The 469,853-nt window shown below is 42.4% G+C and overlaps 5 protein-coding genes and 1 pseudogene across 26 annotated transcripts; 1 reads left to right on the top strand and 5 right to left on the bottom strand.

The window, feature by feature from the left end:
- Positions 1 to 1,735: 1,735 nt before the first annotated feature.
- On the bottom strand, positions 1,736 to 15,990 carry LOC115113483 (complement C1q tumor necrosis factor-related protein 4-like). Its single transcript, XM_029641209.2, has 2 exons — positions 15,912 to 15,990; positions 1,736 to 3,788 (listed from the first exon to the last, which is right to left on the bottom strand). The coding sequence occupies exon 2, from the start codon at positions 3,781 to 3,783 to the stop codon at positions 2,695 to 2,697; it is 1,089 nt and encodes a 362-aa protein (XP_029497069.1). The 5' UTR covers positions 3,784 to 3,788; positions 15,912 to 15,990; the 3' UTR covers positions 1,736 to 2,694.
- A 45,345-nt stretch (positions 15,991 to 61,335) lies between these two features.
- On the bottom strand, positions 61,336 to 88,881 carry LOC115113485 (protein kinase C and casein kinase II substrate protein 3). 8 transcript variants are annotated; one of them, XM_029641210.2, is made up of 12 exons: positions 88,422 to 88,881; positions 84,316 to 84,391; positions 81,307 to 81,368; positions 73,944 to 74,036; positions 73,130 to 73,286; positions 72,448 to 72,683; positions 70,074 to 70,229; positions 69,087 to 69,262; positions 68,140 to 68,260; positions 65,333 to 65,466; positions 64,122 to 64,285; positions 61,336 to 62,528 (listed from the first exon to the last, which is right to left on the bottom strand). In XM_029641210.2, exons 4-12 carry the CDS (start codon positions 73,995 to 73,997, stop codon positions 62,413 to 62,415), a joined length of 1,314 nt encoding a protein of 437 aa, XP_029497070.2. In that variant the 5' UTR covers positions 73,998 to 74,036; positions 81,307 to 81,368; positions 84,316 to 84,391; positions 88,422 to 88,881; the 3' UTR covers positions 61,336 to 62,412. The 8 variants fall into 8 exon arrangements, with proteins under 8 accessions (XP_029497070.2, XP_029497071.2, XP_029497073.2 ...); XM_029641211.2 differs by lacking the exon at positions 81,307 to 81,368 and having other exon boundaries at positions 88,422 to 88,502; positions 88,755 to 88,880; XM_029641213.2 differs by lacking the exon at positions 81,307 to 81,368 and having other exon boundaries at positions 88,755 to 88,880.
- A 16,199-nt stretch (positions 88,882 to 105,080) lies between these two features.
- Positions 105,081 to 120,152, bottom strand: LOC115113486 (lysosomal acid phosphatase-like). 3 transcript variants are annotated; one of them, XR_003861114.2, is made up of 12 exons: positions 119,996 to 120,152; positions 118,787 to 118,882; positions 118,468 to 118,554; positions 117,870 to 118,022; positions 117,623 to 117,721; positions 115,099 to 115,188; positions 112,909 to 113,041; positions 111,632 to 111,720; positions 111,146 to 111,252; positions 109,985 to 110,160; positions 108,144 to 108,541; positions 105,081 to 107,916 (listed from the first exon to the last, which is right to left on the bottom strand). XR_003861114.2 is itself a non-coding variant. In XM_029641217.2 (11 exons), exons 1-11 carry the CDS (start codon positions 120,107 to 120,109, stop codon positions 108,411 to 108,413), a joined length of 1,275 nt encoding a protein of 424 aa, XP_029497077.1. In that variant the 5' UTR covers positions 120,110 to 120,152; the 3' UTR covers positions 105,081 to 108,410. The 3 variants fall into 3 exon arrangements, 2 of the variants coding, with proteins under 2 accessions (XP_029497077.1, XP_029497078.1); XM_029641217.2 differs by having other exon boundaries at positions 105,081 to 108,541; XM_029641218.2 differs by lacking the exon at positions 119,996 to 120,152 and adding an exon at positions 119,041 to 119,393 and having other exon boundaries at positions 105,081 to 108,541.
- Positions 120,153 to 130,866: 10,714 nt separating this feature from the next.
- On the top strand, positions 130,867 to 303,225 carry LOC115113487 (activating molecule in BECN1-regulated autophagy protein 1-like; annotated as a pseudogene).
- Positions 303,226 to 304,746: 1,521 nt separating this feature from the next.
- Positions 304,747 to 317,825, bottom strand: LOC115113489 (midkine-B). Of its 2 annotated transcripts, none has more exons than XM_029641226.2 (5): positions 317,688 to 317,825; positions 307,071 to 307,138; positions 306,712 to 306,882; positions 305,847 to 306,008; positions 304,747 to 305,736 (listed from the first exon to the last, which is right to left on the bottom strand). In XM_029641226.2, the coding sequence occupies exons 2-5, from the start codon at positions 307,135 to 307,137 to the stop codon at positions 305,708 to 305,710; spliced, it is 429 nt and encodes a 142-aa protein (XP_029497086.1). In that variant the 5' UTR covers position 307,138; positions 317,688 to 317,825; the 3' UTR covers positions 304,747 to 305,707. The 2 variants fall into 2 exon arrangements, with proteins under 2 accessions (XP_029497086.1, XP_029497085.1); XM_029641225.2 differs by having other exon boundaries at positions 307,056 to 307,138; positions 317,688 to 317,823.
- A 4,757-nt stretch (positions 317,826 to 322,582) lies between these two features.
- LOC115113490 (diacylglycerol kinase zeta) lies at positions 322,583 to 464,837 on the bottom strand. 12 transcript variants are annotated; one of them, XM_029641234.2, is made up of 37 exons: positions 464,707 to 464,837; positions 464,283 to 464,595; positions 377,658 to 377,766; positions 377,374 to 377,469; positions 375,977 to 376,054; positions 375,623 to 375,679; positions 374,958 to 375,014; positions 372,265 to 372,333; positions 372,083 to 372,154; positions 366,544 to 366,660; positions 365,950 to 366,021; positions 365,059 to 365,154; positions 364,731 to 364,813; positions 364,275 to 364,335; positions 363,810 to 363,923; positions 362,924 to 363,064; positions 362,265 to 362,343; positions 362,020 to 362,075; positions 361,784 to 361,846; positions 361,332 to 361,405; positions 361,114 to 361,225; positions 360,776 to 360,975; positions 357,785 to 357,885; positions 353,652 to 353,731; positions 352,530 to 352,574; positions 350,320 to 350,389; positions 347,742 to 347,782; positions 346,828 to 347,024; positions 343,129 to 343,230; positions 340,703 to 340,816; positions 339,333 to 339,389; positions 331,689 to 331,723; positions 330,487 to 330,536; positions 329,750 to 329,870; positions 329,284 to 329,320; positions 329,025 to 329,124; positions 322,583 to 324,412 (listed from the first exon to the last, which is right to left on the bottom strand). In XM_029641234.2, the coding sequence occupies exons 2-37, from the start codon at positions 464,555 to 464,557 to the stop codon at positions 324,296 to 324,298; spliced, it is 3,348 nt and encodes a 1,115-aa protein (XP_029497094.1). In that variant the 5' UTR covers positions 464,558 to 464,595; positions 464,707 to 464,837; the 3' UTR covers positions 322,583 to 324,295. The 12 variants fall into 12 exon arrangements, with proteins under 12 accessions (XP_029497094.1, XP_029497087.2, XP_029497096.1 ...); XM_029641227.2 differs by lacking the exons at positions 464,283 to 464,595; positions 464,707 to 464,837 and adding exons at positions 378,370 to 379,565; positions 395,002 to 395,120; XM_029641236.2 differs by lacking the exon at positions 375,623 to 375,679 and having other exon boundaries at positions 464,707 to 464,834.
- Positions 464,838 to 469,853: the final 5,016 nt, after the last annotated feature.

Genomic DNA, 469,853 nt, shown 5'->3' on the forward strand with positions numbered 1-469,853 from the left:
CATCATGTTGATATAAGCTCTCCCTATGGGCATGTTCACTGACATGGATGTGCCTTCTACCAATAAGAATACAGAAAAATATACATTAACTTTTATTTATTCACATGTTCCAAAGCATCCATTGTATAACAAGTATTTTTAACATCTCAAGGAGCCAACAAGAAGCAGACGACTAACACATGGGTTGAATGTACCCAGGGCAAAATTTTATGCAGTTCACAATCATTCCTTTGCAAGGACAAAGATATAAGCACAGGTCACCAATGTACCACTTACAATAAAGTTATTTCCAACAAAAAAAGTTATGGATAGAATTACAGTCTCATTACAAAGAAGATCTTCAAAGCTGTTAGATGATTATTCTCCATGACAGCATGCATGAAAATATTAGTCAAAATATTCTCCAAGACTCCATTCCCAATATCATAATGCCTGTTATATCTCTGGAAATTGATCTCACTGAGCTCTAAGAAATAATATTTTTTGTGGGTTTCTTACGCTCTCAAAAGTTGTCATGCTAGTGTATTTTATTTTTTTAAATTTACCCCTTTTTCTCCCCAATTTCATGGTATCCAATTGTTTAGTAGCTACTATCTTGTCTCATCGCTACAACTCACGTACGGGCTCGGGGGAGACTAAGGTTGAAAGTCATGCGTCCTCCGAAACACAACCCAACCAAGCCGCACTGCTTCTTAACACTGTGCGCATCCAACCCGGAAGCCAGCCGCACCAATGTGTCGGAGGAAACACCGTGCACCTGGCAACCTTGGTTAGCGCACACTGCGCCCGGCCCGCCACAGGAGGCGCTGGTGCGCGATGAGACAAGGACATCCTTACTGGCCAAGCCCTCCCTAACCCGGACGACGCTAGGCCAATTGTGCGTCGCCACACGGACCTTCCGGTCGCAGCCGGTTACGACAGAGCCTGGGCGTGAACCCAGAGTCTCTGATGGCTTGCTAGTGGTTAAATATAATTAAAGCTGTTATACAAATTTGGTCCACTCAAGTCGATGACTATTTCCTACTGCAGTCCATGCACATAATGATTGAAATTAGAACTACAAAGCAAATGCTAAACTACAATTTTCCCATACAAATTGAAAAATTATACATCCGTTTATTTTTTTTAAATTCGCTGTATTGAAAAAGTAATTCCACCCTCAGGGTACAAAAGTTGCCACGATTAGTGACACTTGGGCATTAGGGAGTCGAGTGTGACGAAGGATGTGCTCCAAAAGTAGGTTGTGTGAGGGCAGCACCGCAGGAGTGAGTATATGCCTGACACCGCAATCACAGGCAGGTAAGTATTTTTCTCCATGAATCTTGCTCTGGAGGCAGCTCTGCTGAGTGGTCACTAGCTGGCACAGCCACAAAGTCATAACATCTGATTTTAAACATAACCTTAACTACATTGCTAACCCTAATGCCTAACCTTAAATTAAGACCATAAATGACATTTTGACTGCAGCTAGCGGAAATGGCTCAGTTCTGCCTCCAGGGCAAGATTCATGACAAAAATCAATCTGCTATTCGCATAGTAGATGACCATTAATAGGGGGACTAACTATTACTGAAATAGTCTCTCATTATTCAGTAAGTGTCACATTGTGTTTATTCCTTTTGATAAGATGCTAATTCAAACTAAAAAAGGAACACTACCCAGAGATGGTGTACATAACCCAATAGTCCCACACAACTCAGGATATGACCCAGATGAAGACACAGGAGGCGGAGAGTACAGTTCTCATAATATTTATTATACAAGGGGGCAGGTAGAGGTCAGTAATCCAGGGCAGAGTCAATGAGGTACAGAACGGCAGGCAGGGTCAGAGCAGTCAGAACCGGGAAGACTAGAAAACAGCGACTCAAACAGGGAAAAACACGCTGACAAGACTAACTGGCAACAGACAAACAGAGAACACTTGTATAAATACACAGGGGATAATGGGGACAAATGGGAGAGACCTGGGGGGGGACAAGCATAAAACAGGTGAAACAGATCAGGGTGTGACATGGAGAATCAAAATACAGTATTTGCTGGAGAGTAAAACTAACATTATAATTGGACTATATGCTATTTTTCACATGTTTAAATTACCTCTCAAACAGACTGTAATTTGCTGAAGCCTGGGATGATATAGGCAATTCAATTTTCTCCACAGCGGTCACCAGCTGAGGAAATAAATTAAACTCCAATTATGAGCCTGGTGCCCTGAGGTCCAAAACTAGCAGATTTCAAGCTACAACAAGGATGAGTATGGTGTCTGTATTGGTCCAATGGACAGCCCTGCACTGTAACAGGACATTTATTCTAAGTGTTGGTCATGCTTTTTGGTTCAAAATGCCATTTTATTTCATTGTGATCTGACACTGGCCTTATCAGAAACTCACTCTAAAATGAAGGAAAAATACTAAATTTGACACAAAACAAGTGTCCCCATTATTTGACAATGCCTTTCAAGACATTGATAAAGGTATGTTAAAAAATCCAGATAAGTATTAACTGAGACATCATATCCTGAAAATAGCAAAAATGCTAGTATGTAGTAACATCTTCATTAATTCAAGACTGCAAGTTGGAGTTTGACAAAGTAAACCCATTGAAAGAATTAGCTGGACATAGAATAATTGAGTGTAGTAGGTCCACAGCCAACTGTGTTCTTGACACTGTCCCTTATGGCTTCCGGCTCTGCTGTTACTGCTGATTGGTGGCTAGTTTTTGTATTTCTGGATAGACCAGGAAGCCAGTGAAGGTTATATACTTGGCATGGTTGCTGTATGCTCCAAAGCCATCGCGCTGGTGGCTATAAAGCCAGACGATATCACCACGGCGCAGAGACAGCATCAGACTTTGGCTCTGCAGAGCCTTCTCAGTGTCACTGTCATCGTAGATCATGGCCTGCACCTCCAGGTGGTTCTTCATCAGCTTGATTGACAGGGTTTTGTGGGGAAGCTTGCCAGCATTGAAGGAGAAGAAGTAGGCTCCTGGAATACGGCAGGTGAATACACCTTCGGTGACGTTAAAGTCAGCGCCAATGTTGACAAAGTCTGTGTCAAAGGAGATAGGACGGTGTTCTGTGAAGCCCTGGTCCACCCCTACGATGCTCTGAGTGCGGCCAACGGAGAAGGCTGACCTCTGGTCCTCCTCTTTATCCTCTACCTCCTCTCTCTTCTCTACGTTGTCCCTTTCTCTCAGCCCATCCTGGTCTGTTAGGGTGTGGTCATTGGCATTCGCCTCGTTTCCATACATGGGAGTTGGGTCCTCGTGCTTGCGGTCTTGGAAGGTGTAGGTGTCAGGGTAGATTAGGTAGCCATTAAATGTGGTGTAGTGACCTGTGTTGCTGTAGATGGCATAGCGGGGATCACCGTGAAGGCGGAGCCAGACTGTGTCACCAAAGTCCAGCTGCAGCATGGCACTTTGGCTCTGCACCTTACGCTCCTCTCCCGCATTCTCATCATACACAATTGCCTGCACCTCATTCCTGTTCTTCATTAGCATGACTGACAGGTCACGACTGGGGAACTTCCCCACTGTGAAGGAGAAGTAGTATGCTCCGGGGATGCGGCAGCGGAACATGCCTGCCTTTGGATCAAAGTCCCCACCGATGTTAACATACTCCTTGTCAAAGGTCACCACCATCTTTGGTCCACCCTCCATGCTGCTGGTGCGTGCCACTGAAAAGGCAGAACGCAGTTCTGCATCCTCGGGCAGGCGAGCGAAGGCCCACGTGCAGGTTACCTGACACATCAGGCCAATCAGGAGACGGTTAGCTGGTGTAGTCATATTTCCTGTTGGGAAAAAGGTTGGCCCAGTTAATTAAACAACAAAGTCAGGTGCTTAATCTCAATATAATACACAACAGACATACCATAGCAGACCAAAAGAGAGCACTGTGTGGATGTTAAAAAGCAGTTCCGTAGCAGTGTGATACCATGGTGCAGGTTATATATGAATTGACTGTAAGTCAACAATCGAATAGCTCAAGGCTTTGCCAGCTCAATTGAGAAGTAAAATCAGAAACAAGTGAGATTGTTATTAGTGATTCAATACCACCTGGATCCATAGAGGATTGAATCTTCTCTGAGACACTTGCTTTGAAAATATGTTTATCCCAAAACGGAAGCAGCATTAATACGTTCCTAATTAGCACTTAATTTTACCTGGCTAATGAAGGAACAAAAAGAGAGACAATAATATTTGCCCTCCGCTGGCCGAGGTGCCAAACCAACTGGAGAAAACGCACCTTCATCTTCACCCAAAGTCATACGTTTACTCAACATCAATTATATCATGACTTAATTCTCTCCTGTCTCATCACTACAGTATATTGATCCCAATATCTTTGTAAATGTGATAGTGCTTTGACAAAGGGGCTTGCTTTGAAACACGCCAGCGATCAACATCACTGAAAGGAATTAAGCTGCTGTCCAGAACCTTATTTTATAATTGCATCTTTATAAATGTTTCAACATTCTTTATGTGCAAGTTATTATAGTCAGTGAGCATTATTATGTCCACCATTTAAAAGCTTGATCCAAAATACAAAGTCACACTAATCGGACTGTTTCTTTTTTATTGAGGGTAAAAAAAAAAGTCTGATCTACTAGGTCCTGTCATCTGTCAAATGTCTGTGTGTGTTGCAGTAAATATTGATTTTAGGATCAATGCAGGCAGATTTCGATATCATACAGTAATTTCCTAGTCAGGCTACTAAAGTTCAAAACATCTATTTGTCTAATGAGATCTTCTCTTCCTGCCTGTGTAGAGTCATCACTAAAGCCGTAACAGAAGTGGACCAGTCAGAAGGAGTTTCAGACAATGTCTTAAATTTACTTTATCGACATACAGTAGGTTATTCCATGGGGGAGTCTTATAATTTCAAACAGAAAAGAAGGAATTAAACATAAAAACATGAGATCCCATGGGATTGATGAGACTATTTATAAACAGCACTTGGTCTGACATGAACACAATACACATAGTTATCTTCCTTTCCTCTGTCATTGAAGGGGTTGGTGAACGAGATTTGCGTCTTGGCGGTGTGATTCGACGTGGGTGTTATGTTTGCTATATCGTACTCTAGCAGGTATTGCTGTTTGTCCTTCTCGAGTCACGGTCGCAAGAGTTCGCCCTCAAAAATAGCCCGAATTAATCTAAAATAAATCTCTAATTAATTTGGACGTTTGTTTTTTTTCCAACTTTCTCACTGTCTATTACCGGAGTGTCCGTCTGGCAGAGTTTCATAGCAAATCATGTTATACAACAGGTCGCGGCAGAACACAAGATGCTTGCGAATTGGTATGAATTTTGGAATATTGACAAGTAGTCGGGATGTGTGCGCAACGTATCAATTCTTATTGTGACCGAAACAGTGGTAGACTCAATGAACACTATCAAACACATTAGCAAGTGGCCACTCGATAAAGATCTTATCAGCCAATTGTGTTCTTTTAACATAACATTGGTGACGTTATCTTATGTAAACAAGTTGGGGCGCTGAGTGATGTTGGCAGGTCTGTCTCACTGTCTGTAGGTTCTGCCGTGCAATTGGATCGAGCACAATCACTGCAGCTGTTTCTCCGTGCTTGACAATTCTCCCTAGACGTTACCATCCGGTGTTAGTGGGCATGATCGAAATCACCCCTGAAGTATCCAATGGAACTAGGAATGCGGTACAAAGGCAATCCTCCCGGTTTGTTCTGGAGAAGTTCCCAACGCTGTGTAATTAGACGCGGTGGCGAACCACAATATCCATTCATCCAATTACATGCGTTAACCCTTTACTGACTAGAGACGAGTCTCCAGCTCACAGTGATAATTATGGTCAGGCCATGTCAATAAAACCTTTTTCATTATAACAGCTGTTGCAAATCTCAGTTTTGGAAGATACTGACTTTATGATAAACTTATATTATTTACACATTGTAGTACATTTGTACACTGACTAAAATTGATGCAACATAGGCCGTTTTCAACTAGATACATATTTTTTTTGTTGGGGGGCGGGGTTCAGCTGCTCTTTAAGTACTGTGAGGCTATCGGTGAACGACAGTTCTAGTATTGCATGACAGCAGCCTCAAGGATTTGCTGCATTCTGCATTTGACTAGCATGCTGCAAAGAGGTTGCTCATTTCTTCATGGTTGATGCAGAGAGACATGTTGAAACCTGCTCCATGAACGCAGCATCCCTGTTTCCATCCAAAGATGAATCCATCGCTTGTGAATAAATGTAAATGGCAAGCTGACTGAGGGCTGAGTCTTGCCCTTACAGTGAATGTGACATTCTCTGTGTAGATATTCATCACATCTTCAATTACATTGGAGGCATTTACAATTATGTTTTTTCTATTCAACAGAATACATAATCACTTCTATTTTGAATGTTGATAGCTTTGTAATGATTTAATATTTTGAAATCTATTTTGAGTGTTTGCATGTCTTTTTAGGGACACTGTGCAATAACCAGGGGCTATGAGAGTCCAAAATAAGTTAGAATGAGCAGCATTTCCTCATGTTAATTCTGTTGGTGAAAAGCATTCCACCACGCTGAGCCATCTGCTAGAGGTGATAACAAACAAATGCTCAGAAATGAATAAGTCCCATTGGTGGCCAAATAGTCTCATCCCTGGAGTGTCGATGGATCCATAAGTGGGCCTAGGTTGTCAAATGTTAATTTAGATAAAAGCAATAGTAGACTCTCAGTTAAGGGATATTACTTAAATGTAAATATTAGCCTATCGTACGTTTGCAATGATATTAATACGTTTCTGGCAGTATATTCTCGTAGTATACTCAAATAAAATGTCACATAATATATAACAAATATAATATGCTATATGTGCAACATACAGGGCATTCACAAAGTATTCACCCTTCACCCCTTTACTTATTCCACATTTTGTTACGTTAAAGCCTTATTCTAAAATGTATTCAATTATTGTTTTTTCCTCATCAATCTACACACAATACCCCATAACGACAAAGCAAAAACAGGTTTTTAGAATTTTTTGCAAATGTATTAAAAATAAACACATACCTTATTTACATTAGTATTCAGACTCTTTGATATGAGACTCAAAATTGAGTTCAGGTGCATCCTGTTTCCATTAATCATCCTTGAGACGTTTCTACAACTTGATTGGAGTCCACCTGGGGTAAATTCAATTGATTGGACATGATTTGGAAAGGCACACACCTGTCTATATAAGGTCCCACAGTTGACAGTGCACGTCAGAGCAAGAACCAAGTCATGAGGGTAAAGGAATTGTCCATAGAGCGCCGAGACAGGATTGTGTTGAGGCACAGATCTGGGGAATGGTACGAAAACATTTCTGCAGCATTAAAGGTTCCCAAGAACACAGTGGCCTCCATCATTCTTAAATGGAATACATTTGGAACCACCAAGGCTCTTCCAAGAGCTGGCTGCCCATCCTAACTGAGCAATTGGGGGAGAAGGGCTTTGGTCAGGGAGATGACCAAGAACCCGATGGTCACTCTGACAGAGCTCCAGAGTTTCTCTGTGGAGATTGGTGTCCTTCTGGAAGTTTCTCCCATCTTTGCAGCATTCCACCAATTAGGCCTTTATGATAGATCGGCCAGACGGAAGCCACTCCTCATTAAACGGTACATGACAACCCACTTGGAGTTCAACAAAAGGCACCTAAAGACTCTTAAACCATGAGAAACAATATTTTCTGATTCTCAAGATTCTCTTCACTGACATTTTCAATCTCTCCCTGTCCGAGTCTGTAATACCAAAATGTTTTAGGCAGACCACCACAGTGCCTGTGTCCAAGAACACTAAGGTAACCTGCCTAAATGACTACCGACCCGTAGCACTCACGTCTGTAGCCATGAAGTGCTTTGAAAGGCTGGTCATGGCTCACATCAACACCATTGTTCCAGAAACCCTAGACCAGGGGTGTCAAAGTCAAATGGACGGAGGGCCAAATAAAAAAATCAGCTACAAGACGAGGGGCCTGACGCATATAGTCTAGTGAACCTAATTGAACCTACTGAAAACCTAACAAATATATTACAATATGATCAGATAAATAAAGCAATATTTTCTTATGGCTCTGTCAGTAATCTTTAATTTTCAACAGACACAAAAGACAAATTTCCTTTATATAAATATCCCCATAACATGAACATTAAATGAAAGAAACCGGTATTCAAGGCACCATCAGTAGACTATATTTTCTATTTTAGCAAAAGTGGGCTAAATTTACTTCAAAGAAAAAAACAATAATAGCAATTTTCTATCATCCACTCAACTGAAATATTTTTAAAATATAATTGGATTGAAATACAAAAAATAAAGTGCAAAAATCTATTAATCAAAAACAACACTTTGTTTAAGGAGAAGTAACATGCAGTGAAAACAAATATTAAATTTTAACTTTTAAACTTGAACTGAGTAAAACTCTAAATATGTGATTGCACAGTAATGTTCACTTGTTTGAGGTTGAGGGTGATACTTGGTGGTGTCCCATCTTTTCCACAAGTTCATCAATGTTCGGGGTAAGGCTCTGAGCTGAAGAAATCCTCAGAATTGAGTGGAGGTGTTCAGCAGTAAGTCGACTTCTGTGTGATGTTTTGTTCAGGTTCATCAAAGAAAACAGTTGTTCACACAGGTATGTGCTCATAGACAACGTTTGAGCAGCCTGGATGCAGCTGGGGCATTGTGCCGGGAGGAAACTCCGCAGCACCCACTGCCGCATATTTTGCCCTCAGTGCATCATTGCATTGGAGGTCAATCAACTCCATTTGGAGGTTTGGTGGTGAGCTTTCCAGCAAATGGGTTACCGAGCAGTTCCAACCTGCTTTTTTGTGCTTCAAAGTCAGCAAATCGGCGTCGAAAGTCAGCGGCAAGCATACCTATTTTATCAGCCAACTGTGTGCTCGGGAACGCACTGGTAGAGAGCTTCTCTTTCATGGTCTGGCAGCTGGGAAAGTGGCTCAAATTTTCTTTCCGCATCAGAGTCAGTTTGGTTTTAAATGCCTTCACTGTACTGTACATATCAGAGATGACACGATCCCGACCCTGCAGCTGCAAGTTTATTGCATTCAGATGACTCGTAATGTCACACAGAAAAGCCATTTCACAGAAACATTTCGTCTCGGAGTTGTGTTGTGTCTTTCCCTTTGCTGTCCAAGAACAGACAAATCTCCTCACTGACTCGAAACATCTTTGAAGCACCTTTCCCTGGCTTAGCCATCGCACCTCTGTGTGATAAGGCAAATCACCTCCGTTTCTAACTCCGTCAGAAATGCCTTGAACTGGCGGTGATTCAAACCTTTGGCTCTGATAAAGTTAACTCCATGCTCCATTTTCAAGGCTTTACCGGCTTCCTGGTGTATGATACAATGATAAGCTGTCAGCTCACCTGTCGCGTTTTCCTCTTGCATCTTTTCCCGATCTTCGCCACCAGTCCGCTCCTGTGTCCACACATCGCAGGTGCTCCGTCGGTTGTCAAACCCGAGTTTTTCCCAAGGCAGCTCCATCTCATTTACACATCTTGACACCTCTTCATACAAATCATGCCCCGTAGTTGTGCCATGCATAGACGTAAAGCCAAAAACTCCTCTGTCACGCTTAGGTTGGAGTCCACTCCTGAAAATTGACAACTGGGCAATGTCAGAAATGTCATCCACAGCCAAGGAATATGCAATAAAATCTTTTCCCTTTTTCACAAGCTGCTCTTTTAGATTGATGGACAACTGGTCTACTCTCTCGGCAATGGTGTTTCTGCTCAGACTCACATTTAAAAAGAGTTGCCTTTTTCTGGGCAAACTTCGTCACAAACTTTAATCATGCAGTTTTTGATGAAATCCCCTCCGTAAATGGCCGGGCTGATTTAGCGATCTCTTCTGCCAAAATAAAACTGGCCTTGACAGCAGCCTGGCCTTGTGATTTGGCTTTTTTGAACAGAGCCTGTCGAGATTTGAGGCCTCGTTTTAATTCCTCTGCCTTTTGTAGCCTTTGTTCCATGTCCATATTCTTGTTTTTGTCCGCGTGTTTCGTTTCATAATGTCGTCTCAGATTATACTCTTTCAGTACCGCCACACTTTCTCCACACAGAAGACACACAGGTTTTCCAGCTACCTTCGTGAACATATACTCCGACTCCCACCTTGTTTGAAACCCCGGTTCTCAGTATCCACCTTCCGTTTTGCCATTTTTGATGGGTATCTGAAAGTTAATTTTACTGTGATGCTGACGACTGCTGTGCCAATAAATATTGAAATGAAGCAGCCTACTGCCGGTGCGTCACCTTTGCATTGTGGGAAATGTAGTATTGGTGCGTGTAAAAGATCTGCGGGCTGCCGGCTTGCTGCGGGCGGTTCTAGATCATCCCAGGGGCCGTAAAAAACCTTCTTGCGGGCGGATGTGTTGACTCTGACATATGTGCCCTAGACCCACTCCAATTTGTATACCGCCCCAACAGATCCACAGATGATGCATCTCTATTGCACTCCACCCTGCCCTTTCCCACCTGGACAGAAGGAACACCTATGTGAGAATGCTATTCACTGACTACAGCATTCAAAGCTCATCAATAAGCTAAGGACCCTGGGACTAAACACCATCTGCAACTGGATCCAGCTGGTAAGGGTAGAGAACAACACATCCGCCACACTGATCCTCAACACATGGGCCCCTCATGGGTGTGTGCTCGGGCCCCTCCTGTACTCCCTGTTCACTCATGACTGCATGGCCAAGCACGACTTCAACACCATCATTAAGTTTGCCGATGACACAACAGTGGTAGGCCTGATCACCGACAACGACGAGGCAGCCTATAGGGAGGTCAGAGACCTGGCCGTGTGGTGCCAGGACAACAATCTCTCCCTCAATGTGATCAAGACAAAGGAGATGATTGTGGACTACAGGAAAAAGAGGACTGAGCACGCCCCCATTCTCATCGACTGGGCTGCAGTGGAGCAGGTGGAGCAGGTTGAGAGCTTGAAGTTCCTTGGTGTTCAAATCACCAACAAATTAACATGGTCCAAGCACACTAAGACAGTCGTGAAGAGGGCAAGACAAAACCTATTCCACCTCAGGAGACTGAAAAGATTTTTCCTCAGATCCTCAAAATGTTCTACAATTACATCATTGTGGTTACATCACTGTCTGGTGTGGCAACTGCTCAGGCCTCCGACCGCAAGGCACTCCGACCGCAAGACACTACAGAGGGTAGTGCAAATGGCCCAGTACATTACTGGGGCTAAGCTCCTTGCCATCCAGGACCTCTATACCAGGCGGTGTCAGAGGAAGACCCTAAAAATTTTCAAAGACTCCAGCCACCCTAGTCATAGACTGTTCTCTCTGCTACCGCATGGTAAGCGGTACCAGAGCGCCAAGTCTAGGTCCAAGAGGCTTCTAAACATCTTCCACACCCAAGCCATAAGACTCCTGAACACCTAATCAGACTATTTGCATTGCCCCCCCAGCCTCTTTTTACACCGCTGCTACTCTCTGTTGTTATCATCTATGCATAGTCACTTTAATTACTCTACCAACATGTACATATTACCTCAACTAACTGGTGCCCCAACACATTGACTCTGTACCAGTACCCCCTGTATATAGTCTCGCTATTGTTATTTTACTGCTGCTCTTTAATTACTTGTTACTTTTATTTCTTATTCTTGTCTGTATTTATTTATATATTTTTTAAACTGCATTGATGGTTAGGGGCTCGTAAGTAAGCATTTCACTGCAAGGTCTACCTGTTGTATTCAGGGAATGTGACTAATACAATTTGATTTGATGAAACCAAGACTAAACACTTTGGCCTGAATGCCAAGCATCACGTCTGGAGGAAACCTGGCACCATCCTTATTCTAATACTAATCAGGATCGAGGGATAGATTAATGAAGCAAAGTACAGAGAAATCCTTGATGAAGTCCTGAGCGCTCTGGAGCAGGTTCTCAGACTGGGGGGCGAAGGTTCACCTTCCAACAGGATAATGACACTAAGCACACAGCCAAGATAACGCAGGAGTGGCTTCAGGAGAACACTTTGTCTGCTGAATCTTTTAAGCAGGAAGACAGGATCACAAAAACCTCGACATTTGGCATTGACCCACAAAAACATGTAATCAAGCACAAACTCATTTTCGCAAGCACATGACCGTGGCAATAGCACCGCTGTCAAGGGAATACATCAACAGTGTTTATCATTATGCCCTGATAATTAGGTTTTCAATAACCCAGCATAACCACCTCTTAAAAAGAACCTAAAAGTAACAGCCACCCAGGAGTTGTTTATGTAGGATTATGTTAATCAGACATCATGTTGCTACAGCATATTTCAGGTTCATGTTATATGATACACAAGGTTCAAATGAAATAGGCACACAGAAACACAGTGGAATCATATCCATATTCAAACTTTGAACAAAATCTATATTTGTTTATTGCGTTCTCATTTATTTTTTTATTTTTTTTCAAATATGAGAAGTGGCTTCTCTTATTTATTCCTATTTTTATTGTATGCTTCTTATTATATTTCCACTTACAGGATACACTACAGAGGATAATACTGTATATCCCACTTGTGAAAATCAACAGAGAAAAAAATCAACAAGTTAAAAGCCTACATTTTCATAGTAACTAAAACTAGACTTACGTGTGAAATGTGTTTTTACACGTTCAAAGAACATCATTGCCACATCATTGCTAAAGGTGATGAGAGGCAATCTCAATGAGCGAGCCACTCAATCTCTCTCATAGGCATAAATTGGTGAAATAGCCCCCTCTCTCCCATATGATCAGCCTCTGAATATAACCTGCTCAATACTAATTCCAGCATAATAGCATCCCTCTGTCAGCTATCAGTGGTAATTCATGTAAATCATACATGACAATGAGGTGTACCGCCACTATGCCATAGTTACAACCCTGTAGGCACCAGACATATTTCTGATACCATAACTTTTGTCATCCTATCATTGATCTATGAACAACAGTTAATTTGCTTAGTTGGTGCATTTATCAATGGAAGATGTGCGTACATTTCATGTTATTGTAAATTTAAGCTAAGGTTATGTGTTGACTGTAGTTTTTCCTCTCAATAAACTCACCACCCTTCTCTGCATTTCCAAAATGTACATTTCTGCTTAGCATCACCTACTTCTGGTGTCACGCCCAGATCTGTTTCACCTGTTCCTGTGATGGTCTCCACCCCCTCCAGGTGTCGCTCATTTCCCCCAGCGTATTTATCCCTGTGTTTCCTGTCTCTCTGTGCCGGTTCGTCTTGTATGTTCGTCAAGTCAACCAGTGTCTTTTTCCCGTACCCCTTTTTCCTATTCTCTTTTTGATAGTCTTCCCGGTTTAGAATCCTGTCTGACTCTGGACTGCTTTCCCACCTGCCTGATCATCCTGTCTGCCCTGACCTTGATTCTGCCGCCCCTTCGGTACCTTTTGAACTCTTTTGCCTGTCCACGACCATTCTCTTGCCTTATTGGATTAATAAATATTGTAAAACTCCAACCATCTGCCTCCTGTGTCTGCATCCGGGTCTCGCCTTGTGCCATGATATCTGCTTTGAATACTGATGGTTTTTATCATCTTTGCACCACTGACATTGGGGATCAGATGGATATGTTCTTTGACAGCGCAGGGCGACTGACCAATGGTTAAAGCCAATTTTAGTACATCGACCCCTGAGTGTGGATGGATATTAACATTTACATTTAAGTCATTTAGCATTAAAATGCAGACTTCAGTCAGAGGACCCTGGTATCTGAGATCACACGACGGGTCCCTGCCGCTTCTGTCCCTCTTATTAGTCACATCCTCGCCAGATGTCATCTCACTGCTCAAGTGGAGCCTTTTAACACGAGGCGTGGATCTGTCACCATCTGGGGTCATTGGCTCAAACGAGAGAAAAGGGGGAGGAGAGAGAGAACCAGCAACAGGGGGAAAGGAGAGCAAAGAGCTTTTTAAAATGTCAGGCTTGAGAATTAATCTGTATCTGTGAAACTATTTGACGTTTTGCGCATACCACCATGATTAAAAAACAGAGAGGAAAAGCTCTCCCTGGACTGGCCCTTGATGCACAGTTCCATCATTTATAATGCGACAGCAGTAATGACTCAGGAGTACACAGACACAGTCCATTAACAGCGAAGCACGGTTTGTGTTCGCTCTACACCCTACCAACAGGAGCAAGACACCTGGTGAGAATCTCACATATTGATTGTGTGAAGAGAAGAGGCTCACTGAGCAGTTGACTTGACAGCTCCCCAAACGGGTCCATAGTTGGACTGGATTCAAATGGGTCTCAAGATTTAAAGGGCTGAGGAAGACTCGCAGCAAAGAGTATCAAACACAGACACTGTTTGGGGACTGAAGGGACCTCTACACAACAACCACTGCCCATGGGACAATGTATGGGCAGTGGTTGTTGGTGGAAAAAGTACCCAATTGTCATGCTTGAGTAAAAGTAAAGATATCTTAATATTAAAATGACTCAAGTAAAAGTGAAAGTCACCCAGTAAAATCATACTTTAGTAAAAGTCTAAAAGTATTTGGTTTTAAATATACTTAAGCATCAAAAGTATAAATCATTTCACATTCCTTATATTAAGCAAACCAGACGGTGCCATTTTCTTGTTTTTTTTAATTCACGGCTAGCCAGGGGCACAATAACACGCAGACATAACTTACAAACTTTAGGATGTGTTTAGTGAGTCCGCCAGATCAGAGGCAGTAGGGATGACCAGGGATTATTGATAAGTGTGTGAATTAGACCATTTTCCTGTCCTGCTAAGCATTCAAAATGTAACGAGTACTTTTGGGGGTCAGGGAAAATGTATGGAGTAAAAATAACTTTTATTTTCTTTTGGAATGCAGTGAAGCAAAAGTTGTCAAAAATATAAATACTAAAAAAGGGAAATGCTTATGTTCCTAGTTCCTATCAAGCAATGCAGTAAATTATGCACAATTATCCTTCCAGATCCCTCTGTCCTACAGTATCATAAACCTCTGCAGTGTTGCGCTGGAACATTTAAAAATTAGGAAGATTTAATATTAGCAACAAAAAATAAAATACCATAATGACATTGATATTACCTCTGTGTGAAATATCAAACAATATCAAACACTTTGACGTTTAACAGTCTTGTTTTGTATTGTAAACTTATGTGGTTAAAACCAGATATCTAGATACTTGGCTACATGGGTAGTGGCAACTCTGCCAAATGTGTGTACGACTGAGCCTGTAATCCTCCCACTCACATTTTGAAGAAAGAAAATCAAAACATCAACTCCCTCTGACTAGGACACCTGCCTGACCGAGTTTGCTTTTATGTACCAATTGGAATTGGATAAGATTAAAGCCTCCCCTGTGTTTAATCATCTCCTTTCTTCTCTATACCTCCCACTGCTGTTGACAGATCAACCTGAACCTGGGATTGGGTGGGAGATGATAGGAGGTGCTCTTTCTTTGTCAGCATTCTCCATGTGCTGTAGATGAATATTCTATATGCCCACGCATCCGCCTACGAGATGTTATTACCTTCTTCTGGTCTATGCATTGGAAACACTCAAATATGAACAAAGGAAGAGACATTGAGAACACAGCAGGAGATGTACATCGGCAGAGAGCATTGTTGCTGGAGTCAACTAATAAACCACAATCTCAAGGCTACAGCAATCCTCTCCCCTCCCTGAGGTGAAGAGGGGTACATGATAGATAAAATGATACATTCCTATATACTCAGCAGTGTTTGGCACACCGTCCAGATTCCGTATTGATGTTGCTGTAGATCGGTGCGGACAAATAACGCATGTTGCTTGGACGCAACAAGATTCTAAAATGCACAACGTCTACTTCATGCAAGAGAAAAAAAGTAACCTCCTCTATACTGCAGTAATCCTTCATTCGAGGTGTCCTTACCTCTGTGTAGTAGACTGTGCTGTAGGAGAGAAATGCTCAAAGTTCTCCAAAAGAGCTTCTGCACCAGGAACTGTCTTTGTGTGTATCAACCTGCTGCTGCTGTCTGGGAGGCTGTGTAAGCAGCACACCCACATATATATACACACTCACTGGAGGATATGGGAGTGATAAAGGGGCTCCTCATCTGATCAGGGAGACTCTGGAAGTGCAGAGCACTCCTCCACTAAGGCATTTTCGGAAGCGGGGGGACACAAGGGGGGGATTGGAAAAGGTGGGGGGGATTTTTGATGTGATATCTTGGCATGGTCTTCCATGTATCTCAAACAGATCATGTGTTTACAGAATGTGCCTATATTTTCTAATTGGATGTTTGTGAATGTTTGTTTGCATGTGTGCATAATGGTTGTGTGTGTGTGTGCGTGCGTGTGTGTGTGTGTGTGTGTGTGTGTGTGTGTGTGTGTGTGTGTGTGTGTGTGTGTGTGTGTGTGTGTGTGTGTGTGTGTGTGTGTGTGTGTGTGTGTGTGTGTGTGTGTGTGTGCGTGTGCGCGTGTGTGCGTGCGTGCGTGCGTGTTCACATGAAAGAGGAGGAGAGAGCCTGTCAGGGTTTAATCACTGAAGGGCTTTGTTATATTGCAACAATGTTGCCAATTTCACACTCATCCACATTGTTATGGTCATTATCCTCATTCTGAGTGGGGAAGAGGGTGGAAGAAGGATAGCATGTAATGTCTTCAATTTGAAATGTATCTAACAATACTTATTTTATATTCTCATTCAAATGTCACATTCTGTTCCTACTGCACATATTTAAATGAGCCATCCTTCAATGTGTAACTTTTCCAGGATTTGGCACACACAGTGTCCCAGCAGCAGGTGCTGCTAACTCAGCACCACGTAGACCTCCATTCGGTTCATGTTTGCAACAAATGACCCATTTTGGCTCCGAACAAACAAGGGGAGAGATGATGCCACCAAAGTTGTCGTTCTCTCACCCTTTGTGATCAGTAGCCCTCCATTCTTCCTCCACTTTCCCGGGTAATCAATAAGACCGGAGTCAATGTAAATGCTGCATGGATGGCACATAGAGGTTCAGGTTGACATTTGAAGGCCGTTTAATAGTCTCTAGTGTGGATTGGTATGTGTTCTGGTTTAAACAGAATCTCATTGAAATATCGTAAAATGCTAAAGAGATCAGTAATCTCAACAACAACAAAAGCATGGCTATTATTATTATTATGAATGGGAAATGACATTGACAAGTGGTAGTTCAGGGCAACGTTGACAGTTGACAGGAATGAGCAATCAAGTCGGAGAACAAAATATGGTTATTACAATGTAAAGTGACGTCAAATCAAATGTTATTGTTCACATACACATGGTTAGCAGATGTTATTGCGAGTGTAGTGAAATGCTTGTGCTTCTAGTTCTGACAGTGAGAGTGGCATTGGCAAGGTGCAATAGATGGTATAAAATACAGTATATACATATGAGATGAGTAACGCAAGATATGTAAACATTATTAAAGTGGCATTATTAAAGTGACTAGTGATCCATTTATTAAAGTGGCCAATGATTTCAAGTCTGTATGTAGGCAGCAGCCTCTCTGTGTTAGGGATGGCTGTTTAACAGTCTGATGGCCTTGAGGTAGGAACCTGTTTTTCAGTCTCTCTACTGACCTCGCCTTCTGGACGGTAGCGGTTTGAACAGGCAGTGGCTCGGGTGGTTGTTGTCTTTGATAATCTTTTTGGCCTTCCTGGGACATCGGGTGGTGTAGGTGTCCTGGAAGGCAAGTAGTTTGCCCCCGGTGATGCGTTGTGCAGACCGCACCACTCTCTGGAGAGCCCGGCAGTTGTGGGCGGTGCAGTTGCTGTACCAGGCGGTGATGCAGCCCGACAGGATGCTCTCAATTGGGCATCAGTAAAAGTTTGAGGGTTTTAGGTGACAATACAAATTTCTTCAGCCTCCTGAGGTTGAAGAGGCGCCTTCTTCACCACACTGTCTGTGTGGGTGGACCATTTCGGTTTGTCTGTGATGTTTACACTGAGGAACTTAAAACGTTCCACCTTCTCCACTGCTGTCCCGTCGATGTGGATAGGGGGGTACTCCCTCTGTTGTTTCCTGAAGTTCACGATCATCTCTTTTGCTTTATTGATGTTGAGTGAGAGGTTGTTTTCCTGATATCACACTCCGAGTACCCTCACCTCCTCCCTGTAGGAGTACAGGAGGGGGCTGAGCACGCACCCTTGCGGGGCCCCAGTGTTGAGGATCAGCGAAGTGGAGATGTTGTTTCCTACCTACACCACCTGGGGGCAGCCCGTCAGGAAGTCCAGGACCCAATGGCACAGGGCGGGGTTCAGACCCAGGGCCTCAAGCTTAATGATGAGCTTGGAGGGAACTATGGTGTTGAATGCTGAGCTATAGTCAATGAACAGCATTCTTACATTCCTCTTGTCCAGATGAGATAGGGCAGTGTGCAGTGTGATGGCAATTGCATCATCTGTGGACCTATTGGGGTGGTAAGCAAATTGAAGTGGGTCTAGGGTGACAGGTAAGGTGGTGGTGATATGATCCTTGACTAGTCTCTCAAAGCACTTCATGATGACAGAAGTGAGTGCTACGGAGCAGTAGTAATTCAGTTCAGTTACCTTTGCATTTTTGATTACAGGAACAATGGTGGCCAACTTGAAGCATGTGGGGTCAGCAGACTGGGATAGGGAGCGATTGATATATGTCCGTAAACACACCGGCCAGCTGGTCTGCGCATGCTCAGAGGACGCGGCTAGGGACGCTGAGCCTTTTCTATCATAGCATTTGTCATCCTCCTTTCCTCCTTGATGTAACAAGTCACACATGACTTTGACATCATGACTATGGAAGGTAGGGGAGAAAGTTGGAGGGAATGTTTATGAGGAAAATGCCGACGTGTTTATTGCTTTAATATAGCCCTTCTGGTTTCAAATCAGGGCCTATTGAGCGAACACTTATTCAAGGATGCCAAGCATAAAAATGTAATGCAGAAGGATCTATTTGTTATTTTGTTATTTTACATTTACATTTACATTTAAGTCATTTAGCAGACGCTCTTATCCAGAGCGACTTACAAATTGGTGCGTTCACCTTAAGACATCCAGTGGAACAGCCACTTTACAATAGTGCATCTAAATCTTTTAAGGGGGGTGAGAAGGATTACTTTATCCTATCCTAGGTATTCCTGAAAGAGGTGGGGTTTCAGGTGTCTCCGGTAGGTGGTGATTGACTCCCCTGTCCTGGCGTCGTGAGGGAGTTTGTTCCACCATTGGGGGGCCAGAGCAGCGAACAGTTTTGACTGGGCTGCGCGGGAACTGTACTTCCTCAGTGGTAGGGAGGCGAGCAGGCCAGAGGTGGATGAACGCAGTGCCCTTGTTTGGGTGTAGGGCCTGATCAGAGCCTGGACGTACTGAGGTGCCGTTCCCCTCACAGCTCCGTAGGCAAGCACCATGGTCTTGTAGCGGATGCGAGCTGCAACTGGAAGCCAGTGGAGAGAGCGGAGGAGCGGGGTGACGTGAGAGAACTTGGGAAGGTTGAACACCAGACGGGCTGCGGCGTTCTGGATGAGCTGTAGGGGTTTAATGGCACAGGCAGGGAGCCCAGCCAACAGCGAGTTGCAGTAATCCAGACGGGAGATGACAAGTGCCTGGATTAGGACCTGCGCTGCTTCCTGTGTGAGGCAGGGTCGTACTCTGCGGATGTTGTAGAGCATGAACCTACAAGAACGGGCCACCGCCTTGATGTTAGTTGAGAACGACAGGGTGTTGTCCAGGATCACGCCAAGGTTCTTAGCGCTCTGGGAGGAGGACACAATGGAGTTGTCAACCGTGATGGCGAGATCATGGAACGGGCAGTCCTTCCCGGGAGGAAGAGCAGCTCCGTCTTGCCGAGGTTCAGCTTGAGGTGGTGATCCGTCATCCACACTGATATGTCTGCCAGACATGCAGAGATGCGATTCGCCACCTGGTCATCAGAAGGGGGAAAGGAGAAGATTAATTGTGTGTCGTCTGCATAGCAATGATAGGAGAGACCATGTGAGGTTATGACAGAGCCAAGTGACTTGGTGTATAGCGAGAATAGGAGAGGGCCTAGAACAGAGCCCTGGGGGACGCCAGTGGTGAGAGCGCGTGGTGAGGAGACAGATTCTCGCCACGCCACCTGGTAGGAGCGACCTGTCAGGTAGGACGCAATCCAAGCGCGGGCCGCGCCGGAGATGCCCAACTCGGAGAGGGTGGAGAGGAGGATCTGATGGTTCACAGTATCGAAGGCAGCCGATAGGTCTAGAAGGATGAGAGCAGAGGAGAGAGAGTTAGCTTTAGCAGTGCGGAGGGCCTCCGTGATACAGAGAAGAGCAGTCTCAGTTGAATGACTAGTCTTGAAACCTGACTGATTTGGATCAAGACGGTCATTCTGAGAGAGATAGCGGGAGAGCTGGCCAAGGACGGCACGTTCAAGAGTTTTGGAGAGAAAAGAAAGAAGGGATACTGGTCTGTAGTTGTTGACATCGGAGGGATCGAGTGTAGGTTTTTTCAGAAGGGGTGCAACTCTCGCTCTCTTGAAGACAGAAGGGACGTAGCCAGCGGTCAGGGATGAGTTGATGAGCGAGGTGAGGTAAGGGAGAAGGTCTCCGGAAATGGTCTGGAGAAGAGAGGAGGGAATAGGGTCAAGCGGGCAGGTTGTTGGGCGGCCGGCCGTCACAAGACGCGAGATTTCATCTGGAGAGAGAGGGGAGAAAGAGGTCAGAGCACAGGGTAGGGCAGTGTGAGCAGAACCAGCGGTGTCGTTTGACTTAGCAAACGAGGATCGGATGTCGTCGACCGACAGAGATGGCCGCCTCGCTTCGCGTTCCTAGGAAACTATGCAGTTTTTTGTTTTTTTACGTGTTATTTCTTACATTAGTACCCCAGGTCATCTTAGGTTTCATTACATACAGTCGAGAAGAACTACTGAATATAAGATCAGCGTCAACTCACCATCAGTACGACCAAGAATATGTTTTCCGTGACGCGGATCCTGTGTTCTGCCTTACAAACAGGACAACGGAATGGATCGCATGCAGCGACCCAAGAAAACGACTCCGAAAAAGAGGGAAACGTAGCGGTCTTCTGGTCAGACTCCGGACAAGGGCACATCGCGCACCACTCCCCAGCATTCTTCTTGCCAATGTCCAGTCTCTTGACAACAAGGTTGATGAAATCCGAGCAAGGGTAGCATTCCAGAGGGACATCAGAGACTGCAATGTTCTCTGCTTCACGGAAACATGGCTTACTGGGAAGACGCTATCCGATGCGGTGCAGCCAACGGGTTTCTCCACGCATCGCGCCGACAGAAACAAACATCTTTCTGGTAAGAAGAGCGGCGGGGCGTATGCCTCATGACTAACGAGACATGGTGTGATGAAGGAAACATACAGGAACTCAAATCCTTCTGTTCACCTGATTTAGAATTCCTCACAATCAAATGTAGACCGCATTATCTTCCAAGAGAATTCTCTTCGATTATAATCACAGCCGTATATATCCCCCAAGCAGACACATCGATGGCTCTGAACTAACTTTATTTAACTCTTTGCAAACTGGAAACCATTTATCCGGAGGCTGCATTCATTGTAGCTGGGGATTTTAACAAAGCTAATCTGAAAACAAGACTCCCTAAATTTTATCAGCATATCGATTGCGCAACCAGGGGTGGTAAAACCTTGGATCATTGTTACTCTAACTTCCGCGACGCATATAAGGCCCTGCCCCGCCCCCCTTTCGGAAAAGCTGACCACGACTCCATTTTGCTGATCCCTGCCTACAGGCAGAAACTAAAACAAGAGGCTCCCATGCTGAGGTCTGTCCAACGCTGGTCAGACCAAGCTGACTCCACACTCCAAGACTGCTTCCATCACGTGGACTGGGACATGTTTCGTATTGCGTCAGATAAAAATATTGACGAATACGCTGATTCGGTGTGCGAGTTCATTAGAACGTGCGTTGAAGATGTCGTTCCCATAGCAACGATAAAAACATTCCCTAACCAGAAACCGTGGATTGATGGCAGCATTCGCGTGAAACTGAAAGCGCGAACCACTGCTTTTAATCAGGGCAAGGTGTCTGGCAACATGACCGAATACAAACAGTACAGCTATTCCCTCCGCAAGGCTATTAAACAAGCTAAGCGTCAGTACAGAGACAAAGTAGAATCTCAATTCAACGGCTCAGACACAAGAGGCATGTGGCAGGGTCTACAGTCAATCACGGACTACAAGAAGAAACCCAGCCCAGTCACGGACCAGGATGTCTTGCTCCCAGGCAGACTAAATAACTTTTTTGCCCGCTTTGAGGACAATACAGTGCCACTGACACGGCCTGCAACGAAAACATGCGGTCTCTCCTTCACTGCAGCCGAGGTGAGTAAGACATTTAAACGTGTTAACCCTCGCAAGGCTGCAGGCCCAGACGGCATCCCCAGCCGCGCCCTCAGAGCATGCGCAGACCAGCTGGCCGGTGTGTTTACGGACATATTCAATCAATCCCTATACCAGTCTGCTGTTCCCACATGCTTCAAGAGGGCAACCATTGTTCCTGTTCCCAAGAAAGCTAAGGTAACTGAGCTAAACGACTACCGCCCGTAGCACTCACTTCCGTCATCATGAAGTGCTTTGAGAGACTAGTCAAGGACCATATCACCTCCACCCTACCTGACACCCTAGACCCACTCCAATTTGCTTACCGCCCAAATAGGTCCACAGACGATGCAATCTCAACCACACTGCACACTGCCCTAACCCACCTGGACAAGAGGAATACCTATGTGAGAATGCTGTTCATCGACTACAGCTCGGCATTCAACACCATAGTACCCTCCAAGCTCGTCATCAAGCTCGAGACCTTGGGTCTCGACCCCGCCCTGTGCAACTGGGTACTGGACTTCCTGACGGGCCGCCCCCAGGTGGTGAGGGTAGGCAACAACATCTCCTCCCCGCTGATCCTCAACACGGGGGCCCCACAAGGGTGCGTTCTGAGCCCTCTCCTGTACTCCCTGTTCACCCACGACTGCGTGGCCACGCACGCCTCCAACTCAATCATCAAGTTTGCGGACGACACAACAGTGGTAGGCTTGATTACCAACAACGACGAGACGGCCTACAGGGAGGAGGTGAGGGCCCTCGGAGTGTGGTGTCAGGAAAATAACCTCACACTCAACGTCAACAAAACTAAGGAGATGATTGTGGACTTCAGGAAACAGCAGAGGGAACACCCCTATCCACATCGATGGAACAGTAGTGGAGAGGGTAGCAAGTTTTAAGTTCCTCGGCATACACATCACAGACAAACTGAATTGGTCCACTCACACTGACAGCGTCGTGAAGAAGGCGCAGCAGCGCCTCTTCAACCTCAGGAGGCTGAAGAAATTCGGCTTGTCACCAAAAGCACTCACAAACTTCTACAGATGCACAATCGAGAGCATCCTGGCGGGCTGTATCACCGCCTGGTACGGCAACTGCTCCGCCCTCAACCGTAAGGCTCTCCAGAGGGTAGTGAGGTCTGCACAACGCATCACCGGGGCAAACTACCTGCCCTCCAGGACACCTACACCACCCGATGTTACAGGAAGGCCATAAAGATCATCAAGGACATCAACCACCCGAACCACTGCCTGTTCACCCCGCTATCATCCAGAAGGCGAGGTCAGTACAGGTGCATCAAAGCTGGGACTGAGAGACTGAAAAACAGCTTCTATCTCAAGGCTATCAGACTGTTAAACAGCCACCATTGAGTGGCTGCTGCCAACACACTGTCATTGACACTGACCCAACTCCAGCCACTTTAATAATGGGAATTGATGGGAAATGATGTAAATATATCACTAGCCACTTTAAACAATGCTACCTTATATAATGTTACTTACCCTACATTATTCATCTCATATGCATACGTATATACTGTACTCTACATCATCGACTGCATCCTTATGTAATACATGTATCACTAGCCACTTTAACTATGCCACTTTGTTTACTTTGTCTACATACTAATCTCATATGTATATACTGTACTCGATACCATCTACTGTATGCTGCTCTGTACCATCACTCACTCATATATCCTTATGTACATATTCTTTATCCCCTTACACTGTGTATAAGACAGTAGTTTTAGAATTGTTAGTTAGATTACTTGTTGGTTATTACTGCATTGTCGGAACTAGAAGCACAAGCATTTCGCTACGCTCGCATTAACATCTGCTAACCATGTGTATGTGACAAATAAAATTTGATTTGATTTGATTTCTTTTCAAAATGGTTGACGAAGTCATCTGCAGAGAGGGAGGAGGGGGGGGGGAGGATTCAGGAGGGAGGAGAAGGTGGCAAAGAGCTTCCTAGGGTTAGAGGCAGATGCTTGGACTTTAGAGTGGTAGAAAGTGGCTTTAGCAGCAGAGACAGAAGAGGAAAATGTAGAGAGGAGGGAGTGAAAGGATGCCAGGTCCGCAGGGAGGCGAGTTTTCCTCCATTTCCGCTCGGCTGCCCGGAGCCCTGTTCTGTGAGCTCGCAATGAGTCGTCGAGCCACGGAGCAGGAGGGGAGGACCGAGCCGGCCTGGAGGATAGGGGACATAGAGAATCAAGGGATGCAGAAAGGGAGGAGAGGAGGGTTGAGGAGGCAGAATCAGGAGATAGGTTGGAGAAGGTTTGAGCAGAGGGAAGAGATGATAGGATGGAAGAGGAGAGAGTAGCGGGGGAGAGAGAGCGAAGATTGGGACGGCGCGATACCATCCGAGTAGGGGCAGTGTGGGAAGTGTTGGATGAGAGCAAGAGGGAAAAGGATACAAGGTAGTGGTCGGAGACTTGGAGGGGAGTTGCAGTGAGGTTAGTGGAAGAACAGCATCTAGTAAAGATGAGGTCGAGCGTATTGCCTGCCTTGTGAGTAGAGGGGGAAGGTGAGAGGGTGAGGTCAAAAGAGGAGAGGAGTGGAAAGAAGGAGGCAGAGAGGAATGAGTCAAAGGTAGACGTGGGGAGGTTAAAGTCGCCCAGAACTGTGAGAGGTGAGCCATCCTCAGGAAAGGAGCTTATCAAGGCATCAAGCTCATTGATGAACTCTCCGAGGGAACCTGGAGGGCGATAAATGATAAGGATGTTAAGCTTGAAAGGGCTGGTAACTGTGACAGCATGGAATTCAAAGGAGGCGATAGACAGATGGGTAAGGGGAGAAAGAGAGAATGACCACTTGGGAGAGATGAGGATCCCGGTGCCACCACCCCGCTGACCAGAAGCTCAATTTTATTAGGATCCCCATCTATGGAAGGTATCTGCTGGAGGCGTGTGGATAATTGTTAACTTTTTAAAAATGATTTCACCTTTATTTAACCAGGTAAACAAGTTAACAAGTTCTCATTTACATCTGCGACTTGGCCAAGATAAAGCAAAGCGGTGCGACTAAAACAACAGAGTTACACATGGGATAAACAAACGTACAGTCAATAACACAATAGAAAAATCGATATACAGTGTGTGCAAATGTAGTAAGATTAGGGAGGTAAGGATGGAATAGGCCGTTTTGGTGAAATAATTACAATTTAGCAATTAAACAGTGGAGTGATAGATGTGCAGAAGATGATGTGCAAGTAGATGAGATGAGGAAAGGAAGGACTCTGGTTTGATCAGCAGAAGAGGATGGAATATTCCCATAGGACAGCAAAGTAACAAGTGATTACCATTAAAGCGATCACAATTTCCCCCTGGTTAATAATTCAGGATAGCAATCTGAAAATGGTTACTCAATGTTGCACTAAGGACCTCAATACTGTTCTGAATACTTTCTGCATTCTTGATTCATAATAAGAACGCAGTCACAGTGCACAGTCAAAAGCCAGAGCTTTTTTGCCTATTGTTCACATCTCTCCTAAATGTGCACTGTATGTATGTGTGTCATAAAATGACGCTACTCATAAATGTTTTTTAATCTCAACAATTAACATGAAGTAGATGAAAGGAGCATCCTTTCTACCTTCAGGTCTCGCAATGCGGCGCTCCGAAAGCATTGTTCTACAAACCACGTGCCCCTTTGAAATGTACGCACTGCTGGAGGTGGCAAGACCATAGACTGTTTGAGAGTTGGGCTGGCCTACTTTCCTCATTAGCTGTTTTTTTTTGTAGAACAGTCTGAGGAACTGAAAATAGTAGCACGCAGATCATGTACTTAAATCAGGCCGTGCAATTGGAACACAATTTGTTATTGGCAATGGATCTTACTGAGATTCGAGATGATCCTTTTGAAATGAAGACAGATTAGCCACAGCAAGAGGCAACAATGGAATCCAGAAATCACATTGGTCATGAGTGTGGTGTTGGAATCTGCACACCTTCAACCGAGGTGAGTATCATCCCTGGAAAGAGAATCCACAACCCCATGTCCACGTCATTCTTGTCCTATGATTCTGATTTATTTCATTCTCACCAGACAAATGGTGGCCTTCAGGCTTCACATTTTGAAGAATCATTTCCTGACTCCAGTCTGTAATCTTGTTACATACGGAAGTGCCTTCACCCAAAACCAAAGGGATTTCACACGCCTGTCCTATCTCATCCCCCATCTCCAAAGTAAGCTAACATTCCAGGCATAATTATTCCACCTTGTAATCTGACCCATGTAATCTAATTGAGCATGGTCTGCATTGATTTAATTAGGATATATTACAGCAAGGAATGTACACTGAATTTCTAAGGATGAATATATCGACAAAGTGAGGAGACATACTATAACACTGAGATCTACTGGACTGACAGACACACAATTCTTTCTCAATGGAGAAGAAGAGACTGTACAGGCTTGGTGGCATTAACAAGGTGCCCTTGCAGGTGTAAGCAGTCCACTGTCTAACCTCAAGAGCACAGCCATCGTCAATCTATGCCTCACTTCAGCTTGGCTGTGACATAGCCTTGCCCTACAGAGGAGAGAAGGGTTTTGTGACAAAGGGAGTCTGATTTTTCTCCGCTTTACTCTATTCTATTCGCAAGAATGACAACAGTATGATGAATCAGTTGTTGGAAGAGATTTTTCATACCCCCAATTGACTTAATTTATTCCCTATTTTATTTAACTTCTTTTACATACTGCTTTCTGCTTTAATATTCTGGCACAGGGAGGGAAGTTATGAATCCCTGTTCCCATAACATCTGACAGTTTGGCAGATGGAGCGGCAATTACCATGCCTCTATAAACTCCTGCGGGCTCCTGAGTGGCACAGTGATCCAAGGCTCTGCATCTCAGCGCTAGAGGCATCACTACAGACACCCTGGTTCAAATCCAGGCTGTATCTCAACTAGCCGTGATTGGGAGTCCCAAAGGGCGGCGCACAATTGGCCCAGTGTCATCTGGGTTTGGCTGGTGTAGGCCGTCATTGTAAATAAGAATTTGTTCTTAATTGACTTGCCTAGTTAAATTTAACCCCCCCTCCCAAAAAAAATATCTGCTCCTTTCAAAGTCTCTCAGTTTGACTTCCCCACAGCCTATCAGTAGTGGGGAGATGGCCTATTGGTTGTAAAGCTGTGCAGGTGAGGTGAGGTGCCTTGTTACAAACAGGCAGGCATGCAGACAGGTCACAAGGTTACAGATGAGGAATGTGTTTTTCTTTTGGTATATAGAGTAAAATACATTGATGATTGACTGATTAGACATGGGTTTAGTTCTTAGTAAGACATTCACATCATGGTCGTGAATCCAGGTCTTTGGAACATCATCCCGACATGTAAGATTACTAAAGGCCTCACGTGGAGAGGGCTGAAGAGATCATCTTCCAATAAATTAGAGCTCGGAGACGTTTTAAAGCCGTGCAGTGAGGTATTTCAGAATCCAGTAGGGTCGGGACAAGGTCTACAGTGGTCTGCAGTGAAGCCAATGTGATTTGCAGAAGTGGCTGAACATGATGTATATTAAAGAACACACACATGTAGCATCTACCTATTTAGAATTGAATGCAGGAAAAGGCAGGGAGCAATTTATTCATTGCTCAATCGATCCCTTTACACACGAGGAATACTTTGAAATTGATGGGAGTCATCTGCTTCTTAAAGGGATATCAATGGAAATATTGTCATAGATAGAACCATTCAAAGGATACAACGTCTCGGATACGGTTTCAATTAAGAGAGAAGGCTGTTACTGTGAAAACTACCACATTAGATAATTATCTAGATAATTACACACTCCGAGTGATGTCAGTTTAAGGGGTAAGTGTTTGGACAAGAAAGGCCATATCATTACCATCAAGAGATAATGAATATCTTGCTAAAACTGCAACAGAAAAAAATGGGTGGCAAGAGGGGAGACCTGAATGGGAGTGAAGGGGAGGATAGAGAGCTAGTAGTCATACAATATTTAAAAATGCATGTCTTTCTCAAGGTCAACCATGTGTGCAGTTCCCCGATGCTATTGGTTCCTCGCATGACTCACACGTAGCTCTCCTGTGGCTTTCCAATAGGCTGGCATGTCTCCTCGATCTGTTCTGCTCTATCTCGCTAATAGGATCTGACAACTCTAGTCTATAAGCTGCAGTGGTTACACACTTTGGTGGGCATGGCCATTGGAGATACACTATAGCATTCACATTTTCATTTCAATTATATATTTTTTTCCAGTGATTTCTCAAGAGTCAAATGTGCATGATATATGAAGGGCTCGCTCAAATTGTGTCACAGTTTCCCATGCACTCAAATAACTAATTGTCTATACACCTGCCACATCAGATAATTCAAACGTATGGCTACACTGGAATCACAGTTCTGTACACTTTGAGACCAGAGGGCTGGAAGAATCCAAATATTTTAAAGCAATTCAAAAATGTCTCCTCTCAAATTGGTCATACAGGGTTTGGCTTTGTTAATGATTCTGCTGCTGCAAACCAACCTTGCCCACTTAATGAGCATGAATGAATTATGCAAAGGAATGGTGCAGCACTTTACATTGTATAATGAGCATCAATGCTGAGTGCAAACACTCATACAGCACCATTCACGCTCAAACAAGCAAAAACAATTGCTGGACAAAATTCAAATGTGATGCTGTGCATATTGTTTCCACATCAAAGACAGAGCCATGTGCATATTTAATCATTGTCAAAGCTCACACGTTGTGTATTTATTGATTCATTTGTCTCGAACTGTTCATGCTAGTCCTCAGGACAACTGAGGCTGGCTGAGTATCCCTTAAAACAGTAGCGATTGAAATACAGAAGTTTGCAGTAGCTTTTTCTTGTTTCGTCTGCTCATCTCTTCACCCAAACCCCCCAACCCCGAGCTAAACAGTCATTTCTGTAGCTAATTTCCTCATCTAGGCTAGAGTGTCCTGCCTCTGTGCCTGATAACAGCTTCAGAACAACCCAAGATTATAATTGACTTTCCTCTCTCTACATTCAATTCCCGGACCAAGTTGGCAGCACGTGGTACCAAAACACTGTATCCACAATTTGTTTTTTAGCGTTTGTGTTTTTATTTTCATCAGAAATGATTGCTTATGTTTGTGTAAAACCTTTCTGCTCTCAGATTTTTAATTAATAGATTTTCGATGTGTATTCAAAATGTGTTATTTTGCTAAATGATACATATCCGTTGTTTAGCTGGAATGGAACGTTCTATCATGTATATTTGACTGTAATATGTGGATTTCTCAGCTATCTTAAGATGAATGCACACATTTTACGTCGCTCTGGATATGAGCATCCGCTAAATAAATTAAATGTCAAATGTAAATGTTTTACATACAGATCCCATATTATTGTATTCATGTATTTTTTTTAAAAATATTGATGTCACAAATGTATAATTTGTACAGTTCCTTACTAAAAATGTAGCTACTTGTTACATTGTAAAACCTAGCAGTTATACTAATTCCTCAGCGTGAGGCGGATATATAGATTTTAGCAAAAAAAAAAAGATTAGTCACTGAAATGATAGATTTCAAACAAATACATGTCTGTCACTGAAAAACCTCATGCCGTGAATATAGTGAAACAACACACCAATTTCTTTTAAAAGTTCTTAAAACAATTAAATGCTCATTTACCAACATTTTTGAAAAGGGATATATAGTATTTTGCAATTAAACTCTTCATTGGCAGGTAAATTACTTTGGATGATTTCCACTATTTTCATGCTAGTTTCCTAACGCTCTTGAATCCCACCATGACGCAGAAGCGTTTAGGACTTCTAACCTCTAAAGGCATCTTACACTGTTTACGTGTGTAAATCTATGCACGTGAATGTTCTTAGGTGGAGATGTTTTTTTGGGGCCAGTGTAGCGGTCTTAAACACCCTAGAGTTGATGTCCGCCCCCCTGCAAATGTAGCATAATAAAAACATCCACGTCAAAATCCGTCTGTTTAAGCGTGATATATATTTTTGGATTGAGATGCAGCATGGGTTGCATCTCAATCCAACACATACGCCAATGGTGGCCTTCGGCCAATGGCAGACATCTGCATCTGAGGTGGAAGGTGGCCAAGCCACAGCAGTGTTTGTCAGGCCATGAGACCAGTTGTGATTTTACCATGTAAACCTTAGTCGGGCAAACTCAACCAATTATTTTAGATGCATGCTAGCAAAAGCCACTACACAACACTAAACTATACAGTTGAAGTCAAAAGTTGACATACAACTTATACATTTAAACTCAGCTTTACACAATTCCTGACATTTAAACATAGTAAAAATTCCATCTCTTAGGTCAGTTAGGATCACCATGGATCACCAATGTGAAATGTCAGAATAATAGTAGAGAGAATGATTTATTTCAGCTTTTATTTCTTTCATCACATTCCCAGTGGGTCAGAAGTTTACATACACTCAATTAGTATTTCGAAGCATTGCCTTTAAATTGGTTAACTTGGGTCAAACGTTTCAGGTAGCCTTCCACAAGCTTCCCACAATAAGTTGGGTGAATTTTGGCCCATTCCTCCTGACAGAGCTGGTGTAACTGAGTCAGGTTTGTAGGCCTCCTTGTTCACACATGCTTTTTCAGTTCTGCCCACAAATATCTATAGGTTTGAGGTCAGGGCTTTGTGATGCCCACTCCAATACCTTGACTTTGTTGTCCTTAAGCCATTTTGCCACAACTATGGAAGTATGGGTCATTGTCCATTTGGAAGACCCAATTGCGACCAAGATTTAACTTCCTGACTGATGTCTTGAGATGTTGCTTCAATATACCCACATACTTTTCCTGCCTCATGCTGCCATCTATTTTGCAAAGTGCACCAGTCCCTCCTGCAGCAAAGCACCCAAACAGCATGATGCTGCCACACCCGTGCTTCACGGTTGGGATGGTGTTCTTCGGCTTGCAAGCCTCCCCCTTTTTCCTCCAAACATAATGATGGTCATCAGACCAGAGGACATTTCTCCAAAAAGTACAATCTTTGTCCCCATGTGCAGTTGCAAACCGTAGTCCGGCTTTTTTATGGCGGTTTTGGAGCACTGGCTTCTTCCTTGCTGAGCGATCTTTCAGGTTATGTCGATATAGGACTCGTTTTACTGTGGATATAGATACTTTTGTACCTGTTTACTCAAGCATCTTCACAAGGTCTGGGATTGATTGGCACTTTCTGCACCAAAGTACATTAATCTCTAGGAGACAAAACGCATCTCCTTCCTGAGCGGTATGACAGCTGCGTGGTCCCATGGTGTTTATACTTACGTACTATTGTTTGTACAGATTAACGTGGTACCTTCAGGTGTTTTGAAATTGCTCCCAAGGATGAACCAGACTTGTGGAGGTCTACATTTTTTTTCTGAGGTCTTGGCCGATTTCTTCTGATTTTCCCATGATGTCAAGCAGAGGCACTGAGTTTGAAGGTAGGCCTTGAAATACATCCACAGGTACACCTCCAATTGACTCAAATTATGTCAATTAGCCTATCAGAAGCTTCTAAAGCCATGACATAATTTTCTAGAATTTTCCAAGCTATTTAAAGGCACAGTCAACTTAGTGTATGTAAACTTCTGACCCACTGGAAATGTGATACAGTGAATTATAAGTGAAATAATCTGTCTGTAAGCAATTGTTGGAAAAATTACTTGTGTCATGCACAAAGTAGATGTCTTAACCCACTTGCCAAAACTATAGAAATTTGTGGAGTGGTGGAAAAACGAGTTTTAATGACTCCAACCTAAGTGTATGTAAACTTCCGACTTCAACTGTACATTAATTGCACTATAGCTGTGACACATGGTGCCCACAAACTGTTAGGGCCTACATAAAGCTGTCCTGACAGCGGAGCTTTCCTTTGAGTACCATGGAGTGAATGCTTACCACCTCTACATCTGGCTATCAGCAGAGCCTTGTCTGGCAGCGAAACAGTTCATTCAGCCTAATTTACCACCTTTAAAAAAAACAAAGCTGATATGGCTGACTTGCTTAAATACTATAAATATGGTTTCTACTGACTCCTTGTGGATTTCTGTAACTCGATAAGAACCGCATTCTACTTCAATAATAAAGAATGCCGACATGGGTTTTGACTTTTGAACCATACACAAACATTATTACATTTATATTTACTAAATTCATGTTTTCCCTTATACAGTCCATTCGGAAAGTATTCAGACCCCTTGACTTTTTCCACATTTTGTTACATTACAGCCTAGTTCTAAAATTGCTTAAATTACTTTTTTCCCCCTCATCAATCTACACACAATACCCCATAATGACAAAGAAAAAACTGGTTTTTAGACATTTTGGAAATGTATTAAATATAAAATACAGATACCTTATTTACATAAGAATTCAGACCCTTTGCTATGAGACTCGAAATTGAGCTCAGCTGCATGCTAATTCCATTGATCGTCCTTGAGATGTTTCTACAACTTGATTGGAGTCCACCTGTGGTAAATTCAATTGTTTGGACATGATTTGTAAAGCCACACACCTGTCTATAAGGTCCCACAGTTGACAGGGCATGTCAGAGCAAAAACCAAGCCATAAGCTTGAAGGAATTGTCCGTAGAGCTCCGAGACAGGATTGTGTCGAGGCACAGATCTGGAGAAGGGTACCAAAACATTTCTTCAGCATTGAATGGTCTCAAGAACACAGTGGCCTCCATCATTCTTAAATGGAAGAAGATTGGAACCAACAAGACTCTTCCTAGAGCTGACCACCTGGCCAAACTGAGCAATCGGGGAAGAAGGGCCTTGGTCAGGGAGGTGACCAAGAACCCGATGGCCACTCTGACAGAGCTCCAGAGTTCTTCTGTGGATATGGGAGAACCTTCCAGCAGGACAACCATCTCTGCAGCACTCCACCAATCAGGCCTAAAAGGCACATGACAGCCTGCTTGGGGTTTGCCAAAAGGCACCTAAAGACTCTCAGACCATGAGAAACAAGATTCTCTGGTCTGATGAAACCAAGATTGAACTCTTTGGCCTGAATGCCAAGCGTCACGTCTGGAGGAAACCTGGCACCATCGCTACGGTGAAGCATGGTGGTGGCAGCATCGTACTGTAGGGATGTTATTCAGCGGCAAGGACTGTGAGACTAGTCAGCATTGAGGGAAAGATGAACGGAGCAAAGTACAGAGAAATCCATGATGAAAGCCTGCTCCAGAGCGCTCAGGACCTCAGACTGGGGTGAAGGTTCACCTTCCAATAGACAACGACCCTAAGAACACAGCCAAGACAATGCAGGAGTGGCTTCGGGACAAGTCTTTGAATGTCCTTGAGTGGCCCAGCCAGAGCCCGGAATCCGATTGAACATCTCTGGAGAGACCTGAAAATAGCTGTGCGGAGACGCATCCCATCCAACCTGACAGAGCTTGAGAAGATCTGCAGAGAAGAATGGGAGAAACTCCCCAAATAAAGGTGTGCCAAGCTTGTTGCGTCATACCCAAGAACACTCAAGGCTGTAGTTGCTGCCAAAAGTGCTTTTACAAAGTACTGAGTAAAGATTCTGAATACTTATGTAAATTATATATTTAGGTCCTTTTTTTATACATTTGCTAAAATATCAAAAAATCAGTTTTTGCTTTGTCATTATGGAGTATTGTGTGTAGATTGATGAGAAAAACAAACAATTTAATAAATTTTTGAATATCGCTGTAACGTAACACTTAGCTCTAAGTATAAGCAAGTGCAAGCAAATGAGCTGTGAGGTAGACCTTTGTTCAGCACTTTCAGAATGGACCCTGACAGACAACTTTACTCTTCCTTGAGAGCGAGAGAGAAAGACGGTTGGTTAGCCTACCATTTGAAGTATTTTATTAGGCCTATGTGGTCTAAAAAGGAAGGAAAATACTTTTATAGACAATAGACAGTGCATTGTGCAAACAAAACAATCCTCGTAATTTCAACTGGAATTACATGGGTCTATTACTGAACTTTTAGTTGAAAAAAAATATTTGAATGCGAAGAGACTGTCACTGGAAAACATGGTTACAGACCCAACAACATTACATAGTATCCCCTCCTCAAGGAGAAAGGCATGAGCTAATTATAATACACAAAGTGAGCAAAACAATGAAATACATCTTTCCAACATTGCTTAAAATGATTAATACGATACTAATGAGATATATTAGCAATATAACAATTGAGGTGACCAAACTATGGCATGAGGGAACAATGAGTTGATAAGAACAAGGCCATAATTTCGATTAAGGCATTAATGAGCGTGAGCTAAGACGGATGTAGTTGATATGCCTATTTCTTCAGAACTTTTGAAATGGACAGCAACAGAATTCAGAACATGGGGCGTTCTTAAAGTATTCTCCCTTTACGCCAAGTCAGAACTGTAGGATAAAGAACGGGGGCATATAAGCAGACAATGAAAGCTCTTATAGTATTCGATGATGACATTTCTCTAAAACAGGATATAGGCTGCATGTGCACCACCAAGTCAGAACAGTAGGTCAAGTTCTGAGGGGGAGAGGGACCAAATTCTTAGCGTAAGACATGGGCTACTAATAGCCTACTTAAGCAATAAGGCAACGAGGGGTGTGGTATATGGCCAATATACCACGGCTAAGGGCTGTTCTTAGGCACAACACATCACGCATCAAGGAGTGCCTGGAGACAGCCCTTAGCCGTGGTATATTAGCCATATACCACAAATCCCGAGGTGCCTTATTGCTATTATTAACTGGTTACCAACGTAATTAGAGCAGTAAAAATACATGTTTTATCATACCCGGTCTGATATACCACTGCTGTGTGGGCTGGAACCACACAGTTTATAATACACATTATACAACAGGTGGGTCTAATCCCAATGCTGATTGGTTAAAACCGCATTCCAGCCGGTGTCTATTTCAAAAGTTCCCTCAGGCATTTCAACATCATAGATTTAGACAATTTACTCAGTTCCATTTTACTGCGTAATCCACTGTATCATCAACCCTGTTAGGAAATGTACACACTTGATCTCCACTATTAAAAGCATCTAGATATTTTCTCCCATTTCTTTTAAACTAGCATTTAGTTTTCAACAGCGGAGATGTGTATAAACCTTGCTGTCTGTCTCTCCGACCTCTTCAATTTTGTTTCAATATTGAATTGCGATCTCCACCGTCCCATATACTGAAAGTGACAGACAGCAAATTGAGCTGGTTGTCATAGCAACATACAACTTTTTTTTCTTCATTTGACTGACTAAATAGGTCATTTGTGGCTAGCAGAAAATACAAAAAGTTGTTGACGTCAAAACTGTCACTAAGGAAGAGTTTAACATCCTTCTCCGACAGTTTTAAGGAAATGTACAAAATGGGAAGGAGGGAGCAGTACAGCCTAAGTAGATACCTGGCACTACGTAATGGGCTCAACAGGTTTCTAAAAACCCCACCCATTGTTCGCAGCTGGTGCCTTATGAAGGACACTGAATTTAACACCTCGAATCATGTATTTCTGGGCAACATCAAACAGTTAAGAAGGCAAGGAAAATATATCACAAACAGCCACCCTTCCATCACCGATAAGGACATTGCCCAGCTCCAAAACTCCCAGGCTCTGAATCTCGGTACACCAAGGGGTCTGGTCCAGAAAGTGTGGTTCGACCTCCAGTTACATCTGGGTCGAAGAGGAAAAGAGGGGAACGGACAACTAAAGCCCAGTTCATTCCTCGTAAAAACAGACGAGAACGGTCTAAGCCAAGGTATTTACATTTACATTTAAGTCATTTAGCAGACGCTCTTATCCAGAGCGACTTACAAATTGGTGCGTTCACCTTAAGACATCCAGTGGAACAGCCACTTTACAATAGTGCATCTAAATCTTTTAAGGGGGGGGGGGGGGTGAGAAGGATTACTTTATCCTATCCTAGGTATTCCTGAAAGAGGTGGGGTTTCAGGTGTCTCCGGAAGGTGGTGATTGACTCCGCTGTCCTGGCGTCGTGAGGGAGTTTGTTCCACCATTGGGGGGCCAGAGCAGCGAACAGTTTTGACTGGGCTGCGCAGGAACTGTACTTCCTCAGTGGTAGGGAGGCGAGCAGGCCAGAGGTGGATGAACGCAGTGCCCTTGTTTGGGTGTAGGGCCTGATCAGAGCCTGGAGGTATGTTGTTCATAGTCTATTTATGTTATTTCTAAGTTACACTCGTAATTAGGCTACTGGAAAACAATATTATAACAATGCATTCTCTCAGAAACGCCACTCGCTTATAACGAGGCCACAAAGAATCATCTGGACCCAAGGGAGACATCCGTGTGTCACGCCCTGGCCACAGAGAGGCTTTTTATTCTCTATTTTGGTTAGGCCAGGGTGTGACTAGGGTGGGCATTCTATGTCCTTTTTTCTATGTTTTGTATTTCTATGTCTTGGCCTGGTATGGTTCTCAATCAGGGATAGCTGTCTATCGTTGTCTCTGATTGAGAACCATACTTAGGTACCCTTTTCCCCCACCTGTTTTGTGGGAAGTTAACTTTGACTTTGTTCAGGGCACATGGCCCAAAGCGTCACGGTTTGGTTTTGTTCTTTGTTTTGTCGGCGTCATTTTTAATAAAGAGTAAATGTACACTTACCATGCTGCACCTTGGTCCTTCAGCCAGCTGTGACACCGTGCCAATATATCTAACAAACACGGTCTTCTCGGGCATTATCACTTAAGTCAGCTGTGGTGGTTAACAAAGAGAATGTATGGTTTCATTTATTAAAATCAGATCAAATTATCGTCATGGATTGTCTTTCTTTTGTCTGAACAGTGTACTGACAAGAGAGCATATTTTTTTCTGCCAGGCAAAGTCACTCATCATAAGCTCATTGTTACTGATGTATCAAAATACATCTTAACTGGAAAAAAGCTTAAACAATTGACGTGACTGTAAATTAGCCGTAGTTGGCTAGCTAGCAAGCAAGGGTTAATAATGTTGCCAGTCAGTATGGCAATGGAACATTTAGAACGAACGACTGGGTCACGTCTCTAGTGTCGGGACTATATCTTGTGGAAGGATGAAATAATACGAATCAATTTTTTATGAAAATATGTCAATCATTATTTGAATATGTTGGTAAGCCGTTGTATAAAAGTGATAATGCCGAGAAGCTGGTGTTTGTTGGATATATTGGCACAGTTTGCCGGCCCGAGACAAGACCCGTACCAATATATCCAACAAACACCAGCTTCTCGGGCATTATCACTTCAACATACACTTAGTATTACTTTCCTAGCTACAGTTTACATACAGTATCCTGGCACATTACACAATTTATGCAGTAGCATACAAGACATATTTTGGGACTCCCTGTTTTTGTGCTCACTTGAACAGGAAGGGTGGCACAGCGGTCCATCTTGTGAGCAGACTTTGTCATCTGGATTTATGGTGCTTTCAAGATAAGTAGGAAGAAAAGAAAGTTCCCAGTTGTCTTGAATGGACTGAAGTCGGAGATTTCCCAGTTGCAAGTTGTTTTGAATGCTGGCTTGACAGCATGGCCAATGTATTCAACCTTTTCTGGCTCATGGTGTTGTGTGGGAATGTTTTATCATTTTAAGCTTGGAAAAGAAACCCTTTCAAACAGATGTTTTAAATACTTAAATCCAGAGTTGGACCACACACCCTCTCCACTGACTATCAGGCAGGGGAAGTAAAATAGTGATTGCTTTGCTCCCAGTTGACAGAACACTGAGCCAATCACGGCACAACTAAAGATTACACTACAAACACGACTCCAACACAATCATTAAGTTTGCTAATGACACAACAGTGATATGCCGGATTACCGACAACGATGAGACAGCCTATAGGGAGGAGGTCAGAGACCTGGCAGTGGGTTGCCAAGGCAACAACCTCTCCCTCCATGTGAGCAAAACAAAGGAGCTGATCGTTGACTACAGGAAAAGGCGGGGCGAACAGGCCCCCATTAACATTGATGGGGCTGTAGTGGAGCAGATCGAAAGTTTCAAGTTACTTGAAACTTAACCAACGTACTATCATGGTCCAAACACACCAAGACAGTCGAAGAGGGCATGACAACATATTTTCCCCCACAGGAGACCGAAAAGATTTGGCATGGGTTCTCAGATCCTCAAAATGTTTTACAGCTGGACCATTGAGAGCATCCTGACCGGTGTCATCACCGCCTGGTATGGCAACTGCTTGGCATCTGACCGTAAGGCGCTACAGAGGGTAGTGCGTATGACCCAGTGCATCCTTAGTGCTAAGCTTCCTGCCATCCAGGACCTATATACTAGGCGGTGTCAGTGGAAAGACCCCAAAATTGTCAAAGACTCCAGTCACGCAAGTCACCGCACGGCAAGCGGTACCGGATCGCCAAGTCTAGGACCAAAAGACTCCTTAACAGCTTCTAACCCCAAGCCATAAGACTGCTGGGAAATCAATCAAATGGCCACCCGGACTATTTACATTAGTTCAGGTGGACATTTTTTTTTTTTTTACACTGCTGCTACTCCCTGTTTATCTATGCATAGTGACTTTACCCCTTCACCTACATATACAAATTACCTCGACTAACCTGTACCCCCGCACATTGACTCGCTACCGGTAAAGTTTGATTTGATTACCAACACTTTGTGCTTTTGCTGGCTGCCCCTATACCACAGAAACCACCGAGCCAGGCTGAAACACCGTCATTTTGAAGCTGCCTTCAAAGAGAATGTTTGTATGCAGCTTTATTAACTCAAGGAATATATATATTTTTTACAATGTTTGCAAACTGATATGTAACATGAATGAATGCCAAAATAACATGTAAAACAGGGAAATTATTATTTTTGTTACATTATTTTTTTAGCTAAACAGGTGGGTCTTAAATTAGGTGGGGCTCTGCCCTGAATGATGGGTCGCTACTGCATGAGACATCCCGAAAATCAGTCTTCTCACGAAAACGTCTGCAGCTGTACATAGTCTATCGGTAAATAGCCCACCCATTTTTACCTACCTCATCCCCATGCTGTTTTTATTTATTTACTTCTCTGCTCTTTCGCACACCAATATCTCTAACTGTACATGACCATCTGATCATTTATCACTCCAGTGTTAATCTGCAAAATTGTAATTATTCGCCTACCTCCTCGTGCCTTTTGCACACAATGTATATAGACTCTCTTTTTTTCTACTGTGTTATTGACTTGTTAATTGTTTACTCCATGTGTAACTCTGTGTTGTCTGTTCACACTGCTATGCTTTATCTTGGCCAGGTCGCAGTTGCAAATGAGAACTTGTTCTCAACTAGCCTACCTGGTTAAATAAAGGTGAAATAAAAAATAAAAAATAAAAGGATCTGAACAGTTTGGCCTACAATATGTCCACTCTATGGAAAGATGAGACTCCACGACCCAACAAGCTCACGGGACTCGTCTGAAGTCTGCACCGCTGATCTGACAACTTCTGTCTGTAACATCCAAACAATTTGGACTACACACTAATATGACCCCACTATGGAAAGATGAGGCTCTCACGAATACATACAAGTTTTGCTTTAGAGTGCCCACAAGCCTCACGAGACTCGTCTGAAGGTAGCCAGGTACCAATATATATTTTTTTTATGTAAATACTGTACTGTATATGTGGAATTAGTTTAGTGACCCCCAAAAAAGGGGTTAAATATGGGTAAAAAAAAAGGAATTATAATTCCCTGATCTTTCTTATACAGTACCTCTCAGACATAGGACAGACACTTTAAAATAAACTTCCTTTTGATTTCTTTTTTACTTTGTTTTTCCATGTATGAATCTGTTATTCAATGGGTTTCTATTGGCAGTATATAAAAAAATTATATTCTAAAGGGGTCCTAAAATTCAAAATCAAATAGCTATGTGATCCTTGGTACGACCATCTTAAAATGATTTGGTACAGACTGTTGGGCTGTTACACTGGACTCATCTACTTATTCTACATCCTCCGATACCAACCATTAGTCGTGTGATTATCAGGCGCTGAGCTAGACAAGGGTGGATCCCGAAAACGGTCTTCTCACAAAAATGTGAGTGGTTTGAGCTACAAATGATCATGACCCATCTATGAAAAGCTGAGACTCTCACGAACACACACCTCTTATGACAATCAACAACTATTTATGTACTTACAGCATTCTTATAAATGCATGTATTTATTTTTTATGTTGCCTTTTAAAACTCATAAATGCAGCTGTTAACGTCAAATTGGTTTGTGCTCTACTTGTAGCCCTTGATTGTCCTCAAAAGAAAATGGTACAACACTTCAATGTGAGGCTAAATATGAGGACAGAGCAGGCTGTATTGCCTTATAAGTAGAACACTAAAAGATTATGTGTGATTTTATCTGCCTTAATCAGGAGTCTGACTTATTCCGAAAGAGAAAGACCGAAATGACAGCAATCTCAATTGGATTGGCACAAACCAGGAAATAAAGTGACCTTACCAGCTAAGTGTCTCCCTCCTAGGATTATCCTCAAGACCAGTGTGATTGATTCTCTCTGCTTATCTACAGGCTACTGAGTTTTGTGGGAGGGAGAAATGTGGGGTGTCAAATTTCTCTCAGTCCCCCGAGGAATCAGTTATTGTTTCACAAAAGGGTATTTATAGAAAAGGATCTTTGGCAGACAATCCTATTTTACTTAATAGAAAGCCTGCAATATGCCATTGCTTACTGTATCTTACTGTATACAGTGTCTACAGAGGATGTGGTTTCACTTGAACGTTATCTTACAGCACACTTATGACTACAGTATTTTAGAGGTTACCAAGGAATATTAAGGTGGCAATATTTTCAGACTGCATAATCTTAAAAATGTAAGCACTGCAGACAACTCCCTTCTCCTTGGTGTCCAATTATAGATTCTCTCTGTACTGTGGCAGACAGCTGCCAACCCATCGACAGCCACATTTATTCCTTCTCATCCTTGTGTAACTCAATAGAGATTTGCTGAGGTTCACTTTTCATTTAATTTAGGGTTTTATTTTTTTTGCACTAATAATCTGTGCTGAGCTTGTTTGCACTGCGTCCAGAACATAGTGCATAAATATAAAGTGACGAATGAAAAAAATTCAGCAAATTATCAAGGGTCCTTTGGAACAAAACTAGAAAATATTCAATTAAATGTTGAAATAGGGTCAAAAGATATTTGGTAAATCATAATACCACTCCTAATAAATTATAATAATTTGTAATATCACACTCAAGGGCCTTGCATGGGATAAATACTCCCAGTGGATTTTTTGTTGTTGAGAGAGACAGTACAGCTGAGGTTCTAATACACAAACCACTTCTCTTCCACCACCCCTGCCTCCTCTTATCCTTGGTGTAAAAAAGCCAGTAGACTGGCAAGACTGACCCAATACTTTGGAGATTTTTTCCAGCCCATTTTCACCCCGGTGTTGGAGGGACATAATGTAGAGAGGTCTGGCGGAAAGTGATACAGAAATAGAGAAAGGTATTGGAACTGGAACTACTATGGTGAAATTGGGCTAAAGAGAGAATACAGGGAGTGGAGGGAGAGAAAATAGTCCTCAGCGGCTGTTCCAAATACATTTAATTCAAAACAATAGTTTGTTATGGTCATTAAGTACAATATAGCTTACTGGGGGTAGAAAACAGAAAGAAAACAATGATTGGTGAGACATTCTGGAATTGTAGTTAGACTTTAAACCATGGCAAATACACTCAGTACTGTGTCGGACCCCCCTTTGTCATGAAGGGATGCACCTGATCAGCAACCATGTTCAGATAAGCTGTGGCGTTCAATCGTTGCTCAGTTGGTATCAAGGGACCTAATGTGTGCCAGGAAATGATTCCCCACACTAGTACACCTGCCTGTACCGTTGACACCAGGCAGGAAGGGTCCATGGACTCATGCTGCTTACGCCAAATCATGACTCTGCCATCAGCAGGACACAACAGGAACCGAGATTAGTCCAACCAGGCAATGTTTTTCCACTCCTCAAATGTCCAGTGTTGGTGATCATGTGCATTTAATTGCATAGCTTATAGGATTGGAACCTGGTGTGGTCGTCTGCTGCATTAGCCCATCTGTGACAAGGATCGACGAATTGTGCGTTCCAAGATGCCTTTCCGCACACCACTGTTGTACTGCGCCGTTATTTTTCTGTTTGTGGCCTGCCCGTCAGCATGCACGATTCTTGCCATTCTCCTTCGACCTCTGTCATCAGTGAGCTGTTTTCGCCATCAGGAATGCCGCTGACTGGATTTTTTTGTTTGTCTTACCATTCTCGGTAAACCCTACACACTGTCGCGTTTGAAACGCCCAGAATTTCCTGAGATACTGGAACGTTCAAAGCCGCTTAGGTCACTCGTTTTGCCCATTCTAATGTTCAAACGAACAGAAACTGAATGCCTCGATGCCTGTCTGCCTGCTTCATATCGCAAGCCATGGCTACGTGACTCTGTAAGAGCGATTCATTTTTGTGAATGGTGTGGTGTACCTAATAAACATGCCAGCAAGCCATCAATAACATTTAGCTCAAATATGGGTAGCAAAGTATCATGTAGGCAATTGCTTTCAAAAGCAGCCTACTTTACTGATTCTCAAGGGATGAGAAATAAATAGCCTTTTCTATTTACTGCAGTAAGCTATCATTCCATGGATATCCACCTTTCATAAAATGTACTATGTGGAAGCTCGCTAAAGCACTCTGGAGCATCGTTTTCCTCTGCATTCTCTCTTCTCTGTTAACGTGCTGTTGCTAAGAGACCAACCAGCCATCCTCCTTCTCCCTCCCCACTCCCACACACTCTGAGAGTGAGCATGTTCCCTGTCACAGACCCCTCCTCATCTGATGTTCCACACTGTAAACTCATGAAGTGTGGAGAAAAGGGGGTTGGGGTAGAAGGGGTCCCTACACAACCTCATTGTGCTCTTCATCACAACCCCCCATTCCTATCTGGTGCACTGTAAAAAAAAACACATCTCCATACAGGATTTCATAAGAAAGGTTTTTTTTGGTGGGAGAGAAATCTGGCATTTTCTATAACATTATTTATTCAAAGAGTGATTTGCATTGTTTTCTCTAAAGAAAATTCAGGAAGCAAAACAGAACAATTAGTAATAGCGTCTTTTTGTAGAAACAAACTCTGCCACAGCTCGTTGGACAAAGCCAATAGGGAAATTGAGTTTTTGAAAATAAGATCTGTGGTAAACACATGTTTAGGAGATCTTATACGTTGTGTTCTAATAGATCATCTTCATCAGCTAATGTCACTTTTTCTGAATTTTAAAGCATTAATGTAATTTTTTAAAAGCACATAAAGGCTTCATTATTCATAAAAGTATAAGATCTCCTAAGCCTGTGACCTCAGACATTTTTTTCAGCATTAAGTCCACAATCTTATTCTTTCCCCCATTGGAATGGCTGAATGAACCAGTGACTATTTTTTTTTAGGGCTACAAGCTGGCAAGCTTTATTGTCACTAAGAGAGCCCTCTCTAGTTGGCCTAGCATACGGTACACATTCGACATCCAATATCATCAAAGACCAAAAAAATACATCTTCTGAATTATTCATGTGTACGTGTGTTGTGCCATTGGCTCTCCATGAGGTTTTGACACTCATGCACATCAGTGGCACATAGGGAGGATCCAAGGCTATTCCGGTGCACATGGAGTTAGGTCAACAGCTTTTGTAAAACCTGATGGCTGTAATTTAAATGGCAAATAAATAGAAAGAATACCTAATTGTAATAAATAAATTAACTGAATCATTTGTACAGACCCAAAAAAATGTACTGAATGTTAAATATGTATGCCACTTGACAAATGAAAGTGATTAAGGCATTTTATTTGAATGTTATTTGAAACCGCTATTTGGTTCAGTGTCTTTCTCTTCCATTGCCCATCTGTAACCATCACACAACCTAAGTCCTCCTGGTTAGATAATGGATTTAATTGCATATTTATGACTGGCATAGGCAAACTTAAGCTGCCATTGATCACATGGGAAGTGAGTACATTAATCATTCATCATGAGACCTATAGGGGTTTCAAAATACTCTTATCCCCACACATCCTTCTATGCTCTTCCTTTAGAAGCCTAATGTTGGGAGTCCGCAGTCTGCCATCATAAATAATATAAATTCAACCAGTTTCTTTATACAGTTAATAATTAGAGAAAAAATACAGGCCAGTTTATTAGACCCTTGGAGCCATTTGGTGTGTGTACTAAGTAGTGTTTACTGTTAAGTTACAGCATGTTTGCAAGAGTTGAGAAGCAAACATGTGCCTCCAAAATATAATCTCCAGCTCTGCAGGGGAGTTTTTGTTGATGTTTGTACATGACTGTACCTCAAATGAATTCAAAGCCTGAAAAAAGAAATGGCAGAGTGTGGAGTGAAAGGCTCATATAAAATGTATTTGCTAGTGTGTTGAGTCATTTAACTCAAGTAAAAAAAGAGCAGCAGGAGAGAAAGGAGAGAGAAAGAGAAAGAGAGAGAGATGGAGCAAGGGAGGGATGATTAAAGTTATTTTATCAGTTCAATGGACGAGCATTCTGCTGTGCTTTGAACCACTTTTTCAATCCCTGTGCCAGACACCCCTCCTCTCCAGCTCACAGTCAGAGCTGAGCAGGAGATGTTGAGGCTGAAAGTAAATTGGGACTGTGCGCTGTCTAACTCCTCCGGGCTTGCTAAGCTCAGCTCTCACTCCAAAGCATCCTGCCACGGCTTACAGCAGTAACACAACCACATTTAATTTGCCATCATTTTACAATATCGTCACATTTTGTGTCCAATCTACGAAGCGTTCACATTCCTTTCTCTAAAAATAGCTCAAGTGGAGGAACTTAAGGTAGTTAGTTATACAAGCCCATTTAACTTGTAGATGCTGCACATAAAAAAAAGGGACAACAATTGTATTTGGTGCAATGTTTTCTTTTTTCTGTCCATTCTTCTAGGTCTAAATAGTTCTGTATGGGTACAGTACTTGACTTGTTTCCCCTTTTGTTTTTGCTGCCTCCCACATAACCCATCACCGAATGTGAGACCAATTATCAGGTTGATGATCCCAACAGTGCGACTTACCTGGAAACCTACGGAAAGGTTTCAAAATTTGGAAGATGAGGCAGACATTTTTCAGTATATTTCTGGATGCTTGGATGTATGGATTTTTTGTATGTTTGGTTTATTCATGTCTGACACCCATGTGTGTGTGTGTGGTATGCATTCACTATATTACCTTACTTATTGTGCTTATCTTTTAGTAGAAAAGTCACTAGTTTGATTGGAGGTGTAGGGGAAGCCGCAAAATCTGTCCAAATGGTAAGGAATTCTATACGGTAAAGGAAACAGTTGGTTTTAAGACATAAAATAAATAATATATATACTGTACATGAGATTCAGATGCCCCCTAGTGGAAGGAACACATATATATATTGGATATACAGTGAGCTTTTATTGAGCAAATATGAATGCAGCTAGATACAGTACAGTAATAGTAAAGACTCCAAATTCGAATAAATACGGGGAAACATGGGATATGAAATCACATTAACATTAGCCATACAACCAACCCCAAAGAACAATGAGTACTGAATGTCTTACAATCACCCAAAATAATATCTACAATAACAGTGTCAACATGACACAAAAACAAACTGGGTGGTGAAGCATCCACAACACAATATAAGGCAATGACTGGGATGAGTTTTGTGTGAAGTGAATTTGAATTGATCAGCTGGTATTTGATTTTGTTTCGAATAGTTGTTGGTTGAAACCTCTGATGTAGTCTTCTAAATTAATATATTCAAGTGTCCTCCTTGTGGCACACACCATCATCAGCAGTGTTGACAAAGTTGACAAAAGCAAGAATTTATTCTCAAATTATGAAATGCATGATTGAAAGTAGTGATGCACTGATATTACATTTTGGCCGCTACCGACATCCAATATTTTCCTTACCTCCCAAAAATGATGCCGATAACCTATATTTGAAATTTTAGCTGCCTTTTAAGCATTCTAGTACAGTTAAATAGTTAACACACACATCTCAGTGCAAGAGGCGTCACTACAGTCCCTGGTTCAAATCCAGGCTGTATCACATCCGGCCGTGATTGGGAGTCCCATAGGGTGGTGCACAATTGGCCCAGCTTCGTCTGGGCCGTCATTTTAAATAAGAATTTGTTCTTAACTGACTTGCCTAGATAAATAAAGGTTACACACACACACCACACTGACCAAAAGGTTATTTTGTTGGCATTTACATATGTCCCCATTACCAGTAAAACATCAACAAAATATATTTATTTCACTTACTTGCTGTGCTGTTTCATTGTTAATTTGTTCAGTCGTTTCATTCTCAACCAGGATTTCTATGGAACGCCGTTTGGGTCTTTGAGTGTCAAATAACAATGTTGACTAATCAGGAACTGAATATGACTTCATGTCACATAATAATTTTACGCATTCATAATTTTTTTACATAGTTATTACACATTGATTACACTATCACTCGTATTTCATATGTCAACGATTCATCGATATGTATGCTATGATGCTGGCAAAATTGTCTCGCGCATCTACAGTGCTGGTCATTAAAAAAAGCTAGCTAGCTCATGGATGCAAACAATGTTCTTCCCCAAAAACATAGCAAAACGACATAATCTGTTTCACTAGCTATAGTTAGCTATCTATATAGCTAGGTGTCATCTAAAATAACCCTAATTTATAAAACAGTTCTTTGACTAATGTTGGTCTGGCCCATCTATGTGAAGCTAGCCACAATAAGGATTAGCAACAATAGTGGATTTTGCAGTTAGCCTTCAAAATAAAAGTATGGCATAGTTTAGTTAAGTTTATTAATTCGACCATTTAAAAAAAAACACACATACAACTTAAAAGCTATACATGCACATGAATAAAATCATTGAGGATAACACACAATAAAGTCAGGGACTTATTTCCATTGTGGTCCTCTTGACACAAGATGGGTAGACAGGATCGAACAGTGTGGCAGTGAAATAATAAAACAAAAACATAGACAAAGAACATCTATCTCATCATTCCAGTTACATCATAGGGGTTATTGATATGGGCACAGAAGACATCAAACAGATTTGTACTTTATTCTTAAAGCTGTTCAGAGAGGACGTTGTTTTTATTGGCAGAGGCAACTCATTCCATTCTGAGGCTCCAGTATACAAGAAAGCACCTTTCCCAGCATTACTCCTGAACCTGTATAAGCACATATCAGAAACACCTGATCTGGTGCTGTGATTGTGTACATCCCTAACACGAGGAAAGTAATCACTTAGATATCTGGGCGCAGGACCATAAATACTCCTGTAAACCAAACCTAGTCTAATCTGGGACACCCTAGCCTCAACAGGCAGCCAGTTTAGTTCCTGAAAGCAGCTCCTGCCTATGTAAGTGCGTGGACTCACCTTCAATACTACCCTGATCAGCTTATTCTGGGCTATCTGGAGCTTCCCCTTCATACATTTAGATAAGCCCCCAAACCAGGGAGTACTAACATAGTCAAAATGGCATTGAATGAGAGCAGTAGCAAGCACTTTCATGGAGTCCTTATCAAGCAGCTTGGACTTTCTAGCCAAAAATGTAGTCCTGGCATTAACCTTCCCTAGCATCTTATTGGCCATGCTCACACATCCAAAAATAATTGCTTCAGTTTTCCCTAAGTGCAGAGATAGCTTACTATCTCCAAGCTATTTGCTAATGTTAGTAAGCTCTGTGCTAAGCATGCTCTCCAACATAGTTTTACTTTTGTGAGACACCAGAAGTGTAGAGTCATCTGCATAAAGAAAAAGACGGCAAGAACAAGCATCTTTCATATCGTTAATATACAATCAAAACAGCAGAGGCCCAAGCACGCTCCCCTGCGGAACGCCACAACTCATTGGTTTTGCCTGAGACAGCGAACCATTAACCTCTACTACTTGCTCCCTTCCTGATAAATAGGACTTTACCCAGCCTAGAGGGATACCGCTTAACCCCAGTGCCCCCAATTTGGAGATTAGGAGACAGTGGTTAACTGTATCAAAGGCCTTCTGTAGGTCAAGCAGAACCATTCAACACAGATTTCCCTCATCAATCTTTTTCCTGATGAAGTCAGTCAAGTAAAGTAGACATGAATCAGTGGAGTATGTTTTTCTAAAACCCGACTGAAAATCATACATTAGACCCTGTTTGTTAACATATTCGTACATTTGCTCATGTACAATTCTCTCCAGGATCTTTGATGTTACACAGAGGATAGATACAGGCCTATAATTCCCCTTATCCCCTTCTTATACAGAGGTATAACTTTAGCTTGTTTCATGTCCCTGGGAAAGGTGCCTTCTTCAAGAGAGAGATTAACGATATGCGTAATACAATGACCACTTTGCTCAGCAGAATCTATTAGAAACCTTGCAGGAATATTATCCAGACCTGTGGCTTTGGAGCATTTAAGCTCTGCCAGCATACTGACTATTTTGGCTGTTGCTACCTTTACAAAATAAAAAGAGTTTGGCTGAACCCTCAACTCTACATAATACTTCTTGACTTGGTTGCTTCCAAACAAACCAGAACTGGTGGGCAGCTTGCTAACCAGCTTGCTGGCAACAGAAGTAAAAAAAGAGTTGAATTCATTGGCAATCTCTGCTTTTTCATATACCATCTCCCCTTTGATGTTCAGTCCAATACTGTTTAGTTTATTTTTGGTAGTACTACTACAGCCTAGTTCCTTAAATAATTTCCAAAGCTTTTTAGGCTCATTTTTGTTTTCAATTATTTTCTTAGCAAAGTAACCCCTCTTAGCTTCTACCATCCTCCTCTGTGCTACATTTCTGTGACGTTTATATAGGACAAAATCAGGCTGCTCTTGAGAGTTCTTGAGAGTTCTTTCTTGAGTTCCCGGAGAGTTCTTTTCTTCTACCTTGCTTGGTTAGATTCTAGAATCTCATGATTAAACCAAGGGCTAGATCTCTGCTTTACCCTGATCCATCTAAATGGGAGCCATCACATTCACCACATCAAGGAATCTACATTTAAATACTTCTCAGGCACTACCCCTACACTATCTAGCACAGGTGAACTTTTCTACACAGTATTTTTTGAGTCCTCTGATTCTAACGGTTTTGTGACCCTTAAATATATCTTTAAAAATCCTCGTGACGGGAGCACGTGATTCTGTGGAGCTGAGCAGACGTTGACAAACCGAGCTCTTCAAAGTTATTATATTATTGTTGAAATAATATTCTAACATCAGCTGATAAATTTTGAAGTACCTACCTTCCCAAAGAGCCATGGACCTCCGACCGAGAAGCAAGAAGGACGACCAAAACGTTGTTGATTCCCAAGATAACGATAACGCTACAGCTAGCAAGATTAGCATTAGCCCTCATAACTCAGACGACAGTTCCAGACTGTTGCTCTCGGCAGGCTCACAATGCTGGCTACTCTCCTCCGGAAAATTTAGGATGGTAACAAAGGTCTTTCCCTGAAAATTGACAAGAAATCGGCTGAACTCCATTCTTCCATTGACGACCTGAAATCCTCCATGAATGATCTCCTTTTGAGAACGACTGAGGCAGAGTTGCGCATTAGCACAGTTGCATTAGCACAGTTGACCATCGCTCGACATGACCAGGTTCTGATACAACTGCAGAAGGACAATGCCTACCTCAAAAACAAGGTAGACCAGATGGAGAACCAGAGCAGACGTAACAATATCCGTGTGGTGGGATTGAAAGAGGACAGCGAGGGCCGTGACCTGGTCCGTTTCTTCACTCAATGGATCCTGGATGTCCATAATCAACTTCACCAAGCCGCTGGAAATCGAACGCGCCCACAGAACATCAGTGCCCGAAACCCGGGCAAGATGAGCCCCCACTGGCCGTCCTGATCAGGTTCCTCCGTTTCCAGGACAGAGAGAAGATACTTCAACACACAAGAGCTAAAGGGGACATCACCATTGATTGCAAGAAGGTCAGCCTTTTCCCGGATATGAGCGAGGATCTTGCCAGAGGTCGCAAGCAGTTCAGACCTGCCGCCAAAGCACTGAAGGAGAAGAACATCACTGGCTACCTTGTCCACCCTGCGCGGATGAAAGTTCAGTACAAAGGCCGAAGCCATCTCTTCAACACACCGGGAGAAGTATTCACTTTCCTCAAAGAACTGAACAGCGTCTGAACCAGGATGGTATCTCTGGGGGATAAGATGCAGTTTGTTTGTTCTCTCTTATCTGGGCTGTCCTGTGACTTAACTGCTGATATCTTCCTGGAATTTGGATCCTTTACCGCGCTATCCGGTCGCTATAATTGATTTGTACATTTTCAACTAACCGTTTTTTACCCGAGGTGAGTTCTATTACATTTACAGGAGAGTATATTTTGGTTTAGTCAATATCCACTGGGCGAAGCAAATTAGTGGGCTTAGGCCCACTGCTTTCCCCCTACTTATGTTTCTCCTCTCCTGAAAAGAGACTCAAGCAGCCCTTTACCGTGGGCAGTAAATATTCAGCCATAAATGTCTATTCACAACGTTTGTTTTCATCTTAGAGAGCTCGCAGGTTTTAGTTTACGCCAAGGTTTAGCCAGTAAGAGCAAGATGGAAAGCAAGCAGCAACGTATCTCTACAAGTGTATTCATGTTTGATTGTTGGGATTGTTGTTTTAGTCTGACAATCGGGGTGGGTGGGATTTCTTTATTTTTTTTCTATGTTTATTGTTGTTTCCTTCCTAAAGAGACACATAGGTCACTTCTGTGTTCAAACTAAAGTTGAAACATTTCCTGACTATTTACATATGAGAGATTTCCATTCGGTTACATATTTGAAACCCAACCTGTTTAATCCACTAAAATATGTCACATTCAACGTAAAAGGTCTTAACAGCCCATTTAAAAGGAAAATAGTCTATACATACCTTACGAAATTAAAGGCTGACATTGTGTTTTTACAAGAAACACATCTTATAGCCAGTGAACACGAGAAATTGAAGAGGGAATGGGTAGGACAAGTTTTTGTATCCTCTTAACTCCAAAGCAAGAGGAACTGCAATTTTGATAAGTAGACACATCCCCCTCTCCGTCAACAACACCATCTCTGATCCCTCGGGCAGGTTTGTTTTGGTGCAGGGGCATATGTTTTCAGAGTCTTGGACCCTATTGAATATTTATGCTCCTAATTCCGATGACCATATGTTTATACAGAATGTCTTCCTTCAGGTCGCTCAAGCACCACCAGGATGGCTACTGGTTGGAGGAGACTTTAATTTTTGTTTAGATACAGTTCTTGATAGGTCCTCTGATAAACTCTCACTTCTTACCAAAGTTGGCAAGATCACCATGTCATTCATGAAAGATCTCAATTTACTAGACATCTGGAGACAGTTGCACCCACAGGATAGGGACTACTCTTTTTATTCTCACCCACACAACACACACACACACACACACACACACACACGCATAGATAGCTTTTTACTATCGACCCAACTGTTTCATAGAGTGTTAGATATCGAGTATCTCCCCAGATTGCTTAGTGACCATTTTCCTCTGGTATTATCAATCTCCATTCCTACCCAGGTAAATGGAGCATATAGATGGAGACTAAATTCTACACTCCTAAAGCAACCTGAATTTTGTGCATTCATCAAAGAGCAGATCAATATTTTTACTTTGACAAACAAACCCTTCGCTCCTGACAGTTTCATTCTTTTGGGACACATTGAAAGCCTATCTGAGGGGACAGATAATTTTCTATACTAAAGGCTTGAAGAGAAAACACGGTGCGGAACTGAATGCCCTTGAATCTGAAATCTCTGAGAAAGAGAAAACCTACCAAAGAGGCCCGACTAAAGATCTATACAGTCTTTGGGTAAATAAAAAAACTAAATATAATATTCTGAACACATTTCAAGCTGAGAGGGCCATCACTAAATCAAAACAGCATTATTACGAGCTTGGAGAGAAAGCTCACAAAGTATTGGCATGGCAACTGAAAGCAGAGGAAAGTAAAGGGATAATTAATGCTATAGAAACTCTTACTAATGAGATATCTTTTGACCCTACTGAAATTTATAATACTTTTAAGAAATACTATAAAGACCTCTACACTTCCCAATCAAGCGGTGATCTATCAGAGATCTACTCATTTCTCTCCTCTCTCAACCTCCCATGCCTGTTAAAGGAAGACAGAGAGTGCCTGAGTGAACACTTCTCAGTTCCTGAATTGTTGGAGGCCATTACATCTCTACCTTCTAATAAATCTCCTTGGGGAGGATGGCTTCCCTCCAGAGTTCTATAAAGAATTTAGGGAGCCGTTGGTCACCTACCAGGGGAAGACAACTGCTTTCCAGAGTCTTTCTCTCAAGCAGTGATTACTGTAATCCACAAGAAAGGGAAAAACCGGCTAAAGTGTGCCTCCAATAGACCAATCTCTCTCCTTAACACGGATTGTAAACTGCTCACCAAGATGCTATCTAAGAGACTGGAGTCATGTCGTCCCCTGTTGGTCAACCCAGATCAGACTGGCTTCATAATTAATAGATTGTCCTCCAATAATCTCAGAAGGTCCTTTGATATAATTCACCTTGCTAAAAAAAAGAAAGAATACCTAGTGTCGCAGTCTCCCTCGATGCTGAAGAGGCCTTTGATAGGGTTGAACGGCCATACCTCTTTCGCGTCTTGGAAAAATTTGGTTTAGGTACCGTGTTTGTAAATTTGATAAAATCCCTCTACAAATCTCCTAAAACTAGGATTGCTAACAATGGGATTACTTCCTCCTCTTTCCTTTCTATAGGGGGAACAGACAAGGTTGCCCAATTAGCCCCCACCTCTTTGCCCTCGCCATTGAACCGTTGGCTGAGGCTATTAGAACGTGCTCTGACATACATGGCTTTGAGGTGGGCCCCCATACCCATAAGTTATCACTCTTTGCGGACAACCTTATTTTATTTCTAACAAACCCAGAACACTCCCTCTCTCACTACAGTGTTCTTTCTCTGGATATAAGGTCAATTTTGATAAAAGTGAAATCTTACCGTTGTCATCATACCATCGAGCTTAAGTTTCCTTTTAGATGTTCGCCAATGGGCTTCACATATTTGGGCATAATAGTGGATGGTAATCTGAACAACCTCTATGAACTCAATCTGGCCAGTTTGTTGCAAAAGGTGGAGGGTGACTTTTGTAAATGGATGGACTTGCCTCCCACTCGACTGGGTAATGGTCAGTTTAAATGTAATTAAAATTAATGTCCTGGCCAGATTTCTTTTTACCCCGTTTTCTCCCCAATTTCGTGGTATCCAATTGTTTAGTAGCTACTATCTTGTCTCATCGCTACAACTCCCGTACGGGCTCGAGAGAGACGAAGGTTGAAAGTCGTGCGTCCTCCGATACACAACCCAACCAAGCCGCACTGCTTCTTAACACAGCGCGCATCCAACCCGGAAGCCAGCCGCACCAATGTGTCAGAGGAAACACCGTGCACCTGGCAACCTTGGTTAGCGCTCACTGCGCCCGGCCCGCTGGTGCGCGATGAGACAAGGATATCCCTACCGGCCAACCCCTTCCTAACCCGGGCGACGCTAGGCCAATTGTGCATCGCCCCACGGACCTCCCGCTCGCGGCCGGTTACGACAGAGCCTGGGCGCGAACAGTACAGCGCCCTTAACCACTGCCCCACCCAGGAGGCCCTGCCCAGATTTCTATATTTGTTTCAATCTCTCCCCATCCCTGTTCCCACAGAATTATTTTCCTCTCTCGACAAGCTGACCAGACGGTTTATCTGGCATGGCAAAACCCCTAGGGTTGGCCTGGATAAACTGACCCTTGATTACGGTCAAGGGGGCTTAAACCTCCCCAATTTTAGAACGTACTACTGGGCTGCACAGTCTAGGTTTCTAGCTCAGAGGTTTGACAATGGTCCCTCTCCCTCATGGTTGAACATTGAAAAGCTTGAGGTAAATGATGACACTGGGGCAGAATTGTTTCACAAATGGGACAGAAAATGTATAAAAACCATCACAGACAACCCTTTAATCATACATTCTGTCCTGGCATGGTGCAAACTGCATGAGCTGTTCAGACGAGGGGGATTCCTTTCCCCTAAAACCCCTTTAGGGGGGTTTAGGGGATTGATCCCTATGTTTTTCCAGAATAGTAACTTTAGACCATGGTCTGATAAGGGGATCACTCTTCTGGAACATTGTTACGAGGAGGGAGTCCTTCTGTCTCTTGATCAGCTGAAACTGAAATACCACTTGCCTAACAGGGTCTTCTTTAGCTACCTACAACTACGAAATTGTATTAGGGTGACTCAAGGGACAATGGAACCTACCTAAGATGTCACCTATTTAACAACTCTGCCACGCAGACCAACCACTGTTCAAGACCATTTCCCGTGTTTACGATGCTCTTATGTCAGGACTAACACTGCCTGAGCCAGATAAACCCCGATTTAGATGAGAAAAAGATCTGGGTATTGATCTTGATGAGGATCTATGGAGTGACCTATGCAGGGATGGTGTTACATCCACATTGAACTCCAGATACAGACTTATCGAGTTTAATTTCCTCCATCAGCTCTATATCACCCCATCTAGACTGCACAACCCTGATATATCCTCCCTATGTTTTAGATGTGGCTCAGATGAAGGAACATTCCTCCATTCCACTTGGCAGTGTTCAAAACTACACTGTTTCTGGCAGGGGGTATGCGATACCATATCCTCAATTCACGGGGTTGCATTCCCTTTAGACCCGGAGGTCTGTCTACTGGGTAACTTTACTAACTCCAATCTTAGGCAAAGCCATACTATAAAGCTAACAGAAATATTTCTAGCGATTGCCAAGAAATGTATTGCCTTGAAATGGAAATCAGAATCCTCCCTGCCAGTTGCAATGTGGCTATCGGAAGTTAATAGTTGTATCCCACTGGAGAAAATCACTTACTGCTTGAGGGATAAGTTAGACATTTTACAGAATTTGGCAACCTTTGACTATATGGAGAATCTCCCCCACATCACATTGATTGAATCTCTATATAATCCTTATATAATGTTTCACACGTAATGTAGCTTATGGCAGGTGACCATATGATCCAATGTCTCATTATTATTTTATTTTATTTTACTCTTTATGACTTATTTATTGTATGTTTGTATATATAATTTTTTTTGTTTTTTTGTTTCGCTCGTCTGTTAGTCACTTTGTCCTATTGTTGTCTAATATCTTTTCACTTTTGCTTTGAATGTTCTTAATTGGAAAATGCAAAAATAAAATATTTGAAAAATAAATCCTCCTCGTGCAAAATGTAATAAAATGATCACTGATTCCAGAGACTATTACTCCACTCTGCGACACCAATATTAAGTCAATTGTATTATTTGCATAATTCTATTATTTGTATTCATTTGCATCACTGTCAATGACATACTTTTATTTTGAAAGCAAACCGCAAATTCCACCATTGTGCCTAATCCTTATTGTGGCTAGCTTCACAACACATAGCCCGGTCTGGTCGAGCCTCACGAGCCAGATGAAGCTAGTTGGCTGCTTATAACGTTAGCTTTGGGCAACAGGATTAAGTAGCTGGTTAGCTATTTATTTTCATGAACTGAAGTTCAATTTCAATAGGAGCGATGGGTAACAATGCTTCGTGGGAGGCAGTTGTAGATGTGTGCAGAGGGTCCCTGGTTCGAGCCTGGGTAGGGGCGAGAAAAGGGATGGAAGTCTGAGGTGCTAAAGGAGCTCCTGAAACTTGACCCCCAAAAAACATCTGGGTCAGATGGTTTAGACCTTTTCTTCTTTAAGGCTGCTGCCCCTATCATCGATAAGCCTATCTCTGACCTTTTTAACCTGTCTCTCCTTTCTGGTGTGTTTCCCATTGCTTGGAAGGCAGCCGGAATGCAGCCATCCTTTATTTAAAGGGGGAGATCAAGCTGATCCTAACTGTTATAGGTATATTTCTATTTTGTCCTGTTTATCAAAAGTGTTGGGGAAAAACTTGTCAATAATCAACTGACTGGCTTTCTTGATGTCTATAGTATTCTCTCTGGCAGGGCCTCGAGTGTCGCAGGGCTCTAGCTGTGCCACTAGAGATCCTGGTTCGAGTCCAGGCTCTGTCGCAACCGGCCATGACCAGGAGACCCATGGGGCGGTGCACAATTGGCCCAGCATAGTCCGGGTTAGGGGAGGGTTTGACCGGCAGAGATGTTCTTGTCCCATTGCGCACTAGCAACTCCTGTGGTGAGCTGGGCGCAATCCACGCTGACATGGTTGGCAGGTGTACGGTGTTTTCTCCGACACATTGGTGCGGCTGGCTTCTGGGTTAAGCGGGCGTTGTGTCAAGAAGCAGTGCAGCTTGGCTGGGTTGTGTTTCGGAGGACGCATGGCTCTCAACCTTCGCTTCTCTCGAGTCTGTACGAGAGTTACAGCGATGGGACAAGACTGTAATTACCAATAGGATACCATGAAATTGGGAACTAAAAGGGGTAAAATAATGAATAAAAAAAGTATTGTGTACTCTGGTTTCTGCTCAGGTTACGGACAACCTTAAAGGTCCTCAAGGATGTCATGTTTCCCTTGATTCTAAACAATATGGTGCTGCTATTTTTATTGATTTTGCCAAAGTTTTTGATACAGTGGACTGGCTAAGAAATATTGGTGTCTCTGAGGGGTCTTTGGCCTGGTTTGCTAACTACCTCTCTCAAAGAGTGCAGTGTATAAAGTCAGAAAATCTGCTGTCTCAGCCACTGCCTGTCACCAAGGGAGAACCCCAAGGCTCGATCCTAGGCCTCACGCTCTTCTTAATTTACATCAACAACATAGCTCAGGCAGTAGGAAGCTCTCTCATCCATTTATATGCAGATTATACTTCTACTCAGCTGTCCCCTCCCCGGATTTTGAGTTAATCGCTCAACAAAGCTTTCTCTACCCTTAACCCTATTCTGAAAACATCCAAAACAAAAGGTCATGTGGTTTGGTAAGAAGAATGCTCCTCTTCCCACAGGTGTGATTACTACCTCAGGGTTTAGAGCTTGAGGTAGTCACCTCATACAAGTACTTGGGAGTATGGCTAGACGGTACACTGTCTTTCTCTCAGCACATATCAAAGCAGCAGGCTAAAGTTAAATCTAGACTTGGTTTCCTCTATCGTAATCGCTCCTATTTCACCCCAGCTGCTAAACTAACCCTGATTCAGATGACCATCCTACCAATGCTAGATTACGGACACATAATTTATAGATCAGCAGGTAAGGGTGCTCTCAAGCGGGTAGATGTTCTTTACCATTTGGCCATCAGATTTGCTACTAATGCTCCTTATAGGACACATCACTGCACTCTATACTCCACTGTAAATTGGTCATCTCTGTATACCCGTCGCAAGACCCACTGGTTGATGCTTATAAAACCATCTCAGCCCCCCAAAAAAAAAAAGTTAATGTACATATCCAATCAGTCCAATGTTGAACAAAAAAATAACATTGTAAAAAGTCAGTCAAGTATCATTAAAAGTATAGTGTAGGTACTGAGTACTGCCGTAGCATCGTCCTTCGAGAAAGAGAAGTTTAGAGCTTACCTGATGTAGGAAAAACCTGCAGGTGAAGTGATGAGCAGGATCTCTCCTGCTGTTATACACAGATGCCGCAAAGTAGGAATATATGATATATTTAAGCTTAATTCGAGATATGGATCACGTGATACTGAGATGATTAAAAAAATGTAAAACGTGACACTGTGATGGTTCCTTGGAATCTAGGTAGATAACCACTCAGCGGTTAAAACATCTGGTAAGGTGCAGGCTATTGTAGCCTCCCAAGACAGGTGATAGCAAACAATTATGGATAGCCAAACCTCGGTCAAATACAATTGTCAAATACTTTAAAAAATTGGTCTTTGTCTGAGAATTTTTTTTTGCCCTGAAGAATAGATCCAATGGAATAGTACCAAAAGTGCAAGCTAAATTAGGTGCACCTCAAATAAATGTCCTTGACCCAGGTCTCTGGGGTTATCACACATTTGTCAACGCCATAATTTAATATAAATAGTTCTTTCACCAAATAAAATAGTCTTTGAATATACCAATGAATGTTTTGGTTGTGGGATAAATGTAGAAAAAACCTAAATATATCCTGATTGATGATTTAGATATCAAAATCAAATCAAATGTATTTATATAGCCCTTCGTATATCAGCTGATATCTCAAAGTGCTGTACAGAAACCCAGCCTAAAACCCCAAAAAGCAAGCAATGCAGGTGCAGAAGCACGGTGGCTAGGAAAAACTCCCTAGAAAGGCCAAAACCTAGGAAGAAACCTAGAGAGGAACCAGGCTATGTGGGGTGGCCAGTCCTCTTCTGGCTGTGCCGGGTGGAGATTATAACAGAACATGGCCAAGATGTTCAAATGTTCATAAATGACCAGCATGGTCGAATAATAATAATCACAGGCAGAACAGTTGAAACTGGAGCAGCAGCACGGCCAGGTGGACTGGGGACAGCAATGAGTCATCATGTCAGGTAGTCCTGAGGCATGGTCTTAGGGCTCAGGTCCTCCGAGAGAGAGAAAGAGAGACTTAGAGAAAGCATACTTAAATTCACACAGGACACCGGATAGGACAGGAGAAGTACTCCAGATATAACAAACTGACCCTAGCCCCCCAACACAAACTACTGCAGCATAAATACTGGAGGCTGAGACAGGAGGGGTCAGGAGACACTGTGGCCCCATCCGATGACACCCCCGGACAGGGCCAAACAGGAAGGATATAACCCCACCCACTTTGCCAAAGCACAGCCCCCACACCACTAGAGGGATATCTTCAACCACCAACTTACCATCCTGAGACAAGGCCGAGTATAGCCCACAAAGATCTCCGCCACGGCACAACCCAAGGGGGTGCGCCAACCCAGACAGGAAGATCACATCAGTGACTCAACCCACTCAAAGTGACGCAACCCTCCTAGTTACAGTATGAAAGAGCCCTAGTAAGCCAGTGACTCAGCCCCTGTAATAGGGTTAGAGGCAGAGAATCCCAGTGGAAAGAGGGGAATCGGCCAGGCAGAGACAGCAAGGGCGGTTCGTTGCTCCAGAGCCTTTCCGTTCACCTTCACACTCCTGGGACAGACTACACTGAATCATATGACCCACTGAAGAGATGAGTCTTCAGTAAAGACTTAAAGGTTGAGACCGAGTTTGCGTCTCTCACATGGGTAGGCAGACCATTCTATAAAAATGGAGCTCTATAGGAGAAAGCCCTGCCTCCAGCTGTTTGCTTAGAAATTCTAGGGACAATTAGGAGGCCTGCGTCTTGTGACCGTAGCGTACGTGTAGGTATGTACGGCAGGACCAAATCAGAGAGATAGGTAGGAGCAAGCCCATGTAATGCTTTGTAGGTTAGCAGTAAAACCTTGAAATCAGCCCTAGCACTGGAGTAATATGATCACATTTTTTGGTTCTAGTCAGGATTCTAGCAGCCGTATTTAGCACTAACTGAAGTTTATGTAGTTCTTTATCCGGGTAGCCGGAAAGTAGAGCATTGCAGTAGTCTAACCTAGAAGTGACAAAAGCATGGATTAATTTTTCTGCATAATTTTTGGACAGAAAGTTTGATTTTTGCAATGTTACGTAGATGGAAAAAAGCGGTCCTTGAAACAGTCTTGATATGTTCTTCAAAAGAGAGATCGGGGTCCAGAGTAACGCAGAGGTCCTTCAGTTTTATTTGAGATGACTGTACAACCATTAAGACTGATTGTCAGATTCAAAAGATCTCTTTGTTTCTTGGGACCTAGAACAAGCATCTGTTTTGTCTGAGTTTAAAAGTAGAAAGTTTGCAGCCATCCACTACCTTATGTCTGACACACATGCTTCTAGCGAGGGCAATTTTGGGGCTTCATTGAAATGTACAGCTGTGTGTCATCTGCATAGCAGTGAAAGTTAACATGTTTTCGAATGACATCCAGAAGGTAAAATATATAGTGAAAACAATAGTGTCCCTAAAACGGAACCTTGAGGAACACAAATTTACAGTTGATTTGTCAGAGGACAAACCATTCACAGAGACAAACTGATATCTTTCCGACAGATAAGATCTAAACCAGGCCAGAACTTGTTCGTGTAGACCAATTTGGGTTTCCAATCTCTCCAAAAGAATGTGGTGATTGATGGTATCAAAAGCAGCACTAATGTCTAGGAGCACGAGGACAGATGCAGAGCCTCGGTCTGATGCCATTAAAAGGTCATTTACCCCCTTCACAAGTGCAGTCTCAGTGCTATGATGTGGTCTAAAACCAGACTGAAGCATTTCGTATAAAGATAAATCGTTTTGAATTGCCTGACACTTTATAATCAACACTCATCTCAGACTTGAACATGTGCAGCCAAAATAGTCTGCAGACATGTCCCCCCCCCCCCCAAAAAAAAATCATTATTCTAAATTGCCATGTATACCAAACATTAGGAATACCTTCCTTTGCCCTCAGAAGAGTCTCAATTCAATCGGGATATGGACTCTACAAGGGGTCGAAAGTTCCACAGGGATGCTGGCCAATGTTGACTCCAATGCTTCCCACAGTTGTGTCAAGATGGCTGGATGTCCTTTGGGTGGTGGACCATTCTTGATACACACGAGAAACTGTTGAGCGTGAGAACTGCAATGCGGTTGGGTTTGACACAACCGGTGCGCCTGGCACCTACTACCATACCTCGTACAAAATCAAACATCGTTGTCTTGCCCATTCACCCTCAATGGCACATACACAATCCAGGTCTCAATTGTCTCAAGGCTTAAAAATCCTTCTTTAACCAGTCTCCTCCCCTTCATCTACACCGAGTGGATTTAACATCAGTAAGTTACATCAATAAGGGATCATATCTTTCACCTGGATTCACCTGGTCCGTGTAGATGTGTAATGAGAAAATGATATTTATTTCATTTCACTTTTTATATTCAATCTCCAGACAGATGGTTGTGGGGTTCACAACTCATTTCCAAGCATAAGAATCCATTCAACAATACTACTTGATTAAAAAGTGAAAATAATTCAGCTGGTGGATTGGGATCAGATTTTAAATGGTTTATTTCTGAATTGTACATAGATTAGCTTGTTAGTAGTTTCATGTAAAACCATGTTCACAGTGAGCTCACAGCAGTGGAGACAGACATGTTTACATTGCCCTCAAAACAGTCTCATAGCTGTACACACCTGCATCTCACTTCTTCCCACAGGTTTAAATAAACTTATACAAGTCTTAGTCTCCCTGGTTTAGTTGGTTTAGTTCATATGCAAAAAAAATATTAAAATGATTTAAACAAGAAAAATAAATTAAAATGCTAATAAAACTAGAGGTAAAAATGTGCGATACGGAATTACTCTCATATCCCTCATATCACACAAGTATGGCTATTTGACTGAGAGAGAAAAAGCAAGCACATCGAACCAATGTGGGTTTGAATGCATTGTAACCTTAATCTAACTATCCCAAACATACATATAATATTGATAAGGGTATCTACGTACTTTTACATACTAAACATTAGGGAAAATCAACATGTGAAGTACACAACATATTGTAAAGAAACCGCGAGTAATAGGTGAAAAACTGTGCATACCATCTCATCTTAATAAATACTTGAATTGTGCCTCGAGTGAAAGCTAGTGAAATGTCAAAAGTTGATGCACAACTGAAGCGTGAGATTGTTTCTGCATCCTTGCAGAGGCACCCTCTCGTGATCAGTTAACTTGCTGTGTACCATCCTGTCCTCCAGGGGTCGCCCAGCCTAAACCACTGCCGAATGCTGCCAGTCACATGACAGAGAGCTCTGCAAACATCCTTCCCTGGTATCCTTTGCAAAAGGCACTAATGTACTGGTTATTTCTCTCACAGAGGATAAAGTCCATGGGATAATGACCTCCATTCTTGTTATTAATCCTCTAGTAGTTAAGGAAACAGTTTTACATTTGGACTGTATTCCGGTTTCATTATTCTTGAAATTAAGAGCAACAACTGTCTCGACAAATACAACAAGCACATCCAGTCTTCTGGGGGACTGTCTGCGCTGGTGTTGCTGTCAGTAATTCTCATGATGTCTGTACTCTGTGGTACCATTGGCTGCATTTTTTGGAGGGGGCGGGTCATCAGGATGTGACGACCTGGACGTAGTTAGCAGGGTAAAGGCCCACATCTCCGTTGGCCAGCTGCCCTTTGCACCAGCCCTGCTCGTCCTCCTCGCCCATCTTCATTAGCTCTTCACCTGAGTGATGAGAGAGCAGAAAGCACAGGGGTACATGCTTAATAATAACAACTGGCACGGTTTCATCCAGTCCCATGCATATCTGGAATTTTCCACTGACACCACCTGCTGGGAGTGTGAAACACCTCAGTGCAATTACATGCACCATAATTCATCCATATTCATGTAATGTACTGGACTTCTGAAACTCAGATTTGTTACAGGGACCACCACAAGGCGGCAACATAATTACCGGTGTACATCATGTTCTCACCACATCCAAAAGAAATTACTTAATTATCGACTACATCACCTCTTAGTTTAGTCCGAGGTGCTCTTCTAGAAAGCAAAAGCTTAGTGTGCGAAGGCTTATTTCTTCTCCAAAGGATTGTTAACCCCTACCCAGTCTCAAATCATTTGGCCTTTTGTGATCCCTCAAGACTGGAACCAAAGTAGACCAAAAGCAAGTGTTAAACAGTGTTAAAGTAAGGTCTTCTAAGATCTCTCTACATGGGCACTTCAACTTCTATCATCCAATATCCTCTCCAAATCCAAGGGTACACGACCCCCCCCCCCCTCTGTGTAGACATCTTCTAATCTAGGAGATCCCCCCAGACAAGGACATTACCTCGCAGTTAGACTGGGCTCTAATGGGGGCTCAGGCTGGTTAAGCTCCACTGGGAGGGAGACTTGAGTTTGACCCCACCAATCAGAGGGGCCAAGCGCTGCCTTAACGACAGCTTTATTTTCACTAGCATAACAAGGAGGGGGTCGTCGTGATAATGGGAATTAACTGCTAATCAAAATAACAGACAACGTTACCCTGTGCCTTTTAGCTGGCAGGAATCATCTAGGATAAAGAAGTTCATTTTGTGAAGTCTCGACAAATGACGTGGTTCAGTTCAAGGTAATTCATAGACATTTCAAAAACCATAATCGTCATGACTATCAATTGCAACACTTACCTGCAGTGTTGGGTTTAAACATGATTATCATTTGATAATCATTTTGCTTGACACACCATTTATTGCATTCTTGTTATATACACATCCATTTTCAATGTTAAACATCTAGAATTAGGATGAGTATCTTCAACCAAAGCTGTAAATACAATGTTTCAAACAGGATATCCTATGACAATTATATCAAGGATATATAGGAAATATATATAGGAAATAAAATCAGACCAAAGGGAACCAAGGCTGATCCTATGCAATACATATCATATCATCATTTGTATTAATTCTCCCACTGTTCATCCTTCAATTTTCAACATGTTTGACCAAATTAACAAATTATTATTTCCCCAAACAAATGGTGAATTAATATCCACGCCACTGTCCATTAGAATACAAATGGTATTGCTGCAGTGTCTTCAAAACTGATGCTCATGTGTAAATAACACTTGTATTAATTCTCCCACTGTTCGTCCTTCAATTTAACATGTTTCGACCAAATTAACAAATTATTATTATTTCCCCAAACAAATGGTGAATTAATATCCACGCCACTGGTTTAGCAAGACAAAGTGAGCTGTGGCTGCCATGCAGACATTGGTCCTCGTGTCTGTGTTGATGTCCAGTGACATTAATAGGCATTAGTAGAGATTAATACCTGCTTTAAAGCTCAGCTCATCCGCCTCCTGCCCAGTGTAATCATACAACGCTCTAACTCGTACACCTTCTACCTTCTCCTCTTCCTTCTCTAACCCATTAGCGGCGATGACCTTTTTGGGGATGTCTTCGTCAGACCAGTCTGATGAGTAGTCTTTCACCCCTCTGTTGACAGGAAAGGGGGGGCAGAGGGTTAGTATATCGTGGCAAAAAAAAAGCAAAACAAATCTATTACTTTGTGTAGTCCTACAAGGATGGTATGAAGAAAACAATGAACATGTCATTTTCTCTTCCAAACTATACATTGGAGGCTACAACCAGAAATCAAACAAAATGTCTTGTAACGCAGGGCCATGTATTCTCATTATATCACTGTAGCAATAACTTTAACCAACAGAGGGTGGTAGCGACCACAGGTCCCCCCCCAACAAGTTCCATGAAAGGCAACACATTAAATCAATATACCTTCATTTGATCTCCGTGCTCACGCCAAGTTAGGGCGACACTAAGAACATCTACTGTGACTGGTGTACGTATGTTTAACTGAATGCGGAGGTTCAATTCAAAACGAATGAACACGGGCACAGGCACAAGGCCTCTGACTCAGCACTAGTACAAACACAAATTAGAGGCCGCAGCTCTCTGATACAGGAAGTTGGTAACCGTGGTCCCCCATGGAGTTAAGAAGACAAGACAAATATAGTAGCAGAAGCCAAATAGTTTTTTTGCGAAAAGCTGGAATAATTGGAGTTGAAACACCTCGGAGGTATAAGTCTTTGGAGCAAACCAGCTTTGGCGCAAACCAACAGGAAGTTAACACAATAACTAAGTCATCCTTTTGTTATGTTGAGAAAAAAAAAGAAAAAAAACTTGGCCTCAAGTACCGATGTTAATTCTTTATTACAAATAAAAAAAGTACTCCTCAAACATCCATTCAGAGTCAGAATAACAAGATACCATGCTCCACAACTATTATTCCCAGTATTTCCTGCTCCATTCAAAAGGCAACTATTGTATTATAGAAGAGGAAAGACAACACACTGACATTGTTAAGTACCTGTCCTAAAGCTGAGAAGAACAATTCATGACTAGTGGTGCAGTCAGACAAAGAGTCATCTCTAGCTCTACATTTGAACAACTCATGTGGTACAGGAGCTACGGTGGTAGTGCAGGGCGAATAGGTAATGTGCAGGTCACAGAGCGCACAGTTACCTGGTAGTCTCCTGAGGGGTATGGGGTGCCTCCTCGCTTGAAGGGACAATGTTGGTCAGGGTGACCACGTCCTCCGCCCGGCTGTTCCTCGCCTTCTGGTTGGAGATGGAGCGGTTTGACTCAGGGGACCATTCCTGGACAAACATTTATTTATATTTGAGACTTTAGAAAACATTAAAATAGTTCCATGCTTTTTAACTATCACCAGCTGGTAACATATAATTTTCTCACACATAGAGGCTTCTTCTAAACAGTATAATTTAGTATTGAACACCGAGTGAAATATCGATTGTATTCATCTGGCCTAGTCTGTTTTATTTTATCAATGCAGTCAAGACCACACCCAAAACACCACAAAAGAACAGCCACCTCACAGACCTCTAATCTAAACCAAATCACCATACAAATGAAAAGATGGAGAGAAAACAAAATATACCACAATGAAACAGTTCACTGAGGATACAGTTTCGCCAGTCACATGATGATGCATCATCTTTGGGATGATACTAAATGTGCCTAGTGCCAGATCCACTACAGAGAGCTATGCTGCTCCCCAGCCAGGACAAAGGGGACCCTGTGTCTGGGTGAAACCAGCGGGAATGCCAAAAGATTCCTAAGGCGACAGAGGAGAGCTGCCTCATTCTCACTCCCCTCAAGCGTCAGTGACTTTGCCTGGAACTGTAAACCAATGCCGGTTTCCAGATCAACACGCTCCTGCGTGCCAGCCAGCTATCGCCAGCTTTAAATTGATCCTTATGAAGTAGAGGATTTGTTTTGTGTTCACAGTAGCTGGAATTTTCCACTAAATAGAAAAATTGCCTCCTGCATGTGCACTAGAGTGAAGGTGGTGACTGAGGAGCAGTTTTAAAATGGTAAGTTTTTAGGAACCTTGAGCTGTGTGTGGGGTGGTCAGAGCAGGCATTTAGCTCTGAGAACACACTACAGTATTCCAGAACCAACTCAGGTCCACATGTCACACAAGGGCCCATTCAGTGTCATCCCAAATTGGAATTTACTAACAGTTCAAGCAAGAGCTCAATATGGCTCTATGGGGAGGATTTCTTAATTATATGAACACCTTTTCTTTGGCAGATAATTTGGGGTTTCATACACTGCTCAAAAAAAATAAAGGGAACACTTAAACACAATGTAACTCCAAGTCAATCACACTTCTGTGAAATCAAACTGGCCACTTGGGAAGCAACACTGATTGACAATAAATTGCACATGCTGTTGTGCAAATGGAATAGACAACAGGTGGAAATTATAGGCATTTAGAAAGACAATCCCATTAAAGGAGTGGTTCTGCAGGTGGGGACCACAGACCACTTCTCAGGTCCTATGTTTCCTGGCTGATGATTTGGTCACTTTTGAATGCTGGCGGTGCTTTCACTCTAGTGGTAGCATGAGACGGAGTCTACAACCCACACAAGTGGCTCAGCTAGTGCAGCTCATCCAGGATGGCACATCAATGCGAGATGTGGCAAGAATTTTTGCGGTGTGTCAGCGGTGTCCAGAGCATGGAGGCACTACCAGGAGACAGGCCAGTAGATCAGGAGACGTGGAGGAGGCCGTAGGAGGGCAACAACCCAGCAGCAGGACCGCTACCTCCGCCTTTTGCAAGGAGGAGCAGGAGGAGCACTGCCAGAGCCCTGCAAAATGACCTCCAGCAGGCCACAAATGTGCATGTGTCTGCTCAAACGGTCAGAAACAGACTCCATGAGGGTGGTATGAGGGCCCGACGTCCACAGGTGGGGGTTGTGCTTACAGCCCAACACCGTGCAGGACGTTTGGCATTTGCCAGAGAACACCAAGATTGGCAAATTCGCCACTGGCACCCTGTGCTCTTCACAGATGAAAGCAGGTTCACACTGAGCACATGTGACAGACGTGACAGTCTGGAGATGACGTGGAGAACGTTCTGCTGCCTGCAACATCCTCCAGCATGACCGGTTTGGCAGTGGGTCAGTCATGGTGTGGGGTGGCATTTCTTTGGGGGGCCACACAGCCCTCCATGTGCTCACCAGAGGTAGCCTGACTGCCATTAGGTACCGAGATGAGATCCTCAGACCCCTTGTGAGACCATAGGCTGGTGCGGTTGGCCCTGGGTTCCTCCTAATGCAAGACAATGCTAGACCTCATGTGGTTGGAGTGTGTCAGCAGTTCCTGCAAGAGGAAGGCATTGATGCTATGGACTGGCCCGCCCGTTCCCCAGACCTGAATCCAATTGAGCACATCTGGGACATCATGTCTCGTTGCACCACAGACTGTCCAGGAGTTGGCGGATGATTTAGTCCAGGTCTGGGAGGAGATCCCTCAGGAGACCATCCGACCACCTCATCAGGAGCATGCCCAGGCGTTGCAGGGAGGTCATACAGGCACATGGAGGCCACACACACGCACTACTGAGCCTCATTTTGACTTGTTTTAAGGACATTACATCAAAGTTGGATCAGCCTGTAGTGTGGTTTTCCACTTTAATTTTGAGTGTGACTCCAAATCCAGACCTCCGTGGGTTGATAAATTTGATTTCCATTGATCATTTGTGTGTGATTTTGTTGTCAGCACATTCAACTATGTAAAGAAAAAGTATTTAATAAGAATATTTCATTCATACAGATCTAGGATGTGTTATTTTAGTGTTACCTTTATTTTTTTGAGTAGTGTATATACGATTTGATAATCAGTAAATACAGGCAACATATTTATTATTATAAGCTTGCAATTTGCATTGTAACTCATGTTCGCTCAAAGTCAATAGACAATTTGTTTACATAAAGAAAGGTTAGACAGACAATGTCCTTTACCTCAAACTGTGGCCAGTTCATGCTCATGCCAGGTCCATGGGTGTTTCTCCACCACCTCAGATCTTCGCTGTCATTGGCTGCAGTGATAGTCTGGCCCAGGTCACGGTACAGGACCTTGAATCTAAGGGACAAATTAACACAATACTGTGGTCAGTGAGCAAGATGGTTCAACACGTGTACGGGATGCAAAGTGCAATTATCTAAAGCGTACATCTTGGGTATAAATACACCGGATAACAGGGGTATGTGGAGAAATGAGGGCACACGTTTCAAAAAACATTTCATTACAGGAACATTAAAAAAAAACGACTGTACCATTTAAAAAAAGGGGGGAAGATATGCTGAGCTCCACAAATAAAACTGAAATCAGAGTAACATTTTTATTTTGTTGCGGGATTGGTGGACTTTATCCAGTCAAACCCATAGATAATACCAAGCTATAAGAACGTGGCAAAATTCCACTGAATATTTGCTCAGCTGGAAGGCCAGACCAACCATCAACAGTTCCATGGTCACCTGGCCCTTGTCTAAATAGAGTAAGGACCTGTTATGAAAGACTGGTAGTTAATGGACAACACCGGCAGTTGAACATTCCCTCCTTGTGTACACATACTGTTGAACAGAAACGTAGGCTAATTCTACAAAATAGTTGCAGTATTAGATTCCCATGCTCAGAGTTTACTGTTCAATCTTGAGCAATTTATGCAACTGTAAAACACGACTAAGGTCTCAACACCATACCTGTAAGCGGAAAAGAACGTCCAGCGCCCAACTCAAGACGCGGAGAATTGATTTTTGAAGAAATGTATTTGTGAACCAAGATGTTTGTTTGTTAACTATAAATAGATGTGTCCAGAAAACAAAAACTGATTACCTCCCTCAAGATATTTGACAGTTGACTTACAAGGGTCGAGGTACTAGGTCAGCAGAAGGTGTGATTGTCATACCCATCCTTGATGGAGAGGTCCAAATGTTTGTGAATGTCCAGCAGGACCTCCTTGAAGAAGCACAGCCTGTTCTTCTCGGCCTCCTGGGTGATCTCAAACACCTGCTCCATGTCCTCCATGTAGCGTGGGTTGCAGCGGTTCAGCTCCTCCAAAGCCTTCTCGTAGCGCTCCTTCGCCTGGAGTTGAAAAACCAGACACACAGCCAACTATACATCTAGCTTCAGACACAGAATCGCCATCTTTACGTGCAAAAATATTATACCATTTGAAATATTTATACATTTGAAAGAATTCCTGGCTTTGGTGTGGCTAAAGTTGTTTGTTATGGGGTGTAGTCTCAAGAGATTAGCTGTGGGCAAGTAAACCGAAAAAAAATCCAGTTTTTCAGGATTTACTGTATAAATTACAAACTATCCCTACATTTTTTAAATTAGGTGGAGCTCGGTTTATAGGAAAGCTTTTATTACTAACTCAACTTCAAAATGGGACCTCACGCTGCACTTCCTACAGCTCAGACATAGTGGAAAATTAACAACAGCCTCCATAGATCCAGCCAGTCACAACAACAAAAAAACAGCTCCCAGTCTTTCTGCTCGTCACTGCAAGCCTCATCACGCCAAACAGTTATGTTTTTTTATTTTTAAAAAGGCACGTCGGTATGTGCTTCCCCACCCACAATTTCACACTTGATGACAGGCTGCCTCTAGACAGCACACCCAACTAAAACAAAGCTTTGTAGCTGCACTGAGCCAATTACACAGACACCGCTTTAGACTGGACGGTCCCATTAGCTGAACCTATAAGGCTGGTACAAATAACATATTTAATGCTCAAGAGGTTGGCTTGTTACTTGTGTTCATGGGCTAAAGTACAGCATGTAAGAAAAAAAAAACGAAATGACCTCAAGCCTCTTGACTAACAAATGTTATGGAACCTGATGACTACCTAGATGAACACTTATTGTTCACATATGTGGAGTTTCCGTACCTTCTCTGCTTCCTGGTTGCATTTCTCAACACGGTCTGTAAATTTGCGGACCTCTTCCTGCGACTTGGTGGGGTCCGCCTTGGCATGGGTCTCGCGAGTCAAAGCAGTCTTCTCCTCTTTACGGGCCTGCTGGTAACTCTTCTTAGAAGACTCCACCTTGGACAGAGGAGTTCCTCGGTTTACTACCACCACCAACCACACATCTATTGTATTTGGTACAAGTCATTCCCTAGGCTCTAGACCTCAGCCGAATCTGGTAATTAATGGTGTGGCTGTTGAACAAATCGAGGAGACCAAATGACTTGGTGTTACCTTAGACTGCAAACGGTCATTGTCAAAACATATAGATTGAATGGTTGTAAAGACGAGGCAAGGTCTGTCAATAATAAATAAAATGCTTTGCACACCACACTCCAAAAAGAGAGTCCTGCAGGCTCTAGGTTTTGTCTTATGCCGATTATTGTCCAGTCGTGGTCAAGTGCTGCAAGGAAAGACCTAGTTAAGCTGCAGCTGGCCCAGAACAGAGCGACATCTTGCGCTTCATTGTAATCAGAGGGATGATATAAATAGTCTCTCTTGGCTAAGACTTGAGGCGAGACTGTTTATAGAAAGTAGTGCCACAGTCAGTGTTGAAAACTCCTAATTATTTGCATATTCAACTAACACACAGCTCTGACACAAATTCAAAAGCGTACAGTATTATATAGAGCCATTATTGCATGGAACTCCCATCGCGTAAATGAACAGCAATCCTGGTTTCAGAAAACAGATAAAGCAACACCTTACGGCACAATGCTTCTCCCCTATCGGACCTAGACATTTCATGTGAATGTATTGATACACTACATGACCAAAAGTATGTGGACACCTGCTCGTCAAACATCTCATTCCAAAATCATGGGCATTAATATGGACTTGGTCCCCTATTTCCTGCTACAACAGCCTCCTCTCCGCTGGGAAGGCTTTCCACTAGATGTTGAAACATTGTTGCGGTGACTTGCTTCCATTTAGCCACAAGAGCATTAGTGAGGTCGGGCACTGATGTTGGTCGATTAGGCCTGGCTTGCAGTCGGCGTTCCAATTCATCCCAAAGGTGTTCAATGGAGTTGAGGTCAGGGCTCTGTGCAGGCCAGTCAAGTTCTTCCACACTGATCTCGACAAACCACTTCTGTATGGACCTTGCTTTGTGCACGGGGGCATTGTTATGCTGAAACAGGAAAGGGCCTTTCTCAAAGCACAGAATCGTCTAGAATGTCATTGTATGCTGTAGCGTTAAGATTCCCTTCACTGGAACTAAGGGGCCTAGTCCAAACCATGAAAAACAGCCCCAGACCATTATTCCTCCTCCATTAAACTATACAGTTAGCACTATGCATTGGAGCAGGTAGCGTTCTCCTGGCATCCGTCAAACTCAGGTTCGTCCGTCGGACTGCCAGATGGTAAAGCGTGATTCATCACTCCAGAGAACGTGTATCCACTGCTCCAGAGTCCAATGGCGGTGAGGTTTACACAACTCCGGCCGACACTTGGCATTGCACATGGCTATCACAAGCTGCTCGGCTATGGAAACCCATTTCATGAAGCTCCCGACGAACAGTTATTGTGCCGACGTTGCTTCTAGAAGCAGTTTGGAACTTGGTAGTGAGTGTTGCAACCGAGGACAGACAATTTTACGTGCTACAGCACTCGGCTGTCCCGTTCTGTGAGCTTGTGGGGCCTGCCTCTTCGCGGCTGAGCCATTTCAACTTCACAATAACAGCACTTACAGTTGACCGGGGCAACTCTGGCAGTGCAAAAAATTTACGAACTGACTTGTTGGAAAGGTGGCATCCTATGACCTTATGGAGCTCTTCAGTAAGGCCATTCTACTGCCAATGTTTGTCTATGGAGATTGCATGGCTGTGTGCTCAATTTTATACACCTGGGTGTAGACGAAATAGCCAAATCTACTAATTTGAACGGGTGTCCACACACACATATATACGGTACATATACACACAAAAATATGTAGGCTGTGTGCCATTTTAGAATGGATGAGAATGTTCTTGTCAATTAAATTATTAATTATAATTTTTTTTTAAAATTTCAGTCCTGTGGGAATCGAACCCACAACTCTGGCGTTGCAAGATACATGTTCTATCAACTGAGCAACACGGGACAAGCAAAATTAATGTTCTGTATTTAGTCATATTTCATGTTTGGTGTGGACCCCAGGAAGAGTAGCTTCTGCAACTGCCGATGGGGATCCTAACAAAATGCCAAATCAAAACACAATATGTACAACTGATCTATTATTGGTCATTCAGGGTTGATGATTTATGAAGATTAAACGGGTAAAAAAAAAAAAAAGCTAAATGAGTAGAGCAACACTCACGTCTTTCAGTTTCCGAACCCAGGGTTTTTGTGCCTTGCGGAAACCTTCCTCTGCCTCCTTTGTCTCCCGGAACCCTCCGATCATCTGCTTGTGGAAGGCATCTTTCTGCCAGTTACGGACCTTGTCGCTGTCCTCCACAGCCAGGTGCTCCTTCAGCTCCATGTGGATCTCACTCAGCCTATCAGCAGCATTCATGAAGGCATGCCACGCCTTCTCCAGGGTGCCATACTGAGGCCCTTCAGGTAGAGAGAAGTCACAGGGTTAACGGACACGTTTCACGCCAATAACATATGGCTCCAAGTCATTCAATGAGAGTCAAGTCGTTATCCAACCAGAGAAATGACCTACACTACCGGTCAAAGGTTTTAGAACACCTACTCTTTCAAGTTTTTTTTTTACATTGTAGAATAATAGTTATGACATCAAAACTAATTAAATAACAATCACGTAACCAAAAAAGCGTGTGTTTAGTGAGTCCGCCAGACCAGAGGCTGTAGGGTTGACCAGGGATGTTCGGTTGATAAGTGAATTGGACTTTTCCTGTCCTGCAAAGCATTCCAAATTTAACTACTTTTGGGTGTCAAGGAAAATGTAAGGGGTAAAAAGTACACTATCTTGGAATGTAGTGAAGGAAAATGTTATTTTTTTACTAAAACATCACCCCACTACCAGGCCAACTCACCTTTCTCCACCACGCCCCTCCACTTCTTGGCCCAGTCACTCAGCTGCTGGGAATAGCCCTTCTCAATCTTAGCCCGCTCCGCGAAGCAGCTGACGAGCTCGTTGCACAGCTTGTGTCCATCGTCGATACGCTTCACCGTCCTCTTGTAGTGCCCCGGCTAAGTAAAGATGGACATATACTTGTGTAAGAAAGACATAGGGAGAAAGTCGTGGAAATATGGCCGTTGACTTGCGGTTTAGAAAAATGTACAGTTCGAGAGAAGAATGGGCAAAATTTGACAACCCACAGTTGACCTCTGCCTACAGAGAGCACATGAACATCTGGACAATCATCCAGAGGGGCCTTAGGTTGCAGAAAATGTCAGACTTAAACAGATGTCAATGCCTCAGCTTATTATGTTGACTGCTGCAGAGGATATGTAGTACATATCTATGAAACCATTCAAAATTAGCTGAAATTTCAAAATTTGTACCTGTCAACATAGCACACAAAAATCAGACGGATTTGGCTGCTGGTTAAATGGGAATGCCACAGGCCAACAGAGCAGGTGACTACTGCTGCAAGTTTCCCTCAGAGCAAGTGATAACTTGATGGGGCAGGCCTGATGAGGTGGGGCAAAAGAGGAGCTAATGGGGGGGAGGAACCTCATAGCTAGGGCATGGAAATATAAATCAGCAGGGACCCATTATGTGTGTTGCCCATGCAAACGATGGAAGGCTGCCCGAGGGGGGCAGTCCCGTGGTAGTTCTACTTCCACACATTGGTTAGCGCCACAGGGTTGGCAGCCCTGAGGGGGTGTAGTTGTTGAGCTTACCTCCCAGAAGCTTTCGCAGCTCCCGACGTCTCGCAGGTCTCCATTGGAAGACATCTCGGGGTCGCCTTTACAGCACAGAATGATGGCGGCTATCTGTTATAACCGAAGGGAGAACAACATGTAAGACTGTCGATGGACTACAGAGTTGGATATAGTTATGTGAAACCCATTCAAAAGCCAGGGAGTCAAAAATCAAGAGAAAAATGCAGGGAAATTGCCAAAAAGCAACAGCAGAAACTACCATGTCATCACAAGGGAAAAGTACATTACTGCCCTACTTGGCAAGCGTCCATAGGGTTAATACAAGAGCAGTGGCTGGGCAGAAGTTTTTAGTAAAATAACTGACAGTTTTTTCATTTCCCCCTTCTTTTCACCCTGACCCTCCTAACTTTCATGTATTTTCTGATGAAGCGATCCACTGGCATTACGCCACATCCTTAGTCTGTAGAAAAGGCCCCATAGCTTCTCCTCACAGAGCTAATGAGTCTACCCTAAAGGTGTAATCCAGTAATCCCGTAGGGTGAGGGGAGAGAAAGGAGCAGAGCAGGTCTCACCTCTTGAGTGTCTGTCTCGGTCAGAGGATTGAGCCGAGGCAGACTAGTTTTAGCCAGGCTGGGGTTGCATGAGATAGATAAATGATGCCCTGTCATTGAGGTTAACCCACCACACTTAGTCAGCCATACTAATAGCAGGTCTTCTGTTACCAACCAAAATAGCTGATATGTTTTTCAAGAGCGAAAACTCTGAGATATCCACATTCCTTGAGCTCTTGTACTCTCATATGCTTGAAAATAACACTTGTTGCATGGTCAATTGACCAAATAATTGATTTTAAATTAAAACAATTGTCCCCCCAAAAATTTGGGGACATTTTTAAAATTCCCACCTCAAAATAATGAACCGTGTACAGAGTTCACACTTCCCTATACATCCACTTCCCCTGGTCCCGTTCCTGATTGTATTAGCTAGCAGTGCCAAGGTCAAATTGCTTCCTTTGACAGACAACAACTTGGAAGGAAGACTGGGGATTCTGGGGACATTCATTACCAAAGCTATCCAGCGTGATTTAGCATTGCTAAAAACACCAGCCGCTCCCTATCAAGTCTGAAAACCCACAATTGAAATGAAAAATTAATTTAAAAAAGTAACTCTGCAAAAGGATTTGACCAAACCTGTGGACTTCGTACAGCACAAATGCTGAACAAAACTATAGACACAGCATTAAGCAATCTGTGGCATTGGGTTGTGTGACAACTGCACATTTTAGAGTGGCCTTATTGTTCCCTAGCACAGGGTGCACCTGTGCAATGCTGTTTAAAATCAGCTTCTTGATATGCCACACCTGGTCAGGTGGATGATTCTCTGGGAAAGGAGAAATGCTCACTAACAGGGATGTATACAAATTTCTGCACAAAACTTGAGAATTAAGCTTCTTGTGCTTATGGAACATTTCTGGGATCCTTTGTTTCAGCTCATGACCCTTGGGACCAACACTTAACGTCGTACTGCATGGGGCAAAATGGTGGTCACACCAGATACTGATTTTCTGATCCACGCCCCAACCATAAAAAATAAAAAAAGGCATCCGTGACCAGATGCATGGCATAGCTGTATTCCCAGTCATGTGTGATCCATATATTAGGGCCTAATTAAATGAATTACAATTGCCTAATTCCCTAATATGAACTGCAACTCAGTAAATTATTTTAAAATGTTGCAAATTGCGTTAATATTTCTGTTCAGTGTATACACACACGGACACCCCTTCGAATTAGTGGCTTTGGCTACTTGAGCCACACCCGTTGCTGACAGGTGTATAAAAATTGAGCACACAGCCATGCAATCTCCATAGACAAACATTGGCAGTAGAATGGCCTTACAGAAGAGCTCATTGACTCTCAAAGTGGCACATAGGATGCCACCTTTCCAACAAGTCATTTGGTCAAAGCTGCCCCGGTCATCTTGGCCAGGTCGCAGTTGTAAATGAGAACTTGTTCTCAACTAGCCTACCTGGTTAAATAAAGGTTAAATAAAAAAAAATAAAAAAAAATAAGTGCTGTTATTGTGAAGTGGAAACATCTAGGAGCAATAAAAGGCTCAGCCTTGAAGTGGTAGGCCACACAAGCTCATAGAACGGGACCGCCGGCTGTCCTCAGTTGCAACACTCACTTCAGAGTTCCAAACTGCCTCTGGAAGCAAATTCAGCACAATAACTGTTCGTCGGAAGCTTCATGAAACGTGTTCTCTGGAGTAAAGATTCATGCTTTCACCATCTGGTAGTCTGACGCCCGGACCTGGGTTAGGACGGATGCCAGGAGAAAGCTACATGCATAGTGCCAACTGTGAAGTTTGGTGGAGGAATATTGGTCTGAGGACGTTTTTCATGGTTCGGGCTAGGCCCGATACAGTATACAAGGGCATTCTAGATGATTCTGTGCCCACTCCTGTTTCTGCACGACAACATCCACATTAACTAAGCAAGGTCCATAGAGAAATGGATTGTCGAGATTGTGTGGAAGTACTCGACTGGCCTGCACAAACCCCTGACCTCAACTCCATCGAACACCTTTGGGATGAATTGGAATGCCGACTGAACCAGGCCTAGCTGCCCAACATCAGTACCCGACCTCACTAATGCTCGTGGCTGAATGGAAGCAAGTCCCCACAGCAATGTTCCAACATCTAGTGGAAAGCCTTCCCAGCAGAGTAGAGGCTGTTATAACAGAAAAGGGGGGGGACCAACTCCATATTAATGCACATGATTTTGGAATGAGATGTTCGACGAGCAGGTGTCCATATACTTTTGATAATGTACTGTACATGAGCTACACCATTATTCTGAGAATTTATAGGTAATGGACCTACAAATATGATAAAACAACCACAATTCCATCCAAGGCATATATGTAAAAGAAAGGCCGAATAACAGGTATCTTTTGGTTATCACTATGGCAACAGCATCCAGGAACAATAAAAAGCACAATATTTACATCTTGCAGTTAAAATGAGAAAATAAGGAAAAGGAATATAAACAAATGTTATATTAATTATGCCAGAAATGGCAGTGGAAACACCTTTATGTGCAAATATTGATATAATAGCCATCATATAGAAGTCAATTTCGAGTCAAGCGTTGATATGGTGTTTGGTTCTCCCACTACGACTCAGGAAACTATGCAGTTTATTAAAATAGATTAAATATATGAACCTCACCATAATAAAGCGCTGCTCTACCATCAGGGCAGGCCCTACAGGCCCTAGTTGTTGCACCTGGACTACTGTTCAGTCGCCACAAAGAGGGACTAAGGAAAATTGCAATTGGCTCAGAACAGGGCAGCACAGCTGGCCCTTGGATGTACACAGAGAGCTAACAATAATATGCATGACAATCTCTCCTGGCTCAAAGTAAAGGAGAGACTGAATTCATCACTACTTGTATTTGTGAGGTATTGACATGTTGAATGCACCGAGCTGTCTGTTTGAACTACTGGCACACAGCTCAACCACCCATGCATACCCCACAAGACATGCCACAAGAGGTCTCTTCACAGTCCAAGTCCAGAACAGACTATGGGAGGCACACAGCACTACATAGAGCCATGACTACATTGAAGTCTATTCCATATCAAGTAAGCAGTAAAATTAGATTTAAAAGGCAGATAAAAAATAAAAAAACACCTTATGGAACAGCGGGGACTGTTGCTTCAAACAGACACAATAAACATACGCACTATACACACAAACGTAAACATGGATATTGTGTTGTAGATATGTGGTAGTAGAGTAGGAGCCTGAGGGGACACTTAATGTGGTGAATGTATTTCAACATTTAAAAATGGCAGGAACTAACGGAGATCCTTAACAAATACATGGCAGTGAAAGTGCGAGCTTGATGCTGCTTTCCAATACATATTGAGGCTCTTATTCTGGTGACCAATGCGTGACTGTCGTTTGACAAATAAAAATATTCTTATGCATAAAAATCTAATCCGTAGACTAGCCAACATGCACTGTATCTGCAAGCTGCTGGCCAGAACGCAGGTGCCAAGACCAGAGTAGACACATTCTATTTAACAACAGTTTGTGACAAAACAAATCGGTAGAGTTGAAAATGCAATGGGAAAACAGCGACCTTCAGATTTTTTTTATTCGGTACATGAAAACATAAGCTTAACGGTACATTGTGTGCACTTCATCACGCACTGATTTTAACCCACAACAAGTCCAGTTGGTGTAAACATACCACTGGCTGTAAAAAACTAAAACATTTTCTTTATGTGGATTCTAGAATAATTCACATGGAAATGTGTCCCAATTGAATGGAAACCTAGCTAACGTTAAAATGTTACAATAGCAATTTCCTTAGAATACCTTTGGTGAGTTCTGCAGTTTAGACATTCAATATCCTTGAACTTCCTGCTGGCAAGGAGAAGAGGGGTGGTGCTGTGGAATGTATGCTAGCAGGGAGAGGCATTTCCCACAAATACGCCAAAACAGGAAAATGAGAGGCTCACTTCAGCAAGGCCTGCTAATTGAAAAGTCAATATCTCAGACCCCATCTCAGAGTGGAAAAGTTGGGTGGTGTGGGGATGCAGCACGACAACAGTGATTGAGGCCCCGGGGTCAAGTAATATAACCCCTGAACGATGATGGAAAACCAGCAGCTCGTAAGGCAGGAGTCAAGTGATTCAACCACCACTAATCTCCAGTCAATAACCAGTTGACGGCATAAGTAAGACATTTCAGCAGCTTGAGTAATCGAGGTCACATTGGATTCAACATAGTGATACAAATTCAGTCCCTGGAACGGCCAAAGGCTCAGATTCAATAGATACTAATATGAAAATGTTTTTCTACAGATGCCATACATTTATGGAATCTAGGGATATTATACAGTCCTGGGGGGGTATATTGAAATCACAAGGATAAGAGCAGAAAGCAGAGCAGCCATCTATAGAGTACACTCAATTCATACTACAGAAGATTAAATCTGTAAACATGACAGGCTGCAGAATCACACACTCTGGTATCTGGGTCTTTCTGCATGTAGCCTTTACTCAGAGATTACATGCTCAATCTTTAGCATTTGTTGAACCCTATAAATTACCATTTTAAAAAAATACTCCAAAATAAAAGGTGGAATGAATAAAATTCCTTGTCCGACTTCCCTTTCTATTAAATTTATATTGGGTTACAAAAATCTTGACAGCAACCTTTGACCAATATAGAAAGGGGCGGCAGGGTAGCCTAGTGGTTAGAGCGTGTGACTAGTAATCGGAAGGTTGCGAGTTCAAACCCCCGAGCTGACAAGGTACAAATCTGTCGTTCTGCCCCTGAACAGGCAGTTAACCCACTGTTCCCAGGCCGTCATTGAAAATAAGAATTTGTTCTTAACTGACTTGCCTGGTTAAATAAAGGTACATTTTTTTTTTTTTTAAATAGATCCTAAATGCTTCGGAAAACAAAGTATATGACAAGCATTAAGGAAGACCCCTGACACTTGAAGGAACATAACTGAGCAACAAACTTCCACACAGGCCCTGTAAGCAACAGACCATGTGCTCCCGAGTGATGCAGTGCTAGAGGAGTCACTACAGTCCCTGGTTCGAATCCAGGCTGTATCACATCCGGCCGTGATAGAAAGTCCCATAGGGCGGCGCACAGTTGGCCCAGCATCGTCCAAGGTTTGGCCGTCATTGTAAATAAGAATTTGTTCTTAACTGACTTGCCTAGTTAAATAAAAATGTGCTGCAGGCTTTCATTTGGACAACATCCCTGTGTCAAAGGATGTTTACGTTCCACCGGTCACCAACCTTGTTTAGGCAGTATGCTCAGTTCATCCTGATCACTTAGCAGAACTGGAATTTGTTTAAATCTCTGGGAGATTAAATCCTCAGCGGGGGGCATTGCTGACAGAAGACAGCGGGTCCTGTTTAACAGAGGGAGTTGGGTCGAACGCTGCTGAACCCTTCATAGAAAAGGGCACTAGTCGTCTCAGGTCAGAGCTGGAAACAAGTATTTGTGGGCAAGTAGGCCGTGGACTGAACAACAGAGGTAAACTGGATACCAAATGGCAGCACATTCAGAACCCATTATGGGTGCTTTCACCCCTCCCCCTTAGATGTGACTGAGAACACGTACCATGTGGAACTGGTTTACTTACATTGCTTAGAAACACTACCTGGAGAGATTAAGTTATATTGTATTTGTAGAGTACTGAAAATGTCTCTTCTTGGAATGTTACCCATGCTGACAGAGTAAGAGAATGAACACAGGCTCGTGTTTCCTTCCAAAATTGGGTCAGATTAACAAGAAGCCAAGAGCTCATAAACCACACTGGAAACTTGTAGTCAATCTGATTAAATGTATACGAGCAGCATGTGCAACTCTTATTTTCACTGAAAACGCTGTTCAAAAGTCTGAGCAAGCATAGAATGTTCTGCAAATAATTTCCTTGTTGGATTTCTGCAACACAGTGCAGTCAGAAAGTATTCAGACATCTTGACTTTTCCACATTATAGCCTTATTCTAAAATGTATTTAATACATCCCCCCCCGTCCCCTCAATCTACACACAATACCCCTTTATGACTAAGCAAATAAATCATATTTTTGACATTTATAAAAAATCAATCTTATTTACATAAGTATTCAGACACTTTACTCAGTACTTTATAAACGTACCTTTGGCAGCGATGGGGAGCATTGCTGCACAGCTATCTTCGGGTCTCTCCACAGATGTTCAATCTGGGGTCAAATCCAGCCTCTGGCTGGGCCACTCAAGGACATTCAGAGACTTGTCCCAAAGCCACTTCTGGGTTGCCTTGGCTGTGTGCTTAGGGTCATTGTCCTTTTGTAAGGTGAAGCGTCACCCCACTGAGGTCCTGAATGCTCTGGAACAGGTTTTCATCAAGGATCTCTGTACTTTGCTCCGTTCATCTTTGCCTCGATCCTGACTGGTCTCTACGGACCACACCTTCGACCTCATGGCTTGGCGTTTGCCATGACAGGCACTGTCAAGTGTGGGACCTTATATAGACATGTGTGCGCCTTTCCAAATCATGTCCAATCGATTGAATTTACCACAGGTGGACTCCAATCAAGTTGTAGAAACATCAAGGATGATCAACGGAAACCGGATGCACCTGAGCTCAATTTCAAGTCTCATAGCAAAGTGTCTGAATACTTATGTAAATAAGGTAATTTATATGAAATAAATTAGCAAAATTCTCACACATTTTTTTTATTTTTAAAAACTTTCCGCTTTGTCATTAAGGGGTATGTGAGAAAAATGTGTTATTTAATACATTTTAGAACAAGGCTGTGTAATGTGGCTCTTTCTGGGTATAGATCGTGGCATCCACCTCTCTCTCCGACACGCAGGTTCTGTTCTCAGGTTGTAAATTCCTGGAGGAGACCCTCTCCCCTGGCCATGCAGAAAGAGAGACAGAGAGAAATGATTTCACATGGCGAACTCCTAAAACAAAAAAATGGGAATTTGATACAAAATTCCCACTTGTGAGAAGGTGGGAATGGCCAGTGGACACGGTCCGTGGACACTTAAGGGACGGGTATGACGAGTGTGTTTCATTTGGTGACCTCAGAGGACAGGAAACAACTGTCCCTCTGAATATGAACATTTATTAAATATGGGGTTTGAATCCAATTCTTGTATAAAATGAATGAGTAAATATGAAACTATGAAATTATGTAATATTAAACCTTCATTGTGAAAGAATTGTCTTCAGACCACGCAAGAATTGTCTTCAGACCACGCAAACCTCTGTGTAAGCTGAGGTGGCACAGGTTTGAGTACCAAGACTAAGCAAACCCAAACATATCTGAATGGTACTCTGAAGTATCCATTCTAACCACAAAAGACTTTGCTCTTCAGGGAAACACAGAGAGACAGAGAATAAACTGACTCTCCAACAGAAGGACTGATGATTCCAACAGAGATCACATCGACACACTGGGCGTAAATATATATTGAATGCAATTATTCCCAAATGATTGAGCATTCATGTGTAAAGAACTAGCATTTCAATTAATTGAATTATCAACTGAGAAGTGACTCCTTTAGTCTTTCCCACCCACTTCCCTTTGTCCACCAAGCAGTCATATTGGCTTAGCCCACAAGGGAACCACCCCTATAATTTCCTTGTAACCATATCTACTGTGTTTGTGTATGCATTTCTGTGATTATTTAGTTAGTAAATAAATAATTAAGACAATTGGTGTGTATGGATAATTCATAGTAAAGGCTGGGTTCGTACAGATAAACAATTTACAACATTTGGAATGAAACTAACGTGAGGTAAAGAATAATTAATTAGATGACTAATTGATCAGATATTAAAATATCTGAAGAGTTATTAGGAAAATTATAACTTTGTAATCTGAAGGTTTTCAAGGGTGCCCAGACTTTCTAGTTAATTACATTTCCATGATTAGTGTAATCACGTAAATATTATTACAGAGAATTGATTTGATAAACAGTCCTCACTTTAATGATGCCAAAGACACAACAGCTGTAACATAACAAAATGTGGAAAAGGGGTCCGAATACTATCCACTGTACAACTCCTAAATATAGAGCAGGCGTGCACTGAACACAAGGTGATACTCCCACAGAATTTCACAAACCAAAGCAAACAGTTGCGTTGCTACCCAGCAAAGCAAACACTAGTGCTGCAGCATTAAAATGTATGGCATGCAAGAACACACCAGATAATATTAATCATTGATTCCTATCGATAGTGACTGAGTAACACCTTTTTTTGCGGTGAAAGACTTCACACATTCTAATATTCAGATTGGAGGCCAAGCATTCTTAGTTAATCTAGTAATATCGTCAACCATGTGTAGTTAACTAGCTTGTCCTGCGTTGCATAATCAATGCTGTGCCTGATAATTTATCATCGAATCACAACCTACTTCCCCAAACGGGTGACGATTTAACAAAAGATTATTCGCGAAAAAAGCACAATCGTTGCACCAATGTACCTAACCATAAACATCAATGCCTTTCTTAAAATCAATACACAAGTCTATATTTTCTTAAACTGCATATTTAGTTGAAAGAAATTAATGTTAGGCAATATTTAATAGGGAAATTGTGTCACTTCTCCTGCATTCTGTGCAAGCAGAGTCAGGTTATATGCAGCAGTTTAGGTCGCCTGGCTCGTTGTGAACTGTGTGAAGACCATTTCTTCCTAACAAAGACCGTAAATAATTTGCCAGAATTGTACATAACATTGAAGGTTGGCAATGTAACAGCAATATTTAGTTTCCGGATTTGACCATATTAAATTACATAAGGCTCGTATTTCCGTGTGTTATTAGATAATAATTAAGTCTACGATTTGATAGAGCAGTCTGACTGAGCAGTGATAGGCAGCAGCAGGCACGTAAGCATTCATTCAAACAGCTTTCCTGCAGGGTAGCCTAGTGGTTAGAGCGTTGGACTAGTAACCGGAAGGTTGCAAGTTCAAACCCCCGAGCTGACATGGTACAAATCTGTCGTTCTGCCCCTGAACAGGCAGTTAACCCACTGTTCCTAGGCCGTCATTGAAAATAATAATTTGTTCTTAACTGAGTTAAATAAAGTTAAATATAGTTAAATAAAGATAAAATAATTTGCCAGTAGCTCTTCGCAATGCTTGAAGCACATCGCTGTTTATGACTTCTAGCCTATCAACTCCCGAGATTAGGCTGGCAATACTAAAGTGCCTATAAGAACATCCAACCGTCAAAGGTATATGAAATACAAAATGGTATAGAGAAATAGCCCTATAATTCCTATAATAACTACAACCTAAAACTTTTTAACTGGGAATATTAAAAGACTCATTTTAAAAGGAACCACCAGCTTTCATATGTTCTCATGTTCTGAGCAAGGAACTTCAACTTTTTACATGGCAGACACTGCACTTTTACTTTCTTCAATACTGTGTTTGTGCATTATTTAAATCAAATTGAAAATGTTTCATTATTTATTGGAGACTAAAATAGATGTGTGTATTATGTTCAAATAAAAGAGTTCATTCAGTATTGTTGTAATTGTCGTTATTACAAATAAATAAATATATATATATATATTATTATTTTTAATTGGGCCGATTAGTCGGTATTGGCTTTTTTTGGTCTTCCAATTATCGGTATCGGCATTTAAAAGCCATTTTTTTTTAAATCAACCTATAGTATGGTAGAGAGGAAGACTGAGGGAGGTGACGACAGAAAGCTCATAGAAATATTCCCGAAGGTCAGACAATCTACCCAATCCAAAAATTCAGTCAGAGCAACAACAAAAAATGTACATAAAAATGCATTATCCACAAATTGCATAGGAGTGGAACCCAAAGAGGACTTACCCAAGATTAACTTAAATGAGATGGGATGAGGTCAAAGATGAGGTCCCTGTCGAGGAACTCGGCTTTCTCTGTGGTACTGGAAGAAAGAGGAAGTGTGTGACAGGGAGAAATGGAGTATGGAGGAGCACAGCATGAGCAGTGGAGGAGAACCACTCACGGTCAGAGTATGACAGAGGCTGGCAGTCAGATGGTTATAATGAGTCCTGGCTCCAAAAGGTGGCAGATTCTGAATTAGAGAGTGAAATGCCACACACAGAAGTATTGGATAACCAGTCATGGGTGTGCTGGAAAACAACAGTGTGGTGGTCTTGGAAGAGACCCTCAAACTATGGAAGGTCATGAACACAACTAAAATAACCTGCTAAGAATCAAAGAGAAGGAATCCATTTGAACACCATAGAAATGTTGGAACTTCAGCCCCAAGGTTAAGTTACCAACCCTGGGCTGGGGGGGGCTTAGACAAGGTTACTTACAGATGAAGTCAAATATATTGGACCCTTGCACTTTAAAATGGAGCAGAAAGTGGGTCCCCTTTTTAAAAATTAAAAAATCAACTGGTCAAATGGCCATTTTTACCTTGAATGCACCCGCAACTTACCAGAGGTGAGAAGTTACACGAACGAGAATTTATTGAATAATAAATGTCCTTTTTTTTTTTAAATGTATTTTTTAACTTAAGTGAATAATCTTACATTTAATTAAAAATATTTTCCTTTGCAGTTGTAAATCAAACAAATACACGTTAACACTAAACATTCTCAATTTCAACAAATTATTTTAATAACTGATGGCAGTAGTAACTACTGTAGCTAAATAGCCAGCTAACCTCTGATTCAGAGGGGTTGGGTTATATGCGCAAGACACATTTCAGTTGAATACATTCAATTGGACAACTGACTAGGTATCCCCCTTTCCCTAACCTCTGTAGCTAGCCAGCAAGCAACGCTAAAAGGGATCGCAAACGGGTTATCATAACTCTAGCTCCTCCCCCCAAATATCAAATATGTTTTTCTAAATATTAGCAAGCCGAATAGCATAAGGCCAGCAAACACGTCCCTCATACGCTAGGAATGTATTTCCGCAAAATACGGAACGAAAGGTGTCTCTTGGTCCCAAAACTTGAGTTTTCTGGAGACTTGTGGGAGGAGTGCTGATGACGTCGCCCACTGTATTAGCTTTCGGTAGCCTGATTCCATCCAGACTGAGGAGAAATCAGCAAACAATGCATCCCAGACCAACTCCTGAAGTGGTCAGCCAGATCTGAACACAATCAGACCACAAAGCGAATTGTGCATCTAGACCAGTCTTTTCAAAGCGATCTTTGAATTCTGATAGCAGAAGATGCATGTAAGTGTCCTGTGTAGACAACCAAAAAAACTGAAAGCAGGTGACCCCCCCCCCCCCCCCCGTGGATTATTTCAAAGAGTGACATGGCTTAATTACATAAGCAGGCAGGCTAAAGGATCTGGATAGCACAGTTTCCCCAAATGTTTTGGTTTTTGCCCTAGCACTATACAGCTGATTCAAATAACCAACTCATTATCAAGGTTTGATTATCATCAAGGCCAGGACAGGTTTTTGGAAAACCCTGTGGATAGGACAGTGGTGCAAAGTGTTCTCCAATGTCACCAACTGATACAGGAATGTTTACAAATGAATGTTGTGTATACAGTTCCTGAGGTGAATCTCATTCTCTTATTAGATTAATTGTTTGAAAGATTAAAGAATATTTAGTGGCTGGTCAGTTGCACACGCAAGAATATAACTAAAATGCCACTTCAATTCTAGTGAGACATCCCGAGTTCAAGCCCAATGGTTTGCACTGCTGCAAATCTTCCATGGAGCACTTACCCCAGTAAAAGGATCCACTGTTTGGCCACAGCACAGCTCCATGTACCCTACCCTAGAGGGCCAAGTGAGCCTCAAATTCCAGTGTTGGTAATGTGAAACAAAGACATGTTTGTTCCACAACCAATGTCCAATAACTACTTAGAACAAAGGAATAAAAAAATAAAAAGCAGCATAGTCATCTGCTCTGTGCTAAAATCTCTGAGGTGTCAGTAATCAAAACAGTTTGCGACAACAATGAAAAAATGAAAACCAGTAGTACTGAGGCCCTCAACGACTGGCTTTGAATATCTCTGTACTTTAGTTTCAAGGATTGTAAGCAGGAATAATCTAATGTAGGAAGGAGTTAGAAGCAATGTCAACTATCAATGGACAGCGGCTCCCGAGTGGCCTAACAGGCTGACTACAATACTCTCGTCGCGTGCATTGCGAAATAAATTCAGAAGTCTATATTATTCAATTATTGCACCAATGATAGTCTACGTTGTCAAGGGCTAAAATAGAAGTCAGTTCTATTTCTGACGCAAGTCCTGCCTCTCCCATCTCCTCATTTATTTTATCGAAGCAGGAACCCACGTGCCATCTCCTCATTGGTTATACCCACGTGGTTGACTGAAAGAAGAACAAGGTCAGTGGCGGAAATGCACCTAATTTATGAAAGTTGCCAATCACAATATAAAGTCAAGAGAAGAAAAATCCTGGAAGGATGAGAGATGACTGGAAACAATTTGGTTGACCGTTTTGTTTGGATTGATTGGTGAGTAGAGGACCTTGTGCATTTTAGGTAAAATAACTCAAATACATTTATGCACGATGGCGCGTGCGCAGCTAGTTTGGGTTCCGTGTAAGGCTTTGCATCTCAGTGCTAGAGGCGTCACTACAGAACCTGGTTTGATTCCAGGCTGTATCACAACCAGCCGGCATTGGGAGTCCAATAGGGTGGTGCACAATTGGCCCAGCGTTGCCCAGGGTTTGGCAGGGGTAGGCCGTCATTGTAAATAAGAATTTGTACTGGCCTACACAAAACAAGCCAAAGGAAAAGTCGATTCAGCCTTATTTCAGCTATTTGCAGATGGCCCGAATCTCTCATTTCTAAACCACAGTTCTCATGGCGCAGGATATTCTCAATGCCAGCTCTCCCAGCTCAAGATAGAACAGCAGGAAGGGTTATTTAAGCAATGAGAAAGCTTGGCAGCAAGTGTGAGACCACAACAGGCTACATTATACACACACACACGGTCTAATGCAGTGTACCTTAAAGTTAGGCAAAGGCATTGTCTCAAGGTGATGCGTCATACATTAACATGGTGTACCATGCCCAGGCCAGTGTTCCCAAACCAGTCCTCAGAGAATGGCTGAGGTCCCAGGATAAACATATGTATTGCTGTGTAGCCTGAGACCAGAACAAAATCAAATTCTGTTGGATAAAGAAAGCTGTTTTGCTTAACAATAACTAGCACAAGTATCAGACTAGCCATATTCTAAAATATTCTGTACCGATTTTCATGCTTAGTCAAAGTATGCTGGTATCAGGCATATCAGGGGTCGTGCTTACAAACGGCTCAAATCTATATTTCTATGAATTTACACTTGCTTTTAAAAAGGGTGGGGTTGTTCTCATATTGCAACAGAGAAATGCATATCCAATGGGAGGTTCCTCAACTTATCCTGTGTAACTTAGCCTATGGATATTGGCAGTTCTGCTCAACAATACAACGAATAGCCATATTGTTGATCTATTGAAAAAGATTAAGCAAATGCTTTGTCTGTCAGTTGGCCTACACAGAGTTTATTAATCTCAATTTCATACACAACCCGTCAAATCTTGAATGTTTGCCAACATAGCTTGCTGTCGAATAGCAGTAGCATAATAGTTGATATCCATTGAAGAGTGTAGACTACAGTAGCCCAAGGATAAATGGATTGTTCCATAGCCTTGCCCCCCCCAAATACACATAGAAGACTATTTAAAAATCACATGTTAATCCAAACAATGTAATAACGTACCATGAGATAGTCACCCATCAACACGATTCACGTTTGATCTTACATTCATGGAGTCGTAGTTACGCCTAATGGTTTAGCCTAGCCTGTGTGATAGGTCATTATAGGTCATTATCGACACAACGTTAACTCCTGTTCAAGGCAACAAATGGAACAAACGCAAACACGAGTCGAATCGTAACAAAACTAACCACTCGGCGACCATAATAGAATAGAACGTGTCTACTTTGTTTCCCATCCAGTTTGCGACCTACCTGTTGCAGCTTCAAATCCTTAGTCACTCGGCGCTGGAGAAGCTCACCAACTCCGGAGCGAAAATTCCCCAAAAGCAATCCCTTGATCAAACCAAATTGGCGAGAGACGCAAACAGTATTATTCTCTTCATAACCGAGAGTGCATCAACAATTTCGCTCGAGAACTTTCCCGAAAAAAGCGAAGGCCATCGTAGATACCACTCTGCCATTGCAACGAAGTTATTATTATTCGATTTCCTGCCCCCTTCAAATTCACGAGGTAGGCCTAATATCATCGGCGGTAAATTGGTTAAATGTACTTTAGTTAGAAACAGTACAACATAAGCCCCAAACCTTGTGCTATCCGGCGGGTATGTAGATACAAAGCCAATCCTCCCGGATGTTCTGGAGAGGTCTCCAAGCTGTGTAATTAGACGCGGTGGCGAACCACAATATCCATTCATCCAATTACATGCGTTAACCCTTTACTGACTAGAGATGAGTCAACAGCTCACAGTGACAATTATGGTCAGGCTATGCGAATCAAACCTTTTTCCTTAATTGTCACTCAACACATTGGCTACAAGTCTACTTGACATAACATAAGTGTCCGTGGAATCAATATATTTTATTGATTTATGCCAAACACTTGTTGCTTGGTCAACTACCTTATTCAATTACCTGTGAACAGCACCATCTCTAGGTCATCAGGTGAATCACACAATATTAGTATTTTGTCTGGTGTCTTTAATTTTTTAAAATTTTACCTTTATTTAACCAGGCAAGTCAGTTAAGAACACATTCTTATTTTCAATAACGGCCTGGGAACAGTGGGTTAACTGCCTGTTCAGGGGCAGAACGACAGATTTGTACCTTGTCAGCTCGGGGGTTTGAACTCGCAACCTTCCGGTTACTAGTCCAACGCTCTAACCACTAGGCTACGCTGCCGCTCTGTTGAAAGTAGCCTACTGTAGCCGAGTGATGTAATGAACACTTATGAGAATGGTGGACTGAATTTTCTGGATTTTACTACTTTAAATAATACTTTCAAGATCAATTGGATAAAACAATTCCTAAGAAGACCCACTTCTATCTGGAATTGTATTCCTCATCATGTCTTCTCTACTTTTGGTGGCCTTAACTTCATGTTGTTTTGCAATTATAATATTGACAAAGTTCCAGTGAAACTTTCTGCTTTTCATCGGCAGGTTTTCTTGTCATGGTCCTTAATTTATAAACACAATTTTTCTCCACACAGATATTATATATGGAATAATCGGGATATATTGTATAAAAATACCTCCCTGTTTTTAGAATATTGGTTCAGAAATAATATCCTATTGGTGAGCCAACTGGTAAATGCAGAGGGTCTTTTACTCAGTTATAAAGAATTCTTATCACTTTACAAGGTCCCTGTAACACCTAAAGATTTTGCAATTGTTTTAGATGCCATTCCCTCAGGTGTTGCTATGTTATTCAGGAACATGTCAAGACCTGACCCTCAGAGCCTACCTTCTATTGACCCTGTTGACTCATCAGTAGGAAAGATTTGTTTCTCTTTTGGTCCATTCAACAACAGAGCGATACGATCCTTGTTTCAGCAGGATGTTGTATCTATACCTTATGTCATGCCTTACTGGAATGGATTTATTGATAATATCTGTTGGAAAAAAGTTTGGATGTTGCCACAAACATACCTACTTGTTAACAAAATTAAGGAAGTTTCCTTTAAAATTATTCCTAAATACTATCCTGCCAACCACTATATGAAGAAGTTTAAGGAAAACATCAACTCAAATTGCTCCTTTTGTAATGACCACCCAGAAACAGTTGTGCATCTTTTTTGGCATTGTATGCATGTAAGAAAACTGTGGCAAGACATCAGTAGGTTTATAATTGAACGCATTTATGAAGATTTTACACTATTGTGGAGAGATGTACTGTTTGGATTCTTTACATACAATAGAAATAAGCGGAATCATTTTTATGTAATTAATTTCATTATTCTTTTGGCCAAATTTCATTTACACAAATGTAAATTTACAAACAGAAAACCACATTTTCGTATCATACAAAAAGAAATTGAACTGTATTTTAAATGCTCTACTAACAAAAAAGCTGTTAGAATTGTAAGTATATGCATGTCCCTTAAGGTCCTTGTGTAATTGTAATGTGATATTGTACCTCCTAGCCCCGCCCCCAGCCCCGCCCCTAGCTCGATTGTCCATTGTTTGTAATCTATGTATGCTTGTGTTCCCTCATGTGCTTTATGTATTGATTTGTTGTTAATAAAAAATAATAAAAAAATAAATAAAAAAAACTAGGCACAGGTCTAGGGTCAGTTTACAATCCCTGAATCCCCAGGACGATGATGACCTTCCTACACCCTCAGCCTTACTGAATTTCTGTCGTTTGCTCTGTTTCTTGGTAAACTAAACGGAACAAATTGTCATAAAAAAAAATAAAAAAATGTGACAAAGGTTTCAGCTTTGTTGAACAGACAGGGTAAAGAAGTCACAAATTATACCAGAACGATATTAACGGAGGCCTCAGAGACAGCTGATACTCAGACAGTCTGCAGACAGCTGATACTCAGACAGTCTGCAGACAGCAATAACTGAGTTTGTCTCAGACTTCTTCATTCACATTCATCTCATGCTCATATCAGAGAATCATAATTGCACCATCAGTATGAGAACAATGACAAGATACGAAGTTGTATTTTTTTTTATTTTGCATCAGTTTTTCTATAAGGCACAGTCTGAATTTCTTGAACAATATATTATTGAATTAAAAACAGTTATTTGTCACAATCATTTCATTCTGATGTCACTGTGACAAATTAAAATATAAATATACATACAACAAAAAAAAAAAAAAAAAAAAAGAGTGACAATACTTTTTTCAATACAATAATCTTCAACAGACCACAGCAAATAGTGTGAGATGATTTGAGGTTGGAGGAAAAACAAATGAATGATATTGACCTAAACTGTAGGCTACAATACAGTAGAACTATTATTTGACCACAATCTTTTGGAAATCTGCTGAAGAGTGCTGTAGTATGTTCTTCTCTTCTGACATAATTCACCCTGAGGGACCTTGAGGAGTCATTACGGTATGACATGCAGATCTTTGGCTGTAGTGATACTGTTAGAGCAGAGACTATTCTGGAAACACCACTCCCACACCTCTCAATCTGACAGATCTGCTCACCAGTTGACCTACTATAGCTCACAGTTGCCGGAGGACATTAAAGGCATAATCAACCATGTGTCTCTCATATAACTTCTCAGAAATAATAACTTCTATCAAATGGATCTGAGAAGTTATAGGAGAGACACATGGTTGAGTGGACTTTCAAGGACCCCGAGCAACTGTAGGCTACACAAAAGGAGTTGTTCTATGAGAAGAAAGCTGGACTGTTTTGTGATGTTTCCTGGAACACATCACCCCCCCATTATGTTTCTTTTTAAAACTGAACAAAAATATAAACGCAACATGTAAAGTGTTGGTCCCATGTTTCATGAGCTGAAATAAAAGATCCCAGAAATGTTCAATACGCACAAAATGCTTATTTCTCTCAAATGATTTAGCACAAATGTGTTTACATCCCTGTTAGTGAGCATTTCTCCTCTGCCAAGAAAATCCATCCACCTGACAGGTGTCACATAGAATCTGATTAAAACGGCATGTTTATTACACAGGTGCACCTTGTACTGGGGACAATAAAAGGCCACTTTAAAATGTGCAGTTAGATGTCTCAAGTTTGTAAGGAGCGTGCAATTGACACGCTGACTGCAGGAATGTTCACCAGAGCTGTTGAATGTATATTTCTCTACCATAAGCTGCCTCCAACGTCATTTTAGAGAATTTGTCAGTACCTCTAATCAGCCTCACAACCGCAGACAACATGTGACCACGCCAGCACAGGGCCTCGACCTTCGGCTTCTTCACCTGCGGGATCGTCTGAGACCAACCACCCGGAAAACCGATGAAACTGAGGAATATTTCTGTCTGTAATAAAGCCCTTTTGTGGGTTAAAACTCATTCTGATTGGCTGGGCCTGGCTCCCCAGTGGGTGGGGTTGATTAAGGCGTAATTTATTTATTTAAATTCACTGATTTCCTTATATGACCTGTAACCTGTTAAATTGTTGCATTTATATTTTTGTTCAGTATATATAGTACCAGTCAAAAGTTTGGACACACCTACTCTTTCAAGGGTTTAGAGAAAAACCCTTGATTGAGTAGGTGTGGCCAAACTTTTGACTGGTACTGTATATAAAGAAAGACAACACCCATTGTGGTTAATTCCTTTTAACTATTTAAATGGCAACAATTCAGCACTCTATACCATCAGGTCAAATACTGTAACTCAGCAACCTTCAACCTATGGTGAATGATTTATATCCTGATGGGAGTGGTCTCTTCCAGAATGTCCTTGTAAATAAATACGGGACTTCTTCGCCAATCAGATTCATGTTTGTCACTATGGCCTGTCCCTTCTTGGAAAATCCACTTGACATTGGCGCCTGCATTGTTCCCCGTGCTTTACAAAGGGAACACATTATTGGACCTCAAATAAACCCTTTACATCAGGGGTACCCCACTCTTACCCTACGTGGTCTGAAGCATACTGGTATTATGTTCTACCTACTTCTTCCATATTTTGTTACGTTACAGCCTTATTCTAAAATTGATTCAATTGTCCCCAACCCCTATCAATCTACACACAATACCCCATAATGACAAAGCAAAAACTGGTTTTTAGATTTTTTTGCAAATATATAAAAAATTAACTGAACTATCACAATTACATAAGTATTCAGACCCTTTACTCAGTACTTTGTTGAAGCACCTTTGGAAGCGATTACAACCTTGAATCATCGTGTGTATGGCGCTACAAGCTTGGCAAACCTGTATTTGGGGAGTTTCTCCCATTCATCTCTGCAATTCTTCTCAAACTCTGTCAGATTGGATGGGGAGCATCACTCTACAGAAAATATTGTTTCTCATGGTCAGAGTACTTTAGGTGCCTTTAGGCAAAATCCATGCGGGATGTCATATTCCTTTTACTGAGAAATGGCTTCCGTCTGGCCACCAATCATAAATGGTTGATTGGTGGAGTGCTACAGAGATTGTTATCCTTCTGGAAGGTTCTCCCATCTCCACAGAGGAATTCTGGAGCTCTGTCAGAGTGACCAACGGGTTCTTGGTCACCTCCCTGACCAAGGTCCTTCTCCCCCGTTTGCTCAATTTGGCTGGGCGGCCAGCTCTAGGAAGAGTCTTGGTGGTTCCAAACTTCTTCCATTTAAGAATGATGGAGGCCACTGTGTTCTTGGGGACCTTCAATGCTTTCAGACATGTTTTGGTACCCTTCCCCAGATCTGTGCCTCAACACAATCCTGTCCCGGAGTTTTATGCACAATTCCCTGGACCTCAGGGCTTGGTTTTTGCTCTGACGTACTGTCAACTGTGGGACCTTATATAGACAGGTGTGTGCCTTTCCAAATCATGTCCAATCAATTGAATTTAGCACAGGTGGACTCCAATCAAGTTGTAGAAACATCTCAAGGATGATCAATGGAAACAGGATGCACATGAGCTCCATTTTGAGTCTCATAGCAAAGGGACTGAATACTTATGTAAAAGATCCCAGAAATGTTCCATATGCACAAAAAGCTTATTTCCATCAAATGCTGTGCACAAATTTGTTTACATTCCTGCTAGTGAGCATTTCTCCTTTGCCAAGATAATCCATCCAATTGACAGGTGTGGCATATCAAGAAGCGGATTAAACAGCATGATCATTACACCTTGTGCTGGGGACAATAAAAGACCACTCTAAAATGTGCAGTTTTGTCACACAAACACAATGCAATTGACATTCTGACTGCAGGAATGTCCACCAGAGAATTTAATGTCCATTTCTCTTCCATAACCGGCCTCAAATGTGGTTTTAGAGAATTTGGGAGTACATCCAACAAGTCTCACAACCGCAGACCATGTGTATGGGGTCGTGTGGGCAAGCGGTTTGCTGATGTCAACGCTGTGAACAGAGTTCCCCATGGTGTCAGTGGGGTTATGGTATGAGCAGGTATAAGCTACTGACAACGAACACAATTGCATTTTATCACGCCAATTTTAACTTCACAGATCTTCATTGTAAAGGGTTTTAACACTGTTTCCCATGCTTGTTCAATGAACCATAAACAATTAATGAACATGCACCTGCTGAACGGTCGTTAAGACACGAAAAGCTTACATACGGTAGGCAATTAAGGTCACAGTTGTGAAAACTTAGGACACTAAGAGTAGTGGCTCTGAAAAACACCAAAAGAAAGATGCCCAGGGTCCCTGCTCATCTGCGTGAATGTGCATTAGGCATGCTGCAAGGAGGAATGAGGACTGTAGATGTGGCCAGGGCAATACATTGCAATGTCCGTACTGTGAGACGCCTAAGACAGCGCTAGAGCGAGACATGATGGATAGCTGATCGTCCTCGCAGTGGCAGACCATGTGTAACAACACCTGCACAGGATCGGTACAACCGAACATCACACCTGCGAGACAGGTACAAGATGGCAACAACAACTGCCCGAGTTACACCAGGAACACACAATCCCTCCATCAGTGTTCAGACTGTCCGCAATAGGCTGAGAGAGGCTGGACTGAGGGCTTGTGGGCCTGTTGTCTGGTGAGGACCTGCCTTACATCACCGGCAACAACATCGCCTATGGTCACAAACCCACCGTTGCTGGATCAGACAGGACTGGCAAAAAGTGCTCTTTAATGACGACTTGCGGTTTTGCCTCACCAGGGGTGATTGTCGGATTCACGTTTATCGTCGAAGGAATGAGCGTTACACCGAGGCCTTTACTCTGGAGCGGGATCGATTTGGAGGTGGAGGGTCCTTCATGGTCTGGAACGGTGTGTCACAGCATCATCGGACTGAGCTTGTTGTCATTGCAGGCAATCTCAACGCTGTGCGTTACAGGGAAGACATCCTCCTCCCTCATGTGGTATCCTTCCTGCAGGCTCATCCTGACATGACCCTCCAGCATGACAATGCCACCAGACATACTGCTCGTTCTGTGCGTGATTTCCTGCAAGACAGGAATGTCAGTGTTCTGCCATGGCCAGCGAAGAGCCCGGATCTCAATCCCATTGAGCACGTCTGGGACTTGTTGGATCGGAGGGTGAGGGCTAGGGCCATTCCCCACAGAAATGTCTGGGAACTTGCAGGTGCCTTGGTGGAAGAGTGGGGTAACATCTCACAGTAAGAACTGGCAAATCTGGTGCAGTCCATGAGGAAGAGATGCACTGGAGTACTTAATGCAGCTAGTGGCCACACCAGTTACTGACTGTTACTTTTGATTTTGACCCCCCCTTTGTTCAGGGACACATTATTCCATTTCTGTTAGTCATATGTCTGTGGAACTTGTTCAGTTTATGTCTCAGTTGTTGAACCTTGTTGTGATCAAAGAAATATTTACACATGTTAAGTTTGCTGAAAATGAACGCAGTTGACAGTGAGAGGACATTTCTTTTTTTGCTGAGTTTATTACACCCATTTAAAAAATGCGTGCAAGCACAGGTCCGTGAAAAAAATGGGTCCACCTATGGAAAGCAAATCCCATCCAACTGATTTGTTCTGGCACCGGGTATGATGAGTTGCGCATTTATTCTGTCTGCAATTTTCTGCCAGGCTCCCTCTCTGGCTTTTGTAGCAGCGGATGTATGACTTTTTTGGGAACAAATGTCAACCTCTTTGTAGTATGTTGTTACAATTGTTTCTTGTTCTAGATTGGTGAAATATTGGGCTCTATCTTTTGACTCCATATCTATTGTTTTTTAAGCCATCGATATGAAGGCCTTTTTGATTTTTGCTGCACGCATCAGTTGTCAGAAAAAACAATCTGTGCTTCGCTTAGCCAAATACTTCAGGCTAAGAAGCAGCTGTTCTGGAACCAAGAAATATGGTTAAGACAATCCGGATATTTTCAGGAAATCTTGAATTTTTTAAACCATATTTCTGTAATATCCTCTGATCTTAACCCAATTGAACACTTATGGCAAATATTTTTTTTATAACTAAACCAATATAGAACAGTGGGCAGAACAAGCAAGGAGGTGGGCAGAGCCAAGCATGAGCTAGTGAGATCCTATTGGCCCGTTCTAGCATACATTTTCATATTTCCGTTAGAGAATGCCTACTCTGTGAAGTGAGCGTGTGCAATAACTCAATTCACCATTGCACTCCTAAACAACACAATTTTTTTTTACAACTTTAGCAAAGGGTAATGTCTACAAAGCTTAGTCCACTCTGTTCATAGCCAATTATAGTTCTGGGAACAAAAAACTGCATTGAGATCAAATATTTAATCAATGAGAAAACATGCAGAATGTAGGTCAAAATCCATCTCCTTCCTTCTCCCACTGCCAGCCAGTGGGCTCCCTCTCGGTAGTGAGTGTGCCACTTCACATTTATACATCCAGTGAAATATCTGTCTTATTGTTCTATCTGTGATTATGGGAGATTCGGAGGGGTATCCTACGAAGGAAGCTAGATGGATCTCAAGGTTATCTAAAGCTAACTAGCTTCAGTTCGCTTCACATTCCAGTTCAGGCTTCATCCGTACTTTGATGGTGGATCATGCTGCCCTGGAGCAGAGGGGTATCCTACGAAGTAGGTTTGAGGAGTAAGCAGGTAACTTTGGTCAACTGAGTTAAATTCAGGATAACCGGTCATTTGAAAGTGGCTCACCTTTTAGCCAGGTCAATTTCTATGGCAATGAATCCTTCAGAACTAACCTTCCACAGGCTAACTCACGGCTACCTCCACTTAGCCTGAATGAAATGACTGAGCTGTAAATTGAGGACTAATTATATCAGATTCCCTCCAGCTTGCAAAGATTTCATCATTCCCTTCATTTGAGGAAGATGACTGATTCCATATTTTATTAATCAAATGTATTTTGCGTAAACAAATACACATCATATTACACATTTAGTAATGACAGAATGCATTTTAAACTTCACACACAGTAACACTAGTATGACTTAATGAATAAACAAATATTGATAGGAGTGGGGAAAAACATTTGCTTGTGCATTGATAAGCACACCAAAGACTTTATTTTTTATTTCACCTTTATTTAACCAGGTAGGTAAGTTGAGAACAAGTTCTCATTTACAATTGCGACCTGGCCAAGATAAAGCAAAGCAGTTCGACACATACAACGACACAGAGTTACACATGGAGTAAAACAAACATACAGTCAATAAATAATACAGTATAAACAGTCTATATACGATGTGAGCAAATGAGGTGAGATAAGGGAGGTAAAGGCAAAAAAAGGCCATGGTGGCAAAGTAAATACAATATAGCAAGTAAAACACTGGAATGGTAGATTTGCAGTGGAAGAATGTGCAAAGTAGAAATAAAAATAATGGGGTGCAAAGGAGCAAAATAAATACAGTAGGGAAAGAGGTAGTTGTTTGGGCTAAATTATAGGTGGGCTATGTACAGGTGCAGTAATCTGTGAGCTGCTCTGACAGTTGGTGCTTAAAGCTAGTGAGGGAGATAAGTGTTTCCAGTTTCAGAGATTTTTGTAGTTCGTTCCAGTCATTGGCAGCAGAAAACTGGAAGGAGAGGCGGCCAAAGAAAGAATTGGTTTTGGGGGTGACCAGAGAGATACCTGCTGGAGTGCGTGCTACAGGTGGGTGATGCTATGGTGACCAGCGAGCTGAGATAAGGGGGGACTTTACCTAGCAGGGTCTTGTAGATGACATGGAGCCAGTGGGTTTGGTGACAAGTATGAATCGAGGGCCATCCAACGAGAGTGTACAGGTCGCAATGGTGGGTAGTTTATGGGGCTTTGGTGACAAAACGGATTGCACTGTGATAGACTGCATCCAATTTGTTGAGTAGGGTATTGGAGGCTATTTTGTAAATGGCATCGCCGAAGTCGAGGATTGGTAGGATGGTCAGTTTTACAAGGGTATGTTTGGCAGCATGAGTGAAGGATGCTTTGTTGCGAAATAGGAAGCCAATTCTAGATTTAACTTTGGATTGGAGATGTTTGATGTGGGTCTGGAAGGAGAGTTTACAGTCTAACCAGACACCTAGGTATTTGTAGTTGTCCACGTATTCTAAGTCAGAGCCGTCCAGAGTAGTGATGTTGGACAGGCGGGCAGGTGCAGGCAGTGATCGGTTGAAGAGCATGCATTTAGTTTTACTTGTATTTAAGAGCAATTGGAGGCCACAGAAGGAGAGTTGTATGGCATTGAAGCTTGCCTGGAGGGTTGTTAACACAGTGTCCAAAGAAGGGCCAGAATAATACAGAATGGTGTCTTCTGCATAGAGGTGGATCAGAGACTCACCAGCAGCAAGAGCGACATCATTGATGTATACAGAGAAGAGAGTCCAAGAATTGAACCTTGTGGCACCCCCATAGAGACTGCCACAGGTCCGGACAGCAGACCCTCCGATTTGACACACTGAACTCTATCAGAGAAGTAGTTGGTGAACCAGGCGAGGCAATCATTTGAGAAACCAAGGCTGTCAAGTCTGCCGATGAGGATGTGGTGATTGACAAGAGTCGAAAGCCTTGGCCAGATCAATGAATATGGCTGCACAGTAATGTTTCTTATCGATGGCGGTTAAGATATCGTTTAGGACCTTGAGCGTGGCTGAGGTGCACCCATGACCAGCTCTGAAACCAGATTGTATAGCAGAGAAGGTATGGTGAGATTCGAAATGGTCTGTAATCTTTTTGTTGACTTGGCTTTCGAAGACCTTAGAAAGGCAAGGTAGGATAGATATAGGTCTGTAGCAGTTTGGGTCAAGAGTGTCCCACCCTTTGAAGAGGGGGGTGACTGCAGCTGCTTTCCAATCTTTGGGAATCTCAGACGACACGAAAGAGAGGTTGAACAGGCTAGTAATAGGGGTGGCAACAATTTCGGCAGATAATTTTTAGAAAGAAGGGGTCCAGATTGTCTAGCCCGGCTGATTTGTAGGGGTCCAGAATTTGCAGCTCTTTCAGAACATCAGCTGACTGGATTTGAGAGGAGAAATGGGGAAGGCTTGGGCGAGTTGCTGTGGGGGTGCAGTGCTGTTGACCAGGGTAGGAGTAGCCAGGTGGAAAGCATGGCCAGCCGTAGAAAAATGCTTATTGAAATTCTCAATTATAGTGGATTTATCAGTGGTGACAGTATTTCCTATCTTCAGTGCAGTGGGCAGCTGGGAGGAGGTGTTCTTATTCTCCATGGACTTTACAGTGTCCCAGAACTTTTTTGAGTTAGTTTTGCAGGAAGCAAATTTCTGCTTGAAAAAGCTAGCCTTGGCTTTTCTAACTGCCTGTGTATAATGGTTTCTAGCTTCCCTGAACAGCTGCATATCACGGGGGCTGTTCAATGCTAATGCAGAACGCCATAGGATGTTTTTGTGTTGGTTAAGGGCAGTCAGGTCTGGGGAGAACCAAGGGCTATATCTGTTCCTGGTTCTAAATTTCTTGAATGGGGCATGCTTATTTAAGATGGTTAGGAAGGCATTTAAAAAAAAAACAGGCATCCTCTACTGACGGGATGAGATCAATATCCTTCCAGGATACCCCGGCCAGGTAAATTAGAAAGGCCTGCTCGCTGAAGTGTTTCAGGGAGCGTTTGACAGTGATGAGTGGAGGTCGTTTGACCGATGACACATTACGGATGCAGGCTATGAGGCAGTGATCGCTGAGATCTTGGTTGAAGACAGCAGAGGTGTATTTAGAGGCCAAGTTGGTTAGGATGATATCTATGAGGGTGCCCGTGTTTAAGGCTTTGGGGAGGTACCTGGTAGGTTCATTTATAATTTGTGTGAGATTGAGGGCATCAAGCTTAGATTGTAGGATGGCTGGGATGTTAAGCATGTTCCAGTTTTGGTCGCCTAGCAGCACGAGCTCTGAAGATAGATGGGGAGCAATCAGTTCGCATATGGTGTCCAGAGCACAGCTGGGGGCAGAGGGTGGTCTATAGCAGGTCGCGGTGAGAGACTTGTTTTTAGAGAGGTGGATTTTTAAAAGTAGAAGTTCAAATTGTTTGGGTACAGACCTGGATAGTAGGACAGAACTCTGCAGGCTATCTTTGCAGTAGATTGCAACACCGCCCCCTTTGGCAGTTCTATCTTGTCTGAAAATGTTGTAGTTTGGGATGAAAATTTCAGAATTTTTGGTGGTCTTCCTAAGCCAGGATTCAGACACAGCTAGAACATCCGGGTTGGCAGAGTGTGCTAAAGCAGTGAATAAAACAAAGGAGGAGGCTTCTAATGTTAACATGCATGAAACCAAGGCTATTACGGTTACAGAAGTCATCAAAAGAGAGCACCTGGGGAATAGGAGTGGAGCTAGGCACTGCAGGGCCTGGATTCACCTCTACATCGCCAGAGGAACAGAGGAGGAGTAGGATAAGGGTACGGCTAAAAGCAATAAGAATTGGTCGTCTAGAACGTCTGGAACAGAGAGTAAAAGGAGGTTTCTGGGGGCGATAAAATAGCTTCAAGGTATAATGTACAGACAAAGGTATGGTAGGATGTGAATACAGTGGAGGTAAACCTAGGTATTGAGTGATGATGAGAGAGATATTGTCTCTAGAAACATCATTGAAACCAGGAGATGTCATCGCATGTGTGGGTGGTGGAACTAATAGGTTGGATAAGCTATCTAGAGGCTCTACAGTGAAATAAGCCAATAAACACTAACCAGAACAGCAATGGACATGGCATATTGACATTAAGGAGAGGCATGCTTAGTCGAGTGATCAAAAGGGTCCAGTGAGTAGTGAGGCTGGTTAGGGTCACGGCGATTCAGACAGCTAGCCGGGCCATCGGTAGCAAGCTAGCATAGGATGGAGGTCTGTTTTTAGCCACCTCGTGCGTTTCCGTCGGTAGGATTAGTGGGGTTCCGTGTGGTAGGGGGGATCAATCCAATTCACACAACAAAAAAAAAGATATAATTATAGAGGCCCAAGAAAAAAAAAGAAAAAAAAAAAGAAAAAAATTGTCCGATAGATCTATTCAGATAGCAGCCGATAAGACAGCTAACGATTAGCGGTCCGCAGATGGGCGTTCAGGTAACGTCGCGACGGAGGAGCCAGCCGGATAACTCCCTCGGGTAGGTAACGTCGGTAGTCCAGTTGTGAAGGCCCGGTGGGGCTCCTAAAACGAGTCCGGATAGGTGATTGTAGCCCAGGAGTGACTGATGGTACTCTTCATTAACGATAAGTAATAAAAATAAAGACGGCACTTCTGAAAGCCTATTTCACACCATAGCCTGCTGAATTTGCATGATGATTTTTCTTTCATTTTGATTTCAGCACAGACTTGCCCATGGATTGATGTTTCAGCATTGTGTCAAAATGATGAGTTCGGTGTTCAACTAGCCATGTGCGACATACAAGCGTCAGTTACAAGCCTGCTAGTTAGCTGCAGGCGAATGAGAAATATCCACAGTCGTAGTCCGGATGAAGGCTGAGTTGTAATGTGAAGCTAAGTGAAGCTGGTTAGCTTTAGAAAACCCTGAGTAGATCTAGCTTGCTTCGTAGGATACCCCTCTGGTTAGTTCTGAAGGATTTGTTGCCATATAAATGTACCTGTCAAAAAAAGTGAGCCACTTTCGTATGACCAGTTGAACTCCCAGCCGACCAAAGTTACCATGCGAACTCCTCGAACCAGCATTTTAGTATACCCCTCTGGAGCTGCGCCTGAGATGAAGTCACCCAGTAAAATACTACTTGAGGAAGTCTAAAAGTATTTGGTTTTAAATGTACTTAAGTATCAAAAGTAAAAGTATAAATCATTTAAAATGTCTTATATTAAGCAAACCAGACAACACAATTTTTAAATATTTTTTATAGAATTTACGGATAGCCAGTGGCACAGTTCAACACTCAGACAAAATTCACAAACGAAGCATTTGTGTTTAGTGAGTCTGCCAGATCAGAGGCAGTAGGGATGACCAGGGAGGTTCTGTTGATCAGTACGTGAATTAGACCATTTTTCTGTCCTGCTAAGCATTCAAAATGTACTTTTGGGTGTCAGGGAAAATGTAAGGAGTAAAACGTACATTATTTTCTTTAGGAATGTAGTGGAGTAAAAGTTGTCAAAAATATAAAGAGTAAAGTACAGATACCACAAAAAACTACATATACACACACCCCTTTTCCATAACGTTATTGAGACAATTAAGAAGGAATATCATAGTAACTTATAAGGACATTATAAGCTCAATTTGAGCATCCCTTAAAATTATAATTATTGCAAGCTATGACATTGCTTAATCATAGCAGTCAAACGTGTTGAATCAACATCCATTGATGGGTTTAATACGGGCGAATTATATTTTCTCTTGCCACATATTCAAGTTCCTTTATTACATCATTATGCACCAGGGTTATGGTATATGGCCAATATACCACGGCTGAGGGCTGTTCTTAAGCAAGATGCAACACGGAGTGCTTGGACACAGCCGTTTGGCCGGGGATTTGTGGTATATTGGCCATATACCACAAATCCCCGGGGTGCCTTATTGCTATCATAAACTGGTTACCACTGTAATTAGGACAGTAAAAAGTAATGTTTTGCCGTACCTGTGGTATATGGCCTGATATACCTCGGCATTCAGCCAATCAGCATTCAGGGCTCGAATCAGGTTTATAAATGTAAATAAATCCCCTTTGGCATGTGCATAACTATAGATAAATCTGGAAAAAGGGTTGGAAATAAGTGTCTCCATAATGACAATCTAAATAGCCTACTTACAACTGGTGAAAAGTTGTGCTGCTCGCTCTCCTCTCATTTACGTGACTCAGCCAATAACTTTAATGTTCTATCAACAAACACACACCCCACCCTGTGGCCCTTCCCATCAACAAAAGAAACACACACACACACCGCCCTCCTCACTAACTCAGCAACAGCCTGCATCACTGCCAGACTGTCAACAGCAGGTCACAATGCAATATATCTACATGTTTTAAGAGAAATGCCATGGCGGACGACGTGCAATTTAGAAATAGGCCAAAAACCAGCAATCCGCGGCCAATACATTTTCATCCGCGACATCGTTTTCAAAGAAGCCCAACTTGTCCGGAAAACACAGAACATGACAAAAATGTTTGCAGGTGTGGTTCCCTTGCATGTGTTGATTACATTTCATTTATTAATTTAACCTTTAACTAGGCAAGTTCAATTCAACTGGTGAAAACCCTCCCACTTGCTGGTCAACAGATTCTTTAAAAGTTAATTCAATAGGGTTTTCAGCACATTTATCTAAAGCCATCCATTTAAAATTGTGTAGTGTGGATTCAGAAAGAGTGGGACATAAATTGGGACAGCTTAATATTGGCGTATTTATTTATTGTTCTGACAAGAGAAAATCATTACTATTGGTACTAATCCCCTGCAGAGAAACCACGTGATCAAAATTACATCACTTCATTGACATGATGAAGAGCAAGCTTCAAACAGGAAGCCTACCCCACAAAGCACATGGTAAATCAGTGACATTAGGAAACATCTTGAGGATTTTAGAACTGTAACACGTGTTGGGCTAATGTGTTGGATAGATGTCGAAAAATAATTTGCAAAAGAAATGCAAAAGTGTCTCACTTATTCTAAATTCACCTTACCTTTACATTTTCTTGACTCACTAAAATATAGTGAACATTTTTAGCATCAATTGGTAGCTTTATTGTATATTATTTAGGGTTAGGAGAGTATTCATGAATAATACAAAAAACGGTTTGGAGAGCTTTTATGCACAAAATATATAGGAGGATCAAAGATACAGTGGGTTGATTCATCCAGAAAGTTGCCATATTCAGTTGATACAATGATGAAATATTAGAAGGTGAGAAAAGTGTACAATAGGGGTTAAACAGTAGTCCTATAAATCTACCCTAATAATCATAAATCAACTGTAGGTTTGACATTAAACGTCATTTGCGCATGGCTACGAAGCCTACAGACTCCAAATATCCCTGAAAAGGTCATAAAGCCAGCATTTCATAAACTTCACTGTGGAAAAGGTGATACATTATGTTAATATGCTTCACTTTGCTGCCATATGACTGGTGTCACATATGTCTCCAGGTAAAATAGATCTAAAACAATTGTTATTTAGATTTACAATCCCCTTCCCCAAATAGTTTACTCATTTACCTAGCTCTTATCAATTTGTAAATTACAGTGCATGGAGAATTGTGTTAATTCCATCGGGTAAAAGAAAGATGTCGTTTCACTTGGAACCGGCAGGTTGCTGGACTTTATTAATTGCGCGTAAAGGTGGTGGAATGAGGGGAATTAAGTCTAGGTCAGAATACAGCGTATCTGTTGTCAAATCTGCACCACACTTTCGTTTCGTTGATCTCCACCCAAAGATAATAGCAGGAATCGCATGCTATTCTGTTCTGAATGTTTAAATTCAAGGTCAGATTACGCATAGAGAGAAGTGGATAAAAAGGTAATCACTGTACATTCCATTTATTCGGGCTCAACTTGGGTCAGTGTCCCCCCCCCTGTAGAATCTATGCAGACACATTGAGGCGGTTCCGGCAGCCCAATGCTCAATTAAAGACACATTATTTTATCAGTTACCTGTACATCCCCCTAGCTTTCGGAACAAGTATTAACCCAAACAAATTTTATTACAGAAGAATTTATTGAAAAGGTGCAATAAAAGCAACATTATTGATAAGACAACTCAAAATGCAGTTTAAGCAATCCACATGCAAACAGTGACTCAAATCATATAAAGTATTGCGAATTCCCAGTGCAAAAAATTCTTACAACTAATTTCCAGCATATCAGGACATGAACGATTTTATGTTAAACAGCATAATTCAAGCACGGTGAAACCAATTGTTCATGATTTAACACAAAATATTACAGATAAGAATTACTCTCCAGTCTGTCACGTAGCGATGTGATAAAATGGAGACATGATTATTGGGGCCATGATGTCTACAAAAACCAGTTGGACAACTTGAATCAGATGTCTGGTTAAACAATAGGCTCCATTATAAATTACTCATTGCCCATGAAACCACAATGGGATGAACACATGCAAATTAAATTACAGGTAGTGCGGAGAGATTACAATTATAGTAAAGTAAAATGAATAATGGTTAATAAATGTTAAGCAGTAATGGGCAGTCACTACCAACATTGGACTTTTATTCATGGTTAGATTTTGTGTTACAGCACAGGTCTTATTTTCACGATTTGGACATTAATTCACTTTGCAAAGCTAATAAACATGTGAGCAGCATTTTGTATTCCTAGTTGAATTAGTTAGGGGGCGTAAACAATGTACAAACTTTTTTTACATTTGAATTTCAATAGCTCCTTGGTCATGTGACCTTCTGACTTCAAACAAGGTTCAGAATGTACACTCAGTGGGCCTACACATTGCACACCCTTCAGTTTGTCCATTTTCATCTCAAACGATTTTACATTAAGTTGCTTGCTCTGCACCCCTGAAGGACAGTGTCACACACACCTATTCACTTGGGCCTTCCTGACCTCCAGGCAGGCCCCCTATTGACCTGGTGACCTCTGATTCCTGGTCTCTAGGCCTATACTCTCTGCTCGCCCTCTCCCTGGGCCTGAGTGTGTATAGCTTACTCCCTGGAACTACAGACCTCCACACCTACTCTCCCTACCCGGTCAACACCCCTTTCCCTTGGCTTACTCCCTGGAATTACTAAAACGTCTACAGTCCCGCTGTCGAAACAGGCTCTGTGCACGTGCTGCACACCAACATCCATGGCCTGAGTGCTCGAGGATCGAGGGCTGACTTTCAATAGATTGCAGCGAGTGAGCTGCTCTGCTACATACAAATCCCTGGGCATGGATGGTACTACCCACAGATGTAGGCCTCCCTCCCCAGACAAGCTGGAGATACCTCTCCCCACTTCGTAGGGCATGAGCCAGATCCATGCAATGCCCTATCACTGCAGGGCCATTGGGTCTAGTCTCCTCTACGCTCACTAGACTTGAGGCGACCTCGCCACCTACAATGCGTGGGGCAGGCGAGCGCCATAGCTGGAGATCCGCGAGAAGGGCCCGGCGCGCTTCCAGAGTTGCCGCCACCAATCGCCGGACCCAACCCCCCACCAGTCCGCCTTCGGCCCACCGACAGACACCATCCCAACGAATCCCAGCACGCAGCCCCTTGTGAGACCACAAGATGGACCACACAATTAAATGGTGGTGAGAGGAGGGTGACGGAGGGACTGCTCCCCCAGCCGCGGTTCGAGCCCAGCCCCACTTCGCACCCCAGCTTGACCGACCCAGCCCTTAGAGCCAATCCTTATCCCGAAGTTGCTGTTCACCTTGGAGACCTGCTGCGGATATAGTAAAGTAATATTGCCCGGCGTGAGATTTACACCCTCTCCCCCGGACTTTCAAGAGCCAGGGAGAGCTCACCGAATGCCGTCGAAACAGCAAAGCTTTCCAGGGCTTGGGCCCCTCCCTCGTGGCAAACCCATTCCAGGGCTCCCGCCAGCTTCTCCGGGATCGGCCGCATTACCGCACTGGATGCCTCGTGGCGCCCGTCTCCACCAGTCCGTGGACATTCTGAAAGTAGTTTTGAGGTCAGTCTGTCACATTACCAAGGAGAAATTGAAATGATAAAGTTTGAAAAATTAAATGTAAAATCATGAGATGTAAATGGATAAACTAAAGAGTGTGCAATATACAAGGGTAGTCATTGGACATTCTGAACCTTGTTTGAAGTCAGGTCACATAACCAAGGACCTATTGAAATGTAAAAAAATATATAGATAATTTAAAATAGTGCGAGATGTAAATTGACACACAAAAAAGTGCGCAATGTGTGTCTATGCCATCAGGTTAGCTATAACCAGTTTTGAAAGTTAAGAGTAACGGTTAAAGAGCTATTGAAATGTGAAAAATGTGATTCGTCACGGTTGACCGTTCCTAACTGCAGTTGCTGGATGTAAGGAAAACTACAGACGGATATCCGTTTAATATCCAACCTGAAGCTGTCTTTACCTTGGTCGGAGTGACTTGTTTGATGGGAACTCAGTGGGGGACACTGCACTCACTAACTTGAAGGTATCATACTGTATTTATATTGTAATATTTTTATTTTATTTTTACTTTGAGGGAAAGAAAACTTAACGTTCCTTAAAAAAATAAGGTCTAAACCTCAGAGGCAGTTTTAAAAGAGCAGAAAGAGGGCAGTCACACTGTTAGATACATGTAGCTTTTTCAGCAAATAAATGAATTACTGTGCCTTAAATTGAATCTAACAGCCCTAGGCACAAAGCATGACAGACTTGTTAGTAAGTAGTACATGCCTCTGACATATAGAGCAAAGCCTTTACCAAGACTACCATGAGGTTAAGGCTTCTCCAAGTACCATGACAATCACCACCAGAGGAAATGAATAGTATTCTTCATCAAATGACTTGGTAGAAGAATGCGCAGTACAGTCGGCCAAAATCTGTTCCTTGGAAAGAATGAAGCACAAGCAGTCCTCGGGTTCAGTGTCACAATGATCATTATTCTCCAAGTGGAGAATCAAACAAGCATGAAGCATCCAGTGGTCCACATTTTGTAAGAATGCTGGTCAGGTGACTTGGACCCATGAGTACAAGTAGTATTTGAAAACATTAAAAAAGCCATTTTTGTCCGAATGCAGTAACCAACTTCATTCACAAGCTTAAGAATACTTACCATGACAACAGTTGACTAGAAGACTAGATAACTTTTGTCCTCCCCAGTAAGTTTGTGCATTTTTGGTGAAAGGTCACAGTCCCCTTTAAAGGAAAATTCTTTTTTTTAATGTAAAAAGTAAATTAAAAAAAAATAAAAAAGTTGCACTAAAAAGGAGTCTAGTGTTCCCTTTTCCTGCATCCCCCACCAGAGGGCAGAGCTGGGAGGCATTCAAACAACATCTTCACTCTCCCATGAATCCTGCCTACGGTGGAGTTTGTACTTTTGTCAAGATTCAATCTCATTGTGAATGTGACTGTAGCCGTTGGAGGGATCACGTTGCCGACAAAGCACAGCGAGCAGGAGGACGATAAGGAGGAAGAGCAAACAGCCACAAACTGCTAGTCCGATGACCACCTCTGATGATTGGACCAGAGACAGAAAGACACAGTAGATATGTCAAACACATTATTAGTCGTTCCATGCCAAATCAGCAAGCCATGACAAGCACCATCTCAGATTGTTCTGAAGTAGTTTCTGCAGTTAGAAACGTAAGATAAGCATTCCTGCAACTTTATTTTGTTGAAATATAATTTGATCTCTGAAAAATTCAGCTAATTGCACCCAAAAATTGGCCATTTTAATTTAATTGGATTCATAATATATTTAATAAATATAGTACCCAACATATGATTTGGTCCAAACGTCTTCCTATCAATGTGTAAAACATGAGAAATCACCCCCCAAAATAGTATTGAACTGCAGCGTGAGTATTGTTTTGTCATTATATGTAATCCCAGTGAATTTGGTAGTGTACTTCCCACCAGTTCAGGTAAATTAGTCATTAAAGTTATTTGTTTTATGTCCCATCATACATAATGGTATTACCAGGAACTCAGTACAGCTTTAACTTACTCTTTAAAGTTGTAATAGTAGAATGCACAAGGTGCAATTTCAAAATTGGATAGAGCATTATCAGTTTTGCTCTTGTCAGTTATTGCATACCTTAGAGAGCTTTATATGACTTGACTCCACCATCAAGAGGGGTGTGAACAGTGCTTATGCCCATAGAAATAGATTTGGCACTCATGTGCGCTTGGGGGGGGGGGGGGGGCTCTATAGCCAAAAAAGTTTGGGAACCCCTGCATTAATACATCTCAAAGAAAAATGTATTCTGTTGTTGGGGTGGTATTGGTGTGGAGGGGCTCTATAGGTGGCTTTTGACAATTGTTTTGAATATCTTACTCATTGATAGGAAGAAGTTTGGTCCAAATTGGATGCGAGGTACTATATAGAATATATGCACCCGATCAATAGGAAAAACATTGCCAATTTAGGTGCAATTAATTAGGTTAAATTCTCAGAGATCAAATTACATTTCAAAAGAATGTTGAATGAATGCTTATCTGTTTCTAACTACAGAAACAGTTTCAGAACAATCTGAGACTGTAGGTTTCAAAATCCTCTTTCTTTGCACCATTTTAATTAAAGGGATACCGTCGGGATTTTGGCAATGAGGCCCTTTATCTACTTCCCCAGAGTCAGGTGAACTCGTGGATACCATGTTTATGGATCTGTGTCCAGTATGAAGGAAGTTAGCATTGGCTTGCGAAACTACCTCTAACTGGCGTTAGCGCAATGACTGGAAGTCTATGGGTAATGCTAGTTTGCAACTTCCTTCAAAATACACACAGAGACAGAAAAAAAAAATGGTAGCCACGAGTTCATCTGACACTGGAGAAGTAGATAAACGGCCTCTGGCAAAATCCCGAAGTATCCCTTTAAAGTGGAATAACCCTTATTCAACACATTCTATTGCTTCGAGGCTCTTTTTCAAACGGCCCATGTTACTCCAATCATACCTGTATCCTTTGTAGGAGACTCAACCATGCACTCCTTGTCCCAATCCTCTGGGATGGATGGTTTGGTGAGGCGCACAAAGTCCTCCAGGGGGCAGAAGAGGTCACAGCTAGGTATAGCCAATTGGTAAGGCGCTCTTGTGGTGTCATTGCGATAAAACATGGCCACTGTGAATGATCTAGATGGGATAGACTCCTATATTAGACTGACAGCAGATCTCAATCAGATATAAGCACCAGTCAAAAGTTTGGACACCTACTCATTCAAGGTATTTATTTGTACTATTTTCTACATTGTAGAATAATAGTGAAGACATCAAAACTATGAAATAACCCATATGGAATCATGTAGTAACCAAAAAGAAAATATATATTTGAGATTAGCCACCCTTTTCCTTGATGACAGCTTTGCACACTCTTGGCATTTTCTAAACCAGCTTCATGAGGTAGTCACCTGGAATGCATTTCAATGAACAGGTGTACCTCGTTAAAAGTTAATTTGTGATATTTCTTTCCTTCTTAATGCGTTTGAGCCAATCAGCTGTGTTGTGTCATACAGAAGATGGGTCTATTTGGTAAAAGACCAAGTCCATATTATGGCAAGAACAGCTCAAATAAGAAAAGAGAAACAACAGTCCATCATTACTTTAAGACATGAAGGTCAGTCAATCTGGGATAATTTCAAGAACTTTGAAAGTTTCTTCAAGTGCAGTTGCAAAAACCATCAAGAAGACCCAGAGTTAACTTTGCTACCGAGGATACGTTCATTAGAGTTTCCAGCCTCAGAAATTTCAGCCCAAATAAATGGTTCAGAGTTCAAGTAACAGACAAATCTCAACATCAACTGTTCAGAGACTGCGTGAAATCAGGCCTTCATGGTCAAATTGCTGCAAAGAAACAACCAGTAGTCGTAGAACTTTCTTTGGTTACTATATGACTCCATGTGTTTCTTCACTATTATTCTACAATGTAGAAAATAGTAAAAATAAAGAAAAACCCTTGAACGAGTAGGTGTTCAAACATTACTGGTACTGAATTTTTTATTTTATTTGACCAAATGTTGCTTATCTGAGCCAGTTCACAAGATAACACAGTATAATATAACTACACACAGTTTGGTATAGCTATTAACAAGGGTCTTATTCCATCACAGTACAAACCTACCCATTGTCCTCTTGATAGAGTTCAAATATGTGGCAGGAGGCATAGGGCGGCTGCTTTCCATTGAAGATACTCAAACTTGACTGCAGAGCCACAATGGTGGTGTCATGCTGAAAAGTAACACAAAAGACTCATGCATTCGGCACATTTTGCCACGGGGCTTAGAGAAAATGTGGCCCGTTTTACATTTGCTGCAATTCTACACATTTTGCCATAAGAGAGAAAATGTTCGCAGTTGTTAATATGATAACTGATGAGCAATGGCCCCACCCGGACAGTAATTTGTCCATGCTTACTACAAGTTTAGTTAACTTTCAATCCCCCCAACAATGTGCTGACATGGGCTAATTGAGTGACAGCTACAAAAATGGGGGCTGCCGGTCGCATGGGCCACCAGTTGCCCGTCCCTGCATTAGATGAACATTTTGCAGCAAACAGTCCAAGGCATCCACGTAAAAAGGAGATCATGCACAAGATTTAAAAGCTTACCGCAGAGAGCATCATCATCTTCAGACGGCGATTGGAGTCGGGAAGTGCAGACTCCGAGATGTTATTTACAATGCTACCCAAGAGGACACCTATTTGATAGAGTAGTAAAAGCCTATAGTTAGCTGTTCAGTAGATCATGAGAAGATTTACCATCTCTTATCTCATTCCTATTGCCATTACATAAAACATCAGCTGACTTCAATGGTGGTTGTGGGGTTAGTCTTCATCTCGATGATGTGCAAAGTAGTTTAATCGTTTGAGATGAGCGTACTAAGCCAAAGATGTATGAATGCATATTCAAATCTCTAATCACTTTCATATATTTGAGGGCCATATGATGAAACGCAATAACTAAACAGAGTTGCTGCCAATCCAATTTTTCTGGACCCCTCTTCCTGACAGCTGAAGGTCCCAAAGCTTCTGCACATGTGCGGGATCCTCTACTTTACACACAGCCTGTACTCTACTCGTAGAGCACAGGATTCTCTGGCAAATGGTGCTTATCTACTAAAGTAAGATCAAAGCTGAATCAATGTCTGCAAGAGCACATAATGATGGTATTATATTCAATTCTGTTATGTAGAATAGTATTGTATAACATTACTGTAAGACAATAAACACCACCTCATTGTGCAAATGGTCACATTTCTCTCATGTGGCCAAAACCCAACAGCACACACCACAAGACAAAATGTGTGCTTTGACTGAAACATGCTAATATGTTAAAACAATATGCTCAAAAATGTGCTCACTGTAGGCTACTTCAAGAAGTTCTAAATGCTTATCCCCATGATCAAATGGTTGGTATGCAGATGCTGCTTAGACGTTTCACCAGTAAAACCTGAATAATTATAATTTCATGATTGACAGAGAGAAAAATAAAAAAGGGAGGGTGACCACAAATATTTGCACGTAAAGTAGAGGTGACGAAACATGAGCAAAATGTGATTTGGAATCTTCAGGGCCCATTTATTTTTATTTTTAAGTTATCCGGATTTCGGCAAATCGGATAGGAATAACGCATTAAAATAGAACAGGAGTCTCCATTCATCTGTTCTATTCATTCTATACATTTAAACCTATCCGACAGGTGAAATCCAGATAGAACTTTTGAAAAAAAAAAAACTGGGCCCAGGTGTGGGGAAAAGGAAACCAGGGAAGTGGGACGGGACAGTTACCTCCGACAGCAGCCTTGGACATCACTAAATAGCACATGCAAAAGGAAATGTAGATAGCTAAGCTGAAACACATTTCTGCCTTTCCCATTCTGACAGTACCTCCTTGGAGACGGCTTTTCTCCTGATGCTTGTAGACCTCAAACAGGATTTCAAAGCCAAAGTCTTTGAGCTTCCTCAGATCATCCATGATCTCAGGGGTCACCCAGTCAGGAGCGGTCATGTTGTGCCTTGCCTGAAATGCCATATATGGAGAACAAAAACCCCCAACATGCTCATGACACTGAATCAAGGTGAAACTACACAACAATGTTAGTAAAATAATAATACCATTCAATCTACATGCTGTTGTCCGTCTCTAAAGTAAAATAGTATGATATTGCTACCATTACAGTGTAGAACAGCCAATAAAACAAGGTTAACAATATAACCAATGAAATTAAAGTAGTTATAGGCAACATTTCTTGATGAACAAGTTTCGTGATATACAAATAAATAGTTTTAATCTGGCTGGAGACAATGAATGACCACATTGCTGTCTTTGTGTCTCCCCAGCCCTTCCCAAATGTTTCTACATGGCAGGTTTATTTCAGCTGACCAGAGTAAAGCATGACTTCCCTCACGTTGCAACGGTCACAAGGCTGAGTAGCCACAGGGTCACAGTTCTGTTTTCACTTCCATAAACCACTGTGGTTCCTTCGCTAGCTAAAACATTGGCTATAGGAACATTTCACATCCTAACTTAAAAGTTTAACATGGACTCAATCTGCATGATTTATGGCAAACTGTACGGTGGAAATTCTGTAATGTTTCGCAATATATTCTACATTGATAGTAAGCAAAGTGATACAACTATAAGGAATTATAGCCCAACTCAGGACCCTGTCAAAGAATTTGTAGAAATCCAAATAATTTCAGAGATCTTCATTGTAAAGGGTTTAAAACACGGTTTCCCATTGTTTGTTCAATGAACCATAAACAATTAATGAACATGCACTTGTGGAACAGTCATTAAGACACTAACAGCTTACAATTAAGGTCACAGTTATGAAAACTTAGGACACTAAAGAGGCATTTCTACTTACTTTGAAAAACACCAAAAGAAAGATGCCCAGGGTCTCTGCTCATCTGAGTGAACGTGCCTTAGGCATGCTGCAAGGAGGCATGAGGACTGTAGATGTGGCCAGGGCAATCAATTGCAATGTCCGTACTGTGAGACGCCTAAGACAGCGCTACAAGGAGACAGGACGGACAGCTGATCGTCCACACAGTGGCAGACCACGTAACAACACCTGCACATGATCGGTACATCCGAACATCACACCTGCGGAACAGGTACAGGATGGCAACAACTGCCCGAGTTACACCAGGATCGCACAATCCCTCAATCAGTGCTCAGACTGTCCGCAATAGGCTGAGAGAGGCTGGACTGAGGGCTTGTAGGCCTGTTGTCTGGTGAGGACCTGCCTTACATCACCGGCAACAACATCGCCTATGGGCACAAACCCACCGTCGCTGGATCAGACAGGACTGGCAAAAAAAGCTATACACTGACGAGTTGCAGTTTTGTCTCACCAGGGGTGATGGTCAGATTGGCGTTTATCGTCGAAGGAATGAGTGTTACACCGAGGCCAGTACTCTGGAGCGGGATTGATTGAGTGGTGGAGGGTCCGTCATGGTCTGGAACGGTGTGTCACAGCATCATCGGACTGAGCTTGTTGTCATTGCAGGCAATCTCAACGCTGTGCGTTACAGGGAAGATATCCTCCTCCCTCATGTGGTACCCTTCCTGCAGGCTCATCCTGACATGACCCTCCAGCATGACAATGCCACCAGCCATACTGCTCGTTCTGTGCGTGATTTCCTGCAAGACAGGAATGTCAGTGTTCTGCCATGGCCAGCAAAGAGCCCGGATCTCAATCCCATTAAGCACGTCTGGGACTTGTTGGATCGGAGGGTGAGGGCTAGGGCCATTCCCCCCAGAAATGTCTGGGAACTTGCAGGTGCCTTGGTGGAAGAACGGGCAAATCTGGTGCAGTCCATGAGGAGGAGATGCACTGCAGTACTTAATGCAGCTGGTGACTGTTACATTTGACCCCCACTTTGTTCAGGGACACATTATTCCATGTCTGTTAGTCACATGTCTGTGGAACTTGTTCAGTTTGTCTCTCAGTTGTTGAATCTTATGTTCATACAAATATTTACACTTGTTAAGTTTGAAAAGAAACGCAGTTGACAGTGAGAGGACATTTCTATTTTTGCTGAGTTTATTGTAGGTAATACGCTGCTTACCTCACAGAACAGGGTGTCATGGACACTCCAAACAGTCTCAATGGTGGTGTTCTTCAGACCAGTTTTCTCCCGTACCGTCGCTATTAGATCCTGTAAAAGCAAAGGATCAAACAATGATAATCTAGACAAGGGGAATTCAAAGTTAAAATTGTCGACACAGCTTTGACAGCTCAACATGTGGTTGGCAAGTGATGGAGAAGAAATTCAAAACAAGGTAGAAACAAGGCAACGGCAAACATGTTGTCCCCCACAAGTGATGCTGCACCCCCCTAGGCCAATCCGTGCAATTTTGAAAATGATGGATCTCTAAGGCAAAACGCATCATTCAGCCAAGTTTTGTCAATATCGGGCCAGTGCTATCTGAGATATCACGTGGGTTAGCTAGATTCATATCCCTGAACATGTGCCAAAAGATCAGACGGAGTAAAATAGATTCAGCGATGTAAACATGTGCCCACTCTAGCACCACTGTGTTCGATATGAATGTTCTTGTACATTGTGTCTTGACAGTGTTTGCAATTTGTAATAAAGTGTTACAACAAATATCCTTGACTGATTTACAGTGCATTCATAAAGTTCAGACCCCACGACTTTTCCCACATTACAGCCTTTCTAAAATTGATGAAGTTTGATGAAGTAGTACCCCCCCCAATCAATCTACACAAAATACCCATAATGACAAAGCATTTTTTGTTGTTGTTGAAATGTTAGCTAATTTATTAAAACTGAAATATCACATTCACTTAAGTATTCAGACCCTTTACTCAGTACTTCGTTGAAGTACCTTTGGCAACGATTACAGCCTTGAGTCTTCTTGGGTATGACACTACAAGCTTGGCACACCTGTATTTGGAGAGATTCTCCCATTCTTCTCTGCAGACCCTCTTAAGCTCTGTCAGGTTGGATGGGGAGCATCGCTGCACAGCTATTTTCAGGTCTCTTCAGAGATATTCGATTGGGTTCAAGTCCGGGCTCTGGCTGGGCCACTCAAGTACATTCAGAGACTTGTCCCAAAGCCACTCCTGTGTTGTCTTGGCTGTGTGCTTGGGGTCGTTGTACTGTTGGAAGGTGAACCTTAGTCCCAGTCTGAAGTCCTGAACGCTCTGAAGGTTTTCATCCAGGATCTCTCTGTACTTTGCTCCATTCATCTTTGCCTCAATCCTGACTGGTCTCCCAGTCCCTGCCACTGAAAAATGTATCCACAGCATGATGCTGTCACCCCCATGCTTCGCCGTAGGGATGGTGCCAGGTTTCCTCCAGACGTGACGCTTGGCATTCAGGCTAAAGAATTCAATCAGACCAGAGAATCTTGTTTCTCTCATGGTTGAGTCCTTTAGGTGCCTTTTGGCAAACTCCAAGCGGGATGTCACATGCCTTTTACTGAGTTGTGGCTTCCATCTCGCCACTAACATAAAGGCCTGATTGGTGGAGTCCTGCAGAGATGGATGTCCTTCTGGAAGGTTCTCCCATCTTCACAGAGGAACTCTGGAGCGCTGTCAGAGTGACCATCCGGTTCTTGGTCACCTCCTTGACCAAGGCCCTTCTCCCCCGATTGCTCAGTTTGGCCGGGCGGCCAGCTCTAGAACGAGTCTTGGTGGTTCCAAACTAATTCCATTTAAGAATGATGGCGGTGGTTCCAAACTAATTCCATTCAAGAATGATGGAAGCCACGGTGTTCCTCAGGACCTTCAAATGCTTCATAAATGTTTTGGTACCCTTCCCCAGATCTGTGCCTTGACACAATCCTGCCTCAGAGCTCTACAGACAAGTAATTTGACCTCATGGCTTGGTTTTTGCACTGTCAACTGTGGGACCTTATAGACCGACCGGTGTTTGCCTTTCCAAATCATGGCCAATCAATTGAATTTACCACAGGTGGGCTCCAATCAAGTTGTAGAAACATCAGCGATTATCAATGGAAACAGGATGCATCTAAGCTCAATTTCTAGTCTCATAACAAAGGGTCAGAGTAGTTATGTAAATAAAGTATGTGTTTATTTTTAATAGTTGCCTATTTTCATTATGGGGTAGTGTGGAGATTGTTAAGGATTATTTTAAAAAATTCTCATCCATTTTAGAATAAGAATAACATTTAAAAAATTTGGACAAAGTCAATGGATCTGAATACTTTCCGAATGCACTGTATATGCATTTATGAGCCAGACCATGCCCATGTGAATGTTTACTGGTCAATAGCGGCCATGTTGTTTTAGGTACTAGTCTGGAAAGTATTGCATTGAGAGACCTTTGTCCATAGATGCCACATATCAAGTTTTGTGAAGATCGGCCATTCGGTGCCAGAAGAGTAGCGTTTTTAGTGTTTTTCTAAATAGTGGAAAATCCACTTATGTTGAGAGTTTCATAACTTTAGGTCAAGCGGGGTTAGGGGCGTGATGAATCTAAAGATGAATTGTGAAGACTCAAACCATAGCAGACAGTTAATGGTAAGGTAATCACATTTCATAAGTCTCGAGCCTCATTAGCCAGTCATCACCTTAATTCCAGTGACTGCAGTGCCACTTACTTTGTATAGAAATGTCATGTTGAGGTACTTTTCTGTGCGTTCAGTCTCAATCATGAGGATTTTATAACGAGGGCAACCCGGAATGGGAAATGACAAAAGCTGAAATAGATAGACATTTTAGATGTGTACATTAGTATGGAGGTAGCCAATAACGTATTATTTAAAACAAAATCATATTCAGAATTTCTTTATTTTGTGGCTGTTGTCCATCTTTGGATATCACCCAAGACCTCATCACCCTGCTCACCCTCTCCTCATCCAGGGGTACAGTGTGAACAGGAATAGGCTGCCACTCCAGTGATGGGTTGAAGACCTGTGACCCATTGGGAGGGTACAATCCTGCCAGGTTGGCCTCTGCACTCATCAAGGTCCGGTCATAGTCTGTGCTCCTCACAGAAATCTAGACAAAGAACAATAGGAGGGGTAGTGGTTATCATTGAAACAAAATACTTCCTTTTGCAGTTCAGTGGCTACAGCCTTGAGCTGGTTTTACTTGGATTTTTCTTCTTAAACCTTTATTTAACTAGGCAAGTCAGTTAAGAACAAATTCTTATTTACAATGACGGCCTACTCCAGCCAAACCCGAGCGACGCTGGGCCAATTGTGTGCCGCCCTATAGGCCTCCCCAGATGTGATACAGCCTGGATTCGAACCAGGGACTGTAGTGACACCTCTTGCAATAAGATGCAGTGCATTAGGCCACTGCGCCACTCAGGAGCCTAGTGCATTTTTGGAAGAGTCCACAGTTTGTTTAACCTGGGCAATACACATGATCCAATTTGCATTTCTAATTAAAATGAGTCTGAGACCATCATAGTTTCAACAAGGAACAAACCATAAATTACCTCATGTCGGTCATAGGTGTCATTTAGAAAACCCTGATAGCGTTTCCGCAGCACCTGTCCCAGCTCAAAGTGCTGCCTCATTCCTTCCTGTAGAGATCCCAGAAATGGTGTGCTATTAGTACAGCAAGAACCACACCCATCAGTGCATCAGGATTCTTCCTCATGCTTGGGTACCAATTTGTTTGAGGGATCATTCCACTCAGTGACATGCTAAACATTGCTTTCGCATGACACAGAGTACAAAGAGTTGAACGTTTGCAAAACAGGTTCTGGATTTCAGGCTAGTGTAATTCAGTACTTGATCATTTTTAAACTTTACCTGCGAGAGCTGTCCAAAGCCCTGTGGCCAAGAGCTCTCCTGGTAGCGATCAGTGGGGTAGGCTTTGACTGGGGATCGGTCACCATGGCGGTAGAGCTAGGTAAAAAAGAAAATTCCAAACATTTCATTCTAGGCAAGTGACAAACTGGTTGGACTAGCCTTTCCCATGTCCAGCACAAGCAGGATCCTACACCACAATTAGGCTAAACTCAATCAATGTGTATTTTGTCTTGCATTAACATAGCCACTCTTACTAGAGCAAAGTCAACATAGCAACAATCCAGTGTTGCTGTTCATCCAATAATTTCTCTCTTCTTTGTGACCTTTATTAGTCAGCTAGTTAACGTTACGTTAAATAGTCATTGGGGTCACATAGTAGCTTGTACAGCCCTAAAAAAAACGTTACACAGCACTAACTGTCCAGACTCGATAACGTTTACCAGGCTAGCCTATAGCAAAATAATGTTGCTAGCTAACGTCAGTTCCTCTTTTGGTAACATTACATATTCCAGCTAGCTATGTTAGGTAGTTAGAGTTAGTAAGTAGCTAACTTTGCCAGTTCACTTATTGTGTAACATTTAAAGAGAAGAATGACCGTCAGAGACGACTGCGTATCAAGCCAGTTTACGTTAAAACGAACACGACACACCGCTAGTGAGCACACACAAGTTAACTCTAGCTGGCGAACTTCAGCTAAACAAGTCAACTTGCAAATCAACCGTATGATTTGTATTTCACCTTTATTTAACCAGGCAAGCTAGTTGAGAACAAGTTCTCATTTACAACTGCGACCTGGCCAAGATAAAGCACAGCAGTGCGACACAAACAACATCACAGAGTTACACATGGGTTAAACAACCGTACAGTCAATAACACAAAAAAACATCAAGTCTATATACAGTGTGAGCAAATGACGTGAGGAGGTAAGGCAATAAATAGGCCATAGTAGCGAAGTAATTACAATTTAGCAAATTAACACTGGGGTGATAGATGAGCAGATGATGTGCAAGTAGAAATACTGGTGTGCAGAAAAGTACATAAAAACAATATGGGGATGAGGTAGGTAGATTGGGTGGGCTATTTAACAGATGGGCTATGTACAGCTGCAGCGATCGGGTTAGCTGCTTAGATTGCTGATGTTTAAAGTTAGTGAGGGAAATATAAGTATCGAGAATCAGCGACTCTTTTCTAGCTAACAGCAATACTCACCACCGTTACAAATCTCAGTCTTCTGTCTCCAACAACTTTACCTAAAACAGCGAACATTATCAATAGAAGCAGTACAGTGGAGTCCATCGTCAACGTCCGGTTACTTGAACACATTAGCTATATAATACATCCTTCAAAATATATTTGTAAACTTCTTCTTCGAGGAGGTTCAACGGCGGTTGGCATCCAATATGTTGCATTACCGCCACCTACTAGACTGGAGTACAACTCCCTTATACTTTGCTTGAAATAAATAAATACCCTACCATTTAACACTACTCACAAAACATTTTTTAAAATGTAATACAATTAAAATAACACCACCCTACTCCACTATTTAACCCTCCTGTTGTGTTCTTTTCATGTTAACTATTTCTGTGTTCCCGGTCCAAAATGACCACCCCATTATAGCTGATTATAAATCCATAATAATACATACATTATCACATAATGATCTTTTTATCAACTTAAGTTCTTGTGAACATTACAAGTTTTGAACTTCTATGTGCTATTTATGGTCTGTAGGCCTCATTGATCTGAGCTCATACAACTCGTTTGAGTAAGAAAAAGCATAATGTATGGATTATTTTGACTATAACAAATACTCAGATGAAAGATAGTGCTATTTATCACAGACTACTTTGTGTCAAAGTTTGACAAGGACTCTCTCCTACTCACCAGTGTCACGAACAAAGATATGATTGTTCGGTCATTGCGCTGCCACAGAATGAATTGGGAGCAAGGCCTCAAAAAAGCTATATATGCCAGAGCCTACAGAAAAGTTCTATATATTATTGAAACAGGTGTGGTTCCCGTTTGGGAAACGGATTCTATTGGGGAAAGGTTCCTGTGGGGGTTGCCTGAACTCAATTTTATACACTAATTGTAGTCTTACCCATTCATTTCTAATGACCGGTTATTTTGACCGGCAACACCAACAGGTGTACAAAAGTTAAATAAAACACCCAAAATGTAATGAAAATCATCTAAATGTATTTGTGTGTTCAGATGGCCTGTGTGGACACAAGACAATCAGATTAAATGAACTACATTTTTCAGAGAGAAAACTTCCGTCCAATTCGACCGGAACACAGCAGGAGGGTTAAATGGATTTAGTCCTACCGCATGCCAATAACCTGAAAGGATGGGACATCACCACTTAACACACCCTGTAACTCTGATGTCAAGTCTCACACACCCAAATATCTCTCTGCTATGGACAAAGACCCTACCTCATGGACTTCTCCAGTGATTCAAGATGCATTCTGTTTCTCGGATCCTACTCTACCCTTTTCATACTATTTAACTAGGTTGAGAGGCTTTGAATATTTGTTTTAAACAGGTGTAGACTAACAGTGAAAATATTACTTACGGCCCTTCCCGAAAATGCAGGGAGAAAAATTTACTAATATAAAATAACAAGAGGAATAAATACACAACGAGTAACGATAACTTGGCTATATACACGGGGTACTAGTACCAGCTTATTGTAGAGTTCTAGTGGTTATTTGTAAATAGGTATTCTGCCAATGTGGGTAATAGAAATAAAAGATAAATTCAGTTCAAAAACATATCTTATTAAGGGGGCATCAAAAATGTTTATTCAACAATAATGTTACATATAAATACATTGATATTTAATTATCTGAAATAGTTTAATTTCCATTTCGTTCATGTCCCCCAGGCTGCTCCCAGTTAGGGGTCTGATGATTTTGAAAACAAAATAGGCTCTTCAAATGCATCTGTGCATTGGTAGATGTGCTGTACATTGTTGTAAACAATTACACTACTATATACTGTTATCACTTATTGACTGTTATAAACAAGCATTACATTATAAATGTGTGGTCCTGTAAAGGATGGCGATTGCACCGCAAGGGTTGTGAGTTCGATTCCCAGGCCCCCCCCCGTACGTGAAATGTAAGCAGAAATTACTGTGTCGCTTTGGATAAAAGCATTTGCTAAATTGTATATATTATTACATTGTTAAAACAGACCTACAGTGTGAAGGTATTTTGATTTTTCTAATTAATATTTGTGTGGCAGTTTACATCAATTGGAAAGACAGTACGTGTCTGTTTAATTATTACTTGTTTCAAAAGTTGTGGACAGAAATAAATAAGGGAAGGGTGTAGTCAGTCTTAACACAGGGTATAATGTAGAGTTAAAATGAAATAATAACACACATCTTTTTTAATTCAGGGTAACTTGGTTAACATGGCTATGTGTAACAGCATTGAGATCCCCTCTGGAACCAGAACTGACTTCAGATTTACTGATCCGATAGACCCACAACTACTGTACACACACACGTATGTGGAAACCCCTTCAAATTAGTGGATTCAGACATTTCAGCCACATCCTTTGCTGACAGGTTTATAAAATCGAGCACACAGCCATACCAATCTCCAGAGAAACATTGGCAGTAGAATGTCCTTATTGAAGAGCTGTGACTTTTAATGTGGCACAACAAGTCAGTTCATCAAATTTCTGCCATGCTAGAGCTGCCCTGGTCAACTGTAGGTGCTGTTATTGTGAAATGGAAACTTCTCTGAGAAATAACGGCTCAGCCGCGAAGTGGTAGGCCACACAAGCTCACAGAACGGGACAGCCGAGTGCTGAAGCGCATTAAAATCCTCTGTCCTCGGTTGCAACACTCACTACTGAGTTCCAAACTGCCTCTGGACACAACGTCAGCACAATAACTGTTCATCTGGAGCTTCATGAAATGGGTTTCCATGGCCGAGCAGCCGCAGACAAGCCTAAGATCACCATGAGCAGTGCGAAGCGGCGGCGAGTGGTGTAAAGCTTGAAACTATTGGACTTCTCTGGAGTAATGAATCACGCTTCACCATCTGGCAGTCCGATGGACAAAGCTGGGTTTGGCGGATGCCAGGAGAACGCTAACTGCCCCAAGGCAGTGTAAACGCTACAGCATACAATGACATTCGGGACGATTCTGTGCGTGCACAAAGCGAGGTCTATACAGAAATTACAAAAGCTTGTTGAGATCGTTGGAATAACTTGACTGGCATGCACAGAGCCCTGACCTCAAAGCTGGGTTTGAGGTCGAAAAATTTTGAAAAAGTCAAGGGTTCTGAATAGTTTCCGAATGCACTGTATACAGAGACATCAATACTATTATGGCAACAGTATTGGAAAGGGGGATACCTAGTCAGTTGTACAACTGAATGAATTCTGCTGAAATGTGTCTTCCGCATTTAACCCAACCCCTCTAAATCAGAGAGGTGCGGGGGGCTTCCATAATCAGCATCCACATCTTCAGCACCCGGAATGCATTCAGTGTGTTAACTGCCTTGCAGTAGTACTGTCGAACAAGAGAGTTTTACCTTGTCAGCTCGGGGATTCTATTCAGCAACCATTTGGTTTTTGGCCCAATGCTTTAACCACTAGGCTACCTGCCACCCCAATGATAATGTCTGTCGTGGAACTATTATTTTCAATGTTCAAAACCAGAAAAAGAAAAGGACTCTGACAAATTATGAAAAATACAGAAACAAATTCAAATGCAAACACCTTCCCCACTGAATGATGAGCTCTGTACTCACTGTAAAAGTGTAGGATGGCAATAAAATAAATACACTTTCAGTCTTCAGGACTGTCCAATAGCGTAGGGAAAGAATATAATTTTTTTTTAAATCCATCATTCTTGCCAATGTAGATTAGTCGAACAAGTCAGAGTTTAACGTTGTAATACTGTAGCAACTTTTTGACAGAAGGTTGTACGAACGGGGCTTTAGAGGAGAGACATGATAGTGAAACCTCTCAGCCTTCCTGTTCAAAGTCCTCCATGAACTTAATGACCTTGAACAAGTCCTCCATGTTGACTGTGGGTCTCCTGAAGGATAGTGAGCGCAGCATGTCAGACTGGAGGGCAGAGGGACACACCGAGAGGACGAACAAATCATGAGCACGGTTCAGCAATTACACTCATCTGAGAGACAGACATGCATGTTGAAAGAGCATGTTCCAGTATGTTTGTGAGCAGTGAATGTGAACATCAGTGAACATAGGGAGTGTGTCTGTGTTGACAATGTATGTTTCTCACCACGCAGATAATGGGCATCAGCAGCTTGTCACTAGGTACATCCATCCAGGTCGATTCTATGGCAGCCAGGTCCCCAGGCGAGCACGGGGTTGGTCATCCACCTTTAATTGACTGCTGGCACGGGACGGCCCTCACACCTAGAGTACCATCACAAACAACAAACGATCTTAAATCTCCTCAATAGTAGAGAAAGCGATACACCTTCAGTGTGGTTTACAAGAGTTGACTGCAATTGAGTTCCTATATCATGTGTTTAAATTACTTTTTTTTTAATTGTGTGGTTGACTGCACTTTCCTGACAGGCTGCATGAGGATATTTCATATGATGATGCTAATGTCGGCACCAGAGTAGCCTTCTGTCTTTTTGGTCGAGCTTCTCAACCGTAGCCCCAGGACCTCACACAGGAGCAACAGAACAACGGACACCCTGCCCAGACCAGTGAGACACCCTCACAGACCTGCAACACCCCCCTGTGAAGGACCTGCACCGAGAGGCCCAACACCTAGACCACAGCAATAACCAGCCACACCCCAACCAGCCAAGACACACGAAGAAAACCCTGGCCACACTATATAGGCCCCCCATATCAGACCTATGCCTCTTCTGCCTACCCAATGCCCCCACCCCTGCAGCAAGGACCGCAACATGACAGCAGGACATATGCCCAGGCCGTGAGCAGAGCTACAGGCCTAACCCCCGCTACAGGCCTAACCCCCAAGCCCCATCCTGCGACCTTACAGGTATGTATATCAAATGCTCAACATGCTCTGCTCACAGCTACTGTGAAGTTCCGGGCCTAAACCACACAAAAACAATACTAGACACTATTGAACACAAAGCTTTTTCTATCTCATCCTGGAATATACAAGGTCTGAGGTCATCTGCCTTTGGCCTAAAGAGCAGGAACCCAGACTTCAAAGGAATTGAAAATACAAACATTGTCATCCTACAAGAAACATGGTATAAAGGAGATGGACACACTGGTTGCCCTCTAGGTTAGAGAGAGCTGGTAGTTCCATCCACCAAACTACCAGGTGTGAAACAGAAGAGACTCAGGGGGTATGCCAATTTGGTATAGAGCAGACCTAACCCACTCCATTAAATTAGTCAAAACAGGAACATTTTTACATCTGGCTAGAAATGAATGAGGAAATAATCTCAACATCGAGAAATGCCCTCATGTGTGCTACCTACATCCCCCCAGTAGAATCCCCATCCTTTAACGGTGACAGCTTCTCCATCCTAGAGGGGGAGATGAACAATTTTCAGGCCCCGGGACATGTACTAGTCTGTGGCGACCTGAATTCCAGAACTGGACAAGAACCTGACACACTCAGCACACAGGGGAGGGGGGGGGGGGCAGCATTCCTTCCCCCATATGCCCCCCTAGACAACTATGACAACATAACCAACAAAAACGGGTCACAACTCCTGCAGCTCTGTTGGACGCTGTGTATGTACATAGTCAATGGTAGGCTTCGAGGGTACTCCTATAGTAGGTATACCTATAACGCATCGCTTAGCAGTAGTACTGTCGACTACTTTATCACTGACCTCAACCCAGAGTCTCTTATAGCGTTCACAGTCATTCCACTGAAACCCCTATTAGATCACAGCAAAATCATATTCTACTTGAACAGAGCTTTGCTCAATCAAGAGGCATCAAAGCCAAAAGGAACTGAATAATATTAAGAAATGCTATGGAAGGAAGGTAGTGTGGAAATCTACCAAAAATCAATTCGGCAACAACAAATTCAATCCCTTATAGACATTTTCCTGGACAAAATGTTTCACTGTAATAGTGAAGGTGTGAACTTGACAGTAGAAAACCTAATAGTATATTTGACATTTCAGCTTCCCTATCAAATCTAAAAATTCAAGCAGACAGCCTAAGAAAATTAACAACAATGACAAATGGTTTGATGAAGAATGCAAAAACCTAAAAAAGAAACTGAGAAACTTATCCAACCAAAAACAGTGGGGAGAACAAGTATTTGATAACCTGCAAAATCGGCAGTGTTTCCTACTTACAAAGCATGTAGAGGGCTGTAATTTATATCATAGGTACACTTCAACTGTGAGAGATGGAATCTAAAACAAACATCCAGAAAATCACATTGTATGATTTTTAAGTAATTCATTTGCATTTTATTGCATGACACAAGTATTTGATACATCAGAAAAGCAGAACTTAATATTTGGTACAGAAACCTTTGTTTGCAATTACAGAGATCATACGTTTCCTGTAGTTCTTGACCAGGTTTGCACACACTGCAGCAGGGATTTTTGCCCACTCCTCCATACAGACCTTCTCCAGATCCTTCAGGTTTCGGGGCCGTCGCTAGGCAATACGGACTTTCAGCTCCCTCCAAAGATTTTCTATTGGGTTCAGGTCTGGAGACTGGCTAGGCCACTCCAGGACCTTGAGATGCTTCTTACGGAGCCACTCTTTAGTTGCCCTGGCTGTGTGTTTCAGGTCGTTGTCATGCTGGAAGACCCAGCCACGACCCATCTTCAATGCTCTTACTGAGGGAAGGAGATTGTTGGCCAAGAATGTTATCCTCAATGAAATGGTAAAATATACAGACCACAAATTCCAGTTGCCTATACTTAAACTCTTTAAAACATCATCCTCAGCTCTGGCATATTCCCCAATATTTGGAGCCAAGGACCGGTTACCCCAATCCACAAAAGCAGAGACAAATTTGACCCCAATAACTACAGTGGGATATGAGTCTCCAGAAACCTTGGGAAAATCCTTTGCATTATCATTAACAGCAGACTCGTACATTTCCTTAGCGAAAACAATGCACTGAGCAAATGTCAAATGGGCTTTTTACCAATTACCATACGATAGACCACTTATTCACCCTGCACACCATAATTGGCAAACAAACAAACCAAAACAAAGGGCAAAGTCTTCTCATGCTATTGTTGATTTCAAAAAAGCTTTCGACTCAATTTGGCATGAGGGCCTACTATACAATTTGATGGAAAGTGGTGTTGGGGGAAAAATATACGACAGAAAAGCCATGTACACAAACAAGTGTGCCGTCGCTAGGCAATACGGACTTTCAGCTCCCTCCAAAGATTTTCTATTGGGTTCAGGTCTGGAGACTGGCTAGGCCACTCCAGGACCTTGAGATGCTTCTTACGAAGCCACTCCTTCATTGCCCGGGCGGTGTGTTTGGGATCATCATGTTGAAAGACCCAGCCAAGTTTCATCTTCAATGCCCTTGCTGATGGAAGGAGGTTTTCACTCAAAATCTCACGATACATGGCCCCATTCATTCTTTCCTTTACACGGATCAGTCGTCCTGGTCCCTTTGCAGAAAAACAGCCCCAAAGCATGATGTTTCCACCCCCATGCTTCACAGTAGGTATGGTGTTCTTTGGATGCAACTCAGCATTCTTTGTCCTCCAAACACGACGAGTTGAGTTTTTACCAAAAAGTTATATTTTGGTTTCATCTGACCATATGACATTCTCCAACTCTTCTTCTGGATCATCCAAATGCTCTCTAGCAAACTTCAGACGGGCCTGGACATGTACTGGCTTAGGGCAGGGGGACACGTCTTGCACTGCAGGATTTGAGTCCCTGGTGATCATTTTGTGTTACTGATGGTAGATCGCTTTGTTACTTTGGTCCCAGCTCTCTGCAGGTCATTCACTAGGTCCCCCGTGTGGTTCTGGGATTTTTGCTCACCGTTCTTGTGATCATTTTGACCCCACGGGGTGAGATCTTGCGTGATGAGGGGTGAGCCCCAGATCGAGGAGATTATCAGTGGTCTTGTATGTCTTCCATTTCCTAGTAATTGCTCCCACAGTTGATTTCTTCAAACCAAGCTGCTTACCTATGCAGATTCAGTCTTCCCAGCCTGGTGGCAGGTCTACAATTTTGTTTCTGGTGTCAGTGTCCTTTGACAGCTCTTTGGTCTTGGCCATATTGGAGTTTGGAGTGTGACTGTTTGAGGTTGTGGACAGGTGTCTTTTATACTGATAACAAGTTCAAACGGGTGCCATTAATACAGATAGCAGTGGAGAACAGAGGAGCCTCTTAAAGAAGAAGTTGCAGGTCTGTGAGAGAAGAAATCTTGCTTGTTTGTAGGTGACCAAATATTTATTTTCACCATTTTGCAAATAAATTCATTAAAAAAAGATTTTACAATGTGATTTTCTGGATTTTTTTTCCTCATTTTGTCTGTCATAGTTTTTGAAGTGTACCTAGATGTTACAATCTTTTTGAAGTGGAAGAACTTGCACAATTGGTGGCTGACTAAATACTTTTTGCCCCACTGTATATATGTTCCTGGTTCATTTTTTTTTGAATGTGCTTATTTAAGATGGGGAGGAAAGCACTTTTTAAAGAATAACCAGGCATCCTCTACTGACGGAATGAGGTCATGGTCATTCCGAGATGACAGAGGTCAATTAGAAAGGCTGCTCGCTGTGTTTTAGGGAGATTTGCGTTTGACAGTGATGAGGGGTGTTTCTGTGTGAAATGGCGCAGAACCATTACGGACGCAGGAAATGAGGCAGCGATCGCTGAGATCCTGGTTGAAGACAGCAGAGGTGTATTTGGATGGCAGGTTGGTTAGGATGATATCGATGAGGATTACCGGTGTTCTGGACCATGGGGTTGTACCTGGTGGGTTCATTGATAATTTGTGTGAGATTGAGAGCATCAAGCTTAGATTGTAGGATGGCCGGGTGTTAAGCATGTCCCAATTTAGATTGCTTTATTTATCTGATCATATTGTAATATATTTGTTAGGTTTTCCTAACAGCACGAGCTTTGAAGATAGATGGGGTGGCAATCAATTCGCATATGGTGTCCAGGGCACAGCTGGGGGCAGAAGGTGGTCTATAGCCAGCGGCAATGTTTCTTGAGAGGTGGATTTTTAAAAGTGCAAGCTCGAATTGTTTGGGCACAGACCTGGATAGTAAGAACAGAACTCTGCAGGCTATCCCTACAGTAGATTGCAACTCTGCCCCCTTTGGCAGTTCTATCTTGTCGGAAAATGTTATAGTTAGGGATGGAAATTTCAGGGTTTTTGGTGGTCTTCCTAAGCCAGGATTCAGACATGGCTATGACATCCAAGTTGGCAGAGTGTGCTAGGGCAGTGAATAGAACAAACGTAGGGAGGAGGCTTCTAATGTTAACATGCATGAAACCAAGGCTTTTACTGTTACAGAAGTCAACAAATGAGAGTGCCTGGGGAATGGGAGTGGAGCTAGGCACTGCAGGGCCTGGATTAACCTCCACATCACCAGAGGAACAGAGGAGGAGTAGGATAAGGGTACGGCTAAAGGCTAAAAGAACTGGCTGTCTAGTACGTTCAGAACAGAGAGTAAAAGGAGCAGATTTCTGGGCACGGTAGAATAGATTCAAGGCATAATGTACAGACAAAGGTATAGTAGGATGTGAATACAGTGGGGGTGAACCTGTGCATAGAGTGACAATGAAAGAGATATTGTCTCTAGAAATATCATTTAAATCAGGTGATGTCACCACGTGTGGGAGGTGGAACTAAAGTGTTAACTAAGGCGTATTGAGCAGGGCTAGAGGCTCTACAGTGAAATAAATCAATAATTACTAACCAAAACAGTAATGGATAAGGCATATTGACGTTAGGGAGAGGCATGCCAAGTGATCATAGGAGTCCAGTGAGTGGCTTCAGGTAGGAAAAACTATATTTACACGAGACAAGACAAAACACACGTCCAACTGCTACTCCATCTTGTTAATGTATTTTAATTGAAGAGGTTAATGTATATTTAAGTTATATTTATTTTAAGTTATTCATTAATGTTAAGAGAATTTTCCATTCAAGAGTTTTACCATTAAAATTAAATTTAGACTGTAAAAGATGGCCTTTAGCACATTTCTTATAGAAGGTATCAGTCTTGCATCAAATAGTGAATTCCACTGTATGCAGAATGTTGCATGCATGTCGGCACAGTGTTATATTTTTACAGCTCACTGTCAGTAAATATCGTACAGTAAATATTGGACTACAAGAGAGTTGCAAGCCTGCAAAGGTAGAGTTATTTAAAGCTTTGAATCGGTCGATTGGGTTCTGGAGGTGTGTGGTTACAGCAATTGCGCAGGGTTGGTGTGGCCTGTTGTGGTGGGGCCCAAAATCCCTGGCGGTGCCCCTGCATTGACCCACACCCCTCCATTTGTTTTGTACACTGCTGCTACTTGCTGTTTATTATCTATGCATAGTCACTTCACCCCTACCTACATGTACAAATGACCTCTAAACTATACCCCAGCACACTGACTCGATACCGGTACCCCCTGTATATAGCTTCATTATTGTTATGTTATTGTGTTACTTTTTATTATTTTCTACTTTTGTTTATTTGGTAAATATTTTATAATATAATATAATATATAATATATAGCCATCTGACATTTCAAAAATGCATGCCAGTGTTGGAGGATGCCACCGGCACATTTCTATCTGGCCTAAGCTTCTCTTCCTTTATATAGGCAATATTTATTTTTATTAAAATGTTAATATCATTCAGTAGACACCTAAGCCTATAGGCCTATGCATGCAATGCCCTGATACATGTAGTGCTCAAATCTCGTGACAGCTGAATAGTGAGGCAGACAATAATAGTTTTAGGAAAGTAGCCTTAAACACATTAACAAATAGACTATAAAGTTTTGCATATGCTACACATCGAAACACAAGGAATAGTGTTTTTATCATTTTACTTTAAAGCAAAAGTGACCCTTTTGAAAGCTAGCTATTTATTACACTGAAAACAAAAAAAGATCCCTGTTTGACGCCCACCTCGGTTCAGCTAGTAATGCCTGATGTGCTGAGCCAGGTCTGATCTGGCCAGCTGGCTAATGTTTTGGAGAACATAGACCAATAGCTAACCTAGCTACACTGCTAGTTTGCTAACCACAGTCTGCCAACACAATATGAAAACATCGGAGAAAATGAAACATAAATATACGAGACCGTTTCAGACGCTGGTAAAAGTCTAATATATGTAACTAGTCAAGAACATCCAACCGTAGCAGTGGGGCAAAGGTAGGGACGTGGTCGAGTATATCGCTAACGTTAGCTAGTTTGGCCAAATGCCTTGTTTGGGTTTGTTGTCAACGCTTGAGTTGGACAAACGCTGGCTTGTTAGTTTATTGGGAGACGGATAGCTACAGATTGTAACACCAATATAATGTGATTTAACCAAATATTACTGGTAGTTACAGGCCTGGCTGTACAAAACGTCGTCAAGAGAGTTTTCAACGGACAACTTTAACTTGCTATTGGCGATACTATCTTTGTCCTCCACCAGTATAATGAACCACATTTGTTGGGTTAAATCACATTATCTGGTTTTACAATCTGGAGCTAGGAGACGGGTAGTTTAACTCGATTTTTAACTTTCATGACAGCCTGTTTTCGTTGTTTCTCTGTGTTTCAGTTTAACTGCCAGAACCCACACCACCAGTTGTTTGGTCATTAACGTTATGTTGTAATTCTGTAAAACGAACAGATTTAAATGATTAATGTCACCAATGGCAACATTGTCATCAGCTCCTCATGGCTGTTAACAAATGACAAACTGCAGTGATTAGGTAACTAATAATTAAAAACCCATTTTAGCTAGTTAGCTACAAACATGGTTCTGTCATCAATAGTTGGATTTCATCATGCTATGGTAAGGTAAAGGTGTAGACTACAAGCTAGATGCCCCTTTAGACTACAAGCTGGCCACACACACTTTCATATGGCCTTTGCGAAGACCCTTTGGTGACTGAGACCAACAAACACCAGTGTGAAGGAGGAAGGTCTGATCTTTGAGATGACTGTCTACCCAAAGAATTCAGTGCGGATCTTATCTGCCCGGGAGCGTGGTGCCCGCAGCCTTGGCTCCCAGCGCCTCCTGCAGCAGCTTGTTGAGGAGAAGACCCGGAGGATGAAATGGCAGAGTCAGGTAAGGAGCATCCTTCCTGAGGAATGGATAGAAATCGTGCAATGTATCAAGTCTAACTGAGATGAGTGGTGACTTTTTATGTGCTCTTTTTATTTTATTTTCCACAGAAAGTGGAGTTGCCGGACAGCCCTCGTTCTACCTTCCTGTTGGCTTTTAGCCCGGACAGGTCAGAATGACATCCTATAAAAAAATGTTTGGAGGAGGTAGAAAGACACCAAGACTGGAAGATTGTATGGTAACTGTTAACGTTTTCCTTTCATATAGGACCTTAATGGCCTCCACACATGTCAACCACAACATTTATGTCACAGTGGTTAAGACAGGGAAGTGTGTTCACTCTCTGGTTGGCCATCGCCGCACTCCTTGGTGTCTGACCTTTCACCCTACCATCCCTGGTTTGGTGGCTTCGGGATGTCTGGATGGAGAGGTTCGCATCTGGGACCTGCATGTGAGTGGCTGTCATCTTCTTATGCAAAGGAACGCCAGGGACGACATGTGCAAACATAGACTTAATTAGATGATGACTCCGTCTTCTCCTCTCTGACCTGGAAACCGAAGTGGTTGAGGACAGTGTCAGTTAATTAGTAGGTGAACGGAGGACATATGCTCACTTCCTTGATGCACAAGAGTATTCCACTCAGTGGCTAGCGCTGAAGTGTTTTAAAATCCGCCACACCCACTTTGAATCAGCTGTTTTCTCGAAGGAGAAAAGCATGCACACATTTAATAAGAATACAGCACTTATTTCATCTATAAAATGTCTTCCACAACTAGCTATATAAAGTGATATGTTTTATCACTTAACACATTTATTTTGGGATTCCACCCCTGTAAATGTCATTTGCCTTATGGAGCGGAGTCTCATTTCATAGAAGCTCATTTGTTTCCTCGCCTCTGCTCCTCGATTATCTTTGAACTTTTTCAAAAGCAGGACAGAGGATTTTAAGAGTTGAGCAAAACCAATTGAGATTCTCCCTTTTTATCTGTCCCATTATGGCATTTGTAAGAGCACTGGCAGCGCCATCTCCATTTTGAAGTCGTCAATTTTCTTTGTGTTTTACCGCCACCTGCAGTGCCAAGAGTACTGAACCAAATCTGGTCATTAATTTATTGTGGCCACAAGATGGCAGTGATACAGCTTAAAGCCATTTACAAACCAGGTAACCCAATTTGAAGAAGAAGCCAATGCTCTGATCATTGGCTGATTCCTCTCAACCCATATGGATCCCCACCCGGTTGACTACTTTTAAATTGTGAAAGCCCTTTATAGCATAGCACAGTATGAGTCATAATACCGTAAAACCTAGAGGTCAAACAGGGAAATGGTTCCAATAGTTTTTTCACCATTTCATTTTTCCTATAGGGGATTTTAGAAACACTTAAACTAAGGGATGTGTTTCGTTTAGGCGTACGCTGGCGTGACGTTTTGATAACCGTGTAAACCTCTCTAGGACAAAGTGACTTATCAATATATTCACCTGTATTTATCCCCCAAAATGTAATGCTAATTAACTGCTAATGTGGCTATTATACAGAACCACAAATGCCATGACGATCTGGTCTAAACTGCCGAAACGAGGCAAAGGTAAGAATCTCTGGATTAGCTATCTAATGTTAGCTAAATGTTAAATCTAGACTTGGTTTCCTCTATTGTAATTACTCCTCGTTCACCCCAGCTACCAAACTAACCCTGATTCAGATGACCATCCTAGCCATGCTAGATTACGGAGACATAATTTATAGGTCGGCAGGTAAGGGAGCTCTCGAGCGGCTGGATGTTCTTTACTATTCGGCCATCAGATTTGCCGCCATTGATCCTTATAGGACACGTCACTGCACTCTATACTCATCTGTAAACTGGTCATCTCTGTATACCTGTCGCAAGACCCACTAATTGATGCTAGGGATGCACCGATACGACATTTTTGGCCATACCGATATCCAATATTTTCCTTGCCAAAAAAAACGATACTGATATTTGACATTTTAGCTGCCTTTTAAACATTCTAGTACAGTTAAATAGTTACACACACACACATATGGACACAGTGGTCTAAGGCACTACATCTCAGTGCAAGAGGCGTCACTACAGTCCCTGGTTCGAATCTAGGCTGTATCACATCCGGCCGTGATTGGAAGTCCCATAGGGCAGCGCACAATTGGCCCAGCGTCCGGGTTTGGCCGGGGTTAGGCCGTCATTGTAAATAAGAATTTGTTCTTAACTGACTTGCATTGTTAAATAAAGGTTACACACACCACACCAACCAAAAAGTTATTTTGTTGTCATTTACTTATGTCCCCATTACCAGCAAAGCATAATCAAAACCTATTTCTATCACTTACTTGCTGTGCAGTTTCGTTGTTCATTTGTTCAGCCGTTTCATTCTCAACAAGGATTTCATCATACATGTCAAGCAGTGAAGTTTCAGCTCTGTCTGTTTATGGCCGCTTTTACTCTGTGAGCACTGTCACTGTGTCCGTTTCCATGCTGTGTATGTCAAATTTCACGTAAACCCTGTTTCTTGTCTGCATCGAAGTAGTGGTCCTTGTACCTAGCATCGGGCATGGTGGCGACACAGTAAAGAGGCTCAGAGAGAATACCACAGAATCGCTTGTTCACAGTCTCGAGTACGGCAGTTTTGTTGAGCAGGCGTTTCAATGCCATGACAGAGGATTTAACGTCAGCTGTAGACGCAGTTGATTAGCTTATTTATCGAGTCAGTTATTCGAATTGCACTAGGAGTGTGTTCATGTTTCAAACATGTTCTCAAATGCCATTGAAATGGCAAGAGCGGTATGAGAACCAGCACATTCTTGAGCATCCAATACGGCTTTCCTCAGTACGAAATCCTCATTGTCCTACTGTGCTATCAGACTCAGCATGCTAATGGGGCTGACACCGCTGGTCCAAATGTCAGTCTTGACGCCTATAGCAAGTAGCACAATGAATTCCATTATCTTGGCATTAATGGATTTTGCCTTTGAGTTGTCTCTCTCTAGTTGATGCTTATTTATAAAACCCTCTTAGACCTCACTCCCCCCTGAGATATGTACTGCAGCCCTCATCCTCAACATACAACATCCGTTCTGCCAGTCACATTCTGTTAAAGGTCCCCAAAGCACACACATCCATGGGTCACTCCTCTTTTCAGTTCGCTGCAGCTAGCGACTGGAACGAGCTGCAACAAACATTCAAACTGGACAGTTTTATCTCAATCTCTTCATTCAAAGACTCAATCATGAACACTCTTACTGACAGTTGTGGCTGCTTTGCGTGATGTATTGTCTCTACCTTCTTGCCCTTTGTGCTGTTGTCTGTGCCCAATAATGTTTGTACCATGTTTGTGCTGCTACCATGTTGTTGTCATGTTGTGTTGCTACTATGCTGTGTGTCATGTGTTGCTGCCTTGCTATGTTGTTGTCTTAGGTCTCTTTTTATGTAGTGTTCTCTTGTCGTGATGTGTGTTTTAGACTATGTTTAAAAAGAAAATGTAATCCCAGCCCCTGTCCCCGCAGGAGACCTTTTGGTGTTCCGTCATTGTAAATAAGAATTTGTTCTTAACTAACTTGCCTACCAGGTTAAATAACTTGTAATGAATAAATTGGCAACATTTCTTTAAATTGACAATTCTGAGAACTGTCTTGTGCAAGTTTTAAGTTATCATAATACCTGTTAGCAAAGGTTTCAGCTAGAGATAATCTGCAGGAGCTTGCAGGGATTTGTTGTTTTGCATGATGTCTACAGTGCCTTGCAAAAGTATTCATCCCCCTTGGCGTTTTTCCTATTTTGTTGCATTACAACCTGTAATTTAAATGGATTTTTATTTGGATTTCATGTAATGGACATAAACAAATTAGTCAATTGGTGAAGCCAAAAAAATAAATACTTGTTTCAAAAAATTCTAAAAAAATATAAAACGGAAAAGTGATGCGTGCATATATATTCACCCCCTTTGCTATGAAGCCCCTAAATAGGTGGTGCGACAAAATTACCGTCAGAAGTCACATAATTAGTTAGATTGCACAGGTGGACTTTATTTAAGTGTCGCATGATCTCAGTATATAGACACCTGTTCTGAAAGGCCCCAGAGTCTGCAACACCACTAAGCAAAGGGCACCACCAGGCAAGCGGCACCATGAAGACCAAGGAAATCTCCAAACGGGTCAGGGACAAAGTTGTGGAGAAGTACAGATCAGAGTTGGGTTATAAAAAAACATCAAACTTTGAACATCTCACAGAGCACCATTAAATCCTTTATTAAAAAATTGAAAGAATATGGCACCACAACAAACCTGCCAAGAGAGGGCCGCCCACCAAAACTCACGGACCAGGCAAGGAGGGCACTAATCAGAGGGGCAACAAAGAGACCAAAGATAACCCTGAAGGAGCTGTAAAGCTCCACAGCGGAGATTGGAGTATCTGTCCATAGGACCACTTTAAGCCGTACACTCGACAGAGCTGGGCTTTGTGGAATAGTGGCCAGAAAAAAGCCATTGCTTAAAGAAAAAAATAAGCAAACATGTTTGGTGTTCGCCAAAAGGCATGTGGGAGACTCCACAAACATATAGAAGGTACTTTGGTTAGTTGAGACTAAAACATAGCTTTTTGTCCATCAAGGAAAACGCTATGTCTGGTGGAAGCCCATCACCCCGAGAACACCATCCAGTGAAGCATGGTGGTGGCAGCATCATGCTGTGGGGATGTTTTTCCATCGGCAGGGACTGGGAAAACTAGTAACAATTGAAAGAATGATGGGTTGCGCTAAATACAGGGAAATTCTTAAGAGAAACCTGTTTCAGTCTTCCAGAGATTTGAGCCTGGGATGGAGGTTCACCTTCCAGCAGGACAATGACCCTAAGCATACTGCTAAAGCATCACTCGGTTGGTTTAAGGGGAAACATTTAAATGTCTTGGAATGGCCCAGACCTCAATCCAATTGAGAATCTGTGGTGTGACTTAAGATTGCTGTACACCAGCGGAACCCATCCAACTTGAAGGAGCTGGAGCAGTTTTTCCTCAAGAATGGGCAAAAATCCCAGTGGCTAGATGTGCCAAGCTTATAGAGACATACCCCAAGAGACTTGCAGCTGTAATTGCTGCAAAAGGTGGCTCTACAAAGTATTGAGGGGGGGTGAATAGTTATGCACGCTCAAGTTTACAGTTTTTTTGTGTTATTCCTTGTTTGTTTCACAAGAAATAATATTTTGCGTCTTAAAAGTGGTAGGCATGTTGTGTAAATCAAATGATACAACGCCCCCCCCCCCCCCCCCCAACAGTCCCTCCTATTGAAGAATAGCTTCCTAATGTTCAACTTACATAAACTTGGAAATTACTTTTAAATGGACAATGATAATAATTAATGAATAAAAAATAAATAAATAAAAATGTACAAACAATGATAACAAAACATTCACCGTGACGTTTACAAACTCAGAGACTTATCACACCATACACAATTTTATTTCCATCTCTCATCACACAACAAAATGACATTCTAGATGAATCTGCTGTCTTGTTCCATGTCAGCTGGAGCACTTTTTGTTTCTCCACTCTCTCCTTCTGGTTCCTAAGAGAGTGACAGCATAAGGCTTGGAAAGCAACAAAAAAGACACCAAACATAACAGTATTAACTTCTTGACGCACCCATCCCGTTAGCGGGATCATTTTCATCAACACCCGCTGAATTGCAGCGTGCCAAATTCAAATTAAATTACTAAACATATTTAATTTTCATGAAATCACAAGTGCAATATAGCAAAACACAGCGTAGCTTGTTCTTAATCCACCTGGCGTGTCAGATTTCAACACAGCTTTTCGGCGAAAGCATGACAAGCGTTTATGTAAGAACATCTCTCTCAGTAGACAAAATATTACAAACACCTAGCAGCCAAGTAGATTGGTCATGAAAGTCAGAAAAGCAATAGATTAAATCACTTACCTTTGATCTTCGGATGTTTTCACTCAAGAGACTCCCAGTTACACAAATGTTCCTTTTGTTCCATAAAGATTATTTTTATATCCAAAATCCACAGGCCACAACATCACAGACGAACATTCCAAATAGTATCCGTAATGTCCACAGAAACATGTCAAACTTATTTTATAATCAATCCTCAGGTTGTTTTTAAAATATATAATTGGTAATATATCAACCGGGACTGTCGCTTTTTCAATAGGAGAGGGAGAGATCTGTTACGCAAGCAAAACTCATGCGAACACCCAGCTATCTGACGTGATGTTATCTTTCTCGCTCATTTTTAAAAATAAAAGCCTGAAACTATGTCTGAAGACTGTTGACAACTTGAGGAAGCGATAGGAAAAGGAATCTGGTTCATATCCCTTTAAATGGAGTGAAGGCAGGCTATGGAACATGGAGCTTTCAAAATAGAAGCCACTTCCTGGTTTGATTTTCCTGCAATATCAGTTCTGTTATACTCACAGACAATATTTTGACAGTTTTGGAAACTTTAGAGTGTTTTCTACCCTAATCTGACAATTATATGCATATTCTAGTTTCTGGGTCTGAGAAATGGGCAGTTTCAAATGGGTACGTTTTTTAGCCAAAAACCCCTACACTCAAGAAGTTAACAATGTGATAAGCTATGCATAATTATATATGCATGAAAACCAAAGTCTGAGACCATGACAATTCCCACTTTCTCTTCACCTGACTCTATGCCTCCAGGATACTTTTCTGCTGGGTTCCACAAAGATGAAAGCCCTAAAAAGCCTCCTCATGCTTTCGCCCAGTCTTCCCCTTTCGGCCCCAGGTTCCGAGAGGGGTTCCCAAGTCATATCATTTTCACTTTGTTCCCCATCTCCTCCATTGACACACCCCTACATCCTCTTAAGGTAACTCAGCACTGTATATGCTTTCACATCAATGATTTCAACATGTTGTTTAGAGTACAATTACCCCAATATCTAACCTCTTTCATATGATGCATTAACCAATAAAGCAGCTAACCCCAACTCAACTATGATGTTTAAAGTAGCTCCCAGACCCAACCCATCTGTATGTCTTACAGTGGAATCTAGTCTCTCTCTTTCGCTCCACTTCCCCTGTCATGTCTTCAAGCTCACCCGTTATGCAGCTTGACCTCACTTCACGTGAGAACAATGCACCCACCAAGGAGAGACATGACGATCTTTACCGCTGCAGCTGCTGTAAGGAGTAGTGTGTGTGTGTGGACCAGACCAACACTGTCCCAAAACCCCCGCCTGGTGCATCTTGATGTACACTCAATCTCCAGAATTCAGCCCGTGCCCTTGTTTATCTCTGCTTTCACCTGAGGATATACATAATGCAACACATTTCCTGACAACATGAACTCTCGTCTTATTTCAAGAGCACTAATTTCTGACATTTTAATAACAGCCTCCTCTGTATTCCCATCGGTCTCCCAGTTACCAATCCATGTGGCACGAGTCCTCATTAATTGATATCCCAACAATGCTAACCCGTGCTTCTACTAACATGGCCCATGCCCATAACCTTCAATTAATCTGTCAAGTGTTCGCCGGATGTTAGAAATGGGGAAAAAGATGAATGAGTCCAACCTAACAAAACTCTGAGTCACAGGTTTCTTGAATGTTTACCATAGTGTCTGAAATGCCACCACTATCTCTTCTCCTCTCACCATGATCTGGGTATGTGTATTGTACAATTAAATCCCCATATTGTGTACAGTTAGCTGTCCTCCCTCTCCTATGAGCTATCTCCTGTAACAATATACAGTCTCTGGGAATGATACACTATCATTACATTAGGAGTAGTGACTAGTGTGTTATGGGTTACCATAACACACTAGTCACTACTCCTAATGCATTTCTAAAGTTATAAACATACTAAAACATTCTCAAATCAATTAGTCAATGTACATCAGTCTCTCCTCTGGAACAATGATCACTCTTATGTTCCACGAAACCTAAAAACATTAACTTGAAAAGGAAAGAGAAAAAGAAGTACATGTTTAATAACTTTGCACCACACATTGATGCGATTTAACTTAAAAATTCTGATTACATGGTAAAACAAAAGAGAACAAAAAAACTTTCATGGTTGTCCCAAGCCTATCATCCAGTGATTTCTCTAACAAACAACCTCCCTGTAGGAGGACACTTAGAGGTAAGGTTTCTGGAGACTCCCTCGGCAAAATACATTTTATCAGCGCCCCCACCTCTCACTGTTCTGTAGCAACTCTCTCTCGCTGTGCCCAAATCATAACTAAAACATTTTATAAATTATCCAAAACAAATTTAGAATGAGAGTCCTTAGTACTTACTTTGTGAAGAGCACAGGGTGCCAGTGGCGAATTTGCCAATCTTGGTGTTCTCTGGCAAATGCCAAACGTCCTGCACGGTGTTGGGCTGTAAGCACAACCGCCACCTGTGGACGTCGGGCCCTCATACTACCCTCATGGAGTCTGTTGGCCTGCTGGAGGTCATTTTGCAGGGCTCTGGCAGTGCTCCTCCTGCTCCTCCTTGCACAAAGGCGGAGGTAGCGGTCCTGCAGCTGAGTTGTTGCCCTCCTAAGGCCTCTTCCATGTCTCCTGATGTACTGGCCTGTCTCCTGGCAGCGCCTCCATGCTCTGGACACTATGCTGACAGACACAGCAAACCTTCTTGCCACAGCTCGCATTGATGTGCCATCCTGAATGAGCTGCACTACCTGAGCCACTTGTGTGGGTTGTAGACTCCGTCTCATGCTACCACTAGAGTGAAAGCACCGCCAGCATTCAAAAGTGACCAAAACATCAGCCAGGAAGCATAGGAACTGAGAAGTCTGTGGTCACCACCTGCAGAACCACTCCTTTATTGGGGGTGTCTTGCTAATTGCCTATAATTTCCACCTGTTGTCTATTCCATTTGCACAATAGCATGTGAAATGTATTGTCAATCAGTGTTACTTCCTAAGTGGACAGTTTGATTTCACAGAAGTGTGATTGACCTGGAGTTACATTGTGTTGTTTAAGTGTTCCCTTTATTTTTTTGAGCAGTGTAGTTAAGTCAGACGTGATCTCATACGTCTTCCTTCACATAGAAACTGTAATCTCTATGAACCACTTATCGATCGAACCGAGGCTATTCACCAATATGTGACATTTCCTCTCCTACTAATCTCAAGACGATTTATTGTTGCTCTTTTGAAAAAGATGCAAATGCTTGTATAACGGCATTTCCTTTGAATGCAGCATGTTCGAGTATCACATTACACTCATTCTTCCAATGTCCGATAGTCCCACGTCTAAAACAGGGAGCTTTCTCTGTACGCTTTGTTTTTTTTGCGACATTTCTTTGTCTTACCTTGGCCACTGAAACTATATTTAGTGATTTTCCCTATGGCCCTGTTAACCCCTCGCACATCCGCGACGTGAGCGGAGTCATATTCCACTCTCAAAATATCCTCTTGAATTAAATCCACTGCCCCTGCAATTACCGTTTTGATCACAGTGTTCAAATCTGCCATTAAAGCAGAAGTGCAAATTTTGTCAACACCCGTTCCCAGTCTTTCTGTGGCAGCGTACTTGTACTCATTCCAGGTTTATCGTGGTGCATTTTCTGTTGATAGAATGCTGACATCAACACGCTGATATATTGAGCTTTTGATTCTGGTTTTATGTCATTGTGCCAAGTCATAATTGCCTCCCTGAAGTCTTTATTTGATTTGAATTCTCTGTCAGCAGGGAAATGTTGCCCAAATTCTTCCCATATTCGAGCCAAATTGGTAGAATGCTGGTGCTCTTCTTTCAGCGCCTCCATGGCTTTATTGAAATCGTCTAGCTCCACATTACAGGGAGAATCGGATCCGTTTGTTCGCTTATCAATAGTTATTATTCCCTAACCTCTCCTGACGGTGTTCAGTGTGTTTTGGATTTTTTCACTCCTGTCTATAATACACCTTCTATTAACTGTTTTCCAAGGTAGCGCTACACACTTCCAAGGTAGCGCTACACACTTCCAAGGTAGCGCTACACACTTCCACCGGATAATAATTAATTGGTCACGGCACTTAATACCCTGTATTAGAATGATACTATAGCGTCTGTGAATGTATTACTGGAGAATACGGATGACTTAATTGCTTTTTCCCATATTGCCTACAATATCCCTATTGTTGATCATCCAAAATTATTCACACTTGTCTTCCTATTTCCACATAATCTGCCATGGTTCACCACCCCAACAGGGCATAAAACAAACCTCTTTTTCACACACACACTCACACTACTAGGGATTTACCCCCTAGGACTTACCCTACAGGTACCAGCCTGTACGAGTTGACCTTCCGGGACTTACCATCTACCATAAAGCTACGACCTGTTGTTACACAATGGGCCTACTGAATTAAACTCTCCCGGTCCATATCCTATAATGTTCAGCCTACGATTTTCATCTCCCCAAGATGTCAAAATGAGTGGAAACGGGTATAGGAACTTGCCTACCTTGTTTGTTGACAGCTCTGCTACATTGATCTGGACTCTATGGTTTGACTACAAATCGTGGTGAACTCTGCTTGCAGCGCCATCTGTTTGGTTCTAATTTTTCAGAGTAAATGACTCACGGACACTAGAGAAGCTTAACCACGTTTAATTCTTCCCAAAGGGTCGACATAGCTGTATTGAGACAAAGACATGTTTCCACCACTACCAGTATATACAGTCGTGGCCAAAAGTTTTGAGAATTACACAAATATTAATTTTCACAAAGCCTGCTGCTTCAGTTTGTATGATTGCAATTTGCATATACTCCAGAATGTTATGAACAGTGATCAGATGAATTGCAATTAATTACAAAGTCCCTCTTTGCCATGCAAATGAACTGAATCCCCCAAAAAACATTTCCACTGCATTTTAGCCCTGCCACAAAAGGACCAGCTGACATCATGTCAGTGATTCTCTTGTTAACACAAGTGTGAGTGTTGATGAGGACAAGGCTGGAGATCATTCTGTCATGCTGATTGAGTTCAAATAACAGACTGGAAGCTTCAAAAGGAGGGTGGTGCTTGGAATCATTGTTCTTCCTCTGTCAAACATGGTTACCTGCAAGGAAACACGTGCTGTCATCATTGCTTTGCACAAAAAGAGATTTACAGGCAAGGATATTGCTGCCAGTAAGATTGCACCTAAATCAACCATTTATCGGATCATCAAGAACTTCAAGGAGAGCGGTTCAATTGTTGTGAAGAAGGCTTTAGGGCACCCAAGAAAGCAAATTCTCAGAGAGCAAATTCAGAGAGCAAATTCTCCCAACCATTCAGGAACAGTTTGGTGAGGAACAATGCCTTTTCCAGCATTTTGGAGCACCTTGCCATAAGGCAAAAGTGATAACTAAGTGGCTCTGGGAACAAAACATTGATATTTTGGTTCCATGGTCAGGAAACTCCCCAGACCTTAATCCCATTGAGAACTTGTGGTCAATCCTCAAGAGGCAGGTGGACAAACAAAAACCCACAAATTCTGACAAACTCCAAGCATTGATTATGCAAGAATGGGCTGCCATCAGTCAGGATGAGGCCCAGAAGTTAATTGATAGCATGCCAGGGCGTATTGCAGAGGTCTTGGAAAAAGAAGGGTCAACACTGCAACTTCCTGTAATTGTAATTGTCAAGAAAAGCCTTTGACACTTATGAAATGCTTGTAATTATACTTCAGTATTCCATAGTAACATCTGACAAAAATATCTAAAGACACTGAAGCAGCAAACTTTGTGGAAATTAATGTTTGTGTCATTCTCAAAACTTTTGGCCACGACTGTATACTCCACTTTAGGCACGCCTCCTCTCCAATCCTGACCTTTTATGGTTTGAAAGGAAGAGGATAATAGGATAATTAACCATAATTTCTCCCTTCAGGGGATCTGACCTGACCTCAACCCCTCCTTCGACTAATCCACAGATGTCCGTCCTCTTCCCCTATAGCAATCCTGTGACGACCTCCCGTCCACCCAACACATTCCAAAGCCATCTGTCTTTCTACAGAGAATCATTAACCTCTGACATAAAAACCAGTCTCTTCCACTCCTTTATTTACTATGCTTATGAGTATAACAATGTTCAAAGTTTACCCCGAATCAAACATATCCAACTACATTTACATTTACATTTAAGTCATTTAGCAGACGCTCTTATCCAGAGCGACTTACAAATTGGTGCATTCACCTTATGACATCCATGACATCCATGACTAGGCTAGGATACAATCTACATGCATAGGCTAGGATACATTCTAGGATACATTCTACATGCATAGGCTAGGATACATTCTACATGCATAGGCTAGGATACATTCTACATGCATAGGCTAGGATACATTCTACATGCATAAGCTAGGATACATTCTACATGCATAAACTAGGATACATTCTACATGCATAAGCTAGGATACATTCTACATGCATAAGCTAGGATACATTCTACATGCATAAGCTAGGATACATTCTACATGCATAAACTAGGATACATTCTACATGCATAACCTAGGATACATTCTACATGCATAAGCTAGGATACATTCTACATGCATAAGCTAGGATACAATCTACATGCATAGGCTAGGATACATTCTAGGATACATTCTACATGCATAGGCTAGGATACATTCTACATGCATAGGCTAGGATACATTCTACATGCATAAGCTAGGATACATTCTACATGCATAAACTAGGATACATTCTACATGCATAAGCTAGGATACATTCTACATGCATAGGCTAGGATACATTCTACATGCATAGGCTAGGATACATTCTACATGCATAGGCTAGGATACATTCTACATGAATAGGCTAGGGTATTCTACATGAATAGGCTAGGGTATTCTACATGAATAGGCTAGGGTATTCTACATGAATAGGCTAGGGTATTCTACATGAATAGGCTAGGGTATTCTACATGAATAGGCTAGGGTATTCTACATGAATAGGCTAGGGTATTCTACATGAATAGGCTAGGGTATTCTACATGAATAGGCTAGGGTATTCTACATGAATAGGCTAGGGTATTCTACATGAATAGGCTAGGGTATTCTCTGAATAGGCATGAATAGGCTAGGGTATTCTACATGAATAGGCTAGGATATTCTACATGAATAGGCTAGGGTATTCTACATGAATAGGCTAGGTATTCTACATGAATAGGCTAGGGTATTCTACATGAATAGGCTAGGGAATAGGCTAGGGTATTCTACATGAATAGGCTAGGGTATTCTACATGAATAGGCTGAATAGGGTATTCTACATGAATAGGCTAGGATATTCTACATGAATAGGCTAGGGTATTCTACATGAATAGGCTAGGGTATTCTACATGAATAGGCTAGGGTATTCTACATGAATAGGCTAGGTATTCTACATGAATAGGCTAGGGTATTCTACATGAATAGGCTAGGTATTCTACATGAATAGGCTAGGGTATTCTACATGAATAGGCTAGGGTATTCTACATGAATAGGCTAGGGTATTCTACATGAATAGGCTAGGGTATTCTACATGAATAGGCTAGGGTATTCTACATGAATAGGCTAGGGTATTCTACATGAATAGGCTAGGGTATTCTACATGAATAGGCTAGGATATTCTACATGAATAGGCTAGGGTATTCTACATGAATAGGCTAGGGTATTCTACATGAATAGGCTAGGATATTCTACATGAATAGGCTAGGATATTCTACATGCAACAGACCAAAGACTGAACACATTTTCATCATTAGCCAAGAGACAGATCAAGCAGGAGAGCAGCAGGGAGAGAGAGTGTAATGCTTCCTGTTCATTTGTATTGTTTATTTCACATTTGTTTATTATGTACTTCACTTGCTTTGGCAATGTTAACATTTTTTCCATGCCAATAAAGCCCTTAAATTGAATTGAGAACAGGCAGGCCAGCAGGAGGGAGAGAGAGAGAGCAGGCAGGCCAGCAGGAGGGAGAGAGAGACAGAGCAGGCAGGCCAGCAGGAGGGAGAGAGAGACAGAGCAGGCAGGCCAGCAGGAGGGAGAGAGAGACAGAGCAGGCAGGCCAGCAGGAGGGAGAGAGAGACAGAGCAGGCAGGCCAGCAGGAGGGAGAGAGAGAGAGAGCAGGCAGGCCAGCAGGAGGGAGAGAGAGAGAGAGCAGGCAGGCCAGCAGGAGGGAGAGAGAGAGAGAGAGAAGGCAGGCCAGCAGGAGGGAGAGAGAGAGAGAGAGCAGGCAGGCCAGCAGGAGGGAGAGAGAGAGAGAGCAGGCAGGCCAGCAGGAGGGAGAGAGAGAGAGAGAGAGCAGGCAGGCCAGCAGGAGGGAGAGAGAGAGAGAGAGCAGGCAGGCCAGCAGGAGGGAGAGAGAGAGAGAGAGCAGGCAGGCCAGCAGGAGGGAGAGAGAGAGAGAGCAGGCAGGCCAGCAGGAGGGAGAGAGAGAGAGAGAGGCAGGCCAGCAGGAGAGAGAGAGAGAGAGCAGGCAGGCCAGCAGGAGGGAGAGAGAGGAGGGGAGGCAGAAGCGTGCTCATATGTTTTGGTAATCTGCATCTCACAATGTCTTGTCTTGCATGCTTTACAAATTCACCAAAGTAGCCTAAAGTTCACCTTCACCCTGTATTTTCATTAAGGCCTTAGTTTGTCAAAGTGACCACCAGCCCAGGGGGTATCTAGCCTTCTCTGTTCCTGCCTCTAACTGGGTATATAATACAAACCAACACAGTGATCCATTCAGCACCGAGACTCACAACAAGAAACTAGTCCAACCAAAACACAGCAGAGAAAGAATGAGGCTTGTCTAAACAAAACACTGGTAATGGAGCCGTCTTTGGGTGTGTTCCACATCTCACCAACTCTGATTGGTGTGCGTGTGTCTTCTGTGTCAAGTTCCACAACACTGGGTGCTTTGTCTCTGGCTTTCAATCATAAGAACTGTCAGGAGTGGAATCAGCCACGTGGGATCACATGGGTACCGAGAGAGAGGGGTCACAAGCGGAGAGAACAAGCTGTGACATTAACTTGTCCTTCACACCACAAGCCAGAGCAGAACTGTCAGTTTGTCAAATGCTCCATTGGTTTGGACCTGAGACATTGGATAGGCGCTGCTTGCTCAACACTGCCTGTTTAACCAAGCTCCAACACAGAGTCTACCTGAAAGCCCCAATCCAACTAAATGGGCAGGAGAGGAACTGCCCCATAGAAGACCTGACACGTGGCCAGTGAACTGAACCACCCTACAACTACCACAGCCAGTCTACCTGTACCAGATAGAAGACCACTACCACAGCCAGTCTACCTATACCAAATAGAAGACCACTACCACAGCCAGTCTACCTATACCAGATAGAAGACCACTACCACAGCCAGTCTAACTGTACCAGATAGAAGACCACTACCACAGCCAGTCTACCTATACCAGATAGAAGACCACTACCACAGCCAGTCTACCTGTACCAGATAGAAGACCACTACCACAGCCAGTCTACCTGTACCAGATAGAAGACCACTACCACAGCCAGTCTACCTATACCAGATAGAAGACCACTACCACAGCCAGTCTACCTATACCAGATAGAAGACCACTACCACAGCCAGTCTACCTGTACCAGATAGAAGACCACTACCACAGCCAGTCTACCTGTACCAGATAGAAGACCACTACCACAGCCAGTCTACCTGTACCAGATAGAAGACCACTACCACAGCCAGTCTACCTATACCAGATAGAAGACCACTACCACAGCCAGTCTACCTATACCAGATAGAAGACCACTACCACAGCCAGTCTACCTGTACCAGATAGAAGACCACTACCACAGCCAGTCTACCTGTACCAGATAGAAGACCACTACCACAGCCAGTCTACCTGTACCAGATAGAAGACCACTACCACAGCCAGTCTACCTATACCAGATAGAAGACCACTACCACAGCCAGTCTACCTATACCAGATAGAAGACCACTACCACAGCCAGTCTACCTATACCAGATAGAAGACCACTACCACAGCCAGTCTACCTATACCAGATAGTGACAGGAGAAATACCTCTCCCAAATGGCACCCTATTCCCAGAGGGCTCTGGTCTAAACAAGTGCACTATATAGGGAATAAGGCTCTGGTCTAAAGTAGTGCACTATATAGGGAATAGGGCTCTGGTCTAAAGTAGTGCACTATATAGGGAATAGGGTTCTGGTCTAAAGTAGTGAACTATATAGGGAATAGGGCTCTGGTCAACAGTAGTGCACTATATAGGGAATAGGGCGCTGGTCAACAGTAGTGCACTATATAGGGAATAGGGCTCTGGTCTAAAGTAGTGCACTATATAGAGAATAGAGCGCCATTTGGGACATGCCCATAACTCTTTGCAGTCTACGTGGCATTGATAAGAGTCTACAGACAGTAGTATCTCGCTAATAACTCACTGCCAATGAGTGATCCTCAGTACAAACACACAGGCCAGACTCGGTACATCTCACAATCCAAACAGAGTGTGACTAGCTGCATTCCTGTTCAAATGTCTGTTGAGCCACATCTCTAGTATACGTTCCCTATAGACTTGAAATCACTGTCCACTTTAATAATGGAACACTAGTCACTTTAATAATGTTTACATATTTTTGCTTAACTCATCTCATGTATATACTGTATTTTAGTCAATGCCACTCTGATATTGCTCGTTCTAATATTTATATATTTCTTAATTACATTATTTTACTTTAGATGTGTGTATTGTTGTGAATTGTTAGATATTACTGCACTGTTGGAGCGAGGAACAGAAGCATTTCGCTACACTCGCAATAACATCTGCTAACCATGTGTATGTGACCAATAACATCTGCTAAACATGTGTATGTGACCAATAACATCTGATTTGATATGGTAGTCTATACCCTACATAGAGATCTGGTCAAAACTAGAGCACTAGGAGAATGGGGTGTCATTTGGGAGAGTCTTCTGTCACTATCAGGTATGGGCTGACTAGCTAATGGTAATTGTAGAGCGATTCAGTTCCCTGTCCATGTGTCAGGTCTTCTATGTGCATTAAATAGGGAATAGGGGAGCCACGTGGACAGACCACACCATCTCTGGAGTCTACTGCTGTCTGTCTGCTATAGCTTCTGCTGGCCATGTCTGACTGGCCCATTTAACCAGAAAGCTTACAAAACACATACACCTGACAGAGCTCACACAGACCCTTAGGCTAAGTAGCCCTCAAAAAGACATTCTGAACTAGAAGTTCTGGTTGTCGATCAAAAACAGCAAGTCACCCCATTGATCTCCTTCCCTACAAGGTCACCCAGCATCGAAGAAAACAGCCTTTACGTCCTTACTAACTGCATAACTCATTAGCTTCATAAACATCTGAGTTAGAACAGGACCGAACATCAAATCAGGGTAAATAAAATAAAACAGTTTTAGTTGAGTGATTATGATTTAACACCATGGTGGTGGTAGCCGTGACAAAAGCAGGTTTAGGAACCTAGATGATGACTCATCAGTCTCCAGCTTACCACCCACCAAGCAGAGGAGCTACACATTACCATGACCGGGGGACTTGGTGATGGAGAAATATTGCCAACTAGAGATCTCTAACTATCTGTGTGTGTGGTGCTGGTATAGGTGACCATGTCCTCTATTGCATCATCACAAGTTTGACTTTTTACCAATCAATTTCCTTTGAACTCTCTTAAAAGTAGTTGGATGATATGACATTCTGGGGTTTTGTGCGTAATATTGACACTACTCTTTTTCTTTTGAACATTGTGTGGCCCATCTGATGCCCAGGGTGGCAGTGAGAGCTGGTTCACTGAGAGCAATGTGGCCATTGCCTCCCTGGCCTTTCACCCTACCGCCCAGCTCCTTCTCATAGCAACAAACAATGAGGTTCACTTCTGGGACTGGAGTAGGAGGGAGCCATTTGCCCTGGTCAAGACTGCCAGCGAGACAGAGAGAGTCAGGTCTGATGAAAAGCTCCACCTTCTCCATCTCCCTGTCATTTCCACAGTGTTCGATTAGTTGACATGTTGAAATTTCTGAAAACCGAGTCAGATATTCTCAAAAAGTATTTAAAGCAAAATGGAGATAATGACACATGTGAATGCTCTGTTGCAGACTGGTGAGGTTTGACCCACTGGGTCATTACCTGTTGACCGCTATAGTGAATCCCTCTAACCAACAGGTGAGACTCTGTCTAATACTTTACGTTATATACTTTACATTAAGTCAGTTACGTCATATCAAGAACATTTTGTTCCCGTTGTGTGCTTTTCAGCAGAGTGATGATGACTCTGAGGTCCCCATGGATAGCATGGAGATGCCCCACTTTCGCCATCGATCCTTCCTACAGTCCCAACCGGTCCGCCGTACTCCCATTCTCCACAACTTCCTGCACATCCTGTCATCGAGGAACTCAGGCTCACAGTCTGAGGAGCAGCATCCTCCTGAACCCGCTGTCAATAGTGCTGCTGACTCTCCTAGTCTTCCCTCTGGACGTTATTCCACCCTGCGGAATCGCGTCCGACCCCCCTACCAGGGTTGTGTGCAACACCTTGGTATGGTTTGCTTCTGCAGTCGGTGCTCTCCCACCCAAGCCCCTTCACCATCTGGAGAGGACCCCTCTGACCCTGAGAGCCTGGAGACCCAGTCCTATGCCTCCACCTTCTCCTCTGCTCGCACTGAGCCCCGGCAGCCCTCTGAGCCTCGCTCCTCACACCGTCCCTCTGCCTTCAGCAGTGTGTACAGCGGTGCTAGAGGACACTCTTCACGCACTCCATCTTCAGGCCACCAGCAGCCAGGCCGGGAGAGTTCTGGGCGACTGGCGGGGGCAGACTGGATGGGTAGCATGCTCAACATGCGGCCTGAGCATAGTGGGGGTGTTGGGGTATCTCCACCCAGGACTAGTGCATCAGCTGTCAGCCTGCTGTCTGTGCGGAGACAGCAGGAGTGCTCCTATCAGTCGCCTGTCTACACCTCTGCCACAGAGGGAGGAAGCTTTCCCCCAGCAGTTATGAGCCCCCACATCAGTGGAAACAGCTCTGTAGATGGACCCAGCACTAGTAGTGGACACCACACTCTTGGGGAGGGAGGGAGCAACAGCCCCACCTCTATCCGTAACGTGCTGCAGTGCAACTTGAATCGCTACTTCATGGAGTATGATCGCATACAGGAAATGGAGCAGTCAGGTGGCGCTGGTGGAGAGGGCAGCCAAGAGCAACAGACATGGGAGATGCCCAATAATAACATAGACTCTGAGCGGCCTGTCACCCCTCATTATCAGCCCCCCCACAGCGGTGATGATGGTTCTGGTCCCTTCCGCGGCCATGTGAACCGCTGCAGGGTCTGCCACAACCTGTTCACGTTTAACCAAGGTACACAGCGCTGGGAGCGCACCGGCCAGACCCCATCACAAGAGGGGAGCACCTCATGGCAGCCCCCAAGCTCCAACCCTGCCTTTCACAACATGAGGCAGACTGTGATACAGGATCCCCAGTCCTCTGACAGGAGACAGTTAGCACAGCCACAGCCCAGTGCTGATGAACCTGGAGGGGACACAGCCTTCCCTCACCGGGGAACCCCTAGCCCGCAGAGAGAACGGGCAGTGGGGTTGGTGTATAATCAGGAGACAGGCCAATGGGAGAGGGTTTACAGACAGTCTGCCAGTCCAAGTCCAGCGGTGAATGTACCACAAGAGGCCTTAAACCAAGAAATGCCTGACGAAAGCCCTGATGACGATTACCTGAGAAGGTGAGAGAATCGGGTGTTAAGGTCTTGTTTATCTATATTTTGTGCAATTTGTTAAATGAAAAACATAATCGATGCATAGCCTTTTCCAATATACTGGAAGTAGCATGATGGCTGAACTCTGACTTTGATGCAGTTATAGATGGCGGTGAGATGCAACATTCGACACATCTTATAAGCTGCCAAGTCTGCCCTACCACAACACCTACACATAACCCCAAGTCACCCCATGCTTGTGACATTAGTGTAATCACACAGGCAAACTTTGCATATCTTGCTTTTTGTGCTTCATTCGAAGTTGATGAAAGGCCTTTTCCAAACTTGTGCAGTCATTAGGGCTATTTTTTGGTCAGGATCTCTGACAAAAGGGGCGGCAGGTTGCCTAGTGGTTAGAGCGTTGGGCCAGTAACTGAAAGGTTGCTGGATTAAATCCCCGAGCTGACAAGGTAAAAAATCTGTCGTTCTGCCCCTGAGTAAGGCAGTTAACCCACTGTTCCCCGGGCGCAGGAGACGTGGATGTCGATTAAGGCAGCTGCACCTCTCTGATTCCGAGGGGTTGGGTTAAATGCGGAAGACACATTTCAGTTGAATACATTCAGTTGGACAACTGACTATGTATCCCCCCTTTCCTATCCCAATTAAAGTATACATTTCATTCAGTTTTGAGACGATGCTCTGCCTCCATGGCTTCCCCTTCTTGCTCATTAGCTGCTTGGCAGATGTGTCTTCTGGAGGGTTTTGCAATGCCTTCCTTGGCAGTTTGCTTTGCCTCGACTGTAGTGGGCCTTACTTGGCCTGACTGTCTGTCAACTGCCCCACTGGCTACAGTCAGTGGAATGATTAGGCTTCGACCTTCCTGACCTTGTCTTCACGACCAATCCAGTCGAAAGAAAATACATGCAGGTATTGATGTATGGTGTTGCAAAGAAAAAAAGCCATCTTTCTGTCCAGTGTACGTGTTCTTTTACCCGTCGTAATCTTTTCTTGTTATTGGTCAGTTTGAGATATGGCTTTTTCTTTGCAACTCTGCCTAGAAGGCCAGCATCCCGGAGTCACCTCTTCACTGTTGACCTTGGGACTGGTGTTTTGCGGGTACTCTTTAATGAAGATGCCAGTTGAGGACATGTGAGGCGTCTGTTTCTCAAACTAAGACACTCTAATGTACTTGTCCTCTTGCTCAGTTGTGCACTGGGGCCTCCCACTCCTCTTTCTATTCTGGTTAGCGCAAGTTTGCGCTGTTCTGTGAAGGGAGTAGTACACAGTGTTGTACGAGATCTTCAATTTCTTGGCAATTTCTCGCATAGAATAGCCTTCTTCTCAGAACAAGAACATTTCTCCGAACAAGAACAGACTGACGAGTTACAGAAGAAAGGTCTTTGTTTCTGGCCATTTTGAGCCTGTAATCAAACCCACAAATGCTGATGCTCCTGATACTCAACTAGTCTAAAGAAGGCCAGTTTTATTGCTTCTTTAATCAGAACAACAGTTTTCAGCTGTGCTAACATAATTGCAAAAGGGTTTTCTAATGATCAATTAGCCTTTTAAAATGATGGTTGCTGATAATGTGCCTTTGTACGCCTATGTAGATTTTCCATGAATTTACTTCTGTTGGATGGCTTTTATGAATAGCATTCAAAAAGCCTACAAAAGAGCTTTCTGTTGGCTGATTCTAATACTTTCCAAGTGGGGAATTCAGACCTCATCTTTCTACATGTTTCCATGTCAGAAATTTCAGAGTTGTATTGAACGCAGAATTTTGGTATGACTCGGCCAGGGATCGAATTCCCAACCTTCCAATCAAAGGGTAGAGACAAGCTCATTTGTGATGGACCTGTGGAAGATGGGCTGTCTCCATGTTACTCCTCAGTGTTCCACTTGGTGGCAGTATGGTACTGACTAGATATTTAGAGATGATTTCCATGACAGCTCTGCCTCTCCTGTGGCAACTACCATTGACAACTTACTAGTTTCTAGAATAGGCATACTTAGACATAGGCTAGCCTATTAGGATTAGTTAGGGAATTAGCATAGGCATTTTGTGTGAATTTTATTCCCACAAAGTAGGAGGATATGATGTGCTTTGCACAACATGTCTGATTGAGCAGTGGCAGCTCAGTACAAAGGTTTGACATCTATTTTACATAGGCTTAGAAGGTAATTTGCCTGACGACTCAAACTGAATTCTTCCGCTGCCCTATTGTTCGCTACATAGTTCAGTCTGAGACTGCCATCAATGAAGTTGTTTGTGCTGACGTCAAAATGAGTGGTGTTGTACAAAACAAAGTCATCAGCGATTGGATAATCTAAAACCAATCCGTGTATCAAAGACAATGACACATTTTCAAAATGCCACTTTACCCACGTGTGTTCTGGCTCTGGCCCAACCCATCAGTTTCTGGGACCAGTCAGATGGTCGAGAATGGATTTTCATTCTACAAATCATCGGGAAGGTACTTGGATCCAGACAGATCCAGGCATAGCATTTGGCAGGAGCAAAGAGTTTGCTTAGCCAGGCAAGAAAGTAATGCCTATTCTGGTAAAAACTGATATGGAAAAAGTTAAATAACCTAATATTTGCATACCATTTTTCTACAGTCATTGAAAACACACACGGTCATAGTTTTTTTTCCCGCTCTCATTTTCCGTCTTGCATCAATCCCAATCCATCCCCTGTGCCCTGGAAGGCTGCAATTAGCCTCTGTTTCAAGGGCAGGGTTGTGAACTTTAACAATGTGAAGTTACCCTTCCTGCCCAACCTCTCATTATCTAGCCTAATGCTGGGGCCTGTTGCATGGAGAGCTCTCCAATAGCCCGAGGGTGCTGCTCTACTTTGTCTGACACAAGGCCAAAGCATTGGGTCTAATCAGTAGGCTGTCAAGAAGTGTCTGGAAAGCAAATGACCAAACTGAAGTTTGGTTCTCCGTTTTGTTCACATCTCTTTTAGATTCCAGTCTCTTTTCATAGACTCACAGCTGCAGGTCACCCTAAATGTAATATGTTCATGGTATTTATTTATTTATGTGATTATACTAATGATATTAGAGCTTCAGGCTACTTTGTGTTGTCTACCCAAGCTGGGCACAATGGCTTGCTCTAAGGGTTCGACGGGTTCTTTCTATTGTGTCCACATTCTGAAGTCACCTCATTTGGGAAAAGCATTGATATAAAAAGGGATTTAACAAAATGGGGCGGCAGGGTAGCCTAGTGGTTAGAGCGTTGGACTAGTAACCGAAAGGTTGCAAGTTCATATCACCGAGCTGACAAGGTACAAATCTGTCGTTCTGCCCCTGAACAGGCAGGGCTTATATTGTATTATTTATTGCAGTAATCGCTTTTTCAAGGAGAGGTGTTGGCTACTGTATTCTAAGACATTTTCTGACTTGTTTTGAGCCCAAATGACTAGAGCAGTTGAGGTATACATTTTGTTTTTAAAGTTCTAATCTAACAATGACATATTTAGGGATTTTTTTTGCTTACCTTAAATCCTCTGAAGTATAAAGGCCACCATCCTCTATAGAAATTGCATTCAAGTCCTGGATCAGTAAAAGACTGGAGCAGTTTAATGGGCTGTTACACAGGGCTGTGACATTTCACATCACTCTCATTTTTTTAACTTGATGTGCTGTCGATAATGAGCAAATGAATATCCCTTAGGAATTTAATGATACTTTTTAATTGACCAAAATGATGGTTTAAAAGACTGCTCCAATGAGCAGGCTGGCGAAGATGTAGATAAATGTGAATCTCAAGGAAGGGAATGCTTTGAGTTATTCCAGTAATTTGGCCATTGTAGTCCTCACAGTAATGAGCACGTTGTTTTGTGACTTTGGGGAAAGGATTAAAGCAGGAGGATGGGAACTGCATGTTCAGTCTCATTAACATGCCAGCCACACTGTAAATGATTCTAAATGGTTTCAATGTTAACTATGTTGGGCTAGCAGGCTGGCCAATCACTTGAAATAGTCTGCACTGCATATGTGCTGTTTTATAACAAGTTTTGAATCAAACAATACATTTTTTAATTTTTTTATTCTAAATCTGAATAAATTATTGCCGCCCTTCCATATTTGGATTAGTAGACTGTCTATTTTGGATTTGCTTTTTGTCTTTGTCTTATGGGTCCCAAAAATGTCAAATTCAAGATTTGAAATTGTCACGTCGTGTCTCTCCTTTGCCACTCACACGTCCCTGAGCTTCTCTATATTCACCTTTAACACCATGCTAACTTCAAAATGTTAGTTTTGTCAGGAACCTGACTCTATTTCAAACGTTTCAGATGAATGGCCTGAATAACATAACCTAAAGCTAATCTTTCCCTGAAACGTCCAGTTTCATCCAAAAATAAGAGCTAGACCGCTGAATGCAAGTCGTGAATTGAAATGGAGCCATTTTTCATGGTCTTTGCGTCATCTGGCAACATTCCTCGTGTGGGAATACTTCAATACTTTTAATTGAGAGCGTTGTCACATGTTTTATTGGCATTATCAAGCATAATAGATTGGGCTGTAGTGCATTGACTCCCATCCTAAATCTAACCTCCAAATCACCTGTCCCTGGACACGGGTGGTTATTTTTAAAATTGAATTTAGTATCTTTTTTGTTTATTTAACCAGGCAAGTCAGTAAAGAACAAATGATTATTTACAATGACGACCTAGGAACAGTGGGTTAACTATTATCAAGAATTAAAAAAGAGCTAGGAGACATTCGTATCCATTGGTCGTCACCCAAAAGGAAGCACCTGATATGTAGGGTCTCTATGGAGTGTTTGTGTTAATTGTGGAGGTATCCATTCTCTTAATTATACCTGTGAAAAGTAGCGAGATAGGAGAGAAACGTTGTTTGGTTGCATCAGTCACAGAAATGGCTCCTTTTTTCCACTGGAAAGCGGTTTAGACTAGTTGGTGATAATGAATATGGAAATGATTTGGGCTGATCATTGAACAACTACATGTACAATAACTTTGTTTGGGGTGTTTTCCTTAGTGGAAATGCACATCTAACCATCCCTTTTGCTCTGTTTCTCTTTCATAGGAGACTTTTGGAGTCATCTATTATGTCGCCGTCTCGGTATGACATATCTGGCTCCCGGGACCATCCCATTTATCCAGATCCTGCCAGGTGAGTCTTGTGGCAAGTGGTCAGGGCTATTGATGATTTACTTGTAATATGTAATTCATGAGAATATTTTTTTAAATCAGCCCAGCATACTAGATTAGCATGTAGCATTCTTTTCAAGAACCAACAATAAATAGCCACTTCAATAAATCAAACACATTGGTTGCTCAAACACAGGGGTGTCAAACATACAGTTGATTTTCCCTCGGGTGGTTTGAGTAAAAATAAGTAAATAAAATTACATGACTAAAACCAAATTGAAACTCTGCAGAAATTATATTGGACCTACATTTATCCAGTCTCTTCACTCTATCCTCTGTCTAACAATCACTGAACACATAAGGGAGACGGTGTAGTGCTCGAACAGGTAAAAACAAATGGCAAATGTTTCCAATGTAAACATAATTTCACTAGCCTCGTAGAGAACTAGGCTTCCCTAATCCGGAAGCCTGGTGAAGTCTGGCCTAAATTAGCTAAAAGAGGATGGAGACCTGGTCTAAAACCAATCAGATGCCTTGCTTGGGCGGATCTTAAGACGCAGTACTCCTTCAACAGTCATGTGGGGGAGGGTTCTTGTAATGTAACATGAAACAAAAATGTAGCCGCTGGAAGCCAGCGGACCATTCAAATCGTTAAGGCTAATACAACATTCTTCAGACCTCCGAAGATGGCATGACAAAGTTTTTGGAGGAATGGCTACGTGGGACTACCATTTCACCAACCTGTGCACACTTGTCTCTGTGTGGTTCTCGAGCAACAGTATGTGATAGCATTGAACATTATATACTGTAAGACGTTCTAGACAGTATCGCCTCCAGCATATGATGCTCCCATTAAGTATTGTCAAAGGTCACTGCCCTCAACATCTGCCAGTAGTCCAGCTGTGTGTCATATATTGACTTGTTCTAATGCATGCAGTTCTTTGAAATACATTATCACTGCTATGAATGGAATTGGACATGGTTGTCGTCAAATATACGGTGCAGTCGGAGAATATTCAGACCACTTGATTTTTTTCTACATTTCGTTGCAATATAGCCTTATTCTAAAATGTGATCATTGTTTTTTTCCTCATCAATCTACACACAATACCCCATAATGACAAAGCAAAAACAGGTTTTTAGACATTTTTGCAAATGTATTAAAACTATAACTATATATCACATTTGCATAAGTATTCGGACCCTTTACTCAGTGCTTTGTTGAAGCACCTTTGGCAGCTATTACAGCCTTGAGTCTTCTTGGGTAAGACGCTACAAGCTTGGCACACCTGTATTTGGGGAGTTTTTCCCCATTCTTCTCTGCAGATCCTCTCAAACTGTCAGGTTGGATTGGGAGCGTTGCATAGCTTTTTGCACAGATTTTTTCAGGTCTCTCTAAAGGTGTTCGATCGGGTTCAAGGACATTCAGAGACTTGTCCCGAAGCCACTCCTGGGATACTTGGCTGTGTGCTTAGGGTTGTTGTCCTGTTGGAAGGTGAACCTTCGCCCCAGTCTGAGGTCCTGAGCGCTCTGGAGTAGGTTTTCATTAAGGATCTCTCTGTACTTTGCTCCGTTCATCTTTCCCTCAATCCTGACTAGTCTCCCAGTCCCGTCAGCTGAAAAACATTCCCACAGCATGATGCTGCCACCACCATGCTTCACCGTAGGGATGTTGCCTGGTTTCCTCCAGACGTGACGCTTGGCATTCAGGCCAAAGAATTCAATCTTGGTTTCATCAGACCAGAGAATCTTGTTTCTCATGGTCAGTCTTTTAGGGGCCATTTGACAAACTCCAAGCGAGCTGTCGTGTGCCTTTTAATGAGGAGTGGCTTCCGTCTGGCCACTCTACCATAAAGGCCTGATTGGTGGAGTGCTACAGAGATGGTTGTCCTTCTGGAAGGTTCTGCAATCTCCACAGAGGAACTCTGGAGCTCTGTCAGTGACCTTCGTGTTCTTTATCACCTCCCTGACCAATTCCCTTCTACCCCTACTGCTCAGGTTGGCCGGGCGGTCAGCTCTAAGAAGAGTCTTAGTGGTTTCAAACGTCTTCTATTTAAAAAATTATGGAGGCCACTTTGTTCTTGGGAACCTTCAATGCTGCTGACATTTTTTGGTACCCTTCCCCAGATCTGTGCCTCAACACAATCCTGTCTCAGAGCTCTACGGACAATTCCTTCGACCTCATGGCTTGGTTTTTGCTCTGACATGTACTGTCAACTGTGGGACCTTTTATATAGACAGATGTGCAATCGCCATCACACTGCACACTGCCCTATCCCTTCTGGACAAGAGGAATACCTATGTAAGAATGCTGTTCATTGACGACAGCTCAGCATTAGTACCCTCCAAGCATTAGTACCCTGGGTCTCAACGCCACCCTCTGTAATCCAGAACTTCCTGATGGGCCGCTCCCAAGTGGTGAAGGTAGGAAATAACATCTCCACTTCGCTGATCCTCAACACTGGGGCCCTACAAGGGTGGGTGCTCAGCCCCCTCCTGTACTCCCTGTTCACCCAAGCACACCTCAAACTCAATCATCAAGTTTCCCAACGACACAACAGTAGTAGGCTTGATTACCAACAACAACGAGACAGCCTAAAGGGAGGAGGTGAGGGCTCTCGGAGTGTGATGTCAGGAAAATAACCTCTCACTCAACGTCAACAAAACAAAGGAGATGATCGTGGACTTCAGGAAACAGCAGAGGGAAGGCGTGGTCAGTCAGGTGCATCAAAGCTGGCACTGAGAGACTGAAAAACAGCTATCTCAAGGCCATCAGACTGTTAAAAAGCCTGTATGCACAGAGGCTACTGCCTACATACAGACTTTAAATCATTGGCCACTTTAGTAAATGGATCACTAGTCACTTTAATATTGCCACTTTAATAATGTTTACATATCTTGTATTACTCATCTCATATGTATATACTGTATTCTATACTATCTATTGCATCTTAGCGTATGCCACTCTGTCATTGTTCATCCATATATTGATATTTATATATTCTTATTCCATTCCTTTACTTAGATTTGTGTTTATTAGGTATCTGTTGTGGAATTGTTAGATAGTACTTGTTAGATATTTTTATATTTTCAGCACTGTTGGAACTAGAAGCACAAGCATTTCGCTATACTCGCAATAAAATGTGATTTGTGTGCCTTTCCAAATCATGTCCAATCAATTGAATTTACCACAGGTGGACTCCAATCAAGTTGTTGAAACATCTCAAGGATGTTGAATGGAAACAGGATGCACATGAGCTCAATTTCAAGTCTCATAGGACAGGGTCTGAGTACTTATGTAAATAAGGTATTTCTGTTTTTAGTTTGAATACATTTCACTTTGTTATTATGGGGTATTGTGTGTAAATTTATGAGGATTTAAAATGTTTTTTAAAATTCATTTTAGAATAAGGCTGTAACGAAACAAAATGTGGAACAAGTCAAAGGGTCTGAATACTTTCCGATTGCACTGTAAATGGAAATAGAACATGGTCTTGTCATGGTAATACATTTTTATACATTGCAGGCCTAGACAACATGTTTCCTGGACCTCTGAGTGAAGTGGTGACGTTATCAATATCTATCTGTTTCCTGCCTTTCTAACACTGTCTTGCTGAAGAGTGATGAATTGCACTGAGCCTGGAGATTCTCAATATAGTTTCTGGGATTGACTGTCAGCAGAGCGCCGAGGTGGTGATCTTGTGAGGTTGAGAGTAAGGCCTAGTCCTCTCAATAAAAACACATTCATCTAGGGACAGAGCTGCTCTGCTTAGCAACCAAGGTGCAATATTGAAAATCAATGTGTGGCCCAGAGCAGGGACATAATGATCAGTACAACCAACTTTTGGGAGAGAGTGGACACTTGACAATTGGCTCCTCACTCTCTGTCGTCATTTTCTTTGACCTGTGATAATGAAGGCGTAACACCCTTTCAAGTGGTTAGGATAGCACCGACACTTCCCTCCCACCTCGTTATTCTCTCCCTTACATTTAAGCTTTATTTAGGAAAGGGCGGAGTCCTATTAAAACCAACGTGCATGACAAACACTTACACAATCATAGGAGCATAGAAAATAGAAAATACAATCATAAAAAAACATAGATATTCATGTCCACTGCTGCTCCTTCTCACCTCTGGTGTGTTGGACCCTCCATAGAAAAGAACACGATGCACCCTCCTACTTTCTCTTCCCAGCGCATTCTAAACTCCAGAGTTGAGATTTAGGATTTTGTTTCTAGGATATCCAGTTATCAAAAGATGTTGCCCTGTAATGGAACCTGCCTCCATTTATTTTGACCATTGTGAAAAGGTTTGACCCCTGTCACATCAGATTCATAAAGCTTCAGTAGAATTGATGGCAGATGTGGCTAACTCATTAGTAGAGTCAGTTTAGGATCACTTTTAATACTTGCCAGGTGTTGATTTATTGCCCCGTACTTGTTTTAGTTTCCAATCCAGTATTTTGCATTGTAATCCAATTGCTGACCCTCAGGGCATATTGGTTAAATGATTGAATGTCCATGCAATAACTTTTTGATGAATGTTACTCAGGATTTTCCAGCTGTTCAAGTAATTGTGCAGGCAGATAAACTCATTTGTGACATGAACAGCTATGCAGGGATTGCATAGCAGGCTACACTATAACTTCAAAAAACATTATCTTAATATCGAAGTATTGCAAGCTCCTTGAGCCCTTGTAAAACAATCAATCGGAACGCTAGACTGAGGTGTGCACACAACTTGACTTGTGATAATTGCAAGGATGGGTCTTGGTTTTGAAAAACCCTAAAACCTAATCTTCTCCTAGTTATGTCATTTGGATGGATTTGTCTATTTATGTTTGTGGAGAGTCAACATTGACTGTCCCAGACCTCCTTGTCTGCTGTCAGCATGTCTTTGCCTTCACCGCTTCTGACTCTTGAGCTTTGTTTACTCAAACCAACACATTGGCTTCAATCTAAATACTCTAGTCTGTGGCCCCAGCCCAGTTTAGGTTATTTACAGTATCTAACATCCATTTTCCTCTTACTGGGTACTCCGACTAGGCTGTAGATATACCATAGACGCTTTCAGATTCTAAAACAATGTTCTCAGCTCAGCGAAGCCTGATGAAGACAATTTATAGTTTAGTATTTACACGGAACAAAAATCTAAATGCAATTTCAAAGATTTTACTGAGTTACAGTTCATATAAGAAAATCAGTCTATTTAAATACATTCAGTAGGCCCTAATCTATGGATTTCACATGACTGGGAATACATACATGCATCTGTATACCTTAATTTAATAAAAGGTAGGGGCATGGATCAGAAAACCAGTCAGTATCTGGTGTGACCACCATTTGCCTCATGCAGCGCGACACATCTCCTTCGCATAGATCAGGCTGCTGATTGTGGCCTGTGGAATGTTGGCCCACTCCTCTTCAATGGCTGTGTGAAGTTGCTGGATATTGTCTGGAACTGGAACACGTGGTCGTACACGTTGATCCAGAGCATCCCAAACATGCCATGGAAGAACTGGGTCATTTTCAGCTTCTAGGAATTCTGTACAGATCCTTGCGACATGTGACCGTGCATTATGCTGAAACATGAGGTGATGGCGGCAGATGAATGGCACAACAATGGGCCTCAGAATCTCAACATGGTATCTCTGTATTTTAAATTGCCATTGATAAAATGCAATTATGTTCGTTGTCCGTAGCTTATGCCTGCCCATACCATAACATGGGGCACTCTGTTCTTGTTCACAACGTTGACATCAGCAAACCGATCACCCACACCGCCATGTCGCCATCTGCCGTCTGCCCGGTACAGTTGAAACCGGGTTTCACCCATCAAGCACACTCCAGCGTGCCAGTGGCCATCGAAGGTGAACATTTGCCCACTGAAGTCGGTTATGACGCTGAAGTGCAGTCTGGTCAAGGCCCTGGTGAGGACAACGAGCACGCAGATGAGCTTCCCTGAGATGGTTTCTGACAATTTGTGCAGAAATTGTTCGGTTGTGCAAACACAGTTTCATCAGCTGTCCGGGTGATGACTCTGCAGGTGAAAGGTCCCTGGCTGGCGTGGTTACATGTGGTCTGCGGTTGTGAGGCCGGTTGGACGTACTGCCAAATTCTCTAAAACATTCTTGGAGGTAGCTTATGGTAGAGAAATTAACGTTAACATTAAATTCTCCAGCAACAGCTCTGGTGGACATTCCTGCAGTCAGCATGCCCCAATTGCACACTCCCTCAAAAGTTGAGACATCTGTGGCATAACTACACAATTTTAAATTGGCCTTTTGTCCCCAGTAGAATTTATGAGAAATAAGCTTTTTGTGCGTATGGAAAATGTATCTTTTATTTCAGCCCATGAAACATGGGACCAACACTTTACATGTTGCATTTATATATTTTTGTTCATTGTATAAAAAAAACGGTCAAGAATGCTTTAATTGCAGAAATATACACTAAGTGTACAAAACATTAGGAATATGTCATAGACTGACCAGGTGAATCACTTGATGTAACTTGTTAAATCCACTTTAATCAGTGTAGATGAAGGGGAGGAGACCGGTTAAATATGATTATTTTTAAGCCTTGAGACATGGATTATATATGTGCAATTCCGAGGGTAAATAGGCCATCAGTTTCCCCATCCCATGTCTATAGTCTTCCAATGTGGTGTAACTCACTGGATCTCAGCTTACTGTTTATTCAGCTCTGTTTACATGGGGAGCACTCTGTGTTCAGAGCTTCTGAGCTGCCCTCCCTGTGTAGGTTTCGTGCTGTGGTACCGGAGTGCAGCTCAAGGCTTATCCACTTGGATCAGTCAGTAATTGAACCACATTGTAACTATGGCCCTGAGAGTTGAAGCATGAAAGAGAGGGAAATGTACTTCTTCTTTTCTTTTTTTTAAGAAGCCTGCTCCACTTTATCGTTTGTGGGCTCTGACAATACCTGGTCTTGGGTTTGTTCAGGTTTTTCTGGTATTAGCACTGCTTTCTGTCTGGTTTGCGTGTTTTTATTTATCACTTCAAAAAATAATACATATCTACACAGTACATACAAAAAAAAAACGTGACTGGGAGAGCACAATAAAGTGAGACTGATTTCTATTGTCTATTCCTCCTGGGTTATCTGATCACCATTTGAATCATCCGCAGCTCTAGTGTGTCCTTGCTGTGTTCACAGGTTGTCACCTGCTGCGTATTACGCCCAGCGGATGATTCAGTACTTATCTCGGCGGGACAGCATTCGCCAACGATCACTGCGCTACCAGAGCCGACTGCGGCCTCTCTCGTCCACCTCGGATAGCCCAGGAAGCAACCCCTCCGTTGAGAACAACGAGGTGGACTTTGAGGAGTTTGAGTGAGTCGTCATCAACCTACAACATCCAATGCTTTTTTTTGCATCCCTTGACACTTGTTCATGAAGACATTTACAGAACACATTATGATAAAACATCCTATAATTGTCAAGAGCTTTGGGATTTATTCCACAAGGAGCACTATTAATGGAATTATTTGCATGAAACCATACCATAGCAAGATACTGTGCTTTTTGTCCCCAGAGGGGAGGCACCATTGCCAATGGATGAGAGAAATGAATTCCCCCCATTATGCCTCCACACACCCTCTGTATGATCTGGGATGCATAATGACTGTCTAACAAAGCAGCAACAGCAAAACACTCCTACTGAAATAACTTGCACATCGAATGCCTTGATGCGTGGCTCTCAAAGGTTGAATTTGTGATGTATCTTTCTCATGGATTAGGTTTTATTCTTTCAATATGTAAATGTTAATTGCCTCTGGAATGGCTATAAAAAAAAAGGTGCTGGGAGATGGTGTTGCTTGCAGGACCATGATACTCCAGGGTCAGTGGTTTGTAACATTCAATGCTCCCAGGACTTATTTGAGGGCATCAGTCTTCTCAGGCCTCTGCAGACTTTGTACTGTAGCATCGTTGGCTGAATGAGGTCAAAGGAATTCCCCTGGTGCTGTTCCTCTCCAGCAATTAAGGACATATTATTTATAACGATAAGAACTGTTTGTCCGAATGAACAACTAAGTTATTCGTCACTCTATCAACTATTTTAGAATGCCTTTTATTGTCCTTTGGGTTGGATTCAGAGTTGCGTGAAACCAGCTGGGACATTTTCCTGGAGCATGTAAACGGTCCGATGTTGCTAGTTATAACTGGGTCATTGCATGGTGTGGCGTCAGCTCCACATCACTGCGAGACAGTGTCTGTTCTCTTCAGACAAGATTAGACATGTGCTGCCACCCTCTCGTTCATAATTGAACCTGGTGGGATTCAGGGAATTATAACAAGACAACATCCCCTTATCCCCCATTCTCGATTTAGGCTTCTGCTTGCCAATTGTTTTATGATTGGTGTGGATCAGAAAACTTTGCAGCCATAGTGAGTGCAATTAACAGTATGGGGTATGGCTCCATGCATCACAGACACAACGCTGTTGTTAGTTGAAGAGAGAGGGGGGGTCTCAGATTTCTGGGGGTATGGCGTTTCTCAACTCTCAGTAATGAGCGATTGGCACCGTTTAAAAAAAAATAAAAAAAGTTTGCGGTACAGTAAGTCTTTGAGATGCGGAGCCTCGTGAACGTTGGCCATTTTGCTGTCCGTGCTAGTAACGCTGGAAAGTTTTTAGGACATTCAATCTACAGTTAGATTAAGCAATTACACGGCTAGCTATGAGATATATTTACAGTTAGCTATATAGCTAATGTGTTTTGATTTCCACTTGGCGAATTAGCCCCAAATGAATTAGCCTACGTAGGCAAATGGATATCTATTGAACGAAAACATTCAGAGAAGTCTGGAGCCCTATTGTGACAGTAAAATATAGCAACAGTCTATTTTCCTCAATAAAGCACGGCGGCTGGCTTTATAAGATTATACTTTTTTTCTATTGCGCTGGTGCGACCAGCCCTGTCTGAGCGGGTTTTTTTTCTGGAGCAGGATGCTACAGGTGATTTTAAAAATAATTGTAAAACAATTCATTCGTAACACAGTACACACAATTGACAGGTGTTTTGTTTGATTTTCACAAAATCTAATATTTTCACGTGCAGAATAACTGAGGACAAACTTTCACTTTTTCTTTAAACTGGTCATGTGCCAGTTGCACAATGAAAAGATATGGCCTTTATAGCTTTTGGAATGATGTTAAGAATTCACTCGCTGTAATGGAACCAGCAAACAGTGAAAGTAAACCTAGATTACAGTGCTGTGAAAACATACACAGCAGCAGGCTCAGACTATAGATGAATCAGGATTATGCTCCCATTGAGAACTGCACAGAATGACAACGCTTGGTGTTTTAAAGGGGTGCACTGAAGAAATCCTTTTAGAGCTGTAGCCTAATTCTCTTCCAAACCCTCGACCTGCTTCGTAAGATGCTGATCCAAGAGAGAGGAGAGAGCAGCGGTTTAATAAGGACACCTCCGATGACACTGTGGCCTTTTTCCAAGGAAAGCAGCTATCAATCACTAGGTCATTTCTAAACTCTTCTCTTCTCCTCTTCTTTTTACCTACAGGAATTGTGAATTAATTTTTAAATAGTTCGTTATTTACGCTTGCGTAGAATGAGGCTGGACATTTCAATTTACTTACGGGTGTACGTTGTCCCCATTATGTTTGTAGTCTGTTTTAGAGGTGAAACGGTATGAACATTTCATATCACGATTATAGTGACCAAAATTATCACGGGTATCAGTATTATCGCGGTATTGTTAAAATGTGCTGGAAATGTTCAAAGTACTGATGCACACACTGAAATCATTTCACCAAGTTGTATATTGAAAACCAGCAAACAACAAATAAAATGAGCAACAGAAAATCTTTTTTTGTGTGCATAAACATTAACATTAAAGATGGCACCAGGTGGCCATGAGAGTTAAAGGTTTCCCTAGTGCAGGATTTAAGGAACACAACCTCAAGTAAGCAAATCAAATGTGCATGTAAAATCAACACAAGTAAAGCAATGTGCATGTAAGAGCAATACAACCATATGTCAACAAATCCAATGTGCAGGTGTTGACATTAAAATAACACAAAATATGCAAACAAATCAAATGAACACCACTGATTGTATGTCCGTTCTCTCCTTCATAAATAAATAAGGTGCTGCTGGCCTAACATCCTGTATGGATGCATTCTTTGTTTTAATTGAAATTAAATGTAAAAATGTCAACATATTTACTTTGTCCGGTTTAAGTAGTGATCTGCGTGGGGAGACGATGTGCCCGCTGGCACTGAACACTCTCGCTGATGACATTCTGTTTGCTGGGATGCACAAAAGCTTCCTGGCAACCCTGGCAAGGTGAGGCAGCTCTGATGCATGACCCCTCGTTTATTAAAAAAAAAAATGTTTTTGCATGTTCTGCACACAGGGTGACCATCTTCGATTAAGTTTCCCTCAACACTCTTGCAAAACCCAAAATACGACCACACTTCAGATTTGGTCCTCTTAGAAGGCTGATGCTGGACAGTATTTACCGTGAGTTTTTCAAACCGCGGTAATCGAACACAGTTTTAATGACGATGAACATTTGAAACGGTAATATCAACCGTCGTGGTTTATCGTGAAACCAGTAACCGTTTCATCCCTAGTCTGTTTGCAAGTTAACTATTGCATTATGTACTGGACATTTATAATATGACCACCAAAATAGGTTTACTTTAGACTTGAGCGTCATACATACAATTAAGTTATACGGCCAGTCAGCCACAGAGTATCATAGCAGTCGGAGCAAACAAAAATTTGCCGGTATTAAAATGCAGTTCTGGGTGACTGAAGTGAGATGGGGCATCTTCAAAGCCAAAATATGACCTCACCGATTTGGTTCATGAATTATTCCGCCAACCTGACTGCCCGACTTAGAAATTCATTGCTGAGGGTATATGAGTGTTTGGCACATTTCATATCAGTTATTGAAATGTATATTTATGAAAGCATGTCTATTTCCGGCCTGCTTTCCGATTCGAGTATTTTCAGAGGCTCCGGGTTCGTCGGATTTCCTCTCTCTCGCGTCCTTTTTCACATCGTCTCAGTTTTCAAGAAGTGTAAAGCAAATTCTGAATGTGAAACGTCCAGTGGATCACAGAGGCCGCGTCCTCTCAGCTGATACTCTACTCTGATGGAAATATGATGCATATTTAATTCCTCCTGGGGTCAGCGAATAAATTACAGGAACCAATGTTCCTGTAATGGCACAGTCTTCCTTTGCAAGGTCAGATATTTACATTGGAGTCATTTTAGCAGATGCTCTTATTCAGAGCGACTATCAGGAGCAATTAGGGCTACGTGCCTTGCTCAAGGGCACGTCGACAGATTTTTTACCTAGTCTGCTCAGGGATCTCAACGAGCTACCTTTCGGGCTACTGATCCGGTCTTTAACCGCTAGGTTACATGCCGTCCCGATTCTATACAGTGTCTCCTCGGCCTGGAAATATTTTGCCTTTGTATTTCCTCCTTTGAATATGTCCAGATTGGATTATACTGTGTTGTGAAAAGGGGCCCACTTACTAGCAGTTTTTTCAAACCTGTTAATGGAGAAACATTGGAGCCATAAATAACCATCTTTATGCGTTGCAGCATTTTCAAACTTTTGCGAATCTTCTCTGGAGTTTTTGTTTTGAGGCTGCTGGATGATCACAAGCAGTACTGCAACTTTCTCCCTTTGGTCTGGGTCTCAAGCTCAAGCCAATAATAAGTTAGGCTAACATCAAACTTTTAAGTGAGCCTGCACTATATAGTGAGTCCAGCTACGGTCTCTCAGTTAAGCGGCTTTTAATTTTTCTTTGTATGTCTTTGTCTGTTATCTCCCTCTCTGTCCGTCTGTCTGTCTTCACAGGGATAACGGTGATCGCGCCAGACACAGGGCTCCACGCAACGCTCGTATGTCTGCCCCCTCGCTTGGCAGATTTGTTCCCCGGTGGGTGGCCCTGATATGATTCATTTATTGATTGTTTTATTGGGAAAAAGATGCACGGAGTACAACCCAAGGGACAACACGTTAAAGTGATTCCACTGGTTTCCCTGATGGAATACACACAATGCAGAGCAAACAAACAAAAACAACAGCCATCCCTACAATATATATTTTTTAAACAGCATCACACAGCATACAATAAATACTCTAAATACATAACAAAAAAAAGAAAAGAAACAGAAAAATAAAAACATGAAATAGTCAACCTATTCAAACTCATCATTTGTCCCCCTGGACTCTGAGTACATTATACTTATTGGCTCTTCATATTCTAATTGATGTTTTTTGGCCAATGATATGAGCAGCCAATGACATAACGGGATTCTGTGTCCCGAGGATTAGTATACAGGAAATGTTTTACATATTCTCCCAACTTTTGCTCAAGTTTGATTTGAATCGGGTCTATCCAAAACCAGTGGTGAACATTAGCACATCATACAGCACAATTGTATTTATTTATTATAATTTTTTAAACTTTTATTTAACTAGGCGAGTCAGTTAAAAACAAATTCTTATTTTCAATTACGGCCTAGGAACAGTGGGTTAACTGCCTTGTTCAGGGGCAGAACAACAGATTTTTACCTTGTCAGCTCGGGGGATTCGATCTTGCAACCTTTTGGTTACTAGTCCAACTATCTGACCACTAGGCTACCCTCATCAGTTTGTGCAACAATGTAAAGTCAGGTAAGGCTTTTATAAAAACTTGCCTGTGCTTTTTAGTCCCCTATTACGCGACTGAGATTGTCTCTAATTTTCTCATATCTTAATTATGGGGTGAGTAAACTCTGTCAGTTGTTGTGATTTCTATATAACGTGATGCTTCTCTCTTTCTTCAAGGAGGTTCCTACTGCCTGAGTATCTGCCATATGCTGGGATCTTCCACCACGAGAGGGGCCAGCCTGGCCTGGCCACCCATTCCTCTGTCAACAGGGTCCTAGCAGGTAGGCAGAGTTATCCCTCGTGTTTTCATCTTGTGTTTCTGTTTTGGAAACTAGGCTGCTAGCAGAGCTGGCATTCCAGTAATATTTCAGTTCACGTTGGTGCTTTAGGACCTGGCTGCCCACACAATGTACCATTTTCGGATGGATGAGCAGTTCAGCAGCACAGGTAAGTGTTTGCGAAGAGGGCCTCTGCGTAATGAGTGCCCTGTGCTCTCCACCCACGCTTTTGGAGCAAAATCCACATGCTCTAGTGGTATCGATGTGGACGTTGCAGATAATGAATTCGTCGACGAGAGCGCTTCAGAACCTCTTTTTTTTCCCCTGCCGCCCACACTCTTGCAGACATGCTGGAACGCCCACACCAGCCCCAAAGAGCGAACTTATCAAACTACCCCCCCCCCCCCCCCCCCACACCCCCCGACATGATTTGTGTGTCAAAATATGAGTTTCTCTGAAGTCCCGTCTCAAGCATGCTTTTGCATTATGAATGGTTTCTGACTCCTCATACCCAAAGGTAGAACACGTTCACAGCTCATGTCAAACCAAGCCAAATAGTCCCACTCACCTTTTGCTTCCGTTGGCTGACAATGACCGATAGTCACAGTGAGACATTAGAGGAGAGTGCTGCTGTGGCTGCACGGTGTTGTTTCTCATTGTACTGTGTCACTGTCATTGTGTGTGTCTTGCCCACCGCTGAAACCTCCTACGCATACCAAATGTTTTACAATTAATTTCCTTTCAACTTGAATGAAAAGTTCTTACATTTGTGTGTGTGTGTGTGTGTGTGAGTGACGTCTAGTTAATAAACAGAGAAATTACATCAGGTTTTATGCCTGTTGAGTCAGGAGAGATGTTCTCCGCACAGCCCTCCATTTGCTTCCTACCGCTGATTGCTGTGCCACCTGTGTTGGTGATGGTTTGTAATGTTGCTCTTGAAATGCCACAGCAGCGCACACAGTGTTTAAGTTTAAATGACCTTCCACAGCTGTTCAGCATAGCTCGTTCATAGATGGCCTAGTCTTCTTTTGTTTTTGCTGTGACAATGTAGTGAAAATTGAGAACAGGGCTTTTTCACCAGCAGAGGACAGTAATGACCATATGCTCGTATATGAGCCTTTATGTAAGAGGTCTAAATGCAAATCTTTAATCATTCCAAAAATAAATAATGCTGGTGCGCATTTATATAACTGGCTATATAACTAGTTATCTTTTTTCAATGGAAGGGTTTTGTCTTTTAGGGGTTTTAGAAGTTTTTTTAGGTGTTCATTTTTGTGATCCAAAAAGTGCATTTTAATTTAAACTTGCATAAAGGCATGAGGTACAGTGCACACGTCATTCAGAGTTTAAGACCCAGTTGAGCAGCTAAACCGGGTCGAGGCTATGTCCCTTCTCATCTTGGTGGTTAATCAGTGTCTGAGCAGAAAGAGAATTTGTAAATGGAGAAGGTGACCTGTGATGACATCTCATTGTCACCCCAACGGTCAGGAGAGAAGGGAACAGAAAGGGGGATATTATCTGCTCACTCTGTAACCCAGAGTGAACCCACTGCAATTACCAATCCCAGTGGAGAAGGACCGTGGAGGAGGACAATAATGGAGTGGACAGAGAGGGTTGTTGGTTCAGGCAGCACACACAAATGGAAATGATCGGATAGAACATAGACCATGGTCGTTCAGAATATTTTGTCTCAGTTCCCCAACTATTTTCATTGTACCAGTAAATCATACATCATTAATCCATATTTCTAACTAAGGACATTAACTGAACTTAGTAGTATCTACCATCTCCTATCTTTGTCCAACTTTCATTCTTTTATTAACACCATATGTTCGATGCCAGAGACTGATATGATATTAACCAAGTAGCAAGTACTGTATTGTATTGCATGACTATAGAGAAGCTACTTTTATTTCTGCTCTATCTCCCTTGTCCCCCTCTGGGGTTTTCTACTTTTGACTGAGCTGGTGGCAGATGTCAGCTTTTCACCCCTCTGTGCATTGTTGGTCGAGGCATCTGTGAACTGTATATCAGCAACATCGAACTTGCTGGAACTGAGGACACCCTTACATAAAGGCCCTCAGCCGTACAGCTTTTAATGCATAACGCGCAGTACTTCAGATCTGTCCTCTTCTATCTCAGTGGCTGCTATTTCAGTGCCTCTGTTTTTTTTTAGGATCTCTTTCCCTATTGTGTGAAAGTTCTTCCCTTTTGACAAATCCATGGCGAAGTAAGGGTTTCACGTCAAAACAGAACGCATCATAAAGGGAGCCGTTCAAAACCATTGAGGACATACAGTGTTTTAAATCACACGTAAACTAATCTTGTCGTGCATTATCCTTTTTTCACTCTGCTTTTTTTTTTTCAATGAAGGATCATTCCACTTGTGATGTTGACGAAAAACATTCTGGATTTGTTGTTTCTTTTGCCAGGTCCCATTGTTCAGATACTTTGCAATATAATCTTACATTTTGTGATAATGTGAGATTTTGTTTTATGGATGAGTTGGCAATAGGGCCAATGGCATCTAAGTCAAATCCAATTTTATTGGTCACATACACATATTTAGCAGATGATATTGTGGGTGTAGCAAAATGCGTGTGTTCCTAGCTCCAACAGTGCAGTAGTTTCTAACAATTCAGAACAATACACACGTAAAATAATGGAATTAAGAAATATATCAAATATTAGGATGAGCAATGTTGGAGTGGCATAGACTAAAATACAGTAGAATAGAATACAGTATATACATATGAAATGAGTAAAGCCGCATGTAAACATTATTATAGTGACCAGTGATTCTATGTATAAAGGGCAGCAGCCTCTAAGGTGCAGTGTTGAGTAACCGGGTGGTAGCTGGCTAGCGATCACTATTTTTTGGCTGCTCTTATATTTCCGGAAATTAAAAGCGCATTGGCGTCAGCAATAGGGCAGTGGATTTAGCCCAGAGCTTGTATTCTCATCATTGAGTAATGTACACTACATTAACCAGAGGTCAAACCATTGGCATGTGTCTGATGCAATATGGAATGGTTTGTGCTTTAATCCATACTGTTTTAATTCAATATTTAGGATCAGTCTGTAAGTGCGTGTTCAGATGTGGCACTGAGAGTACCTGGAGGCATGCTGTATCAGTGAGACAGGAAGTCTTAATTAATTAAGGCAGCTAGCTCGTAAGACAGCCCGTCGGTCATGTTAGCTCTTTCCCAGAAGTTGAACAGCAAGGACCCAATGTTCCTTTTCCCCCACTTGGGCTTTGTCTTGGGACTACCGTCAAACAAAAAATATCAGCTTCAGAGAAATCACACGTTCAGCCAAGTGAAGAGAGGATGTTCCAGGTGTATTTTATTGTGTGATGCTCCAGCTCTCTGACATACTGTGACTAGAGGGGCTTGTCACTCTCTTGTCACTTTGCCCTGCTTCAGTCCCCTATAACCTCATTCACCTTCGGTCTCTGACCAGTCACTTTCTCTCACTCGGTTTGCCTTCCCTTCACCCCTCTTCTCTCTCCTCCAACCCTCCATTGTTGTCTTTCCAGCTTATCCCTACCCTTTTTTCCTCTTCAGTCACTCCATCCTAAATACACCTCTCCTCCAAACTAAATCTCTTGAGCTTAACTAGTATAAGGAGCTACTTCCTTGCCAATGTATAGAAGAAAGCAATTCCCTCCTTTTGAAGGTTCACCCTTTGAATACGTCATATCATTTATTCTCATGTACCTTGGAATATGCAGCAGCAGCTCCCATGCTGATTACCGGTTGGGAGAGTTGAGAACAGCTTTACACGTGTTAAAGAGCACTTCATGTTTTACTTTGATACCTTCCTTGGCGAAAGTAAATATGTGTAACAGAAGGCATATGTTGAGGAGTAACGTATGTACATATGTCCCAAACGGATGTGTGTGTAGTGTACCGTGACCTCATTTCCAACATCTCTTCCTGATCACTGCTTCAATTGTTTTTCTGCTCAAGTTCTTTTCTTTAGCTGTGCAATTGAATATCCTATGTCAATGTCCCCCTCACTTTTACTGCAACCCTCTAAGTCAGGGATGGGAAACTGGCGACCCTCCCCCCTTTTTTTGTAGGCCTACGGATGAATTCCTCACCACCACGGTTGAGAGTTTCCAAATGTGTTTGTGCATCAGCAGGTTCTCGCACATGTCAGTCACTGATATTCACTCAATAAGCCCATGTTCAGCTACATCTTTTTTTTATTGATTGGTAAGTTTGTCTAGCGGCCAGCTGTCTAAACTTCGAGTAATAATGGTCAAATTTCTGACTGGGGTGGCCCCCATAGATTTTGTTGGTCACTCTCACTCAGATATCATATTCAAAACAAAATCTTATCTCCGCCCTATGTCAAAATGTGTAGAATTGCATGTTTTGCTGTATGGATGTTGGTATGCAGAGCCGCGAACCACTGCGGCCCCTCATCGGGAGTTCAGATTTTTTTTGTGGCCCCCCCCAGCCCCATCCTAAGTTGCCCATCCCTGTTCGAAGTACACCATCACCCAGTTGGCTCAGGCGCTGTGAAATCAAGATAAGTCTGACAGTCATCTCCATGTATTTTGTATTGGGAAAGCTGTTGAATATGCAATGCCTGCATTTTGTTAGCCCTCCGAGAAATCTGTGTGTATAGGCTATCCCCCAAAGCCCAATGGAAAACCCGAGCCTTAGAAGTTTCCTGTTGAAATGCATTAGTGAAGAGTAAACCAAACTGTTTACATTTTCATATAAAATTTAGTTTTTGTCATTTGCATTTTTCAAATGTATTTGCTCTTCAAAATAACAAAGACAAGATTAGTTACTGTAAGTGGTTTGAATCAAAGCGTCCCGGCTGGGGATACTGATTGCATGAGTGGCTGTATTAGAATATCTTAGTGGGTCCTGCCTCAGTAATGCAGTAGTCTCTCTTTATAGACGGGAGGGCGACAACCTTTTATCTCCAGTATGGGAGCTCTCTTGGAGGTGTTTGATGCTGTGGTTGATGGACACTCAGACAGAAAAGTCTAGTGGTTTTAGTTCCTGCCAACATCATGCCTGTCATTAATACAGTTGAAGTTGGAAGTTTACATACACTTAGGTTGGAGTCATTAAAACTAATTTTTCAACCACTCCACAAACTATAGTTTTGGCAAGTCGGTTGGGACATCTACTTTGTGCATGTCACCACTGAATGCTTGTTATGTGCACTCACCAATGAAAAGGGGAAGTTTCTAGCTGTCAGCATGAAGCTCAATACATTAGGGATTTAGGCAGTTTCCTGCTTTTGGACTCATTTCTCCATTGGCAGACGGGCAACAGATTTTCCGTTGTGCAGTGTGTCATATCCCAGGAAGTGTACCCAGCTGAATTCTATGTGCACAGGGTCTGCATTATTACACTAAACACGTAAAGGAGTTGTACTCTCTAAAATTATAACACAAAAATATCTACAATATTATTAGACTGTATAATTTATTCCCAATGTTTCATCATGATGCAATAAAGCAAGACTTTTTTAGAGCAGGGGTCTTCAACCTTTTCTTTCCCAGGGACACCCGCCCAGGCAAACCGGCGACCATAATATGTTAGCACAAAACAAATGTTATCGTCTTATCAGGTGAACAGCAAGGAGAGGTAATCAACCATATTATTTATTTTTGTTTGTTTGTATTTTACCCCCCTTTTTCTCCCCAATTTCGATCTTGTCTCATCGCTGCAACTCCCCAACGAGTCATGCGTCTCTTGAAACATGACCCGCCTAACCGCGCTCCTTAACACCTACCAGCTTAACCCGGAAACCAGCCGCACCAAGGTGTGGGAGGAAACACCGTTCAACTGGCGACCGGAGTCAGCACACGGTTCGCCACAAGGAGTCACTAGGGTGCGTTGAGACAAGTAAAGCCCCCCTGGTCAAACCCTCCCCTAACCTGGACGACGCTGGGCCAATTGTGCACTGTCCCGGGCTTTGCCACAGCCGGTTGTGGCACAGCCTTGGAATGAACCCGGGTCTGTAGTAACGCCTCTAGCACTGTGATGCAGTGCCTTAGACCTCTGCGCCACTCGAGAGGCCAGTAATCAAACATATTTAGTTCATAGATTTGGTACATTGTTTTTTATTTTGACCTCCCCACATTATAAATGGAGGAGGAAGTGTAAACTCTAACATAGCCTATTAGATAGAAATGTAACTCCAAAGACATTTTCATAAATAGCAGCAGTCAAGAAAGCTTACCAGCAGCCAGTGTCACTTGCCGTGACTGGTACTCGCAGGTGCTTTTTCAAAGCCTATGTCAGATACTCCAGTGAGTGTAATTAGCTCCAGTGAGTGTAATTTGCTCAATATTAGGAGCTGAAATAATGTTGACATCATTAGAAATGATATTCTCCTCTTTTCTACTGTAGGTATATAATTCAAAATGTGTTTATTCTGTTGTTGCTAGCAATATTCATAAAAACATGCATTTTTCTATCAATGTTTTATTATTATTTTTAAATATACAGTTGAAGTCGGAAGTTTACATATACTGAGGTTGCAGTCACTTAAACTCGTTTTTCAACCACTCCACAAATTTCTTGTTAACAAACTATAGTTTTGGCAAGTCGGTTAGGACATCTACTTTGTACATGACACAAGTAATGTTTCCAACAATTGTTTACAGACAGATTATTTCACTTATAATTCACTTCATCACAAATCCAGTGGGTCAGAAGTTTTTATTTTTATTTCACCTTTATTTAACCAGGTAGGCTAGTTGAGAACAGGTTCTCATTTGCAACTGCGACCTGGCCAAGATAAAGCATAGCAGAGTGAACAGACACAAAAAGAGTTACACATGGAGTAAACAGACACAAAAAGTTTACATACACTAAGTTGACTGTTCCTTTAAACAGCTTGGAAAATTCCAGAAAATGATGTCATGGCTTTAGAAGCTTCTGATAGGCTAATTGACATAATTTGAGTCAATTGTAGGTGTACGTGTGGATGTATTTCAATGCCTACCTTCAAACTCATTGCCTCTTTGCTTGACATCATGGGAAAATCAAACGAAATCAGCCAAGACCTCAGAAATAAAATTGTAGACCTCCACAAGTCTGGCTCATCCTTGGAAGCAATTTCAAAATGCCTGAAGGTACCACATTCATCTGTACAAATAATAGTACAAAGGGGGACGCTTGCAAGCCTAAGAACCCCATCCCAACCACGAAGCACAGGGGTGGCAGCATCATGTTGTGGGGGTGCTTTGTTGCAGGAGGGACTGGTGCACTTCACAAAATAGATGGCATCTTGGGGTGGGAAATTATGGGGATATGTTGAAGCAACATCTCAAGACATCAGTCAGGAAGTTAAAGATTGGTCGCAAATGGGTCTTCCAAATGGACAATGACCCCAAGCATACTTCCAAAGTTGTGGCAAAATGGCTTAAGGACAACAAAGTCAAAGTATTGGAGTGGCCATCAGAAAGCCCTGACCTCAATCATGTAGAACATTTGTGGGCAGAACTGAAAAAGCGTGTGCGAGCAAGGAGGCCTACAAACCTGACTCGGTTACATCAGCTCTGTCAGGAGGAGTGGGCCAAAATTCACCCAAATTATTGGGGGAAGCTTGTGGAAGGCTACCCGAAATGTTTGATCCAAGCTAAACAATGTAAAGGCAATGCTACCAAATACTAATTGAGTGCATGTAAACTTCTGACCCACTGGGAATGTGATGAAAACATCAAAGCTGAAATAAATAATTCTCTCTACTATTATTCTGACATTTCACATTCTTAAAATAAAGTGGTGATCCTAACTGACCTAAAACGGGGATGAATTGTGGAAAAACTGAGTTTAAATGTATTTGGCTAAGGTAAGGTGTATGTAAACTTCCGACTATATATTTCTCGAACCTTCTGCAGTACCTGTGGGTCTCTGGACCCCCGGTTGAATACCCTTGCTTTAGAGTCTATGGTGTATTGTGTATGTTGTCTAGGCCCAGCTAGGGGGTAGTGTTGACCTGTGGCTGTGGAGCCAGTAATGGTGGCCATTACTTTAAGATCTTTCTCCTCCCTCCTAGGTCTTATGGAGGAGGGACATTTATGGGGATAATTCAGGATGAGCTGAGTCTATGGCAGAAACACACCAGTGCTCCATACTGTTATGGGCTCTTTAAAATCTTGCCTGGAAAGTCCCAAAGGATATGCATTTGGATTTTGTAAAACTTTCCTGAGAGCTGTGTCGGACAGCTGACAGCAGCTTTCTCATCACCAAAAGATAAAAACCTACCTACTTACTCCATTAAGTGTTTTTTTATGAAGTAAGTAAGTGCTAAGCGTCGTCAGAGGCCCGGTGGTTAGAATAGAGTGTGTCTATTATATTAAGTTATTGTTCAGAGATAAAATAACCATACGCAATAGCCTTTTGAAAAATTCACTCTACAGAGACTCCATCTCCTCTGCTCTTGGAAATTAAAAAATGGGTTTAAGGAAGGCATTGGTAATTACTCTGCTGTGCTTTAGGCTCACTTCCACGTTTGAGTAAAGCACACTGGCAGTGTGGTGAGGGGCAGATTATCAGTTTTTTCCTAGTACATTAATGGTTTGTTGATTTGCAAAGCGCAAGTAATGCTGGCTCAGTCAAAACTTTACATTTAAGAATGCTCAAGCAGTAGTTGGACACCGGACTCTAAAAGCTACACCTCATCTGCCAAAAAGTTCTTCCCTGTCCAGTTGTTATGGCCTCTGCATAATTCATTCATCGTTCTGCTGTTTATGGTACCTTCAAAATATGTACTTGGACGAGCCCGAAAGCACAACCCTTTGCAGGCCAGTTACAGCCTCTATGGACTTTCAGAGCATAAAAAAATGGGTATAGACCTAATAGTTTAAAATGGAGCTTCTCTTTTAGAGATGTTCTCAAACACTGACTCAATCATGCACACACTTTGCAATACTCTTCAGATCCAAACCACATGGGGCTAGTTTTGACTTCGCTTTCTTTCGGATTCTGCCAGTTGTGGCAGACCTGAAGGTATGCGGTTGAAGTCAGAAGGGATTGACTTTCTACTGGCAAAATGTAAACAGTTTAAACTGTCAGAACACAGACTGATTGTCAGTCTGATTTCATTTCTATAATGCCCCCTTTTGTTGCATTCCTTGCATTATTTCATAGTGTGGCAAATAAGATTAGCATTGCTCTTCTATTAGGGCTGTCATAAATATTCCCCGGTTTTATTTTGATTTTTAAATCCAGATATCAGCCTTAAACATTGAATTATTTCATATTCAACAAATCATCTTGGCCATTACCACTGCCTTGTATGTTTTCTCCTCTCTACGTTTCATCAGTCATGCCTCAATGCACTGTTGATGTAACCACAGCAACCAAATCCACTGTGATTTCACGTAACTTTGATAAGATGGGTGATTACTCCCTACTCTGCTATTGGGCAGTTGTCACACACGAAACTCTATAGCTCCACTTTACATGCTTCCGTACTGCTGCAGCACTGCATCATGTTTTTCATCTGTTAGTGTACCCGCTTTGATTTAGTTTATTTTCATGTAGTGTAAGAGCTGCATCCCATTTCTCTGCCTTCTGTTGATCAGATGCACTCACACTGGGTAGCTTGAAGCAGCTACTGTACATTTGTAGCTCAGCCATAAACAGACACCACTAGCTGTATCCTGACATAGGAAGCCATAAGCACCGAGCAAGCAAGCTTGCTAGAGGAATGTCAATTTTATGTACAGAACTAGATGTGCAGTAGAGGTTATCTAGTTTATGGGAGGTCAACCCATGTGGGGATATGAGTGGCCAGGAAGGGGCCATTATTCAGATGTTTCAGACCTCCCCTATGTGAACCAAATACCAGCAGTAGCAGCCATTGAACTGGTATACAAATGGCTGTGGGGGAAAAAGCAACAAGGGTCTTTTTCTGATACTTGTGACTCCCTCTCCTTTTTAAAGTGCAAACAACCCCAGCAGAGGAATGTCTAAGTGATGTTGGAAAATGACTGTCCTTATTCTGTCTAGTCCGATCTTAGCCTCCTAATAGAGCGGAATAAAATGTGTGTGTTTTCGAATATGCGTTCATGTAGTCGTTTTTCTCTGAATTTTACAGAGACTCCTAGAAGTCCAGTGGTTCCATTTGCATGACGCAACACGACCCCGGGCGCTTGGTCCTCGTATGGCTGCTCCTCTGTGTATTACAGTGTGACTGTAACATGGGTCTTCTCCCGCTGGTGTAAATAAATATACTGTAGCTCTATCAGTCCACTCTCTTTTTATGTATGAGCGCAGTAAGTCCGTGAGTTGTGGTCAATCTCCAAACCCACCATGTGGTTCTATTATAACCCACCATGGTGCCACGTGACAGTGGTGTAGTCTGTGTGGCCATGGGGTTAGAACCTGTGGCTCCTCTGACCCCTCCTTGACCAATTTTAAGGGGGAGCTGTGAAAATGTATCGGGTTTTAAATCTGGACTGAGAGACCAGGGGGAAGTAAAATGCAGCCTATGAGTAATATGCATCAAATACTATCACTTATGCTCTCTCTGTCCCTTGTAGGCCAACTCCCTTATTTTTCTCCCTTGTCCCCATACCTTATAACATCTCCAGGCATACTTCTTGCTACTCTTCTTCCCACACTGTCCCAAACACTTCCTTTCTATCCAATTCAACTCTCTAATCCTTCTCACTCTCCGGTTTGATTCCCTAGTAATCCCTAACTTGATTCGATGAGGGTGTGAAAATGGTTGAGGCTTTTCAAATAACAGCCTGGGCTTCAACTGCTCTTAGTCATTGACTGGCTAACTATGGTGCTAGTCTAGATTCTGTCGTTTGTTTGCCACATATGATTCTGACAAGCGTGATTTTCCAAAGATGAATCATCATACAACATTTCTAAACCATGAAATTATTAGAAATGTTTTAGCTTATTGAGCAGTGTCTGCTTTTAAATGTTCCATTTCTCATAAAACATGTACTTTGCATTTCCGGCGTAATGGCCTAGTACTTGTGAAATCCACCCTTTAAAGATCTACTGACCTTCCAACTCTGTTTCAATCAGTCAAGAGCAGCCAGTGCACTACAGATCTTTAGTTATAGCTCCCCTCTTCCTCAGAGAATAGGTCATTCACTCTATTTATTTTGTCTAATTCGATTTTCTATTACACAAAACGAAATGGGGGGAATAGAGCATAAGGGCAGATAACTTCCCAGATTAAACATAATCAAATTTAATGGGTAGGTTTTTCATTTAAAAGTCATTTCATATGCAGCTGACTATGTACTAAGCCTACATGAGTCTAAGCCCCCCCCCCCCCCCCCCCCTGACATGAGTCATGATGGGTCTGTCAGAAATGAATGCAACACTTGTCAAGAGTTCCTCAACATGTAATTTGCTCCAACACTTCAGTGATCTTGGGAGAAAAAAAAGGAATAATGTTCTCTTAATGACTTAACTAAGAGCAGAGGGCAGACAGCGTACCATGTGTACATTTGCGGCAGGTAGCCTAGTGGTTAGAGCGTTGGACTAGTAACCGAAAGGTTGCAAGTTTGAATCCCTGAGCTGACAAGGTAAAAAAAAAAAATCTGTCGTTCTGCCCCTGAACACGGCAGTTAACCCACTGTTCCTAGGCCATCATTGAAAATAAGAATTTGACTAGTTAAATAAAGTTTTTTTTTTAAACGTAAAAGTCCATCGTAGTTCTGTATAGCTGCAATGTTGACCACATACCGTAGAGGCAAGTTGCAACTGTGTGTAAGTACAAAATGTAACATTTAAGCTAACCGATCGAAGGTTGCCACATTACAAGGAGGGTCAGCAGACTTGTTGTATTCCTGTAAGAAGGAAAAGTGCAGCCTTGAAAGAGGTTTAGCCCGTTACCATGGTGCAGCAGATAAAAACATTAAGCACTTAATCCTCACACTGCAGTTTCTGTCATTTTTGATAAAATTGTGTCATGTAAGCATAGCTAATTATGGCAAACTCGATCGGTTTTTAATCTACTTTGCTTTTTAAACACCTTGAAAGTAGATGAAACACTCCGTCTAAAAAGCCATTGTCTCTTGTCTTTATCATTAGTTTATTTTGCAGTCAAGTCAGTACAACTTGTTTTTGTCTCACAAGCCTGAGGCCTCCATTTCAAATTAACTGTGAAATAATTGCGGTTGCTGTTTGTAAGTATCCTAGACTCCCGGAGTGACATTCACACATACTGTCACAGACAGAAAATGTGTCAAGTGTATGTAATTACTTGGGGCATTTACTGTAGCTGATGGGCAGTTACTATTGATGTTTATGCCTCTGGTGCAGTTACTACAGACATTTACTATGTACTGACTGTTGGACGTTTGTTCTGACATCAAATCAGAACCAGTAAATTCATTTATGATTTAGGCCTATACCTCATTATTCATTACGACCTCGCAATTGGCGATATTGCAGTATTAATGCATTTCTTTTCAAACATTTTACAGAATTTTAGAGCAGTTCTTTGCCTAGTAGGTTTAGACATTCTTATGAATAATATATGTTCTAGATTGCTCTTTTTGGTATAACAGCATACAGACACCAGTATCTACCTTTGATGGTTATTAAATGGTTTAGTGCACTATAGTTTTTCACCAATACCCTTTTGATTTGCCATTAGTCCTACACTGACATATGTGCACCTGGTCATGATTCCATTAGCCACGTTAATGGGCATCCTATTAACACAACACTCCAGGAAATCGAAACCGCTGGTTTGTTCATGAGGAAGCGTCAACATAAAAAATGTTTATTTTTTACTTTTTGTTTTTACTCGACCAGTAGCATTTACACTTCTGGTTCATAGTATGTTGTTTACTGAGAATAATGACTGAGCAGACAGGAAAAACCCTGGCATTGGACCACTGCGGTTTTTCCTATTGTTGGATGACAGCTCAACAAAGACTTGACAGAATTCCAAAACTGTAAAATAGAAAACACTTTTTTTCCATAACCTAATATATGTAATATAGAAATGAAGTGTGTCGTGGCTTTACTTGCATTAATCTGATGATTGTTATTGATCTAATCAACTAACTATGTTTCATTGTTACCTGATTTAAATGTATCAATTAACTCATTAGGAATTTGGGGCACCATGACAGCGGTTGTTTAAAGAGTTACCAACCCCCGAATATAACTCTAAAGGACTTTACCTATCGCATCCGCAAAACAGTCAACATATTAATCATAACTTTGTATCGTATCATCATTCTGAACAGTCGTAGCCTCAGCCTTACTTATGATTCAGTACTACACAAATTGGTTAAATTATTTATTTACTAGCTAACTAAATGGTAACACAGGATAAACATAATACATTAGAAAAAAGTCCTTAACAGACTGACATGGAGGGGGCGAGAGAGAGAGAGAGAGAGAGAGAGAGAGAGAGAGGGACAGAGACATAATACTTTGGTACATTTAGAAACTACTCTCACAGCAATCATATACTTTGCAGACGAACCGCCGCCCGTTTGGAGTAAGAAATCATGAATGTATTTACGTGTAAATGTCTTTGTCCGTCGTGTAGTCCTGAACAGAACTACAGAGTTGATTCCCCTTCCATTCGCTCCTAAAGCTGCTTAGTTGAAGATAGGCTAGCCAGCCGTGTCGATGGTTCTCGAGGTTGATGAGTATAGTAGAATACGACGCTTTGAAAAGTAGTAGAATGGTCCCACTTAAATTCGCTTTTCTAGATACTTTACTTTGGACAGCTAATCCGCTGTCATTGTACGGGAGGTGACATTATCGTCTCTACCTCATTTTTAGATTTCAGAGTTCGAACCACTTTGGACGTGAGCTGCAGCTCGACACCTTTCTGGTCTAAATGTTAATTCTGGTCTAAATGTTCATTTCTTTTCTAATCCTTTTATACACTCTGGTTGAAAGGGACAGTTCCGTCCGGCTGACGCGCTCTTTGACCTCACTGGCTGTGGCTACTTAGTGTGCAAAGTTTATAGAAAAAAAATGATCCTCTGCTGGCTCCTAAAATCAAATCCATATCTTAACAAAAATACTTTCATCATATTCCATATTTCATACACAACGTAGATGATGGAGATTTCAAGTTACAGTATTTCCTTTCTAACATTTTTTTATGACATCACAAAATAACAATCCATATGACATTATTATTCTTTAGATCGTCTCTGACCATTCCCCACATTCTATGTTAGAAATATTGTTCCAGTATTCACTTTTGAATGTATTAGTAGGAAACTGTCTGTGTAGACAAAGGAACATTCCTGTGTGAATTTGGAGAGGAATGTTCTCTCTCCTTGATTTACAACAGGGTGTGAACTGTCAAAACCCCACCAGTTCCCTCCTCCTCCCTTCTGTGGGTGAGAGAGGGTCTGGTTGAGGTCATTCATTGCCAAGCTGCCCTGACCTATTTGGATCCTCTAAGGACAGTCATGACAAGTGATTTGTGCATATTGTTTTTGTTTCTCTGTTTTCTTCTCCTAGGTGCGGTTATTGGTGACGGTCAGTCAGCTGTGGCCAGTAACATCGCCAACACTACCTACCGCCTCCAGTGGTGGGACTTCACCAAGTACAACCTACCTGAAATCAGCAACTGTGAGTGGATTAACATTGTTGAAGTTGTCGATTGGTTGGGATGGCGATTTGTTGGGGTGGAACAAGAAACTTAGGCCTTTTTTTTTTTTTTACCTTTATTTTACTAGGCAAGTCAGTTAAGAACAAATTCTTATTTTCAATGACGGCCTAGGAACAGTGGGTTAACTGCCTGTTCAGGGGCAGAACGACAGATTGTGTACCTTGTCAGCTCGGGGGTTTGAACTTACAACCTTTCGGTTACTAGTCCAATGCTCTAACCACTCTAACCACTAGGCTACTCTGCTGCCCCATAAAGATATGCCCTACCTTTCTTTCCATCTTTCATTCCTCTGTGGGGATTGTTTCAGATCCAAGCCCAGCACTGACTGCTATTCTGTAATGCTTTCTCTCTCTGTCCATCTTGCCCGCCACTGGTCTTAATGGTCTGGTTCATTTCACAGTACTATCCCCGCAGGACCATGCTGAGTGCATTCTACTTTTGTCCCATACTTAAGGGTATGGGAGATTCAGTGGCTCTGTTTATCATCAGGCTCACATAGTGTCATGGTCTGGTTATTACTCTGCTTCAGGCCAGGTTATTCCTGACATCAGGTCAAAGACAGAGAGCAGAGGCCCGCTGCTCAGAACACCACCTCTAAATATAAAACCCACTGAGTTATTCTGCTCTAATGCATTCAGTGCCCAATCAAGCACCTTTTCTGGGTTTCGTTTTCTTTAACATTCCGTGTTTGAGGGTTTTGTTGACAAGCTATTATTTTAAAGGTTGTAATATGTTACGTAACAGTGTCTATTTTAAGTTGTTGTTTTTTTGCCGAAGCCAGCGGCAGTTACTGTAGTGTACTCCTAGCGGTTCAGCGTATCATTATACCCCTAATCTACAATAGACATTGGGAAAGAACATTATCCTCAAACTAAGCCATGACTTTTATAGAGGATTTCACTTCTAATTCACCTCTGTACGTACCAAAGGTCTGTAACTTTTGAGTGTTTGGTCCCCATGCTAATTGTCCAAACTTGGGCAATGTTAAAAGATTGTTCATTTTGGGGGAGGGTAATCAAATAAGAATCGAAGAAACAGGAAACTTATCGCAGAATACAGGAAGCTGAAGCCTATGGTGTTCCCTAGACCAGGCTTCATCAACTAAATGAATCCACGGGATGATTGTTTTTCTTAAACGGATCGTTAGTGTGCTGGAACATAATTTGTAGACTGCAAATACTTTGTTGACCGCAAGAAGCCCAAACAGATATGATATTTGACTAAATAATAATAATTTTCAAATCTTGCTTACACGATCACATATATAGTGCCTTTAGAAAGTATTCATACCCCTTCACTTATTCCAAATGTTGTTGTTACAGCTTGAATTCAAAATCAATATATATATACTTAAATTATCACCAATCTACACACAATACCCCATAATGACAAAGTGAAAACGTGTTTTTAGAAATGTTTGCAAATGTATTGAAAATGAAGTACAGAAATATCTAATTTATATAAGTATTCACACCACTGAGTCAGTACTTTGTAGAAACACCTTTGGCAGCGATTACAGCTGTGAGTCTTTCTGGGTAAATCTCTAAGAGCTTTCCAAAATTTCAAAAAACATAATTCCTCTTTGATATGATGAGGTTTTATGTGAAGGCTCGTGACAAAACAAAATTGCAATTTAATTAATTTTAAATTCAGGCTCTAACACAACAACATGTGGAAAATGCCAAGGTGTGAACATTTTCTGAAGGCACTATCTCTTATGTGTGGGAATACTTTGGATCAGATTTTCTAAATTAAAATCACTTGGAGCTGATTTGCTGGTGTTTTTACGGTTTTATGTCCAAAAAAAGGAAAAATAAAGTATATTTATTTTTGCTCAAAAACTTGGGGGACCATATAAATCACCCGCGAGCCGCCAGTTGGGGAACGCTGCCCTTATTTATTTAACATTTTTTGCCCAATAATATACCTCAGGTTGGTGAGATGTGACTCACTCACTCCCAGCAATGTGATTTTAGACATATCCATAGGGGAAGTGTGGGTGGGATATCCATAGAGGGACAAGCAGGCGTGAGGAGGGAGCAGGTAGCTGACTAGTGGTGGCTATTCTGCAGCCTGATTGTAGAAACTATTCGCCAGTCTTCCAGTTTTTGCCATAACTCTTCTGTGTTGTCTGAGGGATTGAAGCAGGGAGAGTGGCTGGGGTCCTTGATGATCTTCTTGGCCTTCCTGTGAAATCTGGTGTTGAATGTTTTCTGTAGGGCAAGCAGTGTGCATCCAATGGTGTGTTCGGCTGCACGTATCAGCCTCTGAATAGCCTTGCGGTCCGCGGCAGTGGAGTTGCCATTCCAGGCTGTGATTCAGCCCTACAGTATGCTCTCGATGGTACTCTTGTAGAACCCTGTGAGGGCCCTCAGGAACAGACCGAATTTCTACACATGCATGGGTTGAAGAGTCGCTGTCATGCCTTCACCACGGTGTCTGTTTGGTTAGACCATTTCAGCTTCTCTGAGATGTGTACGCCGAGAAATATTAAGTTACTGACCGTCTCCACAGTGGCCCCATTGATGAGGTTGGGGGCATGTCAAGCATGGGAACAACGTCATCAGAGTACCTACCCTCCTCCCTGTAAGCTGTCACGTCATTGTTGTAATCAGGCCTATTACTGTCAGGGAACTTTATGATGGAGTTGGAACTGTGTGTGGCCACCCAGTCGTGGGTATACAGGAAATACAGGAGGGGACAGAGGACGCACCCTTGTGGGGCACCCGTGTTGAGAATCCGTGTCAAGTAGGTAATGTTGCCTACCTTCACAACCTTGGGGCAGCCCCTCAGGAAGTCTAGGATCCAGTTGCATTGGGAGGAGTTCACACACAGGGCCATGAGTCCTATAATGAGCTTATAGGGCAATATGGTATTGTCATCTAATCTGAAAAGTTATTTTTAATACTGATGTGTTATAGAATTCAAACAGGGATGCCCTGAACTGAAGTCAAGAGTTAAAACATGTAAAATTAAAACAATATTGAATTAATCTGACCTATGCATTTGTAACAAAAGCTCAACGCTTATATTATGGAAAAAAGACTAGGTAAATCACCGGAATGAATGTAAATAATTTAAAAGCAATAATGATAACTTTGCCTGAGAGAACTTAATTTCAGAACGCTAGTACAGCAGATGTTCCCTATTCCTCCTCCTCTGTGAGAGTAAGTTGTGAACTCAATGTGGTGTGTGTGGCTCTCCACTAAGCTCCACAGACAGACTGGGCTATGGGCCCTCTCCGGAATGCTGCTCATATATAATTGATGTGGGTGGTGCCTTTAACAATGAACTGTAACAGCTGTTTGGGAAAGAGGAAGAGATGCGTTAACCGGTGTGTGTGTGTTTGTGTGTGTGGAGCTTCTCAGCAATGATTAAAAGCAGAGGGTCTGAAATACAATCACAGTCACTGCATATGGCTCTCCCCATCTTGATCTCGAAGTTCTTGCCAAATGCAGACTGGCTGATATGCTAATGCACATATTCAGCGAGACATATTGCAAAGAAAAAGTTGTGCAATTACATAACAGTGTGGGATGTTAGGTAAGTTGAACGTCTGTGTGTTGCTGCTTAATTGAATCATTATCCTGTATCTTTATCTTCTAGGGCAGACAATAATATGGTTTAAAAAAGCACTTCGGTAGGCTATTGGTTCTCTACATTAGCAGTGATGGAACAACTTACAGGCTCTCCTAGGTCATCCTCATTTATTGTGACGTCTTATTATGAATCCCACTTTCTTTGCGGTCTGTTTTGACCAGTCCACTAGTACATCTGCAGCAGCAGGGGTCATTAGCGTTCAATGGATAGACATGCACATCAGGGTTTGCGTCAGGAAAATTTGGCGCTGGACAACGTGACCGGCAGGATTCTAATTTACCGGACATCCATATGCGTTGGATGTGTAACGCGTTAGGACGTCCACCCACTGTGTTCCAAATCACATGTAGATTATTGTAATTCACAGAATAGAAATTTGCCTGTAAAGTTGTAATAAAATGAAGTAGAACGATGTTCTTATACCCACATGACAGTTTTTTTTTATTGAAAAGCAAAACATTGCCCTTTGCATCTTCAGCCCTGCTGCAAATCATAATTGAATATTATTTAGATAAGATTAAAAAAAACATTTGGCCTAGAAGAACAAGTCAGTAATGAAATACATCTTCAAAATATAATATTTGTCTAATATAATTTGCGAATGAACATGTAGGAACATGAATGAAACATTGAATTAATAAATAACAAAACACAGCTGTTTTCAATTGCAATCTAGGCCACTCAAATACAACCCAGGCCTAATAACAAAAATAAAAATGGCTGTCTACAAACACCAGGGCCAGCCGGTCGTGGCTAGAAGGGATCCAGTTTTAGTCAAATTAACGTAAGATTTGACTTGTCGTAGCTAGTTAGGAAAAGGTTTAGGGTTAGGATTCACTACACTGAAGAAAAATATAAACACAACATGTAAAGTGTTGGTCCCATGTGTCATGAGCTAAAATAAGAGATCCCAGAAATGTTCCATATGCACAAAAAGCGTATTTTCGCTCAAATTTTGTGCTCAAATTTGTTTACATCCCTGTTAGTAAGCATTTCTCCTTTGCCAAGATAATCCATCCACCTGACAGGTGTCGCATATCAAGAAGCTGATTAAACAGCATGATCATTACACAGATGCACCTTGTGCTGGGGGGCAATAAAAGGCCACTCTAAAATGTGCAGTTTTGTCACAAAACACAATGTCACAGATGTCTCAAGTTTTAGGGAGCGTGCAATTAGCATGCTGATTGCAGGAACGTCCACCGGAGCTGTTGCCATAGAATTTAATGTTCATTTCTTTACCAGAAGTCACCGAACATCGTTTTAGAGAATTTGGAAGTATTTATTTAAATTAACTGATTTCTTCATATGAACTGTATCTCAGTAAAATCATATAAATTGTTGTCCGCTGCGATTCGGCACCACAGCAGTGGAAAGAGGACCCTCTAGGCGGACGCAAAATGAGCAAATTATAAAACTTATTTTGGACAATCAAATTCGATACGTAAATAAACTATATTTGTTAAGGCTGATTCGTTCATTGAGAAATATCATATTTTACAATGCTCCAGTGAAATGAGTCCCGCTCCATGCATTTAAGCGCTTGTTTCCAAGGCTTAAATTATGTCTCACTCTTTTTACAGTTCTACTGGATGATGTTATAACGTTTTATTGTAATTTGAGCTATCGTGGGATCTTGACTGATGTTATGTGCGATATACGTGGCTCATTGGTAACAACTCTGTTTCCTAGTATAGGCAGTTCGCTGTCTAGTGACGGTAACATTGTAATTCTTTGTGTAATTCTTTGTATTTTGATGTGAATAGTTGGCAACAATGTTTTATTTACAGGTGCTACTGAATAAGCTCAACTGAAATGCACCAATTGTGCATATCATTATTCTAGTCTATCAATCCATTCCAGATCTTTATACTGTTCATGACACATGTTGCATATGTTGGCATATGGCATATGTTGATCTTGCCTTGGGCAGCAAAACTGCTAGGACAGGGCCTGACGAACACAATAATTTGCCTCTACCTGCGTTTGTGGCAGACCTTGGCCTGCTCAAAGTGAGCTGCTGCTGTTGGGAAGTCAATGCTGTCCTACTCCTTGCAGCAGCTTGTGTATATCAGCCTCGTTACTTTGTCCTCAAGAAGGCGTGATCTTGAGGCTGTCTTTTCTCTGTTTTGGAGAAAGAATCCCCTCTCAGCGGTCACACTGGAAACGGGTATAATCAACTAAATCTTTGTCAATTTAGCTCAGTCTGGGTACACTTAGCTGAAGTCCCTTATGAGAACCTCACATTTTTTGCGTAAATAAAAATAGAAATACACACTCCCAACACTAATTTCCAAGCAGGTTGTGGCTTTATTAGCCTATTGTCACGTTCTGACCTTTATTTCCTTTGTTTTGTCTTTATTTAGTAGGGTCAGGGCGTGAGTTGGGGTGGGCAGTCTGTTTGTTTTTCTATGTTTGGTTTCTGTTTCGGCCTAGTATGGTTCTCAATCAGAGGCAGGTGTCGTTAGTTGTCTCTGATTAAGAATCATCATAGGTAGCATGGGTTTCACTGTTGGTTTGTGGGTGTTTGTTTCCGTGTCAGTGTTTGTCGCCACACGGTACTGTTTCGGTTTCTTCACGTTTCTTTTGTTATTTTTGTATTCAGTGTTCAGTGCTTTCTTTGATTAAAGTCATGGACACTTACCACGCTGCATCTTGGTCCGATCCTTACTCCTCTTCAGACGAAGAGGAGATCTGCCGTTACACCTATGAAGTATATTTGCCTTTGAAGTTGGAGCACATGGAGTAGTATTTCCATCAATTAATAAAAAGCATTATTTAAAAATGTATTTTATTTCATCCGTCCAGCAACAAATGTATTTTATCGTCTTTTAATTTATTTTATCGGCCAAAAGACGGCATTTACCGGCTAACAGTAACCCTGCCGAGACAATACCAGTATCGCAGCACTCTATAGTATCTTGGCAAGGAAAAAAACACTAAGCGAATTGAACTTCTTTAGGAAAACAGCCCTAATGTTGTCATTGAGTCATTTTCCCAAGCTATTAGGACACAATATTTTACATACAGCAAGGTTTTTAAAGGACCAAAGAGTTTGGTCTGCTTCGTGTTTTCATTTTTTCCCTTGAAAAAATATTGCAATACTGCCTTTGTCACAGACCTAGTTCACATGCTAAAATGTATTTTCACTCTTGGAGAGTAATTGGTGGTTTCAAGCAGATTGCATAAGTGTGGAACCGTGCCGATATCGTGAAACATTTTCAAAGGCCCCACTCTCTCTTCTCTTGCTAAATTGAATTGGTTGTTGGAACAGTGCCTTCACATCAATAGCACTCGTAGAAAGCTAGCCACACATATTCTTACAAAAAGTGTAAAACCAATGTGTCCTCAGATGTCTTGTAGAGCGGTTGGGACATGGAGGAAGTGGGATAGTAAATCTCCCAAGGAAGTGATTACATTGTCCATCCTCCTATTTAGTTCATTTCTCCTATTAGTGACATTTCGGATGGAAGAGGTGGCACGTCTCTTCACTGTTACAGTGCCACTGTATTTTATTCCAGTGCCATTTCTATCACAAAGTCGGTACCAAACATACTTTTCATGCAGTGTTATAACTTTTGTTGTTTTCACTTTAAATCTGCCTGGTACTTTATGACTTTGCTTGCCTAGACGTATTTGTTATGTGACACACATTGTATGCTGTCTTTTGCAAATCCAACCCGTGTATATACATTTGAAGTCGGAAGTTTACATACACTTAAGTTGGAGTAATTAAAACTCGTTTTTCAACCACTCCACAAATTTCTTGTTCACAAACTATAGTTTTGGCAAGTCGACTAGCACATCTACTTTGTGCATGACACAAGTCATTTTTCCAACAATTGTTTACAGACAGATTATTTAACTTATAACTAACTCACTGGATCTAAATTCCAGTGGGGGAAAACATACACTAAGTTGACTGTGCCTTTAAACAGCTTGGAACATTCCAGAAAATGATGTCATGGCTTTAGAAGCTTCTGATGGGCTAATTGACATAATTTGAGTCAATTGGAGGTGTATCTGTGGATGTATTTCAAGGCCTACCTTCAAACTCATTGCCTCTTTGCTTGACATCATGGGAAAATTAAAAGAAATTAGCCAAGACCTCAAAAAACAATTGTAGACCTCCACAAGTCTGGTTCATCCTTGGGAGCAATTTCCGAATGCCTGAAGGTACCACGTTCATCTGTACAAACAATAGTACGCAAGTATAAACACCATGGGACCACGCAGCCATCATACCGCTCAGGAAGGAGACGCGTTCTTTCTCCTAGAGATGAACGTACTTTGGTGCGAAAAGTGCAAATCAATCCCAGAACAACAGCAAAGGACCTTGTGAAGATCCTGCAGGAAATGGATACAAAGCATCTATATCCACAGTAAAAACGAGTCCTATATCGACAACCTGAAAGGCCGCTCAGCAAGGAAGAAGCCACTGCTCCAAAACCGCCATAAAAAAGCCAGATACTGTTTGCAACTGCACAATGGGGACAAAGATCGTAATTTTTGGAGAAATGTCCTCTGGTCTGATGAAACAAAAATTGAACAGTTTAGCCATAATGACCATCGGTATGTTGGAGGAATAGGGGGGAGGCTGCCATCCCCGTGAAGCACTGGGATGGCAGCATCATGTTTTGGGGATGCTTTTGCTGCAGGAGGGACTGGTGCACCTACCAAAATAGATGACAACATGAGGAAGGAAAAATATGTGGATGTATTGGAGCAACATGTCAGGAAATTAAAGCTTGCCGCAAATGGGTCTTCAAATGGACAATGACCCCAAGCATACTTCCAAAGTTTTGGCAAAATGGCTTAAGGACAACCAAGGTATTGGAGTGGCCATCACAAAGCCCTGACCTCAATCCTTTGAACATTTGTGGGCAGAACTGAAAAAGCGTGTGCGAGCAAGGAGGCCTACAAACCTGACTCAGTTACACCAGCTCTGTCAGGAGGAATGGGCCAAAATTCACCCAACTTATTGTAGGAAGCTTGTGGAAGGCTACCCAAAATGTTTGACCCATGTTAAACAATTTATGTTTATGTATGTAAACTTCTGACCCACTGGGAATGTGATGAAAGAAATAAAAGCTGAAATAAATCATTCTCTCTACTGTAATTCTGACATTTCACATTCCTAAAATAAAGTGGTGATCCTAACTGACCTAAAACAGGGAATTGTTACTAGGATTAAATGTCAGGAATTGTGAAAAACGGAGTTTGTATGTAAACTTCCGACTTCAGCTGTATGCCTGCTGGCGGAGTAGAGATCACAAGCCAGCATCCTCAAAAAAAACTAAACTGAATGGCCAGGAAGCTCCCATCTTCTCCTCCCAGAACTGTCCTGGATTAGGAAACATAAGGGTGGGGGCACAAAAGTTGCTTTCCTCTCATCCCAACTTAGTCAGAGCTTTGCACCATTACTGGCAGAATATCCCGCCTGTGAGTGGCTGAAGGGGAAAGCTAATTTGTAGTGCGAAAAACTGCCAAATAATGCTTGGAGAGAGGGTGAGGGAGCAAGAGGAAGCTGGCAGAGGAGGGGCATCCTCTGTCCTCAACGAAAATGAGATTTTAAACGAACCTGTCTGGGAGCTAAGTAAGGAGAGTGTTTGAAATGGTATGGCCGTGCCGGACGAGCGATGTCGATTTGATCGATGACAGGATATGGCACAAGAGAGTGCCTTTAAAAGAAAAACCAGGTCAGCTATAATATTCACTAAGCCTAGAACAGTTTGTGAAACAATGCCACGGTTCCCTCACCAGACAAAGCCATCCGTCCTATGGATGTTTGCCACATCTCATCCCAGTGGCATAGTATAGATTGTTCTCTTAAAATGCAAATCACAGTATGTTTGGCAGCTAGCTGGGCCAATTTTATTGCTGAGAGGCTTTGAGGTTTAATTTCGCCGTAAATAAATGTATTAGTTTAGCATTTGAATGTGAAGGTGTATTGCGTGACAATGAAAAGTATCCCTTTTCATTTTGACAATCCTCCACTTATCCCACATTCTGTGTACGAGACAAATAAATACATCTTACGCAAACACCAATCATTTTGATTATTGTTGCTTAAGATTGTTGTTTGTCAGAAAGGCCAGCCATTAATTTTAATTAGGCTACTTAACAGTAAGGGAAAATGTAATAATGTTTTTTTGCTACAGTAATATGGTTACTCCACTTACATTAATGTATTTAGCTGTTGTTGATATTGTTGTTGCTAAAACAATTTCATGCTTGGGCAGTCTAAGTCATGGGAATTGTACTGCTTTTTGGCAGTATTTTTTTTGGCAGTTGTTTTTGAAGTGGTTTTTAAATATAGCCTACATGTTCTAATTTATACGGAGCCACAGGAGATAACTGAAATCTAGAACCGTGTAGACAAATGTTATCTGGAGGCAAGAGAACTTTCTCAACATCTTAACTGACAACTGTGCTCAACTCTCTCAGTTACTCATACATTGCATACAGTGTACCCTATACAACGTGTATTTGTTTGTGAAAGGACAAATGGATGTACACAAGTTGCTGCTTCACTAGGGATGCGTGGCATACCCACTCTGTCCATTTAGCTGTGCTAGATGGATTGAGCTCATAAAGCTGTCACAGAGGAAAACACAGGGTCTGCCCCCAAGGCCCCGGCCCTACATTTGCTACTACTTCACTGCTTTACTTAATTATCATGGCCCAGCTTGAATCTTCCCCACAAGCAGCTGTTATCACCCTGTGTATGGGCCATACACTATGCACGCTGTCCACCCCTCCCTCACCAGCCATCACAATTGTCCTCACTGGACCCAAATAGACCACGGGTATTGGTTCCATGACAGGCATTCTTGGGCTAGGTTATTGGAAGGAGAGCTCTGCTCTCTCAACCAAGGTGTAGGCAGGGAATGTTATCAGCTAGAGGAACTGGAGCATGGTCTGCTAGCAGCTAACTGATTATATCCCTCTACTGCCTGCTGTATGTGACCCATTTGTTCGCTTTGGCACAGCTTGCCATAAGGGCACCCTTTATTTGTAAAAGAAACACTGTTTTATACTCTTATTTGGGACCCTTAGCTTTTAGGAAAGCTGTTTTTCTCTTGATGTTGAATGGCTGATACAATCTAAATTGCATGACATTGCCAATGTGCTTGTGGATAGTTTCCCCTCTAAAAATGGAATTCTATTTAGCCTATTTCCATCAATTCATCAGGTTGTCAGTATAGTCAGTAACAGTATTACTTTCCTTCTCCTTACAGTATCTCAACACTTGGAGGGGAGTTACGTGTTCATATAGCCGCCGCACTCAGCCTTCTTTGAGAAATGACTTAATCATGTTTTGGATCGTTGTCTCCTCTGGGGAGACGGTAAGGGATGTTGCCAGGTGTTGGAATGCAACATTAAGATCAATGCCAAAATAAATATTCAATGCCTTTTTCAAGTCTTCACTTTCGGTAAATATTTCTGAACAGACTGAAATTAGCATTTGTTTTCTTAGCAATGCAGTCTGGAAGTTTATTGGAAATGGGAACTATTCTTTCTTTCTTTTTAAGCAATTTACTATGTCAACGCAATGTGAACTAGTTTAAGACTTACTTGAGTGTGACTAATATGACCAGTATTGTTAACAAACATTTATGATTGAATGCTAATATGATTGAATGCTAATGTCAACCTTTTCTTCTCCTTGCATTCTCCCAACTTCGGAGACATTCACCTGTTTTTACAACATGACCTCTTTTGTATAGTTGATGTGCACCAGACATGTACACAGCGGGAGATGTGTGAAACAACGCTCACATCTGTCTTGTCTCCTCCACCGCAGCCTCGGTCAACGTGCTGGTGCAGAACTGCAAGATCTACAATGACGCCAGCTGTGACATCTCTGCAGACGGGCAGCTCCTGGCCGTGTTCATACCCAGCAGCCAGCGGGGCTTCCCAGACGAGGGCATCCTGGCTATCTACTCTCTGGCACCTCACAACCTGGGAGAGATGCTCTACTCCAAGAGATTTGGCGAGTCGTTGTCTCTGTTGAGCGCATGTGTCAAACTCATTCTACGAAGGGCCGGAGTGCCTGCGGGATTTTTTTTCTCCTCCCTTGTACTTGATTGAAATTGAAAGGAAAGAAGAAAAAACAACCAGTAGACACTAGGCCCTTCACGGAATGAGTTTGACACCCCTGTTCTGAAGTAACACTGTGGCCCATAAATAGTCCATGAGCCAGGCCCCCAAAAGCAGGGGCTGGTGTGTCTGACACGGAGGGAGATAGAAAGAGAGAAAGTAGCCAAACCGACTCGCTCAAATTAGACAAACTTGTTGCTGTGATAGGTTGTCTATCACCTCATCTGGTAGTGTCTGTCTCGACTGCATCACATCTATTTGAAGAAGCTAGCAGTTAAATTAGCCAGCTAGCTAGCTAGCTACACTAGCCAGTTAAATTAGCCAGCTAGCTAGCTAGCAAGGATCATTTATGCAATTTTGCTGCGATCCCCGTCCTTGTCTACAACAACTCCATATTAAACAACAGCCTACCTGTTGGTTAATCATTGTAGTCTGCCCCTTCTCATTTAGCCAATTTAATTCTGTAATTCCATTTTGCATGGATTAGAAATCTCCCACTTTACTTTCTATGCATGGAGCCTCTGACTGTAGTGCTGCTTTGATTGACGACAGTAAGTTAAATGCTTGAAAAGTGTGTAGCCTAGGCTACCGGAAGTTTTTTTTTTTATGTGGCTCACTCATAAAAACTGGGGAACTTTTGTTTTATACAAATGTTGAATGTCCTGGTATATCCTTGTATGTTGCGATATCAGATATATAGTAAATGAATACACTCTCGCAGGTAATCGAAGACTAACGTCCGCTCAGATTTTCGAGTATTCAAATAACCGTGCCCATCCCTAGTAATGGGGCCGCTATGTTTTTGGATTGTAACTTTGGTGATAGAGGCACCAAATTGCACACACAACTAGAAAAAAAGTGTTTTAAAAAGATTTGTAGATACTGGGCCATCTCAGAATTTCCACATTAACCCCAGAGGCCTTTTTCCAATATGGCAGCCAAACAACTCAATGGGGTCTTATTGGACAATTTCACATGACCTTACATGTATGAAATATAATTGTAGTAAGCCCCAAAATATTCCCCCCCCCCTTTAAGGAGTGCTTCGAAATATTTGTTCTGTGCTGTCATATCAATCTTACAGATCTTTAAAGTCCCATTTTGAGCTCCCGAGTGGCATTGTGGTCTAAGGCACTGCATCTCAGTGCTAGAGGCGTCACTACAGACCCTGGTTCGTTTCCAGGCTGTATCACAACCGGCCGTGATTGGGAGTCCCATAGGGCGGCGCACAATTGGCACAGTGTCGTCCGGATTAGGGTTTGGCCGGGGTAGGCCGTCATTGTAAATAAGAATTTGTTCTTAACGGACTTGCCTAGTTAAATAAAGGTCAAATAAACGTTTTTTAAATATATATTTCAGCAGAATTGTGTACATTTTAATATATTAAAGAAGGCGCATGAAGATTGAAAAAGGCAAATTAAAGCTTTAATCTAAGCAACAGTTTTTTTGGTGGTAAGTAGATATGGGAATGTGGGAGGCCTACTTAATTAGCTTAGCCATAAATTCAAAACAAATTATTTAGAGCAGGTCTGGACCCAAAGTAGCTGTGAACACAGTAATTCACAGTTAATCTACTCTTGCGAGCAGTACACACACTTACCAGTCATTAAGACTAGGCAATAGCTTAATCAAGTACACAAATATACCTTTTAGATTTTTAGCAGGTGCAGGCTGCATTCAACAGAGAGGGACTCTCCATTTTGGATAAAAATATCGGTTTTCAAATGGTTGCCTTTAATGAAAGAGGTTGTTTTACCGTATGTTTCTCAAGTGGGAACAAACATTCACCTGTCGTCAAAAACCATTAAAACCATTCATTAAGAAATACTTCACTGGTTTGTTAGGAAATTCAACATGACTTGCGTTAGCCTGCTGGTACAGTAGCAGGCATCTAAGGCATCAGAGAAGGCAGGACAGTTTAATTTAATGGTTCATGTTGTCTGTTATTTATAGCTGCTTAGTCAATTGAGACACCCAGAATGCAATCCCAATTATATATAAAGCAATTTACAGTATGGAGTGTTTCAGACAGAATGTAAATACTGTTTTTAGGCCCTCAAGTAAAACCATGACAAAAGGTGTTCAATATTTGCTTTAAGTTTATATGCCAAACCCATCCATGCTCAACATAAAGTAGCCTAACCATCTCTTTTTTATCTAGGTCCTAATGCCATTTCTGTCAGCCTGTCCCCAATGGGCCACTACGTGATGGTGGGCTTGGCCTCTCGCAGGATCCTGCTCCATCACAACACAGACCACATGGTAGCGCAAGTGTTACGCCTGCAGCAGCCCCATGGTGGAGAGACTTCCATGAGGGTGAGTTTGGCCAACGTTAACCCTTTGGAATTTCAAGAACAACAATATGCCATTTATTTGTGCTTTCATCAATGCATCTCGATTCAGGTTGATTTGCATTGAACTTGAAAATGCCAGCAAGAACCTAGACCCAAATCATCTGTAAGCATCTTCAGGGTGACAGTAACCAAATGAAACCTCCCACATCTGGAGGTAAAGAAGACTGTAAATGATGAGCTTCTTCTGGCTGGCAAAGAGTACGACTCTTTATAAATAGCTACTTTAACTCCATCATTTGGGGGCGATGAGAACAATAGATCCCCCCCCCCCCCCATTATCTCTAACCAACTGAGCAGGAACGTGAGACAGACATTACAATTCAATGCAGCACAGTAGCTCAATAATACCCTCGCAGCTCCAGCCCTCTCACAATGGCCAGACAGATTAGCAACCCCAAACAATCAAACCAGTGCTGGCAGAGTCTGCATTGACTCTACTTTAACTGGATTCTGAAGGTACCAAATATCTTTATTTCCAAACAAGATGGGGGTAGAAAATGGGCTTTACAATCAGAGACTTTTCACAGGTGCTGGCTCTAGCCTTTTATATTCCAGCAGTGCAAAGTGAGCAAGTGTAATTGAGAAACTTCTGTGGCTCGACCCCAAGTAAGAATCATGGTTATGCACATCTCATTTAGTCTTTAATCGACCCCTTGATCTCTCATGGCCCTTTGACTGACCACCTCTTTCAGAGGAACTTGTCTGCTGTTACAGTCTTGATGATCGTTGATCAACAGCACTGTGAAACAGCACCAGTAACTCTTCTAACTCCAAACTTCTCACATTGCCAGTGGTGAAATTGTTGTGACATAAGTGTTCTAACTGAACAGTTACATGGTCTGAAGAGAGCCATAATTAGCTAAATCTAATTGAACAAATGTTGAATATTGTTTTTGTTTTTAAATCTGCCACACGGCGCATGAAAGCCCATCTCTGATTTGAAGTGACCTAAGAGGTGTTTTTCTCAAAGCGTTTGGTCTCACGTTAATAACTTGGCTCGGATCATCACATGATTGGCATTTATGTTATTACTCTTACATAATTTACATGTGGGAGAGGATAATAGAAATTTAATTGAAGCCTATTGGATGATAACTTGTTTTTAACTAGGACAGAAGAATTTATAACTGACTTTTTCCGACGTAACATAGGTACAGCCGATCCACTTATTGTATGGGACACTTTTAAATGTGCCTTCAGAGGCCATGCAATTCAGTACTCATCTCTAAAACAAAAGCAATTTAGGTCAAGAGTCCATATTAACAAAGAAAATGGAAGCACTAACAGTACAGATAGATAGCAATAAAAACTGTGCCCTAGAGGGTCAGAATAAGTTAGAGGAAAAACAAAAAGAAATAGAGGAACTTAATCAAGATCAAGTGTAATATATTATACAAATAAAGCAAACTGGATGGAATATGGGAAAATGCACCAAGTGGAAGTAAAGTACTTTAAAGTAATATAAGGCAAGTACTTGAAACAATAGAACACAATGAAACATCTGGGAAACCAGGCCTGGTGTTCATAGCTGACTTTGATAAAGTACAACTGGAGTTTATATAAACTCAACAAAAAAAGAAACATCCCTTTTTCAGGACCCTGTCTTTCAATGATAATTAGTAAAAATCCAAATAACTTCACAGATCTTCATTGTAAATGGTTTAAAACACTGTTTCCCATGCTTGTTCAATGAACCATAAATAATTAATGAACATGCACCTGTGGAACGGTCGTTAAGATACGAACAGCTTACAGACGGTAGGCAATTAAGGTCACAGTTATGAAAACTTAGGGCACTAAAGAGGTCTTTCTACTGACTCTGAAAAACACCAAAAGAAAGATGCCGAGGGTCCCTGCTCATCTGCGTGAACGTGCCTTAGGCATGCTGCAAGGAAGCATGAGGACTGCAGACTCCAGGGCAATAAATTGCAATGTCCGTACTCTGAGACGTCTAAGACAGCGCTACAAGGAGACAGGACGGACAGCTGATCGTCCTCGCAGTGGCAGACCACGTGTAACAACACCTGCACAGGATCGGTACATCCGAACATCACACCTGCGGGACAGGTACAGGATTGCAACAACTGCCCGAGTTACACCAGGAACGCACAATCCCGACATCAGTGCTCAGACTGTCTGCAATAGGCTGAGAGAGAGGCTGGACTGAGAGCTTGTAGGCCTGTTGTAAGGCAGGTTCTCACCAGACATCACCGGCAACAACGTCTCCTATGGGCACAAACCCACCGTCGCTGGACCAGACGGGACTGGCAAAAAGTGCTCTTCATTGACGAGTCACGGTTTTGTCTCACCAGGGGTAATGGTCGGATTCACGTTTATCATCGAAGGAATGAGCGTTACACCGAGGCCTTTACTCTGGAGAAGGATCGATTGTGAGGTGGAGGGTCCGTCATGGTCTGGGGCGGTGTGTCACAGCATCATCGTACTGAGCATGTTGTCATTGCAGGCAATCTCAACGCTGTGCGTTACAGGGAAGACATCCTCCTCCCTCATGTAGTACCCTTCCTGCAGGCTCATCCTGACATGACCCTCCGGCATGACAATGCCACCAGCCATACTGCTCGTTCTGTGTGTGATGTCCTGCAAGACAGGAATGTCAGTGCTCTACCATGGCCAACGAAGAGCCCAGATCTCAATCCCATTGAGCACGTCTGGGACCTTTTGGATCGGAGGGTGAGGGCTAGGGCCATTCTCCCCAGAAATGTCTGGGAACTTGCAGGTGCCTTGGTGGAAGAGTGGGGTAACATCTCACAGCAAGAACTGGCAAATCCGGTGCAATCCATGAGAAGGAGATGCACTGCAGTACTTAATGCAGCTAGTGGCCACACCAGATACTGACTGTTACTTTTGATTTTCGACCCCCCCTTTGTTCAGGGACACATTATTCCATTTCTGTTAGTCATATGTCTGTGGAACTTGTTCAGTTTGTCTCAGTTGTTACTTTTGATTTTCGACCCCCCCTTTGTTCAGGGACACATTATTCCATTTCTGTTAGTCATATGTCTGTGGAACTTGTTCAGTTTGTCTCAGTTGTTACTTTTGATTTTCGACCCCCCCTTTGTTCAGGGACACATTATTCAATTTCTGTTAGTCATATGTCTGTGGAACTTGTTCAGTTTGTCTCAGTTGTTGAATCTTGTTATGTTCATACAAATATTTACACGTTAAGTTTGCTGAAAATAAATGCAGTTGACAGTGAGAGGAGTTTATGAATGCCTGGAATATTTACATTTTGAAGAATCTTTTATTAAATGGGTTAAAATCATGTATAGTAGCCCTTTGTGTAAAATAGTAAATAATGGCTACTTGTCAAAGTTTTAAACTGTCTAAAGGAGTAAAACAAACTGTCCACTATCAGCATATCTATTTATTATTGTCATTGAAATGTTAGCTGTTAAAATCAGATCCAACAATAATATTAAGGGTTTAGAAATCCAGTGTCATTGTACGCTGATGGTTATTATTTTCTTTTAAATCCACAATTTAGATCCCTCTACAGCCTCATAGAGGATCTAGATACTTTTTCTATCCTCTCTTGATTAAAACCAAATTATGAGTGTTGGATCACAAATAAATACAACATTTACATTACCGTGTAGTTTATCAATGAAATGGTCTGATGGTGATGTGGACATACTCGGTATTCATATGCAGAAAGAAAGAAATGATCTCACTCCGATGAATGTTAATAGAAAGTTAGCAAAAATAGATAAGATCTTGCTACCATGGAAAGGGAAATACCTGTCGATTTGTGGAAAAATCACCCTGATTATCTCTTTAGTCATATCCCAGTTGACCTATTTGCTTATGGTCTAGCCTACACCTAGCGACCAGTTTTTTTTATTTTTATATATAGTTCCTCTGTCCAGTGCCTGTGTTCTTTTGCCCATCTTAACCTTTTCTTTTTATTGGCCAGTCTGAGATTTGGCTTTTTCTTTGCAACTCAAAGAAAGTCGCCTCTTCACTATTGACGGAGTCGCCTCTTCACTATTGACATTGAGACTGGTGTTTTGCGGGTACTATTTATTGAAGCTGCCAGTTGCGGTGAGAGGTGTCTGTTTCTCAAACTATGAAGGGAGCGTACACAGCGTTGTACGAGATCTTCAGTTTCTCGTTCAACGCTGGGTTTTTTTTGGTCATTTTTTCAAAAAAAAATTCTGTCCATTAAAATAGCATCAAATTGATCAGAAATACAGTGTAGACATTGTTATTGTAGCTGGAAACGGCAGATTTTCCATGGAATATCTATATAGGCGTACAGAGGCCCATAATCAGCAACCATCTCTCCTGTGCTCCAATTGCATGTTGTGTTAGCTAATCGAAGTTTATCATTTTAAAAGGCTAATTGATCATTAGAAAACCCTTTTGCAATTATGTTAGCACAGCTGAAAACTGTTGTTTTAATTAAAGAAGCAATAAAACTGCCCTTCGGATTAGGTGATAATCTGGAGCATCAACATTTGTGGGTTTGATTACAGGCTCAAAATGGCCAGAAACAAAGACCTTCTGAAACTCGTTAGTCTATTCTTGTTCTGAGAAATGACGGCTATGCGAGAAGTTGCTAATAAACTGAAGATCTCGTACAACGCTGTGTACTACTCCCTTCACAGAACAGCGTAAACTGGCTCTAACCAGAATAGAAAGAGGAGTGGGAGGCCCCGGTGCATAACTGAGCAAGAGGACATGTACATTAGAGTGTCTAGTTTGAGATATGGCTTTTTCTTTGCAACTCTGCCAAGAAGGCCAGCACCCCAGAGTTGCCTCTCCACTGTTGACATTGAGACTGGTCAAGCTACAATTGTCATTTACAACATTAACAATGTCTACACTATATGTCTGATCAATTTGATCTGATTTTAATGGACAAAAAATAAAGACATTTCTAAGTGACCCCAAACTTTTGAATGGTAGTATATGTAACTTGTTCTTTTTTGCTCAAAATTGAAATTATGACTCTTACATATCATAGCAAAAGGGGACCGTGTTAGATGTGTTCTGAATTTCTACGTTGAACATTTTGCATTCCCTGCGAGCACAACTGACACACCGCCCAAGTTATGGCAGCGTAGACAGTCCGAGGTTCTCTGAGCTGACAGCTCTTATGCAGATCCCCAATTATTCTGTCTTGCTCCTACGTTTGAAGATGAATGAAACAGCCTTTTCCCCCTCTCCTTTGTTATTTCTCCCTATTTTGTCTGAGTGGTGTAAAATGTATGCAGATGTGGACAGACAGGTATATGTGGTCATTCATCTTCGCTTCTCAAGGTTAGAGGCAGACAACGCAGAGGCAGGAAGTAGTACCCGTGTCTGTCACCTGATATGGTTGTCATAGCAGCAGTTTTGGCTAGTCATATTGAGAATTAGCGTGACAAGCCAAGGTGGCTGCTCTTAAATGAGCACTCCAACAACGTCCCTCCTGAACTTGATTCAATTGAGGGAACAGCTAACCGCTAAGGAGCGGCTCTCTACTTCAGCAGACAGACTAAAGGTCTAGTATTGTTCTGCTATTCCCACACTAGTAACAGATTATGTCTCAGGTTCTGAATCATCGGGATAATGGATAACCAATATATTAACATGAAATTAATTAATATGCGATAACATGCTAATCTAATGTGAAAAATAAAGCTCATTAGAAGATGGCGCTAATGCAATAAAATGATATAAAACAGTAAAATGTTTTAGATGTTGGGGTTGTATCATATTGGGACAATAGTGATGCTCTTTGCTGTGGCTGTAATTGATTTATTTCCATATGTCCCCATTCCCTCCAGAGAATGTTTGATGTGGTGTACCCCATGGCCGCTGATCAGCGGAGACACGTCAGCATCAACTCGGCCCGCTGGCTCCCAGAACCTGGCCTGGGTCTTGCCTACGGTACCAACAAGGGAGACCTAGTCATCTGCAGACCTGTGTGAGTCTGCACTACACACTCTTTGTATAGTACCTCGGTTTCTCTCTCTTTCTCTCTTTCTTGCCTTCCCTCTCGCACAGTGCAACCTGCCCCTGGCTTAGAGAACTAAGTTTGTCCTCACTGCCTCTTCTCTCACTACCACAGTATGTTTACATCAGGAGTGGCCTGTGGCTAGATTTCTCCCATAGCACATTTCTCTACATGCCATGTATTTGTTTTACATTTGTATGGAAACAGTGAAGAAAACGAATAGCCAATTAGTGTGTTTTCTATCCCTGCTTTAGATAAATATATGTTTCTGCTGCTGAGGACAAGAATCCCCTCATTTGTGTGGTTACGTAATGGCCCGAGAGTCCCAGTGCTCATGGCTTTAAAGCCTTTGGCATTCGGGAAGGCAGGCAGCAGCTCCGCACCCACTCACGGCAGGCAGGCAGGGCAGGGAGAGTTGGATCGATGGAGCGCCCACTGACTTATTCAGCCAGCTGTCATCAGCTAAGTCAAGTCAGAGGAGCTTGTTCTCACTCACTCTTCATAAAGTTTCTCAGTTATGTTTTTCTCCATTCTGTCTGGCTGTCTGAAATACATTGTCTGGTGTTAGTGGAAGAATGATTTGTTCTCCCTAGCCCCCGGGCCTGCTTTGTTACTTCGAAGAACAAAAACTATATCATCCAACAACAGTAAAATGTGCATTATGAACAAATACTATTTTCTACACATAGAAATGACAAACCTTAGTGACAAACCAAAAGTTTACGAACAGCAATAGTTAAGACTAGACAAATGTTATCTGATTTTGAAGAGGAAATTTGGGGAATTTACATCTAAAAACATCCCTAAAGACGTTGCAATTCATCAACAGCAAAATTGTCTCTAATTTATGTCAACCTTTTTTAATGATCCAACCATAATCTTACCCAGAGAATCACTGTACATGCAAGAGAGACTTACAACCACATCTATAATCGTGAAGCCCTCTAATTGTGATCTGTAAAATTCAGTAATAGCATTCCTGCACACGCAGAGCACCACAGGTGCATAATAACCAAACAAACATCACAAGAGGAAGAACACTCACAGTACTCCCCATGGACATACTGCCTCACTCACAGGCACACATACTGTACACCACTGCGGCATAGACTCCACATCCCTATTGGGGAAAGCGTATTTTTCAAAAAAAAAATATTTTTTACATTTTTAAATGTAACCTTTATTTAACTAGGCAAGTCGGTTAATAACAAATTCTTATTTACAATGACGGCCTACCCCGGCCAAACCCTGACGACGCAGGGCCAATTGTGCGCCACCTTATGGGACCAGTTGTGACACAGCCTGGATTCGAACCAAGGTTTCTTTAGTGACGCCTCGAGCACTGAGATGCAGTGCCTTAGACCGCTGTGCCACTCGGGAGAGCAATTATTATATCCCTGTGTGTTTACTAATGGTAGAAACAGTTGTGCTGCAATCAGTGACTCATCTCCTACTACACTGTCGAGCAGGGATCATTGAAAGAGGGGAATAAAGACCAGAATCCCAGGATGCGTATGTGTTTGTATTCTCTTGTGTTGTGTAAATGACATGATCAAACATGTCTAAGGGGGTTTTACAGCAGGAGCTCGTATATGGCCGGACCTCGAATAGCAGCACTACCTCATTAGCGAGGCAGCATGTTGCTGTACATACACCCTCTCTCTAGGATACCTAGTAGAGATAGATCAGCAACGATGCACACGTCGTCTTCGCTACTGAGACATCTGCATTTTCAGCTGCATTTGAATATCCAGCACCTCATATGTGTTGGCAGTCTGAAGCAGCGTGAAAGCAATGTTTCCTGATTTGCCCACAGGCAGGCTTCTCCGAAGAAGAAGCAGTTTCCTCGCTCTGTACGTTTTCACGAGAACCCTCAATGATTATGATTTTTTTCCTTACAACCCATAATATTTCATTTTCTGCTCGGATGAAAAACAATATAAGGCTGCTTGTTTTTTACTGGTGATTTCTCTCCAAGCCAAAACAGCCTATCAATGTCTCACTGCGTTCAGTTTGACATGAATCAGAGCAAACCATGATTGTCAGCCGTTTTGGGTGATCGACTGTTGAAGGGATTGGTAATTCAATCAGCCCTTTCTTTGATGATGACGATCCTCTTGATTCATATTTGTTTTACTACAGTCCACAGGTTTGTACTGATAGCCACCTTTATACCTTGACCAAATGACAATTGAGTGGAAAAGTGGTTGTTTGCCCCACAAGTGGAGTACAGTCTAAGCAGAGATCTGTTGGTCATAGTGTAGTCAAAGTAACCTCTTTAGCAACAGAAGGCACTGGGACCATGGGCACTGGAAGCAGTTGGGCAATCATCCTAGAAAGCCTAATCGAAACAGCTGTGTTCTAACAGCAGCAAGCCTGTCAATCTCAGCTGTTGCAAAGACTTACTCACCGTCTCTGACTGTCTGATTTCTCAGCTTATTGGTCATCCCTCACCAAAATATCTCACATTCTGTTGTCTTCCATTGTCCTAGTTTTTGGGGGATTTGGGTAGAACTTTGTATTTACAGCCCAATTTCGCTGGCAGGTGTAGATGGTTGTTGTGGGTTTGATTATTTTTTTTCACCCCCATAATTCAATTTTGCATGCCTGGTGTGGCCTTTCTGTTTTATTATATAGAATAGCAGCATGAGAAATAATGCAATTTGACTTTTTATTTTATTTTATCAAGCATGCTGTGCTGTAAGCAGCTTTGCTCCGGGAGCATGGACGTGTTGTTGCTGATGAAACTGAAATGAGATCAGGACAGAGAGAGAGAGTGGCCTTGTTTTGGGAAATAGTCTCATAAAATAATAACTTTCCCCCTCTTGGTCCTAATACTGTCAATATTATTTCTTTATCTATCTCCTGAAAGTTTGAACCGCCATGTATTCTGTTCTTGGCAGCTTTTCTTGGATTGTATACTTCAACTTCCTTTCAGATTCACGGCTAGTGTGCTTGGAGGTCTAAAATGTAAGCTTTTCACGGGCCAAATACTCTTAATGGTGCAGGTGGTTAGTACAGGGTCTACATCAGGTTAAATGCAGACTTTGATTAGTTGTCCGGCTAGAACCAGGGTTTCACATGTACCAGTACCTCAGGAAATCTATCCTCAACTTGATTATCCCGCTCCTGCTTCTCACTTTACACAGTGGCTTTCTTACATTTGAAGCAGAAAATGTAGGGACTTGTAAAACCAGATGCACACTCATGATATCCAGCACCTTCTCTCTATAGTACTTAATGTGTATCATCATCGCCATCCATCATCATCATCACATACTGGTATCCCATAAATGCCTCTTAACTGTCGTGAGGTGGAGCAGTGGCGCGGATCTGTGCCCGCCGGAGTTTGGAACAGCTGGAGGAGAACAGGCCAGTCACCCAGAGACTGCTGGGTAAAGAAGCCCTGAGGAAGAGCTCTCATTATTCCTTTTTATGGAGGCATTTTAAGACCATTGGCAAAACAGTTGAGGCTTCAACTCTGTCCAAACGTTTCTCTATTCCAGGTCTTAGTCTTGTTCTAAGTGTGTTAAAGGAGATTCTAGCAAAACTGCACTCACTACAGCTGGACGTCGTACTGTGCTTGCTAATGAACCTCATCTGCTACATATTATCCAAGACAATTATGAATAAGCAAACAGTGCCCATACCCAATTACTGGCTCAGACACAGGTTTGAGTTGGGCCTGTCCAAGCTTATGTCAAAATAACATATGCATGTGTCTAATGTTGAATCATTCTGGTGATATTTGCAGAGCTCAATGTTATATCTTAAGATAATAACCCCCCCCCCCCCCCCCGGTTTTATGCAAATAAGAGAAGACACAGATTGTCTTCCTCCTTTGGGGATTTGGGCAGGTCTCTTCGACTGCCTGGTGTGCTTGTTGTAAAGCAGACAATTTGACAGGTTTGAAAGCAGTAGCATGTCAGGGGCTGCCGTTCCAGCGATTTTAAGTGTCATGCACTCAATTTGTCTCTCAGATATATTATTTTTGCCTGAGGGAGTGAGTGAATAGAATATCCCCTCTCTCTCTCTCATCCATTTTTTCTTTCAGCACACCAGTCCATCAACTGCACTGTTTACACACCAGAATATGGTCTTTGGAAATGTACACATACTGTTTATCTACCTCCCGGCATGAGAAAGAAGAACAGTCCATATGAGATATCCACTTTTGTGCTCGATCTTCCCAATTTGATGCCTGCCAGCAGTTTTCCTAGATCCATGGTAACTACCCCAAAAAGAGTCTTTGCTCAGTTTCTTATCAAGTATTTCATTTCCCTGTCTCATACTTATTTTAATTAACGGTTGTAGCGGAAGGGTCGTTAAGTGTACATGACTTATCGGTGTCTCTCACAGGCTGCTGATTCGCTGACTCTGCTGCTTGTCCACTGATACTGGGGATTAATGGAACATGGACATTTATTTTGCTCGTTTCCTTCTAATAAAATGCAGTTCATTAATCCTTCGAATAAAATGCAGTTTGGGATTAATGGAACATGGAAACTTATTTAGCTCGTATCCTTCTAATAAGATGCAGTTTATTAATCCTTCTAATAAAATGCAGCTGGGGATTAATGGAATATGGAAACTTATTTAGCTCGTATCCTTCTAATAAGATGCAGTTTATTAATCCTTCTAATAAAATGCAGCTGGGGATTAATGGAACATGGAAACTTATTTAGCTCATATCCTTCTAATAAGATGCATCTTAGTTTATTAATCCTTCTAATAAAATGCAGCTGGGGATTAATGGAACATGGAAAATTGTTTAGCTCGTATCCTTCTAATAAGATGCATCTTATTAATCCTTCTAATAAAATGCAGCTGGGGATTAATGGAACATGGAAAATTATTTTGCTCATTTCCAGCTAATAAAATGCAGTTTATTAATCCTTCTAATAAGATGCAATTTATTAATCCTTCTAATAAAATGGAGTTGGGGATTAATGGAACATGGAAAATTATTTAGCAAATTTCCAGCTAATGAGATGCAGTTGATTAATTATTCTAATAAGATGCAGTTTATTAATCGTTCTAATAAGATGCATCTTATTAATCCTTCTAATAAGATGCATTTTATTAATCATTCTAATAAGATACAGCTGATGCATTTAAATGGTGCTGTCTTCCCAGTAACCAACTGCTTGACTATCTCTAGCTATTCAATGTAACCAGGCTTTATGGAGGGCTTGCATTCTCCCAACACTCAGGCCACAATACTATTTGGGTGTGACTTAAAGACATGCTCTGTAACTATGGCGATTAATAAGTATTTTTTTAACCTCCCATTTAGGGCTGAATGTTTAGTTCATACATGCATAATCTATGAGCAGAATGACTGTTTTAACTAAATTAGCTATAAAATCCCAATTGTTTTGAAAGCGACTGTTTTTCTGGTAGCTGTGCTGCGCCCTTTTCCCCTAAATTCCCCTCACGCGGCCCAGCCCCCTAGCAATTAAAGTTATAGCCAATGAGCTTCAGCCCCTTGCCATTTGAGAGGCAGCTAGCAAGATTCACACATAGCAGAGCAAGAGAGAGCAATGACGTGGTGCAGATATCTGCACATATATAACGTTGTATGCAATTTTTGGGACCACTTTTAGCTCGTCAGCACTACTTTCAGTACTGCATAAAAAGTATACAAGAGAACTGGAGAATTTCTTTCATATAGTAGTAATAATAATAATACATTTAATTTGTATAGCGCTTTGAATTTACATGTTTTATTTTATTTAACTAGTCACCTATTGTGTCGTCTCATAGCTCTACATAGGCAAAATATATATACACTAAAAACATCATACATTTAGAATCAAGGCAGGAAATGGCAGTATTAGGCTAGGTGCTAAAAGGACTTCCCAGGTTAGGACTATAAGATAGACAGTCAGAAGAAACGTGTTTTAAGGCCCGCTTTAGAAGTTCCGATTGCACTGCTCAGATGAGTTTGCAGGCTTGAGAAGGTGGTTGAGAAAGAGGATTCTGAGGTTAGCTTTTGTTGTTGTCGATCATGGTGGAGTAGAAGGCTGATCGTGCTGCTTTTAGGGCAGCAGAATAGCTTATTTACGTGGTGGTCTTTGTAGGCCAGTAGATGGACAGTGAAGCCGTCCTTCCTCCAATGCCTCTGAAGCTTACGGCCATGAGTCTTCATTCTGTGCGGTTCATCGGTGAACCGGGTTGAAGAGTGTTGGAAGGTTACTTTCGTGTTTTTTCGGGAGCAGTGATGTTCAGGGTATTACCCATAGTGCTGTTATACAGGTTGACCATGTCGTCCAGGGCCAGATCACTGCAGTCAGACTCAAAGGTGGGCTAGATGTGTTCCAGGAAGAGGGGTGTGTTAAGTTTCCTAAGGTGGCAGAATTGAAAGGCCCCCTTTTGGCGTTGGAGCGGAATGGGAGCAGTCAGACCATGTCACAGGCTTGTGGTCAGATACACCCAAGTTCGAGGACATCCAAGTTAGAGGCAGGGACATCTCCAGTGATAATGTATTGTGTGTCGACGATTGTGGGTGGGGAACATTTACATGTTGCACATGGTTTAGGCAGTCCAGCATGTTAAGGAAGTCAGCAGTCGTAGAGCACTTTGGTGAGTCAGCATGGATGTTAGTCACCCAAAATTACAATGTTGGAGAGCGTTTAGCGTACAGAGGTTAATAGTTCACAAAACTCAGGCCGCGCGCCTTTTCAATGTATTTATATCCAGGCGGAGCTGCCGCATTTAGATGCTAATAGTCCCCCTCTTTGTGCCCTTTTTCAATGAGGCAGATCAGGTCAAAATCATTCTCTGACATGAACTCATACAAAAGAGGAGACTTGTTAAGCCTTGAAGATTGTAGAGTGCACGACGTGTGAAGGCATTGGTGGAAAAAATGTTCATTACATTTTGGTTGGTTCACTGCTCTCTGTATGGACTGTATTGGCTTGGAGTGGGTGACGTAATTTGGGTCAGCCTGCAGAAATGGCCAGGCCCGTGATCACCTAACTCCGGTACTCTCATTGTTAGTGCATACAATAGACTTTGGTTTGTTAATTAGTCTCCTACCGCCTCGTCGTCCTCACCATGTTTTCCGTAGGAGCCCGTGTCGAGAGGCTTTTCTTAAGGTCCTTACGCAGGGTTGTTTTAATCTGTTCAAAACTTCTGAGGAAAGTTTTCTGCCATTTCAGAGTCTTTTCATCCAGCCTTTGGTCCAGGAGATGAGGAGCTAGAAAGATCTAGCTCTGCTGGTATTTGAATCCAAACAATTTGCTAGTTGATTGGAGAGGATGGAGAAGTAGCCAAATATGCTAACTAATTTAATGTTGATGATTTAAAAAGCGAAAAGTTCTTATGTTCTATACTTGATAAGCTGTCAAAAAACGAAACTTTGATAAAAACAATGCGCTTAAAAAACACTTTTTAATTTAAAAAAATTATTTAACCTTTTTTTAAACTAGGAAACTCAGTTAAGAACAAATTCTTATTTACAATGATTGGGTTAGCTGCCTTGTTCAGGGGCAGAACGACAGATTTTTTACTTGTCAGCTCGGTGATTCAATCTAGCAACCTTTTGGTTACTGGCCCAACGCTCTAACCACTAGGCCGCCCCCACTTAAGAAATAATTATGGATCATTTTGCAGGATTAAAATACCAAGGCTGCCTCTAGGTGAACTCCAGTGCCATTCCGTCTCTGTTTAAAGATTTAATCCAATCCTACTGGACAGGAATGTTTTAAATGTGAACTGAAGATCTTAAGGTTATTTTATGGTTCAACACCACATTCTATGCCTCAACACCAATGGAACAGACACTTAATTGGTAAGATTCTCAGACCAGTGCAGTATTATGAAAACGATCTCAACTGTTTCACTGCAAGGTAAAATTATGTACGTTTTATTTATACTCTACACGGAAGATAGCTGGAGTGCTTGCCCTGAATTTATTTTTATCCGATGAAATCACAGTTGTGGATGCATCCAGGTCTGACAACCTGCCTCAGTCAATGTTGTGTCATTCTGAGCTATGATGCAATGAAGCAGCACTAAAGATTTTTCATCTTAATGCTGGGGACCATTGTGAGGGATTTGCTTGTTGGTAATGTATGGACTGCTCATTCTGTCTAGCAATACATCCTTTTTTTCTTGAAATACTGTAACTTATTGAAAGCTTTAGCATAACCTGCTGTATAGGTCTGACATGACAAGTGGGACATTGGAACTGAACATTTTTTAGTTCTCTGATTTAACATACAAATATGACCAAATTATAAAACATTAATGATGACATGACACTCATTGTACAATGTCTCTCTCTCTCTTTCCTTTTCTTTTTCTTTCTCGCCCTCTCCTTTTGATCTCTTTCTCTCTCCTTCGTCTCTCCCCTCCAGAGATGCCCAGTTAGACGGAGACGGCCCCGCTGAGCACAGTGAGCCAGTGAGCCCGTATTTGCTGTCAACAACAATCGAGGCGGTGGTACTGGTGGGAGCCGCGACGGAGAGCGACCAGGGTGAGAATTGGCTGGGGCAGGCCTTTGAGGATGGTGTGTGTGAGAACAATAGTTAGGTATATGTGGCTTTCAGAGAAGGGGGGGTGGCAAGTAGAGTTTTTTGTTTTTTTTCTTCAGTGGAGATATGTAAGTCCTCTGTCTAGCAGGTGTTTTCTGAACTGTGCTTACACGTCTGTCAAAGGTAAAGGCAGCACAGTAAGTTGTTTTACAACTAAATGCAATGCCAACACTCAAGTGTCATACACACACTTACATCCATATGGCCTTTATCAGCGTTGGCCATGTGGCTGTGTTTTGCAGGAGCAGCAGGGCCCCCTTGAGGTCTGAAAGGGACATGGGGCTTATGAACGCCATCGGTCTCCAGCCCCGTCACCCTACCCCCGTTGTGACATCACAAGGCACACAGACACCCGTCCCACAGCTTCAGAATGCCGAAACACAGACCGACCGAGATCCACAGGTTCCCAGCACATTCCGGGCCTCCGAAGCAACAGACAGTAGGTCTACCTATATCTATACCCATGTCTCTCTCCCCCAGTCCCTCCAGCATTTACCCTGTCTACTAGATATACAATGACATTGGAAAGTATTCAGACCCTTTGACACATTTTGTTACGTTATAGACTTATTCTAAAATGTATTATATGAATACAAATCCTCGTCAATCTACACACAATACCCCATAATGACAGTGAAAACAGGTTTTTCAAATGTTTTGCTAATTTATAAAAAGAAAATAACAGAAACACCTCATTTACAAAAGTATTCAGACCCTTTGCTATGAGACTCGAAATTTAGTTCAGGTGCTCCCTGTTTCCATTGATTATCCTTGAGATGTTTCTACATCTTGATTGGAGTCCACCTGTGGTAAATTCAATTGGTTGGACATGATTTGGAAAGGCACACCTGTCTATATAAGGTCCCACAGTTGACAGTGCATGTCAGAGCAAAAAACCAAGCCATGAGGTCGAAGGAATTGTCCGTAGAGCTCAGAGACAGGGTTGTGTCGAGGCACAGATCTGGGGAAGGGTACCAAAATAATTCTGCAGCATTGAAGGTCCCCGAGAACACAGTGGCCTCCATCATTCTTAAATTGAGAAGTTTGGAACCACCAAGACTCTTCCTAGAGCTGGCCGCCCGGGCAAACTGAGCAATCGAGAGAGAAGGGTCAGACAGGTGACCAAGAACCCGAAGGTCACTCTAACAGAGCTCCCGAGTTCCTCTGTGGAGATGGGAGAACCTTCCAGAAGGACAAACATCTCTGCAGCACTCCACTAATCAGGTCTTTATGGTAGAGTGGCTAGACGGAAGCCATTCCTCAGGAAAAGGCACATGACAGCCCACTTGGAGTTTGCCAAAAGGCACCTAAAGACTCTGAGACCATGAGAAACAAAATTCTCTGGTCTGAGGAAACCAAGATTGAATCTGGAGGAAATTTAACTCTTTGGCATGAATGCCAAGCGTCACATCTGGAGGCAACCCGGCACCATCCCTACGGTGAAGCATGGTGGTGGCAGCATCGTGCTATGGGGATGTTTTTCAGCAGCAGGGACTGGGAGACTAGTCAGGACAGAGGCAAAGATGAACGGATCAAAGAACAGAGAGATCCTTTTTTAAATCAATGTGCAAAAAAATCTGAACTTGTTTTTGCTTTGTTAATATTGGGTATTGTGTGGAGATTGATGAGGGGAAAAACTATTTAATGCATTTTAGAATAAGGCTGGAATCTTAACAAAATGTGGAAAAAGTCAAGTGGTCTGAATACTTTCCGAAGGCACTGTATATCGTTTTCATAATACTGAGCTGTTCAACTATATGATGTCTTAACAGGTAAGTCACAATATGCAATATATACGCAGAGAGCCCAACGCTCCCCTCAAGCATAAATGTGTCATTAATTTAGTGAGTGAACTGTGTAAATCACCATTCTGGTCTTGTGATTAATCATATCAGCTAGTGACCCTCTTGGATAGTCGGTGATGGTAATGATCACCCCATCACTGAATTTCCGTTTTACTGCACAACACTTTCTGCTGTTCTGTTTCAGTGCATTTCTACAATGGTTGTGTTTTTTCATGAATGGGGAATTTGTTCCTCTTTGCTGTCAGGAAATACAACCTGGCAAATTAGTAGCGTCATAATTGAATTCACTTTTTATAGAATCCTTTTCATTTGGCGTTTAAGACTTAACCTAATTGCAATCAGTCTTAACATCCTCCTTGACCTCATTCCATACAGAGCAGAACAAAGACCTCAAAGGCATGCACTAAAGGCTTATACAGAACCTGGCTACAGGAAGCAAATACTTATTTAGTTAATTAAAGGTACATTTCACAATTTTTCAACTTCCTATTCGTCATCTTCAGCACCACACCAACATCACCATACTGTATGTGAAAATGCCGTGTTTCTATATTTTGTGGTAAAAAAAAGATAGAGGAAGATACCGTGTCTTTCCAATGACATCATCAACCAATTCGTGGGCAATGCCTACTCATAATTGGTTAAAATCACATGATGCACATCAATGATGTCATTTGGAAATACTTCCTCTCTTTTTTACTACAAAACAGAAAGGTGCCATTTTCACATATGTTGATGTTGAGGTGGTGCTGGACATAATCAATGTGAAGTAAAAAATAAATACAATTTTAAAGAGAAGTGAAATTGCCCTTTTAAGACAATAACCTCTGAATTGCCCTTGGTTCCAAAGTCAGGTGAAGTGGACCATTACTTGTCTGTTGTCCCAGTGGAAATATAGCAATACCAATTACCCGATATCTCTGCATTAACTGTCTTAGTAACAGATCACAGAAATAGATGTCGTGATATTGGGTCTCATCCAAAACACGTCTCTCTTGGGGCACTGAAATATAATTTTCATGACTGTGTCTTTTATGTTTCCCAGTGGCACATCTGGGAAAGTGAGCGCTATCAGAGAAAATGAGACCTGCATGGTCTACTTTTGTGTGTCTGGGCCTTTTTAAGGTACTACTATAGGGGTTTTAGACTCAATTCCATAAGAGTCCGCATCCACAAACAGAGCACCACAGTCCATTTCGGCTCGGCTGGAATGTTGTACACGAGGCATTACGTTGTGAGAGCATTATCACACCTCCCATTATACTCATTACAAATGAATGACTGAAACAAACACCTGGCGAGGAATCGAAAGCAAGCTCTCATGCCAAGCCTTTGCGATCAAGGGCCTTTCACCTTTCGTCCAATCGTATCCGGCACTTATCATTTATCTCTGTTTCTACTCCCCTATTGTTGTTCATGTACCGATGACTGGTATAATGGTTATATAGCATAGCAAGGAGATAGAGAGCCACTGTGCTGTATGTAGGCGTGTACTAACTGTACCTCACTTGGAACCAGTTCTGACCGTGTCTGTTCATTCTGCCATGGTCCTCGTCATGCAGGTTGAGCTACGAGAGGATTCTCTTGACAGGTGTTCAGGAGTTCGGCGGTAATTAAGGTTGATTGTTTTGACTCCGAACCGCCGCCCTTCAGAAGTTGACTGCTCAGACGCCGCTACTCTCCAGTGGAAATGGGCCTATTTCTTGAAGTGGAGTGTTTTCCTTCCCATAAAAAAAGACTTGAGTCCCTCTTATATAAGAAACGCTGGAGGTGAAACGCTGGAGGTGAAACGCTGTAAGAGAATCTTACATGATACCTACTTCCTTACCCAAACCTGAAGTTAGGTTTCATAATATCTAATATTATCTGATATATATCATCCAAGGAGTTTTCAGTGGTAGATGGAGGTATTGTATGCAAATTATGGAGATACAAAACACTACTATCAGGAAGCCTAATATTACTCATCACAAAGAAAAGGTTTTTAATGATTAAAACCTGAATTTATTCATCATAATATTACTGGTGTGTGCAAATTGACTGTAGGTCAAAGTGAAATTATATTTACGTATCATTCGGATCTGAGTCATCCATCCACATACTGTGAGCTGGCTGGTTTGACCAATCAGCATCTCCACGGCTGTGATGCCTTAAGTGACTCTTTAGCAGCTCTCTCCAGTGCATGCCTGATGGAGTGTTGCTGTTGGATAGAGCAGGCATTGGGAACACGCCTCCGCACATCGCATTGAACAGCACACTCCTCACATTGAACAGCACACTCCTCAGGCCCAACTCTTGAAACATTGCTCGACGTGTTCATTTGAAATGGATTAGCAGCACTGTTGTGAGAGGATGATCACATTTTATGATAATAAGAGTCATTACACACCTACCCTATTTATGCCTTGGCAGAATAGCTGGCTCAAAGAACACTCTTGCCCAGGGTCTTACTTTCACTTTTGTGCAAGGCCTAATATGTCATTTTAGTTAAGTAGCTCTGATTTATCGTATTCCCGAATGATCCCCAAGAAAGAAACCAACCAGCATCTCTGTTACACCCACCTGGCAAAGTGACTTCAAATAAATCGAATCAAATCATATTTTATTTGTCACATACACATGGTTAGCAGATGTTAATGCGAGTGTAGCGAAATGCTTGTGCTTCTAGTTCCGACAATGCAGTAATAACCAACAAGTAATCTAACTAACAATTCCTAAACTACTGTCTTATACACAGTGTAAGGGGATAAATAATATGTACATAAGGATATATGAATGAGTGATGGTACAGAGCAGCATAGGCAAGATACAGTAGATGGTATCGAGTACAGTATATACATATGAGATGAGTATGTAAACAAAGTGGCATAGTTAAAATGGCTAGTGATACATGTATTACATAAGGATGCAGTCGATGATATAGAGTAGAGTATATACGTATGCATATGAGATGAATAATGTAGGGTAAGTAACATTATATAAGGTAGCATTGTTTAAAGTGGCTAGTGATATATTTACATCATTTCCCATCAATTCCCATTATTAAAGTGGCTGGAGTTGGGTCAGTGTGTTGGCAGCAGCCACTCAATGTTAGTGGTGGCTGTTTAACAGTCTGATGGCCTTGAGATAGAAGCTGTTTTTCAGTCTCTCGGTCCCAGCTTTGATGCACCTGTACTGACCTCGCCTTCTGGATGATAGCGGGGTGAACAGGCAGTGGCTCGGGTGGTTGATGTCCTTGATGATCTTTATGGCCTTCCTGTAACATCGGGTGGTGTAGGTGTCCTGGAGGGCAGGTAGTTTGCCCCCGGTGATGCGTTGTGCAGACCTCACTACTCTCTGGAGAGCCTTACGGTTGAGGGCGGAGCAGTTGCCGTACCAGGCGGTGATACAGCCCGCCAGGATGCTCTCGATTGTGCATCTGTAGAAGTTTGTGAGTGCTTTTGGTGACAAGCCGAATTTCTTCAGCCTCCTGAGGTTGAAGAGGCGCTACTGCGCCTTCTTCACGATGCTGTCTGAGTGGACCAATTCAGTTTGTCTGTGATGTGTATGCCGAGGAACTTAACTTGCTACCCTCTCCACTACTGTTCCATCGATGTGGATAGGGGGGTGTTCCCTCTGCTGTTTCCTGAAGTCCACAATCATCTCCTTAGTTTTGTTGACGTTGAGTGTGAGGTTATTTTCCTGACACCACACTCCGAGGGCCCTCACCTCCTCCCTGTAGGCCCTGTAGGCCTACCACTGTTGTGTCGTCCGCAAACTTGATGATTGAGTTGGAGGCGTGCGTGGCCACGCAGTCGTGGGTGAACAGGGAGTACAGGAGAGGGCTCAGAACGCACCCTTGTGGGGCCCCAGTGTTGAGGATCAGCGGGGAGGAGATGTTGTTGCCTACCCTCACCACCTGGGGGCGGCCCGTCAGGAAGTCCAGTACCCAGTTGCACAGGGCGGGGTCGAGACCCAGGGTCTAGACCCTGCCACATGCCTCTTGTGTCTGAGCCGTTGAATTGAGATTCTACTTTGTCTCTTAGCTTGTTTGATAGCCTTGGGGAGGGAATAGCTGCACTGTTTGTATTCGGTCATGTTACCAGACACCTTGCCCTGATTAAAAGCAGTGGTTCGCGCTTTCAGTTTCACGCGAATGCTGCCATCAATCCACGGTTTCTGGTTAGGGAATGTTTTAATCGTTGCTATGGGAACGACATCTTCAACGCACGTTCTAATGAACTCGCACACCGAATCAGCGTATTCGTCAATGTTGTTATCTGACGCAATACGAAACATATCCCAGTCCACGTGATGGAAGCAATCTTGGAGTGTGGAGTCAGCTTGGTTGGACCAGCGTTGGACAGACCTCAGCGTGGGAGCCTCTAGTTTTAGTTTCTGTCTGTAGGCAGGGATCAACAAAATGGAGTCGTGGTCAGCTTTTCCGAAAGGGGGGCGGGGCAGGGCCTTATATGCGTCGCGGAAGTTAGAGTAACAATGATCCAAGGTTTTTCCACCCCTGGTTGCGCAATTGATATGCTGATAAAATTTAGGGAGTCTTGTTTTCAGATTAGCCTTGTTAAAATCCCCAGCTACAATGAATGCAGCCTCCGGATAAATGGTTTCCAGTTTGCAAAGAGTTAAATAAAGTTCGTTCAGAGCCATCGATGTGTCTGCTTGGGGGGGATATATACGGCTGTGATTATAATCGAAGAGAATTCTCTTGGTAGATAATGCGGTCTACATTTGATTGTGAGGAATTCTAAATCAGGTGAACAGAAGGATTTGAGTTCCTGTATGTTTCTTTCATCACACCATAAGGCATACGCCCCCGCCCCTCTTCTTACCAGAAAGGTGTCTGTTTCTGTCGGCGCGATGCGTGGAGAAACCCGTTGGCTGCACCGCTTCGGATAGCGTCTCTCCAGTGAGCCATGTTTCCGTGATGCACAGAACGTTACAGTCTCTGATGTCCCTCTGGAATGCTACCCTTGCTCGGATTTCATCAACCTTGTTGTCAAGAGACTGGACATTGGCAAGAAGAATGCTAGGGAGTGGTGCACGGTGTGCCCGTCTCCGGAGTCTGACCAGAAGACCGCCTCGTTTCCCTCTTTTTCGTCGTTTTTTTGGGTCGCTGCATGCGATCCATTCCGTTGTCCTGTTTGTAAGGCAGAACACAGGATCCGTGTCGCGAAAAACATATTCTTGGTCGTACTGATGGTGAGTTGACGCTGATCTTATATTCAGTAGTTCTTCTCGACTGTATGTAATGAAACCTAAGATGACCTGGGGTACTAATGTAAGAAATAACACGTAAAAAAAACTAAAAACTGCATAGTTTCCTAGGAACGCGAAGCGAGGCGGCCATCTTCCGTTTGAGTCGAGTCCCCTCCAGCCATTCTGACACCCTGTGTTTTGTGCAGAGGAGAGTATTAAACACAAGGTGACACTTCCCACCTGCTTTCATTAAGGCAGCGACACACTTTGGAAAGCCCTAATAGCCCCACCGATCAGGTAAATCAGCCGCAATCAATTTGTCAGGACAGCGATGAAGCTAAAGCGCCTGAGTTGCATTATGACACCAAATGATCATTTATCCCATGGAGAGAGAGAGAGCGGGAGAGTCGGAGAGACTACAGGAAATGCTCAGCGCTGGTCCTCTGATGTGCCAATAGAGGCCAATAGAGGCCGTGTGGGTACGGAGGAAACGTTCCCTCAACACCTGTGTTTTTGGGGCCACGCTTGGGAGATGATACAGGGCAGAGCAATAAAGCAGACACTCTCTTACTCCACCGAAGAGGATTTAAATGGCGCCTCCCGCTGTTCGATGGGGATATGGAGAATAGACTGAGGATATTTGACTAATCAACAGTAGCAATAGAGGACACCCAGGACTTACCATTTACTATCTGAGTCGTCAAGAAATCCTTCCAATTTAATGACTGGAAACTTAAAGTATTTTGAAAAGCGTGTAATTACACAGGTTATACCGTATATGTGTGGGGTGAGGGAGAAATGATCTTTCAAATCTTCAGTTTACTTTTTTTTACTGAACTATGGTTTAATGGTTTGAATGAGAATCATCTTAGATCCGAAACGTCACCACACAGTTTTTGTACTGAACATTGTTTTTTTTCTTTGTGGTTAACCAACCAAGGCTCGTCTGTCATCTACTTATTAAGAGGAGGCGTCGTTAAGGTATATGGGTGGAATCCATCACTGAAAACGTCCCGTCATCCCTTCTAAGGCGAAAACCTAAATGCATTTGTACCTGTCAAGTTTATACTGTGGGAAAACGTCCACTCTAAAAAGGTTCTGCAGTTCAGTTAGCAGGTGGACAGGTGACTGACATTGAGAGTGCTACTCACGCAGCCTCTGGCCTTGTGGTGTCGAACAGTCAGATAGAATGCCACCCACTGGCAGGTCTTATATCCAATTCCCTGATGCCATGCGGTTTCGGTATAATCCCCTAGCCTTGTCAGTCTCTGGTTTGATTGGATCTGGAGGTGAAAATAGTCACAGCAATATTCACCTTTGATGTCACAATCAGATATCCACGATTTTGGAGGTATGAGAGAACATGTATAGGAGAAACTGTTCCTAGTCCAGTTTTGCATACGAGAGACTTAAAATGTTACTATCCTCACCCTCTATCCTCATCGGCAGACGGCAGCCGCCCAATGCAGGCTTTCATCTCTCCACCTCGCAGATGGATCAACAAAACACTGCACTAATCCGATTCCTCTCCCCCTCCCTGAGACTACACATTTCTTTAGGAAACATGTTTCAGGGATATGGTTAAACACAGCACAGGTTTCTCAGTCAGAGTAAGTCTATATTTCTACAAATATATCATTGTACGGGGTACTACACTCAGTACAGATCCATCTCCTTGACGTGTATTTCTTTTTTGGTGCAGATCACCTTGAGGAATTCCCTTCACAATGAGCTTGTTTTGGGAGGATTTGAATGAGTTTGAATGTTTACCTGGGTAAACGGTTGTAATCTGACTGGATGTAGTTTTCCTCTTACATGTCGAACACAAGATGCTGTCGGCGTCACCAAGGCACGCACGTTTTCTAAACCGTATAAAAGGAAAGGTAAATGTACATTCTCTCCCAGCGAACAAGGTCTCAACATGTGCTGCGTTTATTTCCTTCCTTCCCGAGTTGGTGGACACGTAAGGGACCTTCATCCAGGCAGCAGCACAGAGACTGCACCGTCTCTGTCAGCCGAGGCCTCCTCAGAGGCCAGCACCACCTTGGCTAACCCAGGTAACCCCATCTAGTCCTCCTCCTCACACCTGATTCTCAGTGTAAATACAATCTTATCTCAATTTGAGTGGCATTTGTGGGGTCATTATATGCCACAAAATAGTGTTAAAAGTCAAGACAATCTTTGCCTGAGAGCAAAACGGCTGCCAAATAGGAGACATAAAGGAGACATGTAGCAATGTAGCTCCAGGTGAGTCAGAGAAAACACACACGAGGTCATCTCAGTTCTTTATCTATGATCCGAACACCGTTCTACCACCACATCATTAGCAAGACCAGTCAGTCAACAGGGGTGGTTGGCTGTGATAAATACGTTTGGTCCTTGTCTGAGAAGATTGTCAGTACTCACTGTCTCCTTATCTCTGGGACTGAGGAAACCGAGGGAGGAGGCCTCCCTCTTCCTCCCTCATATTCTCCCCTTCATTAAACCTGTTAATGGCCTCCCCCTTGTAGGGGCAACAGAGCATTATTACGGCTGGGATTATTACAGCCCAGTTGTCGACGCTCACACATTTCTTACACTCTAAGGAATATGATCTATAGACCACAAATTATCGTAGTGAATACAGTAGCCATAAACTGTGGAGTGGATGTGACTTGCCAGCAAACATGGTGCGAAAAATAATATTGTACATAGTAAACAGTAGCTCTTTTGAATGTTCTTCCAATTTACAGTTGTAGCCTCCAAACGAATTAGGGCACTGCCAGCGCCACTGTCCTGCTGGCACACCCAGTGTAATTCTGCAGATAACGGTATAATACCATTGTTCATAAACTTTTATGGTTGCTTGGAGCCCAATTCAAATGAAGAACAAAAACATACAGCCTGTGTTCACTCTTCAAAATTGACACATTCCCAACAATTTAAGCGCCTGACAAAAACAACAATACAGATGCCTCCTGTTTTCAGTAGAAGGGACAGCCATAAGTACAATAATATATTTTTTTAAGGACTATGTTCATATCCTGAATGCCTGAAGTTTTGAACGCTAAAGTTGCCGTGTTTCCACCATGGTACTGCACTTGTGTGCTTCTGACTGGCTTTGTTTTTGACACAGATTTCAATATGAATTTCCTTTGCAGAGTCCCGGGAGAGTCCGTGACTGACAGAAAACACCCAGTACTCTGATCTGTCAGTCTGGCTTCTCCATGCATCGCTAGAGGCAGCCGACTCACTCTCTCATTTTCATTCCCCGCATCACATTAAGTGCGATTGCAAAACATTTAGGCTGCCGACGTTCGCTCAGTAATCTTCATATACAGTTTTTTTTTGCCTGTAGAGGAATATATTTTTTTGAATTCATGGGTATGAACAGCCAATCACGTTGTGGCAAAGCCAAATATCCATGTGTGCTTGACAGATAGGCGTAACACTTGAGTTGCATCATGTCTCACTCTATTCATACTCCACTGATGTTACAGTACACGGCTGTCTAGTTTCAAACATTTATTTGGCTGCACTTCCTCCGAGATGTTGCTTAATATATTTTTTAGGCTCTGTAAATAATCTTTGATTTCCTTTCAATAGGGGATTGGGATAAGTTGAACTCTGCACCAACAGCAGCTGCCCGACTAATATGATTACTGTATGTGGTATTACTGTAGGGGCTAGATGCTAGAGCAGACTGGTAACACTGTTTTAGGAGTGGATTTAGCCAGGCTAGTTGGACACTAAGACATTAGCTAGCCTTCTAATTACCTATATTTTCCCCTGTCAGGTAACGTGGCCATCATTAGGGCTAGCGATACGGCTAGCGCGGATATCACTGCTCCGTGCCAAATCACAGAGAAGAGGCCCACCTCCATCACGTCATGCCTGCCACTTCCACCTTCCCTCAAATAGTTTATACTGTCTGGTTACAGTTATGGAGGCAGTTTCTCAACCGCCAAGCAGAGGACATGCATCTGTGTAAAAAGTGGAAATTGTTTGTTTTTCATGTGTGTGTTGTTAGGGTGTGGGACTTGTCGATGATCTAGATCTACACTCCCCCTCTGCTTCCTCCTCCTCTTCTTCAACCCTGTCCCCTGTTGTCTCCTCTCTCGACAACAACAGCTACAGTGCCAGTTACCATGGAGACCCCTACAGACAATAGATGGTCATGTGCTTTCCATATCCATCTGATCTCTACCTAGAAGACTCTCCTTCCTCTAGCCTTATTACATTGACTACTGGTTTTTCTGGAGGCTTCCAATCCCAACAATGAAATGAGGCACTTAAAACTTCATCCTACTCCTCCATTGCATGTCCTGATTTCTATCCAAAAGTAGGCTGAATGAGACCTATCTTCAACCTAGGATTAGGCTTGGTCTCTTCCTTGGATGTGGTGTTATTTTCCATGCCCTGACTTTAGTTTGAGACTTGTGTCATTGCCCAATTGAGTGCAAGAATCCAAAGCTACAGTTTGACCATTCTATCGGAGGGAGTTGGACCTGAGTGACTATTTTACAATCAGGGTTCAGATCGGTGGTTTTCAAAGGCCATCTAGGACCAAATTCCATGATCAAATTGCAACTTTTTTTGCAAAACGTGTTAAGACTCTTGATCACTATTAGCAAGAAGCTGATATTCTGAGTAGAAGCACATTTTATTAACCAATCACATTGGTACAATTTGATCGTGAACCTGGATGACTATCTGTTTTTTTTTATGTCTATGAATTATATTTTATTGTGTGTGAGAGAGAGAGAGGATGTTCTATGTCACCCTTTGTGGTTGCAAAACGTTTCATTCTTCCTTTATAGTCGTCATGGTTGATTAGTGGTTCGCAAAGATGTAGTTGACCCAATATAACTTTGAATCTCTTGTACTACATAGGAGAGCAGCATTACATTACAGAGTAGAATTTAGGGTTGGGCAATATTTAGGGAGACCAATTCCACAATATGCTACTCCAGATATGGGCGATATTCGATATTATCGCTGTGTGCTGTTAATGACAAAATAGTTCCCGACTCCTCTTTTTTTCTTTTTTTTTTTGCTTATTTATGATATCATAACCTCCTTCTCATTTAGACTTCATTTCAACATATTGATACTGCCTTACTGATTAAGCTGCGCGGTTTTGATTTGTAAAGTTCAAATAGTGCGTCACAATAGCTCGACCATATAGTTGATGACAAATATTGCCGATCCTTCGAGATGTCATACGTTAAGCCGAACCTAGTAGCATTACAAGACTTTGCTCCCAGACAGTGGCCAGATAATAACATTACTCTTTTCTCCCCAGTGTGATGCCTGTATCTGGTGTACAGTGTGCAGTCGGGTGTGTGTGTGACAATGGCTAATCCGTACCCGGGAAAAGAAAACAAACAGCATGACTTATGTATTTCAAAGGTTGATGTAATAATAATAGGGTACAGTACACATGTACTACTGGCATGTAATGATCATGAGCCCTAGATCCGCAGCCTCGTAACTTCGAAACGCGTTTTGAAACACCTAAATGCTGTGCCAAGTATTTGAAGTGAAGCATTTCGACAATAGTGTATCTCTTCTACGATTTCAAACGGTCACCCCATGTTTTGTGATGGTTGTCTTTTATACAGTAGGATTCCTTCTCTAGGTTCACTGTGGTATGTTGAGCCCAGTCATCTAAGGCTAAATGGAATTTGAAAAGGAGATGCATCCAGAAGGCTCTCTTTAAAAATGGCCTGTTTGCCTCCTATGAGCCGCCCCGGTGCCTTGAGGGTTGTGTCGTTGTGACAGAGAGGCAGTTGGAGGTGCACAGGGGCGATGGTGCTGATAGCATTCCGAGTCACCACAGGGGCAAAGCTCTCTAGGTTGAATGGACTTTGTGTGCTTCAAACGGCTTGGTCAGATCTTAGTCCTTTTTAAAACTGGTTTTAAACCGTAATCTGCAAAAAATAATACATTTTATTTCTTGTTTTTCCTATCAAGGTGGTCGGTTGTGACAGTGAAAGAAACTGTGTTGAATTAATGAATTCGCAAGTGCTTACTGCAGCTCCATGGTGAATGGGTTACTTTTTTGATATTTGGATGTGAAAAGTTACGCATTATGAACAGGTTTTTGTCTCTCAGCCACTGTTGGTCCAGCCAACTTGCACTGCTTATATCTGTCTCTCTATGTATTGTGTATATTGTGATTGTATCTGTTGAGTTTATTTATGTTTTAGACCCGTACTTCCGGGTTGGAGCGAGCGGTCGCATCTGCACTCGGTCCGCAGGTAGTATTACATTTCATTACATTTCATTATAGTACAACGGTTTGATTTGTCTAATCTTAGCAATTTCTTCTTAGCTAGCTACATAGCCGTCTTTGTATCATAGATAATTGCGTAATTATCGTATTTCGTCGTCCTAACGCAGTCTACACTGCCCTGCAGCTAGCCAGCTAGCTAACGTCCACCGTTAGCTAGTCCACCGTCTACCGATTAGCAGCACAACTATTACACTCAACTGAACGACTTGATTAGTGTAGTGTTAGCTAGCTACATAGTTGTCTTTGCTGTCTTCGTATCCAAGATAATTGTGTAGTTTAGAGTGTGTAGTTTTAGAGTGATGGAGTGGATCCTCATCTCTCCCAAGTGGTCATTCTCTCTTTCTCCCCTTACCCATCTGTCTATCGCCTCCTTTGAATTCCATGCTGTCACAGTTACCAGCCCTTTCAAGCTTAACATCCTTATCATTTATCGCCCTCCAGGTTCCCTCGGAGAGTTCATCAATGAGCTTGATGCCTTCCTGAGGACGGCTCACCTCTCACAGTTCTGGGCGACTTTAACCTCCCCACGTCTACCTTTGACTCATTCCTCTCTGCCTCCTTCTTTCCACTCCTCTCCTCTTTTGACCTCACCCTCTCACCTTCCCCCCCTACTCACAAGGCAGGAAATACGCTCGACCTCATCTTTACTAGATGCTGTTCTTCCACTAACCTCATTGCAACTCCCCTCCAAGTCTCCGACCACTACCTTGTATCCTTTTCCCTCTCGCTCTCATCCAACACTTCCCACACTGCCCCTACTCGGATGGTATCGCGCCGTCCCAACCTTCGCTCTCTCTCCCCCGCTACTCTCTCCTCTTCCATCCTATCATCTCTTCCCTCTGCTCAAACCTTCTCCAACCTATCTCCTGATTCTGCCTCCTCAACCCTCCTTTCCTCCCTTTCTGCATCCTTTGACTCTCTATGTCCCCTATCCTCCAGGCCGGCTCGGTCCTCCCCTCCCGCTCCGTGGCTCGACGACTCATTGCGAGCTCACAGAACAGGGCTCCGGGCAGCCGAGCGGAAATGGAGGAAAACTCGCCTCCTGCGGACCTGACATCCTTTCACTCCCTCCTCTCTACATTTTCCTCTTCTCTCTCTGCTGCTAAAGCCACTTTCTACCACTCTAAATTCCAAGCATCTGCCTCTAACCCTAGGAAGCTCTTTGCAACCTTCTCCTCCCTCCTGAATCCTCCTCCCCCCTCCTCCCTCTCTGCAGATGACTTCATCAACCATTTTTGAAAAGAAGGTCGACGACATCCGATCCTTGTTTGCTAAGTCAAACGACACCGCTGGTTCTGCTCACACTGCCCTACCCTGTGCTCTGACCTCTTTCTCCAATCTCTCTCCAGATGAAATCTCGCGTCTTGTGACGGCCGGCCGCCCAACAACCTGCCCGCTTGACCCTATCCCCTCCTCTCTTCTCCAGACCATTTCCGGAGACCTTCTCCCTTACCTCACCTCGCTCATCAACTCATCCCTGACCGCTGGCTACGTCCCTTCCGTCTTCAAGAGAGCGAGAGTTGCACCCCTTCTGAAAAAACCTACACTCGATCCCTCCGATGTCAACAACTACAGACCAGTATCCCTTCTTTCTTTTCTCTCCAAAATTCTTGAACGTGCCGTCCTTGGCCAGCTCTCCCGCTATCTCTCTCAGAATGACCTTCTTGATCCAAATCAGTCAGGTTTCAAGACTAGTCATTCAACTGAGACTGCTCTTCTCTGTATCACGGAGGCGCTCCGCACTGCTAAAGCTAACTCTCTCTCCTCTGCTCTCATCCTTCTAGACCTATCGGCTGCCTTCGATACTGTGAACCATCAGATCCTCCTCTCCACCCTCTCCGAGTTGGGCATCTCCGGCGCGGCCCACGCTTGGATTGCGTCCTACCTGACAGGTCGCTCCTACCAGGTGGCGTGGCGAGAATCCGTCTCCACACCACGTGCTCTCACCACTGGTGTCCCCCAGGGCTCTGTTCTAGGCCCTCTCCTATTCTCGCTATACACCAAGTCACTTGGCTCTGTCATAACCTCACATGGTCTCTCCTATCATTGCTATGCAGACGACACACAATTAATCTTCTCCTTTCCCCCTTCTGATGACCAGGTGGCGAATCGCATCTCTGCATGTCTGGCAGACATATCAGTGTGGATGACGGATCACCACCTCAAGCTGAACCTCGGCAAGACGGAGCTGCTCTTCCTCCCGGGAAGGACTGCCCGTTCCATGATCTCGCCATCACGGTTGACAACTCCATTGTGTCCTCCTCCCAGAGCGCTAAGAACCTTGGCGTGATCCTGGACAACACCCTGTCGTTCTCAACTAACATCAAGGCGGTGGCCCGTTCCTGTAGGTTCATGCTCTACAACATCCGCAGAGTACGACCCTGCCTCACACAGGAAGCGGCGCAGGTCCTAATCCAGGCACTTGTCATCTCCCGTCTGGATTACTGCAACTCGCTGTTGGCTGGGCTCCCTGCCTGTGCCATTAAACCCTACAACTCATCCAGAACGCCGCAGCCCGTCTGGTGTTCAACCTTCCCAAGTTCTCTCACGTCACCCCGCTCCTCCGCTCTCTCCACTGGCTTCCAGTTGAAGCTCGCATCCGCTACAAGACCATGGTGCTTGCCTACGGAGCTGTGAGGGGAACGGCACCTCAGTACCTCCAGGCTCTGATCAGGCCCTACACCCAAACAAGGGCATCTGCGTTCATCCACCTCTGGCCTGCTCGCCTCCCTACCACTGAGGAAGTACAGTTCCCGCTCAGCCCAGTCAAAACTGTTCGCTGCTCTGGCCCCCCAATGGTGGAACAAACTCCCTCACGACGCCAGGACAGCGGAGTCAATCACCACCTTCCGGAGACACCTGAAACCCCACCTCTTTAAGGAATACCTAGGATAGGATAAAGTAATCCCTCTCACCCCCTTAAAAGATTTAGATGCACTACTGTTCCACTGGATGTCATAAGGTGAATGCACCAATTTGTAAGTCGCTCTGGATAAGAGCGTCTGCTAAATGACTTAAATGTAAATGTAATGTAGAAAGATGATGGTTATAGAAGATATGTCAACTTAAGCAATAATGTAAGGTTGATCATAATCTTTTTTTCATATAAATTTAACCAGAGTTGCATTAGTCATGTGACCCTGCAGCAGCACTGTCTATCTCTGTTGTTCAGATCACTTCTAGGAGAGCAATGCACCATTTGTCGGTTCATATGCTGATCTGACGACAAACAACTTCAGGAAGATTGTCAAAACGATAAATATATTTTGCTCATTCGTTTATCCGATTGTGAAATTGTCTTCCCAGTGTTTTCCGATACTCTATGACTGACTACTCACTTGTACTGTGCCGATCTTCATTTGAATTTGTCCTCAATGGGGCGGCAGGGTAGCCTAGTGGTTAGAGCGTTGGACTAGTAACCGGAAGGTTGCAAGCTGACAAGGTACAAATATGTTGTTCGTTAACCCACTGTTCCTAGGCCGTCATTGAAAATAAGAATTTGTTCTTAACTGACTTGCCTAGTTAAATAAGGGTACAAATAAATAAAAATAATAATTGATCCCATTATGGCTTGTAATGACTCCTGTAAGGTTATGGGAAATACTAGATTACCTCTCATAGTGTCAGACTCAGAGTGAAATTAGATTTGGACAAATATATGCTTGTTATTCCAGCATGAATTTGTTTCATGTTAGCGTATGATCCATGAGGGACAATACCATTCTGATTTTATACAAAAATCATCTGTTTACAACTTCTAACCATCAACCCTTGGAAAGAGCAGGAAGACCGGAGTCTCATTTACAGTTCTTGGGTTGGATATCAGAGTGATCTGGGTAGTAGAAAAGGGTGTAACGGGAAAGTGTTTGCGACCGACAAACCAAGAGACACATCAGGCATCAGAATGGTTCAGGCTAACCCAGATCTGTCAGACTCTGCTCCTGAAAAGACCCCCCCCCCCCCCCTTTTGGAAACTGGAGCCGACAGCCTGACACTTTTGTTTCCCACGTTTTTTTTTTTTTTTTTAGCACACTCATCTCGCGTTTTTCTTATTTGTTTTGTTTTTGAATGGGTGGAATGTACTGTTTTCTTTCACCTGTTTTCTATTGTATTTGAAGAGGATATGATGGACTGCATTCTAGTGTCCTGTTGGTCAAGAGGGCTAATGGGGAAAAGGATGTGTTCTAAATCAGAAGACAGGAGCTTACAGTGGCTTCATGGGTGACTGTTGGGTGAGGTGGAGCAGGAGAGCTGAACAGCTGCTCCCTGTGGGCTCCGGTCCTGCTGGGTTTGAAGTGGGAGGGAAAACGCAGTGAGCGAAAGAGCAGCTTTGGATTTGGTCACCCTTGATGCTCATGCAGCATTGCGTTAGATGAACTCATCTGTTTCGGCTTTCACCTTCTATCTGTGCTCTTTATTCGTCAGTTCAACAACACACAATAATCCGCCAGCGTGCGTATCAGTTCAAAACTCAATCAAGAACCCTAGTTAAATAATGGAACTATGGTATATACAGTAGAAATCGCCACATTCAGTTCTCCACAGCCCAGGACGTTTTGCGACTACCCGTGTTTTTTTATTTTCTGTGCAATTTAAGGGCAATATGTAATCACATCACATACTCAACGTATTTACTTAATGCTTTACACTGTTCACAGATCATCACAAAACTCAGTGTTGTCAAGGCATTACACTGTCATTTTTTCATACAGCTGATATTCATATGTTTGTGCAGCAGAATAAAAATGTCTGTGACCTTCTGGATATGATTTGAAATTTGGATCAAATCTGTTTAGGATTTTTTTTATATATATATATATTTAAGTCTGAAATGTGTTTATAAATTGAGGATATTGAGCTTCCTATATGAATACTTTCAGGGAAATTCTAAAGGTCATGAGTGTATTTGTTCTGTTGTCACTGACTCACAATGGTGTCTCTTTCTCACGTGTGTCAATATGTGATCTCTTGAGTGTACGTGAACTCAACAAGGAAGTGTCTTCAGTGTGCCTGTTTTTTTTTGTAGGAGATTGGGATTTGAAGTGGTTTTCTATCTACTTTTAAAGGGTAAACCGCAAGTATATGACAGTAGTCAATGTGCAACTAAGGGGTGTTGGAACACCAAAGATCCTAGAAAATACATGTTGATCATAAACAAATAAAAATGTGAAGCTAAGAAACAATACCTTTTTTTTCTTTTTCTCCAGGGTGAAAGACGATATCGTACATTTTCCTTCCATCTAGTAAGAAGTGGTCCCCTTACATGGTGAGCTGTTATGACCTGTTTGAAACTTTGTCATCGTCTCCCTCCGTGCTATTTTACAGTATGATAATTTCAAGAGAATGTATCGTATAATTCATGCATTAATTGATAGCACTACGGCAATATATCCTGCCAGCTGTTTATAATCCCTGAACATTTTGTGTTTAGTCAATTTGAACAAGGCACTGTCATTGGGGGTGGTCATGTTCACAGTACAGAATACTGTGCACAGGATCTTCAAGACTGACTCCCTGCTCTTGAGAGCTTGGACCTAGTGCTAACGTTAGATGGAACTAATTCTTTCTGTGGGTATTTTGCTTCCTCCATTTATTTTTATAATCTTTGTGGAGCTTTGTAGGTTTATTCATGGCAACTGTTTCTGGTAAACAACCCACATCCCCTCCTACAGAAAGACTCACTTTTGGCTAGCAAGGCATTGAGCAAAAATAACGAGAGCAATTAAAATGAAAATAATATTAGGATTGTTTCCCGCTTGGGGTTTTTCATGTCTTCCAGAATCATTTCCTCCTTGAGAATTTTTTTTTTTTATTATCATGAAACTGCAACCTTTTTTTGTTTTTTACTCCAACTAAAAGGATAACTATTTCTAATCTGCTGAATTATTCATATTTTCTTGATAACTACTCAGGGGGAAAGATATAAAATCAACCGACTCGTTGGATTACTCACAGTCGCTGCTCTGCTGTATCAGATCTGGCAAAAAAAGGTCCCACTATGATCTGACGCATGGACACCCTGGGGGTTTGAAGAGGGCGAGCGTTATCTAGTGTTGGCCCACCTGAACAACTGAGGCTGTATGTGTTTACACTCGAGATGAAGATTCAGACCGGTGCAAAGAGGTAGCGGGAAAACAAACAAACAAAGCCGTGCCTCTATATCAACTGGTAGGATTACACAGCGGTGTAAATGGATGGAAACTAGACCTGGGAAATTGATGAAAGCATTGCACTTAACTTTATAAATTACCATGGAGAGTGCTGTTGGAAGTGACTGTGGATAGGACCTGGCCTAGCCAGTCTGATTCCCCATACAATCCCTCCCTTTGCCACTGTGAATTTAGCTGAGGTGCAGGAGGCAGAGAACAGAGAACTTCCAGAACTACAGTATGCTCCTCTTGTGAATGGATACTCCCTCTGAAGCACCTACACAGACTAGCCTCTGATCCAGCGCAATCACCAGGATATTGAGTCAGATAGGTGGCGGAACTAATTGGATGCTGAAGCTCAAGTTACACCAGTCTTGTTGCAGTAGCCATCTTCCAGCCCCAAAACTTTCTCCCGGGAGTCCAACTCTGAGTTGCGGCCCATCTGCAGTGGCTGCTCAATGTTCTTGACGAGGAGAGGCTTCAGTGAGGGGAGTCGATGTGTTTAATTGTATGCCAGGTGCTCTGGGGAAATACTGCCACAAAGTAGGAAGTTTTTAGAAGAGAAAGGCCTCCTCCCACTTATTTCCTCGCTCTTTGTTTGCCCCCTTTCTCTGTTGCTCTCCCTCTTCAAGTTTTCCTTCTCGCTCCCTTGCCCTCTTCCTTCCCACCTCCCCCCACTGTTCCATAGATGCTCTCTTTCCTCCCTCTTATCACCCCACCCATGGTCTCTCCACTCCCATTATAATTTCTGCATGCCCCTCCGCCCCCCTGCCATGTCTCCTGTGAATAAGAGGCTGGCACTTCAAAGCAATGCTTTTAATTAATCCAATTTGGCGAGGCAGTTCTAGGAGGGCACCTACCGTTCAGGAGAGAGGGTAGCAGGGTGGATGATGGGTGTCCTCAGAGGTGGTATGGGAAAAAGAAGCCATTACCCATACTCCACCACTCCATAAGTGGGGCCTGGGGATGTTCGGGTGAACTCCTCACTTGGTGTGTCTACAAAGACACCAGGTACTTTCACTACTTTAGTTATCGATCTTATCTTTCATGAGTTCAAGCGTATAAGCATGCATAACATGCTCAAGTAACACATGCAATGGGCAAATAACGAATTAGGCCAACATCCAAATTTCATAGGAAGACTACGGAGACAAAGTACTCGACTGTCTTTTAGCCTCAGATCCCCTCCAAATGAATTAACTGTTGCAACAAAAAAAAGATTGATGCAAAAAAAATATCAGCCCTGTCCCAGCTCCTAAATGCTCCCCTTTTTTGGTGAAATTGGGGCCACATTTTTTTTAATCAGAGTAAACATGAAGACAGAAAACCGCATTAGGACTTTTAAATGGGTGTGGAGTTTGTCCTAGAAACAAACAAACACGCACACCAGCCGGCTTTGCTGCAGCTACGTTGTTCCCGGTAGAAGAATTAATGCTGTTAAAGCTACACCACTAAATGTCTACCCTTACTACTACAGGGGAAGTTGAGCACCAGAACTAGTCAGGGATTGTCCCCGATTCATTTTCATTGTCCTCACACAACGAGGAGCAGCAAAGCCATCTCATAATGATCCCCTGAATCATCATTATCTTTCCAATGCATGAACTATCACAGAACACTGAGGTTTTGGTGAGATTAATTGTTAATGGTCTATTGAGAGTAAGGGCCGTTATCTTATTCTCTCTCTCTCTCTCTCTCTCTCTCTCTCTCTCTCTCTCTCTCTCTCTCTCTCTCTCTCTATGCATTCAAGCTTATCTTTCTTTTTTTAAATCTGCTTTGTTAAATTAGTGTAAATCTTCCCTCTAGCTTCAAGTAGTGTGATTTTGATGTAATAAGGTGCTTTATTGTTGTATGAATTACAGTACATAATAAAGGGACACAAAGCACAAATCATAATAATGTATTACATTTACTACATACAATTTTGTGCTGAAGAAATACAGGTTATTGTGCAACAACTGGGGTAGTAGAGTATACTATGTACCAGTGGAGGCTGGTGACTTGAAAAATCGAAGAGGATGGGAGACCCACGGGCATAGGAGCGGAACGCACAGAGACGACAGTGTGTTTCAAAATGTCATCAAAGACTAATTATTTGAACCTAAAGCATTTAATAAAGACATGTATAGTACAATATTATGGGGAAGGGGAATGAGAGGGCTACTTACACCGTGTTGGAAAGGGATCACAGCAGTGATTGAATGAGGGTAGGAGGCATGAGTTGAGGTGTTCAGAGGCTTGACCAGTACAGTACAAGATTTGACTGGGAAGACCCAGAACAATAACACAACACACTACACAGGTAGACAAAAGAGATACGAATGAATTAGTCCAAGCAAGGAATAGAATCATTGATGTGTAATAATGTGATTGTGTATGTGATTGACTCTACATACAGTAATGAGAGAAAATGAATAGGGGTTCTCACAGTGTGTGGAGGGGAAACATACAATGTGCCAGTGGATGAGCGGGCACGTGGGATGTGGCTTCAGTTCATGTCAGGAGAGAGTTGACAATGGTAGTGGAGTGGAGTAGTCATCACCTCTTAATCAGGGAACAGGAGGGGACTTAGCTGTAAATATAAATAGCAGATACATTCCATTACAGCTGCGCCATCATAGGTTTGGACGAGTTTCTCTGATGTTAAACTCTGACATCTCAAAATTCATCAAATCAAACACAGACTGCACATCTCGCCCACTTGACACATCAAAGTAGCCCAAGAAATGTTCCTGAATAAAGCCCTGATCATCCACATACCTGATTACTGACAACTGCAAGCAGACTTGTGGTACCATAGGTCTCAGAGCGGTGGGGCAAATTGTATCCCCTGGGGCCTGGAGTTTTTCATTATATGTTAACCTAACTAGGAAAACTCTGACCACTATACCCTTTTGGACTCCCAAGTGGCACAGCAGTCTAAGGCACTGCATCTCAGTCACTACAGTTCGATTCCAGGCTATATCACAACCGGCCGTGATTGGGAGTCCCATAGGGAGGTGCCCAATTAGCCCAGCGTCATCCGGGTAGGCCATCATTGTAAATAAGAATTTGTTCTTATCTGACTTGCCTAGTTAAATAAAGGTCAAATAAAATAAGGTATATAAGGGGTTCTTCAGCGTTGGCCATTCTGGCAGAGAAAACTGCACACTCCCTGGTAGCTAAGTTAGCAAGGCAAATTTAAATAACATGTACTAACTGGACACAAAAATAAAGTTCTGAAAACAATTTATAATATACCTCCGTCTCCTGTAATTTGAAAAAACTCATTTGTATTGAATAATATCCCCAAAATGCTCAACTATCCAACAATGTCACCAAGCGTCTCAACACATAGAACCCCCATAATGCTCTGTAGCGCAATCCCAATACAACACACTAACTTCGTTCTCTGATCCTAATTCTCTGATTGTATGGACAACATGTCAGTTCACTCAAGTTTTGTATTGAAGTCAATATAGCCAGAGGAGGACGGAAGCTAGCTGTCCTCTGGCTACACACTGGTGCTACCGCAGACAGTGCAGTTGAAGTTACTGTAGACCTTCATTGCAAAACAGTGTATTTTAATCAATTATTTGGTGACATGACATTTTTTTAGTATATTTCTATTTTTATGAAATTTCACTGAGGGGAATGGTCCTCCCCTTCCTCCTCCTCGGAACCTCTACTGCTATGTACTGGAGTGAAGCATAGCAGGTGGGTAGGTCTCACAATGGCTGGGGAGTAGGGGACCTTCTTTCGTGAAAGGTGTATTTGATATAATATCATTGGGTGAAACATGAGAGAAAAAGAACATGACAGTGTTGTGGCACATCACTATGTTGCAAGGGACTGCAAAAGGAGGAGCATGAATAAATACAATTATAGAGGTTGGAATTAACACGGAGAGGTTGGAATTAAGAATAAGCCCATGTAATATGTATTACCTATCCTTTGTCAGTAGCTGAACATTAAAGAGATGTTATAGTATTCAGATTCCAGCCAACTCCAACATTTACACAAGGATATAACCATGGAAATGGATTTTATTGGGTAGATGTAGCGTATCTACCACACTGCCACTCACCCACATAGCCTATGACAGGACAGCTCTAGGGCAGGTTCACAGAGGAGCGGAGGAGGAGGAGAGGGAGGTAGAGAAAGCAAATGGACTGAGACATAGAGGGGTGAGTGGTAGTTGAAGAATGGATGGACAAAAGGCACTGTCCTCCAGGCTACATGAACTAGCTCATCTCACATATTTTCTACCTTGATCCATGTGGTATCTTTATGTGTTTGTTGACCTGTGTTGTGATGCAGGAAATCTCCCCATCCTAGATAACTGAGCCATGGTTCTCTCTTTTCTGGGTGAATGACCTCATAAAGCTTAACGCCAAATCCTTACAGGCTTAACACCGGGGTGTTAGTGTCCATCCATAACTCCCCATGTCAACCTCCTTCAGTGTAATTCTGACAAAATGATGATTAAGCAATACATAATTCAGTCTTGACTGACCAATCCACACCACGTTTGGATTTTCCCGGAAAACCAGATTTTATCAGATGTTCTATTTTGTTGTCCTAGGGTTTTGAAAAAATTGCATTCCGAAGGCACAACATGTAGAAATTCCACTTGGGTTGATTAGCATTTCGGTTTTTTTTCACTACACGTTTACAAAATATGTATCATTATCAGCCAGAAACCATTATGTATAAGCCATATGCTTACATAGAGGAGAGAATAAATGACTTGTGTGCTTAAGGGAAGGAAAGAGAGGATTTAAAGCTGCGAGGCACAGGACACGTCCCTTTCAAGACCGTCTCGATCCAGTTAAGCTGGGTGGCTTTTTTTTCTCTCTCCAAATAACGATGCAATGCATCAGAGGCACGGTCTAATGAAAACCAGTCTGCAAAGGAACTTGCAAAAAAGTATTCCGCAGCTAGTATTTATTTCTCTTCACCAGTGTCGATGCATTCGGACATGACAGATTTACATATTGTGTATGACACGTTGCAGTCAGATTCTGCTTTAGTGAGTCGTGTCTAATGGATATTCACTGGGAATTAAACTTCTATTTTATCAGCAGATGTTTAGAGCCAATCAGGTTCTGCAAACCTGTCTTATGTTATGGTGCCATGGTGGTGATGAGCATCAGTGAAGAGTGGAAGAGCAATCGGCATGGTCAGCTATTAGGAGATGTATAAAGTATAGAAGGCTGTGCAAAGTCTCTCAGGTAAAATATGTCTTGGGGTTTTTCCTCACTAATAAATGCAAGTGCGATTTATTCAAGGAATGATTTGTAGAATGAGAACATAAGCTTCTGTCCTGTAATATAATAAGACATCTGGGAATGTAATCTTTTGTTTCGTAACTTTGAAGGATAACAATTTAATGTGGAGTTTAGCCATTTTAGTGGAACACTCTTAAGCCAGGGTATCAATGAAGCTATTGCATCGTCAATATATCCATGTTTAAAAAAATTTTTAACATTGTGTCACTGAGTCAAACGTACATCTTTCGGTGTCAGATAACCTTATGCATCAAGTAGATAATTTCTCCCTTAAAGTGATCACCCTCTTTGTTCAGGCAAGCCTAAATCACTGTAGTTCAGGAGTCAAATTTGGCTTAACAAATCACATAATAAATTACATGGACTCACTCTGTGTGAAATAGTAGGGATTGACTCCCCCTTCCTCTTTCCCGCAACATCTGTAAGGTCCCTCATTCAAGTATTGAATTTCAAGCACAGATTCAACTATACTGAACAAAAATATCAACGCAACATACAACAATTTCAACGATTTTACTGAGTTATATATAAGGAATTCAGTCAATTGAAATAATAAATTAGGCCCATCTAAGCTATGGATTTCACGTGACTGGGGAGTGATGCCCAGCGAATCAGAATGAGTTTTTCCCCACAAAAGGGCTTTATTTATACTCCTCAGTTTCATCAGCTGTCCGGGTGACTGGTCTCAGACGATCTCGCAGTAACTAAGCCCGATGTGGAAATCCTGGGCTGGCATGGTTACACGTGTAAAGTGGTCCCATGTTTCATGAGCTGAAAAAAAAAGATCCCAGAAATGTTCCATACACACAAAAATAATATTTTGTGTACAAATTTGTTTACATCCCTGTTACTGTGCATTTCTCCTTTGCAAAGATAATCCTGACAGGTGTGGCATATCAAGAAGCTGACTAAACAGCATGATCATTACACAGGTGCACCTTGTGCTGGGGGCAATAAAAGACCACTCTAAAATGTGCATTTTTGTCACACAACACAATACCAAGATGTCTTTAGTTTTGAGGGAGTGTGAAATTGTCATGCTGACTGACTGCAGGAATGTCCACTAGAGCTGTTGCCAGGGAAATTGAATGTTCATTACTCTATCATAAGCAGCCTCCAAGGTCGTTTTACAGGATTTGGCAGTATGTCCAATCGGCCTCACAACTGCAGGCCACATGCAAATCTGAAAATCTATTGCAAGACTTCAAAATTGCTGTGTAGCCATGACCCCCAATACCTTGACAGAGCTTGAAGAATTAAAAAAAGAATAATGGGCAAATATTGCACAACCCAGACACGGCAAGCTCTTAGAGACTAACCCAAGAAGAAGACAGCTGTAATCACTGCCAAAGTTGTCTCTGACTTGTATTGACACAGGGGGTGAATACTTATCTAATCAAGGTATATTGGTGTTATATTTTTTATTACCGTTAATCCCGCTTTGTAACATAACAAAATGCGAGGAAATCCAAGGGGACGAATACTTATTTACATTTACATTTAAGTCATTTAGCAGACGCTCTTAACCAGAGCGACTTACAAATTGGTGCGTTCACCTTAAGACATCCAGTGGAACAGCCACTTTACAATAGTGCATCTAAATCTTTTAAGGGGGGGGAGGGTGAGAAGGATTACTTTATCCTATCCTAGGTATTCCTGAAAGAGGTGGGGGGTGACGTGAGAGAACTTGGGAAGGTTGAACACCAGACGGGCTGCGGCGTTCTGGATGAGTTGTAGGGGTTTTATGGCACAGGCAGGGAGCCCAGCCAACAGCGAGTTGCAGTAATCCAGACGGGAGATGACAAGTGCCTGGATTAGGACCTGCGCTACTTCCTGTGTGAGGCAGGGTCGTTGTTGTAGAGCATGAACCTACAAGAACGGGCCACCGCCTTGATGTTAGTTGAGAACGACAGGGTGTTGTCCAGGATCACGCCAAGGTTCTTAGCGCTCTGGGAGGAGGACACAATGGAGTTGTCAACCGTGATGGCGAGATCATGGAACGGGCAGTCCTTCCCGGGAGGAAGAGCAGCTCCGTCTTGCCGAGGTTCAGCTTGAGGTGGTGATCCGTCATCCACACTGATATGTCTGCCAGACATGCAGAGATGCGATTCGCCACCTGGTCATCAGAAGGGGGAAAGGAGAAGATTAATTGTGTGTCGTCTGCATAGCAATGATAGGAGAGACCATGTGAGGTTATGACAGAGCCAAGTGACTTGGTGTATAGCGAGAATAGGAGAGGGCCTAGAACAGAGCCCTGGGGGACGCCAGTGGTGAGAGCGCGTGGTGAGGAGACAGATTCTCGCCACGCCACCTGGTAGGAGCGACCTGTCAGGTAGGACGCAAAAGCGTGGCCGCGCCGGAGATGCCCAACTAGAGGGTGGAGAGGAGGATCTGATGGTTCACAGTATCGAAGGCAGCCGATAGGTCTAGAAGGATGAGAGCAGAGGAGAGAGAGTTAGCTTTAGCAGTGCGGAGGGCCTCCGTGATACAGAGAAGATATTTATGATACCCACTGTTACAAAGTCCCACATACAACAGGTAAAAGTCAATGCAACAAGAAGTCCTTGATAACTTCATTTAAATTAAACTGTTGACACCATATACATAATTGCTGATAATTATAATAATTAGTTTGCACTTTATATACAGTACACCTACGTACACACTAGGAAAAAGGTTCTACCCCTAGAACCACAAAGGGCTCTTCATCTGTCATATTTTTAAGGTGAGGAAGTGGTAAAAGGTAGAGATTTAAGACCTAAAGGGCAGATGTATAAAGTTATAGGGTATAAAGGGCACTGAAATACTGGTGGCCTTTTCTGCAACACCATCAAAATGTTCCGTAAATATCGTGCTTTATGAAGTTCGGTCAAGGCTTCATAGACCTTTCAGATAAGTATTTTTCACCTTTTCACACTGACCCCGGCTGAATTTTTTGGGGAAGGAAATGTCAAGGCACTCACGTTTTTATATCAAGGACTTTCACAGGGTTTTTTATTTTATACCACCTTTCATTCAAACCCGATGGACACGAATAGAACTGGTTTGACGATCGTTTATCTCAGTATTTTAGTTATAGATAATACCCCCTCTTTTGGTACTGTTCTTTTAAAGTACTACAACCATTGGCAAGAAAACAAATTATTCTACTTTGTCAGTGCAAGCTATTTTAAGGTTGTTGACATAATGGTTAGTTTTGTTCCTTCTTTCAAGCTACTGGTACAATTTGCTCAGTTATTTCTGGGACAGAAAAAAAAAATCCTGAACCGGCATCAACATTTCATTTTCAACATTAAGAATCATTTGTTAGATAAAGCACATATGTTTACGGGTATAATTTCTCTTGAAATCACTGAGTCAATTATCCAATCATTCAGAATGCTGCTGTCTGTGGTATCTCTAAATTCTCCCCTGTCATCACAGTGCTAAATCTCTCTGTACTGGTTCCTGGTTGCTTGCTGCTAGCATCAGACTCCAGGCCCTCATGCTTTCCTCGCGAGTTAATTCATCTCTTCACGCTGCAGCTTGTATTTTCCCACTCTTCACTCTCCCTTCTCCTAGTGCTAAATCATGTGAAAGCTCTCTATCCTTGATTATGTTTCTTTGTGCAAGAGGAAAGTCTTGCACATGAAAACCCCTGATGAAGGCCAAGGGCCGAAACACATTAGCTTTTTGTTTTATATAGTAAAGAAGCTATTTTATCAACTTCCAATGTCTTCCAAGAGTTGCTGAATTTCCTTTTTTTTTAACACATGTTTTGTCTTTTGAACAAACACTAGGCCTGAGTAATAAGTTGTGAAGAGGATGCACTATCAGCTGTGAAACAACCAGCACCCTTACAGCAGCAGAATATTTCATTCACAGAGGAAACCTTTTAGTTTGAAACAACCTTCAGAACTACGGCAGCAAACCCACAATAAACACACACATGAAAAAAAGATGAACTCTCTGAAAAGACTAAATGCCTCCATACGTGCAGGTATTACCATTGTGCATCTTGCTCGATCACTAAGACATCCAGTGTGCCCCGCATGTGGTGAGAGGACAAATGGATGCAAAAATAGAGAATATCGATTATTAATCCAAATGTTGATTGACAGCTAAAAATTTAAACAGCCCTTCTAAACGTCACATCTATGGCATATTGTTTGTAGAGAGAAATCATGAGATACTGTGGCTTAGGAGGATAAGGTTCATTGTTGCATAGCTTCTCTACAGTAACATGTTAGTCTATGATGTCAATACTTGCTTTAGGTTTCTGAATATCACCAGCATACAGTAGAACTACCTCCAATGCGTTTTCCAATGGCTAATAATGTAGCCAGTGGTATGGGGTCTGTTTCTTTGTATCATAGATACTTGATTTGGTGATTAGCAGATTACAGTTCCCAGAAGATCTGTTCATAGATCAGATCTGCTCCCAAAAAGCTAGCCCTTCGTCTCCCACCACCCATCAAGTTGTTTCGACATAGTGTCTGTGTTTTCACATCTTCTTCTGTTTTGTCAGATGTGTCACGGTTCAAATAGGCCAATTTGAGACCACGTCGACACAGGGGGATTATGGAAGCTAATGACCCAGTAATCCTTGTGGGAAGCCAACAAAAAAGCAGAGCAAATACAAACTGTGTCCTGCACTGATTGCTTTACCTCCCTGCTTCTGAGCAATTAGATCAAAATAGCATCTTTCTCAGTTTCCTTTTTTGTTGACAGGCTTTTCCCGGAGAGTTGAGAAGGTAATCATTTGTGTATAATGTGTTGAATAAATACATCTTTAAAGTGTCTTTCAAAACTTTTCTGTAGTTGATTTTGGTAACAAGAAGTGAAAGTCTGAGAAATGTAGCACATCCAAAATGAGCTTAATCTCTACATCCTCATCCATTTTCGTCTGCATTGTCCTCTCAAATGTTATTTGTCACATACTTCATAAAATAACAGATGTAGGCGAACAGTGAAATGCTTACTTAGGGGCCTTTCCCGATTAATGCAGAGAGAATAAATTCACAATGAGTAATGATACTTTGGCTATGTACATGGGAAATGAATACAGAGTCTATGTGCAGGGATAGGAGGTAATTGAGGTAGATATGTACTGTACATATAGGTATGGGTAAAGTGACTAGGCAACAGGATAGATAATAGGCAGAAGCATCAATGTATGTGTTGAGTCAAAAGAGTTAGTGGAAAAGGGGGTCAATGCAGATAGTCCGGGCACCTATTTGGTTAACTATTAGCAGTCTTATGGTTGGGGTTAGAAGCTGTTCAGGGTCCTGTTACAGACTTGGTGCATCGCTACTGCTTACCGTGCGGTAGCACAGAGAACAGTCTATGACTTGGGGGGCTGGAGTCTTTGACAATTTTTACGGCCTTCCTCAATGGTGCAGTTGTAGAACTTTGTTGAGGATCTGAGGGCCCATGCCAAATCTTTTCAGCCTTCTGATGGTGAGGAGGCATTATTGTGCCTTCTTCACGACCGTGTTGGTGTGTGGACCATGTTCATTCCTTAGTGATGTGGACACAGAGGAACATGAAGCTCTCGACCCGCTCCACTACAGCCCTGTCGATGTGGATGGGCTGATGTTGAGGGAGAGGTTGTTGTCCTGGCACCACACTGCCAGGTGTGACCTCCTCCCTATAGGCTGTCTCATTGTCGTCGATGATCGGGCCTGCCATCATTGTATCGACAGCAAACTTAATGATGGTGTTGAAGTCGTGCGTGGCCATGCAGTCGTGGGTGAACAGGGAGTACAAGAGGGAACTAAGCACACACCCCATATGGGCCCCCGTATTCAGGGTCCGCATGGCGGAGGTGTTGTTGCTTACCCTCACCACCGGGGACACAAGTACAAAAACATCTGGAAAAGGGGAGGGATCTTTTTACTACATAATGTGATTTTAATCAGATGCATTGTGGGCTAATGAGCTACATCAAACCGTAATGGGGGTAATTTGCACACCTCATGTGGCCCATTGATTCAAGTCTCCCCCTTAGCCTCACGCAACCATTATCACCATACTGTACAGTTATTTCTAGGTGAAAACCCAAGGAACTGTTAAAATACATGATTCACTCAACTCTAAAATGTAAACGCATACAAAAAAGGTCCTCTTTTTTTTTTTGTTCTCAGACATTTGGGAGTGATTAGCTAGATTAATGTCAGTAGTAGCCCAATAGGATGGATTTCATATTAGTTTCACTGGCCACGCATCATCTCCAGATGAAGTGGACTCTTTTGAGAGGAAATATCTATGGAAGGACACTCACAAGAAGTAGTTCATCCAAAAAGCTTTTTCCGCTGCCATGCCCATCTGTCTCGTTGAAGAGTCTCATACCTGCAATCTGTTTCAGCATGTTAAACATGTTCATACAGCTTCAAATGGGTGTCCGTGTCAAATCAGACACACTGTGTCAGGGGTTAGAGTGATTTCAATTAAACGTTCCAAAAATAATCAGTTCAGGGAAGATTGTTGATAGGTACTAGTATCAGTTTAGTTAATGTTGTGTATACCATCATGATACATTTTTGTAATATATAAACACTGCATCTGCATTAATAAATCATTTATTTACAGTGTATTTGGAAGGTATTCAGACCCTTTGACTTTTCCCACATTTTGTAACATTCTAAAATGGATTAAATTGTTCATTTTTTCTCTCATCAATCTACACACAATACTCCATAATGACAATGCAAAAACTGTTTTTTTTTTTAACATACAGATCATTCAGACCATTTCCTCAGTACTGAAGCACCTTTTGTCACTGCTGTTGAAGGAACTGGACTAAGGTGCAGCGTGGTGAGCGTACATTTTCTCTTTATTTGGAAAAATGAAGCCGAACAAAACAATAAACACTACAAAAACAAACCGTGAAGCTAAAGGCTATGTTCCCTAAACAAAGTCAACTTCCCACAAAGAAAGGAGGGAAAAGGGGCTAACTAAGTATGGTTCCAATCAGAGACAACGATAGACAGCTGTCCCTGATTGAGAACCATACCCGGCCAAAACATAGAAATACCAAATCATAGAAAACGAAACATAGAATGCCCACCCCAAATCACACCCTGACCAAACCAAATAGAGACATTAAAATGCTCTCTACGGCCAGGGCGTGACACCTTTGGCAATTACAGCCTTGAGTCTTCTTGGGTATGATGCTACAAGCTTGGCACATCTGTATTTGGGGAGTTACTCCCATTCTTGTCTGCAGATCCTCTCAAGCTCTGTCAGGTGGGATGGGGAGCGTCACTGCACAGCTATTTTCAGGTCTCTCCAGAGATGTTCGATTGGGTTCAAGTCCGGGCTCTGGCTTGGCCACTCAAGGACATTCAGAGACTTGCCCCGAAACCACTCCTGGCTTGTCTTGGACTAGAGTCGTTGACCTGTTGGAAGGTGAACCTTTGCCCCAGTCTGAGGTCCTGGGCGCTCTGGAGCAGGTTTTCATCAAGTATCTCTCTGTACTTTTCTCCGTTCATCTTTCCCTCGATCTTGACTAGACTCCCAGTCCCTGCCTCTGAAAAACATCACCACAGCAGGATGCTGCCACCACCATGCTTCACCGTAGAGATGGTGCCAGATTTCCTCCAGATTCAATCTTGGTTTCATCCGACCACAGAATGTTGTTTCTCATGGTCTGAGAGTCATTTAGGTGCCTTTTGGCAAACTCCAAGAAGTTGTCATGTGCCTTTTACTGAGGAGTGGCTTCCATTCTGGCCTGATTAGTGGAGTGCTGCAGAGATGGTTGTCCTTCTGAAAAGTCGCCCCATCTCCACAGAACTCTGGAGCTCTGTCAGAGTGACCATCTGGTTGTTGGTCACTTCCCTGACCAAGGGCCTTCTGCCCCACAGTTTGGCCAGGCTGCCGGCTCTAGATGGTTCCAAACTTCTTCCATTTAAGAATGATGGAGGCCACTGTGTTCTTGGGGGACCTTCAATCATGTAGAATTTTGGTACCCTTCCCCAGATCTGTGCCTCGACAAAATCCTGTCTCGGAGCTCTACGGACAATTCCTTCGACCTCATGGCTTGGTTGAATTTACCACAGGTGGACTCCAATGAAGTTGTAGAAACCTCTCAACGATGATTAATGGAAACAGGCTCAATTTCGAGTCTCATAGCAAAAGGTCTTAATACTTATGTAAATAAGGTATTTCTGTTTTTATCTTTTATACATTTGCAAAAAAATCTTAAACCATTAAGGGGTATTGTGTGTAGATTGACAAGGGAAAAAATTAATTTAATCAATTTTAGAGTAGGGCTGTAACGTAACAAAATATGGGAAAAGTCAAGTGGTCTGAATACTTTCCGAATGCACTGTATGTAACAGGGTGAAGATTGCCTTGTCACACATATCAGTGCAAAGTATCTGTATACACAGTGAGACTCCTTTCATCTGTCTTTTGGGATCGTACACTCGACATGACTTAAAAAAAGTCAAAAAATTAAACAAATCTGTTATTATCTTCGCTCCCCACCGACATCAGAGGAAGGCGTTGGTCTGGTCGCCTCTGTTTATACGGTGCTGGACGTGATCAAATCAAAAGTCAGAACAAGTCAGAGAATAGGCTGCGTGGTTGTAAGAGGAGGCTATTATTTCAGCAGGGTCTTTAGTTTGTGTCTGTCCCCATCTCTGAGCCTGCTTCAATAACCACCCCCTCTGTCATCGCTGAGACTGCAGCCAGTACTGGCCGTTTAACTCCGTATTGATCGTGCAGGGATTGTGGTAGATATACTATCAATTCTGGGTGAAACCGCTTGCGGATTCAATGTACAGTGATGTCTCATGAGCCCACAACGGTCACTGCTAGGCCTGGGAAGCACATTACAGAGTAAGTAGATAAGACTTCAGGGAATTTAGTTCTTACAAAATGACTTTGGACTCCTGTAAAGAAAGAATATTGGACGCAGTGAGCTCCCTCCTCATACTTCATGTAATTCTATTGCAACTTGGAATTTTAAGGATGCCATTTTTTTATGCCCTTCTCCCCCCTGTAATCTGAAGCGATGTATTACATTACAACCTGTTACGTACTGATCAAGCCAAATGAAGGAAACATAAATGCTATCGTTGTGAGTAGTCCACTGGCAGTTCCTCACTCCTCATTACCTTAGCTAAGAGCCTTAGGCCAAGCTACCAAACCTCCCATCCCCTCCTAATGGATGAACAGAGGGCCGACTCCATGTGCAATTACATAACAGTTCCGACAGCTTTACTTTGTGTCTGGAGCTCGTGAGTTTTAAACTTGGAACATCACAACTCCGTGTGCAGCCTTCTCATTTGGATGTACAGTACGGGAGAAAGGCCTTCATTTACCTAGAAGCCCTCAGGCTAGCTCTGCCAGGAAAGACTCAAGTACAAGTGTTCCCCTGTGGGATTCATCCCACTGTAGAGCTCCACTGTTGAGACATTGATCCAATGTGATCAGCTCCATTGCTCGTGAAAACCACAGGTAGTTCAAGGCTAACCTAAAGGAAAAATGTGCAAACTTGCAGTGACAATGTCGTGCGTCCTTGGGTTTTCATTTATGAAGTTCCCGCCGGCGTTTTTGTCAAGTGAAGATAATTCAATGACAAATAATATTACACAGATATTTTGCATCAGTGATAATTACAGTACTGTTACACCCATAATTAACCTTGACTCTAAACGTCAGCAATTTACAATGTAGATTGAATGAAGAAAGATACCATGTGCTGTGGTGGATTTATTCCTGAAGGCCACTCCATTGTTCCATGAGTTCTGTGGAAAAAAAATAATAAGCTACCATGTGTATAGGAATCAATTAGCAAGACCTCCACTGGCACTGCTTGTCTCGTATGCTAGCTAAGCGCCAGGCCCCACCTGACTGTCTGTCCCAGGGGCAGGTGGGAGTCACGGAGAGCATGTGGAGGGAAGAGAGCTCCCCTCAGAAGGTGCCAACACTGTTTTAATTTAGAGGTGGGAGGAAGCTGTTTCCCTGGCAGCATAAACACAGGGTTAGCTGACCCTGCCGTGAGCACTGTGGCCCTTCCCTCTGATGGGGGAGGGAGAGGTGTTGTGGAGTAGGTAGGAGGGAGAGGGGGCGAGAGAGTGTTCAGTAAAAGCCCCAGGAAAGCTGACAGGCAGGCATATCTTTGATGGTGTGCTTTTTTAAACCTCTTCCACACAGATACAATGATGCACTGCTGTCGAGCTCAGTGACTTGTTATTTATTTATTGCAGCACTTTCTGTCCATTTGAAGGGACTCATAAAGTAGCTATGGGACCAATTTGTTGAGTATGATATTATTCCTTCCAGTTTGCTAATTCAGATCATATGTTCGTTTAGCACATTTATGGACAGTACAAACTATGTAAACCAACATATTTCACATTCTGTGTCAGGACATTTCCCTCTATTCATTAAAACAGTCAACATGAATTTACAATGATATCACCTCAGAAGTTTCATTTCTAGAATAGTATGAACCCTGTTCAAGCAGCGGACACTCAGCCCAACAGTCTGTGACCAGGCTTCGTTTGTCTCACTTTGACATTTCCTGTCAAAACACTTGATGCAACCTTGACTCAAAGTTGATTGGTAAACGTAGTTTGCCTCTGAGAGGAATGCTGCTGGTGTGTGTGTCTAAAAGTGGACAATACCACAGAGACCTGTTATTTTCCTTGGTTTTTAAGATCATGTTCTGTAGACTGTTGAAAAGCTCTGTAGCTTTTTTTCATCTGTGAATTAGTTGCCATTTTATGTGAGAAGCTGTTTCTGTAACGGCAGATCTCCTCTTCGTCTGAAGAGGAGTAAGGATTGGACCAAGATGCAGCGTGGTAAGTGTCCATAACTTTAATCAAAGAAAGCACTGAACACTGAATACAAAAATAACAAAAGAAACGTGAAGAAACGAAACAGTACCGTGTGGCGACAAACACCCACAAACCAACAGTGAAACCCAGGATACCTAAGTATGATTCTCAATCAGAGACAACTAACGACACCTGCCTCTGATTGAGAACCATACTAGGCCGAAACAGAAACCAACATAGAAAAACAAACAGACTGCCCACCCCAACTCACGCCCTGACCCTACTAAATAAAGACAAAACAAAGGAAATAAAGGTCAGAACGTGACAGTGTCAGCATGTGAGATTTAATTATGTTTCTCTGAAACAGGCACTTGCTTGGTGAAGTGAGGTAACAAATCCAAAGAATACTGTAAATATTGTTTAATCAACTGCCTGCACACCGTTTTATGAAAATAACAATACTTATTTTCAGCTTCTGACTCAAAGGCTACTTTTACACAGACAGCCCAATTATGGGCAAACATCTGATCTGATTCTGCAAAAGATCTGATATGACTGTAAATCCAGCCAAAGAGACGGCTGCTAAGTATGAGGGCGGAAAACCAACTTCATCCTCTTTTATCATCAGTATCAAAATCAATGTCAACAAGCAAACCAACCCCTATCAGATGTACAGAAGTTTGTGTTTTGATCAACAGTCATACACTGTGCAAATAACAATTCAATCTCATGAAATGAGGTGTCATTAGTATAAAAAAAGACAGTGGAGCAATGCAGCCATTCCACAAAACCTTAGCTACTCTCCTCCAAAAGTAAACTGCTTCATGACTCCGTCATCCCCTCACTTTACCCAACGTGCCCCACCGGGAATGTATAATCTCATCAGTGCCGATTATCCTCCTCTCAGGAGGCTGTCCTGCATGGGTATAATTATGGCAGGGTGGACTTTTAGGAAGCATATGCCATCTGTAATAGGCGGCTAATGCGCTTGATTGGGTCTGCCTGGTCACATGAGTAGATAAGAGGGGCCCTTTGGGGGTTTGAACAACAGGGGTTATTATTCAGACAAAACGCCTTGGGGTTTTTCCAAAGCTCTCATAATTCCTTGACATTATCTGTCTAAAAGGATGCAGAAGACTGTCCTGTGAGCGCATCCAAGCCAGGAGAGACGTAGAATTTGTGGATGTCCATAACAATGACACTTAGGGGGTTGACTGATCACCGATTTTTGGAATTCATTGTGTTGACACAAAGACACTGCAATATTGATGCTTTGGTTTGTTCGATTTGTCGAACACATAAACAGGTACCAAGATTGAGTTGGATAACAGTTCAAAATGAGCTCCAGGGGAAATGCAGAAACTTTTGGAAGATAGGTCCATGAAATAGAAGTTGGATCATATTGCTTGAGCAGGCATAGAAATAAGTGAGCAGGTACGTTTCCTGGGATTATCCAATCAAACAGCGTGTTTGCATGTGGGAGTTTCCTTTTCCCCTCCCTTTTCAGTAGAAAGCCTGTGGGATTTTTTTGGGGGTGAGGTGAGTGTCTTTGATATTTTATTAATCAGTAGAAGTGTGTGTGTTCAGATTGAGAGAGCGAAGGGTGGGGAATGTGCTCAGAATCCTTTGATTTGCTGAAGCAAGTATCAGCCCTTTTGCCAGAGTCAGAAGAGAAAAAAAAGTCATGGCTTTTCATCTGTGTCTATTCAATTCCATTTAATATACCATTTGATGGAAGCCTATGAAAATTTCAATAGGGGTCAACAAAGACATTTAACCTCTATGGTATTACTGAGCACACATTAAGAATTTAAATGACGGTTTTATGTATTGAAGTGTCACGGATATAATAATGTAGTATGTAAGAGTGTGAATTTCGAGACCCAAAGGGACTTCACTGCTGAAATCAACGTTGTGTGCATGCATATTTGCCATATTTTCTGTGTGAAGTGACTTCATTTTACCTGGATGGTGAAAATTGGAGCATAATAATGCTTTGCCCACAGTAATCATCCTCCCCCTTCATGTCCATCATCATTGATAGTAGGCCTTTTGACTCACATAAATATTAATGACATCTGAGTGTGGCAATGGTGTAGCTAATTACTGAGAACAAATTGCAAAATGACTGTGAACCCACAATGGAGGTCTATTTCATAAGAGTGTTGATATTCAGCCTCTAATGTCTCATGCATGGCTGATGTTTGTTGACTCTAAATTCCTCTCCCCATGGATCCCTGATGCCATTAAAACAGAGGGAAATGTGCTGTTTTTTTATAGCATGTTTCAATCATGCTGTGACCCTTGATAATGAGTAAAAGCTAATTGAACAAAAGGTGAGATATTCACCCAGTTGGTTGGTTTTTCAACAGAATGAATTGTGTTTGATCAATGTCATTATGTTTTAGTCACCACCGACTCTGAAAGGTCAGGTGCCCGAGAAGTTTGATCAAATACTTGATTTTCAGTAACAAAGCCTGATTATCTTGTCTTCTCATCATCACAAAACAAACCCAGTTTGTGTTTGGAAAGTATTCAGACCACTTCCATTTTCCCACATTTTGTTATGTAACAGCCTTATTCTAAAATATATATTTTATCAATCCTCGTAAATCTACATGCAATACTGTCACGACTTCCGCCGAAGTTGGTCCCTCTCCTTGTTCGGGCGGCGTTTGGCAGTCGACGTCACCGGCCTCCTAGCCATCGCCGATCCACTTTTCATTTTCCATTTGTTTTGTCTTTGTCTTACACACCGGGTTTCAATTCCCCAATTACTTGTTCATTATTTAACCCACTGTTCCCCCATGTTTGTTTGTGAGTAATTGTTCGTTGTAAATTGGTCCGTTATTTGTGGGCTCGTTTATTGCTTTCTATTTGTGTATTTTGAGTAAAGTACGTTGTTTACTCATATCTGCTGTCCTGCGCTTGACTCTCTACACCAGCTACACACAGGACCATTACAAATACCCCATAATGACAAAATGAAAACAGGTTTTTAGAATTATTTGCACTTTTTAAAAACTCTACGGGATCAGTGACCCCCCGCGGGACGGATTAGCTAACATGCGCTAATGTGATTAGCATGACTTTGTAAGTAACAAGAACATTTCCCAGGACATAGACATGTCTTATATGTTAATATAACTGCGCTGTCCAATTTACAGTAGCTATTACAGTGAAAAAAGACCATGCTATTGTTTGAGGAGAGTGCACAACAACAAAAAATGTTTTATCACGACAACGGGTTTGATACAGTCACTTACATTCAGTAATCTTGCTCTGCTTTGTCATCCTGAGGGTTCCAGAGATAAAATTTAGCATATTTTTGTTTGATAGAATCCACTTTTATAGTCAAATGTAGGAACCTGGTTCTACAGTTTGAAGCCCTGCTGTGTCTGCAGCAATTGAAGGCCTCCATCATTTTTAAATGAAGAAGTTTGGAACCACCCAGACTCTTCCTAGAGCTGGCCGCCTAGCCAAACTGAGCAATCAGGGTAGAAGAGCCCTGGTCAGGGAGGTGACAAAGAACCCGATGTTCACTCTGACAGAGCTCCAGAGTTCCTCTGTCGAGATGGGAAAACCTACCAGAAGGACAACCATCTCTGCAGCACTCTACCAATCAGGCCTTTATGGTAGAGTGGCCAAACGGAATCCACTCCTCAGTAAAAGGCACACGATAGCCCGCGACACTCAGACCATGAGATACAAGATTGTCTGGTCTGATGAATCCAAAATGGAAATTTGTCCTGAATGCCAGGCGTCACATCTGGAGGAAACCTGGCACCATCCTTATGGCGAAGCATGGTGGTGGTAGCATCATGCTATGGGTATGTTTTTCAGAGTCAGGGACTGGGAGACAACGCCGGAGTGCTTCGGGACAAGTCTCTGAATATCTTTGAGTGGCCCACCCAGAGACCAGACTTGAACCCGATCGAACATCTCTGGAGAGACCTGAAAATAGCTGTGCACTGACGCTCTCCATCCAACCTGACAGAGCTTGAGATTATCTGCAGAGAAGAATGGGAGAAACTCCCCAAATACAGGTGTGCCAAGCTTGTAGCATCATACCCAAGAAGACTCAAAGCTGTAATCGCTGACAAAGGTGCTTCAACAAAGAACTGGGTAAATGGTCTGAATACTTAAGTGTGATATGTTTTTTTATTTTAATACATTTGCAAACAAAAATAGGCACGGTGGGCTTTTGGTTTATCTCCCTCTAAAAACAGAAATAAATCATTCTAAATAACAAACTGCCATTATTTACAAATTAGTAAGAATATCTCAACCCATTTTCAAGAATGGCCTTTTTCCCTTTATTCAGATTACAATCGCTGACTTTCGGTTATTTGAAACAAAATCTCCAAAATATCGTAATTTTTTAAACAAGCCATAGAACGTTGGTTGCAATTTCACAACAAAAAAAAGTAAAGAACTTGTTGTTAGAGTCGTGTGTATAGGTGGCAGGGAAGTCAGGCGGAGGACAATCAAACTGAATGAAATTGAGTTGTTTAATAACAATAAATGAAACATAACTCAAATCAAATCAAATTTATTTATATAGCCCTTCGTACATCAGCTGATATCTCAAAGTGCTGTACAGAAACCCAGCCTAAAACCCCAAACAGCAAACAGCCAACTCTAAATAACAATAAAACAAAGTGGGTACGAGGACCCGTCGCGCACCAATACAAACAGCACACCACTGAACAAACAAACAATCTCTGACAAATACATGAGGGGAAACAGAGTGTTAAATACACAACAGGTAATGAATGGGATTGAAACCAGGTGTGTAAGGAAGACAAGACAAAAACCAATGGAAAATGAAAAATGGATCAATGAGGGCTAGAAGACCGGTGACGCCCACCGAGCACCGCCCGAACAAGGAGAGGCTTCGACTTCAGCAGAAGTCGTGACACTTGTCTGTCAGTTGTGCAGACCAAAATTGGTTAAAGAAAATTGTGATAAATAAAAAATATATACCACAGTCTCTTGCGCATGTCATTTTCCTTTTATAACGCATCCTTATTTACGAAGCTATTATTATTATTAACCCTGCATTATACTTCTATAAATGCCCCTTAGCCCCTTCGGTATTCTCACAGACCAGATTTGCCCTAATGAAAATGCCCCTTAGATATTGATTTAGAATCCTCCAATACTCTAAATGTTATTATTCGCGGAGAGACACGTCATTGGCAGAGAGTCAGGCGGCATTGGTGGAGTTGAAGAGGGCGAGGAACGAGATGTCGAGAGTCACAATCCATGCCAGGCTAACATACAGATGTTTATTTCAACTACATTTTAGTTGCAACAAGTCCAATCGGGTTTAAGTCAGGAGACCTACATGTAGAGATGAAAACATTTTTTTTAGATATACTGTTGGCCTACCGTAGGCGACATGAGTCTCACTAGTGTTGAGTAATGTGCTGTTAAAAGTGATGTAGGAATTGTATTTATTTTTATTTGACCTTTCTTTTGCTACATAAATGTCTACTTACTCTGCTGGCGTCTTGACCCTCATTTGCAATGCAAACCATAACAAATTACTATGGGAATAAATGGAAGAGGCAAGTGGAAGGGGGGAAAAGTAGAGGAACTTCTCTGTCGGCCCTGCATAGACATCTTTTGAAATCAAGGTTTTCAAACACTTGTTTTTCACAAGGGCTATTAGCAGGACAATAGACACAATGTGGCCCCAAAAACACCTCTGACATAGGGTCCAGCATATCTCTTGATGATGTCATTGAATGTCTCGCCAGCTTTGATCCATGCCTGGGCCTGCAGGACGCAAAGTTCTTTGTTTGTCAGATGAATCATTGAGTCGAAACTACAGAACAGTACAAAACAAGAGAACACAGATGGTTAATGTTCTGCAAAAAAATATATATATATGCATACACTGCCGTTCAAAAGTTTGGGGTCACTTAGAAATGTCCTTGTTTTCCATGAAAACATACATGAAATTAGTTGCAAAAGGAATAGGAAATATAGTAGAGACATTGACAAGGTTATAAATAATAATTTTTAATTGAAATAATAATTGTATCCTTCAAACTTTGATTTCTAGAATCCAAGATGGCATAGCAGTTCAGACGTCTTTTGTCCTCGTCTTGTCGTGTCCCGTATATATATATATTTACAACTTTTTTTCACATACCTTTTTATATATATTTTTTAATTTTCCATAAACTCATCTTCAAAACACTCTCCTGCAACCCGCCTCACCAGTTTATATTTATAAAAAATATATATATTATTTACCTCAAATCTGTAATCCTCCAAGAAGCTAGCCAGAAGCTAATCAGAAGCTAGTTAGCTTCTTTACTGGCTAATCGTTAGTATTCAGCTAACCACGGTTTGTGGTCATCAGCTATCCTTTAGCTCGAAAATCTATCGCCAGTTTTGTACGGCGTGGCTCGGAACGGAACATACCGGACCAATTTTTCTCTCCATGTCCCTGGATTTCAACCGCTAACTCTGGACATTCATACCTGGATCTCACAGCTAGCTATCTGCTATCCGTGTGACTATCGGCTTTTGTCGATTCAGGAGCAAACATCAATTATTCCGAAGCTAGCCAGCTGAAGAGTTCCATCAATCACTCCTGGGCTACAATCACCTATCCGGACCCGTTTTGCTGCCTACGCGGAGCCCCACCGGGCCTTCACAACTGGACTGCCGACGTTGTCTACCAGAAGGAGCTATCCGGCTGGCTCCTCCGTCGCGACGTTACCTGAACGCCGATCTGCGGCCCGCTAACCTTTAGCTGTCTTATCGGCTGCTATCTGAATAGACAATCGGACAATTTATTTATTTATTTATTTGTATTATTATTATTTTATTTTTTTCTTCTTGGGCCTCTATAACTATATCTATTGTTTTTTTGTTGTTGTTGTGTGATATGGATTAATCCCCTCTACCACACGGAACCCCACTAATCTACTGACGGAACGCAAGAGGTGGCTAATAACAGACCTCCATCCTATGCTAGCTTGCTACGGATGGCCTGGCTAGCTGTCTAAATCGCCGTGACCCCCAGCCAACCTCTCTACTCACTGGACCCTTTTGATCACTCGACTAAGCATGCCTCTCCTTAATGTCAATATGCCTTGTCCATTGCTGTTCTGGTTAGTGTTTATTGGCTTATTTCACTGTAGAGCCTCTAGTCCTGCTCACTATACCTTATCCAACCTATTAGTTCCACCACCCACACATGCAATGACATCTCCTGGTTTCAATGATGTTTCTAGAGACAATATCTCTCTCTTCATCACTCAATACCTAGGTTTACCTCCACTGTATTCACATCCTACCATACCTTGTCTGTACATTATACCTTGATGCTATTTTATCGCCCCCAGAAACCTCCATTTACTCTCTGTTCTAGACGACCAATTCTTATTGCTTTTAGCCGTACCCTTATTTTACTCCTCCTCTGTTCCTCTGGCGATGTAGAGGTGAATCCAGGCCCTGCAGTGCCTAGCTCCACTCCTATTCCCCAGGCGCTCTTTTTTGACGACTTCTGTAACCGTAATAGCTTGGTTTCATGCATGTTAACATTAGAAGCCTCCTCCCTAAGTTTGTTCTATTCACTGCTTTAGCACACTCTGCCAACCCGGATGTTCTAGCTGTGTCTGAATCCTGGCTTAGGAAGACCTCCAAAAATTCTGACATTTTAATCCCAAACTACAACATTTTCAGACAAGATAGAACTGCCAAAGGGGATGGTGTTGCAATCTACTGCAAAGATAGCCTGCAGAGTTCTGTCCTACTATCCAGGTCTGTACCCAAACAATTTGAACTTCTACTTTTAAAAATCCACCTCTCTAAAAACAAGTCTCTCACCGTTGCTGCCTGCTATAGACCACCCTCTGCCCCCAGCTGTGCTCTGGACACCATATGTGAACTGATTGCCCCCCATCTATCTTCAGAGCTCGTGCTGCTAGGTGACCTAAACTGGAACATGCTTAACACCCCAGCCATCCTACAATCTAAACTTGATGCCCTCAATCTCACACAAATGATCAATGAACCTACCAGGTACCTCCCCAAAGCCTTAAACACGGGCACCCTCATAGATATCATCCTAACCAACTTGCCCTCTAAATACACCTCTGCTGTCTTCAACCAAGATCTCAGCGATCACTGCCTCATTGCCTGCATCCGTAATGGGTCAGCGGTCAAACGACCTCCACTCATCACTGTCAAACGCTCCCTGAAACACTTCAGCGAGCAGGCCTTTCTAATCGACCTGGCCGGGGTATCCTGGAAGGATATTGATCTCATCCCGTCAGTAGAGGATGCCTGGATTTTTTTTTTTAAATGCCTTCCTAACCATCTTAAATAAACATGCCCCATTCAAGAAATTTAGAACCAGGAACAGATATAGCCCTTGGTTCTCCCCAGACCTGACTGCCCTTAGCCAACACAAAAACATCCTATGGCGTTCTGCATTAGCATCGAACAGCCCCCGTGATATGCAGCTGTTCAGGAAAGCTAGCATGCTTTCCACCTGGCTACTCCTACCCCGGTCAACAGCACTGCACCCCCCACAGCAACTCGCCCAAGCCTTCCCCATTTCTCCTTCTCCCAAATCCGTTCAGCTGATGTTCTGAAAGAGCTGCAAAATCTGGACCCCTACAAATCAGCCGGGCTAGACAATCTGGACCCTTTCTTTCTAAAATGATCTGCCGAAATTGTTGCCACCCCTATTACTAGCCTGTTCAACCTCTCTTTCGTTTCGTCTGAGATTCCCAAAGATTGGAAAGCAGCTGCGGTCATCCCCCTCTTCAAAGGGGGTGGGACACTCTTGACCCAAACTGCTACAGACCTATATCTATCCTACCATGCCTTTCTAAGGTCTTCGAAAGCCAAGTCAACAAACAGATTACCGACCATTTCGAATCTCACCATAACTTCTCTGCTATGCAATCTGGTTTCAGAGCTGGTCATGGGTGCACCTCAGCCACGCTCAAGGTCCTAAATGATATCTTAACCGCCATCGATAAGAAACATTACTGTGCAGGCGTATTCATTGATCTGGCCAAGGCTTTCGACTCTGTCAATCACCACATCCTCATCGGCAGACTCGACAGCCTTGGTTTCTCAAATGATTGCCTCGCCTGGTTCACCAACTACTTCTCTGATAGAGTTCAGTGTGTCAAATCAGAGTGTCTGCTGTCCGGACCTCTGGCAGTCTCTATGGGGGTGCCACAGGGTTAAATTCTTGGACCGACTCTCTTCTCTGTATACATCAATGAGGTCGCTCTTTCTGCTGGTGAGTCTCTGATCCACCTCTACGCAGACAACACCATTCTGTATACTGTCGTGGAAGATTCAGAATTTGTTGGTAACATATGCAAGATGTTTTATATTTCATCAAATGTGTGTAAGTTACTTCTCATCAGAATGGTATTTTTGTATAATACTGTGGCGGGGTTGCAGTTATCTGTTCTATGTCAAGACTAAGTTGCATGGGCCGCGGAGAGGGGAGAGGTCAAAGTGTCATCATGTGTAAACATATCGTTTACTCCCTACCATTCCCAGTGGGGAAAGGAAGGTGGCAGTGTCTGGAATCATTCTATGCTCCCTCTAATGTTGTTTCTATCTTAACCTATAGCCTCACTCTCCTCTCCGTGAGCTTGTCCAGGTTTGGTTGTATTTTGAGTTGGTTGTATCTAAATGACAATTTGTTATATGCCTGTTGATTTGGAGGATTGGTTTATGGTTCTGGGGTTTGGGAAAGGAGACAAAGCTGAACGATGAATTATGTCTATGCTGTCTGACTATGTGTGATCTTTGCTATAAAGGATCCCATTTTGCCATTGTGTGGGGACTCTCAACTTTTCATTAGAGATACTGAACTGTTGAAAGTCAAAATGCTATAGAGCTTATATAATTAAAAATGGACGTTGATAACTAACTCTGACTTGTGTGTGTGATTTGCTCCCATGATTTGGTAAATAGAGGAAATTTCCACGACAATACTTCTGGCCCTTCTTTGGACACTGTGTTAACAACCCTCCAGGCAAGCTTCAATGCCATACAACTCTCCTTCCATGGCCTCCAATTGCTCTTAAATACAAGTAAAACTAAATGCATGCTCTTCAACCGATCGCTACCTGCACCTGCCCGCCTGTCCAACATCACTACTCTGGACGGCTCTGACTTAGAATATGTGGACAACTACAAATACTTAGGTGTCTGGTTAGACTGTAAACTCTCCTTCCAGACCCATATCAAACATCTCCAATCCAAAGTTAAATCTAGAATTGGCTTCCTATTTCGCAACAAAGCATCCTTCACTCATGCTGCCAAACATACCCTTGTAAAACTGACCATCCTACCAATCCTCAACTTTGGCGATGTCATTTACAAAATAGCCTCCAATACCCTACTCAACAAATTGGATGCAGTCTATCACAGTGCAATCCGTTTTGTCACCAAAGCCCCATATACTACCCACCATTGCGACCTGTACGATCTCGTTGGCTGGCCCTCGCTTCATACTCGTCGCCAAACCCACTGGCTCCATGTCATCTACAAGACCCTGCTAGGTAAAGTCCCCCCTTATCTCAGCTCGCTGGTCACCATAGCATCTCCCACCTGTAGCACACGCTCCAGCAGGTATATCTCTCTAGTCACCCCCAAAACCGATTCTTTCTTTGGCCGCCTCTCCTTCCAGTTCTCTGCTGCCAATGACTGGAACGAACTACAAAAATCTCTGAAACTGGAAACACTTATCTCCCTCACTAGCTTTAAGCACCAACTGTCAGAGCAGCTCACCAATTACTGCACCTGTACATAGCCAACCTATAATTTAGCCCAAACAACTACCTCTTTCCCTACTGTATTTAATTAATTAATTTTGCTCCTTTGCACCCCATTATTTTTATTTCTAATTTGCACATTCTTCCATTGCAAATCTACCATTCCAGTGTTTTACTTGCTATATTGTATTTACTTTGCCACCATGGCCTTTTTTTGCCTTTACCTCCCTTATCTCACCTTATTTGCTCACATCGTATATAGACTTGTTTATACTGTATTATTGACTGTATGTTTGTTTTACTCCATGTGTAACTCTGTGTCGTTGTATGTGTCGAACTGCTTTTACATTTACATTTAAGTCATTTAGCAGACGCTCTTATCCAGAGCGACTTACAAATTGGTGCGTTCACCTTAAGACATCCAGTGGAACAGCCACTTTACAATAGTGCATCTAAATCTTTTAAGGGGGGTGAGAAGGATTACTTTATCCTATCCTAGGTATTCCTTAAAGAGGTGGGGTTTCAGGTGTCTCCGGAAGGTGGTGATTGACTCCGCTGTCCTGGCGTCGTGAGGGAGTTTGTTCCACCATTGGGGGGCCAGAGCAGCGAACAGTTTTGACTGGGCTGAGCGGGAACCGTACTTCCTCAGTGGTAGGGAGGCGAGCAGGCCAGAGGTGGATGAACGCAGTGCCCTTGTTTGGGTGTAGGGCCTGATCAGAGCCTGGAGGTACTGAGGTGCCGTTCCCCTCACAGCTCCGTAGGCAAGCACCATGGTCTTGTAGCGGATGCGAGCTTCAACTGGAAGCCAGTGGAGGGAGCGGAGGAGCGGGGTGACGTGAGAGAACTTGGGAAGGTTGAACACCAGACGGGCTGCGGCGTTCTGGATGAGTTGTAGGGGTTTAATGGCACAGGCAGGGAGCCCAGCCATCAGCGAGTTGCAGTAATCCAGACGGGAGATGACAAGTGCCTGGCTTTGCTTTATCTTGGCCAGTTCGCAATTGTAAATGAGAACTTGTTCTCAACTTGCCTACCTGGTTAAATAAAGGTGAAATAAAATAAATAAATACAATTTCGTCAAAGAATCCTCCATTTGCAGAAATATCAGCCTTGCAGACCTTTGGCATTCTAGTTGTCAATTTGTTGAGGTAATCTGAAGAGATTTCACCCCATGCTTCCTGAAGCACCTCCCACAAATTGTATTGGCTTGATGGGCACTTCTTACGTACCATACGGTCAAGCTGCTCTCACAACGGCTCAATAGTGTTAAGATCCAGTGACTGTGCTGGCCACTCCATTATAGACAGATAACCAGCTGACTGCTTCTTTCCTAAATAGTTCTGGCATAGTTTGGAACTGTGCTTTGGGTCATTGTCCTGTTGTAGGAGGAAATTGGCTCCAATTAAGTGCCGTCCCCAGGGTATGGCATGGCATTGCAAAATGGAGTGATAGCCTTCCTTCTTCAATATCCCTTTTACCCTGTACAAATCTCCCACTTTACCACCACCAAAGCATCCCCAGACCATCACATTGCCTCCACCATGCTTGACAGATGGTGTCAAGCACTCCTCCAGCATCTTTTCATTTTTACTCATGAATGAGTCTCATGAATGTTCTTCTTTGTGATCCAAACACCTCAAACTTAGATTTGTCTGTCCATAACACTTTTTTCCAATCTTCCTCTGTCCAGTGTCTGTGTTTTTTTGCCCATCTTAATCTTTTCTTTTTATTGGCCAGTCTGAGATAATACTTTTTTTTTGCAACTCTGCCTTGAAGGCCGGCATCCCGGAGTCGCCTCTTCACTGTTGACGTTGAGACTGGTGTTTTGCGGGTACTATTTAATGAAGCTGCCAGTTGAGGACTTGTGAGGCGTATGTTTTTCAAACTAAACACTCTAATGTATTTGTTCTCTTGCTCAGTTGTGCACTGGGGCCTCCCACTCCTCTTTCTATTCTGGTTAGAGCCAGTTTGTGCTGTCCTGTGAAGGGAGTAGTACACAGCGTTGTACGAGATCTTCAGTTTCTTGGCAATTTCTTGCATGGAATGGCCATCATTTCTCAGAACAAGATTAGACTGACGAGTTTCAGAAAAAAAAGTTACTTGTTCCTGGCCATTTTGAGCCTGTAATTGAACCCACAAATGCTGATGCTCCAGATTCTCAACTAGTCTAAAGAAGGCAGGTTTAATTGCTTCTTTAATCAGAATAAAAGTTTTCAGCTGTGCTAACATAATTGCAAAATGGTTTTCTAATGATCAATTAGCCTTTTATGATAAATGATAAACTTGGATTAGCTAACACAACATGCCATTGGAACACAGGAGTGATGGTTGCTGATAATGGGCCTCTGTACGCCTATGTAGATATTTCATAACAGAAATGAGCCGTTTCCAGCTACAATAGTCATTTACAACATCAACAAGGTCTACAATGGATTTCTGATCAACTTGATGTTATTTTAAAGTATAAAAAATGTGCTTCTCTTTCAAAAACAAGGACATTTCTATGTGACCCCAAACTTTTGAATGGTAGTGTATATAAAATGTTTTACAGAGCCTTTCCGTAAGTCACTGAAGTTTCTTCAACTGTCTTTCAGACTGTGATTAGAGCGATGTTTATTGCTTTTGCCGATCGCTCATCATCTTCACCCATCATTCACCCATTCACCCATCTTACCGAGTCCACCGACATGTTACGGTTCATCTGATGAAGGTGCACATTGGTTGGAGACTATAAGAGTACATGGCCCTAAAGGCTAGATCATTTTTTCAAACATTCATAGATGACCAGCAGGGTCAAATAATATAAACAGTGGTTATAGAGGGTGCAACTGGTCAGCACCTTAGGAGTAAATGTTAGTTGGCTTTTCATAGCCAAGCATTCAGAGGTCAAGAGAGAGAGAGAGAGAGAGAGAGAGAGAGAGAGAGAGAGAAATAATCGTAACACACAAAGTAATGCGTGTTAATGAGTTCCGAGAGCCGATCTGTTATCCAACGATTCATTTAACAGCCCGGCTACGATAGATGTGAAAATCCCTCCAACAAGCAATAGCCTACCCGCGTGTGGTCAACTATTTCAGCACTGTTTTGCGCAGCTCTGAGACAAGCAAGTCTACTTAATAAACATATACATTTGAAAAAGTTTTTTATGACTTGTTTTTATGCTACTGTTTATAATTTTGTTCATTTATATACTGTCAGTTCTAGATGAGCAGACAATTGAAATAAGATGTGTCATTGCATCTCAGATGAATGTGCAGGTACACAGTCATTTCAAAAATCCACCTGCAACAGAGCATTCTGGAAAATATGACAATGAGGCCCCTCCCACATCTGTGGATAACTACAGATTTAACTCCCCGTCTCTGGTTCCTCTTAATGCAGTTGAAAGTACTCTGTCCCAATGAACTCCAGTTATCAACATTAACTCCAGGGAGCGTATCACTCTCTTGAGGTTTATGATAACTCCAAGTATTGTAAATGTAACCCCAAAAAATGTAACACTGATTTCAACTATCCTTGATTTATTGTGTAGTGTCTTATATTAGCAAGGTGGGCACTTGAACGTACTGGGGCTGTACTTACGAACATTATAAACAGTATAAATTAAACAGTGTGCATCAGCCAATTAAAATCCGGTGATTTACTTGCACGGGATAGAACGCTACATTGTAGCTGGTCCCATTAGATAACCTGGCACACCTTTAACCCTATGCTATCCTCACCAGATGACAGTGATTATTTCCTGGAACAAGTTTTGTATCAGCCAATTAAAAATGTTGACGTAGATCAAAGTTCCACAACTGGTGGTTTTATTTGGCCCCCCAAGTTTCCATGTTTTGACATAAAAGACTAAAAACACAAGGAAATCAGCTCCAAGTGATTTTAATCGAAGAAATCTGTTTCTAATTATTCCTACGCATACTAGAGAGACAGATGTGATCGTATACAAATGTAAGCAAGATTTGAAATGATTAGGTATTAGTCAAACATATCTGTTCGGGCTTCTGTGGACAATTTGCAGTCTTCTAATTATTTGTAATTATATTCCAGCCCCCCGACCATCCTCTCAAGAAAGAAAATCAGCCCATGGCTGAATCTAGTTGATGATCCCTGATGTAGATGGACAGGAACAAACACTTTTACATAAGAGCGTCCTTAAAACTTCTTTAAGGCTAGGGGGCACTATTTTCACGTCCGGATGAAAAGCGTGCCCAAAGTAAACTGCCTGCTACTCAGGCCCAGAGGCTAGGATATGCATATAATTGGTAGATTTGGATAGAAAACACAGCAAGGTTTCTAAAGCTGTTAAAATAATGTCTGTGAGTATAACAGAACTGATTTGGCAGGTGAAACCCCGAGGACAAACCATCCAGGGAAAACGAAAATTGAGGTCATTGGATTTTCCAATGTGTTTCTATGGGATACCCTTATTATTAGGAACCTGGTTGCAGTTCCTGTGCTTTCCACTAGATAGCAACGGTCTTCAGAAATTGGTCAATGATTTTCTTTTGCGAAATGAAGAAGTAGTGCTATTCATTCCATGTGTCACTCTGAAGGTCCCTACTATTTTGGTGCGCGTGAACAGGAGGGCGCTCCATGTTATTTTTCTTCGGTATTGGAAACAGATTATCCCGTCTTAAATTTTATCGATTATTTACATTTTAGGATACCTGAGGTTGGATTAGGAACGTTGTTTGAAATGTTTGGACCAAGTTTACAGGTAACTTATTAGATCCCTTATAGTCATGTTGGGTGAGTTGGAACCGGTGTATTTCTGAATTAAACACGCCAAATAAATGGACATTTTGAGAATATAAAGAAGGAATTTATCAAACAAAATGACCATGCATTGTGTCACTGAGACATTTGGGACGGCAAAAAGAAGATCTTCAAAGTTAGGGTATTTATTATATTGTAGTAAAACGCCAAAGGGATCTACCTCCTGGTCCTCTTCCCCTGTCTTACCCACCAAGGGTAGAGACAGAGATGACCTCGCCTACTGAAATACCGGATTGGGCAAAGCCGTCAGAAGACGACTCAAGCCAACCAACTATTGAACCTGACTGGTGTCAGGAAGAATCACCCTCTGCCTCAAGTGACACCTCTGAATGGGAACAGCTGTTAGACTCATTGCTGATAGAGTAAGGGCACTGTCATTAACAGAGGCCCATATGCGCACTGTAAGAAAAGTATTTTCTCATTGTTGCTAGAGTAATAGGCTCTGTCATAACCAGAGGCCCATATATGCACTGTAAGAAAAGTATTTCCTGTTGTAAGATATGTCATCACCCTCTCTGCTCTGAGGGAATGGGAGGAGCAGCGGATCGGGTGCAGAGAATCAAAAGGTATATAAAGAGACATTTGCCATTACTTTGGCGCTGACTTCTTGAATTCTGAATTCATTTAGACAAATTACTTAAAAGATTCTAACTTGTTGGATCTGAGAAGGGTCTCTCCGATATACCGTTTAACTATTGAACAGCTGTTCTCTCGCCTGTGGCCTTGGTGCTTGTATACTGATGCAAATTATATCCAGAGAAAGTCTTTGAAACTTAACCTCTCGATTGAGCTCAGTACCTCGCCCTAGCTGTGTGGCACAGACTCTTCGATATTCCAGTGGGGCAGGGAATCACCAGCGGGTTCTCTCATCCAGTCCAAACTTGAATCTCTCAATTTAGTAAAACGCCGACTCCAATTCAACCTCTCAGCCAGTAGAGGGGAGTCGCTAACTAAATACCTAAATTCTGAAAAAGAACTCTGACCGATTGAAACTCTGCTCCTGATCTCGTGGGTCTCCCCGTCATCTCTCAAAGGTAATTGAAGAACTATTATAAGTATTTAATATAGAGATAAGTGTTATCATTGTACCAGGCATTTTATAGAGCATTAAGGCATTTGTATGTTTTTGATTAACGCTGTGTGTGACCGAGTAACAAATGGTGTATTTTGAAGTGTGTTTGATTGTAAAAGACAAAAAACAGAGTGTTTTCAAAAATAAACGGTAGTCTTATTTTGTCTCGAGTAAAAGGTTCTCTCAAAGACAGTTAACGGCACGGGAGATAACAACTCTGACACTCCCCGCTACCGGGACACTGGAAACGGGGATCAATGCTCTATGACAGAATGAGTTACCATTAAAAGACAAGGAGGAAGGTGTGTCCAGTAGTGATTCATTTAATTGTCTTATCGATCTATCTAAGTTTTATTTTCCAAGCCGACGGGCAGAGTAGTGAGACTAAGTTGACTAAAGGTCTTCACACTTTAAACTAGATACATCACAGAGGGGAAATACTCAACCACAGGGAAATCATATAGAGACTGGTAGGACTAGTGCTTAATAACAACTCAAGGACCAATTAGTGGTGAAGCAAAGAGTCTAGAGGATAAAGGTGGGGTTCACACATCCCAGCTAGAGCTAGACCGTTGAGAGTGACAAGGCAAAAGACCTCTCTACGCGGACAACGCTTCGATATAGAAAGAGAGGCAGGGCTACGCGAGCGGTCCTGGTTATACCGAGATAAGCTGAAGTATCTATAGTGCACGGTCCAATCCAGGGAGCGGGACGCTAACCACCTCTAGCACCCCGCTGCCGGCCAAGGGGCGGGGCTGAAGGTTTCGTATCGCGACAATATCGTTTTTTCTGTCTTTTGTGTCGCACCTGCCTAGTTGGAAAATTATTTTCATGTGTTTGTATGTGGGCGCTGTCCTCAGATAATCGCATGATCTGCTTTCGCCGTAAATCCTTTTTGAAATCTGACACAGCGGCTGGATTAACAAGAAGTTCATCTTTATTTTGATGTGTTACACTTATATTTTTGTGAATGTAGAATATTGATATTTCTGTAGTTTGAATTTGGCACTCTGCAATTTCACTGGATGTTGTCAAATCGATCCCACTAAAGAGATTGGTGCGTGAAGGGATCACTAAGACAACGTCAACCACTCTTGTTCCCACCCTACAGATGGCAGTATTGCAATAACAGTGTTAGTTATTTAAGAAGTTTATTGCGAGTCCGGACTCGAACCCTCAATGGTGAGTATCCACACTAGAGGGAAGTTGATTGTTTATTGTTCTAGAGTACACTTGTCAATCAACTGAACAACACATTCTAATGCACGCTGTAGGCAAAGAGTTTTATAACTAACTCAAATAGACCACAGCCGGTCGTTTCCAATGGGAGCAAATTAATCATAGTGGGCAGAACAAGCAAGGAGGTGGGCAGAGCCAAGCACGAGGTGCCGAGATCCTATTGGCGCGTTCTAGCATCTATTAGCATATTTGCGTTAGTGAACGCCTACTCTGTGGATTGTGCATGTGCAATAACTCAGTTCGCCCTTGCGCTCCTTCTAAACAACGCAATTTTAAAAAACTTTGGCAAAGGGTAAAGTCTACTAAACGTAGTCCACTCTGTTTGTAACAGATTCTAGTTTTGGGAACAGAAAACTGTATTGAGATCAAATGTGTCATCGAAGAGAAAATTTGCAGAATGTCGGACAAACACCATCTCGCTCCATCTTCTACCGCTGCCGACCACCGGGCTTCGCTCATTGCCATATTTGCAATGCATCAGTGCAACAATAGGCCAAAGTGATCACACCATTGCACTTTCTCACCTCAACTTTCCCCAACTGTTAATTTGGCCTATGCTGTAGGCCTGTTTTACATACAACAATTAGCAAGAGCAAGCCTGCTTCTTTCCTCAAACAAAAATATAGAAATATTAAAAAATATATATTTACATTTACATTTAAGTCATTTAGCAGACGCTCTTATCCAGAGGGACTTACAAATTGGCATATCCTTGATCACTCACTTCACAAGGCTTTATTTTGCTCCTTTGCACCCCAGTATCTCTACTTGCATACTCATCTTCTGCACATCTATAACTCCAGTGTTTAATTGCTATATTGTAATTATTTTGCCACTATGGCCTATTTATTACCTTACCTCCCTTACCTCCCTTAACTCATTTGAACACACTGTATTTAGATTTTTTCTATTGTATTGTTGACTGTATGATTGTTTACTCCATGTGTAACTCTGTGTTGTTGTTTGTGTCACACTGCTTTGCTTTATCTTGGCCAGGTCGCAGTTGTAAATGAGAACTTTTTGTTACGGACCAAAGGAACCTTGAATTTGAAGCTTTAAATTTAAGTTTGAATTTGTAGCTTTAAAATATCTTTCTGGTGGCCAGAGTTGACCTATTTTAAGAAATGCCATTGGTTAGTGGATATAAAGTTTTTAAGATCTGATGCAGAATTTTGTTTTCTGGAAATAATCACTGTCAACTGGTTGAGGTTAGCATTGGACTAATGTGTGCTAGGTTAACTGATAGGGCCAGCTACAATGTAGCGTTCTATCACACGCAAGTAAATCGTCCATTTTAACTGGCTGATGAGCATTTTGAGACAAGTTTGGCTCCCATTGGCTCAGTCATCCCCTTTCCTTCCCCTGGTAACTCAGAATATGTTCTCAGTCATCTTAAAATAAGGGTCCATAAATAACCATGATAACCTCTGTCGTCTTTACTCTCTAAACATGCTGCAGTTAGACTTAGAATATTAAAATGATTGCATCTATTAATAGTCATACTTGGAATACAAAGAGGCTAAGACTGTTAAAGCAACCCTAGAGTCACCGGAGCTACAAACTGTTAATGGGAGAGAAAACAGCAGCGTTTACATCTACTGGATGTGTTGACTGCAGGGGTGTTTACTATCTAGATCAGTCCGTCCATGTGTTACAACGTATTGATGTTCAAGAATATGTGCAAGAACAATGTTCTGTAACAGCGTCAATGATGTGGAGCTTTATTGTGCACCTGGTGTGCAATGAATCACAAAAATGATGTCATTTCAGAAGAGATCCAGTTGCAGTATCCAGTATAATGTGTGTGTGTGTGTGAAGACAGCCCACCCACCATTTTAAAGCAGCGTTGTTCTCCTCTCATGTAACCTCTGTAAATGGCGTGGAAGCGATCCCTTCTGGACACATCCTGACCGGTCTCTTGAGTGCTTCAAATGTGTTAACAGACCCCGTCAGTGGATCAAACACACAAACAGTGTCTCTTGTGTTGTCAAAGTATGCTTGTGTGTCAAACCATACATTGACGCTCTACATGGAACACTGGTTCACTAAGAAACAAAAGAGTATTCAAGTTGTTATGTGTTAACCCCCGAAACAATCCCCTCTCCTTCCTCTGTCTGTCTGACAGAACCCCACAGATCCTGCCTAAAACTGTTAGATCATCCAGAGATTCCCCGTCTTCGTTGAGCGTTACATTGGGTTGGCCGCTGCTAAAACAGTGTCATCTTAGATTAGGATACTGCTACATTCAGTGATGGAAGCCACAGGAGCCAAGTGGCACAATTTCACATTTCTATCTATGAAGTGTTCAAATGATTATGCGGTGCCTTTTGAGTAAGATAATGCTTTCCATCCATTATTGTTGTTCTGAGTGTCTTGTGCAGTAAATATGAAAATATTTACATCATCCTATACATGATCATTTTTACATCACAGCAAGCATGTGAACCTATACCCAAGGCTCATCACATTTGTTTTGAAACCTCTCTTCTTCAACTTGTTCACTATTGTGTCAGTAAAAAAATCAACCTAAATTAGTAATTGAGTGAATGTTTAATCAACAATCTATGTATATTTCCGGGCCTTCATATTTCTAGTTGTCAGTGTAATAATTATGCTCGGTGCTTAAACTAAATGTTTCTCTCGCTCGGTCGGCCGCAATGAAACACCTCATCAGTCGCTACCAGGGAGGATTTGTATCACTGTGTGAAATTCGTTGAAAGCTCTCAACGCACCCGCTAAGAAATTGAGAATGAATAAGTGGCGCGTACAATCAGGATGCCCTCTGAATCGTACAGTATGAAGTAAAAGACTAAAAAGTAGGCCTCAGTTGAGGCTGGTGGGAGGAGCTATAGGAGGATGGGCTCATTGTAATGGCTGGAATGGAATGAATGGAACAGTATCAGAAACATCAAACATATGGAAAACAAATATCCGTTCCATTTATTCCATTCTAGTCATTACAAAGAGCCTGTCCTCCTATTGCTCCTCCCACCAGCCTCCTCTGGTAGACCTACCCCCAACTCCACCACTGTGCATGTTCTATTAATATTTTGTTTACCCTCTAGTTTCATGTTTAAAGCATGCGCTGTTTAATTCCGGTCCGACATCAAAGCCAAACGTTTACTATAGTACAACAGTAGAGGTGACTGACAAAATAAAGGAAACAGTTGTAATTGAGAAATACAAGGTATATTGAAAGCATGTCCCACTGGGCACAGCACGTAATTTTAACATGGAAAATTTGGGTAATATTTGGTTGAGACGTTGACCAATGAGATTACAACTTATAGTCAACCACTCAAAAAGACAGACAAAAGTTAGATGAATTTCCAATCTGCTATCACTGTGCTTTCACCTATCTAAAAGCATAACCACACTCGAATGGACATTGTTTATGTCACATTTTTGGTTTAAGTTGTCACCCAAATGTTTATCACTGCATTTTCAACCATTTAAAAGCACAGCAAAATTTGAATGGGGAATACAATGTCAGATATTTTGTTTATTTACACGACAGAATAATGTGTTATCATTCTGCTCGATCTGATAGCAGAACCAAATGACCAGGATTGCAGTTGAGATTACATGGTGCAGGCGAGCAACGCCGTTTGAGATTCTGCACAGATTATTACAGCAATTGTGAAGATCTCTACAGACCTGCGATGATTTCGGCATGCCATCTTGAACATGCACGCGTTATACGATTACATAAGAAGACCTTTAAGCTACAGTAAACTCCAAATGTGGCCATGGATGTGTTACTCATTTTGAGGTTGAATGATTCCATTTTTACGTGCCAAGTTTTATTTGTCACACGCACAGTGAAAGGCTTAACTTGCAAGCATCAGTAAGTGTGTGAGTGAGGGTGTATATGAGTGTGTGGATGTGGGTAAGAGTGACAGTGAGAGAGTGTGTGTGTCTGAGTGGGTAGAGGCCTGTGGATGAGCATGGAGTCAGTGTGGATAGTCTGTGGGAGATGGAGAGCAGTAGTTGTTAGCCATTTAACAGTCTTATGGCCAGGGGATAAAATCTGTTTTTAGGAGTCTGTTGATCTGTGCCTTGATGCACTGATACCATCTGCCGGATGGGAGCATGGAGAGCAATCCATGTCTTGGGTGGATGGAGTCTTTGGCAATATTTCGGGCCTTTCTCAGACACCGCCTGACATGGCTGGGCCATCCGCACCAACCTCTGTAGGCAGTGGTGTAAAGTACTTAAGTAAAAGTACTTTTAAGTACTACTTAAGTCGTTTTATGGGGGTATCTGTACCTTACTTTACTATTTATATATTTGACAACTTTTACTTTTTCTGCACTATATACCTGAAGATAATAATGTACTTTTTACTCCGTAAATTTCCCTGACACCCAAAAGTACTCGTTACATTTTGAATGCTTAGCAGGACCGGAAAATGGTATAATTCACACACTTGTCAAGAGAACATCCTTGGTCATCCCTACTGCCTCTGATCTGGCAGACTCACTAAACACAAATGCTTTGTTTGTCAATTATGTTGTGCCCCTGGCTATCCTGTGTCGTCTGGTTAATATAAGAAACTTTAAATGATTTATACTTTTGATACTTAAGTACATTTAAAACCAAATACTTTTAGACTTTTACTCAAGTAGTATTTTACTGGGTGATTTTCACTTTTACTTGAGTAATTAAATTTTATGGTATCTTTACTTTTATCTTAAGTATGAAAATTGGGTACTTTTTCCACAACTGTCTGCAGGGCCTTCAGGTCGAGGGCGGTGCAGTTTTCATACCAGATGGTGATACAACCAGTCAGGATGCTCTCGGTGGTACAGCTGTAAAGGTTTTTGAGGATTTGACAGGCCATGCCAAAAAGTTTCAGCCTCCTGAGGGAGAAGAGGCCTTGCCGGGCCTTCTTCACGACGATGTTGGTGTGAGAGGACCATGTTAAGTCCTCAGTGATGTAGATACAGAGGAACTTGAAGCTCCACTGCGTCCTGTTGATGATGATGTGGATGGGGGTGGGCACCCCCCATTTCCTATAGTTCATGATCAGCTCCTTGGTCTTGCTGATGTTTACTGCCAGGTCTCTGACCTCCTCCCTGTAGGCTGACTCATCGTCTTTGGGCATCAGGCCTACCACCGTCGTGTCGTCAGCAAACTTGATGATTGAGTTGGAGTCATGCATGGCCACACAGTCATGGGTTAACAGGGAGGGAGTAAGCACACACCCCAGGGGGCCCCCATGTTGAGGGTCAGCATGGCGGAGGTGTTGTTGCCTACTCTCGCCACTTGGTGTTAGGCTGTCAGGAAGGTATTCCTCTAGTCCAGGGGGAAAAGGGAATTAAGATTGCATCATCTGTAGATCTGTTGGGGCGGTATAAAAAAATTGGAGTGGGTCTAGGTTGTTTTGGATGATGAAGTTGATATGTGGCATGACCAGCCTTTCAAAGCACTTCATGATTACAGATGTGAGTGCTACAGGGTGGTAGTCATTGTGGTATGTAGAGTTCTTGGGAACAGAAATGATGGTGGTCAGTTTGAGACGTGGGGATTACAGATTAGGACAAGTAGAGTTTGAAAATTGTCACACCCTGGTCTGTTTCATCTGTCTTTGTGCTTGTCTCCACCCCCCTCCAGGTGTCACCCATCGTCTTCATTATCCCCAGTGTATTTATACCCGTGTTCTCTGTTTGTCTGTTACCAGTTAGTTTTGTTGCGTCAAGCCTACCAGCATTTTTCCCGTGCTCCTTTCTGTTTCTAGTTCCCATTTTCTAGCTTTCCCGGTTTTTGACCATTCTAACTGCCCTGACCCTGAGCCTGCCTGCCGTTCTGTACCTTTCGGACTCTGCTCTGGACCACTGACCTCTGCCTGCTCTTGACCTGTCATTTGCCTGCCCCCTTGTTTTTGTAATAAACTTTTGTAACTTCGAAACTGTCTGCATCTGGGTCTTCCCTTGAGCCTTGACAGAAAATGACTGTGAAGATGCCTGCCAGCTGGTCTGAACATGCTCTGAGAAAGTTCCCTGGAATACCATCCGGCCCCGTGGCCTTGCGAGTGTTGACCAGATTAAAAGCCTTACTCACATTGGCCTCTGAGACTAATATCACACACTCCTCTGGGACAGAGGGGTTCGTCATGCACAGCTCTGTGTTGAATTTGTCAAAGAGTGCATAGAATGCATTGAGTTTGTCCGTCGTAATGGACTGTAGTCCCTGCCACATGCATTGGCGCCAGTGTAATAGGATTCCACCTTGTTTCTATATTGTCTTTTTGCATGTTTGATGGCGCTGCAGAGGCTGTAGCTGGACTTCTTGAACGTGTTCGTGTCCTCAGCCGTAGCCTCGGCGTGTTACATTTAAGTGATAATGCCCAAGAAGCCGGTGTTTGGAGGATATATTGGCACGGGTGTTGTTGGGCTCGAGACGAAGTGGAGGGCCGGCAAACCGTGCCAATATATCCTCTAAACACTGGCTTCAAGGGCATTACCGGCTGTAATGCAGTTTTAACCTATCAGTATTCAGAATTAGACCTACCCGTTGTATAATGCTTTGTAAGTTAGCCTTAAAGGGATAGATCACCCAAATGACAAAATGACACACTGGTTTCCTTACCCTGTAAGCAGTCTTTGGACAAGGTACAGTATGACAGCAATCCATGTTTTGGTTCATTTTCCCTGGCACTGTTTCCACCTTTTAGCATTTGTGGCACAAATCCAATTCAAGTCATGGGACCTATATTTGCATTTTTTACACATCATGTTCAAATCATCTATAAGTGACTTTGTTGAGCTTCACAATACAGTTGAGATAGTTTCTAACAATTTGGAATTGATGCGCGAAGAATGCTAAGATCGGTCCCTTGACTTGAATTGGATTTGTGGTACAAATGCTAAAACGTTAGCATGTGGAAACAGTGCCAGGGAAACTAAACCAAAGCATGGATTGCTGTCATACATTTTCCATGGATTGCTTACTGGGAAAGGAAACCAATGTGTAATTTTGTAATTTGGGTGAACTATCCCTTTAACTTCATGATATACTTTATTACAAAAGTAATACTGAATTGTGTTTGGTTTTCAAGTCAACCAAATATCAACATTTGAAGGAGATGTGTCTTCTGCTTGGATAGTTCCATCTGTGCCATGGACTGGATTCAATTTGTATCGCTGAAGTGTAGCGGAAGATCTGCATTATAAACTGCATTTATTTTTAGCAAACTTAACATGTGTAAATATTTATATGAACATAACAAGATTCAACAACAGACATAAACTGAACAAGTTCCACAGACATGTGACTAACAGAAATGGAATAATGTGTCCCTGAACAAAGGGGGGTCAAAATCAAAAGTAACAGTCAGTGTCTGGTGTGGCCACCAGCTGCATTAAGTACTGCAGTGCATCTCCTCCTCATGGACTGCACCAGATTTGCCAGTTCTTGCTGTGAGATGTTACCCCACTCTTCCACCAAGGCACCTGCAAGTTCCTGGACCTTTCTGGGGGAATGGACCTAGCTCTCACCCTCCGATCCAACGTGCTCAATGGGATTGAGATCTGAGCTCTTCGCTGGTCATGGCAGAACACTGACATTCCTGTCTTGCAAGAAATCACGCACAGAATGAGCAGTATGGATGGTGGCATTGTTATGCTAGAGGGTCATGTCAAGATGAGCCTGCGGGAAGGGTACCACATGAGGAGGAGGATGCCTTCCCTGTAACACACAGCATTGAGATTGCTTGCAATGACAACAAGCTCAGTCCGATGATGCTGTGACACACCGCCCCAGACCATGACGGGCCCTCCACCTCCAAATCGATCCCGCTCCAGAGTACAGGCCTCGGTGTAATGCTCATTCCTTTGACAAAGTAATGTCTGGTGAGGACCTGCCTTACAACAGACCTACAATCCAGCCTCTCTCAGCCTATTGTGGACAGTCTGAGCACTGATGGAGGGATTGTGCGTTCCTGGTGTAACTCGGCAGTTGTTGTTGCCATCCTGAACCTGTCCCGCAGGTGTGATGTTCGGATGTACCGATCCTGTGCAGGTGTTGTTACACGTGGTCTGCCACTGCATGGGATGATCAGCTGTCTGTCCTGTCTCCCTCTAGCGCTGTCTTCGGCGTCTCACAGTATGGACATTGCAATTTATTGTCCTGGCCCCATCTGCAGTCCCCATGCCTCCTTGCAGCATGCCTAAGGCACGTTCACGCAGATGAGCTGGGACCCTGGGCATCTTTCTTTTGGTGTTTTTCAGAGTCAGTAGAAAGGCCTCTTTCTACTGACTGTGACCTTAATTCCCTACCGTCTATAAGCTGTTAGTGTCTTAACGACCGGTGCATGTTCATTAATTGATTATGGTTCGTTGAACAAGCATGGGAAACAGCGTTGAAACCCTTTACAATGAAGATATGTGAAGTTATTTGGATGTTTACCTATTATCTTTGAAAGACAGGGTCCTGAAAAAGGGACATTTCTTTTTTTGCTGAGTTTAGCTCATTTGAAATTTAAAGGCAACTGCATCCACGGTAAAGGCTGCATACAGTATGTCGGCTTAATTGGAAATTACCTTTACATTTTAACGAGGATCTTCTGCAATACAGATTGAATCCAGTCTTAGTCATGGCTTTTTCTTCCAGTTTGTCTACCAATGAATAATTCATACAGTATGTTGGATTCACGTTTAAGTTAAAGAATAGGGAAAATCTAAGTTAAAGAATAGGGCTAAATGAAATCAAACTTTAAATTCATTTTAACGAAACTTTGATTCGATTTAGTCCTGTTCTTTATCTTAGATATTTGGTTTGAGATGGAGACGTGAATCCAACAAATAAATTATTAATTTGTATACAAACTGAAATTAAAGCCAGACTAAGTCAATGGCACAGATGGAACTATCCAAGCAGAAGATTCATCTCCTTCAACTGTCGATATTGATGTATATTTCTAGTTGAATACCTGGATGAATTGAACCAATAGCTGTTAATTACTTTTCAAGTGCTACAGTGCCTTGTGAAAGTATTCGGCCCCCTTGAACTTTGCGACCTTTTGCCACATTTCAGGCTTCAAACATAAAGATATAAAACTGTATTTTTTTGTGAAGAATCAACAACAAGTGGGACACAATCATGAAGTGGAACGACATTTATTGGATATTTCAAACTTTTTTAACAAATCAAAAACTGAAAAATTGGGCGTGCAAAATTATTCAGTCCCTTTACTTTCAGCGCAGCAAACTCTCTCCAGAAGTTCAGTGAGGATCTCTGAATGATCCAATGTTGACCTAAATGACTAATGATGATAAATACAATCCACCTGTGTGTAATCAAGTCTCCGTATAAATGCACCTGCACTGTGATAGTCTCAGAGGTCCGTTAAAAGCGCAGAGAGCATCATGAAGAACAAGGAACACACCAGGCAGGTCCGAGATACTGTTGTGAAGAAGTTTAAAGCCGGATTTGGATACAAAAATATTTCCCAAGCTTTAAACATCCCAAGGAGCATTGTGCAAGCGATAATATTGAAATGGAAGGAGTATCAGACCACTGCAAATCTACCAAGACCTGGCCGTCCCTCTAAACTTTCAGCTCATACAAGGAGAAGACTGATCAGAGATGCAACCAAGAGGCCCATGATCACTCTGGATGAACTGCAGAGATCTACAGCTGAGGTGGGAGACTCTGTCCATAGGACAACAATCAGTCGTATATTGCACAAATCTGGCCTTTATGGAAGAGTGGCAAGAAGAAAGCCATTTCTTAAAGATATCCATAAAAAGTGTCGTTTAAAGTTTTCCACAAGCCACCTGTGAGACACACCAAACATGTGGAAGAAGGTGCTCTGGTCAGATGAAACCAAAATTGAACTTTTTGGCAACAATGCAAAACGTTATGTTTGGTGTAAAAGCAACACAGCTCATCACCCTGAACACACCATCCCCACTGTCAAACATGGTGGTGGCAGCATCATGGTTTGGGCCTGCTTTTCTTCAGCAGGGACAGGGAAGATGGTTACAATTGATGGGAATATGGATGGAGCCAAATACAGAACCATTCTGGAAGAAAACCTGATGGAGTCTGCAAAATACCTGAGACTGGGACGGAGATTTGTCTTCCAACAAGACAATGATCCAAAACATAAAGCAAAATCTACAATGGAATGGTTCAAAAATAAACATATCCAGGTGTTAGAATGGCCAAGTCAAAGTCCAGACCTGAATCCAATCGAGAATCTGTGGAAAGAACTGAAAACTGCTGTTCACAAATGCTCTCCATCCAACCTCACTGAGCTCGAGCTGTTTTGCAAGGAGGAATGGGAAAAAATGTCAGTCTCTCGATGTGCAAAACTGATAGAGACATACCCCAAGCGACTTACAGCTGTAATCGCAGCAAAAGGTGGCGCTACAAAGTATTAACTTAAGGGGGCTGAATAATTTTGCACGCCCAATTTTTCAGTTTTTGATTTGTTAAAAAAGTTTGAAATATCCAATAAATGTCGTTCCACTTCATGATTGTGTCCCACTTGTTGTTGATTCTTCACAAAAAAATACAGTTTTATATCTTTATGTTTGAACCCTGAAATGTGGAAAAAGGTCGCAAAGTTCAAGGGGGCCGAATACTTTCGCAAGGCACTGTATATACAGGTAACTTCCAAAATAATGGAAACACTTGAGTAAATGAAGGATACACATCTGCAGGAAACCTAATGAAATCCATATGGTTAAGTATGCTGGTGACTGCATCATGCTGTGGGGATGTTATTCAGCGGCAGAGACTGGGAGACTAGTCAGGATCGAGGGAAAGATGAATGGAGCAAAGTACTGCGAGATCTTTGATGAAAACCTGCCCCAGAGCTCTCAGGACATCAGAATGGGGCAAAGGTTCATCTTCCAACAGGACAATGACACTAAGCACATAACCAGGACAACGCAGGAGTGGCTTTGGGGCAAGTCTCTGAATGTCCTTGAGTGGCCCAGCCAGAGCCCGGACTTGAACCCGATCAAACATCTCTGGAGAGACCTGAAAATACCTATGCAGCTACACTCCCCATCCAACCTGACAGAGCTTGAGAGGATCTGCAGAGAAGAATGGGAGAAACTCCCCAAGTACAGGTGTGCCAACCTTGTAGCATCATACCCAAGAATACTCTAGGCTGTAATCGTTGACAAAGTTGCTTCAACAAGGGGTGTTAATAATTTCTGAAGGCATTGTATATATTATTTGATAGTGGAAATAACGTTGGAGATCTGATGTTGTTTTACATGTACAATATAAGGTTTGTCTATATTGAAATTTGGTTACCATGATGACATTTTCCCGTGGTTGAAATTTCACAATCAAAACAACAGTTTATGTTGACAACTTTTTTCAAATCCATTGTATATTCCACACAGATTCCACATCACAATATGTTGACAAATTACATTGAAACTATGTTGATTCAACCAGTTTGGGCCCAGTGGGGTGCTTCCACACAAGTGTCTTTCCTGAGTTAATTAAGCAATTAACATCCCATCATGCTTAGGGTCATGCATAAAAGTGTTGCCCATAATTAAGGCTACCATGGCTAGAAGAGATCTCAGTGAATTTGAAAGAGGGGTCTCAAATGAGCTGATGGGGTTTAAAGTGTGTGTGTGTGTGTGCGTGTGCGCTCACCAGACACAACACAACTGAAAACTTACAGAAGATTCTGGACACCGTTTTCCACCACCATCAACAAAACACCACTGAAGGAATTTTGTCGTGGAAGAATTCTCCCTTGTAAACTCCATTTACAAGAGAGCTGGCCATGGTGCTGAAACTGGACGCCTGTTCTAAAACGACTTGTCTTGTGGAACTCCACATCATCCCGTTATCTTCCTTGGTAATTTAAAGTAACTGATGTCGTGAAAGTGTCACTGCACGTTTTCAAGAGATTTAATTACCTTTTTCTTACATGGCTACATCGTCAAAACCACTAACATACATAGACTAGGCTACAAAGCAAAGAAATCAGACAGTTACCACTGATTGCAACAAACATCGAACACTGCACTGGACCACTAATTCACAACTTTTTTTTACGCCACGTCGAAGAAATGACCAAATATAAGCCACCATTTTAGATCATAATACACGAAAATTAAATTTTAACTGGAGCCCTCCACACCCGTTTTCAGTGCTGCAAAGCGAAGATTGAGCGAAAATGAATAACACTAGGCCTTCAGGTGATTGGTTAGACTTGCATGACATCATTAAAAGTCCATTCTCTCGTTGCCTGTGAGCATGCAAACTTGAAAAAAAAACTGTCTCTCACAGATCAGAGCACATCTGCCGGAGTCCGAACTGCTTCATTCGAGAGAGACTTGCACACCTCAGCTCGGGGCGTTTCGGTCACCAGTCACTTGGAATTGTACTCCCCTTATCAAGGCTCTCTCTCTGGTACCTGCCGAAAGACATTCTGACATGACAAGGCATGATGTGATCCAATATGTGCCAATTATTATGATACCGCACAAAATTAGGACATCGTCGTCTCTATCCGGGAAAAACTTATCAGAGTAAGATTGAGAGAGGGATTTTTGCCTGGTTGAGTACCATCTAAACATGCAACATGAATCCCACTAAGAGCACTGGAGCTGGTGGGCTTGAGTCCTGGAACTTTAACAGTAAGTTGTAACATTTATAATACACTTGTCGCATTTGAAATACAACAAATGGGAAATGTAGCATATTAGAACGTGCGAAATCTAACTTCTCTGCAAACAATATTTTCTATAGGTTTTTTTAAACAATGTGTGCATTCTGATAAATCCACTTTTGCAAAGGATGGCTGTTCAAATAACCTGTCACCGAGTTATCATGAGCATTATTTTAGAATCCCCAAGGATAGTCTTTTTGCAGATGTATTAACATTGACGGAATCAACTACATTAATTGTTCTCAGAAATACCATTGTGTCACTCGTTATGATTTCCACCATTTATTTGATAGCACAACTTAGTGACCGAGAAACAAGCGCGCAACAAGCTGCGCTTGATCAATTTGTATGGTTCGGCTGTGATATCTGAGTAGGCAGCCTTTGGGTTAGGCTATTATAGAAAAATACCCACATTAAAATAAATAAAAACATGTTTTTTTTTATCATGTTGTGGTCCTATCGACGTGACGTTATAGTGGGCTATATTGGGCAAAACGATGTTAAAAGATGGCCCCACTTGAAGTAAAGAAACGGTAGCCTATATATCCTTATCTAAAAAAACAAAAACTAATGTGTGCTAACTGTTGATCTTCATCTTACGTTCGTGGTGTTTGTATATGTATCAGTTAAAGTAGTTGTAGATTATGAAGTTTGAAACCTCAGACACCATTACTTTAAGGGTTGTTCTAATGAAAGAAGAGAAACGTGCGCGTTTTTGTAACGCGCTCGTTAGGATGGCACCACACAGTGCTCTTCAGATTATTTGATGAGTTAATTGGGTGGATATTTGACCCGCTGGAGTTTAGGCCAATTATGAGAGGTGTATGCTTCTGGTTCTGAGGAAGTTCATGTAAACATTATTAATGCGTGACACTTGCTTCTCCATTTTGGTTTCTCTCTCTCTGTTTCCATTAAAATGTCTGACTCATTGCTGTTGTTGAATGAATGCATTTTTTTTCTTCATTTTTGGGGGGTGCTGAGGTTTCTAGATCATAGCTGATCGTACAGGAAACCCAGTTCAGTCAAAGCTCCCAATGCAAAAACTGTGCTGATGTCCATTTACATCAATTTACATTCATCTGTAGTCTATGATAAAGTTGATATATACATTATACAATTGACATTCTCATCACAGTGCAGATACCCAGTCCCCCATACTCACTGCACCTGCAACTGACACAAAGCCATTCCACAATTCATCTTACTCCCCTCCACTTCTTTCTCCCAGCTGCCGGGCATCCCTGAGAGACCTGCTTTAAAGTGTTTCAAACTTCCTGATGGCGGCTTTTTGTGCAGGCAAATGCCTGAACCTCATTGAGATGCAAAGCTCTCCCTGCAGCCCCTCGGGAAATGAGCATCCCGACTGTCAGGATTTGTGTCCCCTCTACAATCATCAGTGGCAGCAGCACACACAGGCAGACACCCAGAGAGCTCATCAAATGTCTCACAGCTGGGACAGTAGTAGTCCTGCTTATGACTTCCACAGAGGAGTGGAGTGTTTTTTTTTTTTTTTTTGGTGTGCTGGGTTTTAATCCTGTCCCTGTTTTGGTCCATGGCTGTTGGGTTTGGCTGCATTTGGCGTGGTGGACACTTTCAGCTGGTCTGATATTAACCGCATGGGACAGACTGTGGATGGGGTCAGGAAAGCCATTGGCCTTCAACCCAGACACATCAGTTAGGGTGCCATTTTGTTAATTGAGCGTGAGAGGCTGAGAGATCTGTGATGTTCTTTTGGCCATCCCTCTTGCCCCACCCCCTGGTCAGGGTTGTGCATTTTCTACCAGGGTTGGGCTCTTGAAACTTTGGAAATGAATAGCGTCGACTTTATATTTTTACTGAGAAGACTGCCTTCAATTCAAATTGAGCCCAACCCTGTTTTCTAGGAAAGAGTCAAAGCAAAGTCACCTACACAATTTCAATCATTTAGAATAATGCGTGGAACCTATTTAGGATGTTTACTTGGGTGAAATGAGCTCAGCCCAAAAGAAACTCCTTGTGTATACACTATAGTCAGAGAGATAATGTAGTGTATACATTTGGGTCATATGCTACACCCAACCCCCATATTAACCCCAATACTCCCCTCCCTGCCTGCTTCATAACCTAGTTTTAGGACTGACGCTTCTGCAGCACTGCTGTGTGCCAACCCTGGGCACAGATGTTTCACACTGGCACAGACGGGCGTAGACTGGGCTGGATGAGTTAGGCATTGCTCTACGCCCTGGCCTGCGGGCTAAGGGACACGTTTAATGCCCTCTTCAGATTCATGAGCTCCAGGAATTTAGTCAGCTCTGACTCATGGAGAGATGGATCATCTTCCCTAGGGTTTTAGTTTTCATGAGACTGCCCGCTGGGCACATCACATCATTTCAACGTGGACAGCTGAGTAATATTTGGTTGAGACCTTGATTAAATGAGATTACAACCTATATTCACCCACTCAAAAATATAGCCAAAAGTTAGTTGAATTTCCAATGTATTATCACTGTGCTTTCAACCATCTACAAGCATAACCAAATTCCAATGGAAAAACAATGTCAGATTTTTTTGTTTAGTTGTCACCCAAATATCTATCACTGCGCTTTCAACCATTTAAAAGCACAGCAAAGTTCAAATGGGAATACAATATCAGATATTTTGTTGATTTAATGTGCTATCCCTGTGCTTCATATAATAGCAGAACCAAATGACCTGGCTTGCAGTTAAAAGTCCATGGTGCAAGTGATCAATGCCGTTTGAGATTCTGCACAGATTATTACAGCAATTGTGAAGATGGCCACAGACCTGCGACGTCCTATGCATGCTACAGTATCTTGAACATGCACGCTTTATATGATTGCATAAGAAGACATTTATAGTTACAGGGATCTCAAAATGTGGACATGGATGTGTTAGTCATTTTAAGTTTGAATGTTACATTAGTTTGTAAAATAGCCTCAACTAAGGTATTACATTTTTTTGATAGTGGAAATAATGTTGAAGATCTGACATTGTTTTAAAGGTAGAAATTCAACATATTTTATGCAAGGTTTGTCCATGTTGAAATTTGGTTACCATGATGACATCATCCTGTGCTTGAAATTTCACCCTCAAAACAACAGTTTGTTGATTACTTTTTTCAAATCCAATGTATTTTCCATGTAGATTCGATGTCACAATACGTTGACAAATTACGATGAAACAACCAGTTTGTGCAAAGTGGGTGTAGTCTCAAATAAATTCAACTATCAATTTATATGCTTTACTTCGACAGTCTCCCATCATCCACTGTAGCTTGGAGTTTCACGTTCAGTTTTTCTATGATATTAATATTGTTCTTCAATCCAGACACTCAGGAAACACTGTTCCACAAAATTCAACCATTTTGTGGGATCAATAATAATTCATGATATATTCTTCCCTCTGTTAGCCAGGGTTGTGGACCAAATGGGAACATGATACTGGCCATATTTTTCTCATCAACACTGAAACTGTGTTCCGTTTGTACTCAGTGGTTGGTGCGTGTGCACAATGCACAAATGGTGGTGGTGGGTGGTGAAGTTGGTGGGTGTGCACAATACAATGATTCCATGCTGGAAAACATTGTCAAGTTAGGGAAGGGCGGAACTAATTGTCAGTGGTCAGTGTTGCTGTGTGTTATTACTGATTAACAATATTAAATACAGTAGATTCATTTGATTAACGTTGGGTTCCCTCGAGTACTGAGCGATTAGCCAAAATGCTGTTTTTCCTGGTCATTAAACAGCTAATTGAACGACGCCTGTTCAATTACTTGAAATCCATTTAGTTTTTTTTTTTTGTGATCTCAATGCGCTGTTTCTCTAGAGAAAATGTATTAATTCACAAGAGAAGTTAAGTCAATAACTATGTGGGATGCTGGGCTGACGGGAGTTGTAGTTTTCATTAGGCAAATATTCAACCTGGTTCAGCACAGAAACATAGTAATTAACTACAATGACCATAATCCATTAAACCCGTTCTTCTCGGCTCGGACAATAGTGTTTGATTGCGGTCTGCTATAGAGTACATTATACCCATAAAACCTACTGGTCAGAAAATCCCACCATAGGGGATTTTAGAAAAATAAGGGCTGTGTTTCGGGTAGGCCTGGCGTGACATTTTGATAACCGTGTAAATCTCTCTAGGAGAAGGTGACCCCCCTTGAGCATCCTATTGGTTCCTACATGTGGGTCATGATTATCTATGCAAGTAAAATGGAGGTCAAAAGATAAACGGAAGTTTTTCATTTAAGCTATGCCATCATTGTAGTATAAATAATTCTGTGTTGTTTTGGCTCAAAATGTATGTGTAATCTGTTGATTCGTTGGATAGTAGACGTAAGATATACCAGCCACCCATGCACCACTCTATCAACGCTGTAAGGAAGGGATGTAATAAATAAACAGACACAGACAGCCTCACCATAACGTTAACAGAACTGCGGGTATGCAGTGATCTGCAGGTGGGGGCGAAGGACACTGTCTACCAGTGTCCTAGCCCAGTGTCGCCCTGGAGTCCTAGTTAGCAAGCTAGCTAGTGCATAGTGTCCTTCGCCCCTACCGACCAAGCACCTGCCCGCGCCGTAACGTTAACAGAACTGTGGGAAAGCAGTGTTCGGCAGGCAAGGGCGAAGGACACTGTCTTACCGGTGTCCTAGCTAGCTAGTGGTGTCACCCCGCCTCCCTCCCGTGTCTTATTCTTCTGAGAGGTTTATCTGCTGTTGGTATCCAACGTTATGGTACATTACCGGCACCTATTGTAGTCTCCTGCCTGTGTACCTAGTTTAAATCATAGATGAAACGTTTACCAATAGAAGTATAGAGAGGGGTTCCTGATAGAGAGGGGTTCCAGATGCAGGAACACCCCCCCCCCCCCCCCCCCCCGAATTGCGGGCTGCAATCGCACCCTTCCCGGCTCGGAAAGAGACGGATAGCCTACACACAGACTGCATGAGAGAGGAATGTACACAACACAACAACAAGGTTCCCGAGGTAGCGCTACCCGATTGATAGTTGTAGTAATTGCTAATAAGCAGTCTTGAAAGTATGCTTTATGGTCTTTGAATAACTAGTCAAGTGACTTTGTGAGACGGCTCTGCAGCAAACTTAAACAGCTACTAGCTAGACAGCTAACTACTAGCCTAGTTAAATAGGATGACTCAAAGGCTGTACAGTGTGGGGAGCACAGAGATAATGTTAGATGGTCTGACTGGCTGCTACTGCCTGAGTAGAGATGAGATTATGACTTTAAAGGAATGAAAAGGAATAAAGTCAACTAAGTATATTGTATTATTGTATTATTTCATTTTCTATTGATGTCTAGCCAATGTGGACCTGACAGAGACAATGGAACATTTTGGCCATTGAATGTTCACTATTCTTCTCAGAAGTTGTAATGCCATTATTTAATAATGCATTTAATGTTGAAAAAAAATCTAAAACTGTGATTACTTTGTAAATTGAACTGAGCCAACCTTAAAAAGCACTAATGGCTCAGTACTAGTTCCCCACATGATACCGAGTAGCAATAACTACACTTTTCCATGGTATGTGATCATCTCTCTCCTATATTTTATATTTGATTTCAGAGCTACAGTAGCACAACGTTCATGTCCATTGCTATTTCATAGGAGGGCCTCATTATTCACAATGCTGCTGTTCTCCAGCAGCAGCTTTAATTACATAAGGCTTAATTGAAGAAAGCATGGCTCCTATTGTTTTTGTTTTTTTACCTTTATTTTAACGAGGCAAGTCAGTTAAGAACGAATTCTTATTTACAATGACGGCCTACCCCGGCCAAACCCTAATCCGGATGACACTGGGCCAATTGTGCACCGCCCTATGGGACTCCCAATCACGGCCGGTTGTGATACAGCCCAGGATCAAACCAGGGTCTGTAGTGACGCCTCTAGCACTGAGATGCAGTTCCTTAGACTGCTGCGCCACTCGGGAGCCCATTGTAATGTCAACAGTTGCCTATCAGCATTGCACGATACCTGTTTGTAAGCCACATCCTCTATTTATAGCATCCTCTCTCATCAAACTTGCAACAACAATACGTTAATTAAATCTGATCTTAGTTAGCTACTGACATTATAACTAAGATCAGATTTAATTCACGTATTGTTGTTGCAAGTTGCCACAGTGCCTGTGACAAAGACAAAATCCACACTGAAGTTGGAGGGAGGGAGTCAAGACCACAACTAAAATATGTGTATGCTGACAGCAAACAGCCACTTTGTTATATAAATTAGTTAGGTTAGGGTTAATTATCTCATATGCATGTATTTAATTTGAATTAGAATGATGTCTGTCAACATGACATACAAACTTTCTCTCTCTCTCACTCTCTCTCTCTCAGCCTTTAACCACACCATGAGAAGTTTCCCATAATTTTTAAATATAAGTTTATTTGATTATGAAAACAGTAACTATGTTTGACATTACAGTCCCTTTAACAAGGCCAGTACATTCCTGATGGCCCAGCAGAGTAGTGCCAGTGACGGAGATGTTTCTCTGCAGGTAGTTACAAGGCACAGCACGGAGGCCTGGATAATGAGGATAAAGGGAATCAAAAGGTAGAGCATGTATCATATCAAACAGCTTACAGCAGAGGATCCCTACAGCACGGAGGCCTGGATAATGAGGATAAAGGGAATCAAAAGGTAGAGCATGTACCATATCAAACAGCTTACAGCAGAGGATCCCTACAGCACGGAGGCCTGGATAATGAGGATAAAGGGAATCAAAAGGTAGAGCATGTACCATATCAAACAGCTTACAGCAGAGGATCCAAACAGCTCACAGCAGAGGATCCCTACAGCACGGAGGCCTGGATAATGAGGATAAAGGGAATCAAAAGGTAGAGCATGTACAAAGCAACGGGAGGCCTGAGGATAAAGGGAATCAAAAGGTAGAGCATGTATCATATCAAACAGCTTACAGCAGAGGATCCCTATATCAAAAGGTAACAGCTCACAGCAGAGGATCCCTACAGCACGGAGGCCTGGATAATGAGGATAAAGGGAATCAAAAGGTAGAGCATGTACCATATCAAACAGCTCACAGCAGAGGATCCCTACAGCACGGAGGCCTGGATAATGAGGATAAAGGGAATCAAAAGGTAGAGCATGTACCATATCAAACAGCTCAGCAGGAGGCAGAGGATAAAGGGAATCAAAAGGTAGAGCATGTACCATATCAGCACGGAGGCCTGGGAGGCCTGGAGGATAAAGGAATCAAAAGGTACCAGAGCAGAGGATCCCTGGATAATGATAAAGGGAATCAAAGAGCATGCTATCAAACAGCTTACAGCAGAGGATCCCTACAGCACGGAGGCCTGGATAATGAGGATAAAGGGAATCAAAAGGTAGAGCATGTACCATATCAAACAGCTTACAGCAGAGGATCCCTACAGCACGGAGGCCTGGATAATGAGGATAAAGGGAATCAAAAGGTAGAGCATGTACCATATCAAACAGCTTACAGCAGAGGATCCCTACAGCACGGAGGCCTGGATAATGAGGATAAAGGGAATCAAAAGGTAGAGCATGTACCATATCGAACAGCTCACAGCAGAGGATCCCTACAGCACGGAGGCCTGGATAATGAGGATAAAGGGAATCAAAAGGTAGAGCATGTACCATATCAAACAGCTCACAGCAGAGGATCCCTACAGCACGGAGGCCTGGATAATGAGGATAATAAAGGGAATCAAAAGGTCCCTACAGCCTACAGAGCATGTAATGAGGATAAAGGGAATCAAAAGGTAGAGCATGTACCATTCAAACAGCTTACAGAGGGATCCCTGGAGCACGGAGGCCTGGCATGGATAATGAGGATAAAGGGAATCAAAAGGTAGAGCATGTACCATATCGAACAGCTCACAGCAGAGGATCCCTACAGCACGGAGGCCTGGATAATGAGGATAAAGGGAATCAAAAGGTAGAGCATGTACCATATCAAACAGCTCACAGCAGAGGATCCCTACAGCACGGAGGCCTGGATAATGAGGATAAAGGGAATCAAAAGGTAGAGCATGTACCATATCAAACAGCTCACAGCAGAGGATCCCTACAGCACGGAGGCCTGGATAATGATAATAAAGGGAATCAAAAGGTAGAGCATGTACCATATCAAACAGCTTACAGCAGAGGATCCCCATATCAGCACAGCGCAGAGGCCTGGATAATGAGGATAAAGGGAATCAAAAGGTAGAGCATGTACCATATCAAACAGCTTACAGCAGAGGATCCCTACAGCACGGAGGCCTGGATAATGAGGATAAAGGGAATCAAAAGGTAGAGCATGTACCATATCAAACAGCTTACAGCAGAGGATCCCTACAGCACGGAGAGGGGAAGTTCACTGAGCCATGCGTCCTATATTTAGCATTATTATTAGACCCTCCGTAATGTCTAGAGCTCAGAGTGTGTTCCCATCAAGCTTTAGCCTTTACAGCAGGGGTGTCAAACTCGTTTGCCCCATTGGCCGCATCCGTACTTAAAATGTATTATAATTAATCTCCGTCAAAATTTGCACAAAATATTCCTCTATCCATCGCTTTTGGAATTTCTGATGCTCCTTGAATCTCTCATTTTCGTTTTGATGACTGTTAGTAAACTGGACAGAGTGAAGAGATTATAAATGTCCATTATCATTTCTACACGGTTTTGATTTGGTTTTAGTCATTTAAATGTCGACTGAGATCGTTTTGCCCCAAACATTTTTAAATATATATTTTATTTAATTGTTTATCTCAAACCACCAACGAAACGGTATCCTTTCCCGGGATTGGGAGGCTGTCCCTGCTGTGCAGTCTCAATAGTTCAGAATACGATTCCTGCACATACTGTTTGCTAGCATTACCTTAACCATCACTCTTGTGTTCCAATGGCATGTTGTGTTAGCTAATCCAAGTTTATAATTTTAAAAGGCTAATTGATCATTAGAAAACCCTTTTGCAATTATGTTAGCACAGCTGAAAACTGTTGTTCTGATTAAAGAAGCAATAAAACTGGCCTTCTTTAGACCTGGAGCGTCGACATTTGTGGGTTCAATTACAGGCTCAAAATGGCCAGAAACAAATAACTTTCTTCTGAAACTCGTCAGTCTAATCTTGTTCTGAGAAATGAAGGCTATTCCATGCGAGAAATTGCCAAGAAACTGAAGATCTCTTACAACGCTGTGTACTACTCCCTTTAACAGAACAGCACAAACTGGCACTAACCAGAGTAGAAAGAGGAGTTGGAGGCCCCGGTGCACAACTGGGCAAGAGGACAAGTACATTAGAGTGTCTAGTTTGAGAAACAGATGCCTCACAAGTCCTCATCTGGCAGCTTCATTAAATAGTACCCGCAAAACACCAGTCTCAACGTTAACAGTGAAGAGGCGACTCCGGGGTGCTGGCCTTCTAGGCAGAGTTGCAAAGAACAATCCATATCTCAGACCGGCCAATAAAAAGAAAAGATTAAAATGGGCAAAATAACACAGACACTGGACAGAGGAACTCTGCCTAGAAGGCCAGCATCCCGGAGTCGCCTCTTCACTGTTGATGTTGAGACTGGTGTTTTGCAGGGTACTATTTAATGAAGCTGCCAGTTGAGGACTTGTGAGGCGTCTGTTTCTCAAAGTGAAGATTATTTTCGTTGTTGATTGCCCTAATCCCTTAGTTTTGGTCTTCATTTAGGCCTTAGTTTAGTCTGCGTGTTGAACCTTATGTTTATTAGTGTAAGAGATGATACTGCATACACGGATTCATATTCTATTCTCAAATCCTTCATAAAAATGATAGTGTCTCAGAAGATGGGAGTAGTCCTATTTTGCTAAATAGTGACTATAGTCCTTGTTTGAATTCCTGATTAATGAATGGAAGTATTTGTCAGCAGCAGCTGCTGTTTGTGGCATCCTGCTGTTCAGCTTTGGCAAGTTACGTAGAGAAATAACTCTCTCTGGCTCTGGAACCGTAACAGTCTGGATAACTAAGGTATAGGCCTATAGCTTTCTCTTGGGAAATACTTACCTATACTACATGGCCAAAGGTATGTGGACACGTGTTCAAATTAGTGGATTCAGCATTTCAGTCACACCCGTTGCTGACTGGTGTATAAAATCGAGGACACAGACATGCAATCTCCATAGAAAACATTGGCAGTAGAATGGCCCGTACTGAAGAGCTCAGTGACATTCAACGTGGCGCCATCATAGGATGCCACCTTTCCAACGAGTCCGTTTGTCAAATTTCTGCCCTGCTAGAGCTGCCCCGGTCAACTGTTAAGTGCTGTTATTGTGAAGTGGAAACGTCTATAAAACTCACAGAACGGGACAGCTGAGTCCTGAATTACTTGTTACTTTTATCTCTTATTCTTATTTATTTGAAACTGCATTGTTGGTTAGGGGCTCGTAAGTAAGAATTTCACTGTAAGGTGTACCTACACCTGTTGTATTCGGTGCATGTGACTAATGCAGTTTGATTTGATGTGCAAAGCACGTAAAAACAGTCTGTCCTTAGGTACAAAGCTCACTACCGATTTCCTAACTGCCTCTGGAAGCAACATCAGTACAATAACTGTTCGTCGCGAGCTTCATGAAATGGGTTTCCATGGCTGAGCAGCCGCACACAAGCCTAAGATCACCATGCGCAATGCCAAGCGTTGTCTGGAGTGTTGTAAAGCTCGCTGCCATTGGACTCTGGAGCAGTGGAAACGCGTTCTCTGGAGTGATGAATCACGCTTCACCATCTGGCAGTCCGACGGACTAATCTGGGTTTGGAGAAGAACGCTACCTGACCGAATGCATATTACTAACTGTAAAGTTTGGTGGAGGAGGAGTAATGGTCTGGGGCTGTTTTTCATGGTTTGGGCTAGGCCCCTTAGTACCAGTGAAGGGAAATATTAATGCTACAGCTTACAATGACATGCTAGACGATTCTGTGCTTCTAACATTGTGGCAACAGTTTGGGGAAGGCCCTTTCCTATTTCAGCATGACAATGCCCCCGTGCACAAAGCAAGATCCATACAGAAATGGTTTGTCGAGATTGGTGTGGAAGAACTTGACTGGCCTGCACAGAGCCCTGACCCCAACCCCATCGAACACCTTTGGGATAAATTGGAACGCAGACTGCGAGCCAGGCCTAATCGCCCAACATCAGTGCCCGACCTCACTAATGCTCCTGCAGCTGAATAGAAGCAAGTCCCTGCAGCAATGTTCCAACATCTTGTGGAAAACCTTCCCAGAAGAGTGGAGGATGTTATAGCAGCAAAGGGGGGACCAACTCCATATTAATGCCCTTGATTTTGGAATGAGATGTTCAAAGAACAGATGTCCACATACCCTTGGCCAATGGTGCCAATAGTGCCACAGTGAAATACATATTCTCGGATAATACTAATTATTTGATAAATTATATTACTGATCAAGTTTATACTATCCCATTGACATTTGTTGATGCTTATTTTTTTTAACTTAAAAGCCAGGCTGTCACGCCTTGGTCATAGTGTTTTGTGTTTTCGTTATATATTTGGTCAGGCCAGGGTGTGACATGGGTTTTGTGTTGTGTTTCGTATTGGGGTTTTATAGGATTTGGGATTGCGTATGATTAGGGGTGTGTCTAGTTAGGCTTGGCTGCCTGAGGCGGTTCTCAATCAGAGTCAGGTGATTCTCGTTGTCTCGGATTGGGAACCGTATTTAGGTAGCCTGAGTTTCACTTTGTATTTTGTGGGTGATTGTTCCTGTCTCTGTGTAGTGTTCACCAGATAGGCTGTAATAGGTTTCACGGTCCGTTTGTTGTTTTTGTATTTATATAGTTATTTCATGTATCGTCATTTCTTCATTAAAGAACATGAGTAACCACCACGCTGCATTTCGGTCCTCTCTTTCAACAAACGAAGAACGCCGTTACACAGGCACAAACTCATCAAATACTGAATCCAATGATGTATAATTGATCCTATGGTATATAGCATTAGACCTATGATAGCATTTCATAATATATCATCCTGTATGTTCATAGATATTTCATAATGCAACCAGTGCCTTATACTGGAGGATCACGTCTTTACTACTTACGAGTTCATAAATCTATACCGCCGTCTATACTTTAAGATGGGGTGACTAAGATGAGTACCCCCTCCCTGCAGCAGTATGCAAGCACATGCTCACAGTCACAAGTGACACGGTATGTGTTCTTAAAATAGGCCCGGCTCAGATTCAAGGCTGTTTGCTGGACTATATAGTGACCCGCTGTCGTTAAAGTAGAAAGCTCCTTGACATTAGATAAACAGGAACTGGATCAAACTTAATTAGAAACTGATATAAAATTCCTGAGCTGAATGACCCGTCATGTATATGTAAACATTTCACTGTAAGGATTACCTACACCTGTTGTATTCGACGCATGTGACAAATAACATTTGATTTGTAACTGTATTTGATCAAATATTGTATTTTGCCTGCAGTATCAAAGACCAAAATGCCTAATCACAGTATCTGGCACGTGGCGGCTGTGTCTTATTTTGGCATTAAGGGCTTTCAAGTGGAGTGCATCTGCTTTTCTCCTGCTAGACATGAGGATATCACAGTCATGCCACAATGAATGACATTGCTAGAGCCAGGAACAGTGGACATTAACAACCCCTACACTTTAAGAAAAATACCTATCTACTGTGTCTTTAACTATTTCACTCTAATTGCATAATTCCTTGTAAGGGCCTGAAATACATTAAAGTTGTCTGCTTAATTATGGATACTCACCAGAAACCCTTACATGCTTACACCCGAACAGTAGAACCTCGATCAGTGGGCTCAGTTATTCACATCTGATAAAAGCCAAGTTACTGGTCTCCTTAAGCTGGGTGGCTGTGAGGGAGATGTAGACTCTATTAGCGCCCCACTTAACAGAGGTACATTTTTACATCATTAACTAAACACATTCATTTATTTGAGGAATTCCATTCCTTCACATTTCCAGAGCTTAAAGCCTGGTAAAAACACAAACCTCACACAAGTGTGTTCAGCCAAGATACCTTTTAAGCTACTCTAAAATAGTTTATTAGGTACACCCATCTAGTTCTGGGTCGGACCCCCCTTTGCTCCCAGAACAGCCTGAATGATTTGGGGAATGGATTCTACAAGGTGTGGCATTCTAACGTTGCTCAATTAGTATCAATGAACCTATGTGTGCCAGGAAAACCTTCCCCACACTATTACACCACCAGCCTGTACCATTGACACCAGGCAGGATGGGGCCAATGGACTCATGCTGCTTACACCAAATCCTGACTCATCAGCATGACTCAACAGGAACTGGGATTCTTCAGGGCAGGCAATGTTTTTCCACTCCTCAATTGTCCAGTGTTGATGATCACGCGCCCACTAGAGCCGCTTCTTCTTGTTTTTAGCTGATTAGGAGTGGAACCCGGTGTGGTCATCTGCTGCAATAGCCAATCGGTGACAAGGACCGAGTTGTTTTTGCCCACAGGACTGCTGCTGAGTGGATGTTTTTTGTTTGTTGCACCGTTATCTTTAATCCCTGGACACTGTTGTGCGCAAAAAGCCCAGGAGGCTGGCTGTTTCTGAGACACTGTAACTGGTGCACCTGGCACTGACGATTATACCACGCTCAAAGTCGCTTAAGTCATTCATTTAGCCCATTCTAACATTTCATCGAACAGTAACTGAATGCCTCGATGCCCGTCTGCCTGCTTTATATAGCAAGCCATGACCACCTGTATCACTGTCTGTAGGAGCTAACCATTTTCGTGAATGGGGTGGTGTACCTAATAAGCTGGCCGCTGTGCGTACTTTACCTAGCTACTGATTACTTCACACTAGAAAACGTTAAGCTATATGAACGCTACCCTTAAGAAAAATATAATTTACTTGACTAAAGTTACTTTGAAAAAGTAGTTCATATCATCCAAACTACTTTGTGAAAAATCATCATATCTAAATCTGAAATGTCATAGACTACAAATTGCAAGAACAGATCCCTCTGGAGTCAAATGTTAACATGTGTAATTGAAACACAAAAACTATGTTTCAAGTGAGAACTACGCAGGTCTGTTGCCGAAAAAAAGGAAATTCTTTATTTTATTTTCATGATCAAAAATGTAGTGTGTAGTTCCAGTAGTTAGCTAGATAGCATGGCAAAAACGTAATTAACTACTGGAACCAAGCTACTGCATATTGTAGTTCAATTATTAATTGAACTACAGTAGATGTAGTTCACTACTCCTGAACACTGCAAGATACTGAAACGAAGAGCAATTTTAAAGTTAGCAGCCGGCATCTCTGTCTGGCTGGAATCAAAAAGAATGGGTTATTCAGTCACCGCCCCACAAGTGCGTAATATGGATTTTAGACTGGTTTGATCTCCTCTGAGTTATTTTTAACTTCAAAGTTGGCTGAACAGTGAAAAAGAACAAACCTATGATATGACCGTAGGTGGTTTCATTTGATTCCTGCCTCTCAGTTATGGAGAACTTAACAGGTTATGGACCGAATCCCCTCGTTCTCTGTTCCACCTTCTGTAGGTCAGAGCAGTATACAACAACAGAAGACAGTGGGCATTAAAAGCAGCATGTCACATCCTATATTCTGACTGAAAGACCGGGGTCATGTCTTTGATCATTATTGATAAGATCTCCTGTGTCCCCTAGCAAAACACTGCTTTGCCATTAGAGGGCAGCCTTTCAATGATATCACACAATCACACCGTCAAGCTCTTCTAAAGACATGCTGACATACACACGTTGCAGAAACACATCATTGTAATATGGATTATGGCAAGTTGTTAGCTGGTGTTTTGTCTGATCTCCTTATTGAATGGGGTTTGTTTGTTGTTCTAATGCCCTGCCTTGCATTTCTACTGTTGTTGTTTTTGGTATTATTTGATCGTGTTTTATACAGTTGGGTGTCCAAACTACGACACTACAAACAGAATACGTAATGATACTGCTTTAGTAGTGTCTAGCCCTAGACAGTGCAGAGACAGACTCAACTACACTTTCAACAGTATCTTCTCCTGAAGCTAGTATTCTTTAACAGAAGTGTCTTATGCCGGAACTTACTCCCTGTAACTTTTCTGTTTGCATTACAAAGATTTACAGTTGGCTGACAACTGAACATTTCCAGCTGAGTATCAGGGTGGTTTGCCGACGATGACGAAACTTAGGGAGATGCCTTTTATATTCACAGTACCTCAGTATTTAATGTGGAGGATCCATTGCTGACACAGATAGTTATCCATGATAATTTGAGCTCCGAGTCACATTCTCTTACACATCAATGTCACACCGCAGGCTCGGCTTCTGTATTTCCATCTGTTGTTCTTCATTGGTATGCGAGGGGGAAATACCTTAAAATACATCTAACTCAACTGCTTTAGAGAGGCTTAAATAATGAACCTTTGGGTCAATCTAAATGACCTGAAAGAGATGTTGATATTTAGTGGTGTGTTTAATTTAATTCTCTGTGATGTCTTAATTGAATGAACAGACAGCTGCACAGAGCATGCTGTAGAATACATCACTGAGGAGCAATACAATGTGAAACTCTCTTCACCCAAGGCAATTCACCAAGAATGCTGTCCAGGCCCATGTTCATGTCATAAACCTTTTGTCTGCTAATTTGTTCATGGGAGCTAGGCAAAGGTGGAACCAAGTAATTGTTTTATAAGTCACAAGTAAGTCTCAAGTCTTAGCACTCAAGTCCCAAGTCAAGACAGGCAAGACTGAGTTAAGCTTCAAGTCAAGACTCAAGTCCTAAACTTTGAGTTTCGAGTCATAATGTGCTCTTCAACAAATGTAATACCATTTCATATTTTTAACAAGAGTAATAGATAGTATATTACATTTATGCAAATCATGAATGTTTTTACAAATATATATATTTATTACTTTCCAAATAAACTTTATTTTTCCATGGAAATACATCAAATCCAATCAAAGTTTATTTGTTACGTGCGCCGAATACAACAGGTGTAGACCTTACAGTGAAATGCTTACTTACAGGCTCTAACCAATAGTGCAAAAAAGGTATTAGGTGAACAATAGGTAAGTAAAGAAATAAAACAACAGTAAAAAGACAGGCTAAATACAGTAGCGAGGCTATAAAAGTAGAGAGATAATACAGACACCGGTTAGTCAGGCTGATTGAGGTAGGATGTACAGGTAGATATAGTTAAAGTGACTATGCATATATGATGAACAGAGAGTAGCAGCAGCATAAAAAAGAGGTGTTGGGGGGGGCACACTATGCAAATAGTCCGGGTAGCCATTGGATTACCTGTTCAGGAGTCTTATAGCTTGGGGTTAAAAACTGTTGAGAAGCCTTTTTGTCCTGGACTTGGCACTCTGGTACCGCTTGCCATGCAGTAGATAGAGAGAACAGTCTATGACTGGGGTGGCTGGGATCTTTGACAATTTTTAGTGCCTTCCTGTGACACTCTGGTTTAGAGGTCCTGGATGGCAGGCAGCTTAGCCCCAGTGATGTACGCACTACCCTCTGTAGTGGCTTGCGGTCAGAGGCCGAGCAATTGCCGTACCAGGCAGTGATGCAACCAGTCAGGATGCTCTCAATGTTGCAGCTGTAGAACCTTTTGAGGATCTCAGGACCCATGCCAAATCTTTTTAGTTTCCTGAGGGGGAATAGGCTTTGTTGTGCCCTCTTCATGACTGTCTTGGTGTATTTGGACCATTCTAGTTTGTTGTTGATGTGGACACCAAGGAACTTAAAGCTCTCAACCTGCTCCACTACAGCCCCGTCGATGAGATTGGGGATGTGCTCGGTCCTCCTTTTCCTGTAGTCCACAATCATCTCCTTAGTCTTGGTTATGTTGAGGAATAGGTTGTTATTCTGGCACCACCCGGCCAGGTCTCTGACCTCCTCCCTATAGGCTGTCTCGTCGTTGTCGGTGATCAGGCCTACCACTGCTGTGTCGTCTGCAAACTTAATGATGGTGTTGGAGTCGTGCCTGGCCATGCAGTCGTGGGTGAACAGGGAGTACAGGAGGGGGCTGAGCACGCACCCCTGAGGAGCTCCAGTGTTGAGGATCAGTGTGGCAGATGTGTTGCTACCTACACTCACCACCTAAGGGCAGCCCGTCAGGAAGTCCAGGATCCAGTTGCAGAAGAAGGTGTTTAGTCCCAGGGTCCTTAGCTTAGTGATGAGCTTGGAGGGTACTATGGGTGTTGAACGCTGAGCTGTAGTCAATGAATAGCAATCTCACATAGGTGTTCCTATTGTCCAGGTGGGAAAGGGCAGTGTGGAGTTCAATATAGATTGCATCATCTGTGGATCTGTTTGGGCGGTGTGCAAATTGGAGTGGGTCTAGGGTTTCTGGGATAATGGTGTTGATGTGAGACAAGACCAACCTTTCAAAGCACTTCAAGGCTACAGACTCAAGGCTAGAGTCCCGCACCTTGAAGGCGGCAGCTCTACCCTTTAGCTCAGTGTGGATGTTACCTGTAATCCATGGCTTCTGGTGGGGTATGTACATACCGTCACTGTGGGGACGACATCCTCGATGCACTTATTGATAAAGCCAGTGACTGATGTGGTGTACTCCTCAATGCCATCGGAAGAATCCCGAAACATGTTCCAGTCTGTGATAGCAAAACAGTCCTGTAGTTTAGCATCTGCTTCATCTGACCACTTTTTTTATAGACCAAGTCACTAGTGCTTCCTGCTTTAAATTTTGCTTGTAAGCAGGAATCAGGAGGATAGAGGCGAGGGAGAGCTTTGTATGCGTCTCTGTGTGTGGAGTACATGTGATCGAGATGTTTTTTCCCTCTGGTTGCACATTTAACATGTTGATAGAAATTTGGTAGAACTGATTTCAGTTTCCCTGAATTAAAGTCTCCGGCCACTAGGAGCGCCGACTCTGGATGAGTGGTTTCCCATTTGCTTATTTCCTTATACAGCTGACGGAGTGCAGTCTTAGTGCCAGCATCTGTCTCTGGTGGTAAATAAACCACCACGAAAAGTATAGCTGAAAACTCTCTAGGCAAATAGTGTGGCCTGCAATTTATCACAATATACTTTACTTCAGGCGAGCAAAATCTAGAGAATTCCTTAGATTTCATGCACCAGCTGCACAGACCGCCCCCTCTCTTCTTCTCTCTTTCTTGTGCTGTTCTATCTTGCAGCGTATATCCCGCTAGCTGAATATCCATGTCATCATTCAGCCACGATTCCGTGAAACATAGGATATTACAGTTTTTGATGTCCCGTTGGTAGGATATTCGTGATCATACCTCATCTAATTTATTGTCCAATGATTGCACGTTGGCTAGTAGGTGTTGACGGTAACGGCAGCTTTCACACTCGCCTTCTCCAGGTCCTGACCTGGCATCTGGCTCTTTGTCCTCTGTACCTGCGTCGCTTCCTCTTGCAAATAACGGGGATGTCGGCCCTGTGGGATGTTTGGAGAATGTCCTCTGCGTCCTCCTTGTTGTAGAAAAAAATCTTTGTCTCATCCGTGGTGAGTGATCGCTGTCCTGATATCCAGAAGCTCTTTTTTTGCCATAAGATACGGTTGCAGAAACATTATGTACAAAATAAGTTACAAATAACACGAAGAAAAGCACATAATAGCACAATTGGTTGGGCGCCCGTAAAACTGCTGCCATTTCTTCTGCCGCTATTTTACATGGGTAGCCATGACAAAGACCCCCCCCCCCCCCCGACTATTGAGGATCACAATCGGGCACTGTAGGCTTGTACACAATCGCCCAACCTTACAAACACACACCTTCTCTGTGTGTGGTTACAGTAGACAAACATATGTCAATGGTTTTAGGAACAGCAGTAACATCAGTCAGGATTTAGGCTACCAACTGCCTAGCCAATTGTAGCTCAATCTTGGGTGCAATGATCACGTTCCCACACTGACTGACTGTGTGCAGGCTCATTGATTTAACGTTACGTTAGCCTGCATGCTACACTAGCAAAGTTATAAATTATATAGCTGTTGGCTATATTAGCCACGACTTACCGTTCTTTGTGCAGCTTCAAATGTCGAACAAAGTTGGAAGTTGTTGCGCCTCCGTCTGTCATTTTCTTCCCGCATGTTTTGCAAGTTACAATGTGTTTTTTTGTTGATACAGCGTTAGTCTTTATATCCGAAAACAATAATTTGGGGTATCATCTTTCCAAGGGCTCCATCTGAATTCACCCGCCGACGTTCCTCTGCACTGCCACGCTCAACTTTTTCTCAGCTGGCACAATTTGTTTGGCTGCTGTCCGATTCAAACTGTAATCCGTTAAATGAAGAGTTGATGCACTGCACACCTTTTTTAATAGCATCATTTTTTATATTTGGGCTTGGGGAGGGTATCAAGTCAGTTCGAGTCAAAAGGCTCAAGTCCAAGTTAAGTCATCATGGTGTTAAAGTTAAAGTCGAGTTGCAAGTCATCATATTTGTGACTCGAGTCTGACTCGAGCCCAAGTCATGTGACTTGAGTCCACACCTCTGAAGCTAGGTAAACTGAAGTATCTGTAAAATAACTCAGGCATGCATATTCACTAGCTCACAATATCTCATTTTCAATGCAAATACTAATTTGCATATGCACATGACCATAAAACCAGAACACATAACCAAGGATGAACACCCAACCAGGCTATTCTTCGCTTAGAAGTAAAAACATATAGTATTATGTTCTTGTGTTTTCAGACTTTCATACCGTGTATTCCATTTCAAAGAATTAAATGTCTTGGCGAAGAGCATTTCGCAGAGGGCAAGATGTTACATAACAGTGGATATGTTGGGAGATTTGTGCTAATGTAGAGGTCTTTATATGTACCACAGGAGAACCAAGAAATGAAGAGTGACACCACGGCTGTCTTTTTGGCTTTTATGTCGATCTGCAATAGTATTGTGAAAAGACAGGACAGGAACACATCAGTCTCCAATGCACCATCTGACAAGTTCTTTCTCTCTCAGTGTTTTCTCAGACTCACACAATCACATTCACACATAAAGCCATAATGTATAGTATAAAATAATAACCGGTCCTTAATACAAAGAATGTATAATCTTAATTCTTAGACAATAGAACCATGCCTGCAATAGTATTGTGAAAAGACAGGACAGGAACACATCAGTCTCCAATGCACCATCTGACGAGTTGTTCTATACAGGAGCATGAAAAAAGGTAAAACACATATCCTGTCTCACATCCCACAACACACATCCATTTCAGTGTTGACAGTATTAAAATACAACAACTTGTGTACAAAAACACTGTAATACAAACAAGCTACAACGTGGAATCGCCTTTATCCCATTCAGACCTTAGAGGGCTAAAACTAAATCTCCCATAATGCAACGCTAGCATCAGGCGGCAGCTCGGCTAACCGTTTGCATCACAGAAAGGCATGCTAGCTAGAACAGCAATACATTTTAGCGCTCTGTAAACTATATTAATAATAACAATACAACTCTGAATGTTACATGTTTCAATAGTCTCACACTCCCTTATAACAATATCTACGGCATTAACCTTGGGATGTTTTAATTATTTCACGTCATTGGACTTCTACAAAGGAGTAATCTGCAACACATACCTTTCTCTCTCCGTGTTTTCTCAGACTGCAGAGAACGGGAGCTACAGGTAGTACCAGGGTGTTAGTAGGTGACATAAGCACTCAAATGAAATCAAATACATTTAATGAAATGAAACCCGAAGATGTTAACATCATTCAGCTACTGTAGCTGCCTACTTAACATCAACAGGCAGCACTAGTAGCGCAACAATTAAAAATAGACACCAAAAGTAAAGTTCCTGCCGATCATAGCGATCTGACTCCCCCCTTCTGTCCAAACTTGGAATATTCCTGTTCCCGGCCTTAGCCCACTGACCTTTAACCTGGTTGTTCTGTTCTGCATTGTGTACTATTCTAATAACTTGAAGTTTGATGGAATAACCTTTTAAACTCTCCTACACTACACATCCAGAATTAACATATTGTTGTTATTGTGCTTCCTTTTCAGGCTCTTTGAGCAACATTTCCAGTGATGTCTTGTCAGCCAACCTCAGCTGTAATGATTCTGGCACCAATGAGACCTGTGTGGTGGGGGAGGAGGAGATGGGAAGCCCCTACAAAGCCGTGGAGATGGTCTTCATCGCCCTGGTTACAGGCTCCCTTAGTTTTGTCACTGTCACAGGCAACATCCTGGTGATGCTCTCCATTAAAGTAAATCGGCACCTCCAGACGGTCAACAACTACTTCCTGTTTAGCCTGGCGTGTGCAGACCTTATCATTGGTGCGTTCTCTATGAACCTCTACACTGTCTACATCATTGTGGGCTATTGGCCCCTGGGACCTGTAGCGTGTGACTTGTGGCTGGCCCTGGATTACGTGGTGAGCAATGCTTCTGTCATGAACCTTCTTATTATTAGCTTTGACCGCTACTTCTGTGTCACCAAGCCCCTGAGCTATCCAGCCAGAAGGACCACCAAAATGGCTGGGCTGATGATTGCAGGTGCCTGGATTCTTTCCTTCATTCTTTGGGCCCCTGCTATCCTGTTTTGGCAGTTTATTGTTGGAGAGCGCACGGTTCCACCAGGAGAGTGCTACATCCAGTTTCTCTCCAACCCTGCCGTCACTTTCGGCACAGCCATCGCTGCCTTCTACCTGCCTGTGGTCATCATGATGGTGCTCTACATCCACATCTCTCTGGCCAGCCGCAGCCGGGTGTCCAAGCAGAAGCCCGAGGCTGAGAAAAAGAAGAAGGGCCTCAAGATACCTAACCCACTCAAGAGCCACATCCTTAACAGACAGAATAACAACAACCCGTCCCCCAAGCCCAGTCTGGAGTCCTGCAACACCGGTGAAGCTGTGAAGAATGGCAAGATTGATGTGTCTGTTGTTTCCACCAAGCCTGACGCTAGTGTCAATCCAGAAGAGAAAGAGAGTTCCAATGGCTCCAGCACAGCCAGCATTGCCCCCAAAAATGCCAAGGGGAGGGCCAACAGTGAAGCCATTTCCGAGGGGTGCCTTGGCATTGCTCCAGCACCTGCTCCTGCACCTGAACCTGCACCTGCAGCGGCAACCGTTAAACTCAACCCTGCCTCTAAATGGTCCAAGATCAAGATTGTAACCAAGCAGGCTGGTGACGAGTGCATTACTGCCATCGAGATTCAGCCCCCCATCCAGGGGGGCGAGACCCACTCTATCCCAGTCAACCGCCCCCGGAAGGTGGCGCGCAAGTTTGCCAGTATTGCCCGCAGCCAGGTGAAGAGGAAGCGCCAAATGGCAGCCAGGGAGAAAAAGGTGACCAAAACCATCTTCGCCATCCTGCTTGCCTTCATCCTCACATGGACCCCGTACAATGTCATGGTGCTCATCAGCACCTTCTGCCACTCCTGTGTCCCGGACACTGTGTGGGCCATTGGCTACTGGCTGTGCTACGTCAACAGCACCATCAACCCAGCGTGCTACGCCCTCTGCAACGCCACCTTCAAGAAGACCTTTAAGAATCTCCTCATGTGCCAGTATAAGAATATTGGAACAAGATGAGCTGGAGCATACATATGGTGAGGGGTAATATTACTAAGACATCTGGAGGGCTGAGTGGTTACAGAGAACGGGAGGAGGGAGCCTCCACAGGGAGCCTCCACAGTCATGTTTTTCAACTTATGTCACACTCAACGCTCCTCGGAGATGTCTTAGCCACAGAAGAATAGTAATATCTTAGCTACGTCCAAATGATACAGTATGAGTATGATGGCCAATGTGAGGATGGGGCAAACGAAGAATCTGAGATCAGCCAAAGTTATGGAGTCCAAACATGTCTCAGTTGTTTTCTTTTCCCCCCTGGACCCTTATTGTGATGACCAACAAGGACTAATTCGTATCCACTGAAACGTGGTAACAATCTTCAAAAAGCCCAGCTGAACGTCTGTGGACTAAGGCCAGGGCCAAGACTTCAGTCATCCCTCTCCAAGATACCACCACCAAAATCAGAGACCGTGAGGGCAGTGTTACATAATGTCTGGGTGTACGGCAAAAGACACATTAAAAAGGAGCTTGGAAATCTTCCTTTATGCAACAGTATCAAAGGAAACGAGCATGAAATGTCCGATTAAACTATCCATTTCCTCCTTTCCCTCCTCCTTGGGGAATTAGAATTGATTAAGTCCTTACGGAGATGGAGGCACTCCCTCACATCAGTGAATCCTTATCATAATGTGATATGGAGAGCAATGTGGTCACGACATGATATGGAGAACAAAGACGATATGGATCCTTTGTTGTTGCAGACTGTCTAACCTCAAGGCTAGTAGCACGTACGTCAACATGCTGCTGGTGACTTGAAATGCGTTGTTACCCCTGAAAGTACTGTAATGCATATCCATTCACCTCCCACTGACCAAAATATTGATGTATATGTTTTGCTCAAATTGATCTTCAAACGTGACAAACTGTTGATGGCAGTACAAGGCCAATGCATAAGTTAACAACCAGTGTTCGGCTCCAAACAATTCATTTATCGTGTCGTTACGTTACAAGGAGAAACACCCGCCGGCAACGATAAAGCTTTAATTCATTGCCAGCTTCACAATTATGGAAGTGTTGTGTTTTTAAATTTGGCCTTCACTGCGACTGGAACTGCCGGTACAAAATACAAAACACTTGTTTAGAGGGGATACTTATCTCGAGAGTATTAAACATATTTTCTATGTTATCTCCTGCCTAATTATGAATGTGTAAATAGAAGGCCATTGTATGCTCTAAAAACTGCAGTTTCTCATTTCATATCTGAATGTTTGTACCTCTCTTGTATTATGTTTGTGATTTACACATAATTTTACAAATTGAATATAAACAATATATATATATATAAATATATATATAACTGTATGTATATGCAAGAGATATTAAGAGTGTATTTCTAAATTGATTTAAAGTCAGGAATTTGGGGGAAAAAATGTAACCCGTTGTTTTTTGGTGACTAAGTCCCTTATATTTGTAAATGTGCCACTATTCTCCATGTTGGATTACAATGTGTGAAGTCCCGCTTGTACCTCCCCAGCCTATATCCATATTCATGAGGTCACACCAATGATTAGGTGGGTAATATTACTAGCTTATCTAACTGGTTCAATGCATTTTCAAAGAAGGACCTTCTAACAAAGAGCTAAATGCATAAAAGTAGGGATTAGTGACCCCCCAAAAAAAGGGGTGAAAGAGAGAGTGTAAAACATGACCACAGTTTCCTGTAGTATGGCCCCTCCCCTAAAACAACTATCCAGAGACAGTGTACAGAGGATTGTATCTTTTTCTAATGCTTAATAAAAGATCTTGTACCATTGGAATAGTATTTTAAATGATTTGATATGCTTTCTGATTTAATATACAGTATTAATGGAATATATTTTGCACGCCACGAGTATTACCAGTCAGACTATGGAATAGAGTTAACATTGACAGGTAGTGATATCTGTTGGAGACAATGGGAGGAGAGCCGGGGCCGGTGACCGATCAGTGACACAGTATGAGCTCATGGCTGTGCTGAGAGCCCCAGGGGAGCACCGGATCCAGCAGGAGACCCTCAGAGCCAAAGCACAGCAGCACAAATTCAGGTCATGCACTCAGCAAGGCCCTGTGGGCTTTATAACAAATCTACTGGTTTGCCCTGTTTTAAAGGTAATTTGGTGTACTCATTCAACCATGCCTCTTTGACGCAATAATAATGAGACACCGCCTGACATTTGACATTTTATTACTTGATATTACAGGTCAATAGTAACATAGTAGTGAACATGACAGTTCCTGAAATCCATTTCTTATTAAAGGGGGCTGAACATACTGATTTAGCCTCGGTTTCAATTGTACTCATTAGGAAATGAAACTGAGAATGAGATTTGGATCTTGAAGGCGTGCTTTGATGTGGGTGTCTCTTAAGTGTTTTTGCAGGTGGGAGGCATTTGTACATTCACTTTGCCAAAACCCTACACAGTTACAGTCACTCACCCTTCTAGATAATATGAAACAGTCTGACCAGGTCTTGTATCTGGAAGTAGCCTGGCCTAGGCTAGCAAGCTAGCCAACTTATTTCGCCCATCAGCTTCAGCCAGACGGTGTGTGACTGTTACAAAGTTGGTTTGACTTTAGTCTATCTGTGGGACTAGTTCGGGACCATCAATATATTACACAATGTAAATGGGAAAATATTTAAATGTTGCACACCTCTTAGTTCTCATTAAATGCTTTCAATATTTGTATATGCATTTCTACAATTTATAGTTGGTTTGAGGTTTTTATGTCATTGATATTTGGAGCTATTGACATTTAAAAATATTGTCCCCTGTACATTGTGTAGTTTACTGATGGTCCCTAACTAGCCCATGTACATTGTGTAGTTTACTGATGGTCCCTAACTAGCCCATGTACATTGTGTAGTTTACTGATGGTCCCTAACTAGCCCATGTACATTGTGTAGTTTACTGATGGTCCCTAACTAGCCCCATAGGGATATCCAAATTCGAAACCAAATGTACAATGGCCAGTGTGCTGTGCACTACTCGGGTGCTGCCAGCTGTGGGCAGGAATGAAATAAACCCAACTGAAGGAAAATTGTTAGGTACCCTTCACTCCTAGTAATCTCGCAAATCTCAGTTTGGGACGAGACTGACTTTATGACCAAAATGATCATATTTACACTTTGTAGTACATTTTGACACTAGTATACATGTTTCCGACACATATTGATGCCACATAGGCCATTTTCAACAAGAGACATAGTTGTTTTGATTCAGTCTCTCTTTAAATGCATAAATGTAGTAAGTTAAATTGCCACAAACATTTATTAAGAAAAAACACGAAACAACCAATAGTAAAAATTCAGAGAGTTTATTTAAAGTGGTTGATTTTTTTCTGTTCCAAGGGTTTGTGTGATAATAATGACAGTAATTACAAAAATGAGAGTACAGATGAACTGTGCGAAGGTGTGTGCATGTGTGTTTGCAAAAATATGAACACAGCAGTTCAACTCAAAATCGCCTGACACCTTTTGAAGTATATATATTATAAAACTAATTGTTTTAACAATACCACTATTATCTTCACAAAGACAATGACTGCATTCTCATGAGCATTCAATCTCAGCTTTGTATTGTACATGAAACACGTTGAGCTGACGGTCCTCAGTTGACTAGAAAAATTGTTGATTTTGCATCTCTCTACTTTTACTAATTGGCACACGCAATTGAAATCCACTCATCAATTCTGTTAGTAATACTAATTGGTAGTCAAGAGAAAACTAAAGCAATCACAACAATGTAAGATGAACATTTTGAATTGAAAAAAAAAAACTCAAGCATATTATTAAATGATCTACTGGTTAAGAAACAATCTCAAACAAGGAGCTTGGTCTTGACTCCAGTTGAACTAATGTAAAAGGTGAAAAAAAATACAACAAACTCTGGAAAATGTTACACATCACAAGGGTTAGGTAGACCAAGAACACTGGTGAGGTCAAAGTATTTGTTTCTTGCATAATACAGCATGTCCAGAACTGGAATCTTACTAACATTATGGAAATATCAGAACACAAGCGGGCTAAGTTGCCAGGCCACCGACAGCTGGAAATATGTGAAAAGAATTGTGTTTGTCTACATTTGTGAGATATTTGGTCAATATTCAGAGACATTTAGCATTTGTTATACTGTATTTGAAGGAAAGGCCCATTTGACATCTCATAATTCACTTGTGCATATTATGTTTGTTGAAAAAGCAAAGGATATTGCGTAATAAAATCAAACCAATCACTTGTTCAATGTGGACTCATCCACCTTTTTAGTTCTCCTTCCCTCTTCCCTTCTTTCCTGTGGGAAGCCATAGGGTCAATTCATCATAGATTCCTTGCTCAATATGACGTACTCATTTGGGGATAGGAATGTTACTTTTTTACATGACTTAAATGTCTACTTCTTACCTTTGGCCTTTGTCTTGGTCTTTGCGGGGCATGGCTTAGACACCTTGATGGTGGGTTGGCACTCTGCGTTGTACAGGGCCTTTTTCAGGGTTCCAGACCGGTTCTTGGATCCAGTAGCTGTGTCACACTCACCCCAGCTGCCAAACTTATACTTGCAGTCAGCTGAAATGGCAAAGGTCAAAAGGGAAAACCGCTGAGTATCAGGAACACACCACAATAGAGCTTGCCTGGCTACCCAGACTCCTTGCTCTGGCCAAACGCTACGCCACGTCCACATACGTTCGGTTCTTCCCCGCAATGAGTCTGGATCTGAGTACCTCCCCGACCCTTCACCGAATGCAAACATATTTGGGCTGTCTGATTGGTCCAGAAACTGATGGTTTGGTCCAGAGCCAGAACACATGTGGGGAAAGCGATGGTTTGAAAATGTGTCATTGGCTTTGATACTCTGATTGGTTAGATACAATCCAATCGCTGATGACTTTGCTTTGCACAACGCCCCCCCCATGCCCCTCGCCCCAGTAAGTCGCTCTGGATAAGAGCGTCTGCTAAATGACTTAAATGTAAATGTAAATGTAAATGATGGCAGTCTCAGACTAAAGTATGTCGTGAACGACAGAGCAGCGGAAGAAGTCGTCAGGCTATCATAGAACAGTCTGAAGATAATGTAGTTCTATAGTTTTTTTGGTTATGTCAATTACTAGGTATTTACTAAGAAATGACATGATACAATTCTAATTATGTAGTAATAAGCTATGCATGAAATGTTTGCTATATTTTTGATTGACTGACCACCACTTTACACTTTGAGAATTATATGGCATATCAAGGGAAATGGAATCATCTATCAATGTATAATTTCTACCGCCGAACTCCTTCTTCCAGTTGCAAGGCACTTTGCATTTCAGTTTTCTCATCTGGTCGTTGCAGGTGCCCTCTCTGACACCGACTCCACAGTCTCCGTTGTTAGGCACACAGCTAGCATAGCGCCACTCAGCACAGTCAGAGGTACCACCCTTGGCCCCTTTCCCCTTCTCTGCGAAACAAAAATAACAAGATGACAGAAATAATATCAGCAATATTATAATTAGTCGTTAGTAAGGACAGGTTTCCAACTGAGGCTTTATGAACCTCATGAACGGTGCAACTGTCATGCTAATTCTACAACTGTGCATGGCAAATTAAAGCAATACATAGCAAATCCCTTACCTTTCTTGTTTTTACCTGCTTCAGTGGTGACTATCATCAAGGCCACCATAAGCACCACAGCTGTTGAGAACAAACCCCGCATACTGGAGAGAAAATAAGAAAAAAAGAGGGGGAAAAAAACACGCCATTAACAATTGTGGCACAAGAAATAATGTTGCCATTATGTAGGTTATATTGTTCCAAAGGTCAAGCTGATGTTCCTCCGTTGTGTGTCTATAATTGAGATGAGAGTTGAAAGAGCACGATCAAGGTCAACTGTTGATCGTTACCAGCTATAATCAAACCAATTCACAATGAGTGGTTCTGTACTTTAGAGGTGAAAGGTGAATAAGGGATTATGGTCAAAGAGTAAAACACATCATGTTATACAAAATGCATTACATTAAACAGTTTTAAAGCTTGACACTCGAGCATGTGAGAGTGAGAACTGGGAAAATACATGTGAGAGGGCTGAAATATTACATTGATTTTTTCCTATGATCTCATGACTCAATTTAGGGTCAATCAAACCAACTGTGAGGAACACAACCAGCAATGAGGATCAATGGGTCATGAGCCACTCACTCCACCCTTTCACTTCCCCTTACTCAAAACAACACGTTTTCCAACATGAACACCAAACAAAATACAACATTTTATTTTGTGACAAGCAGTGCCAGGAATATGTTAGAAAACTAAAATCTACAGTTGAAGTCGGAAGTTTACATATACCTTAGCCAAATACATTTAAACTCAGTTTTTAACAATTCCTGACATTTAATCCTAGTAAACATTCCCTGTTTTAGGTCAGTTAGGATCACCACTTTATTGTAAGAATGTGAAATGTCAGAATAATAGTAGAGAATGATTTATTTCAGCTTTTATTTCTTTCATCACATTCCCAGTGGGTCAGAAGTTTACAATAATTATTGTTTAACTTGGGTCAAACGTCTTCCACAATCTGACTCAACTGAGTCAGGTTTGCAGGCCTCCTTGCTCGCACACGCTTTTTCAGTTCTGCCTGCACATTTTTCTATGTGATTGAGGTCAGGGCTTTGTGATGGCCATTCCAACACCTTGATTTTGTTGTCCTTAAGCCATTTTGCCACAACTTTGGAAGTATGCTTGGGGTCATTGTCCATTTGGAAGACCCATTTGCGACCAAGCTATAACTTCCTGGCTGATGTCTTCAGATGTTGCTTCAATATATTCACATAATTTCCCTTCCTCGTGAAGCCATCTACTTTGTGAAGTGCACCAGTCCCTCCTGCAGCAAAGCACCCCCACAACATGATGCTGCCACCCCCGTGCTTCACGGTTGGGATGGTGTTCTTCGGCTTGCATGTCTCCCCCTTTCTCCTCCAAACATAACAATAGTCATTATGGCCAAACAGTTCTATTTTTGTTTCATCAGACCAGAGGACATTTCTCCAAAAAGGACGATCTTTGTCCCCATGTGCAGTTGCAAACCATAGTCTGGATTTTTCATGGCGGTGTGGATAAAGATACTTTTGTACTTGTTTCCTCCAGCATCTTCACAAGATCCTTTGCTGTTGTTCTGGGAATGATTTGCACTTTTCGCACCAAAGTACATTCATCTCTAGGAGACAGAACACGTTTCCTTCCTGAGCGGTATGACGGCTGAATAGTCCTATGGTGTTTATACTTGCATACTATTGTTTGTGCAGATGAACGTGGTACCTTCAGGCATTTGGAAATTGCTCCCAAGGATGAACCAGACCTGTGAAGGTCTACAATTTTTTTTGAGGTCTTGGATGATTTGTTTTGATTTTCCAATGATGTCAAGCAAAGAGGCACTGAATTTGAAGGTAAGCCTTGAAATACATCCACCCGGTACACCTCCAATTGACGGATGTCAATTAGCCAATCAGAAGCTTCTAAAGCCATGACATAATTTTCGGGCATTTTCCAAGCTGTTTAAAGGAACAGTCAACTTAATGCATGTAAACTTCTGACCCACTGGAACTGTGATACAGTGAATTATAAGTGAAATAATCTGTCTGTAAACAATGGTTGGAAAAATTACTTGTGTCATGCACAAAGTAGATGTCCTAAACGACTTGCCAAAACCATAGTTTGTTAACAAGAAATTTGTGGAGTGGTTAAAAAATGAGTTTTAATGACTCCAACCTAAGTGTATGTAAACTTCCGACTTCAACTGTATCTATGTTGATGACACATTGAACACAATTCATGTCATCTCATTGTCACAATAGCGCTTCCTATCTTTGTGTGTTCTGGTCATTGCATTGTGCAGACCTTTTAAAGCTGAAATCCGTGAAGGGTGAAACTGTCATATCCAATTGGGCTATTACAACAACAAAGTTACTTCAAACCAGGAACATTGTTTTTCTTACTAGAACATCGTTGCACTTGCAATGGAAAACCAGAATATGTACCGAGAATTTTATTTTTTACCACGCTGCCTTACACGCTCCTCTGTTTCATCAACAAAACAATCAAATACATTGCTGCAAGCAGCAATGGCCAGGGGTCAGCTATGGGCCCACTGTGCCACCATCAGGAAAAATTTGACACGTAGCCCTAAGACCAGTTACTTCGGTACTGTTTACTACACTTGCCAAATATCAGAACTCAAAATCAAATTGATCATGCAATACAATATTCTTTTGATGTATTTTGGACCATTTTTAACACCTTCTTCTCCTGAACCGCTGGACCGATTGGGACCAAATTTGGTATATAGCATTTATGGATGCAAGACTAGCTGAAACAATATGGCAACTATGAGCCAATGAGCTTGCATGAATGTTTTTTCCTGTCCAACAGCACCACAATGTGTCCAAATTCAACCATACTTTACAGGTTAGCTAGGCTGGTCATGTTGTTTGAGGTATGTTTCTGCTAAACCCTTAAAAACAAAGGCACTGGGGCAAACAGTGGCAATGTTTCCCCCTTTACAGATTTCAGCTTTTAATAGTTCAAAAGAAGAGGGCAGCAACTCACAGATAAAGAAATAGCCCTATATTTCTGAAATGTATGGATGTCTATAAGGGATCCTCCTATCCTGTCAAGTTCTGAGTTTCTATTTATTCTCTGACTTAATTGAGTTAATGTCTATTCTTTCTGCCAACAGTCCCAGAGCTAGCAGCAGGGGATGGACGGCAGCACCAGATCACCATGGTGAAGGCTAACCCACCTGCTGGGAGGTGATAGGGGTCGCCCTGACAGGGTCGCCCTTGGTGGAAGAGGCTTGGTTTGAAGCCATTCTTCTGTGGGACACAGGGGAACTGCATGTCTCTGTCTGGGTTAGAAGAGCTCAGAGATGTGCCGGGACAAACAGGTCTTGTATTAGTTTGAAGAACACCCACAAAGAGTAACTCAAAAATCTGATTTCAATAACCCAAAACAAGGTTGCCTATAATACCAAATCCTTGATTTTGTGGTGGGAATCTAAAAGTATTTCACGCTTCCCCATCAAAAGATTAGGGTCCTTGTTCAATCAATCTGCTTCCCAGGGTAATAAAAACCAAAACATTCCTTCCCGTTATGCAAAAGAAGTGTTTGGAATATTATGAAGTTCATTTTTGTGACATGCAATCAACATTCAAGGCAAAGGATGAGTGTTTTCTGTGCCATAGCCTGTTGGTTATGATTAATTAGGACCCATCATTAACGACTGGCAAAATACACAAATCCTTCTAGTGGAACACAAACAATGAAGACATTGAGAACAGACAATTGAGATCACACAGCAGCAGGGAACTAAGATGACACATTCTGGGCTGTTCACAATATGTCATGTGGATGTTACAATGCATCTTCCTACAACACCAACTAAGATGCCAAATCGGCCAACCAAAATTGGTTCTGTGAAAGTTCCCAGAACATTTGTTAGGTTGCAGCAAATGTTCTCATAATACAACAACTGTCTAGTTGTGCTGATGATTATACAATGTTTGTATGAAACATTTGCTTGATGTCGCAAGAACGTTCCCAGAACACATTTCGTCTGTTCTTTAATGGTTCCCAGAATGTTTCATATGTTGTGGGAACCGTCTGATTGTGGGGACATGACAAAAGATCTGTTCCCAAAACACAAAAACGGTCCACTTTTGTGGATGATTATGCAATGTTTATTTTAGAATGATATATTTTAGCAAAAAACATTCACCTGATGTTATACTTTAAAAAAAAGTTCTTTAAATGTCCCTAAAACATTTATTTAGGTTATGGGAATATTGTGGGGGATATGACACGACAGGTTCCCAAAACACAAAATCTGTCCAGTTTTGATGACATTCTTACAATGTTCGTATCAGGGTGCACAAAACATACCATCAGTGTTCCCAGAATTATCAAATTAAGTTTTGAACAGTCCATAGAGGTTTCATTCCTGTGTTAGTGTTATCTTACTGTTGAGGAAGTTAGAAATCCATGTAGAAACACATATGTCAATTATTTGGAATCACATAACTTATTAGACATTTATTGTACAAACATAGTTTTACCGTATTTTTTTGATAGTCACAAGCAGGGATCAAACCTGGCCTTTGGAGTGCTATCCCTGGAATGAATCGACCGCGCGCCACTGCGATGTGACTGACAGAAATATAAAGCTGTTTACACCTTTACTCTGATTTCCAGGTTGTGGTCTTTGTCTTTGCAAAAGACAGGATAACAAAATCGGAAAAAGAAGTATCCTCTATTATTTCTTTCTCTTCCAATCTTCTTCTTATGCTGTAAAGGAGGGATGTTTTGACTTTTATTTTCCCGACAAAACTTGATTTCAGAATTCGTGTTCAATTGTTGCCTGGCAGATTGCGGCGAGGTGTATATAGATGTGCATATGTCCTACGACATATAGCCATAGTTTGGATCATAATTGAAGGATCCACGAGAAACATTACGCGCCTGGTGGTGCAGCAAAGTAAGTGTCCTACAGGGCTTGAAGATGGTGGACTGCATGTTCAAATCGACTTCATTACCATTCTTGTAGATTTGTTAGGACAACACCCGTAATCAAGATATAATGATGTGATAAAGATTGGAATGCCATTTGTTTGAAAGTTTGGCAACTTCATACAGTATAATGATGTTACATTACACATCAAAGTTAGCAGAACATTGCAGCAATGTTTTCAGAACTAAGTGCATTATTGCTGAAGTATGTTTTTAGAACTAAGTGCATTATTGCTGAAGTATGTTTTTAGAACTAAGTGCATTATTGCTGAAGTATGTTTTTAGAACTAAGTGCATTATTGCTGAAGTATGTTTTCAGAACTAAGTGCATTATTGCTGAAGTATGTTTTTAGAACTAAGTGCATTATTGCTGAAGTATGTTTTCAGAAGTAAGTGCATTATTGCTGAAGTATGTTTTTAGAACTAAGTGCATTATTGCTGAAGTATGTTTTTAGAACTACTTCTATTGCTCCAACATTTTTTTGCTGTAGTATTTTTCAGGGAACGTTATTAGAACCATCATATCATACTGTAACTTTTTTTTTAGACCACTGTAGGAATATTCCCTGCCTGTTGTCATGGGGGTTTTGAATAACATATCCATCAACATCAGCAGAACGTTTCTGTATATCTTTCCTCAGAACCAGTTCTTATTGCTCCCACATTTTGTTTGCGGTAATATGTTCTAAGAACGTTACCGGAACATTGTGTTATTACAATCCCTGGCAACCGAATGAGAACCTTAGGGGAATGGTTCTGTGTTCTTTTTTTTGTTGAGAAAATGTTAGTGAATGTTGGGAGAACATTCCAAGGACATAGCCACAGGAAGCAGGGGTGCTGCAGCACCTCCTGGTTAATTGAAATAAAAAATAAATAAATATATGCTGTACATAAGCAAAGAGAAAAGATAATCCATCATTACACTAAGACATGAAGGTCAGTCAATCCGGAAAATTTCAAGAACTTTTAAAGTTTCGTCAAGTGCAGTCGCAAAAACCATCAAGCAATATGATGAAACTGGCTTTCAAGGACTGCCACAGGAAAGGAAGACCCAGAGTTAACTCTGGCCCAAATAAATGCTTCAAAGTTCAAGTAACAGACACATCTCAACATCAACTGTTCAGAGAAGACTGCGTGAATCAGGCCTTCATGGTCGAATTGCTGCAAAGAAACCACTACTAAAGGACACCAATAATAAGAAGAGACTTGCTTGGGCCAAGAAACATGAACAATGGACATTATACTGGTGGAAATCTGTCCTTTGGTCTGATGAGTCCAAATTTGAGATTTTTGGTTCCAACTGACGTGTCTTGGTGAGATGCAGAGTAGGTAAACGGATGATATCCATGTGTGGTTCCCACCGTGAAGCATGGAGGAGGAGGTGTGATGGTTTGGGGGTGCTTTGCTGGTGACACTGTCTGTGATTTATTTAGAATTCAGAACACACTTAATCAGCATGGCTACCACAGCATTCTGCAGCTATACGCCATCCCATCTGGTTTGCACTTAGTGGGACTATAATTTGTGAGGAGAGTGATGAAGTGCTGCATCATGTCAATCAAATGTTTTTATAAAGCCCTTTTTTACATCAGCCGATGTCACAAAGTGCTATACAGAAAGATTACCTGGCCTCCACAATCACCCGACCTCAACCCAAATGAGATGGTTTGGGATGACTTGGACCGCAGAGTGAAGGAAAAGCAGCCAACAAATGCTCAGCATATGTGAGAACTCCTTCAAGACTGTTGGAAAAGCTTTCTAGGTGAAGCTGCTTTAGAGAATGCCAAGAGTGTGCAAAGTTGTCATCATTTGTTTAACACTTTTTCGATTACTACATGATTGCGTAGGTGTTATTTCATAGTTTTGATGTCTTCACTAATTCTATTATTCTACAATGTAGAACATAGTCAAAATAAAGAAAAACCCTTGATTCAGTAGGTGTGTCCAAACTTTTGACTGGTACTGTATATGGTACTGCATATAAATAGATTTTCAACAACATTTGTGAACTAGGCCTGTATTACTCCTTTACGAGTCTTTGAGTCTTTCGTCAGCACCCACCACTCCCCCCCCCACGTCGCCATAGCGGTAATCTTAGATAGTGTCCTGCGAAGGTTCCCGGTTTGCTGGGAAGTCTCTGATGAACAGCACCCTTGTGCAATGCCCGTCACCCACGCAACTTACTAATCTAACGGCAACATTTGTTCCATTGGTTTGTGCCTGAGCCAATATGTCCAGAAGATGAGCAGGGATCGTAGCCACATCCGCTCACATTGCAGTATGCTCACATTGAACTTTTGCTTGCCTGCGGGCAGCCTTGGATAGAAAGGTCAGCCACAGATGATGAATCAACAACTCACTGGAAAAGTCAGATCCATTAGAGGTTATCATATCTCTGAACCATCGCCTCGTGTGAGGCAGAATGCCATGAGTGGCATCCGTCTACTCACTCACCAGGGAGCTGGTCTACTGGAGAATCTACCAAGGCACTATCGTTGTATCAGGCAACTCTACAATTGGCTTCTGAAAGTGTTGTTTCTTTACTTGACTGCTCATCAAAAGGACTGCGAATGAAAGTGATTCACAATGGCCAGGACAGCCGGCCCTCTGGCACATACGCTTGCTGCTCGTCTTCAAGCCAATTGATCAAATATTCTGTTGACCCAGTAAATCTGTATTCTGTCCTCAAAAACAGTAATTAAATGTTGATTGCCAGTGAGCATAATTAAACACTCCAAGCAACCACGAATCTCTGGAAATTCCCCATTCTCAACTCCCACCACTCACTGAATCGCAATCTTTTTGTATCACTTGAAAAAAAATGATAGAGTTCCATTTTCAAGTAAAAGCTGGCTTGTTTTTTCCGCACCAGCTAGCAGTTCCAATGACATTCTTCCCCTGGCCATAAATGTCGAGGGGCTACTCCAGGCAACACTTTTGTCTTTGATGAAACAACACCCAGCAGGCCTCGTCTAACCCACTGAGCCTTGCCAAGGGTGAGGCCCGGAGCGCCCTCAAAATCTTTTATCGTTCTTTACGAATGCAGACACCCTGTATCAAAACAGAGCCTTTTCCTGGTCTCCTTTCACTCCATTCTAAAGGGCCACTAGACAGATATCCCATGCAGGGTCTTTGTTCCACACATCTGAATGTGGACTTAGCATACTGGGAGAAAGGTCATCTTAAAATACCACAGTTTACTAGAGCTAGCATGCCCAATCATTTGCAAAATATGCCTACAAAACATTGCTATTTAAAAAAAAAATCCGTGCCAGTCATTTTTATCCATCAGTAATTGCAGCTGTAACAGGAATGTTAGAATAGGTAGGTATCTGTGTGTAAGAGATCTTCCTTTCCCAACTATAAACATGTCATTATGAAACATCGCCCACTATTCACCCCCACCACAACTAACTTCCACCATCTACTCATTCACACAATGGGATAAACATAATATGCATTGCCTGGCAGAAAGCAAAACAAATAGTCAAATTGGATCAGATACCGTAAAGATCATATTTCGATTGACTCAAATGGTGCTACCTCTAATAATGGTCCTAGATCACTAAGGTCAAATAGACAACATTAGATTTGCGAGATCAGTTCTACAACGAAACAATAACAACAACACATGGAAAGCAGGACTACACTGAACCTGAACAGCATAAAGTCACTCTTGTTTTTACTGCTAAGCAGCATTCCTCGTCTTCTCAGAAAAGTCACTGACCGCAACAACAACAAAAAAAGGATGGAATGCCCACTAAGAGAGAAGCTGCGGGGTAGAGGGTCACTCTAAAGAAAGACAGTTAACAAAGACCCAGAATGTCCTGGCCTACTTCAGGAAGGAACACTGAGTGGCCAAACAAATGGCTGAATCACATGCTTTATTTGATCAAATATACAAAATGTAGGTGGATTCTGGCCGTCAAGGACAAACAGCGCAAGGACAGAATGATTCACATTACTGGCTCAAATAGTATGACTGCACTTTATCTACTAAAACGTCATTGTCGACAGCTAAACATCCTCCCTGCCGCCAGTCACGTGAAAATGGGATCCCTTCTAGTTGAGGCATGGCAGTCATGACAAAATGGCTTATTCTCTAAAAGAGACAGTGGCCTACTTACTTCCCATTCCTTCATATTTCAGCATAACCAATGACATACTCCATGATCAGTGAGAGAATAGCAGAGGGGCCACACACCCACAAATCTCCGCTGAAATCAGGTTGAATGGTGCATTTGAATAGCCAGGATAGAGTTTTCCCTGTCTTTTCAAAGCTGTTTTCTCTCCCCTGATTATCTGTGCCATTGCCTCGAGGTCCATCTGCCAAGCTCACACAAGCTCCAAAGCCCCATGCTACCCCTCCTCCATTTCTAAAAACCTAACCCTGAGGCACTAGCTGCATATAGTGTGCCCAATAACTTTCTAAAATACAACTGGGGGAAAAAAACAATGATAACAACAGACTGAGGACTATCTTTTCCCCATTTCATCTCTCTAAGGTTGTGTCACTTTGAGCGTTATCTCTGACTGCAAATCATCTTTTACAGCCTCTTACACAGCCACTACTTTGGATGGGGCAAACATAGGTGGGGCAGCCATAAATTGTGGTCAGGTAAAAAAAAAGTTCCTGGGCAGTGAAACACAAAAAAGGAGAACAACTCTTGAGTGGAGTGGATAGCAGTGAATGCAAGTACTTGAGGTTAGAGTCGATTTCAATGCTCATATTGTTGAGGTGGGGGATGTTTACATTGACTTTGCTTTTAGTCATTTAGCAGAAGCTTTTATCCATAGCCACTTACAGTTAGTTACGGCTTAAGTGAAGTGTTCAGGTCATAAAATCCATTCATTGGCCCAAACAGAAAGCAAACGATTTCTGGAACCTGAACACAATTCAAATTGTGGAATAAATGCTTATGCTTTACTTTAAGACGAACAAAGACATGTAGAAGTACATCTGAAATAGTAATTGACTAAACATAATAATTTATATAAAACAATATTATTAGATTTCGCAGGATTTATCTCCTTTCTTCCAAACTCAAGTATCATAGCTCAAAATAGTTACAGTAGTGAGACCATACATTTAGAAGCACAGAGCCCCCCCCACTACTTATCATCAACACTAGAATGTGTCACCCCTGAGGACGTTGTCACACAGTGCAAAATATAGCTAACATAGTTATTAAACTCAAAGCAAAGCAAAAAAACGTAATTTGGCCACAACTTCTTCAGATCCCTAAACAGAACCGCTTGCAAAGTTGTAGAATTAAAAAAGTTAGTTCAATCGTTGACTTCATATTTAAGATTCAATTAAACATTTTTGATTCAACGAAAGTTTATGCCAATACGCAGTGCCACTGCGCTTTTTTGCGCAAATCGCGTGTATGGGACAAAAGTTGTGTGTTCATTACTGGCAAAAGTTATGAATCTATGCAGTAAAGCCAACACATGGTGCATAAATTATTTAAAAGACCATAAAACTAAAAAGAACAACTAAATAAAGAAACATACACACAAATAAATCATCCCAAGAAAAATTAGATTTCCCAATTGAGAAATTACACAGTTATTCCCCAGAGGATTCCGATGATGGAGACTATATATTTTAACTATTAAAAGTGAGTAATGATAATGTTGATTTGGGTGATACAAAGTAACATAATTGTATCACTATACATTTGGACAAATACACATATAACTTACTTGTTTCTTTGATCGTACTTCTTGGCGAGAGTTTATGGTCTTACTTTGAGCCACAATAGATTTTTTACAGTCCTCCAATACCTCTAGCCCGGCCCGCTTGCTCTTATTTGTCGCCCTCCCCTTTGTTTCTCAAAAACTAGTTTGAGCTGGTAACATTAGGGCCACATTAAATTAACCACCTCGTGACATCACCAACCCACGTGATGATTACGGGTCAAGAGACGTAACCCCAACCCCTGTGCACCACTCGTCTAGGACACTAACTTTTTGAAGTTTTATTCTAGTGAATCCCTAGATGTATTATTTCACAGTCATTATTCTAGTGTTCTTGTTGCTACAAATCTTTTTTTATGCCTACAAATAAAAAAAACATTAAAAAAAACATTGATTACTATATTATATACCCATTCCAATTTCACCACCAGACATTATCACAGAGAAAGGAAAGCAGAATGATATGCTCAGACTACCTACTATAGACAGATACTACTATTCTATGGTGCCTACAGAATGCCTAGGGATGTATGCATCATAAATGTTTTAACAGCACCACCACAGTAAATGGTTTACAGGAGGACAGGAGGGATTGAACAATCATTAGACCTAGAATTCTTGGCCACCCTGATTATGTACCCAGAGAGCTTGTTGTCACACAACAGCTGCCATTAGATAGGGACCCTGGATAAGAGCCGTTTATAAACACCACGTGTGAGCCAGGAGGGGGCTGGTGGGAGGAGCTATAGGAGGACAGCTCATTGTAAAGACCGTAATGGAATTAATGAAATGGTGTCAAACACACCAAACATATGGAAACCACATGTTTTGACCATGTATTCAATTTCAGCCATATACAATGAGTCCGTCCTCCTGTAGCTCCTCCCACCAGCCTCCTCTGGTATAAGCATATGCTCGGCCATATGGCAGAGTAACAGTGTGGTGCCTAGAGAGTATAACAGTGTTTTACCGGACATCACCACATTTTCAAGAACCAGATGACTGTACTGATGAAATACATGTCTACATGTTATTTAGTATCGATGTACAGTATATCCAAGATGACTCTGTGACCTCAGGCCATGTGATTGGGTAATCCCAGGAGGGCAGGTGAGGTGAGTCGGGGCCACAATAGCGATCCGACCAGAATCTGAACCATAGATCGGGACATTTCCAATTGCCAGTTGGATAGCATGCCAACAATGAGTCAGAGCTAGGAGGAAAAAACAGCTGTTCAGTTTCACAAATGGACCAGACTGATAAACACACATCCAATACAACATCCAGAAGTAACTAGTCAGTATCCAATTACAGTATTTAATCACTCCAGATGATGCACTATGAATCAGTTCTGACTAACATGACTCATCATTTTCAAACACATTGCATGTTGCAACACAGATGCATTAAATACCATTTTGACTTTCCTTCAGACATTCTACATACACAAAATGACAGTTTGTCTCACTGGGTTGGACCATCAAAGCCTAGGAGGTGGGACTCCATTCTTTTCTGGTTGGTGAAGGACAAGACATTACAGGCAGCAGAACACCTATCAGTCGGTCTACAGTAACAATCATCACCTGCAGTCACCTGAGGTAGATGATAAGTGTTAATATGATCTCATACAAATGGCGGGTTATTAAAGAGTGTGCTTTTACTGACTGGACGAATAAAATCAACATTCACTAGAAAGAAATTACAATAAATACAGTTGTTTAAGTACCATCCTTTATTTTTTTTCTCCCAATCAGTCAATAACAAAAACATGTGCCAATAGAAACAAATACACAGATTGATATCGTCAACATTGCACACCAGTCTGTCCATCACATTTTGGTCACTATATCAAGTAAAAAATAAAAGACATTTTTTAATAAAGAAAAATGCATATTGCACAGTTCTCTCTATTTTTTTAAAAGAATTGCGATAGATACTCTTGCCCTGAATTGCACAGCAACTCAAAATAAAGCACAGATAATATACATACACTACCATTCCTTGGTCTACTGTAGCTCCTTTAAAAATGAAGTTGTCTGACCCCATTCAGCCACTGTAAGCCCCATGCCTGCATTGCACTCATTCGAGTGTTTTTGTAGCTACAAGTCTTTTTTTATGCTTGCAAATTTTAAAAAAACATTGTAAAGTTCTCATTCATGCAGATATAGCATTGGTAGTTCCACGCTCCTTTTCACTTGTATGTAATTCAAAGACTGTGGATTTCTACTGAACCTATAAGAATATAGTACAATTAAAACCAGTGGACCTACGGAGATGATGATGGGAGAGGGTGCTCTTTGCAGTAATCGACAACATGGAAAGTGGGAACGTAGCGCATCTTTAGATTAGCATATAAAATATCATGTTGGGGAATTTGTGTCATTTCAAACAGAACTTCAATTTCTGTTGAAGGCTAATAAGTCAATTGGAGATAACAGCTCCAGTATGGGAAGTGTTTTCTTGCATACACCATAACAGGACAGAGCTCATGGCACATGAAATGGTGTCTGATAATAATAGCCATGTATTTTCTGTTCAAAGTGAACTATGGGTAAAGACAGTACACAAATCTAAGGTGACAATGTGAGATGTTGATTTTTATTTTTTTTTAACCTTTATTTTACTACGCAAGTCAGTTAAGAACAAATTCTTATTTTCAATGACGGCCTAGGAACAGTGGGTTAACTGCCTGTTCAGGGGCAGAATGACCTTGTCAGCTCGGGGATTTGAACTTGCAACCTTCCGGTTACTAGCCCAACGCTCTAACCACTAGGTTACCCTGCCGCCCCAATGGTTGAGTTAATGTACAACTCATTATGGAGCGATGGACTTCCCAAAAAATAGCTTTGCAAGTGCCAGCATGTCTCTGGGCCAGATTCAAATCTGTATACGCACAAGCACACACAACTTACTACTACTAAGGCTGAGGCTATTCAACTCTATTTCAAGAGGTCACTTTGTACTACATGTGCTGTTTGGCCTTTCCTCTGCTGTTAAAATATTTTCTGATGAAACTGGTACAAGATGGTAGATCATAGACGATAGAAAGGCAACTTTCACTGGGGATATCTAAAGAGGCATGATTGTTAATAAATGTGTCACCCCTTTGGTGATGTCAAGATGAATCATGAGCAGTCTTACTTATTCAACAAGTGTCTCTGACTTTCAGAAGGTAAAATGTTTGAGCAATGTTTTCCTCTGTATATTTTGGCTTGTTTAATTCCAGTGGTAGGTTTGGACACAGTGCATTCAGAAAGTACTCGGACCCCTTATTCAGACTTTTCACACATTTTGGTATGTTACAGCCTTATTCTAAAATGTATATTTTTTTCTCATCAAGCTACATACAATACCCCATAATGATAAAGAAAAAAGTATTTTTCTTTTTTTTTGCAGATGTATTAAAATTAAAAAACTGAAATACCTTCTTTATATGAGTATTCAGACCCTGTGCTGAGACAAGAAAATTGGGCTCAGGTGCATCCTGTTTCCATTGATCATCCTTGAGATGTTTCTACAACTTGATTAGAGTAAAGTAAATTAATTGGACATGATTGGAAAGGCACACACCTGTCAGTAAAAGGCACATGACAGCCCGCTTGGAGTTTGCCAAAAGGCACTTAACTCAGACCATCAGAAACAAGATTCTCTGGTTTGATGAAACCAAGACTGAACTCTTTGGCCTGAATGCCAAGCGTCATATCTGGAGGAAACCTGGTGCCATCCCTATGGTTAAGCATGGTGGTGGCAGCATCATGCTGTGGGAATATTTTTCAGCGGCAGGGACTGGGAGACTAGTCAGGTTTGAGGGAAAGATTAACAGAGCAAAGTACAGAGAGATCCTTGATGAAAAGCTGCTCCAGAGCTCTCAGGACCTCCGACTGGGGCGAAGGTTCACCTTCCAACAGGACAAATATCCTAAGCACACAGTCAAGACAACGCAGGAATGGCTTTGGGCCAAGTCCCTGAATGTCCTTGAGTGGCCCCCAGAGCCAGGCTCAAACATATCTGGAGAGACCTGAAAATAGCTGTGCAACAACACTCCCCATCCAGCATGACAGAGGTTGAGAGGATCCGCAGAGAAGAATGGGAGAAACTCCCCAAATACAGGTGTGCCAAGCTTGTAGCGTCATACCCAAGAAGACTCGAGGCTGTAATCGTTGCCAAAGGTGCTTCAACAAAACACTGAGTAAAGTGTCTGAATAGTACTTTTTTATTTTTTAATACATTTGCAAAAATGTCTAAACCCCTGTTTTTGCTTTGTCATTATGGTGCATTGTGTGTAGATTGATGAGGGAATGTTAATATACATCCAAATTATACAAATGCAAGGGCATTTCCTACATCGCCATGTCAGTCTCTGAACAGGAGGATATATGTTACAATACCTATTCAAATATGCACCTCTTTCAGAATGCAGTATAATCATAAATGCCTCAAATGATATCTAATCTTCTCAGCGTCAAGGCTAACATATTTCAACTATAGTGAAGTCAACTAAAAGGGGGCCTACGGTCTTCATTATTGAAAATGCTGACAATCAGTGTGACCATGAAACAAAATGGTGCAGTTTGAGGCTTTGTGGCGGAAAGTGATGCGGGCGCTGGAGCTGGGGGTGGTGAGCAGGTTGGTCTGGGCAGGCGTGATGTTTTGGATGTTTGTGTGTCTGTATGCTGTCGTTTGTATGTGGATGTTTCTATTGTTAAAAATGTAATAAAATAAAAAAGTGGACCCCCAAAATATTCAGTGAGAACATATGATTATGTACGAGGCGTAATAACTGATGTAGAACTACACAATTCATTTACTTTTCATAATCAAATCAAAAATACCTTATTTTCATTCTGGCATTAAAAACACTCGAGGGCTTTCATTGACAACATATTTCCCGTCACAGCAACTGATTCAGTGCTACATTTATTCATGTATCTGGCCATAATAGAGAACAGCAATTATTTACAATGAAATGCATCTTAGTTGGCATTATGGGTTGTTTGAAGGTCAAAACTATAAACTTCAGACAACAAACACAATAAAAAATGTATATATGAAAGTATACCTTGTTAATGTGTTTACAGGGACGTCTTACAAGGATGTTTAGTGATTAAATAATGAGAAAAAAACATCCAGAGAAACAACTCATTTCAAAATGCAGTCGATCCACAGTTACTGTGGTGCTACATTAAACTAGTTATAATGTAGGATAGCTTTCGGAATGAAACCAATTCCTTCCAATCACTCTCTACACAATATAACACCATTTAAATGAATCACAGGTCTTTATAACTTAAGTTGAATTATATTGCTGGTTTAAATGGCCAGTCAAATTTTAACAGATTATAACTATGGAAAATAAATAGCAACCACAAACAATTGGTTTGTGTGAAGACAACTTATTATTTTTGTATGTAAAAAAACAACAACATCCACCCTGTAAATTTTACAACTCAAACCTTCAGAACATTTTTGAGTTTGCTGAACATAATTTAACCGCTTCATGTGCATGTTAAGGATCTGTAAAAAATGTTGAGGTGAATAAATACGCCTTTGACTTCTGTCACAATATGAGTAGAAGAAATGCTTTGTAGTTCTGAAACTAATACATATCAAATGCACATTTTTATAGTAAATAATGACCAAACACAAAACATTTTAAATTTATAGTATGTACAAATTATATAAACATCAATCTGCTTAAAAATGCAATAAAAATACACCATGACTTAATTAAGTACATTAAATACAAACTAATCAGCCAACAAAATAAGAAAATCAAGGCAATTGGAGCTGCAGTGCATAAACTGCTTTAACACAGAGCTACTACGTACGATAAGTGTACAGTACCAAATATCCTTATTAAAACTAAGAAATAAAAGAAACATTTGCCAAGTGATCATAAAGTAGAACAATATTGATTTATTCAATTCAAAATTGTTTGGTGATGAGAAAAGTATTACGTGTAAAATTCCCCACCTTCGTGGATAGTTTGATACCATCACACTGCATTATGGGTGGACAAATCAGTCAACAAATTATAATAATGTACAACAAACAAATAAAACCGTAATCCAAATAATGTCATTTTTGGTAGCCTTAAAGACAGCTGGCCTACAGATCAGAGTGTTCATACCCTTTTGAAACCATTGTGATCCGTACAGTTGAAACGCTCATGCTGCTTTTATAGACACAGAGAGATACATCTCCACCGGAGAGTATAATAATACAATGACCTGGACATTCAATTACCCAAGCTCCTGTCCTAAAAACTTGGAGCAAAATTCAACATTCAGTCTAGGTGGATCGCAAGCGCAACACAACCTGGGGATAAAAAAAATGTAATGTAACAGAAAAGCCATCTCTTCCCAGCGTTCCGACACAAAACAGCTTCTTTTGGCAGTGCAATAATCAAGTCCACTGGTCACAAGCATCTCTCACATGATGGACCTTTAAGACCTCTCATCTGGTAGGATTCCAACCAACTCCCTAGCAGGATAATACTGCTAACACTGGCTATCTTTTAACCATCTTCTCTGGTGAGTTTCCTCTTTTAGCTAAAGTAGTTTTGGCACAGGGTTATAGGGAGGTGGTGCTGGAGGTCAGGGAGCAGAGGGAGGTCACACAGCTGTCTCCTGGTCCTCTCTCTGGATCATCTGGTAGTGCTGCCGGTTCTCCAGGTAGGCAGCCAGCTCTGCATCCTTGGCCTTCTCTGCACGATGTTTTGGTGTGTCACCCTGCGGCAAAAGAGAGGCAATTTGCTCAACATAAAAGACTGCAATGAAAAACCCAACTTTAATTAAGGCAGCATCTATTTCTCCTGAGGTCTGAACATTAAGCCGCAGAGTCAAAGACCAGTCTGCAAAGTACAGTCTGCAAAGACCAGTCTGCAAAGACCAGTCTGCAAAGACCAGTCTGCAAAGTACAGTCTGCAAGTTTTTTTGAGACGTACGAATCATTTGCATTCAGATTATCATGTTTAGTAATATTTCCAGTTATCAACAGTGAATATGCACCAAATGTTTGTTTGTCTGTGTGCAAAAGCAAATCTAGAATGTTTTTAGACTGAAAAGTTTTCCGATTCATCCAATTTTCTAATGTTTTATTTAACCTTGATTTAACTAGCCAAGTTAGTTAAGAACAAATTCTTATTTACAATGACGGCCTACCCCGGCCAAACCTGGGCCAATTGTACACCGCCCTATGGGACTCCCAATCACGGCCGGATGTGATACAGCCCAGGATCGAACCAGGGTCTATAGTGACGCCTCTAGCACTGAAATGCAGTGCCTTAGACCGCTGTGCCACTCGGGAACTATTTAAGAAATAGCTTCACAAAACCCAATTATTTCAAATTTCTTGTTATTTTGAAGAGCTAGAGCCCAAAAAAACTAAAGCGAAAAAGAAAAGAGAACATGGTGAGATGTTGATATAAAAAGATAGGAAAAGTCATTGCTAAGATATGCTGATGTCTCAAGGCCAAGAGTGAATGTATCGCGAGGGAGAAAGAGACCGGCAGGCAGAAAGGGTGGGAGGATGAAGAGATAGAGGAGAGGAAAGAAAGCCAGGCTGAACTGCACCCCAAGGCCACAGGGTATGTATCAGATGTGCCCCAAATCCTGCAAGATTAAATTTTTCATCATTGCTTGGACGGACGGACAGACAGACACACACAGACAGACAGACACACAGACAGACATAGACAGACAGACATAGACAGACAGACAGACAGACAGACATAGACAGACAGACAGACAGACAGACAGACAGACAGACAGACAGACAGACAGACAGACAGACAGACAGACAGACAGACAGACAGACAGACAGACAGACAGACAGACAGACAGACAGACAGATACAGAGAGACAGACAGAGAGACAGACAGACAGACAGACAGAAACAGACAGAAACAGACAGACAGACAGACAGACAGATACAGACAGACAGAGAGCTGAGTGTCATGGGCTACAGTAATCTCAAGCATTCTGTCAGTATCTTATGAGAGAGACTACATTGCAGACACACCATGTGCAGTGAGAGTTTGGATAGGAAAATTCTTCAAGCCTTGACATGAAACTCAAGACATCTTAAATCTGGTAGTCTGAGCCTTCCAGGACAGAAATCTGAGATAAAAACCAGCTATGAGGTCTTCAGAAGGAGGATCTTGTGAAATACTGTAGTAAAAAATGAGCTTGTGAAAAAAGCCTTGTGTTCCAACTGCCTTCCACACACTGTCGATGGTATCTTAAACAAATGTATCCATTTGGCAATCTGCAGGAGAGGGTAAACACATAAGATATTTTATGGTGGAGCCACTTGGAGGTAAGTACTTTAATTGACTTTGCAGGCATCTGGCTAGTTTGGTTCAGAGGGGATGTATAGGGCACCGCTGTAATGCTCCCCCACCCGGTGTACAATTAGCGTGTCATAAGAAAGACAAGCTAATTTTCCTTCTGGATGATGATTAGGCCATTCTATACCCACCACTTATCCATTTTACATTTGAGTAATTTAGCAGATGCTCTTATCCAGAGTAACTTACCCCTCTTAAGATGCCGCTGGAGAACAAGGCTGTCGTTTTACGTATTCCTAACCAATTGTGTTTTTTGTTAGTTTCTTTGCTTTGTTTGTAACTTATTTTTTAAAACTTATTTTGTAATAATGTTGCTGCTGCTACCGTCTCTTATGACTAAAAATAACTTCTGGGCATCAGAACTGCGATTACTTACCACGGCACTGGCAGAATCCTTTTTTTCCTTTAACGAGTCCGTCGAGCCCGACGTGAATGACATACTGCTTCCCTGGGAACAGGCCCAGATCCCCGTCATTTGCATGAAGAGAAAGCGGAGAAAAAGGGGCCAGAGGGCGGGCTGCCTTCTGAGAATTCGTAAGCAATCGAATAAACCACCACTTCCTTCCATTCTGCTAGAAAACGTGCAATCTTTTCTAAAATAAAATCAACGACCTATGCAGAAGATTAAACTACCAACGGGATATTCAAAACTATAATATTTTATGCCTCACATAGTCATGGCTGAATGACGACATTATCAACAGACAGCTGGCTGGTTATATGTTTTACCAGCAGGACAGAACAGCGGCATCTGGTAAGCTGGTGAACAACAGCTGGTGCACGATATCTAAGGAAGTCTCAAGGTTTTGCTCGCCTGAGATAGAGTATCTCATGATAAGTTGTAGACCACACAATCTACCTAAATAATTTTCTTCTGTATTTTTCATAGCTGTCTACCTACCACCACAGACTGATGCTGGCACAAAGACACACTGAATGAGCTGTATTCCGCCATAAGCAAACAAGAAAACGCTAACCCAGAGGCGGCGCTCCAAGTGGCCGGGACTTTAATGCAGGGAAATTTAAATCCGTTTTACCAAATTTCTATCAGCATGTTAAATGTGCAACCAGAGGGAAAAAAACTCCACACACAGAGACACGTACAAAGCTCTCCCTCGCCCTAATTTTGGCAGATCTGACCATAAATCTATCCTCCAGATTCCTGCTTACAAGCTAAAATTAAAGCAGGAAGCACCAGTGACGAGATCAATAAAAAAGTGGCCAGATGAAGTAGATGCTAAGCTACAGGACTGTTTTGCTATCACAGACTGGAACATGTTCCGGGATTCCTCCGATGGCATTGAGGAGTACACCACATCAGTCATCGACTACAAAGGGAAGCACAGCCGAGAGCTGCCCAGTGACACAGGTCAAACAGGTCAACATTCACAAGACGGATTAACAGGATGTGTAACACCATTATCCCAGAAACCCTAGACCCACTCCAATTTGCATACCACCCCAACAGATCCACAGATGATGCAATCTATATTGCACTCCACACTGCCCTTTCCCACCTGGACAAAAGGAACACCTACGTGAGAAGGCTATTCATTGACTAGAGCTCAGCGTTCAACATCATAGTGCCCTCAAAGCTCATCAATAAGCTAAGGACCCTGGGACTAAACACCTCCCTCTACAACTGGATCCTGGACTTCCTGACGGGTCGCCCCCAGGTGGTAAGGGTAGGTAACAACACATCCGCCATGCTGATCCTCAACACAGGGGCCCCTCAAGGGTGCGTGCTCAGTCCCCTTCTGTACTCCCTGTTCACTCATGACTGCATGGCCAGGTATGACTCCAACACCATCTTTAAGTTTGCCAATGACAAAACAGTGGTAGGCCTGATCACCGAGAACAACGAGACGGCCTATAGGGAGGAGGTCAGAGACCTGGCTGTGTGGTGTCAGGACAACAACCTCTCCCTCAACGTGATCAAGACAAAGGAGATGATTGTGGACTATAGGAAAAAGAGGACCGAGCACACCCCCATTCTCATCGACTGGGATGCAGGTTGTGAGTTTCAAGTTCCTTGGTGTTCATATCACCAACAAACTAACATGGTCCAAGCACACAAGACAATCGTGAAGAGGGCAAAACAAAACCTATTCGCCCTCAGGAGACTGAAAGGATTTGGCATGGGTCCTCAGATCCTCAAAAGGTTCTACAGCTGCACCATCGAGAGTATCCTGACCGGGTACATCATTGCCTGGTATGGCAACTGCTCGGCCTCCGACCGCAAGGCACTACAGAGGGTAGTGCGTACGGCCCAGTACATCACTGGGGCCAAGCTTCCTGCCATCCAGGACCTCTACACCAGGTGGTGTCTGAGGAAGGCCCTAAAAATTGTCAAAGACTCCAGCCACTCTAGTCATAGACTGTTCTCTCTGCTACCACATGGCAAGTGGTACCGGAGCGCCAAGTCTAGGTCCAAGAGGCTTCTAAACAGCTTCAACCACTAAGCCATAAGACGCCTGAACATCTAATCAAATGGCTACCCAGACTATTTGCATTGCCCCCCTTTACACCACTGTAAATGTCTGTTATCATCTATGCAGCCACTTTAATAACTCTACCTACAGTACATGTACATATTACCTCCACTAACCGGTGCCCCCGCCCATTGACTCTGTACCAGTACCCCCTGTGTATAGTCTCGCTATTGTTATTTTACTGCTGCTCTTTAATTACTTGTTACTTTTATTTTGAATTCTTACTCATATTTTTTAAAATCTGCATTGTTGGTTAGGAGGTCGTAAGTAAGCATGTGGTAAAATGTGATTTGATTTGAAGAGCAATTAACGTTAAGTGCCTTTCTCAAGGGCACAACTGCATATTTTTCACCTAGTGGGTCGGGGATTCGAACCAGCGACCTTTCGGACCCAATGCTCTTAACTAGGCTACCTGCCGCCCCATATAAAACACTTCTCAGGGGTAGTCTATGCATCAACTAAAGAGTAAAGCAATGAGGGAAGAGGGAGCGTTGCTCTCACCTGTAAGTCTGTCTTCATGAGGGATGCCCCTGCCTCTACCAGGTAGTGACAGATAGTCCTCTGACACAGTGACGCTGCTTTGTGCAACACTGTCTCCCCACTGAGACAGAGAGAGAGACAGAGACAGAGAGATAAAGAAAGAGATAGGGAGAAAGAGGGGGGATCCAATGAGTGTAACTTTCTATTTTAAACTTTAACTAGATACATCACACAGACTGTGTGTAAAATGAGCATTTCAAAATCCATGTCTTAAACTTACTTTTCCTTTTCTGTAACATCCAGGATATCTGTGGGTGCTGTTTTTTGGTAGGGGGCAGGGAAAAAGAGACATTTCAAAGCATGTCCCTAAACCAATTACAACGCTCCAAGATACTACTTTTATAGAATAGTAAAAAGCTGGTGTAGGAGGACTGACAGAAAACATATCCTTTTCAAATATTGGAATGTATCATTCGTTGTTGAGCAAGAAAGACGACAACAAGAGTACACAGAGTGAGATGTATCCGCGCTGTGCGCATGACCCTCAAATATATGGTGTTCCACACCTGGGACATAATTCTACTATCACAAAAAAACATAGAACATACTGTGCTGGGTTAACTTCTGATCCATAGTTCATATTTGAGGGTCACAGACTCAATTTGGGAAATCCCACAGAATTATTCAGTATTGTGAGGGGGGATGTCCTACCTACAGACTTAAATAGAGTATTGCCTCGTCCCTACCATTGTCCAGGATGTATTTGACAGTCTCCTTGCTACCAGTGTCCACAGCATAGTGGAGCAGGGTGCATCCTGAGGGGTCCTGCACTGACAGGTCAGCTCCCAGTTTGTGCAGCTCCTTCAGCTGGGAGAAGAGGGCACATTGTTATGACTGGAGGCGTGGGGGAAATTGACTGCATGTCCAGAGGTATGGGGGAATAGACTGCATTTTTATTCATTGCCGACCAGAGAAATGCTTACCCTGAGGTAACGTCATGAGTGATCATCATTCCCTTGTTGAATGTATCAATTAGTGAGCCTACATTCATTATACAGTATGTACCAATCAATAGTTTGGACACATCCATTAGTAGTTTGTTTTTTCTTAAATTTTTACATTGTAGAATAACAGTGAAGACATCCAAACTATGAAATAACACATGTGGAATCATGTAGTACCTAAAAAAAAGTTTTCAACAAATCAAAATATATTTTATATTTGAGATTCTTCAAAGTAGCCACCCTTTGCCTTGATGACAGCTTTGCACACTCTTGACATTCACTCAACCAGCATCACTTTTTTGGTTACTACATGATTCCATATGTGTTATTTCATAGTTTTGATGTCTTCACTATTATTCTACAATGTAGAAAATAATACAAATAAATAAAAACCCTTGAATGAGTAGGTGTGTCCAAACTTTTGACTGGTACTGTATATGCAGTGTGCATATCCAATGGCCACTGTGGCTCCCACTCACCTTCAGATGGTCTTTGCGCTTCACACATTCAATCAACACTTCCGGTGATACTGTAAGGTGGTATAAGACATGAGAGGAGGCTGTAGATTCAGTAGTCATAACAATATCAGACCATAATACATGACAGTGTCCTTTGGGGAAAGATCTGAGAAGTGTGCCAGTGTTTATGAATAGCTCTCTATGGGGCACTTGTTTGTTTTGGTTTTAGTACTATATGTACTATATGACTTATGTAAGACTGACGGTCTTGGGAAAGGAACCTCAAACTGAATTGATGAGCAAAAACATTGTCAATCTATTTACTCAGCTAACATGGACAGTAACGAGAGCAAGATGCATGTTGCTGCCTTCAGTAGAGGGACAGTATTTAAACACTGGATCATGAAATGTTTTAAATTAACACGGATAATCACATTCGCGCCTGTTGAGTTCTTGGGTTCAGTCTCAATATGGCAAATCCTTGTTGAAAGCACCAAATTGCCCTTTGTAGATTATTTACCCTAATCCACCCATCTGCATGTTTTCCGTCGAGGCAGGAAAACAGTCGGCTCAAAATTCCCCACAGCATTCTCACAAATCTCAGTTAGCCAGCTCTGCAAGTCAAACAGTTGCTACCACGACGTCTGCGTCTGAAGATACAGTATGCTCTAGAATCCTGCTGTCAGAGCTGAACAACCATAATTAGAATGGGGCTGCTACTGGAAATTTTGTTTTTTTGTCCTTTAGAAAACAACTCGAGAGATGCCAAGTCAGGTCTCGAGAATATATTCTGACTGGGCTCACGCCAGAATCTTTGTGAGGGATGGACTTGAATGCTAATGTGTTTCCTGTGAATTTTAATAATCCTTCACCGCAGCACTCTAGTTTAAATGCTGTGAAATGCATATCTTAGGTGCCAATGAAAAAAATGGGGGGGGTAAAACCCTTCGCATGATGGCAGGTGAACTTCCGGGGGTTTGTTTAAGCAGGGCCACAAAGGCTAAGACATTTTTAGCCACCTCTTGAATCCAGCTCAAAAAAAGCATCAGGCTCTTATCGTTCGACATTATTCATAGTCAAACTTCATTCTGACAGGAATTAGCTGGCGGTGGATTTTAGTTTGTTAAACCTTGATTGTGGGCACCGATTTACCCACATCCACCAAGTTAACGGCGTCAATTTATAATCACCTAGTGCAACAATTCAAAGTGTGTTTGTTTTACCTTTGTCTGTATTGCACAGTGTATTCTTCTCCGACCTGGGGGAGATAGAGAGCAAGACACGATTAAAGCAATACAAAACAAACAGTTCACAAAACAAAATGCTTGTAAAGCCCACCTCTCTACACCCCTTGGGTTTTCATAGCAAACATCCATGATAGGAAAAAACCTAAAACAAACCAAATCCCCAAAACAAAATGTCCCAAAAAAAAGACTTGCTTCGGTTGCATGGTTTTGGTTCAGATGGGAGGTGGTGTGGTTAATTAGACAGTCCCCTGATTTGCTCTGTTTTTCCAGGCGTCCCTTGCCTGCCAACTAGCCCAAGGTAAAATACTCTAATACGTGTGTTTGCAGCCAAAAGAGCTCCCCCTCCCTCTCCTCCATTCTGATTCACACACACACACACACACACACACACACACACACACACACACACACACACACACACACACACACACACACACACACACACACACACACACACACAGAGCCGTGTCAGTAGGGCAGTGTGAGTGGACAGAGAGGCAGCTCTTGGGCCTCCCTGCTGTCACTCCAGGTTATGTTACTGTCTGATCCTGGCTGGGCTGTCTGTTTGCCAGAAGCTAAATCCCCCACACACACTAATCCACTGAGAACTGACACAAGGCTAACATAAAAACGCACACAGGCAGGAACAGTGAAGCTGAGACTGACCATCCGAGGAGCAGGCCCTGTACTGACCAGGACGAATTATCCTACTGATTGGTCAACCCCACCTCTCTCAGGCTGGCCTTAAGACTGGCTCTTCATCTTTGTTATTAGCACAGAGCAGAAGGCGTAAACAATAATGGGTATGAAAGGTGTGAATATATAAAGAACATTAGAGGGTCAGAGACCATTGTATTAACCTCTTCAACCTATGGGGGCGCTATGGCATTATTGGATAAAAAAACGTTCCCGTTTTAAGCGCAATATTTTGTCACGAAAAGATGCTCGACTATGCATATAATTGTCAGCTTTGGAAAGAAAACACTCTGACGTTTTCAAAACTGCAAAGATATTATCTGTGAGTGCCCCAGAAATGATGCTACAGGCGAAACCAAGATGTAACCTCAAACAGGAAATGAGCTGAATTTCTGAAGCTCTGTTTTACTATCGTCTCCTTATATGGCTGTGAATGTGCTGTGAACGAGCTTATGCTCTCTGACGTTCTTCCAAGATGTCTGCAGCATTGTGACGTATTTGTAGGCATATCATTGGAAGATTGGCCATAAGAGACTACATTTGCCAGGGGTCCGTCCGGTGTCCTTTGTCTAAGTTGGTGCGTAATTCCCAGTGGCAATCATTTTACCATGCGATAACAGAGGGAGAAGCACACTTCCAGGAACGATACATAATTGAAGAGATATGTGAAAAACACCTTGAGGATTGGTTCTAAACAACGTTTGCCATGTTTCAGTCGATATTATGGAGTTAATTTGGAAAAAAGTTTGGCGTTTGGATAACTGAATTTTCGTTTTTTTTTTGGTAGCCAAACGTGACGCACCAAACGGACCGATTTCTCCTGCACAAAAAATCTTTCAGGAAAAACTGAACATTTGCTATCTAACTGAGAGTCTCCTCATTGAAAACATCCAAAGTTCTTCAAAGGTAAATTATTTATTGAATGTTTTTGCTGGTTTTTGTGAAAATGTTGCCTGGTGATGCTAACGCTAAATGCTAGTTTTGCTATGGTAGAGAAGCATATTTTTGAAAATCTGAGATGACAGTGTTGTTAACAAAAGGCTAAGCATGGGAGCTAGCATATTGATTTCATTTCATTTGCGATTTTCATGAATAGTTAACGTTGCGTTATGGTAATGGGCTTGAGGCTGTAATCATGATCCCGGATCCGGGTTGGCTCGACGCAAGAAGTTAATTGAGAATTTAAAAAACCCTGCTTGAATAGATACTATAACGGTCATCTACCAAATCAAAGCAAACTTTAATTTGTCACACGCGCCCGAATAAAACATGTGTAGACCTTACTGTGAAATGCTTACTTGCAAGCCCCTTAAACAACAGTGCAGTTCAAGAAACAACAATAACAATAACAAAGCTATATACAGGGGGTACCGGTACCGAGTCAATGTGCGGAGGTACAAGTTAGTTGAGGTAATTTGTAGGTAGGGGTGAAGTGACTATGCACAGATAATAAACAGCAAGTAGCAGCAGTGTAAAAAGGAAATGGGGGAGGGGTGGGGGGGTGTCAATTTAAATAATCCGGTGGCCATTTGATCAATTGTTCAGCAGTCTTATGGCTTGGGGTAGAAGCTGTTAAGGAGCCTTTAGGTCCTAGACTTGGTAGACTGCGGTAGCAGAGAAAATAGTCCATAACGTGGGTGACTGGAGTCTTTGACAATTCTTTGGGCTTTCCTCTGACACCGCCTAGTATATAGGTCCTGGATGGCAGGAAGCTTGGCCCCAGTGATGTACTGGGCCGTACACACTACCCTCTGTAGCACGTTACGGTCAAATGCCGAGCAGTTGCCATACCAAGTGTTGATGCAACCGGTCAGGATGCTCTCGATGTTGCAGCTGTAGAACTTTTTGAGGATCTGGGGACTCATGCCAAATCTTTTCAGTCTACTGAGGGAGAAAAGGTGTTTTTGTGCCATCTTCACGACTGTCATGTGTGTTTGGACCATGATAGTTCGTTGGTGATGTGGACACCAAGGAACTTGAAACTCTCGACCTGCTCCACTACAGCCCCGTCGATGTTCATGGGGGCCTGTTCGGCCTGCCTTTTCCCGTAGTCCATGATCAGCTCCTTTGTCTTACTCACATTGAAAGAGAGGTTGTTGTCCTGGCATCACACTGCCAGGTCTCTGAAGGCCATCTCATCGTTGTCAGTGATCAGGCCTACCACTGTTGTGTCGTCTGCAAACTTAATGGTGTTGGAGTCATATTTGGCCACGCAGTCGTGGGTGAACAGGGAGTACAGGAGGGGACTAAGTACACACCCCTGGGGGCCCCCAGTATTGAGGATCAGCGTAGCAGACGTGTTGTTGCCTACCCTTACCACAAGATCCAGTTGCAGAGGGAGATGTTAAGTCCCAGGGTCCTTAGCTAAGTGAACGAGTTTTGTGACTACTATGGTGCTGATCGCTGAGCTGTAGTCAATGACCAGCATTCTCGCATAGGTTTTTCTTTTGTCCAGGTGGGAAAGGGCAGTGTGGAGTGCGATTGAGATTGCATCATCTGTGGATCTGTTGCGGCGGTATCCGAATTGGAGTGGGTCTAGGGTATCCGGGAGGATGCTGTTGATGTGAGCCATGACCAGCCTTTCAAAGCACTTCTTGGCTACCGACGTGAGTGCTACAGGGCGGTAATCATTTAGGCAGGTTACCTTCGCTTCCTTGGGCACAGGGACTATGGTACTCTGCTTGAAACATGTAGGTATTACAGACTCGTTCGGGGAGAGGTTGAAAATGTCAATTAAGACACTTGCCAGTTGGTCTGCGCATGCTTTGAGTACACGTCCTGGTAATCTGTCTGGCCCCGCAGCTTTGTGAATGTTGACCTGTTTAAAGGTCTTACTCACATTGGCTACCGAGAGCGTTATCCCACAGTCATCCAGAACAGCTGGTGCTCTCATGCATGCTTCAGTGTTGCTTGCCTCGAAGCGAGCATAAAAGGCATTTAGCTTGAATGGTAGGCTCGCATCACTGGTCAGCTTGTGGGTTTCCTTTTGTAGTCCATAATAGTTTTTAAGTCCTGCCACATCCGACGAGCATCAGAGCCGGTGTAGTAGGATTCAATCTTAATCCTGTATTGACGCTTTGCTTGTTTGATGGTTCGTCTGAGAGCATAGGGGGATTTTTTGTAAGCGTCCAGATTAGTGTCCCGATCCTTGAAAGCGGCAGCTCTAGCCTTTAGATCGATGTGGATGTTGCCTGTAATCCATGGCTTCTGGTTGGGATATGTACGTACGGTCACTGTGGGGACGACATCATTTATGCACTTATTGATGAAGCCGATGACTGAGGTGGTATACTCCTCAATGCCATTTGATGAATCCCGGAACATATTCCAGTCTGTGCTAGCAAAACAGTCCTGTAGCGTAGCATCCGCGTCATCTGACCACTTCCATACTGCACGAGTCACTGGTACTACCTGCTTTAGTGTTTGCTTGTAAGCAGGAATCAGGAGGATAGAATTATGGTCAGATTTGCCAAATGGAATGGCTAAGCAAGCATTTAGTAAAAGAGTACGAGATTTGGGTGAATAAACAAAGCATTATTACAATGTTACTAGAATCTTACAAAACTACCCATCTTGATTTTCAGGTGGATCACTGCTGTAATTGTACTTGTTTGGGAAAATGTTAGTGAATTAGAAGGAAAATCTTCATCAGACAGAGTAGACTCTTTTAGAAAGGGTTTAATCGTGGGCTCTCTAATCCTGTTCCTGTAGAGCTACCCTCGTGTAGGTTTTCGCCCCAACCCCAGTTTTAACTTACCTGATTCAGCTGATCAACCAGCTAATTATTAGACTCAGATGCGTTAGATTAGCAAAAACCTATAGGACAGTAGCTCTCCAGGAACAAAGTTGGAGAGCCCTGGTCTAATCTATTGGAAACCTTGGACTCACCTAGACTTGAAAAATAATACAATTAGACACAACAGAGCAGATGCTTGCTGTGCAAAGCAACACATTGTGATCATGGTAAATCAGAGGAGAAAATAATCCCTGTAACAAGTCTTTCCCCAAGGTCTGGGAGTCCTATATGTCTGTGGGTTACTAATGTGCCTGCTTTCCCCTGTTAGAGGTAATTAACCACACAGAGCCCACAGTCTCTCTCATCCGCCCAGCAGTCTCCCACAATTACCCAGTCTGTCTCCATCCACTCCTCACTACAAGTCTCACTCCCAAGATAAATCTTTGATCAAAAGAAGGTTGAGCGTCTTGTTAGAGTTGCATATTTAAAACTCTTGACAAAAGGCGGCTGGCTTCCTGTTAGCTGTTACCAGCATACGTCATTGGTCGGGCTGGGAATTTTCCCCCATCACTAGTTATTGGGCTGTTTGACTGTGGAGGAGGCAGCCAGCAAAAGTGGTAGATATGGGTCCAGTGTTCATAAGCTCAGGGGATCATAAGCTCATCATGAAGGGAAAATTTGATGAAAGCGAGAGTGCCAGTCATGTGGTATTTACATGTAGGCCACGTATTGTCTGTGATACAGTTGCTGAAACAGGTAACATGTGCGAAAGATATATCTTAAGAGGAAAGTGTACTTGGATTTAGTAAAACCACACAGTTTCACCCACACTTCATGCAAACGTTATGAGTATTCCAGTCTTACGTTACATCAAACTGCATTATCAGTTCCTTTACAGTGCCTGTGACAAACAAAACACTGAGGTAAAAAAAAAAAGAATATATGTTGGTCTGGAAACAAGAGAAGCAGAACACAATCAATAGCAGGCAAAGTATATGTTCAAGCCTTGGGCCCCTGGCAGCAATTTCCTTTGAGAGTGGGAACAAAATATGCAGCTAAGATGTTGGGCAACATCAAGCCCCAAACCACTGGCCTAGCCTCTGTCGCTAATGGATTGTCAGTGTGAGGGAGATCCAGGGCAGATTACACACAGTTTACTGGAATATCTGGCTCACCTCATAATTATAGTGGAGCCCAGCCTCCACAGTCCAGACACATACATCACCACCAACCTGACAGTTATTCGCCAATCACAGGGAGAAGGACTTCAGAAGCTTTTATGTGTGCTCTTCCACAGTAAAACTAATGCCTAGGCATTAGCTCTGGGAATAAACATGACTATTCAGGTCTCAGTGCAAGGTTACTCATTATGTGATCTCATCCCCCCTCTCTTTCCTTCTCCTCGCCACAACGACCCCAGCAGTTCAACTGATCCGCGTCATAGAATCAAGGTTGCCTGCATGACTATAGACCATGTTAATCAATTTAGCTAAAGACAAAGCAACAGGATTGACCTTAAAAGGACACAAGCCGCAAGATTTACTGCTGTTGAACGGTCAAATTCAAATGAATTATTCTGTTACAAGCCAACTGGCAGGGCAGAAAAACAGACTCCAAATTGTGGCTTTAAATGGGGATCATTTTTTCTTATTAGGAAGTGAAAAGCAAGCCATAAGCTGATAACAATTTGTCACCTCGGAGATCGTTAATGCAAACAGTCTGTACATTCCTGTGTAAGTGAGAAAAGACTGCCGGTCTCAGAATGAGGTATAATAGGCAATTAGAGGACCTAGTGGTTCGGTTCAGCACATAGAGCTTTCGAAACGCAAACACTGAGTCAACAATGGTATGGGGATGCCATCTTTTCTTACCATCGTTAATTTAGCAAAGTTTCAGGATGTTTTGATGCATGCTGGACTGTGCGCTCCGGTGTACCAGAGCTCCCTACAGTATTTATTGAATGGTAAAAACAAGGTTTCCATCAAAATCAACACGATTGCATCTTCTGTTTCCTCCTTCTACGGTCCATGCAGCCAAAACACACTCTACAAATAACAACCTCCTTTTCTAGGAGGAACTTGCATTACGCTCAGTTGAGCACTATCATTACAAAATACAGTGAATAAAGAACAGAAATGTGACAGCTTATAACGCCACCTCAGTCGATGTTACATGCTCATTTAACGGATTTGTTGAACATAACATCAGAAGAAAAGCTGACAGTGATTTGCTTTGTATCAAGGCTCAAATACCCTCTCTTTTAAGACTAGCTGATAACTGACTAATTACCCATTCGATATAAAACCAAAGCCCTTGCTAGCATCCTAAGCATTTTACCCGGACATCAAGAAACAAAAAAAGCTCTACATCTCAAATGAATTACGGCATTGGAAATAATTATAATTGCACGACAGGGAAGCATAACACAGGAAAATATCTGGCAAGGAAAAGCTACAAAATACATTAATCAGTCTGTTTGGCAGATCACTGAAGTGACAAGCAAAACTTAATATTCTGGGCAATTTCATGCGGCTCCTGTTTGGAGTGGCTTTGCGGTGCTGCACACATGACAGCGTTCAGAAGATGTAACTTCTCATTAGTCATCTCAGTGGACATGGAGAGCATCCATCATGCAAATCTGCCTCCAGACGAGACTCAATCAACAGTGAATTAGCGTCGCTGAAAAACACGAGTGGCAAACCAATGACAGATAATTAATTGTAAAATCTAAATGGGAGGATGTGCCTGTTCTAAGGCAGAGTCTCTCTCTCTCTCTCTATCGGGAATGGGGCACGATGACAGTGAGCACATGGGCCTGTTTGTGCCATATGGTTCCATCAGCAGCTGAATGCCATCCCCACATTCTCACTAGCATCCTGCCAAGCTGGGACGTGAAGGCGATACCAAGGACAATGGTATCACGTTTTTAAAAAATCCTTCAGAAATTCAGTTTCAAAGATGTGATTCTCTCTCTTCACTGGGATAGTAGTGGACAAAATGACATGTCTGGCACATTGCGTTGACGTCTGTGATATTGTATCGACTCCAGACCAAGGTTCTAGTAATCAGAAACGTTGCTAAGTAAATGCATTCTTGTGTGACAGAGTGTGCTACTACGGGCAGAATCGAGAAAGTGACTTGGTGAAGAGAAAGAAAGTGAATGTGGTGAAAGGGGGCTTTGATCTCACCTCGATGTTGGGTTGAAATCAGCTGCAGTAGTGTTAGACCGATGGATACATCCTGCCCTTTAAGACAACATAAAAAATAATAATGGATGGACCAAAAAAACTAAACAGATGAGCACAGAAATGATAAATGTGTAAACAGGCAAGATAAACAATAAAAACAGAAACAACTGGAAAGCCTCTACAACCAAATCCTCATTTCGAGAATGTGTTATCGGCATTGAGATGGTACGGTCGAGTTTTTAAGTTCATCAGCTGCAAATGTTTTTTTGAAAATACGAGTTGCGGTATGCAAAACTTACAGCAAGTGCACTTTCACTCAAAGTAATAGTAATTTTACAATATTACCTTCATTGTGCCATGGCAAAATGGGATCCAGTGCCTGTATTGTACGAGGTGACGAGCGACCATGGAGCCTCACGGTCCCTGCCGTTGGCGTGGCCACAATATCAAAGAGCAGCCTAATGTCTATATATTTCATGGCAGATTCAATTAGGAAGGGCGAGTCTGTGGCGGATGCTGTTATACACTCTGCCATTTTCCCTCCTTCTCTCTGGCCCCAATATAGGGAGGTAATATAAACAAAGCACGATCAGCACTAAAAACAAGTCCTACAAACCATTCTCAGTTCATAAACATTTAAGAATGGATGACATTATGAAAGCAAAAACTGTTTGTTTTCATGTGCTTGCCAATGAAAAAAACAGCATTTCACTGCTTGTCATCTCTGTTTCACGAGACTCACGGAGGTGAACCATAACACTTTTCTGAAATGATGGACCGTGGCAAATACGTACAACTCCACTGTGAAGAATGCATTTCCTTGCAAAAAAATGGAATGGTACAGTATGGCGCTTTATTGACCCAGTGACACCGCAGAATACGCCATGGAACAAATCCTGGCCTAAATAGATTTGTACACCTGCATGGAACCATACTCTAACAGTGTCACAGACAAGACCCTTTTCTAACGTCCGACCCCTTCCTATTCAGTCCAGGCGAGCGTGACAGGAAAGGGAATGGAGGCTACACCAGTTCTGTCCGATAATGAGGGTTGGCTAAATCTCCACCCAGCCTCATTCTACTCCTGAGCATATCACACCCTGCTAGAGATATGGCCATGGCTTAAAACAGCCCGGCACTGCCGGACCTGCACTCAGTGGAAGTTAAACACGGTGTTTAAAGCCCTCTTACAATGGCATAGTGGGAGGCTAGTATGACTAGCTGCATTGTTTGAAGTTCTATGTTAAGTAGCTTCAAAGATAGAAGTGTGTTACAAGAACAAAAATCAAAGCTGTAATGTGTGACTTGGGAGATTGGCGGCTGCCTCTGTTGGGGGGGGACCACCCCTGCGTTTTAGTCTCTCTTCTCACCTGGTGAGGGCAGGCTTACTGGACCTGAGGGAGCTGCTGTGTGCCAGTGCCTCCACCACCGAGCTGTCGCTGGATATTCGCTTCCTCTGGGTGGTCTTCTGGAGCTCCGTGATCCTGTGAGAGAGAAGGGGAAGAGAGAGGGGAAGAGAGAGAAATAGAGAGAAAAGAGGGAGAGACACAGCATGCATAAGAAATAAGAAACGACGAGGTCCGAGATGGCCTAGAAGGACATCACACATTGGATACACTATGGAACGTCAGAGTAGTTAGACCACCGTTTCTATTCCCGCTGGGTCCTGAAGCGCGGTAAACATTTAAGCCTTTTCTTGTTATAATATTAAAGCTCGGGTACATCAGAGGTGGGCACCGTATATATAACAATAAAGTGTGTTTATATTGCTGGGGGATCTAGTGCAAATACACAACAACAACAAAAAGAAGGTACACGCTGTATAGATGAACCCATTGTGGAAGATTGAAACCAGAACATTCCCACCATTGGGAGCAGAGTGAATAAGCAAAAGAGAGCGCTTGTGTATATGAGACAGAATTATAGAATGATGGGGTCTAAAGAACAAATAAGACGGTTCGAGATACTGTGGAAGATAAGATTTCTCCTAATGGTAGAAAGTTGCAGTTAATGAAGACACTAACATGCAATATAAATGTTCCTGTCATCCAGCGCCCAACAGTACTTGCTTTGAAGCTTATTTTCCCCCACTAAGGTCAAAAGAGTGTTAAAATGATAAAATGGTGTTAAATTGTTAATGCAACCAATAATGGCTTGGTTCTAGTAGGATTGAACGTCTTATATTCCATTCTAACTGAAGAGCTGCAACAAAAGAGCAGAAGTGGGGCGCGGATCATTATTTCAATCACTTGGGGTCTTGTTGTGGAGAGCAATGATCCGAAATATGCTGTGGTGCCTGGCTCTGTCTGTCTACCACCAACCTGCTCCACCTCTCCCACATTCATCACATTCATCTGTCTGACTACGAACCAGGACCAGAGGAACAAAAAGCAGACACCCAGCATACAGGGAAAAGTGTCTGCAATGCTAAAAGAACATGCAAAAGCTGTTCAAATTTTTATGGGTCAAATATTTCGGAATATAGGAGTAGGGATGCTGTTCAGATCAATTGGGGGAAAGTCAGAAACTCACTAAAATAGTGATGCTTTTGCAGGGGGAAAAGTTGATTGGCAGGACTTGAACCAGGGATGTGCAGAGCCTAGAAAAATGTAGAGATTCTCAGGAGTGAACAGTCTGCACTGTTGTGTGCAGAGATGTGCACAGCTGCATACACATTACATTGTCTGTTCAAATCGGATTGGGGATTTATGAAATACTGATCATATGACAAACAAAGACGATGAAAGCCTCTGACATCAAATTAATAAGACTGTTTTCCAAAAGATCTAAAGCTGACATCTTTAACTAATAAAGAAAGATGCACAGCAGGACTAGCTTGTACGTTATTTCCAGGACCGTGGAAGTACTTAAAACAAAGCTTCCATTGTGACAGAGGAAGAGCATTGAACACAGGAAACGACAATATTATTCGAGAGCATCATGACTCGTGAATGTGTGTTGAGTCATCTAAATCGCTCTTACTATAGATCTGACCCTGACATAGACCTCATCGATCTCCCCCAAACCCTAAACCTAACCTAGGCTAACCCCATGCTCAGCCGGGCCAATTCCCCATGTCTCGTTTGGAGCTGAACCTACTCTCTGGCAAGCCTGAACCTACTCTCTGACAAGACAATAGCGTCAAATGCCAAATGGATAATCAGATTGGGAGAGATCACCTCTCACCCCCGATCTCAGTTGTGAAGTTCTATTGTGAGCATGTGTGATTTTCTCCATTTCATGAAATAAAATAGAATCTTGATTCTAAAGAAGGTGGGAGTGAAACATAAGCAGTGAGGCAGATTGGCACTGTACTCATTCCCAATCCAAAGGGAACGCTGGGTTTTTGCTCATCACCTCCCACATTCATCCTCCTCCACCCATTCCCACCCACACAATCAACTTTGCATTTTAAATCAAACCAATTGCCCTGGCAACACACACATGGCTTACAGAAGCATCTATTTTCAAATGATTCAAATGTTATATATTGAGGAAAATAAAGAAAAACAGTACACACTTTGTTGTTAAACTGCATTCTGCCGGTATAAACCTTATTTTCCATGAGCTTGAATGTGTTCCACCCACAAAGATCTTGGACTTAGTGTGTTGATCACTCTAGAGGCTTATATCAAGGACCCAGAAACCCCTGCTACATCCAAGTAAAAATAAAAAATATTGCATGGCTATAGGGAGAGACAAGTCCATGGGCTGAGTAAACAATCTTGGGAGGACAAGGTAAGTTAAGGAGGAGGGGGAAAGGAGAGGTGAACAGGAAGGAAGGACAGATCGATACCTCTTCCTGACAGGAAAGGGGAAGCCGGAGGGAGAGAAGAAGAAGTGGGATTTCTTGTGTCTGACGGCCATGGCCTCGCTGTCCGATTGTGGGCTGGTGGGACTGATGGTAAGAGGAAAGGGCACAGAGAAGAAGAGGAGTGGATGGAGGGCAGAAGGAAGGGCAGATGGGAGGAAGGAGAGAGAACAGGAACAATTCATGGATGTTTTACTTTTTTTATATATACAGTTGAAGTCGGAAGTTTACATACACCTTAGCCAAATACATTTAAACTTAGTTTTTCACAATTCCTGACATTTAGTCCTAGTAAAAATCTTAGGTCAGTTAGGATCACCACTTTATTTTAAGAAAGTGAAATGTCAAAAAAGTGAAATGTCAGAATAATAGTAGAGATAATTATTTATTTGAGCTTTTATTTATTTCATCACATTCCCAGTGGGTCAGAAGTACACTCAATTAGTATTTGGTAGCATTGCCTTTACATAAAATAAAAAAACTTGGGTCAAACATTTCGGGTAGCCTTCCACAAGCTTCCCACAATAAGTTGGGTGAATTTTGGCCCATTCCTCCTGACAGAGCTGGTGAAACTGAGTCTGGTTTGTAGGCCTCCTTGCTCGCACACATTTTTTCAGTTCTGCCCACAAATTTTCTATAGGATGGCCACTCCAATACCTTGACTTTGTTGTCCTTAGGCCATTTTGCCACAACTTTGGAAGTATGCTTCAGGTCATTGTCCATTTGTTAGACCCATTTGCGACCAAGCTTTAATTTCCTGACTGATGTCTTGAGATGTTGCTTCAATATATCCACATAATTTCCCACCCTCATGATGCCATCTATTTTGTGAAGTGCACCAGTCCCTCCTGCAGCAAAGCACCCCCACAACATGATGCTGCCACCCCCGTGCTTCACGGTAGGGATGGTGTTCTTCGGCTTGCATGCCTCCCCCTTTTTCCTCCAAGCATAACGATGGTCATTATGGCCAAACCGTTCTGTGTTTGTTTCATCAGACCAGAGGACATGTCTCCAAAAAGTACGATCTTTATCCCTATGTGCAGTTACAAACCATAGTCTGGCTTTTTCATGGCGGTTTTGGAGCAGTGGCTTCTTCCTTGCTGAGTGACCTTTCAGGTTATGTCGATATAGGACTCCTTTTCCTGTGGATATAGATGGTTTTGTACCGGTTTCCTCCAGCAAGATCCTTTGCTGTTGTTCTGGGATTGATTTGCTCTTTTCGCACCAAAGTACGTTCATCTCTAGGAGACAGAATGCGTCTCCTTCCTGAGCGGTATGACAGCTGCATGGTCCCATGGTGTTTATACTTGCATACTATTGTTTATACAGATGAGTGTGGTACCTTCAGGCATTTGGAAATTGCTCCCAAGGATGAACCAGACTTGTGAAGGTCTTGGCTGATTCCTTTTGATTTTCCCATGATGTCAAGCAAAGAGGCACTGAGCTTGAAGGTAGGCCTTGAAATACATCCACAGGTACACCTTCAATTGACTCAAATGATGTCAATTAGCTTATCAGAAGCTTCTAAAGCCATGACATCATTTTATGGAATTTCTCAAGCTGTTTAAAGGCACAGTCAACTTAGTGTATGTAAACTTCTGATCCACTGGAATTGTGATACAGTGAATTATAAGTGAAATAATCTGTCTGTAAACAATTGTTGGAAAAATGACTTGTGTCATGCACAAATTAGATGTTCTAAACGACTGCCAAAACTATAGTTTGTTAACAAGAAATTTGTGGAGTGGTTGAAAAACTAGTTTTAATGACTCCAACCTAAGTGTATGTAAACTTCCGACTTCAACTGTACATTTAAACTGATCTCTGATTAGGGAAAGGAGGACAAAGAAGCCAGGGATCTTCAGAGCCAGTAGCAGGAAGAGTTAAGAAATGGTACAATATCAGTTCAGCAAATGAATTGGTTCTGAAAAAAAGGATGCAAATAATGTAACAGTTAGGATGTTCATCGTCTTAAAAATTCCTTTGATAATTTGATACATTGCCAAGAGACTAAGGTGGCATTCATCTATGGCAAATTGCCTCAAACACTGTACAACTTCCAAACATCACTGTCCAGGTGTTCCAGTTCCAAGCTTTGTAACTACTACTGCAGGACCTGAAAAATACCCACAAAAAAACCTTGTCACAGCCTGTCAAGGATCCGAAATGGCCTTTTATTAGGAATTCTATTTCAAGTCCCGGGCCAGCAGCATGAGAGAACATGGCAAAAATAATGTGGCCTCTGCTTTGAAAGCATCAAAAGACAGTCTGTGGAATAGACCACAGAGGGGAAGAGAGGGAGAGAGAGGCTACAATCCTACACGCCCTCAGATATAGTCCCACCATGATTACTTTGGAGGGGGAACGTGTGGGCCGGGTTAGGATCTGCCTCTGCCATGTTTGAACTCCATGAACCTGTTGCCACACCTCCTCTTCATCAAAACCGCTCCTTAAATCCCTAAATGGACGGGGGACAGGGGCCTGAGCGAAGGTTTAGCGAAGAGAGACTTCCAACTAAGGTGACGTTACTGTAGAACAGAACTCTACAGAAAATCCTCCACTGTACAATATGAAAAGCATAAAGAGCAATACAAGTTGGTAAGCTAGACTGACAGGGAGATATGTAAAGGTTTTCAATGACTGACAGCTACTGATGTATGTTGAAAATGATTCTAGGAAATATTGATGAACGCACAGCGGGTATGAAATGACAAGCTCATCACGGCAGTTTATTCCTTCTCGTGTTCAATTGTATAACACTTTAACGCGATGGTATTACTTGGATAACTTGGTTGACTCTTTCCGTGTGCATGGCTTGAGTCATTCACAGAGGGCTACAAAATGTGCAGGGGATTTACTGTGGAAGATTACAGAAATGTCCACACCTGGCGCACAGACGTCCTTCTTCTAAAAAGATGAACATACAGCTAGTAGTGGAGTCATGGAGCTGCATGCTTTTTCCAAACTGTTAGCAACGTAGGGAACACTTTTGTATTGTTCAGCCATGAACAGACAATGGCCGGGGCTTCTCTCCTTGTTAAATTGACGCGTGTACCGTAGCAAGGCTTACAGTAACGGTATTTCAACCCTGGATCTTCTCCCCTGCTGACACAGTCCTATGCTCTGAGGTGGAGCATTTCTAAAGGTCACTCTGAATTCAGGTGAGTATGGCCCTTCTCCTTCCTAGGGTGATTATGGAGACAGTCCAGTGGTTAGAACTCAAATGATTCATAGATTTAATGTGTGTGTGGGGGGGGTTAATGGGCGAGCATGGCCTCTGCAATCAACCCTACCGCCTCAGTAATAATTCAGCAGGGCAAAATCAGTATGGCCTCTGTGAGGAGTGTGCAGTTTTATTGTGTTACAGCGTTCATGTCCAGACACAGATTCAGCCCACGGTTTCGCAGCCTTTATTTTTGTGTCCTGGACCTGGGGCACTCCGGTATGATTATTACTACACTATTTCAGCCTGTCAAAACAGCACCCGCCAGAAACCACTTGAAAACAGACGGGTTCACAGTAAATTACCTGGTGTGCATTCACTGTTATAACCCCCCTAAAGCGCATCCATACAGCTCAACCCCCCCCCCATCAAGCTCGTGCCTCATCCTTTATCTAGTGCTCTAAAATGATCTCCGACAGAAATTCAAATTAGAAGCTGTGAGCAGCAGCTGCTTCTCTTACCTGGGTCCCGGTGAGGGGGGAGGAGACGAGGAGGAGGACGGGAAGGCAAACTTGCTCGACGCCTCTGGGAATTCACCAGAAGAATCAACCAGATCAGGCATCCCTGGTGAGGTGCTCACCGTCTCCGTGACGACCAGCTCAGGGTCCAGGATAAAGAGCTCGTCTTGGGATATCTCGGTCACATAGTTTAGGTGTTCCTGTTATGGAGAGAGAAACCAGAACTACTTATGTACAGATTGTAATGGTCACTGAAAATGTTACTTATTGTTTATTTTGCTTTTGTTATAGGTGTTCCATTACTCTGCATAATCCATGTATTCGGTGGTGTAAAAATACTTTAAAGTACTACTTAAATAGTTTTTGGGGGTATCTGTACTTTACTTTTTATATTTTTGATTACTTTTACTCCACTATGTTCCTAAAGAAAATAATGTACTTTTTACTCCATACATTTTCTGTGAGACTCAAAAGTACTCGTTACATTTTGAATGCTTAGCAGGGAAGGACTTTGGTCCAATTCATGCACTTATCAAGAGAACATCCCTGGTCATCCCTACTGCCTCTGATCTGGAGGACTCACTAAACACACATGTACATTTGTAAATTATGTCTGAGTGTTGGAGGGGGCCCCTGTCTATCAGTAAATAAAAAATCTATTCAATTATGCCATCTGTTCTGGTTTGCTTAATATAAGAAATATCTCATTATTTATTATTAGTATATTTGAGCAATTACATTTACTTTTGATACTTAAGTATATTTAAAACGAAATACTTTTAGACTTTTACTGGGTGACTCACTTTTACTTGAGTCATTTTCTATTCAGAAAGGTATCGTTACTTTTACTCAAGTATGACAATTGGATACTTTTTCCATCACTGAATGTGTTATTATATATAATGGCACACACTCACCTGAGCACGATCAATTCTGTAAAATCGATCTGCAGTTGTGGCTAGAAGGAAAACAAGACGGGGAAAAATGAAACGTATAAAAAGTAAGAGGTTTATAGAGTAAACAATATGAACATTGGTGTGTACACACACACACACACACACACACACACACACACACACACACACACACACACACACAGTGTTCTAATGAGGCCAGAAAGGGCTGGTAACTGTGCAGGAGCTTAATCAAAGCGTTGACCTGATTACAACCAGCTCGGAAGCGCACCATGCCTTTGCCACATGTTGTTAAATGAAGGAAAAGATGGGTAACCTGCATAATGGAAAACAGAACAAGTGGGAGGATAGGGACACATAATTGGCCCAGTGACTTGGGGACATTACAAGGAGAGTCAAAGGGTTCTGGCAGTGGATGTAATTCTAGATGAGACAAAATGACAAAAGATTTACTGACCATGTCCTTAGGCAATGACCAGTGGACAAACCCTACTGCAAATCAAGTAAGTTATGATAAACCCATTGCCTTTTCAAAAGACGCATTCAGTTCGCAGGGTGTTAGGGGACTGTACCGATCATCTCACACTGTCGCCTGCCAACTAGTTTACAAACAGATTCACAGGAGACCGGATATCATCATATGTAAATAGAATTGTATGTGCACTTCAAAAGAAAATCAAACACACTCTTTAAAGACTCATGAGTATGGACTACACTGCATCTCAGGGTAAAAACTAAGACAAGGGAAGTAGCGTGTGGGGGAAAACCTCTTCAAGTACTTTCTACAGATGGTCATCTCCCGCCAGTCAGCAGAAATTCCACTAAACTAACTGTCTCACCCCTCTCCTCTCCATCCAGCCGCCAGCCCCGTACTGTTGGACTGTACCAGTAATTAAGCTTCCTCTCTACTCAAAAGATGCCAAGAAAAAGACCCCTCTGTCCTCCACAGATGCTGCAAATTCCATTTCTGCCAGCTTCACTGGGCAGAATAACCCAACTTAAATTAAAACATTTAAAAAACTATATGCTTAAGAATATCTCACAGACAAGCACTTTAAGTTTGCCCAGAAGATTAGATTAGATTAAGGTTTTTAAAGCCAGGTCTGTGTACTGCATGTTTCTCAGCTTCTCCTACATATCTGGGAAGGTGTTCATTCTTCATCCTTATCAGAATGTATCAAAAGTTATGATGTGGTTCCCCCCCCGTCGTACTAATTAAATAATCAGTCATATCAGAACGCAGCTGGAATTCACTTGCTATGCCTCTAATCAAGAATTAGCCATGCTGTTTTGATGAGAGAGAGAAAACAATTATAATTTCTCCACACGAGAACTTTACAACTGTCTTTTTTTGGACTGAGCTTTAAGATCTGGGCTGTTTTATTACCAGTGAATAGAAGCTCATCTGTCCTGATTTCAATGGAGCAGCTATGGGATTTAATTAAGCTTTGAAAAGCTTGAGAACATTTTGGGCTGTAGATTCTAAATCCCTCCTTTCTCTACCAACTATCACTAGTTAGTAAGTGAATTAACTTAGCATTCAAACAATGAACGCCTTCAGAGATCAGCTATCATATCAGTCCAGTGTGAGGAGATGGAAGATTTTGAGTTTCACTGCTGGTGGAGTGACTGATGAGCAACAAGAGTACATCATATATGTAAACTGTGTCATGTTTAGCAATGCATAGCTTTTCCTAGCAATGCACATAACATGTAATACATTATACTGCAAAATGCATTTTTTCTCCTCATGGGAACTGTGGACTGTCAGTGGAATAAACACAATGGCTTGATAAAACTCAACAAGAAAAGTGTTGGATATACGTAAAAGGGCCATGGATTCACAAGACATGCAGAATCACTGACAACTGTTACGCTACGACAGATTATTGACAGAATGATGATAAACTGTATTCTTAGGAATATCTCACAGGCAAGCATTGAAGTCTGCCCAGAAGATTCCCTTTTCTGCTATGCAACAGAGCAGAAACATTCAAAGTAAATCAGTGACAGTATTATTGAATTGATTTCTGTATCTTTGCACGAGAGCTGTTGATCTACATTAATGTTAATGTGGAGCTCGGCTAAATTGAATTGGCAGAGCCTAATTCACACAGAAACACAGCACAGCTGCGTTCAATTATGTTCTGTAGGTTGATCTACCTAGCTTCAGTTCTTCAAAACAATAACTGAAAACAAATGTTAAAATTATCCTCAAAACCTGCGTTTTGAACATGAACTCAATCTATGCTGTGCATATTTGCTTGTAATGTAAATGTGAATCTTTATCCTGCAGAAGAAATGCATTGACGCACCAATCGTAAGGTCATAAAACAGCACTGTTCTATCATATTAAGTCTACCTTGACAAAACATGAAATTCTGTGGTGAATGAACCAAGAAAACAGTGACCTGTAAGAGACGGGAGGCTCCCACTTGCAATGATCAGATTATGTCAAGCGCTCCCTCTTATAACGCCGAAGATAGACGGGGGACTAAAAAGAGGAGGCACAAGAGGAATACTTCACTATAGAAAGTGTAAGGAATCAATAGCTGCGCTCCTTATAAGAAGTGGTACTTACAGTCCAAGAAGCACCACTTCGGCGAAAGCTTCTGCGAGGAAAGGGTCTTTGATTTAGCTCCATCATCCTCCTGAGAAAGAAATGGGACCAATGAGATTAGTTCCACAACAGCCTGCTCTATAGACTAAACATAAATGAGACTGGAAGGCCTTGACTCTGTTTTGTCCAACTTACTGGTCCAGTGAAAAAAAACAGAGGACTCAAATAATAAAAACCTTTTCTGCTGGATGTAGGGCAAGATTTACAGGCCCTGAGTCTTGTGTTCAGACAGGCTTTTTGAAATGAAAAGTACTTTTCTGGGCAGTGAGTTCACTGAAAGGGTCCAGCATATTAACCCCTCCCCTACTCTTTCATATAGAGTTCCATGAGTTTAAGAGGGCAGGTGTTTTCCCTCCTCAGTCACAGAATCCTTGGTCCGAAGACCAACAATTCCTTCCTTGGTCACTGTTCTGTGCATTGGCTGAACTGTACTTAACCCAAGCTTTTCTAAAAAAGTTACCATAGTCGAGTGACCTTGTGCAATGAGATACATTGACATAATCCTCTTCAGAACTTGATCTTGAAGGTAAGTGAATGTTTAGAGGAAAATGGGCTGAGGCAAGCCACAAAAGGGCTTTTGTCTATTCAATGTTCAGACTTAAAGAGGCCTGTTGGAATGTGACGACAACAACAGAAGTCTTTTCTAGGGCCATGCCTTGGACAAGAAAACTCCAGGCCCGTGTTGCAGTTATAGGCTAAAACTAGGGCTGAGAGTTTTTCCTGATCAGTTGAACTGTGGTCAGGAAAACCGACTACTGATTTCCCATCTAAAGGTAAACTTGACCAGTCCATCTAACTTCCAAGGGGAACCGGAGGATAGCAGTGTACAGAATGTTACGACACATGCACTGAGGAAGTACGCTGAAAGATCATGCTTAGCATAGAGCACAAATACTGGATACCACCTACAAGAAAAACACACACCCACACAAACAAACAAAGACAATCGTGGACACAAGGTATCCAATCTAAGGAACACCAGACTTTTCATGGTCTCGAACAGGGAACCCAAAACATGCAACCACCAAACGAGACCGTATCAACTAGTCCACTAACTGGTCTAGGTTGTAGTGCTCTCTTATATTTCAGCAAAAGTATTACTAACTGCAATAACATAGCCAAAGCAACCAGAACTTCAGCAGTTTCTTAAACATTGGATTGCTTGCTGCGTACAAAAATCACAGGCAAACATATTCCTGATTACGATGTCTCTCATGCACACAGAAAGGGAGAGAGAGTAAACACTCACAATCACAACACATGTACAAACACATCTAAAACATGCCTAGGGGCACCGAGGAACAAGGAGAAAAACTCTTCCCAGAGGGACAAATTTGGGTTGGTTTGCATAGGGGAACAGGGCCACTACAGATAGACAAGAGGGGAAAAAGGGTCTCCCGAGTACTATTATTCAGCTATTCCCACTATGCAGACGGTTTTGCTAAGCTGTGAATAGGGATCTAAAGGAGGGCCAGGGTAGCTGGGAGGAGTGTGTGGTTATCACCGGAGACGGCCAGTCGCAGCATCTACCCACAACCTCTCGCTCTCTGGGTAAGAGCGTGTGGTGAAATCACTTTGTAAAAGTGACATTTGAATATTGATGCCACACACCATTGACGGATTGCATAGCTTGTTTGTTTTTAAGCCAACAAGGACCTACAGGACGTGAGCAGTATATTATTTTCTTGGGAGCCAAAAATAAGCAAGGGAAGAGCTGATCAAAACACACAATTCCAAGTAAAACACCTAATGCAACCATGAGAAGTGTGGCTGCAGCGCTGTCTTTGTACCGTACGTGTCTGACGGTTATGCACAGGGAGGGACAGGTTTGACAAGTGTTTTCTTCGGACTTTAAGCCTACAGTACGTATCACGTACTCAAACAGTGTGTTCTCATAGAAAATAACATGGTGATGATAAAAGGCCTCATCCTTGTTTTTTGAATTAGATTATATTTGATGGTTATTGTTTGCTCCGTCTGTTTGTTTCCGTCTGTGTTTGCTCCGTCTGTGAAAGTCGCTCCGGATAAGAGTGTCTGCTAAATGACTAAAATGTCCATGTAAAATGTAATCTGTGATCTGAAAAGTCGTTTTTTAATTAGGGGAATGTTTCCTTTTCAGACTTGTTCCTTTCCATGCCACAGACTCCCATGCCCTGTCTCGTTTTACCAACCTGGAGCACCAGTCGTTTGAAGGAGGGATGAATGGAGATGAAGTCCTGTGGAATAGCCCCAAAAACACTGTAATCCCGCAAATGGAGACTCTCCTTCCTGTCTAATGCCCCTACCCAAAATAAATCACCACATGCGGATAGGAAAATAAGCATTTCGTCTCGAAGCTACTATAATGACTGGTTTTGGATTGCAGAAAATGGGTTGAATGTAGTGGGAGAAGCATCCCCCCTCAATTTATGCAGTCTTGTTGTGTGCTATGAGTACTACTTTATTGTTTGGTGATCATATGTTTTTGAGAGTAACATATAATGAACGTGGATGATTACACATATTACGGATGCAATTACCATTCTGCAACAGTATTTTAGTTATCAAGCCTCCATTAGTAACAGATAAAACCTAAATATAATTTCAGCCTTTTCTTACGACGTGAGCTGATGAAAACAGCAACAAATGAGGGACAGCCGTTGAGGGATTGTAGTTAAAAATAAGGAGGAATATAATAATCAAATGATTGCAAAGAGGTGGTGCCGCTAATCGGCAACAAATTTCATGCACTATTTATTTCAATGGGTTTTGAGCCAAAAGGGACAGCGAGGTAGCTAGAGGGGCAAGGATGTCATTTTCTGGCAGAATCACAGTCTCCTCCATTCACAAACAACCACACATGCAATCCTTTCCCATCCTAAAGACAGGTTTGGGCTTGTCTGTCCAGATGAGCCACCGTAGACCAGCCTGCGAGTAATTGCCCTCGACATCAGCAAGTTCCTTCCTCCTCTTCTAACCTACTCTCTTCCTTCATCTCTTGCACTCTCACAACTTCATCAGAATGATTTCCCACATCCTCTTATGGTATTAGCCCAGTCCTACCCCCTTTTGTCTTCTTCTACTCTCTGCCTGTATTGTTCTCCATTACAGACATTTCTGAGTCCTCCCAGCTCTTTTGTCTTTATGTTCTCTGCCGCTCATCTCCTCATCATGCTCTTCCACCCCCCCGCTTGGTCTTTCCTGTCATTCATCAGCTTTACCCCTCTCCTTTACCCAGAGTTCCATCTACCTCATCAACCCAGACTCTCTCCTCTGTCCCCTTCTCGCTGCCCCCCCCCTCCTTAATTTCTCACCTCTTGGAGCCTCTCGATGTGGGAGCGACATGTTTCCAGGTCACTGTCACCCGGGACAACGATAAGTCCCAGTGGGATAGCTGTGGGGAGATATGAGAGACAACATGCTGTTAAACACTGCTGCAGGCGCCCAGGGATCGAGCCATGAAAAACCATTCTACAGCTAGGTCCACAGGTAGCTCATAGACACAAGCTACAAGAGACGGATTGTGTCCTTTTATCAACTCAAACCCAGAATGGTTTGGGGGAAGTTCCTTTTGTTGGCAATAGATCAAATATATTTTAGACTAGGGCTTCCTGGATGTGTTTCATAGAGTGCCACGCAAAGTCCAATGCACTTAGTGAATTCAAACCCCTTTGAAACGGCTGTCAAAGTAGGCGAAGTGTGTAAACCAAATAGCAATACAAAACAATAAGAGGAACAATTCTCTAAATTTGATGTCTGCAAGAGGACAAACTGTCTGGTGACATGTTTGTGATTCATTCCCATGCCCATTGATTTGTGATAAACTAGAGACAGGCAATTAGGGCTAAAGTACAACTGGGCAGCAGGTGAGAGAGCAAATACACTGTGTATCAGGGAGTGCATCAAAACCACATTATGTGATCATGAATGTCCGGGCTTTTCACAGGGCCTTCTTTAGCGGTAAGAACAGAGTGAAAGACTCGTGGACTATCAGGCTGAGATTTGTGAATTGAAAAAGTGGCTCTGAGCAGCAAGTTTTACAGGCGGAAAGAGGGAAAAGCAGGCAGATTTCTCCACCGAGGAATGTGCTGTTGCCTAGCAACCCTGGAACAGTCTGTCTCCAATTCAATTCGGCTTCTTCTTCTTCTTCTCCCCCTTCTGCTTTCCTCACTCTGCAACAGTGAGGTTGTCTAAGCTCTTTATATGTGTCAGGCAACCGAGACAACTGCCTAACGTGGTAGCAGCCGCGTGCTATATTTTGGCATCAGCGACGAGAGCATAGAGTATTAACCTCAGCTATGACAGCTAACATCATTTGTACCTCAAGACCCATGTGAAACATCGGGGGCCTAACTTGATTCAGCCAGAGAGAGTCTGAGTGTGATGTCCAGAATGAAGCTAAACTATGTGCCAATTGAATGACAGAATGATTGTTCACTTTAGCCTATCAAAAACAGCCTTGGAATTCTCTTGTATGTCAGCAAGCATGAGGGTGCATTATGTACAAAGTACGTCATTGGACCACCGTATGACAGTTTCATATGACATTGAATTTATTTCTAGACTCAGTTAAAGTGTACTTCGGGTTTAAAAGCACATATTTTCTTTTAGTTGCATGTTCTGACATCTAGTGGTGGAAAACAAAGAGTAAACTACTTTCAGCATTCCGTGAACAGAATGGTATGTACTGTTAGAAAACGGTCCTGACCTCCACCAATTATGCCTGAGAATCAAAACCTACTGGGAGATTTTCCGCCCGGTATTATAATTGCTAGCCTCGTACCTCCATTCAGGAACTTCTGCGAGTTTACATTCTGTTTCACTACATGAATTCCACAGCGGTCATCGGAATGGTAATACGAGGCTATATAATTGCAAGAGTTCAGTAAGAACTGAATACATTCATCATACTTTCTTATGTCACATACTTCTTTGGAGATATCCAACAACAAGGTCGGTCCACAGCAGCTGGGTTTTGTGCCATTAGAGACAATAAAACAGCCCCAAACAGCGTCACTTGCATATCAGAGTTACATAACTTGGGGCCAGTTAATTGATGCGGATGTGTTTGAAGAGGATTATCATATACAACTTCAGTACCGCCTAACTTCCTGAACAACAGCCTTCAAAAGTCTAGTCCAAACAAATGCTGCCCACAGTTTTTTTTATTTTTAAGACAAAACAAACAAACTTTGTTTTAAGAAGGAAAGACCTAACAAACAGTCTGAGACAGTGTCTGGAATAGTTAGGTTTGTGCATGAGGATGCGAATGTGAGAACAATTAAGAGTGGGGGGGGCTCTAGCTGTGCTATGGAGGTGATTACTGCGTCGGCCCCTGGGCATCCATTAGAGACAGTAATGGGTAGCTACCTCATTATCGCCTCACAGTCATTACTAGCCAAAGTCACATGCAGGGAGGCCCACACTGATAAACTCATAGCAATTGAGCGGCCTGACGGGGATGGGAGGAGGGTTTCAAGGTGGACGGATAGCAAAACCTGGAGCCAACACCCGCCTCCCCCTCCAGGAGGAGCCAGGAAGGGAGAAAATGAAAGAGTTCCATCTCTGTGGGGTTTCTGCTAAGTACCATATAAATCAAAAGGGACTTCCTTTTCCTTTGTATTTAGCGAGGCTAGTTGATGGCGGCATCCTTAAAAGGGGCGAACAAGAGCCTGGTGTGTCTTTCCAAATTAAATATATTTGTGCTAACCTACGTTTGACAGTGACAGAGTCTATGCAGTCGCTGTGTAGATTTAGAGTCCATTTCACTAACGAGAAGTGATAAACACTCTTGCTGACAGTTCACCAAGGGGCGGATTGAGACTCAGGAAATGGATGCCTTTCCTACGCACTTCTCAGTAGTTGCTATTCAGACTTACTTTATGCAGGTGCGTAAACTGGCTTTGCAGGCGTGGTTCCCTTGCGCGCGCTCAATACATTTCTGCTGAAAACCCTCCCACATGCTGGCCAACAGATTTTCTCGTAGAGTTTTCCTTCAATAGGCTTTTCAGCACATCAATCTTAAAGCCATCCCTTTAAATACGGTGTACCTTTAAGTTCTAATTTTGTCAGACTTACTAGAATATAAATATATGCATATTCATCTCTGTTTCAGCAGATTATTTAGGTTTAGGAAAGTATTTATGAATCCTAAAAAACAGGATTGGAGAGCCTTTGCGCATGAAAGAAAGAAAACGCTGGTTTGATTAATTCTGAACATTGCCAGATTTAGTAATTTAACCCATTGTGATGTTGGAAGATTAGTGTTCATAGAATTATAATAGGGAGAATAGTGTAGGATATACCCTTGTCTATTGCCCTCACTAACTATGGAACTGTGTGATGACACAGCCAAGTATTGCGCCACGTGTCGGGTTCAAACTGTTATGGCTTGGTCTGCGATCCGCTCCATAACGATTTAATTAGCATACTTTTCTTTTTTTTACATGATCAAATGTTACTAATGATCCTCTGTAACAACCAACATGGCTGTGACATCATTTACAGAGGAAGCAGATGAAAGTAAACGAAACAACGTAAATAAATGGAATGATAATGTAGGCCCTACCAACTGAAGGGAACTATTTGGCAGTTAAAATATGTGTGGTTATCAGGTCTACTGACGGTCGATAATGATAGTGGCTAATATTTAACATGATAAATAATAGGAAATAATTAAGACACTAGCGCGTGCCCATCCCTGCACGTTAAAAGGCAGTACAATTACAATTGTGCATAATGTCACAGCATTTCATAAACTTTACTGTGGGAAAGTTTCACATTTGTCTCCAGCGATTATAAGGTAAAATAGTTCTAAAACAAGTGTCATTTATATTTAAAATTCCCTTATCCAAATGGATTACTCCTTTATCTAGCGCTCATCAATTTGTCAATTACAGTGCATGGAGAATGGTATTATTTCTAGTGGGAAAAAATGAAGTAAATGCTTTTTCCACTTGGAACCGGTAGAATTATTAGGAAATTAGATCAGAATATGCTGTATCTGTTGACACACCACTGTCACACCTTAATTCATTCAATCTCCACCCCAAACAAATAGCAGGGGAATAGCATGCTTTTCTCATGCTTAAATTCAAGGTCAGAATACACGTAGAGAGAAAAGTGCATAAAAAGGGAATCGGCCCCTAAAATGGCACAAGGACACGTGTAGTATATCTTCAACTGGCTCAGGTCCCTTACAGTGCATATGGCCAGGATTTAACTCTACAAAACAAGCCTGCCATTTTGAAATTCACCTGCACGGCAATAAACACAACTAAAATGTGTAGACTACAGAGTTCTACATCACTGAAAACAGCTCTGGCTCGCAGTAACTTCCCTGCATGAAGCTGTACTCATGGGCCTGCTGCATTTCTCCTTGAACAGGCTGGTGGACACCTGAAGGATGATGGAGTTACAGTGCATTAGATAGAGATGGAATACTCACAGGCTTCTTTGAGTTTCTCCTTGTCATAATGTAGGGCCTCATAGTCATGCATGCTAATACGGTTCACCCGGATCCTTAACCTCTCCGGGAAGGGCTGCTGGCTGAGGAAGACAACAGAAGAAGCATAGCCATTTGGGTATCATCTCGCAAAAATTGGAATTACACCGAACTAAAATATAAGCGCAACAATTTCAAAGATTTTACTGAGTTATAGTTCATATAAGGAAATCAGTCAATTGAAATAAATTCATTAGGCCCTAATCTACGGATTTCACATGACTGAGAATACAGATGTGCATCTGTTGTTCACAGATACCTTTATAAAAGAAGGTATGGGCATGGGTCAGAAAACCAGTCAGCATCTGGTGTGACCACCACTTGCCTCATGCAGTGCAACACATCTCCTTTGCATAGAGTTGATCAGACTGTAGATTGTGACCTGTAGAACGTTGTCAGACTCCTCTTCAATGGCTGTGCGAAGTTGCTGGATATTGGTGGGAAATGGAACATGCTCGATGGGTGACATTTGTGTTGAGTATGCAGGCCATGGAAGAACTGGGACCTTTTCAGCTTCCAAGAATTGTGCACAGACATGGGACCGTGCATTATCAGGCTGAAACATGAGGTGATGGCGGTGGATGAATGGCACGACAATGGGCCTCAGGATCTCATCACGGTATCTCTGTGCATTCAAATGACCATCGATAAAAAGCAATTGTGTTCGTTGTCCGTGGCTGATACCTTCCCATACCATAACCCTACCGTCACCATGGGGCACTCTGTTCACAACGTTGACATCAGCAAACCGTTCGCCCACACAACGCCATACATGCTACGCTGTCTACCATCTGCCCGGTTCAGTTAAAATCTGCGATTCATCTGTGAATTGCACACTTCTCCAGCATGCCAGTGGCCATTGAAGGTGAGAATTTGCCCACTGAAGTGGGTTACAACACCAAATTGCAGTCAGGTCAAGACCCTGGTGAAGACGACGAGCTTGTAGATGAGATTCTCTGAGGCGGATTCTAAAAGTTTGTGTTGCAATTATTTGTTTCTGGGAACCCACAGTTTCATCAGCTGTCCGGGTGGCTGGTCTCAGACGATCCCGCAGATGAAGAAGCCATATGTGGAGGTCCTGGGCTGGCGTGGTTACACGTGGTCTGCGGTGTTGAGGCCAGTTGGACTTACTGCCAAATTCTCTAAAATCACATTGGAGGAGGCTTATGGTGGAGGAGGCTTATGGTAGAGAAATGAACATTAAATTATCTGGCAACAGCTCTGATGGACATTCCTGCATCAGCATGCCAAATGCACGTTCCCTCAAAACTTGACATATCTGTGGCATTGTGCTGTGTGACAAAACTGCACATTTTAGAGTGGCCTTTTATTGTCCCCAGCACAAGGTGCACTTGTGTAATGATCATGCTGTTTAATCAGCTTCTTGATATACTACACCCGGATGGATTATCTTGGCAAAGGAGAAATGCTCACTAACAGGAATATAAACAAATGTGCGCACAAATGTGTGCATAGAGTATGGCATATTTCTGGGATCTATTTCAGCTCATGAAACATGGGGCCAACAATTGACATGATGCGTTTGTATCTTTGTTCAGTGTACATATTTGTAGGAACTCTGTAGGAACTGTACATAATCAGTTACTTTCCATATTCATTTTTAACTTAGTAAACTATTTGGGAGTTGGAAACATCTCGGCTGAGAGATAAAAATAAATAAATATGGAAATAAATGAAGGTATAAGTTTAATGAAAGGCTGTCACCCGGGAAGAGCATTAACACAAGCTGATGACAGGGGATCAACCTCCAACCACAACACTCTGACAACCTGGACTCACATGCACAGCAGCCTGAGAGAAGCCAGAGGTGTTCAACGCTGCTTTCCCCCCTTCCGTTTGTCATCGTGATGGCTTCAAGGATGATTATATATTCATGAAAACAGTTGTGATCTGTGACGAATGTGACCTGTTCGCAGTGTGTGGGAGATTCAAAAACAATGTTGCGACTACAGCTTACCATTCTGTTCAAGGACAATAGACACCTGACAACAACACAAGTCGGATATGTTTCTTACTGCAGTATGTTGCAAAACAGTTGGCAGGACAACATCTAATGTTGGGGTATGATCTCAAACAATGTAATCAGTGTATAAGTGAATACAGCTGGGTCATTTGCATCTTATCATTCTTACTTTCTGTCCAAATGCCTGGTGTTTTGCTTCACAGAAGGTCGGGCCATTCTAACCAACTTTGCAAAAAGGAAGAACGGTATCACAAATAAGGTTTTGGACGACCTTCTGTAAACACAATCATTGAATTAGTCCCCCCCTCCCCCCGCCGACATTTCAATCCTGTAGACGGAGGACTCATAATTCCCCTCCGTCAGCAAGTCAACACATTGTTGCGAGACTCACATCAGAATCAGCGAAGTATGAAATTAGCAAAAACATTACAACAGGTTTGACAAAAGGTAACGCAATTACCATGAAAATAAATAGGGCGGTTCATTCTGATAATACATCTGATTTTCAGCCTGTAGACAGACAGACTGATATGACGAAGACTACTGATGGAGAGAAAAGGAAGATGGTAGCAAGGCCATGTTGACTTTGATGAATGTTTTTTTGTGTGTTTGTTTGTTTCTCCTCGTCAGCTTAGATTATTTTACATTCACAAGTCTTTGTCAGCGCTTCAACCACCCTTGCAAATGAATCCCACAGGCGTCGAGGACACCTGCGTGTCACACCCGCATGCCACTTAAAAATCACACAGCAAGAAATTGAAGAGCGACCTTCGGCTCGGTTGAGGACACTTGTGGAATGCATTACAATAACTTCCAACTCCACAAGAACCGTTATGACAACAGAGGCAACCTGCCGACAGCGCAAAAGACTAAACAAAGTACACGATCGAAAGTCTCCATAGCGGATTGATGTTCAGGATTCTGACTGGAACCTGGACTGTATTACTCACTCATTGAGCAGCGGAATAGATGTCCTCCTCTTGGCCTTCTGCACCATGTTCGCTTGGTTCCTCAGGGAGATACGGATGGTGGAGGGGGCTAGCTTGCACGGCTCCCCATCTACCTGCATGGGGATGGACTTGTAGGTGGTGAGGGTCACCTCTCTGCACTGGTTCAGCCGCTCACCATGACCTCCGACCTGCAGCGTGGCCTACAGCACCAGGGAGGACGAGACGATCATCCATCAGAGCAAGGTCACGACTAGGACAAAAAGAAACTGACTCATCCATTTAATTAAATCTACTTATGTTTCTAACACACAGACAATTTCAAGTTGATAGGTGAATACCAGAGAGGTCATGGTGAAGCCGATAACTTCAATGCAGCCATCGTCGTGCCGTTGTGGCTCAAAGTCATGGTGCTCGCTTGGGTTGCCCCATGGCATGGTACCAGCACAGTATCTGGTACACACATACACACATGGTTAGGTGCCTAACTTAGCCTACAGCCTCCATTACGACAGTGACAAAATTGTAACATGTCATATATAACATTGAGGCTGCTAACCTGGGAATGTTGAGGAACACCAGGCACTGCAGCTTCAGATCCTGAACCTTTGAGGTGAGGTCGGTGCCGTCGCACTACCGAGAGGAAACCGACAGACAGACAGACAGACAGACATTACAGTACACATACGCACTCAGATCATTCCCGGAAGAGCTCTCACATGGCCTTATAAAATGTACCCTTTGAAAGGTGCCACATTCTGACTGACTGACAGTGAAGAACACATCTGTCACTCTAATGAGATGTGATCCCTACAACCTACCTAATATACAAGCTCAGAATGGAGTCTCGGCTCTCAAACTGGGGTCAATTTTATTTCTGCACTAACTACTTTTACTATGAAGGGTGAAATTCCTGTTAACGGATTTAGATTTGAACTTGAACCCGTTGTGGAATGACGTCACACAATCTGAGCTGCAGCCAAGGTCCGTGTAATGGTCAGTTGAACTCACCACGACCTTGATGTGTTTGGCTAGGTCTTTGGAGCTGCCCATGAGGAAGTCCGAGAAGGCCGTCTGGTTAGAAGGAGCAACAGAGAATCAAGCTTGTAGATTATCAATAGAAAACATTGACACAACTAAAGCTATGGCCACAAATACAACAATTACTATCACTACAAAATGGTAAAAGTGATGATAATGGTGAGAGAATAGGATTTCTCCTGTTTAGATAACACAACTGTACCCACTCCTGCATAGAACATCTTGTTCCGAAAGCGGCTGTTGAATTTCTCCGGGTTGGCCTCTGAGGAGCGTTGGTTATAGAAGGCATGATAGGTTGTGAGTAATTATGGCACAATGATTTGGCATACAGTAGATACACACAGCATCATTTGCTACTGTCGATGTGAGCCGTCTATGGATAGCACAGATTTATCCCCAACAATGGCATTACATGGGTAGTCAACGTTAAGAGATCGATCGGAAATACAACCTCGAGACTCGTGGAATTCTAGTGTCACGTGTGCATCGAAGCCGAGGCTGAAGTAGTTGTTGAAGACGTCGAGGGGGAGCTGCGGAAAAAGAAAACCCGTACAAAGAAATGTGTTAATCCCAGACGCGATATCACCAATACATCCGAAATCACAATGTCAAATGTTGACATTTCAACACTAAACTGGAGTATACTGCTGAGCCCAACTCCATTCTCAGTCCTACGGTCTTCAGTCACCCCAGACTACCCTCACTGCCGTAAACATAACATTTAAAAAAAAAAACATAATGTTTGAGGTCGTAGAGCAACATTGTGCTTCTAGTTGATAAACTCTCTCAACTTTTAGAACTAACTAACCATTAAATAATGGAAAGGTCACTGAGGTATTTTGGTGTGTGGCCAGCCATGACCCTATTCACAATAAACAAATGATATTGTGACATTGTACAGAGGTTAGTTCTCTGGGGCTCGATGAACTCATCACAGTCAAGACCTGATTTACGCTGTAATTACAAACACACCAGTAACACACCAGGTAAAAGAGCTAGCACTAAGTTCAAATTTGATCAAACCTCATTCCCTGCATCACGCATCCACACCATCATATGTTGACAGTCCATGTCTACAGTACAGGATCTTGGACAAGGGGGTTTGTTCACCTTGTCTGTCTGCTGCTCATCCCTCTCCTCTGCAACAGCATCCTGGTTGGGCTCCACTATTAGATTCCACCGGTCGAGCTGGACGACGTTCCCATCCTCGACATGAGACAGGATCTTAGACACCGGCTCATCTGTGTAACCCTGGAGAGGGGAGGAATAGAGAAGGAAAACACCAAGAGCATTAAACACAGTTCATTGTAGAAAGCAGCTCGTTCCTCCTGAGGGATATAAATTCTTCAAGACATTTTTCAAGAAAATAATAAGCGGCTATAGTCATGATTCTGGTGCCCTCTACAGAGTTAACTGTGCACCTGCATTGTTCAACGACTATGGAAAAGCACAGCTTTGAGGGGTATACACGAGTGTATAAAATATTAGGAACACCTGCTCTTTCCATTGACTAGGTGAATCCAGGTGAAAGCTGTGCTCCCTTATTGGTGTCACTTGTTAAATCCACTACAAAATCAGTGGAGACGAAGGGGAGGAGTTAATGAAGGATTTTTTAGCCTCGAGACAATTGAGACATGGGTTGTGTATGTGTGCCATTCAGAGGGCACATATAGACAGGTTTGAGTGTGTCAAGAACTGCAACGCTACTGTTTTTTTATTTTTATAACGCTCAACAGTTTCCGGTGTGTATCAAGAATGGTTCACCGCCCAAAGGACATCCAGCCAACTTGACACAACTGTGGAAAGCATTGAGGTGAACATGGGCCAGCATCCCTGTGGAACACTTTCGACACCTCGTAGAGTCCGTGCCCTGAGGTAATTGAGGTTGTTCTGAGGGTAAAAAGAGGGGGGGGGGGGCTGCTAACTCAATATTTAAAAAAGTGTTCCTAATATACACTCCGTGTATATGTTGTCCAGATATGGTTGAGATACTCACACCCCCCCAGTTGAGGGTTCTGGCCAGGTCGTTGCCTGTCCCCAGAGGCAGGATGGCTACTGCAGGCTGGGGGTTCAGTTGGAGCTGGTCCAGAGCAGACAGGATCCAACCCACCTACACACACACACACCATACAACAGACATATTATCAAAAACATCATGTGATGTGCCCTTCAACAACATGCCAAACATTGCTATTGTCCTTGCTTAAGGAATACATGTTTGAACAGCTTAACAAACTGCACCTGCAGCATAGTGTGTGTTGCTGTTCAATCACTTAGATAACCATCAAAGTTCAGGGCTTAGATCACTAAGATGGGGTCAAATGCCTTTAAGGGAAAACACCAGACACTGTGTGCTGTTATTTGAATGATCACAAAGTAAAGTTTGCTGCTAAAATAGTTCAGGAATGTCTGTGTATTGCTTAAAAAGATTGCTGTTGGCATTGCTGTTGTTTCTACTCACCGTGCCATCCCCTCCGCATGCCAGTATCCTCAGGTTATGCACCTTACGGTACATTTCTAACCTTGGAGAGACAGAGCAAGAGACAAAATCAACTTCTAGCTTTCTGTCACAGTCAGTCCACAGTATCAAGCCTGTTAAAGAAGGTCTCCCACACTCAGTTAAAATCGGCAGCATTCACAGTGAAGGGGATGTGTATCCATAGGAAGAACAAAAAAGAATATCAAAATAATACTTGGAATTAGAACGACTTCTTTTGGTGCAGAGAGATATATATATACACACACACCAACATATATTAGATCTAATGAGAAGGAGCTCTCTGCCAGTGAGCACAGAGTAATGGAAGAGCTCCAAGACCTATACGTATTGATGATGACATTTATTTTTAAGGGCCAGAGTCAGTAACAAGTCGGCACTTAGTACAAAGTTTGCACCTGCTATTTTTGAGAAACCTACCCATCCTTGGGTCCTCCCAGACTCAGGTCAAATACTTGGCGAGGGTTCAGGTACCACATGAATGACTGGATAATCTTGGCTCCCTGAAAATGAGTAGGAGTACAATTACTACCAGTTCCTCATCATCATAATCATCATCATAATAAAGAAGTATTTGATTAACTGACTAGTATATTATTGAGTGATCCAGACAAATGCGTGAGGTATGAGATGCCCTGACTGGACTGCTGAAAGACTCTTTAACACACAGACAGTGATTCATCTCACAGACCAGTCGGGATTACTGGGCCTGCACTGACAGCTCCAGCACAGACAGCACGTCTCTCACCTGATTCCCCCCACTCTTTGGGTTGACAAACACCAACAGCGGCTTCATGAGCTGAGAGGGAATGGGTCTAACTATGAAGGGCTTCCAGCGCGCCTCCTGCACAAAGAGGAAGGGAGAGGGGCAGAGGAAATAAAGGGATGCATTTAGAGAGGTGGAAGATGAGAGACTGATTGTACAGTGTTGCTTTCCTAAGGGGAGAACTGCTTTTACTGATGTTTTGTTATAAACTATCGCGTCAGAGTCGTGTAACATTATGCCAAATTAACTCACTAAAATGAAAATGGCATAGAGCTGACGCTGCGTGGATACTTCCTACTCTCTACGAGACATAGTATAGCCAAAGAGTATACAGTTGTCTAACACTGTGCACAGTTGAACTGATCAATACGGTCTCCATAACTGTGGTTTCTGGGGAGATCTGGGGAGTTGGGGTGGGATGGTACCTGGGACTGGTTCCGTCTGAAGCGCTTTAGAGCGCCTTGTCTTTGGAGGGCTGGCTAACCGACGCAAGGCCAGACAAGAGAGAGAATTATTTCTGTACATGCACTTGTCATGTAAATGCATTCAAGCCATGGTATTCGACATTGGATGTCGCCAGGAAGTATGTATTGACAAGCACATCCTGTGTCCCATTTTTTTGATAAGGGTCAAGACTGTCTACATCGATAATACCTCGTCATTAGTTTGACAATGCCCTTTTCGCTACCATTTAATAAGTATGTACTTCAAGTATAATATTTCAACGTAAAACCAATTGAACAGTTCACAACAGATGCGGTATAAATGGAAATGATGCCCCTCAGGCTAATCAGCAAAGGACGTTTTAGTTACGTACGTCTCCTCACATTACAAACGGTAGGAAATGCCATTTGTAATGGATGATGAACTCACCTCTACTCCCTTTTTGCTGGACTTGCGCTTAAACGAGGTCCGTTTTTTCTTTTTGCTCGACTTTAGTGAGGTCTGAAAGAATAACATGAGGATTAACTGTCACGCTGGTATTCCATTTATATAAGGAACAGCATTTGATCAACTGTAAATAATACACTGTAATTTATCAGAACTGTTGACTGCTCAAACTAACGGATGACTGCCACCCTCTGTTGGCTTCGCAGTGCAATGGCACCACAAAGTATTTGGGGAAGCATACCACTGCACGTTGTAAACTCGCATGGTGGCAGTGAATATCTGAATACTTGGAAGTGTATTGTGTGACGGTGTATTTTGTGACTGTCGGGGCAGCAGGTAGTGTAGTGGTTAGAGTGTTGGTTCAAAAAGGTCGCTGGTTCAAATACCCGGGCCAACAAGGTGAACAATCTCTGACCTTGAGCAAGGCACGTAACTTTAATTTGCTCCGGAGGCACCAACCTACTACGGCCAACACTGTAAAACAACATTTCACTGTACCTATCCAGTGCATGTGACAATATACATCTATTTATTTAAAAAAAAACATTTTATTCATAAAAAAAATAAAAAATGTACCTGAGGTCTGCGAACCCGGAGGATCCAAGTAGGGGGTACGATGACAGAGGCATGAGCACCCAGGGAGCAGGACTCCTCGATCTGCTGCAGCATGAAGCAGGACACCTTGTTGTGATACTAGAGTAGGGTGAAGGACAGAGGAAAGGACGGCAGCAGTGAGCACAACACACACCAACACACATCATTCATTTAAAACACTCAACACAGACCCTCACACAACTGTCTCACATAAACATACATACAACTTTTACAGAGGGTGAATACACCAGTGATCACACACATCCATATTCATTGTGTTGTCATTCAACACAGACACTCACACAAATGTCTCACATATGCATAAAGCATACAGACACACGTCATCATCATCCATGCAGATTGAGCCTGAAAACAGTATATACAGTTGAAGTCGGAAGTTTACATACACCTTAGCCAAATACATTTAAACTCAGTTTTTCACAATTCCTGACATTTAATCCTAGTAACAATGCCCTGTCTTTGGTCAGTTAGGATCACCACTTTATTTTAAGAATGTGAAATGTCAGAATAATAGCGGAGAGAATGATTTATTTCAGCTTTTATTTCTTTCATCAAATTCCCAGTGGGTGAGAGGTTTACATACACACAATTAGTATTTGGTAGCATTGCCTTTAAATTGCTTAACTTGGGTCAAACGTGTCGGGTAGCCTTCCACAAGCTTCCCACAATAAGTTGGGTGAATTTTGGCCCATTCCTCCTGACAGAGCTGGTGTAACTGAGTCAGGTTTGTAAGGCCTCCTTGTTCGCACACGTTTTTTCAGTTCTGCCCACAAAGTTTCAATAGGAATGAGGTACGGGCTTTGTGATGGCCACTCCAATACCTTCACTTTGTTGTCCTTAAGCCTTTTTGCCACAACTTTGGAAGTATGCTTGGGTCATTGTCCATTTGGAAGACCCATTTGCGACCAAGCTTTAACTTCCTGACTGACGTCTTGAGATGTTGCTTAAATATATCCACATACATTTCCTTCCTCATGATGCCATCTATTTTGTGAAGTGCACCAGTCCCTCCTGCAGCAAAGCACCCCCACAACATGATGCTGCCACCCCTGTGCTTCACAATGTTCTTCGGCTTGCAAGCCTCCCCTTTCTCCTCCAAACATAATGATGGTCATTATGGCCAAACAGTTCTATTTTTGTTTCATCAGACCAGAGGACATTTCTCCAAAAAGTACAATATTTGTCGCCATGTGCAGTTGCAAACCGTAGTCTGGCTTTTTTAAGGCGGTTTTGGAGCAGTGGCTTCTTCCTTGCTGAGCGGCTTTTCGGGTTATCTCGATATAGACTCGTTTTACTGTGGATATAGATACTTTTGTACCTGTTTCCTCCAGCATCTTCACAAGGTTCTTTGCTGTTGTTCTGATTTGCACCAAAGTACATTCATCTCTATGAGACAGAACTAGGAGACAGTCTCCTTCCTGTGCGGTATGACAGCTGCATGGTCCCATAGTGTTTAATACTATTGTTTGTACAGATGAACGTGGTACCTTCAGGTATTTGGAAATTGCTCCCAAGGATGAACCAGACTTGTGGATGTGTAAAAATTTTCTGAGGTCTTGGCTGATTTCTTTTGATTTCCCATGATGTCAAGCAAAGAGGCACTGAGTTTGAAGGCAGGCCTTGAAATACATTCACAGGTACACATCCAATTAACTCAAATTATGTAAATTATCTTATAAGAAGCTTCTAAAGCCATGACATGATGTTCTGAAATTTTCCAAGCTGTTTAAAAGCACAGTCAACTTAGTGTATTTAAACTTCTGACCCACTGGAATTGTGATACAGTGAATTATAAGTGAAATAATCTGTCTGTAAACAAATGATGGAAACATTTATTTTGTCATGCACAAATTAGATGTCCCAACAGACTTGCCAAAACTATAGTTTGTTAACAAGAAATTTGTGGAGTGGTTGAAAAACTAGTTTTAACCTCTTCAACCTATGGGGGCGCTATTTCATTATTGGATTAAAAAACGTGCCCGTTTTAAGCGCAATATTTTGTCACAAAAAGATGCTCGACTATGCATATAATTGACAGCTTTGGAAAGAAAACACTATGACGTTTCCAAAAATGCAAAGATATTATCTGTGAGTGCCCCAGAACTGATGCTACAGGCGAAACCAAGATGAAACTTCAAACAGGAAATGAGCAGGATTTTTGAGGCTCTGTTTTTCATTGTCTCCTTATATGGCTGTGAAAGCGCCAGGAATGAGCCTGCCCTTCCTATCGTTTCTCCAAGTTGTCTGCAGCATTGTGACGTATTTGTAGGCATATCATTGGAAGATTGGCCATAAGAGACTACATTTACCAGGTGTCCGCCCGGTGTCCTTTGTTGAAATTGCTGCGTAATCTCCAAGCTGCTCGCATTCATCCATGTGATTGAGACAGAGAGGAGAATTCCAGGAACGATATATCATGAAGAGATATGTGAAAAACCTTGAGGATTGATTCTAAACAACGTTTACCATGTTTCAGTCGATATTATGGAGTTAATGTGGAAAAAAGTTTGGCGTTTTCATGAATGAATTTTCGGGTTTTTTTGGTAGCCAAACATGACGCAGAAAACGGACCGATTTCTCCTGCACAAATAATCTTTCAGGAAAAACTGAACATTTGTATTTCTAACTGAGTCTCCTCATTGAAAACATCTGAAGTTCTTCAAAGGTAAATGATTTTATTTGAATGGTTTTCTGGTTTTTGTGAAAATGTTGCCTGCTGAATGCTAACGCTAAATGCTAACTCTAGCTATCAATAGCTATCAATACTGTTACACAAATGCTTGTTTTGCTATGGTTGAGAAGCATATTTTTGAAAATCTGAGATGACAGTGTTGTTAACAAAAGGCTAAGCTTGAGAGCTAGCATATTGATTTCATTTCATTTGCGATTTTCATGAATAGTTAACGTTGTGTTATGCTAATGAGCTTGCGGATAGATTTACACAATCCTGGATACAGGTTTTTTTCTTAGCTAAACGTGACGCACAAAATGGAGCGATTTCTCCTAAACAAATAATCTTTCAGGAAAAACTGAACATTTGCTATCTAACTGAGAGTCTCCTCATTGAAAACATCCGAAGTTCTTCAAAGGTAAATTATTTTATTTGAATGGTTTTCTGGTTTTTGTGAAAATGTTGCCTGCTGAATGCTAACGCTAAATGCTAACGCTAGCTACAGTGCCTTGCGAAAGTATTCGGCCCCCTTGAACTTTGCGACCTTTTGCCACATTTCAGGCTTCAAACATAAAGATATAAAAATGTATTTTTTTGTGAAGAATCAACAACAAGTGGGACACAATCATGAAGTGGAACGACATTTATTGGATATTTCAAACTTTTTTAACAAATCAAAAACTGAAAAATTGGGCGTGCAAAATTATTCAGCCCCTTTACTTTCAGTGCAGCAAACTCTCTCCAGAAGTTCAGTGAGGATCTCTGAATGATCCAATGTTGACCTAAATGACTAATGATGATAAATACAATCCACCTATGTGTAATCAAGTCTCCGTATAAATGCACCTGCACTGTGATAGTCTCAGAGGTCCGTTAAAAGTGCAGAGAGCATCATGAAGAACAAGGAACACACCAGGCAGGTCCGAGATACTGTTGTGAAGAAGTTTAAAGCCGGATTTGGATACAAAAAGATTTCCCAAGCTTTAAACATCCCAAGGAGCATTGTGCAAGCGATAATATTGAAATGGAAGGAGTATCAGACCACTGCAAATCTACCAAGACCTGGCCGTCCCTCTAAACTTTCAGCTCATACAAGGAGAAGACTGATCAGAGATGCAGCCAAGAGGCCCGTGATCACTCTGGATGAACTGCAGAGATCTACAGCTGAGGTGGGACACTCTGTCCATAGGACAACAATCAGTCGTATATTGCACAAATCTGGCCTTTATGGAAAAGTGGCAAGAAGAAAGCCATTTCTTAAAGATATCCATAAAAAGTGTCGTTTAAAGTTTGCCACAAGCCACCTGGGAGACACACCAAACATGTGGAAGAAGGTGCTCTGGTCAGATGAAACCAAAATTGAACTTTTTGGCAACAATGCAAAACGTTATGTTTGGCGTAAAAGCAACACAGCTCATCACCCTGAACACACCATGCCCACTGTCAAACATGGTGGTGGCAGCATCATGGTTTGGGCCTGCTTTTCTTCAGCAGGGACAGGGAAGATGGTTAAAATTGATGGGAAGATGGATGGAGCCAAATTACAGGACCATTCTGGAAGAAAACCTGATGGAGTCTGCAAAAGACCTGAGACTGGGATGGAGATTTGTCTTCCAACAAGACAATGATCCAAAACATAAAGCAAAATCTACAATGGGGAATGGTTCAAAAATAAACATATCCAGGTGTTAGAATGGCCAAGTCAAAGTCCAGACCTGAATCCAATCGAGAATCTGTGGAAAGAACTGAAAACTGCTGTTCACAAATGCTCTCCATCCAACCTCACTGAGCTCGAGCTGTTTTGCAAGGAGGAATGGGAAAAAATTTCAGTCTCTCGATGTGCAAAACTGATAGAGACATACCCCAAGCGACTTACAGCTGTAATCGCAGCAAAAGGTGGCGCTACAAAGTATTAACTTAAGGGGGCTGAATAATTTTGCACGCCCAATTTTTCAGTTTTTGATTTGTTAAAAAAGTTTGAAATATCCAATAAATGTCGTTCCACTTCATGATTGTGTCCCACTTGTTGTTGATACTTCACAAAATAATACAGTTTTATATCTTTATGTTTGAAGCCTGAAATGTGGCAAAAGGTCGCAAAGTTCAAGGGGGCCGAATACTTTCGCAAGGCACTGTATCAATAGCTATCAATACTGTTACACAAATGCTTGTTTTGCTATGGTTGAGAAGCATATTTTTGAAAATCTGAGATGACAGTGTTGTTAAAAAAAAGACTAAGCTTGAGAGCTAGCATATTTATTTCATTTCATTTGCGATTTTCATGAATAGTTAACGTTGCGTTATGGTAATGAGCTTGAGGCTGTATTCACGATTCCGGATCCGGGATGGCTCGACGCAAGAAGTTAATGACTCCAAGTGTATACAAACTTCCGACTTCAACTGTATATTAACAGTGTTGCACTTTTCATGTAGCCTAATTTTGGCCAGCTAATATTAGTAGTAGATTTTAAATCGGTTTCTCAGTTATAGACTGAATTTACAATAGACCAATTTACAAACATAACATCAATCATATATAAATATCAAATAGAGCCCCACAGTGGATGTGTCATAATGCCCATAAAACCTAGCGGTCAAACAGGGAAATGGTCCCAATCATTTTCCCACCAGTTATTTTTCCGGTAGGGGATTTTAGAAACACTTAAAATAAGGGCTGTGTTTCATGTAGGCTTACCCTGGCGTGAAGTTTGGATAAACATGCAAATCTCTCTCAGACAAGGTGACATTGCTGTAGGATTAGGTAGCTGCGACAATACTGGTAAAATTAAGATCCTACATCTGTACAGTACAATCAACCTTCCAACTTACTGCCTGTTTACACCATGAACAGCTGATGGCCACAATCTCTTTGCTATGAAAGGCAAACTTCTGCTGGAAACCCTGGAGAGAAATTAAATCAGATATAAGATGTAACGTACCCTCAAGAAGAACTTGTTTCATCAGATTGTTAATCCTGCAAATTAATTAATTGATATTATAACCATGCTCACCTTCCCGCACTGGCGACACTTCCCATCCTGGCGCCTCCGGTGGACCCAATGGTGCCGCACTACGGTGGGCTGGAAAACCGACGTTCATAAACACATTAATCAACTCACTCACAAATTCGCAATTTAAAATACTGTGGATTTCCAATTTTTTAGTACATGTAGACAATGGTGAGTGAGATCAGGGAAAGCTTGTGTTGAGTTTATCATTAGCGATGTCAGAGGTTTGACCAGACACAGTGAACATTATTGTGTATAGGACTCCATTATAAACCCAGTTCTGTGGTAATAATGACTAAGTGTGGTATGCTAACAGAACAGGGCTTTAGGCAGCTGAACAGAAATGGAAGAAAACAAAACTTCTGGAATACCTATCATCCTTCCACTCCCTCCTCTCTACCTTCTCTTCCTTTGTATCCACTGCTAAAGCCGCTTCCTATCACTCTAAATTTCAAGCTTCCACCTCCAAACCTGGGAAACTCTTCTCCACTTTCTCTTCCCTCCTTAATCCTTCACCTCTCTCCTCACTGTCTGCGGATGACTTTGCAAAAAAAAAAGTTTTACGACATCCATTCCTCTTTCACTCAGTCCACTGGTCCCACACACACTACCATATGCCTTGATCTCCTTCTCCCCGCTCTCTCCAGATGAAATCCTGCGACGATTGAGGTCCGGCCGTCCGACAACATCCCTGCATCTCTTCACCATATCATTTTTGGAGACATTCTCCCATTTTTCACTTCCCTCATCAACTCCCTGATCCCTGGCTGCGTCCCCTCTGACTTCAAGATGGCCAGAGTTGCTCCCCTCCTCAAGAAACCAACATTCGGCCTCTGACGTCAAAAACTACAAAACGGTATCGCTTAATTTTTTCATTCCAAAACATTTGAGCGTGCCGTCTCTGACCAAATCTCTGGTTATTTCTCTCAGAACTAACTTATTTACCCTAACCAGTCAGGCTTCAAGGCAGCTCACTCAACTGAGACCGCTTTCCTCTGTGTCACAGAGGCTCTCCGCTCTGACTAAGCTGACTCTCGCTCTCCTTTGTTCTCCTCCTCTTAGATCTATCCAGTGCCTTTGGCACCGTGAACGATCAGATCCTCCTCTCCATCCTCTTAGGGTTGGGCGTCTCAGGCTCTGCACCCTCCTGGATTGCATCCTACCTGGCAGGTCACTCCTACCAAGTGGCATGAAGAGGATCTGTGTCTGCACCACGTGATCTCACTACTGGTGTCCCCCAGGGCTCGGTTCTAGGCCCTCCTTTTTTTCTTTACACAAAGTCACTCTGTGCCGTCATATCCTCACGTGGTCTCTCCTATCATTGCTATGTGGATGACACTCAACTTCTCTTCTCCTTTCCCCATTCTGACACCAAGGTGGTGACACGCATCTTCTGTGTGCCTGTCAGACTTCTCAGCTTGGATGTCGACCCACCACCTCAAGCTCAACTTTGACCAAATGGCTCTTCCTCCCTGGGAAGGCCTGTCCACTTCAAGAACTCTCCATCACGGTTGACAACTCCACGGTGTCCCCTTCCCAGAGTGCAAAGAACCTTGGAGTGACCCTGGACAACACCCTGTCGTTTTCTGAAAACATCAAAGCAGTGACTCGCTCCTGCAGGTTTATGCTCTACAACATCCGTAGAGTACAACATTTCTTCACACAGGAAGCAGCGCATGTCCTAATTGAGGCACTTGTCATCTCCCGTCTAGACTACTGCAACTCTGTTGGTTGGGCTCCCCACATTGCCATCAAACTCCTGCAACTTATCCAGAATGCTGCAGCCCGCCTGGTGTTCAACCTTCCTAAGTTCTCCCATGTCACCCTGCTCCTCTGCACACTCCACTGGCTTCCAGTCGAAGCTACGGACCAGCAAGGGGAACTACACCTCTTCATCTTCAGACTATGTTCAAGCCCTACATACCAACCTGAGCACTCCGTTCTGCCACCTCTGGTCTCTTGGCCCTATAACCACTACGGGAGGGCAGCTCAGCCCAGTCAGAGGTATGGTGCCTCCGACACCCCCCACCCCTCAAAAAACACACACAACCCCCCCCCCCCCCAAAAAAACACTTCTTGTCCCACCAGCACTGACTTTGCCCGATGAATACTTTGTTGAGGGAAAATGTACTTGACACAATTGTGATATGTTGTCTCAAATAGCCATCTTAAGATGAATGTAGGTCGTTCTGGATAAGAGTGTTGGAAAATTAAATTAAAATGCATGAATGTATGATGAGGGGATTTTAACTTGGACACCGAAAGCTAGCTCTGGAGGACTATAGGACATGGGGGTTACCCAGTTTTTGAAATCATTAGTTAGGCATCAACTAGTCAGGCATTACTCTCCTACTGCCCCCATAACTGTGGCTTTTGGTTGGGGTGATCTGGGGAGTTAGGGTGGGATGGTACCTGGGACTGGCTCAGGAAAGGGGTGGCCATGCAGTTAGCCATCCGCCTGAGGCACTTTAGAGCACCTTGTCTTTGGAGGACTGGCTAAGGTCAAAGGTCAAGAGAGAAGGTCAAGGGGAAAAAGGGAAGCAGGGACAGGAGGAGAGGGAAGGGTTACAGAGGAGACAGACACATAGAATGACAAGACAAAGGCAAAGGAAGACGAAAAATGCGTGAAAATAAAGTATGAGCATGAGTATCATGAGCGTGCTGATCAAATGGAAATAAAATGTATTGGCACTTACCTCTCGTATATTCCTAGACCCCGATTCCCTGAATGACGGTTTACACCTAAAGTTTATCTACATGGTACAGAAAACAAATGGTTTCAAACATGGATTTATTTTGTTGGTCGCTGTTTCCAATATGTTGTTAGACAAACCCCTGCACCAAAATAGAATGCTGAATCAGTTATCCAAAAGGGCCAACGGGAGAGGTATAAGGTTAAAGTGAACATGCTCAAGTTCTTGTTCACCTAGAAGTCGTTACTGAAAAGGGAAACCTGTGGTGCAATATGTGTTATTATGTCAGTGTTGCAACCAGCTCTTCGCCTTTACCTCCACCATAACAGCACCATAACGGCATCAGATAAAGTATAAACAATAGATATAAACTAAAACTCAGATTAGCAGAGTTATGGGAACAAGTTAAAGACATTTTGGAAAAAGGGAGATTCAGCAACTAAACATCTCTAGCAAAAAGCAACCTAATGTATTCGACGACCAATCAAAGCAGCCCAATTTGGAAAACAGCTTTGATTATCCAGAGAATGACCCAATCAGAGTGCAGCATTGGAGGGCGAGGTCAATGGGTCAGGTAGCGTAGTGAGATAGGGTTAGAGAAGGAGTATGATCTAGTTATAGCACTAGTTATTTCCCATAGCAGCCTGAGAGAGGTCAGAGTGTCTCACTCTAAAGGCGGGGTCATCGATAAGCAGGCTGTCTTCATAGGGCATAGCCTCGAATAACTGGAGAGGAGCAGGGTGGGTTAGGTTGGCATGGCTACCATTTCAATCTCATCTTACCTGATGCGATGGAAACATTTTGTCTCCTTGAGAGACAACATCTGAAAAGGCTGATATTACGGTATTTTTTCGGGATTCAACATTTGCAACTAATTTTGTCTTGGTACGCATGCTGTCAACTAATTTCCACAACTTTGGTGATAATACATAATTTAACAACTATCTGCAACCAGGTGAAATCACAGTTCAACGGATGAAAAGTTTGTGAAGCATTGGTTGGGAAAATGGCTTGAAACTTACCTTTTCTAGCTGTTCTATGCAGATTGTGTGAACCACTATCTTGCAGGCTGCACACTTTTTCCGGGCTACAGATTTTTGCTGTGGTGACAAAAGATGAGTGAGAGAATATTATTTAATGACCCATCTCGTAGTAATACATGAAAACTTCCTGAATTAAATTACTTTCTTTTAACGTGATAATTCAAGGGTACAACCATAAACGTATATAGACCGCTCTAGTGCCCCAACGCCTGTTTTAGCATGGGTAGTACCATTGAAGACTTTCACCATTTTGAAGTAGTCAACTTGGTAGGACTTCCTATGGGTTACAGAAGATTCCCATAATTCCAACAAGGTCCTCAGGAGGGATCAGCCAATGAATTATACACCTGAGCAAACATTCCTTAACTGCAGGTGGCAGTAAATTACCAACCTTGGTTTTATACCTGTTCAGACAACACACTCCAGATGGCAATATTCACTCTTGACTACTTTAAAATGAAGAAAGACCTCAATGGAGCTGCCCGTGCTGTCACAGAAGCCATATGGCACAGATGCAAAGAAGGGCCCTCTATCTACCTCTATGGGTGCAACTCCCTCAAGATGGCAGAAGTACTCCTTAGGTGAAGTGTGTTATGGTTGTGTGAACACCAGAGGGAGCCTCTACACAAGGGGTGCCAAACTCATTCCACGGAGGGTCGAGTGTCTACGGGTTTTCAAACCTCTCTTGTACTTGATTGATGAAATAAGGGCACTAATTAGCAAGGAACTCCCCTCACCTGGTTGTCTAGGTCTTAATTGAACAGAAAAAGAAAAAAAACAGCACACTCTATGGAATGCGTTTGACACCCCTGGTACAGAGCATTGCATTAAAACAATATATTGTTCACACACCGTAGATGTCCGAATTAAATCTCATACACATAATGCAATCGAAAAAAAACATATCTCCATCATCTGAAAAAAAGAAGAAGATTGGGCTCATTTTTACAGGTTCTCTTCCTAGTTACCTTTTTATAATCCCATCAGTTCTCAAAAAAATGAAGAGACAGCGTTTATGTTCATAACATGGCTCCATTTCTCATACTATAATGTTTACAGTTGCAGAGAGCTATACAATCTGCATTCTCTAGAAGTGTACTGTATGGTACCAGGTGGTATACATCTGGACAGTAACATCCACTGACGGATGAAAAACAAATGTGACAAGGAGTTAATACTCCCACTCTTACTTTAGGGATGCACTACAAATACATCTCCTCTAATCAGTTGATTCCTCTCTTCCTCTGGGCTCGTTCCTGTCAAAGCATCTGTGGCTTTGTGATGTCAGACAGGGCCAGGGGTAGCTACACACACACACACACACACACACACACACACACACACACACACACACACACACACACACACACACTCACCAGTGTCTTGGCGAAGCAGTGCTGCTCTCCGACGTAACAGAAGTCCCCAGAGACATTGGTCTCAAACCAGATGTGCTCCCCATACAGGGCGTTCTCCTGGAGGAAGAGTCTATTAAATACACCCTTCTTTTTTTTTTACCCTGACAAATAGGAATCTCAGCTCATAGAATCCACTACCAACAGTACCTCTGGGTAAACAAAGTACACTACTCTGAAACTCATTAGGGGCATATAGTTCATTATGGGGTACAAAATCAATGAGCTGGGCCAGAGGCTGCACTTACGGTCCAGTCGCAGCTGCTCCGGATCTCCCTGTCTGGGTCAAACTTGGCCAGGGCTGAGGCACTGGGCTGGGCAGACAGGTGCTGTAGACCCGATTTAGCAATGGCCTTCCTGAAAATGACACAGATGCAAGACCTTTGAATGATTGCAATAGCATCATTGAAATGACACGCCCAGTGGGATACTGCATCACAACCTAACGGGGAAACCCACTCTTCACCCCTGATGGAAGCAAAGTAGGCTCTGATCAAAGAGAAAGGTCCAGCACACATGATGAATAATGAAATGGTACATCTGACGTCATACAATATACAGCATTCAAAATGTTGAGCCAATGTGCAGCCAGGTACACAAGAGGTCTAGGTTTGGTATTTGACAGGTTTGTGTGACTGAGACCCTGCATGAAAGGTGCTGTAGGAGTCACTAAACAAAACTCCTAGCTTTACATATCAGCAACACAAAAGGTCAGCAGAGTTTGGTGTAAAATATGAACGATTTCCCAGTTTGCAGTTACATACTGCAGCAGGCTTAGACACAAACACTTGCTTAACTGACATCAACACTTCAGACCAGGAAGTGCTGGTATGGTTGGAAGGGCAGGATGTGTATATTCTGACATTGAAGCCCCCCCCCCACACTCCCCTAATACACACACACACACACACACACAAAAGCATTGTCTGTGACCAAGGCGAAGGTAGGGGGTCTACATACGAGACGAATCCACTCCAAGTCTCCAGGCGGGGGTCGTAGTAGGTGCCCTGCAGGGGGCTGAGGGACTCCCTGCGGCCTTTGGGCTTCCAGCAAGCGGAACAGTTCCTATACAGGGAACGGGAGGAGTGGCGGGCCACTATAGAGCTCCTGCGGCTGGGTGCGGGGACTAGCCTGCCTTGCCAGGCACTGTTGGAGATGGTGGAAGGCCTCCGTAACTGGCTGGAGCGTCGGTAGCGCCCGTGCACACCATAGGCCGCCCTGCTACGGTGCACCGCCTCCGCCGGCAGCAGGTGGGAGGAGTTACGGCGCAGGCAGCGAGGGGCGCGGATCAGGGGCCGGGACTGGATGCTCTCCATCGTCAAGGCTGCCATACTATGAGCCTGATTCCAGTCCTGCCATGGAGACGTCCTCTCTCCCTCTGGATATGATGATGATGATGATGCCTCAGTCCCCTCTCGTTCACTGCCGCTGCCCTCCGACCTGGTGCTACACTCTCTCTGACTGCAGCTGTCCCCTTCCGACTCGGAGCAGCACGAGGAGGAGGGGCAGCTCTCAGTGCCCTCTCCTGATGCCCTCTCACCGCCCTGCGCCCCTGGTGCCCTCTGCTGCTCCACACTCATCTGGACCAGGCTGGCCAGCAGCATGGAAGGCCCCAGCAGTTGGGTGTCAATGGTGCGGAGCTTGGCGGCTCGCCGGCGGCGGACAGAGAAGCGGGGATTGACACAGGTCATGGTGGTGCTGGAGCGTCGCCTGGTGTAGTATCTGGTCCTCACTAGCTGCCCCCCTCCATAATAACAGTGGGGTAACCCCTGCACCTCGCTGGAGCGCCTGCGTTGTTGGTGAGCAGCGCAGGCCAAGCCCACACTGGAGCTTCTACGGCCCACATAACCTGACGGCAGGCCAACACTGGAACGTCTTCGTTGGGATTGAGAAATCGGCGACAGGCCTGCACTGGACCTTCTGTGTCCGACAGGACCTGTGAATGGCAGTCCCACACTAGAGCGTCTACGTTGGACCAGGCCAGCAGAGGGCAGTCCTACACTGGAGCGCCGGCGAGCCTTGCTTGTGGGCACCGCCACGCCAGGCCGCCTGTATTGGCATTGTTCCGCACCTTTCAATCTAAAGTGCCGGCGGAAAAAGGTGTCCATGGCAACCCACAGCTTGTGGGTTCCCTTTTCAATGTCCCTCTGCTGTGGCTGTTGGTACAAAAAAATCAGTCTGTCAGCAAAACCTTCAATACTGTACACAAGCCACTATCCAACTCTTACCAATAGGGATGCAGTACTGTTCTTTTCACCCCGTGTGGAAAAGCTGAAGGTGAAATGTCTGAACTCGTACACTGCTGCCAGAGAAGGTAAAGCACACACAAGACTAATCTGGTCCTAGACGCTCAAAGAGCAACCTCAATTGGCTGACTAGTGATACTGTCAGTAACTGAATCTGCTTACAAAGGGACATTAGTCAATGCATCTAGAGCGATAACAGTTCCATTCTCCGGTACAAGCAACGTGACCAGCCGCCCCGGTTCAATAACTCACCACCTGTAACGCTATACCTCGGTAGTGTTCTGTCTGGTGAAAGTAGAGCCGAGTCCAGGTCACCTATCACATGATAGCCATTGTGACGCCACTACAGCACAAAGCAAGAGGATATATTTAGCGACTGCCTTTAAAATTATGTTCAATCACCTCATCAGATACGCCACTTGACAGAACCAAAGAATGCGTCGTTATCCAGTAACCTAAACTCCATTCAACGCATTTCCCTCTGCCAACAATGAAAGGGAATTGTGGATATCAACTTCATAAAGGAAGTCATTGTTCTGATCATCTTTACTTAGATATCACAATCTGAATTGTGAATTCATAAACACACAGTTGTGATGTAGAGAAGTGGGCCAGGGCTCAGGCAACCTCCACAGGATGCCAAGCTGCTGCTGTATTACTGATCTCAGACCATCATAATCACCCAGAGCCTCCTTCTCTGATTACATACAGACTGATACAGATACCCTTCACAGGAAGTGACATGTAGTAGAAGTGCTCAGCAGCATTAGCCTGTCGATGCTTTGATTCAAGCTGAAGACAAGCAACAACGTCAGGGACCCGGCATCTATTTACATCCTGTGGCAGGCAGCTAATGCGAACCACAAATGAAGAAGATAGGCTTAGTGTTTATGACCGATAGATCCAAGGCCCCTGTTAATGAAGTGTTGAGGATGAACCATTAAGTGTGTCATATGTATAGGGCATAGAAAGGCTTATTTTCCTTTGAACTATTATACATGTCATGGATACTCTCATGTCGCTCTACCTCTCTTGTGATTAAGACTGGTTGTGGAGGGGAGACGTTGAAAAAGAAAAGAAACCACACACACACACACACACACACACACACACACACACACACACACACCTCATTTCAATCTGAATGGATTTCTGGAACCTGCCAAAGGAGCCTTTGATCCTTCTCATCTCTTATTCAATTCATTAGACATTCAGAAAGTAAAGTAATAACAAAAATGGCCAAGAGGGTAGCGTGGGTGGGGCGAGGTGGGATGTGGAGGGGAGAGAAGCACGACCAAGGCTGTGGATAAAAGGACCAAGCTGAGTAGAGACTGTTTCCGGCACACAGGCATCATTAATCCATCTGTAACGCAGCATGAAGAGAGACATGAGAGAAGGCCTAGTGAGAAAATGATTAACGGCAGTCGCAGATGATTCAAACATTTGCTTTAAAGCGCAGGGATTCATCCACAGGTCTTACAGCTGCAGTACGTAAAGTAGACATTCAAAAAGTTGTATACAGTAAATTATTGATAACTTATAGTAGGGTTTTTACACATACATCTACAGTGCCTTCAGAAAGTATTCAGACCACTTGACTTTTTCCACGTTGTTGTTAGGTTACAGCCTTATTCAAAAATGGATTCAATTGTTTTTTCCCCCTCAATCTGCACACAATACCCCATAATGACAACGCAAAAACTGGTTTTTAGAAATGTTTGCTAATTTATATAAAAAACTAAATATATCACATTTACATAAGTATTCAGACCCTTTACTCAATACCATGTTGAAGCACCTTTGGCAGCGATTACAGCCTCGAGTATTCTTGGATATGACGCTACAAGCTTGGCACACATATATTTGGGGAGTTTCTCCCATTTCTTCTCTGCAGATCCTCTCGGGCTCTGTCAGGTTGGATGGGGAGCGTCGCTGCACAGCTATTTTCAGGTCTCTCCAGAGATGTTTGATCGGGTTCAAGTCCAGGCTCTGGTTGGGCCACTCAAGTACATTCAGAGACTTGTCCCAAAGCCACTCCTGCGTTGTCTTGGCTGAGTGCTTAGGGTCGTTGTCCTGTTGGAAGGTGAACCTTCGCCCCAGTCTGAGATCCTGAGCGCTCTGGGGCAGGTTTTTCATCAAGGATCTCTCTGTACTTTGCTCCGTTCATCTTTGCCTCGATCCTGACTAGTCTCCCAGTCCCTACAGCTGAAAAATATTCCTACAGCATGATGCTGCCACCACCATGCATCACTGTAGGGATGGTGCAAGGTTTCCTCCAGAAGAGATGTTTGCTCTGACATGCATTGTCAATTTGTTTACCTTATATTAGGCAGGTGTGAGCCTTTCCAAATCATGTCCAATCAATTGAATTTACCACAGGTGGACTCAAGGATGATCAATGGAAACAAAATGCCACTGAGCTCAATTTCGAGTCTCATGGCAAAGGGTCTGAATACTTATGTAAATAAGGTATTTCTGTTTTTTTATATACATTTGCAACATAAAAAAAACAACTGTTTTTGCTTTGTCATTATGGGGAATTGTGTGTAGATTGCTGAGGATAAAAAAATAGAATAAGGCTGTAACGTAACAAAATGTGGAAAAAGTGAAGGGGTCTGAATACTTTCCAAAGGCACTGTATGTGCAGAGAGACATTGTATTTGTTAGATATGGAATTTACTAAATCTCTCCGATTATACAGAGATTTAGTTCACCATAAGTGAACAGGACTGAGGCCTATTAGCTTGATGTCCCCTGACTGTGTAATGTAGCTGTCAGATTCATATATTTAAAAAGGTCCATTGCAGCCGTTTTTATCTCAATATCAAATCATTTCTGGGTCACAATTAAGTACCTGGCTGGGATTTTTTAAAAACATTTTAATTTAAACAGCTAAAAAAACAGCTTCTTAGCAAGAGCAATTTCTCAAGCAAGAATTCTGCTAGGACTGTTTGGGAGTGGTCTGAGTGGGGAGGGGGAAATTGAAAACTAGCTGTTAGCAGAGAGGTTTGGAACACACGTTCTGATTGGTTTATTAACTAATTTACTGCCTGGTATGTCACCAGACAGGACAAAACCCCATCCCATCAAAACATTTCAGGCAGTCTTTTCAAACAGCTTACACTAAATGGGCATTATCATCATTTTCAGTATTATTCCAACCTCAGTGTGGAAATACTGTATATACAAAACATAGGAAACCACCTGTTTGACTGGACTGAGCCTTTAAACAAATATGTTAGAAGTACATACTGAATTTTTGGGGGGGAATCCGGCACACGAGTGGCGCTCAGGGTTTCTGGCTCTAATATGAACCTTCTCTTCAGTGTGTATTCTCAGTCTGGGTTTCCCACCCCCACCCCCACCCATGGAGCATTCTGGGAATCAGGGTCAAAGGTCATCTGGTTGAGGCCTCCAGCATACGTGGCTGTATTCACGTACAGTAGCGTTTCAATCATTAATCAGGGAAAATGCGACAGTCTTTCAAAACAGAACCACAGACATGGTCTTTGCCACGTTTTGACTTCCCAGCTTCAGAATCTATGATGAATATCATCAAAGTCCTGTACAGTTCTTGAATGGTTTTATCTAGAAACAGTGACATATGTTTACTATTATGCCAAGGTAGTCACAGTATACTGTACGGTAGCCAACAGATACATTTAGCAAACCCCTGAGGTGGCTATGATTAAACTTCTAGGGCAGTGTCACTGTATCGACTCCATGGCTAAGATAAGCTCTAAACACAACACAAGTGCTCAAGTCCTTTAGATTGATCATTTCCTTTCCCCCCCTTGCTCTGCACACTAACTAAACACTAACTGCTTGATTGACAGATAGATAACAGGGTTACGGAAAGAGATTGGTTACCAAAACAATTAGCTCAACACATAAAAAATGTTAGCCTCTCTAGGCCTACATCCTCTCAAATATGTGCATTTAGCGTTATGTATGTGCGTCACAGTGAGTGCACGCTGTGGAATAGAATTGCTTTAAAGCGTTGGGTTTTCTATGGCACAACACCGTCACGATGGCCAGTCCCATGGACTCCCAAACAAATTAATTTGAAATACAATGCATCCGGGGGGGGGACACACACACACACACACGTAACAAAAATACATAAATACAGATAGGCTTACACACACAATCATGTTTGCATTATGCACTCCATCCCTGATAGATGAATTAGTCACAGGCTCTTCCCATTGCCTGATATGGATCGGGATATGCCTGCCTGCACGGCCAGGCACAGATCCAACACCGTCATTCTATTTGCCGATGACACAACAGTGGTAGGCCCGATCACCGACAACGACAAGACGGCCTATAGGGAGGAGGTCAGAGACCTGGCCGTGTGGTGCCAGGACAACAACCTCTCCCTCAACGTGTTCGAGACAAAGGAGATGATTGTGGACTACAGGAAAAAGAGGACCGAGGACGCTCCCATTCTCATCGATGGGACTGCAGTGGAGCAGGTTGAGAGCTTCAAGTTCCTCGGTGTCCACATCACCAACAAACTAATATGGTCCAAGCACACTAAGACAGTTGTGAAGCGGGCAAGACAAAACCTATAACCCCACAGGAGACTGAAAAGATTTGGCATGGGTCATCTGATCCTCAAAAAGTTCTACAGTTGCAACATCGAGAGCATCCTGACTGGTTGCATCACTGCCTGGTATGGCAACTGCTCGGCCTCCAACTGTACGGCACTACAGAGGGATTCCTGCCATCCAGGACCTCTACACCAGGCGGTGTCAGACTCCAGCCACCCTAGTCATAGACTGTTCTCTCTGCTACCGCACGGCAAGTGGTACCGGAGCGCCAAGTCTAGGTCCAAGAGGCTTCTAAACAGCTTCTACCCCCAGGCCATAAGACTCCTGAACACCCTCAAGTAACCGGTGCCCCCGCACATTGACTCTGTACCGGCACCCCCTTGTATATATTGTTATTTCTTTTACTGCTGCTCTTTAATTACTTGTTAATTTTATTCTTATCTTATCCATATTTATTTTTTTGAAAACTGCACTTTTGGTTAGGGGCTCGTAAGTAAGCATTTCACTGTAAGGTCTACTCGGGGCATGTGACTAATACAATTTGACTTACAGAGTGTAGACTGACCCAGCATCAGTTGTTACAAAACCCCCTCCAGTACCTTTACTCCCTCAAATACCTAGCAAGTAAAATGGAGGAATGCAGCGAAAAATTAAAAGGTACTGTGAATAATACAGAAGTGTATGTGACTGGGACAGGTAGTATAACAGGGTCTGGAGGGCTTTTATTGCTGAAGTATATATACTGTACTCTAATGGAGTCAGTGTTTGAAGCTGTTATAATGCTAAACGCCATACTGTATTGTACAGGCAAAAGCTGGATAGGTCCATTGTAAATATAAACCCAAATTAAACCACAGAGCATTACCACATGCACGTACATCCTTCGAAAAACGATGATGGTTTTAGTACTTGTGCTGTGGCTCTTACAGTGTGGTATTGTTGGCTCTTTGTATGGAGCTTTGAATAGAACGCAAAAGTGACAGGGATATTTAAATATATATTTACATTTTATATTCATAGTATATATTTAGACTTTAGGTTGAGGGTTTTTCCCCCATTGGTCCTTCCTTGGAATTCATCTTCAATGTAGCAGTGTTTATATCGCAGTACTAGAGGCGTCCCTACAGACCCTGGTTCGATCACGGGCTGTATCACAACCGGCAGTAATCGGGAGTCCCATAGGGCGGCGCACATTGGCCCAGTGTCGTCCTGGTTAGGGTTTGCATAGTTAAAGAAAGGTGAAGTATATAAAATAAAAAATATATTTCAACTAAATATTCAATGAGGGAAAGTGACAAGAGAGGTGGAAAACACCATCCAAAGTGCTAATTTACATTTACCCAAATACCACAGATGGTGGTGTTAACACTGGACACTTAACCTGGATAGCACACACAATATCAGTCTACCTTTAACAGCAACACTGCTGGGACAACATGGGTAACCAGAATCAGATGAGGGTGGAGGAACTGGGGATCTACTCTACTCTGTGGAAGATTAGTGGGTAGCTAGATACACTATATACACAAATGTATGTGGACACGCCTTCAAATTAGCGGATTTGGCTATTTCAGCCACACCCATTGCTGATAGGTGTATAAAATTGAGCACACAGCCATGCAATTCACATAGACAAACATTAGTAGTAAAATGGTCTTACTGAAGAGCTCAGTGACTTTCAACATGGCACCGTCAAAGGATGCCACCTTTCCAACAAGTCAGTTCCTCAAATTTTTGCCCTGCTAGAGCTTCCCCGGACAACTGTAAGTGCTATTATTATGAAGTGGAAACGTCTAGGGGCAACAACGGCTCAGTCGTGAAGTGGTAGGCCACACAAGCTCACAGAACGGGACTGCCGAGTGCTGAACCACATAAAGATAGTCTGTCGTTGGTTGCAACACTCACTACCAAGTTCCAAACTGCCTCTGGTAGCAACGTCAGCACAAGAACTGTTTGTCTGGAGCTTCATGAAATGGGTTTCCATGGCCAAGCAGCCGTACACAAGCCTAAGATCACCATGCACAATGCCAAGCGTAGATTGGAGTGGTGTAAAGCTCGTGTCATTGGACTCCGTAGCAGTGGAAAAGTGTTCTTTGGCGTGATGAATCACACTTCACCATCTGGCAGTTTGACTGACAAATCTGGGTTTGGCAGATGTCAGGAGATCACTACCAGCCCGAATGCATAGTCCCAACTGTACATTTTTGGTGGAGGTGGAATAATTGTCTGGGGCTGTTTTTCATGGTTCGGGCAAGGCCCCTTAGTTCCAATGACGGCTACAGCATAAATGATACGGTGCTTCTAACTTTGTGGTAACAGTTTGGAAAAGTCCCTTTCCTGTTTCGGTAGATGTCCTAAAAAGTAGATTTTCTAAAATGACTTGTGTCGTGGACAAAGTAGATGTCCTAACCGACTTGCCAAAACTATAGTTTGTCAACAAGAAATGTGTGGAGTGGTTGAAAAACGAGTTTTAATGACTCCAACCTAAGTGTATGTAAACTTCCGACTTCAACTGTATATGACGTGGGACAGGAAGTGTACTGGGCTATTTATAGCACCCCCTCTGTTTATATCCCCCTGGCTGCTCTCTCACTGCTGCTGCCTCCCGCCAGGCTCCGCATGTACACATCACAGATAATAGACTACCTCCTGCTATGCCACACAGATAGAGCGGGAGAGAGTGTGTGTGCACCAGTGAGAGAGAACGGGTGGGGAGAGGAAGAGAAAGACAGAAAGACCTCTCCCTCCTAGACCATAGACCAGGGCATCTCCAACCCTGTGCTGGAGTGCTACCGTCCTGTTGGTTTTTCACTCCAACCCTAATATAGCGTAGCTCATTCTAATAATTAGCCTGTTGTCAAGCTGAATCAAGTTAGTTACAACTGGGGTTGGACTGAAAACCAATAGGAGGGTAGCTCTCCGTGCATGCTGGGTTGAGGCATAAGCCCACCAGCTCATCAACCCAGTCCGAGCCGGGTAACCACCTGTTCTTCTAGATTACTGAGGCGTGCTCCAATGAGGCCGGTATCATGGCGCCATCATCCAGGTCAATGTGCCTGGGTTAGGGATAGGCACCAGGCCAAGTGTTGTGCCCCCACTGCTCCGGCTCCTGATCGATCTGGACATCCTGGTCTGTTAAATGCATTAATACCGCAGGGGCGAATGTAAATGAGATCGACAGTACCAGATTCTAACAAAGCGCCATGCCTCAAACCAAGCTGCATCAAGACTAGCTGCATCTAGGGGGACTACCTGTGTGGCCAGTGACACGTGTAATCACATCTACATTTGTACTGTAAATGTTATGGCTTTGTTATGGACCTCAGTCGAGTGATGTTATTCGAACGGAGGGAGATTTGAATGGGTCTTGTTAAGCCTGCTGCTGTGATACATTGCACATGCCTATAGCCTTAGGATTGACCCGATCACCTAAAGCAGCTGAAAGTGATTAGTTGCCCCATTAAGGTTCCACAAATTCAGGAGTTAAATCACCAAATTAGTTACAAACAAACGTACAATAATCCATTCAAGGTACCCTCAGATAGAAGCAGCCTAAACGTGAACCGTATCGTAAGTGCGCTGAAATGTTTTGGAAACCATTTTTTTGTTGTTGTAGTTGTTTCCATGAAGACGCTCCTTTCTAACGTTTCAATATGTCACAAAACGGATTAACCAAAGATGCAGTAAAAAAAAAAAATTAAGTCACTCTCACTGTGATAGCTTTCAAACGTCCCCGCAAAGAAGCAGTACAGTGCAGTATGCGAGCTGTGCTCAGTGTGAGCCTGAACCATGTTGACAGTATGGTGTGAGAGAATGGAGTCGAGAGGGAGTGTCAGTATAAAATAAATTAGGTTACAGTGTGTTTACCAGCGAACCTGAGAAACAGAGGACTGTTTTTGTTTCCATTCTGAGTTATGGACCTTAGGCCTCGAGCCCAGCCTTAAGGCACTGTTTGGACAGAAAAACCTCACTTCAAACTGCAAATGAAGTCACTCTGCTGTGAGCCCAACGTTGAGTCAGAATGTCTTACTCTTAGTAATTAGTAGATTATTGACTTTCCTTTCTGCGGAGAAGTTGATGCGACAGCAGAGAAAAACAGTTGAGCTGTTATTCGGTTTTATCCTAAATATTTACATGTAAAACATACAAAGGTCAGTAGGAAAAAAATTGCCATGGAGCTCTTGGTCCTCCAGCGTCGCATAGCGCGTGATAATAGGGACTGTCAAGAATGAAGCCTTCATGCTGCTGCCCTCGGTTTGGTAAACACTCCAATGTTATGAGGATAATGGAGCTTACAGCACGACCATAAATGTATACTTTTCCTCCCACTGTAATCAAAAGTAAAATGTCACCATCTTGGCACGTCTGTGGACACATCTCCCTTAGATCCTCTGAGGGCACTTGTCTTGATGATAAATCCCCCTGTGGAGAGGGAGACTTGGAGGTGTCCTCGAAAGCCCCTGGGAAAATGCCTGACCTAGACTGCTATAACTCTCCCAGGCTAGGTCGTCCTCTAGGACAGTGTCAAATAACTAAACTACCCTTACATAATGGATGTGCAGTGAACTGAAATATTGCCCGAAGGTCAGTTGACAGATATGGAGAGGAATAATTCAGATTGCAGAAATGACGCACCGTAGGCTGATTTCACAAACATAGTGCTCTGTGCTCTACATGTCTCCTCTCTCCATCCCTATATAGGTCTGTCTCCTCTCTCCCTCCCTTGACATAAACATCCATTCATTGAGCTTCAGCACAACACTACAGGGAGGGAGGCACTGGAACAGCCTGGCTAGCTGGCACAGCCTGATGGGAGCTCAGAGAGCACACTATTTCCACAGCCATGTCAACATAGCTAGCATGGCGAATAGCACCGGCTACTGTAATTTATGGAGGGAAATTTCAACTGCTCATCTGTAGCAGAGGGCAACTGAGGTTTCTCACAGACTAGACAGAATGGGCAGACAGACTGGACCAGTGACCCATCGGTCCAGGATAAGAGCAGAAGCCTGGCCTGGTCCAGAATCTTTTCCCCTATACTGTGGTGTCACTCAACACATGACAACAAAGGGCAGGATAATTAACACAGGGCTGAACTCTGATCAATGGCTCAAGGCAGCAGTTTGCACTAAAACAGCACTATCAGTGATGGTTATTGTTCACCACAATTTGATTGTTATCCCCCGACCTCCAATTCAGTAGTCAGTCAGTATGCCTATACACTGAGTGTCCAAAACATTAGGAACTCCTGCCTTTTCCATGACATAGACTGGCCAGGTGAAAGCTATAATCCCTTATTGATGTCACTTGTTAAATCCACTTGAATCAGTGTAGAGAGAAGAGGTTTTAAGCCTTGAGACAACTGAGACATGGATTGTGTATGTGTGCCATTCAGAGGGTGAATGGGCAAGACAAAAGATTGAAGTGCCTTTGAACGGGGTATGGTAGTAGGTGCCAGACGCACCGGTTTGAGTGTGTCAAGAACTGCAACGCTGCTGGGTTTTTCCTAATTCAACAGTTTCCCGTGTGTATCAAGAATGGTCCACCACCCAAAGGACATCCAGCCAACTTGACACAACTGTGGGACGCATTGGAGTCAACATGGGCCAGCATCCCTGTGGAATGCTTTCGACACCTTGTAGAGGCCATGCCCTGACACATCCAGGATGTTCTAATGGCAAAAAGGGGTGCAACTCAATATTAGGAAGGTGTTCTTAATGTTATGTACACTCAATGCATTTATCTGATTTTGTAGGTATTTCTATTGGTTGGTTACGTTTACATATCAATAAGGTGTTATGCCATTGGTCATGCTTGCAGATAGGGGGAAATTGCGAACGTCAATTCTTCCCAGCCTGATATTGTTATGCAAGCAGTAGGTCACGTTCTGAAATACTTTATTATATTTTCATATTTACAATGTGTACGAGTTCACTATGTACAGTTGAAGTCAGAAGTTTACATATACTTAGGTTGGAGTCATTAAAACTCGTTTTTCAACCACTCCACAAATTTCTTGTTAACAAACTATAGTTTTGGCAAGTCGGTTAGGACATCTACTTTGTGCATGACACAAGTAATTTTTCCAACAATTGTTCACAGACAGATTATTTCACTTATAATTCACTGTATCACAATTCCAGTGGGTCAGAAGTGTACATACACTAAATTGACTGTGCCATTAAACAGCTTGGAAAATTCTAGAAAATTATGTCATGGCTTTAGAAGCTTCTGATAGGCTAATTGACATAATTTGTGTCAATTGGAGGTGTACCTGTGGATGTATTTCAAGGCCTACCTTCAAACTCAGTGCCTCCTCACTTGAAATCATGGGAAAATCAAAAGACATCAGCCAAGACCTCAGAAAAAAATGGTAGACCTCCACAAGTCTGGTTCATCCTTTGGAGCAATTTCAAAACGCCTGACGGTACCACGTTCATCTGTACAAACAATAGTACGCAAGTATAAACACCATGGGACCACGCAGCCGTCATATGAACGTTCTTTGGTGCGAAAAGTGAAAATCAATCCCGGAACAACAGTAAAGGACCTTGTGAAGATGCTGGAGGAAACAGGTACAAAAGTATGTATATCCACAGTAAAACGAGTCCTATATCGAGATAACCTGAAAGGCCGCTGAGCAAGGAAGAAGCCACTGCTCTAAAACCGCCATGAAAAAGTCAGACTACAGTTTGCAACTGCACATGGGGACAAGGATTGTACTTTTAGGAGAATTGTCCTCTGGTCTGATGAAACAAAAATAGAACTGTTTGACCATCATTATGTTTGGAGGAAAAAGGCGGAGGCTTGCAAGCCGAAGAACACCATCCCTACTGTGAGGCACGGGGGTGGCAGCATCATGTTTTGGGGGTGCTTTGCTGCAGGAGGGACTGGTGCACTTCACAAAATAGATGGCTTCATGAGGCAGGAAAAGTATGTGGATATATTGAAGCAACATCTCAAGACATCAGTCAGGAAGTTAAAGCTTGGTTGCAAATGGGTCTTCCAAATGGACAATGACCCCAAACATACTTCAAAAAGTCGTAGCAAAATGGCTTAAGGACAACAATGTCAAGGTACTGGAGTGGCCATCACTAAGCCCTGACCTCAATCCTATAGAAAATTTGTGGGCAGAACTGAAAAAGCGTGTGCGAGCAAGGAGGCCTACAAACCTGACTCGGTTACACCAGCTCTCTCTCGAGGAATGGGCCAAAATTCACCCAATTTATTGTAGGAAGCTTATGGAAGGCTACCCGAACCATTTGACCCAAGTTAACAATTTAAAGGCAATGCTAACAAATACTAATTGAGTGTATGTAAACTTCTGACCCACTGGGAATGTGACGAAATAAATAAAAGCGGAAATAAATCACTCTTTCTACTATTATTCTTAAAATAAAGTGGTAATCCTAACTGACCTAAAACAGGGAATTTTTACAAGGATTAAATGTCAGGAATGTGAAAAACTGAGTTTAAATGTATTTGTCTAAGGTGTATGTAAACTTCCGACTTCAACTGTACATGAACTGATGTGTGTATATATACAGTACCAGTAAAAAGTTTGGACACCTACTCGTTCAAGGGTTTTTCTTTATTTTTTACTATTTTCTACATTGTAGAATAATAGGGAAGACATCAAAACTATGAAATAACAAATATAGTAACCAAAAAAGTGTTAAACAAATCAAAATATATTTAAGATATATTAGATTCTTCAAAGTAGCCACCCTTTGCCTTGACAGCTTTGCACACTCTTTGCATTCTTTTCCAACAGTCTTTAAGGAGTTCCCACATATGCTGAGCACTTGCTGATCGATTTTCCTTCACTCTGCGGTTCAACTCATCAAGGCAATTGGGTTAAGGTTGGCTGATTGGTTGCCAGGTCATCTGATGCAGCACTCCATCACTCTCCTTTTTGGTCAAATATCCATTACACAGCCTGGAGGTGTGTTGGGTCATTGTCCTGTTGAAAAACAAATTATAGTTCCACTAAGCACAAACCAGATGGGATGTCGTATCTCTGCAGAATTTTGTGGTAGCTATGCTGGTTAAGTGTGCCTTGAATTCTAAATAAATCACAGACATTGTCATCAGCAAAGCACCCCCACACCATCACACCTCCTTCTCCATGCTTCACGGTGGGAACCACACATGCGGAGACACCTACTCTGTGTCTCACCAAGACAGAGGGTTGGAATCAAAAATCTCAAATTTGGACTTATCAGACCAAAGGACAGATTTCCACCGGTCTAATGTCCATTGCTCATGTTTCTTGTCCCAAGCAAGTCTCTTCTTATTATTGGTGTCCTTTAGTAGGGGTTTCTTTGCAGCAATTAAACCATGAAGGCCTGATTCACGCAGTCTCCTCTGAGCATTTCCATTTTTCTATTTTATTTAAAAGCTTTTATTTAACTAGGCAAGTCAGTTAAGAACAAATTCTTATTTTCAATGACGGCCTAGGAACAGTGGGTTAACTGCCTGTTCAAGGGGAGAACAACAGTTTTGTACCTTGTCAGCTTTGGGGTTTGAACTTGCAACCTTCCGGTTACTAGTCCAACACTCTAACCACTAGGCTACCCTGCCACCCCATTGAGGTTGAGTTGATGTTGAGATGTGTCTGTTACTTGAACTCTGAAGCATTTATTTGGGCTGCAATTTCTAATGAACTTATCCTCTGCAGTAGAGGAAACTCTGGGTCTTCCTATCCTGTGGCGGTCCTCATGTTTCATCATAGCGCTTGATGGTTTTTGCGACTGCACTTGAAGAAACATTCAAAGTTCTTCAAATTTTCCGTATTGACTGACCTTCATGTCTTAAAGTGATGATGGCCTGTCGTTTCTCTTTTCTTATTTGAGCCGTTCTTGCCATAATATGGACTTGGTATTTTCCCAAATAGGGCTATCTTCTGTATGCCACCCCTACCATGTCACAACACAACTGATTGGCTCAAACACGTTAAGAAGGAAAGAAATTCCACAAATTAACTTTTAAGAAGACACACCTGTTAATTGAAATGCATTCCTGATGACTACCTCATGATGCTGGTTGGGAGAATGCCAAGAAGGTGCTGTCATCAAGGTTTATATTTGAAGAATCTCAAATATAAACTACATTTTGATTTGTTAACCAAAATGTGTACTACATGATTCCATATGTGTTATTTCATAGTTTTGATGTCTTCACTATTATTCTACAATCTCGAAAATACTAAAAAATAATGAAAAACTCTGGAATAAGTACGTGTGTCCAAACCTTTGACTGTTACTGTATATTGAAGTTTTCCTATGTACCTGTACGCTTGATGAACATAGCCATGGTATCATTACACTGACTCTCTTCTACTCTTTAACAACTACTGTAGGCTGCAGTTCTAAAATACTGATCTTTCCCACCTTTCTCAATGCCCATACATACAAATGCACAATTAGTCAAAAGAACATTGAGTAATTTACATTTTCCACATGATTACCCTAATTGGATTGTAATCTATCAGCAAGTTATTTCACATCCCTTTGTTACATCTCTTCTACAATAGTATTTTTTCAAGAAATTTCCCCAATGTTGTGTACACTACTCTACAGCTGTTCTAGGTTAGCCTACATTACACGCATACCTTATGGCGTAACCCTAAAATGAGTATCATGAGGTACAACGGTTGCCCTACAGGTCCATTGTGCATGTCTGAGACCAGCCCCTGTCATTCTTGGAAACACCGTCACCAAACATCTGTTGCTGCACATGGATGACAGTTGATTTGTGTCAGATACCACACTTAGCACATACGGAGTCTGGTATTTCCACAGATTACCATGCTCTGAAATGTAAAAAGAACTGCAGAGGCAAAACGAGGAGAGGTGGACCGAGTGATAATGCCCCCTGGTCTGTTGATCAGTGTGGGAAAACAATGCCGCTGCAAGTCCAAAGTTGTCTCTATCTGTCTGTCATCGAACCCTACACAGCCAAACTGCTAGGGGCTCCTGGGAAAAGGCACAACAGATCTCTCACCTAATACTGTCCATCTTACAGAGAAAGCAAGATCTACTTCAGCACAGTACAACCAGATATAGTTTGTTTCCTTTGACTGCAAATGGTTGACAACCAACTTTACAGTTGGTCTTTTTTTTTATATGGTTTGTGTAGTGCACAAAATCCCTCTGTCTTGACAGGGTGTACAGTTTAAAACTAACCAAACGTATTTTTCCTCTGAGTACAGTGTCATTTCATTAAGAGTAAATTAACGTCTTCTTTCAAATATACCACCGTTGAAAAACAGGTTTGTACACGTCTTCTCAACTACAACTCACAAAGAAGAGGCACAATGGAATGTTACGACGGACAACCTCAGCCTTAGACTATGAACCAGTATACGCAACAGCTGTTCTTACCCTGGCTGTACTTCCTAAGCTGTTCTCAGAAAATACATGATAATCAACGTGTATTGTAGAGAACCTCCCAAAACATTCAAGAGTGACAGAGTGAGTGACACCCTTCAAAGAGCACAATGAGACCAGCTTTATCATTTGTCCAAACAAACACTTGTTGTTTTCCCACCACAATGCCTCTGTTCTATCGACAAAACCCTTCTCTGACAGCGTACAGCCTCGTGTGGAAAATCAAACAGCAGATTACACTGTACACTGCTACACTATATCCACACCAACTGAAGCCCTCAGGGGACAAAAAGATACAGTACTGCATTAGAACGAGTGTCAGCAATAACAACATCATATTTGGCAAGACAACAGCATACACAAGTAAATTAAATAGTAGATTCAAAATCAAAATACAACCTGATGGAAGCAGGTCAATAACCATCCACGCCTTTCCCCAGCTTGTCTGTCTAACTTTTAGTCCATGTGTGGCCCGAGAGAGAGAGAGAGAGAGAGAGCAACAGAGTGGTTCATGTGGAGGGAGAATGTGTGTCACAGCCAGGCAGCAGAGGCAGACTTGTTGGAGGGGGAGTGTCAGAGGCGGACGGACGGACGGGGTGAACGGTTGCACTAAAATAACTCTGGTAATAGAGTTCACAGTTCCTTGATGAGCCGTTTACTTGAGTGTTAATGCTCTCTCATACATACGTAAACTGAATGCACAGACACACACAGGTTTTAATGTTGCCATTAACTGCCTTTAAAAAGCAACGAATACCTTTGAAAACAGCCTGTGGCAACGATGAGTCAGAAACAGTTATTCTAGCGACAAAATTGATTACAGAGTGTAAATAGGATAATTTGTCATAAAGTCTCATCTAAAACTGACTTTGGAGAATCTGTGCATCACAACGGGTAAATGAAGGTTGGGTTTTGATTTCATGATGTTCAATTGACCACTAGCATGGGGTGCAGTGATTGCTCTCTATCCAATAGCTATGACAGTGAGACATTGTTTACATAAGACAACACACATCACAAAAAGAAAATCTTGAGAAATACTGCACCAAACACCTTAGTTAATACAGCTAATTGGCTTGTTTAGTGCCTCTTTAACACACTGTATTAGCTGGCACATGCAAGACTATAGCTGTGTTCGAATACTCATACTAACCATACTACTTGTGACATGAATGTAGTATATAGTATGCTTATTGGTCATAGTATGGATATAGTTAGTATGCCAAAAGCTCCAGGATGTCGTACTAAATTCGCTAAAATACTTAGTATACACGCAGAGGACACCATTTACGTACTTTTAGGGCCCATAATGCAATTCTTCAGAAAATGGGCATGGCTTCACAACGTTTTCAGATTTGAAGAAAATGGCAGAATATATGCAGCCGAAGTCCGACGCGAGCGAATACAAATGAATTGAACTAACTGATGACAAATGTTACGAAAATGTTGAGTGAGCAATGTAATATAGTAATGACTTTTCAAATAAGTAAAGTTACACCTTATGTTGGCTGACAATTTGAACCACAAGAGATAAAGATGCTCAAAGCTGACCCATTTTGCATACCCCACCATACCATCAGACAACCATATCCTCATCACTTGAAAATAAAAATGATTGAGATTGATTAAATGTACAAGCTTACATACAGGGTTGTCAAACTACTTTATAATTTCTGAAAAAACAAAGGTTAGTGATTGCACAAATTTTAATTTTTTTACTTATATTATCAAAAAAAAGAAGATTTGAAAATCAGATTTTTTTAATATTCACATATGTTGTAGCTTAGACCCTGTTTAACATCATCTTAGGTTTTTGTGTTGTGACCGCCATCAGTTGAGACACAACATGCTCTTGAATACAGGGTGGGTGTCATGTTTTGGCTGAGAAATTTACTAAAATGGGAATACAATTTTAAATTTCAACTTTCAAATGGTACCACCAGACTGGACCAGTGACCCTTTGATCCAGGATCAGATCAGAAGCCGTGCCTGGTCCATAATCCTTTGCCCTATACAAATGGTACCACCAAGAGATGTTTTAAAATATACCGTCAATCCTCCATAGGAAACCTATTGAAATCATAGAAATATAGAAAATATAATAGACATGACCATTTAAGTTGACATTCAACAGTGGGTGGACCGGCGGTCATCTTTGTGGAAGTAAATATAAGTTACAATTTAAATCCAATTAAAATGTCGACTTTGTTGTCCTTAAGCCATTTTTCCACAACTTTGTAAGTACGCTTGGGGTCGTTGTCCATTTGGAAGACCCATTTGCGACCAAGCTTTAACTTCCTGACTGATGTCTTGAGATATTGCTTCAATATATCCACATAAATTTCCTGCCTCGTTATGCCATCTATTTTGTGAAGTGCAGCAGTCCCTCCTGCAGCAAAGCACCACCACAACATGATGCTGCCACCTCCGTGCGTCACGGTTGGGATGGTGTTCTTCGGCTTACAAGCCTCCCTCTTTTTCCTCCAAACATAACAATGGTCAATATGAACACACAGTTCTATTTCTGTTTCATCAGAACAGAGGACAATTCTCCTAAAAGTACCATCTTTGTCCCCATGTACAGTTGCAAACCGAAGTCTGGCTTTTTTAATGGTGGTTTTGGAGCAGTGGCTTCTTCCTTGCTGAGCGGCCTTTCAGGTTATGTCGATAAAGGACTCATTTAACTGTGGATATAGATACTTTTGTACCTGTTTCCTCCAGCATCTTCACATGGTCCTTTGCTGTTGTTCTGGGATTGATTTGCACTTTTCGCACCAACGTAAGTTCATCTCTAGGAGACAGTACGTGTCTCCTTCCTGAGCGGTATGACGGCTGCGTGGACCCATGGTGTTTATACTTGCTTAATATTGTTTGTACAGATGAACGTGGTACATTCAGGTATTTGGAAATTGCTCCCAAGGATGAACCAGACTTGTGGAGGTCTACAATTTTTCTGAGGTCTTGGCTGATTTATTTGGACTTTCCCATGATGTCAAGCAAAGAGGCACTGAGTTTGAAGGTAGGCCTTGAAATACATCCACAGGTACACCTCCAATTGACTCAAATGATGTCAATTAGCCTATCAGAAGCTTCTAAAGCCAAGACATACAGTGGGGCAGAAAAGTATTTAGTCAGCCACCAATTTTCATCAAAGGTACACTTCAACTATGACAGACAAAATGAGAAGAAAAAATCCAGAAAATCACATTGTAGGATTTTTAATGAATTTATTTGCAAATTATGGTGGAAAATAGTATTTGGTCACCTACTAACAAGCAAGATTTCTGGCTCTCACAGACCTGTATCTTCTTCTTTAAGAGGCTCCTCTGTCCTCCACTCGTTACCTGTATTAATGGCACCTGTTTGAACTTGTTATCAGTATAAAAGACACCTGTCCACAACCTCAAACAGTCACACTCCACTATGGCCAAGACCAAAGAGCTTTCAAAGGACACCAGAAACAAAATTGTAGACCTGCATCAGGCTGGGAAGACTGAATCTGCAATAGGTAAGCAGCTTGGTTTGAAGAAATCAACTGTGGGAGCAATTATTAGGAAATGGAAGACATACAAGACCACTGATAATCTCCCTCGATATGGGGCTCCACGCAAGATCTCACCCCCGTGGGGTTAAAATGATCACAAGAACGGTGAGCAAAAATCCCAGAACCACACGGGGGGACCTAGTGAATGACCTGCAGAGAGCTGGGTCCAAAGTAACAAAGCCTACCATCAGTAACACACTACGCCGCCAGGGACTCAAATCCTGCAGTGCCAGACGTGTCCCCCTGCTTAAGCCAGTACATGTCCAGGCCCGTCTGAAGTTTGCTAGAGAGCATTTGGATGATCCAGAAGAAGATTGGGAGAATGTCATATGGTCAGATGAAACCAAAATATAACTTTTTGGTAAAAAAAGGCAACGAAGGAGTGGCAACGTAAGAAGCATTTCAAGGTCCTGGAGTGGCCTAGCCAGTCTCCAGATCTCAACCCCATTGAAGATCTTTGGAGGGAGTTGAAAGTCCGTGTTGCCCAGCAACAGCCCCAAAACATCACTGCTCTAGAGGAGATCTGCATGGAGGAATGGGCCAAAATACCAGCAACAGTGTGTGAAAACCTTGTGAAGACTTACAGAAAACGTCTGACCTCTGTCATTGCCAACAAAGGGTATATAACAAAGTATTGAGATAAACTTTTGTTATTGACCAAATACTTATTTTCCACCATAATTTGCAAATAAATTCATTAAACATCCTACAATGTGATTTTCTGGATTTTTTTTGTGAGTTGGTGGTGACCTAACATAATCGTTTGTGGTGCTTTCGCTGTAAAGCATTTTTAAAATCAGACACTGTGGCTGGATTAACGAGAATTGTATCTTTAAAATGGTGTAAAATACTTGTATGCTTGAGGAATTTTAATTATGAGAGGTTTGTTGTTTTGAATTTGGCGCCCTGCACTTTCACTGGCTGTTGGCGAGGTGGGACGCTACTCTCCCACATATCCCAGAGAGGTTAAACGCTGAGCTGTAGTCTATGAACAGCATTATTACAGTTATTTCCCCTCTTCTCCAGGTGGAAGAGGGCAGTGTGAAATGCAATTGAGATTGCGTCATCTGTGGATCTGTTGGGGTGCTATGTGAATGAGAGTGAGTCTAGGGTGTCTGAGATGATGGTGTTGATGTGTGTCATGACCAGCCTTTCAAAGCACTTTAGAATTACAGATGTGAGTGATACGGGGCGAGTCATTTAGGCAGGTTAACTTGGAGCTCTTGGGAACAGGGACAATGGTGTTCAGATTGAAACATGTTGAGATTACAGACTGGGACAAGGATAGATTGAAAATATCTGTTTAGACACTTGCCAGCTGGTCTGCGCATGCTTTGAGAACAAGCCCTGGTATTCAGTCTGATCGTTAACCTGTTCAAACGTTTTTTCTCACATCGGTCACGAGGAGCGAGATCACTCAACCAACTCATGTCTCAGCTCCGGTAAACTGACACTCAGTCTCATACGCCTGCTCTGTGCGACCAGAGCTGGTATGGCTGATGAGTAAGACCGTACAACAGTGTAGCGCCGTGTGGGCTGACCACACTCACATTCAGACTGCACCCTTGACAGCCCTGATTCTGACAGCCAGGAAGGACGTTCAGGCTCCACTGCTTTAGAGCACAAGGCCACAAACAGCTGAACTGAAACACCTTCTCCATATCAAACACGGCTCGGCTGCACTGTGGGCGAATGGAGGAATACATACTCTACTATGCTGTATTGAGTTCATTTACTGGAAATCAAAAGTGATCGTTTCATGTCCTATTGCATGCCCTCTTCCTGGAACCTTTAGTGAAAGGCTTGTTGAAGCTGACACCTGCATTGCTGTGGTGTGGTGTGCACTGTGCTAAATAAGGAGAAGCTAGGAAGATACTGTCACTAATATAAGTCATAAGATTGAACAAAATTAAACTGACATATCCAGCTGTCTTGTGTTCTCACACAGGAAGAAACAGTGGTAGCAGTGCAATATTAAGGATGAGGACTTTGCTTGTAAGTGGGAATAGGGAAATAGCATTTTAGTCATTTAGCAAACACTCTTATCCAGAGCGGCTTACAGTTAGTGCATTCCTCCAGTTAGTGCACAACTCCACCACTTTTCAATCTCATTTTCATTACTCCAGCACAATTCCACTGTCTACATTTGTAAAAACAGCGCATTTCTACATTTTGTAGAAAATATATATACATTTCTAAAGTTATACACGATGACATGGTGTCATGGGGAGCAAGAAAATACCCTCCCTCTGGCTAGAAACTTGTTGCAGGTTTTGAAAATCACTGTTTTAAAAAAAAAAACTTTTAATCCTACCCTGTTATGTCACAGAGCATTTTTTAGGACTTTTCTTCTCGTGTTTTTAACCACAGATCATAGAAACGTGCCGTTTTCACATATGTAGACACTGGTATGGTGTTGGAGATGAATACGAGGTTGAAAAGCGGCCAAACTATCCTTTACAGTAGTAAGGTGAGACACCACATATCATAGCTACTTCATTCAGGAAAAATTACTAATCAGCAAAGTCACTGCTAGTAAGAAAAGACAAGTGCGAGTGTTGGTGCAAGAAATGAACACTGTGTTGCTTACACACCTATCTGGTCATTTCAGATTGGTCAACATTGAACAGATAGGATAGAGGTTTTTTTCATCATATAATTACATTATTGAATCACAAGTATAGGGTCTCATAACAAGAAAGTACAGTCTCTGGACAGAACTGTAAGCTGGAGGTTGATTGAATCGTTGTTGAGTCTGGCTTGTTCCTCTTGAAGATGCAGCTGCAGAGTATGGAGGCGATGCACTGACTGAATTCAGCCAAAAGACCCAGCTGGTATTTGAGGATATTCGGTATCAAGTAATGGGCCACGAAGACACTGGTGAGCGGTAGGATACCAGCCAGGATGAAGAATATTCCAATGATGAACATCACCTTGGCCCTGGACCAATTACTCTTGATGCAGTTGGTGCACTTGGACCAAAGATGGCCCCCCATCGATCCCAGAGCTCCCAGGATGGTTGATATGTAGGTGATCATCACCAGGGCCCATATGACCCCACTGGAGGGTCCATGAGAAACAACGAAATAGATGGCATAGGACATTAGGGAGACTGTCATCATTCTGGTAGATAATGGTGTGGCGTACAAGCTAGTGGCGTACAAGCTGGACAGTATGCCCCCCCAGCACAGGCCCCGCCCAGATGACCTGGAGGGATGAAGGCAGTCACCTGACACATGGGCAAAGCATAGTGCAAACTATTTTTGTTTTTGCTGGTGTAAAGATCACGGGTCTCTCTCAACTCGACACTTCATTACTTGAAGTTTACCAAAGTAACCCTATCTCTGGCTGGCCTGAGTTCCTTCTTCATCCGAGGAGTGTCTCGTCCAAGCGGCTCCTTTTTGCTCTTCACCTGGCTGTCAGTGGCAGCTCAACAATCCCCAACCCATTCTCTCAATCGACCTCAACACCCAACACGCGCAAATACTCACATTCAGACTCATACACACTGTCCTTCTCTCCCCTTACTTTCGTTGGCCTCTATTTTTTTTTTTTTTACATTTGTCAGAGAAAATGAACATTTTCGTGGTATTGCTTTGTGCACTGACTTTATTGAACTCTGGAGAAAACGAACATTGTCACTGGGTGAGTACATCTGACAATGTGCTCTCCCGTCCATTAGACATTTTGTCTGCAGGAACTCGCTCTTTTTCACTCGGTCCACTCGTCCAAGTGCCGATGTATTTGTGGCATGATGTGAACAGTACGAATGTGTTGCTACCAAAGTCTAATGGTTTTAAATGACTGTTTTGTATTGTCTGGAAACTGACTTGTAGAATTCGCTTGCAGTAGGTCTCTTAAAAAAGAGAAGCCGTGCAAGGTTATTAAACAGAGGTGCCTAGTTATTCTTCTTTTGTTGATATCAGGTAACATGCAACCTATCCCTGGCCCTGATATGCAATGTCTCCAAACGCCCTCTGATTTTAAATCAAAGATCTGGTTTTGGTATTTTTCATTTAAATGTACGCAGCCTGTTGTCAAAAATTGATGGGGTTAGGATTTGGGCTAAATCAACTGATGCTGATGTAATTCGATCGAGTCAAGAAATGTGTGGCAAAGTCTGAAACTATTTGTAAACAGTTGTAATTTCTTGCTTTGAATATTGAGGTTTCAAAGGGTCTCTCTATAACTGTGATTGGCTGTTATAGACCCCCCTCTGCTCTCTATATCTGTGATTGGCTGTTATAGACCCCCCTCTCCTCTCTATAACTGTGATTGGCTGTTATAGACCCCCCTCTGCTCTCGGTGATGCATTTTCTTCTTTGACGCACCTCATGTCTAAACTTCTTTGCAGTGAAATGATCTCAACTGGTGTTGGTTAAAGCCGGTGTCTGATGATTTTAAAATGTTTTGTAATTCTATGAATCTTACCCAGTTGATTAACTCACCCACTCGCCCAAATCTTAAATGCCTAGATAAATCTACCCTGATTGATTTGATATGGACAAATGTTCCACATCAGTATTCTGCGGTTGGTGTTTTTTGTAATGATTTAAGTGACCATTGTGCTGTTGTTGCTGTTAGAAATACTAAGGTTCCTAAGACAAACCCATGTTTTTTTTGTAAGAGAAATTTGAAGTGTTTTAATGAGCAGGCTTTCTTTCTTTCATGATTTGTTTTATTTTGACTGGAGCAAGATTGAGTTTATTCCTGATGTGGAAACTGTCTGGAAATTCTTTCATGTTGGTTTTTTCCAAATAGTAATCAAACATGCCCCATTCTGCAGGTTCAGGGTTAAAGGGCGGGATAATCCATGGGTTTCTTCCGAGCTGTCTTGTATTATTCACAACCGTAATCTAGCCTGGGCTAAAGCAAGGAAATCATGTTCTGATGCTGATTGGCTTATTTTTAGGCAGTTACGAAACAAGTGTTATTTTCTTCTCAGGAAGGCCAAGTCTTAATATTTTATGTCTGTTACCACTGATAACCTGAATGACCCTAGAAAGTTTTGGAAGGCTATGTCACGGTCTTCCTCCTCTTCATCTGAAGAGGAGAGGCGAGAAGGATCGGAGGACCAATATGCGGCGTGGTTTGTGTTCATCTTGAATTTTAATAAAGAAAACACTGAACACTGAAACACACCATACAAAAACAATAAAGACCGTGAACCTAATGAGAACTATCCTGACACAAGCAATCAACATAGACAATCACCCACAAACAAACAGTGAAACCCAGGCTACCTAAGTATGATTCTCAATCAGAGACAACTAATGGCACCTGCCTCTGATTGAGAACCATACTAGGCCGAAACATACAAATCCCCAAATAATAGAAAAACAAACAGACTCCCCACCCCAACTCACGCCCAGACCATACTAAATAAATACAAAACAAAGGAAATAAAGGTCAGAACGTGACAGGCTATTAAGTCTCTGTCTGGTAACAGTAATGTTAATGAATTACCGTCATGTGTTTTGAAGGACTCTGTTGCTGTATATGACAAAACTGAAATGCTGAATTGTTTCAATGAGCACTTTGTATCATCTGGTAGGCTGTTTGAGTCAGTGTCCTCTGTCTCTGTACAACCCTGTGGATGAACGAGTGAGAGCTGGTCAAACTTTTAGCTTTTTGCCATTCTCTGAAGCCCTGAAATCCTTAGATCAGAGAAAGCCTGCAGGTCCTGATCTTTTGGATCCCTGCTTTTTAAATCTGCCAGCTGATTTCATAGCTGAACCACTGTTCAATCTAACCCTGGAATGTAATGAAATTCTGAAAATCTGGAAATCAGCATTTGTCCTACAACTTTTAAAAGGGGGATATCCAACTCTTTTAATAATAAATAATTATAGGCCAATCTCAAAGCTGTCACCCCTGGTGAAAATACTTGAAACCCTTGTGAGTGAACAGCGAAAATAGTTTTTATTTCCTAACTCTATTTTATCAATGTACCAATCAGACTTCAGGAAGAAGCATAGCACAATTACATCATCCATGAAGGTTTTAAATGATTTCACTGAAGCCCTTGACAAAAAACAGCACTGTGTCTCACTTTTTATTGATCTAAGGCTTTTGATACAGTTGATCATGCTATACTAAGGCAGAGATTGTCGAGTGTAGGTCTCTCAGAGCATGCAGTTGCATGGTGTGCTAACTATCTGTCTGATAGAACTCAGTGCACTCAATTTGATGGGCTTATGTCTGTTAACTTCTCTAGGGTAGGGGGCAGCATTTGGAATTTTGGATGAAAAGCATGCCCAAATTAAACGGCCTGATACTCGGGCCCAGAAGATATGATATGCATATAAAACACTCTAAAGTTTCCAAAACTGTTAAAATAGTGTCTGTGAGTATAACAGAACTGATTTAGCAGGCGAAAACCTGAGAAAAATCCATTCAGGAAGTAGTTTTTTTTGTTGGTTTTGTAGTTTTCTATTCAATGCCATTACAGTATCCATTGACTTAGGACTCCATTTGCAGTTCCTATGCCTTCCACTAGATGTGAACAGTCTTTAGAAATTCTTATAAATGAGGGAGTAAGACCAGTCTGAACAAGTGGAGCCTACCGTGTCGCAGAGTTTTTTCGTGCGCATGTGCATTTCTTGTTTACCTTTTATATTGATGACGTTATTGTCCTGTTGAAATATTATAGATCATTTAGGCAAAAAAACAACCTGATTGAATATAAACATCGTTTGACATGTTTCTATGAACTTTGCGGATACAATTTGGATTTTTTTGTCTGATTGTTTTCGACTGCGTTTGAACCTATGGATTACTAAAGAAAAGGTTTTTGGATATAAAGAGACTTCATCGAACAAAAGGAACATTTATTAAGTTAATGAATGTCTTCTGATTGCCACCATATGAAGATCATCAAAGGTAAGGGATTCATTTTATCTCTATTTCTGAGTTTAGTAACGCTTCTGCTTGGCTGGTTACTGTTTGTAATCATTTGTCAACTGGGCTATGTTCTGGGCTAGGTAGGTTCTGGTCTAGGTACGCTTTCGCCGAAAAGCATTTTATAAAGATGACACTGTGGTTGGTTTAACAAGAAGTTAATCTTTATCTCGTTTTGTTTTCTGAATTTTTATAATGAGCATTTCTGTAATTGAATTTGGCGCTCTGCAATCTCACTGGATGTTGGCCAGATGGGACGCTAGTGTCCCACGTACCCTAGAGAGGTTAAATTGTCTGTCTTCAATGGTGTGTCCCACTATTTATATAAATGATTTAGACAAAAATGTCCAAAATACGAAACTTCATTTTTCTGCTGATGATACTGTTATTTACTGTTGTGCCTCGTCTTTTACAAAAGCTTTCCAGAATTTGCAAACTGCTTTTTATACTATTCAACATTCCTTGTGTCAATTGAAGCTTATCCTCAATACTGATAAAACTAAACTAATGGTGTTTTCTATAGCAAGAAATAGACCTCTGAACTTTTCACCTATTACTACCCGTCAGGGCAAGGAGATTGAGGTTGTAACCTCATATAAATATCTTGGAATTTTAATTCATGACAGCCTCTCTTTTAAATGACATATTCAACAACTTTCAAAAAAATTGTTGAAATTGGGATTTTATTTTAGGAATAAGGCCTGTTTTTCATTTGAAGCCAGAAGGAGGATAGTATCAGCTACATTTATGCCTTTACTAGACTATGGGGATATTTTAAATATGAATGGTTCCGCTCAGTGTTTGAGATCAATTGACACCCTTTACCGTGGCACTTTGAGATTTATTTTAAACTGCAAAACCCTTACGCACCACTGCACTTTGTATACCAGGGCTGGCTGGCCTTCTCTAGACACTCGTAGGCTCAGGCACTGATATACTTTTATTTGGGCATTTTTATTGTTCAGAAATGTGGTGGGTACTCTCTTCGTTCGCTGGACTTCATCCTGCTAACTGTTCAAAATGTCCGAACTGAATTTGGTAAAAGGGCTTTTATGTACTCTGCGCCATCGTCTTGGAACGCCTTAAAATACTTTTAAACTGGAAGAACTTGTCCCGATTGGTATTTTTTAAATCACAGATGAATGATCTTGAGACTGATTCCCTGACCTGTCAATGATTTTAATTTGCTGTTTTTGATTTTGTTATACTCTTGTGAATTCTATGGTTTTTACTAGATTACTTGTAGTTTTTCATGTTGTTTGTCTGTAATTTTTGTAATGACTTGGTGCTGCCTATCTTGGCCAGGACGCTCTTGAAAAATAGATTTTAAATCTCAGAGACCTTCCTGGTTAAATTAAAATTAAAAACACATATTACTGAGTAACACTCTCCATATTTTCAAGCACAATGGTGGCTGGATCATGTTATGGGTATGCTTGTAATCATTAAGAACAGGGGAGTTTTTCAGGATAAAAAAGAAATGGAATGGAGCCAAGGACAGGCAAAATCCTAGAGGAAAACCTGCTTCAGTCTGCTTTCCACCATACTGGGAGCTGAATTCAGCTTTTAGCAGGACCATAACCTAAAACACAAGGCCAAATCTGCACTTACCAAGAAGGCACTGAATGTGTCACACCCTGATCTGTTTCACCTGTCCTTGTGATTGTCTCCACCCCCTCCAGGTGTCACTTATTTTCCCTGGTGTATTTATCCCTGTGTGTTTCCTGTCTCTCTGTGCCAGTTCGTCTTTTATTTTCAAGTCAACCAGCGTGTTTGTCCCCCGTGTGCCTACTTTTCTATTCTCTTCTACTAGTCCTCCCGGTTTTGACCTTTTGCCTGTTCACGACCATTCTCTTGCCTACCCCTTTTGGATTGTTAATAAACATCTTGGACTCTAACCATCTGGCTCCTGTTTCTGCAAATGGGTCTCGCCTTGTGCCCTTATAGAATGTCCCGGAGTGGCTGAGTTACAGTTTTGACATAAATCTACTTGAAAATGTATGGCAAGACCTGAAGGTGGTGGTCTAGAAATGATCAACAACCAATTTAACAGAGCCTGAAGAATGTTTTAAAGAATAATGGGCAAATGTTACACAATCTAGGTGTGGAAAGCTCTTAAGAGACTGTCAAAGGTGCTTCTACAAAAGTATTGACTCAGGGTTGTGAAAACTATTTATTTATTTCATTTTCAATACATTTGCAAAAATGTCTAAAAACATGCTTTCACTTTGTCATTATGGTGTGTAGATGGGTGGAACATATATACAGTGGGGAGAACAAGTATTTGATACACTTCTGATTTTGCAGGTTTTCCTACATTGTATGATGTTTAAGTAATTAATTTGATACATCAGAAAAGCAGAACTTAATATTTGGTACAGAAACCTTTGTTTGCAATTACAGAGATCATACGTTTCCTGTAGTTCTTGACCAGGTTTGCACACACTGCAGCAGGCATTTTGGCTCTCGCGATACATGGCCCCATCCATCCTCCCCTCAATACGGTGCAGTCGTCCTGTCTTCTTTGCAGAAAAGCATCCCCAAAGAATGATGTTTCCACCTCCATGCTTCACGGTTGGGATGGTGTTCTCGGGGTCCTTCTTCTTCCTCCAAACACGGCGAGTGGAGTTGAGACAAAAATCTAGCTTTTTGGTCTAATCAGACCACATGACCTTCTCCCATTCCTCCTCTGGATCATCCAGATGGTCATTGGCAAACTTCAGATGGGCCTGGACATGCGCTGGCTTGAGCAGGGGGACCTTGCGTGCGCTGCAGGATTTTAATCCATGACGGCGTAGTGTGTTACTAATGGTTTTCTTTGAGACTGTGGTCCCAGCTCTCTTCAGGTCATTGACCAGGTCCTGCCATGTAGTTCTGGGCTGATCCCTCACCTTCCTCATGATCATTGATGCCCCACGAGGTGAGATCTTGCATGGCGCCCCAGACCGAGGGTGATTGACCGTCATATTGAACTTCTTCCATTTTCTAATAATTGCGCCAAAAGTCGTTGCCTTCTCACCAAGCTGCTTGCCTATTGTCCTGTAGCCCATCCCAGCCTTGTGCAGGTCTACAATTTATCCCTGATGTCCTTACACAGCTATCTGGTCTTGGCCATTGTGGAGAGGTTGGAGTCTGTTTGATTGAGTGTGTGGACAGGTGTCTTTTATACAGGTAACGAGTTCAAACAGGTGCAGTTAATACAGGTAATGAGTGGAGAACAGGCGGGCTTCTTAAAGAAAAACTAACAGGTCTGTGAGAGCCGGAATGCTTACTGGTTGGTAGGTGATCAAATACTTATGTCATGCAATAAAATGCAAATTAATTACTTAAAAATCATACAATGTGATTTTCTGGATTTTTGTTTTAGATTCCGTCTCTCACAGTTGAAGTGTACCTATGATCAAAATTACAGACCTCTACATGCTTTGTAAGTAGGAAAAGCTGCAAAGTCGGCAGTGTATCAAATACTTGTTCTCCCCACTGTATATATATATTTAATCCATTCTGAATTCAGGCTGCAACACAACAAAACGTAGAAGAGTCAAGGAGTATGAATACTTTCTGAAGGCACTGTAACTCTAGGAGCTCCAGTCTTCAAAGTTCCATAACAACATCCTCGTCCAAATGCTCTCACCTTCCGATTCTTCTGTAACTGGAGTCTTTCAGAAGCCCACCATGTCCGATCGATGCTGGAATGTCACTTAAATATGTTGTCATGGAAACACGAAACCAGTCCCCTATCCACCTGCAGTTTGCAATTTGCTGAAATGCGTATCCAGGGTCTAATATATGTTTTTAGGCCATAACCTTCTTAATGGAAGGAGTGGAGAGAGGTAGTGAGTCACTCACAGCAGCACAGGCGGCCTTGAACACGGAGGAGGAACAGACTTGGTGACCCCAGGTCTGTATAGAGTGTGATGGAGGCTGGCGTAGGTAGGCATGACTCACCACACAAACAAGCTACCACCGAGGCCTGGGTAGACGGGGTGGGGGAGGGAGGGAGGGAGGGTGTTGACGATGTACTGTAGGCAGATATCCCAATAATTATAAAGAACCATTATTGTTGTACTGTGTATAATGTTTTTTTTTTTAAACTGGAAAATAAAATCAATCAACCAACCCTGCATAGTGCATACCAAGTCATTCATTTTTATATGCCTTTTTGCACATTCACATGTAGAAGCCGTTCTATGTGGTCCATCAATTTTAAACTTCAAAGCAAGGCTTAGTCCTGCGTTTTCAATGTAGCCAACGTTAGCCTAAACTCTGTCTTTACCTCTCTGCTACAGTCCCTCCAGCCTCAGAGAGCGATCGAGAGAGAAAAGGGTGATGCCAGGCCTTCCCTTTCAGAGTGAGCTCTGATTGGATTGAAGATCTAACCTGACTCCCACTGCTACAAGGGAGAGTGATTACACGCACCAGCTGTGGCAGTGCCCTGGCCCAGGGCTTTGATTAGTAACAGAGGCTTGTAACAGTTCCTACTACCAGAAAGATGTCCACTCTGCAAGGGGTCAAAATCATATCTCAGAGGGGTGTGGGGGGGCATAGAAACAGCTGTGAGAAAACAAAGAGGATATTTACTGCCAGACAGCACCTAGACTAGAGTAATAATTGATTGGGCATTTCCTTAACACTAGCCTCATAACACTGTAGCAATAGCAAAAATATCCTTTAAGACTCAAAGACAACATAACTAAATGGACTGTCTGCAGCATTATAAAAATGCAAAAACTAAAAACAACTATTTGGTCAATAACAAGAGGCTTTAATATGTGGACATTGCATTCCAACCTAACAACATTACGTAGCTTATCAATACGTCACATGATATACATGTAAAAACTTTCCCAGGTGGGAACAGCATTGTATGCTATGAGGAAAAGAAGACACCAATGTTCCTCATGGCAGGGGAAGCACCCAACAGAAACTATTAAAGTTGACTTTTCATGATGTTTTATAGGAGGAAGTATCAGTTGTTTACTGCACTGCAGTCTGTCTGCAGAAATATCCAGCATTCAAAGTTATGACTGATCTGCCTGCTGTAAGTCCTGAAAAATGTTTTTGGTCTGCTTTACACAGTCTTGGTGTTGTGTTGGTTTAACTGTAGCTACATAACTTCCTGTCTGAGATGAGAGAGTGTGTTGAGAGGAAGTACAGTCCTCTAAGACCCCTGCCGGCCTTTATGACACATTAACCACAATGTTTCACTGTACGATTACTGTAACTAACACCAGCACTCAGGCCATATATGGAAAAAACGATTGAAATTATTCTCAGAAACCAGCAACATGTTTCTCTATCAGCAATCAATCTACTTATGTTGTGAGGAAGCAAACATCAACCCCAACGGTTGTGTGTGTGATCTGGGGGTCAAGTACTGTAAGCATGTGAAGACACGTGTACTGCATCCTGTACGATGATCACCACGGTTGTGTGTGTGATCTGGAGGTCAAGTACTGTAAGCATGTGAAGACACGTGTACTGCATCCTGTACGATGATCACCACGGTTGTGTGTGTGATCTGGAGGTCAAGTACTGTAAGCATGTGAAGACACGTGTACTGCATCCTGTACGATGATCACCACGGTTGTGTGTGTGATCTGGAGGTCAAGTACTGTAAGCATGTGAAGACACGTGTACTGCATCCTGTACGATGATCACCACGGTTGTGTGTGTGATCTGGAGGTCAAGTACTGTAAGCATGTGAAGACACGTGTACTGCATCCTGTACGATGATCACCACGGTTGTGTGTGTGATCTGGAGGTCAAGTACTGTAAGCATGTGAAGACACGTGTACTGCATCCTGTACGATGGTCACAGAGACAGTCAAGCTGGGATGTGTTGTCTACAGTCTAATATCCACCAAGACTCGACATGTATTTCTGTTGTGACATAGGCTAATGTGGCCTAGTCAAAGTCCTGACCTAATCCCAATTGAGATGTTGTGTCAGGACTTGAAGCGAGCAGTTCATGCTTGAAAACCCAGAAACGTTGAGTTACAGCAGTTCTGAATGGAAGAGTGGGCCAAAATTCCTCCACAGAGACGTGAGAGACTGAACAACAACTACAAGAAGCGTTTGGAGTCGTTGCAGCTAAAGGTGGCACAACCAGTTATTGAGTGTAAGGGGGCAATTACCTTTTCACATGGGGGCATTGGGTGATGCATAACTTTGTTTATGAAATGAATGAAACAAGTATGCAATTGTTGTGTTATTTGTTCACTTGGGTTCCCTTTATCTAATATTAGGTTTTGGTTGAACATCTGATAACATTCAGTATAAAACAAATATGCAAAAGTAGGGAAAAATAGAAAGATGGGAAATACTTTCACAGCTCTGTATTTCCTGGTTCAGTATTATACTGTAGGCTGACAAAGACAAAACATTACACATTCTAATGCTTAGGTAAAGATAAGCATGAGTCAAATATGACACCTAGTGGTAAAATGAAGCCCTTACAGATTTCTATTGGTATTGACTATGATAGAAGATGATGAGGATAGCTAGAGCAGGTTTCTCCCAGCCTTGTTCCTGTAGAGCTACCTTCCTGGACGTTTTCAGTCCAACCCTAATCTAGTGCACCTGATTCTAATAATTAGCAGGTTGATAAACTGAATCAGGTTAGTTACAACTGGGGTTGAAAGGAAAACCTACAGGAGGGTAAGCTCTCCAGGAACAGGGTTGGAGAACACTGAGATAGAGGATGCTGGGTCTGTACAAGAAAAACACAGGGTGTCTCATACAGAAACACAAGAGGAATGGGGCCATAAGCGGTGTAAGGATCGGTCATCTGCTGATGTCCATTATAGATACAGAGGCCCCTAAGAGCCGGAAGGCCCCAGGGAGATGGCTTGGAGGCGTGTTGTAGAGGCCTCTGCTCCTAACTGTGTCGGTCTTTCCTCCCAAACAGGCAACGTGATATTTCTCCCTGCCTGGCCTATTTAGAGTCCTTTGCGAGTCTCCTTTCCATCCTGGGTTTGGCGCCGAGCTCTACCAGGCCCAAGTGTTACAGTCTCAATTATTGAGGTAAATAAATAAACATCATGAGGTCTCGTTTAACAATGAAAACCCTCATTTGATTGGTTTTATAGAACTAATACAATCTCTTAAGCCTACTAAAAGGATTCATCTGATTGGTGTTACAAAATGAGACACACAATGTTTGTTTATCATGCATGTAGAGAAACCTTCAGTAATGAGCAATAAAAACACAAAAAAGTGATAAAGTAGAAGGTGCTTATAAGCACCTTTGATTCATTGTGAGGCCACCCACCATATGATCTGTCTATTTAAAGAGCAGACATGGGACTGCCCTGACTAATATTGCTCTAGGCAGATAGAGACGAGACATGATTGAAGAGTTGGAGACTGTCTGGTTATCTAACCAGTTATTTCTATCCAATAGGGTTGCATTTTTCCTTCAGGCTACAGTATTGTATTAGCGCTAACAGAACAAGACAGTCAATAAAATTAAAATTAAAACTTTGGAAGACATTTCCTTAAAATGTAACCCCATGATTCCCAGAACAATGACATGCCATAACGAATCCATAACTTTTAAGTGGTAATTGATTCGGTTCCAAAATAGAATCACTCACCGCAGGTTTATTTGAGCTAATTTTATCCCCACTCTGCTATCTCTAGGCTCTCTATCGGTCTGGCCTGGTAGTGTTGGCATGCTGTATCATACTTCACAGACAGAAAACTAACTTGCTCACTACCAAAAGAAGGTCTCACTGACGGACAGGACAGGACAGGACAGACAGACAGACACACCTGCCAGTTCACCTGTGCACTGAACACTGATGGATTACCATTTACTGCGTGGTGTTATAACAATTCATAATCTCAAGTATTTGATGAAATTAATGCTATTATTCTGCTGTCCCGTTTGCATTATCCAGTACATGTAATGTATTTCTCAGTCAGGAAAGTACATTGTTTAGGCAGAGGCTCATTGATGACACACTAGCACCAAAGCGGTTTCTCGATGCTTTGGTAATAACTCCAATAGATATTGCAATTTTTTTACTTCCTCATCAACACTGGCCGTTCTGCTTCCTCACTCTACATCTCTCCCCATGTTGGTGGGGTATGGGGTGGGAAAAGTCTATGCTAGATACAATACAGGGGGCATCTTTTCCTAAAGCAATCTTTTGACATCACAACTTGGATTTGCATCAACTAACCAGTTAATTAGTAGCAGAACAGGAAGTAACAGAATTACAGGAAACTGCAACTACTGTATATTTTCCTAATGAGGGTGGGGAATGACCTAACTCAATCAATGTAAATAGTGCTCAGAGTGCCTCTAACCCCAGACCCCTATCATTACTGACAATGGGCGGAATTACTCACCGTTTTCGGTAGGGTTTCTAAAGAATCTCTGTGAATATAGCAATATGATGAAGAAAAACAACAAGAAGTGTAAGACTCAAGTCTGTGCTGAGGCTGGGGTCATTGTTAGGGAAAGCTGTAAAAAAGGACAGCCTCGCGATGACACATTTTGACCTTTGCATTGGTACCGGAGGAAATCCTGTCGTGAGAGGACAGGAACCCATGCTGGGTGACCCTGTTCCTGTCAACAGCCCCTGAAACTGGGAGAGGGTGGACTTCATGCTGAAGCAGGGCTCAACCTGCATTAGTGATGAGGAACACAGTGAAACCCTGAACAGTAGTAGTAAGCTACACAAAGCCAACATGTATGGACATGTCTGAAATATTTCATGAAATATTGATGGTTTTGTCATCATTAGCAATTTTATTCACTCTTATTTCATAGCCCACTATTTCATTGTAATAAACCAGTCAAATTGCCCATAAAGGTAACCTGTCAGCAGCTCAACTGACACATTTTCTAGGTGAAACCACAATGTTGGGTTACAGTTGATACGGCTGCTGCGTGGCTAGAATGATGCATATAATGGCTATGGGCATGCTTTGTCACAACTGTCACGTCAGTGAGGGAACTAAAGATAAAACTGGCTCTATTTCTGTCAGTCCTCAGATGGGTCCCTCTTTCTCCCCTCCAGGCCCCTCGCTGTCCGCAGACACATGCGCCCTGGCACCTGAACACTGTCCCAATGCTACAAGATGTTCCCAAATAAACCAGAACACACAGGACGGGGAGGAGTGGAGGGGATCAGCTATACGAACACACATCAGGAAGGAGTGGTTTCCGTATCCCCCCCCAAAAAAACTATTGGGAAGCACACTGTCTACTCCCCCAGTGATTCCTCTCTCTGCCCTTAATGCAGGAGAACATCAGCAGTTCAGCTCCCCGTAAACCGGTGCACATGATGTTCTGGAGACAAGGTGCACAAATAACCTCTGAAGAACGGAAGGACAGAGCCTCTGTGTGTGGTCGGGAGAGTGTTCTGTTGAACAATGGAAAGCATTGTCAGAAGAGTTCAAGTTCCAAATTCTACTGTGAGGCCCCGACTAGAGTCAGGGCTACAAGGTTGTATGACATTAAGCACATGGACCCGCTGTCACACCTCTAGGTCTATTCTCCTCTGAAAGAGACACTATCTGCCCTGTTAAGGCTGCAGTGTGAATAACATTCATTTTATAGGTGCATTATAGGCAATTACAAGCAAACAAGTCATAATAAATGACAGAAATTGGAGCACAGTCTGTGGAAGTGGCCGGGAATAGTTGTGACCGGGACAGAGACCTGGTGGGTTGAACAGAGGTGCGAATGAGATGCGTGTCCCTGCTAAGGAAGGTACTGTCCTCTCTGCCAGCTACAGCATGCGGAGAAGAACAGTGTGGCGTGTAAAGGTGGAGGGTCAGATGATTGTCTGAGGACTTGTGTTGTATAATCATCATCATCATGTTGGTAGGTGGTTCCTCTGTATGTTCTTATGATCAATAGCTGAGTAAGGCCAATGCTGTAGAACTGAAGATAGCTAAGTATTTTCTAACAGTTATACAGTAATGAAACTGTAGCTGGATATCAATGAGATACCTGTATCCGTACAGTCCACATCGATTATCACAGAGTTCCCATTGTTTCCTTATTGGCTCACTCTGAACAATAGTGCCAGTGGGTGTCAGAGTTCTTGCTGTTCCTGCTCAGAGCCTGTTCACAGACAGGACAATTGATGACGATAACAATGATCACTGTTTAGCAAAAACACAGAAAATGTATTCATTGTGTGCTTAACATGGCTTGTAATTTGTTGGCCCCTAGACGAAAATCGGTTTATCATAGATTCAAGATTGTGCAAGTGATACTGTAGAGTAGCATAGCATGGCTCTCCGGTTGTATGACCTCTAGCCAGACAGGTTTATCAGTCTAATCTGTTGGAGACTTCAGTCCTGGTTTAAAGGATATGTTGATGTATTGGCTAATGGCCAAGCCTACTGTACTCTGTATGTTTTCAGGGTATATAAAAAGGGAAAGGGGGATACCTAGTCAGTTGTCCGGCTGAATGTATTCAACTGAAATGTGTCTTCTGCATTTAACCCAACCCCTCTGAATCAGAGAAGTGTGGGGGGCTGCCTTAAAATCAGCAGGTAGGCAGGTAGCCATTGGTTAGAGCGTTGAACTAGTAACCGAAAGGTTACAGGATCGAATCCCCGAGCTGACAAGGTAAAGCAATCTGTCGCTCTGCCCCTGAACAAGGCAGTTAAACCCACTGTTACTTGGCCATCATTGAAAATAAGAATTTGTTCTTAAAGGACTTGCCGAGTTAAATAAAAAGGTAAAAATATATCTATTTTTAAAATCGACATTCACGTCTTCGGCACCCGGGGAACAGTGAGTTAACTGCCTTGCTCAGGGGCAGAATGACAGAATTTGACCTTGTCAGCCTGGGGATTTGATCCAGCAACCTTTCGGTTCCTGGCCCAACGCTTTAACCACTAGGCTATATACTGTACCTAAAGGGGAATAATGGCAAATTTCAGAGAGAAAAAAACTCTGACTCGTTGTTGGACTGTCAAAGTACGCACCTCGCTGCAGGGAGAGCGAGGTAGACCTAGAACGAGATCTACATCACAGGGTAATACAGGCCACTCCCTGCAGCGCTCGATAGACCTTGGTGGAATAAGGCAAATCTACAACTAAATATAAATGTTCCGTCACAGCTAAAATACTAAATTCGATCGTGAGATATGGCATAAATATTTGATGTGATACATTTGGGATCGCGGGTTCCCAATTTTCCTGCTCTGAGACCTCTGCCAAGCAAGGAGGAAAGGGACCTCACACTTTTACCTTGCAACCCCATTGGACATCATTTCACCTGCCGATGAACATTGTCTCTCTCTGTAGGCTACATCCCTCGCTGCACGGTGTGATCTTCACAGCAAAATACATCTACTAAAATAAGAGGGAAAGACTAGTGAGAGTGCAACATAGCATCCACTTCATAGGATGACACATACGGGCTATAAAGCTAATTTATGGAACACGTTTCATCAGATTGTAACTTTCCTACAGTAGCCAGCTGACAGCGAACATATCCTTGTAAATTAATTTCTGTTGCAGATATACAGTAATAGATAGATGCCTCCATCACTACCCAGGCTATTTATGCGATTTATGCTGACTGTCCCAAGTTTTCATTGGGGTACATTTACATTTACATTTAAGTCATTTAGCAGACGCTCTTATCCAGAGCGACTTACAAATTGGTGGATCAAATATGCTATTATTACATGTATTATTAGCCTGCAAGTATATGTTTTAATTGTTAGAATAATGAGAATCACTTACAAAATGATGCAGAGGATTTAGTTTGCAAGCCAGGGCCAAATTGCTTTCCTCGGAGCGAGCAAGAGAATGTGATAATGAAGGCAAATTTGATCAAATGGAAAAGTATTCTTACAGCCTGTGTTTGCATTAAATACTAGTGCATCAAATACCCTACCTCCTTGAAAGTTGTGTATTGATTATGTGTAGCATACTCCATGATCACTGTAATCAAAAGCTGCAGTGTTGCTCATTGGATTACCCCAGATCATGGCATAGGCTATGTGAAAGTTTATAAAGACAAAAGGAGGACACATGGAATTATTTTTGGATGGTTGACATGACAAAGGTAGGCTGATGTTCTTATCTAAAATGACTCACACCTGGTAAAAACCAATTGCGCAATATATTCCAAAATCCTAACAAAATACACCAGCAACATAATTCAGGAGATAAAAAGGGTTGTGAGCACAGTCTTCACACAACTGTCTTCTAATGGATTTGTTTGGCTATGTTGGCGTCTTTAAAAACAGACTTTTCTGTTTGGTCTCAAGAGCATTGAAAGAGAGAAATGAAATAGCATACGACTGATGATGCTTCTGACTATATAGGAAAAGGCGTGTTGTATGAAAACTGTCAGTGTGTTGTGTTTATGAGGAGCCCCCCTCGTGTCTGTTTTAGCATGATATGGCTGCTGTTTCCTCCTTGCTTGGCAGACATCTCAGAAAATGTGAAATTGTGACCCAAACTTATCACATAAAAATGTATATGCCATATTTCATAATCGATTGAACTTCACAAATTTAGTATTCTTGCTTTGACCGAATGTTTATATTTGTCGTAGACCTGCGTTATTCCACAAAGTTCTATCTAGCGCTGCAGTGAATGGGAGGCTGTATAACCCTGTGATGTAGTCTACCTCATGAGTGAGAGAGGTGCACACTTTGGCCGATTGTACAACGAGGGGTTTAGGAACATAGACAAATTGTCAAAATTTGCCGCTATTCCTCTTTAAGACAGGTACAGTATCAGTGATGAGGGGGGAATATTTGACAATATAATATTAATTCCCCCCCCCCAAACAACTTTGAAATATTGTGTGTTGTGACTGCATAATGAAAAGATACTGACTCGGGCCCTTTCAAGGAAATGCAACACGCACGAACGCACGCACACCTTGTGACAATGACATGACATGCTCATTAAAACTCCCACAATGAGACGTCCTGCAGTTCTCAGGTCAGTGTGCTCCTTGAGCCCCCTGCCTACTGCTAAAGCTGCTCTGAGATACCTGAACAGCAGATGCATCCCTTCCTCCCTCCCATCCCCTTCACCTCTCACCCACCTCCAGTCATCCAGAGTTGCCTGAGGATTGAGCTACGGATCAATACTGTGAAAGGGATTGTAAAACCACAGCAGGACTCATATACAGTTACAGTAGTGTTACTTCAGCACTAGAACAGAAGAATCATCTTTTGCCAGTATCACTGCGATCACCAACTCTAGCCAGCCTATGTGAAAACCCTGCGTAATAGCATACAGTAGACTATATTTTTTTAGGAAAGAACACTGTTATGCTGCTAATGTATTGTCACAGAGCCCCCTTCAGGTAATAAATTGAGCCTTCAACTAAGTGTAGAAACACGACACTAAGTACATTTCCAGTCCATCCTTGATCTTTCATGCTGGTTTAGGTTTTAAAGCTCGGGCCATTTATAAGCTATTTTTAAACCTCTTAACTGTTACACAACACAACACATATCCCTTATCTTGAAGATTTACAACAGGAGAGGCAGCCAAACGGGTGAGAGAATACAAAGATGTACCATGCTGCTTTACGAGACAGGAAACAGCTATCTGAAAGGCACTGTTACTAGCTCTTTTAGCTTCATTTCAAAAGCATTTCCATTTCAGTTTCCACAACTGATGACATTTTGAGTTGAAAATATAGATACCTTTAAATGTTATTCAGATAACAAAAGCATAATAAAAAACGGTCTCCTTTCAGCGCCTGGAATACATTCAGAAACTAAAACTAGCCCATTATCAGATATGTATTATTGGACACGTGTTCCCTAAAAATAAGTTATGTCACCGTGTTTTACATTGATATGAAGCTCAAAGAGAACACCAAACACAAGTTAAGAATATGAGCCACGGTAAAAACCCTTATTTAGTATGGCTTAATGACACTTTGGCTTTTTATTTGACTACTACTGAACAGCCTCAACAAACCCGACACAGGCTACTTTGTGACTACTCTTTCTGTGTCTCGCCTCGCCATGGTGCCAACCATGGTGCTGATGCACCCTGTATGTAGTGGCTTCTTTACACTGGCATTACCAGGATTAGACCTGAACAACGGGGGAATGGTGGTGTCATCATCAGGTGTTAGATGGAGAGGCAGGAGGGTTCCGAGCATTAATATCCTGTGAATCCCTGGGAGAAGTCACCTTAGAGTGCAGCCAGAGAGATTGGGCCATGGGCAGGGAGGGAGGATTGGTGTGAATGGCTGTACCCTGGGCTGTTTTTAGCAGAACAGTTGGCGTTGAAGTTTCACTGAGAGGGCACAAATAATTAGGACAGAAATGAATGAGGCCAAGGCTGCTTGTGTTAGCCTGGTTAGACTTGACTGAATGCTACTCTCACCACTGTAGATGGTTGAGGGCAGCATTCAGTCTGGTTTAGCCAGGCTATGAATCTGTTTGCAGCTAAATCAGCATACCAGGAATGAATACTAGCTAACTTACTGTACACCAATCTGAAGCTGAGCTCTCCAGTAATGGCAAGGCTACAAATGAATAGCAGATGAGTCAAGCCAGCACTTAGTGACAACTTAATGACATACACTGCAGACTATGTCAAGCTAATGCCGTGGTAGTCACTGTTGGGGAGACTGTTAAAATGACAGCCTAACAGTCACTAGGCTTATTTCTGCCTTCCTTTTGAAGTAAAAAAAAAAAAAAAACATTATTCTGCAAGTGTAAACATTCTCACTATATATCATAACTGTATTTCCTGGCAGAAAGGGCCTGGCCGATACCTAAAAGTGTTCCTCCTCAAAATATTTGAGAGCTTGCAGATTTAACCCTCAAGGCATTGTCTTATTTTAACTCCCAATGTACTTCATTGACATACACTACCAGTCCAAAGTTTTAGAACACCCCCTCATTCAAGGTTTTACTTGATTTTAGCTCATTTTTGGTTACTACATGATTCTATATATGCTATTTCATAGTGTATGCCTTCTATTATTCTACAATATAGAAAATAGTCAAAATAAAGAAAAACCCTTGAATGAGTGGGTGTTCTAAAACAAATTGACCGGTAGTGTGCAAGTGAAAGACAAGACAGGCAGAGTTGTAGAATAGTTGAAAAAAATGGATTCACCAGGAATGCATTCCCAACCGTCTTGAAGGAGTTCCACATATGCTGAGCACTTGTTGGCTGCTTTTCCTTCACTCAGCGGTCCAACTCATCCCAAACCATCTCAATTGGTTTGAGGTCAGGTGATTGTTGAGGCCAGGACATCTGATGCAGCACTCCATCACTCTCCTTCTTCAAATAGCCCTTACACAGTCTGGAGGTGTGTTGGATCATTGTCCTGCTGAAAAACAAATGATAGTCCCACTAAGCCAAAACCAGATGGGATGGCGTATCGCTGCAGAATGCTGTGGTAGCCATGCTGGTGAAATCTGCCTTGAATTATAAATAAATCACAGACCGTGTCCCCAGCAAAGCACACCCACACCACACCTCCTCCTCCATGCTTCACGGTGGGCAATACACATGGAGGTTATCTGTTCACCCACACCGTCTCACGTTTTGGAACCAAAAATCTCAAATTTGAACTCATCAGACCAAGGGACAAATTTCCACCAGTTTAATGTTTATTGCTTGTGTTTCTTGTCCCAAGCAAGTCTCTTCTTCTTATTGGTGTCATTTAGCCGTGTTTATTTGCAGCAAATCGACCATGAAGGCCTGATTCACGCAGTCTCCTCTGAACAGTTGATGTTGAGATGTGTCGGTTACTTGAACTCTGTGAAGCAGTTATTTGGGCTGCCATATCTGAGGCTGGCAACTCTAATGAGCGTATCCACTGCAGCAGTGGTAACTCTGGGTCTTCCATTCCTATGGCGGTCCTCATGAGCCAGTTTCATCATAGAGATTGATGGATTTTGAAACTGCATTTGAAGAAACGCTCAAAATGTTTGCCATTTTCTAGATTGATTGACCTTCATGTCTTAAAGTAATGATGAATTGTTGTTTCTCTTTGCTTATTTGAGCTGTTCTTGCCATAATATGGACTTGGTATTTTATCAAATAGGGCTATCTTCTGTATACCACCCCTACCTTGTCAAAACACAACTGATTGGCTCAAACGCATTAAGAAGGAAAGAAATTCCACAAAAATTTGAGCACCTGGCGATAAAATGTATTAATAGACCACGGCAGGTAGCTTAACAAGGCACACATGTTAATTGAAATGCATTCCATCTACCTCATGAAGCTGGTTGAGAGAATGCCAAGTGTGCAAAGCTGTCATCAAGGCAAAGGGTGGCTATTTGAAGCATCTCAAATATATTCGGATATGATTAACACTTTTTTGGTTACTACATGATACTACATGATGTGTTATTTCGTCGTTTTGATGTCTTCACTATTATTCCACAATGTAGAAAACAGTCAAAATAAAGAAAACCCCTTGAATGAGTGGGTGTTCTAAAACTTTGACCGTTAGTGTACAAGTGAAAGACAGGCAGAGTTAACAGCAAAATGAGATGCTCGCAGGTGTATAGTCCCTTGACCTACATAAAATCACTCACAAATCCCTCAAGGATATTCCTTCCTGGTTTCTTTTTCCCTGACAGGTTGACCCTAAACAAATTGTCAGAACAGTTTAATTCAGGTTGGATAAGGTCAAATCAATTGGTGAAGGAGTTCTTGAAAACCATGTAACATGTTCTACTCCTTATATCAGCCTCTGACTCATCAGTATATTGGGTCCAGGCCGTTACATTGCAGAACCAAGGAAACACAGCACTGAGAGCTAATCCAATAACATATGACCTGTCCGGACAGTGAAACATCAAGCCAGCATCAAGCTACTGTTACACAAAACTAAGACTTGATTTACACATGGCTGGAATGCTGTTTCAGCCAAATCAGCACACAGGATCCAAACTACCTGTTTAATGAAAAAATTGAAGACCCACAGGATGTAGAGATGTTGAATCTAATATAAATAAAACATTTAAAAGTATGAACATTTAGGCACTCAGTGTAAAGTCGCTCTGGATAAGAGCGTCTGCTAAATGACTAAAATGTCAAATATATGCATCTTATAAGCCCCAATGCAGCCATTTTCATCTCAATATCAAATCATTTCTAGGTAGCAATTAAGTACCCTACTGTGATTACTTTCAATTAAAAATGTCAAAAAGAAACCAAATTATCGTCTTAGCAAACAAAGAGCAATTTCTCAAGCAAAAATTTCTCGAGGACTGTCTGAGAGTGGTCTGTGTAGGAAGGCCAAAACAAAAAACTAGCTGTTATTGGCAGAGAGGTTTGGATTTTTTTTTTATAACATTCTTACATTTTACACATTTAGCAGATGCCCCTATCCAGAGCGACTTACAGGAGCAATTTGGGTTAAGTGCCTTGCTCAAGGGCACCATGGACACATTTTTCACTTAGTCGGTTCTGGGATTCAAACCAGTGACTTTTCAGTTACTGGTCCAACACTCTTAACAGCTAAGCTACCTGACGTGGTCTATTAATACATTTTATCGCCAGGTGCTCAAATTATCGTCAAACTCAAATAAACCAAAATGGGCTGAAATTTAAGGCGGCCTTTTCAAACAGCTTTACACTCAAAGGCATTTTCATACGTTTTCACAATTTCACAGTATTATTCCAACCTTATTGTGTGGAAATGTATATAAAACACAGGAAAATATAGTTTGACTGCACTGGGCCTTTAAAAGCTCAGCAGAACCTCACAAATGCTGTCCATCAGGTCTGAATCCAGTCAGATGAATGATTGACCAGGTTAGGCAGCAAAGGTCTTTGTTTCAAGGTGTGGTGCCAGTTGTAGTACTACAATGAGGTGGCTGAGGACTTTCCAATCCTAATATAAGACGGTGGTTAAATGTTAGTGGTGGGTTGGCACTGGGAATAATACACTACGCATGGGTTTAATTTCAAACTAATAAATTCCCAGAAGAGGTCTCTTGGCTTCCGACCAATATTAGGATAGTGGGACATGGTAGACACTGGTTAGACACTGTGCAAGGCAGAAAAGCCTTCCAACAAGCATGGCACTAAGTGTATTATTGTCTTTCTTCCAAAAGCACAGGTCATATATGTGTGATTGCTTATAGTGTTTCAGTTCTAGTGTCTGTATTTGTCTGTCTGCTACGGTTTGATGGCTTATGATGTACCACAACTCTATGAGTGGCTCTAGGTACCATTTAGCCTACTTTATCCCTACTGTACATCCCGGTACACAGTCAATACAGCAGTTTTGCAGTCATTAACACTTTTACACTACGAAGGATGCTAGGGGAGCTACAGCAGAGATCAGCACACAGGAGCCAAACTACCCGTTTTATGAAACAATTGAAGACCCACAGAATGTAGAGATATTGTATCTAATATAAATAAATAAATACGTATGAACATTTATGCACTCACTACTGTAAAGTCTCTCTGGATAAGAGCATCTGTTAAATGACTAAAAAGTCAAATGTATCTTGTAGGCCCGATGCAGACGTTTTTTTTCTCTCTCGGTATCAAATCATTTCTGGGTAACAATTAAGTAACCTACTGTGATCCCTTTCAATTAAAATTGTAAAAAAAAAAAGAAGCACAAATATTGTCACGGCAAAAAGTTTCACGAGGACTGTCTGAGAGTGGTCTGCGTTAGGAGGCCAAACAAAAAAAAACTAGCTATTATTGGCAGAGAGGTTTGGAACTCTTTTTTTTAATGGACATTTTAGTCATTTAGCAGACGCCCCTATCCATTTAGCCTACTTTATCCCTACTGTACATCCCGGTACACAATCAATACAGCAGTTTTGCAGTCATTAATGGTTATACACGGGCACTACAGAAGTTGCTATAGCAGAGATATGAAAGACTTTCCGGAGTCTGTAATAATTGCCAAGGTGGCTTTATATATCTGTCAAATAATTGAAAATATGAAGCTAGTGCTGAACTTAAGATACTGGTTATTTGGGCTTTTCCCAAAGTTGCAAAACTATCACTAAACTGTCTTCTAAACAGGGTCTGTTGTTTTTGAAACGTATGGAAGAAGGCAGATGGAGACTCCGCTTGGCTAAGGTAAAATGAGCTTGAGTAGAGAGAGAGGAAATAAGGAGGAGGAGGGCTGCAGTTATGTAGAGAGACGTCTGTGCCACCCCGGCCCTCAGAGAGAGCAGATGCAGCTCTGGCAGATGGGCTGAGACCCTTCGCATATGTTAGGAGGACACTGCTCCAAGCGTTCCCGGTCTCATCTTTGCCTGCTAAAAAATCATCTTCTGCTTCTCTTTCCCTTTCTAGCTGCATCTCGGGACATGGTGATGCTCTCCCGTCACCACCCCCTGTCAGGCAGGGCGAATGTGACCTCATTTTCTTGTATAGAGTTTCTACTGGTTGCTGGTGGTGGTGGTTGTGCAGAATTGTACTAGGCCCAAATGCACAATGAGGATTGGTCTGGAAAGTATTTTTGTTCAAGACAGTCAGGTGTTGTACAGGTACATCACAAGTGTTTTGGGACCTTTGGCTAACACAGAGATACTCAGATCATCCTAATCTTGCTTTTAAAATGTTGAGACTCCTCGTTGACCTCAAAGCCCTCAAACTCTCGGGTCTTCTAGACGGGGTTTCATCACTGGCCTGAGAGGTTGGCCTCCTGTGATCCCAATCAAATCACTCCATTTAAATCAGCAGCTTATTAAACAAGAGCTCATACTGTATATAGGCCACCATATGTTGTACTGTTGGGCACCATCAAGGGCCATGGGTCTGGAACAATCCCAGAAATAAACGGTTTAAGGTTTGACTTTTAAAATGGGTTTATAACATTGCTTCAAATGCATTTTGTATATTGGCTGTAAATGCGTCACAGTGTGATATTTGAAGGTTAAAAAAAAGAGTTTTGGAAAAAACGATAGCAGTAGGCACCAGCCTGACAGCCTTGTGCCAATATCAACAGGGCAAAGGGGTCGACCAAAGGGTCGAACGCAGGCAGATCACATTCCCTGAGGCCACTGAAAACCATCAAGACAAATTAGCCACAACATCAATGGTGGCTCAGACGCTCAGCCTCCAGACATGCGATAGCCCTACAATGGCTCTTTCCTGGAGAGTGATGAATGCACTATTTTGGCCCATATAGACAAATTAAAACACAGTGATTATTGATTCAATAATACAGTGCATTCGGAAAGTAAAGTATTCAGAACCCTTCCCCTTTTCCACATTTTGTTACGTTAGTCTTATTTTAAAATTGATTAAATAAAACATTTTCCTCATCAATCCACATGCAATAGCCCATAATGACGAAGCGAAAACAGGTTTGTAGAATATTAGCAGAAACAAACCCCAGAAATACCTTATTTAGATAAGTACTCAGACCCTTTGCTCCGAGACTCGAAATTGATCTCAGATGTATCCTGTTTCCATTGATCACCCTTGAGATGTTTGTACAACTTGATTGGAGTCCAACTGTCGTAAATTAAATTGGTTTCACATGATTTGGAAAGGCACACACCTGTCTACATAAGGTCCCACAGTTGACAATACATGTCAGAGCAAAAACCAAGCCATGAGGTCGAAGGCATTGTCCGTAGAGCTCAGAGACAGGATCGTATCAAGGCACCAACACATTTCTGTAGCATTGAAGTTCCCCAAGAACACAGTGGCGTCCATCAATCTTAAATGGAAGAAGTTTGGAACCATCAAGACGCTTCCTAGAGCTGGCCGCCCAGCCAAACTGAACAATTGGGGGAGAAGGGCCTTAGTCAGGGAGGTGACCAAGAACCGGATGGTCACTCTGACAGAGCTCCAGAGTTCCTCTGTGGAGATGGGAGAACCTTGCAGAAGGACAACCATCTCTGTAGCACTCCACCAATCAGGCCTTTATGGTATCGTGGATAGACGGAAGCCACTCCTCAGTAAAAAGGCACATGACAGGTGCCTTTTGGCCACCTCCAAGCGGGCTAAAGGACTTTCAGACCATCAGAAACAAGATTCTCTGGTCTGATGAAATCAAGATTGAATTCTGTGGCCTGAATGCCAAGCATCACATCTGTAGGAAACCTGGCACCATCCCTATGGTGGTGGCAGCATCATGCTGTGGGGATGTTTTTCAGTGGCAGCGACAGGGAGACTAGTCGGAATCGAGGGAAAGATGAACGGAGCAAAGTACAGAGAGATCCTTAATGAAAAACTGCTCCGGAGCGCTCAGGACCTCAGTCTGGGGGCAAAGGTTCACCTTCCAACAGGACAGCGACCCTAAGCACACAGCCAAGACAACGCAGGGGTGCCTTCGGGACAAGTCTCCGAATGTCCTTGAGTAGCCCAGCCAGAGCGCGGACTTGAACCCGATCAAACATCTCTGGAGAGATCTGAAATTAGCTGTGCAGCGTTGCTCCCCATCCAATCTGACAGAGCTTGAGAGGATCTGCAGAGAAGAATGGGAGAAACTCCCCAAATACAAGTGTGCTAAGCTTGTAGCTTCATACCCACTACTGTATTTGCTGCCAAAGATCCATCAACTAAGGGTCTTAATACTTGTAAATGTTATGTTATATTTCCATATATATATATATATATATATATATATATACACATTTGCAAAAATGTCTAAAAACCTGTCATTATGAGGTATTGTGTGATGCACAATTAAAAAATGTTTTTTTAAATGTCAAAAAAAAAATATATATATATATATATATATTTTAGAATAAGGCTGCAACGTAACAAAATGTGTAAAAAGTCAAGTGGTTTGAATATTTTCTGAATGCACTGTCCATATATGGTTATTCCTGGTGTTCCATCTGACAAGGAAAACCCCTGAAGCAGGCAGAATAATATAAACCTTCATTGGTGTTGTGGTGTTGATCCCCTGTGAGCAGGCTCTGGCTCTGATCCAGCGTCTCTTCGGTTACCAGGGAAATAGTTGATGCACAGATGGATCCCTAGAGCCTGTTTCTCTCTGTTTACAGATAGATTGAGTCAACACACCATGCGATTGATTTTCTCTACTAGAGGTGTCAGGCAATCAGTGGCATTCTCGGTTAATTGATTACAGCCAAAGGCTAAGGGAAAGTATAAGACAGATCTTTGCTTATCCAGTGTGGATGGTGGATGAATGAAAATTGGGTAACAATTTCCACATGACAAGTGTTTTATAATAAAAAAAACATCTCATCAGGCCATCGTAGCTAACCATTCTCATAGCTAATAGTGATGGGGGAATCGCAATATTACAATATTACGCACTGAACAAAAATATAAAACGCAACACGCAACAATTTCACTGAGTTAGAGTTCATATAAAGGAAATCAGTCAATTGAAATGACAAGGCCAATGGATCTGATCCCAGTAGCCAACCAAAAACAACGGAGCTGTAGACGGGGCAGATGGAGCGGCCTTCTGGTCAGACGCCGTAGACGTGCACATCGCTCACCGCTCCTGAGTATACTACTCACCAATGTCCAGTCTCTTGACAACAAGGTAGACTAAATTTGTAACATTCTCTGTTTCACGGAAACATAGCTCTCTCAGGATATGTGGTCGGAATCGGTTCAGCCACCGGTCTTCTCCCCGGCGACAGAGATAAACACCTCTCCGGAAAGAGGAAGGGAGGGGGTGTATGTTTTATGATTCACGACTCAGTCCTTCTGCTCACCCGAACTTGAATTCCTTATAATCAAAATGCCGGACATTTTACCTACCAAGAGAATTCTCGTCAGTTATAGTCACAGCTGTGTACATCCCCCCTCAAGCGAACACCAAGACGGCCCTCAAGGAACTTCACTGGACTCTATGTAAACTGGAAACCATATACCCGGAGGCTGCATTTATTGTAGCTGGGGATTTTAACAAAGCAAATTTGAGAACAAGGCTACCTAAATTCTATCAGCATATTAATTGCATGACTTGCAGGGCTAATACTCTTGATCCCTGCTACTCTGACATCTGCGATGCATACAAAGCCCTCCCCCGTCCTCCCTTCGGTAAATCCGACCACGACGCCATCTTGCTCATTCCGTTTTATAGGCAGAAACTCAAACAGGATGTACCAATGACGAGAACCATTCAACGCTAGTCTGACCAATCGGAAGCCAAGCATCAAGATTGTTTTGAACACGTGGACTGGAATATGTTCCGGTCAGGCTCAGAAAACAACATTGACCTATACGCTGACTCGGGTGTGTGCATTCATTAACAAGTGCATTGGAGATGTTGTACCCACTGTGACTAATAAAACCTACCCTAACCAGAAACAGTGGATGGATGGTGGCATTCACACAAAACTGAATGCGCGATCCACCGCATTTAACCATCGAAACCATCGTCTGGAAATATGGCTGAATTTAAACAGTGTAGTTATTCCCTCCACAAGGCAATCAAACAAGCGAAATGCAGGTACAGGGACAAGATTGAGTAGCAATTCAACGGCTCATACACGAGACGTATGTGGCAGGGTCTACAGGAAATCACGGACTACAAAAACAACCACGTCACGGACACCGACGTCACGCTTCCAGACAAACTAAAACATCTTCTTTGCCCTCTTTTAGGATAATACAGTGCCACCGCCGCGGCTCGCTAACAAAGACATGCACCCCCTCCCTCCTTCTCTGTGGCTGACGTGAGTCAAACATTTAAACTTGTTAGCCCTCGCAAGGCTCCTGGCCCAGACGACATCTCTAGCCGAGTCCTCAGAGCATGTGCAGACCAGCTGGCTGGTGTGTTTACAGACATATTCAATCACTCCCTATCCCAGCCTGTTGTCCCCACATGCTTCAAGATGGCTACCATTGTTCCTGTACCCAAGAAGGTAAAGATAACTAAATGACTTCCACCCCATAGCACTTACTTCTGTCATTATGAAGTGCTTTGAGCAGCTAAAGTATCATATCGCCATCACACTGCCCTATCCCATCTGGACAAAAATAATACCTATGTAAGAATGCTGTTTAATGACTACAGCTCAGCCCCATACTACCCTCAAAGCTCATCACCAAGCTGGAGGCCCTGGGTCTCAACCCCACCCTGTGCAACTGGGTCCTGGACATTCTTACGCCCCCAGGTGGTGAAGGTAGGAAGCAACAGCTCCACTTCACTGACCCTCAACACTGGGGCCCCACAAGGATGTGTGCTCAGCTCTCTCCTGTACTCCCTGTTCACCCATGACTGCGTGGCCATGCACGCCTCCAACTCAATCATCAAGTTTGCAGACCTGAAATGGTCCACCCACACAGACAGGTTTGTGAACACTACCTCTTCAACAGTGCCTCTTCAACCTCAGGAGGCTTAAGAAATTTGGCTTGTCACTCAAAACCCTGACAAATTTTCACAGATGCACAATCGAGAGCATCCTGTAGGGCTGTATCACTGCCTGGTACGGCAAATGCACCACCCTAAACCGCAAGGCTGTCCACAGGGTGGTGAGGTCTGCACAACGCATCACCGGGGGCAAACTACCTGCCCTCCATGACACCTACAGCACCCGATGTCACAGGAAGGCCAAAAAGATCAAGGACAATAACCATACAGGCCACTGCCTGTTCACACCACTATCATCCAGAAGGCGAGGTCAATACAGGTGCATCAAAGCTGGGACCAAAAGACTGAAAAACAGCTTCTAACTCAAGGCCGTCAGACCGCTAAACAGCAATCACTGAGAGGCTGCTGCCTACATTGAGACCCAATCAATGGCCACTTGAATAAATGGATCACTAGTCACTTTAAACAATGGCACTTTAAATAATGCAACTTTAATAATGTTTGCATATCTTGCATTACTCATATCACATGTATATACTGTATTTTATATCATCCACTGCACCTGTCGCTCGGCCATCCACATACTTATATGTACATTTTCTCATTCACCCCTTTAGATTTGTGTGTATTAGATAGTTGTTGGGGAATTGTTAGATTACGTGTTAGATAATACTGAACTGTCGGATCTAGAAGCACAAGCATTTCCCTACACTCGCATAAACATCTGCTAACCATGTGTATGTGACCAATAAAATTGGATTTGATCTTGAGACATCTGTGGTATTGTGTTGTGTAACAAAACTGCACATTGTAGAGTGGCCTTTTATTATCCACAGGGTGCACCTATGTAATGATCATGCTGTTTAATCAGCTTCTTGATATGCCACAATTGTCAAGCGGATCGATTATTTTAGCAAAGGAGAAATGCTCACTAAAAGGGAAGTAAACAAATTTGTGCCCAAAATTTGAGAGAAATAAGCTTTTCTGGGATCTTTTATTTCAGACCATGAAACATGGGACCAGCACATTACATGTTGCGTTTATATTTTTGTTCAGTGTATATATCTGACACCAAGTACCTATTTTTTTGCTTTGTTTTGCTACTGTAGTAGTTAGTCGGTTGTACCAGCTTCAAAACTCCTGTACTTTTAATCCTATAGCTTGTTCTCCATCTTCTTTTTAAATAGTGAGCCAACATGTTTTCAGCACTTTTATTTCCATGACTGACCCAAATTTCTCATGCTCTCTCTGCAGCAGATATTTAGTAAGCAATGTGTTTGTAACAGTAAAGTGCAATAAAAATGCAGTATCGAATCACAATACATACAGAATCGTGGGAATCACAATACATATCATATTGGCACCTAAGTATCGTGAGACTATCGACACACAAATTCACTACGAACATTGTCCTCACAGCATGCGTCTCGAGACGATACCTGACAACCGGGTCAGTAGTTAGAACTACACATTCAGTCTGTGGCTGAAGCAGGAAGACCTTGTAAACCTGATAAGCCCTTACGATCTGACAGCAATCAATTATTCAGATTTCAAATGGCCTGTTTAACATATTCCTCATGCTTGACACATTAAACTGCTGGTAAGTTCTCCAGAGACCATTCCTTAAACACACAGGCTAGCCCTTAAGTCCATCTAAGCCCATCTCCACACTGCACAATATCATGTGCTCCTTGGCAGTAGATTTTTAAGATGCATGTTTAGAATGTCCAGACAACATGTAACTCACTTAAAACTTCTTATGGCTGGGGGGCAGTATTGAGTAGCTTGGATGAATAAGGTGCCCAGAGTAAACTGCCTGCTCCTCAGTCCCTGTTGCTATATGCAGGGTAGCCTAGTGGTTAGAGTGTTGGACTAGTAACCGGAAGGTTACAAGTTCAAATCCATGAGCTGACAAGGCCATCATTGAAAATAATAATCTGTTCTTAACTGACTTGCCTAGTTAATTAAAGAAGGAGGGCATTCTGATGAAGAAAAAAATAAAAAAGTAAGTGGATATTTATGTTATTTCTGACTTCTGTTGACTCCAACATGACGGATATATGTATTTGTTCTCTGAGTGCCGTTCTCAGATTATAGCATGGTTTGCTTTTTTGAAATCTGACACAGCGGTTGCATTAAGGAGAAGTATATCTTTAATTCCATGTATAACACTTGTATTTTCATCAACATTTATGATGAGTATTTCTGTAAATTGATGTGGCTCTCTGCAAATTGACCAGATGTTTTTGGAACTACTGAACATAACGCGCCCAATGTATACTGAGATTTTTTTATAGAAATATGAACTTTACCGAACAAAACATACATGTATTGTGTAACATGAAGTCCTATGAGTGTCATCTTATGAAGATCATCAAAGGTTAGTGATTAATTCTATCTCTATTTCTGTTTTTTGTGACTCCACTCTTTGGCTGGAAAAATAGCTGTGTGTGTTTTTGTGACTTGGCTCTGACCTAACATAATCATTTGTGGTGCTTTTGCTGTAAAGCCTATTTGAAATCGGACACTGTGGTGGAATTAACAACAAGATTACCTTTAAAATTGTGTAAGATACATGTATGTTTGATGAATTTTAATTATAAGATTTCTGTTGTTTTGAATTTGGCGCCCTGCACTTTCACTGGCTGTTGACATATCAATCCCATTAATGGGATTTCAGCCCTAAGAAGTTTTAAGCAAGTAAGACACGTGAATATGCCCCCAAAAGAGTTAACACGTCTCTATTCGTGGACCTGATTAGATCATTATTTGATCTATTGTGAATCCCATGAAAGCATTTCACAGGGCCGTTTGCCACTATGATTGCTAGGCTTTTCTGGCTATTTCCCACCAGGCTTAGTCTAAGTACGTCAGCTCTGTAAGAAGACTGAACTGGAGATCATGTGGGCCATCGTTATCGTCTTATAAATCCTTCTCGATTCCTCCTTTGTCCTTCATTCACCATCTCCACATCCTTATGACTTGGAAATCCATGTCGACAAAAATGTCAGTGCCGCTTAACAAAAGGAAAGAAGTGTTCTCACTCGCCTGCTTCCACAAACCATATGGCTACTGTCCTATAAACACATCATCAGCGACTCCTTATCAGAGGCTGAAGCAGAACTAAAATAGCCTCCTTATAACATTTTCTTCTATTCTTAATGTCTATGTCTCTTCTCCGCCGCTCTCCTTTCCATAATCATTCCTTCTGAGAGTCGGGGCCTCTCTCTAGTAAAGTGGGCAAACCATGCGTTGGGAATTGTAAAGGGTGAAAGGTTGTAAAAGGTTCTGACTTGTGACCTGTAGTAGAGCCCTAACCCAGGCAGCCAGGTTCTGACACATAACCAAAACCTATCTGTCCACAGAAATGGTCCCAAATTAATGAATTACCTCGGTTAAGTTCAATTACAGTAGACACATGAGCTACTGATGTCGCACTTCCTTTTGCTTCAGAAAGGACAAATAAATAATCCCGTTTCTGACACCATAGCGCCTTGTTAGAAAAATGGGCCTTCGTGTCTGTCGACTTGAGGTGTGGAGAAGAGGGAGGAGAACAGGGGGGGATGGATGGCTAAGAGGTCCCCTCCAGCTCTAGCTCATTAAAATTCCACTGAGTTAAAGAGGCGAGAGACCACCAACGGCTGCTCTCTGTTTTGCGCCATCACAGCCGACAGGCAGCATGTGTTTACTCAGGGCCACAGAGATAAACACACTTAAACATAACAGGGGGAAAAAACAAACAAAACACAGCCAGAGAGATAGAGAAAGAGAGAGAGAGAGAGAGAAAACACAGAAAGATGACTAAAACGGAATTCCGACTCACTGTCTGTGGCGCTCGGCATTGGTATCTTACAAAGGTACAGCACAAGAAAATGTTTAACAGCACTCTGATCATGATGAAGGTCATTAGTGGGCAGAACGTTGCTTTGCACGCTGCTGCAATCAAAGATGTACTCTGATACGATTGAATATGTCCATATTTGGTTACATCAACCTACTAAACAGGGCTCTTTCGTTGAGTCTGGCATTTCTTTAACATTTCGATTACCTGATTGAACTAGGATAGTACCCAACAGCTCATTAGCTAATGCACCATAACGTCAGGAGTACTGTAAGTGCTCTCAGCAACGGGGAGGCATATCAGGCGTCTCGTTTTAATGACGTCATTGCCAGGCACGTCTCGTGTCAGTGCCGACTTCACTTCCGACACGGATCTTAAAAACAGCGAGGACAGCATGGCTGGCATGACCGTTATCTCGGCCCTCAAACCCTATCTCTACACAAAGGCTCATCTTAGATCAGCATCCGCCAGCAACACGTCGTCAAAGACGCCTCTGTTCATTTGCAAACAGCGATACAGTACCATGCTATTCATTCTCCTTGTTTCCTCATTATCTAACTTGCATCAAAGAAAATATTGTGTGTCGTCAGCATGAGCGCTAAGATGAACTAAGATGAGCGGTGACTCGGTTAGAGAGGACGGTGCTGTGGCAAGTGCCATTGTGACTGATTGATCTGAGTCACATCTCCCTCTGTCATCACCAGGTCTCAGCGGAACAACACGCATCTAAACTCCATCACACAGGTCTCAGCACCCTGGCTCAGACTAGCCCAAACTTAATCTCTGGAAATCTTTCATCTTTTCATCTTGTGATTGTGCTTTGAAGGCTTTCAGGGAAGGCAGGGGGGGGGAGCAGCTAATTAGGTTTAAAAATAACCTCTGGGTGAGAGAGATGTGTAACATTCTCGTCCTGTTCTGCTCGGAGGGTGCAAGGCCTCAAAGTATCACTGGCCCTAGTCACCTGTGGGTTACGAGCCGAAAAGTAAAAGAACAGCGGACGACATACCAGAGATAGATGTGCATGACAGAGTAGTAGTAAGATGCTAGTATGACAATAGGATGAATGTTGTCACTGAATCTGGTGCAAGGTCACCGAGACTGGCAGGTGACATTTTGGGATTTGACGTTGGCGTTGTCTCTCGATGTGTGTTATGACCATGGGGACACATTGTGACACCACCACGTGATCGCGATTGTGTTAATGAGGAGAACGAGTCGCACACCTTCTCAGAGAGCAGAGGAGATGATCCGAGTTTCCTAATCAAGCTTGACTATTCCACAGGCAATGGAAACAAATCACTCACTCTTACTAAATCAATCCTCAACTGTTTTTACTGTTAATCTCTGCAGTCGTTGCCTCCTACACGTCCTCACGTGCTTCATTTATGCCATGGTGTTACGGTGCAACACTCAGCGACAGGGTATGCAATGGTTGGAAAAGACAAACTTGCCTGCGATTAGTGTGTAGACTGTACATCAAGGTAAAACCAAAAGCAGACCAGGCTGTACTGTATAGACATAGAGGCACAGATCAATCCCCCATACAGTAATTACAACACACACACACACACGTGAGTGACGAACGCAAACACCAGTACTACAGCTGCCTGCGAGGGACAACTGCATGGATACTAACCCGCTCACACATACAGCCCAGTCATTATTGGCATGTACTGGAAACTCATACCTGTTGCTACTACTGCTACTCCTAAGTGAGCATCCAGGAAACAAATCAAGCACAGAACATTTACAGCCACCACAGCATTGTGATCAGTGGCTTAGTGAGAGGTTGGTCTGTGCCTTACCTCCTGCCGAACAGTTTGAGGCCAGTGAAGGGTTTGCTTTGCCTTCGGCCCGTGTCCGGGTGCTCCCCGTCAGGTAAGAGGGCGGTGGGCAGGTCTGAGTTGGAAGAGGAGGCAGAGGTGGTGGCGACGGCACCCTCCCCTTCCCTCAGGGAGCCCGGGTTTGAGTCGGACCCGGCCAGCCCAGGCCCTGCCCCCTGGTCACACTGTTGCTCCATGGCAGCCTCTCTGTCAGCCACTAACGCAGATCCACTCCAGAGTAGGGGCTTAAAAAGTGCTCCAGGAGTCACAAAGTCCTCATGGCTGTAGCCGCAGCAAAAAAATGGCAACAATTCTCACTAGTACATACCCACGTGAAAAAGAGTAAACAGTCTACCAGAGCTCTACCGGGCTTACCTCAGTCTCTCCCACCCTGCATAGACCAAACAAGATAACAGAGAAGAGAAAAGTCAGAGAGAGATGCTTAGGCTCCCAGGTCCTGATTAGCCTCTGTGTGGAGTAAGCTTCCCATTCCGCCAGAGGGAGAGATCATTGTTTGAGCTACGTCCTGTAATCCTCTTTGTCTCTCCCTTTCTCTTTTCCTCAAGCTCCACCAGCACACTTCCTCAGGAAGTTAAGTCCTGCTGCAGAGTTCAAGTCCCTGAGTCCTTGATCCATTGGCTTCAAGCAGAGGCTGTTTCTTAGGAGCTTGTAGTTGGTTGTTGTTTCCTTCATTCCTTTTTTCCCTCCCCTCTCCTCCTTCTCTCAATTCACTCCCCCCGCCTCCTTTGAGAACCTCGGTCTCCCGTTCCTCTGAATCTCTGCTGTCCGTACTGCTCTCCCTGCTGCTCACGCTCAATTATGCACTCACACAGCTCAGTCGGCTCCCTCTCTCAGGACTGCAACAGTCCAGGAAGTGTCAAATCCAGAAGAGCCACTCATAGGACCCCAATCATAGGTGCCTATTCAGCTGCCTGACTGTTTTTCCTGTCTTTCAGTGTGTGGCTTGTACTCTCCACTCTCTATGTTTAGTAGCGGTCTCTTAGAAAGATCTCTCTCTCTCTCTCTCCAGATTGGCCTGAGGTGGGAAGCAGATGCATGGCCATCCACTGTTGGTTCATTAGAAATACATGAGAGATAGGGAGAAGGAGAGCCCAGGACACTCCTCCATAAGCCCTGTGTGGTGAGGGAGTACGGCAAACTCCCTGTGCCTGCTTGCCTGTCAGTGTGGAAGGGTGAGTATTGTGCTAGACGCTTCCCACCGACACAGCCAGCCTGCTTGTTCTCGTTCAGTCGCCAAGTTGCTTCGGCTCACAAAAACCCAGCCTATACAGTGTTTTTTCCCCTGTGTGTTAACAAGATAGAAAAGCCACATACAATTAGTGGAGTCAGGAGCACAGTGACACCAGAATCTGGCTCTGAGGGACAGTCCCATAGAACTGTCCCCAGATACACAGACAGGGGTGTAGAGAATCTAGATGGATGAGGTGTTTGCATGCGTGTGTGTTGTCTAATGTTCCATTTGGTGATCCAGTCGATTGCGCACATTTCTGTGTGTGGATAAGAGTTTCCAGCGTTGGCACCAAGCTCTGCAGCATGTTCAGTTGCCAGCCTACTCAAACATTACATAAAGACGGGTAGAAAGCCCACGCCATCCATTTGGTATGGCTTAAAACGCATGCTGTAGAGTGCAATGCGGCAACACTGCTGTGCTCAGCTGTTCCCCATCCAGCCCTGAGTCAGCTGATAACGGTTATAGCACAAACTTGACTCTGTCTGATCAGAACATTTCAACTGTGGCATCTATGAAGTAACAACCTCAGCTTGGAGTCCTCTCTCTCCAACGCCTTCTCTTTACCCCCCCCCCCCCCATTTATTTTTGTAATCTCTGTTTATCCCACTCTCCAAGAGTAACAGACTCAAAAGTAACAGACTCTCACACACAAATAGTGATTATCTTCCTCTTACATTCGCAGCAAATTGAGATAATCAGAGGAAAGTGTCCACCCACCATCATGCAGGGATATGAGTCAACAAATGACCAGGCGAAGGAGACCCTGGACTGACGCCATCAGAGGATCCCCGCAAACAAGCTCCTCTGTGTCTGCTGGGCAGAAAATAGGACCTCCCCAGCCCTGTTTATTCATTTATTTGTCCTCAATGGGAATATCTTTCAAATAAACCGTGTAAAATAAATAATAGGGCTTTCAACAGACTCAGCACCTCTAGAATGTGTTCGTTCAGCTTCATTCTCGGGGATCAAAACCACACCGAATGCCAAATCTCTCTCTCTCTCACACACACACACACACACACACACACCACTCCTCTCCCTGCTCCCCTCTCTAATCAACCGAATCAATCCCCAGGTTTTAGAGCACCCTCTGCTTCAATAATGCATCATGCCACGAGGAGGAAGAGAGATGGGTGCGCCACACAGACGGGGCTGGATACAGGGCTCCAGTTAGTCCACCAGACGACCTATTAGTCACAAAAACAACAGCGAGGAAATATACACAACTCCTACAAGAACCTCAAGCAACTACCACATTACTAAGCCAGACATTGGCTAACAAGCAAGACAACGGCTGATGTTACCACTACACATATATTACTACGTGTGCAATTGAGAGTTTTGTGTCAATGTGAGTCGCACCATCGAGGGCCAGAGAAGAGGAACCTCACTGATTAGTGATTAGCCGCAGGTCCAGGCTTAGGAGGCTCTGATCGTCCCCTCCCAACTCTGATTCACCCCCCCCCCTACACTGGCCACACCAGGCACAGTCTCAGCCTAATGGACCACACCAGGCACACTCAGCCTAATGGACCACACTGCAGTTAACTGTATCAATTAGGAAGCGATAGGTCCAGGATATGGGGAGCTGGAAAAGGTCTCTCTTTTAATTCAGTGAATAATGATGGCTCTGGACTGCCTTGCTATCTGGGGCCACGTCACGCCCCAATTACATTATGGGGGTGGGCTGTTTCTGTGGAGAGACCTTTCATCCCCTGTGGTTCAAACAGCAAGTGTCTTCTGTCCGTGTTGCAGTCTCTTTATAACAAACATTATCGTAGGTCAATGTCTCAGCAATATTTTATAGTTGGTCAATATTTTATGATAGAGTGCCTTCGGAAAGTATTCAGACCCCTTCACTTTTCCCACGTTGCTACGTTACAGTCTTATTCTAAAATGGATTAAATGACATTTTTCCTTCGTCAATCAACACACAATACCCCATAACGACAAAGTGAAAACAGTTTCGACACTTTTGCAAATGTTTATTTACATAAGTATTCAGACACTTTGCTATGAGACTCGAAATTGAGCTCAGGTGCATCCTGTTTCCATTGATCATCCTTGGGATGTTTCTACAACTTGATTGGAGTCCAACTGTGGTAAATTCAATTGATTGGACATGATTTGGAAAGGCACACCTGCCTATATAAAGGTCCCACAGTTGACAGTGCATGTCAGAGCAAACACCAAGCCATGAGGTTGAAGGAATTGCCGCTGCCCGTCTGGTGTTCAACCTTCCCAAGTTCTCTCACGTCACCCCGCTCCTCCGCTCTCTCCACTGGCTTCCAGTTGAAGCTCGCATCCGCTACAAGACCATGGTGCTTGCCTACGGAGCTGTGAGGGGAACGGCACCTCAGTACCTCCAGGCCCTACACCCAAACAAGGGCACTGCGTTCATCCACCTCTGGCCTGCTCGCCTCCCTACCACTGAGGAAGTACAGTTCCCGCGCAGCCCAGTCAAAACTGTTCGCTGCTCTGGCCCCCCAATGGTGGAACAAACTCCCTCACGACGCCAGGACAGCGGAGTCAATCACCACCTTCCGGAGACACCTGAAACCCCACCTCTTTCAGGAATACCTAGGATAGGATAAAGTAATCCTTCTCACCCCCTTAAAAGATTTAGATGCACTATTGTAAAGTGGCTGTTCCACTGGATGTCTTAAGGTGAACGCACCAATTTGTAAGTCGCTCTGGATAAGAGCGTCTGCTAAATGACTTAAATGTAAATGTAATGTAATGAATTGTCCGTAGAGTTCCGAGACAGGATTGTGCCGAGGCACAGATCTGGGGAATGGTACCAAATGATTTCAGCAGCATTGAAGGTCCCCAAGAACACAGTTGCCTCCATAATTCTTAAATGGAAGAAGTTTGGAACCACCAAGACTATTCCTAGACTAAGAACCTTATGGTCACTCTGACAGAGCTCCTCTGTGGAAATGGGAGAATCTTCGAGAAGGAGAACCATCTCTGCAGCACTCCACCAACCAGGCCTTTATGGTAGAACGGCCAGACGGAAGCCACGCCTCTGTGAAAGGCATTTCAGCCCGCTTGGAGTTTGCCAAAAGGCACATAAAGACTCTCAGACCATGAGAAACTAGATTCTCTGATTTGATGAAACCAAAATTGAACTCTTTGGCCTGAATGTAAAGCATCACATCTGGAGGAAAACTGGCACCATCCCTACGGTGAAGCATGGTGGTGGCAGCATCAAATTGAACTCTTTGGCCTGAATGTAAAGCATCACATCTGGAGGAAAACTGGCACCATCCCTACGGTGAAGCATGGTGGTGGCAGCATCATGCTGCGGGGATGTTTTTCAACAGTAGGGACTGGGAGACTATTTAGGATTGAGGGAAAGATGAACAGAGCAAAGTACAGAGAGATCCTTGATGAAAACCTGCTCCAGAGCGCTCAGGACCTCAGACTGGGGCAAAGGTTCAACTTCCAACAGGACAACAACCCTAAGCAGACACAGCCAAAACAACGCAGGACTGGCTTTGGGCAAGTCTTCGAATGTCCTTGAGTGGCCCAGCCAGAGCCCTGACTTGAACCCAATTGAACATCTCGAGAGACCTGAAACTAGCTGTCCAACCTGACAGAGCATGAGAGGATCTGCAGGAAAAAAATGGGAGAAACTCCCCAAATACAGACGTGCCAAGCTTGTAGCGTTATACCCAAGAAGACTCGAGGCGCTTCAACAAAGTATTGAGTAAAGGGTCTGAATACTTATGCCAATGTTTTTTTTATTTATATATAAATTAGCAAAAATTGATAAAAATCTGTTTTTGCTTTATCATTATTTTTTAAGAATAAGGATGTAACCTAACAAATGTGGAAAAAGTGAAGGGATCTGAAAACTTCCCGAATGCACATTGATATATTTGAGAATTCCATTTAAAAAAATGAAAGACAGCTTGTGAGGTATGACGACGATAACTGGGAACATCATATCAAACTACGAGACAGCAGTCCTTTAGATTATAGAAGGCTCTGTGATTGGCATCTCAGTAGATGTGGTGAGTTGGTCATTAAATTAGCTGACCATAGAGAGCAATAGTAATGGTTTGTTTTTGCAGGCAAAACTCTCATGGCTTGTTGGCCAAAGCCTATGGGGAAATTAATAGGATTTTGGGATAATTGCAGAAAATAAAATCTGTGTTAAACACAGGCTTAAGACATTAAGACATCATATACGTTTTGTCATCAGTTTACATCATTTTTTGTGAATTTTTAAGCATTTATGTAATAAAAAAAGCACATATAGGCTTCATAATTCATAAAGGTCCTTTTAACTGACTGATATTATCTCATAGAACAAAACAGAAAATATCTCCTAACCCTGTGTTAACCGCAGACCTTATTTTCGGTGTTTATCCCAAAACCCCATTCAAATCTAATCAAATCAAATTGTATTTGTCACATACACATGGTTAGCAGATGTTAATGCGAGTGTAGCGAAATGCTTGTGCTTCTAGTTCCGACAATGCAGTGATAACCAACAAGTAATCTAACTAACAATTCCAAAACTACTGTCTTATACACAGTGTAAGGGGATAAGGAATATGTACATAAGGATATATGAATGAGTGATGGTACAGAGCAGCATACAGTAGATGGTATCGAGTACAGTATATACATATGAGATGAGTATGTAGACAAAGTAAACAAAGTGGCATAGTTAAAGTGGCTAGTGATACATGTATTACATAAGGATGCAGTCGATGATCTAGAGTACAGTATATACGTATGCATATGAGATGAATAATGTAGGGTAAGTAACATTATATAAGGTAGCATTGTTTAAAGTGGCTAGTGATATATTTACATCATTTCCCATCAATTCCCATTATTAAAGTGGCTGGAGTTGGGTCAGTGTCAATGACAGTGTGTTGGCAGCAGCCACTCAATGTTAGTGGTGGCTGTTTAACAGTCTGATGGCCTTGAGATAGAAGCTGTTTTTCAGTCTCTCGGTCCCAGCTTTGATGCACCTGTACTGACCTCGCCTTCTGGATGATAGCGGGGTGAACAGGCAGTGGTTCGGGTGGTTGATGTCCTTGATGATCTTTATGGCCTTCCTGTAACATCGGGTGGTGTAGGTGTCCTGGAGGGCAGGTAGTTTGCCCCCGGTGATGTGTTGTGCAGACCTCACTACCCTCTGGAGAGCCTTACGGTTGAGGGCGGAGCAGTTGCCGTACCAGGCGGTGATACAGCCCGCCAGGATGCTCTCGATTGTGCATCTGTAGAAGTTTGTGAGTGCTTTTGGTGACAAGCCGAATTTCTTCAGCCTCCTGAGGTTGAAGAGGCGCTGCTGCGCCTTCTTCACGACGCTGTCAGTGTGAGTGGACCAATTCAGTTTGTCTGTGATGTGTATGCCGAGGAACTTAAAACTTGCTACCCTCTCCACTACTGTTCCATCGATGTGGATAGGGGGGTGTTCCATCTGCTGTTTCCTGAAGTCCACAATCATCTCCTTAGTTTTGTTGACGTTGAGTGTGAGGTTATTTTCCTGACACCACACTCCAAGGGCCCTCACCTCCTCCCTGTAGGCCGTCTCGTCGTTGTTGGTAATCAAGCCTACCACTGTTGTGTCGTCCGCAAACTTGATGATTGAGTTGGAGGCGTGCGTGGCCACGCAGTCGTGGGTGAACAGGGAGTACAGGAGAGGGCTCAGAACGCACCCTTGTGGGGCCCCGTGTTGAGGATCAGCGGGGAGGAGATGTTGTTGCCTACCCTCACCATCTGGGGGCGGCCCGTCAGGAAGTCCAGTACCCAGTTGCACAGGGCGGGGTCGAGACCCAGGGTCTCGAGCTTGATGACGAGCTTGGAGGGTACTATGGTGTTGAATGCCGAGCTGTAGTCGATGAACAGCATTCTCACATAGGTATTCCTCTTGTCCAGGTGGGTTAGGGCAGTGTGCAGTGTGGTTGAGATTGCGTCGTCTGTGGACCTATTTGGGCGGTAAGCAAATTGGAGTGGGTCTAGGGTGTCAGGTAGGGTGGAGGTGATATGGTCCTTGTCTAGTCTCTCAAAGCACTTCATGATGACGGAAGTGAGTGCTACGGGGCGGTAGTCGTTTAGCTCAGTTACCTTAGCTTTCTTGGGAACAGGAACAATGGTGGCCCTCTTGAAGCATGTGGGAACAGCAGACTGGTATAGGGATTGATTGAATATGTCCGTAAACACACCGGCCAGCTGGTCTGCGCATGCTCTGAGGGCGCGGCTGGGGATGCCGTCTGGGCCTGCAGCCTTGCGAGGGTTAACACGTTTAAATGTCTTACTCACCTCGGCTGCAGTGAAGGAGAGACCGCATGTTTTCGTTGCAGGCCGTGTCAGTGGCACTGTATTGTCCTCAAAGCGGGCAAAAAAGTTATTTAGTCTGCCTGGGAGCAAGACATCCTGGTCCGTGACTGGGCTGGGTTTCTTCTTGTAGTCCGTGATTGACTGTAGACCCTGCCACATGCCTCTTGTGTCTGAGCCATTGAATTGAGATTCCACTTTGTCTCTGTACTGACGCTTAGCTTGTTTAATAGCCTTGCGGAGGGAATAGCTGCATTGTTTATATTCGGACATGTTACCAGACACCTTGCCCTGATTAAAAGCAGTGGTTCGCGCTTTCAGTTTCACGCGAATGCTGCCATCAATCCACGGTTTCTGGTTTGGGAATGTTTTTATCGTTGCTATGGGAACGACATCTTCGACGCACGTTCTAATGAACTCGCACACCGAATCAGCGTATTCATCAATATTTTCATCTGACGCAATACGAAACATGTCCCAGTCCACGTGATGGAAGCAGTCTTGGAGTGTGGAGTCAGCTTGGTCTGACCAGCGTTGGACAGACCTCAGCGTGGGAGCCTCTTGTTTTAGTTTCTGCCTGTAGGCAGGGATCAGCAAAATGGAGTCGTGGTCAGCTTTTCCGAAAGGGGGGCGGGGCAGGGCCTTATATGCGTCGCGGAAGTTAGAGTAACAATGATCCAAGGTTTTACCACCCCTGGTTGCGCAATCGATATGCTGATAAAATTTAGGGAGTCTTGTTTTCAGATTAGCTTTGTTAAAATCCCCAGCTACAATAAATGCAGCCTCCGGATAAATGGTTTCCAGTTTGCAAAGAGTTAAATAAAGTTCGTTCAGAGCCATCGATGTGTCTGCTTGGGGGGGGATATATACGGCTGTGATTATAATCGAAGAGAATTCTCTTGGAAGATAATGCGGTCTACATTTGATTGTGAGGAATTCTAAATCAGGTGAACAGAAGGATTTGAGTTCCTGTATGTTTCCTTCATCACACCATTTCCCTCATAGTAATGGCCAACGAACCAGAGAAGGTAGAAAATGCTAACTCGTTTCCATTTTTTCAGGACTACAAGCTGGCGAGCTCTATTAAAAGGGGTCAAAAAGAGCTGTAATTCATGCTGAGGCTCCTCCCAGGAGGAGAGGGGGAGAGCGTTTGAGGGGTAGAGGTAGACTGGGATAGGACTCCACAGGTGAGGAGGAACAGAGGAATGTAGAGAAGCAGACAGATTATTGGGGAGCACCCCAGGACGTGTGGGGTTGAGGGAGAAGGCCTCATACTGAGCACTGAGCAGACAACCTTTACTGTGCAGATTGAATCAAATCAGAATATCCCACTTGAAAACAGTCATCAGGCCACCGCATTGCTACTACATTGTGGCCCTACAGTAAATATAAGGAGTGTAGAGTCCACAGACAGCAAAGTGTCTGATCTGTCAACAAGTAAATAGATAAGCATGATTTTATTTTAGGTCCACCCGAAAATTCCACATTCCTGGGCAGTTTAGGGCACTAGCAGCAGCATGGCCCCTCTCCCTGTCCTGTTGTCACTTTCTACTACTTTGACAGGAAGGAAGTGATGTCACCAGCGGGGGAGTTGTACTCACTTTTACAACTGAACCGCAAGGTGTTTCCTGCTATTGTTCCATTGGCTTTTGTTTTGGTCCTAGTTCTTTCCATCAGAAGGGTTTACTTCAAAATGGGATCAATTAGCTAACATGCTTAAATATTTGGAAATTACATTTTTCTTAAAGAAAGATAAGCTTGAAATGGGCACGATCTAATTGACTCAACAACCAAAAAGACATAACTATGTTTAGCTTCCTTTTTGTAGTAGTAATTATTTCTGGTTGTTTTAATCAAAGTTAGCCAACTCATTGATCCTCCTCCTTAGTATACCCCTCAGATGTGTTACATGGGGGGGGTATTCAAAGAGCAACACACCGCCTGGTTTCAACTGTCATAAATAGAAGATCCACAACAGCTCAAAGAGAACTTTAGAACTTATATTCCAAGAATGGAATAGACAGAAACAGAGAACGCGTCACACTATAGGCCTACGGTATCAAACAGTGCATTGCCGCTATATTGCCTCTAGTTAAGTTAACGCAATCATTGGGTCAGAAGGACATACAGTGAAAAGAACAGCAGTTATAAAACGAATGACGGATGACGGCATGACCAACCAGAAACTCAGAAAGCGAGACAGACCGATAAGCAGATGGAGATGCAGAACAAAACAAGCAGAGGTTTAGGGCGCCCCCCCATGGGTATGTTGTGCAACTGAGTTACATTTCTCCCCAGGGGTTGAATCAATGACCCACACTCCTGTACTAAGTAAATATAATGTGGGCGCATTGTAAGATGAGTGAAAAGTCTTAAGACAATAATATACCAAGGAAGTGTGAATGTTACGATATACGCCTTTTTCTTTTATGGAGAATTGTGCAACCAATCTAAATGAGAAGAAGTCAGTTGTTGCACATAGCAGATGTTGCACAAATGAGAACTATAAACTGCTCCTTTTCCCAGAACAAAACAAACATCCAGCCCTTGACTATTGCTCACTGTCATAGCATCAGCAACATCCCAAAACAGCACAACTTTAGCATTGCATGACATTAGTCTTCACCCGGTTCATCCCAGTCAAATTCTCAGGATAATGGACAACTTTCTGGAACGTTATACAGCCCTGTTTAAGGTCATAAATTAATCCCATACTGGTGGATGGCAAAGCTATTTATAAGCGGACGCTGCAAAACTACATTTCTAAGTTTGACACAGCCTCAACTTCCTTTTATATTATTATCTCACCACGCCATCTTAGTGTTCAGCATCTGTAACCCAAGTAAAGCTTTACTGAGTATACTCTTAGACATACTAAACCAAAAGTCCCACTGAACAAATCAAACCAAAATATAGAGAAATCTTTCCATAGTCTGGGTTTCACACCACGTTCTGGACATTAGTGGTTTGTGACCAAAAAACCAAAGGGAAGTAAGGAGCACACACCACTACCTGTGAGTGAGGGCAAGCGGAGGGGTTGGAGGGACGTCCCACTTCCCCCAGCGACCCCACATATCCAGTCCTTTGTCCCCACTCTGCCTTCCTTTGCGGCGGCTCACCAAAGAGCGGTCTTCCTTGTCCTGTCTAGCATTCCTGTGTCAGCCCCCAACACAAACCTAGCAACGAGTTACGGAGCTCCAGTCCAACTGACAACTGCGCCGTCTGTCTCTCAGAACTATCTTACCCCCCCCCCCCCCGTCCACTTCTGCTCACTTCCTGTTTCATGACTTCCTCATGGCTTGTGACATAAGCCAGTGAGTGAGTGAGTGAGTGAGAGTGTGAGAGTGACTGAGTGAGAATGTGTGTAAGTGAGAGAGAGAGAGAGAGAGAGAGAGAGAAAGAGAGCGCACGCACGCAAGGGGAGAGCATGCCAAAAACATGGTAAAAATAAAACATGGCCAAACTGATTGAGTTGCTGGCTATTTTTAGACAGCTGGAGGACATTCCCCCTACCCCCAATGTTTATCTTTGATAGTTGATGGGGAGGCCAATGAGAAACGTTATACAGCATGTTGAACTAAAAATGAAGGCCTTGAATCCTACAGTACAGTACCTGTCATATATATTGAGTTACAGTATGCCTGAACTTTTGACCTCAGAGTTGTATTCCCGGATTGGACAGTATCGCAATTGTAAAAGCTAATGGGCAGACAAGTTTAGTTGAATGTCACTTATTGCTTGGCACACGTATTACAACAATAAAACAGTTGGAAGTGAGAGGATGGAGGAGAGATATCTCCGCTTGTCTCCCAGCCTCCTTGATTTAGCTTGCATTCCTGGCTGATGGTGTAGCGTTGTGTGAGCTGAAAGACGAGGAGCAGAGCAGACCGAGCCGCTGCACTACCTTACATGTGAAAAGTGATTGCTGTAAAAAGACAGCGTGAGTAAGAGAATGTGAGACAGACAGACAGACAGACAGACAGACAGACAGACAGACAGACAGACAGACAGACAGACAAAATGTGGGTGAGAGACAGAGAGGATAGGCAGAACATAAAAAGAGAAAAAGCTAAGACCGACATCTGTCATGGTGACCATCTGATCTCGTATCTCTTCAGGTCTGAGATCAGAGTTAGGGACAGGGACAACCTGATGCCCTATCATCATATAGATCAGTCCTGGGCAAAATATGCCCACCGGGCTGGATCCGTCCCGCCAGCAGATTAAAAGCAGCACGTGGTGGATTTGTTTTTTTATACATATTTTTATGTAGTCAAGTGAATGCGACGCTTAGGTCATAGAACCGTGGTTACGTGAGTAATATCCAATGTTCGCTAAAGCGGTTGTGACAAACAGACTAGTTTGGCTCTAGGTTTTGAACGATTGTGGGTATAGCTACACTGAACAAAAACATAAAATGTAACGCAGCAATTTCAAAGATTTTACTGAGTTACAGTTTATATAAGGAACTCAATACATTTAATTCATTAGGCCCTAATCTATGGATATCACATGACTGGGAATACAGATATGCATCTGTTGGTCACAGATACCTTAAAAAAAGGTAGAGGCGTGGATCAGAAATCCAGTCAGTATCTGGTGTGTCCACCATTTGCCTCATGCAGAGCGACATCTCTTTCGAATAGAGTTGATCAGGCTGTTGATTGTGGTCTATGTAATGTTGTCCCACTTCTCTTCAATGGCTGTGTGAAGTTGCTGTATATTGGCGGGTACTGGAACGCTGTCATACACGTTGATCCAGAGCATCCCAAACATGCTCAATGGGTGACATGTCTGGTGAGTATGCAGGCCATGGAAGAACTGGGACATGTTCAGCTTACAGGAATTGTGTACAGATCCTTGCGGCATGGGACCGTGCATTATCATGCTGAAACATGAGGTGGTGGCGGCGCTGGAATGGCACGACAATGGGCCTCAGGATCTCGTCACGGTATCTCTGTCCATTCAAATTGCCATCAATAAAAATGAAATTGTGTTTGTTGTCTGTAGCTTATGCCTCCCCATACCATAACCCCACCACCTCTATGGAGCACTCTGTTCACAATGTTGACATCAGCAAACCGCTCGCCCACACGACGCCATACACGCTGTCTGTCATCTGCCTTGTACAGTTGAAACCGGGATTCATCCGTGAAGAGCAACCTTCTTTAGCGTGCCAGTGGCCATCGAAGGTGAGCATTTGCCCACTGAAGAAGTTGGTTACGACGCCAAACTGGTGAGGACAACGGGCACACAGGTGATCTTCCCTGAGACGATTTCTAACCTTTTGTGAAGAAATTCTTCGGTCTCAGATGATCCCCCAGGTGAAGAAGCTGAATGTGGAGGTCCTGGGATGGTGTGGTTACACGTGGCCTGTGGATGTGAGGCTGGGTGGACGTACTGCCAAATTCTGTAAAACGACATTGGTCTGGCAACAGCTTTGGTGGATATTACTGCCGTCAGCATGCCAATTGCACACTCCCTCAAAACATCTGCGGCATTGTAGAGTGGCCTTTTATTGTCCCCAGCACAAGGTGCACCTGTGTAATGATCATGCTGTGTAATCAGCGTATTGATATGCCACACCGGTCAGGTGGATCTTGGCAAAGTAGGAATGCTCACTACCAGGGGAGTAAACAAATGTGTGCGCAACATTTGAGAGAAATACGCTTTTTTTATGGGTATGGAACATTTCTGGGATCTTATATTTCAGCTCATGAAACATTGGCTCAACACTTTACATGTTGCGTTTATATTTTGTTTTGTTCAGTGTTTATTGCAGACGGTCTGTCACATATTATGTCAGCATGGAACACAGTAGCTCTTCGTAAGGTGTAGTGTCCACGGCATAGCAACTAACATAATCCCTTATACCTCGACACTCTCTACCGCCAGACGTTATCATCAGAAAAGTTTCATGAGTGTGCGTTACAAAGACCTTATGCTACTTCAGCTATTTAAGTGTGTGAAGCCTAGGGCGGCAAGATATTCACATGCCGGCTCCTTGAGAAATGCTGACTGAATTTGAAGGAGGCTAAAGTGAGGAACCATGAGATGGGTTAGCAGTCACATAGACCACAGACAGATAGCTGCATTGAGCCAAGTGCCACTCAGATCACTGCTGCGAAAAGAACAACTGAGCTGTGCTGTGCGTTCACACCCTGCTGCCAGAGCGGTTTGGAAATTGAGAGATTATTTGTTGAGTCACTGACCTCAGAGTCACATCAGGCTCGCCGACTGTGAACTGACATTCTGCCATGTGCCACTTTTAGCGGTTTATCAAACCTCTCAAGATGAGACAGTGTTCTGTTTTAGGTGAGTGGCTGTATGGTTCTGCTTTTAGTACAGTAGAGCTAACTTCTCTTTGGGTTGATGCGGCAGCGCGTGGGACGCTATAGTCAAACTCACACCACCAGCAGGCTGGTTTAAACACCGGCAAGGCATGAATCCCTTTGATTAAGTGAATTACGGGTGAAAGAAAATCCACCAACATTGTTAAATTAATTAATTAGTACATGCAGCACACACCCACACACACACGTGTAGATGATCAAAGATGAGAGTGGATGGCGAGGGAAAGTGGAGTGATGCCTGTCCCGCAAGATGGCTCTCCATTTTGTTTCTCTGTTCAGTCTCTCTTGTTAGCTAGACATGATACATGTGCGTTTTGGCCAAGACTTTCATCTGAATTGTAAGCCAATTTCAGCCGACCAAAGGGTTCCCGCTCTCAGTCTCTTATGTTCTCCGGATGAAAGAGATATTCTCTCCCTCCCCTTTCTACCCCACTCCATGTCTCCCCCTCCCTCCCTCCCTCATTGATGGCCCTGTGCATTTATACACAGACTAATTTAGTCTGGGGGAAAAAAAGAGATAAAGGCCTTGAAGTACTTATAACCTACTCCTTTTAAATGCACTTTGCATATCTGGCTTAAAAGCACAGGTGACCATTGTCACTCAACAAATTAACACTTCAGGGCCACTTCAGCACATTTCATGTATTTCAAACTATATCCACTAGAGGGCATTGTATATCATCTCCACCCATGGACCAACAAGGTTTGGTTATGACAACGATCATAGGTGCTGGCAAGACAGCCCAAACAGATCTGGGACCACGCTAAGATGTGACAAGGTGGGTGGGGGGAGAATCACCAATTTCATGATTAGGGTAAGTCCCTTCATATATGTGTCATCTTGTGTCTTGTATAAGGCACACGTGTGTAAAAAAAAAATGGCCCAGATTTCGTTGAATAAGGTCATGCTGCTAATCAATGTTCCATATTAGAACATTCCGAGCTCTCTTGTACTATTCCAATCCAATCAGCAAGAAATAACCTACTCTGCCATACCAGAATCTTTCAATAGGCCTAGCTCATTACATTCCAGTTGCTGCCAAGTTACCATGACCTGCTGAAGCAGAACAAGCAGCAGACTGAATAAGCCACCTTGTGAGCGGAACAAATCTGATAATCAGACCATCACCTAAAAGACTAGCAATTTCCCACATAGTTCATGGAAGAAAAGAACACATAGCCCTAAAAACATGGCTGCGTGTAGCTTTCCATTATTTTGGTCTAACACACATCTATTAGAAAGTGGTCTCTTTCTGTCACCATTGAAGGCCATTGATGAAAGCCGAAACGTTGCGCTTTTAATAGCTGCTTAAATAAAAGTTTGTTTTTAAAAATGGTGAGCGAGCGCTGCTCCTTTTTCTTATCAAAGATCTTCCTGTCACACCCTCATCTCCATCTGTCTCTCTGATAGGCTGACAGGTAAAAGCAACTGACAGGTACTTACTGTTATGTGACAACCTCTTCAGTGACAGAGAGGACCAGAGAGACACTACACGTTACTGAACGCCACAGGCGCAAGTCTGAAATAAAAGAGGTACCTTACAAGTGGTGTGTAAGTATACTGTACAGCAGCTGAAAGAACATCATGCAGAATAAGAAATGGGGATACGCAATGCACGACGCGAGACTGCACTTTGGAGGGTCAAACTATAGCAGTGGAGAATTCTGCCGAGCCAGAATAATACAGCAGAATATCCCTGAGGCTTTCTGACGAGGAGCTGAACCACAGCTGCTTCCTATGTCAACGCTTCACATACTGCCGAAAGGACATTTACCTAGAACAACCCGGAACTTCCAATTCCAGCAGAAAAACACTAGAAAAAAAAGAGAGAAAGAACTTATAAAAATGATTCGTGATTTATTGATCGCTTTCTAGAGGGGAAATGAGATGATGACTGATTTATGTTCAAAAGAATGAAACAGTGTCTCAAAATTAGGTCAAAGCTTCATGTTCCGAGTCTTTTAGATTTCCTCAACCGCTCTCAACCAGCCAAACCTACACAACCGGTATTCTATAAAGATTGGTGGTAGATAATGCAGCTACATTCCCACATATTCCTTGGGGTTCTTACAACGACTAAGACTTGTACAAACTGTTTACTCTCAACGCAATGTGCTAAACACAGCCAATAAAACCCGAAGACAGTGCTTCAGTACAGTTACAGCAGCAGTCTTGTCATTCATCTGCCATTAGAACAGAACTGAGCTGGACAGCCTAGACAACACGGTAAACATGCTTCATTAATTCACTGTAGTCTAATCCGGAGAGCAGAGAGAGAGAGAGAGAGAGATGCTACGGCTGTTTCACTGAAGTCAGCTGTTCTGTGTTTATTTCTCCGTAGTGTACTCCCTGTACTGACAATACAGAAACATCCCCTCGTGGTAAGCCTGGACCTCTGCCAAGAATGGGCGTTCTGTGTGTGGGTTCCCTTCAGCAGCTAGGCCCCCCTCTCGCCACTCACCTATATCCAAATGAGAGTCGTGCCGTCGAAACTGAAGCCCACTCAGCAGTGGGGTTGGAGCGTGTGCCCACGCTCACTCTCTGTCTCTCTCTCCATCATCATCCCTTCTGGTTTCATTTCAGGCAGCATGGGATAGGGTGGTCATACAGTATAAACTGACGTGGTCTTATAGAGCAGACCAGCAGGTATCTTTAGCCCCGCACATTGACTCGGCACCCCTGTATATAGACTTATTATTGTTATGTACATTTCTTGTGTTACTTTTTCATACTATATATATGATAAATATATATAATATATATATTTTTTTTACTTTTGTTTATTTAGTAAATATTTTATTAACTCTATTTCTTGAACTGCATTGTTGATTAAAGTCAGCATTTCACGGTAAGGTCTACACTTGTTGTAGTCGGGCGCATGTAACAAATTAAATTTGATTCGAGACCGTTAGGTGAGACATTAAAGTAACGTTTTCCCAAATGCCAGGGCGGTCTGACACTACATGTACATCTCTATTATAAGGAACCTGGAAGAATGACTCATCCATCTGCCATGGTTCACTGACAGCAGTGCAAACCAGATGGGCTCTCCTGTCACTCACTGATATTCTATAGGTCTAACTGTTGCACTAGATGCCATGTACTGCACTGAACGTTGCTCGACTACATCTACATTCAGAGTAGAATTTCAGCCAGCGGTGTGCCAACAGTCAAAGGTCATATCTATTATCAGTTGCCCGGTAACATCAATAACAACATTTAATATGATCAGAGAAGTCATTCAGTCAGTCAGAGAGAGCGAGAGAGTCAGTCAATCTCTCTCTCTCTCTCTCTCTCTCTCTCTGTCAGTCTCTTTCTCTAATGTTGATTCCCCATGGAGAAGCGCTCCACATCCCCCACACATTATTTACATTACAAATAAACCGTCACCTTTTTGTTCAACAGTAAAGCGTTGGAGGGCAGCACTCCAAAAAACAGACGCTCTCTTCGCAGCTATGGAAACGCTCAGAGGCAGCGAGAGGGAAGTGGAAGGCAACATTGGCAAACCAGTTTGTCTCAATTAACAAAAACGCCCACAACCATTTTCTGGTGAACCTTATAGCAATCTGAAGCCCATTGGTAGTGCTGATAAAGCCTACTTTGGTGATCCATATAAATCTAGTCTTCATTTGCCTCAATATTTCTCAGTCTCCATTTCTCTTCCTAATGTAGCCAAGCTGTAACTCAGCTGGAGTGGTACAGAGGTACTCCACTCCCCAGGCAGATCTCATATTTTAAACATAGGAAAAGAAAGAGGCCAGTCAGTGAGTCCAAATTGAGTTGCTCACCCTCTTCCTCTGCTCGTCGTTGTTTGCACCCTGTCAAATTCTCACCTCAAAATTCTAAAATGGACACACTTTCAAGCTCTTCACATACGATTCTGCTACTCTATTTATTATCCATCCTGATTTCCTAGTCACTTTTAACCCGACGTACATGTACATATTACCTCTACCTCATACCCCTGCAGATTGACTCGGTACTGATATTGGTTGTATATTGGTTGTAAGTCGCTCTGGATAAGAGCGTCTGCTAAATTACTTAAATGTAAATGTAAATGTATATAGCCTCGTTATTGTTATTTTATTATGTTACTATTTCTGTTTTTAATTTAGCAAATGCTTTACTTTTTTACTCTGCATTGTTGGGGAAGGGCTCGTACCGAAGAAGATTACGGTAAAATGACTTAAATGTAAATGTAAAGTCTGCACCGGTTGTATTCGGCGCATATGAAAAATAATTTGATTTGATCAATTTGATTGTATGGTGCATTGATTTCTTAGGCGCGCCATGACAACCAGACATCCTGTCATCGTCAGCTGTCATTTCCTTTTCAAAATGGTAGGAATCGACTTTTTCCTTTTCTCTTATGTTTGTGTGTTTGTGTGTGCATGTCTGTATCTGTGTGCGTTTCTGTGTGCATGTCTGGATCTGTGTGCGTTTCTGTGTGCATGTCTGTATCTGTGTGCATGTCTGTATCGGTGTGCATGCCTGTCTCAGTGTGTGTTTGTGTGCATGTCTGTATCTGTGTGTGTTTCTGTGTGTGCGCGCGTGGGAGTGTAGGTGTGTTTGTGTAGCCTATCCTTCAAAGAAAAGATAACGTTATTTCCTCCCAATTTAATTCCCTGGTTAAGGTAATTACGGGTCCTCCTAAGATGGGAGAGGAAACATAATTATCAACAACAGTGGCGAGAGAAGAGTGCCCCTTCTCAGCTGTTGCCGAGAGCTACAGTATTTGAGTGGGTAACAGGTGTGCTATCGCTTTATTAGCTGGGTGGTCTGCCATATGTGACAATGGCTTCAAATGAAATCCCGAGTTCAAGAACAGCTGCACTCAAATGTTTAAAAAATAAAATAAAATAAAAAGACGTTACCTACATTTCATCTTTTTATTTTTGGCCAGGCAGGCTAACGCGTTTTCCGGCAGTTATGTCTTCAGAGCATCCATTATGCATCTGATGAAGGCATAACTGTGGAAACGCATTAGCTTGCCCGGCCTAATTTGTATTTATTTTTTTTAAAGGTCAAATGAGGCGACTGTCACGCCCTGACCTTAGAATGCCCACCCAAATCGCACCCTGACCAAACCAAAATAGAGACATAAAAAGCTCTCTATGTTCTTTTTTCTATGTTTTTGTATTTCTTTGTTTTGGCCGGGTATGGTTCTCAATCAGGGACAGCTGTCTATTGTTGTCTCTAATTGGGAACCATACTTAGGTAGCTTTTTCCGGGTAGTTGTTTTCTGTTTAGTGTTCTTCACCTGACAGGACTGATTTGTGTATTCACTTTGTTATTTTTGTTGAAGTGTTCAGTTCAATAAAAGTCATGAACACTCACCACGCTGCGGTTTTGGTCCGATTCCTCCTCATCCGACGACGACACCCGTTACAGCGACGTAGTTTTGTCCTCTTTAAAAACATTTTGGAGTGCTGCCGTTTCCCAATGGTTCTTGATTTCATTTGAAACTGCAGTATTTTACTTGCAAACTTGAAATGGGAAGAGATATTCCGATAGAAGGGATATTGGATTCACCAGATCCAGGTAGGATTGCTAGAGAAGTGGAAGATCTAAACAAATTGTATGGCGCGTTCATTTTCACATATCATTGCTCTCCTTGACTTCATATGTCAGCGAGTTCAAAACAAAAACATACTACATTAACCGCCCGGCATTTTAAAAACACACATAATAAATAGCTTTATTTGAAATATTAGTAATGAAGTAGGTCTGGGAGCGGCTGGCCTGAATACTCTCACATGCCAACCTATCTAGTCCACAGCAAACAGAGATCTGGCCTGAGTGGAGTCATTCATGATGAGGTTCAGAGTTTCATACCAGCTGTTGCCCAATGTTCTCAAATAACTTTTGTTTCCATAGAGCAGTGTTTCTCAACCTTAGTCCTTGACTACCCCCAACAGTACACATTTTTTTATTGTAACCCTGGACAAGCACACCTGATTCAACTCGTCAACTAATCATCAAGCCCGCAATGAGTTGAATGTTTGTCGAGGGCTACAACGAAACTGTGTGCTGATGGGGGTGCTCGAGGACCAGGGTTGGGAAACACTGCCATAGAGCAGGTATTGATTTTGAGGTTGAACAGACACAATGGCCTGTTTAGCCTCTGTAGAGAGGAAAATACATTATTAACTGGTCCTTTATGGCTGCAGACACTTCCTGGAAAACCAGATTACTTGACTGTGAGAAATAATAAATGACTCCCACAGACAAGGCAGTCTTTGTAGAATCAGACAATTCAGAACCCTGGGGTCACTTAGAAATGTCCTTGTTTTTTTAAAGAAATGCAAATTTTTTTGACCATTAAAATAACATCAAATTGGTCAGAAATAAAGAAGGCCAGCATCCCGGAGTCGCCTCTTCACTGTTGACGTTGAGACTGTTTTTGCGAGTACTATTTAATGAAGCTGCCAGTTGAGGACTTTTGAGGCATCTGTTTCTCAAGCTAGACACTAATGTACTTGTCCTCTTGCTCAGTTGTGCACCGGGGCCTCCCACTCCTTTCTATTCTTGTTAGAGCCAGTTTGCTCTGTTCTATGAAGAGAGTAGTACAGCGTTGTGCGAGATCTTCAGTTTCTTGGCAATTTCTCGCAAGGAACAGCGTTCATTTCTCAGAACAAGAATAGACTGACGTGTTTCAGAAGAAAGGTATTTGTTTCTGGCCATTTTGAGCCTGTAATTGAACCCACAAAAAAGGGGGTAATAAAAAATAATATCTATTTTTTATATGTATTTTATCAGGATAACAATTTTCAGCTGTTGCAAAAGGGTTTTCTAATGATCAATTAGCCTTTTAAAATTATAAACTTGGATTAGCTACCACAACGTGCCATTGGAACACAGGAGTGATAGTTGCTGATAATGGGCCTATGTACACCTATGTAGATATTCCTTTTTTTACTTTTCTTTTTTTTAATCAGCTGTTTCCAGCTACAGTAGTCATTTACAACACTGTATTTCTGATCATTTTGATGTTATTTTAAAATGAACAAAAAAAACGTGTGCTTTTCTTCCAAAAACAATGACATTTCTAAGTGGCCCCAAACTCTTGACCGGTAGTGAACATACCTGTCTAGCCCACACATTTTTCTGACACACACAAAATACACATTTATGTATTTCTTTACAGTTCTTTTTTTAAAGTGGAAATGCACCCTGTTAGTAACTGAGTGCAACGCAATAAATCACAAGAAATTAGGTAAATGGGGGTATTTACAAATAACTGGAGAGGAGGGTCTACGGGCAGCATCCATTAGTGTCATTGGTCGATGTTGAGTCCAGACGAGACAGTTAGTTCCCTTCATTAGACGGGCTGTATCCTTGCATCTCCCTCAATCAAACCACAAACAACCTTAATCAGAGTGTCAATAGAGCCATAAGGACCTGCCTTATAGGCATATGACCCATGGCACAGAGACAGAGGACCTAACATGAGCTGAAATTAGCATTGTCTGTTTATTCAGTGTATATACAGCATGTTAAATTTGATTTTGCATCAACACAGAGTGACCCAATGTCAATGACAGGATGACAAGTTCCTTCATCTTTCTAACATGCAAAAGACTCAGGACAGGAGTACAAAGGGTATTATCCATATTTCAGGAGAGGCCTGGTGACTTTAAGGTCATTATGCATTTCAATAGGCCGTGTGGTGCACGTCGTCGTGCAGGCTTTATAATCAATGTGATTTTGTTTCACTTGAATCTCCATCTGTATACATGGTTATATAATCTTTGACTCACGCATGGCCACTCGAAAAGCCAGCGGAGGTTGTGATATATGAGCACGAGACTCACATCCTTTTTGAAAATATAGATTGCTATTATTGTCTGTGCATATCATGAAAGAAGATAATCCCAGGCGTAGCTCATAGAAGGGCTAACGCCCAGGTGGTGCAACAGGTATAATGTTTTGGTGAGGCGTAAAGCACATTTTACGTTGGATGTAGAGTTTACGACCCACTTACAACAAACTAGTGGAACAGGCTTGATGTTTTGATCTGATCTAAAGCTCAGGATAAGCTCAACCTTATCCTGAAAACCAGAAACAACATTCTGTGATGAAATGGAATTAAAAATCTCTACTTTAATCTGTTGCTCCCATTTCTCCACAAAAAAAATCCAAACAATCCGTAGTTTATTTGCATATACAGTAAGAGATCACCAAAGCTCTCGTCCAACAGACAATATAGTATGCCACAGGTTTAGTTTCAAATGGAAGGGATCAATTTGTAACCTCTGTCATCCTTTACCCTTACTTACACTGCATGGCACCATTTATTTACCAGGTTAATCCCATTGAGATTAAATAGAAAGAAACCTATTTGTCTGGTGGCCTAGAAACTAGGTCTAATTCATCCTAGTTTAAAGAGTTTGAGGAAACCTGGGACTTAAATTTAGCTGCCATTCGTGGATTTGTTCATTTTCTAACATTTTGATTTCACCCAGTTTTAATCTGCTGGACAGAAGAGCACGCACCTGTCTGTGTCCTTGAGCATACCCCAAATAACAAACAAGGACAATTGAGCATTCAGACAGCGGAATGCTTGGTGATCCAAATGATCAGGACTGTTACTATAAATCAGGGTTTGGAACAGATTACTTTCCAATCGTTTCGTTCTGAACAGAACCATTTTTCTCCCACCATTCCACTGTTCCGACCAGCAAAATAAAGTTCTGAACCGGTTCGAACCCCCAAAAAAGTAATGGTTTATATCGTTCCTTTCTAAACCTCTGAAATATCTATTTTTTTAACACTTGGCTCGACATTAAATTACTTCAGTTGACTACATGCATTGGACAGACAAGTGTAGCTGAAATGAGAGTGGGTGGAGGAGGCTTGGCTTGAAGCGCTGGGCATCTTGTTGTTATGACATGCATTATCTGAATTAGGCCCACAGAATTATACCTAAGGAGGCACGGCTTCTATGAAGGAACTTTTAATGTCTTTGAACTTTAGAAAGTTGGCTTAACGTTGGACCAGAGCTAGCTAGCTAACAAGCTTGCGTGTGCAGAGCTGCACCAGAATTCAAATAAAAAAAATTAAAAGCTAACGTTGTTGCTCAGAACATGAGAACATTTGAAAGTTGGTGGTTCCTTTTAACATGAGACTTCAATATTCCAAGGTAAGAGGTTTAACGTTGTAGTTATAGTATTTATAGGGCGATTTCTCTCTATACCATTTGAATTTCATATACCTTTGAATATTGGATGTTCTTATAGGCACTATAGTATTGCCCCTACCTCGAACCAGGAACACATCGACAACAGCCACACTTGAAGCAGCGTTACCCATCGCTCCACAAAAGCTGTGGCCCTTGCAGAGCAAGGGGAATAACTACTCCAAGTCTCTCAGAGCGAGTGACGTTTGAAAAGCTATTAGCGCACACCCAGCTAACTAGCCATCCATTTCACATCGGTTACACCAGCCATTAGGCTGATAGGCTTGAAGTCATAAACAGCGCTGTGCTTGCAAAGAGCTGCTGGCAAAATGCACGAAATGCTGTTTGAATGAATGCTTACGAGCCTGCTGCTGCCTACCATCGCTCAGTCAGACTGCTCTATCAAATCATAGACTTAATTATAACATAATAACACACAGAAATATGAGCCTTTAGTCATTAATATGGTCGAATCCGGAAACTATCATTTTGAAAACAAAACGTTTATTATTTCAGTGAAATTCGGAACCGTTCGGTATTTTATCTAACGGGTGGCATCCCTAAGTCTAAATATTCTTGTTACATTGCACAACCTTCAATGTTATGTCATAATTACGTAAAATTCTGGCAAATTAGTTCGCAACGAGCCAGGCTGCCCAAACTGTTGCATATACCCTGACTCTGCGTGCAATGAACGCAAGAGAAATCACACAATTTCACCTGGTTAATATTGCCTGCTAACCTGGATTTCTTTAGCTAAATATGCAGGTTTAAAAATATATACTTCTGTGTATTGATTTTAAGAAAGGCATTGGTGTTTATGGTTAGGTACAGTTGTCCAACGATTGCGCTTTTGTTAAATCATCCCCCAGCGTTGCATCGATTATATGCAACGCAGGACACTCTAGATAAACGAGTAATATCATCAACCATGTGTAGTTATAACTAGTGATTATGATTGATTGATTGTTTTTTAAAAGATAAGTTTAATGCTAGCTAGCAACTTACCTTGGCTTCTACTGCATTCGCGTAACAGGCAGGCTCCTCGTGGAGTGCAATGAAAGGCAGGTGGTTAGAGCTGGTTAGCTGTAAGGTTGCAAGATTGGTTCCCCTGAGCTGACAAGGTGAAAATCTGTGGTTCTGCCCCTGAACAAGGCAGTTAGGTAGGCCGTCATTTAAAATAAGAATGTGTTCTTTAACTGACTTGGCTAGTTAAATAAAAAGGTATAAAAAAATATATACTTTTTTTGTTTGTTTATCAGCAAAACCGGCGCCCAAAAATACCGATTTCCGATTGTTATGAAAACTTGAAATCGGCCATTCCGATTAATCGGTCGACCTCTACTACACACGCACTGGCAAATACTTTCAGCTGGCAGGCAGACACTAAAATATGTTTCCGAGTGACAGAGTGAGGGCTTTGCATAGGCGCTTTGTTATGGTTTTTTTGTGGGACTGGGGGAAAAAATGCCAGGAACCTAAAATAACGGTATTAACCGGTTCCCATGCTTTTAAAAGAACGGTTCTGTTCCGATTTTCAGTTCTGTTCCCTGAACCGGTTCCAACCCCTGCTATAAATAGAAACACAATCTGAAACACCATCTGGACAGCATTAAAAGTGTTTCCTTTAGTTACATAGTATAACAATAGGACAGACCTAGTGACAAATCCTTCACCTTAGGTTGAGCAATACAGTGAGCTCCTGTGAGAAAGTAACTGTGTCAAGTAATTAACAAAAAAAACAGCGCAAACTAGAATGCTACTTGGCCCTAAAAAGAGAGTACACAGTGGCAGAAGACCTGACCACTGTGACTGACCCAGACTTAAGGAAAGCTTTGACTATGAACAGACTCAGTGAGCATAGCCTTGCTATTGAGAAAGGCCGCCGTAGGCAGACCTGCCTCTCAAGAGAAGACAGGCTATGTGCACACTACCCACAAAATGAGGAGGAAACTGAGCTGCACTTCCTAACCTCCTGCCAAATGTATGACAATATTAGAGACACATATTTTCCTCAGATTACACAGATCCACAAAGAATTCAAAAACAACCTGGATTTTGATAAACTCCCATATCTACTGGGTGAAATGCCGCAGTGTGTCATCACAGCAGCAAGATTTGTGACCTGTTGTCACAAGGAAAGGGCAACCAGTGAAGAACAAACACCATTGTAAAAACAATCCATATTTAGGTTTATTTATTTTCCCCTTTGTCCATTCACATCGTTACAACACTGTATATATATTAGAGGTCGACTGATTATGATTTTTCAACGCCGATACCGATACCGATTATTGGAGGACCAAAAAAAGCCAATACCGATTAATCGGACGATTAAAAAAAATATATAATAAAAAAATTATGTATTTGTAATAATGACAATTACAACAATACTGAATGAACACTTATTTTAACTTAATATAATACATCAATAAAAATACATTTAGCCACAAATAAATAATGAAACATGTTCAATTTGGTTTAAATAATGCAAAACAAAGTGTTGGAGAAGAAAGTAAAAATGCAAGATATGCTATGTAAGAAAGCTAACGTTTCAGTACCTTGCTCAGAACATATGAAAGCTGGTGGTTCCTTTTAACATGAGTCTTCAATATTCCCAGGTAAATTTTAGGTTGTAGTTATTATAGGAATTATAGGACTATTTCCCGCTATACCATTTGTATTTCATTAACCTTTGACTATTGGATGTTCTTATAGGCACTTTAGTATTGCCAGTGTAACAGTATAGCTTCCGTCCCTCTCCTCGCTCCTCCCTTGGCTCGAACCAGCAACACAACGACAACAGCCATCATAGAAGCAGTGTTACCCATGCAGAGCAAGGGGAACAACTACTAGAAGGCTCAGAGTGAGTGACGTTTGAAATGCTATTAGCTCGCGCTAACTAGCTAGCCATTTCACATCGGTTACACCAGCTAATCTCGGGAGTTGATAGGCTTGAAGTCATAAACAGCACAATGCTTGACGCACAACGAAGAGCTACTGGCAAAATGCACGAAAGTGCTGTTTGAATGAATGTTTACACGCCTGCTTCTGCCTACCACCGGTCAGTCAGATACTTAGATACTTGTATGCTCAGTCAGATATGCAACGCAGGACACGCTAGATAATATCTAGTAATATCATCAACCATGTGTAGTTAACTAGTGATTATGATTGATTGTTTTTTATAATATAAGTTTAGTGCTAGCTAGCAACTTACCTTGGCTTACTGCATTCGCGTAACAGGCAGTCTCCTTCTGGAGTGCAACGAGAGAGAGGCAGGTCATTATTGCGTTGGACTAGTTAACTGTAAGGTTGCAAGATTGGATCCCCCGAGCTGACAAGGTGAAAATCTGTCGTTCTGCCCTGAACAAGGCAGTTAACCCACCGTTCCTAGGCCGTCATTGAAAATAAGGATGTGTTCTTAACTGACTTACCTAGTTAAATAAAGGTATAAAAATAAAAATATATATTTATTTTCTTAATAAAAAAATAATTAAATTAAAAAAGATCGGCAAATCGGCGCCCAAAAATACCGATTTCCCATTATGAAAACTTATGAAATCGGCCCTAATTAATCGGTCAACCTCTAATATATATATATATAATATTAATTCTTTTAGAACTTCTGTGAGTGTGATGTTTACTGTTCATTTTTCTTGTTTATTTCACTTTTGATTATCTACTTCAATTGCTTTGGCAATGTTAACATATATTTCTCATGCCAATAAAGCTCTTGAATTGAATTGAGAGTTCTCTAGTGCTTGAAATTTACGACCGGGAGTGGAGGTGTCAAAACCCCCACCGTTCCCTCCTCCCCCCTTTGCGTGTGGGAAAGGGTCTGGTGATTGTCAGCTATTGCCAAGCTGATCTGACCCATTGTGATCCTCACATGTAGTCATGACATTTCTATTGGGCACAAAATAATCTGAAACACAACCAAAACAAACAGCAAATGTATCTAACAAATGTGTAGAGTCTCTATCTTGATGTAATCATTGTGTGCTATGAATACGGGGCCAAATACTTAACTTGTACCTACTTTAATACACATAAGTGAATTTGTCCCAATACTTTTGGTCCCCTAAAATGGGGGGACTATGACCAAAAAGTGCTGTGATTTCTAAACGGTTGACTGGATATGGATGAAAATATCCTCAAATTAAAGCTGACAGTCTGCTAGTTAGCCCCATAATATTTGTATCATTTAAAATCCAAAGTGCTGGAGTACAGATTCAAAACAACAGAGATCATTGTGTATTTATCACACATTTCTGATTTTCACAAAATCTACAATTTCATCCAAACAAAAAAGGTAGTTATCATTACTATGCAATTATACAACATCTCTTTTTTTTAATGGATGCACATAACATTTCACAATAACTCATCTCCTAAACGGTCAACATTTACCCCCTGCTGCAGGTGCTGTTTGGTCTTTAATAACATCTGAATCACACGTGAGACCACTACCCCAGGCCTTGTTGTTGGAGTCACTGTATTGACGCTGTTAGTCACAGACACAGAGGAAAGCGATGGGTAATCTATGTTAATGTAGCCAAACTGACATGGCCTCAGCCTCACTCATTGCCAGGCCAGCCTTAACCATCCAGCATCATCAGGCCTCTATGGACCAACCAGTCAGCCAGTAGATGCAGCCAGCCCAGAATTCTGCTCACTAAGCAGAGTAAGTGCCTCTTATTTACAATGCAAAAAAACTCCTGATCCTTTGCTGCTGCTGCTGCTGCTGCTCATCCTGTTACATAAGAGCCACAAATGCATCACAGCATCCGCTGGCAGTGGCAGACTCTCAATAACCAACACCCAGTGACTAGAGTCACATCATTCTACACAGCCCGCACAGAAAAATAGTCCCTCAAAATCTTACATAAAATGAGTCAGTCAGGGGCACAGACAATTGCACCATCCTCTCTCAAGCTAGAAACAGTTGGGATTATGGAGGAAAAACTGCACTACCGCTGTCATTGCAAACCAAATATTTTGAATTAAGTGGTCTGGTGGATGTTATACAAAGACAGGTTTTACAGTTATGCTGTATATCAGTCAAAATCCTTCTGTACACCAAATCCTATACTGTAGCCAAATCCTTTTTTTCCCAGTGAAGTAACACTCGCACTTGACTTTCCCCCCCATCTCCCCTTACCACTGACTTTGCTGATAGCTACTTTATTGAGGGAAAATGTACTTACTATGACTGAGATATGTGATTGTCCAACCTAGCCATTTTTAAGATGAATGCACTCACTAGAAATACACTAACGCTGGAAAAGAGCATCTGTTAAATGACTCAAATGTAACCGAGTGTGGTAGTAATGTCTGTGTGAATGCTTAATAAAACGTGTCCAAGGTTCATGTGTAAGGGGTCATGGTCAAAGGTCATTCTGTGCATCACTTCCTCCTGACAGAAGACTGTTAGCAGGCAAATTGCTCACTCTGTCATGTCATTTACTTGCACAGCACACTGAGTTGCAACAAACAGGGTCAGGAAGCCAACAGTAGCCTGAGGGCAGCCAGTCAAATATATAATACTACAAACCATTTGATATAGCCCGGATTCCAATAAGAAGCAAGATTGTTAGTCCTAAAAGTCTGAGATTTTGAAGGATAGAGTATTTCATCCAAAAGCTTGTAAATTAACGGAGTCTATACTGTATCTCAACCGGCTGTGATTGGGAGTCCCATAGGGCGGCGCACAATTGGCCCAGCGTCGTCCGGGTTTGGCGTCATGGTAAATAAGAATTTGTTCTTAACTGACTTGCTTAGTTAAATAACGGTTCAATTCAAATTCACTGTTATGACTGAGGAGGACACAGAAGTATGTTGTTTTCTTGACATCCCCCATTGCTGACATGAACGAGCATGTATTTACTATACTCCAAAGGACATTAGCAGGTGCTTTTAGTAAGAATGATATCCACCACTGTGGTAACTGAACATTAGGATGGCCTTGCTGACAGATGTGAAATTGCTATAATGCTATTAAAATGCTGTAGTGGATCACGTAGCCTAATGATAAATTCATTGTAGGCCTATCTATTAGATGAAGAACCATATTGCAATGGGGTGTCAGCTCACATGTTGTCTTGCCTACAAATAATTGACAGTAGCTACCAGGTGAGATAGTTATGGCTGCAGGTGATGTTGACTTTTTCAAGTTGCACATTTTAGACAACTTCAGACATTTGGTAGCCAACTGAAGTAGTTATATGAAATATTGTGGGGGATAAATTCAAAATGTACTACCTGTATGATACCTGCTTCCTAATAGCGAGGTGTAAGAAGTCGTTATCCAACTGCTCCACTGTCAATGCCCCCGCACCTTCCAACCGAGTTGACACTTTTCCTTGTACTTCTCCCGGCTTGAAGACTGGACCAGGTGACACCATTTCGGGCAGGAAAACGTCCTCCTCCTCAGCCCGTTCTTCTATGGTTGGTGGCACCAGTGTCGACGTGGGTGAATCCGTAGAGCTATGGATGATAGGGGTTACACGGTCCCCGGTATCCGGTGCATCAGCCATCGATACCGTGCTGTGGATCAACTGTGAAGTGCTGCAACCTAAAATAAAGTAGTTTGTGTTCAACACTGGAAGTCCAAAGCAAAACTATGACTCGTCTTGCAATGTGACAAATATGCTTACAGATACTGACTTTGTTCAGCAGAATTTACCTGGTTATAGTCGCCGGTATTCACGCGAAGACGGAAATCCTGTGGCCGTAGGTTTCACGGGGGTCGTTTTACCACAGCCACAAAGTCATAAACCCCGCCTATTTCTACAGTTTATCTTCTTAAAAATGGATGTTAAAGCTAACCTTAACCACACCGCTATGCGTATGCCTAACCTTACAAAAAAAACTATTTTTGTTATACTATGAATTATTACGATATAGCCAATTGTGACTTTGTGGTTGTATTAACAAGTAGAAACCGGTTGTACAGCTGTGCGGCTCGCTCCAGTTCTCTCCTCTCTCTGATCTCTGCGCGTAACCACACGTGGGGTAATATTAGCGCAAACAACAGTAGTGGAATCGGCGTTTAACCTTCAAAAATAAATGTCCCCGATTGAAACTGATGCAAAGGGATGAAAGTAGTGGAATCATGACACACGTGTACAAATTAATGCAAAAAAAAGTTGGAGTGTTGTTTTATAGATTTGACAAAAGACAAAATCGCACTATTTGAAATCGCAACGTGAATGTATAGACAATAGACTGGCTGGGAAGGTGATTTCCCCCAGTTAAAGTCCCGCAATAAGAGCTATGACTCTACCGGTGTTCTGTGAGTGTCACTGAATAGGCTGATACCCCATTTAAAGCTGCAATTATGTTACTTTTTGAGCGACCCTTTACAAACAAATATAGCAATTTTGAAAGTGTACTAACTGCAGTCGACTCGCAGTACTGTACTTGCAGAATAACTGCAGTGTACTGCTGTTGAGCTGCAGTTATACTGCACTGTAACTCCAGTTACACTGCAAAACTACTGCAGTAAAAAAAAGTGTTATTTTGGACTCAGTTTTTGCAGCATACTGCAGTTATACTGCACTCTGACTGCAATCTTTTTTTTATAAGGGACCGACCACATTCACATAGAAATGTTAGTTATAGATCTGCCATTCTCTTCGAAATTCAAGTCTAAGAAGCTGTTGATCTGTTCTATGTGCTCTATTTCACATTTTGGTTTGACATCTTTTACTTTCAGTTTTGTGCACCAGCTTCAAACACTGCGCTTGAATTCCCCCCCTTACTAGCACTGACTTCTCTACATGTTCTACTTATTTTTTTTATTTGACCTTTATTTAACTAGGAAAGTTAGTTAAGAACAAGTTCTTATTTTCAATGACAGCCTAGGAACATTGGGTTAACTGCCTTGTTCAGGGGCAGAACGACAGATTTTTTTTTTTACCTTGTCAGTTCTGGGATTTCTATGCTTGTTTTGTTACATAAACTGATATTGGGTGAATTTAGCAACCAGGAAATTCTGAGGTCTACATCCACAGTACGATTTCAACAGATTTGTATTTTTTTTTGTGTGAAAATAACTGATTATTGTCTTTTATTGAATTGACATAGCAACATTCCAACATTGTTTAGTATTATGTAGTACAATTGTGGCATGATTCAAATATTTGTATCAGTTTGCATCAGTTTCAATGGGGGACTTAGAAGACACACCGCCAATTCCACTATTGTTGCTCATGCTTATGTTGTTCACAGCACACTGGTCTCTCCCTTGGCTTCTGCATTCACTGGCGTCAGGCGGTATCTCTGTAAACTCTGTGTGAGAAAATAAAAATACTTCCAATCAAATGAAAGATTGGAGGTAAAACTGGAATTGCTCTAACCTACTTTACATATTCCAGTAAACCAAACATGCAATTAGGTCTATAGGCTACTCTTCTTCAATAGTGTATGTTACCGTATTGATGCATTGTATTGTTCACAATTGACCTATTGCTTTATTCTTAGGAAGACCTCATCACTGCGGTGGCCTAACCCAAACAATACTCTGAAAAGGCCTGAGTGATGATTAACCTGTGTAACCTTATGTTAGCCAACCAAGGTATGCTAAACACAGTATAGGCTACTTTAAGCCATTTGTCAAATCGTCCTTAAAAAGGGCTGTAAAACTGTTTAAACTGGTGAATGCAATTCCTTAGGAAACAGGAAGCTGTCCTGCGCAAATGATCCCAAAGGAAAACTACACCAAAACAGTGCCATGAGAACATTTGCAGTTGATTGAGTTGTTTTAGGCATTTTGTTAGAGGTAGACTATTGTACCTGATCTTTGTTGTAGCCTAGTTTGCTGTAGGCCTAATTAGTTGTTGGTCCCACTACAATTTAGAACTATTTGAATGATTAGTACAGCAATGATGGTTATGACAACGGTTACAGTGGAACTGGGCCAATCAATGTCTGACCTCTCCTGGGCTGTTGTTATGTGACCTGGTGTTACCCAGTGAGTCAGACCATCACAGCCACAAGGTGAAATACGCCTGAATGATTGTTGGAAATGCAGCCTTTTTTCCTAAGCAGGCAGTCGAAATATTACTTACACGTAGCCAAGTTGTTTTAGTAGGCAACTTGTTTGACTTTCTCAAAAGGGGACAGTTGAATGCGGACAGGAACTGTCTAGCTTGATTCCAATAGCAACAAATGTAGAACAAGCCATGCGGCACAGAGCACAGCTATATGGATCCATTTTCAGTATGGTCAGATAATGGGGCATTAGGCTGTGGTTGAGTACTCCAGTGAAGGATCTCATGTAGGATACGGGGATGTTAAAAGGGAATTGCTCTAAACTAAAGTCGACATCATGTCAGGTATGTATGTATGCATGTGGAAAACATTACATCAATATCACGCATGTTCCTGTCAAAGTGTATGTTATAACATGTATACAACATGCTTTGCATTCTGTTCTGTTGCATTATGCATGTACATAAAGTATCAGGTGCCTGCCATAGACAATGTAACTCTCCAAACATACAGGCATGTAATCAGGCATGCATATTCATACAGTTAATTTACATTGCAGTTTGGATAGAACAGTTGCTCCACCGCCCAAAGTCAATAAGAGGGAGCCACACCTTTGTACAGAGCCCTGACTGAAATAACAGACTGTTGGATGTTTGACAAATAAACACAAAAATGAAGTATACGGTATATGCAAAGCATTTGGTGCATGTAAATGACTAGTGACAGTTTTCCTTGGAAATGTGGGAAATGTAATGGAGCAGATGAAACGCTATTTGAATTGATTTGGACAAAACATTCGGTTTTAGCTATATGAGAAAGGTGTTCGTGGAGAAACTCTTCAGCATGTGGAATAACCTCTACTGCTATGTTTTTCTTACCCTGGTTTGTAATATATTGGGAGCTGGAGTGAAGATGAACATATTTATTCAATGTGCAACTGTTGTTCCAGCCCCAAGAATGCACTCCACAACTTCCATTCATACTAGATGTTTCATGCAGTGCATATTCAATCTAGAGAGTATTTTTTTTCTGACAAAGAATCATTGAATTGTACTGTGGTGAGAAGTGTGCTCGGGTGGTTTGTGCTGGATGAAGAAGAGGTAACTAGGTTAGACTGTTCAGCCTTGTGAATTGACGTTGACATGGAAATGAGAGGACTATGAACTCTCATCATCTATATCCGCTTACTAGGGTCACAATGAGTGTGAAACAGACAGCCAGGGATTTCTAGTCTTTATAATTGTCTGCTCTTTGCCATGGCACCCCCGTCTTGAGTCCTGAATCAAATACCCCATCACGGGACAAAGCTGTTGCATACTATCATGGTAACAATAAATACATTAACACTTCTCCATAAAACAGAGCAAATGTGCAGATCGAATTGATAAATCTAAATACATTAATGTCATATCAGGCATTGTAGGCTCTTTATATGTGCAAAACAAACAGATACAGTGGAGAGAACAAGTATTTGATACACTGCCAATTTTGCAGGTTTTCCTACTTACAAAGCATGTAGAGGTCTGTAATTTTTATCATAGGTACACTTCAACTGTGAGAGACATAATCTAAAACAGAAATCCAGAAAATCACATTGTATGATTTTTAAGTAATTGTTTTACTCAAACCACCCTGTATTGGACTGGATTTGACCCCCTTTGGCACCCCTAGTGTAGATGGACAGGACAGAAATTCAATACAAATGTGGGTTATGTCCAGACAGGCTATGAACAACTGGTTCTGATATAATACAGTGGAGCCAGCCACTTGTGTGGTAGTGTTTTAGGATTCAGTTAGGAAGGCACATATTGGTCTATTTTTTGAGGGATGATGGGGTTAGAGAATCAGGTTAGCCAAACTGGATGGACTAACAAGTACGACCTCTTGTGGCGATACTGAGAATCAAGCTTGCCTGCACTTTCCAATGATAAAACAACCACTAGGCACAAAAACGAGATTGCACCGAATGCATTTCTCAAGAATATCAGGGCACAGAGACAAAGGAGACGGTGTTATGCTGATGCAATTTTTTTATATTTTGCTTGATACTAAAATCTACTTACTAACTCTACTGTTAAAGAGACTGATACAGAATGGCAGTACAGAGAGGCTCCTGTGGCTTGCCCAGAAATACATGCATTTTACTTGTACAGCCACAGTGTGAAAGGTCAGCAACTGGCCAGTTCCTTCCCAAAGGCGCCAGGTGAATACCAAAATAAATTTCAAATACAAAAATACACCCCCTATTTACAGCAAAAGCATTCACTTTGTCTTATGTACAAAAGGGCACACATTATGAATGCCAACAAACACATGGAATGTTTGGTAAGATTTGCATCATTTCACTTTGAATTATATTAGCCTTGTAAAATCCCTCACACAGGTTTTGAAGCAGGTTTTTTTTACCACACATTTGGGGGATGAATTACAAAAGATTGACCCTGGTTCAACCAGATAACTCAGTCTGACTTGATGTACTGTGTTATGCATGATCACATGGGGTTTAGTGTTGACACAGTCGTCAGAGAGCCTGTTCAAGATCAGCACATTGAATATAGAGTCGCAGTAATTTATACCAGGTACAGCTTTGAGACAACCTTAAAGATGGCGGGGCAGGGAGGGTAGAGGGTCTGGGGTGGGTTGGGACAACTAAGCAACCATTTGATCAGTAAAAGGTGTGTTTAATTGAAGGCAAGTGGGTGAGGGCTGGTCAGCTTCCGGAGCATCTGGTTGAACCTTAGTTACACATCTATTAATAAAACAAAAAGACAAACATAGACAAACAGTATCTTGACAGGAAGCAATATACATTTCCAATATACACACATTATCAGTGTA

This window comes from Oncorhynchus nerka, linkage group LG28 (assembly GCF_034236695.1).
Source record: "Oncorhynchus nerka isolate Pitt River linkage group LG28, Oner_Uvic_2.0, whole genome shotgun sequence".
NCBI lineage: Eukaryota > Metazoa > Chordata > Actinopteri > Salmoniformes > Salmonidae > Oncorhynchus > Oncorhynchus nerka.

Excerpts from the sequence above, each read along its gene's own strand:
- LOC115113490 (XM_029641227.2), bottom strand. The coding sequence starts at position 379,517 with ATGGACACCTTTTTCCGCCGGCACTTTAGATTGAAAGGTGCGGAACAA. Across the intron at positions 331,724-339,332 it reads GATTTCAACCCAACATCGAG|GTCGGAGAAGAATACACTGT; the intron begins GTGAGATCAAAG and ends TATCTCCCCCAG. Across the intron at positions 330,537-331,688 it reads ACTGTGCAATACAGACAAAG|TATCACCGGAAGTGTTGATT; the intron begins GTAAAACAAACA and ends ACCACCTTACAG.
- LOC115113486 (XM_029641217.2), bottom strand. The coding sequence starts at position 120,109 with ATGTGTTCAAGTAACCGGACGTTGACGATGGACTCCACTGTACTGCTT. Across the intron at positions 117,722-117,869 it reads TACCCCTGGATGAGGAGAGG|CTTTTGTCATTTCCCATTCC; the intron begins GTGAGCAGGGTG and ends TATCTATTTCAG. Across the intron at positions 113,042-115,098 it reads ATGACACCCTGTTCTGTGAG|GCAAGGCACAACATGACCGC; the intron begins GTAAGCAGCGTA and ends ATGGCATTTCAG.
- LOC115113489 (XM_029641225.2), bottom strand. The coding sequence starts at position 307,137 with ATGCGGGGTTTGTTCTCAACAGCTGTGGTGCTTATGGTGGCCTTGATG. Across the intron at positions 306,883-307,055 it reads AGCAGGTAAAAACAAGAAAG|AGAAGGGGAAAGGGGCCAAG; the intron begins GTAAGGGATTTG and ends TTTGTTTCGCAG. Across the intron at positions 306,009-306,711 it reads CTGGAAGAAGGAGTTCGGCG|CTGACTGCAAGTATAAGTTT; the intron begins GTAGAAATTATA and ends TTGCCATTTCAG.
- LOC115113483 (XM_029641209.2), bottom strand. The coding sequence starts at position 3,783 with ATGACTACACCAGCTAACCGTCTCCTGATTGGCCTGATGTGTCAGGTA.
- LOC115113485 (XM_065012993.1), bottom strand. The coding sequence starts at position 75,205 with ATGTGCAGTTGTCACACAACCCAATGCCACAGATTGCTTAATGCTGTG. Across the intron at positions 69,263-70,073 it reads GCAACCAGGAAGCAGAGAAG|GCGAAGGAGCGCTACGAGAA; the intron begins GTACGGAAACTC and ends TTTCAACTCCAG. Across the intron at positions 64,286-65,332 it reads ACCCCTCAGGAGACTACCAG|AGGGGTGAAAGACTACTCAT; the intron begins GTAACTGTGCGC and ends TCCTGTCAACAG.